Here is a 576,716-nt window from a genome sequence, read left to right on the forward strand (position 1 = left end):
AAATGAATAAACGTTGAAAAAAAAAAATTAAAAAAAAAAAAAAAAGACTGGAGTCCCCTGTATGAAGAAGTATAGTGTGGGTAGCCTCCAGAGAGTGCAAGAAGCCTATGGGTTTGCTTGCCTCCGGCCCTGGCAGGTTTAAGAATAGCAGGTTACCTGGGTTCTATTTACAGTTCCATTGGTTCGCATGACTGGGTAGAATTTGTTTCAGGGGTTTCTGTTAATTCTGCTAGGAGGCCTGAGGAGCAGTAGCAAAAATCACATAACTCTCTTATATCCTGTGAACTCAGTTTAACTGTCAAGAGAATGACCTGAAAAACTGAGGATCACACCAAAGTTATAGAACCTTTTATTACAGGGCCCGAGGAGAGGAAATATTTATTATGTGCTAGGGATTAGGTTGGATACGTTTCACATATTGGCTTATAAGTTATATATTACTTTCTCTTATTAAAAAAAATAAAGGTTAGAAATTTGTTAAGGTCACATAACTAACTAATGCCAGAAACAGAACTAAAATCCATGTTCAATTCTAAACCATGCTACCTCTGGAAATATCTATTACACATTGGGCATAATTATGGTTATTTTTATTATACTCCTTTTAATGACTAAAAAGAGATCATCTTTGCAATTCATAGTTTAGATTACTTTGGAATCCTTGGAAGTATTATGGAATTTTGAAATACTCTAAAAACAACCCAGTTGAGAAAGGATGCTGGTTCTGGTTTGATGCTTATTAAAAAATGAATAGCTGGGTGTTCTATGATTTACTTATAAATGCTTGAGCTTGTCCAAATCACAGGAGTAGACTTGGCATGACCTTGTTTATCAGAATTAGATTCCAGAAAATGTAAACCCCAGACAAATTAGGATTTTTATCTTTCAAAATCTTTGTTCAGTGAGTTGAATATAATAAGGCAGGGCAAGCCAAGAGGTAATTATACCACTGTTTATGAGTTTCTGTTCTAATACCATTTTGTTTACTTCACTCACATGTTGACCAAAAAAACATTTAGAATATATTAAAAATATAAACCCTGCCCTATAATAACACTCAATTGCTTGTCATATGATAACAATGCTCAGGGGCAATTTTATCTAAGGATTTCACAGTGCTTTATATGCTCATTAACTCACAACCCATCTGTTTTGCTCCATTTTATAGCAGAGACATGGAGGTACCACGGAAATCACACAATATGTTGGTGCAGTAGCTTAAGAGAGAATTTTTTAGATTCTGAAAATTCAGCCTGTTCGTTCCTGACTTAATATGAATTTACTAGATATGGTGAGCAAGGAACATAATAGCTGTACTAAAAGCTTATTATGTATTAGCTCATTTATACCTTTAAGAATTCTATGAGGTAGAAACTATCATTATTAGATGGAACAACTGAAGACCAGAGAAGTTAAGTTACTTGCTGTTAATTTACAGTAAGTATTGGAGCCAGGATTCAAGCTAGGCAGAGCCCATGTTTTTACTCATTGCCTCTCCACATAATGGAAGGTCTTGTATCTTTAAAGTGGTTCTAGAGAAAGTAATCATTTTGCTCTGACATAAACCAAGCTGTGTATCAGTGAATTAATCAGAGTTCTCCAGAGAAACAGAACCAATAGGATGTGTGAACACAAATATAAATACATAAATACATAAATAGAGAGAGAGAGAGAGTGATTGATTTTAATGAATTGGCTTACATGATTGTGGAGGCTTTCAGTCTTTGGTAAGTCCAAAACTTCAGGGTAGGTTGGCAGGCTGGAGACCCAGTGGAGAGTTTCAGTCTGAGTCCAAAGGCAGTCTTTTGGCAGAATTTCTTCTTACTTAAGGGAAGTTAGTCTTTGTTCTAGTAAGGTCTTCAACTGATTGGGTGGGGCCCACCTACATTATGAAGAGTAATTTGCTTTACAAAATATCTACTGATATAAATATTGGTCTCCTATAAAAAACACATTCATGGAAACATCCAGAATAATGTTTGACTAAATATTTGGGTACCATGACTCAGCCAAGTTGACACATAAAATTAACCACTACACTCAGACAATATCAGGGGGAAGCTTTCCTGATGATCACTAAGCCCTGATCTGATCATCTAGTCGGAATGGGGCAAAAGTTCCAGTTTCTTTGTGTAAATTAGCACTTAGAGCCAGGCATTTATTTATTTACTTATTTATTTATTTATTTGTTTGTTTGTTTATTTAAAAGCTTATTTATTTATTTTTGAGAGAGGGGGTGATGAAGGGCAGAGAGACAGGGAGAGAGAATCCCAAGCAGGCTCCATGCTATCAGTGCAGAGCCCTACCTGAGGCTCGAACTCATGGACTGAGAGATCATGACCTGAGCCAAAAAGCAAGAGTACGATGCTCAATGACTGTGTCACCCTGGCACCCCAGAGCCTTGCCTTTATAACCTCATGGGCTACGTGAGGTCTGCTCCTAGGACTAACTCTGCTGTTAACTTTACTTTTCTTGTTGGGGACCTGACCCTGCAGTCAGGGTCAATCTTCCCTCTGCTAGTCATTTGCTGTAGCTCTGGGTTATTAATGACTTTTACTGTGGATGATCTCAGTTGTTTGGATCACTCTCCTCCATTTGACCTTTCCTCTGAAACTCGCCAGATTTTGGTTTCCTATCCTCTGTGGTTGGTTCTCTCTACTTATCAAGGTGATTAATCCAAAAAAACCCTAGAAATTCTAAACATAATTCCTAACTTCCATAGGAACAAAGGAAGCAAAGCTAAATGGTTAAGTCTTAAATTTAGGTCTTCTATTTTAGGCTGGGCACTTATTGGTTATTCAGCAAACTGATGAATGTGTTTATAACTTTGGCTAACTCCTTTGACTTCTCTGTTTCCTCATCTATAAAGTTGTGATAACATTACCTGATTTTTCAGGTGTATTGGTAGGTACACATGAGAACGTTATTTTAAAATGCCTCGGAAAGTAAACTTATAATGCGTGTGTGACATCTATACTTTCTAGAAGCAGTTCCTTCTCTCTGGCTCCAAAACAGTACCTTATACCATGGTCACCAGAACAGTCACAGGGATATTTCAGACCACATAGAAGAAGGAAATTCTGACACTAGCAGAAGGGTGAGGGGGTCAGAGGGAACTATTTACAGCAGAGGGTGTGCTCTTGGCCCTCCTTAGATGATATGTTATAAGTGCTCATATTTCGCCATTATGGAGGACTGGCTCTGTTCCATGTACATGTGGACCTATTGCCTGGATTCTATTAGCAATGAAATAAACTAGTTAAGAAATTATGGACATTTGATTGGTACAGATGGGACAAAAGAACACTTACAAATGACATTGAAAGAGTATCAACTTCAAACGATATTTCTCAGCTCATAGCTAAGGGATGCATTTAAATTGGCCATCACAAACTCAAACTTATTAACCATATTAAATGGTTCCATAAGAGATAAAATAGAACCAAAAAAATGTATAGGAAAATCGCAAGGGAGAAAAGTCAAATGAAAAATTAAAAGAAGGTTCTGACTCAGATATGGATTAAATTTAAAAATAAATACAATATTTATACTACTGAGTAGTCAATGCTATACAAAATACGGTTCTAAGCTCATTACATGTGACAACTTATTAAATTCTCATAACAACCACATGAAGAAGATGAGGAAACTGAGGCACAGAGAGATTAATGCTTTGCCCCATGTCACGCAGTTACCAAGAGGTAGAGCCAGAAGTTGAACCCATCCTGGAAGTCTGATTCCAGAGCCTATGCTCTTAACCAGTAACTAGATTAAGGAGAGAAAGTGCTTTGTGAATATCAAAGATCCATACAAAAATCAAGGTATAATGGTCATGATTACGACCAGAAGGTACATTAGGGATAATCTATCAGAACTCTTCATCTTGCATCTAAGGGAACAGGCCTGGTTAACTGACCTGCTGAAGGTCACAGGTGAGCTCATTTGCTGTGTTTTAGGCATATTGTCAGCACCCCTGCACCAGTGTATCCCCACTATATTGAGAGCACACATTCTAGTCACAGTTGTGTTGTGATTCTGTTTCTTGCCAGTGCCCTCATAAAATTGTTCGGTGCATTGAAAGAAAAATGGTGGTAAGCCAGAGAAAGGCGTAAGATAAATAAACAGGAGCAAAAAGATAACAATCTCTCCATTACTGAGCCTGCTTCTTGGAGTATATTTAGTCCTAAGATCACCTAGTCTGTGTAGCTCCCTGACACTGGGCTTGGATGAACACCGACACACTGAGAGACTGCCTCCCACCCCCACCTCGCTCACCTCCTTTCTAAGAGTTGTGTTTGGAGAGGTCTACTTCCAAGACTGCCTTCAGTATTTATTTTAGCCATCATGATAATGTTAAATGGAGAGATGTTAAAAAAAATTAGTTCAATAAACTGATGTTTTGAAAGCCTCCCTTCTTTACCCCAGAAATACCTCCATATTTTAGATTAACTCCAGTACCAAATCCCAAATAATGATTTAAAGGATGTAAGGAGTAGGTATACCTTGAATGTCCCTGGGTCTCTCCAGCCTGTGGGAAGAAATGAGGTCACCTGAAGTATTTACGTCCACATTTTACTGACATGGAGCTGGTGCTCTTTCTCAGTCAATTCCCTAGCTCCCAAGGCCTTAGTGGGTCTCCTGTGAGTTCCACACATGTGGCACTTCTGTGACATCTGTGCTCTGCTGGGCACAGGCGTCCAGTGCTGGTGGCTGTCCTTCAAGTGGCTGGGGTGGAGGGGGTGAGACTACCTTTTACTCAGAATGAAATCCAGATACAGGATGCCAAAGCATTGCCATTTGGTGTCCAGTGAGTTACAGGACTGAGTATGGTCGCCTCCTCTCTGCCAGGACCAGGCCTATATCCAGGGCACTGGGTAGGGGTTGTCATGCCATTCTTACTCAACTCTAAGAAGTAGAAACTCTAAAAGACAGTGCCTCCCTGAGTCCATGGAGCCATAGGCGGTGATACATAGGATTTTTAGGAGTCTGAGAATGTCCTTGGGATTGTATAAGAAATTGAGTGTTGTAGGTGCATATGTAAACTTTTCCATGGGGAGGGTCCAGTACTTTCAGCAGACCCTCAAAGGGGTCCACGAAGTGTCTCTGCACTGCCCTGCCTCCACCGAGGAGTTATTGTCAGGCTAAGCTCCTCACCCCATAGCTCTGTTCTTCCCCCACCAGGGGCTCTTTAGCAACCCTTCTCCCCCTCCCCCCAACTTGGGGCAGGGAGAGAAGGCTGTTTGCTCTGCAAATAGGCATTTCTTATCACCCTCCTCACCCCAGCTCCAGATATACTCAAATATGCCTGAACCCAGTAGAAGACTGTGGCTCCAAAAGACATCCTTGCTACATGAGTTTAATTAAATTTAGAAAAGGTAAGTTTGCACATTTTATTGCCAGTCCTTCAGCATTTGTAGCAGAGGTTGTGTTACCATTTTAAAACAGCCTTGGGGAAAAAAAATCCTTTCTTAGAGTGACAACTTATTCTGGGGAAATAGGAGTGGTAATGGAGAGTGTTGATTTAATTAATTTTACTGCCTATCTGCATCGCCTGAGAACAGGTAAAATAACCAAATAAATTGGTAACATTTCATCTTCATGATCCCTGAAATCAAGTCAGGAGGAATTTACTAAATTGTGGAAACCACTGTGTAAGGCACAGTTCAAAGAATACTAATGAGATTTAGAGTTCCCAGGATTCAGAGGCACACCTACCATGGACCCTCTGAAAGCAATCCAGTGGAATTGTGGTCACTGGTAAAGCAAGGGAATGGTCCTCGACTGGCGGGAGGTGAGGGGGGGCACCCATAATAAGGGAGGTGGTGAGAGGGGTGAGGGGACAGTAGGAAATTTAGGAGGAGGCATTATCTCCATAGGAGCTGCAATACTTCTTTATTTTACATCGATTCATACTTAATTCCATCGTTTCCCTATTTTTTTTTCCTCCAATGTGGTTCACCTAATTAAATGGCCCGTATGTCTTTTCCTAGAACATCCCATTTCCTTCAAAGTATCTTTGGGGACCACAGGAAACTGCTCTCCACCTGCTTGTGGGGGCCGTAAGACCACAGGCTGTCTTCTTCCTTGGGCGACTATTGTAATGGTTCTCATCTACTCCCCTGAGAAGGAAATGAAAAGCATCGCATTCAACAGGTGTTGGATGGAGGCTCCCGCAGCTCTTGTGAGTACAGCCAAGGACATTTGCTGTTTCTCCAGACCATCCCATTTACCTAAACTAAAGCAGTGTCCCCACTTGTCCACAATAACTTCTGATCTTCCTAAATGCCAGATTCCTCGTGCCCCTAAGAATTCTGACTCATTCTAAAAAAATAAACTGTCGAGTTCCAGCATTGCCTGAGAGCTTAGCTCCACTACCTGTATTTGCTTGTAACCAGCACTGTTTCACCTACTTTTCTAGACTGAGAGTGGGCGCGAGGCCATGGGAATGAGACACAGGGTGGAAAGGCCTGCAGGTGATTGCAGAGCTCAGTCCCCACAAAGCTCCACAGCTGCAGCTCTGTCTGCCCTGTGACACGGAGGGTCTTAGCTTTCAGCTGAATGCAAACACGTGCAGGAGGCCTTCCATTACCTGTTGTTCTGTCTTCAGTGGCTAATTTGGGCAGAGCTCCGTAAAGGGAGAGCTAAGACTTGGAGCCCTTGGTGACATTGATTGTTTTCCTGCCTGCAATGCATGCTTTTCAGTTTTGCTTTAGTGTTGTAGCAGATGCAGAAAAGGGAGTCACCCTACTTTTCTCTGAGATATTTGTGGTTGGAGGACGAGGTAATTAGTCATCAGTGGCACCCCTAAATGAGAAGGCCCTTTGCCGGAGGATTTGTATGTGGCAAACAAAATGGGGCCAAATTCAAAGGAAGCAAAGAAAAAGTAGGGCAAGCACCCCCTCCTTCTCTGTCTCATAAATTACGATCTCTCTCTGTTGTATAAAACATGCCTCCCACCCTGCTGTCGTCTCCAGAGCAAGAAAGTGTGTGTGGCTCTGTGCGAGGATCCTCCCATGGCTCACTTTGTAGGATCTGATTATAATGCCGTGAGGCCTCAGAGCAGAAATCGCATAACATTATCACATGGAGTCTGGCAAAATTCACACTCTGTGCAGTTAAAGATCATTTATAACCTGCTTGAGAGTGTTCAATATATGTCATGGTTCAGAAACATCCATGACTTCTTAAAATTAGTATTGCTAGCCATCATTTGTTATTATTTATTAAGCAAGTATGTTCATTTTCACCCACCCTCATCATCACCCAAGGCATCCAAATATGGTTTTTTGATCTGAAAACCATCCTGACCTGTATTTAATACATGACAATTTCCTATGGTGTTTTTGGGTCAACCACACGGTTATTTGTGTAGATTGTGGGCATTTGTATAATTAAAATTTTTTTGCTCTAGAATCAATGGTCTAATAATTACTCTGTGCCGCTTCAGGGATTTCTTATTTAGATAAGTAATTTTAGGATATTTACTTCCAGAGTTTATACTTTTCAATCAGAAGTTTAGTAATAAATTGATAACGTTTTCTCCTCAGATGTCCATGAACATAGTGCCAGCTGACTGTTCCAGTGGTTTATAGTTCCACACGTTGGTGGATTAGACGGCGGTCTGAGGAAAAACAGGATATCATTTAACTAAGATACCCTCCCCTCCCCCACCGCTCATATACCTCAGAAGCTGGTTTGTTTGTCTTGTTCCTTGGGCTTGGAATATGTCTTTTTGCTCTCAAATAATAGTGATCAGTGGCACCCAACTCCTCTTGCCTTCATGTTTGTGGCCCCTCTCCTGCTCTGAATGATCAGTGGATTTGAAGCCTGGCTCTCATTAAGATCACCTGGATAGTTTATTTGTTTTCCTGTCAATGCCCGGGACTCACCACCTGAGATCCTGATTCAGTTGATGTGGTGCTGAGACCATGGCTCTGATAGTTTTTGAAACATCTTCAGGTGATCCTTGGTCAGGATGAAGTCCTCTGGAGTGAACTCACCTCAGTATTATCAGAAATAAAATAAATAAATCAATTCCAGTTAAAACAAACTGTCAGACGCATGTAAAAATTAACTAGTACCTGAGACTTTGCTCTCTTTAAAGGTCTTAATAATATCTTTCAGGGCCAAATGGGAGTTTCATTTGTTCTAGTATTTTCAACACAGTGTCTGGTACATCATGGTCTGTAGAATAAATGAAGAAGATGATTATTGGGACGCCTGGGTGGCTCAGTTGGTCAAGCGTCTGACTCTTGATTTCCACTCAGGTCATCAATCTCACCGTTTGTGAGATTGAGCCCTGCATAGGGCTCCGTGCTGATAGCACGGAGCCTGCTTGGGATTCTTTCTCTCTTTCTCTCTCTGCCCCTCCCCTGCTCACTTGCTCTCTTTCTCAAAATGAATAAATAAACTTAAAAATATGATTATTTATTTGTATGGTTCAATAATGATTGAGACTACATGTTCAGAAGCCATTTCTATGACATTCTCAACTTAAAAACAGTACGGAACACCTGAAAGAAAGGGGTAAGAATGCCGCCACTGAGCAGCTAAAACAGATGTCAAGAAACCTAAGAATGGGTCTAGCATATTTTATTCCTGGGAGCATCTCTCAGGCTGCTCTGGGAGCTCTGTTCCTATTTTACACAGAGTTCTAACACTCTTGCGTCTCTGGTTCTCCATTCACAGAGACTTAGAGGGTGAGAGATGATGGCTTTGCAATTTGACACTAAGGAAAATGACACATCAAAAAAGTAAACAGTGGAACTCAGAGTACATTATCACCTGGGATATGTAGGATGAGGGCAAAGAGTTCTACGTGCCCAGCAGCTCTGGCTTTGTGCCCATCATTCATTCATGTCAGTCTTCACTAGTGCGTGTTACCGCGTGTGGTGCTGGGAGATCACAGAGGCGGGCTCTCTCAGTGAGTACTGACTGAGCCTCTGCCTGGGCTTGGGGTCCTGCGGTTCCTGTCCTTGAGCTGCTGAGAGTGCCCTGGCATTGTGCTGCTGCTGTGGAGCTTCTGTGTGGTGGTTTTTGCTGCCTAAACCATTTCATGGTTTTAAATTACTGAGACTCTAGTTCAGGTCATTTTTGGGACCTCATAACAGTCTCTGCTCCACACAACCTTCTCCCATCTGTCCCTTTTATTTCCACCAAAAAGATCTCCCTAAATGCAAATCTGGTCCTGTTACTCCCAATTAAAATCCTCAAATGACCCTTCCCACAAGCCACGGGATTTCGTCTAGACGTCTACTGGAGGTTCTTCATGACTGATCCACATCTTCCTCCCAGCCAATGTTAACTCCTCCCATCTCTCATTTTTAGCCCAATGAACCGCTCACGGTTCCCTCCAGACACCGTATTTCATACTTCTGTGCTTTTCCTCATGCCATTCCTTCTTTTAGGAATGTTTCTTCTTCTTGCCATTTCAGCTCTCCTGTCCTCCGGAAGTTTTCCCCAGCCTCTCCTCCCTCTGCTCATGGGCAACCCCCACCACTTGGGCTAGTTGTCTTTCCTTTGCTTGTATTATGTATTGAAATACTGTTCATATGTGTTGTCTCCACTGACCCCCCCCCCCCCCCCCCCCCACTTCTTAGCCAGAAGGCAGAGACCATTCTTATCCACTTACTGTCTTTCCAGAGTCTGACATCAACAATAAGTTGCTGTTAAACGGGACTAAACTGAAAGCTCCCTCCTATTATATTACTCAGATGTCATGTCTCAGCAGGAATCTCTATAAGTGGCTCACAAGCTCTGTTTCTACAAATGGTGCGCAGGGTTTGGGCATGAAATCTGTGGCACTGACAGTGGAACGGGGAAGTTGGCAGGAGTCTGTCTGGGATACATTTGTTACTTGATCTCTGTGGGTCTCGGTTCCTCATCTGTTTCTCAGGTATGTGCAGTGTCTGTCATGCCAATCATACGATGGCTAAAAATGTTTTGAGCATTTACTATCATTCTTTTTACTTGATCCTCACGGTAAATTTTGGTATATGCCCAACAAGTAGTATCGCTCCTATCTTAGAGATGAGGATACTGTGTCTCAAACTTGGTTAAAGAAACATGCCCAGTAAGAGTAGGCTCTGGAGACTGGTATTTAGGAATTCTGATTCTTGGTCTGTTGCTCTTTCCATAACTATATGGCATCTTCTACATATGTGTCACAAATGATGGTTTTAGTGATGAATTTGAATCATCAAGAAAAGATTATAGCCAGTATATCATGCTTAAGAAGGCAGGACAATTGGTAATAACTTCTAGAAGTTATTCAGACATTTGGTTCTAAAGGGACTATGATTCATGTATGTGAAAAATAAACTTATGTTGACACCTGATATGCTGATTTAGAAATCAAGTATTATAGTAGCCAAATTTTAGTATCATAGTGGGCTTATTGGAAAGAATCATGAGATAGATTCCTTGAAATGTATTCTGGTGTATTCTCCTATGTTTGTATATAGTCATGCTTGCCTAGTCCATAATAATAATGGATACATTTTAGAGATCTTCCTCTGAGAGCCTCCTCAGTAACCTTACTTTTCTAGAATTGCTTCTGAAGAAGTAGCCTAAGTCTTTCATAAACACCCAGAACCTATTTTCTCTTATTTCTCTTCTTCGATTAGAGGTCATCCGATTCCTCTCTTTGTCTTGAATCATTAGAATCACATGCTACAAACTATTTTTATTTGGTTTTGTTTTTGTTTGTTTTGTTTTTAAGTAAGGCTTATATGTAAGATTTTGTTTGCAAGGAGGGAAAATATGCAGATTTATTTCTAAGGCATTTGAAAATCTTTATTATTTGCCTAAAAGTATTGGGTTGTTTGGAGATGGAGTTCCTTGGAGTTTTAGCCTGAAGTTGCTCCACTCAATATAGTCTTTGGAACTGCTTATTGCTTTAATGTGGACTTGATACACAGCACTACCTAAACCCAGGAGTCCATTAGCATCCTGAGGCCAATAAAGCTTTCTTCGATTTTATGAGCCAGACTGCTGTCTGTCTTCTCCGTGTTACACTGGGAGGGGAATACGGGGGGAGAGGCGGGCCTGTTAGGATGCAGATTTCTGGGCATCACTCTTGCCCCCTTGCATAATAGTCTTAGGTGATGGGCCCAGTAATACACTTTTTTTTTTTTTTTTTTTTAGAGAGAGAGAGCACACACACATGGACGCATGAGCAGGGGAGCGGCAGAGAGAGAGAGACTGAGAATCCTAAGCAGGCTCTACACCCACCACAGAGTCCCACGTAGGGCTTGATACCACGACCCTGAGATCATGACCTGAGTCGAAATCAAGTGTCGGATGCTCAATGCACAACAGACTGAGCCACCAAGGGCCCCGTAGTAATATACGTTTTAACAAACTCTGCAGGTGACTCTCCCACACACTGCCCTTTCAGAATCTGTGGTCCAGGTTGTACTTTGTACCTCGGTGAAGGCTCAGCAGTTAGTTCAAGTTTCTTTGCCTGTAGACAAAGCCAAGTAACCCCTGTAGTAAGAAGCTTTGCTTTCTGGTTTGAGACCAGTGGCACTTTTCCACTCTCGCTTGGTGTCCTGCTTCCAAAGTAATTTCGGTGCTTAACTGTTCAGTATATTGATTTTAAAATGGTCTCAGCCACGTTGCAAAGTGTACGTGTGGGAGTTAGAGCTAGGCTTTTGTTTTAAAAAAGATGTGAACTTCCGGCTATCTGTAGTGATACCGCATCTCAGGAGAGCCTCCTGTTACCAGGAGCTACAAGGACGAGCCTACTGATCTTTACCTTTGAGAGCCAGAAATCAAAGTGCAGAGTGATCCATCACTAGAGGGTTTTCCTATTTCTCCTGCAAGCTTCAACATTAACATAGTCTCACGTACCACCTGTTTATATTTACTAGAAAGTGAAACAGTTATTGGCATTCAAATAATGAATTCTCTTAGGGACAGGGTCTGGATAGTATTCTGACTCCTTGTCAGGAAAGGGAGCCTGTGTTTTGCGCTGTCCTTTTATCATTTGAAACTTTGGGGCCTTGTATAGGTTAACTGCTGTCAGGGGCTCTTCAAGGAAATTTTCCAAAGTACTTATATAATCTGTGCTTTTTCATGTGCAATTCTTCCCCACTGCCTACACTGCAGAGAAGAAAACATCAGATAAATATACCGGGGACGGCGGTCCTCTGAGAGAGGGGAAAACGCTACCTCTTCTTTCAGTTGGTGGCCTATCCACCAAACTCTCTACTACAGCGAAAATGCAATTCCAGTCAGCAGTGAGACACAGATGCATTTTGATCTTATAATAATGTCATTCCTTGAATAAACAGGAACAGTCTTTCACAGTCAAAAAACAACTGCAGCTATACGAATCTATGCACTGGTTATACAATTCCCAAAGAATTGGTGCTTAGTAATAAAAGGCACAGAGGGGTGCCTGGGTGGCTCAGTCGGTTGGGGGTCTGACTTCGGCTCAGGTCATGATCTCTCGGTCCGTTAGTTTGAGCCCCGCGTCGGGCTCTGTGCTGATAGCTCAGAGCCTGGAGCTTGTTTCCGATTCTGTGTCTCCCTCTTTCTCTGACCCTCCCCAGTTCACGCTCTGTCTCTCTCTGTCTCAAAAATAAATGTTAAAAAAAATTTAAAAAAAGCAAAAGATGAAGGAGATAATGTTGTACAGAATAAATTAAAAAAAAAAATAAAATAAAAAAATAAAAGGCACAGAATTAGTTGAGTAACAGAAAAGCCCAGAACATGGGAGATGGAGGAGAAGAATCCTTGTGAGAGGCATTGAGAATCATAAACCTTTTTTTTAATGTTTATTTATTTGTGTGTGTGCGTGTGTGTGTGTGTGTGTGTGAGAGAGAGAGAGAGAGAGAGAGAGAGAGAATCTCAAGCAGACTCTGCATGGTCAGCATGGAGCCCAACTGTGAACTGTGAGATCATGATCTGAGCTGAAACCAAGAGTTGGATGCTTAACCAACTGAGCCACCCAGGCGCCCCAACTTACTATTTTTTTTAGTGTTTGTTTGTTTGTTTGTTTATGAGAGGCTGAGCAAGTAGGGGAGGGGCAGAGAGAGAGGGAAACAAAGAACCTCAAGCAGGCTCTGTGCTGTCAGCATAGAGGCACACATGGGGCTAGAACTCAGGAACCATGAGATCATGACCTGAGCCGAAATCGAGAGGTGGACACTTAACTGACTGAGTCACCAAGGCCCCCTGCGAATCATAAACCTTAAGATTATATTTACATTATTTAAGCAGTTGGGTGTTTCCTTTTTCAAAGACCTAACTGCAGTTTTCAACACGTCAGGAAAATAGTTTTTCTCAAGGCAGGAAAAAAATTATGAAATAAACTAAAGCTCTTTTCTTGCTTTTTGTTGTTCAATTAACTATTCTTATTTGATATTTATTGCCTATTTATTTTCCAGTTATAATTTCTTGTAGTCTTCGCAAATTGTCTCTGTGTCATAGTGTAGTGGAGATCAGTTGTTTTATTTATGATTGTATTTACATGATTCTGAAACAGCGACATGTGTTCATTACATAAATTCAAACTATACCAGAAGTTAAAAATAAAATGTAGAGCCATATGAAAATCTACAACTCAGCAGTAACTTCTTCTCTCAGTCTGGATAATCACTCTTATCAGATATGTCTCCATGTATGTATACCAACATACACGTATAGTTTTAAAATTTAATACGAATGTGATCATACGCAACATGTTGTTTTGTAACCTTTTATTTCTCCCTCTTGGACACATATCACGGACATCTTTTCATGTCAGTAATTACAGAATTATGTCATCATTTAAAATGGTTGTGCTGTTTCCAACTGCATATGGGTTCCGTGATGTATTTACTCATTCTCTATGGATGAATTTTTTTTCACTATTTTGAAACATACTTGTGCATAAATCTTTTTAAAAGTACAGGTTAGTATCTTACGATAAAGTCTTGAACATAGGATTCCTGGGTCAAATGTCATGGGTAATTGATGATGATACACATGATCAACCATCCTTCTGGAAAAGCTGAAGCAATTTTCATTACTACTAGCAGTGCGTGAATGTGCCCATTTCCCTAATCTCACAGATACAAGGTTTAAAAAATTTATATATTTTTTTGTCAATATGCTAGATCAAAAATACGTTGATTTCATTTGTATTAGGTGATAACAAATGTCTTTTCATGTTTATTAAGAATTTGTACATATTTTGCTTTTTTTTTTTTTTTTTCTGAATTGCCTTTTTGCCTGTTTTTCTATTGGATTGTTTGTCTTTCTTTTCTGGAAGCATTCCCCCATCGCATTTTGTGAGTTCTCTGTATGATGAGGATATGAAACTCTATATTTCATATGGATTGTAAATATTTTTCTTAGTTTTTCTTTTATGTTTAATTCCCTTTATAGTGTTTTTTTTTTAGTTTTTTGCATCAGAAAGAAGTTTTTAAAAATTTTTTATAATGGTAGTTGTAATTTTTTTATAACTTGAAACTCTATTTTTATTATATAGAATATAAGACTTAGAAAGTTCAAACATTATGTAAATACTTTGCATTTACTTTGGTTCTGTTATCTCAGTATTACTTTATACCCTTGTGAATAGGAACATAAAACTAATGAATTTACTATTTCTTCTACATTACAGATGTGTTTTTCTCTGAGTCTAGATTAATGCTAAAGACTCAAAATTAACTCATTTGAGAGAATGTTACTTAAAATTTAAAAATTAAAAATGTGAAAAAATGATCTCATTTATCCATATATGAAAATCAATAGAGCAAGTTATGATTTGCAGTGACATTTTACATGTTTAGTTTGACTTGTGTCTCAGAACCACCTTGTGATTTGGGTACCATTGTATCTTCTTTTTTTATTTTAAAAAAAATTTTTTTTTTTCAACGTTTATTTATTTTTGGGACAGAGAGAGACAGAGCATGAACGGGGGAGGGGCAGAGAGAGAGGGAGACACAGAATTGGAAACAGGCTCCAGGCTCTGAGCCATCAGCCCAGAGCCTGACGCGGGGCTCAAACTCACGGACCGCGAGATCGTGACCTGGCTGAAGTCGGACGCTTAACCGACAGCGCCACCCAGGCGCCCCCCATTGTATCTTCTTATATGTGAAAAACTGAGGCTCTGGGGAAATAACACAATATCATTTTCTTTTCTTTCTTAAAAAAATTTTTTTAATGTTTATTTTTGAGAGAGAGAGAGAGACAGACCACAAGCAAGGGAGGGGCAGAGAAAGAGGGAGACACAGAATCTGAAGCAGGCTCCAGGCTCTGAACTGACAGCATAGAGCCCCACGCGGGGCTCGAACTCATGAACCGCGAGATCATGACCTGAGCCAAAATTGGACATTCAACCGACTGAGCCACCCAGGCGCCCCATAAAATCATTTATGACATAAAATCACAGAACTAAGAAATAGATGACCTGACAGGGTTTGAATTCAGGTCTTTTGAATGCAAATTGTGTATTGTTCTTGTTTAATTCTCCTCCATCCTAATTTTAATTTTTCACTATAATAAATATGAAAAGGAGGTGCTGAATGTCTAGCTTGAGTGATCCTCTATAGATAAGTACATATGACATGAAGATACGGTCACTGTATCTACAGAAGGGATCTGACAACCAAAGGTGTGATGCAGTATGAGTAGTTAGTAGAAGAATACATTGTATAGTAATTCTGGTTTTGGAAATTTTAGCCAAAGAAACCAATGTGATTCGGGTACCGTTATGTCTGCTTAACTATGCAGTATGTGCCACACTGCATAGCTGCTGAGAGCCTACACCACATCGCTGATGAATTCCCCCATGGAGCTAATTACTTGGAGAGAGGAAGGAGGCAAAGATGAGCATCCCCCATGGAATTTGCTCTTGCACTACACAGCCCCACCTCAATCGACCAAAGTATCAAAACTGAGCTTTTCCCAAAGAGGCCATATCATCTCTGACATTAATTGAGGGGCATCATATTAACAAAATCAGGATCTGGTGGAAGGAACGCTCTGAAAAGATGCCAGATTCCACATAGACTACAGAGGAGAAATGTAATCCTTCTGCCTGTTACCCGAGGATGCTTGTGCTTATCAAGGATGTACGTCTCGATGCTGACTTAATCTTTGTCAAAGAGTTCCTGGTCATCTCTGCCTTCCTGCCATATCCTTCTCTCTGATGACACCCCAGGAAGTGGGTACCTGTTTCTCAAAACATCCCCCAAACTCAACCTCCTCAGTGAGTTGCTTCTGATTCCTGAAGGGAATGTTAGCACAACAGGATTTCCACCTGATGATCTATCAGTTCTTTCTCCTTTGTTTTTTTTTCCCCACCGGGAATTCCCGTGGTTCCCTTTCCCAGCTATATCAACTGCGGGGTAGTTCTCCTTAAAGCACTTTCTGAGAGAAAAATTCATAACCATTTCTGCTCCGGAATATAAGAATTCTCTTAGGGCAGAGAAGGAGCAAACAAGGGGTGGTGTGTTTGGTGCATAATACAAATGAACACTTTGTTTTTTGCTTTTATGATAATTCAGGGCTGCTAAGCAGGGGTCGGTGTGGCTTTCGGAAAGGGGCATCTGTGGCTACCTTTTCCCGTGTCTGGGTCCTACCCAGTGTCCATATATCATTTTCTTTTATTTACTGCAGGTTCCTTCCTCTGCCTATTTGTGAGTACATCTCACAATGGGCCTTTAAAAGCTTGTTATTTAGTTGCGAATACCCAAGAGGTGACTTCTTTCCTGAAGAATCATGGTGCTTGAGATGAAGAGGAGTACTCTTGAGACCAGGGCTGCCAGATTTAGCAAATAAAACTACAGGCTTAAATTTGAATTTCAGATAAACAACAGAGATTTTCTTTATTATAAGTACATCCCCAATACTGCATCCTTTATTTCTGAGACACACTTATACTATGTGCAATACCTTGCTAAAATGACTAAAATATTCTATTAAAAATTATTCCTCATTGACCTGAAATTCAAATTTAACTAGGTGTCTTATATTTTATCCGGAAATTCTATCTGAGATCAATTTTCATACTCTACAGAGACCAGAACTGGGCTAGGTCAGAGTAAGCAGCACATTTTTTAAGTTTCCCAATTAGTGGAGGGGTAGAGTGGTAGTCTTTCCCCACTAAAAATGGCGTAGGAAGGGCTATGAGTTCAAATGTGCACATCCCTCAGGACTGACCCACTCTGCCACCTCAGAATCAGGGTGGATACGATATATGTTTGATAGTGCTTTATACATCGTTACTTGAAGCTACTCCTGGCTTCTTTGGGAGGCAGGCATTTTAATTAATTGCTCTTCTTTTGTACTTCCTCCCCGAGGTGATTTTTCAAAATCTTTAACTATAAATCTAATCAGCAAATTCCTGGGTCTATTTAAATATTGACATTTAAAATTTTTTGAGGACGGCAGTAAACATTAATGAGATAGAGGAAAATGAAATATAATTGCTGTTGGAGTCCATAAAAAAATTCTCCTAAGTGTTAAACTGAAACACATTTTCTTCAGAGCATGATGTTTGTAAGCTATGTTTGAAGGTCCAACCGTGGTTTAGTGTAACTAGTATAGAGTTCAAATGAGTCATATTTAAAAAAAAAAAAGAAAAAAAAGAAACTCAAATTCTGAATGTCAAACTGGAATTCTAATAGACTCTAACACTAACTTAATTATAAGCCTAGAATATTAAGGCCAACAATCTTTAAACAATTGGATAAACTCTTTGATTAAGGAAGCCTATCGCCATATATCACAGCTGTACTGTCATCCACTGGCTTTAACTTCTTAGAAATGAGAATTGAGGTCCCGCTCCACCCCAATTCTTCTCATTTTAAAGAATGGTATGGTTTGGACTTAAGGTGGGGGGGGGGGAAAGGGGCTCTGTCATAGCTTTGTTACCACTCCCCTCAAAATTCTGTGACAGAGTGGTAGATTAAAAATGGCCAGTCTTTGCTCTTTTTCACATTGAAAAGTGAATACTTTCCTTTTCCTTGAATCTGGATTGGCCTCTGTGACTTGCTCGATCAGTAGAATGCAGCATAAGTGACATGCTGGGAGTATTGAGACAATTTTATACTTAAAAAAAATTTTTTTTAATGTTTATTTTTGAGCGAGGGAGAGACAGAGCATGAGCAGGGGAGGGGCAGAGAGAGAGGGAGACACAGAATCCAAAGCAGGCTCCAGGCTCTGAGCTGTCAGCACAGAGCCCGACGTGGGACTCGAACTTGTGAACCAAGAGATCATGACCTGAGGCAAAGTCAGCCGCTTAACCAACCACCCAGGTGTCCTGAGACAATTTTATAAGAAGCTTTTTGACTTTCACCCAGGCCTCTTGAAGTACTCTCTGTCTAGGAGCCCTGAGTTACTATGTAATTGCTTGAGACCACATGGCTGGAGAGGCCATGTGCAGGTCCTCTGGTAACTGTTCCAATAGAGTTCATACTTCTAGCCATCTCCATCAAGGCACACATGTGAGTGAAGCCATCTTGGGCCTCCAGACCAGCCTCCCCCACCCACTGAGTATTACCAACAGACTTCATATTGATGCCTCCAGGAATAGAACAGCCCAGCCAAGCCTGGCTGGAGTTCTTGACCCCTGAAATCATGATATAATAAGATGGTTGTTATTTTAAGCCACTAAGTTTTGGAGTAGTTCATTAAGCAGCAATAGATAACAAGGACAAATAGTGACACATTGATCTTTACACTTAGAATGAGGTAGAAGAAAAAAAAAAAGGGCTGATGGGAAAAGGGGTTGGAGTGGAACGGAAGGAGATCACAAATGCCTCGGACACAAATGAAAGATGGGTTAGGGATTTAGAAGACTTTACAGCAGGTTAAAAAAAATCAGAGTCACAAATTTTTATCAGGCTACTACTATGATTGGCCCGACTTCTTAGGTGAATCGAGGGAAAAGAGCAGTAAAGTCTTGCATCGTGCAGATGCTGTGAACAGTAATGAATAAACATGACAAATAAAAATGCTTCGAATAAGAGCTGAAAATGCTAAATACGTAAGCAGCAATCTTTGCACCTACTGAAAATCATTCATCAGATGATTTCAAATTGGAGGTGTCTCAGGAGAAACGAACTTTGAAAACACAAACAGATTTTTATTTTTTGTACTTTTATTGAAAAGGTACATTTAAAAAAATACACAGACATTTTACCATTTACAGATTGCAGATATAGATGCTCTAAAAGAGTTCACTCTATTTTGTTGTTTTATGATGCCTCTTGCCCCTGATACCACAAACATTCCAGTCTTGTTGATATCAGTTTAGAAAGGGGGGGCATGGGAGCGAGACCTGCAACATATTCAGTGAACAGAAAGACAAATTTTTCAATTATAAATTTTTTTTAATCTTCTGTACATTATTGCATTAGGGAGCCACAAAATTATGTAGCATCGTTAACAAATGAAAACAGGTTAAAAATGAAGAAGATAATTACGTAGAAATACATGGATTCATTGTCTCCTTGCAGAATGCACAAGAGGTGCAAGAATGTGCAATTGAGGAAGCTCTTTTTCTGGTTGTATACATTTGCTTAGCAACTCAAACTCGTGAGGAAGCTACAAAATAAGTTAAACAAAAATAGCAAACAGTAATTATAGCTATGTTATATGGCTTTCTAGTTCTTTTCAATATCACCAAATGAAACGTGAAATAAAGAAAATACATTATCTTTTGTTCTCTTAGAGAGAATTCAAGCTACTTTGCTTCCTAACATTTACACAGCGACTAAAAAAATGTTGAATTCAGACAAGAGATACAGATCTAGTACTACACAGGATACAACAGTACTTGGGTCTAAAACAGTACACAATCCCTGTCAACAATAGTACACCATGAAGGAAAACGTTGTGATCCGTTGGTAAGATGGGATCCACAAGCAAGCACTTGTGTTCATCTATTTTTGTTCCACACTAGAATGTGCTCAGTTGGATTCCAGAGTTATTTACAGACGTGGGAGGAAGACCCTAGTTTTCAAGTCTGTCAGGAAAATATTCCTTATCGTTTCTAAGCCAGATCACACCCATGGGAAAATAGTCAGAGGATGGTATATAGATATAGATATATATTTTTTTCTGACCAATACATTTGCAAGAAACCAAATATCTCAGATACACAAATCGAGGTCGGCAGGGGATGGGGGGGGGTGGAAAATGGGGGGACAAAGCCTGTGCTGCTCAGATCCCTAATTTCGGGAGCGGTCCCTAAAAGCACTCTGGAGCCTAGTGATTTCTTAGTCTTTGGAGTCGGGGCCGGGGTGGCGCGCCGCGGGGCGGGCGGGCGGGCGGCGGTCAGTAGGGCGCGAACAGGATGGAGGCGGGCGTGGCGCGGATGGGCCCGTGGCCCGGCCGCAGCAGGGCGGGAGGTATGGCCGGCGCCTGGAACAGCGACGCCGACGGCCGGGGCGGCAGCGACAGCGCCGAAGACACCGCCGCCGCCGCCGCCAGGGGCGACGACAGGAAGGCCGGGGCCAAAGGCTTCATCATGTCTTTCTGGAATGCAAGTTTTGCCTAGCGGAGGGAGAAAACCAGGGACGGGGTGGGGATAGTGTGTTGGGTGAGCGACACGGACGTTGAGAAGTCACATTATAAAAATCTTTACTCTGGGAAGTCAAGAAATTAGGTTCACAAAGCTGGTTGCAAAGGCTCTGGGCGTACCTTTACTTTGATCTGTTTCCATTTCAGCCCTTTTTTGGGGGCCTTTGCCCCTGGGCGCCGAGGACACGGAGGACACCGGAGGGCCTCTCTAAGTAGATACTAAAGCTATTTTATGCTGCTTCTCACAAAGAACAAGCAAACATACTCAGAAGGTTTCCTGCTTAAATAATGGAGCTCAGTTTAAAATTCTGACTTGTCCTAAACCACAGTGCAGCCTTGAGAGGGTTGTTTTGTTTTGTTTTTGAGAATATGCGTGACCTTTCACTTCTCTTTGAAGAGCCGCACAGGGTGAGCTAACTGGGGTTCAAGACATGAGGGACTCGTTAAAAGTCATGAAAACAGTCAGTTTACACCCCTCTCTCTGGCCACTTAAAGGGTGATCCCTGAAAAACTGCAACCGACTCAAATTTCTGTCGTTGGAAATGATTGTAAGTGCACCAGAAACGTTCTCTATTTAAAGGAACCCCAAGGTGGAACCTTCCTATAAAGTCAGAAATCAATCCTTAATTTCTCTCTTTTGCAATCAGGAGAAATCCTTAATTTCTCTCTTTTGCACACTGGATTTGTTTAATGCAGGTAACACCTGCTTGCAGCATCAGATGGAGGCTTTGCAGAAGCTGGGAGCATCGCCTCCAGCTGGCCAATCCGGTTTCAACCTCAAATGGAATGCCACACTGGGCTAAGTCCCAGGGAGATTATGAAATCCATCCATCTGGGTATTTATATGACATCTATTGCTGGCGCCCCTGGGTATTTTTGCAAAGAAAGTGAAAACAACACATATTGAGAGCAGGTAGGACAGGCTGAATACCAGCATGCCTGCTAGACAAGGAAAGAGAGTAATATAAACACTCACTTTAATTTCTGGAGGCAGGGGCACGTGGGGGTGGAGAGGGGAGATGGAGGAGGGAGAAGAGGGAGAGCCCTCAAGAAAGGGAGAAGGCATTAAATGGAGTTTTGTTTTAGGAAAGCAAGCCCTCTTCCCAGGTACAGCACATTCCAGGATTCCTCAGGCATTACTTGTTTTTGTTCCTAAGCCTTTATTTTTCTTTATAAGCTAAAGAAGGCAGCCTTTTGGAAAAGGTTCCTGGTAATGAGTAAGGGATTAGCTTCTAAAGAGGTTCAGTTTCTCTTCTGTAAAGAAGCTTCCTTCAAGGTGCCCTACAGCAGGGACTAAGCAGTTCATCCTAAAACTTCTGTCTGTGAGGGCTATTTAAATTCAAAACTTTCAGGACCAATTAGTCGCTAGACCCTCCTAAACCACAGTCCCTGCCCAAGCCAGCAAGGCAAACCCACAAAACAGGTGAGCAGGTGAGGTGAACTTACTGCTAAAATGCTCGGGCTCCTCTGGAGTTTGTTGTAAGGGCTGTATTTCGGCTTCAGTGGCTTCCCTGCAACTCGATCCTTATGCCTTCGGCTAGAAATGTGCTGAAAAAAGTTTGATGCGTTAGCTGAATCTAAATGTGAGCTTTATTCCACGTAAAATATAACTCCTAGATAGAGATAGCTGGTCACTCCATTCCCGGTTCTAAGTCCACAGTTCCAAGGTGGTTTGAATAAGATCACTGTGCTCTTGAAATTAAGACTTGCTCCCCACTCAATTTTTTTTTTAATGTTTATTTTTGATAGAGAGAGATTGAGAGCACAAGCAGGGGAGTTTCAAAGAGAGAGGGAGACAGAGGATCTGTGGGCTCTGTGCTGGCAGTAGACAGTCCGAAGTGGGGCTCAAATTCAAGAATCATGAGATCATGACCTGAAGCAAAGTTGGACGTTTAACCAACTGAGCCACCCAGGTGCCCTCCCTGCACCCCCCCCCCCCAATTGTAATGCCTCTATTCCTTTCCTTTCTCTGTAGTACTTACCCTGCTTTGCCTGTTGTTACTGCCATGACTAATGAATCTGTCTCCATAAACAGATTTTGGGTCTTTGAAAGACAGGCTGAACATCTTGCCTTCCAGAAGTTCCTGCTTGACTACAAGCTCCAGATGACTGCTGTGCTTATCTGTCCCTAACACCTATCCTGGATCTGACTTACAGTAAAAGTACCCACTTTTGTGGGTACGTAAGTATTTGGTGCTTTTTCTTTCGCTAGCATCTGCATGTTGTATCTTGTGTGCCTCATATAAAGGTTAGTAAATTTATCTGTGAGCATAGTGAGAACCATTACATAGATTAGATACAAAATCAAGTGGTGACCCAAACAACAGTGGATACTAATTAATTCAGGGTACATTACCTGTTTGAGTTGAATTTCTGAATTAACATGAACATCACAGATTTCACAATGAAATGTCTTATTTTGTAGTCCTGACCCCTTACTGCCATTCTGCATCTTTAATCTTGATCCAGGTCTAGGATAGGACTTAATTGGACCAGCCCCATTACGAGCTTCCACCATGGTCTTGTGTTTAGATCCTAAAACAGAAAGAGACATATGGTAAATAGCTATTGAAGAACAGAATACATCTATGAACAGCTCTTTGTTTTCTTACCCTTGAGAAGTTTATCTTCAGGATGAATTTCTCATTGCTTTTTTTAAAAAAATAATCATTTTAATGCTGATTGCAAACACTTTTTATTTATTATAAACAATAATGCTGCTTATTGCACACATTTTCATTGTAAAAAATGAGTCCATTAGAAGGAAAATATGGAAAATATACAGAAGCATAAAGAAAATAAAGATTCTATGTTTTCACCACTCAGAGATTACCACTGTTATCATTTTAGTTAAAAAATTTTTTTTTTAACATTTTACTTATTTTTGAGAGACAGAGACAGAGTGCAAGCAGGAGGGAGGGACAGAGAGAGGGAGACAGAATCTGAGCAGGCTCCAGGCTCTGAGCTGTCAGCACAGAGCCTGACGCGGGTCTTGAACCCACTAACCGTGAGATCATGACCTGAGCTGAAGTCGGACACTTAACCGACTGAGCCACCCAGGTGCCCTTCAGTTTAGTTTTTTATTCAGGTTTTGTTTTGCTTGTATATTAAAGGTATATATTTTTTTCAAAATTGGGATCATACTAGTTAAATATCCTGAAAATTTCACATAGCAAATCATATACTTTTTAAAATAATTACATTAAAAAAACTTTTTTAACGTTTATTTATTATTGAGAGACAGAGAGAGACAGAGCGTGAGCATGGGAGGGTCAAAGAGAGGGGGAGACACAGAATCTGAAGCAGGCTCCAGGTTCCAAGCTAGAGCCCGACACAGGGCTCAAACTTACAAGCCACAAGATCATGACGTGAGCCGAAGTCGGACGCTCAACTGACTGAGCCATCCAGGCACCCCATAAAGTAATTACATTTTTTTTTAAATTTTTTTTTTCAACGTTTATTTATTTTTGGGACAGAGAGAGACAGAGCATGAATGGGGGAGGTGCAGAGAGAGAGGGAGACACAGAATCGGAAACAGGCTCCAGGCTCCGAGCCATCAGCCCAGAGCCCGACGCGGGGCTCGAACTCACGGACCGCGAGATCGTGACCTGGCTGAAGTCGGACGCTTAACCGACTGCGCCACCCAGGCGCCCCTAAAGTAATTACATTTTAATGACTGAGTAATATATACTCTCATATTGGGTTCCTATAGTTTATTCGACATTTCCCTACTGAGGGACTTTTAAATTGTTTCCCCCTTTTTTTCCTAAGTGTGTTGCAGTGAACATTGTGCATAGATATTTATCTTCATCTCTGTCACTTCATCATAATGAGTTTTGGGAAATATTAGATGCTTTTGAGAAAATAAAGAACAGAATAAGTTTTATCTTCAACTTGCTTTAAGCTTTTGCCTGCTGTTTCCAAAGTTATCATATCATACTTTTCTTAAAATCAGTCTTTTGAATCAAAAAAGCGGAGAAGACGTTGAACAAACCCAACGTTTGAACAACAAAAGATACGGTATTCTGAAGGGAAAGGTTGGTTTTGTTACAAACATTATTTAAATTCAAACGATAGCTGCTAACCTGTGTTGTGCGCCTCTAGCTGTGACAGGGAGTTCACAGCCACTTTGCATAGTGAACAATACAGTAATTTTTTGGCTTTTTCTTCTTCTGATTCAGAAACGGTACAGGTACCGGGAGCTCCATTCGTGCTCTTTGAGGGAGAAACGGCTGCTCCAGGTGGCAGGGGTGTTGTGCCTGATTTGAGGAGAAATGAGCCACCTTCAGAGCTTGATGGCTGACTGGAACTGTTGACTTTTAACTTCCCTTTATCTTCTAAGAGAGACACAGAAAGATCGTATTAAAGCTTCGTACATGGTATAAACACAGACAAATTAATGTAAAAGGAATTAAAACTAGAAATTTGATTGTTAGGTGTAGTTTTAATCTCCAGATTGAAAAATAGCTCCATGCCATCAATTTCCAATATCAGCTCACCCTAAGAATATGATGACTTATGAAACATGACTTTTTTCTCCCACTGGCAGCAGGTAACATTCTGATAGCCTTTGGTTGTAAATTATGCTCCAGAGAGGTCTTTAATATATAGGAAAACCAACTACCTTCCAATACGGTTACATGATATGATGGTAACATGAAATAAGTCATTAGTCAATGGTAGTTTCATTTGACTATTCATGCTTTAATTAGGACATAAATATAAAGCTAAAACTCAATTTTTATACCAAGTTAAAATTTTAACATTGGGGTGTTGGGGTATAGGTGAGGGAAGACATATGGTTAATTTTGGTTATGATTAGTTAAGTTTTTGCTGCTCTTCGAATGGAAAAGTGATTTATCTAAAATACAAGATGCAAAGATTTCATTCATTGTACTTAATACTGCCAGTCTAAATTATAAGATTTTTCTTTTAAGTAAATTCTACCCCCAACATGGGGCTCAAACTCATGACCCTGAGATCAAGAGTTGCATGCTCCTGAGTCAGCCAGCCATCCCTAAGTCATAAATTCTAAGTAATGACATTAACCAGAAGCACAATAATGAGGATTAGCCAAATCATTTACAGACATCTTGGCATTTTGATCATGTAGCTACTAAATGCTTACAATTCTCAAGGCCCATGGTGCAAGCTATAAGAAGGATCAGAGTGACTTTAACAGAATCTAACTCGTCGGGGTTCATTTGCTATTCAACACAGGTTCTATTCAGTGGCCCCTTTGGGAAAGAAACTGGAACTTCATAGGCAACAGCCCAATCCATCACACATGTAAGCTGAGTAGAGCCGGTGCTTTTAGAAAATGTTTATAGATACGCTGATAAACTCGTATTAAGAGAAGAAGGAAATGAAAACTAACACTTATATGTTAATTGCCCTAGCTAACTTGGGACTGTGTACCATGGGCCTGGATCACCAAGAGGGAAGGAGTGAGTAGGGGAACAGCAACCTGATAGTGTGTGTCTGTTCTGCATATGGGGCAAAGCCAGCACTTACATATACACCAAAAATACCAGCAGATCATATTTCTATGTGTTTGATTTAGGTATCAACAGTTCATTTCCATCCTTTTCCTGCATTGGATCCATCTGGGTCAAGACTAGCAGATTCTATAGCTGAATTCCAGATCTGGATGGTGTTTGGAATAAGTGAATGCTCAGATCTCTTTTTATCCTTGGGTTTCACAATCTATATATTCCTTTCCAGCAAGTTTATTAAGACTTCAGGATGCCATAAAGTATGATGGAAAAGATCTTAGACTTTTACTAAACAGACCTCCACAGTATGAGAGAAGGGACTAAAATCAATCTTCCTAAATGGTAATACTAAGTAAATTAGATTGAAGATTATTTCTGGCTTAGAATTCCCTCACCTATAAGGATCCCTTAGATTGATTTTACAATTTTATAGAATTCACAAAGCAGTGAAATAATTCAGTAATCTTAACATTTGCTCCTATGGAATTACTCTGTTTCTTGTGATGGAAACTTAAATTATTGCATGGTAAAATCTTTTCATATAAATTTGACCTAAGGAATCTGACCTGTTTTAGTCATTTACCCATTCTCTCTCTTATTCATATTTATTTTATTGTCCCTTATATTGGTCTCCCTCATATGTTCTTACAGTTTTATAGAACGGTACAACTTACAAAGTGCTATCACTTACATTATCTTATTATCTCTCATAACAAACTTGTGAAATAGGTAGGGCTGAAAATAATTAGTCCTATCTTGTTTTTTTAATTTTTTAAAGTTTATTTATTTATTTTGAGAGAGAGAGAGGAAGAGAGAGAAATCTCAAGCAGGAGCTTGATCCCACAAACTGTGAGATCATAACCTGAGCCTAAAACAAGACACGGACACTTAACCAAGTGAGTCACCCAGGCATCCCAGTCATTCCTATCTTAAAGATGAGAAAACTAAGGCTCATCAAAATTGAATAATGTCCCACAGATTGGTAGGTGGCATAAATGAGCATGATGTTTTCTCTATTTACTGGGTGTATTAATCTTCCTGCACAGAGGGTGGACTTCATATGGCATTAACATTATAAAAGGCATATAATGGTCACTGGAGATGTGATAAAGTCTTGCTTTGTTTAGTTTTAAGGCATATTTGCCTTAAATGAAAATATCTATCCTCTTCAACAAATTATTCAGGTTACATTGAGAATATGGACAAAATTATTTTTTTCCTCTCTTTATTCCTATCTCTTTAAGAAAAATTAAACAGATTTCCTTTCTGTATCTCCTTTTCAGAAGAGGTCATTTATTCATTAACAAATGAATATTAGCAAAATGCTAATTACTGACAATGTGTTAGACACTGAAGAGAATAGTAAATAAAGTAGGTATAGACTTTAAGAAAATTAAAGGTTAGCAGGGGAAATGAGATAGTCATTCAGAGATCTCTAATTTATGAGAGCTTGGAGCAGGAAGTGATTTCTTCTGGTTAGGAAGAAAGAGACATTCTTCATAAAGGAAGTGATATTTTGGCCAGATTTTGCAGGTGAGACTTAGATAAGAATAGAATAAGGTGAGAAAGAGTAGGAAGTCAATGCTTACAGGTGGAAACATAAGGAAATGCTTAGGTGTTAGAAAACTTGGGGTTTGCTTGAATACCTACTAGTTCAGCATAGATGATGGCAACAGGTGTAATGAGAGATATTAAAAAGGTGAATTGAATCAGAAGGTAGAGAATATCTTAAAACTAGTAAAATGGATGCCAAGGGAGGCCATTTTCCTTTAAAAATATTAAGACATATGGTATATTTAACATTTACATAAATTATGTTTTAGTTTTTATCCTCTAGGTAGGCCAGAGTCTTAATCTTTGTGAATAGTAGGTATCAATTTTGCTTTGACAATGTGTAAATGGTTCCATCATATTGAGGAAATTCTGCCATTGGATTGAGACTAGCTAGTTAATGAAATAGATCCTAAAACCACTAAGCAATACTAGATTTAAATTTTGGCATTCTTTCTGGATGTGTAAATTTATAAGCTTTGAAGCCTAATTTTATTATTTCTCATTTTAATTGTTTTATATTTTTATCAAAATCCATTATATTATTAATTCTTTATTTATTCTATATATTATTCTTTCCTTATTGGCATTTTTAAAGCCTCCTTATTTTGTGTATTTGAAAGTTTAATTAATGTATTGTTTACTTCTGTTTCTTTTAATAAAGATGCATGTCATCTGGAACTTCTGGTTAATATGAATTCTATTTTCAAGTATTCCCTCACCTAATGTTAATTAGCAGGTTCTTCTGACTGTCTTCATTATTTTCTGATTACTTAAACGCCTTTTTTAAGGTTTCATCCTACAGGACTGGGAAGCAAAATTTGCTTAGCTATATCAGAATTACCCTTTGTAACAAATGTCTGTAATTTATGCATCCAAGTGAATTTAATTCTTCAAAGTGGTGATCTACATTGATTCCCTTATTTTCCAAAGTTCTAAGCATTTTGAAAACCTCTCGTTTTGGAACTGTTTTCATATCTACTTGATAAACCATGTGAAGGAAATCAGTGTTCACTATTTATTTATCATAGTTGTTTTTTACAACAAAACTTTACTCAGGTTAACCCACCTAGTCCTCAAACTTAGCACTATATTCCTGAAACACAGGCTCAGGGGACTAATAAGCTAACACAGATGATGAAAAGAATATGGGAGTTCTTTATTTTTAAGTTTATTTTTATTTATTTGGAGAGAGAGAGAGAGAGCAAGCAGGGGAGGGACAGAGAGAGAGGGAGACAGAATCCTGAGCTAACAGCACAGAGCTAACAGCACAGAGCCTGCTGCGGGGCTGTAACTTACCAACTGCGATATCATGACCTAAGCCTAAATCATGAGTTGGATGCTTAACCGACTGAGTCACCCAGGTGCCTCAGTACATGTGAACGTCTAAAAGCAGTTTTCAGAAACTAATCCTGTTGGTAACAAGAAGACTCATGTCCATATATAGGTCTTAATTTAAAAACAATCAAAAAGGTATTCTAACTACATTATAGATCAATATATATATATTTTGCACTGTAACTTTGGAAGCTATAATCCGATTTTTAGGAGTCTGCTTACAAGGTTTAATCTTCAGCTTAATATTATTAATATAAGTTTTTTCTAACCAGGTTTCAATGGTTTAATAATAGATACATGATTTACACAATAAATGTATGCTCAATGTAGAAAATAAAGTCAGACAAAAAAAAAAAAAGAAAAGAAAAATCACCCATGATTCCATCACCTATAATAAGTCAGCAAAGTTTTCTGTAAACATATTAAGCTTCGTGGGCCATATTATTGCAGCTACTAAGCTTTGCTACGATAGCAGGAAAGCAGCCACCAGTATGGCTGTGATCTAACAAAACTTTATTTACGAAAGTAGGCGAGCACACTAGATTTAGCTCTCAGGTAGTAGTCTGCCAACACTTGACCTAGATTATTAAAATGATACCTGTTACTTCACAATTTACACAATACTACATGTGAATAGATGGAAACATGCTGTAACTCACATTTTTCAAATGGCAATAAATCAAGAATATCTTTCCATGTCAGTAAATGTAGAATTGGATCATGATTTATAACAAATGATATTTACCTATATGGATGTACTATAATTTATCTAAATAATCTTTTGTTATTTGGGTTACTTCTGGTTTTCACTCTTACAATGTTAAAAAGATACTGAATGGGAGTTTGGTTGCCTCAGAATGAAGGACATGACCCTAACTGAAAGCAGTTCGCATCAAATATCTCAGCATCTTAGAGAAAGTCCCCAAGAGACCCCCAGACACATACTTGTGGCATTTATAAGAAGCAGTAAAACTTATCCTGCTACCAACATCCTATCATGCACTTCCCTAGACTATATAAGTATTGGAGGACTCACTGGCATCATGAGCTTCTGTCCTGGTTAGATGTTTCTGAATCTAGTCAAAGTGGTAAAGCCAGAAGTGCATGTAAGAAGAGACACTGGCATCTCATTTTCTAGTCTGGCAACTTCTGACCTTAGTGATCCACCCCTCATCCCAGGTGAAGTAGGGGATAGGAAGGTTGGGGCAGACAAGCTGGAGCTGAAGGACCTGTAATCTCAGTTTGGCATGTCAAGGTTGGATGAGTTTTCTTAGGGTCGATAGGGCATCTTGAAAGGTGGTCAGGCTCGAGCTCTGTTATTGGTACCTGACACAAGAAAGCTGATCACTAGGATGCTGGCAGTAAGAGGCTGAGGAGTGGAGCTCTGGTGTTAGAGCTGAGGAAGGACTGAAAGACCCACACGAAGACCTTACACATGGTCCTCGAGAGAGAGAGAGACAGGGCATCTGGACACCTGCCATGCAGAGAGCATCAATGATTGTCGTTAAGCACAAAAACATTGGCCCTTCTTTTATCTTCATTTATCTTCTCTAATGCCTTCTCCTATCCCTAACAATTGGAACGGGCAAGAACTAGAAATTATAGGTTGGGGAAGAAGAGAAGAACACACTATGGCCTTTCCCATGGTCCAACCTGAGCCAGGAAGAAGGAAGTGTTCAGCTGGATAAAGAGCCTAAAGTTTCAATAAGACGAGACTTTCTGATATCTGATAATATTTCTGAGGAATGAGAAAGGGATATTCAATAGAATATACTGGCAATCATATTTGCACTCCACTGAATTCATATATTCAGTAAATCAGTTTTATAAATAGTACTGCATACAGACATCTTTGCACACTTGCCCAATAATTTCCTTAGGACCTAAACCCTGAAGAGGACTTACTGGCACAAAGAGCATGTTTTAACTTGTAATGCACGTTGCCAAACTGCACCCCAGAATGGTTGCACAAACTAATGCTCTTAGAGCTCTCTGTCTGTAAGAGGGTGCCAGCTTCCCTGTACCTTTAACCAGCCTAATTATCCACTGCCTTTGCCAATCTGACAGATAAAATACAGTACCTCATTGTTAACTTGATTTTCTTTTTTTTTTTAATATAAGGGGGTTGGATATCTTTTCATTAGATTAATAATGATTTGTGTTTCAAAGTAATTTAAAAAAATTCTTAATTCTGAAAGGGAACAAACTCTTGAACTAAATACATTTTTGAGAGTTAAAAAATTTTACCCTTAGTAAGAAGTAAACTTTACCATAATAACAAGCTTTCTCTTACACACAACTAGTAATGTTGTTTGGAGCATGGTTCTTAGAAGCTGAATTCAGAGACTCAATACTATTTAGGGAAGTTTACTTTTATGTAAAGCAAAAAATTAGCCTAATGATTGCTCCAGGCAGTTATATCTGACAGTGAGAGTAGTAGTAACAATAGTAATCCCAAATCAATAGCTGACACTATTTCAATACTCACTGTAGCCCAAGCACTGTGTTAAGAACTTATATTCATTATCTCATTTATTTTTCACATATACTAATATGGTAGATAATGTTCCTATCTGTACCATTTAATTTCCTTTTTTGCTTATATACTTATGTAACTTATATACTATAAGGTATATAAAATTTAATGAATTTCTTCATATGTATACATTTGTTGAAACAGAAGATGTATGGGAAATATAAGATACAAGATACTGATATCTAAGATATACAGATGTTTCCACCATCCTAGAAATCTCCCTTGAACTCCCAATCAGTTGGTGTTTGCACTCCCTCCAAAGGTAACCGCCATTCTCATTTCTATCGACTTAGATCAGTTTTGCCTATTTTTGAACTTCATAAGAGTGTAATCACACAATATGTATTCTTTTGTGTTTGGCTTCTTTCACTCAACATTATGTGTATCAGATTCTTCCATGTTGTACATAGAAGTTTGTTTTTTTCGAATTGCTGGAGAGTATTCTATTGTATGACTGTGCCACCATTTATTTATTTTAGTATTGATAAACATTTGGAGTATTTTTAGTTTTTGGTTATTCTTATATATGTTTTTGATAGACATAAATACTCATTTATGTCATATATATATATATATATATATATATATATATATATGGGAATAGAATTGCTGGGCCATTAGATGGAGAGATTTAATTTATCTGCCTATCTATCTATCTATCTATCTATCATCTATCTATCAAGTATCTATCTCTATCAATATATATCTAGCTTTCATAGATTCTGAAATGGTTTTCCCAAATGGCTGTACTGATTTATATTCCCACCAGCAACGCATGAGAATTCCAGTTGTTCTGCATCATCCCTAACACATGGTATCAGTATTGTGTATTGTCAGTCCTTTTGGTTGTAGCCATTCAGGTGGAGGTGTAGTGGTGTCTTATTGAATAGGTTTTCATTCATATTTCCCTACTGGCTAATGGAATTGAACACCTTTGCCTATTTTTATTGGTTGATTACATACCTTCTTTGGTGAAGTGCTTGGTCAAATCTTGTGCTCATTTCCCCCCCCCCCCCCCCCCCAACTTGAGAAAAGTGCTCGGGAAACCAAGGACACAACTTTAACAGAATTATTCTTTGTACTTTCTGAGGTCACCAAAGTATACTGCTTGTCACTTCTTTGTACAATTACATTTTCCTTTTTATACTTAATATTTCACTAGAAGGAACTAGCAACAGAGGCATGCAGTGAAAGGACTGCGGGTCATATGCTTTCCTATATTCACAAGCACTTTGTCCAACATCTCATTATTATTGCAAAAAACAAAGCAATGCCCACATTACTGCTTAACACTCATTAAACCAAGTTAGCTCACTTTGATAAGGAATTCTGAAATCGTTCTCCTCTGTTTTATCTTCCCATTTTCTGAATAATGAGAAATTGATGGGTGTCAGCCACAGTACGTACTTTCTTACTAGTTATGCAGTCTTGAGAGAGATGAGGCTAAAAAGCCGACAGGGCTGTGTATCAGACCAAAAAAACCCCAAAACCCCAAATAAAATAATATTGCAAATCTGTAGGTTTGTCGATTGGTGTAACTGTAGAAGTCTTCCTAACTCCTTGCTTCATTTGTCCTCTCCTTATGTACACGTTTGACACAGTAAAAGTGACGGAAGCCACCAACTGATGACAGATATTTTAAAGCTCAAAGTGGAGTGCATTAAGATAGTTAATGGATTCTGGAGGGGAGGGGTAGAAAAGGCAGCAGCACACAAACTACAAGATGAACAAGCCAGTTTGGTACCTTGGAGTTCTTTGCTAAACAAAATGTAATAAAAGATGGACAGATGCTAGCACATCACTCTATTGGTGGATGCACAAAGAAAGGGATATTCATTTGTAGTATAGCAGGACTGCACTAAAAGAGCACGAAGGAAAGACCAACCCTGCAGATAACAATCAGATACAGCAGTCACTCTACCTCCTTTTGTTTATTAGATGTTTTCCTGGAATGTATGTGCAAAAAGACCTTGAACTATTTGAATGCACTATTTAAAAGATTTTTTTTTGAAACAGTTCTTTTGGCAATGCAATAATCCCATACCCTTATTTTAAAATTCTATGATCTTACGGATTAGATTTGCTTAAATTAGAAACATCTATAGTGAAAAGTTATATACCTGAAGAACAGGTCAATAAATCAGACAAATGGGAAAAAAGTGATTCTATTAAAGGGAAGAAACACAGTCAGTCAGCTTCCCCATGGAAAATGTATCCTTCTTAAGTTCCCTACTGATATCACCAACCTCTTATTAGCAAATGTCTGGTCTCCTGTTTTGTAGAGAAATGAGGAAGCTGAATGAGTTTGTCCCTGATGTTACATTTTCTTCTGTCTGCACCTATTTTCTTTACATCTCTGAGGAAGAGGTATATACTTCCACCTGTCTCTCTATCTTTTACATTTCTTCTCTCTTTCCTATAGTTTTGGCTACTTTCTTTGTACTGGGTTCTTTCTTTCTGTTTACAAAATGCTGAAAACTCCATGTTCCAACAGTCATTCCCTGACTTGGTTCATTGCTGGAGTGTTCCACTATCTTCCCTCTGGTGCAGGACTTAAGTGGTCATGGGATGTGGTTCTTCCACTTCCTTTCTTCCTGTTTATCCTTACCTCCCTGCAAAACCCATGGTGTCTCTCCAGTCTTCCTGTGTATTGGGTACAAGTCCCTGAAATGCTTTTCCCCCTTGATGCCCACAAACACTGGCCTTGCCTGGTTCTCTAAGCTTACTCTAGGTCCCCTTCACCAGCTCCTGTACTTTTGCCTGCCCCTAAGTGTTGGCATGCCTCAAGACTGCACTCATGTCCTCTTTTGGGTGTTATATGATCTAATTCATTCCAATAACCTCTTCTAGCACATTCACATAGATTCCTAAATCCATAGGTGAAATCTCTACATTCCTCGCAGGTTCAAGATGTTTTGCCCCTAATAGTCTGTGGGGCATCTATTTTTAGATGTTTCATGCATATTTCAAATTCAACATGCCTGGTACTGAATGAATGATATGTTCCACATAAGGGCCCTTCCAAGCAGTCCCCATTTAAAAATTTTTTTTTTCAACGTTTATTTATTTTTGGGACAGAGAGAGACAGAGCATGAACAGGGAGGGGCAGAGAGAGAGGGAGACACAGAATCGGAAACAGGCTCCAGGCTCTGAGCCATCAGCCCAGAGCCCGACGCGGGGCTCGAACTCACGGACCGCGAGATCGTGACCTGGCTGAAGTCGGACGCTTAACCTACTGCGCCACCCAGGCGCCCCAAGCAGTCCCCATTTTAATCAATGACATTACTAGTTGTATGTCAGGCCTGTCAGCAATAACTCTTGAATTCTTCCTTCTTTTAGCTTCTATGTGTAATAAATGGCCTAAGTTTATTGATATTATCTTCTAAATATTTCTTCTATCAGCCTTATCCAGAAGACATTGACTCAACATCTACTGTGTGCCACTGCTTCATTTTAGACCCTCAATATTCACTGTGGATTACTATAAAATTTCTTTCCAGATCATACTACCTCTAGTCCCCAAGCCCATCTCCTCTCTTTTCCCCTTCCGTATGTTCTCATAATCCTCTTCATATAATTATATGTTGACCTTGCATTAACTGTCATTTCTTCACAATTAAAATTATTACCAGGATAGAGAGATTCTTGAGTCCTACAACAATGCCCTAATTCATCTGTGTGCCCAGTGTACAGAAAGCCATTGGTGGGCAATAATATGATGAAATAAGGAATGTTAAATTCATGCAGTGCCTTTTAGCTTCACAAATAAAAATAGTAGAAATTCACTGTTAATGGCCAAATCATAACCAGTGAAATAAACATAGATAGAACAGATATTTCCACTACTGATTATATAAAATACTTGTATCATTGTTGCTGAAGATATATATATGCAATCAATATTTAATGTCATTTGAGGTTGAAACAATTCTCTTAAGAATACATCCTTGAGATGTACTAGGACAGAGTCATAACAACAAGTACATGTGTCAGGTCAAATTTTTTGATTTGATAAAATGAACAAATCTATAGATTTTATTATCTCCTTTATTAGGAATCCTACATAAACCTGCATATAAATAATAAGCATGAAGCACACGTGAAAACAAATTATCATCAAAGTATAGCCCATCCTCTTTGCAACTAAACTGATACCCTGTCACCATGGCAAGGTTTCAGTCATAGCAACACTATGGTTCTTATGTTGGGAGACTCATGAGATGATTGTAGCTCAACAACCCACTTTGGCAATGTGGTAAGCAGTCATTAACCAATAACATCACAGTATATTCATTTGAGTTATCGACAATTACATGATTGATATATTTATGCAATAATATTCGTTCAGAAATTTCAAGTACTATGACTTAAGCCATTATCTAATTTTCCCCACCCTTTTAGATAATAGATATCCATTACTGAAGATGTCATTTTGCAGACTTTGTGTCTTACTGAAGATACCATTCATGGCCAACCCAGATCCCCAAGGCACATAACGTTTATGACAGGTGGCCGGAGATTGACCCAGTACTTTTGGAGTCCTCTAGTCACCTATTTAGCTCCTTCCAACTAGACTGCTCATTTAGATTTGATCTGATTCCAGGTGTCCTCAAGCATTGCCCACCATAGAACAGTATAGGCTGGTTTATGTCACAACACCTACTAGGCTAGCTGACTTGCTTTATTAGTCACAGGACTTCTTGTTGGAAAATGTCTCATCTCAATCCCTCACTTGAGGGTGAGCTGCTCAACCACCTTTGGAAACAGAAAGAGTTCTTTATATGGCTTATGCCATTTTGCAGATGTGGAAAACAATATAGAGTACTTATATGACAAGCTCAGAGACACAAAAAACCAAGAATAGACATGGAAGTTAAAGCTAGTTTTTAAAATTCTCAGAGCACTCAAATATTATACATTGGGTCAAGCTGATCCTGATGGAGCCTTTTACATCTAATGCTACATTACCATGCCTCCAGCTAAATCCCTGAAACACTGCCTCTTCAAGCACAGTTGATCACTGTGAAGCTTGCTAATTCCTAATTAACTATGTTTACGTGTGATTTTCAAATCTTGGCCTTTAGACTAATCCTGGAAGCAGGGAAAATTGTCTATGAATTAAAGTGACTCTTCACAGAATCATTATCTGTATGTCCTTACATTAAAAACAACAACAACAACAACAACAAAAAGCTTATTTATTTTAAGTAACTTAGGATCCATGAAAGTTAGGTGGCCAATTTTGTAAGTCCAAAATAGGTCCTGGGCTGTAATTTTCTGCCAGACTACAATCCTGAGTTAGGATATCCTGGTCTTCCCATTTGAAAGCCCATGTCAATTTGGTTCTGGTCATTGGGCTACACCACGCAGTGAGTCTGTGGCCCAATGAACTGATAGTCATTGCCCAGCTCTGCACGACAATTGCCCTGTTGTCCTTCATGCCACTTGGCTGGGGAGCAGAAGCTACCAGTCTCACATTCAGATAAAACAGTGGCCCCTCCAAATATCTCCTTGTTAAAGGCTGGCAGCCTACACTCTGTATCAATGAGCTGGCACTGATATTAGTGAACATGTCACTCTCCTAAGGGAGCACAAAAGAGGGCTGGTTTGCTGGAGTTTGAATCTAATGAACAGCTTTCTCCTATTTTGTGTAGTTTTCTAGGCATTTGACTTGTACAATAGAGAAATCATATTTCAAATTTTCCACGTTGAAAAATTGCCCCTTTTCCGATTTGTCACTGAGAGATGTGAAACAGTTATTTCTGAGGCAGCTTTATTATGGAAAACAGAATAAGTAACTCCTGTCACTCAAATCAAGTCCCCAGGGAGTAGGTCCAATAATGATTTAAAAGCCAGGAATAAGATTAAAAACTAATTTTCTAGGTGGAATGAGGAGCAGGTTCTTTTTCTTCTAAATGAATCGCCCTTTACAGAGGAAACATCGATTCACAAGGTATAAGGAAAAACATTTGAATTCTGCTCCTCCCACGTCTTTCCTTCTAGATGCAGAGATTAGGTGTTAGCTTTGAAACTCTAGGTAGAGTGGGGTGCACACTGACAATGGAAAGGTCAGCTTGAGAAGAACTGAGGAAACTGAGTCTTTCTTCATCTAAAAAATTGTATCTTTATTTAATAGAGAAAATACAAAAAAAAAAAAATTACTTTCTTCAAACAAGCTCATCGCCTTAGGCTGCTCCATGGAGATAGGTACGGGCTGTCACTGTTCACAGACCTACCTGGGTACTGCCTGTCCTAAGGAAACTGCAGACATTCAGGAGCTGGACTTCTCAGGTGTAAAAAAGCTACCAATCCTCTTAAAAAACATAGTGCTAAAAGCCAATCATACTTTCACATTTTGAGTCTAGCATTTGTGCCTAAATTCAATCTGCTTTATTATGAAATTGTCAAAGGTAGCTTTATATTTAAGGTCTATGGGTCGCAGGAGAAAGTCTGTTGACCACAGAAAGTCTGCTCTAAAAAGTGATGTTAATTCCAGAGGCCTGAGTGCCCAAAGGGGCTTGTCTAGAGTTTCTCATCATCTAGATCCCTTGGGAATACTGTGACATGGGGACTTATGGCTAAAAGTTTCTTTCCCATCTGACCTGTGCCCTGAGATATATAAACTCATCAAATCATTGGAAGTTATTGTGCAAATAACACAGTATGTAGAAATAGAGGATAAAAAAAACCATAAGCCTCTCACACTAAATAGGAGGATTTTTTTAAATAATTTTTTTAATGTGTATTCATTTTTGAGAGAGAGAGGGACACAGAATGTGAAGAGGGGAGGGGCAGAGAGGGAGGGAGACACAGAACCTGAAGCAGGCTCCAGACTCTGAGCTGTCAGCACAGAGCCCGACACGGGGCTCAAATCCATGAACCATGAGATCATGACCTGAGCCGAAGTTGGACACCTAACCAACTAAGCCACCCAGTCTCCCCTAAATAGGAGTTTTTAACCTAGGGAGTCTACAGACATCCAAGGGGCCCATGAATTCACAGAATCCATGAACTTGAGTGGCAAGAGAATGTACCTTTATTTTCATTTATCTCTGATAAAAATTTAGCGTTTTCTTCAATTATAAATGAAGGCAAAAAACTATAGCAGTCTTAGCAGTACCTGTGACTATGCCCACCAATAGGAATAAGATCTTGTCATCAGATATTACAGTTGTCATAAAAAGCTTGAAACACTGTGCCTCATCATTACTTCAAAATTATGGTAGATATTACACCTGTTGCTAGATCTTATTGAACACATTATTGCTATGTTACTATATCATAACAAACATTTGACAACTGTATTTATTGTAGTTGGTTTCCTTTGTAAAAGTACAAGTTAATTTTATGGACTTAAAAACATTATTCTGAAAGGCACCTGGCTGGCTCAGTTGGGTGGAGCAAGAGACTCTGATCTCAGGGTCACAAGTTCAAACCCCACGTTGGTCACAGAGATTACTTAAAAAAAAAAAAATGAAAACAAATATGAACATCATTCTGAGACTAGGCTACTAGTCGGCCGCAGGTATCCATGGTACCAAAAGAGATTAAGAACTTTTGTGTTTATGCCCATTACTTCATTCTGCCTTCTTTCTGTTTCTAGCTATCGTTTCAATCACTTTTTTTTTTTTTAAACCAATATCCTAAATTCCCTTCTCTGTCCCCAAGTGTCCTTTCATTGGTTCAATTATTTTTTTTTAATTTTTTTTTTTAACGTTTATTTATTTTGGGGACAGAGAGAGACAGAGCATGAATGGGGGAGGGGCAGAGAGAGAGGGAGACACAGAATTGGAAGCAGGCTCCAGGCTCCGAGCCATCAGCCCAGAGCCTGACGCGGGGCTCGAACTCACGGTCCGTGAGATCGTGACCTGAGCTGAAGTCGGACGCCCAACCGACTGAGCCACCCAGGCGCCCCAACATTGGTTCAATTATTTAAACCAGATAGGCTTTCACAGCTAAAGTCCTGTGGAGAACCGGTCCCTCTGATGAGAATCCTCTTCTCTTCCATCCCCAGATCTGGGCCCCTGTTTGCAGGGCCGACGTCTTTCTCACCAGGCAGAGAGAGCTTAAATCCCCTGCCGAGGTGTTCCTTTCCTTCCCAGACAAGATCAACATCTCTCTCTTTTCATTAAGCTTGTCATCACTTGTTCAGTATTCACCTTTCCAGACAATATGCTGTCATGATGGCAAGGCCCAAGTCTGCCTAATCCACCATCATATACCCAGTGCCTAGTACGACACAGAGCATGCAGTGGGGGCTTAATAACACATACATAGATAGGCCATTTTGTAACTTTTGATTTAATATATTTTTTTACTTTTTGATTTAGTGTATTATATGCATTTTTATGTTGCTTTTACTTACTGTAAAGCTGCATATTTTATCGGGTATAAGGACTTTACTGAAATAACTTTCCTCTACTGATCATTTTGCTTCCACCTGTCATAAATACAAATAATGCTACAGGAGGCATTTTCATATGTAACATTTTATTTTTCTTGGTTTGTATTTAGAATTATTTCCTTGGCATAAATTGTAGGAAGAGAAATTAACGGTAAAATGAATGGAATAAATGTTTTCATGGTTTTTGACTTAGTCTATGATGCTGCTTTCCAAAAGAGTTTTCTCAATTTGGGGTGCTGGGTGACTCAGTTGGTTGAACATCCGACTCTTGGTTATGGCTCAGGTCATGATCTCAAGGTTCGTGGGTTTGAGCCCTGCGATTGGGCTCTGCAGCTGACAACATAGAGCCTGCCTCAGATTTCTCTCCCTCTCCCTCTGTCCCTTACCTGCTCGCACTATCTCTGTCTCTCTCAAAATAAATACAGGTAAAAATATTTAAAAAAGAGTTTTCTCAATTTAAAATGCCATAAGTAACATAAACAGAACATCTACTAATGAATTTTCAAAATACTTAAAAAACTTTACTAGTTATTAATTATTATTCTTATGGATTAATCAAAAGACTGGATAAAATTTTTGTTGAAAAGAATAAAATAAATAACTTTTCCTTAACTCAAAATGTGGCACCGTAATTTCCCATTAAGTAAAAATATTTTATTTATTAATGGAGAAGAACAAAGATATTGTCCTAGGAAAGGCAAATTGTTTGAACTTAAATATGACCATTTTGCTAATCAAATGAGTAAAAATTATCATAAAATTCTGACAGAAGTTTAAATATTTGAAAGCAAAGAATAAAATAATCTCTATTATGACAAGAAATTCTAGTATTTATGTCATTTCATATTTGAAAGAAAACAAAGCACATATTTTGTAGAGGCTAACTAGTTGATAGCATACAGAAATTATTAAAAAATTGCACACTAAGAAAATGTTTTGCAAGAAGCCAGAAACAAAATGTATGAGCTGACAAGTTTCTCATTTACTGACATAAATGCCAGAAGGGACTTGTTAGGCAGGAGCGTGTTTCTTATGCTGATTACACCACCCCTTTCCTCCTCAGTAGCCAATCCTGTCTCCAGACAGGGCTGCTTCTCCACAGGGAACACCCAGGTTTCTCTCTCAACAAATGGAGGTATGTTGGGTTGTCCTTTCTTGTAGCACTGTAACTGTGCATAGAGCAGTTTGTTGACCTAGGAGGTGGGGCATGCATCTTATTGAAGATGAAGAAAAAAGAGCTAACCAGGGTCTTCTTGCCTTGTCCATAGTCTACGGAAGGTGTTACAGCTTCCCCATTAAATTCTTTTTAATGGTATTAATTTAATATATGCTAACTCTGTGACTGCCATGTGCAGGACAAAGTACCCGGAGCCACAGTGGCCATGATGGATGAGCTACATTAACCTGTGGGAGAAGGAGTAGAAAGACATTTTCTCCATTTATAAAAATGTGAGGAAGACCAAGAAGGACCTTCCCTATATATTTACATATCCCACTGGGAGAGTCAGGCTCATCAAGCCTTGATATCTGGAAGGAAAACACAAGTGTTAATAATTGCCATGGGATAATAAAATAAGCACATAAAGAGAAATGTAAGTTCAGGTCACTGTTGCATGGCAGCATGGCATGAAATGATCATAGAATCAAAAGGACAGGGCTGGGAAAGTTCTTTGAACAATGGTTGCTTTTTATGGCTAGCATTTATTGAGTGTCTGTTACATGATAGGCACTGAAGCAGGCATTATTAGTTCATTAATCCCCAAAACTCTGGGAGGTAGGTATGAGCCCTCCCATATTATAGGTGGGGAAACAGGTCAGAGAACATGATTTGGTTAAGGTTAGCTGGTCAGTGAGAAGTGGAGCTAATCTGTGTGAGTTCAAGCTCACATGCAAGGTATGTAAATGGCATGCAAAAATCATACTGTGGTTAATATGTCCTTATTCAAAGCCACTCAAAACTTGATTTTTCAAAAATAAAACCAGCTGTAAAACAGGGTGGGGATAGAAATAACACCCTTTTCTGAAGTGTCAGATTTCTAGAAGTATCACTTAGTGGAAAAAAATCTCAAATAGCCTTCAGAAAGCACAGGCAGTTATAGTTCATGGACCTTTATTCAAAGGTGGCATATCATGGTAGTGAATTTGAGAGGCTGCCTGGGTGGGAATCTGGCTTGAAGCTATTTTCTCTCTGGATGACTCTGAGCCATCATTTCCCCTTGCTATGTCTCACTTTCTAGTATCCATCAGAGGACGTTATTATTAAATAAGATAGTATACATAAAACATTTAGCATGTAAATATCAGACACACAATAATCATTGAGTTACACATTAATTATTAGTAGTACTGCTGTTAAAATTATTTTTGCAGGTAAGTCTAATAAGATTGGATCTGGCTCTCTAGAATCAACTATATTAGGTACAGCATAATGGCAGATGATGATAGCTGACCACTACAAGGGCCACCTGTCACCTCTCACTGATGGCAGCAGGAAGGGGCCACTCCACAAGAGGTTAAAAAAAACAACAACTCAAAACTAGGATTATCAACAATGGGCATTTTTATTATGCTTTACATTTTGCAATGCTCTTTCAAAGTCACTTTATTTGATCCACAAAACTGTGATGCAGGGAGCACACTATTCCTAGTTTACAGATGAGAAAACAGGCTCGGAGAATTGAATGCCTTTTCTGGAGTCATGGCTAGTTAAAACAGCAGAGAGTACCACGGTCCACAGATGTGCTGTCCAATTCAGTAGTCATGTGTAGTACTTAAAATTAAATAAAATTAAATACTCAGCTTCTCAGTAGCACAAGCCACATTTCAAGCCCTGAATAGCTATATGTAGCTCATGGCACTCGTATTGGACAACACAGATTACAGACCATTTTTACCACCACAGCATATTTTATTCTGATAGGGCTGGCCTATAAAAATGAGAACACCAAGCTATTAATGTGTGATGCCATGCCAGTTTCCACAACAGTAAACCTGATTCTCACAGAAAGAAGTCAGGGAAGTGGAAAATACTTTATAAATGTTTCTATGCAAAACACTTTAAGCTTTATACTATAAAGCTAAATTAGTGTGGTACCATCAGAACTGGGCCTAGAATCCCCCAAAGCGTCTAGTACCAGTGCCCTGAACAAAGAATCTACAAATATTTATTGAGTGATTCTATTTGATCATCCGTCCAATCTCAAAAAAATATTTCACTATAAGAGAATTTTTCCTGAAGTAAATAAGTGGAATGTAATAAAATGTATGCAATAACCTTCATTAAAATCTTAGGGGCATTTATGGTGGTGCATTTATAAAATTATTCAATGTACACACAAAATCCTCTTATGTTCCAGTATCTTGTCAATGCAGAAGGGTTGTAAATAAGTGTAATCAAAAGAGATGAATACTGGTTAAAATAAATATGTCTAAAGATGAGAAAAGTTTTTGATAGTGATATAAGCCTTAACAAGGAGATATCTGAGGTTTTGCTTCTTGGAATTGTTTATAACATGTCCCAAGTAAATTATAAGTTAATAGAGCTTCAGTAAATCATAAGTGAGTCTCAACTTTTGCTTCACTTTCTTAGAGCAATGTTAGGAAATAGTTTTCAGAAGTCGAGAAACTAACAATAAATGCTCAGTATGATTTGGAAGCAATATAAAATGCTCAAAAGTTTCAGAAGTTAGTTTCTAGAGTATGACAACACTTAACTCTCTAAGAATCTGCAGCCTTGCCTGGCAGGATGCTGTTGTCAAATTCAAGGTGCATGGGCAAAGATGGAGGCAGTTTCATTTTTTAAATTGACTTTGAAAGTCTTAATGATATATGTACATTTCATGAAAATATGAGCCTTAGTATAATGGTCTGTTCTCTTTAGACAGATGGGACTCAATTTATGTTCTACATGATTGTACCCCAGAATTTCAGACTTAAGATGTTTGTCATAAATATAGTTAATCTATTATTTTATGAGGGATACTAAATCTCGGCCTCCTGGATTCGGATAGATGTATGCCAAATTTATGATGGCACCTGTCTATAAATGACAGATGTTGTCAAAGCTGAAAACTATCATTTTCTTCTACTAAACAGCACAAGGTCCTGTTGCTAGAGACAGAAAGGGGGGAGGAGGCAGTTACAAAGACCTTGCTGGCTAATCGATGGAGTCCTGTGACCGTCAGAGGAAATGAGAAGTTGTCATTTGGAAAACTTGGCCCCATTTGTAACAACACATAAAAACTATGAAACACACAGGGGAACCCATAAAAATGACGAGGCGAGGGTCTCTCCGTTTGTATCCTCAGCAGAAAGACTCTTCGACGAAACTGAAAATACACTTTTGTAAAGCAATAGGGTAACCATAAAAAGCTAAACTACAGACTTTGCAGGTAAGTTGATAACTACTTTGGGTTCATACTTGAGGAATTGCCCCAATGCAAAAGCACAATATGCTGAAGACTAAAATGAGCTGTTCTGAGGTATTCTGTCCTCTTTCCTTCCTTCTTTTGTCTTTTCTGACACTGTCATCTCACAGTTCCCATGGTAGGGTCATGGGTATAGGATAAACAAAACCATCTCCCTATTCCTAGTGGGAATATTTTAGATGGAATGATTCAGAATGCCACTGAAAATGTGGACGGTGTTCAGGACAACCCAGCTGGACCCTTTGGGGGGCAGTTCAAGGTTTCTGCCATATTGGAGATGCCTTACCCAGTGTCCACCTCTATTTCAGTGAGTATATTTGGCTCCAGACACATAAAATCTATAATTGTCAAACTGGAGCTTTGAGAACATTTGGCAGTTACCCAAAATGAGTGTTTTCATTCAAACTTTCCCTGGAAAAGATCTGTAACCTCTAAAGCTGTGTCCTATTACAGTTAAATGCTACAGACAACATACTGCAGAGGAACTAAGGATTATTAAAAAAACAAAGCCTTAATGGCTCTTTCAATGCCATATATTTTACTGAAAAATATCAATAGTCAGCAAGTAATTTAAAAATAATATATAAAGGTAGTCAGGGGGACGAGTTAAATAGGTGTTGGGTACTAAGGAGGGCATTTTTTTAAATATGAAATTGTCAAATTGGTTTCCATACAACATCCAGTGCTCATCCCAAAAGGTGACCTCCTCAATACCCATCACCCACCTTCCCCTCCCTCCCACCCCCCATCAACCCTAAGGAGGGCACTTTTGATGAGACCTGGGCATTGTGTGTGGGTGATGAATCACTAGATTCTACACGTGAAACTAATACTGCACTGCATGTTAAGTAGTTGGAATTTAAATAAAACTTGGGAAAAAAATTAACGGATGGTCCTACTCACTAATTCTTAAAAAAGTGGTTTAGTGGTTTCTGACTTGGCTCATTGGGATACTTGTATTTATTCCTAAGTAGGAGAAGTTTAGAAGTAATGGGAATAATGGTATATGCGTCGAACAGGAAGCCCTGACTTCCTGTTCTGACTCTATTAGGATATGAGTGTTGCAACCTCACACAAACTATTTCATGTTTCCTAGATCCATGGTCCTCATCATTACTATATTTTGGAGAGCAGCTTGAAGGTGGTAACTATGTATTATTTTCCTTTGTAGCCCTAATATCTAACACATTTAAAAAAACACAGTAGGGGCGCCTGGGTGGCGCAGTCGGTTAAGCGTCCGACTTCAGCCAGGTCACGATCTCGCGGTCCGTGAGTTAGAGTCCCGCGTTGGGCTCTGGGCTGATGGCTCAGAGCCTGGAGCCTGTTTCCGATTCTGTGTCTCCCTCTCTCTCTGCCCCTCCCCCGTTCATGCTCTGTCTCTACCTGTCCCAAAAAAAAATAAATAAACGTTGAAAAAAAAAAAAAAAACACAGTAAGTTGGAAGCTCTTTGAGGGCAAGAAAATATCTTTCTGTTCATTGTTGCACCCTAGTATCTGGCCAGATATACATATATGCAATATTACTTAGTATAGATAGTAAATATATGCAATATTATATGCATATATATATGCAATATTATTTAGTATAGATAGTAAATATTTCTTGAATAAATAAATGGACATGAAGTTTGTTGCATGAATGAATAAAAGATGGATACCAATTTCTGCCCTAACAGTCACAGGGCTACTGAGAGGGTCATACAAAAATGTATGTTACTGGATTTTGTAAACTGAATGAATTTAAGGTGTTCCTATTGTTATATTTCAACCAGAACATGCTGGTTTCATTATCTTTGCTCTTAATTGCATTTATAAATATATCTATAGCATTTTGAATCATTCCATCTGCTTTCATCTGTTCAGACAGCAACTGATTAAAGGCTGTTTAGCTCTAAATAGCTTTATATACTTTGAACTAGAAACGGATTTTCCCCACTTCATATCTAATTAATTTAAAAAATCTAGTGCTAAAGACTAGACATATGGACCATTAGGGTTGACTATCACAATATTTTATCATTAGGTTGATTATAAAAATATTTTATTATTTTCAAGAAATAGGGTTTTTTGAAGGCTCTGGTTTTCTTTGAACCTGTTACGAGGGGTTAAATGCTGTCACAAAGAGCATTCAGTTTGATGTATAGGGCATATTAGCACAGGGAAGTGTACTCTCATATGGCATTATGACACTTGAACTCCAGGGAGATATTTGGGTCGAGTGTCTGGCTAATACGTCCCAGTCATCTTCCTGAAGTTGCTTAATGCTTGCTGTGTTTTGACCCTAATTCTCCTAAAGCACATTTCTCCTCCCTCCTACCATGTTTTGAACTCCCATTGATGCATCGTTAAAAGTTGGGATAGATCCTGGGAGACCAGGAAGCCATTTCTTTGGATTTTACATTTAACTCTACCTCAACTTCTAACATGTGAATGGGACAACTATTTTTAACTGCCTTTAATGAAACATATTTAATTTTTTCAATCATGTGGTCAGAGCTTCTTACAGTAAGTGAAATACACGCTCTTATAACTTAAGCTCATTTTGTTTACTGACCTGAGAGAAAAAAAAGAAAGCTTGCCATGATACCCTGAAATTTTTATATCTGATAGCTCCATTAAAATAAATCTACTTGTATTGCACAGACCCAGCTACAATATGAGCCACATTATATCTCCAAATGTATCATAAAATAAACAAACAAAAAAAAAGGTTGTCCCAAGTGCCAAAATAGCAAGTAATAAAGCTTTTCTAACTCTTGGAAGATCGTTAGGCTGCTTCTTAGAATAAATAATCTGTGCTCTTAAGGAACAAACAGAGGTTATCTGTTGGTCCAATGCTCCCTGTTAGGTACTCTGAAATAATACTTTTCCTTGACTGATGTTTGGTGAATCCCAGGATGCTCCACTCCCAGGAGTTCCTTTCCTTGATATCTATTTCCTCTCCCTCAAGATTTGTGCCAATTGAACATGATTTGTCCTCTATTGCTAAGTTACTGATGCTAAAATATGAGAATGGAAATGGAATTAGCTAGTCACGTGGATGCTGTGAACATCTGGATATTTGAAATCTGGTGGCTGAGACATCAAGTAACCAACAGGTTCACTTTTGATTTAAATATCTAAGAACTTTCTCTGTAGCTACTGCACATGTCTGCTTGATAGGAACTCCTCATTCAGAAATGAAAGACCAATGCTAGGGAACTTCGGTCTCATAAGAATTGGCAGTCAACCATGACTTTGCACTGTGACTGTTACTCTAAGTTTTGGTTGATTTCTTAGAGACAAATAAAACATTGTCTCAAATAAAACATTTTGGTCAGTTAAGTGTCATAGTCGCTATTCCTCTGCCCTTTCCCTTCCTCTTCCTCTCTACATTCCACGTAGACCATTTATGAAGGACTGGATTTCAAGTCTTCTGTTCTTCTAAAACAGAGTTTTAAATGGAATCAAAACCAGTTTCTGAAAAATCTAGGACTCTGACAAAGCTGTGGGAGCTTTTTAAGGATTCAGAAATAGGTAGTTAGCAATAGATTACACATTACATTGTTTAGACCAGATTTCTCAGCTGGGCAAAGTTTCTAATTTTCTAACTTGAAAGTTCTACTAAATGCATGTGGGAATTCTTGCTTAGACACTGATATTCAGTTGAAGGTGACAGAAGAACATATATCTATTTAGCAAATACAACCTACTTTATTTTTTAGTTTTATTTTTTTTTAATGTTTATTTATTTTTGAGACAGAGAGAGACAGAGCATGAATGGGGGAGGGTCAGAGAGAGGGAGACACAGAATCTGAAACAGGCTCCAGGCTCTGAGCTGTCAGCACCGAGCCTGACGCGGGGCTCGAACTCACAGACCGCGAGATCATGACCTGAGCCGAAGTCGGCCACTTAACCGACTGAGCCACCCAGGTGCCCCACAACCCACTTTATTTTTAAGTAGTGCCACCTTTCAACAACTTTGGTATTGCTTTTGTGGATATGACAGAACAAATAAAATAAGTTCATTAGTGTTAATATTTGTAGAAAACATAGGGAAAGGAAGAAGTAATCTGAATAAGCTGACCAATGAATTACCAAATAATTTACACATATCTTGAGTACGGAAACATGGAAAATGAGGTAACTCCAAAATGTCACTGGTTACCATTACTTCTAGTCCAAGTCTGGACAATGACACAGTGAGTGAGGCCAATGCTGTTAGACCACAAGAACTTTGCAGTGGATAGAGAAGTGGCGGAGGAAGCAGAGGATGCAGGGTCAGAGACCACCACATAGCTACCGAGGAAGAGATTCTGTGGCTCTCTCCCTACTCTCACCCCCTACGGTTCTTCTAGACCTCAGTTCTCTTTCCTACTTGATCCTAGTGTGTACTTAACGCTCACGAGGCAAACACAAGTGCTTAGAAAGTCTCTTTCACTAAGCTGCCACTAGTATTCGACAGTAGGAATAAGTCCCTTGAATTGTTTAAATTTTCACATGTGTTCATTGGGTACCTTGTAGGTATAAGGTACTCAGGCCCCCGAGTAGGTATTGTGACCCAGGCCCCTGTATTTGGATTTTCTATTTCCACATTGCTTTTTCCTTGGCTGTGTATCTTAGTCTTTGACTTTTTTTTTTTCGTGCTTCCTTTCCTCTTCTTCCACGTCTTTCCTTCTCTTTTTAATTGTCTTCTCTACTTTTGTTGATCCTTCTCTATTTTTAACATTTTCTTTCCACTCAATACTTTTGCTACTATCCCTAGACAAACCCAATTCCCAAGTAATAATATAACTAAGGGGAGCACTGAGCATACACAACAGCAATACTGGGACATTCACAACACCTACCAACTGTGCTATTAGCTTGCAACACAAAATAAGCTGAAAGAATGGGCTCACGTTGTTTTATCATTTTGTGTATAAGTTCTGCTTTGCTTCAAGAGCATAATTCAGGTAATAAAACCTTTGGCAGGGTATGTTTCATAGAGGCAACAATATCTTGTAGAAAATGAAACGAGGCAGGAAGTCAGGAGATGATGGATCCTGTTCTTCCAAACACTGGGTAACCTCCAGTAATAACTGCTGCAATATGGACTTTGCCTTAGTTTGCTATTTCGTAAACTGTGGATAATGCTTTATCCTAGTATCTGATAGACCTGGGTGAAAGATTAATTACATAACATACATAAAAAGACTTTATTCTTTAGAAGGGAACAGGTGTGATGTAATAATCTAGTATTATCTGTTCATCAGATAACATGATTTAGTGATTCCATCACACAAAGAACAAAAAGGTTTTCTTATCAAATTTGGGTTAACTCAACCCTAGGCTGTAGAGCTCTTAGAACCAGCATTCCTGGGACCTGATCAATAATTGTCTTTTCCTAAATAGTCTTTTTGCCTGACCAGGCTATCTGAAAGTTCCTCTTATAGTAGTGGATTTGCTCTTCTCCAAAGGCCCTGAGCAGCCACAGGAAAGCATTGTTAAGTCTTCCCCTCAGATTTTACAAGGATATGAAGAGCAGAAGAGATTCAGAAGAGAAGTGTGTTTGTGTATGTGTTTGTGTGTGTGCATGCATGTGCATGTGCGCTTCCAACAACAGAGAGGTCCCTGAAGACAGAGTCAAACATAAGGGAAAGGGATATAATCTGTTAGTCTCCTTTCATAGACACTGTTCCTCAGTTAGTGAAACGAGATTACTTATCCATCTTGCTCCCTGAAGGGCAGTTATGTGTGAAAGTCTTTTAAACATCCAATTTCATGATATACATGCTAGAAGAGTGATTTTTTTCTCTTCTTTCTGAGTCATTCAGTTTGAATCTACTCAGAAAAACTGCTGATTCATTGGACTATGAAATACAGACTCTTATTTTTTTAACTTTTTTTTCTTTTTACTTTTTTTAATGTTTATTTACTTTTGAGAGAAAGAGAGAGAGAGCACAAGCGGGGTAGGGGCAGAGAGAGAGGGAGACACAGAATCCAAAGCAAGCTCCAGGCTCTGAGCTGTCAACACAGAGCCTGATGTGGGGATCAAACTCATGAACCACAAAATCATGACCTGAGCCGAAGTCAGACGCTTAACTGATTGAGCCACCCAGGCACCCCTGAAATGCAGACTCTTCTTAGGAGGCATTTCCTAGTAGCCCATTTCCAATTATGTAAAGTTCTGTTAGTCAATTCATAACTTTTAAATAGCTCCCTTAAAATCCTCAAGTTCATGTAACTGTGAGGGGAACTCTACACAGATTTTCAAAAATCAAAATCTCTTATTACTGAACACATTTCCAGATTCATTCAATAATGCCACTCTCAGAAAACTTCACCTTTTTGCCCCTCCACTCCCCTTTACTGCGGTAAAAGAATATAAAAATGTCTATTAATAAACAACTTTAAGAATTCCTTCACTGAAAATAGCAATAGCAAAAACCAAACATAAAGTGAATAAAAAGGTAACAAACTCAGTATTTTAGATTAGATCCATTTCTTGATTTTTGTCTAAACACATTGTGACCAAGTAGCCTCTGCTTATTTTCATGCATATATACATATACATATATATATATATATTTACACACACACATATATATACTTAAATGTATATATTTAACAACATGGAATGGTAACATATCAAATGCCTAGATTCCGTGCAAACACATAACCCTTCCTGTGAAGGAAACATATTAATATCATAAAAACAAATCATGGAGAGTAACATGCAACTGCCGAGGGGAGGAGTGTAGGGTTGGGGCAGGGGACCAGGAGAAACACAAAGAATGTAAAGAACAAAAAGTGTCATTGACCTGATTTGTCAGAGCTGTTGCCTGTGATTGGAGTGATGGAGCAGCTGGGATTAGCCTTTGCGCTGTCCTTGGAAGAAACCATTTTGGGTTTATTTTTCGTTGCCTCTAGTGCTTTGACCTTCTTGGCATGTTTACTTCCTTTGTAGTGGGCCTCGGCCTGGCTCTACAAAGGAGAACAAATCAGGCTCATTTTTTTTGCTACTTACAAACACCACAATGGATGATCATGCAGGAAAATATACATTCATTCATAGGCACCACGGACATTTACAACTCAGCACTCAACTACGGTTTTGGCATTTCATGAAGTGGCCAACCAGTATCTAAGGGGTTTTTGTACATTGAAACCTTCTCTATAGCACAGAGGACCTGTGTCTTTTAAAATCATACATTACGTGAGTGGACAACAGCACCAGGCCACAATTGTGATGAAGGTGAGCTTTGTCATCAGCTCCCTCCCAACACTCCCTGTGGGGTTACTTTTCAAACATTTAGCTGGCATCAAGCTGCTTTGGGTATGTCCTTCCACAAACATCCCACTTTGTTTCCCTTCAGCTAAAAGCCTGTTTGCCCTGTATCTACTTTCTTCTGGGCTCTGCTCTGAGAGCAACTGATGTGACAAAGCAACTTGCTGGTGGGTGGAAATGGTGCTACATTTTAGAGTCATCTACATGTGCTTCATGCATCATTTTGATGATTCCAGTTCCAAGAACAGATAATTTATTTTTATTTATTATTCATTTATTTTAATTTTTAATGTTTATTTTTGAGAGAGAGAGAGAGAGAGAGAGAGAGAGATACAAAGCACTAGTGGGGGAGGGGCAGAGAGAGAGGGAGACACAGAATCTGAAGCAGGCTCCAGGCTCCGAGCTGTCAGCGCAGAGCCCGATGTAGGGCTTAAACCCACGAACCATGAGATCATGACCTGAGGCAAAGCTGGTCACTTAACTGACTGAGCCACCCAGGCGCCCCTCAAAAACAGATAATTTAAGCCACAGAGGAGGTAGGGACAATCCTTGTTTCTCATCTCAGATGAGATTCTGAAGTCAAAGCAGTTAGGGTTTCACTCACTTATACACAAAGTATAGGTGGAACTGTGACTTCAATACTAGATCGAAAGGAAGAAAAGAAATCAAGACAAGTGACTACTAAAAATCTTTAAAAATCAAAAACCAGATTACAGTAAAACAAGAAAATATTTGGTCAATTTGTTGACATTTGAAAAATCTCTCTCTGCCTAAAGAACACAGATTTTATATTTTGGGCATCTAGCACTAATAAACATATTAACAAAAGAATCTAAGTATATTTGCTTCAATTTCATTTTGAATAGAACCTGAAAATACAAACATGCATTTGACAGAAGCAAACAAAAAAAAAAAACAAAAACAAATTAAAACATATATTATCTGGTATATTAGCTTAGTTATAAAGGAGAAATAGATGATAAACTTATCATAAAATGACTTTTCATTAGAGAATTTCTAAAATAAAGACTTTATAAAATGTCAGTTTTCCTTATACATGTATGTGTTTGAAGATGGTTGCACTAGTGTTTTCACTCATTTTCCTCAGCAAGCTGGATACAGACGGGGTGCGTATGTGTGAATGTGCACACATGTGTAAGTAGGGAGATGAGAGTAAAAATGGACAGAAGGAGCCAGGTTTTAATTCTGTATTTCAACTAAAGATATGTAAGTGATTTTCTTAGCATTTAACACTGATCACCCAAGGTCAATAGCCTTGTATTGACTTATATTGGTTTGCTTAAGGACTTGGTTTGCTATAGTTGGTTTGCTTAAGGACTTCTCATGTTGATCTCTGTCAAGCTGGAAAAAAATAACGATACCAAGGAAGGAGAAAAGTACAACATAAGTTCTTTATGTATTATGAACTAAGAACGGTTAAGTCTAGTTGATATAGATGGTTGGATATAAATTAAGAAAATATTCAAATAAAAATTTAAAAATTGATAACATGAAGTAATAATAATAATGACTAATATTACTGAACCACTGCCAAGCATAGTTCTAAATGTATTATGTGTATTGGCTCATTTAATCCTCATAATACTCTGTGAGGTAGGTACCATTATCAATTAGCATTTTACAAACAGAAAACTAGGCACAGAGAAGTTAAATAACATGTCAAAAGTCACACAGGTGGGTGTAGAAGCCGTTCTGTAGATCTGGAATGCTTACATTGGATACCCCTATTTAATGATTTGCCCACACATTTACGTACACATACTCACACTAAGTTAACATTATAATTTTATTAAAAGGGAAAAGTTACAAAAAAAGCATGCTGCTTTTAATGACTCAGTGAAAGAGTATGTCTTAATAGAAGCTTCTATGAGTAGGAAAAAACTACTTAATTCATGGAAAATATACTAGTATAGTACCTTAGGCCTGATCCTTCTGCTAAAGAGCTCAGAAAGTCTTACTTTTTAGGTATATAACAATTTCTACATGGTATCAGGAGACCTAATAACTCATCTTTCCAGTATACTAAATAGTGTGATGTTACTTTAGTGCCCTTCGGCTAATGAAACGAAACGTACGGTTCTCTAAATAAAACCTCCTAGCACAAGATAAGCAGAGTGTCATTTCCTCAATTACAATTTCCTGGCATCACTGCAGAAAGTTAACAGCATCAATTAGCACTTGAGATAAAGATCCAGCTAAGTGATGCCTCACTGGATGCCAAGATGGAAAGAACTCTCCATAGCCATGATCCACTTCCCTTTTGAGTTTTGGGGCATGGAGAGAAGTGCACCAAGGGAACTTAGCTTCTACTGAATGTTATTTGGGAAGGACTGTGGAATAAAGATAGTGGCAGGCACCACTCCCTCACATTTGCATCTTTCCAACTCCCGTGTGGTATTCTTGGTACTAGCACTTTGCTATCCTCAGTACTGTGTCTGGGGCAGTGTCAACAGCTTCTAAATCCTGGGCAAATCTTCAAGTGAAACTGAGACACTGTTAAATAGTAACACGATTAACCTGACTTCATTATCTAGGACTCTCCTTAGTTGAGGAACGAAAGAAACAAGGACAAGAGCCAGAAAACCCATGAACTAGGCAACACAATCAAGCTCAATCAACAATGGTTCTTGTATCACTTCTAAGAGACCTGGTTGACCAAACTGACTTACTTTACACCTCAGTGACTAAACAGCAGACATGTATTTGTCTAGCTCTAATGGCTTGCTTTCTGCTTCCCGGCCAAAAGTGCTACCATGCCCCTAACTGGCAATGATCAAAGAAACCTCTTGCTAAGAATTGTCAGAATTCAAAAGTCGCCTAAACCACCATACTGACTTCCACATAAGAATTCATTAGTATCTAGGTTTTTCTCTCACAGGTCACCCCAGTAGCAACCTGACCATCTACTGGCAGAGGAATAGCTTCGACAGGAAATGACATCCTGGAATTTTCTCTTCTGTTTATCTCCATTTTTGTTACTAAAGCCTTTTGTTTTCCCAAAATCTCTACATCTCTCCTCCCCAGTGGACCCCACTGGTCCAAACAAAAAAGTTAAAGACAGAGATAATGCATTGCTTCAAAAATAAAAACATAACACTAAAAATTTCTAAAATGCACTACACTCCCATTTCTGGTTTTTACCTTATTCCTAATTTGGACTTCAGAGAGGTGCCTTGGATCTTGAAACATGACATTAAACTGTGCTCATTTTGTATAGAAAGGACAGTCCAAAGACAAACTTACAAAGTGGGGAAGAACAAAGTCCTCAACTATTTATTTACCAATAAGTCCCATCCGGTTGCTTTTTGAAAACTAATGAGAACTCTTTCCTTCATTAAATAAATTGCATCAGTAAAACTATTGGTGCCTATTTTTCTGAGACCTTAGATTTCAGTGTGTTAAGCAGTGCTACATGGGAAATAGAAGAGGTCAGTTACTTTTCAGAAAAACTCTATACACTAAAAGGCCAAATAAGAAAGAGGTCAGATGAACTACCATAAAAATGGGCTACATTAAAATGGGAAAACATTATTATTGTTGCACAAAAAACTATTTACTACCTGCCACGTGCTAGACATTGAGAAAGATTAAAAATAAAGACCCCTACTCACAAGAGTGGTTGGAAGGAAAAGAAAGGCTTGCAAATAACTACAACTCAAAGCAGAGAGTGGAATTGTAAAGTGGGGTGTAAAGAGCAACAAAGAGGAATAGGAGTTAGAGAAGGGGCAAATCTCTTTGGTTTGGAGGCGATCACGGAAGCTTCATGACAAAGGGACATTCCAGCTGGGGCCTGCTCTGGGGGTGGGGTTCTGAAGTGGCAATGTGGAGGGGCACAACAGGGAAAGAGGGTCACAGGGTGCTACTCTGAAAATTATTATCCCCTGTAAAGCAGAAAATGTATAATAGTGTTCTACAATTAAAACAACAAATGTTCTTTTCATAGGCATTTTGTAGAGAAAATGGTTATAAAGTAAGATGATGCTTTTGCATCACAGATTTTATCCTCTGCTCCAAACTATAATCCTATATTAAAACAACTAAATTATTTATATCGAAGCTTTAATAATTGTTTGAGATAAAAGCATGGCACTTAAAATACTACAGCTAAACATATTAAGACACAAACTAAAGATTAATAAATAGCTAAATCATTATTTAAATCTTTACTTTAACACAGACTATTTTTAACTATTAAAAGGCTTTTTGCATATTGTTGCATTGACAAAATCACACACTTTCAGAGACAAAGCTACAGCATATGAAACATAAAATGCACCCAAGAGCAAAGCTTACTTAATCCAAAGATTGCTAGTAAATCTTTCTGCTGGTATTTGCAATTGTAAGGCTTACACTATCAGTAATGACATACTACTGGCTTTGATATTTACTTCATTCAATCCTCAATCTATTGGGATCTATTGAAAACAAAGTCCAGACAAAATTATAACCAATATGAGCTTTTTAGTTTACAAAGACATAATGTCCTTGCTAATTTCTAATTTATAGCTAAGTGAAACACTCCAGGTTGCTACAATCTGTGCATAGTCGCCACGCTGTGCAACTCCAGGAATGAGTGAATGGTGCGCTCTGGATTCCTGCATGGCCAGAGTTCCGGCCATAGCGTTTCATATTCAATGGCTTTAGAGTACATATGTAAAAAAAAAAAAAAACAAAACCATCAACTCCAAATATTTCTATATTGCTAAAGAGAAAAGACATGGTTCTTTAGGAAGAAATGATGTGCATTCTGGACTGCTAATTCTCTTTGGGCTCAATTTAGATTCTATCAAATACCATTAGACAAAAGTGGAGTTCTTGGGTTGCTGCTGTTTTAAAATGCCAATATTTGAAAACATGAGCTTTACACATATATTTGTTCACGTTATCAAAACATTCCCATGTAGGCAAATTAGCTCATTTCTTCCTTTAGTGGGCTCTAAGTTATCAAGTTAATTTTTCAAATGTAGCCTATTAGCTAAAAGTCTCAAAGCTCGTGTTTCTGGAACATGATTCACTGGTGGAATTACTTTACATATTGAAACATGGAGAAGCTATAAATGGACCTAACAACTATGACAGAATTTACATAATGAACTAGAAAAACACTGAAGTTTGAGTTTAAAATCATTGAGAATACAGCAAAAAGTCTTTTTTTTAAGTGCTTTAAAAAAATAAAATTGTTTTTTGCAGAGTTCCAAGTGAAGAAAATTTTGCATCATTTTTCCAGTGAGTTTTATATTTCAATTATGTGAAGGTGAATTATTAATTTAATTAATTAATTAATTAATTAATTTAGAGAGAGCATACACAAGCAGGGGAGGGGCAGAGGGAGAGGGAGAGAGAGAATTCCAAGCAGGCTCCATGCCCAGCCAAGTGTGGAGCCCAACGCAAGCCTCTTTCTCATGACTGTGAGATCATGACCTGAGCCAAAATCAAGAGACAGACACTTAATCGACTGAACCACCTAGGCACCCAATAGGTGGATTATTAATTTTAGATGATTTCCAGCAATCTAAGATTCTTCTCCTGAATATTCACCTATACCATACGTTTCCAGTTAGGGTTGAGTAAAGCAGGGCATTAAAGAGACAGTTAGTTATATGAACTTGACCATGTCAACTGTGATCTGAGCCCCAGATCCTTTAAGATGAAACCAAATCATTTCATTTCATTGAATTCTGCTCTCTCCTCCTTATTCTTTCCTTTTTTTTTTTCAAATTAGGCCACAGTTAAAAAACAACTCAATCATACATATGTGTCAAGATGAAGTTTCTTCCAGAATATTAATTTCCAAATTCTATTCATGAATATCACAAATTACAGAGATTGTATTTTGAAAATATTTTTCCCCCACCAACCTAAGGTTTATGAGAATTTTTTTCAACATAAATAACGGATAAGAAAATGAGATTTATTTAATGTCACAATTTCTTTAACATCATGAGAATTTAGTTAAGAATTAAGCAAAAAGTATCTGAAATGCTTACCCTAAGAAAATAAGACTGCTTACTCTCCATTTCATATTACATTACAATTTTGAAAGATATATTTATCTTGTTGTCTGGGCTTGGGGGTCAATATTTGAGTCAATTTAATAATAAATGTATGTGTAAACTCCTAGTATTTGCTCTACAGTTCAATCGAGGCAAGATGAAGTAAATAAAACCCCGGAAAATATGCCCTTAACTTATCCCCCAAATCATAAGGGAGCTAATCATGAACTCCACATAGAATGCATTTATAAACCAGATTCTCTAAGTTATTATGCCCCAAATGGGAAAATTAGTGTTCTGTACACCAACATAATCTTGACTATGAAATAATGAGAACATTTATAAATTATAAAAATATCTAATTTTCTCTAAGAATTATGCATATGGGGCCTAATGTGTTAGAACTTTTAAATCTTAGAGTTTTTATGCAACACATGGATGCCGTCTTTTATTTTTATAGTATGCTACAAAACATTAAGGATTCGGTAATAATTACTTAATATTCTTGAGTCACTTATTTTATGATTTTCCCAAAAGTGGAAACTATCTACCTCTCCCAAATTATCTTCACATCTTATATTAAACTGGGAAATTTTAGTTGCTCATTCTCAGCTACCTTGAAATATAAAGAAGGGCAATTCAGAATTTACAGTGATTTCACAGTTACATTCTAAGTATCTAATATGTTTGAAAGTGCTGCTATCTTTCAGTGGGGAAACGGATTGCCATTATGTGCTTTATAAGAGTGATTTTTGGTACTCAATGATAAGTAATTCAGTATAATTCAGGTCTACACATTAAAGCTGTGAGTCTATAGCTAACTAATTCAAGTCTTCTGATGGTCTTTTAAATTAGGCTCCCAGGCTTCCACACATTAATTTTTAATCAGTCTAGAAGGTATTACATTTACTTCCATTCCCATATTAAGGAAATTTACATAAATGACACAAAATAAATCTAAAATTAGAATTTGCATTGTGTCTCCTTATATTTGATATATAATATCTGTAAAGTAGACAAAAGTGGCAAAGTAACTTTGAAAGTGCAGTGATCAGAAAACTGGTTGAAGAATGGCGTTAGTAATATGTTATATATGTTTAATATATTATTTATGTATCATTACTCATTTTAAAATCTCTTTTACAAAGTAGTTTTTAGTAAAACTCATACCTCCAAGCCCTAAACCAATTTTTAAAACCTAGCATACATTTTATAATTCAAAATTAAGTGAATATGTAAATGTAAAGACTAATACCACACCCTTTCAAAACATACAGATAAAACTAAGTAAAAATGATGCAGTTGTGCATATTTAGTAGTCACTTAGCTAACCTGAGTCATATTAAGGTGGTCTCTACACTAAAGTACAAGATTAAACTAGAAATTTTCATTCCAGATTAATCTTGTCAATGTTCTCATATGTAAGATATTGGTCTACTGGAGGCAAAACTAAAATAAAAATGCCTATAACTTCAATTTACCAATAAAAAATTTAAAAAAATATAAAATACCCATAAATATAAAAAATATAAATTTACCCGATATAATCAGCGAGGTGGGCTTCTAGTTTCTGAATCTGTGTGATATTGTCTAAAAGTTCTATCACTGGGGTGCCTGGGTGGTTCAGTAAGTTGAATGCCGGACTCTTGATTTCAGCTCAGGTCATTATCTCGTGGTTGGTGGGATGGGGCCCCATGTTGGGCTCTGTGCTGACAACAGGGAGCCTGCTTTAGACTTTGTCTCTCCTTCTCTCTCTGCCCCTCCTCCAGTCATGTGTGCACGCATGTGTGTGTGCTCTCAAAATAAATAAATAAACATTTAAAAATTCTATTCACCAATAATAGTCACAACAAAGGTTGTTCATATAATGTATGATAATAATTAATGTGAACTGTGTCTTACTCATCTTTGAGTCTTCTCAAGTACTTATTGTATGGTACAGACTCAATAAAATGTTTTTGAATTGAATATAATACATATATGGGACAGAGTAGGAAAAATCTTCTAAAAGCAGGAATTTAATGCCGACAGTCCATTCATCCTTTAATTCAACAAATGCATATTGAATACCTGTTATGTTTTAGGCATCATTCTGAGTGTTGTGGGATGCAGGTCTAGTAAAACTTATATTCTAGCATGGGAGATAGATAATAAAATATAAATTTATATATATTTAAGGGTAGTGTTAAGTGATAAGTGATACATTTATGAGCAGTTAAGCGGTGCTATAAAAACAATCAGGAATGGTAAGTACGGTAGACTATAATGGGATGGGGTGCCATTTTAGGTATCAAGATAAGTCTTTTATTGAGGGGGCATTTGCAGAGAGACCTAAATGAAGTGAGGGAGTTAACCAGGTAGATGGGAGAAAAGCATTTCAGATCCAGGGAACAGCAAATGGCCATTGCAAGGATCTTGACTTTAATCTGAGGAGATGGGAAATCCCTGCAGGGTTTTGAATAGACAAGTAACCTTGTTTAAGTTCTGTTTATAAAATAATCACTCTGGTTATTGTGTGGAGTACAAGCTATGTGTGTATGGTGAGGAGGCTGGGGGTGGGCAAAGTAGAAAAGGAGGCTGTTACAATCATTCAGGCATGAGATAAAAAGGATTCAAAGTCAAATTCCACTGAAGGATCTGAAATGTTTCAAAAGAATGATTTTCTTAATTAACAGTTATAATATTGGGCAGATTTATAATCTTTGAACTTGAACCAACCAAGATTTCTATAGAATTTTGTGTCCAATAACCATTACTTTTGTTACTTTAAAACTTGTGTTTATTTTTTGTCTAGGTAGTACAACCATACACCTGAAAAGTATATAAAAGAAGTATACAGAGTGAAAAGTCTACCTCTCAGACCTAGCAACTAGTTGTCACTTTGTGTGTGTCCTGCCAGAGATAATTTGCATGCCTATCAAGCAAACATACACATATGTGTGCATTTTCCATTCTTCCCTTTTTAGACAAATGACTACATAGCACATATGCTGTTTTGCATTTGCCTGTTCTTCTTAGCAATAGATTTTACAGATTCTTCAAATGAGTAATTAAAAATTTTTCTAACTTCTTGAGTGGTTGGATATGTTTATTCCATTGTATGGATGAACCATAATTTATTCCAACAGCACCTTATTGATGGATATTTAGGTTGTTTCCAAAGTTGTGCTATTGCCCATGATGCTGAAATAGGCATTAGATGCTTCAAATAATTATTTTTCTTCTTTCACAATTAGACATGATTTTGGTTTTTTTTTAAGTATTAAATTGAATTGAAGGAGAAATTTAAGATTTTCCTAGTTTCCATACCCTAATTTGTGATTATGGATATATTCTAGCTATATGTTTTCCTAAGTATATTTGTGGTAATCAGGTAACAAAATTAACACCCCTGCTCCAAGATTTAAAAAATGGTATGAAAATTATAGAAAAGAAAGGGCCTTCAGATGGGCCTTCAATAATGGAAAGGATTTTGAAAGCAATAGATCATGCTCCCAATAAAGAGAAGACTATGATAAGAAAAATATGTCTGGAAAAATGAATTTATGTTTAGGGAAATGTGAATAATCAGTTTGAGTGAAATGTGGGCATGGGTAGAGTAGAAGTGGAAGAGAAGGTTAGAAAGGCAAGTGCCACATTATTTAGGCCTTAAGTAGTAAGCAATGGGAAGGTAGTTTACAAACAGCATACTTAATAAGGTAGATAATGAGAAGCCACTGAGGGCTCATGTTCAGCACAGTCTGATAGCAGCAAAGACCTACTAGAAGGAAAGAAAAGGCAGGAGAGTAAGAATTAGAAAGATCTTACCATAGCAAGACAGGAAGTAATGGTCTTCCTAAATACACAGATTTCAAATTTCAGGGGCATTATAAACCAAAAGCCAGAACTTTTTATAGAAAAGGAGCTATTCCTCCAATTAAGGCAAGCCTCTCAACCCAGAGATGCTGTTCTCTTTTGCCTTTCCCAAGTCTATTATCCCTTTTCTTTGCTACATTTATATTCAATCCTCCTCTCCCAAATAAATCCTTATGCTCAGGGTCTAAACAAGCTCTAATCTCCCCAACTCAAAATGAACCATCTTTCAACCCACTTTCACCCGTAGTTTTGTACCCAGTCACTTTGCTCCTTTTCACAGATTCATTTGTTAAATTGTATGCATATCTTCATTTCCTCTGCTTGATTCTGGTTGATATTAATCCTCTGAAACAGATATCACCAACACACTGATGCCCTACATGCTAAAGCCAAGAACGTTTTGCATTCCTCATCTTGCTTGAGCAATAGGGTGCACCTGACCCTGCTGACCTCTCGCCTCCTCTTTGGAAGGCATTCTTTCTCAGCTCTTTCCTAGGTTGGCATCCCCCCACCTTCCTTTCAGAACCATGTGCAGGCTCCCCCTCCCCCGCCCAATCATTGAATGTTGATATATTCCAAAGTTCGGCTTTAGGCCTTCTTGTCTTCTCAGACAAAACCTTCCAATCAAGAGATGAGTCTTACCCACACTACAACTTCCCTAACCACCTCTACACCAATAATTTTCTGGTTTCCACCTCTCCAGTCTACGTCTCTCTTCTGAGCTCCAGACCTAGAATATCCACTTGGATAACTCAAGCACTTTATCTTTTTTTAAATTTTTTTAATGTTTATTTATTTTTGAGAGAGAGAGAGAGAGAGAGAGAGAGAGAGAGAGACAGAGAGACAGAGCATGATCAGGGGAGGGGCAGAGAGAGAGGGAGATACAGAATCTGAAGCAGTCTCCAGGCTCTGAGCTGTCAGCACAGAACCCGACGCGGGGCTTGAACTCACAATCTGTGAGTCATGACCTGAAGTGAAGTTGGACTTTAACCGACTGAGCCACCCAGGTGCCCCTCAAAGCACTTAAATATAAGTTCAAAACCCAACTCCTGTGATACCAAACAAGTGGTATCACTTGTCTATACTTTGTTGCCCAAACCACCGAGTGCTCTTCCAGCATTTGCTGTCTGTCAATAGCAACCCTCTACATCTGTTGTAAGAGCCAAATCCAGGGATCGTCCTCACTGTCACATTCTACCTCCACACCCACATTCAATCAATTACTAAGTTCTCTAGATTTTAGCTTCTAGATATTTCTCTAATCCAGCTAATAATTTATGTCCCTGTCACAACCACTTTAGTCCAAAATGCCCTCATCTTACTCCACCAGCCTCTTTAGTGATCACTCAAAGGCCCCTCTTGCTCTCTTGCAATCTCCACATGGCAGCCAGAGTGATATTTTCAAAATACAAATCTGATCATGTCATTCCTCTGCTCAACATCCTCAGCACCTTTTCACTATTTGTGGTTAAAAATCTAAAATAGCCCTATTCAAGATCTGTATGGTCTACTTCTTACCTACCTCTAGTTTCATTTGGTAGCAGCTCTCTGTCACTCTCTGAGGGACTGAAATAGAGTGTGGCTTGAATATAATGATAGTATACCATCCTTTTGCACATGCCTAAAATACTATTCCTTTTCTCTTTTCCTAATTAATTCCTATTCATCCTTCAGAACCTAGCCCAAACATCTTCCTTAGGAAGCCTTCCATGATCCCCCAGACTAGGCCACATCCTAACTCTTTGAATTCCTTTCTTCACAGCACATCTCACAACTAAAAGTTAATTATTAACTTTTATAATAATTTGATTAATGTCTGTATTCCATCACTAGACAATAACCTTCATTAGGCTTGCCCTTATAAGATTTTTCCTCTTCATTGTATCTCTTATACTTAGCACGCTGCTTGAGACATTCTAGGCATTTATTTCATAGATACTGATTACATGGATCAATGAATGAATGAATGAATGAATGGAGAATCTCAATTACTTGCCAACAGAATTAAAGTAAGGGTAGAAGAAGAAAAGTAATTAGAGTTCTCTAAAAGTTTCAGGCCCAATTGACTGGGAAAATAATGAAATGATTAACAAAAAATGCAGTTATGGTGGGATGAGAAATTTGCAGAGAAAGATGAAAACTCAGTTTGGGCATCTTCTAGTTAGGCTGCTAATGGGCACAGTGCAGAGGTTCAACAAAAAACAAAAAATGCAAATGGTAGTTGAACAAAGTGGCTGGGACTAGAGACACCCATTTGGGACACACGGTAAGATGATAGATGAAACTCTGGGGGGGCGCCTGGGTGGCGCAGTCGGTTAAGCGTCCGACTTCAGCCAGGTCACGATCTCGCGGTCTGTGAGTTCGAGCCCCGCGTCGGGCTCTGGGCTGATGGCTCAGAGCCTGGAGCCTGTTTCCGATTCTGTGTCTCCCTCTCTCTCTGCCCCTCCCCCGTTCATGCTCTGTCTCTCACTGTCCCAAAAATAAATAAACGTTGAAAAAAAAAAAAATTAAAAAAAAAAAAACAAAAAAAACTCTGGGGATGGATGAGATTCCTGAGAAATTAAGTAAAAAGGGGGAGAAAAACCTATCTGAGGAAAGAATTTTGAGAAACAAGCTCTATTTAATAGATAAGATGAGGAAGAAAAGTTGGCACAGGATATAGAAAAGACACCAGAAAAGCTGGATATACAAGGAAGTAATAAAACACAGAAATCAAGGGAAATAAAAAGGAAAGATAACTAAAGGAACAAAGAAAAAATAATTAAAAATACATACACACAACTATAAAAGACAAACTATAGTCTTACTGAAGGACAATAACATCTTAAATGTTAAAATATTTTTCTATAATTTCAAAACAACATCATAAAATAACTGGAAAATAATATAATATGAGGTCTTTGTGTCCTGGAAGAATATTTGATAATGTTGCATAGAAAGTGGAGCGGTAGCCATGTTTGTGTGAAATAAAGAACCTATTTATAGCTACTGCCCTGAGGAAAATCATAGTGCCTCACTCATCACTTCAAAGAACTGAAGAATGGGAGCCATAGAGAGAACATAGCAGCCAGAAGACTGCAAACACAATGACAAGTCACAAAAATTACTGAGTTCAATAATAAAAATAGTGACAGATAGTTACTATTTATTGTTTTCTGTGTACCAGACACTGTGCTAAGACTTTATTGACACCATCTCATTTAATCCTCATGAAACTATGTAAGGCAAGTGTTATTAGCCCAAGAGACTGAAAAGTTAAGTAATTATCCAACATTATACCCCCAGAAAAAAGACCCTGGATTTAAACCCAGGATTAAAAGATAAGACCACTAGGCCCAAACGGCCTTCAGAGGAGAGGATCTAAAACAGAATAGACTCTCTCCCTTAGTTACTCTGATAAAAGATGACCTTCATTTCCTTAGGATAATCTAGAGGCAAAAAAGGTCTGGGGATGGGACCTTTAAGATCATGTGAGATATAGTTTTCATTGTAGAGAATGGATTCAGTAATTCTCAACCAATCCTTGGGTGTCATAAATTTAAAAAAATCCCCTTTAGGGGGTGCCTGGGTGGTTCAGTGGGTTAAGCATCCAGCTTTTGATTTCAGTTCAGGTCATGATCTCACAGTTCTGGGATGGAGTCCCTCCTCAAGCTCCATGCTGACAGTGCAGAGCCTGTTTGGGATTCTCTCTCTCTCTTTCTCCCTTTCTTTCTCTCTCTCTCTCCCTATCTTCCCCTCCCCCACTCTTACTCTTTAAAAAAAAAATCCCCCTTTAGGACCACTTATTAATTCAAGAAATATGTGTGCACTATGCTAGGCACCAGGGAGACAGCAATACACAAAACATACTCACTCCCTGCCCTTATGGAGCCAACAATTGTGTGTGTGCACGCATGCACATGCACTGAAAACAGATACTAAAAGAACGGTTATGTAAATAAAGATATCTTTACCAACCGTGATTCATTCCATGAAGGAAAATTACTGGGTGTTATAAAATTACTACTGGGAGTGGGCTAGTTTAGACCAGGGAGTCTAGAAAAGCTTCTCCAAGGTGACACCTGAAAGAGGACTCTGGACCAGACCAAAAGTGTGGGAGGAACAGAAGCAGCTTGGGAGATTTTCGGAAATCAAAAGAAGCCATGGTGGCTGCAGCGTGGTGAGCAAAGGGACAAGTGGCAAGAACTAGATCAGAAATGTGCATAACTGGTTAGAACCCTGAATTTTCAGAGTTCTAGGTAACTAACAGAGTGAAGATTTTGGTGTAAGGAGTGGCCATAATCAAATGAGTCCCTCCTTCTTCCAGATTGCTGACTGAATTCTGCCTGTGATTCAAAGCAGTGGGTTGAAAAAAGGGTCACCAGCTGGTATGATCTTGGGGGTCTGGCTACTTGATCAGTCTCAATGTGCAATGAACAAATTCGGAACAGACCAGTCACTCAGTTACTGGTAAAATAATTCTTAAATACAGTGGTTCCCTCACTTGTCTATCAAGATAGCCCCAGGTCAGAACACAGAATCAGTGATTTATTGATCATTCAGTTAATTTGATCAGTGCAGATAACTAAAATGGGTAAGTCATCCCTCAGAACAATGTCTCTTTCACCTGAAATATAAAATCTAGATATTACTTAAATTCAAACACTTGACTCAAAAGACTTTCAAAGATATGTTAACCAAGTCACAAATGTATTCATTTGCTTTAAAAAAAGAGAATAGTACTAGATATTAAGAAATGGTTATAATTTCAGAAAAACCTCATTAACGTAAACTAATTTGGATGAGGCGTATAATGAAATGGTAAAAAAAAAAAAAAGGTTGAAAAAGTAGAACATTCTTGAAGAAATGCTGTTAGCTACCAGAGATTTTTAGGTGATTCGTTAAAATATGTAAGAATTATTTTAAATTATATCATTGCATATATATTAATGAGCATCCTTAAAGTGCTTAAGTAAGCTTAAAAAAATTGTTTCCATTGGTATTTTAAATCTCCATGCTTCAATCTCCTTTGCAACATTCATTTGCATTATCTTTGAAGAAAGGATTTGGACCAAACAAAAGTATAATTCACCCTATACCTGAATTATCACAAATTCCTAATTAATGTAGTCCAAATTAGTAAGAATTTACTGCATCTATAAAAAGGGAAATTTATGCAAAAGACAATTACTCAATGTTTAGATCTTTAGAAAACTAGCTTGAAGAGAATATCTTTTAGATATTCAAATTTTGTATTTTTTATCTGTATCTGCAAACTCAGTAATTCTATTCTGGCATTTTACAAATATTCATCATTTTCTCAACCTTTACAGATGTTGATGAATACCCCCTTCTATGACCATCTGTGTAAATGTATAAATTAAATCATAAAAAGAGGTTGTTGGTATTTTTAGTTTAAAAGTGCATATAGGGCATTTTGTTGCCTTAAGCAATTTAAATTACAAAACTTTAACAACTACTGCCTTAGTGAATCTATCCTTTTCCATCCCTCTTGAATGATGTAAGACAAGCCAATAAAGATTCATGACATAAACAAATAAATCTTTGCATAAAAGGATTCCATAGGTATCTCTCAAATAACATAGAACGGTATTTTTTTCCAGAGCAAAAACCAGGTAATCACCTCAAGCTCACACAGGTCAGAGAGAATGAAAGCTACATTTCAGAGAACGCTCAGTGGGCATCATCAAAGATAAAAAGAAAACTATTTGCTGATTATAAGTTAGCACTACATAATTTTGCATGCTAAATGTAACATGCATTTAAAGCAGAACCAGAATTCCTATAAACTGAATAACAAATGTCAGTGGTATACTGAAAATGAGGCTGTCTACCTCAGGTCCAGGAAATAAGGGGTTGTCCTGTCTATAAATAATTTAGAAGCAATAATAAAGCTATCAAACTAAATGACTAATACAGTGAACATTTAGGTATCAAGAGTGGCCACAATCAAATGAAGACCTCCTACTTCTGACTAAATATCAATACATGCTGGCAATTCTGAACATAGTTATGAAATAATCTTCCTGAAAATAAAATTTGTTCATTCTACATTCTAAACAAATGCTGTGGTTACAGTTGAATTTCAATAATATATATGCAAGCTTAAATCAGCAAAGTTTTGTTACTTCTCTTTTAATTAACTACACAGAAGTTAATGCAGAGAACTTGCAATTATATAATTGAACTTCCAATGGACAATGACTCTGCTTACCTATTATTTTGAAAGTAAGTTCCTAATGGTTAAAAATCATTTAAGTTCATTTCAGATGTAGTCAAGTCTGTGAATCCTGTGCAGCTCATATCCTAGCATTTCAATAGTTGATCTCAAATAAACAATGCTAGTACAGTGATTGCAAAGACAAAGAAATAGACATTCTCTCATTTTACATGACTGCTTAGAATTTTTATTTGTGTTTAAAATTTAGGAGTGAAACAGTATCAACTGTGAGGTGCATTATTCTTGTTTGGGAAATATGAATTTTAGCTTATATGTGACAAATTTTACTGATTTTATTGGCTAATCTTTAAAATTCTTTTAAATTAATGTGCTTTAAAACTAAGCAATGAAGAACAAAATAAACTATCACTGGTATAATTTAGTACATATTAGGTTGTATCTTTTTTGTAATTTTGATTTTATTATAATTCACTTATTTTTTATTATAATATTACTCACTGTGAAGAATAATATGTAGGTTTAAGTTTTTTCTAATTTAAAATACATTAATATAAATAAAAAGAATCAATCCTTTACTTTTTTCCTTTTTTGTACTGTAATATGAAGTGGTCTAGTAATATATTAAAACTTTAAAGGGGCGCCTGGGTGGCGCAGTCGGTTAAGCGTCCGACTTCAGCCAGGTCACGATCTCGCGGTCCGTGAGTTCGAGCCCCGCGTCAGGCTCCGGGCTGATGGCTCAGAGCCTGGAGCCTGTTTCCGATTCTGTGTCTCCCTCTCTCTCTGCCCCTTCCCCGTTCATGCTCTGTGTCTCTCTCTGTCCCAAAAATAAATAAAAGTTGAAAAAAAATTAAAAATAAAAATGTTTCTGAGTTTTATTCTGGACTTCATTATTATTCATATAAATTCATATTTTTTTTTTCCTGAAAGTGACTGTTCTATAGAGGGGATATTAAAATTATCTGTTTCTGGTATCAAATGTGTCAGGTGTACCACTGATAAAGTAATATAGTTTTATTTATAAGAGTTAAAATACACTTCTAACTGAAGGTAACACAAATTAAGAGTCAAATCATTTTCTCAGCTCCCAAAAGTTATAACCTTAACAAGAGTGACATATTCTTGGGAGTTCTTGTGCATCAGAACTGTTTTCTGAGTACTGAATACAATATTTGCTCTTCATGTGCCTTAGCAGATGGAATTGAAGAAAAAAAGACCAAGGTTTCGTTTCGTTTCATTTCATTTCATTTCATTTCATTTCATTTCATTTCATTTCATTTCATTTCATTTCTTTCTTTACTTCCTCCCTCACTCCCTTCCTTCCTTCCTTCCTTCCTTCCTTCCTTCCTTCCTTCCTTCCTTCCTTTTCATCCTTCCTTAACTCCCTACTTCCCTACTTCTTTTTACTTCTTTCAAGATTAGGTAAGATGAAATGCTAGCCACTAAAAATGATTAAATCCTGGAACATATTGCCAAAGGAAGCTGTGGACATTCACTCTGCTAGAATGAAAGATTCAATCACTTTAATCATTATCTTAAGCGATCGTGGTTTCAGGTACGCAGGTAGGCAAAATTTTGCATAATTTTAGAAGGCTCGTGGATTCTCTGCAGCCTATAAATAGAGCACACCCTTAAGAAGCCCCCTCTGTTTTAGCTCTAGTATTTATAATCCTTCAGTTCTCTCTCCCTCATCCTGACCATCTCTCAAGTCTTTCATAGTTTCACCTCGTCCATGAACCTCCGTGCAAATACGGAGATAATATATGTGGAGAGTATCTACTATAGAGCCTGGTAGAACAGGCATCCATCAAATGCTAGCTTTCAGTTTGCGGGTATTCCAGCCTCTGTGCTGACTCCTTTTCTAAATTAATATTACTCTACAGTTTACAATATACAGTTAATCAGTGTTTCTAAGTGTATTAGCTTTGTTTCCCTAGCAAAATAATTAGGTCTGTGAGGATGGGGAAACTGTCTTCTATTTCTTGAATCCTCCTTTCTAGGAAAGAACTATTTTGAGACTCTTCTGTCCCTGGCTAAGTTGGCTGCTTCTTTACTCTTCTTGAAGAAGTCATATTAACTAGCAACACTATTTTCCAACGAAGATTCCTAGCTTGAATTTTTTAGTAATTGGCTAAAGCAAGACCTCCTCATGTGCTATTATCCCCTGTCTCCAACCTGAGCTATGTATCATAAAATTTCTTATGGTCAGTCAGGTTTTCTCCCTCAAAACTGACCTTTATGCTGACCCGCCATATCTAAAGTTCTCTGGTCTCTAGAGCAAATGATGTCACATTTTACTCAAACTGATGCTGAGAGATGAAAGTAGCTAAAAGTTACCTCTTTTGCAGGAGGTTCTGAACTGTATTGAATCAGCCACTTGCTTGAAAGCAACAGAGTGGACAAAATTAGTTTTTGTTGCATCCAGGCTTTTTTTGTTTTGTTTTTGTCTTACATAAGTATTACTTTTTTTTGGGTTGTGAAGGTTGTGAAAATTATAGCCAATTGCCCATGGAGGCATGCAGAATATAAAACAAATTAAGGGAAACAAACATGTCCTAAAAATAAAACATGAATATAACTTTAAAGCAGTAGCTAATTATTGAGAAAAACTACAGGTGTTCAGCCTCGAAATTCTACCTGATTTCTAATTATACGTTAAATAAATTTTTAGCTGAAGAATCTCAAACCACTAAAATTGAGTAAAACATGAATCTGCTTGTTAAGGATTCCACAACCAATCTGAACTAAGGAAATCCATACCACACAGAGAAGGAAAATACACAAGCTTTCAACAATCTTCCTCAAACCCCAAGTGGCAAGACAAATTTTAGATGGCCAAAATCACCAACAAAACGACTTGAAAATCCTTTCAGGATCCTTTTGCTTTTACCTACAAGAGCTGCTAACACAGGGACTTTACTCAGGGAAAAAAAAAAAAAAAAAAAAAAGAAGTCCCATAGTAATTTTTAAAGGTGTCATTCATATTTTCCCAGCAAACCTGTATTTAGTGGAAATGTACCAAAGCTTGTAGTATTGATAGTGAATTGTAGTACTAAACAGTTTCTGTTGAGAATATATTCTGATATATGGGGGTGGTTTTTGGTACTTTCCTTGTAACATTCATATCTGCTATTCTTCACAGCATCATATTGGCTAATTATTGTAACTTTGAATATTATTGAACACATATAAATACCTAAAGTAGCATGTCATGTGAGGCATCTATGTGTCTTGAGAAAATCCAGAAAAATATTGAATTATTTGTGTTGCATGATTTCCTCATTAGTCAAGTATAGGACCTGATGAGTTTTTATAAGTCATAATGCTCACCATTTTTTCAAAAATTTCACTTTATCCTAGTCTTTCCTTGTGATGAATTTAGGATCTGTTCTAAATTATCCAAATACACATTTAAAATAAGGTAATGCTGGGGCGCCTGGGTGGCTCAGTCGGTTAAGTGTCTCAGTTCAGCTCAGGGCATGATCATACAGTCTGTGGGTTCGAGCACCACTTCAGGCTCCGTGCTGACAGCTCAGAGCCTGGAGCCTGCTTTGGATTCTGTGTTTCCCTCTTTCTCTGCCCCCCCCCCCCACTCACACTCTGTCTCTCTCTGTCTCTCAAAAATTAATAAATGTTAAAGAAAATTAAATAAAAAAATAAAGTAAAATAAAATAAGGTAGTGCTGAGAAAGACTGTGGCATTTTTGTAATATTACTTGCCTACTTTGGAGGCAAGGTTTTTTTTTTTTAATTTAATAAGTAACTACTATATGCTTCAAAAAGCTGACTACACTTTGTTAAGAGCTTTGTTAAACAGAGTTATTGAAGAAAACTTTGAGCTCGGCATGTTCCTTTTCCCTATAACCATCGCTATATTTCTGTCAAGTTGAAGCAAAAAATGTTCATCATTTTGTCAGCTCTGTCTGCAAAGCACAGAATTACCTTCCCAAGCTCCTGAGATTTATGCTTTTAATTACCTCCTATCTGCTTCGCTACCCTCCACACCTAAGAATCAATATAAATAGTCTTATTTATGGGAAAAATGTAAAATGTTTGACAAAAGCAGGCTATCATTTTCTAGATTTCCATTTGATGCTATTGATTCCTTCTATCTTCAGTGGCTTTTTCTTGACAGAATCAGTTGGTTTTTCAAACTTACAAAATTATTCATTTATCTAATAATTTGTACTGCTTAACAGTTGATAGTTGTAAACTTTACAACAAGCTTTTCGGTTCCCAACCCAGCAATGAGGTTATTATTACATTGGTATCTCTTTATTTAATCACCAGCGGCAGAATTCAGCTTAAGTGTGGCTTTCTCCAAACCTCCTCATCATAAACTCCCTTCTCAGTGAGGACCAACTTCCATGGCTTATTTCATCGCTGAATGGGAGACCACTATTAATACAGGTGAAATCCAGCCACATAGGCACCAGTACTTTTAAAACTCTAACCCTCATATTTTATCAGCATCAATTCTTTAACACAAAACCCTAACAAATTATGTATACACACACACACACACACACACACACACACACACATATATACATATATATACACACATAACAAATTATATACATATATCTCATTATACATAACAAATTATATATATCTCATTATACATAATTGAGATTAGACAATTTCTTTACAATTATAGGAATATAAACATAGTATAAATGGATAGACTAAGGAAGCTGCTAGAAGGCTTTAAGAGAAATAGAGCAGATGTGTATGGGTGGCAGGCAATGGTTGTACATGTACTTTGGAGAGGAGGGAACGCTTAGCAGTTGATCTGCAGAATCAACACAGGTAGGTATTTTTTGGATGTATGTGACCATGGAGATGTAGGGAGGGTCAAATATTGAAAAAAAAAAAAAGAATGTTCGAAGCTTTCTTTCCTTAACTTATCAGTTAGGGTAACACACTATCAAATGCGATGTCTAAGAATTCAGGAAATACAGGATAAACTTTTTTTTTTTTTAACATAATATGCTGGTTAGAGTTTAAATAATAAACTCAAAGTGTTTGTTTTTTGCCTTCTAGAGAATTTTCCAAGTAAAGTACCTCTGAATTTAAAGCAATAAATCCAGTTATAAACCTCAAAAAATCTTCATGACGACACTACAGATGTCCAAGAAGGACAGGGAAACTAGTATATTTGTTGTACTTTTGTGTCAGAGAAAGACAGGGCGCCTGGGTGGCTCAGTCGGTTGAGCGTCCGGCTTCGGCTCAGGTCACAATCTCGCGGTCCGTGAGTTCGAGCCCCGAGTCGGGCTCTGTGCTGATGGCTCAGAGCCTGGAGCCTGTTTCGGATTCTTTGTCTCCCTCTCTCTCTGCCCCTCCCCTGTTCATGCTCTGTCTCTGTCTCAAAAATAAACGTTAAAAAAAAAAAAAGAAAGAAAGAGGAAGAAGGGGAAAAGAGAAAAGGGTGAGGAGTGGGGGGAGAAGGAAGATAGAGAACAAAGGAAGGAGGAACGTAGTCATTCAGTAGAAAAGAACGTGTTTTGACAGGGAAAGAGAAACACTGATAACTCATGGTTAGAATTTCTGGAGGTAAAAGCAAGCAGTAGGCAGCCAATAGCAAAATGTGGAATCTCCTGGAGGACTGTCATATGGTGACTAATAAAAAGCTTGATCCTTCGGAAAAAGAAAGTAGCTGCCCTTGCAGCTGAGTGCCTCTTCAGCTTTGGCTGTGAGGGACATCTTCGAACACAGAGTCTAATGGGTTCCTGTCGGCCACTCGGCCCTTCCTAGGGAAGGGCTGGCAGCTGCTGCAGGGACCTGCTGCCCCATGGCAGCTGGTGGAGAGGTGGAGTCAGGCCCAGTGGCCAAAGGGGATGGAAGGTCAGCCAAGAGCACATGGAGAGGGCGCTTACGTGGGCCCAAGAGCTGTGGCTTTCTCCCTAATCTCATGACTGCTAAAATCTCTGCCGGATGACAGAGGATGCCAGGTCCTCTGGCAGAAACGGCACTAAAGCCTCTTCAATGGCAGATGGTGGATGGGGGCAGTTTGTTTATGCAAGACGGAGAATTTGTATTGTATTTTGTGAACTGCTGAAGAAATCAGGAAGTGGGCATAAGATCAAAATAAAAAAGAGAGAGAGAGGTGGCAAGAACCAGGAGGGCATACTTAACCTTATCCAAAAGAAAACTGCTAGGAAGGCAAGGATGCAAAATGCTGAGGGAAGGCCCTGAGGACATACGGATTACACACCAATTGCGCTCAGACAGGAACTGACGGGGATTGTGGAAGGACTGCACTTTCTGAAATTTCAGAGAGATTTATAGTAAAGAATAGGAGAGTCAGGTCACCCACACAAATGCTCACACAAAGGTTGGTCAACCTGACATTTTAACTTCTAAGCGAACCCGTCATTTCCTGTCCATTTGTACTTAGTCCAACGTAAATCAATGAAATGGCATGAGGTCATCTGTTTAGGCCTCGAGACATGAGGAAATAGAACACAGCAAAAAGAACTAAAATGAGAGAGCGAGGTACTGGATAACCAAAGTGCAAAAACCAAACAAAGAACGACACAACAGAATTAAAAATCTAGAGAAACTACAAAGTAAGGCAAAATAAAGAAAATGAGAACAATAAGTGATTCGAAGGTTATTGTGCAATTCAAAGGTAATACTGTAAATCTGAAACATCAAACGGGGTAGCACCAAATGAGTAATGAAAGCCTGTGGGGTCAGCAATTAGGGACACTACATCTCATGCTTAATCAATTGTAGTATTAATGCTGAGTATCAAAATTTCAGGGTCAATTCCTAAATTAGAGTATATAAAACTTGATTAAAAAGATCATTATGCTCTCCTTTCAATTTGCCTATGAAGCATAAAGGACCTACTAGTATATTAAGGGTGTTTATGATTAACCGTGTTCTGAGATGATAATAATAATAAAAGGAGATCATCTCTATTTTTAAATCAAGTTGCCCTGATTTTGTGTCAGATCTGTTTGAGGATCAGTTTCCTTTATCCTTCTGCTACTATTATCCAAAGAAATGAAATTAATATGTAAATCAGAAAATCTTCGGGATCTGCCAGCTGTCAACCTAGCCAAAAATGAGAAAACATTTAGCCTCAAAATTATTTTAAAAGTCTATGTTAGCTCTAGTTTCTGATCTTTTCATGTGAAAACCAAATGCCCAATAATTTTGAAAGTTTTTTTTTTTTTTTTTTAACCAACTACAGGATGGTATAGACCTATTTCCCTGGCAAGGGTTAACTCTAGTAATATATTTCCCAGCTAAAGGGTAAAGATTCAGATTTAGGCTTATCAGTTTACGACCACACTGTAGTTGCAGTACACTCATTCTTTGGAGAAGAAAGGGGCATTCAGTCTTAGGACAACTCACTCAGTGCTCAGCTTCAACCATGTTAGAAAAAAAAGGTGGCCAAGAAGAAACTAAGGATTTGGGTGCTGCACAAATCTGTGCAAATGTCTGGGACTCAGTTGGGAAAGACATATTATTCCTGGACTGCAGGGCCTGCCCCTGGCAAAGTTAATGGTGTTAATTTGCAAAGGTTCATTTGGGAAATGTTTGTGATTAATGCTTGCTCATTTGCATAACAGTATATCGTGTAAATAAAGCTGTAGCCTTTTGCTTTCCAACAGTGGAGTTCTACTGAGATGATAAAAGCCGGACAAAGGGGGCTACGGGACACTTAAACTAGGTCACATTGAATTTTAATGCATGAAGCCTGCCGTGGTACATTTTACATGGGTAATGGAGAACTGCGGAATGCAGTCTGTTTACTGTGCAAATCTGCCTTCCAAATTTTTCAATAAACATATTTTCTACACTGAAGAGTGAAGCCAATTCAGTCTCAGGCTGATTTAGAAATGTTATTAAAGAAAATAAGGATGAGCATCTCCTTAATTCCTACATTAAAATGTAAATAGGGTAATTATAAAATAATAAACTCTCCCCCACATAAAAAATGCTCAGTTTCAGAGCTCAGTTATGCAGATTATAGCACCATTACTAAACACGGAGAACATGTATATGTCACACTTGTGAATTTGCCATCTAGACTTTGTGACTTTACTGCCCAGAGTCTAGCATGACTCACAAATTAATTTCTTTCCCCACTGTCAGCAGAACTTTTGGGTGGCGACAGGGAAGCTGGTGGTCACATGCTCACCTGTATACATTTGTCCATGTCTCTATTAGTAAGTATCAAGAAAATTACTGACATCAAATGAAACTCAAGTCAAACTTGAACCTACTCCCAGAGTAATCCTGGGGCACGGAAAGGAGATTGGCATCCCTCCTTGTGACCCAACCCATGACACAAATGAAAAATAAAACTTGTAGTCATTCCTTTGGGGTCTTAGCTGTTCCACCTGTAAGGTGGAGGTGTTTATACCCTGTCCTTCCAACAGAAACGCCATGGAAATGATTTTTAATCATAGAGCTGGAATGGTCCTCTCAAAAGATCATGTAGTCTATTTTAGGTTATATAACAAGAGAAAACTGAGACCCATAGTGGTGAAGTGATTTATCAAGTTCAGAATTAGGATTTAAATCACATTCAAAAACTTAATCCAGAGTTCTATACTGCATAGCCTCTCTGAGGATGGACTCATAAAAACATACAGCAGAAGACCTGCAACATGTTCTAAGAGGATCTAAGAAAGTTCATCTTTAGATGCTTTCATTCATATTGTTTGCTAGTAAAAGTTGCTGCTGGTCTCTAGAGCCGAGTATGATGGTAGGCATAAAATAGGAGCCCAATGCATGCTAAGTAAATGAGTAAGATTGTTATGTGAGGCAACATAATATACTAGGAAGACCTATGGCTTTCAAGGCAAGAGACCTGAATTTACGTCCTAGCTATCATTTATTGACTATGAAAATCTACGTGATTCCAAAAGATCAGAAACAACCTGTGTTCACCCATAGGGACTATTTAAATAAACTATGGAACATCCACACGTAGACTACTCTTAGTTTTCTCTTGCTATTACAGCAAATTACCACAAACTTAGTGGTTTAAAACAACACATTTATTATCTTACAGTTCTGGAGGTCAGAAGTTTGGGTATCATTGGGCTAAAACTAAGATGTTGGCAAGACTGTTCTTTTTTTGGCGGCTCTGGGGTAAAATAAATTTTCTTATTAATTTTCCAACTTCTAGAGGCTTCCCACATTCCTTGGCTTGTGGCCCCTTCTCTCACCTTCAAAGCCAACAATGGCCAGTCAAGTTGATCTCACATCACATCATTCTAACTTTCTCTTTTGTCTCCCACTTCTACTTTATAAGGATCTTTGGCCATAAAATAATCCGGAATAATCTATTTTAAGGTCAGCTGATTAGCAGCCTTAATTCCATTTATTACCTTAATTCCCCTTTGCCGTACAAGGTAACATAGTAAAAGGTTTCAGAGATTAGGATGTGGACACGTTTGCCTACCACATCTGTAAAAAAAAAAAACAGGGAGCCTCTCTATGTTCTGATAAGGACAACACTCTAGGATATATTGTTATGTATAAAATTCAAGGCAAAGAAAAGTATAAATAGTACACTAACTTTTATGTAGAAAAGGAAGAAAATAAGAATATTTATACCTGGTTATATTTGTATAAACAAACTCGGGAAAGATATGTAAGAAATATTCAAGCGGTTACAGATAGACAGGGAATGGCCTGGAGGGTGGGAGGATGGGGAATGAGATGGAACAAGATTTTTCAATGTTTGTTTTGAAATTAATTTGCTTTTTGAACCATGGAAATATGTTATTTTTTAATTCAAGGGATTCAAAATTGCCCCAAAGTCCCTGTTATCCACTTGATAGTCAAAACCTTTTTTTTAATAGAAATTTTAATGTTTTTATTTATTTTTGAGAGAGAAAGAGAGAGACAGAGTGAGCATGGGAGGGGCAAAGAGAGAGAGAGAGGGAGACACAGAATCCGAAGCAGGCTCTAGGCTCTGAACTGTCAGCGCAGAGCCCACACGGGGCTAGAACCCACAAGCTGTGACACTATGACCTGAGCTGAAGTCAGACACTCAACTGACTGAGCCACCCAGGTGTCCCAAAACATTTTTTTTTTTTGAAGAGCCGATCTATCATCAACCTTGTTACTCTTCTCTTCTTAAGTTAACTCTTCTAACAGGCAGATCCTCCATTGTCAGTGGCTTTGCATCAAACAATTCTCTAACATGACATTCATAGATTTCATGAAAGTCTGCCTTTTTTGCAAAATTTTTGCAATTTCACTTTGCAACCTGTTTGTATTATGAGACGTTTTTGACATCCAGCCTTGTTGCAGTGGGAATGCTAGACGTAAGTATGGATCATGTCTTCAGATGGACATAACATTTTGTAAGTGGTCAGTTAAGTAGTAAACACTTCCATTTTAAACGTCTATTTATTATTTTTGAGGGAGAAAGAAAGCAAGTGGGAGAGAGGCAGAGGGAGAGAGAGAGAGATAATCACGAGCAGGCTGGGTGCTGTCAATGCAGAGCCTGACACAGGACTTGATCCCACGACCGTGAGATCATGACCTGAGCCAAAATCAAGAGTTGGACACTCAACTGACTCAGTCACCCAGGCACCCCAACACTGCCATTTTATATTCATAAAGTTACAGAGACTTTAATTTCCCTAGGTGACCACAGAAATGTGGATAATAACTATGCAAAACTGTTATATATACTTGGATCTATTTTAACATTTGTTATTCTGTCTTTTCTTGCAAAAGTCATTTAACTATTATACTTTAAATCTAGTAGTAATATTGTAGTTCAATATATTTCATAGTTATATCTCTATCATTAATTAGTCTTCTATTTACAAAATATTTCATGATTCCTATCACTTTGATCTTTTTTATTTCTAGCCAGGTTTACTAAGGTAAACTTTCTATGAAATAACATTCCTTTTCAGGTATTTAGTTTTATGAGTTTTGAAAAAAAACTTGTTGTGTAACCACCACAGTAATGAAGATATAGAATATTTTCACACTTGAAAAACCTCCCTCATATCCCTCGTACCCTTTGTAGTCAATTCCCTAACCTCATCCTCAGTCCCTGTTGACTACTGATCTCTGTCCCCATAGTTTTGTATTTGGCAGAAAGTTACATAAGTGCAATCATATAGTATACAGTCTTTGAGTCTAATTTCTTTCATTAACATACTGCCTTTGAGATTCTCCCATGCTGTAGGATGTTATCAGTACATCATTCTTTTTATCACTAAGCAGTATTCCATGGTATGGCTATACTTTTGTTTATTTACCCAGTGATCACTTGATAGACATTTGGGTCAATTCCAGTTTGGGGCAATTATGCATAAAGCTACTAGGTGACACATATGTATGAACATAAGTTTTCATTTCTCTTGGATAAATATCTAAAAGTCAGATTGCTGGGTTGTATGGAAAATGTATCTATAACTTCATAAACATTTCTTATAAATAACTATTAAACTATTTCATAGTGCGAAGTCCCTACACCATTTTGTATTTCTATCAACAATGAATGAGAGTTCCAGTTGCTCCTCATCCTTGCCACTTGGTATTATCAATTTGTTTAATTTTCGTTATTTTAATAGGTGGAGTGGTATCTGATTGTGGTTTGTACTTCTTTAATGGCCAATCGTGTTGAGCACTGTTTTGCATATTTATTTGTCATTCCTTTTTCTTCTTTGGTAAAGTGCTTGTTTAAATCTTTTGGCCATTTATTATTAATTGAGTTGTAAGTTATTTAAATATTTTGTATACAAGACATGTTTTAAATTACTGTCTTCCAGGGGCGCCTGGGTGGTGCAGTCGGTTAAGCGTCTGACTTCAGCCAGGTCACAATCTCGCGGTCCGTGAGTTCGAGCCCCGCGTCAGGCTCTGGGCTGATGGCTCAGAGCCTGGAGCCTGTTTCCGATTCTGTGTCTCCCTCTCTCTCTGCCCCTCCCCCGTTCATGCTCTGTCTCTCTCTGTCCCCAAAAAATAAATAAACGTTGAAAAAAAAATAAATTACTGTCTTCCAGTCTGTAGCTCTTCTTTTCATTTTCTTAAAGTAAAAGAGTGTCATTGAAGAGTAGAAGTTTTTAATTTTGATGATGCCTAATATACCAATATTTTTATAGTTCATACTTTTTGTTTCCTAAGAAATCTTTGCCTAATTCAAGGTCACATAGATTTTCTCCTGTGTTTTCTTCTAGAAGTTTTATACTTTTAAGTTTATACTTATCCATTTGAGTTAATTTTTGAATTTTGTATGAGACAGCTGTCAAGGTTCTTTTTTACAATTTACATGTGGATATCCAATTGCACTATCTATTGCAAAGATTAGACTTTCTCCACTGAATTGTCACTGCAACTTTGTTGAATATCAACTGATCATATAGCCATGGGTCTATTTCTGGACTCTGTTTTGTTCCATTGATCAATGTGTCTACTATTCTTTCACCAATATTACAGTCTTGATTACTGTAGGTTTTAAGGTGGCTATTGAAATCAAGAAGTGGAAGTCCTCAAAATTTGTTGTTCTTTTTTTTTTTTAAGCTTTAGCTCTTATAGGGCTTTTCTTTTCTATGTAAATTAAGAAATAGCTTGGCATTTTCTACAAAAATGCTTTCTGGGATTTTAATTGGGATTATGCAGGGTCTATAGATGAATCTGGGGACAGATGATAATATTAAGACTTCAAATGAGTTGATACTATATAATTCTCAATTTTTTAGGAACACTTTAATTCTTGAATAGGCAGTTGAGGAGGATTTTATCAAGTGCCATAAAAATTTATTTGACCTTTAATGGAAATCACATTAAATATACCTTTACAAATCATATTAAGCATGACAAAAGCACTCTTTTCCAATGACTATAAGTTTTATTATGTTTCCTATATAGAATTATCAAAATATCATTTAATGGTATATGTAAATAAGAGTATTTATTATTTTAGTATTTGCAAGAAACATGAATCCTATAACATGTTCTTTGAAAAATGGCTTCTGGGATGGAGTAACTCAGGAAATAACACATATAATATACAGCTGTAGATTCAGATTTGTCTTGGTCATTGGCTTTACTTGGTAATTGGGTATTATAGACATTCTAATATTTATTTTAATTTCATGTTATCTTATTTTTACATTTTAAAATCTATTTTAATAAATGATTTATATCCTTTTCTTTTTCTTTTTTTTTTTTTTTTCTTTTTTTAGCAGGATGGTTATGCTGGCCAGATAAAATAATTTACGAAGATTTCCCTACACTTCCATGTTGTGGGAAAATATAAATTGTATAATAAATTCTTCTCTCAGGTATTTAATATGATTTGGCAATACACATAAAATGTGACACTTGTTATAAAGAGAAATAACAATGGTTTTCTTCAGCATTCATTGTATTTTAAACCTTAAAAAATATTTTCTGCTATTTAAGTATTTTTGCAAAGTAAACATAATTTGAGTGAGATTAGAGAAATTCTTGATTTTTGATATTAACCACTCTGTTGCTCAGGTTTCTATGTTGAATCTGAATCGGAAAATGTGGCACACTAAAGAAAGTGGGCCGCCAGTGGGAGTGGCTGCTCGAGGGCATGTAAATATGAAGAGATATACATATCCAGAACAATCAGACTTTCAGCTTGGCAGACTACAGAGAGCAATGAAAAGGTGATACTCACATCTGAGTTAAAGCGAAGCTGACAGACATTACAAGAAATAACTTGTTTCTTCTTTGGGGGAATGGACACTCCAAAAGTATGGTTAATGACTGCTTTTTGCACAGGATCCATCTGAAGAGCAAATGATAAAATAGTCAATTTACAACTTCAAAGGACAGACAATAGTGTGAGCAAGTAGAAGTATTTATATTATTTCTTAGGGTTTTAACTTGTAGTTCCCAAACAGGGATAATAAAGAATCTCACTCAATAGTAATGTACCTGTTTCCAGTAATTAAAAACAAGAACAAAAAACTGGTTTGAAATAATAACCCTCTCTCCCCTGCCCCAACCAAGTCACAGGAGAATTACAACATCTCAAGAAATCTTTTACCTATATAAGGAACCTTGAAAAATCTTAAAAGAATCATAAAATAAGAAAATTTAAGATCAAAAGGTCAGGGTCCAAATTTACTTGTTAATGTTTTCCCTATATGAGGTGATGATACATAAGATGGTCTGAAATTACCTCAATGATGATTACTATGCATATATTTAAATTTCTAAATTTTTGATTTATGGCAAAATTTTGTAAATGACAGGCTCATATTACAACATAGAAAATTCTGATCTTTATGTTAAAATAATATATTTTATGTGCTATAGATTGACATCATCCTACTTGAAATGCATGTCACAATTGTACACTCAAATACCCAAAGCAGATTGGTTAACATGCAACCTTTGTTTAATTACTGACCAAGTAAAGTTTTGACTTATAACCTGTGACTTTCCTTCCTTTGGTTTGCATGTTCCATACATATTCAAAGAAACTCATGGTGATGAAAGTACTCAACAATAGACAAAATATGGCATAAAGCCATGAAAATACCGGGAAAAGGTAAGAACACTATTTGTAGAGCCTATAAAAAGAGAGACAGAGTGGTGATTCTCTTGTGTACTCCAGATAATCTCCAGCATTAACATCAGACAACTGGCAGTTCAAAAAACAATGCGGATGATGAACAAAGCATTACTTATAAACCGATGTAATGCGAATAAGGACAGATCCACTGACACCATCAGGTAGGAAATCTCCTGAGGTTTGAGTTTAGGATTGGATTAGTTGATGATATTTGTTAGAGAGGAGAAATGAATACCATCCCTGATCAGGAATATAAATCAACAAAGTACAAAATTAGCAATTAGAAGAACTTAAGTACATTAGAAAAGAGGGTGGATTACAGAATTACTGAATAGTAAAGTAGCCTATTTTTGCTAAGAGTTTTAGGGGCATGACAGGACAATGTATTCCCACTATACAGAACAAAAATTTGAAGAGGGGAATGTTCTGGAGTGACAGAACTATTTTATATCCTGACTGTAGTCGTGGTTACACGAGTTTACATGTGTTAAAATTTATAGAACTACATGCACCCCTAAAAAGTCAATTTTATGTGTGATAATTTAAAACATAAAAAAGAAAAATTGTTGAGTATTACAATTAACTACTAAATGTAAAATATCATTACTGGAAAATCTGGAGATTTCTTTCGTTCAAGGTCATGACTGATGTATTAAGTGTACTTAATGAGAAAAAAAAACCTTCCACAGGTAAAGAAAATCTCAAAAGTTCAGAAAATAGAACTGTAGTTCATTTTTTAGGTTATTCACAAATGCATACACTTAAGCCTCATTCATCCCCTTGTAAAACATGAAACTATACTTTTTTTTTTTTTTTCAACGTTTATTTATTTTTGGGACAGAGAGAGACAGAGCATGAACGGGGGAGGGGCAGAGAGAGAGGGAGACACAGAATCGGAAACAGGCTCCAGGCTCTGAGCCATCAGCCCAGAGCCCGACGCGGGGCTCGAACTCACGGACCGCGAGATCGTGACCTGGCTGAAGTCGGACGCTTAACCGACTGCGCCACCCAGGCGCCCCGAAACTATACTTTTTAAAAAATAAATGTTTATTCATTTTTGAGAAAGAGAGAGAGCATGAGTGGGGGAGGGGCGGGGGGGGCAGAGAATCCAAAGTGGGTTCTGCACTGACAGCACAGAGCCCAACGCAGGGCTCGAACTCATGAACCATGAGATCATGACCTGAGCTGAAGTCGGATGCTCAACCGACTGAGCCACCCAGGCGCCCTGAAACTATATTTTCTGATTGTTACTAGAGATGGCAAATCAGTTTGAACAGGCTTAAAAATAAAATAGCCTAACTATAATGGCAGGATGAAAAATAGTACACTGTTTTGCAAAGTTTAAAAATAAGAGCAATTTATTGATGTTATCTTTTTAGAGTCTGAAAAATACTGGCTCTGTGTGAACTACATGGGATAAAACTATATGAATTTTTCCCAAACACCAGTTTTCTGTATGCTGCTTTCATTATTCTTGCCATATTCATATATTATGCTATTATTATTTACTTATTTTTTCTTTAAATCACAATAAAATTGACTTTTTGACAACATAGCCATAATATTCATGAAATCATAGCTTTAATGTATTCTTTCTTACATTAAAAAAAGAAAATTAACATTAAAAATGAAAACTTTCATTATCTAAAATAAATGCATATATTCCTGTGGCTCCCATACCACCATATAGAAACAAAGACAAAAGACACATCTAAAATAACCTAGTCCCAAGTTTTTAGTAAACCAAGATACCTGCTGATAGCTCCAACATGACCCTTGAATACAAACATTCCTTTTAAAATTTTGAAATTGTTAGCTGCCAATATAACTTTTCAAATAGCTCCTAGTACAACTTTATTCTACTTAAATCTCACATCGGCAACACATCAGCCTGAAAATATCCCCTAGTGTTCCCAAGGCTGGGAGCAATCTATCCTAAAAGGTGAATTGTGGATGAGCACCCCAGATACAAAGGCAGGCAGGTTCCCAGCCATCTGTTCTCTGAAGAATAAACTAAGGAGGTTCCTTCAAGAAATGCTTACCAGAATTGACTTCTCTACTTTATATACATAATCCTACTCATCTTCATAAAATCAACTAAATGAACACACAGCCCTTTTATCCCATTACTTGCCACCTGTCCTTAACTCTTGCTGCCTTTTATCCTTTGCACAACTTACCACTAATCCTGTAAAAATTTTATCCCCTATGTTTCTCACTTGGAACAGATTTTCTCTATTTTCCATTTGATTCTCTATATTTTTTTACACAGATTTTGGGAAAAGATTCACTCCCCACCCTTTCCCCCCTTCCCTTCACTCCCTTTTCCCCCTCCCCCCTTCTCCCCTTGTCTCCTTTCTCCTTCCTCCCTCTTTCTCCCCTTCCCTCCTCCCCCGTCTAAATCTCTTTTGTCTTCCTCTGCTGTTTATCACAGAATTCTATGTTTGTTTGTTTGTTTGTTTTTTAATTTTTATTCATTATGAGAGAGAGTGTGTGAGCAGGGGAGGGGCAGAGAGAGAGGGAGAGAGAATCCCAAGCAGGTCCCGTGCTGAGCTCAACGTGGGGCTCCATCTCTCGAACTGTGAGATCATGACCTGAACGGAAATCAAGGGTTGACCACTTAACTGACTGAGCCACCCAGGCACCCCTCTATATTTCTTATTCAAATGTCATTTTGGGGAACACAATTCAGTTGAAAAAAAACTTTAAATTGTCTAAAAAAGATTGTTCACTTGCCAACTCAGCTGATACCTTGAAACAGATACTATCTTGCTGATTTTGAGTATCTGCCACTAGACACCAGAGCTACAAGTCCCGGAGTCATTTCAGTGGGATTCAGACATGGAATAACAGAGAGAAGGTTTTCCGATCTTTCCCTCTATTCTTAAAAGTATTAAGTGATAAAATCCTGAATTCTTTTCTTAGCATTTCTGTAACACTCTACAAGTTAGATGAAAATAATGACTATGATGTTAATTTATACTAACATATTTTTTTTCTTCCATGAATGCATGTCAGTTCTCTGTAATCACAATGAGATATGGATAACTAAATTAGTGGTAATTCTTTTATTCAATTCCCAGTTTTCAGGATGAATAAAACATCAGGGTGAATAAAACATTCTCATAAATCCTAAAATGTGATAGATGCAAGTGGTCAGTTTAGTATAGTCAAAAGTATATATACGTATCATAATGATCTCATATGTAAAATCCTCAGGAAAATTATTGGAGATATTACAGTTAAATGAGAGTATGAATTTTCTTTCAAACATCAATTGGCTTTCTCATAGACATTTGATTATTCAAAATAAACAAGTGTTTTCAAACATCTCTATTAAAATATTTATATTACTTTAAAATGAACAAATAGTTTGTTAAATATTCATATTAAGTTAGCTCATGTTCATTTATATTGCACAAGAAAGCTGTATATGGATTGAGAAAATTGTGATTCTTTGTACACTATGCTAAAGAAGGTTTTGTTTTTTTTTTTTTAAGGAAAAAAATTCCACATAGCTCTAGCTTCCAATATTCCTTACCTGGCAGAATTTATTGGTCCCAAATAAGCCTCTTCTTTTCTAAAAAAGTAAAAGTTAGAAGTAGTCATCTGGAATTTTGAGGCTAGCAAGCACATTTTCATGAAATTCTAAAAATTTATTTTCTTTGCTCATCTCTGATTAAAAAGCCTGAAATGCTTACTAACTAAAAAGCAGCAAGAGTTAACACTTGCCACTTTTCCTAATGAAAATCATGTAGAAACGAAAAGCTAAACCTATTAGTGCAATTAACTGGTAGGTAATAAAAATGAAAGATGGGGTTGTGGCTATTACCAGGAATTGAGGAGATAATTGGAGGCTATGTGTGGACAAATGAACTATTATATTACAGTACTTATAAATGAATTAATGAAGCTGGCCTTATCACACCATCTTTTATATTTTCAATATCAGAATAAGAGCAAACAGGTATCTTTGATGTATTTACCAGGATTATGGAACCATAAATCTCTATTAATTTTTAAAAAGTACTATTTTCATTGAGCATAGCACAAAGTAATACATGTCTTCAGAGTGTAGGCTATGACATAAAAATATGCAGCTGCAAATAAAACTTAGCCTCAGGGAAAAGAAACACAGCAGCACCTCACTAAAGGCAGGAGGAACACTATGGGTGGAGAGAGAATTGAATGGAGGGGCTACATCATCAAATGGCTTCGTTCTCAATGATATTTAGATTGTAGGTAATTTTGCTAGCGGGAACTTTTGGCAAAGAACAGAAAAATACAAACTTCCCTACTATATCTCAACAATTTTCAGAAGGCCTGAAATTTGATTTATATTCTTGGAAGAGTCTTAAAATGATTGCACTAGCCATCAAGTGGGTCTGGGTGTTAGAATAAACTGAGCACCACCCAATTAAAAAGCAAAACAGACTGCTCAAGGATTGTACAAGGTTTTCTGTTTTTTCTTTTTTCTTTTTATTTATTTATTTTTTACAAGGTTTTCTTCAGTGTGATTAAGTGGCCAGGTATCTGTACTATTCTCAAAGATGGAAAAATTTCATCTGAAACTTAGCCATCTATTTTAACCAATGTTCTGAAAGGCATTTGGTAAGCACTTATTGTACAATAGAACAGGCAATACTAGTTTTTCTATTAAATGGAAGTATAAACTGTTTTTTTTTTTTACTTTTAAAATGTATTTATTTTATTTATTTTAAAGATTTTATTTTTTAAAGTAATCTCCACACCCAACTACCCAATGTGGGGCTCAACCTGATGACCCTGAGATCAAGAGTCAGATGCTCCACTGACTGAGTCAGTCAGGCATCCCTGACTTTTAAAATAAAAAAATCAATCATCCAGGGGCACCTGGGTGGCTCCGTCACTTAAGCAACCGACTCTTGGTTTTGGCTCAGGTCATGATCTCATGGCTTGTGAGTTTGAGCCCAGCACTGGGTTCTATGTTGACAGCACAGAGCCTGCTTGGGGTTCTGTCTCCCTCTCTCGCTGCCCCTCCCCTGATTGTTCCTTATCTCTCTCTCGAAATAGATAAAAATAAACATAAAAAAATAAATAAAAATAAAAATCAGTCATCCAACAAGCATTTCTGCAGGCCTAATACGTCAGATATTGTTCCAGACTAGATAGGGTAGGATGAGTCCAACATAAGGACATATTTATAATCATAAAAATTAAAACATGAAAAAAAAACAAAAACAAAAACCCAACAGTATAAACTGGGACTGGAAAAAGAAGTGACTGTTAAGCAAAATAGTGAGGCATGAGAAGGTACATAAAAGTCTATTTTCTTTGCTCCACCCCTACTTTGGGTTTCTTTTCTCCCGTTTCTGATTTTCTCACATTTTAAGCATCCAGGATCCTCCCTTTAACAGTGATGTCAATGCGTTACCCTCCTAGCGGTGTTTTCCTTTCATTTCCTTTTTTAGCTGTGGAATAACAACAATAAACATCATAATAAGAGCAGCTTAGATTTATAGAGCTCTTACCACGCGCCAGGAATTACCCAAAGGGATTATTTTGTGCAGTCTCCACCATCGCACAAGGCAGATACGATTATCATTCTCCTTTACAAATGAGGAATCTGAGGCTTTGAGAGATTTAATAGCTTGTCACCCCTGAGTCCAAAGGTCTGAAGCCAGGATTCAAACTCAGGCAGGAGTCTCTCCCACGCTGCTCCCCGCTAATGGAACACGGAGCAGGGATGACAGGCAGCGTGGGTGGTGCTGCTGATGGGTGTGAGATTTGAAGGAAGGGTGAGTGTTTCTTCTGCAGCCTGGAAGGCGGTTGTCTACTCCAGCTACACAGAAGGCCTTCTTGATGCTTAAGTAAGTTTCCTGAAGAGGGAAGTCTGGGTTTTCCTGTTTCTGATCCATTTTTGTCACTCTTAGAATAAGCCCATTTCTTCTTCTGTAACTTCAGGTGAGTCATATGTAAAAATTGGGGGTGTCCTGTCCTCCTTCCCCATTGTAACCATTGGACTTGCACCCAGAAAAAAATACTTAGAGGGAACACTCAGAGATTACACACAGCAGGGGATGGTCATCATTTACACCTGCCCTTGATTTACTGCCCAGAGGACCTCAACTACTAAACCCTGTGATGTAGGACTTTCTGGAAGTTTGGCAAAGCATCATTTTTTTTAAGGGCAATATTATCAAATTACAATAGTACAGAAAGAATGACAGTTTTTCATCCCTTCCTTTTTAAAATTCAGATTTATGGAAAAGAATGTGACAATAGGGGCTCATTAAAATGTCAAATATAATGAAGTGACACATTTAAAAGTGATGGCTACATCACTGAAGAGCAATACTCCTCTGCAGTTCCTTCAAAAAAGGTTTTGCCTTTTATATTTGGATACTCTGACCACATGCCTTACTATTATTGTTTTACTTTTTTAAAATCCTTGAAAACTTAAATAGAAACAAAACGGACACAACAATCACAAAGACACATTTCTTCTCTCAAAGATCAAGAAATAGAAACAAGTGCATATCATTGGCAACATTCGCACAACCACCGCAGCTTTGTACTGTTTGGGATTTCAAATCAGAAAGCTCAGTAAAAGTAAACCACATGGAACATCGCACTGGAATTGCACGCTACCATGAGACCTGCATTTTTGCATCTGGAATGTGTAAGTGCAGAGACTTGCCATACTGACACTGCTTCTCCTACCCAGAGCACCCTGAGAGGGGTCCACGTGGATGCCGTCATTGTCACTGAAAGGAAGACAAATGGCGTGCCACTCTCTCCACAGACTGTTGATTCAACCAGGAGTGGTATGTCTGGAAAGGTGCTTCCCCCACATATCCCCAGCTTTTTGCTGAAACCACACATTGGCTGTGCCTTGCAAACCAAATCCATTGTGTCCCCACTACAATGGGATACCATTCCTCTACTGGAAAGTTTAAGCAGTCATTCAGAACTGATATAAAGTCTAAAGTAACACAACACACACCTAAGAAAATTATAGGCCACACTATATCTTAGTCTTAGTCTCAATAAAGCTATTCCTACTACGGCTATTACTACTTCTTTATCAAATATTGTAGACTGCTAAGTATTTTGAGGTACGTGATTGCGCAGAAATGAAATGGAATCCCAGGATCCCTTTCTAGGGTCTCCCTAATGGTGGCCAGTATTATTCTGTATAGAAAATATGAGTGGAGTTGGCCCAGAGATTTGAAGCAACCAATCAGAGTAGAGCACAGATTAGAATTTCATCCACCTCCCCTTTTTTGTTTAAATTAATTTAGAAAGCTTGACATCTTTCATTGAAATTCCATATTGTCAGACCCTCTTTGAAAAGCTCTGGGATTCATCAAGCAAGATTGTATATTTCAGTGACAGTAAGGATGACTGAGTAAGCAAAAGTACCCTGTGATCTATTTTGAAGATCTATTTGGAAAGAAAAATTAAACTGCATTTTCCAGGAGCATTTTGGAGAAATTCCAACTTAGTTTTATTTTTGGATGAATAAAAACAAATGTAGAATGCTAAGAGATTTGTGTTTCTGCCTTAATAAATTTCAAGATTTCTTCCTAAATAAAATTCAATATCACTCTGATAGTAAAAGGGGCAACATTTTTAGAGGTTAAGTGTTTCATATCAACCTAGACAGTCCTTGGGACTTTTTGCTCCTTTTCTAACACATCATACTTTTATAAATGCATGGTTTGCAATTTGCACAAACACTATCTTTTCTTGAAAACTCATTGATTTAACAAAGGTTGATTACTTGGCTATCATGCACTGTTTTAGAATTGGACAAACAATGAAGGCAAGGCTTCAAAAATACAATGTTGTAGGTGAACAGACCCATATATCTAAAGTGATAAATAAGGTATTATCAGAGTGTTTCAAGTACCTTAAAAAAATCAGATAGGGGAATGGGAAAAAAAAAAACCACAATATTATACCACAGATAACTCCTAAAAACATTTTGGTTGTCTTGATACAACTATGATTGATACTTTTACATATAAATCCATACCAAATATGTAAAAATAATGACATTACTCCATGATTTAGGGAAGTTGATACAGAATTCAGAATCATACACCTGGTAAAAGTAAGGGGCATGTTCTTCAGCTTTCAAAGTGGTCTGTAAGATTTCTGCAGAGGATGTCCTTTAACTACCAAGTATCAAAATAACAGCTGGTTGTCAGAGCCACTACGCTCATCATCATTTCCCAAGGGAAAGGAAAACTACAGTGATCTGCATTTTGGAAGCTCTCTAAAGATGAGGGCTAAGTGCTAGAGGCCTCTCACCTGGAAACCTTCCTAGTGGGTTTCTGTGCAGTGCAGTTGGCCTGGTACTTAGCGAATAGCAAAATGAGTATGTTACTTCTTGTGTTTTTTAGGTAAGTACATATTTGGTCCATGATCTAACAGTTATGAAGATATTACAAGAAAATGTTTTCTTGAGGAGCCCAGGTGGCTCGGTCGGTTGTGCAACTAACTCTTGATTTCGGTTCAGGTCATGATACCAGGGTCATGGGGTTGAGCCCTGAGTTCAGCTCCATGCTGAGAGTGGAGCCTGCTTAAGATTCATTTTCTCTCTCTCTCTCTCTCTCTCTCCCCCTCTCTCTCTCTCTCCCTCTGCCTCTTTCCCCCATTTGTGCACATGTGCTCCCTCTCTAAAATAATAAAAAATATTTTTCATTTTAACACTCTTAGAACTTTAAGGAGTTACTAAATGGTAAAAGCAAAAAGACTAAAAGCAAATGAATGGGTGATTTCACCACTTCCCTCTCTTTAGTGGAAAACCAGTTTAATACCTTTGACAGATAATTTTAAAATTATTCTGAGTAGAAGGAGCACATTTTAAGTTCTTTTTTAGACAGTAGTTATTTTGTTAGTGGGAGATGCTGCAAGCTTAGACCTGGGTGCCCTACGGAAGCCGCACGTCTAATTTTGACAGTACATCCTTGTATGAAACCAATGTGGTCAGTACAAATGTAAAATGTTCCATTTTCCTGGCGGCTCCACATGCCTGGTGATTTTCCATGCTGCCAGGGATTAAGGGTGATGCAGCAAAGCTGTAGTTATGCCGCTGAGTAATTTAAGAAGCCACATCAAAGAGCATTTCAAAAAGTTCAGTTTAACAAATAAGACTTTCAATTTATGTCTGCAATGGGTATGAGACTTAACTGAAGGTTCGCTCAGACCTCATTGCATGGACACACATATGCAACGTTTTGGGTGTTGATGTTCCTATTCAAACAATAGATAAGTAAACTAAAACATTCTATTGCACATTACCCATATTCAGGTTAAACAATGCATTTGGAAATGTCTAATTGGTTAATGTAATGCCCAGACCACCCTCAACTCCAATAGTAACTGCTCCTTTTCAATGCAGGGAAAAAGCATTAAGGTAATGAGCTGAATTACATCTCCTAAGAAAACCCAGCGCTTTTCTTTGTTTGTTTCCATTCTTAAATAAGCAAATGTTTCGATGTGACTGGAAACCATTAGCAGAGGTGTTTTTCCATCAGGATGTGAAGAAACTTCTTGAAAGTTTTTTGCATTATCTTTAAGAGTTGATGTTCCTGTAACTAAAATATTTTTTGGCCAGTAGGTGCATACAGATATGAAAGATCTGTAATGCCTGTCAAAGATAAAATAACAAAAAAATTCTTACGAAATTGTTAGATGCCCTTATGACAGAATGTAAGAAAATTTAGAAAATTTTTAAGAAAAATGAAAACTACCTGGAATCTTTTAGGAAATTAATAAGAATTTAGCTCTACTATGAATTTTAATAGCAAAGAAGAAAATGATAAATGTTATTAATATTTTTTTCTGTGAAAAAGTTACTACCTTCAAAGTATCTCTATTTCTCAATAGCAACTCAATAAATATTCATATTTCAAAAACAGCTTGGGGCACTTGGGTGGCTCATTCGGTAAAGCATCCAACTCTTTTTTTTTTAAGTTTATTTATTTTTGAGAGACAGTGAGCTTAAGTTGGGGAGGGGCAGTGAGAGAGGGGAACAGAGGATCTAAAGTGGGTTCCTTTGCTGACAGCAGTGAGTGCAATGCGGGGCTCAAACTCACGAACTGTGAAATCAAGACCCAAGCTGAAGTCGGATGCTCAACCAACTGAGCCTCCCAGGCGCCCAAGCATCTAACTCTTGATTTTGGCTCAGGTCATGATCTCACGTTTTGTGGGTTCAAGCCCCACACTGGGTTCTGCACTGAAAGTGTTGAGCCTGCTTGGGATTCTCTCTCTCCCTCTCACTCTGCCCCTCCCTAACCTCCTCTCTCTCTCTCAAAACAAATTAATTAAAAAAAAAAAAAGCCTAAGATATGCAAAGTTGATAATAAACTATGTTACCTGCCTCCCCCCCCCCCCCCCGCCCAACACTAACAAAGCTATAGTACATGATTCGGAGTGATGGGAACAGGAACTGGATTCACCAAGAGAATCTAAACTAAATCGATCAGTTGTTTCCTGTGTCATTTAGTGTTGTCTCTTCTCACGGCAAAATAAAAAAGGAAATAGAGGGGCACCTGGGTGGCTCAGTCAGTTAAGCTTTTGACTTCAGCTCAGGTCATGATCTTGTGGTTTGTGAGTTCGAGCCCCGCTTTGGCCTCTGTGCTGACAGCTCGGAGCCTGCTTCAGATTCTGTGTCTCTCTCTGCCCCTCCCCCACTCATGCTCTGTCTCTGTCTCTTTCTCTCTCCATCAAAAATAAATTAAAACATTTTAAAAATAAAAAAAAAGAAATAGAATATTTTGGGATTATGGACTGAAGAATAGCTTTTCTTTTTTTTTTTTTTTAATTTTTTTTTTCAACGTTTATTTATTTTTTGGGGGACAGAGAGAGACAGAGCATGAACGGGGGAGGGGCAGACAGAGAGGGAGACACAGAATCGGAAACAGGCTCCAGGCTCCGAGCCATCAGCCCAGAGCCCGACGCGGGGCTCGAACCCACGGACCGCGAGATCGTGACCTGGCTGAAGTCGGACGCTTGACCAACTGCGCCACCCAGGCGCCCCGAAGAATAGCTTTTCAATAGATGTGCAAAATACTCAAAAAGATAGAGATTCATTTGAAGACAGATCGTGAGAAGTGATTATTCTACAGTACGTTGGAAAAAGACATCCCATCCTGAAGTTTGGAAGGATAGGCTAATATATCTGAGATAGAAGATAGGCACTTTGTTTTTGACCTTTCCATTTGTTTTTAAAATAGTGACTTGAAAATATCCTCCAAAACTTTGTCTTCCAGATTAAACTGCTATAACATAAAATTGAGTGCCAAAAGTAAATCTGAGAAATATCTTTTCAAAAAATAAAATTCTTCGTACCTTAGGAGAAAAAAAAAATGCCATACAAGTAACTAAAGACTACTTGCTGATACTTACAAATGTAGCTTTAAAAGTTAGCAGTGTAAGTCTCCATGTATAAGTAAGTAAGAATATGTTTGCCCGTGTTCTGGTAAACAGGCTAAAAAAATGTTACAAAGGCTTTCTAAGAGACTAGGGAAGTGATGAGCTTTTTTGATTTAAAAATCAATACGCTTCCCGAGCAGCCAAATACATTAACTGACATCCTCTCAAAACCATTCTGTCAAAGCTAAGTTTGAAAAGCTGTTCAGTAACTAATCAGATATATCCCAATGCTGAGGCAAAACAGGTCCGTGACACAAATTAAAAAGGTAGAAGATGAAAAGAAAACCCCACTTGGCAGGAAGAAGTGCAAAATCAGAAACCCAGGCGTGTTGGGATGTATTCTTCATTCTGCAAAGCAAAGTGGAAATGGAATGTTTTTTCCCCAAATGCAGGACAACACGTTTCTAACCCTTGCGCCAGGAAGAAACCTGACAGTTGAAGACTGACAAGGCTCCATGCAAGGTAACAAGCTGCAGTGCTCCAATCCTGGGCATCTCGGGCTCTTACTCTCCCTGCCATACTCTCCTTACACAGTGGTAAAATGTCAGAGATCATCAACATTTTCAAATTGTTTTTTAATTTGTTTTAGTTTGAGCCCCAGAACACCCACCCTCCCAAAGCAGAATCCTAACTGGAAATTCAATACAATAAACACTGAAAACCGTGCTGGGTAAAACCGGTAGGCCAGGCCCCATACCCACCAGCCTGACTTTAGTCCAGCTTTCTCACGTGAAAATAAGAAAAGATTTGGAGAATTTTAGTGAGTTGCTTGAACCTCTTCAGCCAAGACCAGAACCCAGATCTCTTGCTACAATTGCCAGATTTGCAAATAAAATTATAAGGTGCTCAAAGTTGAGTTTCAGATAAACAACAAATCGTTTTTTGGGGGTGCCTGGGTGGCTCAGTCTATTGAGTCCAACTTTGGCTCAGCTCATCATCTCACAATTTGTGAGATCAAGTCCCACATCAAGCTCACTGCTGTCAGCACAGAGCCTGTGTCAGATCCTCTGCCCAGCTCTCTGCCTGCCCTTCCCTGCCTTTCAAAGGTAAATAAAACATTAAAAAAAACCAACAAATAATTTTTTTAAGCATATATGTATTGCCAAACATTGCATAGGATTTTCTTATACTAAAAATAATTTGTTGTTTAGCTGAAATTTTACTTCAACTGAGCATCCTATATTTTATCTGTTCTTGTTTCCTGATTCCCATCCAAGATTTCCATGATTACATCAAGGTGGATTCTACTGGTCCTCTTCCTTGCAAGCTTATCTTATAACACTTAACATTTTAGGGCTTTTATTAGGAAAGTGGCCCCGGAGTGGTTTTCTGGACAGGTGACATCAAAAATATTTTATGTCATATATTCATCTTGCTATTGCCTTTTTGTATGGATGTGTATACATATTAACTCTTCTCAGCAAAAAAAGGTTTGGGGTCCAACCCTGCATTTATACTATACAAAATATACCACACTTGTAAAGTAAAATAAAGAGCTTCCATATTGTGCCCTACTCTGTTCTCTGCGATGATAATTGCTTCATTGAATAATGCTCTGTTAATGGTACAGCTTGACATTTGACATTTATCCATTCGATTTATAATCATTTTTAGGTATTGCAAGGAAGCTACAGTTCAAACTAAAAGTAGTCTGAACTGAACTGTCTTCCTTTTCTTCTGAATTTGGAAGGAAATGTAGTCACTTCTAGGCAAAGCTATCTTATCCACTAGATTTGTTTCAAATATACACAAAGCCTTTTCTGCCTCTATATATTCTGAATAAAGCAACATATATAAGAGAAAAATGAATACAGAAAATGAAATCACCACGTAAAAATGTGTCTAGTTTGCTTATATTTTGGCCGTGGATATTGCATCAACATTTCCTAGTCAAGCCATGGATAAAAACCTACATGCACCACATAACAAGTTGTCGTGAAATACAGAATCCCTCAGTAACATTCATGAAAAGTTTTCACATTATGGAGCCAAAACCATTTGTGTTCATAATCTATCTACTCCTTATGAAGATTCTCAGAACTATTTTTAAATTATTTTGTTTTCCATTCTGAAAATCAGCCAATCAGGACGCTTGGCACATCAAAGCCTTCATAACACTCGCCTGAAATTTTTATTCACCCTTTTGTCTCCACCAGCCTTTAACATCTTTACTCAAATGGAACAAATACCTATACCTAACCACACAAGAAGTGGATATATCACTTGATTTAAAAGGGTTTGTATAATTATCCAGGAATCACCAAATTTCTGCTTCACAACAGAACAGTATCACAAGAACAATTGTTGGCAGTTATCAAACCACTGCAGTGCAACCGGCCTCCTGAAGCTCGGGGTTAAAAGCTGGCCTCTGGAAATCAATCATGCTCTCGGCAGAGAAGAATATTTCAGTGATATGAAAGCTGAAATGGAGACTATAATCTTTTGTGATTACCCTCGAGGCCGAAGCAAACGCAAAAAGGAAAGTCCATGAATTGCTGATAATTTCCTGTGATGACCGATTCCCAGGAAATTCAGATAGAACTCTTGCTCTGTAACAAAATGATGGTTCTCCCCAGAACTGCAGCCTCAAAGAACTCCACATCCAGATGTCACAATGCTTCTTCAGAAGCTATTCACCCATAAGAGGGGCCAGGCCTGTGAGGCAGCAGGTCTCCCTCTGAAGACAATGGAGTGTCTGATTGCACAAGGAGGGATGAGCTATGGGCTATAGGCTGTTTTTCTAGAATGTTATTTTATGAAGGAACAGATTGAAAATATATCTGTTTCGAGCCTTTTTTCTCCTCATACAAGTGTGAAGATTGATTTATTTCTCTGCTGTTCCTATTAGCTATTAGCTATGGTTATCTTGGCTTATAAAATTTTTAACTTTTTATTTGGGCTGATAGTTGTATTCTGAGAAAAAAAATGTTTTTCATACATATGTGCATATTCTTAATGTCTATATAATATTTTGGGATAGAATACAAAATCTTTTCTGAATAAGCATCAAACTTACAGTTAGATGCCACTGCTCAGAACACAGGTTAAATGGGTTCTTCTCATAGATTGGCAATTGAAATTCAGGAAAAAGGGGGGACACAGAGTCAATGGAGATCTCTAATTGTCAGAAGTCCAAATAATTTTTAGAATAAATTTCCATTATCAATAGATGAAGGATAATTTAATATGTTGGCTTCTATGACTGGGTTTAAAATCTTTTTTAAACTGTTACATTAACTACTAGTCGTTTAGTGAATAATGTGAGAATAAAGGTTCTATGTTTGGAAGTCAAGCGTATTTTAAAAATGTAATAGAAAACATTGTTACATCGTAGGAGTCAATGACAATGTGTCCTAAGTGCACAGCTCTCAGGTTCAAAATACCTTTATCCATAGCCTTTAAAGTCTAAATATCATTGAAAGTAAACAGGCAAACTGGAATGCAACCAAACCAGTATGGTTATTCCCCCCCTCCACTCTATACCTTCTCCCTAGCCCTGCTCCAAATTCGGCTATAGCCTCTCTTCATTGCTTTTAGGCAGTCAGGTGATTCTGATCTTTAAGTATGCCCTAGTACTATCTCATTCAGCTAATGTAAATTGAGTACTTCTTAGTACCAAGCACAACTCTTTTAAGCTGAGTGTAAATGTTTTAAACTCAAGAACCAGGTCTTAGCCATGTATATATCCTTAGCATCTACCTTAATTAGGATTGCTCTAATGCACAGAGCCAGCCCCAGTGATGAATATAGCTTGGTTTGTTTAAGGTAATTGGCTAGGAAGATGAGATCAAAGGGATAGAAATATTAATATTAATATTATTTATAAGAATAGAGCTTTGCCATTTTAAGAGTCCTTTCATAAGCATGATCTCATTTGATATTCATGGAATTTTAGATTGTTAAAAATAATATGATGATACAATGGGGTGCCCGCCTGGCTTAGTTCCTACAGCATGTGACTCTTGATCTCAGGGTTGTGAGTTTGAGCCCCACATTGGGTGTAGAGATTACTTTAAAATAAAATCTTAAAAAAGAATATGGTGATAGGTTGTATAGTTATGACTTTTTCACAGAGTCACACTAAATTTCAGAAATTTTCTAAATATTTAGTCATATCCTCAATTCTCCATAAACATACTAAACTTGAATTTTCATGATATGATATAGATTAGGAAGGTATTATCACCTCTGGTTTTAAAATGAGGAAACGTGGAGCTAAATGACTTTCTCCAGATCGAAGAGAATGAGTCCAGATATGAATGAGTGTTCTGGCTCTCAGTCCAATGCTCTTTCCCTGTGCAAAGAAGTAGCTCACTGTCCTTCACTCTGCCTCCTGCTTCCCCAGGTGGCATGAAGCAGCATCAAGACCAGGTAGAATAGCCAAAGATTTACTTTGGAACAAGGCAAACAATTACTTCTTTGAGATCAGAGAGAACATTCCAGGTGGCTTTGGGGAGGAGGTGAGATAGAACACATGAATGAGTGACTGACTAAATGAATGCCAACACCTCTTTAGAAGGTAAGTACTTCAAAATTGACAATTAAGTATACACTATGTAATAGTGGTGTTACTAATCATTTTAGCCTCTAATAGCTTCAGCTCATTTTTGGGAAACGAAGGTTTTTTTGGGTTTGATTATATTATTATGAAAATGAATCAATTTACATACTATGAATGTTTGATGTCTACATAAAAAAAAAGATAAATTAGACCCAGACACATATTTATAATTAATGGAGACTTAATGTACACCTCTAATTATTGTAAACCATAAACCTGTGAAAAAGATCAGATATGTGTCCTACTACAACACTCACATCATTACTTGGCTGTAGAAACTATTCACAGTAAGAAAAAAGTATGAGACTGACAAGACAAGTCTATCTTCTAAGTAGAATACACTTGCAGGGGTGCCTGGCTGGCTCAGTTGGTGGAGCATGTGATTCTTGATCTTGGGGTTGTGGATTCGAGCCCCATGTTGAGTGTAGAGATTAAAAATAAAATCTTAAAAAATAAAATAAATAGAATACACATCAAATGAGAGTTTTTTAAATCTGACTTTAGGAGCCACAAGGATTTTTTGGGTACTTAAATATGTCCCACATGAATAACTTGTTAGAAAGATACACATTTAAATTCAAAATATGTCAGGGTGGAGACCAGCTCTTGCTTGTCTAATATTTAGCTTTTTTCCCTTTTCAGTGGCAGAGCTATCTACTGGAAGAAATGTGAAGCCTGGATTATATTCTTCAATCTTCCATTTTGCAAAAAGGGGGCAACAATGACACATATAGCCTATTTTATATGTGAGCGTGTTAGAAGAATTAACCTAGAATGTCTTGAAAATATGTTAAAGCCCTCTGATACTAGAATTCCATGAAAATAAAGTGTTGTTCATATAATTTAAGTTTTTCCCAATCTTTTTTCAAGCATCAGAACATAAAAAGGAAGGTAAGAACATCTAAACTGACAGCTAAATCTGTGAAAAATATATTTTTCCAAGATTCCTACTTGGTTCCGCAAAGATGTTGAAACTTCACAGATTGCTAAATAGCACTCCAATTCATCTTTAGCACCCTCAATGACAGTTCTAAAAGTAAAGGGATTGGAATATTCCAAAACATGTTTTTCCTTCCCCCAAAGAGTTTTAAGACCTAATTCTGAATACAAGAATCTAGATGGAAGGCGGTGGGGGGGGGGGGGAGGAGGAAAAAGGAAAAGAAAAAGAAAAAGCCCAGTCTGTTAGCTACTGGATGGATTCCCAAATTTTTGATAAAAGTTTTCCAGAAAACACCACCATCAATTAATGTTTATAGAGCAACCAATTTGGAAATAACATTTTGGGCTGAAGGGAATGTTTGGTACAATAATATTTTGCTACTTTTTTATATTTATTAAGCTCCGCTACTTTATCATTGGCACTTAAAGACTTGGTCACTGAGAGAAGCTAAGAAAAAGGTTGTTGTTGGTTTCTTCTCCTTTTAATTAATTGGAGATTTGTTAAGAATAAGATAAATTATTTTAAGAAGATGGCCTGACATAGACACTTTTTCCAAGTTGACTCTACTCTTGAAAAATGCTGTGCTGGGACAGCGCCAAGACTGAAGACCTGTCTTGCCAGAAAATCTGATGTGCCCTCCAAGTACACATAATCCTTGAAACCCTAGCACTGAAGATGAGGTCCCAGAGCCATGTGAGGTTGAGACTGGGATAATGAAAGGGACATGTGAGAGGACATAGCGTGGTGGGACTATAGATGCCTCTTTCCACAGGTTTCTGAAACCTTGTGTTCCCTTACTGCATAAGAGCCCATCAAGGTCTTAATCTAATGTTTCTTGGCAGCTTAATCAACTGAATTGACTATTGACTATCAACAATATCCTCTATTATGTTATGGTGAATTTTACAAGAGGAAGAAGTAATGTCTATCAGACAGTGAGCAGCGTCTGTCTTATTCACTGTAACTCTTTCTTAGCACAATGACTGGCATGCATAGACATTTAGTGAGTGGTTGTGAATGAATGCCTTTTCCTAGACGCCACAGACGAATAATTTATTTAGGGAGAGAGAAGACATATGACCATACATTATATAAACATACATGTATACATACCATATAAATAATATCTACATATTCTAAAGAGGTTTCAACAGTGAGTAAAGGGAGCTTTGAACACAAAGTCTTTAGTAGGTAAATCTTGACACTTTTGAATAGGGCAAAGGACATGACTTAAATTTTTAAAAGATATGTTTGTAGTTTGAAGAGGGAGACAATAGTATAGATAGATGGTCACGATGCAGTTTTTTTCCTCCCAGGTCATGTTTACATAATTTTTCTCTGTCATATTGAATAGAGTTGTAAAAATTTCCAGGCAGGAATTTATACTTAAATATTTGTACAAAATATTTGTTAGTTTTATATGACACTTCAAAGATTTCCTATAAACATTTTTTTTCAAATGATCTAGGGTGTTGCTATTCACTTTTCTAAGTGCAGCAACAGGCCTTCATCCTCCCCCTCTTTAAGTAAATTTCAGTAACCATGGAAAATTTCAACTTGGCATATTCTAATATACATTTCATTAGAACCTATAGAAGAATAGGATCCTTCAATATATTTTAAGCATATCATGAAAATAAAAATTCAACCATATTCTCTTTTTTATTTTATTTATTTTCTTATCCATTTTATTTTATTTATTTTATCTCTATTTCATTCTATTCTTTTATTTGGACAAATGTATCATTTCGAGTAGCTGGACATACTAACATCCTAGGAAATAGGGAATATATAACTTTTTAATGAGAGCAAAGCATTACTAGAGTAAAAAAGAAGGCTTAAATGGCAAAAAAAAAAAAAAAAAAAAAAAAAAAAAAAAAAACCTCACAGTTGGTTGCATTAGCAGAGATAAAATATTTTGTTTAAATTAAATGAAAAAAAAATCAGATAAAAAAGTATGTATCCAAATGTTTAAATCAAGACTTCATTAGATAGTAAAAGTATTAAAGATAGATTTAAAAATTAAATGTTTTGGCTTACTTCAGGTTTCCTTACAGTAAAACATCATGAGAAACATGGCATGAATTAATAGCAAAATAAATGTGATTTTGATTCCCAATTTCTTTATTTTGTACCTCCTTGATAAATATATTATTATTTCTGGTACAAGAAAGAAAAATTTTAGAGCTTTTTTTTTTAATTTTAAAATTCATTTATTTTTGAAAGAAAGAAAACACAAGTAGGGAAGGGGAAGAGAAAGAGGGAGACATAGAATTTGAATCAGGTTCCAGGCTCTGAGCTGTCCATGCAGATACCAACATGGGTCTCTAACCCACGAGCTGTGAGATCATGACCTGAGCCAAAGTCTGATGCTTAACCAACTAAGCCACCCACACGTCCCAAGAAAAAAAAAAAAATCATATTCATTGAGATTACCAAACTGTGGATGGCCTAGAATCTCAAGGGTTTGGAATGACAAACAGTAGATATATAGATCATTTCACAGATTGGCATGGGTGATTCAGAGGCATACAGTGATTTGGGACTGTATGCTTAGAAATCATCTTTATTCTGTTCCACAAATTTGTTAACGTGTCAGGAAAAAATAATTTCAAGGCATGTAGGAAAAATCAGATTATTTTTCACAAAAATAAGATTGTTGAGCCTCTTGCAATAAAGCATCTGTGATGCTATTGTGCTCATGCTTTCCTAGAGCAGTTGCAAAAACAAGGCAGGACTCAAAAAGACATCTGAAATAGTAGACATGGAAAATACCTGCCAATCAGCAGAGAAATTGATAGGTGACTGTGGTCTTGAGGTGGCTTGTGATTATATCTATAGCTATGGAGAGTCACACAAATACATCTGTGTATGTATCCAGTATGTGGCTGTTAAAAAGGAACTTGACCTATTATCATCACATACAATATATAAGTTGCATATATGTCGTAGACTGCTTGTGCTACCATAACAAAATACCATAGAGTCAGTGGCTTAAACAACAGAAATATATTTTATCACAATTGTGGAGACTGGAAGTCTGAGATCAGGGCACCAGCATCTTCAGGTCCTGGTGAGAGCTCTCTTCCTGGCTGCAGACGGCTGCTATCTCACTATGTCTTCACATGGTAGAGAGAGGGAAAGCTCTCTGTGGTCTCTTCTTATAAGTGCACTAATCCCATTATGAGGGCCTCACCCTCATGATCATCTAACCCTAAACACCTCTCAAAAACCCCATCTCTAAATACCATCTGCAGGTGTTAGGGCTTCAAAATATGTATTTGGGGAGGAGGACACAAACACTCAGTCCATGGCAGTATGTGTGTGGACCTGGCTTCTTAATGGACTTACTTTATCATAATAAGTTGATACTATCCATCCCATTAAATATGCAATTTATTTCAATTCTGAAGCAGCCTCTTCTTATGGAGAATTAAACATCATGTATTACCTGCTTGTTAAACACCAGATATTAAATACCAGGTATTATCTGGATTGAATGAAGATAACAATTGGATCCACAGTAAAGGAAATGAGAAATTCCAATTCTAATAGAAATAATTGAATATATTTTGGTAGCTACCAAAACATTATGTACAGTAACTAAAGGACGACCATGAGGCATTTGACAAATTTAATCAAAGTGAAAAACAAAATAATGAAAATAGCTCTACTGGGATACAAAAAAAATCATTCTTTCTCGCTCTTCTATAATACTGTAAAGTTCAGTAACTATTTTTACTTTGCCTATATTTCTTGGTTTTTGTTATCTTTCCTTTTCTAGTCTTTTTTATTCTATTTCTTAGAAGTTTCTTGCACACTAGGGAATTTTTGTTTTACTTATTTTGTTTATCCTCTTCATCAAATCCAGTACTCGTTAGTGCATATATTATGTTTTCAATAAAACCCAGTAATGAATAATTTTCTTTTTAAACTAACTGCTCTTAAGAGTAGGACCCAGGACAAGAAATGTAGTAGATACTTGCAAAGCTTCCATACCGTCCACACAGAGGAAGCCAGAACTAGAGCTGCAGAAAAATTTGTAACTAATTATTGTCCTCAAGTTAAAAAAAGGATGACAGTTCCCAGAGAAATACAAATGAAAGTGAACACTTAGGCTTAATACCTCATGCGTAGATACGGCTCAGAAATGTTGGCGTTTCCTTTGCTGGGTAGGGGAGCATGTGCATTGAGAAGCAAAAAACTGGGCCCCTTTCCTCCCTCCTTTTTTCCTTCCCTTCAGAAAAGTTTTACTGAGCTCTCGAGCCAGATACCAGGCATCCAGCGATGAACATACTATAGGCCCTGTCCTCAAGGATTTGACATTCTAGTGAATATAGACAATTGGGTAATTAGACTATAGTGTGACAACTGCTATAATGGAGGTAATCCGGGGGTACCCTGGAAATACAGAGGATAGCACTTAATGCAGACTCGCAGATCACAGAAAACTTCCTGTGAGGGAGGTGATATCTAAGTCGGCCCTGAACGACAAATGGTTGAAGGTGGGCAGTGGTGGAAGTGAGCATTAATAGGTAGCTAGGCAAAGAAGCTCATTAGGCTTTAGATATAAAGGTTGAGATCTTTAAACATTGCTGTTGTGGTTTGCAGAGCCTTTTACCTGTAAGTGACTCAAAACAGCCCCCCTGTAAAGTAAAACTGCTGAAGTGCAGAGTTAACATCATTGTTCTCCAGACATGCATCCTTGACATGCAGCCCATCAGAAAGTATCAGTGATCTACACTGCCTTTCCTAGCATGTCTCTTCATAGCTCCGCTTGGACAGTGTCTTGAATTATTTGCTCATTCTTCACATGTAAACACTGAGAGAGATTTTGTCAGTCGTGGGGTAGATGGTAAGACAGCCACTAAATGAATGCTGTGAAGCATGTCTCTTCATTGTGTACCATTTAATATACAACAGGCAAGTATCCCATTTTGGAATATGACAGAATCCCATTTCATTCTTGCTATAATTCTCATGTAACATTATCATACTCCCCTACAAAAACAGGGGGAAACCATTACTTTATATGCATTTTTAAAAATCTGCTTAAAGAAGACAGCAGAACTTCAAAATTCTAAAACTTTGAGCTATGGTATGAGAGTACAGTGTTTATATTCTTCTGATAATAATTATGAGTTAAAATATATTTCTTATAGTTACTAATACTATCTTTGGTTAAAAAGAAAGTGATTATAATAGCATTCACCTTGCCTTTCAAAGAACAAGTGGACTACTGAATGGAATAGGTTTTTAAAATTTGCTAACAAGAAATTACAACTTTTTAAAATATATTCTGTTTTTTACACATTCAAAAAATTCTTTCCTCTTTATATGTAATGATTCTGCTGAAAATTGGCTACCATGCTTCCAGAAAAGAGCACAAAAGATTTCTGATTGAGCTTTGTTCACACTGAATGATGTGGGAGGTAACATGGACCGAAAGATCCAAAGACGCGGACAAGCCGGAATATGAGTTTTGAAGTTAGGAGATTCTAATTCAAGTCTCAGTTCTTCCATTACTAACTCTCTCTCCTCTAGACAATAGGAATTGAATCATAATCATGGTCTACTAAAATGTTCTAAGGTCTGAGTTCTTTGAAGGATAGAAAAACCTCACAAATATACAATGATCTAGTATAATTACTATTAGTGATACAAAAATGTTTCCTAGGAAAATGTGGACAATGACTTTTATGAAACTGTCCTAGGAAATTTATGAGGTGAGTTAGACACTGGGATGGAATAGTCTACAGGGAAAAGAGTAGAGTAATTGAAGCTGTAACTCAATGAAAAATCATAGGTAGTCCAATGATCCTATAAATTAATTTATTTACCAGATGATAGAGGGTCTCACTTGCAGTGACTTAATTTTTAATATCCTACCAGAAGTACTCACTGCCCACCAAATGCATTGGATGTAATATAATACAGAGAGTAAAATGATTATTTCATGTAGTTCTTTGCTATATTCTTCATCATAACCAAAAGTATTTCCATTTGAAAATTACTAGTTTATTTTCTTTCAAGAAAAAAAAGTGAGCTCCTATTAGAATTACGCTTGGGGTGCCTGGGTGGCTCTGTCAGTTAAGCGTCTGACTTCAGCTCAAGTCATGATCTCAAGGCTTGTGGGTTCGAGCCCCGCGTCAGGCTCTGTGCTGACAGCTCGGAGTCTGGAGCCTGCTTTGAATTCTGTGTCTTCCTCTCTCTCTGCCCCTCCCCCACTCACACTCTGTCTCTCTCTCTCAAAAATAAATAAACATTAAAAAATTTTATAAAAAAGGAATTACGCTTTGGGTTTTCTCAAAGATTTCGTAATGTTAATTGCTATATGGAACAAACAAAAAGGCAAGTTAGTATGTCTATCAGCCCTACACAACATTAGTAAACCATTATGAAACTGTATTTTTACCTTAAAATTATGAAGACATTCTTTCCATTTTTTATAGCCCTTAAGAATGCAGAAGTATCCGTAAGACATTTTGATAGTTGAAAAAAGTAACTTAGAGAATAGTGCCGATCATTCCATCACAGTTGTAGAAAGACAACTGTGATTGGGTTCCTATTAAGTATGTACATAACACACTTCTAGAAGGGGAAGACAAGGATGCCTATGAGGGTGCTTTCCTCTAGCAAAGGGAGTAAACATATACACAGGGCAGAGAATGCTGACTTACACATTTTGCTTTGAATGTTACTGTTTTATTTGAATCTTTGAAATAAGTATCCATCCATTATTATTACCCAATAATAATCCATAAGTATTATTTGTGTTAAAAAAAATGAGCTGCAGTAGGAACCAGTCAGGCCTACCCTACCCACATGATCAGTGCCTGCCTGACAGTGGCTGGACTTCTGCAGTGGCTACAAATGCTGTCTTCTAAAGGCACATTAATCAAAATAAAAACACCTAGTAAGTGTTTTAAAAAGTACAGTTTAATTCAGTTATGTTTGGAATGTATCACCCATGTTTCAGTAGACGATACAACAGGCATGCTTGAGTTCAAGTTGTTTGAAATGGCACGGTGTGGTGTTTTGGGTGGTTACTCCTGATGGAATAAAGCGGTCAGGGCAGGCCTGATTTCTCTCACTGAACTGCTCCACTGCGCTAGAAATGATGCTCACCTGTTTATGCCTTCTTCTTCTTCTTCTTCTTTTTTTTTTTTTTTAAACTGTTTGACTTGTCTTTGAAAAACCCAAACAGACGTGAACATTCACTTCAACTGTTTATTCGCTAAGTCACAGCCAGTGCTCCTTAAAAAGAAGGCTGATCCCCTACCCCCCAATTACCTTACGACACTAAGCCATGACAGAAGGCCCATCAGCAGATTTATTTACAAGCCTTGAGGAAAAATCCTCTTTCCGTCTCACTTCATACAGAAGATAAGTTTGCAAAAGGAAACACTTGGCAATACTTCAAATGCTCACTGTCTGGTGGTGTTGATAATGCAATTCTTTTTCTTGATTATGGCAGCTTCTATAATGCTGTATAATTCATGTAGACCATCAGGTCCCAAATGACTGCATTTATTGACTAAACAAACAATTCATACAATCACCTGAACTGTTTAACCTTTTCTCTTCCTACAAGTTTAGCATTTGGCTGTGGACTGATTTTATGCTGAATTCTATTGTTGAAAGGTGTCATGTTCCACTTGGCATGCCTACAAAATGTCTTTCATTCAGATAAACAGTCAGCTGACCTGAATGAAGAACATTAGTAATTGTAGGTAATTCACTAATCTTTATTGTATGTTTTAAAGGGAATGTCAAAGTATCATGCAGACAATTAATATGTAGCTTTAAAGTACTTTTTAAAAAATAGAGTCACATTCACATAATCCACGGTAGTTTTCCAATAAAAATTCTGTTTGTTAAGATCTAAAATATGTCCCAAATAAAAATGTATCTAGGTAGTTAAAGCATTTCCTTTCTTTCTAGTAGTAGGGAAAAATCAATGTGGCTTGGTATCTCTAAATTGTGTTCTTGAGCATGTGAATAGTATCCCAGAAATAATAAGGTTCTCAAGCCACCGAAGTCTGTCAAAACTGCTCAAAGCCACAGGTGAAAAGTCACTTGTGGGAACATTTGTAAGAGAAATATGCTGGCTATTGTTTGGACTAACCCCTATGGGAGAAGGAGTATCTTGCACAACATAGCTGGTCAGTGTAACCAATATATGGTCTAAAATTACACACTTTGGAAACAGGCTATATCTATTGCCTATTCACAACTGGAATGAAAGAGATTGAGGAGGACACAAATAAAATAAAAATGCATTTACTCACTGTGTTAAAATTTGGAAAGAGCCCCACAGCAGAACTACTGTCCACTGGAAAAGACAGTGGAAATGGTTTGATATCCAGTGAAGGCTGCATCATCAGGGTAGGTGTGCGCACAAGAGCAGGAAGTGTAGCGGTGTGGCATGTACTGCCTGCCAAGAACAAAACAAAAATGAATTCAATCTTCCTCCTATCCATCTACCCCCAACCAACCATGCAAAAAGAGGACTGCTGAGCTGCAACCCCAGAGCAAGAGAGTTATGCTGAAAGTAAGCAAATGGCACAGGAGGAGAGAATACAGTTAAAAGGGGTCTTCTTGTTCATTATGTGAGACAGTGATGCAGAATACTTCCCTACGGCAGGGGCCAAGGGCTGCTCAGAGATACAAACTACACAGATTCTGCTGGCAGGTGGGGCAGAATGAGATCATCCTGTGGGTTCAACCATTGTCGCTGAGTAGTCAAAAATGTAGGAGAGAGGAGGGGATGAGGTTCTTGCAGCAGATGCTCTTTACTAGTCAGTTATTGAACAGCTAGTAGGCATGCTTTATGCACATCAAAGATAATTATAGGGTTTTTACAAGGGGAACAAAAAACCTCGGACTCATAGTGACTGCTCCCAAGAAAATTATGACTCAAACAATTTTATCTCTAAAAAAACCAAAGTGAAGCTTGCCCTTGCTGTGAGGGCAATAAGTAGTCTAGACATTGGATAGTTAGGGAACCCAAAAGGAGTGATTACTGCCTGGGTGGGGCATGGTATTGGGGGACGGGGAGAAGTTGGGACAGGAACTCAAGTATTTGTCTCCAACTTTTATTTCTAACGAGCTTTGTGTTATTGTAGCCACTAACCCCCCCCCCTTTTTTTTTTAACAATTAAATTAGCTGTCATCTCTTTAGGAATCTGGGCTAAACCATGTGTGGGAGATTTAAAGCACTCCTCTCCAGTAACAAGCGTTCTTCTGAAGCCTCCACATACTGTAGGTGAGTAGCTGCTGATGCAGGTGGCTCGCTGAGACACAGGCTCAGGTGTGCCTTTTTTTAAAAAATATAACTATTGAGATGTAATTCACATACTGGACAATTCTCCCACTTAATGTATACAATTCAATGGTTTTTAGCATTTCTGCAGAGCGGTGCACATCACCACAATCAATTTTAGAACATTTTTACAATCCCTAGAAGAAACTCCATACCCATTAGCAGTCATTCCACACTTCCTCTCAACATGCCCAGCACCTGGCAACCACTACTCCATTCTTTTCTAGGTTTGTCTATTATGGACATTTCATTTAAATGAAGTCATACAATATGAGTTCCTTTGTGACAAGCTTCTTTCACTTGGCATAATGTTTTCAAGGCACATCCATGTTGTAGCATGTATGAGATTTCATTCCTTTTTAAGGCTGTGAAATATTCCATTGAAATAGACTCACTTTATCCTTATTCATTCATCAGTTGATGGGCATTTGGGTTGTTTCCACTTTTTGGATATTCTGAGTAATGCTGCTATGAACATTTGTCTGTAAGTTTTTGTGTGGAGATGAATTTTTAGTTCTCTTTGCTATATACGCAAGAGTAGAATTGGGGATTATTGGGTCATATGGTAATCATATGGTTTAATGTTTTGAGAACGTTCAGACTGTTTTCCAAAATGCCTGAGCCATTTTATAGTACCACAAGCAGTGTATGAGGGTTCCAATTTCTCCCAGCATGTCTATATAGGACCACAAATAATCATATGCCAAAAATCTCCTACTGACTTGAAGGAGAAATAAACAATACGGGGAAATGCTCCAACTATTAAAACTTCTACCAACGTCCTCACACAGTGTTCCAGAATAATTAAAATTTCTATTTCAATGATATATTTTTGGATAATGGATTTTCTTAATAAACTCTGCATTATATTTCAAATCATTCCAGAACATTATTAGTAATAGTGTTTAATGGACTATCGTGCCTCATTTACATTGATCCTAAAAGCAGAAAAAAAGAAAAAGGCGTCTGAAGCATTTATCTGTAGTGGCAAGTCTTCAGGTCAGCCTCATCCATTAGGGAATGTAGAGTAGGACTCAGCAAAAATAGAATCAACCCAAAGTATAGATCAAACAGTAATGTTGTTTTTCAGATGCCAATGTAAATACTCTGATCTCAGCCTGGCATTCACATGACCACCCTGTATTTAATTACACTTTTTCTTCTAATTAGGTGACGTTACAGTCACTGCTAACTTCAGAGCTTATAGATCCAAGATGATATATTATGTCAGTATTTCAAATGCTGCTGAAGCACTTATTAAAATATTTATTTTAAAAGCTTTGCTTTAAAGCTGTAGCTAAATTGAAAAAAAAGAGGTATTTCTTATTTTAGAACGATGGCCTTTTACAACTCACAATTATTATAATTGTCAAAAGCCTAAAGTCTAGAAAGTATGCAGAACTATTCTACTTCAAGCTGCCTGATGAACGGATGAATTATTTTGCCATCATGGGTCTCCCCCACTCACTAAAAAGCAAAGTTTTTTCCTTAAGCCCATAATGGTAACACTCTGATAACACCAGCAGCACACGGTATCAGAGGGCCTGGCAAAAGTCATTTTGTACTAACAAACTCAACTCAAATGTAACGCAACACAGAACCTGACAAACAGATTGCTCCATCAACAAAGGTCAGAATGCGCAATGATCCCCCTTTACCCAATCAAATATCTATGCTAATAAAGACAAGACTTGAGAACTACTTCGCAGCCACCATTCATTAGCATAAAAATTTAGCAGCTGTTTACCATTCATTAGCATTTTAATGACAGACAATTTGCCTTGTTAAACACAGATTGTTTTAAAGCACTGGTAGATCTCCTGAATAAATACAAACTGCTTTCATCAATTCCCTTCACCTCAACCTTGCTGTTTTCACTTTTAAGACCTGCTTTTTCAGATTGCTTCACCAAGACCCACGGCTTCAGAGGAAGTTTTTGCAAGTGGGAGATGAATGGGGATAAAGTGCACTTTTTTGCACAGGCTGGGTTAGGTTTTAATCCCTCTGTCACCTTATTCCCGATTTTACTACTGTTCTGAGGCTGGGAAGCATTTCTCCTCACCCTAGGATGCCCAAAAGTTAGTGGGAGATACAAGCAGAAATGTGGCCAAAATACATTGCATCCTGCAAGAAAATGCTTAATTTCTCTTCAATTTACTGAGAAAAAAAAAAAAAAAAAAAAGAGGGTTGGAAAAACAATGAATGAGCATGGATTTCAGCATAAAAATCCTTTACATTGCTCCACCCAGGGGACAGGACCAACCTTTGTCTTTTGTATGATTTGGCAACATTATGTAAGATACCTCCTATATGTAGCTTAATTTCAAAGCCTAGGATATAATCTGGTATATATCATAATGAATTAAGTCATAATAGGGCTCTACCTTGTTTGACAATAAAGATTTTATATCACTTGCTGTATATATATTGATCAGACTCCCTGACCTAAAATGAAATACACACACACACACCAGCATGTATACCCCAAAGATGTAACAGTCACCACTCTCACCATGGAAATTCCACATGTTCATATACTCCCCCTATGAATGCAATTAAGCCTCTCCCCCCAATTTCATTTTCACTGTAAATTCCAAGTTGTTTTCATCTATAACTATGAAACCAATAATATGAGAAAGACAACTCACCACTATGATCATAAAACTATTATTACAGCCAACTGCCTCTGTAACATAATAGGTGCTTTATTATGTCAACGGATTATATCGTAATTCATCACAATAACACCTCATTTGAGAGTTAGGCAACACTTGACATTATTGCTGTGATCTTTCACATTTAGAAATATTACCTTGAAGGTTTAGGTGATAGCTGTGAGGCTTTCTAGTGGTTCTTCCCTATGTACCATAACACGAGCAAACGAAACACCTCAGCGTTAGAAGGAGAAAACTCCAAAGTCACAGAAAAACTGTGTGAAGAAGCATTTACAGAATGAGATCAAATCTATATTCTATATCCTGCAGAAGTAGTTTCTTCTTATGCCATTATTATGTATGTCTGCTTTATTGAGTACTAAAATAAAAAGCTTAGCATATTATAAAAGTCTATTAGGTAGAGGCAATGCCAATTATAGAACTCCCAAAGATATCTTTTTTCCCCCCAAAGACGTCTTTAAAGAAATTAAAATGAGTGGCGTTTCAAGTTCTACCAAACTCAGTTTTCTCTTTTTATTGCTTTCTCAGCTTCAGTGAGTAACCTTCCCTCTTACCAGAACAATCACCAACCAGCATCTCCTGTGGTCTCTCTCTCACCATTTCCTTTCTTTCATCAGTCTGTCATGTGAGGAAAACTAAGGTATCAGGAGATCTACTGTAGTCATAAGGAGGTGGCTATGTGAATAGGCTATGTGACTGAAAAGGGTTTGTTTCTGAAAAGGCCACATAAAAACTGAGAGATAACATTTTTATAGTGCATACTGTGTGCCAGGCACCATTCTAAGCACATTACATATGTATGTACGTACGTAGACACACATAAGAATATATATACATATCTGTATGTGTATATCCATATATACTCATTTAGGTATATTAAATTATATGTTTATATCATTTACATCTTTATACATTATTATATATTATATACTGATTTCTGTATATATTAAGAGTATATGTTGATCTCACGGTTCGTGGGATCGAGCCCTGCGTTGGGCTCTGACCTGACATTGCAGAGTCTGTTTGGGAATCTCTCTTGCCCTCTCTCTCTCTGCTCCTCCCATGCTCTTGCACGGGTGTGCTCTCTCGAAATAAATGACTTAAAAAAAAGAGTATATGTGTAAATTATACATATGTGTTCACAATAACCTAATAGACAAGGTATTATTACTAGCACCATTTTACAGATGAGAAACTGAGTCACAAAGAAGATAAGCTCAACCACAAGTATTTTGTACATGGAGAAGGCAATATGAAAATCCAGGAAATTTGACTACTGAATTTTGTTCTTTACTACTGCGCTATGGTCACCAAATTACACACTTGAAAACACTTCAGTTATATCGGCACATGCTCCAGCTGCAGACAGCATTTTACCATTGAATTAAGATATTTAAAATGTTCAATCTTCTTTGAAGCTGGGAGTTAGTTGAAACTTTTATTTGATCCTAATGTAGTGATTGATACTGGTAACTAAAATATATAAGATTTCTTTAATACTCTATAGGAAATGCTTCTAGAATATACTTATCTAAAAATAACCTTCCCTAAGTAATAGTATTATTTAATTTCATAAATACTATGGATGAACAACTGTAAAGCCATAGTGCTAACAGCTGCAGGGACTATATAAACTGAATCAGACAGAATTTATTTTACTTTTTGGAGAAGATAAACCACTACTACCATTTAATGAGATTTTACTTTATATATGGCTAAGTGATTTGTGTTCCTTATTTTATTAAATTATAATACAATTCTATGAGGCTTGTATTATTATCCCATTTTACAGATGAGAAGGGTGAGGCTTAAAGAGACTGAGATCACCTAGTATGCGGTAGGTAGTAAGGCCTCAGTTTCAGTTCTTGTTTGACTGACTCTAAAGCCCATGTCATCATTCCATAAAGTGGGTTATACGTAAAGTTGTTAAGTGAAAAAGATTCTGTCCTCAAATACATTTAAAAAATGCTGGCTTCAACAAAGTTTAAAGTGATTCTTTTTTGCAAGACATCTTGCAGCTTACAATATAGTAACAGGTACTGTGAATGTCGAGGCAGATATAATTTCTACTCTCAATTTCTTGAGCATGAACCAATTCTTGCCCCCCACCCCCACCCCCACAGAGATTCTGGAACCATTAATGCTTGGCATGTCCTTCAGGCAATGCTGTTCTACACAAGTGAAATGTACCAGTTCAGGAGTTCAGGTCTACTACTTTCTTGTGCAAATGTGGACAACCTCTATTTTCTTTTGTATAAATTGGGGAAAATAAGAGTACCTACGGCATAAGACTGGTAGTACTTTTCTAAGAAAAATGCTTAATCCTGTGCCTGACACATACCAAGCTTTGGTTACTGGAGTTATGAACTATTCCTACTCGTCCCACGTTATACCATATCCCGGGAGAATAAATACTTAAGTTCAATAGTTATAAAAGGCAGGATATGTCAGGGATCACAAATTGTCAACAAAATGCTAAAGGGGTTCAAGAAAGAAAGAAATTACATCTGTTTAGGAGTTGGGTTCATAAATGTTCTCATAGATGAGCTATTCTTAAGATAAGTCTCGAGGAATGGTGCGTATTTTGAGAGGTGAATGTGGTAGAATGGTAGAGTGAACTGCCTAAGCAAAAAACATGGAGAAAACCAAATGTATTACAATTCAAAACTTTCTTAAGCATTCAAGATATTCTTAGCATTTCTGGCTTAAAAGATCAAACAGGAAAGAGAAAAGCAGAACATCTTTATGACCTTGGAGTAAGCAAAGATTTCTTAAATAGGAAACAAAAGGTGTTAATCATAAAAGAAAAAAATTGACAATATACTCTATGAAGAATAAATCTGTGGGAATATGACATATCAAGGAAATGAAAAGGTAATCCACAGAGTGGGAGATAATAATAAAATAGAGATTTTGACAAAGGACTTTAATCTAGAATAAAGAACTCCTATAGATCAATAAGAAAATGAAAACATGACAGAAAACATGGGTAGAAGAATAGACACTTCACAAAAATATATACTAAAATGGCCAGTAAATATGAAAAAGTGCTTAACTTCATTAGTCATTAGGGATATGCAAATTAAAACTTCAATGAGATATCACTACATACCCACAAGAATGGCTACAATGAAGAAAGATTGAGATTATCAAGTGCTGACAAGGATATGGAGCAACTAGAACTTTTTGTTTCAGTTTTCATTTAAATTCCAGTTAGCATACAGAGTAATAGAGTTTCAGGTGTACAATATAGTGATTCACCACTTCCATACATTACCCAGTGCTCATCACAACAAGTGCCCTTCTTATTCTCTATCACCTATTTAGCTCATCCCCCCAACCTCCTCCCCTCTGGTGTCAATGGTTACAACCACTTTGGATAACCAGCAATATCTACTAAAACTGAATATATACATACCCTATGACTCAGCAAGTCCAGCCTTAGGTATTTACCTAACAGAAATAATATGCACTAGAATGCTCATAGCAATACTATTTACAATGCCCCAAACTGGAAATTAGCTAATTAACCCATCAACAGTAGAAATAAGTAATTTTAGTTCTTCATGCAATAAAACATTCACATAATGGAATATAGCAATGAAGACAAATGACTTATAATTACACGCAACAACAAACAGACCCTGCAAACATAATGTTAAAAAAAAAACCCTAAAATCAGGAAGCATATCAATATGCTGTATAATACCAATTTACACAGAGTACAAAATCAGACAAAACTAATCTATACTGTTAGGATAGGGTTATCCTTGTAGGAAGGGTGGGTGGAGCATGAGACGGGCTTCTAAGGTGCTGGAAATGTCTTCTACCTGGTCTTGGTGCCAGTTACACAGGTATGTTATGTTTATGTACATTCATTCAACCGTACACTTATGTGCACATTTCTGTATGTTATACTTCACCAGAAACTTTTTAGAAGTAATGTGTCCAATGATAATAATTTTAGTAAACTATTTTGGCAAATACAGGCAAAATTCTCCAATAAGAAGAACATCTTCAAATGCTGTCAGGTTTGTATACTTTTAGGATGAATATGATGTTTTTTTCCCCCTGCCAGCTTGATTTTGCTCAAAATGATTTGTGAGAAAATAAAATTTCCCTTTAATGCTGATGCTTCCTTGCTGAATTTCTTAAGTGGATGGAAGAGACTGACACAGAATCTACTGATGCCAAAGAGAAAAATGTGTATCTAGAACTCTGAGTCCATAAAATCTTAACAATTGGCAGTTCTGCTCCTGGATCTCCCTTGGGGCACCTCAGGGTTCCCTCCAGAGAGTCCAACAGCGGCATCCTGGCAGAATGTTGCATTTAAAAATAAATCCTTCTGAGTATCACACTGAAGTTTATGGGCAATAATGAAGTGCTGCCTCAAAAAACAGCAGTGAAGCCACATCATGATGGATTTTAAGCCACAATGTCCTTTGGGTTTAGTAGTAATATGCCAGCTTTTACACAAAACGATGAATCTTTTACTAAGATGCAATGGATGGCCTTTTGAATGTGTGGCGATAGAATACTTACAGCCACGTCGGGATTCATTTATATCTGAATATTTTGCCCATGCACTGACTTTCTTATATTTAAATGTTGAAAGAAAGGGTCAGATTTTTTTACTCTGTAGTACCAAAATATCATATGATTACACATGTGGATACCTCAATAGCTGTCATCCGCTTTTGAGGTAGAATTGAAAAATCTGAGAATTTCAGAATTTAAGTAAAGAAGATAATTGGTTTTCAGAAAAAGTCTTGAGGATCAATTGTCTTCTTTGAAGCTGAATGGACAATATTTTTGCTTTGTTATAGTTTTTCCACCTGTAACCTGACATTATTAAGCATGACCATGCAAGAAAGGAAACTCAAAGAAGGGAATACGGGGTTCTGACAAGTGCTTTATCATTTTTTGAAATAGTTTTTAATATACCTGACTTATCAAAAGGGAATGTCATGAGCTTAGTTTCTAAATTACCAAGTCTTTGGAGAAGCCAAAATTATCTCCAGACAGGGCTTTACTAAAATTGTCTGAGGTCGAGCATGGATTGGGAGGTCACTGTAGCCTGACGAAACTTTCTGGCAAAAAGAGACAGGGAGATGGTCCTGTGCTACATTTGCCCAATGATTCCTGTCTATGGCATCAAGATGCTTTTGTGAAGTCTGAAGCCTTTTTCTGTTACAGAGGAACTTTTTGCTCTCTCTTTACAGCATGTGAAGGACCTAATGGCCTCATGGAACTAAGACTTTTTATTTTATTTTATTTTATTTTATTTTATTTTATTTTATTTTGTTTTATTTTTATTTTTTTAAACTATGACTTATTTTAGAAACCTTCAAAAAATACAGACTCTCTTATTCCCAATAACCATTTTTCTCAAACGAATACTTCTAGAGGAATTATATCTCATAACATTTTAGAGCTAAACATAATATAAGAATCTACCCTTGGGGTACCTGAGTGGTTCAGTTGGTTAAGTGTCCGACTCTTGATTTCGGCTCAGGCCATGATCTCACAGTTTGTGGGCTTGAACAGTGCAGGGCCTGCTTGGGATTCTCTCTCTCTATCTCTCTCTCCCCGCCCTTACCCGCTTACACTCTCACAAAATAAATAAACATTAAAAAAAAAAAAAGAATCTACCCTTAATTTTACATGAGATAAATGATTAAGAGAATTTAATACAGCATGATACCTGACTGACGGTAGACTCACATTTAGAGTTCCCATTGCCCAGAGACATTGTTTCGAATATTTAAGTCAATACAATCAAAGACATACAAGAATCATATGTTGAAGTCTTTATCTTCTTTAAAAATTTAAATAGATGGTCTGTTTTCTTTTTATATTTTGACTAAAATTTAGGAGTATTCATTTTTCAATGAGATTTTAATTTTAATGTTTTATTAATATGAATAATGAAAGAAACTAAATCAAAGAAAAAAGTCAGTGCGGCCATGAGGCAACATTTAAGAACAGCAGAAGATTGATTGCAACACCTCATTTTAAACAATTTTTTTAATATTCCCAATGATATAAAAAAGAGAACAACAAACCCCATCAAAACTATGCTTTCAGCTGTACTGTTTGGATCAATATAACTAATTCAAATAGCTTCATACCAGGAGGCACACATGCATTTTTTGGTGATTTTTATACTGAAGGACTATCAGTACTGCAACAAAAATGCTATCTGAAAAGACACATTTTTCCAAGCAATGGCAACTGACCTTCCATCGGAGCAGATCAAAACAGCAGGGTCATTGAGGCCTCTCTGGGTCTGTCTTTATGCCTCTCCTCTGCAGCTCACTAAAGGGCCAGGCTGAAGGCACTGCATACAGCAACTCAGGAGATCAATCCATCCAGCTGCTGCTATACATTCTAGCTCCAGGATAAAAAATGTTTTGCCCCCTAGTTTCAGCAAATTTCAGTTCTTGCATTCAGTGACTTGGCTATTTGCATTTAAGAACCAAACAGGGTGAAAAGGAATAGTGATTTACTTAATGGTCCTTTAAAAAGACACTTTTTCTCCAGAAGCTTGCTCAATTTAAAGAAACAGAGTTAGTATTTGTTCTGCCAGTGCTCTCTACTCCCACTTTGGTAGAGAAAAGAGGTTTCCTTAGCTTAAATATTAACTAAACATTTCAAAGCTATTCAAAAGCTGTTGCCTATGTTAAAAAAAAAAAAAAAGAAAAAAGTAATAGGCTCCTAGGAAGCACAGTTTGGGAATAAACAGGATAGTAACAACTGTGCTATAACCCTTTTTCCTTTCTGCATACATATTCTATGGCCACCATAATTATAATGCACTGTAGAGAATTCAGGACAAATTCTAGTGGATTATGATCATGGTGACCATCATAGATAAGGCCATTCTTGGTCCCCCATCAGCCAAGAAGCCATTTTCATCCAGGAACCATAGACATGGCTCCCATGTGGCTGCCAGGACTCGTGAAAGCTGCCATTTCATCCCTGTGGAAACCTGGTATGGGGTGACTAATCTGGCCACGCCAGGAATAGAGCAAGCAGAGACTGTAAGTAATAGGGAGATAGTGAGGTTCACTTAGGGAAAAACATGAGGGGGACTTGAGGAGGGAGGGAAGAGTGGTTAAGTTTGGCTTAATGTTACAGAGACTAGAATTAGCACCAATTCCTTATTTGGAATTTCCTAACATCTCACTCCTAAAATGATTTTCCTCCCTTTTATCTTTGACTGTATTGTAGAAATCTGTAGAGAATGAAGTAGAACAGAGCAAAAACTATATAAGGAGGTACAACTTAGTTAAGCAGGCCATCCAATCCCTTCCAAGAAAGGAGCTGGGCAGCTGGGAGGCAATGTGGTATCACCCTTATCCTGAGAAACATGGAGTCCTGTGACCTAAGGGGAGGATTGCACTCTAAAGGGTCTTTAGTGGATATTGAATGGAATGGCCAACCCCTGATATGGCTTCTTGGAACTCTGCCATTGTCCTGACATCCTAGAAATTGATGCTACTTGCTTCAGTCATTCAGGCAGCTTCTGGGGCAGCAGTGATATGCAAAACCGCATCAGATAAGGCCCTCCAATGAATGCCCAAGGATTTTCTGCATTGGAAGTGATTCATCATAAATGATTGCGCCCTGTCCCTGTGTATCATGTTTATTCTTGTGCCATTATACTGACTTTGTGCCAGTTTTTCTTCTATGGAATTTCTATTTGGCTTCTCAAATGATTCTCACTTCCCCAAAGAACACCAAAAGTCAAAGACATAATGATTTTTTAATAAAGTGCCACATGGAAAGTAGAGAATTTAATCATAGCACTCATCATTTTCCTTGTCAGTGATTTGCTTTATAAAGCAAGAAAGGAATGGAAATGGTTTTTTTTAGACGAACATTTGTTTTGACTCTTGGTCTCTTCTGAACTTCAAACAGCCTTTTAAGCTCCCTTTGCTTTAAAGGACGCAAATGGAAAAGTAATAGACCTAGGGCTCAATGTATTTAATTTGACAAAGCATGTTTCCAGTTAAAGAAAATGTAGAAAAGAACCCAAAGTTCCAAAATTGCACAATTTCTATTTCCAAACTTTGATTGACTTGTGTCTGTCTTTTTTTTTCCTCTAACACCCTCTTTCTCCTTCTTATCCTTCCCTGTCTCTCTAGTCTCCCTCCCTCTCACCTGTTTGTCTTTTCTGCCTCTCTCATCTCTCATCCCTCTCATGTCTCTGTTTCTATGTCTCTCTATCTCTGCATGTGTATGTACCTGTCTGTCTCTTGTCTCTTTGTCTCTGTCTCTCTCTCTTTCACCATAATACTGCCTGGGAACCAGAAAGCACTCAAACTTTGTCATTTGCCTTCTTTTGCAGCATTCATTTTGTTTTCAATATTTGCTTCTACAAATCAAAAGACAAATAGCAAGATTTTACTGGTATCAGGACAAGTTTGTCCCTGTGACAAGATAAACCAATTAGATGAAGGTCGTATCTCTGGTTATGTCTCAAATAGTCATGTCAGTTCCAACAACTGAGGATTGTTTTCATATATACTCACATAATATCTACCATACCCATGACAAAGTAGAGCAAGTTAAGAAGTTAGATTTTAGTGGTATATTTGTATAGAAATTTGTCATCAGTGTCCTGGGTTATACAAATACTATAACTTTTCATTACAGAGCACAAGGTGCTTTAAAATATACTAAGTAGATATCTAATCTGTTACATGGCTTATGATCATCCCACATTTCTCTGATGAAGAAAATGGTGCTAAAGATAAATGATTCCATGACAAAGCAAATATACAGATTGAAGCCAATCATGGACCCAGGGCGAGAAAAACAATTTTCTTCCAAAATCAGATACTAGCCTAATTGTGATAACTCCACTGAGCAAGTGTCTGCTAAGAAGTCTAACATCACAGGGTCTCTAGGACCTTGGAAAAATGAAGGCTCATGGGCTTCAATCTACTCATTTTTTCAAGAGTCTACTGAACCCTCAGTGTTTACACCTCTAATTCACCAATGAGACAGAATGAAAGAAGTTGATGCTCTTTCAATATTTTCCAACCACCTGAAACCCTACTAGGGACTACAAGATAAAACATCTATCTACCTGCTGCCAAGACTTCATAAGCTCTTTACTAACAGTAATATTTATTCATGTTCAAAAAAATGGCAAAATTGAAAAAAAAGGATTGGGGGGGGAACTAAAGCAATAACATTAAAACAGAAATGAGAATTTTACAAGCATCTACTATGGACATACAAACCACATCCATCCTCATAACAGACAATACTCCCTCTTGAGGAGCTAAACTTACCTAGTTTCCAGAGAGATTTCTATGCCCAAGGGTCTAAGTAAACATTGAAGTCACTGAATTTTGATTTGAACTAGATGAAACATTAAAAGCTTGAAACACGCTTATCATAAAGATGGGGATAAGAGTGCAAATCACCCACGTCACCTAATTTAGTGACAGGCTACTAGCCACTGTTCTGTCAGTTTGAATGTGCATTCTTGAATCGGGACAATCATCAGCTTAAACAGATTTCCTGAAGGAAAAAGTGAGAGAGGGCTCTAAATACTTGGATTAAACATGAATTTCATTTTTACCTACTAGCTATTCTGAGACAAACTTCAAAAGAAAAAGGATAGAGGAGATGTGGGAAATCAGTCACATCTTTATTATATATAGCAAAGTGAACCAATATTACAATTTAAATAAAAACAAACCAGGAAAACCAAGATGATCTTGAACAGGGGAGTTGTAAAATTAGCAAATTCTATTTGCTCTAATTCTGATCCTTTTCTCTTTTTCTGAAATTGATTTTAGCTGTTTTACATTTTTGTCACATACTTCATGAAAAAGTTCCCTGAGGTGTAAATGCTGATCAGCCAGCAATGCTTACCTTCGTTTTTAAGATTACAGTCCACGTTCACTCCTGCATTCAAGCACTGTACGAAGTATTACATTGAGAGATAAATAATTCCATCATTTCAACCTGGTGCTTCTGTGAAATGTGGTGCTAGGAAACAGCCGACAGGCAGTGCGTCTGAACAAATCATACGTCCTGTAATTGCCGCTTAGCTCTAATTACTATTGAGGATAGTGTTTGCAACTTGATTCCAGGGAGAGGGCAGACTACCTTCTGACGACACTGAACCAAATATATCCTAAAAGACTGACAATTACTTTCTTTCATGTAATTTTTCTGTGTAGCTCCCAGGTACTCGGCTACCCAGAAACTACCACTCAGCCATAGTAAAAATGAAATCAGATCATCTGACACTCACCTCTCCTTCCCAACAAAGCACTGTAACTCTCTCAAAATATTTATTTATTAAACCAATTTGGAATTTATGGTGTCACTTAGACTTAAAGGGATTGTTGTTGTTGTTTTTTCTTTTCTGGGTGGGCAACTAAATCTTTCTTTTAAAATTGCTTTTTATTTGAAAAAGGAATATGTTCTCAAAATATGAACTTCATTTTTATTCTGTTAGTCCAGAATAATTTATCTGCATACCATTAGGCCTCAATAATTTCTTTCCTTGCCTGTACATTTTTAGGTTTTAAATAAAGATTCACCGCATATAATTAAAAAAGACTAAACCAGGTAACAATTTGATGTTGATAACATTAATAGGGATGTTTATGCTTTTCAATGTCAAAAACCTAATTTCAATCATGTGGGAGAATTTTCATGGTGAAATTAGCAGTTGTATAGGCTTGGAACTAAAAGGATACATTATGTACTCATATGTCTAATTTCACTCTTCATCTAGTGGCATCTGACCATGTGATCATAATAAGCTTCTGTTATGTCCGTGTTATGCAGTATGGCTATGACTTACTGGTTATTTTGCTTATGCTAGGCTGATTGTCATTGATATTGATGAGTTCGCTTAGTGGGCATTTGACTGAATGAAAGAAACTTGAAATGATTGATCTTTTAAATGTCAGGAAGGATTTTGCACCTTTGGTTGTGCAACTTAGCACATTTGCCAACCACAGCCAACACTTTAGTGACGTACAAAGCAAACTGCAGCCATTCAAATCCAGAGATCTGATATATCTGCTTATGTCAGATTTGCATGGTAACCATCAGGGACAGGTAAACCTAAGGAAATAATTAGATGCAGCAATCAAAATGATAGTTATAAAACCAGCTCTTAGAATTAGTGCATACCTCCAAGCCCCATGATCTCAGTTGTTATGAATAAAACAAAATAGCATTGTAAATGGAACACAGTATGCCAGCTCTATGCTTATTTCTCCCCAAATAGCAATTGTGCACTTCTTGCTCACATAATATTTAGTTGTTCATGATTAAAATAAACTTATAGTCACTGCTGTGGTTTTCACTTTAATTTTTAATTTTAATTTTTATTTATTTAAAAAAAATTTTTTTAATGTTTATTTATTTTTGAAAGAGAGTGAGAGAGTGGGGGAGGGGTAGTGAGAGAGGGAGACACAGAATCGGAAGCAGGCTCCAGGCTCTGAGCTGTCGGTACAGAGGCGACGCGTGGCTCGAACTCATGAACTGCGAGGTCATGACCTGAGCCCAAGTCGGACGCTCAACCGACTGAGCCACCCAGGCACCCTTAATTTTTAATTTTTAAAAATCTACACCTAAATTAAAAAATCTAGACCCCTCCTAAGAAAACTGTGTTCAGTAGGGATTATGTTGTTACTTCCTTAGAAGTATTTTTCTTTCATGGAGCCAGGCAAATAATTCCATTCTTTTTTGCCTGCCCTTAAATCATGCCTGATTCCTGGAGTATTTTCCAGAACATTTCTAGGTCTGACATACTAGTCCATACTCAAACTCCCAAACCTTTATGTGTACCTCCCATAGGTCCTTCGTTTACTTTAGTAGTATACAAAGTGCGGTCCCCAAACCAGAAGCGTCAGCATCACCTGAGAAGCAAAGCAAAGCAAATTTCCAGGCTCCATCCCAGAGTTATAAACTCTGAGAGTGGGACTCAGAAATCTGTGTTGTTGTTGTTGTTGTTGTTGTTGTTGTTGTTGTTTTTAAGCTTATTTATTTATTTTGAGAGAAGGGGAAAAGGTGGGGGCAGAGAAAGAAGGAGAGAAAGAATCCCAAGCAGGCTCCTCGCTCACAGCATGGAGTCGAATGCAGGACTTGATCTCACGAACCGCAAGATTATGACCTGAGCCAAAATCAAGAGTAGGATGCTTCACTGACTGAGCCACCCAGATGCCCCTCAGAAATCTGTGTTTTAACCAGCCCTCCAGGTGATGTGAAATACACTGATTGATCATTGTGAGCCACTGGTCCATGGTGCATGCATATATGTACTAAAAGCGGTAGGAGAACGTGATAGAGAACTTAAGCTTCTATGGGAAAGCTAAAGGCCTTAGCAGAGAGGTGGCATTTAAGTGGTGATCTAAAGGGGGTGACAAGAGTCTGAATGACTCTCAAGGAGTCACCAGGCATCTCTTACCTGGCTAACCCATCGCGTATGCCCTTGAGTTAGTGCAGCCCCACTGATTACAAAATTTAACTCCATAAGTTACCATCGTTCTTCAGTCAAGTCATTTCATTCTTAAAGAAAACAAAGAAAACTTCCCTTATTTCTGTTAGCCTTTTAGTCTACCAGCCATTCTCTCATTTCCCTTAACTTCAGTTCCTTTTAGCATAGACTACTTCCTTCTTCACTTTTTTTTACTATCCTTTTCACTTCATAAATCTGGCTTCTGATTTCCCCATCTTAATAAAACTATGGTTTTGAAGTCCTTTATCAGTCCTCCTTGACCTCTGTGTACCGTTGGTAGAATACGCTCCTATATCTAAACACCTCTTTTCCAAGATCAACTTTTGTATTTCTGAACACCTGCTGGACTCCTCGCACCTGTATTATCCCCTTGGCATCTCAAGTTCAACTTGTACAAAATTAAACTAGTCACACCAGCTCCCCTCCATCACCAGAAGGGACATTCTTCCTCTGGTAGTCTTTATTTCACTGCCCTGGACCATGAGTTTTCTAGGTATATAGACTCTAAAACTTGAAGAATGGTATTTAACTTTACCCTCTTCCTTGCCCCTAAATCAAGTTAGTTATCTTTAGGACATCTTTCACCTCCTTCCCCTTTTCATACCTATTACCATTACCGTCATTTAGATCCTCATTGGCTGCTTACTACTAGAATTCTTTAATCATGGTATTCCCCCTGTGGTTAAGTGAATTCTTGGGAAGGACAGCTCAAATCAATCATTTGCCTATTCAAATGTCTTCCATTGTTCCCCTTAGTGAGTTACAGGCTCTGAAATCCAATACTGTACACCTGTTCAAATCTCTACTCTGCTACTTACCAGCTGGGCAACATTAAATGAATTAATTGACTTGTTAAGCCTGTTTTCTCAGCTGACAAGTAGGAATAAAAACACCAATCATATCTCATGAGGAGACCTGAAGGAACTAGTGCATGTAAATGCTTAGTAGCGCATGCAGCACATTGAAGGATTTAGCAAATGATAGGCATTACCATCACCATCACCAAAACCATCACCAGAGTATACAATTACAACATCTCAGTTCAGCATCCCTCATTGTTCTTAACTGAAAACTTTCTAAGATATGCTAAACTGAACTATTTCTCAAGGGCAAGGACAAAATGTTTTTCTTTCTGTCTCTGGCTTCTTGGTGCCCTACACCTAGTAAGTAGTTGCTCTAGAAATGTCTACTGCATGAAGCACTGGTTGGCTCTTATATATACATACTTTCTTAGTTCTATCACTTTGCTTAGGCTTCCCAGGATGCCCTTGCCTTTCTGTCCCTTCTCATTCTACCCTCAAGTAGCATTTTATTTTATTTTATTTTTTATTAAAAAAAATTTTAACGTTTATTCATTTTGAGAGACAGAGAGAACAGAGTGCAAGTGGGGATGGGGCAGAGAGAGAGGGAGACACAGAATCTGAAGCAGGCTCCAGGCTCTGATCTGTCAGCACACAGCCTGATCCAGGGCTCGAACTCAGGAGCCGTGAGATCACGACCTAAGCCTAAGTCGAAGGCTTAATCAACTGAACAACCCAGGCACACCTCAAGTGGCATTTTAAATGCCATCTCTTCTAGGAAGTCTTTCTACTTCCATCAGAATAAAGTATCTCGTTCTCCTTTGAACCTGTGATACATTTCACTAATATGTCCTTTATAGTATTTAAGTCATTCTATTGTGTATCCTTTCCCCCAAGAAGCTATAAGCTCTTCCGGGTTAGGGACAAACATGATGTGCTGCTTTTGCCTAGGGACTTGCCAAGAGAAAGCACTCAACAAATGTACTGAATGAATGAATGAGGTAAGAGGAATGGCATGTACACTCTTACATGAACTGTGCTGCTGCATACTACCTGATTAAAGGTTTTCTTTCCCCTTGGTAATTATGATGGTCTTCAAAGAGGAAACATGGTGAGATATACAGAAACAAGTTTTAGAGGGCCCCTTATAAATGGGGTGTTTTCTTAACCTTGGGTTTAAAGTTATTCTAGAACCTAGAAGCATTTTTCACATAAATAAAGTCCTAAACATTCACTGGATTCCTAGAATAGTGCTCCAAAGTTAATTAACCCACCAGACAGGTGTAGTAGCTAGAACATTACATTAGCAAGAGCACCTCAATGCCAACATTACTACAAGGGGTCAGGAAAAGGAGTCAATATTCTATGAGTGCTTATGAAGTGCTCAAACTCCTTTATAAAACATAACACCATGAATTTTGTTTTCTTCTTCATATTTTAAGGCATACTCCAAAAGTTATAACCAGAAGCCAATTTTTTTGTGTGTATTCAGATGATTACTTTTCATTGCCAGGATGAATGTGCTCTGGTTAAAGAATCAATTTAATCAAATTTAATCAAATGGTAAATTTAGAAAATGAAAGTCTTCTATAAAGTCAATATGTTTAAATTTTCAGAAATCAGAAATTATTTTCTTCTTTAATTACAATTCTAAATTTCAGCTTCTTTGTCTTCATTTTGGATTAATTTTAAATTGATTGTGGCCCTGATACTCTAGCTTCAGTTCCTTTGCCCACATCCCCTGACAAATACATGATGGCCTGTTAACAAACTTTTAATTACATTCATTAGGGGAGTCTGTTATTTTATTTTTTTTTTTTTTCAACGTTTATTTATTTTTGGGACAGAGAGAGACAGAGCATGAACGGGGGAGGGGCAGAGAGAGAGGGAGACACAGAATCGGAAACAGGCTCCAGGCTCTGAGCCATCAGCCCAGAGCCCGACGCGGGGCTCGAACTCACGGACCGCGAGATCGCGACCTGGCTGAAGTCGGACGCTTAACCGACTGCGCCACCCAGGCGCCCCTAGAGTCTGTTATTTTAAAGTAACTCTTCAGTGAGTAAATAATCCCTTTTTAATGGAAAAATGATTGCCTTTCCAATTATCTGAATTGCAATTTTGGATTTTCACAAATTTATTTAAAGTAGGCAAGCCTGTAAACAAGAAATTATCAACAAAGAAGACATATTTTCACTGTTACTTTTGCTCCCCTCTCCCCCACCCAGTAGTGAGCTAGACATCATGATAAACCGAGAACTGGGGTCCTTGGTCCTTGAGAAGGTGACTAATTGCAGAACAAAAATAATATATCTGAAACACTTAGAGAATAATACAAAGACACATACAATTTAGTGTGAATCATAGGCCCAGGGAAAAAAGTAGTACAGGAGAGAATACAACCTCACAAGGGCAGGGATATGTCTTTTGTTCACTAATGTATCCTAAACACTAGGAACTGTGCCTTATACATATTATGAGCTCAAAAAACAGCTGCTCCACCAAAAGGAGAGAGAAGTGAGTTAGAATGGCTGGAGAAGTTTCACTGTGAGGGCAGGACTTAAGTAAGACCTTAAAATACATGATTCCTTGGTTTCTCCTTTGGCTCACCACCTATTTCCGGACTATTACCAAGTCCTGGTTGTACTCCCAGCACATATTACAAATCTTTCTGGTTCTCTCCATGTCACTGTCACCTTCTAGTCCAAGCCATCAGCATCTATCTGGACCACAGCTAATGGCTCTGAATGGATCTTTCTGGGAACATTTATGTTCCCTTATACTTGGTCTCCTCACAGCAGATAAACAAACTTTAAAAATACAAATCTTATCGTGTTATTCCAGTGCATAATGGCTTCCCACCACACTTTGCATAAAATCTTTCCTTACCATGGCCTACATTTGCCACATGATTGAGCCTCTGCTTACTTACATAACCCCACCTTGTATCACCTCCACTTGCCCCACCCTTCCCCCTTCCAAGACCCAAGCTTCTTTTCTCTTTCTTGAACATGTCAAATTCACTCTTATCTAAGGTTTTTGCCTTTCTTGTTCCCTTTCTTGTTTTGGGAATTCTCATCCCCAAATTCAGTTGTGTTTCAGCTGAGGTCTTCAGCAAGGTGTTTCCTCTATTACATGGTTCTGTTTTATTTACGCCATCCACTTATTTGTTTCTAAAATTATTTTGTTTTATTCGTTTACTTGTTCATTGTCTCCTCTTACTAGAATATAATCTCCATGACAGAAGCAGCTATATTCTAGGTGTTTTATTCCTGGCTCTGGAACAGTGCTAGGCCGCAGATAGGCACTCAATACAGATTTTGAATGAATGAATGACTATAATTCCCCAGCCTTTACAAGTATGAAGATACTTTTTATGCATCAAATGATTTGAAGGACTCCCTAGATATTGTTATTCTTTTCTTTCCTCTGAGTATTCACTGATTATATACAGTGCTGATATGAAGTCAGGAACATTTAAAATAAAGGTATATCATTATCACAGGGCTGACATACATTTGGCAAGAGTATGATATATGAGACATGGTATTTATTCAATCTACCAAGTATTTGGTGCATATTTCCATTTATAGGTACATGAGGATCCTTTGCCGACAGATGTTATGGGATCACTGACTGATATGCAGACAAAACAAGAGAACAGAAGCCATCCTAGTTAGTGCTTTCTGAATACAGAGATACAAAGAAACTCAGGTAAAGCCTTATTCTGAACGAAGGACAAACCAACTTCTTTTTTTGAACCCTCTAACACCCACTGTAGGGTTTATTAGTCATCTTCACACATTTGTGTAACAGTGGCTAAAACATAACGTTTATTATATGCCAACACTCTTCTAAGCACATTATCCATGTATTAATTCACCCGATCTTCACATTAACACAGCAAGGGAGGAACTTACTATTACTGACATTTTGTAGATGAGAAAACAGGGCACACAAAGACTAAGTACCTTGCGCAAGACCACAAAGCAGGTAAGTGGCAGAGTTGGCGTTCAAATCTGTAATGTCTGGCCCGAGAGTCCCTACTTTGACCACTATGCTATGCTGCCTTGCTGATATAAAAAGAAGGCACTGTCTTCACGCTAGGCAGAGAATGCCTTGCATTATACATAGCATATAAGAAAAATTACATATCAAATGTCAGCTACTTCTAAATATGCATGTTTTACTCCTAAACATTTCCAAGCAGTTGTTTTTCTCATTACTGCCACATAAAGGTCTGAAATGCTTAGCAGCAAGTGACTTCGTGAAGCAGTTCTATATCATGTGGGAAATCATGAGGATAATCTAAATCAAATACCAAATCTCACTGTGCCTTTAATATCACTGTGAAAACAGCATGCTTTTCTAGGACACACTGTGAAGTCTGAGGTGATAAGATAGCATATCCTAAAATTACTTGAAACCAAAAATGGATTTGTGATTGTTATTTCCAACTCACCAAGAATGTTCTTGTTTTGACAGGTTAGAACATGGGGATACAGACCTCACCTTGATATATAAGGTCTTACAGTGTACAAACCTCAGTGATTTCTGCACAGTATTTGGTCAGGCTGTTTACAAAGAAAGTTCAATATTAGCTTATGGAACCAAGACAGAATTCCAAGAAGACTCAGCTTGTTTTGTCATTCACATAAGGCCCCTTGTTTGTTCTCCTCCATCTATTCTCTCCTTTTTAAAGAGATTAATTAGTTACCTTGCAAAATATGAATGAATCAAGGAGGAGTGGTGTCTACTGGGCATAGCACATGTTATGCAACATGACCCTTATGTAATAAATCTTTTGGAAAGCAGGTCTTCTTTTCCCCGTGAGACCTGTCTTCACTTTTCTCATGTGAGACTTGGCAAATGGGACATTCTGAGTCTGACAGGCCACTTCTGTGCTCCTCAGCTGACAACTATTTTACACAGATGTCAGCTGAAACCCTTACTGGGGCACGTAGAGGATCAGAACTTTTGAATCACATCCAGCAAACAGAATCCATCATCCCTCAGCTCTCTGCCTGCCGCATCCCATCCCAACAGCAGCTTAGCACCCCTACAAGTAAGTCAGCCCAGCTCCAGTGAAACAGCACACACCATGGGCAAGGGATCATGTGATGGTCAACATGAAGTTGGCTTAGGGCGTTCCTCTGTAAGAAGTTCTCTAAGGAAGAGAAATCTCTGAAGTTCTGTGATTATCTTTTATAAAGATTTGGGAGCTTGAGAAGAGATGTGAAGGAATTTAGGGCTTTTTCTTGTGTTGTAGTCGCTTTAGAGTCAGAGTCCAGTTCAAATTTTGCTTCTACTATTTATTAACTAAAGATGTCACTTTGGTGAGTTACTATCTGAACCTCATTTTTCTCAACAGAAATACCTACCTTTTTTAGGTTTGCAAGTAGAAGCACATCATAACACATATAAAATGCTTAGCACAGTGTCTGGCACAGAGTATGCCTTCAATAAATGTTAATTCTCTCTTTCTCTAAAACTGAAAAAGGCCAGGTGTTTGGAGGTCTGCATTTAGAAATGACTCCAATATCCTCGGCACATTCCGTTTTCGTTGGCTTTGTTTTTGCTTTATGTTTTTGTTTTGGGTTCTTAAATTAGGATCCATGGACTCCCCCTCTCCAAGAATTCTATGCAAATATTTGCAACCATGCTCATTTTTGGGGAAAGTGGAATCAGATATAACCAATTTTCAAAGGATTCTATGATTCACAGAGATTTTTAATCTTAATAGCTGTTTCTTAGTAGTTCCAGGCAAAGAATATCTTTTTGCAAATCAAATTTGATTTTTAATGTACTAGAAGAACCAGTGAGCAAAGGAACTCTACAACGAATCTTTCTGTAAAGCAAATACTTGCCTCATAAACTGCATATTTAATCCAAACTTTTCCAGTTTTTAAGAAAGATTTAGATTTTCAATATAAGGTTTGCTTAAAATAGGACTCCTAGTGATATTATATGCATAGCAGGAACTTCCACTAACAATTTACAATGTAGCCTGGGGTCAAGTTCAGGTATAATGTAAACTGAAAAAGAAAGAACTCCAAAAAGTCCCTGCTCTTAACTGGGCAGAATTTTAGTTATCCTCTGCTCCAAAGACCTCATTTTATGGATGAAGAAATTGAGGTTCTCAGGGGTTACATGACTTGCCCAAGGTCATTGCAATAGTTACCGACAATAAGGAATAACAGCTGTAAAAATAATGACAGTGATTATGATGATGATGACAGCACTATGATCTGTTGAGCATTTACTTGAGCTAAGCCTTTTAAAGACTTTAACCTCATGTACTTCAGCTATAACCCTAGAGGAAGATTTTATTACCTCCACCCATCAGATGAAGAACTCTGCCCAGGGCTCCATAGCCAGTAAATGGACAACTCAGAACTCGAACCAATTCACAACTCAGAATCTGTTTTAGCTGGAAAGACTGTGTTTTTAGCTGCTTCCCAGAATAGAACAGAACAGAGAGTCTTGAAGTAGACTGGTCTTGAAGTAGAAACAAGAGGTTAGTTAGGAAAGATGTTATCTACAACCTTCAAGGTATATTCATGTATTTGAATGGGTTTTTACAAAATACATTATTAGACAGTTCTTGATAATGCTAAACCCTCACAGATACACACTTGGAATACACCAGGAGTATAAGCTCCAGAATAAATCCAGGTCAACTGCTTGCAATATCATCCTTAGACACAACCCTCTCTGACCAGGCCTCTCCCCAGACTGTAGACCAAGGGGATTGGTCCACATGGTGTCTACCCTCTCCTCCCCCCACTTCTAAGCCACATTCTGGGTATCTGGGATTCCATATGTTCATCCTCAAATGGCCCTCGAACTACTTCCAGGACCTACATAGGTTTCTTCTAGACCTCTCTCCCTTGAGGCAGATAATACCTATGTGGGACCAGAATGGCTGTTTTCCATAGGTAGAGCTTGGCAGCCGGGATCGGGGGTCCATACTCCTACAGTATAGGACTGGGCCAGGATAAAAAAAAAAAGAGGGTGGGACAGGAGCCACTTTGTGCTTCCCTGTTCTGGCACAGAACTCTGACATGTCTGGGAATTCTAAAATAAAACCTGGCCTTCTCAGGTTTTTATGAATATATATTTGTCAGGATAGAAGGATGAAATATACTTTGTTTAGCAGCTTAATGCCTTGATTTTTAAACTTTATAATAGTTTATAATAGGTAAACATGGGCATCAAGTTTTATCCTTGTCTCGGACCTTGCATACAATGGGACAGGACAGGGCAGGCCTGCCTGCTTTTCTACTTGCCAGTGCTGTTCTTTCTCAGCCTTCCTGGTCCTTGGATCCCTTTGATATGGCTCCATATCTGCTTTGGTACCTATTTTCCTCATTCTACTTTTACTGATGACTTGGTATGAAATCCATCTATCCAAACATCATCTGACATTTAATGATGACTGATTATAAGCCACACACTGTACTAGGTGCTATGCATGTAACAATGGACGAGAAACCCTCAGTTAGTCCCTGCCATTGTGGAGCTAACTGCTTGTGGCAGGTCCACTTGAAAATAGAGGCATTTAAAAGAGAGCATGACAAGTGTGATGATAGGAGTAATACTGGCTATACTAAGCGAGCTCTTTCATGGGTGTCCAGTTAGGTTTTTTTGAAAAAGTAAGGGACTAAACTGAAAACCTGGAGTAGGATTCAGCTAGGCAAAAGGTAGGAATGAAGTAGAAGAGGAGGAGCTGGTTCCATGTATGTTTTAAGTAGAGGGAAGTACACATGAGGCCAGGCCTTCAGCTAGAGCAGGCATGGTGCCCTGAACTGAAGGAATTTCAGTCTTGACCAATGTACGTCTCTGGGGTGAGAAATGTTCCTGGAGAGGTAAACTTGAACAAGACCAATGCAGGTCTTATAAGTCATGTTAATGTGTTCAGACTTGACCTAAAGTTGAAGGGGAGTCAAGGGCAGATTTTAAACAAGGGCCTGACATGATGAGACTTCTTTGTTAGGAACATCAGTGGTTGAAACATGGGTTACGTGTATGTGCAAGAGGAGCTGGTGGGAAAAGGGTGGGAGGGAGGAGCAGGGCTGATGGTGCTGAGTCCAAGTAGGAGGCATTATAGCAACCTAGGTGAGAGACGATCTTAGTATAAATTGAGGGTTAGGCTGCAGTGAGAAGATTGGCCAAAGGGGTAGAATCAATAGGACACAATAAATGTTTGGACATGGGGCTAACATCCAATGGACTAAATAAAGCAAAGCTCCCAACCTGGGTAGATGGAGGGATCAGTCACAGAGAAGGAAAGCAGATGGAGGTGAAAGCTTGAAGGGAAACTTGGTTTCTGAGCGATGACCTCAGCACCACTCCATCTCATGGCTTTTGATTTTCATCTTTCTACGCCACACACTAGGACTGAGAGTCCAGGGCCTAAGTGCTAGACTTTGGGGGCCTCCTCTTCCCACTGTGCCCTGCTTGTTTTCTACCATCAGGAGGAAGGGTGGATAAGCCATAGCCATGAAAAGGGGAATCCTTAGATGAGGCTCTCATTTTTCATTCATCTGTAAAATACCATCATTTGTTTAAAACACTTTGCTATCATAAAAGTTACCAGGACTACTCAATAAATGACAATGGGTCAGAATTTTCAGTTTTATTTGATTTTGGGGTATCTCAAATACTACAGCAAAGTTCAGATTTAGTCATTACGGCAAAATTTACTCTCAGGTATTTGATGTCAACCTAATAAATGTTGATCCTTTAAAGACGAAGAAAGTTATGTAGAGAATGGCTAGTACATATCCCTCCCTACCATCTTCTCAGACTTTACGCACGCATTTCATAGTACATCGATTACAGAAATCAATCCTTATCCATATATCCGAGTTAAAGTCTCTTCTGAATCTCTAAGAATTTCACATGGGCTATTAATACCGGAAGGAACATTTTAAGTAATAGCACTTAGTTTTGGATAAAAGGAATAATGTACTTTTTATTTTTTATTTTGCCATACTATACATCAACTGATATGCTATCAATCCTTTATGGAATTAGCAGCAACCAGGAAAAAGTAAAAACAAAAACAAACAAGCAAACAAACAAACAAACAAAAAGACGCTAAAGGATGGGTTCAGTTTTTGAAAACAAACTTTTCAAAAGTAAATGTGTCATTTTTCTCAGTATTGATGAACATTGTCTGCATTATTTATTAGCTGTATTATATGCAGTACAGTTGGGTCTTTAAAAAATAATATAAAATTTAGGTGAAAAGCCAAATTTAAGAAAGTTACTTTTGAACTTCTTAACAATTGTGCTATGTGAATTTTTAAAGTTAAAAAAATAGAAATCGATGCTATGTGAGGAAAAAAAGAAAAGTGGATGATAAAGCTTTCAAGGGCTCTATCAATATTTTAAGCAAGCTTAGAGGAAAAAGTCAAGTTGTTGCATCAGAATTACCAAGGTTACTCATATCTAATGCCTGTGTGGCTTTGGATAAAATTCTTTATTTCTTTATATCTTAGTTTTTTTCATAAATAAAAGAAGCAGAATCAAAAAGAATTCACCAAAATGCCATAAGAAATAAGGCTTATAGCGAGTTTTGACATTTGCTTGATAAAAGTATAGTATTATTAGATCCGTCTTACTTATCTTTACACAGACCCGTATACCTGTGAACCAAAAGGAATGATTTTTTAAAATCACTTCTTTAGTATGATGATCTTTAAGACTGATAACAAAATCTTTCCCTAGGAAGAGTGGGCAAGTAAAACTTAACACAATGAGAATGCCTCAGTAGAAGTACTACTCATGCCTAGATTAAGGGGTTTGAATCCTACATGTGAACTGCATTTTGCAGTGGGGGAAACATATCTAAACCACCATCTATCCAGGGAACAACAGAACTGCATGATTCTGTGGATAAAATACAGACCAGAACTGATATGAATCAGACAGGCAGCACTGTCCTACTCAGAACACTGTACAATAAACTTTTCTGTTTATCCTTCTCAAAATTGTTAGGAGTTCTCTTAATGCAAACAACAAAGTAGAAAGTCCATGGAAGTGGAATCTAAACTATTTCTGTTTGGCTCTGAGCAAGGTATTTATCTGTTACATCCTGAACGAGGAGCAGAGTGGACTAAAAAATATCCCCGAGTAAACAATGGTGAAATCTGCCGGGTAACCACAAAAATAATGACTATTGAAACACTCACATTATAGTCAAATTAATTGTAGCTCCTTACAGGAAAAGACCATTAAAAGCCACAAAGCCTATAAACAAACTAGACGGAAGTGACGTTAAAAGAGCCTAATCCAATGTCATACTTGCACACAGAGGAAATTGTATTCTTCACATGGCATAAATCATTAACATAAGTACAGAAACAATGGTGGACCACCTAACATCTTCCCTCGTGGTTCAGAAGAGTCGTGTGAGAGGGACTGTGAAGACGCCAGGTTGAGGAGGCAAGGCTAATGAGAAAGAAGTGGGTTTGCTTGCTGCTTCTCTTGCTGTCTGCCTCCTTCCTTCTTGAACTTCTCTTTAGCCCTGCCTCCTGAGATATGTCTCTCCGGGTCCTCCTCTGCCCTCTCTGACCAAGTTGCTCCGTCCCTGTAAGGCCTGCTCTTCCTCTTCTGTGTATGTTGATGTTTGGGTTTCATCACTGGTTTTCTGTCGGTGGCCCTCTACACGCTCTCCCTGGATGACCCCTGCTTCTCAGGGCATTGTCTCTGCAAAGGACTGCTACGCAGAGTCCTGCTTCTGCCCCAAGCTTCAGCTTTGTATATCCTGGTTGCCAGCTGGATGCCCCATAACCATGTCTAGAACCAAACTTATTTGGGCTGAAAGATTTTACTCTGAAATGTGAGAGAATGAAGTTACTCATCCTAAAGGAATATCCTGAGATAATAAAAGATATATTTAGAAGAGGAAGAGAGCCAGTGCCAAAGACTGAGAAAGAAAGAACATTAACCACATTTCTTATAAATCTTCAGTGTACAAGAATTACATATTTTAACAATATTTTTAACCATCTGAGTACAATTAAATTTAACATTATTTGAACTTTAGGTTCAAATGAAGGGTGGCCCTTTGTTCTGTTGGATTTGTTTTCGCCCCTCACCAAATGTTACAACCAGACTGAGAAACAGAAGTAGGAATGCTGTTTATTTGGAATTCTCCTTGGCCTCTAAGCATTGCTCTTTTCCCTTGCAAAGTGGAGAAGCTTTCAAAGGCCACTCTGAGTGAAGCTCCATGTGGGGGCTGATTCCACCCCCTGTTCACTGCAGAATGCTCAACTTAGAGGAGGAATATGGGGGTGGGGGAAGGAAAGCAAAAGGGAGGAAAGAACGAACAATTAACATATTTCTCTCTCTACTAAAATTTGTATGTAAAGAAAAAGTGGTGGGGCACCTGGGTGGCTCAGTCGGTCTAGCGTCCCACTTCAGCTCCGGGCATGATCTCACGGTTTGTGAGTTCAAGCCCCACGAACCCTGCATGGGGCTCTGTGCTGACAGCTCAGAGCCTGGAGCCTGCTTCAGATTCTGTGTCTCCCTCTCTCTCCAGCTTGTGCTCTGTCTCTCAAAAATGAATAAAGAGCTTGTGCTCTGTCTCTCAAAAATGAAATGTTAAAAAAAAAAAAAAAAGTGGTAACTAATTATGCCAAAATGTTTTGGTGTTATCAGAAAAGTCTTTTAAAGGAGAGGTGCCCATGCTTTTAGATTATGTTCTCACCTAATGCTAATACAATACCCACAAAATATTTGAAAAATTTAAAGTTCTAGAAGATCTTAGTTGAAAACCTGTTAGAATTTATCCATGGGTTCATTTTTTAAAGCAAAAGTGAAAGAAATTTAAATTCTAAGATGTTTTCAGAAAAACTTGAAATTGATTCTTCCCTTAGACAACTCTTCTCCTAGTATTCTTTAAATTAAATGATGGCAACTACCATAACACAGGCCTCCTACCTTTCCTTTTTTTCTCACAGCCACACAGCCACACAAACACCAGGTCCGACATATTTAATCTTCCAATATGTCTCAAATTCATCCCTGTGACTGACCACTGCCCTACTTCAGATCCTCATCTTTTCCCATCATTACTGGTCTCCTTCACTCCACATTTATTCTCCTTGGCTCCACCTCTAAGGCTGCTGCTAGAACAAATTGCCAAAAATCTAAACTGATCCACACAAATCTTAAATCCTTTTTTTTTTCATTCTATTTCATTTCATCTACTCAAAAAACCTCTGCTGAGGACCAGGACCTGTGTGTCAGATAAATGTACAATGTTGGGAACATGGAATGAACAAGACCAGCAGGGTCTCCGTGCCCATGGAACTTTGCCTTCACCATCAAACTTACACTCATGTGGCTAACATGGCCTTCCAAGATGAGACCCCTAACTACCATGTGAGTTTCTCTTCTCACCATCCCTGTTTCAAACACTGCATTAGCAACACACATCTGTTTATAGCTACCTGTATACGTCATGCAATTTCTCACCTCTGATTTTTCTCCTACTGACCCTTTTCTCTCCTCCCCCACTTCATCTGCCTATTTCTATGCATTTTTTTTTAAGAGAGGAAGCCTCTCTTTGACTAACTCAGACTGGGTAAAGTATTCCTCAACTGTGTTCCCATCATATCTACATTCCATATCACCATACCTAATACACTTTATTCTAAATATTCTAAATATCTAAATATTATATATATATATATGTATATATATATATACGTATATATACGTATATATATATATACATATATATATATATACACACACACACACACACACACACAAACACACACACATACACACACACTTTATTTTAGGTATGTCTAGTTACACACACATACACACACTTTATTTTAGGTATGTCTAGTTCTAGGCAAATATTTAACAACTACCAAACATAATGACTCAAATATTCTATAACAATTTTAGAGAAAATTGGTGGCAAAGAGATGCTGTGATTACACCGAATTATAATTCAGGGGAGAGGGCAGGAGGCAGGAGATGTTTGGATCCCAGTTCTAATTCCATATCCATGATGGGCTTAAAAATTCAGGCAGTTCAACAAACATAGAGTAAGTTCAACTGACTGTCTTGTTCTAGTAATCTCTGCTCACTAGTATGTTTGCCTTCCTGATTGAGGTATTAATAATTAAGTGTGTTGTGATAAAGCCTGGTCCTTTTGCTAGTGGAGAGGGTTTGAGGAAAAGCTCTTAACAGATGGCTTCAAGCATTCTTCATATGAGAATATAGAATCCAGGAGAAAACTGTATATAAAAATACACTGAGGCAGTAAAGAGTAATCATTACCTACAACGATTACCTACAAATGACATGGAGGAGAAGCCCTATAACATTGGGTTACTAGTGTAAAACCTAAGACTTTCTTTGAGGCCTTCAGAATACTCCATGAGACAAAAAGCAGACTATGCAGGCCCAGTTGGATTGAAGAGATCTTGTTTTTTAAGGTCAATATTAGTGGGGAAGTAAGCCAAAGCTGCCTTCTCAGATGAGATCTTGGAATAATTTCTTTTTTCCATTTTAAGCTACTTCTGGTTCTCATTAGAGTAGATAATATAAAGTTGATTATATATCAGATATAAAAAATCTCATAGTGAAACAAAGTTTCCCTAATAACAAGTGCCAAAAGTATACATGTACATCCTTTCCATCTGTAAGACAATTTACTATAATTCTCTAATTATGCAGAGCTGGTATCTTCTTTAAATAGAAACTTTGCCTGTGTATATCAGTATATTTCTAGTAGAAAATGTGGCAACTAGACCTGTGCTCTTTTATAACTACTGATCTTGAGGGAAAAAATCAGGTTAATTTAAGGGTTTATTAAAACCTTGTAAGTTGTATAACTTCTTACTAGAAAAAAATAATAATTGCTTTTTAACAAAAGTTTGGATCATTATGTTTCAGTGTTTTTAGTAAATTACTAAGATGAATACTACTTCTGCCCACAGTAAGATAAAACAATGACTAAAATAATTGCTTTTTGGGCTGTAGTGACTGTCTTTGTTTAAGAAACAAACAAAGTGCACACGCACTCACACATGCACGCGCACACAACACACACACACACACATACACACACACACACACACACACACCAAATGATTGGTGGCCATGAACGGATGTTAGTATGCTTCTGTGAGTTTCTTGGGCTGATTTTGTAACCCTGATAATGTTTTTAAACTGATATATGTCTATTAAGAAATTATTAATTTTGGGGGGGGCAACTGGATGGTTCACTTGGTTAAGTGTCCAACTTTGGCTCTGGTCATGATCTCGTGGTTCGTGAGTTCGAGCCCCGCATCCAGCTCTGTGCTGACAGCTCAGACCCTGGAGCCTGCTTTGGTTTCTGTGTTTTCCTCTCTCTATGCTCCTGCTCCACTTTGTGCATTCTCTCTTCCTCTCAAAAATGAATAAACATTAAAACATTAAAAAAATAAATTATTAATTTTTTTCTGTTTTGACAATTACTCATTATTTAATTACATGTTTATATGGTATTGCTGTTGGCTAGATACCTTAGACATTACTTTCTTTAACTAGTTACAGTACTCTGAATATGGGATGTGTGTGTGCGTGTGTGTGTGTGCATGTGTGTGTCTGTGTATGCGTCCATATGTACATGGATAAAACTCTTCATACATGTTCATATTTATGTGTTGCACATTTAAGTATCATAGATTCACTTATTAGTTCAAATACATTCATGCATTCATTCAAATATTTCTTATGCATCTATCATGAGCCAGGCCCTGTGTTTATCCTGAGTGAGACATGATCCTTGTTCTCCAGAATCTACTAGGGAAAACAAAAGAAACATATGGGACAAAGGTAGTGAATGAGTTCTATACAAGGTAATGTGTAACTCTCCTTTCTGAGTACATACTACAACTTAAACCATATATTAAAACTGTAACAGGTATACACAAAGCAAACTGTCATAGTATAGTCATCTTGCCTTCTCAAATCAAAACCATCAGAGGGTATGTGTCAGTGTCTGTCCATATGAGTAGTCACACTGAGACCATTATGAGGCATAAAAAGAAAATAATTTTATGCTACCAGATACCTACTCATCCATATATTCATAGTTGCTTTGCCCAGATGCTGAGAACTATTTAGGGTCAACTCAAGTCATTAGTGTTATTAATTTCCAATCAAGACAGTTCTGAATTTACTAACCCATGTACTTAGTGGGAAGTAGTTCTTTTACCTTTCAAAGTCATTAGACCGTGTTCCTGAAGGCTGAAAGTCACATTGGCCTTTCATTGTTTGTTCAGCAAATCAGAGTTAATGACATTTACAATGCTAATGCACTTTGCTCCAAAGTATGTTAACTCCAGGTTTGGCACAGTTTCTCCTACCTGAGAAAAGCTTATTTGACCTCTCGCATGAAACTTTAACCAGAACTAATGATCTGAATAACATTCCCTTACTCACTCGTATATCCACAATCACATGTACATATTAAATATAGAAATGTATGAAATTCTCTAATTAACTATTCCATTTGAGAATCAGGATTAATGTGCAAGACAAATTAAGGTATGTATTATTAATTTATCCCCACATACACATTAGATTACCTGACAAATCTGGGCACAGTAGTGGGAGACTACTTCCCAGTCGTTATGGTTGACATAGCTTATGTGACAATGACCTCTTATGTTACACTTTTAGAATCAGACTCATAGGAAAATATGTATTTTGGTAGAAATTATTTCCTAGATAATTTGGAGAACTGCAAATAACTGTACTTTTCTGTATACCAAATTTCAAGCAGCTAAAGCTTTGCTTCTTTATTGTTCTTTTAATCACAATTATTAGCATATGTTGACTGTTATTGGCTTACTGGTATGAAATGAAAAAACAAGAATTCCAAACTCAGTTTACTTTATTAGTGAGCATGTAATGACCTCAAACCAAAGTCAGATAAAAAATCCCATTGGCTTGCTTAAAGTGTAACTGGTAGAGTTTAAAATATCTGCTAATTATTAACTGTGTTAATCTGTTGCTTGACCAGGCAAGAAGGAATATACACACACAGAGATAGATATTCAGGTGACAGTTAAGGTGCTCATATCTCATATTATGAATTTTATAACACTTATAAGCTTGTGTACAATAGTCTACATAATTTGAATAATATTTTATCTTCAAGTCCAAAAAATGTATAAATTTGGTTTGACAGTTAAACTCAATGCAATAGGATTTGATATGTGCTTAAAAAATAATAACCAACAATTTTGAACAATTTTCTGTGCAGTGAGTGTTATGCTAAATAATTTCTATGCATTACATAATTTAATTTTCATTAGAAACCTGTGAGGTGTACTCTAATTTTCATGTCACAGAGAAGATTGAGAAATTTTAGAGAGTTAAGTAATTTTCCCACTTACTGTTAATAAGCGACAAAACTTAGATTGAAACCAAACTTCAGTGACTCCAGAGCCAAACTCCAGCTCATATATGGTCTGCTATAGATTAGAAATTGGAAGGCCTGGAATGAAGTCTCAGTGGCAATCAACTTTCTAATATATAAAATAGAGCCAATAATATATCCCAACCATGCCTCCAGAGTTACCATGAAGATTCAAGAGATAATGTAGGCAAGAAAACTGTAGAGTGCTCTACAAATAACACTTTATTACATTGTAATATCTTAACATTTTACAATCCCCAAGGCATTTTGTGGGGCCAAACGATGACATTAAACCAAATATTTCACTCGAGAAAGAGACTTTAGGAAGCCACCAGAGCAATTTTTTAACTGTAGCAGCTTTTAAGCAGGTTGCCCAGGGTGGCACAGGGCAATCAGAAAAAACATTCACCCTTTGTGGGTACCATGATAAATGAAAGGAGGGGGGGTCAGTTCTGCGGGCTGAATGTTTTTATTCTCCAAAAATTCATATGTTGAAGACCTAACCTCCAAAGTGAATATAGATTGGAGGTAGGGCATGATAGTTACAGTGATAGTTAAATAAGGTCATAAGGGTGGGGCCCTAATCCAATAGGGCTGATAACCTTACAAGAAGGGGAAGAGATACCAGAGTACTCTCTCTCTGCCATGTGAGGACACAGAGAGGAGGCAACTACCTACAAACCAGGAAGAAAGTTCTCACCAGAAACTGAACTGGCAAGAACCTTTATATTGGACTTCCCAGTCTCCAGAACTGAGAGAAATAAATATTTGTTGTTTAGGGGACCTGGTCTATGATATTTTGCTATGGCAGCCCAAGCCAACCAGTATAACCAGTATCATGTTCACCCCTCATGTTACCAATGTCACCAAAAAGCAGGGCCATCTGAGTCCTGTCCAGCTGCCAGCTGGATGGCAGTGTGGCCTGTTAGATCACATGAGGGGCTGAAAACCTACCGTTAGGACCCATGGAATGTAAAAATGTCCTAGGCAGGCTTAGCATAAATGGGGCTCAGTATAAACTTCTTTGCCTAGAATAAAACTGCCCAAGTTCAGCAGATTATACTAAATATCCTCAGGAAAACAATCAAACCAAACCAGTAGAAAAATGAAAAAAATTTCCAAAGATGCAGTCCCACTTCTGTAAATATAAATTATTGCCAAAAGCTTGAAACTGACTCCATGAAAAGAGTAAACAGTGGAAAAATTCTGATGAACAAAATTACAACTGAGCAAACAAAGGAATTTCTACATTCAAAATAACTAGCATAGTTCACTTTGCATCTTCCCCTTTTCACCAGAGCACAGCTACTTCTAAATTAATCTACCAGTTTCCTCAGCTAGAAGGGTAGTGAGCTGAAGCCATTAAATATAAAAACAAGTACACATTGAATTATTACTTCTGCAGCTTATTTTCCTTAGGATGATATAAACCTCATTTCTTGGGAGTTGTGTTTTAGTTTACAAGAAGATAGGCAAGTTTTCAAATGTAAACACAGCTTCCCAGGAGGATCTATCCTAAAATCTGAGTAATGCATAGTTGAGAAAATGTTTCCACTTACCTTCTCCTTTCACACTAATCACCTTCCAGATGATTTAAAGAAAATATCATTTGGTGAGCATTCATTCCATGTGAGGCACTATTCCAGGTGCTTAAGGAAGGCTCTGCTAGTTTTCTTGCTACTCTCCATGATACCTGAAGTATTAGTTTAGCAAACTGCTTCCCAGATAAAGAAAACATTTCCCAGGTTCCCTTGCAGCTAGCTGGGGCCACATGACTAAGTTCTGGCCAATGAGATAGGAGTTGAAGTGATAACTTCCGGGTCATTCCCTTAGAAAGAAAGGTGTGTTTCCTCTAGCTTTCCTCCCTCTGGTGGCCTGGAATGTGGAAGTGGTGGTGACTTGAGCATGCAATAAAAGGAATGCAGACCAGAGACGGCTAAGCACAGGATGGAGGCTTCCCCAAAAGCCTTTATACCATTTCTGGGTTGTTAGATGAGGCAGAAACAAGCATCTGCCTTGTGAAAACCACTGTGTCCTTGGGCTGTTGTTACAGCAATCTATCCTGTATTTTCATTAATAGAGGACTGCATATATCTTGTGAGGTACGACTATCCGTTTTAACAGGGAATTAAGGTTTAGAGGGATTGAAGAACTTTTTTATAATCACACAGGTGGTAAGTGGTAAGGCTGGGATTTTAATTAAGTGCCTTTCCCATTAGTTCTTTTTTATACTAATAGAGAGAAAATTACTAATTTATAGAAAATTAGTGTTGTGCAGCTTTCTAATCCCTGATCTATTAATCTGATAGGATTATAAAAAGGTTTCGGTTTCCTTGAATTAGAATCAGTGCTACAAACCCCTTTATTTCTAATAAAGTGTCTGCCAGTTACCAACTCCTCCAGGACCTACCCCTCAAAAAATGTTCCATTAGAAAAATTATAGACAAACGTATGCTGATTCTCCTGGACTATGAGGTAGAGGACTAGTAAGAATGCTCTAATAATTTACAAAATAATATACTGAAAAATCACAATAACTCAGAAACAGATCAGAGGTTTTTCTGGTATGCATTTTCTTTCCTGATGTTACCCTTATGTTAACACATAAATTCATTCTCAGAAGGAACCATATGTGCATTCATTCAACTTTTAACAACTTTTAACAACATTTACTAAGTGCCTAGTCTATGTCAGGTACTTCTTTAGACACTGGGGAAACAGCAGGAAACAAACTAGACAAAGCCCTGCATGTGTGGAGATTGTTCTCAAATGTATCAATTGTAGGTAATGTCCTACACAAATGAACATAACAGGCTTTCGATGTGTGCCAGTAATTCATACTTTTTAAAATAAACATTTTTGGAGTAGTTTTATTTTTTTTACTTTATTTTATTTAATGTTTATTTATTTTTGAGAGAGAGACACACACACACACACACACACACACACAGAGTGCCTAGTGCCGCTGAGGGAGGGGCAGAGAGAGGGGGAGATACAGAATCTGAAGCAGGCTCCAGGCTCTGAGCTGTCAGCACAGAGCCCGACCTGGGGCTCGAACTCACCAACTGTGAGATCATGACCTGAGCTGAATGAAGTTGGACACTTAACCGACTGAGCCACCCAGGCGCCCCTATTTTTTAAATTTTTTATTGTTTTGAAGTTTATTTGAGAGAGACAGAGTGTGCGTGCATGCGAGCTAGGCAGGGACCAAGAGAGAAGGAGAGCAGAGTGTGGGTGCATGGGAGCTAGGCAGGGACCGAGAGAGAAGGAGAGAGAATTCTAAGCAGGCTCTGCATTGTTAGTGCTGAGCCTGACACAGGGCTTGATCCCATGAACCTTGAGATGATGACCTGAGTCAAAATCAAGAGTCAGACGCTTAACCGACTGAACCACCGAGGTGCCACATTTTGGAATACTTTTAAAATTTATGGAAAAATTATAAAGATGATACAGAGAGTTCCCATATACTCCTCACCCAGTTTCCTCTAATGTGCCTCTTATAGTTTTTGTTTGTTTGTTTTTTCTTGGTTGTGTATGTGTGTGTGTGTTTAAACTAATGTCCTTCCTCTGTCCAGGGTCCAATCTCAGACTACCACATTACATTTATGCCTCAAGTTTCCTTAGTCTCCTCTAGTCTCAGTTGTTCCTTTGTTATCATGGCCTTGACAAGTTTGAGGAGGTATTTTATGAATGTCCCTCAATTTGGGGTTGTCTAATTTTTTTTTCATAATTGAATTGGAGTTTGGGTTTTTTTTCTTTTTAAAGAATATCACAAAGGTAAAGTGCCCTTTTCATCACTTCAAACCAATGATAAATTGGATAAATGATAGCAATATGACTTATCACTAGTCATGTTAACCCTGATCTAAGGATTCCTGATTTTGTTTATGGAAAATTTTGGGTGTGCTTTTTGCTACCAGGATGAGCTCCATTTCTGTAAGTCTGTATTAAAATATAGTAAATTTATTTGGGAACACACACACACACAGCCTACACACATGCACATGACTTAGAGGTAATAAAATAACGTTAGGTATAGAAAGGTAAAATGAATTCTTAAGTGCTACATTTCTGTCATTTGTTTGTTTGTTTATTTAATGTTTATTTTTGAAAGAGGAAGAGCATGGGGGAGGGCCAGAGAGAGGGGGGGGGGACAGAGGATCCAAAGTGGGCTCTGCACTGACAGCAGAGAGCCCGATGTGGGGACTGAAGTCACAAACCCCAAGATCATGACCTGAGACAAAGTTGGATGCTTAACTGACTGAACCACCCAGGGGCCCCTCTGTCCTTTATATTCAAGATACTAGGTGTTAAACAATTTACACATAAGCACTCTTACTGTATCAGAATGTATTTTGGGGGTACCTGCGTGGCTCAATGGGTTAAGTGTCTGACTTTGGCTCAGGTCATGATCTCATGGTTTGTGAGTCCAAGCCCCACACTGGGGTCTGCACTGACAGTGCGAAACCTGCTTCGAATTCTGACTCACCCTCTATATGCTCCTCCCCCACTCACACTTTCTCTCTGTCTTTCTCAAAATAAATAAACTTAAAATAAAAGAATGTATTCTGTTTTCTCTTTAGAAGAGACAGATCATCACCATCCTCACTCTGTCCTCTAATCTGCTGCTTGGCACACAGCATTGGTGACTGGTACTCTAGCATGCATTTTGAATATCAGGGCCATACTTTAGCATTGGTAAGTATTGAGCTAAAAGGAGCCTGGATTCCTTAAACATCATACAAACCCTGGATTGCAGACCTCCAGACTTATTTTCTGGGGGAAAAAATAAACTATCTATTTAAGCAATGATTATCAGGGCTCTGTTTCTGAGTCGAATGCAATTCTTAATAGAGGTAGTTTGGAGAAGAGGCAGAGGGATGTCAGATTTATTGACAGCACTATGTACCATGTACTTTATATGATTTAGTTCATGTCATTATCAAAACAAAGTTGAAAAAATTAAAGATCAATGACAATAAAACTCATGTTTAGGTTTACAAAGCTCAGTATTAGAACAAAACCAGAATTTAACTTTCTTTTAATATTTACTACTTTCTGACAGATGGGGGCAGGAGGGGAAGAGAGAGAGGGAGACACAGAATCCCCAGCAGGCCCCAAGGTCTGAGCTGTCAGAACAGAGCCTGATGCGTGGCTTGAACCCACGAACTGTGAGATCATGACCTGAGCTGAAGTTGGATGCTTAACTGACTGAGCCACCGAGGTGGCCCAGAATGAAACCAGAATTTAAATCAAACCATGTTTTCTCATCACAGCATGCTAAAATGTCTTGTTTATCATATGTGCCCAGACCTGTTGATTACTAGCAATGGGTATAAACACATATATTGTTTTAATTCACTCACCAATATAAGACATTTAAATAAATAAAGTGACATATACTTAAATACACAACAAAACAGAAACACGCATCCATAGTTTGAATCTTCCCACTTCTCTCCATGATCAACATCTCAAAGAGTAGAAGTGGCATCAGGGTGACTTCAGGAGTGACACATCAAACTTATTGTCCTCAGCCTACATATAACTATAGATTTTTTTTCTGGGCTAGAATGGGAAACCATTCAAACCATCCGTCCATCTACTCACCTATTTATGCACTCATACAGGGCATCTACTATGCTGAACAACCCGTTACTTCCTACATATATAACGTTGAATAAGACACAGTCCATGTTCTCCAAAAGCTTATAATTTAATGAGAGAAACGGAAAAAGAAATATGGAATTAGAACAGAGTTCAGCACTAATGACATTTTGTACGGGATGATTTTTTGTTGTGGAGATCTATGCACTGGAGGATAGTTAGCACCATCCCTAGCCTCTACTTACTGCATATTGGTAGCACCCCAATCCTTTGTTACAACCAGAAGTGTCTCCAGACACTTTCACACATCACATGTCACTTGTCAAATGTCCTTTGCGGGGCAAAGCACCTTTCTATCTCCTATGTCTTCCCCTCCCCCACACCTTATTGAGAACTACTACAAAGGAGTAAAAGCCACCATAAAACTTCAAAATATGGTCACCTACAACAGAGGTCTGGGCCAGAAAAGTTTTCTGGAGAAAGTAAATCCTTAACAATGGCTTGAAATTTCAGTAAAATGCAGCCAGATGAAGTAAATGACTGTATGTGTTTTTATATGTATCAAGAAGGCCTTCTAAGCATGTGCACAGACTCAGAGTTTATAATGAGTGCAAGACATCTGGCAGAATAAAGGTAGTTGAGCATGTTTGGAATGGGGAGGTGTGCAGTAGAGGGAGTTATGAAAAGTTGTACATGCCCACAGAGGAATACAGGGGTCTAGTTGTCACAAGATGAGACTGTAATCAGAAAAGGCAAACATTTGGGGGAAGAAGGAATTCAGCATTGGATGTGTTGATTTTGAGTTGCCTGAGGGACAAGGAGGCGAAGGTGTCCAATAGAAAGTTAAATTTTCGGGGCACCTGGGTGGCTCAGTCGGTTGGGCTTCCGACTTCGGCTCAGATCATGATCTTGTGGTCTGTGAGTTCAAGCCCCGCATCGGGCTCTGTGCTGACAGCTCAGAGCCTGGAGTCTGCTTTGGATTCTGTGTCTCCCTCTCTCTCTGACCCTCCCCCATTCATGCTCTGTCTCTCTCTGTCTCAAAAATAAACATTAAAAAAAAAATTTAAAAAAAAAAGAAAAGAAAGTTAAATTTTCATTTATGGAACACAGGGACACGACTCTGGCCAGAGAATGAACACCATCTGTATCAAGAAGCTGCATGTGTGCATGAAATGACCCAGGGAGAGTGCAGAGCTGAAAGGAAGAACCCATGGGCCTGATAGTGGCAGCGTGGACAAAGGTGAGGGAGAACAAGAGTGATTGTGATGTCACAGCGAGAGTTTCATAAACACGGCATAAAGGTCAGATCAGATGAGGAGTGAGACATGGCCAATGGAGCTGGCAATTCGGAAGACATGGTGGTCTTTGCAAGAGCCATCTTACTGGTATGTTCTAGGTGGTAGCCAACTTACAGGGGGCTGGAGTGGATGGGATGGGATCAAGGAGTGACACTTTCAAGAAAAGTATAGAAAGCATTAGAATGATGTAAAGACAGTGCTTATGGTAGAATAAGTGACAAACACACCCCGAGTCAAAAAGGTGAGTGGGGATGGGTAAGAGGAGTTTTAAGCATGAGTTCTGACTTCAGGTTAACTGTGGATATTGCTTATAGGCTCTATTCTTATTTCTGGCTCTCAGAGTCTCGTGGGTGTTTATATTAAGCTACCTCATAGAATTTCTGAATGTAAGCACAACCGGACTGTTTTTGCCTCTTCACAGCATACCGCACGATTCAGGGTGACTTTACAGTATCAATTTACTTGCCTATGATGTATCTTCTGAACAAAGAATCAACTTTAACCACTTGCCTCTCTCTGTACTAACCATATAGAGTTATGTTTAAAAACACAATATTCCACTAGTCTAAAAGCAAGAATTCAGAATAAGCCATTTTATAAAGCTCTAAAAATATTTTTTCATTAGCTGTGTTTATGAGAATCTTTCCTTTAATTGAAAGGTTTTGATCCAGCTGTCTCAGAATAATTGACTCATGGGAGACAAAAGCTGAAAGGGAGTTTAGAGTCCCTCCACCTCCTTCCTTACCCCTCATCCATTCAGTGATTTTAGAGGAATCACTTTCCTCATGTCCTACAGTTCTTTCCCTTCCACTCGACAGCTTCTGCTGTCACCTTTATCATCTCTGTTGTGTGCTTCTAGATAGCTTCCTGACTGGCTTCCTTGCCTCTAATCTTTGCCCCCTCGAAGCCTTTGCCATACTTTGCTAAAGTGATCTTTCTAGAACACAAATGTGAACAGCTCTTAAGTTCTGCTTAGAACTACTTGTGGCATGGCTTCTTACAAAATTCAGAATCCTTATGTCATATAAAGCCTTTTCCATTTGTTCCAGGCATCCTTTGCATATTTCATCTCATACTTACATTACAGCCAGACAGGACATCTGTTAGATCCTGAGGCTGTATACTGACTTCCTCCCACAGGCCTGTGTTCTTACACCTCTATGCCCTGTTCATCTGCAGAATGACATTCAAACTCAGTTCAAGCATCTTCTCTCTAAAGTCCTTGTCAGTCTTCTTTCTCCCACCTGAACCTACATAGGACTGACCACTCCTCTTGTGGTGCCCCCCAATATGTCAGGTATATTTGTATATCTTAAAGAAATTTGTATACCTTAAAGTAGTATCAAACTACTTTACTGCATGCATTAGTTTTTACAGGTGTGTCCCCCATTGAACTCTCAGCTCCTTGAAGACAGGGGCTGCTTTTTAAAATTTTTTTATGTCTTATTGAAACATGGTATTTATCAGGAGATTAGTAAATATCTATCTACTGAACAAATCCAGTCCAAGCCTCTATTACTACCAATGAGGGAACAAGGCCCAGAGAAATTAAATGACTTTCCCAAGGTCACTCATCTAATGAGTGGCAGAGTGGGGAATAGAAGCTGTCAATGGGGCCTGACTTTAAACTAGGGCTCTTAAAGGGGTGCCTGGGTGGCTCAGTCGGTTAAGCGTCCGACTTTGGCTCAGGTCATGATTTCCTGGTTTGTGGGTTTGGGCTCCATATCAGGCTCTGTGTTGACAGCTGAGAGCCTGGAGCCTGCTTCAGATTTTGTGTCCCCCTTTCTCTCTTCCCCTGCCCCATTTACACTCTGTCTCTCTCTCTCTCAAAAATAAATAGACATTAAAAAAAAATTTTAAACTAGGCTCTTAGCACTGTCCCAGGTGCTACTTCATCTGTTTGAAAAAGGAATGCCCAGGGCCCAACCTTGTAGTTTGCTAACTTGATTGAACAAAGTTTTAATACTGAATATTTAAGTGAGTATTTGATGGGAAAATTTTGTTTTGTTTTGTTTTGTTTTCTGGTAGAGAGAAGGAAAAGTGTGCTAATTTTAAAATGATGGATTATTTGATTTTATTCTCACCTTTTTCCCTACTGTTTGTCCCTTCTAGCTGGTTGATTTCACCAATTAGCCTTTAGTGAAGTATTTTCAAAAATTTCAAAATCAATAAGTACATTCCACATTCTTCTTGTTGACAAAAGGAAAATAACCATCTTGGATTAAGAATTTACCATATGTATTTCATACATAAATAATCAATAGTAGGTTGAAATTGTTTTTGTTTACTTGTTTTTCTGTTTAGAGATAAGGAGAAGAGAGTAACAAATTCTAGTCTTCCTTGGAATGATGTGATTGAGTTTCCAGATAGGTGAATAAGTTTGTATTAGGTTATAATTTTTTTTTCATAAATGACCATTTAGATAACTAGCTTGTCCTTTTCATTCATTCATTCACAAATAAAACAGAACATTTAACTGGTGAATATGTTTTATTTGGACTGTTTTAATAGTTCCTAGTATATAACATTAATATGTAAAGGCTCTAAAGAGTCCATTAAAACTCTGCACAACAAGCTGTATTTTAATAATGCAGAGACTATGTGAGATGGAAGCCGATTTCTGCCGTTTAGATAACATAAGCAAAAACAATTTCCCAAAAGAGCTGAAGCTTATAAGTAAAAGAAGTTTAAAATGCACAGGTCCTACAGATGGCAGAACTTAACATCAGCCTCAAAAGCACAGAAGAAGAAAAGATAAAAAAAAAAAAGTCTCTCCAAACTCAGGCTTCTTTCAAGTCTCCTACTCAAAAGAGGATCTAGGATGCTAATGAATATTCAACTTTCAGTTTCTTCTAATAACAAATTCCATTTATAAATATGTGAAGTAAAACAAACTTGCCCTATGTTTAGTTTCTCTCAAAAGATAGTCTTTCATATTCCTTTAGGAGTTGATGGTGCCTGAATATAAAAAGACTTGACATACTGAGTGGAGGTGAAAAACTGAGTGCCATTTTGTCAATGGCAGTTTCTAACCTCCATTGGAAAGGCGAGCATTTTGCAGGCTCTTTTCTCTGGATCAGCAAAACTTCTGATACATAGAAATCCTCTTCTGCTTGGGCAGACTTTCATTTCAAAGAGGAGGAATGAATGAGGAAGATGATTTTTCTCATCTTTATACTGAACGTCCCACAAGTCAAGACCCAGTTCTGCCATCATTCCTCATGCAAACAGAGAGGTAGGAGGTGGTATTTGAGTTTTGTCAGACTTACCTACCATGGTTGCTAAAATCATCTTCCAACTTGGTCTCTCTCTCTCGGGAAGGAGCCCAAGGCTATCAAAACCACTCATTCATCACCTCCCACACCACAATGATTCTCTGAGCAGACATCCTGGGCTGCCATAATTTGCTTGACAGCCCTGAGGTCAGCCTGCCTAGTGACTGAAGACTTTTTTCTTTTCTGTCTTAAAATGTTATAAGCCACTGTCCTTTATGTACATGGATGATATTCTTGACCCACCATCAATGGTGGTGAGTCTGAAAAGCAAAATGTGATGATGCAGTAGGGCTGAGCTTGAGGGTTACACATGGAAGGAAGATGTCACAAAATGATAGGAACTCTTGAAAAACCCTGCACTGCAGAGAGAGCTCTGCATTAGTCTGCACCTTAGGCTTCCAGAAACCTGTTCTCCTCCAACCCAATATCTCCAGCCTCTCTGGTATTTTTCATATTTTGGTCTTAGTTTTCAGGTAGATTTCTATTATCTGGAACAATTCCATATGTTGACTGGTACCCCATATATTTACAGGGAAAAAGAGGCATTAAATAATAATCATACTTAAGCACCTTGGGAAGAATTAAGGAAGGTATGTCAACTTTAATTTTGAATTTTCCTTTTACTTGTCAGTTTGCCTCTCAGACTTAATGCCAGGAGGGAATAAAAATCACCATTACCCTCTAGATGCTCAATGGCATACATAAAATGAATAGGGGGCTTAACTCTGATCTAACTAACTGGCTTGATTTCTACTCTGAATGATCCAGCTTCCTGTCCATTCTCCTATCAAATCCAAACTAGGTAGAGCTGCCCAGACACACACATTCAGTAGGGAAAGGGGAGCAACAGAGAACAAAAGAAGGTTGGGGAAAGGGAGAACACGCATTTATTTCTGAAGTAGGAAAACTGGGAACTTGTATTGACATTTCTTTAATCCACAGCAATTTCCTGCCTCCCAGAGAAGGGGAGAGAAATGGCAGTTCTCTCCCACCCCAGTCAAAGCCCAGATTATATGTCTATCACCTATTTGTATATGTCCATTGACACTGGACCTGATATTTGAAGAGTGTTTTCCTGGAGGGTCCAAGAATTTGGAAATAATTAACCAAGCTTTACTTTACCATACTAGCTCCATGAATAAAAAAAGAAGAATGTTATGATGATATCATTAGTTACAATGATACAAGCAGATTTAAAATTGTGAAACTGGCCCACTTTGGTAATAGGAACAGATTCTTATGGGAAACTATGCAATGGGCCAATCTGAAAAAAAAAAAAAAAAAAAAGGATGTCACTGTGATGTGAATACTTATTGCTAATGTGAAACCTAGTGTTGATCTGCTGATTTTCCTTTTGTGAGATAGATCTAATTATAATTAGATATTTAATTCAATATTCATTAAACTGTCACCACAGGACAAAAATTATAAAGGAGAAAAATTTAGCATAGCATAGAAGAATGTATGTGTTTAAAGGGGGCAGGACTAACATTTTTGCTGTTGTGTAGACTGTGTGTAACCCTAGAGCAGTTGCCTAACCTCACGCTCACCCTACCGTCTACATTAGCAGATGGTGCCCATCGGACAGAGTTGTCAGAATTGAGTGAGAGAGAAAGCAGATCCAGCCTACTGGGGTTTGAATTCATTTTCCACAACCTCAGTAGACCTTGGGCAAGTGAGCGAACCTATTTTTCACTGTAAGATAGGGATTAATGTTACAATTTGTTTCCCGGGATCACATGAGACATGAGACAATGTATGCATAGGGCTTAAGCCCAAAGCCTGGCATCTGAGACTTAATCTGCACCTGTTTTGCAGATTTCACCTGTGACTGCTTTGTTAGTTGTTATTATTCTTATCATCATAATTTTGCCATCCAGAATGTGGTAGTGTGTAATAAGTAGTAGCTTTATTTCTCCCTTTTAAATTCCCTTCCTCTCTCTCCTCTAAGAATTTTACATGTTTATTAAAATATTAAAGGGCTTTGGGGAATATGTCTCCCAAGCAGAGAGTCAGAACCCACTGGGAGGGAGGGCGTTGGCCAGGCTAATACTTCTTTGCCTCTGTACTTTCTTAAAAGACTTTGTATAATAATCATCCCTACAAAGGGCTCATTGCAGAAGCATCTCAAGATTGTTCTACCCAGATGGTGCCTCAGCACCTGGTAGGGCTTTAGGGCGAAAAGTAAAAGAAGTGGCCCTTCTCTTCTTGCTTTGGCTTACACTTCGCTCTGCCTACTTAACGCTAAGAACAGGTTCTCCTTGGGGGTTCACAAGAGAAATATTGTTATTACCTTTCTCTTGTCGTCATGAATTGGTTATAATGGAATATGTGGACTGTCCTCATTAATAGGTAAACTGAGGCACAGGCAGAGCCTTGCAGTGATTTATCAAGTGTCAGAGCTATGGGCTGAATGTCAGGTCTCCCTGCTGGGTCCATTCTATAAGGTCACTTGGACCCTTCGGCTCCTTCTGCTCCAGTGACTCTAAGTATCAGCTTATTTTCTTTTCCTTAGTGGAAAACAAGACCAAAGCTTCCCCACAGTCCATAATGAGAAAATGTAGTGGTGTTAGCAGCAGTATGATCAGGTGTCTTGTGATTACAAGGTGGGCAGGAACAACATCTTTCCCAAAATTAAACCACTGAAACTTCTATATACATCATTTATGAAGAATAAAATTATGAATTGCCTTAAAAAGGAGATAAATCTGAGACTACCAGATCTCTTTCCCTGTTCTTCTCCCTTTTTCGTTGTCTCCTAGAAAACATCGATCTCCCAGCAGCAAGGCAGCCTCTTCTTCTATTCACACAGGCAAACCTAATGTCTATTTGGGGGGAAAAACCTGTTTCCTTAAAATAACTGCCATTTTTATTAACTCATAAGTGTAGCACTGACCACTGTAATTTAATAGTCTCCGTAAGTTGGACAGTTAAAACACACCATTCACTCATAACAATCATAACATGGACTCTACCATTTTCATAGGACGTTTTCCTTCAGCAATAAGTACACCTTGTTAGAAACGGAGATGAAGGCATGACATTGGGATTAACCCTGTGTTATCTTTACAGTAGCAGAAACCCACAGCAAATTTTATCCCGTAGAAGTGCTAATATTTAGTAATTGGGAGAAAGAATACTGAACAATAGTACACCATAAGACTTTTGGACGATGCTTTTTACAGAAAAAAAAAATGTACCATAAGAACTCCTTTGGAATTACATTCTATTATTTCATGGTCCAGATGGAGTTGTTGCATTATGTTAATTATTAACAAGGTAACAAAGCATTAAACTGAAAATGTGTTACCTCTAATTGCAAGGTGTATGTCTAAAGTACTTGGAAGGCTTCTGGCAACACTCATCATCCGATATTTTACTCCTTGGTGTCTTTTTCTTATTGATAGCATGTTCTAATGGCTTCTCAAAAATACATACAACTTATATTAAGTATAGTAAGTGAAAATTGTAAATTTTCATATGGGAAAACTGTCTATTACAATCCACTTGGGGATTCTAAAACCTAGGTCTTTGTAGTGAGCTTTATTTATTCAACCCACCATAAGAAGTTATTCTTAGAAGAGAAGACAAAGGAAATAACTTGTCTGGGATTCAATTAAATTTCTATAAAATATTAATATTGCTTTCAATTATAATAAAAATGAATTACTTGCTATCAATGGGAATGAAAACCTGGTTTGGGGTAAGATACATTTTCTTTAAACTATAATAAACACTGAAACATAACAGAAAATCGCCTTCAGAAATTATATATGAAAAGGAATATTTAATTATCTGAAAAAGACACCACTCTATTAATTTTATTGTTTGCAGAACATTGCAAATATTTTCCATTTCAATAGTTTTTCTTTACCCAAAGTTAACAGCAACAATAGTATCCTTGAAAAAAAATTTCTTTTAAAAATCCATCATGAATACATTTTATTAAACCTCCATTTAAATTTCTGAACTACAATTCCCTAAGAATTTTTATTAGGACTATTTTTTAGATTATTGAATGGCAAATACCCTCTCACTTATTATAATTCTATAAGCTGGCTAGTTCATGCATATAAATAAGAACAATTACTTAAATATTAGAAAACACTCCTAACAGATAACATAGCTCTGAAGAGTACACAGACACCCCAGTGTCAAGAAAGGCAATTTTGTCCTTGCTATTTTTAACACGACATTAAGTTAAACTGGCTCTGCCCAAATTTCAACTACCATGGATATTTTTTTTTAAAGTTTCTACATTTTTCTATACCATCCTTTAGCCCATCTCAGTTGTTACTAGGGTGACCTCATAACTTATTATCCAAAAACCAGGACAGTTTTGAGAATGAAAGGAGATACTATTAATAGGCATAAACTTGGACCATCCCAAGCAAACGGGGATAAACAGCCACCTTAATTAGCGCTATCTTCCTTCATCACCTTTCTGCTGCCCTGAAGTTAAAAATGCCCATGTATAGTAGTTACCTACTCCAAATTACAATTTCGACTTCCAGGACCATAAGTAATGATGGCAAAGGGAGGGGTGGGAGTAAAACAACCAGGCAGATTTCTTCCAACTTTGAAAAGGAAAAGCAGGCAAAAAGAAAGAAAAGACCAAAAGGAAACCAGATCAGTTACTAGAGGAGGGCATAAGTTAAAAACATATAACCCCCTGTCCTAGTTACTTGTTTCTTGCTTTCCTTTGAGCCCTTAGCCTACTAATATAGGTTAGTAGTTCATTGAAATTAATTTGTTATTGTTATTAAGCGGCTCTAATTTCAACTTAATTTGGAAGTCATACGAATAAACCTAAATAAATATTAGAATAAGCAGTGGTTAATTCCATCAGGTTTCACTTGTGAACAGTACTCAAAGCCACTGTAAAGGGTCCAGTGCTCTCAAATGGCAGCTATGCTCATTTAGTCATTGTTAACTCATCCATATACACTATATAATACCTACTTTTTGCGTATGTTACAGCAGGGAAGAGATTATTCACCACTACTGGTTTCTAGTCTTCTTTGTGTCTGCCTATATCTAAGTCCCAATGTTGGAAGCGTAAGTCACAGAAAATAATATGCTAACATATGACTCGAGCCAGCCTATGGCACTTAGCCTAGGGTTGACTCAGTTACTAAAACCACCATCACTGCTGTAAGCCCATTGTAAGCTGATGTTATTTTTGACACTAGTATTTTTGAAGCTAGTTCAGATAAAGGGGAGGCATAATGCCAAGGAAAAAAAGAAAAGCTTGTTAAGTAGGATTCTCATTTCAGGACAACAGTACCTTATACAAACCATGAAACAAAGCCACTCTCTCGGGTAATGTAGGCGAACCCTTGTTATAAGTTAGAAAGGACTAGCAGACTGTGCAGATCTATGATAACATGATAACGTATATTTCATATAAGCCTAAAATAAATGCCAGTGAAAAATAATAACCAGATTTTTATGTTCATTTAATTTAATATTAATCACTGAGACCTTACACTACAAAAATGAAAATTGTGACTTAAAATGCTTACTAACACCTGAACTTAGGAAGATTCAAAAGAAAATTATCCTTTAAGTATCTGATCGTTTTTATTACTACCTCCAAAACAGAGAATTTGTCTTCCTATATGAAATGGCTATCCTAGGCCTTCTTAATTTAAATATTAGGCCCTCAAGGGGAGTTCTGTGGTCGTTCAACAGCTATACCAATCTTCTTCTATTATTTCTTCTTAAAAAAGCTTAAAAACTACATTTTGTGTATGCTCTTATTGTTAGGGCTCTATATGATTTTGGTTTCACCAATTATGAATGCTAAATCAGTTCATATGGAAAGAGACTCTGGGTTAAGGCATCTGGTTGTGATGCTAAGGGTTTTAGCAGAGGTACAAGGTGGTGATGCTTCTTAGTTGTGGCTGCAACAGTAGCCCCTTGTCAAAGCCAAGTTCTGAGATAGGGCTTAGACTCATATCCAGAAAGTCAAGCTAAAGGTTATTTGTTTTTCAGCTATCTCAAATATTCTGGAAGTCATTTAATATGTTCTAACAAACCCCTTTTCTTATTGAATTACCTAATACGAATTTGTTCTCTGCACTTCACCCCTGACCAATGCATTATCCCTTAAAGTGAGAACATAAAATTACTAATTTCCTTACTCAAAATTAAAAAAAAAAATCAGGAACATAAATTTCTCCTAAGAAATAGAGTTTTTGTCTTCCCACCTTGGCCTATTTTTTATTTTTCTTCAGTAATCCAGCAAATTCTTAGCATGCCGTACAACTTCCTCTCCTATCTCCCTATACCTTCTATTACTGCTCTTCAGGAAAACAAAATGATTCAAGTTGGTATGTTCTGGAATGCTGATTTGGCCATTCTTCCAACATAGGCCACACCATTTACCTTCATTTGGAAACTTAGTTATGTTCTTGTGTGATGAAAAGTGGAGTAGAAAACAAAATTTTCCCAACTTGACTTTTACTTTGCAGTGATATTTCAGGTTCAGGTTGATATATGAAGTTTCTACACAGGGTAAACAATTCAAGGAATGACATTAACAGGTATGCAGGAAAGGTAAGGGATAGAAGATTCCATAATGACCTGTGTACAACCACGGCTCTGAAGGGGAGACTTAAAATCTACTTCTGTAGGTGCACATTGATGAGTGTGAAAAAAAGTGGGGAATAAGCAGTGAGCTCCTGGAGTCAGAAATACATGCATTCGTAACTTAATAGAAACCATATAGAAAGTATAGCATTTGAAAACTGTTTTCAGAGCATTTATAAACATTTGTAAAGAGTTTTTTTTTATTTTAATTTTTTTAACTTTACTTTTTATTTTTTAAAATTTATATCCAAGTTAATTAGCATATAGTGAAGCAATGATTTCAGGAGTAGATTCCTTAATGTCCCTTACCCATTTAGCCCATCCCCCCCACAACCCCTTCAGCAACCCTCAGTTTGTTCTCCATACTTATGTTCTCTTCCGTTTTGTCTCCCTCCCTGTTTTTATATTATTTTTGTTTCCCTTCCCTTATGTTCATCTGTTTTGTCTCTTAAAGTCCTCATATGAGTGAAGTCATATGATGTTTGTCTTTCTCTAATTTCACTTAGCATAATACCCTCCAGTTTCATTCACATAGTTGCAAATGGCAGGATTTCATTCTTTTTGATTGCCAAGTAATACTCCATTGTATAGATATACATTCTTTATCCATTCATCCATCGATGGACATTTGGCCTCTTTCCATACTTTGGCTATTGTTGGTAGTGCTGCTATAAACATGGGGGTGCATGTGTCCCTTCAAAACAGCACACCTCTATCCCTTGGATAAATGCCTAGTAGTGCAATTGCTGGGTCATAGGGTAATTCTTTTTTTAGTTTTTTGAGGAAACTCCATACTGTTTTCCAGAGTGGCTGCACCAGCTTGCATTCCCAACATTTGTAAAGAGTTTATAAGTGAATTCACATAAAAACCTCATGGAACCACTTTATTCTCTTTTAAATTGTATAAACTAAATTCTCTAAGATCTTTTAGTGGCTCTAGTTATTAGTATCTGTATTAGATTTCTATTGCTGCGTAACAAATTACCAAATGAACTTATTGGTTTAGAATGACATCCATTTAATATTTATGGTTCTGTAGGTTAGAAGTCTGAGTGGGTTTGACTGGCCATAATCCTAAACAGATCCTAATCTCTGCTCAGGATCTTACAAGCCTCAGGATCTCACAGGCTGAACAACATGGACTCTTATCCGGAGGATCTCAGTTCTGCCCTCTGGACTCCTGGTTCTACCCCCTGAGTCATCCTTCCTTTTTCACAAACAGTAGCATATGTTTGCAGTCAAGTAGTTTTATTAGCCTACTTCCTGTAAATAGGATTTTGGAGTCCAACAGCCTCCTTTCACTCTGTACTCTTTTTGTTCTTTCAGTCCAAGCCGGTAGTGTTTCTGTTGATACAACCTTCTTCAGAATTTTTTGAGTCTCTTATGGATGGCACAACAGTACTCTCCATTAGAAAGAAGCTATATTCACAAATCTTTTTGGGATAAATTCCTTCTCTATCTTTGGCTCCTGATGGGTGAGGGCAATGCAAATTCCTGGAAGCCCTCTAATTTAATTGAGAAGAGCTATGAGGCATGATCTTAAATTTTTTATGCCCAAACACTCTGATGTTTTGATCCTTCAAAGGTTTTAGCAAAATGTTTTATAGACAACCTTGGATTTTTTTTGGGGGGGGGGGTCTTTTCTTTCAGAGGTCTCTTAGTTTTAGCATCTTTTGTCATCTGCATGGGCTTAGAATTTTCCAAATTATCATGCCTTGGTTCCTTTTCGTTTAGCAGTTCTTCCCTCAATTTATTTGTCTCCTTTTGCATTTTACTCTAAGTGGCAAGAAACAGGTCACATCTTTAACACTTTACTTGGAAACCTCTTTAGCCAGATATCCCGACTCATCTTTCATAACTGAAAGACAGGATTCCAGTAAACTTTGCCACTATGTAACAAAGGTCTCCATTCTTCTATTTCCCAGTGACATGTTCCTCACTTGCTACTAGGCCCCTGCCAACAGCATCTTTAAAAGTCCATATTTCTACTAAGAGTTGATTCAAGGCAATCTAGAATTTTTCTATTCTACTCCTCAGTAGTCTTCCAGCCTCTATCTACTCCCTTCTCCAAAGCTATTCCTACCTATTTATTTGTTATGACAGCATCCCACATTCATTTAAAATGAGCATTTAAAACGATGCTCTATCGTTTTACAAAGACCATATTTCCCTCTTATTCCTTCCTTAGTTCTTATATTTTGTAAAAACTATTTGTTTAGTTTTGGGAAGGCATTAGTGGGGGAGGGGCACAGAGAAAGGAACAGAGGATCTGAAGCAGGTTCTGCACTGAAAGGCTGATAGCAGTGAGCCTGATGTGGGGCTTGAACTCACAAACCACAAGATCATGATCTGAGCCAAAGTCAGAGGCTCAACTGACTGAGCCACCCAAGCGCCCCTTAGTTCTTAAGTTTTTAACCACTTGTCTGGTGTTTATATTTTTACAGTGGCTTTAGTGCACCATCTTAAAAGGCACAGCAACACTTTACAACAATTTAGGAGCAGACAACATCTACTATATAGATGTATATATTGCTTTGACTATATTTTACAATAAGATACACTGCCTTAGCACCTATGCTTGAATATGCACATAGCTTAATATGACGTCAATGACTGCAAATACCAAGTTGATCTGTGTCCTTCACAGTTATCTCCCAAAAGTCAGTAGATTCACACTTGAAATTAAGCTTCCATTAGTCTTTTATGTTCCTTCCATCCATCTTTCCTTTGGTCACTGCATCTGAGCTTCTCACACAGCTAATGCACAGATATCTTTGTGTCAATCATTCATGGGTCCTATTGATAGAAGTTACTTCCTAATATCATTTTATTTTTCATTTTAATGTAGTTTGGGAACATTGGAATATTTCATGAGATAGATATGAAGTATATGTGATGTTCATGTCTTACAGTTAGGAGAAAAGTGGATAATTGTGGTTTTTTTTTGTTTTTTTTTTTTTGTTTTTTGTTTTTTTTGTGTTTTTTTTTTTGCTTCATAGGCCTTTTTCTTGGTGGGAACTTCAACTTCTAAGTTGAAGTGTCCTGATACAAAAAATTCAATACACACAAAACTCTTTGAAAAGATTAATTCAACTTTTTACAGTATGAAGAAGTAAAAATAATATTCACTAGAGTTCAAGCATTGAAAATGTCAGTCCAAAGAAAGAATCTTGAAAAAATTCCAACTTAGTGAAAGAAAGATGTTTAACATAGTTGCCATGGTAACTGCTGTGTACCCTGTTGCAAACTAGTTTGCAGTTAGTAAGGTGGTTATTCCCTAGGTTCTTTAGAATGAAAGATATTGTATAAATACAAAGTTTTGTGAACTCAAAAACAATATTAGTACATCTTGAGATGCTTTTAGGAAGATATCTTAAAAACATAGCCAAACCTAAAATCCATGAAAATGACCTTGTTTTCTTGATATGCCTGAAGCCACTCAACTGTTTCTCCTGCCATGGCTGTTTCTGCAGCTTTAGCTTGTGTGCTATGTAGTCTGTACCCTGCTTTACTGCAGTAAGAGGTACCACCTTAGGCAGGGCATGGACTGGGCTTTCCCAGGAATGATGCTAACTGTTCTTATGTTATAGAGCTTGCCACAGAATTTTCCTTGTGGTTCCCATCATGGAGTGGTTCAAATGCACTTTGGTATTTTACGTGTCCAAAACATGGTAAGACCTTTCTTTGATATATAAATCATTTGATATATTTGCAGCTGTTAAAAATGAAGTCCATTTACATGATACATAATCTGCAATATTCTAGTATGTGTTTATTAAAAAACAAAACATAAATGTATGGGGGTGTGTGGGAATGTGCACATGATGTATCGAAAGCATGAATCATATACACTATTACAGTTTTAAGTTTGGATTCTGGAAAAAAACATAAAATTGTAATAGCTACCTTCATAAATTCTTTGTAATCAAGACTTCGTCTGCATAACAACAAATTCTGACATCTTCTAATACCTAGTTGTTTTCACTTTGAAAAGTCAGACTTAGAAATATTGTTTATCCTTCTAAGAAGAGTTTACTAAATTCTTATGGTTCAGAAACCTGAAGCATTTTGTACTCATTCTTTTTATTCATTTATTTTATATTTTTAATTATTATTTTTTAAGTATTTATGTTTGAGAGAGAGAGAGACAGACAGAGTGCGAGCAGGGGAGGGGCTGAGAGGGAGACGGAATCCAAAGCAGGCTCCAGGCTCTGAGCTGTCAGCACAGAGCCTGACATGGGGCTCGAACTCAAGAACCATGAGATCATGACCTGAGCCGAAGTCAGATGCTTAACCGACTGAGCCACCCAGGCGCCCCTGTACTCATTCTTTTTAATTAGTAGTGGGACACTTTGCTGTAAGCAATGGATTTTTATATTAAATGCTTTAGATATAAATGTTGTAAAGAAGAAAATGATTCCTAACTGAAGACACTTACTGTAAAGAATTCCAAAATATGTGAGGAATCACGGTTTAATCCATATATAGGGAAACCATCCTCTTGGGTGAAAGGTGGAAAAATAGAATAAGATGAAAAGGTGTTTCTCTGCAGGGATGAATAAGTATTTAGACTTTTTTGAGTAACAGATGGTATTTCACTTTTCCAACAGACTGCCTTGCTGTATGTTTCTATCTTCTACAGAATCTCTTGAGTGGCCTAATTATTGGTACACTTGTTTGTGGTTCAAAACATACCCACGGTATGGATGTAGAAACTGAAATTACAGGAAGGCTAGGGGACTTGCAAATAACTAAGCTGCTTGAGTTGCAAAGCTGAGATTCACCCAGATTTTCTGATTCAAAACCCCGAGGTGTTCACACCTTTAAACAAGTTAGTGCCAAACTCATATAGATGGAGAGTATATGACAATGAAAATTAACAGACACAAAGTGAGAATATCTGATAAACTTATATTGCATATTGTCATATCAAAGAAAGAACAGCCAAATGTTTCATTTCAACTAACTGCCAAAATTTCTGTCATAGCTAAATTAATTGGCAAAATTTAGAGAAATTCTCTTCAAATTTCATTACTTAATATTTCCCCCAATTTATTTATCTATTTATTTATTTGCTTGTTTATTTATTTTTTCTTCTAAGATTTTATTTAAATTCAAGTTAGAAATATATATTGTAGTACTGGTTTCATGGGTAGAATGTAGTGATTAATCACTTACATACAACACCCAGCGCTCATCATGACAAGTGCCCTCCTTAATGCCCATCACCCATTTAGCCCATCACCCCACCCAATACCCGGCCAGCAATACTCAGTTTGTTCTCTATAGTTAAGAGTCTCTTATGGCTCACCTCCCTATTTTTATCTTATTTTAGTAAGATAAAATAATTTAAAACAAATAATTTAAAAACAAAAAATACTTTTTACAGTTTTATGTGGAACTCTCTTTTCCCCAAACTTCACGTCTGTTAAAATGTCTCTATTAAAGGAGATTCTAATTATTTAAATGTTGTGGCATTACATGTCAGTACAGTGTTTTTCCCAAAGTGAATATCCATCAAATACTTTAAATGACAACACCAGTTCATAGGCATTTCTTAAATTACAAGTATACCAGTAGTGATTAGATCAGCCAAGGGATTCTGTAGAATAGATGTGGGAGAGAAAGCAGTTTCTTGGAAGTTCAAATACCATTCAGAAGACTAGTGGTAGCCAGGTTTGGTGATACTATAAAAATAGAGTATATAATGGTGATTCAGGACAAAATTATTTCTATCGTGACAGATAAACACCCTTCCCCTGGCCTAATGGGCTATGAGACAAAGACACTGGTTCTGGGCTGCTCTCTCCAGGTGGATTGTTCGCAGTGCATGGATGGCATTGATCACTTTGAATATGCCTGAGGAACAAGGAAGGTGTCAGGAAATGTGAACACTAACCTATTCCTTGATCTCACATTTGTTGTACTATTTGTTAGCTCATTAGTAAACTTAAATGAAAATGACCCTAAATGGAATGTGAGCCTTCATTTGTGTCAGTCTTTTAGCTCAGACCAGATTTAGAGGTCTGGGCCCAACCTTAGAGGATTTAAGGCCCAACCATCACCACTAATGTTTATAAATATAGGAATTATAGAATAACAAATCCAATCTGAATTATTTTTTTAAAAATCTTTATTTATTTTGAGAGAGGGAGGGAGAGAGAGTATGAGCCAGTGGAGAAGGGGTAGAGATGGAGGGGGAGAGAGAATCTGAAGCAGGCTCCACACTCAGCATAGAGCCCAACATGGGGCTTGATCTTACAAGCATGAGATCATGATCTGAGTTGATATCAAGAGTCAGACACTTAACCGACTGAGCTACCCAGGTGCCCCAAATCCAATCTGAATTCTAATAAAAGCAACTAACTCCAGTGTATTGGGAACTAAAGACACCACTCAAAAACAAAATGGCATTTCTTTAAAATATTTTAATGTGCAATTAAATAAAGGGGGGGAGGTAGCATTTTGACTGAAAAACTGTAAATGTAAATTGGACACTGACAAGTTTGACAATATTAAATTACTTCTGCAAGGAAGTCAACCAGAGGAAATCTAATAATATTCTAACCAAAAGAGAGTATTGCAGCAAAACTAAAAGGCAACTGGCAGAATGGGAGAAGATATTTGTGAACGACATAGCAGATAAAGGGTTAGTATCCAAAATCTATAAAGAACTCATCAAACTCAACACCCAAAAAACAAATAATCCAGTGAAGACATGGGCAAAAGACATGAATAGACACTTCTCCAAAGAAGACATCCAGATGGCTACCGGACACATGAAAAAATGCTCAACATCACTCATCATCAGGGAAATACAAATCAAAATCACAATGAGATACCACCTTACACCTGTCAGAATGGCTAACATTAACAACTCAGGCAACAACAGATGTTGGCGAGGATGTGGAGAAACAGGATCTCTTTTGCATTGTTCGTGGGAATGCAAGCTGGTGCAGCCACTCTGGAAAACAGTATGGAGGTTCCTCAAAAAACTAAAAAAAGAATTACCCTATGACCCAGAAATTGCACTACTAGGTATTTATCCAAGGGATACACGGTGTGCTGTTTCGAAGGGACACACGCACCCCATGTTTATAGCAGCACTATCAACAATAGCCAAAGTATGGAAAGAGGCCAAATGTCCATTGATGGATGAATGGATAAAGAATGTATATCTATACAATGGAGTATTACTCTGCAATCGAAAAGAATGAAATCTTGCCATTTGCAACTACTTGGATGGAACTGGAGGGTATTATGCTAAGTGAAATTAGTCAGTCAGAGAAAGACAAACATCATATGACTTCACTCATATGAGGACTTTAAGAGACAAAACAGATGAACATAAGGGAAGGGAAGCCAAAATAATATAAAAACAGGGAGGGGGACAAAACAGAAGAGACTCATAAATACAGAGAACAAACTGAGGGTTACTGGATGGGTTGTGGGAGGGGGGATGGGCTAAATGGGTAAGGGGCACTAAGGAATCTACTCCTGAAATCGTTGCACTATATGCTAACTAATTTGGATGTAAATTATTTTTAAAAACCCCAAAACAAACATTACACAATAAAAAAAAGACTATTGCATAATTTCCTAAGGTGGTTACTTCAAATGAGAAAACGTTTGTCTAAATATATAAGTCTGGGGACGTTATCATGTATCCATTTCTGTATTTTTTGGATCAAATACTTTCTCTCTCAAATGTTTGAGGAGGTATATACTCCGTTATTTGAAAGAATAACGTTAATTCCTTATGTTGGTTCTACAGAGGAGCATAACCATTTAAATTGCTTAACAAAATTAAAGTAACTGTCTTGCAGTTCTTACTTTGTACAATGCCACTTGTTTACACAGCAGTCTTGACCACTCAACTGTGAGATCCTTACAGGCAAGAATCAATCCTGTATTATTTATTTTTCTTCCTCCATCACAGAAACCAACACGTGGTGAGTACCTAACAGAAGTTCCCAGAATTATATTACTCTCATAGAAAGACCCATTCCATTTTGGAAAAATGTTTCCAACTCCCACTTTTCCCATATAATAGCAACATCAAACTCCCACTGGAGAAGGAAATGAAGTTCAGCTGAGATTCTCAAAAGTTTTGTGAATGTATGTGGAAAGAAAAAAAAAGACAAGATTAAAGTGGTATTATAAACACATAGGCCATTTCATTTTTGGATGAATGAAGGCAGATAACCCATTTGGGTATCCCAGGCAGCACCATTTTCTTTGAATATACAAGACGAAACTGCATATTCTTACAATCCTTTGAAAGCATTAGAGACTCTGGGTGTAGTTCTTCAGCAACATCCAGAAACTACATTTAGGTTTGGGGATGCTGCCAGCTTATTTGATAGCTTTATGCTAAGGGAGGAGTCAGTGTTTTGGGCTGGGTGAAGCAAGGACAAGAGATTTTGAAGTTCACTGAGCATATTCTGAAAATATCCCAAAGCAATAATAAAATATTCATTTCATGTATAAAATTCTTAGTTACAATCTAGGATTATCAATTTTATGCTTTATGAAACTAGATAACAGGTGTGGAATAAACAATTTTTCTGACTTTTGACATAATAGTAACTAGTATATAAAGTTTCTAAATCTAAGTATGATAACAATTTTGCAGTTTTGTGTTGCTGATTCTATTTTTTTTAAAGCTCTGGTATGTAAAAAATAGAACCTGATATAAAAAACAAATTTTACTTTGTACCCAAGTGATTTGAGAATCTTTTACTATCAAACTCACATTTACCACTTGAAATTAGGACACAGCTATGACAGATATGCATGGTTCTGAGTTACTTGAACTTCTGTGTTAATTAGCATACCCCTGTTACAAATATTCCTGGTATCAATAGCTACAAGGCCCCTTAAACTCAATAGACGTGGTGATATTGTTACACTAAAATGACATGATCAAAGGGAAATGTTTCCATTTTTAAACATCTTTTCCCCCAAACATGTCATTAGGACAATTTGCTTTTGTATGATCTATTTCTCCATTTAAAATGATGATTTATTGTACCTTTTACTATGACAAGATCCGAAGAGTCAACCAGAAAGAGGATTCATGGGCAGGATGAAAATGATTGCACTTTTACTACTTAGTGACTAACCTACAATTCTCATCACATTGATGGGAGATGTATAAAAAAATATGTAGCATCAAATGAAATTGAATGCCTCTCTATAGTAGGTTTTACAAAAAAAAAAAAAAAAAAAAAAGAAATATAGCATAACAAATATGGTGTATCAGGATTTTCAGGATTACTTGACCACTGGCTTATTGCTTAGACTCACTCTAGAAGTAGTTATTCTGTAAACTGCCTGAGACTTAATTAGAAAAATACCCTGAGAAGATATTTATGTAATACTTAAAACTTCCCACTAATAAACTGTGCAATTAGGAGCAGACTATATTTGTACACTTACCTTTAAGTAAGTGTAATTTTTCAGTAATTTTTACTAAAAAATTATAGGTTCAGAGTTTTATTAACCAAAATATAACATGCAAGCTTTTCTTTTTTAAAAAAAAATTGTTAAAATAATTATAAACATTCTGCTCAGCAAATCACCTGAGACTGCCAAATTGGAACTGCATTTTTGAATATTATGTCAGAATTTGTTTCTTTACTAGCCTATCTAGTTATAATTGCCAACAAATGAAAGTTTTAAAAACCAGAATGATTTTGCAACTAGAGGATTGTTATTTTTTAAATGGAAGTTATCATAATTCAAATATTACATTAGAGGACAAAATCCTGACATTTTAACATAAATTACATATTTGGAAAATTCATGCATTGCCAACAAACATGTCTTAGGTAATAACTCATTAAAAAATGTATTCTGAAGGGCGCCTGGGTGACTGTCGGTGGGGCATCTGACTTCAGCTCAGGTCATGATCACACCATTCATGGGTTCGAGCCCCGCAACAGGCTCTGTACTGACAGCTCAGAGGCTGGAGCCTTCTTCAGATTCTGTGTCTCCCTCTCTCTCTGCCCCAACCCTGCTTGCACTCTTTCTCTCTGTCTCAACAAATAAATAATAATTAAAAAAATTTTAAAATGTATTCTGACACTTGGTTTTCATTGATTTAGTATTTAAAAAAAAACTCATGTGCAAATATGCTAAAATTTTCTTGACCACCTCAAAAGATCAATGTGATTCCATATGCATCTTCAAGCCAATTTGGGATTAAACAATGTGATTATTATATTTAATTTTCTTCCTCATGGATTTGGATTGCTAGAAAAATGATTCAGCTTTAGTTAATAAGTATTGCCAGGGCAGAACAGAAGACATGGGCATTGGTGCTGGAGTAAGAAATGTGGATTCAAGTTGAGCTCTGCCCCTTTTGATTTGTGGGGCCTTAGACACATGACCCTATTTAAGGCACAATTTTCTCACCTGCAAAGTGAGGATAATAACACTGCCTACCTTTTATAGGAAGGTATCGAGGATCAAATGAGACATGTGCCTAGTTTTTAGCAAAGTACACACACTCAATGTATGTTAGCTCATGTTAGTACAGTCTTCCAAGGCAGCCCCAAACAATAGTTTGGTTATACTGGGGTCTAGTTCAGAGTATAAGCATTGTTAAAGCTTGGATCTTTTAAAATAGGGTTTCCAGGATCTCAGTTTCTCAAAAGAAATTATTTTCAGTCCCAACAACAAAGCAATGGCCAAGGACCTTAGAACAAGAGTATTCTCTTATAACATTCAAGGTATCATGGTAAAGGCACAGCACAATCATATGTGCATTTTTATCGTACTTCATAGAACTCAGAGTGCTATCTCATACATTACTTCATGTGACTGTAGCAGCAAGTCTATGAAGCAGGCCAAGGAAATGGTACCTCCAATTGCACCTTGATAAAGGCAGGTGGACAGCATTTGGTTACTTAGAAAAGCTCACAGGGTTAGTCACCAATGAAGCTGTAACTAGAGTTCCATTAGTTCTTTAGTCTGGTACTTCCTCCATGTTCTCTTCCCACATGAAATATAATAATTCTCTTCTTACAGGAAAGAAAAAAAGGCTACAGTAGACACCAATATTTATCAGAAGTTGAATGCAAGTCTCCCTTCAGAAATTGCCTCTGTGGTAATTTGTGATCAGTTTTAAAGCTGAGTCCATTTACAGCATTAAAAAAAAAGTTTATTTGGACATCAAGCAAGAAACAGGGAGACAGAGAGAGAGAGAGAGAGAGAGAGAGAGAGAACACGTGAGTGCATGCGGGAGGGGCTGAGAGAGGGAAAGAGGACCCTAAGCAGGCTATGCACTGTCAGTGCAGAGCCCAATGCGGAGCTCGAACCCACTGTTTGTGAGATCATGACCTGAGCCAAAACCAAGAGCCAGACACTTAGTCAACTGAGCCACCCAGGTGCCCGCATTTAAAACATGTTCATTGAAAGCTGCCTTTAAGGACTGGCACTGTGGGAGATATCACAATGAGCTCATAGAGACTCTGCCCTCAATATGTTTAAAAGCCAACTGGAAAAACTGTCAAAAGGTTTAAAAAAAAAAAAAGCCCCAAACTCAAAAAGTATAGGACAGACTATAAAAAATGATGTAAAAAAATTTTTTTTAAAGTGGATTCCTAAGAGAGAGCTAATGATAATTAGAAAAAATGAGTGATCTCAAGAAGGGATGGACGTAAGAAGAAATAATAAAAATAATTCTATCCCAGTAAAAGAATGGTCTTATTATCTAGAACTTCTGAGTTAACTTGCAAGAGGAGACTGTAGTTGGAACTTAGAACTTCCATCAGCCTTGTAATATTTAAAAATATTTACATTGGTAATCTTTATTGAATTCTGCTCATCATACAAATTCAAATGCAAATAATATAACCAGTAGGTCTTAATATTTGGTGAGGCTTTTCCAAAGTAAATATTTTTGCATATTGTAAACATTCATAACTATATTATAGGGCTTATTCTATACAGATTTTAATTTGTTGCAAAGGAAAACAACAAATTTGTTCTTGAGGAAACTTTCTTGCCTGCTTATAAATACTATCCTTGTCAAAGTGGTTTCTGGAGGGAACTTCTCAAATCATATTTCCAGACTATAACATTTAAAATTGTAAAACATCACTGTGCCTACACACACCTTTTAGCTGAATCCCAAAACATTTTATAGTCAGTAGCACAAAGGAATAGTATTTTCTTTTTATACAAGGTACATAATTGTGAAGTGATTCGTTTTCCACATTGCGTATTTCAAGAAGTACTTATATAATGTTACTTTGTTTCTGGCTCCATATCTGTTGAAACAGTATATCTTATATCTTTAATATAAGAAGCCCTTTCCACATTTCAAGGATTTTGAGTACCTAATAGAGGCATGTTTTAAATATACAGTATGCTTTTCAAAATGCATACGGCAATATATTTTGACATGTTAAAATGTTAGGTAATAGTTTTTTTAAATATATAAATCTTTTAATTCTACTACATGCTACTCACCATTCTAGCCTGACTAAAAACATTTTCTGATTAAAACAGAGGACATCAAGGCACAAGGCTTCCTGTGCTATTTCACCTATGTCATATTCTCCGGCTTATAAGCCAACCCAACTTATCCACCACTTGAGGAGTTATTTTCTAAACATGAAACAACTGAAAATTTCATGGGAATAATCAATTGTTAATAATCAGTATGCTTGTTTTTGTTTGTTTGTGTTATGAAAGAGACCAACACATGGTCTTGGATTTAAAGTGTATTTATGGGTCACAAAGGTGGGACCTAAAAGCAGTCATTCATCCTGGATCACCAAAGTACATATGATGCACCATTATTTAACAAACAGGGTGACAACAGATCCCAATACTTATAAAACGTGTGTGGGAGCTATATGAATTCTTACTGAGTGATGTGGTTCAATGTGAGGAGTGAATAGTCAAGGATCCTTACTCCTTAAGATACATTTATTTTCACATTCTCAAATGAACTTCATAATTACAGGGAGTCCAAATGGTTGTTACTATTTCATGTCCTTAAGTACAGTGTTCTTGAATGAATTAACTGGTTCTACCTAGCAAACATCAGTGCTATTAGGGGCATGAGGCCTCCACTGTCCCAGTAAATCAGGATAGCAAACAACAAGAAAGTCAACTTTCCTTCTTCTAACACAGGGGTTTTAGAGGGTTTTCACAGGCCTGAAATCTATGAAATATTCTGAAGAGAAACATTAATATCTAGGTGAGGAGGGCTTCCCAGTACCGATGAAATTCTGGACTGATTTACAAAACACCTTCGGAAAATAAGAATCCGTTATTTTGTAAATCCGAGTAGAGATTATGATGATGTTTTTTTTTTTTGTAATAGCTTAAGAAGTACAAGTAGCAGTTGGCAGTCAACACATTTGTAGGAATAAACAAACCATGTCTTTTAAAATGTATACAAAATTACCTCTGACATGTTGATCAGAGTTGATGAAGTGATTACTAGTGGGAAACATGTTTCTGCTACCTGTGGAGCACATAGATTGAGATTAGAATTTGAAATAGAGTTTGAAAAGGACCCTCTTTATTCATCGAAAAATTAAAAAGGTAAGTGTATGTGACACTGAGCACCTCCTTAAAAGGTGTCTAAAGTTTAGGGCTGACCAGTATCACGCATTGACACTTTTAGAGGCCCTTCTCATTACTAGGGCTGGACAGCAGAGTGGCTGTGTTTCACCAGCACATGGGAATCACAGACATTCTCGAAATGCCTTCTTAGACATTTGGCAGTATGGTGTTGCCTTCAGAAAGTACGGTTTCTTCTTTCTGCTTCTTCATATATTTCTTCTCTTTTGCTCTGAAAAAAGATTATCTCCTTTATGTTTTGAGAGCTGTAGAAATCTAGAGTTTTCTAAATTCTAGACTGGAGTTAAGGAAGATTTACTGAGTGTCTATAAAATATGCAAATAAGTTAAAATTTAATGACTACCATGTCATTCTGGTTTTTCTTCATTCTGTTTTTAACAGAGTTTCCTTGACAAAACATAGCATTTTAAAAATAATAATTGAGTTTCTCTCTCATTATAAAAGCAGTATAGCTTCATCATAGAAATTTTGAAAAGCATAGGGTATGATAAAAATGAAAATGAAAATCTATTTCCATCACTTGGGGATAACTACTTGTGATTTTTAGGTGCTGGTCGCCTTTTCTTAATTTCCATAGATTCCAGACAGTGAAATGTGGATGACCTGAATGAGAATTTCTCGTACAGGGAATACTCTAGGAGAGAATGTGCAACAGTATTTGCTGGCACTTGGACCCTGCCTCACTCTGGGATCTGTGGTTTCTACCTCTTACGATTTGCTTAGCTAGATTTAGTAACCTAGATTGTCTGGTCTTATCCGAACTTGGTTTCTGGCTTGTTCAAGGATGAGGGTATGGGCATAGGACATTAAAGCAGACATGTGTGTGGTATGTGCCAGTATACTGGGTGAGGAGAGATGGGTCTGGATGTGTGAGATTCACAAAGTAATGAGAAATGAACCACAGGTATTATTACATGTGGATAAGAAAGGGTAGGAGTCTAGAGATGGGGGGAGCTAATAGAATCATAGGCGTGTGGAAACCCTGAGTGCTGTAAAAGGAACAGTAGGTCATAAATCAGGGAGTGATGAAGTGACGAGTGAATGTTAAAAAAGACTTCACTCTTTTTTTTCTTTTTTCTTTTTTCTTTGTTAAAAACTGAGAACAAACTGAGGGTTGATGGGGGGTGGGAGGGAGGAGAGGGTGGGTGATGGGTATTGAGGAGGGCACCTTTTGGGATGAGCACTGGGTGTTGTATGGAAACCAATTTGACAATAAATTTCATATAATAAAAAAAAAAAAAAAAAGACTTCACTAACTCCTCGTTATGACCTCAAAATTTAACATTTAAAATTCTAGGGTGAATTACCTTGTCGGGCAGGGGGGTTGTGCTTCTGGTGACTGACAGAGATATGCCATTTCTACTCACTTCTACTAACTTATCTGGATGGAATTTTCCCTGTACATCGAGAATCAACTTTGTGTGTCTTCTCAGAAACCCTTAACTTCTCCCTTCTTTTTCTCTCTCTTGGTCTGCACCCACCCCTCCACTTTCAGATTTGGATACTGGAATTCAGAAGTGTAGGGGTGGTACCTCCCACTGGTGTGAACCTCAGTCAGCAGAAAGCAGGAGTCAGGAGGGACCCGGGTGTGAACCTTCCCCACAAGCTATCTGGAGAAGTAGTCCCACGTGCCCAGCAAACCCACTTGCTGGCTGAGCTGTTGTGCCCCTTCCAGATTCACTTTGACATAGAAGCCAGCACAGGATCTCATCTCTGCAGCTTCCCTTGCCTGCCAACCCTTTTTCCTTTATTCGGACTGTCTGGGGCTTGCGCTCTCAAATAAAATCAGAACTGTAATCTTTGCCTCAGGCTCTGGTTCTTGTTTAGAGCAGTGCTTCTCAGAATTTAATGTGGATACAAATCACTCAGGGATTTTGTAAAATGAAATACACGTTCTGTGTCAGGAGATCCGGGATGGAGCCTGGGAGTCTGCATTTCTAACAACTTCCCAAGTGATATCTATACTGCTGATCCTTTACCTAACAAGGTTCCTGAAGATATAAAATAAGACAAAACTCATCACCATGACAGTGTAAGCTCCTTGAGGGTCAAGACTTGTCTTTCTGTAGAGAAAGTTTTCACTGTTCTCTCCTCCGATTCTATGATAATGCCTGGAATGTAGGAAAGTACACAATAGCTATTTGTTGATTGAGTGATAAATGAATAAATTCCCCCTACAGGACTTCAGTCATGGTCAAAATGTCTAATTTTAACATCCCAAATTCTAGTGTGAACTGCATTGTCTGGCGGTGGGATTTCTACATTTCTGGTGACTGACAAATAAATGTTTGTGATGGACGGAAAGTTTATGTCTCCCTTCTCCAGAATGCGTATGCTGATATTCTAACCCTCAAAGTAATGATATTAGGATGTGGGGCCTTTGGGACCTGATTAGGTCATGGAGGTGGAACCCTCATGAATAGAATTAGTGCCCTTATAAAAGGACCCCAGAGAGATCCCTTGCTCCTTCCACTGTGTGAGGTCATACAAAAAGACAGCCATCTAGGAAGCAAGGCCCTCACCAGAAACCAAATATTTTGATGCCTTGGTCTTGGATTTCCCAGTTTCTAGAACTGTGAGAAATAAATTTCTGTTATAAGCCACTCAGTGTATGCTATTCTCTTGTAGCAGCATGAAGAGACTAAGACAATGTTGAATACCAAAATGTAGCCATATACTTATATTACCCCAGCATCAAGGGGTAAAGCCAAAAGCCAGTTAAATGTGAGAACTGATTTGTGATTTGGAAGCACAGATGGACAGTACTGAGGTACCAAGTTCAGGAAGATTTCCAGAGGTCAACCTTCCTTTTAAAAGCCTGATTGTCTTCCGTCAGGAACTACAGAACAACGAGAAGTGTGCTTAAGATCCATTATATTGGTAGCATCTTCTGTTTACTCACCCAGTACTTCACTTTTCATAGAATACCTTTTACTATGGAGGGTAAATGGCAGTTTTCCTCTGAGTTTTAAAATAGTATATCATGTATAATTCATAAAAACTGCCAGTAGCATCAACATCCTCTTCTGGTATTTATCCTACTTAAGAAATGTCACACATTAGACTTCTGTGATAGGTGTTATGCCTATTATTGGATGTAACTGACCTTGCCCCACTGTCCCTTCCATCGCTACCAACAACCATTTGGACATTAAAGATTTTTTTTTTTTTTTTTTTTTTTTTTTTTTTGCTGACAACATCACTAGCCATTCTTTTCTTGGTACGCTTTTGCTGTTGTCATAGAGACATGGAAACAGCTGAATAGAGTTTTCACATGTGGAGTTCCTGAATGAGGGGGGATATGAACCATGCTACTATCTGTTACAGAATTTGTTTCTAAATGATTACATCAAGGTCAGGCTCTTGCCCATGGATTTGAAGGAATGTTCAAGAACAACAAGAATCATTTCTACCAGGAAGTCTCATTTGGAGGATGACTGCAGTACTTCTCAAAGTATGGTCCCTCTACCAGTTGCATTGGCATCACTCACCAACTTATTATAAATGCAACTTGTTGTGCCCTGTGATGGTTTACCAGCCCAGCTAGCTGGCAAAAGGTGATTTCTGGGTGTATCTGTTGAGGCTGTTTCTGGAAGAGATTAGCATTTGAGTCAGTAGACTGAGTAAGGAAGATCTGCCCTCACCAATGTGGGGGGTATAATCTAATCTGTTGAGCACCCACATAGATTGGAATATCTTCCATAAATGGAAGAAAGGTGAATTCTCTCTCCTTGAGCTGAGACATCCATCTTTGGCCCTTGGACATTGGAATTCTAGTTCTTGGGCCTCCGGATTTGGACTGAACTGTATCATTGGCTTCCCTACTTCTCCAGCTGTAGACAGCAGGTCATGGTACTTCTCAGCCTCCATAACCATGTGAGACACTTCCTATTATAAAACTCCTCGTGTCTCTCTCTCTTTATATACACGATTGGTTCTGCTTCTCTGGAGGTCCCATCCCAGGCCCATTAAATCAGAAACTCTGTAGGCTGTGTTTTAACAAGTCCTCTAGGTGATTACAAGGTATGCTAAAGTGTGAGAACCACATCTTTATTAGACATCCTCCTGTCTATAAAAGGTAGTATTGATGAGAATATTAAAGTACTCAAGAACCTGGAGATAACCTGAATAAAAGATGCTCTACATAGGGGTATTTGAAAATCTAAGGTATAGAACAGTTTTTAGAACTGAGTTTGGATTGTATATAGTACCACAGAAGAGGTACTTATTAAAAATACATAAGCCTTGGTCCCACCCAGAACTAGTGAATCAGCGTCTGACTCAGGGCCAATTGCCTCTTTAAGGGCACACCAGGCAGTTGTGAGACACCAAGTACGACAACCATAGAATAAAGTATAGCTTATGTTAACATCAGTTATCTCTGGGTGATGGGATTGAGAATGATCTTCAAAATCTATACACTTTAGGCATTTTTTTGAGTTGGTTGCGATGTCATACGTTACTTTTATAATCAGAAAATAACAAGGCAATTATTTTAAAAGAATAAAAGCAGACAGAAGAGCATAAAATCACGTTGGAGACCAGAGAACTTGAGGGAATGATATATTTTCTTTACATTATTTATATCAGAATGGTGAAAAGCTTAGATTCCTGCATAGGACTCCTGGGTTCAAATCCTAGAGGCTCTTATGAACCATGTAATTTTCCTCCCCAAAGCTTCAGTTTCCCCATCTCATAAGCAGAGATAGTAATAATAGAGTCTATTTCACAGAGGTTTTTGTGAGAATCATATGAGTAACTTGGTATAGTGCTTAGCACATAATGAGAATTCAAAATGTCAGCTATTAGTAGCATGAGGACATCTATGTTTTATGGTTATTTCTGGCACTATGTTTTATGGCTATTCTTAGCTCTATTTTCTATGAGCCACATACTGATCAATCAATCCATTTATCTTGTAATGCTTTAAAAAACTGGCTATGAGCAGCACTTTCAACAATAGCCAAATTATGGAAATAGCCTAAATGTCCACCAACTGATGAATGGATAAAGAAATTGTGGTTTATATACATAATGGAATACTACGTGACAATGAGAAAGAATGAAATATGGCTTTTGTAGCAACATGGATGGAACTGGAGAGTGTTATGCTAAGTGAAATAAGCCATACAGAGAAAGACAGATACCATATGCTTTCACTCTTATGTGGATCCTGAGAAACTTAACAGAAACCCATGGGGGAGGGGAAGGAAAAGAAAAAGAGGTTAGAGTGGGAGAGAGCCAAAGCATAAGAGACTCTTAAAAACTGAGAACAAACTGAGGGTTGATGGGGGGTGGGCGGGAAGGGAGGGCCGGTGATGGGTATTGAGGAGGGCACCTTTTGGGATGAGCACTGGGTGTTGTATGGAAACCAATTTGACAATAAATCTCATATTAAAAAAAAAAAACTGGCTATGACTCTAAGTGGAAAACGTCCCACTTCATGGATAATAACTCTTCGGCCTCATCCCCCCGGCTTCCACCTTCTCATCTGACTCTGGTCTCTTGCCATGACTCTCACTCTCCTTCCTCTTGACCAAAAGCCAGATCTTAGATTTTTTTCCATTCAGTGCCCAAAGCCTTCATGTTTCCACTTTTCCCCTTTAAGTTTGGTGTCTGTTACCTTTGCCATATTTATTTGACTCCAAAAGGTGGCAACTGCTGATTATCACTACATTTAACAAATATTTGCTAAATTATCTTAGAATTAAAGTTCAACATCACCAGCTATTTTTTTTTTTTCATCTTGGACATAATTAGTGATTTGGGTTTCTGAAACTCTGTTAAACAGAACACTTCTGAGCCTCGGATTAAGCACCAATTAAAAAAAATATCATTTCCGTGGGTGCCTGGGTGACTCAGTCAGTTGAGCGTCTGACTTTGGCTCAGGTCATGATCTCACGGTTCCTGAGTTCAAGCCCCGTGTCGGGCTCTGTGCTGTCAGTTGGAGCCTGGAGCCTGCTTTGGATTCTGTGTCTCCTTCTCTCTCTGCCCCTTTCCTGCTTGTGCTCTCTCTCTGTCTCAAAAATAAATAAACATTAAAAAAAAAATCATTTCCAGGTTTGTGCATCAAGGGCAGGGACCGATTCTGTGCCTGACGAGGACTTGCCGTAGCTGCTGCTGGTCAGGTCCAGAGCCTAGCTATGCTGCTCTTTTTCAAAGAGAGATTCATATACGTCAAAAGCTTAGCACTTGACTGGGATTTTTTTCTCCTAGATTTAATCAGACAATTGTAAAACATTGACAATAGGAGTTTAGGAGAGAAACTGGTCAACTTTGTACTTTCTGAAGCACTTTTATATTGGAAACAAATACTTTAAAGCAGTGTTTTTCAGATTTTACCATGCACAAGAATCACTTGGGGGTTTGCTATAGATTGAATGTTGTGTCCCCCCAACAAATCCATATTTTGAAATCCTAGCCCCTACGGTGATGGTATTGGGAGGTGGGGCTTTGGGGAGGGGATTAGGTCATGAGGATGGAGCCCTCACTAACGGGATTAGTGCCCTGATAAAAAGACCCCAGAGAGCTCCCTCATCCCTTCTGTCTTGTGAGACTAGTCTGTGAGGAAGTGGGTCCTCCCCAGACACCAAATCTCCCTGCCTCTAAAATTGGGAGACATAAATTTCTTTTGTTTATAAGCCACCCGGTTTGTGGTATTTCCTTTATAGCAGCCCAAATGGAGTAAGACAAGGGCTTATTCAAACACAGCTTGCTGGTTCCACCTCAGTTTCTGGTTTGGCAGGCCTAGCGTGCGGCCTCAGAATTGCCATTTCTAAGGTTCCCATCACAGGTTCCCAGGTGATGCTGACTGCTAGCTCAGAAAATTCACTCTGAGAACTTCTTTAAAAGAATCTATTCATAGGAATCTTGAGAACTCAGTCCCCCTAGAAGGGGAGGAGAGTTAGTACTAGCTATGCTAGGAACCCTCCAGTCACACTTTTCTGTCTCTCTCTTTTCTTCCTCCTACACACTGAGTACTCAGATAGTACTCAGATTTGCCAATTCCAGCCTGAGGAAGTGACCACTCTCATGCTTACTAAATTTCAGAGAAACTTATCATGAAGAATCAAAGAAATGTTTAACTCTTGCCTTAAAAGACTCATCACCAGTTTACTGATGATGATAGATTTTTTTTTTTTTGTTTTTGTGTTTTGTTTTGCTTTTTTGAGAGGGGGAGAGGGGCAGATGGGAGAAAGAAAGAGAGAGAGAGAGAGAGAGAGAGAGAGAGAGAATGAGCAGGGGAGGGGCACAGAGAGAGGGAATCAAATGCAGGCTCCAGGCTCTGAGCTGTCAGCATAGAGCCCAATGCAGGGCTCGAACCCACAAACCATGAGATCATGACCTGAGCTGAAGTCGGACGCTCAACTGACTGAGCCACCCAGGTGCCCCAGTTCAATTCATTTGCTATTATTTTCTAGTATCTTCTGGCTGATTTGTCTTCTTACTTTTAATTTTGCTATCTTCTTCTGACCATGGCACTCTTCCCCTAAAACCAGGAGATACAGGGAATAAAAACTGATAGTATCTCCTTTCATTGCCTGAGCTTCTCTGGGCATGGGAATTGCATGGGGAGGGGGGTGGGTGGGGGGAGGCACAGCCAGGTTATTCCTGAATAAGAGACCAAGGAGAAGCAGGAAAGCACCGGACTTGGCTTTCTTGCCCATAAAAAGTCTACACTCCCAGGGCCAGCAATGACAAAGCACCCCTACATACCTTGCCTTCAGCAGCCCCCAGATGCTAATTGTAACCTGCTCATTCTTCCCTTCCACTTAGAGTAGACACAATTACCATGCTTAGGAAAGTAGCCCAGCCAGAAGGGTGGAGGGTTTTGTTTTACACTAAATTTTTGCTTCAAAGCTCAGAGAATGTATCACACAACTGCTGTGAAAGAGTGCCTGGGGTGTTTACTAACACAATATTATAAAAGTAAAACATAATTAAAAAAAAAGAACTGGATGACTGGGCGCCAGAACAAAACTGAACCACAAATTATCACCTCATACCTATAATTACCACAGTAATTTGAGTGTGGAAGAGATGCCAAATGATTCAGGCCAACCAGGTTAGATCCCCCTGCTGTGTGGGTGAACTTTTCAGGTGCATCTCAGCATTGCATTGCTGTGAATATCAAAAGCACAGCAAGGGTCCCCACAAAGCTGGCAACAGCCAATAAACTCAGGGACTCACAGGCTTCCAGGAGCAAAACATACTCAGCATTTGGTTTACCGAAATGATTTCTTCTATTAGGTGAATGGTTTTCACTCTTTTACTACCTTCTTTAGTGACCCCTTTTCTACTGTGATGTTCAACATGTATCCACAAAAGTTCTGGCAGAAGTTGGGTAACCAAGTTTTGCCTGATTTCTGTCCTGTCCTCCTGACTCTGCTAAGAACCCCTGTGAGGATCTGGAAGCATCTCCTGCAAACCTCTACAGCCCCCAGAGAATACAGGTGAAATAGCAACGACGATACCACATTGATTTGTAGCAAGAACAATTACTATTAAGACACTAGGATTCAATTCTAAATTTTTCTCTAGTCATTCAGTTGAAAGATAGATTTATTTATAGAGAAGGAGGTATACGCTCACTGTAAACCAGCCTGTAAATAGATTTCCACCAATTGTAAATATTAGACCTGGTTCTTTGAAGGTTATTCTCTCCAAACTAGGTAGTGTGTATGAAATATACACATAAAAAATGAATCAAAGTTCCATTAGCCTTAAAAACTATTATTAAGTATTCAGTCAGTACGATGTGACATATTGTGGCATAATAAAAAGACACTGGAGCCAGAAAGATATGGGATAAAATTCCAGTTCTGCTATTTACTAGCTATGTGGCCTTGGCAAGTGTCTCAACTTCTCTGATTGTCAGTTTCTGATTTTTTAAAAAGAAATTTAAAAAATTCTAATAATAGTATATTTCAGGGTAACTGTTAGGTTTAGATACTGACTACTCAACTTCCTGTTCTGTGTCTCATGAATGATTAGCAAAAATTAGAACCGTTTTTCCCTTTGGGGGTACCTGGGTGGTACAGTCAGTTAAGGGTCCGACTTCGGTTCAGGCCATGATCTCACAGTTCGTGGGTTGAGCCCAGTGTTAGGCTCTGTGCTGACAGCTCAGAGCCTGGAATCTGCTTCAGATTCTGTGTCTCCCTCTCTCTCTCTTCCCCTCCCCTGCTGGCGGTCTGTCTCTCTCTCCCTCAAAAATAAATAAAACATTAATAAAAAAAAATTAAAAAAAAAGAACTGTTTTCCCTTTGAAATTCTCTAGACACAGAGATAAACATTTTTTGTTCACCTAACCAAGTTAGATTTTCCCTGGTTGCAAAATCCCAACTGTGAATCCTGCCACCCGTAACCTGTCTAGTCCTTCTTATACAAGACAAGAGAAACCACTCTGTAGAGACACACTCTGGTCTTCAGATCTGGGGTGCTCTCCCTATGGCAAGAGCCTTAATAAAATTGATTTCCTTGTTTTCTGGTTTTTGTCTTTGACGATATCATATATACAAAAGTGCCTGACATATTATTTGGAAGTTTTCATTAAGGACGTTTTATAAATAGTGCCCTGAGTATAAACCATAAATTGTACAAAGATGAGCAGAATGCAACTTCTGCACTGGCATCTGTGAATCTAGTAACAATTCTATAGATTTATGATGCTAAAATCTTATTTTTGCAAAGTTACCCTAACTCCCATCATGATAAGCTAATTTTGGCAGATTAGTAAACAATATGAATTAGCTCAAACTACTTTAATGGGAACTTTACAGTCATCTAGTCATAAAAACTATAAATAGAGTTGAACTTTCATATGCATACCAATTCTGTAAGACTTAGTTGAGATGGCTCCATTTTCATGAAGTCTTCTCTAATTTCTAATTGCTATAGTCAGAAATAACCCTCTGGTCTCTGTGGTCCAGCTTGCATTCTTCCTTACTTTTTCTAATACAACTTTCACATTGTGCTTTACATTAGTCTTAGTTGTGTACATGTCTGGTTTTCTCCCTAGATTTTATGTTGCTTGGGACTACATACTGTGTCTTATTTTCTCTGGCATAATGACTTAGGCAGAGGAAATATTCAAGTAGTGTTTGCTGAATTGAGTCTATAATACTTTTTGATGCCTGGATCATACTAATCAGGCAGTGTGCATACGAATACTTCTTCATAAAATGTCAGAGTCACACTGAGAAGACTAAATAATCAGGAAAGGATAATAGAGAAGGGGTTAAAAAAAAAAAGGAAAGGGGAGCGTGAAAAGAAAACTAACAATGCATTGAGAAGTCTAAGAAGGTAAAATTGCACAAGAAACAAATGCATCATGAGTAACTTAAATAGAGAGCACATTATTCCAACTCTTCATCTTTACTACACAAAGGTTGGGATAAGGCAGACTATAGTCAAGGTCTTTAGAAATTTTACCTATACTGACAGGTCATAATCAGGAAGTGATAATAATGGTAAGGCTGTGATACACAATGTTCCTTTCAACAGCAGGTTATCAGTGGAATGCTAATATATCTTAGCAACCTACTCTGACAGGGGGATGGGGGAAGGGAGCCCCTCATTTATACCCCATCAATTTCTATGGTGTAAATATTTCCAACGTGGCTGATTTTAAGGTATCAACAAATTACTTAGTGTAAGTTTGGGAAGAGATGCACAAAACTGGCTGACTCAAGTCAGCAAAGCTGGTTCCATCACACTATGGCCACTTCCCTTTCTCCTCACCTTCCTTCCTTTACTTCCTTCCAAGGAAGAGGAATGGAGTGCAGCAGGTCTAGGGAAAGGGCAACAACGGAATAGAACTTCACATAGAGCTTTTCTTCTCAGTTTCCCCTTTGTATTGTGCTAATGTATTGATAATGTATTGATAATGGATCACCTCCAATTCATCCTCTCCATCTCACTTTTCAGTGCAACCTGAAAATCCAAGAATCACTTTGGAAATAAAATGAAACCTACCATTTTCTTTTAGGCTACTGATGAAAATGTTAGGAAGATTTGATTCATGATAAATGTTACTCTCAATCTGACAAAATGATGAGAGTTTAGCTTCCCTGAATCTTAAAGAAACTGTAAAATTATACATGAGAAAGACTGAAACCACTGCCTTAGTATTTTTAGCTTCTTCACTGTTATATTAAGCAGTAACTTTGTAGCTACAAGTTACAATTGTTGAGCCAGTATTTGCTTGTCAAAAATCTATGTGCTTGTTTTCTCTTAATACAAAATATGCTGAGATACAATGAAAAAATATTAGCATGGTTCTGAGCATTTAGACAAATTCGTAAGGTCTCAAAGACCCATGGATAGGAATGAATCAGATCTCAAGGTGTGCAGCTATTAATAAAAATGTAACACAACAACCCATCTCCAGAACTTGTTCAGCATCATCACTACAAGATGCACCATCACCCTTACATCTTTTAGCCTCACTTGGGCCGGTGTAAACACTAAGCTCATGGAGTTTCCTGGATTTATCTTTGAAGATAGGCAGATGAAATCTAGCTTTTTGCAGCAGATACTTTGTGGCTTCTAATGACACCGGAGAATCCTTAAGAAAATCTCCCTGGAATAACTGAAAAGCGGACCAAAATTAAAAATAAACCTGATTTTCTAAATTTGGGAAAGAATGTCTTGGGAGAGCATCCTCCCAGGAATGGTTCTAAAAGTTATTTTGATTCCAACTCTACATTTTAGAACCTTACAGAAGTTATTTATGTTCTTGTTCTGCGTTTTCAGAGCCTTGTATCATTTTAAGATACATATATAGGAATAAGGATTTTAAATCACAACTAGTTGGGTAATCTTTCTATTTTCCCACTTGTACAACTGACACACTGGAGTGTGGTCTGGCACAATTTTCTATAACTGGCATTGTCAATTAACAGGAGACAGAAAGAAGACTGGCCTGCACTCTGGAAGAACAGCAGCGGTAGCAAGGACTCAGAGGTTAGCACAGTGCCTGGCGAAGAGAGGGACGTGCTTACATAGCTGGGGCCTGCAAGGGCCAGTTCTGCACTATCATCATTATTTTCGGGGCTTCTCTGGGAGCCTACAGTGGGCATATACATGGGAAAGTCCTATAAATTTAGATTTGTTTTCAATTAATAAGCACGAACAATGGAATAAATTTGATGTTGATACTTAAAATGTTAACACTCAACATGCAAAATGTTGTGATGTACAGGGCTTAACTAGGTCTCCAAATACAATGGCTCTGAGTTTCAGCACGGAAACTGGAACAGAAAATTAAGACTCATCAGATAGCCTTTTCTAGAGTGCCCTGAAAATTTAAAGAACCAATCCAAGAACTCAAGAATATATGAAGGTTTGAAAGAAAAGTTTAGTGGGCAGTTGCCTGTTTTGGGGGGGGGGGGTAGGAAAGAGGTGCCCAGAAGCTGAGCCTTAGGTCTCCCTGAGGAATTTGCACCTTTCTAGTCTCGGTGGGAGGTAAAGTCCACACCTCACTAAAAAAGCCTGTTATGGACTGAATGCTTATGTCCCTCCAAAATTCATATGGTGAAACCCTATCCTTCAAAGTGATGGTGTTAGCAGGTAAGGCCTTTGGGAAGTAATCAGGGTTAGATGAGGTCATGAGAGTAGAGTTCTCATGAACAGGATTAGAACCCTTTTAAGGGTCACAGGAGAGCTTGCTTCCTCTCACCACTCTTGAGGATACAATGCGAAGACAGCAGTCTGCAACCCAGGAGAGGGTTCTCACCAGAACCTTACCACTCTTGCACCTTGATCTCAGACTTCCAGCCTCCACAAGTGTGAGAAAGAAGTTTCTGTTGTTTATAAGCTACCCAGTCTATGGACTCCTGTTATACAGCCCCAAAGGACTAAGCCAGAACACATAACTTAGGCTCAGCCAGTTAGAAATAGCTCATCCCCTTCCTGTGCCTTCCATACCCAAATCTTGAGCTGGTGATGTCAAGAAGCAGAATTGGGGAGAAGCCACTTTGGAGAGGGCAGCAGGAGCGGCACTTTACAACCAATCTCCAGGAGCAGGTGGGGCCAGCAAGATGTCTCCTGGAAGGATGCAGCTGTGGTGCCCAGGGCTTACTGGCACCAGCAGCCCTTCTCTTATAGATGGATCCCATGGCATGAATGTAGGCTCTGTGTCTAGCTTCTTCCTAAACCTGGTTCTACAGGCTTCCTTGTGATTCTCTGGGCCTCCCCAATGCTTTTTCAACACATTTCTTTTCTGCTATAAACAGCCAGTTAGTTTTGTGGCTAGCAACTAAAACCCCCTGATTATTACAAAATGAATTGCAGCCAGAAAGTTTATTTCTCAAAAATGCTCACTTGTTAACCACCCCCAAATTAGACAACTTGTTTCCTTCTAAATGGGCTTTCATATGCAACCATATTTTTTAAATTGAATGACAGTTATTTTTATGCTTTCCTGAAGATGAAACCTCCTTAGGTTTACTAGAACCAGCCCAAGAATCTTCTATTTCATCATCTTTTCCTTGCCCTCCCCACCTCTCATTTGTCAGAGTAAATGAGGAGTAAAATTTATCTGATAATTCCTATAAACCTTCCTTTGCTCCTCTCTTCTAGGTATTTGGCATTCTTTTGCTGCCTCAAAAGAGGCATCCAACCCCTCAATCCCCATGCATCCAACCCCTCAATCCCATTGCCCGTGTTTAATCACAGGCATCTTGTAGTGATTCCTCTCAGGAGCTATCCAGAGGCTCCCTAGATATCCCCAGTTCTGTGGTCCATCTCTCCTTCAGATAATGTTTACTGCGAAGTTTCAAATTGGGGAAGTGATTCTTCCACTGCTATATGAAGTAGATAACTCTTAAGTGCCCAAGCATTCTAATGATTGTTTGGTGCCCAAACACTAGGTGCTCTGTCTTTCCAATTCACTCCCAAATAACTTGTCAATTTTTGTTTGAAGACTAGTACAGACCCCCTGACCCCTCTAACAGAATATGAGCGGGACTCCTAGAGTGAACGAAAGCTGGCGATTAGCAGTGGTATGGGGAAAAAACAAACAAAGCAAAGTACAGCAAAAATTATTCCCACACATTTTGAAATTGCTGTGGGATGATACTCTGGATTCAAGCTTTGGAAACATTTTGTCACAGAATAACCCATCTTGGTGTGGAGGTGGAATGGTTCATCAGGCAGGAACCCTGGTGAAGTTGGCAATTTTCACCAAAGAATATCGACCTGATCTCCTAATCATAACTTTTTCAGATGGATTTGTTTGCAACCAACAATCCTGAATGCCTATCTATCTAGGCCCTAGCCAGAGGGTGTATGTAATCTTAGACCCCCTGTCAAGCACTTTAGTTAAAAATCTGGTTGAGATAGGTGATATTTGGGGATGACTGTTTAAATGATTTCTTCTACATGTTCTGAGTGATATTTTAGAATAGGCAAAAGATTACCTTACTGGATCATAATTTTCTGTCTTTTTACAGATTTACTTTTGCTATGTTTTGTCAGAAAGTCTTCAGCCTCAGGGTGCCTGGGTGCTCAGTTGGTTAAGTGTCCGACTTCAGATCAGGTCATGATCTCATGGTTTGTGAGTTCAAGCCCCATGTTGGGTTCTGTGCTGACAGCTCAGAGACTGGAGCCTGCTTCAGATTCTGTGTCTGCCCTCTCTCTGCCCCTCCCCCCCCCATGCTCGCTCGCTCTCTCTCTCTCTCTCTCTCTCTCTCTCAAAAATAAATAAATATTAACAAAATTTTAAAGAAAGACTTCAGACTCCATGGAGGAGAGGTAACAAATAATAAAAATAAAATCCATTACCACAATTCTTCAGGAGTGATGGTATGGACATTTTTGAGTTTCAGACACTGATTGTCTCCTACATGAAACTTTATGTGAGAGATGCCTTTTAGTCATGTCTCTCGTGTATATAAGGAAACCTCTGCTTTTCCTGCAGGTGTCTCTCTTCTTTAACAGTAAACTGGTAACTGATATATATTCCATTTTACTTTGCCTACTGGGGAGTTCAGATACAAGAATGAGCCTCAGAGAAAGACTAGGAAGGAACTTATTGCTTGACTATTCACATTTTTTCCTCTGACCTTACTTACCTTTAAGATATATAAGGGTATGTGTATAAGTGTATAAAAATATTCTTGAATGTGTGTATTTGTTTATTTTTAAAATGTGTATATACTTTTGTAAAGTTTACTTATTTATTTTGAGGAGGGAAGAGGCAGAGGGAGAGGGACAGAGACAATCCCAAGAAGAGATCCCACGACCCAGGGATCATGACCTGAGCCAAAATCAAGAGTCAGATGCTCAACCGACTGAGCTACCTAGGCATCCCTAAAATGTGTATACTTATATTATAGTAATTTTTATTTATAATTCAACCATTATTTTCTTATTTATTCACATCAGAAGCTGCACTAAATCCTTTGTGGGAAAGAGTATATGAATAAGTATATAAACATTATGAGTAAATGTGGCCAAATAGTATGTTAGGGAAAACTTGAGCTCTGATTACTACCAACTGTAATGGTAAGCATATTCTATTGTGTGTGGGAGACACTTCATGGGTGAGAAGGTAAGAAAGCACAAGGTAAAACTTCTGACCTCAAGTCTTGAAATCTAACTGAGATGTTTGTGAACATGTAGGCAAGCCAAGTAGCACTGTCTGTCCTACTTCAGAAAGGAAGAAAATCAAACAGACAAAAGGTTCATTTCCACAACTGTGTCTCCCCTCTGCCATCCCTAGTGAAGTCCAGGCAGACTCAAGACTCCCTCGAAATCCAGGATGCTTCTGTCCAAAACAACATTTCAAGAGTTGTTAATCGAGATATCATTTTGACATGTACCACAAAGGGAGAGTTATTTTATTTTTCAGGGACTTTTGATTGCATATTTTAAAACACTTCAAAATTTTCAATTTTTTAAAATCATGACTCAATGAGAAATACATTTTACTTCAGTTTTGAATGTATATGTACCCACAACTAAAACATGAGTTTTACAAAACACTATTGATCCTTTCTATTTGTGACATACTCTATTTTTAACTTATTTTGTTCCATTTCATTTCCTAAAGCATCCTTATTATGACCCAGTGAATTAAGGTTAGCATAAATAACACTGTTTTAAGAAAATAGGAAGTTCAAATTTCCAAGGGGCAAATGTTTTAATTTTCTGAAGGAAAACTATTCTTTTAAAGATCAAAGAATATTAGGCCAACTTCAGACGGATGCTATAGCATACTGCTTCTTATCTCATTAAGTATTTGCTCAGAAATCCAAAATATGTAGAGTTGAGTCATGCAACTCTTCCCGAGAGGAGAAAATACATCCCCAAGTTGTATTCCCAGTAGGAACACATCAACCCACACATGCAAATCACATTTCAAATGCCTTTAGTATTAGTGTCTTCAGATTCTAAATGTGGGCTTGACTTATAATTCCCTCTCTCTCTAGCCTTGCTTTTAATTAAAGAATATTTTTATATATGCATTTAATTCAGTAATTCTGAGAACTGCATCATTATTGACTAATCAGTGATGACCTTAATCTTAGATTTCTACATAGAAAAAAAATTGTTCAGGAAACAAAGGTAAAAAAACACTTCTTTCATTAACTGATATGTAGTTAATAACCCAAGTTAAATAAAGAATCTGGAAAGTACGTTGCTACTATTATTAATAACTGCTCAAACAATCAAATTGTGAATGGAAATATTTCCAATTTGCCAACATAACCCTTAGACTTATTCATGCCAGAAACGTCTTAGCTGGGTCTTAACATTCCCTGGGAAAATAAGTTATAGTTTTTTTTTTTTTCCACCATGTCAACTCTAAGATAATTCTAACTTAATTCTTACTGTGTATTTGCAGTTCCAGATCACATTGGACAGAAACCACTACTTTTAACAGATGGTTCTATTCTAGCCACAATCATATCACATTAACTTCCCAGTCTACCTATTAATATCCAACCAAATTAGGGCTTGGTGAGCTTCTGGCAGGTTTATGACAGTCCCTAAAACCTGCAATTTTAAGTAATTATAGAAATTCTGGGCAGGAAGCCCTCTAAAAAGATGATCAGCTTCATTCTGTTCTTTTGAAATTTTGAGAGCATCCCAACCAAAGTGAGAGTTCTTTCTTCTATTTTAACTTGGAGAGAAGAAAGGATATTAGCATGAAGGATCACTCACTATGTGACTGGAACCATACTAGGTCTATCACATGTGTGATTTCATTTAAGCCTTATATCTTGATGTAGTAGGAATTACTATCTCCATTTTACAGAGGGGAAAGTAAGGCTCAGAAAAACTAAGTACGTTGATCAAGGACAGAGGGTGCATGTTAGAGTCGGGTCTGACCGAGAATCTGCAGAAACTAATGCTTGTCTGTCTGCTCTCCGAGTAGGGGGCTGCAGCTGGCCCCACAGACTCACAAGAGCTGGTGGTGCATGCCTCTTCCCAACTCCACGTTTAGTGAGGTCACACCAGTATCTTGAAATCAGCCACAGTGGGAGTATTTAGACCATACAAACTGGCAAACACTACAAACCAGGGCTTTCTTCTTTAGATAGTCATTTACCAGGACACCACTACCTATAACATTCATATTTAGTATCTCACAAATGCCATGATTGGATGTTTCTACTGGTCAGTTTTTTTTTTTTCATTTTCAAAAACAAATAATGAGAATATAAGTATGGTATCTCTCTATATGTGCTTTCCACATTTACTTTCCATGTACCTTTGCCTACAATTAAGAAAAACTTCAGTTATCTAAAAGTAGTTACAACAATATAATAAATCTCCATATCTTCATGATCCAGACTTAATAATTACCAAAATAGAGCCAACTTTATTTCATTTATGCTCCCCAAACACTTTTTTCTCCCCAGCCGGATTATTACTTTTTTTAAAACAAATTTAACTTTTATTTTTGAGAGACAGAGAGACAGAGTATGAGCAGGGGAGGGCCAGAGAGAGAGGGAGAGACAGAATCCGATGCAGGCTCCAGGCTCTGAGCTGTCAGCACAGAGCCCGATGAGGGGCTCGAACCCATGAACTGTGAGATCATGATCTGAACCAAAGTCAGATGCTCAACCGACTGAGCCACCCAAGGGCCCCCACCCCAAGCCAGATAACTTTTAAACAAATTTCAGATATTGTATTACTTTATTTATAAGTAATTGGTTTGCATTCTTAAAAGATATGCTCATTTTAAAACGTTATAACAACACCATTATCATACTTTAAAATTATCAGTAATTCCTTAACGTCTTAATACCCTGTCTATATTCCACTTTCCTTGATTTCCTCAAAGCTGTCTTTTATGATGTTACTTTGTTCAAATCAACCAAAGTCCACCTATTACACTTGGACAAAATGTCTCTTCAATATTAATTTATCTTAATCTGTTCATTAGCTTATTATTTTTTTATAGTCTTACCCTCCTTTATCTCATATCATTTATTTGTAGAAGAAATTGAATCATCTATCCTATAGAATGCCTTAACTTTTGGATTTTGCTGACTGGATTCCATGTTATCACATAAAATGTCCCTCTTTCTTCTGTATTTTTTGGAAATTGACACTTAGACCTAGAGGCTATGTTCTACTTTTTAGCAAGTATATTTCATGGATAGGATTGTGTAATTGCTACTTGTATAATACCTGTTGTCTCTTTTTTTGTAATTAATGGGTTTTGGTATTCCCAGTCTAAGCTCTCTCTTGTAAAGATTCCTCATCAACCCTTCACCCCCAAATGTTTTGCACATCCATTGATGATCATTTCCTAAGGTGATTATTTCAAAAAGGGCTGCAAAATAATGGTGGCTTAGTTTTTTTCACGCCTTTTGTAAATATTGGCTGGAATTCTTTTACAAAGTAGACATTTTTCTTACCAACTCTTTGGTTAACCTGAATTACAATTTGTCAGAAAAGGCAAGATAAATATTTGTTTCTTCCATTTATCAACCATTTTTTAGAATGACTTTATGCCTTCATATCCTTGACTCAAAGAAGTTTTTGGTTTTTACTCTTTGATTCATTATGCACTCATGGGTTTTAGTACATTGATGTGTTCCAATACATTTCAATTTTTTTTATTCTGTCAGATTGGCTCCTGTGTCTTTCTGACATGACTCCAGTAGTTTTTGATAGTTTCCTTGCTTTCTGCACATTCCAAGCTCTTGTACATTTCCTGCCCCAGTCTTAGAAATAGACATTTTTTTTCTGAGGAGCCTGATTTCTTGTGGTGGGAAATTGTTCTGCCCACCATTTAAACAAATTCTATCTCAACTCAGGAGAGATTCTCAACCAGAACACTCTGAGCTCTCATAGGCTACCGATGAAGTACAAAGTACTAGCAGCCAGTATTGAACTATTTCTTAGAGCAAAAGTTGCCATCTTATTACAGGATCTGTTGGGTTATATGTGTACAATACAATCTTTACCATATCCTAACTCTTTATTGATTGCCTCAAGCATATGAATGAGTGACTGTCTACCAGACTACACACATTTTATATATTAGTAGAGAATGGGGCAGATCCAGGTTTTCTGGGATCTGAAGTCTAATTGGGAAGGGGACTCTCTTTTAGAAATAAATGTAAAATTTCAAAAAAAAAATTAAACAAGAAAGTGAATATTTACTTGACAAAAAATCAATGCAAATTATAAGTGTAAAATGGCTAAAAATCACAAAAATCACAAAATATGAAAAATAACATGATTTTATTAAATTATTCCCACTTCTGGTTTTGTACTCTTTTGATCACCTTTTCTTTTTTTTTTTTTTTTTTGATCACCTTTTCATATGATAATGATTTTGTGTATTATTCTATAGATGGATCAGAAAGAGAATCCAGTCTTTCCTTCAGTATGATTGACCAGATTTTCTTTTAATTCTTCATAGTTGGAATGCACAAAAGCTTGTGACTTAACAAATAAATATTCTCATATCTGTAGTACTATTATGCTTTGTGCCTGACTCAGGAATTTTTGATAAATCCTATCTGAAGCAATTCACATCAAAAAAGGGAAGAATACATAACATTTATAATTGTACACACCAGTATATTATCTAGTAGAGTTCTGACAGGAGAGAACTTGCATTGTAACTAATGATCAATTAGACCTCAATCATCCAGTTACAAGTTTACATCCCTGGTGATTGAAGTAAATTGTACACAGGTTAGCTTTTGGTTCTGTACATTTCAATCATTATTTCTCCTCTACTGCCTATATACTTCCATGGCTTACTGTAGAACACATTTAATAACACAACATAGACTCTGGCCCCGCTGGGTGAACTGGCCAAGTATGTGACAGGACCTCGAAGCCATTTCTTTGCTGGGATGGTGGGCAATAACTTAATTATACACAGAAGCAACTGCAGACCCTATACAGAGTCAACGATACTCAAAGTAAATGTATCTCCAAACCTTCGTGTTCCATGCACACAGCTACCTCTACTTCCACTCAACATGAGGAAAACTAAGGTGGACGGGAAGTTTTAGTGGAAGGAAACAGTGGTTCTAACCACTGTTGTGATTAAAATACCACATTTCAGCAAATATTACAGAAGCATACGGCCACCTGAACATGCAGTTCAGGCCCCTTCTGGAGTCCTGGGAGGCCCACACAAGTGACAGACCCTGAACTGTAAGCTTCACAGTAATTCTCTGTCTTAAGAGAATCATCACCTCACTCCTTAGTCTTTTCTTTCCCAATGGTTAATCAAAACAGAATCTTTCTGTCTAGAACCTTTTCACAGTTCCTTGAACATTTATGGAACATCCTCTGACTCTTTGGCCCCATCCTCAGGTGACCTTAGTGCGCACAGAGAGAAGTCTGTGCTTTCCACGTTCAACACATACTCTTCACAAACCCTCCACGTGAATGCAAACGTATCATAATCTTGCATCTTGAAAACAATCCCCATGTGTGACAAAAGACTGATAGTGTCAGATGTAATGTTGCTCTTATCTGAACTCTTCACTGGTGGGATCAAAGTTTATATGAACGTATAGGTCATAAGAAGCTGTTTGTGGATTAAAAAATACGGAACATCTATATAAATATATCTAGCTACTCGTGACAGCAACCCAAGAGTACTACAAGTAAAAAGAAAGAAGAGGTAGCAAATGATTTCTAGCTATTATTTTGGTTAGTGCCATAGCACACTCACCAGCAAGAGTAGCAACGACATACTTGCTTTAGTTACAGTATGCTGTGTCTGTCAAGCCTGGAGTTGCCAGCAAGCATTTCAGGAAAATTTCCAAAGCTATTATTAGATGTAATACAGACTTTCCTATCTAGTTTGTAGCCCTGAGATCTCTGGCAGATGCCTTGGTGATTACAGCGGCTGTAATGCTCGGCATCTCGACAGACAGCCTGCCCCAGGACCAGCAGCAGCGACTGACTGGTGTTTTGCAGGAGGAATTTTTATTTTTATTTTTTAGATGCTTCAAAACAAGGACAAGGTCACTCTCAATGCCAGAACTTTTAGCGAAGCCATAACTTTCCCTTGTGTATCAAAGGGAAAGTACTGAAAGAAAAAATACAAAAACAAAACCAACAAAACCCGCAAAAAACAAATCCAGTTGCCAAGAAAATAAGCCTTTAAATGTAGTGTTAGGAACGCTGGATATCTGGAACACAATGTTTCACATTTAAGACCAGCATCACCACCAGCACCACCAAAAATCACAGGTAATATTTATTTTACACTTACTACTCATTAGGCACTGAGGAAAATGCTTTATATTAAACTTTGCAGTATCCTGATTTTACATGTGAGGAGGACAAGACAGTCAAAGTATAATAAACCTGACCTGGTTGTAATCTGTAAGTGTGGGGTGGGTCAGGGTAGGGACCAGGGTTTACTCTCAGGCAACCTAATTGCAGAAACAATTTGTTAACTTCTGCTCTGTACCGCTTTACAGCATTGGTATGCTTGAAAAAACTCTTGATCCTGAATTTGGAACGGTAATAAAAATATAAGTTATTAGTACAAGAAAGCAAAATATGTATGCTTTCCCTCTGTTAGTTTCTAAACAGATCTTGAATATGATGATGACCACAGCACCAAAGTTTGCATACAGCTGGTTAATGTTTAGGTTTCTTAGCATTTAAAAACAGCACTTTTTGCATATTCAAAAGTAGATTAAATCAACACTACTGGAAAATAAATTCTTAGATCAACTATATTTCAAGCAAGTAAATGTAAACCCATATTAAGTTGATAAGAAAAAAAGAGAATTAATCCATATATAAGCTGTTTCTAAAAATACTTTGACTAACTAACTAACTAACTACATCTAGAGGGACATACATTCTGCGGACAAAAAGAATGGTGGCAGAAACTAATGTAGCATCATGTGTCAACGACACTAAAAAAAAAGAAAAAAAAAAGTAGGAAATCTTGAGCTTGACCCAGTAAGTTTGTTGGTAGTCACAGTATTGGTGTAGCATGTATGGAACTGTTTTGTGTGCACTGCAGGACTGAGGAAATAGATAAATATATTGCTACTGGGGGTAAAAGGATTGGGAGAAAGGGAATAGAAGTACAGAATGGGGTAAGGGGAGGAAGGACCCTATAATGCTAGAATAAAATTGATGGTAGTAGCATAGCAGTACTATACTATATAGAGCTATAACAGTACTATATACATATTGGTGTATGTATGTGTGCACATGTGCGTGTGTGTGTGTATGTATGTTCTAGTATCCTTTGAAAGGGCCTAGAAGCAATGACGCTCCAGTAGTAATGAGCAAACCTTGCATCCAGATCTAAGTTTTAGAACCAGGCCGAATTCTAAAAGGAAATTATCTGGGTATGCCACAGAGAATGTGCTCAAACTGATGAGGACACATCAAAGAGGAACAGAAGCCAACTCTGAAGGACCCCCACTGGTCAAATTTGGTACAATTTGAGCAGTAAATGGATAATGAGAAGAATAGATTATAATAATATTGAATTGAAAAGTATATTCATAAGTACATAGTGATACTAAAAATATCTTTTCTTAACGGAGAGGAAGAAGGAGAAAAAAGCAAAGCAAATCAACTAATAAATGTAAAAGCAATGATAGAAGTAGAAAACCAGAATTTGATAAGCACATAACAATAACCAAATCAGGTAACAGTCATCAATGGATACTAAAACCACTGGGTAAAAAAAGTGGGGAACTGGATATTCGCACAGTCTCAAAGTATCACTATGAAGATTATATTTGTGTTACAAAAGGGAAAAAGTTGCTTTACAATGGAAAAATCATGCAGATACTACTTTTACCTTAACATCACCAGTAATGAGCACACTGATATCCTATGTCTCCTGAGAAGGACACAAGATTACTTATATACATATCCTGTCAAAATGCCTAATCTAAATCTAATTATGAAGAAACAATTTTAAAAAATCCAAAATGAAGGACATTCTGCAAAATTAAACTGGTCTTTTCAGTAATGTCAACATTATGTAGAACAGCGATACCTGCAAAAATAAAAAAGTTGGAGACCTGTTTGATTTAAAGGAGACTAAAAAAATATGACAAATAACACAGCATATAATCCAGACTGGATCCTTTAGTGAAAAAGAAGGAAGGAAAGGAAATAATATTGTTTATAACAATATTATTGGGACAACTGGGGAAATATGAGTAGACTATTATATAACAGTACTCTATCAGTATTGCTCTATCAGTACTCCCAGGTATTTTGCAGAGAATGTCCTGTTCTTAGAATATCCATAACTGAAGCATTTAGGGATGAAGAGTCTAGATGTCCATAATAATTCTCAAATGATTTGGCATGAGAATATATATACGTATATATGCATATTAATGATATAAATGTATGAACATAAATAAGTGAAGCAAAAATCCATATTTTATATACTTTACAGAGTAGGAGAGCCAATACTTGTGTGGAAAAGTTAATATTTCCACTTGTGTGGAAAATATTTAGGTGAGGGGGTAGGATGTAGGTGTTCCCTTGTACTATTTTTGCAATTTGATATGGTTTGAGATTGATCAGAATAAAAATTGGGGGATATTACAATGAAACTGTAATATTTAGGCTCCCTTTGAAAATAAAGATCTCAGCAAATTGCCAAGTGGGAGAATATATTGTTAGGGAGATGATGGAAGAGTGGACAACTACCTGAAACAGCTTCAGCTGAGCAGTGGAACTGAACAAGTGAATTCATGAGGTTCTACTTAGTGTTATAATTTGTAAACTAAGAAAAAATAGAAACAGGAAAAAAATAATGGATGTTAGCTTGACTTGAATTTAAATTTTTAGTTTTTTTTCTTTTTGAATACAATGGTATGACAGCTACCACCTGAGGTCAAACTCATGGATTATTTAGTCTGAATTATCTAATTTCTAGTTCAAACATTATCAATGCATTTTATCCATCAAAAAATATATTTTCCCTTAACTTTTATTATAGCTCTATTAAAGGTGAATTTTCCATACTGATTCCAAGGGGCACATGCATCCCCAATGTTTTTAGCAACACCATCAACGATAGCCAAATTATGGAAAGAGCCCAAATGTCCATCTACTGATGAAAGGATAAAGAAGATGTGGTATATACACAATAGAATATTACTCAGCCATAAAACAAATGAAATCTTACCATTTGTAATGACGTGGATGGAGCTAGAGTGTATTATGTATGATAAGTGAAATAAGTCACCCAGAGAAAGACAAACACCATATGATTTCACACATATGTGGAATTTAAGAAACAAAACAGATGAACATAGAGGAAGGGAAGGAAAAAAAAAAACAGAGGGGGAGGCAAACCATAAGAGACTCTTAACTGAGGAGAACAAACTGAGGGTTGACGGAGGGAGGTGGGTGGGAGGTGGGCTAGATGGTTAATGGGTATTAAGGAGGGCACTTATTGTGATGAGCCCTGGGTGTTTTATGTAAGTGATGAGTCACTAAATTCTACTCCTGAAACCAATACTACACTAATGTAGTGAATTTAATGGTATTTCCTAAATCCTCTTTGAATCTTTTTAAAAATTTTTTTGTTAGAGGTCTGTACTACCTACCATGGCAATGATTTCCATAATGTGACTACTGCATGGGAAAGTAATTCTTTTTATTTATTATATTTTATTTGCCTCTTTAGAACTCCAAAGATTTTCCTTTGTGGTACTTTTCAGGGATTTGATGAACAAGTATGTTCAGTCCTATCCATATGCTATAACATTTTATAGTTTTCAATCATATTCCTTTGTGTTTTGAAGAAATGGCACCCTAATCTTTTTAATGGCCTTCGCTATTGCCATTTCAATGTCACCTCACTCACTTTTAATTGCCCTTCCTCAATCTTCCCCATGAGTTAGTTATATTTTCTAGAGGCAAAACAACTAGAAGAGAACATAATTCTCTAAATATTTACAGTTTCATTTCTGAGACCTTGATTTCCAGCAGTTATTTATTTTTTTAATGAAAGATAGCCTTTGTTTTTAACTGTAACTTAGTTTAAGCTACAAGGGACAAATTGGCTTTTCTTGTAGTAGAAGTGGACTCTTGGAAATTACCACTGTATAAATATAAAATAGAAGTCAAATTTTATCCCTCAAAAGTGTTATGTTACACATGCACACAGCAAAATTGAACTTCTATGGTCTCTAAACATTCAGGATCTATTTCTGATACTTAAAATTTTTTTAATGTTTATTTTTTGAGAGAGAGAGAGAGAGAGATGGAGAGAGACAGAGATAGAGTGAGGGAATGGCAGAGAGAGGGAGACACAGAATCTGAAGCAGGCTTCAGGCTCCAAGCTGTCAGCACAGAGCCTGACGCAGGGCTCGAACCCATGAACCACGAGATCATGCCCGGAGTGGAAGTTGGACGATCAACCAACCGAGCCACCCAGGTGCCCCTATTTCTGATACTTTTAATCTTATAATATAATCTTCATATGCAAAGTTTGAGAGGCAAAAAATCATTTTATAGCCTGCTTGTCCTTATAGAGAAGTCTTGCCAAACACAGCAAAGCTTTTCCAACCCTCATAGTTGGTGAGCCAAATGAAGGTCGAGCCCTTCCATCTCAGAAGCCACAGTGATCAGAGGGTCTCATGGCCTGAGATGCTTTCATTGTAGGTGGGAAGAAGATCTAACTGTCAATGGTTATCTGCCCCGATTCATCCTTGGCACGAGTGTGAGCAACATGTAGCTCTCTTAGCAGCACAGCCTCAAAGAATTTGATTCAATTCTAGCCTGCAAGTTATTGAGAACAGCATCTTGCAAGGCTGTAAGAAACCATATTAAAACTGAAGACTGCTTTAGAATGAAATTGCATTTTCAGAGATATTGAAAACTAGTCTGAAAAAAACATTTGAAACAAGACAACTATACTTAGAGATATTATAAGCCACACATCCTGTGGGACCACAAAATCATAATATTAGAACTTGGAGGAATGTTGAGAAATTATTTGATCTGGTCTTCTACCTTGAGCCACTTGTAACAGTAAATGTTTTAAGAGAGTAAATAGGATTCTGTTTTTGGAGATCTCTAGGGTATAAGGCACATCTTCATCCCTTCTAATGGTCAATAATGTTCTTCCCCTTCACCCATGTATTCTCATGCCTTAACAGCCCTATCCTCATTTTTTTCCCCTTCTCATAGGGCCTGTGTTCCACATGATCTTATTCTTCTTTGAATCAATATGCAGCATAATCTATCTGTCAGTTCTCCAAGAGTGATCTGTAGACCCCTACAGGTCTGGAGAGATACCTCAGGGGGTCTGTGAGTTCAAAACTATTTTCATAATCCTAAAACTTTTTTGTGTGAGCCTTTTTCACTTTGTTGACATTTGGACTGATGGTACAAAAACAATAGTGTATACATTTGCTGATGCCTTAGAGGAGCAAAGGCGGTGGCACCAAGCTATAGCATCAGTACTTGCCTTTACCACGAATACTCAGTTAAAAATTTTATTTTTAATCTTAACAATGGCTTTTAAAATGCAATAAAAATGTTTAATTTCATTAAGTCAACCCTTCAATAAACATCTGCTGAATATTCTATGTGACAAAATGGAAAGTACACATAAAAAAGCACATTTTCTGTACACAGTAGTATCATGGTTGTCTCAAAAAAAAGGCTCTGTGTGATTGAGCTATGAATTGAAATAGCCATTTTTTTCATGGAACACCATTTTATTCGAAAGTGTGGCAGACGAACTATAGTTTTAGACTTGGCAATTTGGCAGACTTTCTTTAAAAAAAAAGAAAAGAATCTTCAAGGGAAGATTAATATTTTGGAAAACTATTATTACCACTGTGAGTTTGACAGTCTTGCAAGATTTTTCTGATGAGACTGATATTAATCTTAATATTAATGAATGTGATTTTTCGATATTATACAAGGAAATGTGTCGGTATTTGAAGGATTATCTTATCCCAGGAAACCAATATTTTTCAAATGACTAATGAAGTATGTTATGGAATCATGAAGAGTTGTAAGATCCATTTAAAGTATAGACAGATCAATGCATTGCTTATAGTATGAAAAGATCACTGATACGGTTTCAGACTCCAATGTTGCTACTAATATTTGAAAAACGACCACTTATTAAATTCAAATGAATATCAAATTCAAAGGGCTACTACACAACAATAAAAAGAAATGAATTACTGGTGCTTGTAAGAATAAGAATACATCTCAAAGAATTTATGCTTTGAGACAGTGAAAGAGGCCAGTAACATATGGTTCTTTGATATAAAAGTTTGGAGAAGGCAAACTACAGTTATGGAGAAGAGCTCACTGGTTCCCAAGGGTTAGGGGTAGAAAGAGGGTGTGACTACAATGGCACAGCACAAAGGAAATTTTTAGGGTTACAAAACTGAATTGTGATTGTACTTATATAAATCTACATATATATGAAAATTCCTAGAACAATAAAAACAGCCCATTTTACTGTGTTAAAAGAAAAAATCATACAGCACAATGTTAGCTCACAGAAGATACACAATAAATGTTAGCTACATACATGTAGGAAATTCAAAATCCTGAGTGCCATTTTCAAGCCCCTTACTTAATTTGATTCTTTGATTAGATTCTACATTTGTAGATAAACAAACCCCCAAATATTTCCCCTGATGATACTGAAGCTCAGTCACATTTGGGAACTGCTAGTCTTGTGAAAATAAAGGGGAAGCTCAAATCCTGAAGTTTGCTTCCAGTCCTGCTTCTAACCATAGGAGAGCAAATATAATCCATTCAATCATCACTGTCCGCGATACTGTGAAGTTCTATTTGTCAGTACTGTCAGAGTTTGATGAAGGTACTGACAGCCGTTAACTTGTGATTGCTATATCCATGCCTTGTGCCAAGATCTATCTGTACTCAGTTCTCTCATTCGAATCTCAGAAAAACCCTACCAGTGAGGTCATATCATTTTGAGATCACATAGCTCATAGTCAGACCACAAAAGGAATGCGCGCAGCCACTGTGTGAAGCGAGCTCTGCGTGTAAGTTATCAAGGCCCAGTATTTACTAAAAATAGATGTAACAGGAAAACTTCCTTTTATCCTATATCCTGTAAGTCACAAATCTTTTGAAACTCACTTTTGAAGAGTTTTCTATTTTAAACAATTTGTGATCAAAGATTTACTCTCATTGTGGAAATTCGAATCAAGATGTCAAATTCTTCAAAGGTAATTTTGGCAACTATGTATTCCTATCATTTCTTGGATTATGGGTAACAGGATTGGAACATTAGACTAAAATAAAACATGAAGTCTAAGACCATCATCTAATCAAACAAACCTGCTCATGATTCATGGACTCCATCATACTCTAGATCTCCTATTTTCCCCCAAATCATCCTTTTTGGCATCTTTCCTATCATAGTGTGTTTGAAACCTTAACATAGGGTATCACAGACTTAAATTCTGTTACATCTTACAAAGACCACATGATTTTTTTAAAAGTTTGTTGTAAAATTTTTAAAAAAGTGTAAAAAACTGCACTTAATTTCTCATTATTATTTATTGGCAAGCGGATGCTTTCATTTGAGGCAGTGTCAGTCTTGTGTGCAATTCGTCAGAGAATGAGACATCAGAATTTTTAATGGTAGGAGTTTGGTGGGAAATATTAAAATACTATGGTCGCACACCATATCACCACCTTATTAGACTTACAAAGCAAATGGGAGAACCGTCTGACTTCACTCTGGCTCAGCAGAGCATCCGGACAACTTCTGTAACTTCTAGGAGGCGTGCAGTGTGCACGCAAGCTTATGAAGGAGAAACTCTGACAGAATGGTTGAGGAACGCTGACCTTCTCAGGGCTTATTCTCATCTGGTTTTTATTCCTAATTCTTGGACTGCTGATACAAGAAAGCCATCACTGTCAAATAACCTTCTATCAATCTGGGGAAACATCAGCACATCTCACTATCTTTTATGTATTTGATGTACTTAGTAATAATAAGAACTAATACTGACTGAGGTCTATGTGTCAGGCAAACTGCTAAGGGTTTCATATGCACCATCACATAACAGGGAGAGTTTTGAGAGAGTCCCTGAGAAGCAGTTACCCGCCCCGCCCCCCGCCTTTTTTAATGTTTATTTATGTGTGTGTGTGTGTGTGTGTGTGTGTGTGTGTGTGAGAGAGAGAGAGAGAGAGAGAGAGAGAGAGAGAGAGAGAGAGCAATCTGGGGAGGGGCAAGAGAGAGGGAGACACAGAATCCGAAGCAGGCTCCAGGCTCTGAGTTGTCAGCATAGAGGGTGACGCAGGGCTCGAACCCATGAACCATGAAATCATGACCTGAGCTGAAGTCAGATGCCTAAATGACTGAGCCACCCAGGCGTCCCTACAGTTACTCTTTAAAAAATTTTTTTTTGTTTATTTATTTTTGAGAGAGAGAGAGCACAAGTGGGGGAGGGGCAGAGAGAGAGGGTGACTCAGACTCCAAAGGAGGCTTCAGGCTCTGAGTTGTTAAGACAGAACCCGATGACCTGGGAGATCATGACCTGAGCTAAAGTCAGAAGCTCAACTGACTGAGCCACCCAGGTGCCACCCACTCCCCTGCCCTGAGTAGCAGTTACTCTTGAGACTCAAGCTTTGTGGTTCCCCAAACAGTTCATGAGGATCCACAAAGTGCCAAAAGCCTAGAGACTGCTGATGCCCTCTGAAGTGGCTTCTCCATCCTGACCTGTTGAAGCCCCCTCTTCCTAAAAGTCCTAGTTCAGGTTCCACCTCTTCTATAGAGCCTTCTCATCAGCCCAGCTGGACGTGTACTTCCCCTTCTTGGAGTATAGTAGAGCAGGGACTACAGACAGGTGTCTCTGGAGACCTGTGCCCCTTTAGGAAGGGGACTCAGAAGGGTAGGCCTTATGAAACTGTACTTGTATACACATCCATGTACATTTTCTCTCTGTAGAGGAGACCAAAGGTTTTCATTTGATTATTAAAGGGAATCATAACCCTTGGGGTTTATTTAAGAACCACATTAGGTCTAATCTATTCCATCTGGTCTGTTCCACTGCCTTCACCACATATCGGCATCTTGCCCCTGATAGCGAAAACACTGCAATGTTTTCTAGCCTGCTTTCCTGCCTCTGCCTCGCTTCTATATTCCATCCTGCACAATGCTGCTACAGGGATCCTTTAAACATGCAAATCCGATGTTATATTCGACTCTGTGTCCCGTTACACACTTAACAGTGTGTTGGGCACAAGTAGTGCTCAATAAATATCCACTGAAGAAATGGATGGCTAAATGAACTCCTGCTTACAGTCTGAGTCTTCAGCTGAGGACCCCAATATAAACCTGACTTGCTCCCTGTGACACCGAAGACCTTTGGCCTTGGCACTGTAGTAAAAGTGTAATGATATACAGGCTATTGTGCCAAGACAACATCACAATCTCCAATTTGTGAAGGAAATACATTAACAAAATATATTCCTAGTTTAAATGTCACAGATAAACAGATTACCATAAGGTTAGTAGGTGAGTGGCATTGAGTTCATTGTTATTATGGTTTTAAAATATTTTTTATTGAATTTTTTTTAGAATGGCCAGGAATATCTTCCTTTGAGAAGAAGATTTCAATGAATATACCATTTTAATATAATCACAGATAAAAGCAAAGCTGTAATCTAGAAGCAGAAAACCTTTAGCAATTAAAATTTCATACATTTTTTTTTAGTTGTTAGTGTCAGATGTCACAGCTTTGACTTTTTTTTTAATGTTTATTCATTTCTGAGAGAGAGACAGAGAGACAGAGAGAAACAGAGCATGAGTGAGGGAGGGGCAGAGAGAGGGAGACACAGAATCCAAAGCAGGTTCCAGGCTCTGAGCTGTCAGCACAGAGCTTGATGCAGGGCTTGAACCCATTAGCCGTGAGATCATGACCTGAGCTGAAGTTGGACACTTAACTGACTGAGCCACCCAGGTGCCCCAATGGCTTTGACTTTTAGACAGGAGAAGACTGCTCGCCCTCCAGGAAAGGCTGATATAAACTTGTCCTAGCTTCCAGAAATTCAAATTTTCCATATTACATTTTATCTATATGTGAATAGAATGCTAACAACTGTGAGTTTCTGCTATAGTCTGGAACATTCCCCAGAGAAAACTGATCAGGTTTCCTAGTTAGCACAAAAGAGCCTAGGAAACCCTAATGTGGCTGAAGTTGTTCCTATAAATAGCCTAGAATGCTCAAGTTCCCTGAACCCCAAGATGCCTTTCTTTCTTTCTTTCCTTTTTTCTTTTCCTTTCTTTTTTTTCCGTCTACATGTGTGAAGACATCTTTGTTTCCTCAATTCTTAGAATCTATATTTATTGGTTTCTTCCCAGATGACTTTATATATATATTTTTCTCAATAAAATGCATTTATTTTAAAGAACCGTCAAGTAGATTTCCATATGTGGATGCTGTTACATTATTTTTCCCCAGTTTCATGGAAAAATAGTTGACATACATCACTGTATAAATTTAAGGCATACAGCAAGACGGTTTGATTTACATATATTGTGAAATGATTACCACAGTAGGTTCAGCTAACATCTATCTTCTTATAGAGATACAATAAAAAGAAAAAAGGAAAAAAATTTCTTCTTATGATGAGAACTCATAGGATACTCTCTTAACAGCTTTCCCTTATATCACACAGCAGTGTTAGCTCTAGTTGTCATGATGTACATTATATCCCTAGTTTTTGTATATCTTATAAGTGGAAGTTTGTACTTTTGACCTCTTCAGTTGTTTTATGTCTTCGCTCTTTGTAAATGATGTTCTATAAACATGAGGATGGGGTGCAGATATCTCTTTGAGTATGTTTTGTTTCCTTTGGATATATTCCCAAAAGTGAAATTCTCGGATCACATGGTAATTCTTTTTAGTCTTTTGAAGATCCTCCATACTATTTTCCATAGTGGTTGTATCAAGTTACAGTCCCACCAACAGTGCACAAGGGGTCACTTTTCTTCTCATCCATGCTAGCATTTGTCTCTTGTCTTTTGATGATGGCCAATTAAAAAAGTTTGAAGTGACATATCATTATGGTTTTAACTTATATTTCCCTAATGATTAGTGATGTTGAGCATCTTTTCATGTACCTGTTGTCCTTTTGTATATCTTCTTTGTAGAAATTTCTATACAGGTCCCTAAAGCCCCTTTAATCTTAAAGCCAAGCCACGCCATGTCTAACCTGAAGCTTCTAGCCTGGAGCTGCTCAGACCTGTCTAGAGCCCCCTGGCTCCTGACCTGCATACCATACAGCTAAGTCTTAAGACTTACAGATCACTAAGCTCCAAATCATCAAGAGGTGATCAGAAAGCCATAATCTCCTGCTTTATGGCTGTGGTACTGAAGTAAGGTTTCCTTCAATAGCAGCTATGCCAAAGACAAAAAAGAGTAGGTATGTGGCTGAGAAGATCCCAGGGATGGGGGAAAACAGAACAGGATGTTTACGTCTACAGAGTATGTGCATAAATCTCATAAGTTAAGGACTACCTACATAAAAAAGCCAAACAAGTGCTAACAGCATTATAACTCAATAAACAAAATAGGAGGAGCACGTGTAGCTCAGTCTGTTAAGTGTCTGACTCTTAAGTTCAGATCAGGTCATGATCTCACGGTTTGTGGGTTTGAGCCCTGCATCAGGGTCTGTACTGACAGCATGGAACCTGCTTGGGATTCTCTCTCTCCCTCTCTCTGCCCCTCCCCTGCTCTTGCTCTCTCTCTCTCTCTCTCTCTCTCTCTTAAAATAAATAAATAAAACTTTTTTAAAAATTGAAAAAAATAAAATGTATAAAATGGAAAACTATGATCTATGCAGATAGAAATAAACTGGTGGAGAAACTAATGAGGAATAGGATATTTTTATGGTTTCAAAGTAACTCCCTACAAAATGCTTACTAGTTGTAAGGGGAAATAAAAGAGTAACTCTATGGTTGAAAAGCTGGGAAAACACCAACTTTATAAAGTAATCAAAGTGAACATCATCACTAATAAGAGATTTTAAAATCACCTGAGACCTTGCAGGATTCAATCAGAGGAATGTAGCATCAATTTCATATAATTCCTGTCCACAATTTATAACCTAAGGTTAATCAGGAGGAAACATGAAATAAATCCAAATTGGCCTATTAATTTTCAAGAGTCAAGATCATGAAAATTAAAAAAAAAAACAGAGAGAGAGAAACCACTGGCAAACTATTCAAACTACAGGAAACTAACCAGACATAGTAACTAAATGAAATGAGAGATTTTGAAACAGATTGCTTTACTATAAATAGATCTCTTAACTATTAAGACAACTGTTAAAACCTGAATGATGTCCAAAGAGAAGAGGTAGGAATTCATCTATGTTAATTGCCCAACTATATTGATTGTATTCTAGTTTACTGACTTGTTTATAAAAAATAAATACTAAGATATTCTTAGGTAATAGGAAACTCACTCAGAAAAATAAATGTTCTTGATATAATATTACATCTTTCCTAACATTTGATTTTATCAAAAATTTTAGTCCTTCTATGGAAAGGTATACCAGATAAACAAGATACACCAGATAAAATACTAAGTGAAAATATGAAAGTACAGAATATACCATATGCTACTATTTGTGTGCCTGCAAACATACATATGTACGTGTGTTTGTGTGTCTATGTGTGTTTTGTTTTAGTTTTTTGTTTTGTTTTACTCTGCAACAAAGCATAAAATCTGTTAGCAAAGTTTGTTTGGAGGAAAGAGGATTAAGGACTTGGGGGAGAGGAAAGAAAAATTTTACTTTTAATTACATATCTTTCTATATTCTTAAGTTTTCCCATGTTATATTTTAGTTTAAACATTTTGAAGTTAAGCTTAATAAAATCAAATCAGTACAAAGTAAAATTTTAAAACATAATTCCAATCATGATATCTATTTGCATCTCCCAATACAAGTATCCTTCCTCTCCACTTTTCCAGGCTAGGAGAAAAGAAACATCATCCCTGGAGACCCAGTGCTTAGCACAGAGCCTGGTACGAAGGAGGCAATAATTACATATTATTGAATAAATGCATGAGCCAGTAATTCATATACATAACCATTTCACAGCTATATGATTTCATCATTGTTTTCTTTTTGAGGCATAGAAGACCTGTGAGTCTTGTCATGTCTGTAATATGTTGTCTATACTCAATGTAACAAAGTTCTTCTCTGAAGATTCTAGAAGACCACAAAGGCAGAGTGAGAGATTTCACTTGGAAAGATTGTATGTTAAGTAATATGTTTTTGAAGAAGGGAGGATGTTTAAAGTATGAAAGAGAGAAATAAATTGTGGTTCCCATGTGATGTCCATGTTTAGAACATTGGTCTATGGAAAACTTTTGCTTGATAAATAGGGTTTCTATATTCAGGGATGAACACAAAAAATGAGCATTGGTGACAGAAGGTGCCATACGTTATTCAAGATAAGGGATGCTTGAAGATAAATAAAAGCCCAAGTAATAGATATATTGGTAAGTGCTGAAAGGGTAACATGATATCCTCCATGCTTGGGCTTGGTGCACAGGCTGTGGGATTATTGTTGAAAAAGGAATCCTATAACAAACTGTCACTTTGAAAGCAGCACTTTGCCTTTTTCAGTCATTTGGCTATATCAGTAACTCACATTTATTCCATACACAATGGATATTTCACTGTCTTTATCAGAAGTAGAAAAAAGCAAATCAATAAGGTAGGGAGGTGAGAAACCAAGACACAAAAGTCTTTTGTGGTTATCTACGTAACATTATGAATTTTCTTTGAATCCATGTGTCACAGCATAAGACCTGGCTGACTGATAGCTAAACATTTCCCTGTCTTATTAGACAGCTAAGCGGCATTAAATCTACTAGACAATTGATACAGTCATACCCTGATACAAGGGAAAAATTGATTAAGGCAAAAAGCAGCATAATAGTTATCAGTATCAAAATGGCAAACATTTGGAAATAATGCCAATTGTTGATTCCCCTTTGTCACTGACATTACTCAAGGATGAAAACACAAAGACATACATTAATTTAACTGCATAATATAGGAAAAACACATTGACTTGCTTAAATAATTCTCACTTTAATATCTTCAGGATGCATGTTTTCTCCCAAGGTTTTTTTTTTTTACCATTTGAAGAAAATCTGACAAAAAGGTCAAATTAAGGGGTGCCTAGGTGGCTTAGTTGGTTAAGCGTCTGACTCAATTTTGGCTCAGGTCATGATCTCAGGGTTTATGAGTTCAAGCCCCATGTCAGGCTCTGGGCTGACAGTGTGGAACCTGCTTGGGATTCTCTCTCTCTCTCTTTCTCTCTCTCTCATTCTCTCTTTCCCTCTCTCTCATTCTCTCTCTCTCTCAGAAAATAAATAAACTTTTTTTTTAAAGTGACTTTTAAAAAAAGGGTCAAATTAAACACGTTGTCTGTAAAGTTAGGTAACTAACATAGGATAAGCTGTTTTTTTTGAGATATAATTGACACGTAACATTATATTAGTTTCAGGTGTACAATATGATTATTTGGCATTTGTAGGGATAAACTTATTTTTAATTTTTTTTTTCAACGTTTATTTATTTTTGGGACAGAGAGAGACGGAGCATGAACGGGGGAGGGGCAGAGAGAGAGGGAGACACAGAATCGGAAACAGGCTCCAGGCTCTGAGCCATCAGCCCAGAGCCTGACGCGGGGCTCGAACTCCCGGACCGCGAGATCGTGACCTGGCTGAAGTCGGACGCTTAACCGACTGCGCCACCCAGGTGCCCCAAGGGATAAACTTATTTTTAAACAATATGTAAATTATATTTTGAAACAGTATGTTCTAGAATGTGTTTTCAGATAAAAAAATTTCTAAATGTAAAGCAATGTATTTAGTGGTTAATCTGGAAAAAAATACAGTTACTAAACATATATACTAACAGTGTCCAAAAAGTCTAGAAACATGGGTAAAATAAGATATGTGTTGTACTTTTTTAGATTAATAATTGGACATATTGCTTTGCATTTAGAAGTACTTCACCTAAAATGTGTCTGGAGGCTGAAGAAAAGTACACCAAACAAAATATTATAAAATATAGCTAACACACAGTATAAAAATAAGTTTATATTTTTTCCAGCCTCATGGACATACTATATTATACAGTACATAAGCCACTCAATCTCTTTTACTATAATGAATGAATGAGCAAAATTCCAATAAGACAGTCTCTGAGACTAAGTTTTTTGTGAGAACTCCAAATATGATGTATAACTTGGTAAAGGATGTCAATGTTGCTCTGTAAAGGCTTCCTAGGTCCTTGGTGGTAAACCTATAGCATCATAACACATGTATGGATTGGTGTTAAAGTAGCAGCTAAGGTGTGAACCCAATCACTGTGGATATTGTGGAAAACTTAAAGAAGATTATTGTCCTCAGGGAAAGTGGCTAATATTAGTTTCCCTTTTCTTTATCAGGGACACCTCTTCGTAGAAAAAAAATAAGGGAGGAGCACCTGGGTGGCTCAGTCAGTTAAGTGTCCAACTTCAGCTCAGGTCATGATCTCATGGTTCGTGGGTTCAAGCCCCACATCAGGCTCTGCACTGACAGTGTGGAGTCTGCTTGGGATTCTCTTTCTCTCTCTCTCTCTCTCTCTCTCTCTTTGCGTCTTCCCAACTCATGCTTTTTTTTTCTCTCTCTCTCATAAAATAAATTAATGAAACTTAAAAAAAAAGAAAAAAATAAGGAAAAAACGAGTCAGGAAGAAATAAAAAATACATTCCATAGGAGTGTTTCTTCCTATTATTTAGAAAGACAGAGCTTCATTGGGCATGCCAAAAATGTACTATCAGAGAAAAGTTTTAGTCTTAGTTAGACAAAAACTAGGATTGTTGAGCTTCCTTTCAGCATATCAGGTGATTACCCAACTCTGGCTTAGACAAAGCATTTCTCAGCTTTGGATATATAACAACGGCTATGACTTTATAGGTAGTAGTAGAGTCCGTAGTTGCAACTGCTTAGATACATAAATAATGCCTACCACTATTAGGACAACTTTTTCATGATTATGTGGTTTCAGTTTTCATAGTTTCAGTGAGCATTTTTCCAGAGTCCAGGTCTATACTACTAGTATAAGGTACATGTTCAATGATCTTTAAAACCATAATTTCTACCGAATCCCCTAATTGAGAATCATGTGGTTTATCCTCAGTATTAACATTGAGCTTGGAACTGTTTCATGTGTGTTTCAAAGAGTTGAACAGTCTGCCAGTAGGATTCTGGGAAACACTACTTTTACAAGTAAGTGCTTATGGAACTTCTATTAAATAAAAGCAACACATTACTAACAGTGAGGCTTTAAACTGCTTGCCTGAGCAGCCAGGAAATTGGGCGCTATGGTTATTACTGTAACTCTCATAGTCACTCTCATCCTAACAATGGAATCATTTGCTGGACCCGTAGACCTTGACACTCAGCCTTTGTAATTTGCATATCTGCTTCCCAACTAGATGAACAGTACCCCAAACACTAACATATTTTATTAATTTCTCAATCGCTACACATACAAGCATATAATAAATACTCAGAAACAATTTTTTGAGTGACTGACAACAATGATAGTAAATAGAGTAACATGAATACCTCATATATTTATTTAGTAATCTTGACAGTTCAGAATTCAGCTAAGGTCCAGAAAATGTGCCTCTGCCCACCCCCACCCCCACCTCTCAGAAAAGCATCAGAAGATTAAAGATCCTTAAGAGAGTCCTTGAGGTCTCAAAGTCTAGCTTAGAAAAAACTTAAGACATAAACTCCTTAAGGGCAGGAGGATTTTCTCTTTGCTTACCTCAATTTTCTCAGGGCCTTTACTGCGCAGAATAGATGATCAATAAAAATGTGTTGGGCAAATGACTACAGTGATGGTTATGCCTTTTCTAAATGAACAGAGAAATGAAAATAGTTGAATTCAGAACTAGGTGCTAGAGTTGCTACAGACATGTACAGCTGCGACACCTGCCAGTCAATGTCACAGAATACCAGCAGACCATAAAAACGCATGGTCAAAAATGCAGAAGTATGGCAAGTTGGAACCATTCTTTTTTTTTAAAGTAAATTTTTATTTACTAATTTTTGAGAGAAAGAGAGAGAGAGAGAGAGAGAGAGGCAGAGAATCCCAAGCAGGCTCCGTGTTATCAATGTAGAGCCCAACACAGGGCTCAAACTCGTGAACAGTGAGATCATGTCATGACCTGAGCTGAAATCAAGAGGCAGACACTTAACTGACTGAGACACCCAGGCACCCCAAGTTGGAACCATTTCTTTTAGAAGCAAACAGATCCCAACCCCTCACTAGACTCTGTGGATTACCACTACATAGTTCAACAATTAACATTTGCATTAAGGATTCTGAGTTAAAATTTTAAAATGTCTAGAACATTTAAAAAAAACACAGAGGAATATGATGCATTAAAGGAACACTTCCATCAGTTATTGTTCAAATTAAATCCTGGATGGGAAAGATGTTTAGAAATAAGTTCAGGAGACCATGCATGCTGGTTGTTCTCTGTTTGCTCCCAGATCCTTGCTCATCCCAGATTCTTTGCCCATTCTGTATGGGAAGAAGGGAGAAGTTGGAATATTCCTTTCAGTCTTCCTCCTTGTCTGCATTTGGCAGTGACATCTTGCCTATGATAACAGCTTTTGTTGAGTACTATCCTTTACAGCCTCCAATTTCAGCTCTCACCAAATTTAGACACCTCCATTAACTCCCTCTCCTTTCTCCTTCAGGAATGAGAGAGTTTGTGGTGGGTCAGTAGGAACGGTGACATCTATCGGTGACTCCCTTCAAACTTACCCTACCACTGCAAACATCCCTCATTATACTCTCTTTGAAAAACCCAGCTGATTATGCTTTCAATCAAACTGTTTGACCCACCATAGAATAGTCAGGTCCTTCTTACTTTGTATGAGACTTAAAACCAATATATCAGGCACAGGTCAATTATCAAACCAATCCATCTCTATTTCTTCCATCCACAGGAAAGTGACTTACAAGCCTCAAGAAAGTGGTAAAGAAGGAAAAGCCAAGGATAATATGTGACCAGCAGCGGCAACATGCTCTTGTTTCAGTAATACCCAGGCTGGTGAACAAGTACAGACTGGCTAGTGACTGGCCCACATCAGTCAAGGACACTTTAATCTTTCTAAAGGGATGAAAAATAATTGGCGATGCTTCTCTAAATTATTTTGAAATATTTCTGTAGAAAGAAACAGAGAAATGCACATGGGTGAGAGGAGGCAAAAACAATTTTAACAGAAAAAAGTCATTGGTCTGGCTCCACAAATTTTCAAGTATACTACAGAGGCAGACCTTGTATTTGGTGACTGAGAGATGCATACAGAATTAAGGGATGGAGTAGGGGGCATTGCATGACCTTCCAGCACACATATATACAAGTGTGCCACATATATAGTGGCCTGTCACCTGGGCCAGGTCTCTTGTCCACCTACCTGAAAGAGAAAGAAGCACAGTGAATGAATAGAAAGAAGTAGTGAACTGGGTTCTAATTCCAGTTTTCCTAGATGATGTGTTTTGGTTAGGTCACTTTGTCTGTCTTAAGTGAAATAGGGATGATGAAAAGTACCATATTAATTTCTCATCATGCTGTAGTTCCAAGTCTGTGAAGGTTACTCTAACCTCTAGGGGGTGACACTTTTAGATTTCCAGATTTGGGGAAAAGGTTTCACTGGTCAGTCCTGAAAGGGGCTATCTTACAAATCTCACCATTTCTGCTGGAACATTTGTCTCCTAAAGATTCTTCCAGTGAAATGGCAGCAAGTAGACATGAGATGATTCTGTATGGGTGAGAGAATCTCTAGTATACACCAGAACTTCCAGGGTGTCATTTAGTAGATATGTATTCTTATTCTTAATCCAACTTTGCAGCCCAATGACTTTATGAAGTCAAAAATTCTCCCCCAAATCCTTTTGGAGTATGATTTTTAAAGCATATAGAGACAGAATCTGAGCCAATATATTTTATTTCAAATAAGGTTCTTTGGTTTCTAATATGCTTTTGAAATGTGACATCTGTCCACGTTGTGAAATTCTGCTCTCTCAGCTCCCTGGAGAGCTAGGAAGAGTATTAAATAATTGGATCCTTGTTGCTTTCTGAATTCCACTACTTGTGGGCCATTTCTGCTGGATAAGCATGTTGTTTATCCATAGCATTCTCTTAATTCTGCTCCTCAAACTCCTATTTTCTGCTCTCAAAGCCAAACTCTGGGATGGAGAACACTACTCCATGGTTATTTGTTATTAAAGGACTTCTATCACAGAAAAAGGGAAGCAATGTTGATAAGATAAAGTACCTAAAAAGAAGATAAGCTGAAAAGGCAAGGAGGGATGTCATGCATTTCAGAGTTGCTCATTTATTCTGTTTTGCCACATCACAATCCTTACAATGAAAGCACTCTTCCTTCTCCATTGGATTTTCATCTGTAGAGTATTTAATCTTACAAAATTAAAAAAAATCAATAACCAGGGAATATTCAGTAGTTTAGAGTTTTAATATTTATCACAAAAGCAGAGCAATCACTTGTGAAGGGGTGGGGAGAGACAGAATTATGGGCACTTCTTTAAAAAAAAAACCAAATGTAATCTTCCCCAAAGTTGTATCGATACTAAAACTCACCCAATTTCACATGAATCCTCAAGAGTTGTATCGATACTGAATTTCACTCCACTTCACTTGAATTTTCAAATTTGAAATACCAGCTGATTCGCACTACTTCCTTTCAATTAACTTTTCTAGCCTACAAATCCATACATGTTGGTGAATACCTAAAAGCAAATATTATCTATACAGAGACAGGAAATGATGACATTACTGGCAAAAGTGATGTCATAAACAGACATCAATTCCAAAGGATACTGAGTTCTCATGGTACTAGGGGAAATAAAATAATGACTTCACAGCTGAATAGAATTTAAATAAAACATATTTCAACAAAACTGCCAGAAAAATGAATCATTCTACATTAACAGGCTACATTAGCAACTGGATATGTTAAAAGTTTAATTTAGCAGAGGACTGCCTCTGACCAAAAAGAGTTTAATTTAGATTTTATCTGTCTTTTTAACTTAAGTTTATTCATTTTTGGTAATCTCTACACCCAATGTGGGGCTCACCCGGAGATCAAAAGTTGCATGCTCTTCTGACTGAGCCAGCCAGATGCCCCGTAGATTTCATCTGGTTTTGATTTATGTCAATAAGTATGGTTACTGGCTTAAAGGAAACCTGAAATTTATCTTTCTCTTTATGGACAATATTAACATATTTCCTAGAGAAACTTCTGTATTTTATGGGTAACAATACTTTTATCTCCCAAATTTAAATCTTTTTTTTCTATGATAATTTTAAGAAAGTAACTGACAGAAAGGTACAACACAAAGAATTATAGCTAGTAATTGGCATCCACTTATAATATACTAGGCAAGGTGTAGAAGGTTTTATGTACATTATTTTGATTAATACTTATGATACACAACGTTGACGTTATAGAAATGTGGACACAATGATCCCCAGGTAAACTAAAGACAAAAAGAATGAGGCCTAAAGAGGGTAAGTGATCTGCCAAGGGTCACAAAACAAATAAGAGAGGAGGTGGAATTCAAATTTAAGTACCTCTCGTTCTTAAGTCTTTCTCCTTTATTTACTCTTATAATTAAAGAGTAAAAGGTACAACAAGTGAGCATATTTGACTTATTAGAACATAAATACTGTTTTTCAATGTAAGTATTAAGTTGGAAGTATGTTACTTCATACTGAAAATATTTAGCACAAATTCAGTAGAATTCGTACTCAACAGGCTTAAGAGTCCTTTAAAATTCTCATCTACAGCAGCATTTCTCAACTTTTTTCATCATCTTCCCCCACCCCCCAAGGGGTCTTCTTGACACTTTTTTTCTTAATCACGCTACCCACAAAAATTTAATACCACAGATATACCACATACTATATGTATATCTGTGCATACAGACTATATGTAGATCTGTGCTTTATACATAAGAAGAGTTAAGATTTTTTTTCCCCTAGAATGCATTTTTGCCCCTTGGAGGGTAATGAGGATGTATAATCTGAAAGATGTATCTGTTTTTCTTTGTTGCTCCAAAACCTTCCAACCCACTGGCTATTACTTCAAATTGCACGGAGTTAGGATCTTAGACTTTTAGCTTAAAGTTTTTCTGTACGTTAAAATATGAATACATAGAAAATATTGGTGAAGCACCAAAACCCATGTACATTTTAGTGTGAATAGAAGATGGAAAAACCAGTTTGATGGGGGAAAATGAGAAGAATGTGAGAGCACTCCCTACTGGAGCAGAGGAAGGAGAACAGAGAGGCTCTGGGTTGGAATGCCTGTGGCACAATTGTGCTTCAGTCTGGTCCCGTTGAACACATTAACATGAAGTAAGTACTTGAAAATGCCAGCTCCCATTCATGATGAACAAGAAATCTTAGTCATAAGCCACCTTAGTGACCATCACCCTATTGATTAATGTGTAAATACTGGGTTTCCTGCCTGTGAAGATTTGCTGTTTGGTTCCTTTCAGGTCTGTTTGTATATTCCCAATTGCTATGTGGCCAAGAACAAGTAAGTTTATGTAATGTTCCAAAGAAACAGCTCGACACCGTGGCTCATTTTAACCCAGGTATGAATAGAAGACAGAGTTGAATTCACAAATACTTCTTTCACATGCACTATAAAATACAACTTTTCACTCCCAGAGGCCAAAATGGTCTTAACCATTGAAGTAATTATAGCTCATGACTATAATTTAGAGTTAGCTCTAGTTGACTCAAAATTCACACAGGAAAATAATTCAGTCATCTTATTGGAACACTGGAGTGAATAACTTCATAAAACCCATATAGTTGCAGCAATCCTAGAGAGAAGGATAAATTCTAATAGAAATCAAGAGTTGATAATTTCATAGGAACAACAGTAATTGTCTACCATTTACTGGTCACCAACTTAAAGGCTCAAGTACCACAGTTTACATTTATAAATATCACCTACTCAATCCTTATAGCAATCCTATGAGATGAACAGTTGTATCCACTTGTATAGAGGAAACGAGTTTAGAAAGGATGGGCAATTTTCCTGAAACCTTTCAGAAGTAGAGGCAGAGTAGAGGAATTCAAACTCCTGTCATCTGAAGCTCATGCTTTGTCACCTCAGCCATAGTGAAATTATCTCAGTGAAATGACAGAAAAGGCTCAAGTCTGTAAACTTTTACTTTCCAGTCAATGGAGAAATCTTGGGTAAATGGAGAAGTAATGGATACGGTGTGTAACATCTTTTGAGATTTTACATATAAGAAGCTACTGTTTAGATAATTTAAATTGAAGGATTAAAAAAAATACCTTCAAGATGTGTATTGGTAAGGATTTTCTGACTTTGAAGCTTATGAAAAATATGCATATGTATCAGGACCTTGGTAAATGTTAAATAAAATGGTGGCTACTCACACAAGCCTAGGTGCACTTTCCAGAAGCCAGGTCAACTATAGTAAATTATTTCCATCACTCATTCCCCATCAATAGCATCGAACCTTATAATATGAAGGGAGCCGCCATATAAAAGAATGGCCCTTCTAAAACAAAAAAATACAAGAATAACACATGTTGGTGAGAAATGCAGAGAAAAAGGAACTCTCTTGTACTGTTGGTGGTAATGCAAACTGGTGCAGCCACTGTGGAAAACAGTGTGAAGTTTCCTCAAAAAGTTAAAAATAGAAGTACCCCATGATTTAGTAATTGCACGACTGGGTATTTATCCAAAAAATACAAAAACACTAATTCAAAGGGATACATGCACCCTTATGTTTATTGTAGCATTATTTACAGTAACTAAATTATGGAAGCAGCCCAAGTGCCCATCGATAGACGAATGGATAAAGAACGTATGGTATATATTTACAATGGAATATTGTTCAGTCATAGAAAAGGATGAAATCTGGCCATGTGCAGTGAAATAAGTCAGTCAGAGAAAGACAAATACCATATGATTTCACTCATCTGTGGAATTTAAGAAACAAAACAAACAAGCAAAGGAAAAAGAGAGCGACAAACCAAGAAACAGATCCTTAACTATGGAAAACAAACTGATGGTTACCACAGGGGAGGTGGGTGGGGGTTGGGTGAAATAGGTGATGGAGATTAAGGAGTGTACTTGTGATGAGCGATGAGTGATGTATGGAAATGCTGAATAGCTATGTTGTACACACGAAACTAATATAACACTGTATGTTACTATACTGGAATTAAAATAAAATAAAATAAAGGCTCTTTTTAAAACTTCCAATTCATTTTATACATGTATACAGTTCCACCAACATGAAAGGATAATAAAAACTAAGAGGGCAGAAGTGGAATAGCAAAAATAAAGTAAAACTCTACGAAATAATTTTATAGATTTATAGAAGAGGTTAGGAGCAGTGTTGAGGAGCCAGGAACCAAATGTGTCACCTCATTCCTAGTCCAGTATTTTCTTCATAACAGTATACTGTTACCAAGTAGAATAATAAATAGGCTTGAAATTATAGCAAAAACTGACCTCTAAAATACATCATCAATTTTAGGCTTAATCTGTGGAGACTTAACTAATATTTAAATTATTCAAACATCCTGACAATGAAGTACAAATATAATTTATCTTTTAAACTACCAACCTAGTTATATTTACTATGTTCCAAATGGGTACCAAACATCCCTAACTAGTGACATAATGAATAACTCCAGTAAAGGCTAAAATTGTTCTCACATGTGAAGTAATGTGTACAACTGGTCAAAGTATAACCATCGCAATAAAAGATGTTTTCACTTAATTTCCTAGAAATTTCAAATGTTTGTTTAGCCCTTATTAACTGGAAAATTCCATAATGCATTGTACACTTACTGATACGTTCTAGTAAGAAAATGTTTTTAAAATAAATAATCCATGGCATAAAATTCAACCCGTGTTTCACAATATTAACTTGACAATAAATGAAGCATTTTTAATGTATGAAGCATTTTAAAAATGTTTATGTAGCTTCCAATGAAATTCTAATTTAATTATATTCTATAAAGTGAGAAAGATTCCCTATGTCAGATTCTCTATTAAAGGTTTTGCCAGATTTCTATTAAGATTAATGCATGCAAATGCTATATTTAAAAATATTTTATAACACTTAAGATATAATTGTGAATACTACTAAAAATATGCTTAACACTTCACTTTTTCAATGTTCTCCTACTTGAAACTAATGTTAAAACTGACAATCTAGGCATTCCCATATATGTTAAATATCAATAAAATGATCATGTAGAACCAGCTCTTTCTAGAGGACATATCAGAGCATTTTAACAACATATGGAAGTGCAACATATTTTTAAACCAGAAGTCATGTTAACACTTAGATCACATGGACTCTGTTGTCTATAACAACTACTAATTAAACCCCAAAATGTTGTGCTCATCTTAATGGAAGGGAAAAAAGTATAGTTATGTTAGTCATGCTCCCTCTTTAATTTATACATACATGTCCAAGATCATTCTAAGGTGCCATACCTCATTAACTAAAATCCTAGTAGGACAAATAATACCAATCATGGCATTGCCCAACACTATATGAAATCTGTACAAATCTGGAAAATTACATCCAAAGCCAAGTATACCTCCCTATATATATTTTCTATCGCTTCAGAACAAATCTACCATTCGGAAGGTATGTTACTTACCGAGAAGCATGTTTCTTAGCAGAAGTCAATTCAGTCTGTCTGTAATTTATATGTAACAAAGGTATAAAGAGCTGAGAAGTACGTTAACCTGCCACACGTTTTGTTACAGATAGTGTGAGCCTTCACAAACTCTTCCTTGTATCCTATGCCTGCTGGAGTACTGGACAGACTCCACTCACTCACTGTGCACCTCGGTGGAAACTAACAAACAATACAGTCACTGTCAGTAGATGTTGCCTCCTCAGCGTACAGAGCCAAAAAAAATTTTGGAAAAGTAGGTTACTTCACTGGGGTTGGAGATGTAAATTCTGAATTGATTATGCTGTTTCTTTAAAATTCCAGTAATATTTTCTACTGAATTCACAAAGAAACAAAATTTAAACTTATGCAAATAAGCTTATAAGATCATATTTAAAAAATGTAACTGTCCTCTTTCTCCCCTTCTTTTTTTTCTCTAAGAATTTAAAATACATTTCACTACAAACTAAAAAGAAATTGTGTTATGAAATAACCTCTGTATAATATGCATGTTTTTATAAGTACTGAATATTAAAATTATATCACTAATCAAGGATCATAGAATACAAATATACTTATTACTTGGTGTTATGAGCTTGGGCCTCCAATGTGATTTCAGTTCCACAATGGATTATTTGTTTGATTCCAATACAAAGATAATTATTTCTGAAATCAGTTTCTCCTCAGAGAATAAACCTTACAGTTTTAAAGCAATAAGAATATTGCAATGAACATTTAACAAAGGAATATCTTGTTTCTTTTTCTTCTTCTACTAGATGTGTATTAACAATTTAAAAAGAGAAAAATCTATATCTGAGCCCGACAGAAGAATACACAGCATGTCAGATAACGCTAAAGCCAATAAGTTGAATGTGATTTTTAAGACTATGTTTTCTAAAATAGAAATGAGATAAAAACTGTGTGTATTGGTGAAAGGTGGTTAAGATGGTGGAGGAACATGGAAGCCCTGAGCTTGTCTTGTCCCTGAAATGCAGCTAGATCAGCATCAAGCCATTTTGAACACCTAGGAAATTGAGCTGAGGATTAACACAACAATCTGCATAACTTGAACCACACAGCAGGTACACAATGCAGAGAGGTGAACTCAAGGAGAGAAAAGCTGCAGAGGGTAGGGAGTTGTTTTTGTGGAAAGAGAACAGAGAAAGGGAAAGGGGAGGAGCGTGACACCTTGGGATCATGCAAGAAAAGCACTCTCCCTGAATGTAGTGGGAGAGAAAGAGACAGAAAAAGTGAAAACACTTTCAGGGGAGACTGAACAAGAAATCTGTTCCCCAACATCATTGACAGGGAGAAAGGGGAGGGTTTCAATCCACCAGGATTCTATAAACAGTGGAACGTAGAGTACGAAGTTTTGGAGCTCAGTGCCTGGTGGTGCTCTGGTGAGGAAGTAGGGCAAATTCCCAGGAGGAGGCAGCAGGGTTTGAGGGGTCCGTGGTGGTTCCCCTTATTGGAGTGCATTTGGTAGCAGCCATATGGCCTCCCCACAGGCAAAGGTCCCAGAGGACCCCTGAAGAGCAGCCATGTTTGCTGGTATTGGGACAAAGATGCCAGCGTGCAGCAAACCCTGGTGCTGGCTGTCTGTTGTGGTTTACCGTATTCTCTGAACCTCTGCCACTGTGCAATCACATGAATGCTTTCTAGGGCAAGCCAGCACCTGGCCGTTGCTCAGTGAGACCCTCCCCCAGAGAGTTGGTGTGGGTCCAAGCTGCAGGGGTCTCTGACGCGTGGGGCTTTAAAACACAATCCCACTCCAGGTAAAACTCTGGAGGGAGGTGCTGCCTGGCAGGTGGACAGCTTGGACATGGACAGGGTAGAGACAAGGAGTGGACGGAATCCTGAGACAAAGTAGGGGTGTTTGACCGCAGGTCCGTCAGAGCATGAAACTCCTGTGCCAGAGACTAGGGAACTGAGTGAAGCCGCTTCCACCTGTCCTGTGCGTGCATGCACACCATACTGATCCACCCTAGTAAGCTAAGCAGCGCCACCTAGTGGAGAACACAGCCATTACACCAAGCCCCGCCCAACTGCACTCTCCAAGCATATCCCCTAGCATCCCCTAGAAGACCAGCCCAAGTTACTCCACCTACTTAGTGTATGGACTATAGAGGGCTCCATAGTTTCAGTTCTAGGGGAAACTGCATATAACTTCATTTGGGTTTCATTCTGTTTACAAGTTCATTTATTTGTTCATTTTATTTGCTTCTGCTTTTGTTTAATTTTTTCCTTTTTTCCTATTCCCTTTTTTCTTTTCTTTCCTTCCTCATTCTGAGATACAGAAAATTTTATTTATTTTATCTTATTATTATTTTTTCTCCCACCCCCTCGTTTTTTCTCTTCTATCAGGCTTCTTTCAACAAGCAGACAAAAACACACCTAGGATCTAGCTTCTTTTGATATTTTGTTTTGTTTTTATTTTTTTAATTTTAATTTTTATTATTTTTTTCTTCCCCCAAAATGACAAAATGAAGGAATTCATCCCAAAAGAAAGAACAGAGAGAAATGACAGCCAGGGACTTAATCAATACAGACATAAGCAAAATGTCTGAACTAGAATTTAGAACCACAATAATAAGAATACTAGCTGGGGTTGAAAACAGCATAGAATTCCTTAATGAAGAGAGAAAAGAAATAAAATCTAGTCAGGATGAAATTAAAAATGCTATAAGCAAGATGAAATCTTAAATGAATACCACGATGGCAAGGATGGACAATGAGGAGCAACAAATCAAAGATTTAGAAGATAAAATTATGGAGAGTAATGAAGAAAAAGAGGGAAACAAAGACAAAACATCATGATTCAAGACTTAGAGAACTCAGTGACTTATTAAAAAGGAATAACATCCGAATCATAGGAGTTCCAGAAGATGAAGAAAGAGAAAAAGTGGCAGAAGGTTTATGTGAGCAAATTATACCAGAAAAATTTCCTAATCTGGGCAAGGACACAGACATCAAAATTGAAGAAGCACAGAGAACTCCCATTGGATTCAACAAAAACCAACCACCACCAAGGCATATCATAGTCATACACAGACAGGGAAAGAATTATGAAAGCAGCAAGGGAAAAAGTCCTTAACATATAAGGGAAGACAGATCAGGTTCACAGCAGACCTATCCATAGAAACTTAGCAGGCCAGAAAGGAGTGGCAAGATATATTCAATATGCTAAATCAAAAAAAATAATGCAGCCAAGAATTCCTTATTCAGCAAGGCTGTCATTCAAAATAGAGATAAAGAGTTTCCCAGGCAAACAAAAACTAAAGGAGTTTGTGACCACAAACAAGCCCTGCCCTGCAAGAAATTTTAAGGGGGATCATTTGAGTGGAGAAAAGACAAAACGAAACAAAAAAGATGAAAAGCAACAAAAACTAGAAAGGACCAGAGAATATCACCAGAAACACCAATATAACAGGCAATACAATGGCATTAAGTTAATATCTTTCAGTACTCACTTAAATGTCAAGAGACTAAATGCTCCAATCAAAAGACATAGGGTATCAGAATGGATAAGAAAACAAGACCCATCTATATACTGCTTGCAAGAGACTCATTTTAGACTTAAAGACACTTGTAGATTGAAAGTAAGGGGAAGGAGAACCATTTCTCATACTAATGGTCATCAGAAGAAAGCTGAAGTAGTCATATCAGACAAACGAGACTTCAAAATAAAGTGTAACAAGAGATGAAGAAGGGCATTATATCATATTTAAGTAGTCTATCCACCAAGAAGACCTAATAATTATAAATATTTATGCCCCTAAGGTGGAACACCAAATATATAAATCAATTAATCACAAACATAAAGAAACTCATTGATATTAATACCATTATAGTAGGGGACTTCAACACCCTATTTACAGCAATGGACAAATCATCTAAGCAGAAAATCAACAAGGAAACAATGGCTTTGAATGACATACTGGACTAGATGGACTTAACAGATATGTTCAGAACATTTCATCCAAAAGCAGAATACACATTCTTCTTGAATGCACATGGAACAGTCTCCTGAAGAGATCACATACTAAGTCACAAATCAGCCCTTAACAGGTACAAAAAGATCGAGATCATACCTTGTATATTTTCAGATCACAACACTATGAAACTTGAAATCAACCACAAGAAAAAAAAATTGGAAAGACCATGAATGCTTGAATATTAAAGAACATCCTACTAAAGAATGAATGGGTTAACCAAGAAATTAAAGAGGAAATTAAAAAGTAGAATTAAAAAAAGAATACAAATAATAATAAAAGAATAAAATGAGCAACTATATGCCAACAAATTGGGCAATCTAGAAGGAATGGACAAACTCCTAGAAACATATCAACTACCAAAACTGAAACAGGGCAAAAGGGAAAATTTGAACAGATCCATAACCAGTAAAGAAATTGGGTCACTAATCAAAAATCTCCCAACAATCAAGAGCCCAGGGATGGATGGTTTTCCAGGGATATTCAACCAAACATTTAAAGAAGAGTTAATACCTACTCTTTTGAAGCTGTTCCAAAAAATTGGGGTGCCTGGGTGGCTCAGTCAGTTAAGCATCTGACTTCAGCTCAGGTCATGATCTCACAGTCTGTGAGTTTGAGCCCCGCGTCAGGCTCTGTGCTGACAGCTCAGAGCCTGGAGCCTGCTTCAGATTCTGTGTCTCCCTCTATCTGTCCCTCCCCTGATCATGCTCTGTCTCTCCCTGTCTCAAAAATAAATAAAAACATTAAAAAATTTTGAAGCTGTTCCAAAAAATAGAAATAGAAGGAAAAGTTCCAAACTCATTCCACACAGCCAGGATTACCTTGATTCCAAAACTAAACAAGGACCCCACTAAAAAGGAAAACTACAGACCGATTTCCCTAATGAACATGGATGAAAAAATTCTCAACAAGATACTAGCAAACTGGATCCAACAATGCATCAAAAGAATTATTCACCACAATCAAGTGGAATTTATTCCTGGGATGCAGGGCTGGTTCAGTATCCACAAATCATTGTGAGACATCACATTCAAAAAAGAAAGGATAAGAACCACATGATACTCTCAATAGATGCAGAAAAAGCATTTGACAAAATACAGCATCATTTCTTGATAAAAATCCTCAAGAAAGTAGGGATAGAAGAATTATACCTCAAAATCAGAAAGGCCATATATGAAAGACCCACCACTAAGTATGATCCTCAATGAGGAAAAATTGAGAGCTTTCCTCCTAAGGTTAGGAACAAGACAAGGATGTCCACTCTCACCACTGTTATTCAACATAGTGTTGGAAGTCCTAGCCTCACCAATCAGGCAATGCAAAAAAATAAAAGGCACCAAATTGGCAAGGATGAAGTCAAACTTGCACTCATCGTAGACAACATGATACTCTATGTGGAAAACCTAAAATACCCTACTAAAAAATTGCTAGAACCGATCCATGAATTCAGTAAAGTCACAGGACATAAATCAATGTACAAAAATCGGTTGCTTTTCTATACACCAATAATGAAGCAGCATAAAGAGAAATCAAGGAGTCAATCCCATTTATAACTGCACCAAAAACCATAAAATACCTAGGAATAAACCTAAACAAAGAGGTGGAAAATCTATACACTGAAAACTATAGAAACCTTATGAAAGAAATTGAAGAAGACACACACACACACACACACACACACACACACACACACACAAATGGAAAAACATTCCATGCTCATGGATTGAAAGAAACCATATTGTTAAAATGTTGATACTACTCAAAGCAATCTACATATTCAATGCAATCCCTATCAAAATAACACCTACATTCTTCACAGAGCTAGAACAAACTATCCTGTAATATGTATGGAACTAGAAAGGACCCCGAATAGTCAAGGCAATCCTGAAAAAGGAAGCCAAAGCTTGAGGCAAAACAATTCCAGACTTCAAGCTGTATTACAAAGCTGTAATCATCAATACAGTATGGTACTGGCATAAAACAAACACATAGGTCAGTGGAACAGAATAGAGAACCCAGAAATAGACCCATAAATGTATGGCCAACTAATCTTTGACAAAGCAGGAATGAATATCCATTGGAAAAGAGTCTCTTCAAATGGTGTTCAGAAAACTGTACAGTGACATGCAGAAGAATAAACTTGGACGACTTTCTTATACTACACACACACACACACACACACACACACACACACACAAATCAAAATGGATGAAAGACTAAATGCAAGATAGGAAGTCATCAAAATCCTAGAGGAGAAAACAGGCAACAACCTCTTTGATCTTGGCTGCAGCAGCTTCTCACTTGACAGGTCTCCAGAGGCAAGGGAAACAAAAGCAAACATGAACTACTAGGACCTCATCAAGATAAAATGTTTCTGCACAGTGAAGGAAACAATCAGCAAAACTAAAAAGCAACTGGTGGAATGGGATGGGTATTTGCAAATAACATACCAGATAAAGTGTTAGTATCTAAAATCTATAAAGAAACTTATCAAACTCAATATCCAAAAAACAAATAATCCAGTGAAGAAATGGACAAAGGACATGAATAGACACTTTTCCAAAGAAGATATCAGATGGCTAATAGACACATGAAAAGATGTTCAACGTCACTCATCATTAAGGAAACACAAATCAAAACCACAATGAGATAAAACCTCACACCTGTCAGAATGGATACAATTAACAACTCAGGCTACAATAGATGCTGGTGAAGATGTGGAGAAAGAGGAACACTTTTGCACTGTTGGTGGGAATGCAAATTTGTGTAGCCACTCTGGAACAGTATGGAGGTTCTTCAAAAAATTACAAATAGAACTAGCCTATGACCCAACAATTGCACTACTAGGTATTTATCCAAATGATACAGGAGTGCTGATTTGAACGGGCACATGCACTCCAATGTTTATAGCAGCACTGTCAACAATAGCAAAACAATGGAAAGAGCCCAAATGTCCATTGACTGATGAATGGATAAAGAAGATATGGTATCTATATCTATATCTATATCTATATCTATATCTATATCTATATCTATATATATCTATATCTATATCTACAATGGAATATTACTGGGCAGCTAAAAAGAATGAAATCTTGCCATTTGCAATAATGTGGATGGAACTAGAGTGTATTATTCTTTGTGAAATAAGTCAGAGAAAAACAAATATCATATGATTTCACTCATATATGGAATTTAAGATACAAAACAGATGAACATAAGGGAAGAAGAGCAAACATAATATAAAAACAGAGAGGGAGACAAACCATAAGAGACCCTTAAATACAGAAAACAAACTGAGGGTTGCTGGCTGGGTGTTGGGTGTGGGGAAGGGCTAAAGAGGTGAGGGCCATTAAGGAGGACACTTGTTCGGATGAGCACTGGGTGTCATATGTAAGTGATGAATCACTAAATTCTATTCCTGGAATTAAAAAATAAATAAAAATAGAATAGAAAATTAAATGACACATCCCAGTGTTACATATTCTAGCCATGTGTTCCTATAATACATATTTCATTTACACATTGTAATGACAGACGACAGCAATTAAACTATACCTTCCTCAAATCTAAATACTTGAACAGTGAAATTTTATGGGTTTTTGTTCATGTTTCAATATTTCCCTATTCCTTAATTTGCGGATTCAACTTCTATAGGCTTAGCTACCATTATTTTTAATGTAAAAAGATACAAACAGGAAAAGGAGAGGAAGAGAGGAGAACACTGAGAATAGTGTAAAAAAGAAAATTTTGAACTATAATGGTATTTCAGATTTTTCTGAATCTAGGTGATACAGGGAAAGTGGGGAAGGACCATGAAGACAGGAGAGTTTGGAGCAAAGAGAACAAAGGGAGAGAGATGGATAAGGATAATAATTAATAAAACATACCAATGATTGTTTTTTTCCTTTTTTCCCCTTTTATTGGCCATTTTAAAATGTAGGCCTTTGGTATACCAAATGTATACCAAATTTGAATGTAGTCATCTAAAGGATTGCACATATAAATTCTTACATTGGGTAAACTAACTTTCAATAAGAGGTAGGTGTGTGTGTGTGTGTGTGTGTGTGTGTGTGTGTGTGTGTGTTTATATTAATAAATATTTCTTCATAAGTGTGGAAGAAGACCTTCCTGACTGCCTTTGACTTCCCATTTATTCTAACTTAGTGGTTCTCACACTTGAGCATGTTCCCTGGAGGGCTTGTTAGAACAGACTCCTGAGCCCAATTCCCAGAGTTTCTGATTCAGTATCTCTAGGGTGGAACCTGAGAAATTACAACAAATTCCCAGGTGATGCTGATGCTGATGCTGCTAGTCCCAGGACTACACTTGGAGAATCCCCGCTCTAGCTCATTATGTTACCCTAGCATCTAACATGAGGATAGTTTCCACTGTAAATTGTTGTGTTACCATATTACATGGATTCTGAGATCTCCCCCACAGCCTACCACATTTTCACAGCTCTGAGTCAGGATGTGTCTCTAATTAATCACATCTTATGATAAATATACACAAGGCAGCACCCATAACTGTAATGGTCAATTCAGAGTGTGCATGGACTTGTTCAGAGCTGTTAATAAGGTCTCTTCAGTTGAGTGATAGAATTTTTTAGTGCTATCATGTGTTGAATTGAACTATCATTTAAAAATTATTTTTTAAACCTACACTTTGAGAGCCACAGTTTTATTTGTCTTTAAACATACAAGTGATTGCATACAAAATGGCATATAAACAGGTGTGACATTTTTATTTGTTATTAGTGAAGCAGATGTTTATTATTGGAGGAATGATAGCAATTTCAGACTTTCTTGGAAAGTATCATTCTACTGCATTAGAGGATGTAAGAAAGGTAACCTCAAGGGGAAGAAGTTGTGGTACGTGTAAAAGTTTTGCTTATCACAGGCTTAGTAATGCAACTGAAGGTAAAAGAAATTGCCAGATGCCTCTGAACAGAAATTTCAAAGTGACGAGTTGCTGGTGTGAATAATTCACAAGTCCAGAGCAGCTCTCTTTAAAGCTCTGTGTTATAGTTTATTGATACTTTTTCTTTCTTAGTGATACATAAAGTAATGATGTGACTTACATAAAAAATCCTTAGATTTGTTAAAATGTTATTATTGGAAAATAAAACAATCATTCCTAGTAGTAGCTATTTAAAAATGAATGACCAATGTGTTGATTTCGAGCAGGTTTTTTCTTTTATTGTTCAAAGTGTGGTGTGAAAATTACCTAAAAAAAATCACCAGGATTCTCTGCTAAAAATGTAGGTATCTGGGACTACCAGAGATCTATTGAATCAATCTTTTTAGTTGGCAGATGACTAACCATCTCACCTTCAAGTACACAGCAATTTAATAAAAATGGCACCACTGGAGGACTCCTAAATGTGAGTGGTAATAATATATTTCTGAAAAAAAAGCCTTTGATTCCAAATCAATTACAATAAACCTTTGGCATTGCGTAGGTGATTAAAACTATGTAAGAACAAAACTCTCCATGGGTAGTTTTACAAACCCAAACACCAAACTGCATAAATATTCCAATGGACCTGGGTAAAGGCAGAGGAGAAAAAGCCAGAGGCAATGGCGGATGCTCATCTGACCAAGCCTAAAGCAAGTAGTGCTTGATAGGAAGGCACGATACTAGGAAGAACAAGTACATAGAGGAGCACCACATCCCCAAGTCAGACTCCAACACTGGGCCAGTACTGACTGGATCTCCATGTAGCCCTCTAGTGGTATAAAGAATTTGCAAGAGGTAATACCAGAAAGCCAAGATGTAACTGACTGGAAAGTCACCTAATATTGCTGAGCCTGTTAACTCTGTAATATAATAAAGGTATTGTTATAGTATATGTCTACAGTCCATTTCAGCTCTAAAGTTATGTAATTTGTTTAAAAACTTTCATAAAAGGGTATGGCCTCCTTCAAAGTTTTATTAAGAAAACCTCATGAAAGCAAATGACAAACTAATCAAAGACAAAGAACATCTGTGATGGTTTTAATTATGTCCCCCCACAACTTCTTATGTTGAGGATATGAATCCCCAGTATTTCAGAATATGACCTCATTTGGAGGTAGGGTCTTTACAGAGGTAAACGAGTTACAATGAGGTCATCAAAGTGGACCCTAATCCCATATGACTGACTGGTGTCTTTATAAAAATGAGAAATCTGGATACAGATAGATATAGAGAGATGATGTGGAGGGACATAGGGAGAAGACAGACATCTACACACCAAAGACAGGCCAGGAACAGATCCTTCCCTCACAGCCCTCAGAAGGAACCCACCTACCAACACCTCAAATTCAGAATTCTAACTTCCGAAACTGTGAGACAATACCTCAGTATTGTGAGGTACCTCAAAGTACCTCAGTTTGTGTTACAACAGCCTTGGCAAAAGAATACAGTGTCTTTACCAGGTGTGTGATATTATTAAGTACATGCTAACTTTATAAAAAGATTGGAGAGTGGATCACCATTCTCTGTTGTTCTAAGAAGTCTGAAAAGCAGTAGGAGCAGCTATTTTGGGAAAGTTAGTTAAACTCAGATTTTTATATTTGCATTTCTGTTAATTTTTCCTTAATCAGGTTGGTCATGCATCTGTCTTTTCTAGTAGATTTCCCCCTCAAAAACACTAGCTGTTGATTTTTTCCCTACTTGCTTTTATATTTATTTATGTCTACTTCCTAACTTCCTTTGATTAATTTTGATACACTTTTTCTAGTTTCTAAGATACACACATGGCTCATTTATTTTCAATTTTTGTTTTTTAACACTAAAAACCATTTAAGAACACAGTTTTGCTAACTTTTTCCTTCCATTAGCTTACAGATAATCTATCATTTTAGTTGATTTTCCTTTTCTCTCCTTACTTAATGGTTAATAGAACTGACAGCAGAAATAACGTATCTATTTTTGTCTTTAGTATTAATTTAGTTTGGTCTTGGGCCAATCACTCACCTTCCATGAACTTCTTCTCACATAGGTTGCCTATGTGAGGATCAAACCAACTAAATATGACAGTATTTGAAACCATGGATTGTTATACAAATTTAAGTTATTGCTTTAATTATTTTTGACTAATTAACTCTACATAAAGAAATAGGGCATGCCTGGGGACATGAGAATTGCTTAACTTTGGGGTTTTAAATTTTTATTTCTGTTTGATATATTATTGTCTCTCAAATTGTCTATATGTTTATAACTTTATAGCAAAATGGCAATAATTCACCTACCAGCACAGTTTTAGTTGATCACTTTCATTCAAGGAAAGAAATTATTTAAAAAAATCTTTCTCTCGAAATAATCTGCATTATCATCTAAAAATAGGAGCAAAAAACAAAACAAACAAACAAAAAACCCAACCATGAGCAAAAGGAGCTAGCATTTATTGAAAGCAGGTTATATGTCAGGCACTCTTTTAGGTAATTTACATTAAATTCTCATAAAAGTTACTGTACTGCCCAAGGTCGCAAATCTTCCAATCCAGTTCTCCTTTCAAGCTCCCTCCTTACAGAAACCAGTGAATTGAGACAGCAGGTTGAATTCAAGTTTTTTCCTAATGATTTCCAGAGAATGCAAAATATTTCATATTTTAAGGGAAATTGAAAATATAAATCATTTTTAAGTAAACGTATTTTAAAAAAAAAACAAATGGCCCTTCTTTTTTTTTTTTTTTTTTTCAACGTTTATTTATTTATTTATTTTTGGGACGGAGAGAGACAGAGCATGAACGGGGGAGGGGCAGAGAGAGAGGGAGACACAGAATCGGAAACAGGCTCCAGGCTCTGAGCCATCAGCCCAGAGACCGACGTGGGGCTCGAACTCACGGACCCGAGATCGTGACCTGGCTGAAGTCGGACGCTTAACCGACTGCGCCACCCAGGCGCCCCTATCCTTTTTTTTTTTTTTTCTTCAGAGGAAACTTTTAGTTTTTCCTTTTTTTTTTTCCTTTAGGAGAAAATGAAAATGTCTGTGAGCAATCATTTTGCTTTGAATTATACTATTATTTTTCTATCATACTAAATATGAGGTTCTAACACATCTTATGTATTAATTCAAGAGTTCTCATAGTGTCTAAAATATATGTACAAATTTTTAGCAACATTCATTTTTAATACCTAGTGCTGAGTTTTTACTTAAGACCACCTGAAGGCATTAATTACTATTATTTCTGGTGAGATTATGCTGAGGAAAAAATTGTAGCCTAATCAGCTTTTCAAATTATCTACAAGTACACAGCTCTCTGTAGATGGGAGATCATTATTCTTAACTAGGCTGCCACTTATTTGAATAAAGTAAACATTTAACGAATTATATGAGTTCTGAGTTTAAGAATCCAGAATGCACCCAGAAAAGAGAGATAATAAGAATTAAAATTGTATTAGTGAAGATGCTCATTACATTATGTTTAAATGCAAACATATAGAAACATCCTAAATGCTCAATAGCAGAGGAATGGGTATGTCAATATTATAAAATATATTTAGTGACATAGGAAAATGTTCACTAACAACTGGGGAGAACTATATAGAGCTGGTTATACAATAAAGGTCATATATGTAAGAAAAGCATTTGTATATCTATATGAATATTTGTATATGTACACATCTACAGAAACATGTTTAGAAAAAAAATCCTCCAAAATATGTTAACACTGCAGGTTTATAGAAAATTTTAGTTTATTCTTTTTTCTGTATTGTTACATTATTTTTGGTACTAAACCGAAAAGAGAATCCATCTTAAAAACTGCAGTGGGGGGCGCCTGGGTGGCTCAGTCGGTTAAGCGTCTGACTTCGGCTCAGGTCACGATCTCGTGGTCCGTGAGTTCCAGCCCCGCGTCGGGCTCTGTGCTGACAGCTCAGAGCCTGGAGCTTGTTTCAGATTCTGTGTCTCCCTCTCTCTCTGACTCTCCCCCGTTCATGCTCTGTCTCTCTCTGTCTCAAAAATAAATAAACGTTAAAAAAAAAATTTTAAAAATAAAAAAATAAAAAAAAAAACTGCAGTGGGAGAGATTTGGCTCTTTATAAGAAAATTCATGTAATTTATAAAAATCTGGAGGCAGAACTAGCTAATTTAGATAATCTCACTTAAAAATCTTATAGTAGGTATATTTTGAGAACAAGCTAAATTCTCCAGTTTCCTTTGGGTCCTAATGATCCTCTGATGCAACCTGTAAGGTTACAGACCTGGGCAAGCATGCAGACTAAACACACGCAGGAGGCTCTCTCATTGATCCCTGTCACAGGGCAAATGTAGAGGAAGTGGTGTGAAATAAACAAGGTAAAAGAGAATGAGGAAAATGGTAATACACTATTTATATGGAACTTCAGCCATCAATTCCCACAATTCCTCAGTGAGTCAATCTCTTCACCTGTAGTATCTACATCCATATAGATGAGCCTGGAGAACTGGCAGGAAGGGGAGGGCAGGAATCTAGCCCACAGATAGGCTTATCTGCATGATTTCCTTCAAGGCATTAAATCCTTTTAACCATTATTGTAGCACTGTCATTTTTACCCAAGTATTTAACTTATATAAAGGAAACAGTTTGTAGCCTGGATAGATATGGCTCCCAGAAACGTGTTATAACATGGCCCAGATAAAACTATTCCCATGTCATCAGAATATTTCTATTACAACATCATGACATATAACTAACATGGTTCAGACACATCAGATCCCTGCACAACTGGACACATCAAAAGAATTGTTATGTCATCAATGATGCCACCAGAGAGAGCACCTGGTCCCCTCCTACACTGGAGAGCAGATGTTCCAATAATGCCACGGAGGTTTTCTTAAGATAGGTGTTCAGATGTGTCAAGATTTTCAATAGGGTTAAAATGGAAATGTTATCATTTTTGTTCTATTCATTAAAAAAAAAAATCTCTACCTACCTAAATGACACCCACTCTACTTTGCTTATTTTAATGGAAATCCAGTTTGTCCTCTGAGGCAGAGTTTGCTTAGGGCAGCACAATGCTCTGCAACTGTTTATGTCATGAGAGTGATTGCCAGCTGGGAGAAATGTGCTGTATCTAGTTTGCCTATGGCATATATTTGGAAGGAGATGGACGAGACTATAAAACTCAGGACAAGTTAGACAATTTTGAAGTGCAATGATATTCTGCAAACAAAAATGTTTAGGTGTATCTAACTCTGGGAGATGAAATCCAAAGGGATTTTAAGATTTGCTCTCCATTGGCATAAAAATCTTAAAAAGAAAAAAAAAAAGAAAAAAAAAGAACCATTAAAAAAATCACCAACAGGCTTCATTTTCATTCAAGAGCTTGTTACACACAGTGGGCGTTAAAAACAACACTGAAAGTCATTTAAAATCATTAAAAACTCATTTAAAATAAAAATATAAAAGGTAAATTCACTAGAGTCAAAACTGTTGAAATATAGTTTTAGAAGCATATGGGTACAATTTCCCTGCATCTGAACTGTATGGTTAAATTAACTATAAAAATATTTTTACCAGTAATATACTTTTCTGAAATAACTCACATATATAAACTCTAAATCATATTAGAAAGGAAAAGAAAGATAAAAGATATTGTCTTTGTCTCAGGAAATGAGTTTACTTGTTTAAAATGCAGTTTTAAGAAAACATTTAACTAATAGGTGTATTGTGGGGTTTTGTTTAGTTTTGTTTTTGAGAGAGAGTTGAAAGCAGGGGTGAGAGGATGAGGGGGAATCTTAAGTAGGCTCCATGCTCAGTGGCAGATCCCACAACCCTGGGATCATGACCTGAGCCAAAATCAAGAGTTGCAGTTTCAACTGGCTGAACCACCCAGGTGCCTCAACAAATAAGTGTTTTTAAACTTTGAATACATGTCATATAATTATTGAATCTGAATACTTAAAAATGACTCCCACATTATCTCATTTTGTTAACAAATAAACTGAGATCCAGAGGGACAAATTATCTTGCTTATTGTCATCCAGTTGGAGGGAAATATCATAGGAACATTATTCACTCTCTAAATTTTTGTTAAGTCTCATTCTATGCCAGGCACTGTTCTGAGTGCTGAAACAACTGGAATCCCTTTCTCATGGAACTTACATTAGACTAATGTTTCCTATCATAAGGCTCTTTGCTCACATACTCCTCTCACCAAAAGAGCTAAACTATACAACTTATAAGGACACTCCAAATCTGATAAAAATGCCTGTGTTTTTTTGTTGTTGTGTTTTTCTGCCTAGATTCATCTATAATGATTTCCTTGAAAATGATCACATTTGTCCATATTGAAGAGAAAATCCCCAGATCTATATGTTACATGTACTTGAATGAGAAACTTGAGTAAGATCTGTATTGTTTTTGTTATCTCAGTGTAACATATTTGGGATATAATGGCATAATACAATTGGAAAGATCTCATTTTTTTTTTATCTCTATGCCCCACAGAAGGGGGAAAAAATCTGAGATTCAGAGATAATGATTTGCTATTTCTTTCCCAATTTAATCTTAGGTATCTCCACTAACATCCAGCAGTCATCATATTATGATTCGAGTGAATGATTTAGAGAAGGATCTATATAATATCAAGTGATGTTGTAACAGTCTACAACTGCAGCAGTAAATCAGGAAGAATTCTAACGTGTGGTTTTAACATTCACTAATATTCTTTAGTAATAATGTGCTGCACATGTACTACAACTTTTAGCCTTAGGCAACTGGATTTTGTAATTAAGGCAGAATACGCAGTATGTTTCCAGGGCTTGCCAGCCCCCAGCCTCTTTTGCCTAATGTAACCCCTCTCTGTACCGTATGACTCTATCTCATTCCAGCCACAGCAGATGGGACCAGGACCAAGTGTAGATAACTGATTTAAGGGCAGCTAATCATCAGAGATGTGACTAGTGGCCTGGTTCAAAACAACATGCCAATTAATCCTTTAGGGATAGGGAAGATGAGAAACTGGGAACATAAACACTAGAGACTGTGAAATTCTGATCAGGTTCACAGGGTCTCATGTTCAAGCCATACTTTATGGGGAAGAGGGACAAGTCACTAGAAAGAACACATCATAAAGTGCTGAGAAGGCAAGAGACTGTGAGAGGTAGAGATCGCTTCTGAGAAAAAAAAAAACAAAAAAACAAAAAAAACAAAAACAGTTCCCGGTGGCTTTCCAGGTCACTGACATCTATTTCCACAAGCCCCGGCCAACTTCGATTATTGGCTTTGGATTTCCTGAGATTCACTGTTGAATCCTCATAACAAATTTCCTCTTTCTTAAGTTATACTGAGTCTTACTTGCAACCATACGAATCTGGCCAAGAGAAATGGCTTTTCTTGCACCCATACCTTGTTTGAGCAAAAGTCAGTCACACATGATGGTACGCAATTCCTCTTACTTCTCTGAAGGACCACTCTACCCATAAGTCAATTTTGGTCACTGGTTATTATACTATATCATTAATATTCAATGACACAGTGGGATTTAATAAGTTAATTTTTACAACCTTATAAATATAAAATTATAGGATGGTTACTAAATGGTTACTGTATTAATCTTTTCCAACTTTCAAATAGTTTTTGGTGATGCTCATACTATCTGCTTACTTCATCTCTTTCCTGTTCTCTATTGAAGGTGTTGGAAAATAGGCACTCAGAGAAATTATAACAAGTAGCAGTCTTCTGGCTTACCAGAGCTCTTTCTGGCTATTTTTTGTGCTTTCTGGCTATTTTTTCCCCAATAAATTTTGTTCCTAAAGTTCCTGAAGGCTTTCTCCTTTATTCTTCATTTAATTAGTCATTGATCCTCCTCAAACTGAATGGGAGAGAAAACATTTTCTCCTTTGTTTTGCTTTTAAATATTTGATCCGAATATTTTTTGCTACTTGTTTAGCATACTGTTCCTGTAGCAAACACAGATTTTTCTCCTTCTTCTGTATTTGTTTTGCTACTGCCAGGAACAGAGTCTACAAAAATTATTGTTGCCTCCTCATATACCAGAAAAAAACTTTATTCTTTATAAGGTAAAGAAAATGTCAGTCTCAGTCAATATAAATACTTTTTCTCAAAAGATATATTAAAATGACAATTCAGATATCATTCAGCTACGGTAATGAGCCATCTGAAGCACTTTACTCTGGGGTTTTCCAACTTCAGGGAAAATAAAAAATTGGGAAACAGTTAAAAATAGAAATATTGATATGATTAAAACTAGAAAAGAGTAGGAAAGACAAAAAGTATAATAAAAAGAATACCAAGATCTGGCCTTCAAGTACATAAATGGCTCTATGTTATCAAGCATGGAGATGACAGGTAGAACTACCAAGAGAGTGACCTTAGTAGTAATAACTACTCAGATATACAAAACTGAGATTCGAATGGCTAGGATGGCAAGAAAAGCTGGCAACTTCTGCAGACCTGCAGAACCCAAATTGGCATTTGTCATCAGGATCAGAGAGGTATCAATGGTGTGAGCCCAAAGGTTCGAAAGGCGCTGCTGCTTCTTTGTCTTTGCCGGATCTTCAGTGGCACCTTTGTTAAGCTCAACAAGGTGAGCTCATAGATCAGTTCATTCACTGACTCCAGGTTTGGGTAACGCCATGCTCCATATGGTTCCATAATCCATAACATATTAACTGAAGCCTTGTTGAGCTTAACAAAGGTGTGACTGAAGATCTGGAAAGGCGAAAAAGCAGCAACACCTTTCGAACCTTTGGGCTCACACCATTGATATCTCTGATCCTGATGACAAATGCCAATTTGGGTTCTGCAGGTCTGAAGAAGTTGCCAGTTTTTCTTGCCATCCTAGCCATTCAAATCTCAGTTCTGAACACCTGTCTGTATTCCTTGTGGTAATGTTTAGCTCCTTGCCCCTCAAAGCATCTTTTGGGCAAACTTCTTTCTCAGACGCTTGGTCTTCAACTCTGAGAAATTCTTTCACTTTTTCTTAAGGGTTTCTGGCACAGGAAGTACCTTCTTTTTCTTCTTGTCTGCACCCTCCGTGGTTCCAGCCAGAAAAGAGCAAAGCAAAATGTTTTAAAGAAGGAATGAAGGGGGTGCTGTGATAACTGTTGAACAGCCAGCTCCTTGGGGATACAACCCTAATATGTCGTGTTTACCAAATCATAGTATAAATATGATTCTAATTTCAAGCTACCAAAGTGATGAGCATTACTGAATGTAGAACTCAGAAGCACACCATTATATTTCCACATATATATATACAATCGAGAACAAACCTCAAGAGTATAGATATTAGTAAAATGTGGCTAAGTAATTAGGAAGTAATGGGTTTTGAATATTTAATACCTTTGTTTTAAATATAATTCATTTAATTTACATTTATGTAATTTTTAACACTATATTTAATAACTGGCTCACACAATTCCTGAAAATTTAATAATCAGCTCTTGTAAACCTGTCCAATACACCACTGAAAAGGCATCCATTCAGTCATGTATTTTTCTTAGAAAAGAACATTATTTATTCAAATCAATTGAATAAGAACAAGCCAATTTTTACAGCACATAGGATCTAGAGGGGAGAAAACAAACTTTTTTCATTCATTGAGCTATCTCAAGAATGAGAACTTTTGATCCAGTCCTTCAAGATAAATCAGCTTTCAGGGCACATGCACCCTGATGTTTATAGCAGCACTACCAACAACAGCCAAACTATGGAAAGAGCCCAAAAAACCATCAACTGATGAATGGAGAAAGAAGATGAGGTGTAAATATACAGTGGAATATTACTCAGCCATCAAAAAGAAAAAAAATTTGCCATTTGCAATGACGTGGTTGGAGGTAGAGTGTATTATGCTGAGCAACATAATCAGTCAGAGAAAGACAAATACCATATGATTACACACATATGTGGAATTTAGGAAACAAAACAGATGAACATAAAGGAAGGGGGAAAAAAAGAGGGAAGCAAACCATAAGAGACACTTAACGATAAAGAATAAACTGAGGGTTGATGGAGGGAGGGAGAATGGATGGGCTAAATGGGTGATGGGAATTAAGGAGGGCACTTGTTATGATGAGCACTGGGTGTTATATGTACATGATGAATCACTAAATTCTACTCCTGAAACCAATTTTACACTATATGTTAACTAACTAGAATTTAAATAAAAACTTGGAAGAGAAAAGGGATAAATCAGCCTTCACTGTGAGCAAAAGAACATAAAGGTTAAGAGCGTGGGTTCTAAGGCCAGAACACCTGGATTTGAGTCCTGCCTTGTCCCCCTGTAACCCTATAACTTCAAGAAAGTTCCTTAAATTTTTGACATCTATAAAATGAGATGATAATAGTACCCACCTCAAAGAACTATTGACAGAATTAAATGTTATTATATGTAAAGCATATACAAAGTATCCAACACACTGCAAAAGTTCAGTGAATGCTAACTACCTCCATCATATGAAAGTGACTTCAAATATGTAAACTGGGGGCACTTAAGTGGCTCAATTAGTTAAGCATCTGTCTGACTCTTGACAGTGGCTCAGGTCGTGATCTTGTGGTCGTGGGATCAAGCCCCACCTTGGCTCTGCATTGAGTATGGAACCTGCTTGGAATCTTCTCTCTCTACCCCTCACCCACTCTCTCTCTCAAAATAAATATTTAAAAAATATGTAAACTGTGTATATTTGAGATAGCTACTTAAAGCTAGTTATTTCAAGTTCTCTGAACACACCAAGAGATTTAACATATCTTTGACTTTGCTCATGATCTCCCGTCCACCTGATATGACAAACTTTCACCATGTCTTTTTAAGTTCCACTAGAAAATATAATTTCTTTTAACTTTCTCTGATTGGCTTGTACCCTGGGTAATTCAAAAGCTTTTTATAAGAACATATTTAATTTATTCTTAATATGTAGTTAATATGTGGGGTGCCTGGGTGGCTCAGTCAGTTAAGCGTCTGACTTCAGCTCAGATCATGATCTTATGGCTTGTGGGTTCGAGCTCCGCGTTTGACTCTGTGCTGACAGCTCAGACCCTGGAGCCTGCTTCGGATTTTGTGTCTCCCTCTTTCTCTACTCCTCCCCGCTCATGCTCGGTCTCTCTCTGTCTCTCAAAAATAAATAAACATTAAAAAAACATTTTTAAAAAATAATTTAGGGGCGCCTGGGTGGCTCAGTCAGTTAAGCATCCGACTTCGGCTCAGGTCATGATCTCGCAGTCCATGAGTTTGAGCCCCAAGTCGGGCTCTGTGCTGACCGCTCAGAGCCTGGAGCCTGTTTCAGATTCTGTGTCTCCCTCTCTCTCTGACCCTCCCCTGTTCATGCTGTCTCTCTCTGTCTCAAAAATAAAAATAAACATTAAAAAATAATTTAAAAAATATGGAGTTAATAAGTTCCTGAAAACATTCTCAAAGGTCAAACATTTGAAGGACGAATAAAGGCAAGTACATCCTGAGGGAGTGTGATAGTATCTGTTTCCTGGCATCCTCATTCCTCAAGGACTAACCACTCTCTTTTTTTTTTTTTAATGTTTAGTTTTGAGAGAGAGAGAGAGAGAAAGACAGAGTATGAGTGGGGGAGGGGCAGAGAGAGAGAGGGAGATACAAAATCTGAAGGAGGCTCCAGGCTCCAAGCTGTCAGCACAGAGCCCAACACGGGGCTTGAACTCACGAACTGCAAGATCGTGACCTGAGCTGAAGTTGGAAGCTTAACTAACTGAGCCACCCTGGCAGCCCAAGAACTAAACACTCTTTACCAAAACTTGCATATACATGAGCAGCTTCCTCAGGTGATTGCTCAAATCTTCCTTGACTACTGTTATAAAAAAAACCTGCTCATTGCATGAAAAGTCTGGTAGGTACTAAGCATTGTACAAGTCAAGTTTGTATTAAAGTGAAAATTATTAAATTTAAGGGCCACCCATGTCTCTATGATATCTATTCCTTCCCTCTATTATGCTTCTGGTAGTCTTAAAGTCACTGTATTTCAACCTATTTGTATCTACAGAGCACAGTTTCAGGTATGTGCTAGGTGATCGAAAAATGTTGGTTGTATTTAATTTCATTTAATTAGTTCCTAAATCATTTAAAAAATGTGAAGTTTAGGAAAAAATAGCTTTGGCGTTTCCTGTCAATTAGCTTGTATTGTTTGTATAATAAAGGAAGCTATATTACTATAAATTTCCTTTTCCTTCCAAGAGTGGCTCTGCAATTTTATCTAAATGATCATTATCTCATATAGATAGGTGTAAGGGAAGGGGGAAGGAAGAAAAGAAAGGAGGGAGGGAGGGAAGGCAAATGGTTTCTTTTCCTTAAAAGAAATATCTCTTTAAATATAAAATCATTGTTGCATTCTATTTCCAGCAATATAATGAATTGATCATATATTCTAAAATAAACTCTCCCCTTGCAAAATGGATAAGATTATTTTAAGAATCCTTTTAGATGCATAAGAGATTTAGAAAAACACCAAGGAAAATTTTCAAAGGCCAAAAATGGAAAGCTACTTTATAAGATGGTACTGTTCCCATCGTTGCCCTGAAGGCATTTGCCAGCATGGGTACCCTGGCTTTTTGGGTTCTAACTACTGAATGGGAGCAGAAATCAAGGCTCTGCTCCTCTGCAAGGTGGAGAGTCAAAAACGAAACTCAAAACAGAAAAACAAAAAAACAAAAAACAAAAAACAAACAAACAAAAAAAAAACAAAACTCAAAGCCAAGTCCTTTGAAGAGCAAACCTTCAGAAAGCCTGCTCACCAGCAAAGGTGACAGCAAGGAAAAATGTCTGTTTGGGCCATAAATTAGGGAGACAGGATGGTTTTCTTAGAATTTATAACCATAGTCCTATCCTTACATGGCTCAGGATTTAGATATTCTCTACATGTTTGGTCCAGAAAACCCCCAAAACAAGAAAAATAACAGATATGGTTCCAGGGCTGGTTACCTCCTTCAGCACCAAGAAGAACCTAAAATACTTTTTTCTAGAAGTGTGCTTCCTCAACACAAGTCTTGCAGAATTCTTTCAGAGAAAGGCTAGTGAAACATGGGCTAACAATCAGAAATTATAAAATACACAAAGAAATAAGCCACCGTGGGGCACCTGGGTGGCTCAGTTGGTTGAGCATCCGGCCACGGCTCAGGTCATGATCTCACGGTTCATGAGTTCGAGCCCCGTGTCAGGCTCTGTGATGACAGCTCAGAGCCTGGAGCCTGCTTCGGATTCTGTGTCCCCCTCTCTCTTTCCGCGCCACCCCTGCTTGTGCTCTGACTCTGTCTGTCTTTCAAACATGAATAAACAACAACAAAAAAAAAAATTTAAAAAAAAGAAATAAGCCACCTTGAACAAGAGAAAGAAAAAACAGTATAAACCTCTTCACGGATTTCTTAGAATTATAAATATAAAATGTATCTGAAATATTTGAAAAATTGTGGATTGTGGATCACATAATGGTCATTAAATGATTCAAATAGTGGTATTTGTGCTCTATATGGAGGTCAAATATAGAGAGAATTTGGGAAGATGTGTTTGGAATAATGGAAATTTTCAGACTAAATCCTGAAGAGAATTGAAAAGGCAATTTTCCCTCAAGCCCAACTCCTGCCTTCATCCTTTCTACATCTTTCTCTTGCCTTCTCTCTTCTCCATCCCCTTTGGAAAGTCTGGAATGTTCACTCTGACTAACCTTAGATTAAAGTCAACCCTAACCATATAAGCATCACTGCCAACAGTCAACTGGAAATCTTTTTTTTTTTTTTTTTTTTTTTTTCCAACTGTTTTTAAGGAGAGAGCACCAGCAGGGGAGGGGCAGAGAGAGAGGGAGAGACAAAATCTCAAGCCGGCTCCACACTCAGCATGGAGCCTGACATGGGGATCAATCTTACAACCGTAAGATGGTGACCTGAGCTGAAATCAAGAGTTGGACGCTTAACCAACTATGATAATCCAGAGATAATACTCATGTTCTATTTTTATTTGAAGATATTATTTTATAATGTTAATTTTAAAACACTCTCATTATGGCATATGACTTAAATGTGATAAAGAACCATGCTATTTCATTTGAATATGATAGTAAAGAAAATTCACAAACTTTTTATACAACTTAAAACCACACAGACTTCTATCTGAAAAATGAAATTTTGTTTAGTGTAACTACCAAAAGACTATCCAAAATATCTCAGTCTTAGAAAAAGCACAGTGTTGGGGCGCCTGGGTGGCGCAGTCGGTTAAGCGTCCGACTTCAGCCAGGTCACGATCTCGCGGTCCGTGAGTTCGAGCCCCGCGTCGGGCTCTGGGCTGATGGCTCAGAGCCTGGAGCCTGTTTCCGATTCTGTGTCTCCCTCTCTCTCTGCCCCTCCCCCGTTCATGCTGTGTCTCTCTCTGTCCCAAAAAAAAAAAAGAAAAAGCACAGTGTTTCAATAAATGCTTTATCAAAGTCTGTTATATATTTTTAATGTTTTTATAGAATTAGGTCCAAAACTATCAACAGCTTTCTGAAGGCTAAGAACTACTGGCAATGTCATTATTACATATTAGGAGGCTAATAATGTATTTTTAAAGTAATTTATTGATTCAACAACATTTAAATGGACATCTGCTTTGTGCCTGATACTATGATATGCTCTGTAAATAATTAATGAGCAAAAATGGTCACAGTTCCTGCTCTCATGGAGTCTACGATTAAGAGACGAGCACAGATAATTATTGCAGTGGTCATCAAATAAATGTAGAATTACAAGTGGGCAACTATAACATTATTCTTTTTGACTATAGTCAACAAATACATTGATCTTAAAACACTTTTAAAGAATATTTAACTTGTCAAAAGTTAAGGGGCAATGAGCTACTTTGGTCTTATTGTGGGTACATTCTTATAAATATAACTCAAATTTCCTATGGGAAATCTTCAATTGATACTATACCTATTTAATTTTTTTGAATTTATTAACAATTTTGCCAATTTTAGAAATTTTAGGAACTATTCATTAAAATCCCCAAAGACAGGGCACCTGGGTGGCTCAGTTGGTTAAGCGGCTGACTTCGGCTCAGGTCATGATCTCGAAGTTCATGAGTTCAAGCCCTGCGTTGGGCTCTGTGTTGACAGCTCAGAGCCTGGAGCCTGCTTCGGATTCTGTGGCTCCCTCTCTCTCTGCCCCCACTTGTGCTCTGTCTCTGTCTCTCAAAAATAAATAAATGTAAAAAAATTTTTTTTTAAATCACCAATGACAAATAACTGAATTTACTAATTTTAACATTTTACCAAATTTTGTTTCTTTACTTGAAAACTTTGAAGCAATGTAGATTGTATGGGATACTTTCATAGATTTTTAAGATTTTTACTTTCAATGTGATATCACAACTGCATTTTAGGAAGTTTCATTTGATTCTCACTACACCTGCCTACTAGAGGAAAGATGGATACACAGGCCAGCACATCAGGTGGGCTAAGCTGTTAGTCCCAGACAGGGAAACCTGAACTGGAGGACAGGGCTCACAGGGATGGGGAGAGAGCCTGCCGACCCCAAAATCTGCAAATACTGATTCTTTACAGCCCTCAAGCAATCTAAACCCAACTCATGCAAAACTAATAGTAGGAAACTATAAATATGAAAAGAAAAACAAGGGTTTGTTAAATCTGTATTTTGGTGACTAAGTTTAATAATTTGGCCCTTTGGTAAACTGGCTTTTAGATGATTGACTTTAGTCCATTTGGCCTAGAATTAACTATAGCACATCAATCTGACTTGGTCCTTAGTCATCAGATAAGAATATCCTGGCAACCTGAGGCTAGAATGGAGCCAGAACTGAAGAGTGAGTGCAAGTTGGCCAGAAGGGCAGAGAGGAGAAGAGCAAGGCAAGAGCCGGGGGAGGAAGGACACATAGAAAAGCCTGAACTGGCAAGAGAAATTGGGCTGAGATGAAGCCAAGGAGTACTCCAGGTCCAACTAGGATGAATGTTGGAGGCTATTTTTAAGAGTTCTATCTGTCACTGGAAAGCAGTGATGGTGTTTTAAAAGGGGGTAACATGATGAGATTTGGGTTTTGGAAAGCACTCTGGCCACAATGTGGAGAATGAACTGGAGAGCAGCTGGGGCATATGCAAGAAGATCCAGCAGAAAATTCTTAACAATGGTTTGCTGAGAGATGACAGTAGTGTGGACTGGGGCAGGAGTGAAGGAGATGGTGAACAGTGGACAGACTGGAGTAGTTGTCTTCTGTTGAGAGTGATTTTGCTTCACTGAGGTCATTTGAATATCTGAAGACATTTTTGGTAGTTACAACTGGTCTAGAGGGATGTCTCTTGGCAAATAATGCATAGAGGTCAGGGATGCTGCCAAACATCCTGCAATGTGTACAATAGTCCCGCATAATAAAGAAATGTATGACCCAAAATGCTACAGTACCCAGGCTGAGAAACAGTGGGCTAGAGAGATACTTAGGGAGTAACACAGACTTCCTGTTAGAAATTAACTGTAAGTATAATGCCAGATTTATCAAAATAAAATACAATGACCATAAAAAAAAAAACACAAGGTCAGTAACTGCTTTAGGGACAACAAAATTGAAATAAACAGGTGCAATTCAGAGCAATTATTAAATACATATGTATAGTTACTATATGCTTACACGGGATGAGAGCTGTAAACTGCATTCCCAGCTTGACAGAAATACATGGTGACTAAATCTAGCATTGTCTGCAAAAGAGGCATGCACTTCACTCTGGTAACAGTCAGCAGGATCTAAATTTAGTTTATACTCTTAGTGCATTAAAATAGCATCAAGAAGCTCAGGAAGTCTAAAACTATCACACTCCAAGTTTCTGTCTATACTGTTAATAGCTACTTGCCAAGATCTCTGTTGCCCATGTGATGATTATAGCCTATTAAAAACATGTCCTCCGCGAAGTGCTCTAAAAAAAAAAACAACAAAAAAAAAAAACCAACAAAAAAAACACCAGGAAATGTAGTTAAGTGAATGATTCCAGATAAAATAATTGGCAACACAAATATCACAATGTAGGCATTCATAAGGAATATATCTTAACTCCTGAAGTTTTGTGAGAGCTTTATGAGGCTTTTTTACTGTTTACCATAAAAGTTAAAATGCTTTCAATCAGAGTTCCAGTGTCACAATGGTAAATTAGAAAAGCAAGTAAACATTTTTATTTGAACAGAAAATCTACTAATTGCCTACATGTGACTTGGATAAAAGCTGAACTGGGGAAGGTCTGAGCCAGGCCTATTACTGAAAATGAGGAAAGATTAAGACTGTGCTTGGTACCTTAATTTATCTGTTAAACCTCTCTTCTATTCAAACAAACATAAACCAGATGGACTAACCCAATGAGATTCATGTTTTCACTTCCGTTCATAGGACCTCCTAAAATGCAGTTCGAGTTTTAAAAAAAAATTGCTTTATTTTCTGAAATTTTAGTTCAAGATGTATTCCTTCCAGGACAGTACTCTCAACTGTTGCATTCTGCAATCATCTAAGCAGATACAACCCAGGAGAATGAACTTATAAAAAGTTCAGAATTAACGTCCTAGAGCAAGGATAGTTGTTTTTTTTTTTTTTTTTTTTTTCCTATCAAGAAGCCATGAACAAAAAAGGAAAGAAAAATCAGCAGCTTCATAAAGTCAAATTAACTCATGTTAGTGTTTTCTTTTACAGGAATATATATACTGTACTCTCCTACACTCATGGGCAGGTTCTTGTCCAGTGTTAGATACATGAGATACAGAAAGTATCTGCTTCAGTCACTTTGTCCCCTCACACGTGTACTGCCCTCTTCATGCCTATGCTCCTGTGCCTATGACTATAAATAGAACTTCAGCTACGTACATAGCTACCTAGAACAAAGACTACATCTCCCAGTTTCCTTTGCAGCTAGGCCTGGCCAGGTGACAAAATTCAGTCCAAGTGAAGCTTCTGGATATTTTCTTAAAGGGAGAGGAAGCCACTTTGCTTCTTTCTTCCTGTTGGCAGGAATTTAAACATAATGACAAACCCAAGCATCAGCACAGGACATGGAGGGCAAGCTGCCCATGGATGTCAGAGCCAAAGAGAGAAGCCTGGTTCCCTGACACTAGAATGTCACACCAAACATGGAGGGTCAACAAAATATGTTTAAGTGAACAAGAAATACAAGAATTTAAAATAAATTCTTAAGTCACCATTATTTTGTTTTCTTCTGTCACTATAGATGGCTTTAATCCCAATGAATACAATGTCTTTGCATTGTACATTTCTGATCAGCTGTGTCCTCTGTCTTACTCTGGGATTCTCATTTACATACAGACTTCAAGTTACGTGTTTTTTTAGGAACTCTTCCAGCTGCCAATTTCCACAGAAAATTTTCTTTACATTTAACTAGGACTTGTGATCTATACATTTCCACCTAATTTTAAGTTTTCACAATACTGTGTATCAATATATATTAATTTGAATTTATTCTAGGCCCACACAACTAGCTGATGAATTCCTTAAGTTTGGGAAATGTTCTTTCTACTTCCTTGTATTCCTAATACTTTACTAGAGTTTATAGATGTTCATATACCTGCTAGTAATTTAATATACAGAAAGGGAAGTAAAGGAAAGAAATGAGGGAAAGAGTAAAGAAAGGAGAGACAGAAAATGAGAAGGGAAGAGAGAGACAAAGACAAAAAAAAGGACAGTCCAATAAATTTAAAAGCCACATGCAACATCTTTTGCCTCCAGATATATTTAATAAAAACTTTTACACTTTTACACCCGTGGGCATTATTGGAACGTTATAGGATCACTTTAAACACCTATTGATTAAACATTCCTGAATAGCACTTTTGAATGCATTATTGAGTGAAAATCTTTGGGGATAGGAGATGTCTCAAGCTGAAACAATAACTCCTCAGGAGTGTAGAGGATAAGAATCTCCATGGGGCACCTGGGTGGTTCAGTTTTTTAAGCATCCAACTCTTGATTTCGGCTCAGGTCACGATCTCACAGTTCACGAGTTCGTGCCCAGCATCTAGCTCCACAAAAAATGTGTAGAGCCTACTTGGGATTCCCTCTCTCTCTGTCCCTCCCCTACTCGTGCTCTCTCTCAAAGTAAATAAATAAAACTTAAAAAAAATAATCTCCTTAAACCATTCTGTTGTTCTTCTTTGTTAAAATCATTGTTAACAACAGCAACAACTGCTAATAAGAAATGAAATTGAAGAAGGCTTAAAATTTTGCTAGAAGCTCAGAATGATTATCTGACACTGTCTCTTGAGTCTGAAGAAAAGCAAGAAACCAATCCAAGGGTATGTCTATGAGCCAGGGCCAGTCAGGACACAGTTTCTCACTGTTACTGACAGAGAATAAAGAACTCAAGTCTTCTTATGGAGTTTGCCAGATTAGAAGTATCTTCTTGTTCCTACATTCCCTTATGTATCTGGCTTTCTCAATCATGGCTTACCAAATGATTTTGAACTTCTAAGTCTTGACAGTTTTGACTGTGTATGTTTCTTTTTCATGCTTTTGGATACCTTGTAAGTCTAACCCTGATTCCGGATTTTTCTCCATTTTGCCTTAATTTTGTTTAAGGCAAATTTTGACTACAATTAATCCTGGCTGATAAGAAATGGCTCCACTTTCATTCTCATTTCCATTCCTTTCTAAAAATAAGCTGTTCACTTTGGAACAATTTTAGATTTATTCCATTTTTTTTAATTAAAAAAATTTTTAATGTTTATTTATTTTTGACAGAGAGAGAGAGAGAGACAGAGAGACAGAGAGAGAGAGACAGAGCATGAGTAGGGGAGGAACAGAGAGAGAGACACAGAATCCAAAGCAGTCTCCAGGCTCTGAGCTGTCAGCACAGAGCTCGACATGGGGCTTGAACTCACAGACAGCAAGATCATAACCTGAGCCGAAGTTGGATGCTCAACTGACTGAGCCACCCAGATGCCTCTATTCCATTTACTTTTGATAATGAAGTGGTGCTTATTCTAGGAATGCAAAGTTGGTTAAGGATCCTAAAATCAATCTAATTTTTACCACTATAACAGAAGGAGAAAAAGCATGCAGCCATCTCAATAAGTGTGGAAAAAATACTTAAAAAAAATAAAACATCCATTATTGACAAAAACATCTTAGTAAAGTATTAATAAGATGAAACTTCCTAAATTTGAAAAACGTTGTCTTTAATCAAACTAGTATAGTACCTGTAAAAACAAACAGACACATAGACCAATGGAACGGAACAGAGAGCTGAGAAATAAACCCACACATATACAGTCAAGTAATCTATGTCAAAAGTGCCAAGACTACATAACCGGAAAAGGGCAATCTCTTCAATAAATGGTATTGGGAAAACCGGAAACCCACATGCAAAAGAATGAAATAGGATCCTTTATCTTTCTTACACCATATACAAAAATCAAGTCAAAAGGGATTAAAGACTTAAATGTAAGATTTGAAACCGTAAAACTCCTAGAAGAAAACATAGGGAAAGAGATCCTTGATATTGGTCTTGGTTGGTGACATCCAAAGCAAAAGTGAACAAGTGTTACCATATCAAACAAAAAACTCCTACATAGCAAAGGAAATGACCAACACAGTGAAAAGGCAACCTATAGAATGGGAGAAAATATTTGCCAATGACATATCTGATAAGCGGTTCCTCTCCAAAATATATAAGGAATTCATAGAATTCACTCAAAGAAACCACCTGATTTAAAAATGAAAGAAGCTGAAGACATTTTTCCAAAGCAAACATACAAATAGTCAACAGGTAGATGAAATGGAACTCCTCATCACTAATTATTAGGGAAATGCATATCAAAACCACAATGAAATATCCCCTCACACCTGTTAGGATGGCTATTATTAAAAGACAATAGATGAAAGTGTTGGCAAGGGTGTGAGAAAAGGGAACACTTTCTTACCACTGTTGGTGGAGATGTAAATTGTTACAAGGATTATGGAAAACAATATGGAGGGGTCTCAAAATATTAAAAATAAAACTTACCATATGATTCAGCATATATCCACTGCTGGGGATATATCCAAAGGAAATGAAATCAGTATCTCAAAGAGACATTTGCACTCTCATGTGCATGGCCACATTATTCACAATAGCCAAGCTATCAAAACAACCTTAAGTGTCTGCCAATGTATGTATGTATGTATTTGTGTGTGTGTGTGTGTGTGTGTGTGTGTGTATATACATATATATATATATATACACCACATTTTCTTTATTCATATATATCCATATATCTATATCTCATACATATATCTTATATATATAATGGAGTGTATTATATATTAATATATATGATATATACATATATATACATATATACATATATGTATATATACATATACACACACACACATATATATATGTAATACACACACACACACACACACACATATATATATATATATATATATATATATATATATATATATGTAATGGGTATTATTCATCTATATAAAGAAGGAAATCCCACCATCTGGGACAACATGGTTGCACCTGGAGAACATTAACGCTAGTGAAATATGGCAGAGAAAGACAAATACAGTACGACCTAATTTATATGTATCTAAAAAGGGTGAACACATAGAAGCAGAGGATAGAGTGATGATTGAGAGGGTTTGGTATAGGGAAAATAGGAAGGTATTGGTCAAAGGCTACAAACTTTTAGTTACAAGATGAATATGTTCTGGGAATCTAATATACAACATGGTGAGTCTAGTTAATAATAGTGCATTATATCCTTGAAATTTGTTGTGTTCTCACCACCACCACCACCACAAAAAAGGTAACTATGTGAAGTGATGGATGTGTTAATAAATTGATTGTGGTCATTCACTTCACAATGTGTATGTATATCAAACCATTAGATTGTATACCTTAAATATACATAATTTTTATTTGCCAAATACCTCTATACCTCAAAAAAAGGTGGGGAAAAAAGGTTATCTACAAAATTCCTAAAGCAGATATCATAAAGATTAAATATTGAAAAAATTCTCTCTGAGATTGACAGTGAGACAAAAATGTATTTTATACTTTTAATTGATACCATATTGAAGTTTCTAGCTAATGCGATAAGGAAAAGAAAAAACATTTTAAGAATGGGAAGAAAGAAATGAAGCTGTGTAATTATTAGCTGATGATGAGATTTGTGTGTGTATAAAAATCTCAAGGATTTCAGATATATAATTAAACATATAAAGTCAATTTAACAAGAATGCTAAATAAAAAGTCAATAATATCAATTCAATGTCTATAAAACAGGTAGAAAATGAAATTTTAAAAAACTTATAGGGCACCTCAGTGTCTCATTGGTTAAGCATCCAATTTTGGCTCAGGTCATGATTTCAGTTTGTGGGTTTGAACCCCGCATTGGGCTCTGTGCTAACAGCTCAGAGCTGGGAGCCTGTTTCAGATTCTGTCTCTGTGTCTTACAATGAATAAATAAACTTAAAAAAATAATGCATTTATTTAGGTCAATAACAGAGGACAGCATTTTCTACTTTTTAATATATTTTTTCCATATCAAGTAATATGTGCAAACAGTGTGTCATACCTTCTTAAATATAGCAATAAATTTCAAATGTGGATTCTGTTTCAGATTCTCTTTAAAAAAAATTTTTTTTTACATTTATTCATTTTGCAGAGACAGAGAAAGAGCACAAGCAGGGGAGGAGCAGAGAGAGAGGGAGACACAGAATGAGAAGCAGGCTTCAGGCTCTGAGCTGTCAGCACAGAACCTGACACGGGGCTCGAACTCACGAGTTGTGAGATCATGACCTGAGCCGAAGTCGGACGCCTAACCGACTGAGCCATGCAGACACCCCTGGATTCTCTTTTAAAACTATAGTAATATTACTGAGTTGTTCAGGGACCTTATATTCTTACGTTCTTTACTTGACTTTTCTAGTTTTTGAGAAGGAAAGAATTATTAGTTTCCTTTTGAGTGATTATACAATTAGAAGGATTAAAGATAGAAATATGTTAGACTGTGGTTAGAGAAATAGATTAGAACACCTGGCTAATAAAATAATTAGTATGATCACTCTGTATAGCTTAAATATTCTTTGATCACTATATTCTTTTTTTTTTTAATTTAATGTTTATTTTTTAGAGAGAGAAAGAAAGAGACAGAGTGTGAGTCAGGGAGGGGCAGAGAGAGAGAGGGAGACACAGAATCTGAAGGAGGCTCCAGGCTCTGAGCTCTCAGCATAGAGCCAGACATGGGGCTCGTATTCATGAACCATGAGATCATGACCTGAGCTGAAGTCAGATGCTCAACCAACTGAGCCACCCAGGCACTCTGGATCACTATATTCTGTGTTTTGCTCTAACTTCCACCAGGGTATTTTAAAATTGCACACCTTTGATTGCAATGAGTACCAGGAAGAAGAGTTCCTATGACTTAATTGACATCATCTGCACTATTAGAAAAACACAATTCAGAGGTTTATAAAATGATGATGTGCTAGGAGTCTCATCCTTGAATGTGGGAAATGGTTGATGTTTCACAGTTGATGGTTGTGTGCACTGGTACAAACTCTATGGAAGGAAGTTTGGCGAGCCGTAGCGACAGTCTGAAATGGGCAATTTCTAAGCCTCTGTACCCAAGTTACAGCAATTACTCAAAGGAAACAACTAATGACACACAAAGAGTTGCCTCTGAGGTTATTTGATGTAGCATAATTTATATTAGCAAAAACCTTACTGTAGTATAAATGTCAAATAATAAAAAATTATTAAATACCCATGGCATATTCATATTCACTTTGGAGCCATTAAAATAGGACTGTACATGAATTGTTATAAGACAGTATCTGGCCAGACAAAGCAGTAATATTCAAATGCTGTCCTCAACTAGTCACCTTTCACCTGTGATGCTATGAAAGGATACATATGCATGTGACGGAGTCAAACGAAGGAAGACATTATGCCAAGGCTCCTGTGACTTTTAATACTTAAATGACAGCAGAACAGTTCTTTCTGACATATTTTTCTGCATCAGCAGGACCTGACTCTACTTATTACAGTATCCATTTCCCCACCCTCTTCCCCCTTTTGTGACCCTACTCCCTTTAAGCAAGTTCAGAACACAATTTTTGAATTCCTGCCCATTTTACTTGATGATACCCCCTGGCTCCCATCTCCAAGTGCAGAACTGACATGATTTGCTGGATCTATGTGTCCTTCTCTGGGTTTCTTTCTATTTCCTACTGTTCTTGTTGTAACTACAAAGTAACCCCCTTTTATTTTAAAAAGTGAGCTCTTTGATATCTTACTTCTGATGCCTTATGTTCTGATTCCAAATCTCAGAATAGTTTCCTAAAAGCCTGAAGGCTTTGTGCTTTCTCATTGTGGTTTAACTCTGAACAGATCTATTCACTAGACTTTAGACTGATATATGGCACAGATATATAACCTTCTTAACCCTCGGGTTTGTGATAATTTCACTGAATTTTTATTCCTCCTCAACACGAGAAGCAAACACTACCCTTCCCCCAATTTGGTAGAGGTCCCCAATCCTATTACTTATTTTTTTGTATCATTACTGTTATTAACTCCACTGCCCAATGAGGTAGAATCAATATTTTGGATCCTGGAAGTTCATAGCTGAGATCATATTCCTACGCTGTAGGCTAAAACAATTCATATTCTTATACTGTAGGCTAAAAGATCCTAACCAGGAAGGGCAGTCATCCCCACTTTAGTGGGGAGCATCTTGTTGGTGGAAAAGCAGAGTGTATACAGAATCTCAGCTTCCTTCTCTCTCATTCTTTCTTTTTGAATGTCTTTAAAAAAATTTTTTTTAGCATTAATTTATTTTTGAGAGACAGAAAGAGCGCAAGCAGGGGAGGGGCAGAGAGAGAGACAGAGAGAGGGAGACACAGAATCTGAAGCAAGATCCAGGCTCTGAGGTGTCACCACAGAGCCTAACGTGGTGTTCAAACCCACGAACTGGGAGATCATGACCTGAGCTGAAGTCGGACGCTCAACCGCTCAACCAACTGAGCCACCCACACCCCTTGAATGTCTTTTAATGACTTACAGTGCAAACAAATAATGACAAATAATTAAGTGGGACGAAAAGTACCTTCCGGATGGTAGGTATAAAAGCATCACATTTTTGCTTTACAAAAACGTCCTCCACAGCCACACACAGAATTAAGATGGGAGGCACCAGTTGGGCTACCTGTGACTGGTAGAGAAGCATGGTGGCAGCAGCTGTTGGGGTTAATTTCTCCTTGTCTTTTCATGTCTTTAATTTTGAAATGGTTTACAAAGAAACCACATTTATTACTTTACCCTTAGAGAACATTAATGTTCACCTCTTTTTAAAATGTGGCTACTTTATCTTGAACATCCTGAACAAACCGTGTCAAGGCCTAAGTTTTGTTTGTTTTTATCTGTTTTCAATCCTCTTGTTTCCCCAACTTCATCATCCTTTAGTGCTATTCTCATACAACACTGTCTTATTTTTAGCTTTAAAATAAGAAATGTTATAGATGGGATCCTGATTTGAAAAAAAATGTACAAGTTTGCTTATGGGAGATTTGAATACTGACTGCATATTGGAACATGTTAAGGGGATTCTTCACTTTTTCAGGCATCATGGTATTGTGTTTATGTATTTTAAAAATCCCTTATCTTTTAGGGATATAAATGAAATGTTTGCGAATAAAAAAATTTTTTAAATAAAGTAGTATTTCTTTTTAAAAATGTTATAGATATAAGAAAGAAGAACTTTTTCACATTTCTAAAACACAGCCCTTCCAACCTAATAATAATAATAAGCACATATAATGTGTTTCTCAAGTTCTCGGTTTCTAAAACCTCCCTTCTACATTCACTGCCTGCTAGTAGAAGTCTCCATTAATAAAATAAAATCATGCAAAAGGCCAGTGACTATTTCATTCTAAATATATGTTCTGTATCATCTCTGTGCTCAGATTAGAAGTAATTCCTGGACAGATACATACTCAGAGTTCAGCTTGGTGGTGGACCATGGCTGTAGAGCTGCTTCCATTTACCCTGTTGAGGTAAACAGTTACATCTTCACTCTCTGCTTAGCAGCAAGTAACAAGAAACACTACATTATAAATAAAATGAAAGGGACTGAGGTCACTTCAACTCACCTTCTAAGCTTCCTCCACTTTAAAATGGTAAAATAAAATATTCATGAACTACCATTATGTGGTTGAACAAAGAGGGAGGCATTTCCTCTGACTTATATTAATCCATGATAGCCCATAGCCTCCTATCAAGTCAATTATTTACACCCATTTCTGCCTCATATATGAATAAGGAAGGTAGAAAACACAAATGGCCATGCAAATGATGCTTGTCAAGTAACATTAGAATCAACAAGTGAGACAACTAATCAATCTTTCTAACAGCATGACAAATATACTGAATCAACATTTCGAATATTCACTGGCACTTTGAACAAAAAACACTACCTAGTTCATCCACAGAATAACTTATTTCCCCAAGGGATATCCAAGGATGCCCAAGGCAACCCATCCTTTCTGAGAATTTAGGGAACATAAATGAATACTGAATGCAAGTTTATTTTCAGAGTTAAAATTTTACGCACTTTAAGTGAAATAGCAATACCGAAAGTAATTTAACATCTTTTAAGATAATTCAAAGTGCTTAACTCATTTAATATAATTATCTCTTAACATTGTTATATAGTCTCTATTTTCCTAGTGCTCTTTAGAAAGGACAAACTACCCTTCCTTTTACCATAATTTTCCCCTTGTCTATATCTAATTGAAGAGCTTTCTATCAGGAAACTTGAAAAATGGATAATTACTGCTCTGGGGCCTCTCGTCAACTATGAACTTGGGAATTGGAGTTTCTGGCCTTTCTTAATGAAAAGTGTCTGAATTAAATTTCCTTCATCTCACAAGTATCATTTTTTTTTCTTTTGGTAAAAAGTTTCCCAGAGAATCTCTCTTAATAGCCACTGGCAAAACCCATAATTCTACTACTGAAACAATGAGATCTATTTTCCAGATCATCAATCTTCATTCTCCAGACAGATACAATTGTTTGAAGAGTTGCAATTACATTATCCCTCGGTGCTTCTTCAGCCTCCACATTTGACTGATTCCACAGTTAAACAATTAAAAGGCCAAAGGAATTGAGGATTAATTTTTATCTCTAATAATAAAAAGTTCATTGCATTGAATTCCTTGGTATCAGCATCATCACCCTCCTAATTAAAAGTGCAATAGTTATATAATCTTGCAAAAGGAGAAATGGAAGTCAGTACGCATTCATGGACTATATAATGCGAGCGTAGTAACTGCAATCATCTTGACTGTATGGACAGCACCATTTTATACTACCTACAAATGAGTCAATTTAAAGTGCTAGGCTTAGCCTATATAGAGCTAACACTTAATTTCATCCTCTGATGCTAAACATTACATGTTTTTCAATAGCAAACTATATTTAGCAAGAAATAGGTCTAGTAGATTCCAAACCATGGGATCAAGAGTCAGATGCTCTACCAACTTAGCCAGCCCAGAAGCCGTTAGTAGATTCCAAACCCAAAGTAGATAACTAGGATGAACCACACACAGCATCAGCATGTATAATGTTCTACTTTAGTTGGCATCAAAGGCCAGCAGGAGGCTGTGCCTTGCAGCCTTCTAATAATCAGAAAGGAGTCGAGGCCAGCCCTTCTTCACATTCCCTTCCCTTTCTACACCACTGCTCCTATCATCTCATCATGTTACCATCAGTTCTGTTCATGTTGGGGTTCCCCTCAATGGCTCTAGGAAGACAGGCCTCCCTGTACCTGCCCAGGTACTGAGGTTTGGTTTCCACAGGCCTCCTCCCGGAGGAGGATCTCCTCCTGGTTTCCACTAGCCTCCTCCAGGAGGAGGATCTGAATTTTTCACCAGCAGCCACAGTGTCAGTGAGGTATGGTGTTGGAACCACTTTTAAGTTTTTATTTTAATTCCAGTTGACATACAGTGTAGTATTAGTTTCAGGTATACGACGTAGTGATTCAACACTTCCATACAACACCTGGTGTTCATCACGACAAGTTCACTCCTCAATTCCCATCACCTATTTCACCCATCCCTCTGCCCACCTCCCTTCCAGCAACCCTCAGTTTGTTCTCTATAGTTAAAAGTCTGTTTTTTGGATTGCGGCTCTCTTTTTTTCCCTTTGCTCATTTGTTTTGTTTCTTAAATTCCACATATGAATGAAATCATATATTTGTCTTTGACTTATTTTGCTTAGCATAATACTCTCTAGCTCCACCAATGTCATCACAAATGGCAATATTTCATTCTTTTTATGGCTGAAAAATATTCCATCATATATCTATATATCTAATCTATATCTATATCTAATCTATATCTATATCTATATCTATATCTATATCTATATCTATATCTATATCTATATCTATATCTATGTCTATCTATCTCCCATATCTTCTTTATCTGTTCATCAGTTGATAGACACTTTGGCTCTTTCCATAATTTGGCTATTGTAGATAATGCTGCTGTAAACACTCTGGTGCATGTAATCCTTTGAATTAGTGTTTCTGCATTCTCTGGGTAAATGCCTAGTAGTGTGATTGCTGGATTGTAGGGTAGTCCTGTTTTTAACTTTTTGAGGAACCTCCATACTGTTCACAGCAGCTGCACCAGTTTGCATTGGGAGCCACTTTTCAAGAGAAAATTGCCTGTGAACTTCTGGAGTACTTCATGGTCTGTATACTCTGAGTGCTTGGCACAATGCCTCAGATGAGATAGAAATTAAAAAAAAAAAAAAAAAAAAAAAAGACACCAAAACCTGGAAAAGGAAGGATTTACATTAGAAATTGGCCTGGGGGAAAAAATTGGCCTTAGGATTTGGGTCTTATTAAGTGCTCTTTTATACACTTGAGTCTCTGAGTCTTAATTTCTTCAGGGTTTGACAGTAGGAGAAACAGAAGGTAAGGAAGGTGAATGATAGGCTGGGAGAGAGATCAATGTTTTAACTGTGTGATTTATGACAACTTTCCTTGATCCCAAAACCACAGACCCCTCAACTTGCCTTCCCCTAAAACACTCCATAAAATCATCATAGAAATCACCCAACAAATACCATATTTAAACATTAAAAATTATCTTAATCTGCTAAAAGTTGATGATTTTCATCTAACACAACTAAAATTTTATTTAAAAATATACACCTTAGAAAATTACCTGAAGTCTATGTAACAGTTCATGAGTGGGCTTCTGAGAACTACTTTTTGTTTTTTCTAATTCTCTCATGAGGCAGCTGACTAGTTAAGCCAACACTTGTATTGTTTTATCAATACAACTCCATATTTTATTCATTTCAGAATTTATAGACTAATTTCAGTATCAGGACTCGTCTTCCATACAACTATCACAGTCAACTACTGGTTATTTACCCAAATAATATGAAAACACTGATTCAAAAAGGTATTTGCACCGCTGTATTTATTGCAGCATTATTTACAATAGCCAAATTATGGAAGCATCCCAAGTGTCCATGAAGAAATAAATGAATAAAGAAGATGAAGTGTGTGTACACACACATACACACACATATACACAAATATATGTACACACAAAATAAAGAGTACATTTATCTTTATGAGCACAGAATATATAGAATTGTGGAATCACTATATTGTACACCTGAAACTAATATAAAACTGTATGTGAACTATACTAGACTTTAAAAACATTTAGATGAAAATAAATAAATAATATTAAAAAAAACTATCACAGTCATACAGCCAGTCATGAAGGAAATGACCTAAACTATAGGGGAGACTCCCCTGAGACATGATGATTATTATTGGATTGCTGTTCAAGAAATGGGCTAACTAGTAAACATCAAGTGGAGGGACCTGTGTATTGTAATCTATTCTTTGGTTTCTGTTTCACAGGGTCAGTTGCTGTTTGTCATTGTCTTGACTCATCTCATGAACCCCAAATTTCTCTATTTCAAAATGCTGGCATGGAGTATGTTGCCCCACCCTAGCATTCACCAGCTGACCTGCACCTGCTGCAAGCCATATCACAGCAGGTCCTGTCACGTTGGTTCTCAACTCTTAGAAATACCTGCCTCCACCCACACAGAGTTATCCTAGAAATTAATAACTAACAAGCTACTATATTAATAACACCACTCTGTCCCTCGTATATAATATTATAAAGCAGGCATCTTTGGAGTACAGGTCAGTCATTAAGAGAACGCATCTGGAGTCCAACAGACCTGGGTTCACGTGTGACTCTCAAGAGTACTAGCTGTGTGGCCAACAGGGTGCCTTCATGTCTCTGACTCTTATCCATAGAGTGGTGCTAACAACCCTACTACCTCACTGGGTTGATGTGAAGATTAAAAATGCTGCATGCATGATAGCACAAGGACTGGTGACAGTATTTGTTCATCTGTTGGGAGCTACTGTACTAGTGCCATTGTTAATGAAAAGGGATGTGCTTTAGAGTCACAATTTGTTCAAATCATGGCTCTGCATTTCAATTTCTACATTTGCAAAGGGAGGCTGGCACCAATATGTTATAGATTTGGTTCGAACTTTAGACATAAATATATTAAAATCCTTGGTAAAACGCCTGGCACGGGGCAAGCACTCAATGAATGGCAGCCACTGTAATAATTACAGATGGAAAATGACTTTGGTTATGAGACTGTAATTCATATGCCATAACTATCAAGGTGTTTAAAGTTTAAAAGTCTTTTGATACCTTTCAAGTGCTGCTGTTCTCACTCCATCATGATCCTCACACTGGCAAGGATACATTATTCAGGCAGAAATGCACCCAGCCTTTCTCATCTTCTATCTACTGAGAAGGGTCTCACCTCTACCAGCTCAGTTTCTTTCCCTTCTCTACCTCAGAGTCAGGTTCTGTTGCCAGGCAAGTTCTCTGGGACTTCCGTGGTCTAGAAATGAAAGAAACGGGAAAGAGGAGGAAGAAGGGAGACAGGTGGGTTAGAGGTGGGGGAGGTGCCGGGGAGACTCCAGAGAAAAGATGCTGAAGGAACTGAGAGAGGGTGATAAAACTGATGAAGGGAAGGGAAAGGGAATTTCCTGAATACTGTTTCATGTATCCTTTTCTTAATATTCTAGGAACATAACTAAAAACAAACAAAAAAGAAGAGGAAGAAGAAAAAAACCATCTCCTGTTGTTAGACTATGTTCTTTCAGTTGCAGTGCTTCCAGGCTGTGCCACATGAGTTGTGGTTTCTACGGGGTAATAAATACTAGGGACTTGGCTGCTCCAGGAGGCAGAAATGCCATAGGAAATCAGGCACTGTGTAAAGACAGAGGCTACTTAATTTCTTAGGAAGGTAGCCATTTGAAGGACATGCCTTTAGAACTCAACACTCTGGAGTATCTGGAGACAGATTGCCAATGGTGTAACAAGGAAGAGAGGCTTCCCTAGTCAAATCAGAGAACCAAGGAATCAGATGACCAGGGAGATCTGCCCCAGAGTATGTGTTCCTCAGTGGACCTGGAGATGGAGTTGGGAAGCACTAGGAGCCCCATAAAAATGGGGCCCAACACCAGGGTAACATCACTTAAATGCAAGAGGTAGACTAGCAGCCCTCCATGCAGAGCAAAGAGGAGACATCTGCCAGAGAGAGAACTTGGAAGACAAAAGGAATGTGGAAAAGAAGAGTGCAAGAGAAGTAAAGTAGGCTTATTAGGCTATGCAACCATGGCAGTAAAGCACTATGCAATGGATATTTTCCATCTGCCCTCCCAGAGCCATATATGTCCCATTCTCCACCCTGCTCTGTGCCCTGGGGAGACTGACCTTTGTGGACTAGATCAGTGGTTCCCTTGTCCTCTGGCTTCCATTTGAGTTCAGTTAGTTCATGTTGGCTACCAGTAAGAGACTAGACTACAAGAAGAGAGGGAAGGCAGGCGTTTGTGTACGTCATTTTCACCCTCGACTTCGTTTGGATTTACTTCTGGTGGCAACAAACTGGCTGCACCCTTCCTAGAAGATAGCAGCTCCTTGCCTGCTGGTTGTCCCTCTGCTGTGCTGCACCTGTCTCGGGCTTCTGGCAACGGCTCTCTTCTCTCATTGTTTCAGGGTCAAGGGACAGTAATTGATTCCAGCTGTTGCTAGTTCCTGGCCCTTCTCTCTCTCCCATTTGTTCTCTTAACCCTGTCCACACTTTTGAAAATATCGCCTTCATTAAGCTCTCCTCAATTACCTGCTTGAATGTACCATCTGCTGCCTGCCCAGACACCAACAGATAGACCCCAGCACGATAACTGCACAATGAGAAAATGCAGACGCGGTGCATCGCCCTCCTGATGAAGGCAGAGGGTGAGAGAAAATATGAGACTAGAACTAAATCACTGGACTGATGACTTACTTTGGTTAGAGGATGTTTATTAACTTCATGCAAAGCCAAAGCTTGATTCATGGTAATATGATCTACTTGTAATTATTTTCCATGATGATTATTTTGGTAAAATAAGGCAATATATTTTGCAGGATTCTGGTATTCTTAGAATAAACTGATTTGCATTGTTGCCCAATGGAAAGGGTTTTTGTTTTTTTTTGTTTTTGTTTTTGTTTTTTAACCATTTTTACCACTTATTAAGTTACTTCATCTTTGTATGCCTCAATTTTCTCATCTGAAAAATGGGGATCATAATACCTTCCTTACAAGGTTAAATGGGTTCCCGCTGGATGCATGCTTGCTCACAGTAAATCCTTAACAAGTGACAGTTATTCTTGTGCTTCATCAAATCCTTTTCTACCCCAAGTGTCAGTTTAAGAAATCCAACAAGATTGTGGCCATATCAAAGGTGCTTAAATAGGGATGAACCCAATCAGTTCCCTCAGCACTGATTTAGATCTAGATGAAGAGGACTGATAAACTCCACCTGCACCCACCCTGCTTGCAGGGAAGCTATGGCCAGGTTCCAGCAATCAGCTCCTCTGTCCTATTTCCCTTTGATGAAAAATGAGCTCTGGAGTGTTTATTTTTTCAGAAATATATTCCAAACCACATCAATTTGTGCTACATGCCATACTTCAATCCTGAATTATTAATCAGTTAAAATCCTCAGAATTACTCTTGAAAATTCAAGTAAACTAGCAATACAGAATTTTCAAGCTCTAATATGACTCAAAAATTCATTTTCAAAGTCTTATCTTTTCTTTGTACTTTACTTTCCATAGTGAACATTCTTGAGAAGTTTGCTCAAGAATGTTCTGCTGAAAAAATATCAGACACATAGAATATGTTTATGAACAAATACTAAATCTTAGTTCTGTTCTTTTGTATGTTAGGCATCCTACTTGGCACAATATTTTTAGCATTACCATACCTTCATTCACACGTACAATAAATATTTACTGAGTGCTATTCACAGACCTAGATTCTGGAGAATCTCCAGATAATAAATACATAGAAATGTATGCCCTAATGGATCTTATATTCTAAATACAAGGTCAATGTATCTTCTTCATCTTTCCTATATCTCTATTTACCAAAAAGTACTGGATTGCCAATGAATCTAGTGTTTCCAGAAACAATATAGGATGTCCAGTAATGTGAATTTCAGATCAACAATAAATAAGTTTTTTAGTATGTCGCAAATATTTTGCTTGACTAGAGGTATTCATTGGACATTTTTATACTAAAAATTATTTTTAAACTGAAATTCAAATTTAACTGGGCATCCTGTCTCCTTATAGGCTAAATCTGGCAGTCCTAAAGGAAGACACTACTCTGTACCCTAGTTGCTGAGTGACTTCGTGCACATAATTTAGTTTTTCTGGACCTCAGTTTGTTCATCCATAAAATGAAGGATCAGGTCCAAGGGAAATTTAAGGTTCCTTAACTCCCTGGTTTCAGTTCTTCCCTAAGCAAGAGATCATGTCATCACACTCATCCACTCCCTCTCCTCCATTCATGACCTTAAAGCCAGTGGCCCATTCTCTGGCCCCACTTCTCCAATCTCCTTTCCTCAGTACCCTTGGTGATAACCTTGATCTGACCCCCAGTGCCATGCCTACTGGCTTGACTAAGGCTATTAGTATTAATGCCAGTGTCCTATATTTGAGTAGAGCTTTGTTTCACAAAGTGCTTTTCCATACATGACATTACTGCAATTTGATACGTTAAATTCTTTCCTACATGTCATTCAAAAAGTTTTGCTGAACTTGTCTTTCATGCCGCTGCATAAATCATCTTTCTCATCTACCTCTGTGAGCACTGGAAACCTTCTAACAGATCTTCTCTCAATTAAACCAAGCCTGCTCTCATCTTTGAAGATTTTCCAGGGATTCAGTGTTTATCAGTCTTCCATCTTTAGTGCCTCTCCCTCTGTGCACACTGGAGTTTCCTCCTTGCCCCTTCTGTTCACAGGAGTAAGTACCTGCCTTCACCCATGTTCTTTCACCTTCTGACTCCTGTACCCTGAGGGGCCCATGGCAAGCCTGAACCACACTGTCCTGGTTACTCAGCATGGTTCCTGCACCAGAAGCATCCCATTCTCTGTGAGCTTGTCAGAAAACACAGTGTTCTGCAGTACTGGACTCTGCCCGAGAGTCCTGAACCAGAACTTGCCTTTTTAAGTTTGAGAAGCATTGACTTGGAACACCTCTAGTCAGGCACAAGTTTTCCATATTTTTCAGGAGATCTGTACTACTTGGTCTATATTTATTGGACTATCCCAAGAGCAATAGTTTCTAACCTTGTTTCTGCCAAGGAACCCCCACAGGATGACACAAACTGCCATAGGGAAGGGAGGCTCACCTCTGTAGTGACTCTCATCCCACCTACCCTGCATACTCCTCTTACAGGTCACTCATTTGCATTAGCTAGGACAGTGAATGACTGCATGAGGAAGAGAAAGAATATCCCTGCCATGTCCTGATATCTGTAACACTGTCCCCTAAGTATATGAGCAATAGGGAAATGTGAACTATGATTTTCCATCCCTACTGGTTGTCTGATATGACCAAATGAATGGACTCATTTTGAAAATGGATAGAATACAATAATGAATAACTTCTGATACAGAGATGATTCACGACTAATTTAAAAGCACTTTACAATTTCAAAGTTCTCAGAGCTTGTTAACTAACAAAAACAATCCAGAGTTCCACTGGCTAAGTTTTTTCCATTTGTGTTCTGCTCCACAGAGCTGTTTCTGAAATTGATAGGCATGTAACATCATTCAAAATACTTTTTATGAAATAATCACAGGTACAAAAAGATTGACAGAACCAACAAAATAATAACTGCCTGTCTTGGTAAGTAGATATTTGGTTGTTACATCTCTTTCAGCCCCAAGGGACAACACCAAACAAATATGAAGAAACCAGTTTTTGTCTGACTGGAATATTAATCTTTGGATAATAAGATGCCAAAAGGCAGGAAAAGAATTCTATATACTGAATCCTCAAATAACCCAAGTTTGTGGAGGCAAAAATAAAAACACATGGTCTTTTTTCTTATAAGAGCAAAGTCAAACAAAGCATCCAGTGGTCCAAATATATATGAAGGCTAAAAATATCAACACAATGATTAGTGGACTCATTTACACTCAAATATAGTTTACCTATTTTATTTATGTTTTAAAAATTTTTTAATGTTTGTTTAATTTTTGAGAGAAAGAGAGCACAGGCTGGGGAGGGAGACAGAGGATGTGGTGACAGCATGAAGCCTGATGGAGGGCTTGAACTCATGAGCCGTGAGACAATGACCAGAACTGAAGTCAGACACCTAACTGACTGAGTCGCTGATGACTGATGATTTATTTATTTATGTTATTTATGTTTTTACATGCCTATCTTTTGAGAGAAAGAGAGAGTGTGTGTGCATGAGCAGTGGAGGGTCAGAGAGAGAGAGAGAGAGAGAGAGAGAGAGAGAGAGAGAGAATCCCAAGCAGGTTCCCTGCTGCCAGCACAGAGCCTGACTTGGGGCTTAATCCCACCAATGACGAGATCAGGACCTGAGCCAAAATCAAGAGCTGGACACTCAACTGACTAAGCCACCCAGGTGTCCCAGAAGTTTATCTATTTTAGTACTATATTCACAGATTAAGAAATATCCAATTGTTGTTAAGAGAGATAAATGAGAAAATATTTCTTGAAGATCCAAATTCATTATTATTATTAAATTCTACATAGTAGTTTACTCTGTGTGTTGTCAACTCATAACTTAAGTTGAACTGATAACTGACTCATAGATCTTTTATCAATTCTAACATTCACTACTGTACTTTACTTAAAAGGATTTAAACAATTAGGATAATTAAATTGGTATCCTTAGGACAGGTAAAGAGATGACAAGTCTCTTGTCAGACTACGGAGAATTTGGAATAGCCCTCAACTTAGCTGCATTACTTTTTATTTTAAACCCTAGATTTACATCACCAAAGTAGCTGTGCAAATATTAGTTACTAATTTCAGCAAGTTTTGAAATTCACTTGTAAAATATGTATTTACATTTTTAAGAGAAAATACAAAATTGCCCATGAGTTGATATTTTAAAGTTAATAGGCACACTACTGACCATGATGGCATAGAGCCACACTGTTTTAAAAAGGAGGAATCGAATAAAATATTCTAGGAATCGAAAAGGAATTGGACTTCAGGGTTTTAAAGACCAACAGTTGTAGACTTTTGAAAGGAGACATCTGTGAGCTTTGCTCAATCTTCTTAGCCTTTGACTCATTCTTTTTTTTTTTTTTTTTTTTTTGGAAATTGTCTTCTCTCTATTTCCTTAGGGCCATATGATTCTTGCTTTTATACGTCGTTAATTATCATAGGTCAGGGAGCTTTAATCTATTTCATTTATTTCATCTCTAACTAGAGTGACCATATCATTTATCATCCAGCATTTTGAGAGTGAAAGGAGGCAATATTAATAATGCCAGCTTACATCACATGTAAAAACTAACACAAAATGGACCAAAGACCTAAATGTAAGAGTTAACACCAAAAAACTACTAAAAGAAAACATAGGGGTAAATCCTCAGATCTCGGATTTGGTGAAGGATTCTTAGTTATGAGACCAAAAGCATGAACAACAAAAGAAAAAAAAATTGATAAACTGGACTTCATCAAAAAAATTTTAGTTGTGCTTCAAAAGATACCATTAACAACGTGAAAGAATAATCCACAGAATGAGAGAAAATATTTACAAATCATATATCTGGTAAGGAACCTGTATCTAGAACATATAAAGAATGCTTACAACTCAATAATAAAGAAGACAAAAATCTCAATTTAAAAATGGGCAAAAGATGTGAATAGACATTTCTCCAAGGAAAATATACAAATAGTTACCAAGCACATGAAAAAAATGTTGACATCATTACTCATCAGAGAAATGCAAATCCAAACCACCAAGTGATACATCTTCACACCCACTAGTAGGGCCAGAATGAAAAAGCCAAATAACATTAAGTGTTGGCAAGGATATGGAGAATTGGAACACTCACATATTGCTGGTGTACTTGTAAAGTGGGGCAGCTACTTTGGACAGGAGTCTGGCAGTTCCTCCAGTGATTATATATAGAGTTACCATATGGCCCAGCAATTCCACTCTTAGGTATATACCCAAGAGAAGTGAAAACATAGATCTACACAGAAACATGTACATGAATGTTTATAGCAGCATTATTCATAATAACCAATAGAAGGAAGCACTCAAATGTCAATTAATATATGGATGGATAAACAAAAGTGATAGATCTATACAATGGAATAATATTTGGTCATAAAAAGGAATGAAGTGCTCATACAGGGTATAACATGCATGAACCGGGAAAACATGATAAGTGAAAGAAGCCAAACACAAAAGACTACTGTATGATTCCATTTATATTAAAGTTCAGAGTAGGGAAGTATATAGAAGCAGTAAATAGATTAGTGTTTCCCTAAGGCTGGAGGTGGTATGGGGAGGACAGACATATGGGGAACAGAGGTGGTAGCTAAAGGGTATAGGGTGGGTTTTTTTTGAGGTTATAAAAATTTCCTAAGATTGATTGTGGTAATGGTTGCATAAACCTGTGAATATACTAAAAACCATGGTATTGAACACTTTACATGGGTGAATTATGATGGTATATAAATTATATCTTACTAAATCTATTAAAAGAGAAAAAAAGAAAAAAATATGGTGGGACAATACATACAAACTGGGACTATCCTGAGAAAATTTTGATGCATTGTCACCTCTCATTTCATCCGGGTGTCTGACCAACTCACTTTCCAGAGAAGGACTGTTGAGAAAGTTTGATCAATTCTACACTTATACTGACACTGTTTGAAAACACAAGTCAAAAAATATGTCCTGATGAAGTGGCTAGGAAAGAATTTTCAGGCTGGATGAAAAAAAATGCTGACTCATTTAGAAGTATTCTCATATACAGGGGCCTCTAGACTACTTTTCAATAAGCTTGAATCAGCAGCACTGGACCATCCACTAGGTAGATGAAGCATGTGCTTTGGGCACTCACTATATCAGGGCCCTCCTTCCAAATAAGTTTGGCTGTGATGAACTTTTCAAGAAGGCTGCATTTAAAAAACCATAGGAAGAAGTTGTTTTTATCTTAGTATACATCTTGTGCATGTAATACCTGAAATCCAATGGAACTCAATATCATAAATTTCATTTTGAATTGTAATATTCTCAGTGTTGGGACCATCTAGAGATCCTAATCCTAGCCCTGTGAAGAAGAAAATGTGGACAGAAATATTCAAAGGGCAATGTTGAAGCTTAGCATAGGCACAGACAGGAGGGTCACAGCGAGGACCTGTGAGAACCAGACCAAAGCAGCATTCCCATCCCCTACTGTTCCAGTTGGTGTAAGAACTGAGTACTTTCAAATGGCTCTCAGGGTGGGGGAATTCCCGATTAATTGAGATGAAATGTTCCCCCACCTTGAAGTAAGACTTAATTTTGTTTATGAAAATAAACATATATGCTATTTTATTTTATTTTATTTTATTTTATTTTATTTTATTTCATTTCATTTCATTTTTTTACACAACTGATTTTCTGGGGGCAAAATTCATACTCACCTCACTACCTGTGTCCATTTAGCCAGGACTGTGAGTGAAGACTTTTGGCTTCTTTACAGTCCAGTTGGAAATTAGAATGTAAAATCCCTACCAGTGCTATGGTTTTAAGATGATTCTAATCACAAGAACTTATGTGCTCTTTTCCTTTTTCAGCAAATTGAAACAATATTTGTAAATTTTGAATTGTATGGCTGCACTCTGTAAGAAATGAAATCATTCAGATTTCATTAAGAAGAACTTGCTAACTGGATCACCATTTATATACATGAAGAGAGTTTTCAGTTAGTGTTTTAAGAAGGAAGCCCAGTTTGCTATTAGGATACACAGCTTTCAATAAATCGTGGCTAGGGCAATAGGAATGGAAAAAATTAAAGAGTTTATGTCACAAAGGTTTTTAGCTGGGTTCTAAAAATAACCATCATATATACTGAAGATTCTGGAAGGCAATTATTATTTATCCAACTCTGACATCCCACAAAAGCATTTCAGTATATGAGAGGACAGAATAACTTGGGAGTATCACATAAATTCCAGAATCATTTATTCAAATCAAATATCCATTTTTACATCAAGGGCAACTACTTCTTCATAAAAGAACAGTGTAATATATTACCTAGAAATGAATGTTACATATTTATAACTGTGGCTGGTAAATCCCAGTCATACTATTATTATGCCATTAAGCTGGAAATATATAGAGTTGAAAGAGGAGTGATCATAATAAAAGCACTTTATTCTGCACATAATACCTGAAATTCAATCTAATACAACTTCCAAATACCAGAAGTTTAATGTTTATGGTCTTTATTGAATAATCTTCTCTTTCTTTGACTAAAGTCAATAAAAAGTCATCTCTAAACTTTTCAGCGAAGCTAAAAACCATTATATTAAACTACAAGGTCATTAAGATAGGAATAAAATCAGGAGATCATCCTTCTGATCCCTGCTAGCTGATGCTTTAGTGCTTTTCTTCTAGTTTACTTAAATATTTTAGTGAATTGGAGTTTGACCAACATTTTTTGTTATTGAGCTCCTTACTTACATATTCATATTTGACTTAGAGTTATTTTGGGACACCTGCGTGGCTCAGTCGGTTAAGCGTTCAACTTCGGCTCAGGTCACGATCTCACAGTTGGTGGATTCTAGTCCCGTGTCGGGCACTGTGCTGACAGCTCAGAGCCTGGAGCCTTCTTCGGATTCTGTGCCTCCCTCTCTGCCTCTCCCCGACTCGTGCTCTGTCTCTCCCTCTCTCTCACAAAAATAAATAAAAACATTAAAAATTTTTTGAAAAATTGAAAAAAATCGAGTTATTTCAAGGAAACTAAAATTACCAAGTAATGCCATAATTATGCTAGAAAGCTCGTTAGGTTTAGAGGAGGCAATTTAAAACAGAATTTTATTGTGATAAGATATACATAAATGTACCATTTTAACTGTTTAAAACCGTACAGTTCAGCAGCATTAAGTACATTCATACTATTGTACAACCATCACTACCATTCATCTCCAGAACTTTTTCATCTTCCCAAACTGAAACTCAGTACTTAAACTCTCTCTTCTGTCTCAATGGAGGACACAGTTTTAAATAATATGCTTTTCAAAAACATACATTTGTAAGTTGGAATTATAGTCTTAAGAAGAAACCCTCAGTTAAGGGGCTCCATGTACTGTTTTGCACTTTAGAAACAATGACTGTGCATTAGTGACACATTCTATTGGAGGCATATTTATTGATATTATAGAATGGTCATATATTTTGGATTTGGGCTATGTAATTACTTTAAGATATCAACAGAATACTGCGAATATTACAGAATAATAAGTTGAAACAGGATTTAATAATTTCTGCTTTTAACAAAAGACTCAGAATACATATAGAGGATATGGATATCAAACAGTATGTTGTTGTGTTTGGATAGCCACATAATGACCCTGATTTACTCAAACAGAAAAGTGTTTTGTGTAATTTCCCTAAGGATGACTGTGGATTTATAAGGATTCATCTATGCTTTGATATACCATATCCTTTGTGGGCACAATATGGCACATATTTGTGAGCAGATGAATATATAATATGGCATATAAACAGGAAAAATCTATAATTAGCATTGAAATGAATTTAAAAAATAAACGAGGAGAAAGAATGCCTTTTACATGTCAGTAAGAAAATAAGCCAGATCTTGCAAAAAAGAGTTACCATCATAAGCAAAGAAACTTGCAAAAAGCACCTGATTCAGATGACCTGACCTGGCTGGAAGGAAGCATACGTAATTCTGTCATAAATGACTCTTCTCTGCATATACTCTTCAAGTTCTGGAGCTCATGACTTTAAAATTAAGCCTTGTGGGATAAACCAATCTTCGCTGACTACATTCTTACAGACCACACTTGTTCCACCCAATCCACATTCTGTTGGTGGCAGGCTAGGGAACACTTCCCACCCAAACTTTCCAATGCCTGAGTGTACCATATTCACTCACCCTAGCCTTTTCATCCTCAGTCTCAAATTCAAACCACCACATCAATATGCCATGTGCCTTGGACTCCCTGCCCTGTGCAAATTTTGCTCTTTTCCAATGTGAGCTCCAGATGACGTATCTGTGCTCTCAAAACCTAGAAACCCTCAGTGATGATGTTAGATAGTAGAGTACGATAGCAAAGGAAGACCATCAGTTTTCATGTTTTTGTGGGATGTTGAATGGATTCTATTTGAAGAATGTGGGACTGGGCAAGCAGAAACCACAACTAAAAATGCTGGTAATTCTGGGCACCTCCTTAACTTTCAAATATAGTTATTAATATTGACCGATCTTATGGTTCATACACTCTGAAAATCTTACATGCAGTTCAGAAATCCTCCCCACCTGGCTTCTGGCAGGAATATTACCCATTGATGAAAATAGAACAGTACACCAAGAATAGCCAGAGTAAGGAACCCCTAGAATTATTTTCTTTATTCACCTTAACGCAGTCTCGTTCTCTCTCTTTCTCTCTTTTTAAAGATTTTAATGTTCATTTATTTTTGAAAGAGAGACCAAGTGTGAGCAGGGGAGGGGCAGAGAGAGAGGGAGACACAGAATCTGAAGCAGGCTCCAGGTTCTGAGCTGTCAGCACAGAGCTTGAGGCAGGGCTCAAACTCAAACCAGGAGATCATTAACTGAGCTGAAGTCAGATGCTCAATCAACTGAGCCACTCAGGCACATCTTTTTAAAATGTAATTTATATGTAAACTCAAGAGTTCTATTATATACCGAGACAATAAGAAGAGCTAACAATTATTGAGAGTGTACACAATGCTAGGAACTGTCCTAAGAGTTTTAGACTAAATTGTTCATTTAAATCTCACAGCAATCCCATCAGGTAGCAACAATCATTATCCCTATTTAATACACTGTGCAGAGAAAGTGAGAGATTAAGAAACTTAGTCAAGGTCACCTAGCCTTTACCCAGGTTCACTACAAACAGCCAGATTGCACTCTTAATCACTAGTTTTAAATGTCAATATTGTTTGTCCACATGTAACTCCTTTTCACTTTCCAGTTTTACCTGTTCATAAACAGACTTTAAGAAGCTAAATAGCAGTACAGATTGGCCAAAAGCCCTGGCATTTGCTAGTCATGCCTGAGATTGCTGCCATGTCAGGATGGCCTTTGCTGGGCACCTTGGAATTTCAATTCAGTAACTGGTATCTCCACAATTTTTTTTGCATACATTTTTATAAGCAATTCACTGCTGAACTTCAAAAAGTCACTTAATTTACACAGTTGGGAGTCCGAGTCCTGCCTGAATGACTTTTTAACGTTAAAGCCAAAATTGGAGCATCCCCTGGAAAAAACGAGGTAAGCATTTCATCGCACCTAGAAAATGGTTGTCTTTTGCTCTTCCATGTATTATTATTACAGTATCCCATGGAAATAAAAACTGACTTTCAGTGTCAGCCTTCCAGAGATGAATTTTTGATTCATAAATGTAAGCAAAAGGGAGCAAATTCCAGTTACCTAACAATGCTCAAAGAGGCCAATCTGTGGCTTCAAGAGAGTTTTTACATTTTCATTAAAAAAGAGTGACATTTCCCATATAAAAATCATTCTTATTAATTTTAAAATATATCATACTCAAATTATTTTAAAATTCATGCTAGTGTAACTCTATTAATATTGTTCTATATTTTGAGATTTGTAACTCTACATGACTGTTTTGAATAATTTAATCAAAATAGAAAACAATTAGATTATCCTAAGTACTTTATTATTCATTTATAGCTATTAATGTATTCGCTAGAAAACTTGTGAGTAAAAGGCAGGCTTGCTTTATTTATTAATCCATTTAGAGTCATCTGGACTTATTTACTGAAGAGTGATCCAGGTGTTAAGCAAATGCACTTGCAAAACACAGGGAAATTTTATTACTAGAGAGAGCACTATGGTCCAAGAAATTTTATGACAGATATTAAAACTGAGTTTGGGTATTGTACGTGATGTGCATTTTAAAAGAGACTGATTCCTGCCTCCTTTACACATGCACATACACATACACAAATGAATCTTCATAATTTATAGTAACACTGTGTAAACAAACACAAAAATGTTCAAATATAGAGAATTCTCTCTGGGATGATTCTAATTAAATGTAGCTAGGATGGGTTAAGTGTGAGCCTGAAATAAGGCCAATAGGGCAAAACTAAGCAACTGTTAGGTAAACAGAATAGAATTTTTATTTTTTCTATGTTTTGAGAGATTTAGTATGTTGGTGTTATCTGTGATTCTGCTCTTTCTCTCATGTCCCATATCTAGTCCATGAGCAAAGCACCTTCAGAAGAAATCCACAATTCAGTCATGTACTACTTCTCCCACTGCCACCATCTCAGCACAGATCATAATTTCTGTCTGAATTATTACAGTAGCCACCTACCGGTTCACCTCAAGCTTCTTTTCAACAGAGTAGCCAGGAAGATCCTGTTAAAACAAGTCATAGTATACCATCATTTCCTCCAGTAGCTTCCCTTTTCAGTCAGGGCAAGTACCAAAATTCTGACCATGCCACAGCCATCTGGTTTGCTATCCCCACTCTCACCTCACCTAGTCTCCCTCTAGTGCTTCCTGAAACTGGAACACTGGCCTCTCTGCTCTTCCTCAAACATGTTCAGCACGTTCCAGCCTGGGGGCCTTTGCAAAGGCTCCTTCCTCAGCCTAGAATGCTCTTCCCCAGATGCTGTGTGACTAGCTCCCTCCTTTCTTAAAGAGACAGGCTCTCCCTCCCATCCTGATTAAAATATCAACACCCCCAGCCCTGACAACACACAGGCCCTTCAAAACCCCCTTCTCCACTTCATATTTTGTCTTCTTAGCACTTATCACTCTCTAATAGAGGATACATGTCACTTCTTTACCTTATTTATCATCTGTCTCCTCACTAGAATATAAGGTCTAGGAGGTCTCATTCACAATAAGTGAATGGGTACTTCTCAGCACCTATAACAGTAACTGGCACATAGTAGTATTCACTTAGCTTTTGTGAACTGAAATGAATAGATGAATGAATGAATTCGAGGTCAACAGAAAACATAAGCCGTGACAAGGAAAAGAGAATAACCATTAAAACATCTACAGTGAAGGGGAACGAGAACTAAGGGAGCAAATACACAAGAATGTGTGCAATCATTCAGTCTTCCATGCAAACAAGTGCTAAGTATCTACATGTAACTCTTCCCAGAAGATCAAGTACCGTCCTTCAAGGAGTGTACAGTACAGCCGGGAAGATCGACAGGTCAACACACATTGCTAACACACTGTGATGGAGGCATTTGGAGGGTATCCAGGTAGGGCCCCTGACCAGAGTGACAAGGGCACGGCTGACTGTGAAATCAGAATGGAGAGGAAACAGGCCTAAACCAGACTGCAACTGACCTCTTTTGTCAAGCTAAGCAAATAGATTTACTCCTGAAGGTCATCAACTAGAGAGCCACTGAAGAATTTCAAGTGTGAAATTAGGAAATGATCAGATTTTTGTTTTATGAGTGTCATTCAACAAGGATGTTCATTGTACTGTTGTATGTAGTAACAAATAAATATAAACCCTATCCAACAATATGGGAATTGGATAAAAAATCACAGTATATACATATAAAAGAATGCTAAGGATTAAAAAATGATTTAGATAAGAATTTATTGATAGAAAAATTTCCACGTGGGTGCCCGGTGGCTCAGTCAGTCAAGCTTCTGACTCTTGATTCCGGCTCAGGTTGTGATCTCAAGGTTGGTGAGATCGAGCCCCGAGTCAGGCTTCACACTGTCAGTGAATCTTGGGATTCTCTTTCTCTTTCTCTCTCTCTCTACCTCTCCCTCAGTTATGCTCTATCTCTCTCTCTCAAAATAAACTTAAAAAAATTTCCATGATACTTTATTAGAAAATAATATTTTTTAAGAGAGCACATGAAATATGGTCCCACTAAATTTTAAGAAAATGTATCTCTGTGAATGGATAAAGATGTGGTATATATATACAATAGAATATCACTCAGCCATCAAAAGGAATGAAATCTTGCTATTGACAACATGAATGGAACTAGAGTGTATTATGCTGAGCTAAATGAGTCAGTCAGAAAAAGACAAATACCATATGACTTCACCCATATGTGGACTTCAAGAAACAAAACAGATGAACATATGGGAAGGGGGGGGAAATAAAGAGAGGGAAACAGACACTTTTTATGATAGTAAGCAAATTGAGGGCTGGTAGAGGGAGGTGGGTGGGGAATAGGCTAAGTGGGTGATGGGCATTATGGAGGGCACTTGGGATGAGCACTGGGTGTTATATGAAAGTGATGGATCACTAAGTTCTACTCCAGAAAACAATACTGCACTAAATGTTAACTAGAATTTAAATAAAAATATGAAGAAAAAAATGCATCTCTGTGAAAAGGAAGTCTATGAAGACATATAGCAAAATGTTAACAGAAGAAATGCCTAGGCTGTTGGATTTGAGATAACTTTACATTCTTTATTATGCCTTTTGTATCATCTGAATTAACATTACAGCTAGCATATATGGCTTGTATAATAAGAAAAAACTAGGTTTTTTTGCCCATTTTGGAGGGGGAAACAAGTCTGTAGGACTGGACTGGAGGAGAGAACCTACTAGACTGGACAGCAGCAAATCCAGGAGGAATATGAAGGAGGAATGGAGAGAAATGCAGAAGGTAAAAATGGAAATGACTGAGGTTTCTGACTTAAACAGCCATGTGGTAGAGTCAATGACTAGAGAGTGAGTAGATGCCAGAGCCCACAAGCACTCCAAGGAAGCCGGAAATTTCGTATCCACTAAGGCCTTGCCCATCTTCCAAAGGTGAGAGCCTCCTGTCAGCTATTCCTCCCTTTACTCCCATGCCTGTACTACTCTGTTCCCTTTCTCTGACCTAAATCCGCAGAGTTTACCTCACTCTAAAATCATTCTATTGTTCTATTTTCATTCCAGAATTCCCATTCCCTAGTGGGGGGAAAAAGGAGTAAAGAAAAAAAAAAAGAAGAAAGCAGCTCCTACTATTCTCAATTACTGTCCTAAAAGCTTCCTCCACCTCTTGCCCCCAAATTCCTCCCTTCAAGACATCACTCCCTGGGAACACTCTCAATGATCACTGCTCACTCTCTTGGGGTTAGGAGTGGGTTGCCATCCTTGCTCCTCAATTCCAACTTCAGACCATGGCCTCCCACTCTTTCTTGAAAGTTCATATGAACTGGCCATACTTACTTTTATCCTTCCTTGTTTCTGACACCTAAAGCTTTACCAAACATTTGCTTGTTTGTTTTCCAGGACTTTGGTGTTGGCACACCATCTTTCTGCTCACCTCCAAACCTGTCATCATCCTATCTGATTTCAACATCCATATGGGCAACCCATTTGATAGCCTCAAGTCCTTTATTTGAGACAAATGTCAGAGACCCAACTTCACCTCACCTAATCCATGCCCCCAATATTGCCCTGGGCTTGGTAACCCCTGGAAACTGTGTCACTCTCCCCTCTTTTACCTCATCTTCCCATCCTCCCTTCCATTTGACATTATGTCTGTTCTTCAACTTCAGTGAGAAAAATGAAGAAAGTGGAATAGACTAGGGTTTAGCAAAGTTTGTGTATAAAGGACCAGATAGCAGATATTTTAAGTTTTGCAGATCTACTCTCACGATTATTCAACTCTGCCATTGCAGCACAAAAGCAGCAACAGAAGGCAAATAGTAATGAATAGTGAGTAAATGGGTGAGTCTGTGTTCCAGTGAAGGTTTATATACAAAAGCAAGCAGTGGGACCTGGCCCTCAGGTCATAGGTTGCTGGCCTCTGACACAGACCTTCATTCTCTTCCTTTTCTCTTTCCGTTTTCTCCCTATCTATTGATTGGTTCTGAATCCTCCTTTAGTGCCCAATTCCACCATTCCTTCATTGACATTAACATCTCCATTGGTACACTATCTTTGGTCATCTTGCCCAGAAAAACTAAAATCTTAGGTTGATCCAACTAACTACATTCTTGACTCTTCGGTTGCTAAATGCTGATGGAGAAAATCATTCTTTTTCCCACTGATAGTACTATAGTTCCTACTCTTCAATCCTTAACCTTCAACACTTTGTAGTAAACTTTTACATTCCCTTAATCAGTTTCTCTTCTATTCTTTCCAGTAGCAACTTCAAAACTTTTCCATTTTCCTCAAGAAATCTACTCTATTAGCACCTTAGTCCCTAGCATATTATCACTTACTTTACTTCATAGAGAAAACAGAGTATCTCAAAAGGAAACTCCCTAAACATTCTGCTCCCCTACCTACAAATGTACCATCATCTGAACCTTTATTTCGTTTTCACCTATCTTACTAGAAGAGGTTTGCTTCCTTCTCCCCACCCCCAACCCCATGCACCTGTTTTTTTTTTTTTTTTTTTATCTTTAATGGCTCATCTCCACCAGCATTTTAATGTGCTCAGATTTCTCAGGGGGAAAAAAAAGAAGATCTTGATATGTGGATGCATTGATATATTAGGGATATAATTTAATGAAAGATTCATGAAATAGTATTATATGTGATATATTCTAATATTATCTATTCTATAATACTTCATTTACTCCATACGCTGGCTAAGACCTATTTAATTGATTTCATGCCCAATAATGGTCCTGACTGAGAAAAACTTGATTATGTGCAAACGAAGACATGTATAAGAATTCACCTTGCTACATTTCTTATAATTGTGAACAAATGGAAAATGGGAATAACCTAAATGTTCATCAACAAAAGAATACATATGTAAATTGTTGTATGCTCATGTGGAATACTGCACAGAACATAGTGACTACAGTTACATGTATCAAGTGTGAATACACTTCAAAGATAAAATACTGATAAGATCAGTTTGCAGAAATAAAACAATGCTATAATACACTTAATACTTCCCAAAGGCCCCACCTCCAAATTCTATCATGTCTGAGGTTAGGGCTTCAACATATGAATTTTGGAAGAAAACAATTAGTCCATAACATTCTGCCCTGACCTCCCCAAACTCATGTCCTTGCATGCAAAACATATTCATTCCATCCCAACAGCCCCAAAAGACTTTACTAATTCCAGCACCAACTCCAAAGTCTAAAGTCCGAAGTCTCACTTAAATATCTAAATCAGGTATGTGTATGATTAGAAGTATGATTCACTCCATGACAAAGTTTCTTTCCAGCTAAAAACCTGTGAAACCAGACAAATTATAGGCTTCCAAAATATAATGATGGGATAGGCATGAATAGACGTTCCCATTCCAAAGGGAGTAATGGAAAAGAAAGAAAGGGTAATGGGTCCCAGGTAAATCCCAAACCTAACAAGGTAAATACCCTTAGATCTTAAGACTTGAGAACAATTCTCTTTGGCTTGATGCTCCCCCTTGAAGATTTACTGGGGCAGCAGTCTCACTTTCAGGACCCACTGGGGTGGGAAATGTACTCCTCCACTCCTGGTTTCCTATAGCTCTGGTGGGTAGGAACTGTTTGTCCTTGGAGGCCCTGCCAGGTGGCCCCTGTGTGGCCTGTTGTAACTGAGGTGATGCTTCCCCTTTTAAACTGAGGAGGGAGCCCTGATGATCTCTGAATTGACTTTGGGATCATTTTCTTGAAGAACAGTGCACATTCATAGCAAAACAGCTCTAAGGTCTGGTTCTGCAGGATCTAAGAAGTTAAACAGCCTTCCTTCTTTTCATCCTGCTTTGTCTGCCCCCTTTAGTTCAAATTGGCAGTATCTTTACCAGTATAATCACATCTCATTCCTGGGGTCTGTTGAAATGACTGATTATATCCATTTTTCAAATCCACACTAATCTCTTTATTAAATGATCAGTGAGCCACACCCTTAGTGTCTTCTCCCAAACACATTTTCTCATTCTTTGCATTATGGACAGGCTGAGGATTTCCCAAATCTTTAAGTTCTGGTTCCTTTTTGCTGAACAGTTCCATCTTCAATTTATTTATCTCTTCTTGTATTTTAATTTAAGCAGTCAGTAGTAATCAAGTTACTCCTCAACACTTTTCTTAGAAATTCCTAAGCTAAATATCCAATTTCATCACTGACAAGTTCTCTTCCACAACACATTAGAACACTAACATGATCCGGGCAAATTCTTTGCCACTTTGTAACAAGTATCACATTTTCTCCAGTGTCCAATAATACATTCCACATTTCCATACGAGACTTCATCAAAAAATGAAGTCAGAATTTATCATTCATATTTCTACAGAGTGATGAACACATTAAATATGGGAAGTCAGGGGGGCCCTGGGTGGCGCAGTCGGTTAAGCGTCCGACTTCAGCCAGGTCACGATCTCGCGGTCCATGAGTTCGAGCCCCGCGTCAGGCTCTGGGCTGATGGCTCAGAGCCTGGAGCCTATTTCCGGTTCTGTGTCTCCCTCTCTCTCTGCCCCTCCCCCGTTCGTGCTCTGTCTCTCTCTGTCCCAAAAATAAATAAACGTTGAAAAAAAAAATTAAAAAAAAAATATATGGGAAGTCAAGCAAAATGACAAGTTAGTTTACTCTGCCCTGCAGGGAGCCATGGCTAATCGAACAAGCCTGTAGAGGACTGAACTTAGAAAATCCGAAGCAAAGGAGAAGGGGTCAAAGGGCACAGGGAGAAGTTGAGGGGCTCAAATAAAAATAATAACAATAATGATTGCAATTAATATTCATTGAGTGGGGTGCCTGGGTGGCTCAGTTGGTTGAGCATCCAACTTCAGCTCAGGTTATGATCTTGCAGTTAGTGGGTTTGAGCCCCGCATCAGGCTGTGTGCTGACAGCTCAGAGCCTGGAGCCCGCTTTGGATTCTGTGTCTCCTTCTCTCTCTCTGCCCCTCTCCTGCTCTCGCTCTCTCAAAAGTAAACATAAAAAATAATTTAAAAAGTATTCATTGAGCATATGTGTCTACTTGTGTTACATCAGTAACATTATCTCAGATAATTCCATGACAACCTCATAAAGTAAGGATTATTGTTATTCCCATTTTACATCTAAGGAAACTGAGGCAAAGAGCTTTTATATGACTTACTGAAGGATATCCAGTAAGTAAATGGTAGATCTGAGATTTGAACCTAGAAGCCTGCTTTATTTTAAGTCATGCAAAGATATCTTTTTAACAAATGAGGTAGGTTAGGTAAAGATTTAGAGTAAGTATTGTGGTACACAAGGAAAGGCTGTTGGGGTCAAAATCTTTGCGGCTAAAGGGATAAGGTAACAGTCAGGAGTATCACCCCTACAAAAACTAAACTGTAGAACACCTGTGGTCCCCGCAAATGTTAAAGCTTCTTGTTCTTAGAAAAGAGAGCTCTGTGAATGTAGAAATGGTTTAATGCTGATAGTTTTCTTCATATCCAATATCTGTTACAACTTTCCTACTTATACCCACTGCCCCAAACCAAGCACAACCAAATCCTCAGTTGTCACTGCTGACATAATTAACATGTATACACATTCAAACCATTAAGACAAATAACCTTACACCAAATCCCCATACTTCTTGTATACCAATTGATTCCCTCTACCAGACTGGCCATATACCACATTGTAGTTGGTAACTTCCAAATTGATATCTCATTTCTAACCACTGATAATCCTGGAATCCCTACCCCACCTCTGATTTCTACCCAACTTCTTCTTTAGTTATCTAAATCTAAAATGTCATATACAGAGTAAACAACCACAAACACAGAGTTCTTCACAATCATAAGATTTAGAAGAGTGTTTACATGAAGAGTGCAGGTAGCTCTAGACAGAGGGATTTACTGAGAAAGCACTGACATCAAAATTACATTTATAGCTGGATCCTTGAGTTAAGAATATACACTAAGATATTCCCAGGGCCTAAAACTTTCTAACATGATTTAGTTCAGAGTTTATTACAGTTACATATCATAAAAGCTAGAACACGTGAACAAAATATTTTCCTCCTGTGAGCTAAAGTACTAAAGTGAGGTTGATATATACAAAATCCTCTTTTGGTTTATGATGGGTAAATAATGAGTTAATTGCTATTAAGTTTTGCTTTTATTCTTGCTTTCACTAAAAATGTTGGAGTGGTGGGGTGCCTGGCTGGCTCAATCAGAAGAACATGCAACTCTTGATCTCAGGGTCATGAATTTGAGCCCCACGTTGGGTGTAGACGTTACGAAAATAAATGAGTAAGTGAGTAAATAAGTAAATAGATGAATGAATGAATGAATGAATGAATGAATGAATTAAGGGGCACCTGAGTGGCTCAGTCTGTTGAGCATCTGACTTTGGCTCAGGTCATGATCTCATGGCTTATGAGTTGGAGCTCCGCATTGGGCTCACTGTTGTCAGCCTTTCAGCACAGAGCCCTTTTTGGATCCTCTGTCTCCCTGTCTCTCTGCCTCTCCCCTGTTGGTGCTGTCTCTCAAAAAAATAAATAAAATACAAAAACAAATAAATAAGTTAAAAAAAAGAATTTTAGAAACTGATCCCATTCACAATTGAACCAAGAATCATAAAATACCTAGGAAGAAACCTAACCAAAGATGTAAAAGATCTCTATGCTGAAAACTATAGAAAGCTTATGAAGGAAATTGAAGAAGACACAAAGAAATGGAAAAACATTCCATGCTCATGGATTGGAAGAATAAATATTGTTAAAATGTCAATATTACCCAAAGCAATCTACACATTCAATGCAATCCCAATCCAAATTGCACCAGCATTCTTCTCAAAGCTAGAACAAGCAATCCTACAATTTGTATGGAACCACAAAAAGCCCCAAGTAGCCAAAGTAATATTGAAGTAGAAAACTAAAGCAGGAGGCATCACAATCCCAGACTTTAGCCTCTACTACAAAGCTGTAATCATCAAAACAGTATGGCATTGGCACAAAAACAGACACATAGACCAATGGAAGAGAATAGAGACTCCAGAATTGGGCCCACAAATGTACGGCCAACTAATCTTTGACAAAGTAGGAAAGAACATCCAATGGAAGAAAGTCGCTTTAACAAATAGTGCTGGGAGAACTGGACAACAACATGCAGAAGAATTAAACTAGACCACTTTCTTACACCATTCCCAAAAATAAACTCAGAATGGATGAAGGACCTGAATGTGAGACAGGAAACCATCAAAACCCTAGAGAAGAAAGCAGGAAAAAACCTCTTTGACCTCAGCCACAGCAATTTCTTAATCGACACATCTCCAAAGGTAAGGGAATTAAAAGCAAAAATGAAATATTGGGACTTCATCAAGATAAAAAGCTTCTGCACTGCAAAGGAAACAATCAACAAAACTAAAAGGCAACCGACGGAATGGGAAAAGATATTTGCAAATGACATATTGGATAAAGGACTAGTATCCAAAAGAACTCACCAAACTCCATACCCAAAAAACAAATAATCCAGTGAAGAAATGGTCAGAAGACATGAACAGACACTTTTCTAAAGAAGACATCCAGATGGCCAATAGACACATGAAAAGATGCTCAACGTCATACCTCATCAGGGAAATACAAATCAAAACCACACTGAGATATCACTTCATGCCAGTCAGAGTGGCTAAAATGAACAAATCAGGAGACTATAGATGCTGGAGAGGATGTGGAGAAATCGGAACCCTCTTGCACTGTTGGTGGGAATGCAAACTGGTGCAGCTGCTCTGGAAAACAGTGTGGAGGTTCCTCAAAAAATTAAAAATAGATCTACCCTATGACCCAGCAATAGCACTGCTAGGAATTTACTGAAGGGATACAGGAGTGCTGATGCATAGGGGCACTTGTGCCCCAATGTTTATAGCAGCACTTTCAACAATCACCAAATTATGGAAAGAGCCTAAATGTCCATCAACTGAGGAATGGATAAAGAAGATGTGGTTTATATATACAATGGAATACTACTTGGCAATGAGAAGGAATAAAACCTGGCCATTTGAAGCAACGTGGATGGAACTGGAGGGTATTATGCTAAGTGAAATAAGTCACACAGAGAAAGATACCGTATGTTTTCACTCATATGTGGATCCTGAGAAACTTAACAGAAAACCATAAGGAAGGGGAGGGGGGGGGGAAGTTACAGAGAGGGAAGGAGGCAAACCATAAGAGACTCTTAAATACTGAGAACAAACTGAGGGCTGATGGGGGGTAGGGGAGAGAGAAAAGTGGGTGATGAGCATTGAGGAGGGCACCTGTTGGGATGAGCACTGGGTGTTGTATGGAAACCAATTTGACAATAAATTATATTTAATATAAAAAAAAGAATTAAAAAAAGTTGCAGTAGTATGTACATTCAAATAATTCATGCCAGTATTTTGTTTGCTCTTCACAATTACTGAACTCCATGGCCCATAATAGCTATAGAGCACAATGCAAGGCATGACAAAAACCACCGTGAAATTTTTGCCTACGACCGTATCAACCCTAACAGACACATGATTTTGCTACATTCAGTGAGTTGTGTTTGTGAATATGTTTATCTTCTTGTTTTTTAGGGGTTACATTTGAAGACCTCAGTCATTATTTTTGCTAACACACCAAGAAAGAAGTTTGAGGTGTGAATATAGGCATTCTGAAACCATAATTTTGGCTTGGATGATGCTTTTAACAATTGAGTAGGTCATACTTTTCCATTCTTGAAATCTCAGTTATGAAAAAAATCTGTCTTCAATAAATCATATATGCTTGTAAATCTATGTGTATTCCTGATCCTCTTCCATTTTATGTCAAAGTTCTATTACCAGGTACTCTAGATAGTCTCCATATTTCCTTGAGAAAATACTTCAAGAGTATTACAAAAATTCTTGAGTTAGATTATGTTCACTACATCAAAATATTGACTATTTACTAATTTACTCAAAAATTGTGTAGCAAGTTGTATATTCCAAAGATGTCTCTTACCTCCTTTTCCACATGTTTTTCTAGAAGCTTCATATTTCTTCATCAAAAGGTAGAGCCTATTTCCTACCTTTTGATTCTGGGTGAGTTTGTGACTTGCTTTTAACCAGCCAAATGTGGTGGAAGTGACAGTGAATATCTTTCCAAGGTTAGGTCATAAAAGGTGAGGCAGGGGAGATAGAAGCTGAAATAATAACAGTTGACCCCCCGAGCTACCATGTAAATAGTGAGATTCCCCTAAGGCCACCATACAGTCAGGAAGCCCAAATTAGCTCTCATGGAGAGACCACATAGAAAACCCCTGAGACTACACTGATGGACAGAGAGATGCCCAGCCAGTCTCCAGTTGTTCTAGCTCTCCATCTACCGCCTAACTGCAACCACATGCGAGCCCATGAGTCCAAACTGCCTGACTAAGCTTTTCCTGAATTACGGACACATGGAAACTCTGAAATATAATTAAATGACTGCTGCACATTAAGCTACCAAGTTTTGGGGCGATTTGTTAGTTTTAGGCTCTCAAAATTAATATTGAAAATAGACTAAAAGTAGAAATGTTCATATTATTTCCAGGTGCCCTTTTACCTATTTCCTCAAAGCAAGAAAGTTTTCATTTTCAGCTTCCATGAAGTGAATGGAGTTAAAGGAATTTTTTCAAAGTTGAAGCTTAAACTTCAGATGAAATAACCACCAATTTTTTTTAGATTTTTATTTAAATATTATCCTCTGCCTAAGTTCATCATTTCTATCTTGTTCTACTACCATAGGTAAATAGATATATTGGGGGGGGGTGGTGAAGAGAGTGAGACAGAGAGAGAGAATGGATAGGGAAATGGCATAACTGACATAGATTTGAAAGGAATTGTGTCTGTTCCATCCACGTTGCTACAAAGGGCCATATTTCATTTTTTCTCATTGCCACGTAGTACTCCATTGTGTATATAAACCACAATTTCTTTATCCATTCATCAGTTGATGGACATTTAGGCTCTTTCCATAATTTGGCTATTGTTGAGATGCTATAAACATTGGGGTACAAGTGCCCCTATGCATCAGCACCCCTGTATCCCTTCAGTAAATTCCTAGCAGTGCTATTTCTGGGTCATAGGGAACAGGAGAGTGTTATGCTGAGTGAAATAAGCCATACAGAGAAAGACAGATACCATATGTTTTCACTCTTATGTGGATCCTGAGAAACTTAACAGAAACCCATGGGGGAGGGGAAGGAAAAAAAAAAAAAAGAGGTTAGAGTGGGAGAGAGCCAAATCATAAGAGACTCTTAAAAACTGAGAACAAACTGAGGGTTGATGGGGGGTGAGAGGGAGGGGGGGTGGGTAATGGGTATTGAGGAGGGCACCTTTTGGGATGAGCACTGGGTGTTGTATGGAAACCAATTTGACAATAAATTTCATATATTGAAAAAAAAAGAAAGGAATTGTGTCTGCTGTGATATGAAAAAGCTGCCTGCTTCAACTTTTGCCAAATAATTTCCTACCTCTCATTATGCTCACAAAAATAATCAGGAGGGTGAGGAAAGGGGAGAGCATGGGACATTGTATATCTGTAGTGTATTTTAAGTCCTTATCATTTCAAATCACACCCACTATGGTGGAGTGTTGTAGCTACGATTGGGAGCAGATCCAACTTTTGTGGCTACAGAAGCTTATGGAAAGTTGGAGATTCTCTTTAAGAAAAGGAAACTAAAATTACAAATACAAAATTAACTATGAAAGTAAATGTTTATTTAGATTGGGAAAAGAAACGATAGCAACAACAATAAAAAACAATTTAAGAAGCTGACAAATACTATCAGTACTACAATATCCAGGAAAAATACATTTGTGCTAATTAAATGCCTGACACACATTTTAATACTTTTTTAACTACATTTTTTGGCTGTATTTATAGATTGATTACTTCTTCATGTGGCAACAATTATGAAATATTTTTATGGATAAAAAAAGATGCCTTGTCTAGCATGATTGATTGAAACTAGTTTTTTTTTTTACTATTAATAGCTTATAAAAGTTGTTTATGTTTAAAGTCACATATGCTGCATTACTCAATAATGTGTATACATGTGTGTATATGTTTATACACACATATAGAAAACCAAATCCTCCACTTCAAAAGACTTTTCTACCAACTAGCTTCTGGCTTTGTATATTAAAAACTTTCTTTCCCTTCCATTTTACATACAGTTTCTTGCTAAAAGAAATCATCAAGCAATATTGTTCAACAGAGTGATTTGGCCCAGTGGACAATATATTTCTTGAAGTCACTGCTTTACCAGGATAGCTAATAACAATTTAGTTATGCAAGGAAGTGACTAAAAACCACATAAAGAAGGGGCGCCTGGGTGGCGCAGTCGGTTAGGCGTCCGACTTCAGCCAGGTCACGATCTCGCGGTCCGTGAATTCGAGCCCCGCGTCAGGCTCTGGGCTGATGGCTCAGAGCCTGGAGCCTGTTTCCGATTCTGTGTCTCCCTCTCTCTCTGCCCCTTCCCCGTTCATGCTCTGTCTCCCTCTGTCCCAAAAATAAATAAACGTTGAAAAAAAAAAATAAAATAAAAAAATAAAAACCACATAAAGAAATTTCCCTAAACTGAAACGAATGAATTCCCAACTCAACTTCTCCTTGCCTGCTTTTCAAACATGCCATGGCCACTCCAATGCCACATGTCATACAGGACATTGTGGTGGAGGGGAGGTTGGAGCTGAATAAGACTGTGTTCTCAACTGAACATGATTAAAATATCCACAAAATGTATGATCTTGTGAATACATTGAAAGGCTTCCCCTAGAGTTCTGGAAGGGGCCCATGCACATAAAGTCTCGGAAGCAAAGGTTTCACTGGATTCATAGTAAATCTACCTTACTTATGACTACACATTTTGCCATCTCTGTTGGAGAGTTTTCAGGTCACTTAGGGGAGTTCTCCACTCCACGTCAAATCTTTGTATATGTCATTGATACCTGTCTGTTACCACAGAGAGGGCAATCTTATCCAGATTGGCTACTCAGATTAGCCTATTCCCAGTCCTTATCAGTTAGGTCATGTAACCAAGAAAGTCTAATGAGAATTTCTTAGGATTGATATATGGCTGTTTAGGGAGGGAAATCATCTTTTTTACTGGGGACGTTAAACAAAAAAAGAGTCTGAGTCTGCTAATGACTGACTTTTTCCTTATGGAAAGACCTTGTTTGAGAATAAAGCCAGCATTTAAAAGCATTACTGTGACATGGGAGCTAATATTTGAACCTCTAGAGCCAGCTGTGCATTCTAACTCCTTCTGTTGTTACAGACAGTAATTTCCCTTCTTTCTCAACTACATGAGATGAATTTCTAGAATGTACAACCCAAACAGATTTGAGTAATAGTCTTTCCTTTGCTACATTAGAGTGTTTTGCTTCAATCATTATGTAGTGATTACAGAAAATGTAAATTTTAATAATAAATAAATAAATAAAGATCTCCACTATTTTGAGAATTTCTCAGATCTGGCAACACAACCAATATGAAATATCATGCACACAGAAGAGGGAGAAAAGTTAAACATACAAACAAAAACCAATAATTGTGTTAAACTATGTGTTAATAATTTTTAAGACAAAACAAAGGATAATGTAGACTAAAATAGATCTGGTAGACTTAAAATACAAATCCAACTTTTCAACTCCAAGGCATTTTATATGGTATTTGTATTAACTAATCCAAAAAAGTGAAACTAAATATAATAATTTGAAAATGTGTGCTAGCAGACAGAAGATCAAAGAAAAATTGGAAGCTCCCAAATATAATCAATCCTACAAAATTATATGATAAGGGTAACATTTAATATCAATGAGAAAACTAAAGATTACTTAAACAATGGTGCTTAAGGACAAAAAGAGAAATCAAACTCATACTCAAAGTGAAATTAAGTTCCATAAGACTTAAAGCTCAAATGTAAAAAAGTAATAAGACTAGAACAATATAGGGGTAAATATTCATGTGGCCATGCAGTGGTGAAATATAATACCAGAAATAGAATTCAATATGTCGAAAAACCTTTATATGTTCTTAAGAAATTTAACATATCAAAATATAAATTAAAAAAATAAAATTAGAATACAAATGACAAGCTGGAAAATTACATTTCAAATATGTCTAATTGAATAAAGAACTCTTGTAAATCAATAAGGAAAAAAAAAAGTAAGTCCTCTAGTAGAAATGTGGATAAAGGGGATGAGTTCCCCACCCCTCCAATACCAGAAAAAGTATATGATATGCTTTAAGATGCTGACAATGGCTATATCAGGATAGCAGGACTACAGGTGATTTTTGTTTACTATGTTGTGTTTTTCATTTTTTAAGATTAAGTTTGTGTTCTTTTTGTAATTAGAAAAAGCAAATAATGCTCACGTAGCCTAAAACCTTATGATAAACCTTAAAGGAAAATAATCTAAGGAAAATTTATACTAGAGGGTGAGAACCAATTCTAACCACACTGTTACTTTCCAAGAAACCTTAGGCATTAGTCACTTGTTGTCTCACATTATGTTTTAGAAACTAATCTAATCAAACATGGAAATATTTACGATCTAAGTATTTTATTAAATGAAATGCACCTAAGTCCTTTATCTGTGTCGTCATGGACTCTGGTATAGATTTTTCTCTTAGCTCTCCATATTAGGTGGACACTAGCTATATGTGTCTCCCACCCCCATCCCCATAGTCAGTGACTCAAGGGTGCCTGTGTCATCTCTGTAGGCCCAGTACTGATCTCAGTACCAGATCATGGGTGTTCAATAGCTATTGTCCAAATGAACTGAACTAGGCCTCTATGGTTATGAAACCTGACCCAGAAGAACATAGTAAAACACAATCAGTTACTATGTTGTCTTTTATATGGGCAAGTATTTTCATGAAACCTCATTTACCAATTTACTTCAAGTCACCTACATTTTCCATTAATTTTCAAATGGTTCACATACCCAAAAAAGAAATAAGCTAACTGTGAGATTGGAGTTATTTAATGTGTAAAAACATATGATGTTTATGGGAAAAAAAATCACACAAAAAATTAAAATTTTCCCCAGGTACTCAATATAAAACCATGGTAAAGATGAATTCAGATTAAGGGAATGTCCAAGTGAAACAAGCACAACCAAATGTTTGTTTATATTAAATAATACACATAACTTTCACAAATATGCAGAACTTCTAGTTAAAATACTGCTTCCAAAAAGAGGTTTACTGTTTTTTTTTAATGTCTAATTCATCACTTTTTGTTATTTGCATAAATGTATCAAAATCCTTGAGAGCACCTTTTCATTGCACAGGTTAATATTGTCATCTGCAGACTTATTTTTGTTATTAAATTACTTGGCAAATAGGTTTCTTGATAGGTAACCTAATGTTTATGCTATGCTGAACCAGTGACATTCATAATGTCTTAATTAGTAAAGGCTGAATTAATGAGACTTCATTATTCTAGTAATATTTTAAATGGATATATTATGAAATGTAAGCATATCTAAAGAGCAGCCTTTACTAACACAAAGGGTATTGTTATTTAACATAGAATGCATTTATCTATCATCAAATTTTATTTATCCACAGGATGTTAACTCTAAAATAATGAGCCTTTTAACTTCCGTTGTTTTGAACAGGTCTTAAAAGTGTTTTCCTCAATTTACAAGCAAAAGATAAATGTATATTTCTTCCATTATAGAATGATTCTAACATCTGTACTTTGAGTTATACTTAAAGGTACTTTTACATTTCATTACACACTAAATCATCAAAATAAACACTGAGGATCATGAATGCCTGGCTTTTAAATGAATGCTTCTGTATATTGTTTCTTTACAAATCTCTGTCTTCATTTTTTTTTTTTTTTCAACGTTTATTTATTTTTGGGACAGAGAGAGACAGAGCATGAACGGGGGAGGGGCAGAGAGAGGGAGACACAGAATCGGAAACAGGCTCCAGGCTCTGAGCCATCAGCCCAGAGCCTGATGCGGGGCTCGAACTCACGGACCGCGAGATCGTGACCTGGCTGAAGTCGGACGCTTAACTGACTGCGCCACCCAGGCGCCCCCCTCTCTGTCTTCATTTTAAAGGTAATCAATCATACACTGTAACAGAACTGGGAAATGATGTGAAAAGGTTACAGATTTAATCACACTTTGCAACTCAATGTGTTAAAAAAAAAAAAAAAAAAGGACCTTGTTTTTCTTTTTTTAACTGATCTGATCTTCCTCACTAACAAGCTTACCAAGAGCTTCCAGGAACTCCTGCTTATCTCTTGCTTGTAACCACATCATGCCACCACTTCCACTTACTTGGGCTTCTACATGCTGCCTATGGACAACTTACTCTAGTGGATTCCTCTCCCTGCCTCTCCCTACGTATAATCTGATCCCAAGTTTCAAAGAGGATCAAGGAAAAATGCCTCCTGTTTTGGCTTTCCCATTTACACGTTGAATACTACCACTACCATTCCATGAGTCAGCTAAAATGGAGAAGGGGCAACAATTATATTCATGGACCTCTCAAGTCCTCAACTTTTTCTGTCTCTTCCAGGCCTCACTGTACTCAAATGAAAAGGGCAGCCTTTCCACCTCCCTTTTCATTATACATCCATTATAAATACTTCACACCCTTTCTTTGAGGTGGCATGTTGTATTGTATTTTCCCTAGAGGCCATGATGGCAGATGAAATACAGTATGAAATACGAGCTTACTGACATCTAAGCTTCCAGAAGAAGGATGAACTAAGCTACTGGTAAACTGCGGGCTGCAATGCTCACTTTGTGTGATCAGCAGTGGTTTGGGTTCAGACTGACTTTCGTACAAAAGGTTTTTAATTGCCACCAGGTTTACTTAGAAAGATACAATAGGAGAAACAACACGTCTGCATGATAGCATCAAATACATCTTCAGCAGAAGCTCTTATGGTGGTCCAGGCACTGCTTCCTGAGCATATTATGCTCAGTTCAGTTGTAAGAAATGAGATCCCACAAGTGAATGCAGGCTACTCAGACACAAAGCAGCCATGAAGGAAATCACATCTTGTAATTGTCTGTGAGTATATTTTCCAAGTCTCTACAAGATATACATTTAGTTATGGGGTAACCACCCAGGCAAGCTGAGGCTATGTTTTCTCTGACAGATTTTTCATATGCTTGTGATCACATGGGCCCTTGGATTTATATGTCAACTAACAATCTTCTTAATCCCAATAAGGAGTGTTCTCCATAATAAATAATATTGAACATAGCTGACATTCCACATTTATCTTAACTAAGTATGTTTCCAAGGAAACGATGTTGGCAGAGGGTAAATCCAAGGTCATCATCACATGCAAGACAGGTTTAGACTTGATAACTCCTCCAAAGGGTTATTCTAAAAACACACTGACAATTTAAAACAATAATAGTAATACCTAATTTGTGTGAAGAAAACAACCTGAAATGAAAATACTGGTTAAAAATATGATACAAATTTCAGAGCGACTATATATTTCAGAATAATGGTAAAGATAGTAATTTTAGACTTTAAGTACCATATTAAAAATATCTGGAGTAATCACTTAAAGAGCAAGTGAGAATATAAAACATGTAAAAAACTGAAGGCAAAGCTCATGCCATCTAAAAGCATTAAAAAAAATTGAGAGAAGACAAAAAAGGAATAGAAAGCACATTATAAGATGGTAGAAGGGAAGTCCAAGCATACCAGGTATTGCTATAAACATAAATGGACTAAACTCTCCTGATCAGTTCAAAATAAAGATTAAAGATAAAACATAAAAACATGGATTTCAGCTATGTGGTTCTTAAAGGAGACAGATGAAAATACTAAAAAAAACTCCTCTAGTAATTATATTATTATCAGAAAAAATAGACTTTGAGGCAAAAAAGAATTACTAGAGATGAAAAAGTATGTGATGAAAAAGTTTCAATACATTATGAAGGAATACCAAAATGTTAATGATAGTACTAAAAAAGGACAGCATAATTAGAGATGTGTCAAAGATTTAAACTGCTTATTAAGGGCTATAATTATAAATTTATACCACAATTTGGGAAACATAAATGAAACCGGAACATTCCTAGAAAAATATACCTTAGCCAAATTGACTAAAGAAGAAATAGAAAGCTTGAATGGTTTCTTTAAGACTTGTTTTAAAAGTAAGTTTTGCCAGTCATTTAAAGTCCTCTGCTCTACCAGTTGAGCTATTGAATGGTGCTGCCAATCATTTAAAAACAGATAAATTCGATCACACAAACTCTTCTAAAGAGAGAAGAAGGAAGATACAGTTTGTCCTTGACAATTGTTCGACTTACAACTTTTCAACTTTAAGATGGTGTGAAAGCAGTACGAATTCAGTAGAACTGGGGTTCAAATTTTGATATCTTCCTGGGCTAATGATATGTAGCATGATACTCTCTTGTGATGCTGGGCACTGGCAGAGAGCCACAGCTCCCAGTCAGCCATGTGATCGTCAGGGTAAACAACGGATACACTTACAACCATTCTGTACCCATACAACCACTCCAATTTCCACTTCCACTTACATGAGATAGTCAACACTAAAACAGGGTTTGTGTTAGAGGATTTTGCCTAACTGTAGGCTAATTTAAGTCTTCTTCATCCATTTAAGGCAGGCTATGCTAAACTGTGATGTTCAATAGCTTAGGCATATTAAATGCATTTTTGACATGATATTTTCAACTTACCATGGTTTATCAGGATGTAACCCCATTGTAAGTTGAGGAAGATGTGTACATTCCTCAACTCATGACACTAGCATATCCTAAAGCAAAAGCATATGAGGATAACACAAGAAAAAATGTAATCTAGTCTCACTCATGAAGACAGGTTAAACAATCATAAAAGTATTAGCTTACTAGGGGCGCCTGGAGGGCTCAGTCGGTTAAGTGTCCGACTTTGGCTCAGGTCATGATATCATGGGTTGTGAGTTTGAGTCCCACAATGGGCTGGCTCTCTGCTGTGAGCACAGAGCTCACCTTAGAAGCTCTGTCCCTCTCCCTCTCTGCCCCACTGCTCCGCTCACGCGCTCTCCCTCTCTCTCTCAAAAAGAAATAAAAACATTAAAAAAATAAACTGTATTAGCTTACTGAATTCAGCAGTGGATTAAAAGTTAAATATTATGAGCTAGGCACATTTGCATAGAAGTCACAGTTCATTTAATTAGAAAATTAATTAATTATATATATATACACATATATAATAAAAGTAAAGTCATGATCATTTTAATAAACACAGAAAAAGCATTCAATAAGATACAATATCATTTATAATAAAGTATGTTAGCATACTAGTAATAAAAGGGAAATTTCATAATAATTTTTAGGATCTATATAAAAAAATCTCATATTTCTTGATGAAATTTAAAAGTATTCCCTGTGTGATCAGGAATAAAGGCAAAAACACTTCTACAGGGGCGCCTGGGTGGCGCAGTCGGTTAAGCGGCCGACTTCAGCCAGGTCACGATCTCGCGGTCCGGGAGTTCGAGCCCCGCGTCGGGCTCTGGGCTGATGGCTCGGAGCCTGGAGCCTGTTTCCGATTCTGTGTCTCCCTCTCTCTCTGCCCCTCCCCCGTTCATGCTCTGTCTCTCTCTGTACCAAAAATAAATAAAAACATTGAAAAAAAAATTTAAAAAAAAAAAAAAAAAAAAAAAAAAAAAACCACTTCTACAGCATTTGCTTTCTTCTGCCCCTTTATGTCTACCAGAAAATGGGGTGTCTGGACCAAAATGGTGACCTACGAGGCTCCTGAGTTTCCCCCCTTCCATGGATGCACTGACTTTACAGCTATACAGGGAGCAATATCCTCTGATGGAAATCCAGAAACTAGCTGAGTGACTCCTACACACAGGGCAAATGAGAAAACACCCACAATGAACAGGCCTGCATCTCTGTGCTGACTGCAGTTCTCCTCTGAAGCACCGACAAGTTTTGGCATGCCCTCAACCACTGGGAGATACTAAGAAAAAAGACAGTGGCTTGGACATCACAAAGGTTTGAGACACCTATATCTACCTCTAGATCTGCCTCTCATTTCTCTAATTTCTCTAGAAATTAGAGGCAGATCTAGAGGTAGATATAGATATAGGTGTGTGGAATATTATCCAGCCTTATAAATGAAGGAAATCCTGCTATATGTAACAACACTATGAACCTAATGGGCATTAGGGCATTATGCTAAGGAAAAAAACCTGGACAGAGAAAGATAAATACTGCATGGTATCACTTATATGTGGAATCTAAAAATAAATAAATAAATAAAAGACAAACTCATAGAAACCAAGAGTAGAATGGTGATTGGCAGGGGCTGATGTAGGAGGAAATAAGGACAGATTGCTAAAAGGATACAAACGTTCAGCCATGAGTAACAATTTAATGTCAACAGGGTGACTATAGTTGGTAATACTATATTGTGTAACTGAATTTTTCTAAGAGAGTAGAACTTAAGTGTTCTCCCCCCACCCGCCGAAAAAAAAGATAAACATGAGGTGATTGATATGTCAATTAACTTAACCATGTAAATCCTTTCGCAACGTATATGTATATCAAGTCATCACACTGTGTACTTTAAATATATTGCAATTTTATTTTCCGATTTTACCTCAATAAAACTTAAAAAAAAACTATTAAAATTTATACTAAAAGGGAATAAAAACAAGAATGTACACTTTGACCATTCCTATTTAAATTACCACTTTGTTTCAAACACCAGTTCTGCTCAGCATAAGACAAAAAAAAGTACAAGATATAAAGAATAGACAAGATAAAACAAACAGATACTATTTGTAAAATATTATATAAAAAGTGTCTAACAAATGTTTTAGCCATTTTTAATATAGTCCTTTTTTAAAATGTTTTATTTATTTTTGAGAGAGCACAAGTGGGGGAGGGACAGAACAAGAGGGACAGAGGATCTGAAGAGGGCTCTACATTGATAGCAGCATGCCGGATGTGGGGCTTGAACTCATGAACCACGAGATCACAACCTGAGTCAAAGTCGGACTCTCAATTCACTGAGCCACCCAGGCACCACCAGCCATTTTTAAATAAAAGTAAACAACTTTATATATAAAGACTTTTTTTTTTTAAGTTTATTTATTTATTTTGACAGAGAGAGCCTGAGGATGAGAAGGGCAAAGACAGAAGATAAGAGAGAATCCCAAGCAGGGTTTGCACTATCAGCACTGGGCCTCACATGGGGCTTAAACTCATGAACCATGAGATCATGACCTGAGCTGAAACTAAGAGTCAGATGCTTAACTGACTGAGCCACCAGGCACCCCTAAAACTTTATATAAAGACTTATAAGTAAGAGATAAATTAAACATGGTAGACCATGCTGTTGGATAAGACTCAACATTTGTACAGAAGAGCAAATGGCTGAGATAGATATAATTCCTGGGGGGGGGGGGGGAGGAGTGTTTAGCAGAACCAATTATAAAGAGTTTTGCCAAGTCTGTAGTGTTAGGGCAAAACAGGTTTGGTATAATGACAGAAAAATTAGCCAATGGAACAAAATAGATAATCCAGAAACAAATTTGGATATACACAGACACTTCAGTTTTAACACAGTGGGTACTGAAAAACAGTGGGGAGAAGAAAATACGTCACTACATGACTCTGGAACAAGAGTTAGTTATTTGGTTATTTATATGGAAGAAAGAAAACGGAATAAAATTCAATGTGAAAAAACAATTCCAGGTAGATGTAAGATTTAAAGCTAAACTATTGCACTTGTAGAAGATTAATATATTTAGGATCTGTATGACCTTGGAGTAAAGAAAAACGTCTTAAACAGAATACAAAAAGCAGAAAGCATGAAAGCATAGAAACACTGATCATATTAAAGTTAAGGATTAACTTTAATAAGAGACACTAAAACCAGTGAAAACTGAAGCTGTAAACTCAGAATATACCTGCAACCTAGGAAACTGTAAAGGATTAGTATAGTACTTATACTATATAAATGTCTATAAATAATTTTTTTAAAAAACTAATGACTCAAAAGTGGTAATTGAATATGAATAGGAATTTCACAGAAGAGGAAACACAAATGGCCAATAAACATGAAAAGATGCTCCACCTCATTAGTTATCAGGAATTGCAAATTAAATACCCAGTGAGATAGCATTCACAACCACTAGACTGTCAAAATTTTTAAAAAGTCACACAGTCTCAAGCATTGCCAAGGAGGTAACACAATGGAATGCTCATCTGCTATTGGTCGGAGTATGAAGTGACACCTCACCTTGGGAAAATAGTTTGGCATTTGTTCATTCATTCAGTATATATTAATGGACTATTTACAATGCATTTGGTACTACTCTGGAATTACAGTATGAGCAAAACATAAAATTACCACTTCAAGTTGAAATATATATATCTTATGACCTAAATTCCTCTTTCTGGAAAGGATATGACCCTACAGAAGGTAAGTATATAACCTAGAGAAAACTGTACATATGTGAATGTTCAAAACAATACTGCTTCTAAATGAAATTAGGAAAGAAAGGTGATAATCAAACTGTGTATCATCAGTTTAATGTATAAATAAATTGGAGATATAAAAGAATATAAAGCAACATTGAATAAACTACAGCTATGTATAAAAAATAGGAATCTCAGATATTATGTTAGTGGAAGATTATGTAACAATAGGTAAAAACTAAGTATTTTAAAGACATTCATATTTGGTGGTAAACTATAAAGAAAAGCAAAAGAATAATTAACACAATTGTAGAGAAGAATTACTTCTAGGTGTTTTGAAAATGAATTCTAAATCTACACCACTATTGGTAAGGATATAGACATACGATTTGGGGGAATTTTCATAATACATGTAAACAAATGAGCATTACAATGAATTAATATCAGTACTGTGGGAAACTATGCAACATTAATTAAATTCATAGAATGAATATTTAATTTCACCCATTAGATCAAGAACTACACAGACATATTTTTTAAAACTTCAGTAGATGAAAAGGCTTCTGTGATTAAAGGTTTGGTGTACACTGTTCAATCAAATAATCTAATTTCTAAACACCTAAGGATTTAGAAATGTCAAGTGAAATTAGCCTAGGAGAGTTGTCAATTTTCAGTGAAAAGGTTAGTCATAAGTGACATACTGCTTTTTTTTGACGTACTTTGTATAGTCAATAACAAGTTTCAATTACCTTAAAATTACCCACCTTATGGATGAATGTCTGCATGTGTGTAAATGTGTGTGTATGTATGTATGTGTGTATATATATATGAAATATGTATGAAATATGTATGAAATATGTATGAAATATGTATATGAAATATATATGAAATATGTATATGAAATATATATGAAATATATATGAAATATATATATAAAATATATATGAAATATATATGAAATATATATACAAAATATGCATATATATTTTCTCTTTTGAGTTATAAGTACATTAGGTTATTTTAGACATGTTCTCTGGATATAATAAATTAAGGAGTTGGGTTTTTATGCAATGTATTTTTGGTATGTAGTTAAAATGTTCTCTATTTCTCTAGCTCTGTCAGTTTTACACTGCTATAGGGTATGAAATTGACAAGAAATGGTGCAAAACCAACAACTGGAAGCACAGAACTTTAACAGGAAATTATTATGCACATTGTTTGAGAAAGGTTAAGAAAATAAATACTTGATAGCAATTACTATGCTCCAATTTGATGAGATATTTCAGACAAAGAATCCCAGATTCTTCCAAATGTAAGAATCCTTATATATGTACAAATGTTTACAAAATGAAAGTAGGATAATCTAGACAAATAGCACACTACCTAACAACCTTACAGGAAGAGATGTATAGAAGGAAATCTTATAGCCATAGCATTTGCTTATTTCCCTAGAGTTACACTGTAGTTCCTACTTTTGCATTTTTGTGGATAATGATCATTTCAAACCCTCTCTCCATAGCAGCTTTTTAAAATTTTCTTACAACAAACGTGAAATAGCAACTTAAAAAAGGAAAAGTGTGGAAGGTCACCTTTGGTATTCTGGGTATTTCCCATCATTAAAATCTGTCTAATCATTGCCCTAATAAATTAGTTACCATTATTTGGGGTCCCAGCGAGTTTTAAACGTTGAAAGTGATTTTATATATAAAGGACTTAGCACAGTGGTTGGCACCTCAATAAATTGTGGTGGTGTTGGTGGTGGTACAAGCATTCTTATTATGTCACTCTTTACTGCTCCTATTCTAGACTTTCTACATTACTTCATGAGGCTGAAATCCAATATTAGCAACAAAGGAGACAGAAAAATATGGGGTACTTCTGTTTCCGTAACAAGTGATTTGTAATGATGAGGAGGGGGAAGAGGAAATAATATTAGTAATGATACTGCCCTTGTGCTTTATAAACAACTTTCATAGATGTCATGTCATGCAATAGGCATAGTATTGTTGTAAGTTCTGTAGAGCAGATACAATTTTCCTTACTGTAAGGATGAGGAAATTAAACCACAGAGAGGTTGAATAAGTAGCCCAACTGGATACTGACTGCACATGGGGGCATTTAATGCAAAATAGAGACCGGAAGCCACATCACTTCAACCCAAGTACTCTGCTATCATTTAAATCAGCATGGCATTCCATACTGAAATATTAATCCTTTGGAGCAAATAGAGTTTCATGTGGGTGTTTCATGAAACACCTGGACTGAAGTGATCAGTTCAAATGAACGAACAAATACTCAACATTAAAAATAGATCACAGCTGCCTTTTATTTGAGTAAAGCAAAAAAAATAAAAAAAATAAAAAAAATAATTTATCAGATAACACTTCAATTTCCATGATTTTATTATTTTTATAAATTCAAAATATATTAAAATGGCCTCTAACTTAAATTATCCTACTTAAAATATCCATCAGCTTTATTTTTCCAAAAAATAACACTACAAACAATGTAAAATTCAACTGAATTATTTTCTGGTCCACAGAACTTTCAAAGGGAATTGTGCTAGCTTAGCAATATGAGGATCCTACAGCATGAATTACCTTATAATGAAACACTTGGGAGAAGTCTTATATAATTGGGAAAATTATATCTGAAAAGTATATGATTGCTATAGTAATAAATGACTATTTCCGGCCTTTTAAGGATTAATTATGAGAAAAAGCAATAATGTTCAGCACCCCAAAATATTTATAATCATTTAAGCAGACTATAATATAATCTTTCTTCTTAAATAAAGCTTTTATTTTTATAAACTTAGAATTATATATAAACAAGGATGAATTGGGAATTATAATGATTAAAAATGTAACGAATGAACATGTCCAAATAAAAACTGTTTTGAATAACCACCATGGAAAAACAACATGTCACACCTAAATTCTACATATTTAAGCCATATGGAGCACATCAAAGCTACCATAAAATGACTGAAAAGATTTATTTTGAACATTGAGGAAATCTTACTTGTGAGCAGATGCCTAGACTAGCTTGGAGGCAGTAGGTTTTCATTGGGTGACTAATCACATCACTGGGGCATTTTTGTAAAGTCTATAAAAAGGATTTAGTAGTAAAATACATGCATATTGAAGATAACAAACAAGATAGGCACTTCAAGATATTTCTGAAGAGCATCACAATCACAATAAATGCCTTGAATCTTAAAACAAAAGCAGTTCATCCCCAATTTCAGAGAGCAACTACCCTTTTGTCAGGTTTGACTCAGAAATGAGAAATTTGCCTGAATAAAATGCATACAACTATACTCCTGCAGCACACTTATCTCAATAATAATCTCTCATTTAATTCTTCATGTTCTTAGAGCAGCTAATTCTGGAGAAGCTCAAAACACATTGTGAATTTTCTTCTCCTTTTTCAAAGTACAAATGCAGTCCATCTTCAAAATCTATGCAAATGCTAAAAGAGCTGGAATGTAATGAAGTCATATGAAAAATATCCCTAGAATTTTTAAGCTTAAGCGGTTCATAAAGAGTACTAAAAATGTAGTCCAAATCTCTCATTTGGGGGATAAGGAATTTGAAGCCCGGAGGCTTAATATGACTTACTCAAGGTCTCAAAGTCAGGGAGAGCAGCCTCAAGATGTGAATTCAGAAAAGCCAAATCATCTGGTGTTCTTTCCACCACACCATGACCTCTTTTAATTTTTTTTTTTTCAACGTTTATTTATTTTTGGGACAGAGAGAGACAGAGCATGAACGGGGGAGGGGCAGAGAGAGAGGGAGACACAGAATCGGAAACAGGCTCCAGGCTCTGAGCCATCAGCCCAGAGCCCGACGCGGGGCTCGAACTCACAGACCGTGAGATCGTGACCTGGCTGAAGTCGGACGCTCAACCGACTGCGCCACCCAGGCGCCCCCCATGACCTCTTTTATATGGAAAGAGCAATCAGGGTGAAAGATCCACATTTGTGAAGTTTGGGTCTTGAAATTTTTCTCTTTCTCATAGTTAAGACAAATCGGCCCAAAACAAAGCAGCATTATTGTATGTATAACTAGAGTTAAAAATAACCCTAGTTTTAAGTCTACTATTATCTGGTCTCAATATGTTGCACTTTCTTTCCAAAGGACTGGTGTCATCAGAAATTCTTAATGTTGGTTAGCTAACTATAGTCTTTAATTGCTAACGTCAACATCTGTAAACTCTCAGTTGGGAGGACTCTGGGATAGAAAAAAAAAAATGCTAGTTTAATGCATGAGTGATAGAAATCAGTGTGAAAATGCTCTTCAAAAATTGTCATTGTTATTTTATGTATTTATACTTTTAAAACCCATTTATGAATTCTTTCTTGTTTTAGTTTATTTATTTATTTTGAGAGAGAGAGAGAGAGCAAGAGCAGAGGAGGGGCAGAGAGAGAGGGACAGAGAGAGAATCCCAAGCAGGCTCTGCTCTGTTAGCACAGAGCCAAACATGGGGTTCAAACTCACGAACAGTGAGATCATGACCTGAGCTGAAACCAAGAATCGGATATTAACCAACTGAGCCATCCAGACACTCCCCCTATTTTTAGTTTGTTTATTTATTTAGAGATGAATTCTTGATAAAAGATTAAATCAGGGAACTATTCAAAATTAAACAAGGGTAGCACAAATAGTTTCTAAATTTCTCTTAAGTCTAACCCCCAAAGTATTGTCTTCTAAAAAGAATCAAGTGGTTTATACTTTAGAGTATTGGGAAGAGAAAAGGTTAAATTCTAATAACATAGTGGAGTTAAAACATGACTTTAAAGAAAATGTAGTTCATATAAAATATTTACACTAGAGTAAAAAACTAGATTAAAGAAAACTAATTAAAATATTCTTTTATATTCAAATAAAAAAGAGGAAACCAAATTTCCTTTTAGTTCAAGTTTCCTGAAAATCCCAAAAGGAAACATTTAATTTTCTAGGACACATTGAGAGACATAGGTAAGAAGGCACCATGGCTAGAGCTGAATTAATCAAGTAAACATCACTGAGAATCAACAGAACTTTCCTGGTGATTAAACTCAATTTGAGACAGCTGGAGGTGGACCCAATCTTGTCCAAGATTCCATGAGAACAGAATCTAAAAGGTACAAAATGGTCTTAGAGAACAGAATTTGTAAACCATTGTAAACCTCCCAGCATTTTCAAGAATACAAGGGTAAAACTGAGTAAAAATCAAGAGGGTAAGCCTTGCATTTTCAAGTTAGAGAGGTCTAATTAAGTAGTACAGCTTTGTACTCAATTCTGTTCTTATTTTTCATGTTGCATCATGTTTACATGAAATGCTTGCCTTCTCCAATTTCCTAAATATTCCAAGGGTCATGGAACTATTAGCCATCAGGAAGGTGAAAGATTGAATACCATGGTGTTTCAAGGCTGGAATTGCTTTAATTGTTAATTCTAAATCATTAAATCTAACTATATCTGGGTTCTTGTTTGATCTATTTAACACCTGCATTGGGAAAAATCTAACATTGTCCATACCCCTAATTAGAGGGACCACGCATCCCAGTATGAAGCAACCCAAGTTCAAGCCTTCCTGGCTTAATCATGAATAACTCTTAAAAGGGTCCCATTTTGATGATAAATTATACAACCATCAGCTATAAAAAATTTTAAATGGCCTCTTCCCTTACTCTCCTAGTCCCTAAGAAGACTTTCTTCCATGAAACTTAATGCTAGAAAAGAAGTTAATGCTGACTTCACCATAATGGAAACATTTCAATATATAATCTTGACTTTTCAGATTCTACTTCCTTTCCTTTTTCTTTCCTACTTTCTATTACTAGTATGAATTTTGCTTCTTCCTATGGAAATTGTGCATTACTGTTCTGACATTTCCACCCCTCTTCCCCCAACTATGCTTAGTTGGCTTGGAAGCATAGACCTAATTTAAAATATTAAATCTATAATAAAATGTTTCAAAACCATAAATTAATTTACAAAACAATTACCACAACACAGTTCATTTGTAAATTGGGTACAGCTTTTGTACTGATAAAAGAAGTATTTAGGATGAAATTTATGCTTAATAAGTAGTATTGAATAAACACCTGAATGAATGAATGAATGAATGAATGAATGATTAGGAATGGACTTTACAGACGGGAGGTTTAATGCGAAGTAACAGAAAAATTCTTATGCCACAAAGAGAAAGAGACAGGATGGTGACAAGATAAAGGAGAAGAAGCATAAAATCAAAAGTGTAATTAAGTTTGAAAGAATTTCTGCCACCCACTGGTTTTTCACAATGACTAGCATGTCCTAAGGCACCAAAGGTTATAAACTTGGTCTACTGGGACTTTTTCTTTTTACTACAAAAATGTAAAGCAGACTTTATCATGGAAATCACTTGTTAAAATGGATTAAGTTTTTAGAAATAAACACTGAGCAGACTGAAATGTGTTTTATTTTGTCAAGTGAAATATGCATACATTGGCTTTCACCCTGTAATGTTCAGATCTGGCTAATACTATTCCCATTTTGCACAAAAGAGGTAAACAAGACTGCACATGTAGAAACATGTACTTCTTTAATTGTTCGCAATTATTATATTTCTAAGTACTGTGCTACGTTCTGTAGCATGTTTAACTTTGATCATCACTCCTACCCAATGAGGTACATTTCACAGATGCAAAACTGAGTTTAGAGAGGTTAGACAACTTTCCTTCATAGTAAAAAGTCAGGGTCAGGGTTTGAAGTCGTGGCCAAATCTCAAACTCTTTGCCACTGTGCTCTATAATCTCACTCGGACAGCTCTTTCACAATCAACTCATTGTGGTGCTTCATTCAAAGACTGTCCATTACCTGCACAGTAGAGCACAAATCCCTTTAACCAGAGATTCTCAAAGGTGGTTTTAGAACTGAAGAGCTTTTAAAAACACACAAGCCAGCAATTCGGATTTAATTGATCAGGGTGGAGCGTGGGCATCAGTACTATTTAAAAGTTCCCCAACTGATTCTGAGGCGCAGCCGAGACTGGGAAGGCTCCCAGAGACTTGCATACAGGTGCCCTCTGCAACTGGCTTATCTGCTTTGCCAAAACACGGTTTCGTGAGAGTTCTTCATAGACGCCCTACCCTCCAGACATACCACAAACAGACCACCATTTTGCACTCATCTTTACACAAAAAAATAATGCCTATCAAAGGAAAGAAACTTATTCAGATTAAGATCTCCTTTTTGTACAAATGTTCAGCCTTTGTAGTTTGTGTATTATAATACCTGTGCTGATTCTTGGACACTTCTTTGAAAGTAAAATGATCTAACATGGAAAGTTTGTAAAACATCTTTCCCTGATCTATTCCTGCTACCATTTTTATGAGGCAGAGAAAGATAGAAATTCATAGAATATTAGCATTAGGTTAACAGTGATTGTATCTAGTTAGCTTAGCCAATTAGAGCACAGTGCTAATGAGACTAATATTGTGGCTTTTGTGTCTAATTGGCTCTGTATGGATTCACAAACACAAACTACCTTAATCCAGGGTAGACAATGCATAAATGTCAGCAATTATGCGTCTGATCATAACAGAGAAGGATGTATATGTATAGCTCTGTGAAAATCCAATAGTATCATCTTAAAATGCAAGCGAGAGCATATTTTTAAAAAGCAGCAGTACAGCCAATTTAGACCAATTAGAAGACAGAAGGAAAATGTCTAATCAATAGTTAGCTGATCATAATATTAACCAAGTCCTTCATACCACATTTCTGCAAGCTAACATTTTATATAATATAAAATCACTCCCACTTCAGCTCAGCTGGGATTTTGAGCTTATTAAACAAAAAGAATGAGTTAAATTAACATTCAAACTCAGCATTAAACCCCTAGGAGCAAAGGAATTCATGATAAGATGTCCATTGTCAAATCGTGACTTTGTATTACAATCCCAGAGGTAAGATCACCCAGTGTTATGTATTTCTCAGAGAACTAAATGTATGAGATTAAAAAACAAACCCTCTGCACAAAAGGGTGAGCTCAGGGCAGCATTGAATGCTGTCATGTTTGTGGATTTAAGGCATGCCTTACTATTATTTTAACATAATTTTGGTCTTTCTTCCTTTCCTTTCAATATGGTAGTGTGACCTGCATTGGAAGTTTTCATTTCATAAAGCTGAAGTCCCCTAAGGCCCTGGTGTTTTACATGGACACTGAAGACTAAGACATGTGAAAATATTTTATACAAGAGACACTCAAGTGATTGCATTCAATCATGAATACTTGAGGGGTGTATTTCTAGCAAGTTCTGGAAGGAAAAACACACACTATCAGGTAGGCCAAGGCTGGACACCAGGAATGGTCATAAAGGGTCAATACAACACCTGCTCAGGAGTTGACCAAACATCAGCTTTTCACCTTGAACTTCTAGGGAGCAGACACTTGGGAGGACAAAAGGCAATAAACTGGATCATCATCCAATTACCTGGTAAATGGCTTCTGCTTTTCTCATCCATTAACTGTGGCTTAGAGGCATGAAGTCATCACCTGGCAACCCTACAAGCTTTTACTGTGATAACTTTTAATCACATCACATTCCTGCCATTTTCCCTCTGCCTCTTTCATCTTTCATTTGTTTATATGAAAATATCTGTTATCCTCAAAAGTAAACTTCTCAAAATTATGTTAAAAATTCAAAAGTACAAAAGGGTATAATAGTTAAATAAAAGTCTACTTCAAATACAAAAAGGAATCAAGTCAAAAGCAATTCTACCTTGAACTCAGTCCCCAGGCCCCCTGTGAAATGATTCATCCCTTCTTTCTCTCTTTCTCCTCCTTCCCCATCCCTTCTCTCTCTCCACATGTATATGTATATATACATATAAACACACAAACATATCTTTTATGGAAATATATATTTTTCTGCATATTTCTTGTTTTACTTATATCTTGCACATTATCCCATATCAGTTGTTACAAATGTTGAAATTCATATGTTGAAATCCTTTTTAAAAAAAAAAAATTTTTTAATGTTTATTTATTTTTGAGACAGAGAGAGAGCATGAACAGGGGAGGGTCAGAGAGAGAGGGAGACACAGAATCTGAAGCAGGCTCCAAGCTCTGAGCTGTCAGCACAGAGTGCGACGCGGGGCTCAAACTCACGGACCGTGAGATCATGACCTGAGCCGAAGTCGGACGCTTAACCGACCGAGCCACCCAGGCGCCCCAATATGTTGAAATCCTAATGGCCAATGTGATGGCATTAGAAGGTGAGGCCTTTGGGAGTTGCTTAGGTCATGAGGGTAGATTCTCCATGAATGCGATTTATGTTCTTATCAAAGAGACCTTACAGAGATCCCATGCCCCTCCTGCCATGTGAAGATACGACAAAAAGTCTTCAACCTGGAAGAGGGCTCTTATCTGGCCATGCTAGAACCCTGGTCTTTGACTTCCAGCTTCCAAAGCTATGAGAAAGAAATTTCTGTTGTTTATAAGCTACCCAGTCTGTAGTATTTTGTCATAGCAGCCCAAACAGGCTAAGAAAGTATCACACTGCATGGATGAACCATGATTATTACCATCACCTATGCTGGGTATATTTTTTCTATATTTTTCTACTAAAAATAATGTTACAATAAAATCCTATATTTTTTATAGATACATGCAAGAAAATTTATTGCCTTATGTACCTTTGTATATATATGCAAGTATATATGCTGACTAAATCTGGGATACTAGAGTTGCTGGGTCAAAAGCTATGCATATTCTAAGTTTTGAGAGTTACTGTCACCTTGCCTTGGCAAATACATGAATGAATTTCATGTATTTCATGGCAAATACACTCCATCCAACAATGAACTAGAGTGCTCCCATGCCCATACATTTGTTAACTCACTGTATTATCATAAATAAGACTTGATCTTGCCCATCTGATAAGAAACATGCGTCACTGTATTTTTAATTAAATAATAAATATTTTTATGAGCAGCACTATCAAATAATTTATTGAGTTCTGCACAAGTAGTCACAGGTCCTGTATTCAAGTCTTATCCGTTAGTCAGTGTTTTAAGTATATCATTTACTATGTGCCTAGTGTTGTATTGAGACTCACATATTTAAAAGAATTAGGACACAGTTCCTATTCTCAAGCAGTCTAGGAGAAGAGAAAGATATTTTTAAAAATAATTCATATATATCATGATAAGTACAATAATAGAATATGTATTGGATATAAAAACGGTTAACTTTGGGTAAAGAGCTTGTTCCTTAAATATACCTTACTAATCTAATTTACTTTTACATTTTATAAACATACTCAGATGTGATAAGGAAAATAAATTTAATACCTTGGTCAGTGAAAAGCATGATGACAACAACAGCAAAATTAAAGATTCTGATCCAATGAAAAATCATCTTAAGTGACTCATCTATATTTATACTCTATATTTATTGCAATAAGAGTATGCAGTCATTTATAAAACTACTTTATTTGGTATTTATTCCTGGCACTTGCTACTTTGTCTAAAGAAATAAATCACAGCCTGTCCATTGTTTTTGCAGATGTCGTGAAGTTCTTTTGATTAACAGAATTAAAGCACAAACTTTTGCCTTCTGCCCTTTCTCCTCCCCCAACTCAGTGAACCATTAAACTTTTAATATATGGTGATTCTTATTAACTGTTGGATTTGTTATACCATACTAAAGAAGCTTGCCCTTTAGTATGAGATGTGTTAAGGATGGTTAATTATATTACACAGAAAGCCCTTTAAGTATTCAGATCCTATAAAATGTGATAATAATGTTAACATCATTGACTGGTAAGGTTACTACTTGAGCTTTTAATTATCATTCCAACCTTCTTTATAAGCTGTCTTCCAATCAACAGGAAAGCTTTAAAATTTTATCCCTGAACTAAATTTGATTCATTGATCACACTCCCCTTACACATCTTTCCTTCATTTCCAAACCTCATTGCATTGTTTATGCTCAACTGGTAAGTCCTCCTTACTTAATGTTTGAGCTGGGCTGCCCACAGAAGTAGACAGAAGAAGCTGGTGTGATCTGTGGAAGCTGTGGAGTGAAGGTTCAAGAGGTCTGGGTTTGACTTCCAGGTTTGCTCTTCAGCAAGTCACTGCCCAGGTGCTGATTTATTATTAGTATAATGAGCAAATACTACTTTATCTACTTCCCAGTGTTGTGGTAAGGATCAAATGAAATAAAAGATGGAAATAGGTGATGAGTATCAGTGATTAGGGATCTAATTATCAATCCCCTTTCAAAATCTCCCATCCCTACCTAGGCCCAGTTCTTTATGGGGCCTCCACTTACTCAAAGCTGCCCATCCTGTGCCCCATTGTTGGAGTCCCCTATGCTGCTGTATCCCCCACCAAATTTACCTGCTTTCAGTTTTATCTCTCAGACACTAATTTTTACCAGAAGTCAGCTATAACAGAAGAAAGATAGTTTGTAAATAATAATGGGCTACATTTACTGAGTACTTAAACTCATGCCAAACCATAAAATCATCATTGGCAACTTTACAGCTTTTACTGTAACTTCTGATTATATCATATTCCTCCCATTTTCCCTCAGTTTGCCATGCAAAGAAATTTATATACATTATTCTCACTTAATCTTTGTAGCAAATCCATGCAGAGGAATCAATTATTATTCTTGTTTTACAGCTGAGGAAACCGAGACTTGTAAAGTGCAATAAGTTGCCTGGTCATACAGCCAAGCTGTGGTGGACCTGGGCTTTGAAACTTTGAATGCTTGAAACTCGCCATAACACTGTTCTGCTGCTTCTCCTAGACACAGAACTAATGTAATGAATGAATCCTCACTGATATATTACCTTATTAATTTAACATGCTCCTATAATTATAGAGTCTGAAGTTGGAAGATCATCTACGTTAACCATCCATGCAATCCTTATTCTCCTCTATCACACATCTAAGTCACATTCTGCCTTTTGCTTCAGTATCACCAATCAGGGACATGTACTATGTTCAAAAAAGGAGTCTCCTCATATTCAGACAGCCCTATTAGGAAGTTCTTTACATCACTTGAAAATCTTTCCTATTGATTAGCCCATCCACTGATCTTAATTTTACCTGAAATCTTTACTGAAAAACTATAATTTAAGGGAGGTTGGTGGGGGGGGGGGGGTGACATAAAGGGGATTAAAGAGTGTACTTATGGTGATGAACACTGAATCATGTTTAGAATTATTGAATGATTACATTGTACATCGGAAACTAACACTGTATGTTAATTATACTTCAAAAAATAAATATTAAAAAAAATTCAAACAAACAGCAGGAAAAAGCCCACTATAACTCAAATGTTATAACAAACCCTCTGATGATCTCTTCTGCTTGACAAAGTACTCAGTGCACCTTGGCCATGGCGGTCACTCCCAAATGAAAGCACCTACGGCTCTCTGCATCTCTCCCAAACTCCAGGCATGCTCTGGCCAGTTGAAGAAACTTCACTGTTACAGATATCCTATTTTTTCTAGTCCCACCTAAGATAATATCAAGACTGTAGGGGACAATTATATCATGCTTTTGACTCATATAAGAGTTTATAGTTCTATACTCCTACAACTTCTCTCTCTCCCTCTTTCATTTATTGTAGTTGAAATTGACCATGTTGGAGTTTGTTCATCTTTCTAAAACAGTGGCTCAAACTGGGGCTGCACATTGGAATCACCTTGGGAATTTTAAAAATATTATTCCTGTGTAGCACTCCTAGAGATTCTGATTTATTTGTATGGGATGTGGCCTAGGCATTGAGATTTATATTAATTGTATTTTCCTATGTATTTATGATCTCCACTTCATATCATCTACAAATCTAATAGCCAAGTCATCAGTGTTCCCACCAAGTCATTGCAGAGTCCTAGAGCCTCAACTTGATATTGAAGAGGTACAAATGGGTGTAGGCATTCAACCAATTACAAATCCAGTAACTTACATTATCATTCAGTCTTCAGCTTTCTACTCTATTCACAAAATAATATCAACAAACATTTTGTTAGATGTCCTATAGAAAGCTAGTCTAGGAAAGCTAGTCTAGGACAGTGGTTAAAAGCATGGGTTCTGGAGCCTGACTGTCTGGATTCAAATCTCAAATGAGTTACCTGGATGACTTTGGGCAGGTAACCTAACTAGCCTCTCTGGATTTGAGTTTTCCTACTTGCAAAGTAGGTATAACAGTACTTACTGATAGGGCTGTTACAAAGACTAAATGAGTTTATGTATGTAAAGTGTCTGACATATAGTTACTTTGAAAGCGTTAGTTATCACTGCTGTTATTCTGAAGCCCTTTAATGCACTATTTAGTGCATTCACTTGATTAAAGACGGACAGTGATAAAATGTGCTGATAGAGATCCAACACTGGTTAAATCAGTTGCAGCTGAAGCAAGAAATAAGTGTTAGAGATCATTTCTTTTTTTTTTTTCAATATATGAAATTTATTGTCAAATTGGTTTCCATACAACACCCAGTGCTCATCTCAAAAGGTGCCCTCCTCAATACCCATCACCCACCCTCCCCACCCTCCCACCCCCCATCAACCCTCAGTTTGTTAGAGATCATTTCTAAACCATCCCTATTTTCTCCCTATCCCAGTTAAGCATGATTCACAACCCATTAAAGAATTTCTAACTACTCTGTATACAGACTGACATCCATTGCTTGTTCCCCTCAATTTGCATAAAAGTTGTATACTTAAATTATACAAAATTTGAAAGCTTCAATTAATCAAGAGTTAAATAACTTATCATGAGTATTGTATTACCCATTGTGCAATAATAAAAATACATAAAATGTAGGAAAATGCCAGAAAAAAAGTCCCTGTAGATTAATTTCTGAATCTGCTTACACCTGAATATTTTCAAATTTCAAGCTCCCCTTTCCAGTGTGCCAAGAAAAAACTCAAGTAAAGAAATACCACCTTAACTTGCTGGAAGAAACAGAGGGTTTCTAGATGTAAATTCATTACTTCCATCATCTTCTAAAAAACCAACACTACCAAAGAGTGAATTAGAGTGCCAAAAAATAGAAGCAGAATTACCATAGATATCCAAGTGAAATTCACACACCAATCTGAAATGTCAACAAAAAGATATTTGGCTAAATAGCCTGGTGGTGTTGCAGACTCCCTGGATGGAATCAGAAGACAGAAGATTCCTTGCTCTGATAGAACAGGCATTCCCTGTGGGAGGCACCTAGTTATTATTCAATTGCCATTTGCAAGAAAATATAGCTATTGAGCAATCTCATCTTATAGGAAATTAAAAGAAACAGAATGCCTTAAACTACTAGCAACTTTAACTTACTCACCAGTGCCTCTTCTAAGAATTTGAGGACAAGTTAAAAAAAGTTTTTTGATGATACTTAGTATTAAAATTTAAATTATGGATTCACATTGGTATTTTGCCATAACAAACAGACCATACAGCCAAATAGGACTGATATAAGCAGGGGGACACTGGAGCTAACATGGAGACTAAAATAGTGATCTTTAAGGTAAAGAAGAATCAGAATCTTTTTCCAAAGATCATAGTTTAAATTCCAGAAAAATCTGCCAATACAATCTTGAACAATTAGAAGAAGTAATGCATAACATAGTGACACTTATGACTAGGCAAAAGCAGAAAACAGATTGATGAGAGAAGGCAAAAAAATCTTTTGGGATCAAAACAATCAGATTGAAATAGTGATATATGGTTAAAAAGACATGAAAAAAATTGGAAGAAAGTTGGAATTTGTCCTATAGAGCAAAAGACATTGAGAAATGAACTAGATCATTGTGTGTGGGAGGGGGTACCATTTAACTAAGAGAAGATATGGTTAACTGAACAGTTCTCTATTGGGCTATTTCCAAAACTTGAGTTAATTGCTCTCACATTCAACTGATCAATTTGGGCTCAAAACTGGTTTCCTGGTTTGACATGTCACATGACTGACAGAGAGAACTGAGGTGGCATTTTAGACTGGGTACGAAAAGGTTAGCTTAATGAAATTATTCCAAACATCTCCTCTACATTATTTACTAATCAACTTCAAGGTAGCCTAGGACAAAATTCTGTTATAGCATATGTAGTTTACTTCTATATAGTTCTTTCTCATCTTGAGAATCAAATTATATGGTGATATCTAGTCACACTCATTGGGGATATTTATAAAAATACTGGAGGCAGGGACATATTAGGAAGTGAAAAGAGACAAGAAAGGTAAAGCAAAGTCTGAGCAAAGAGGATTTTAAAATACAGCCTTAGGTGAGATAATAAAAAAAAAAAAATGAGCCTTTATTCCTTCATTTCCCTGTGGGGAGGTTGCCCAGATGTTTAAAAGTAACATTTGGAGCCAGGATGGAAATGTTTTGCTCTGTTCTGGTGAGGTTAAAATTGCAGTAACTCTGGGCTAGGAACAGGGTTTTTGATAAATAGCTTAACATGTGTACAATGAATATTGCATTAATACACTAAAAAGTGATTAGCATTCAGTAAAATCTGCCTATAAATATTTTAATATTGTATGAGGCACATAGTAGGTACACAGTAAATATTATCTCTATTCTTTTTTACTCAGCCATGGCTTAACATGTGTACGATGAATATTACATTAATACACTAAAAAGTGATGAGCATTCAATAAAATCTGCCTATAAATATTTTAATACTGTATGAGGCACATAGTGGGTACACAATAAATATTATCTTTATTCTTTTTTACTCAGCCATGGTGCACTTAATAACTAAAGGATCCCATAGATCTTCTAAGTCAAGTTTGCAAGTTACTCTGTCTCTCTGTGAAACCTAGGAAGTAGCAGTCAAGAACATGAGTCCTAAAATCAAAAGGACAATGAGCCTTTGAGTGAAGTCCAGATGAAGGAGTAGAGGGAGACCATGAAGGAGGGACCCCTCATCATGCATCTTAACTACAACAAAATAAAATTAATTTATAAGAATCTCAAACTTGTTAAAGGAGGAAAATCCTGAAAATGTTCTAGTTGATAAAGGATAACAATTGGAAATTGTTTATTTAAAATGTTACTGGCAACTGTTATTTAATATGCTGCCTTTATTGTCTTATTTCTGTAACTATAGGAGGTATATATATATATACCATTTTAAGTTTCTCAAATGAAAACTTTCTTTTCATAGGAGATTCTAGGAATAAACTCCTAGGTAGAAACTGCTTTTATAGGAATATGAAGCTGCCATTTTGGCTTTGGCAGACCTAATTTTATTGGTAATAATTAGAGATTCACCTTCTTATTTAGAAAGTAGGTAGGGTTCCCACGTTAAATATAGGACACCCAGTCAAATGTGAATTTCAGCTAAACAATGAATAATTTTTAGTATAAGTATGTCCCAAATATTGCCTGGGACATACTTATACTAAAAAAGAATTTATCACCACAGCAACAAACCTCAAAACAAACTATATACAAGCTATATAAATAGTCCAAACAAATAATTGCTTGTGTACGATAGGAAAGCTCACTGAACTTGGAGAGTACTTTGATTTTGTCATGTTTCTCAACTAAATTATGTTTACTACCTACTTTGGTATTTGCTATGTGTCATAACTAATCATTTTTAAATGCTAAAGGGAATCCAGGATTGCTAGCTCTTGACATAAAAGTGAAAAGACGCAGGTAAATTTCACAGAGATTCACAAGAATCTCACATCCTCATGATAACTTTCTAAATCCTACTCCCGTGAAAGAGAAATTGATGCTAAGATTTTAGGCAAATATGCTAAATTATCCCTCACTTCTAGTGAATTTCTATGATCTATGTAATATGACAAGTTTTACTATTCTAGGAGAATTCTGACATTCTAAAACTTCTTTAAAGGTTTTATTTACTAAACATGTTAAATCATCAGAAATTTCAAAGAGAAAATCTCAATGCCCTTCTAATCTTCTAATTCTCAACACAAAAACCCAATTTGTCTCATGGGCTTTGGGGAAGCAAGAAATATGAGATATTTATTTGTAGTCAAAACCTGAAACAAAACCCCCCTGACAATCTGATGATGACTTGTGACATGACATTCCTAAAAGAACAGAAGAAAAATAAGTTGTTTGAAATTAGGCTCCACTGAAAATCAGAAAATCTCCTAATTATAATGGCACATATTATATGCATACGTTTCAATAAATACGATTTTAGCTTGGATCCTTTATCATGTGAAATCACTTAATAACCTAGGCAAAGATCCAAGGATTAACAAGAAAAAAAAATCATGAAATTCAAGATTTCAGAAGTGTTTTCAGTTCCATTGTCAAGGCCGTTTGAAAAAAAAAAAAAAACATAATAGCACCATTCCAATGTGTACCATAATCCACCTGTATATATCTATTACCACCATACAAAGAAAAAACACAAGAATAAATACTTCATTAAATGTCTTGGTAGTTATTTTTGACCACCTCTATTTCAAAATGCACTATGACTAGCAAAACTTTCAACAAGGGTTATTTTCTGACAGAAAGAAAAGGCTAAGAAAATCATTCTTACAACATTTAAAGTACATTTCATCCATTATCACTTTGTGGAAACAAATAAAAACTATTTTTAATATAATTTTAGCATGAGAGCTTTTACTTTTCAAGATGAGGCAGTTGTATGAAAGAAGACATTTTCAGCATTGTTAACACATCTTTGGGCTGTTTAGCTTTATTCCTTAACTAACCCTTCTCACAACACACATATGTATAATAAAGTATGGGTAATGTATGGGTAGTTTATATCAACTATAAAATATATAAAAGCCTTGTCCTCTCTCCAGCATTGCTCTGGGATGTATTACCAAACAAGCAGATAAGTCTAATGATGAACTGCACAAAATGGTCAGTACTGATAGAGTGGTTTTCTACAAATGTATTACAAAAAGATGAATAAATACTATACATATGAGAACATAGCTATTTTGATGTCACACGTCAAGTAAAGTCCAAAGAGATAAATGTTCATAACTTCAAATCTGTAGGTTTTGGATTAAAAACATAAAGAATTTTGGAGAAATGACAATGCATTCAGAAAACAGACTAGGTTGAAGGTAAGAGTCTCTTCTTGAGGGTCTAATTAGGTGCCTCCCTCCCTCTGCTTTTTAAAAATTTATCTCATAGAGACACCTTAGCAGAAACTATCAGCTTTGACAGAACACCGAAATCCTGGCAGTGAACCATAAATTGACCATTACCATAAAAAGAGCTGCTAAATGAGAAACCATGTGCTCAGTATAAAACTAATTTCATGCTTTCAAAAGCACACAGTGGCTTCTAGCAAGATAGTGGCCCTGGGACTTGCTGAGACAGATTGGCGAACACAAATGGTTTGCTCCTGATGCGTCTGCTTAGCCAAGCTTTACATGTACTGGCAGTAAACGGGGTTCTCGAATCTTCTGTCAAACGAATACACCCTTATCTATAACTTCAGAGTTGAAAGCTATAGAACAGCTGCCTCAAATAAATTTAGCAGGAAAAACACATACACACATATATAAATACATACCTCATGTGCCATGTTAGCTTCCAAACAAAAATAGATTTCTCTGCAGACTTAACACACTAAACAGACACTTAATAAGCATACTGCTTTGTGAACACATCATAACTCTCAGTCCTTTCTTCTTTAGAACAGCTTCTCATCATGAAGGAATTGGAGTTCGAAGAGCCTAAGCAATAGGACTGCATATACTCGGAGGCTAACTTCGAGCTTGCCTCTATCTAGTTGGCTTGCAAATACTTTATACTTCCAATGCCACAACTGACCTTCCTGGGCAGGTGATCTAGTAATTTAACTTTCCAGCTGAGTGTCAGCACTTTATTTACATTTAAGTCATAAAATCTGCTACATTTAAAATGTCACATCTAATTAAAACATGCTTTAGGAAGAAATGTTATTAATTTTCTCCTTCTTTCATTCAGTATACTGTCTCTAAAAATCAATTACTGGAGGTTGTCCAGTGTGTGACAGGTCATAACTTTTAATTATTAATGTCGAGCTTAACAAGGTATCAACTCCAGTATGTAATCCACTTCATTTACTTTCTTAGTTATCTTGTAAACATCACTTGCTTCCTCCTATGTATTTTTCACATCAAAGATTCTACAAAGTACATTTAGTTCATAGTCATATATGTGTGTGTGTGTGTATATATATATATATATATATATATATATGAAACACATCATAGCACTGCTAATTACCTACTTTCAGTAATGACAGCAAAATTGCATAATATCACTGACTTGTTCTGAATGTTTAAAATGCAAAGGAAGTCACCTACTGTTAAGATGTCCTCGGCAAACAGCTAGCACAGAAAGAAAAGAATGCTATCACACCGTGCATTTAAGGAGTTACTTCCCAATGAAATTAAAGAATCATATATTTTGCTCCTCAGTGTCGCCCTTCAAATCTGTCAGCACGACATGATAAACACAATTGATAACTCCACAGGATTCAACACAGCATAAGAATCTGTTACTGACACACCAGATACCAGATCCAAGTTTTTAGAATAAAAATGCTCACCTCTGCTAGGAAGTCCACTCCACATCCTGGCTGGGCTTTCACCAGCTTTGAGAGCAACCAAGTTGGATAAACAAAACTTCCAGTATGTGACCAGTGTGATGCACAATGCTACCGAGACTTGGCTCCAGCCCTGATTATCTGTGTGACAGTACCACGCTATATCAGCGCAGCTCCAAACCTTCCCAGATGCTGGCTTATTGCACTGCTCATTGAAAATCCTTTACACGCTGGCAACATTTTAGGGAAGGACAAGCACACTCTGAGTCATTTGTAAAGAAAGCAGAGCAATTTCAATTCTATATCTCCACGCGTGCTGCAACCAGAAGCACTGTCAACCTACAAGTCTGAGGTGGATTTATGCCGAGAAACAGGCAACCTAAGCCTTCATTATCAATGCATGAAATCAGCCACTGTGCTCAAATTCAAGCAAACCACAAAAAGGATATGATTATGAAAGGCTCCACAGATTTAGCACCAAACCTTGTGGAATGAAGAATCATCTACTGAAATTGTATAAATGTTAAAAATAGCTCTGGCTTTTCAACAATGAGCAGGATGCAGAGAAGAAATCAGTAGTATATATTATAAGGACTTATAGTAAAAGCTGCAAAAATCAATAAAGCTGTAGGTTCCTGGGACTTTTCTAGAGACAAATAAAATCAGTAGAGGCTATCACAACAATAACAAAAATATTTCCATATACTTCACATAGATGTCCACTAAAGAGCAAGTTAAATATACTTCAACCCCTAACTGCTTGTTTCTAAATTAAAACAATAATGATAGTAAAAGTGGGCAGGAATATGCTAACACCAGGGCAAAATACTATCCAATTTACTGTAAGACAAATTCTTAAACAATAAAGATTTCAATGTACTCTGTGTAACAAGAAAATAAAGTAAAAGAGTATTTTTAACCCCATATTTTTTGTCTGCTTATTACTTTTTAAAAACTCTATAGCTCATTAAAATCCCCACCCCAGGGATGCCTGGCTGGCTCAGTCAGTTCAGCGTCCGACTTCAGCTCAGATCATGATCTCCTGATTCATGAGTTCAAGTCCCACACTGGGCTCTGTGCTGACAGCTCAGAGCCTGGAGCCTGCTTCAGATTCTGTGCCTCCCTCTCTGTCCCTCCCCTGCTCATGCTCTGTCTCTCTCTGTCTCTCCAGAATAAACATTTTAAAAAATTTTCTTTAGGGGCGCCTGGGTGGCGCAGTCGGTTGAGCGTCCGACTTCAGCCAGGTCACGATCTCGCGGTCCCTGAGTTCGAGCCCCGCGTCGGGCTCTGGGCTGATGGCTCAGAGCCTGGAGCCTGTTTCCGATTCTGTGTCTCCCTCTCTCTCTGCCCCTCCCCCGTTCATGCTCTGTCTCTCTCTGTCCCAAAAATAAACATTGAAAAAAAAAATTTAAAAAAAAAAAAAAATAAAAAAAAAATAAATAAATAAAAATTTTCTTTAAATAAATAAAATCCACCCCATCTACCCCCAAATTTACGCCTTTACCTTTTACCATCTTTTCTCTTTCAACACTAAAATAGAAGATGCAAGAGCCAGCTGACATACTCTTAAAAAGGTACAAGGTAGAATACCCCAAAAAGTAGCAATAGTGATTTGAGATCACAAAATATAGAGCTTTGAGACGTGCAAAGTGCAAAGCAAAAAGGACATAAAACATTTACCAAAAATTACAATGATAACTGGAAGAAATTCCTCGCAAGTAGAATTGACAAAGAACACATTCAAGGTTCTATTCGGATTTTTAAAGATGGGTTTTAGGCTCTCACTGAGACTATAATGACAGAACAAATCAGGGTCCAATAAAGGCAATGCTGACCTGAGGACCTTCTGTGAAGGACTGTGGTCAATTCTAGAAATACTAGTAGCTCTTAGGTACCACATTGAGTACTGTCTACTAGACCCAAAATGTCTGTGTAAAAATAAGCACTATTCCTAATGTACATTTACATATCACAGCATTTTGGAGCAGCTTTAAACATGGCACCCCCATAGGTGTCCTCCTTATATTTCTACATATATATTTTACTGTTTACAGGCCACTGGTCAGAACTCCTTCCTTGGAGACAGTTATAGACATACACAGAGTAGACATACACACGAGTATGTTTCTGTGTATATACAAGTACATTTTTGTGTGTGTATGTATACAAGCACATTTTTATGTATACATATATATATACAAGCATGTTTGTGTGTGTGCGTGTGTTTACACACACCCCTACATCACAGGAAAATGCACTCCTCCTTTTGCAGTTACTTTTGCAGTTACTCCTGAATTCCATTCATTTGTGCCTCATGATTCACTGATTCAGCAATTGCTCAGGGTTTTCTGTGTGTGTGTGTGTATGTGTGTGTGTGTGTGTGCACATGCACTTTTCTAGTCTTAGAAAATTGTTCATGAGATTGTGTGCCTAAAATTCTTTTTATTGTTACCATGCATGCAGCTCCCTAGTAATAAGGTAAATTTTCATAAAAAAATGAAGCCATAATATTTGATTATAGTCCTCAATCCCTAATCTAAAACCTTAGTGCCAGATGCATTTCAGAATTCAAGTGCTTTCAGATTTTAGAAAGATAATACTCTGCATAGAGCATGAATTATATAATGCTTCCAGTGGGGTCTGGGGCGACACTCTATAGTCAGACACAACATTTCTGCAGCAAAACATGTGCATATTCATACTAGATGGGATAAATAAAGTCTATAATTAACCTCATATCAGTTCAGGTCAGGTTTTGCCATCAGTATTAATTATAAAATCTTCTGATTTTCAGGGCTTCTTGGATTGCAAGAATTGCAGGTTAAGAGACTGTGGACCTGTAAAATGTTTACCTAAACTATTATAGGGTTATGGACCAGAAAATGGTACCTAAACAAGTGTTCTCTTGCTTGAGCAAGAGATTTGGTGATTAGCATTGCCTTAACAGGACAGGCAAAAAATACAAGAGAAGGTGCTATTAAGACTGAGACACAGGGGCGCCTGGGTGGCGCAGTCGGTTAAGCGTCCGACTTCAGCCAGGTCACGATCTCGCGGTCCGTGAGTTCGAGCCCCGCATCAGGCTCTGGGCTGATGGCTCAGAGCCTGGAGCCTGTTTCCGATTCTGTGTCTCCCTCTCTCTCTCTGCCCCTCCCCCGTTCATGCTCTGTCTCTCTCTGTCCCATAAATAAATAAACGTTGAAAAAAAAAAAAAATTAAAAGACTGAGACACAAAAAAAAAAAAAAAAGAGAGAAGGGGCGCCTGGGTGGCGCAGTCGGTTAAGCGTCCGACTTCAGCCAGGTCACGATCTCGCGGTCCGTGAGTTCGAGCCCTGCGTCGGGCTCTGGGCTGATGGCTCAGAGCCTGGAGCCTGCTTCCGATTCTGTGTCTCCCTCTCTCTCTGCCCCTCCCCCGTTCATGCTCTGTCTCTCTCTGTCTCAAAAATGAATAAAACATTAAAAAAAAAAATTAAATAAAAAAAAGACTGAGACACAAAGTAGAGCAGAGATGGGGCTGTAATGCAAGATGACAAAAGTAGGGTATGGGAGCAGAAAGTAAGAAGCAGCCATTCAGAACTACTGCGTCAAGAAAAAAAAACATAATAATAATTATATCAAATGTTCGTTGATTAACTACTTTATACCCAGTAACCTGAAAGGCACTTGACAAAAATATTTGTTTTAGCAATGTACTTTATAATTTTCAAAAGAAAAATTTAAAAAGAAGAATATATTTTCAGAATGAGGCATGAAACATCTCACTCTCTTGTCAGTGTACCCTGAAACAAAACACCCATAATGTTCAACATCACATATGAAAATGTCACAAACAAAAAATAAACTTCATGAAGTAAAGGTCCCTAATTTTATTGTTATATGCTATATACTATTTGGTGTAAGAGTTCTTCAAAATCACTTATAGAAAAAAATGTAGTAATATTCTTTACTTTCAATATTCAAACTGTTTGACTTTAAAACCCATTTTTAAAAAGAATATTCCTCTCCCCCAAAACATGAATATTATGTTGTATTTACTTGGAGTTGTCCTATCAGTATATTTCTCAAGTAAATCATTTTTTAAATTATGTACATTAAAGAACTTTAAGATAGCATTGACCCTGGACTTGAGACTTTGGGCCTGTAGAATATTCATCATCTTCTAAGAGATGGTGGTCAAACAGTACCAAGTTACACTTATATAGGATGAATAAGTCTAGAGAGCTGAGGTATAGTATGCTGACTAGAATTACCAATACTATATTGAGTACTGGAATTTTGCTAAGAGAGTAGATTTCAGTTGTTAACACACACACACACACACACACACACACAAAGTGATTATATTTGGAGATGGATATATTAATCAGCTTGACTACAGCAATCATTTCACTACGTAGATGTGTGTCAAATCATGTGGTACACCTTAAATATATACAATTTTTATTTTTAAAAAGACTATACATATACCACCTAAAAAGAAGAGCATTTCTTGGGTGGCTTTTGGGGCCCAGACTTGCAGTGGAAAGGAGTCCCAGAGGTGTTTATGAGAACACTGGTCTGCCTATTTACTGTACAAAGTATAACAGAATGTGTGGCTCTAATCTTAGTATCTAGAATATGACCATATTCAAAGTCATTTTCCATGTGAAGAAGGAAACCATTTATTCATTTTGGCAGTACAACATAATTTAGTGAATTCTTTCTTTAGTAACCAAAATAGTGCCCTGGGGGTTTGCTGGAGTTATTGCAGCTCCTAAAAGTAAGTAACTATCCAGAGTGGGTAACTCCCCAGGATCAAAATCAGTATCTCCTTACACCTTTTACATCATGTCCACATAAGAACAAATAAACATCTGGTGTCTACAGGCCAAGAGTCTCTGGACTGCAAGACAGGCTCACTAGAGGGCAAACTCTTGAAATGAAGTGGGTCAACATGATATGAATGCCACTGCACTCAGGCCATAAACAAAACAAAACAAAACAAAACAAAACCCCACAATAACCAGCCCACCAGCTCCTCCAAACTCATCAGGTAAACAGGAGAAGAGCAAACTTGTTCACAGTGGGCCGAAGAACCAGCTCCAGAAAAAACGTAAGTGCAAAGATGAACACCAATCCCATGGTCAGTTATCACATTCCACAGGCATGTCTAATTTGGAACAATGTCCAAGAGCCTCCTTGGCTATGATGTTGTCAAGGGCATGAAAGCAGAACATCCATGTGAAGAAATCTGGTCAGTCAGGATGACAACACATTCAACTCACCATGTGAAACTGAACTTACTAATTTTAAATTCCTGCTAACCCAGCTATCAAAAGCCTTTCTCCACAGATTAGTTCAAAATAGGTAACACACACACACACACACACACACACACACACAAACCAGGTAAGAGATTTTAAGTTGGCCTTTGATAATTCTCATCACTCAGCCACCCAAACACTTGCCATCATTGTCTAAGATTCAATTCCACACTGAAAAGTGTTGGTATTTGGTTTTTAAAATCTTAATGCCAAGACTTGATATAAAATAACTCTTAAAAGTTCATAGTCCAAAGAATTCTTAAAGCAAAAGATTATCTGTCCTCACTAAAAGGGCCAGCCACTCCTTTTAATTCTTTATTTAAAAAAGTTCCTTTCAAACTCTTATATATGTCAATTCCGTAGAGTTCTATATTTATATGATGGGCCCCTTGTTTATAGTTTTTAACCACGTGCACAGAATATAGAGTTGTTCTATAATGACTTTTTGAGGTCTACCTTAAAATGTTCTAGAATTCTGACACCATCCAAAATGGCTGGGGTTCTGTCTCAAAGTATTTGGGAGACTGGAGTTATAACTTGAGACTTCATCCTATTTCTGAATTGCTCTACTCTCATTATAAGGACCCTCAATAAGCCCAAATCTCAGTTGAATTTACCTGGAGAGTACCAATGTGTGGCACTAACTCTATTCCTGTTTTGAAGAATAGACTTAAGCTAGGATTTTGTAAAATACTTGAAAACTTATAATGATCAATTCTGGCCAAGACAAAGAGTCAAAAAAGTATATTAATATTTCTTCTACTGTATCATCACTGGGTCTAAATTATTCTAAGTAAGAGAAAATTCCTGGGCCCTATCAATAGGAATATATGCTAAAGACAGCAAATGTCCTCTTCTTAAGAATCCAATTTGGTATACATCAACCAAGATCCTTTCCCTTCTAAGTCTGGTTTTCCTATGGAAAATTATAGGAAGTCATATAGACTCTATCTACTGACTGGGTTGTATAATAATTGTTCCATGAAAAGATTTTTATGGACTTACAATTAAGAGGTCTAGGAAAATAAGTGCATTATAAATAATTTAACCCATCTGCTTCGTTAGTGAAATGCGTTTCTTACCTAGTGCACTTACTCATAGGAACTCACTGATACTCCCTCAATGATATGTTATACTTTCATCATAGTACCTATATTTTGCAAAAGATTTCTCAGTTAAATGATAAATGCCAAACTGATCAAAAATGAAAAAGCAAGCATTTTAAACCATGTTTCTACTGCAAAAGTAGGACATTATCATATTGATGAATTCCAACTCTATGTCTGCATCTACCACATAAACCTAGGTTTGTGTCATCAAACATTAATGTTCATATCTAATATCTCTTTTTTTTTTTAATTTTTTTTTTCAACGTTTATTTATTTTTGGGACAGAGAGAGACAGAGCATGAACGGGGGAGGGGCAGAGAGAGAGGGAGACACAGAATCAGAAACAGGCTCCAGGCTCTGAGCCATCAGCCCAGAGCCCGACGCGGGGCTCGAACTCACGGACTGCAAGATCGTGACCTGGCTGAAGCCGGACGCTTAACCGACTGCGCCACCCAGGCGCCCCTCTAATATCTCTTAAAATGAACTACAACTTTTTTTTCCAGACAGGGAACAATATATGATATTTAAGCAGTAATTTTTATTACTGAAAAGTGAAGAAAAATCTCCTCTGAACGTGACCTTTTCTCTCTCCCTCCCACCCTCTGTCAGGTGTCTGGAGCGTGCGTGTGCACACACGAGCAGGCACACAGACCCCTGAGATATCTCCCCTACAGATTTTGCCTAATGCATAGAAGATGCTCAAAAAGTCTGTCAAACGAGCATGCTCCTGCCCACACATGCATGTTCCCATAAATGCTCACCCCTTTGTATTTCTTTGCTTTCCATATTCATTAATGAGTTCCAGCAAAATATTGTGGGGTTAGGAATGAGGAAAATATCTTACTTTCGATATACTTGTGGCACCATCTTGTGGTGATTCTACAGTGTTACTATTTCAAGTTTACTTTCTAAAGTTCAAAATTGTCTGAGAAAAACACTTTTTGAGGATAAATTTTCATTTTAAATATATAGGAGAGGCAGTGTAAGAAATTTGGCCTAGGAATTTAAAAATCCACCCACATATTTTAATAGTTATAATACCTATCACAATGTCTTGACCCTAGAAGCTGATTCTTATATGTAAAATAGGAATGCAAATAAGAGATTAGAAGGGAGGGGGAAAAACAGCTGAGGATCACCAAGGATCCTGGAGGCACCAAAGAGAGAAGCAGAGAATATGGCAGCAAAAAAGAGGATACATTATACAACACTCCAACCCACAACCCATTTTCTGATCTTGCTCTCCATTTCCACCTCCAAATAATTACTTCTACTTCCTGCTGCAAAATCACCTGGTTATATCATTCTTACTTTTCCTCTCCCTGCTCCCAAAGTGTCCTCAAGTTAAAATCTACTCATACTTGGGGCACCTTGATGGCTCAGTTGATTGGGCATCCAACTTCTGCTCAGGTCATGATCTCACGGCTTGTGGGTTCAAGCCCCGCATTGGGCTCTGTGCTGACAGCTCAGAGTCTGGAGCCTACTTTAGATTCTGTGTCTCCCTCTCTCTGCCCCTCCCCTACTCATGCTCTGCCTCTCCCTGTCTCAAAAATAAATAAACATTAAAAACTGTTTTTAAAAAATCTACTCAAACTCAGTACAGAATTTCTAAAGCCAAATCAAAGATGCCACTTCTCACTTTAAGAGGCAGAATCTATTTTTCCACCACTTGAGGCTGGACTGGTCTTGTGACTAGCTCTGACCAAAAGAACACAGTGGTTGCACCTTCTACTCTTGCTGTATTTGCAGTACTGTTCTGTGACTCAGAGTAACAAAGCCTAGTCTAAGTAACTGGAAAAGGAGAGTCTCCTGGCAAGAAAGCTCTAGTATACAGCCAGCACCACATGTGTGTGTGAGGTGATCATAGACTATCCAACCCAGTTGACTGCAGCTGCATGAGTGACCTCTGGTGAGTCCAGGGCAAGGACCACCAGTTCTAATCTTTGACCCCAGAGAATCATGATTAAAATAAAGCATTGTTTAAAAAAATATCTAAAGACTTCTATTATGCCACATTCTCTTGTGTCTCCTTCTGGTTTTCTCACTCAGTTTCAGCCACATCTCAGCTTTTTGGATATGCCAAACTGTTTCTCGGCTTAAGATTTTCAACATTCCTTTTACTGCCTTTGAATCAATGTTTCTCTACTCTCTTTGCTTGACTAACTCTTGTTTAGTCTTAAAAACTTAACCTTCAATGAGATTAGAAATTTATTTGGGGGGCGCCTGGGTGGCTCAGTTGGTTAGGTGTCCGACTTTGGCTCAGGTCATGATCTTGTGGTCCGTGAGTTCGAGCCCCGCGTTGGGCTCTGTGCTGACAGCTCAGAGCCTGGAGCCTGTTTTAGATTCTGTGTCTCCCTCTCACTCTGACCCTCCCCCATTCATGTTCTGTCTCTCTCTGTCTCAAAAATAAATAAACATTAAAAAAATTAAAAAAAAATTTGTTTGGAATTAATTGAAGGTGAGAAAGAAAATGGGCAGTTCAATTAGTAGCAACCAGGAAAACCAAACATTAGATAACAAGAAAGTAATCATGAATTCTTTTCATTTTTACTTCGTGAAGGATTTCTTGCAAAAAGTTATGAGAGGTAATACAGAGTGCTAAAAAGATCTTAGACTTTGAATCCTTGTGTGGCCTTTGGAAAGGCCTCCATATCTTTCTAAGTTTCTTATCTATAACATGAGGAGAGTCATACTTGGGTTGGGTTGTGAAAACTAACATTATTTTAGTCTTTCCATGATAATTCCTATCTCCAGTGCACCTCAAATCACATATAAATGTGTCTCTCCTAAGATAGTTTGGCACAACCTTCATAATCTGGGCCTGACCTTTCATAGTTTTAAATATTATTTGTGCCAAATGAGTGCCAACTGCAGGATCAGAGGTCACACCCTAAGAAAGAATCCCTTCCCATGCTGAGGAAATATGGGTTCAAAAAACCTCAGAATACAATCAATTCTCCCCACCATAATCCTTGGGAGCAATTTGATTCTCCATGACAGGCATAAATGTTCCTTGAAAACACAAGGAGAATAAAATGTGAAGTTAACATTTACTACTCTGTCTGGTGATTTACATACATCTGATTGGATAGGGTGGGTATCAGAATATCATGTATCCCTAACTGATATGTGGGGAAAGCTACTGGGCAGCAATGCTGGTACATTCAGAGAGAGAACTTACGGCTTCTCTTTTCTGATTCAACTTCACATCAGGTACACTGTCTGAGCAGTAACCTATAAGCACAAATTAGGCAAGTTCTGCCCAACATAACTTATATTCATAGATGGAAGGCAATAACATCGTGGTAAGGAATCAGGCCACAGAATTAGGCCAGCTTGTTCCAAATCCCGGCCTTGCTTCCTTGCTTCTTCTGGTTACTACCTAACCTCTTCCTTCCTTATTTGCATTATATGTAATAATAATACGTTCCTCACAAATCTGTTGTGAGAATTTAAATAAGGTAATCTCCTTAGCACAATATGTGGCACAAGGTAAAGCCTCATTCACCCACTTAACCACAGCCTTTGGGTCTACCTTCACTGTGTTTATGATACTGTAGAACGTACAGAGTTGCTTATAAGGCTCCCGGTTAGAGGTAAGGTTTGGTTGAAAGGGTTGGGGGACGAGTCACTCTATTTTCAAGACACTGTCTATTTCCATGGGTCAGTGGGTGTCCCAGGAGAAGACAAGGAACATAAGGCCATCCTTCTCTTTCCTAATTTCCAATTATAGATTTATCTAAGTTTAGAAGCTCCTTGTCTGGGTATAAATCCTCCTCAATGGGTTAGATGTTATTCTCAAAGTGTGATTTCATACCAGGAGCTTCTGCTGAGAATTTGTTAGAAATGCAAGTTCTCAGGTTCTACTCAGGCCTACTGAATCAGAGACTTTAGGGATGGAGCCCAGCAATCTGCATTCTAACACACCTTTCAGGTGATTCTGATGCATGCTAAAATTTGAGAACCACTGAATTAGATAATCAGTTATTCACACATCAATTGCTTTCAATTTTTAAAGTTCAAATCCCCCTCAGAGAATTAGAATGGTAAATGGCATAGGAATGGTGGGGAAATATCACAGCTATAGGCACTGATGATACAGAATAGATCCCAGCCTTTGACAGCAGAGGGCAAGGTGAGCCTCACTAGCCATCTACATAGAGAAGAAATGTGGTCAGTTTTATCTGGACTTAGGGAATTGTTCATGGGTTGTGGAAAATAATCTCTGCACAGTCATGTGGTATCCTAGGGAAACAAAACAACACCAAGCTGAGGTAACTGGACTAGATTGGGGGGGGGGGGGGTGGGGAGGGGCTCCTGGTTGTTGTAAACCAGAGTGGTATAGAAGAACTAAGCAGAACCCTGAATTCCAGCAGTTGCCCCTGAATTTTTTATGAGTTTGGGCAGCTGTGTTTTTCCTATGCTCCCATGGGACAAAGAAGACTCGACTGTTCTACCTACTTTCCACTTTGCCTGAGGGAATCTTCCCTCCTTCTCATCTAATCACACTTCATTCCAATAATAAACTATTTCTAGCTTGTTCCTATGTGCATTTACATTGCCATCATTTCTATTTGGAATGTTGTTTTTCCTTGAATAACCTGAAACTCATCTTTGAATATTCACCACAAATACCACCTCTTCTGGGAAGCCGCCCCTGACCTCTGGAAAGTTAACCATTCCTTTCTTTGTGCCAACGCATCTTAAATAGATCTATAATCATTCTTAGCATATCATATTGTCATTCATTTATTTAGATACCTATCTGGACACTTATGAAAAAGACATTGTGTTTTATTAATCTCTGTGGACAACCTGAAAATATTTAAAAAGCAAAACCCCGACATTTGTGTTCATTATCATCTCTAATAATGCTACTAGAAGACTGGGTAATTTAGTAGTCACCTTTATAATGAGTTTTTAACTGAAATTTTATCGAGATGATTAAAGATTCACATGCAGTTGTATGAAATAATACAAGGGGTTCCCTTGAACTCATTCCACCTTCCACTGATGGTAACATTTTGTAAACCTACAGAAAAGTATCACAGTCTTGACAAGGATACCATCTACCAATCTTACTCAGATTTCCCCAGTTTTACTTGTATTCCTTTGTGAGTATGTTTATCACCTGTGTAGGTTCACATCACCACCACCACAGGATCCCTCATAATCCCTCTTTCATAATCACACCCACTTACCTCCTGAAATCTGTTCCCATCCCTAACCCCACTAATATGTTCTCCATTCCTAAAACTTGGTCATTTCAAAAATGAATCATACAGTATGTAACCTTATGGGATTGACTTTTTTCACACTGCATAATTCCCTAGAGTTTCTTCCAAGTTGTTGTGTACATCAGTAGTTCATTCCTTTTTATTATAGAGTAGTATTCCAAGTATGGGTGTACTACAGTTTAACATTTCACCCTCAAAAGATATCCACACCAATCCTGGAAACCTGTAAACATTACCTTATCTGAAAAAAAAGGAGCTTTGCAGATGTAAGTTAAGGATTTTGAGATGAGAAAATCGTGAATTATTCAGTGGTTCCTAAATCCAACTGTAAGTGTCCTTATGAGAGAGAAGTAGATGGAGATTGTAAATAGACCAAAGAGGAGAGGACACAGATACACAGAGGAGAAAATGATGTGAAAACAGAGGCAGAGATTGGAGCGGTGTAGCCTCAAGCCCAGGATTGCCCAGGCAGTCACTAGAGGGTGGAGGATATAGGCAATTGATTCTCTGTAGTGCCCCTGAAGGTTAATGCAGCACTGACAAATTCAGACTTTTAGACCCCAGAAATTTGAAAGAATATATTCTATTGTCTTAGACCAAATTTGTGGTCATTTGTTACAGAAGCCTCAGGAAACTAATAGAGTTGTTTATAGTTTATGACTATTACAAATAATGCTACTCTAAACATTCATATACAGGTTGTTGTGGGAATATATTTCAGTTCCCTGGAATAAATTCCCAAGAGTACAATTGCTGGGTTGAATGGTAAATATGTGTTTCGTTTTATAAGAAACTTCCCAACTATTTTCTAGAGTGGCTATATCATTTTACACTTCCATTAGCAATGTATGAGTGATCCATTTTCTCCTCATCCTTGCCAACATTGGTGTTGTCACTATTTCTTGCTTTAACCATTCTCATAGATACATATTAAAATCTTATTGTGATATCACATTGCATTTCCCCAATGACTAATGAGGTTGAACATCTTTTCATCTGTATATGCTCTTCAGTGAAATTTCTGTTCTGATCTTTTGCCTATTTCATAATTGATTTTTTTTACTGTTGAATTTTGAGAACTTTTTATATATTCTAGATACTAGTCCTATGTTGAATATATGGCTTACAAATATTCTTTACCATCTGTAGCTTATATTTTCATCCTCTTCACATGGTAGTTAACAAAACACAAGTTTTTAATTTTGTATGAAGTCCAGTTGGTCCATATTTCTCTTATGGATTATGTTCTTGGTGCTAAGTCATAACTTTTTGCCTAGCCTTAGGTCCCAGATATTTTCTTCTATTTTTTCCTTTAGAATTTTTATATTTTTATGTTTTATATGCAAATCTGTGATACACTGTGGTTTAATTTTTGTATATGGCATAAATTTAGGTGAAATTTCTTTCTTTTTCTTTTTTTTCATCTATGGATATCCAATTGCTCCAGCAACATTTGTTGAAAAAGCTATCTTTCCTCCATTCTAATGCTCTTGCACCTCTGTCAAAAATCAATTGAGCATAAGTGTATAGATCCATTTCTGGGTTCTCTTGCTCTTTCTGTTGATCTATACCTATACCTCTTTTAAAATAACACTGTCTTGATTACTTTAGCCATATAGTAAGCCTTGATATTGGGTATAGATTTTTTCTGCTCTATTATTCTTTGTCAAGATTTACCTATTCTAGAACCTGAGTTCTTCCATATAATTTTAGAATAAGCTTGTCTATGTTTACAAAAAACCTTGCCGGGGGTTTCGATAGGAATTGCATAAAATGTATGGGTTAATTTAGGGAGCTGATATCTTAACTATGCTGAGTTTTCCAATCCGTGAATATGGTGTGTTTCTCCATTTACTTAGGTCTTCACATCTTTTCTCAACATTTTGTAATTTTCAGCATATAGATCCTTTATATCTTTAAACTGTAAATCTAAGTATTTTGTTTTACTAGATGTGATTATGATATTGTGTTTAAATTTCAGTTTCCATATGTTTATTTTTAGTATATAAAGATGAAATTGATTTTTGCATGTTGATTCTCTATTCTGAAATCCTGCTAAACTCACTTAATAGTTTTAGGAATTCTTTCATAGATTCTTTAGGATTGATATATATAGACCATAATGTCATTTGAAGTGAGACAGTCTTATGTCTTCCTTTCCAATATGTACACCTTTTATTTATTTATGCTTGCCTTATTATGGTGATTAGAATTTCCAGTACTGTGTTGAATGAGATGAGAATGGACACCCTTATCTTGCTCTTTTTTAATTTTGTCAGTTTCAAAAATTTAATTCCAGTATAATTAACATACAGTGCTATATTAATTTCAGGTGTAAAATATACTAATTCAACAATTCTATACATTGCTCAGTGCTCATCATGGTAAGTGTACTCTTTAATCCTCAACACCTATTTCACCTATCCCTTTACCCACCGCCCCTCTGTAACCATCAGTTTGTTCATCTGTTTCTTGGTTTGTCTCTTTTTTTCTTCGTTTTGTTTCTTAAATTCCACATTTGCGTGAAATCATTGTACTTGTAATTCTCTGACTCATTTTACTTAGCATTATACTCTCCAACTCCATCCATGCTATTACAAATGGCAAGATTTCATTCTTTTTTGGCTGAATAATATTCCATGGTACCACATCTTCTTTAGTCATTCATCTATCAATGGACACTTGGGCTGTTTCCATAATTTGGCTATTGTAAATAATGTTGCAATAAACATGGGGGTGCATATATCCTTTCAAGTTAGTGTTTTTGTATTGTTTGGGTAAATACCTAATAGAATGATTACTGGATCATAAGGTGGTTATACTTTTAACTTTTTGAAGAATCTCCATACTGTTTTCCACAGTGGCTGCATCAGTTTGCCTTCCCCGCAATAGTTAAAAGCGTTCCTTTTTCTCCATATCCATGCAAACACTTGTAGTTTCTTGTATTTTTTATTTTAGCCATTCTGACAGGTGTGTAGTGATATCTCGTTGTAGTTTTGATTTGCATTTCCCTGATAATGAGTGATGTTGAGCATCTTTCCATGTGTCTGTTGGCCATCTGTAGGTTTTTTTTTTTGGAGAAATTTCTGTTCATGTCTTCTGCCCAGTTTTTAATTGGGTTGTTTTTTTGGGTGTTGAGTTGTGTAAGTTCTTTATATATTTTGGATTCTAACCCTTTATCAGATATGTCATTTGCAAATATCTTCTCCCATTCAGTAGGTTGTCTTTCAGTTTTGTTGATCGCTTTCTCCACTGTGCAGAGGCTTTTTATTTTGATGAAATCCCAATAGTTTATTTTTGCTTTTATTTCCCTTGCCTTAGGAGACATATCTAGAAAAATGTTGCTATGGATGATGTCAGAGACATTAATGCCTGTAATCTCTTCTAGTATTTTTATGGTTTCAGGTCTCCCATTTACATCTTTAATTGATTTTGAGTTTATTTTTGTGTGTGATGTAAGAAAGTGGTCCAGTTTCATTCTTTTGCATGTTGTTCAATTTTCCCAACACCATTTGTTAAAGATACTTATTTTCTTTTTCCCATTGTATATCCTTGCTTCTTCTGTTGGAGACTAATTCAACATATAATCATGGGTTTGTTTCTGAGCTTTCTATCTTGTTCCATTGATCCATGTGTCTATTTTTGTGCCAGTACCATGCTATTTTGATTACTACAGCTTTGTAATGTAATTTGAAATCTGGAATTGTGATGCCTCCAGTTTTGTTTTTCTTCCTCAAAATTGTTTTGGTTATTCAGGGTATTTTGTGGTTCCATACAGATTTTACTATTATTTGTTCTACTTGTGTGAAAAAATGCTCTTTGTATTTTGATAGGGATTACATTAAATATATACATTGCTTTGGGCAATATGGACATTTCAATATTTGTTCTTCCTATTCATGAGCATGGAATGTCTTTCCATTTGTTTCTGTCATCTTGAATTTCTTTCATCAGTATTATACAGTTTTCAGACTATAAGACTTTTATCTTCTTGGTTAAGTTTACTTATAGGTATTTTATTATTTTTGTGTAATAGTAAATGGGATTGTTTCTTAATCTTTCTATTGTTTCATTATTAGTGCATAGAAGTGCAAGGGATTTCTGTACATTGATTTTTGTATTCTGTGACCTTCCTGAATTCATTTACCAGTTCTATCAGCTCTAGTAGTTTTTATACATTTAAATATATAAACTGAGTAAAGTCTTTAGGGTTTTCTCATCTTATGTGCAAATAGTGAAAGTTTTCCTTCTTCCTTACCTATTTGAATGCCTTTTATTCCTTTGTTTTGTTTGCTATGGCTAAGATTTCCAGTACTATGTTGAATAAAAGTAGTAAGAGTGCAAATCCTTGTCTTGTTCCTGATCTTAGGAAGAAAGCTCTCAGTTTTTCCCAATTGGGTATGATATCAGCTAAGGGTTTTTCATATATGGACTTTATTGTGTTGAGGTATGTTCTCTCTAACCCTATTTTATTGAAGGTTTTTTTTATGAATGGATGTTGTACATTGTCAAATGCTTTTTCTGCATTTACTGAAATGATCATAATTTTTTTATATTTTCTCTTTTTGATGTGATGTATCATATTGATTACATTTGCAAATATTGAACCAGTCTTGCAACCCAGGAATAAATCCCACTTGGTCATGGTGAATGATTTTTTTAAATATATATTGTTGGATTCATTTTGCTAACATTTTGTTGAGGATTTTTGCATCTATGTTCATCAGAGATATTGGCCGTAGCTCTCTTTTTTTTGTAGTGTGTTTATCTGGTTTTGGTATCAGGATAATGCATGTCTCATAGGACGAATTTGAAAGTTTTCCTTCCTCTTCAATGTTTTGTAATAGTTTGAGAAGATTAAATATTAACTGTTCTTTAAATGTTTGGTAGAATTCACCTGTGAAGCCAGCTGGTCCTGGACCTTTGCTTGTTGGGAGCTTTTTGATTACTGATTCAATTTCACTGCCAGTAATTTGCCTGTTCAAATATTTTATTTCTTCTGGATTTGATTTTGGAAGGTTGTAAGTTTCTAGGGATTTATCCAGTTCTTCTAGGTTGTTCACCCTTATCTCGCTCTTGATCTTAGTTAGGGTAAAGCATTCAGTCTTTCACCATTAAGTATGATGCTAGCTACTGGCTTTTTGTAGTGCTCTTTATTAAACTGAGGTAATTTCTCTCTATTCCTAACTTGCTGAGAGTTTTTATCTTAAATGAGTGTTGAGTTTTCTCAAATTCTTTTACTTCGTCAATTGATATGATCATATGATCATATGATTTTTCTTCTTTAGCTGTTGATATGATGTTTTATACTACTGATTCTCAAATTGTTGAACCAGTCTTACAAATCTGAACTAAATCTAACTCGGTCATGGTGTAAAATTCTTTTTATACATTACTGGGTTTGGTTTGTTTATATTTTATTGAGAATTTGAGTCTAGGTTCATGAGAGATTAGTCTGTAGCTTTTTTTTTTTAATATATTGTCTTCATCTGATTTTGGTATCAGGGTAATAATAACCTCATAAAGTTAATTGGAGAGTCTATCCTCCTCTTCTATTTCCTGGAAGAAATGATAAAATTGGTGTTCTTAAACCTTTTTTTTGTAGTTTTATTTATTTTGAAAGAGAGAGCATGAGCAGAAAGGGGGGTGGAGAGAGAATTCCAAGCAGGTTCCACACTGTCAGCAGTGCCTGATGTGGGGCTCAAATTCATGAACAATGAGATCATGTCCTGACCCCAAATCAGGCTTAACCGACTGAGCCATCCAGGTGCCCCAAAATTGGTGCTCTTTAAATGCATGGCACAATCCTCTAGTAAAATCCTGTGGATCTAGAAAGTTCTTTTGGGGGAGCTTTATAATGCATTCTTCTAAGTTACCAAATTTCTGAATGTAGTTTGTAGTATTTTCTTATTACTTTTTTAATTGATGCAAGTTCTATCGTAATATCACCTATATTGTTTGTGTCTTCTTTCTTTTTAATCTTTGTCAGTATTGCTAGGGGCTTATAAATTTCATTGATTTTTTTTCCCCCAAAGAAACAGCTTTTTGTTTCATTGATTTTTCTCTATTGTTTTTCTGTTTTCAACTTCAGATATCTCTGCACTATTATTTTCTTCCTTCTGCTTGTTTTAGGTTTACTTTTTCTCTTCTAGCTTCTTAATGCAGAGACTTATTTATTGGAGACCTTTTCTCATTTCAAATATAAGCATTTAATGCTATAAATTTTCTTCTCAGCACTGTTTTAGTTACTTCCCACATAATTTGATATGTCATTTTTCCATTTTCATCTACTCTATGTATTTTTTTATTTCCTTTGAGTTTTATTCTTTGATTCATGGATTAAGAGATATGCTATTTTCCTGTTGGTTTTCTATTATCAATTTCTAGTTTAATTTCATTATGGTCAGAGACATATTGTAATCATACTGTGTATGACTATAATTCCTTTAAATGTGTTAAGGTTTGTCTTATGGCCTAGAATATGGTATCACAGTGAATGTTCCATGGGCACTTGAAAAAAATACATGTTCTACTGTTGAGGGGTGGAGTTCTAAATAAATTAGTTAAATCCTGATGCCTTATGATATTGTTCAGATTTTCTATATCCTTGATGATTTTTTGGTCTAGTAATTCTATTATAGAGAGAGAATTGCTGTAGTCTTCAGCCATAACTGGTACACATTTAGAATCATCATGTCTTCCCGGTGGACTGAACCTTTTATCATAATGCAATGTCTCTCTTTGTCTCTAATAACATTCCTTGTTCTGAAGTCTATCTTACCATAAATTAATAGATACTCATGCCTTTTTAATTTTTATTACTGTTTGCCTGACATATTCTTTTCCATATTTTTACTTTCCACCTACCTATATCATTGTACAGTGAGTTTCTTGTTGGCAGCATATAACTGGGTAATTTTTTCAATCTTCTCTGAAAATCTCTGTCTTTTGCTTATTATATTTGGACCATTTACACGTAAGGTAATTGTTAATACATTATTCAGTGTCCCATTTATTATTTGTTTCCTCTGGTTCTCATTTCTATGTTTATCTTTTCTTGTTCTGGGAGTTACTTGAAAGTTTTTGTAGTACTCCATCTTGATTTACTTATATTCTTTTTGATTGTGTATCTTTGTAAAGCTTTCAGAATAGTTGTTGTAGATATTACAATATACATACTTATCACAATCTCTTGGCATTACCATTTAAATACTTCAAATGAAATATAGATATCTTACTTACATTTGGGTCCCTTACATTTCCCTACTTTTAAATATCATTGTCTTGAGTATCAGATGAGTTATAATTTTTGTTTTAATCATCAAATACGATTTATACAACTTAGGAAAATGACAGTGTGAGGATTAATTTTATGTGTCAAACCCTGACTGGGCTATGTGGTGTCCAGATATTTGGTCAAATGTTACTTTGGGTGCTTCTGTGAATTTTGGATTGGTCTCACATTTAAATATATAAACTGAGTAAAGCAGATTGTTCTCCCTAATGTGGGCAGGCCTCATCCAGTCAGTTGCAGGCCTGAATAGAACAAAAGGCTGATCCTCCCTGAGTAAGAAGGAATTCTTCCTGCCTGACTGCCTTTGACCTGGGACATAATTTTTTCCTGTCCTCAGATTTAAACATTGTCTCTTCCTGGGTCTAATCCAGGCTGCAGGAAAAACTGCATCCCCTCTCTTCTCAGATGCCCCTCTGTAGTTCCCAGGTTCACTCAGGAGCCTGTGTGCTCACTAAGCCCATAGGAAGTCAGAAGAATGCTTCAGTTCTATTTGCCCCTTGCTAGGGGCCAGAAAAACCATTGTCTTACTGTCTCTCTGGACCCTCTGAGTCATCAGACTACTTTGTCTGGATCCAAGACTAATCTGTGGTTTCTGTTATTTCCACCCACCCCTTGGGACTAGATGGGGAAAGGAGTAAGGATCCTTCCCATGCAGACTAAGTTATCTAAGCTCTCTTCGCATTACCTGTTTCTCCCTTATGTAGCCAGAGTGTTCTTACAATATTGGACCAAAGACAGTGTTGGGAAAGGGATCTTGCTACTACTCACAATGATTTCCTCGCTCAGGAAAAAAAACTACATTGGTACATTCACACACACACACACACACACACACACACACACACAAATGGTTTTAGCTGCACTCTAAGAGTCTTCCTATTCTTCCAGAAGCTGAGATTTAATGGTTTGAATTCTAAGTTTAGTGAAAGAACTGCCCGTGGTTAGGGGTTAGTCACTTCTTACCCAGAGAAATGGCTTAAGTCTCAACCACCACACTGTGGACCCCATGCTCACTCCTGCCAACCCTTACACTATAATGAGACTGACTGACAGGAGGCAAAGTTACCTCTGAAACAGACAGATCTTGGGAAGGCTACCTCTACTATAACATCCCTTCTCCTTTGTGGGGAAGATGAGCTACCACTTTCCTCTGTGTACCAGTCTGTTAGGGCTGCTGTAACAAAAGCACCACAAACTGAGTGGCCTAACAATAGAGATACATCATCTCACAGTTCAGGCAGTCCAGGTTTAAGGTGTGGCAGGGTTGGTTCTTTCCGGAAACTCTGAGAGAAGGACTGATTTCAGATCTCTCTCCTTGATTTGTAGATGGCTGTCTTCTCCCTGTGTCTCTTCACATCATTTCTTTTTGTATGTCTGTAAGTCCAAATTTCCCCTTTTTACAAGGATATCAGTCATATTGAATTAGGGTCAACCTAACCCTAAAAACTTCATTTTAATTTACTTTGCAAAGTCCCAATCTTACAAATTCTGAAGTCCTGATGATTAGGATTCCAACATATCTTTTTTTTTTTTTTCCAGAGGGACAAAATTTAGCCCACAACACTCCCCAAAGCCAAGCAATGGGCGAAAAGAGAGAGTGACTCTTTGTTCCTTGATTATGTGTCTTCTTTGTCAGTGGACTTCCAAGTCTCCCCTGTGCTACCTGAGCAGGCAAGAAAAATGTGGAGTCCCCCACACCCCACTCCACTTCTACCTGCCTGTGCCCCAGGAGCTCCAGGTTTTGAAGAGGAATGTTAGTTGTCAGATGTATTTTGCACATTCCCTCAAGCCCTAAGAGTTGATAAGTACCTAGATAAGAAGAGAGGACACAGTCTCACCAGGACTGCCACAATGTGGGAGAAAAAAGCACACACAATTGAGGAATGGAGTCTTTTGCTACAATGTGGGGGTCAGCCAGGAGATGCAACTAAATTTCAGGGATTCCCAATGCCTAAGGGATACTTTGGGGGAGTTCTTCATCCAGAGGGGCCATTAGGAGCACTTGTGACCCACAGACACAAACAGAATAGTAATCCCCTACCAAGAACAGCACTGCAACCTTGCCAAGGCTGTTAGGTAAGGCCACCTCCACCCATCCATCCCTACCTAGGGAGAAGGGAAGGCCAAAGCACGGGAGGCTGGAGGCTAACTGTATCCCATGCTCCATTCTAAACTCCAGGATCTATCTAGCCAAATCTTAATCCAACTCTGACATGGACTTTTTTTTATATAAATAGAGCTGAATCATTCAAGTCAGAATACTTCTGAATATTCAAAAGTGAGAAGTTATGGGCTGAGAAAGTGTTAAGGGAACTGCTATCCAGCAGGAAACAGATGTTTGATAGATCAAAACTAAAGAAAGTGACTGGAAAAAATAAAAGCATGACAGGCTTGTTCCTCAGTGAGTTGAGACTCTAAATAGTAGATAAGTGTACAGGCACACACACAGGACTAAGGCACAGTCCACTTTAGTGCCTGCTGTTTCACTTAGCATGAGATCGTGGACAGATTCTCCTGTCATTAGGTATTCTTCAAAAAAATAATTTCTTAAAAAATATATATATATAATTTCTTAATGTTTATTTATTTTGAGAGTGAGGGTGAGAGCAGGGGAGGGGCAGAGAGAGAGGGAGAGAGAAAATCCCAAGAAGGCTCCACATTCTTAATGTGGAGCCCGACACGGGGCTTGAACTCACGAACCGTTAGATCATGACCTGAACTGAAATCGAATCAGATGCTTAACTGACCAAGCCACCCAGATGCCTCCCAAATATAATTTTTAATGCCTATAGTTTCTATCATTCATCTTATAAATGTACTATAATGTATGTAACCTTTCTTCTATTGGACATTCAGGATACACCTAATATTTTGGAATTATAAATCGTGCCATGAGAATCTTTGTACACACATCTATGTTTAATTTCTGTTTCAAAGAGAGAAAGATATTGTTATACCTACTATTTTTTTCAAATGGGAGGATTAATGTTAACCACTTCCAGACATTAACTGACTTGTCTTCATCATATGCTAAACCCATCTTCTGACAATGGATAATTGACTATATTATCAGTATATGGAAATTGCCCTTTATATCTAATGTAAAACTTGAAAAGCTGACTCATTTTCTTACCCATCTTCCCATATACTAATATTGTCTTATATTAGATGATGAACTATATTTTACTAATAGAATACATCCATAATATCCTGGGTATGTCTTAGCTAAATTTATTCATGTCAGCTAATTTCATTAGCATGGAGAAACTCATGAGTTGGCGCTTTACATGCCTAATTTCAAAACCCATCAAAGTGAGATAGTATGCCACATTATAGCAATCATTTGTGACCACAAATAGACCAAACACATAGGTCTGACATTAACCTGAGTGTTACTGCATGGCAGAAAATGGCAGCAAAGTAGTGACAAAGAATAACAGCTTCACTACTAATTAATTAAATATGGTTGGAACTCTCCATCTTCCATTTCCATGCCAAATTATTTCCTCTCCATTCCTAGTCTGAAAATTGGGGATAATCGTAGTAACTACTTCAAGGTTAATGAAAAGATTAAAGGAGAAAATTCCTATAAAGGACCAAAACATGTCCCTTAAAATATGATCAGTTAATGTTAGCTACTAATATCACTAATTAGAAGGCACAGATTACCTCAATCTAGGCATAGATGTTTGGGTTCTAACAGACAGGATTCAAATCTTTACTCAGGGCTATTTGCTCTCTGACTCAGATATAAGACAATAAATTGGTTTTCAACCTGACACCAACTCTATTTCAATATGCGAATACAGATATATTATTGCATCTAATACTTATATTATCATCATAATAAATAAAGACAAAATGGAAAAGTAATTTTCCACTATCATCATGAATGTGTGTGTCATATCCTCAAAGTTCCTTTAAGTTCTCTCACCGCACACTAAGTATTGACTGGGGAAAATAATTCAATGAAATTCAAGAAGTATAAAGAAGTAGGTTCAGCTTTAAATATAAAAATTATGTCTTTATAGCACACACACAACATTCAGTGGAGCTGAATATGGATCACAGCATAACTTCACAAAGTAAGAAACCATGTAAAAGCACCAAGTGAATCCCACCCAACGGCTGCTCTGCATCATCAACACTGCAGGGTGAACGAACAGTTTGCTGGAATGGAATGTGGAGCTCTTCCACTTACGAGGACGCTTATCTTGACCTCCCTCATAAACCTGGGTAGGAGGCCCCCCGTTTTTGTGCAGATCTTCACCACGGATAAGAGTAAATTTCACATTTTCTTTAGTTGTGTCCGAGTGAAGATACCCAATGACCAGCAGTGTGGAAGAGGAAGGGCTGCCTAAGATAAAGGATTTGAAAGAACGTTTCTCAGATTCAGGGCAGATGCGGGAAATGTGAAAATTCCTAAGCTTCTGCCTCTACCCAGCCTACAGGACAGGGTGAGAGGTAAGAGGTGAGGCAAGAAGGTGCTTGCAGTAGGCCAGAGCTCAGAGGTAAGCCTTGTTGGTTTTGGCAATGCCTGTTCCTATTGTTAGAACACCACTGGCATGTTGCTGCCAGCTCCCTAAAAGAATATAACATGTCTCACACTCAAGATTAATGCTCCTTTTCTGCACCACAGGATGTTATAAATAAAGCTGTAGCTTTTTATGTACTATCAAGTAGTACGCTACCCTACAGAAAGCAGATGAAGGAAACCCAAGAAAGCCTAATTTTGCAGAGAAGGGGAACAAAAAACTGCCATCACTGATCTATTTTAAACACATTTCAAAATACATTAGGAAATGTTCACACACTATGGGAATAAGGACCAAGTCTACAATCCAATACACAAAGTGTGTATGAGTGTGTGTGCAATGTTTGTATCTAATATATATGAATTTTATACACACACACACACACACACACACTCACTGAGAAGTAACACACAGCTCTTGGAATTACCTGTGGGGAAAAGAATACAGGTTATTGTGGTGGTAGTTTCATGGTGAAAGAGGTCTTGTTCTAAATCCTTCACTTTCTAGAATGGCGGCATCTCTCCCAATAGCACATGGAACCCATGGGCCTTTCCACCTACCTGCGCTGGTGTTGGTGCTGGCGCTGGCCAGCAGCTGCCCAGAGCCCTGGGCTGGTGGTGGGGGCTGCCCATCACTCAGCTGCTTGACTCGTTTGCGGTGGGATTTACCGTTGTAATGGACCTGGGCCTGGGCTGCGGAGTTCAGCTGGATGTTGCACACCTCACAGAAGGAGAACAGAATTTTCTTTTTCTCTTTACTCAACTGGTCCTCAGGCCTGTCATTCTTTAACCCCTTTTCTTCAAAGCCCCGTAGAAAAGTTGCCATATTCATAATACCATCTTCAGGGTAGTTGTTAGGGCTTAATGAGTACTTCATACCTGAAATTTAAAAAAAGTACAAGTGCTTGCAAAATATATGCTTTCTGATTTTCTAGTATGATTACAATTAATTTTCATGATATGGCTTCAGCTAAAAGTCTCCCAGTTGCTCAATGGATGCTCTTTGAAAAAGTCATCACAGCTAACTGATTGAACAAATATGGTCTTTGGACATTTTTTTCTGTCTGTAGTGCTTCCTACTTTATTCCTGACCCACCCTCCTTCCATCTCTCAATTCCTTTGCCCTTTTAACTCCTGCCCACCGCTTAATCTTAGCTGGAAGAATACCATCTCCAGGCAACCCATCAGACCCGGTCTTCAGCTCATATAGTGACCGCCCTTCAGAGCATATGTATGCATTTCATACATAGTTGTGCAATTTGATCTATGAGGGAAGCAACTTCATTTCTGATGTCCCCTAGGCCTAGAACTGTACTGTTTAAATAACAGGCACTTAAATACCTTTTGGAGGAAAGAATAAATATTATGAACCCGGAACTGTGAAAAAGGGTATGTATACACACAAAAGTATATATAATACATGCGCACCTGCCAACAGTCACATACCCTAACCAGGGGAGGAGCTGAATAACAAAGATTAAAACATAGTATGTCTGCAACTTACATTAGGTTGTGTTCCAAAAGCCCCTTTATAAGTCAGCCAATGGGAATTTGAACATGCTTTCTTACAGTTGTAGTGAAACAAATTGTATTTAGGTTTCCAGATTAGCCCATAAATATCAATTTAATTTTTGATGAGGTTGAAATGCAGAACATCTGAAATAAAAAATAAAAGAAATACAATAAATGGCAAGCTAATAATTGAAAATTAGAAAAAGAGTAGAGTAGACCAAGATATAATTTTAAAGTGCTGATTTTTTTTCTTCGTGTAGTTAGATAAGGGCATACTGATAAAGTATAACTTAAATGAAGATTTTAAAGGAGACTTTTCAGTACCTCAAGGTTCTTGGGTGATAAAGATGGCCTTGGCTTTTTACTTTGCTCAGTCCCACTTTAACATATGTTATTTTTTCATTTTATTTAAGACCACTATTACAAGCATTTTCATACTTAATTAGAAAACCTCAGATTTTTCCTCTCTATGTAGGGAAAACCCAGTTCCTTTTTCCTAAGGAAAGTCACTTTACTAGTTGAACAGAACACCTCACTTCTGACACTTCTGGTCACCAAATATATGGAAGTTTTTCCCCAAGCCCAGCAATTCTCTATGACACCAGCTGGGTGTCCTTCAATGTAACTCAATTTTGACACTATATACCCAGAGAGAGCATCAGATCCCACAGGTTAAGGGCTCAGTCCCACAAGACTGCCTCCTAACCCCCCCTCCCCCCCCACTTCAGATTGGCTGAGGTGAAGAGTACTGTGCTATGAGGAATGAAGAATTCAAATAAAGAAAGGACTGTGGTTTATGAGGGACTTCTGTCTATGGTGGAATGACATTGGCTCTAAGCTATTCTGTTGATCCATGGTGACTGAGAGCTGTATGAAAAGGAACGACGAGCTACAGACTATTCTGTATTTGGAGTATTTACCTATTAAATGTTTAAAATTCAGGGGCGCCTGGGTGGCGCAGTCGGTTAAGCGTCCGACTTCAGCCAGGTCACGATCTCGCGGTCCGTGAGTTCGAGCCCCGCGTCTGGCTCTGGGCTGATGGCTCAGAGCCTGGAGCCTGTTTCGGATTCTGTGTCTCCCTCTCTCTCTGCCCCTCCCCCGTTCATGCTCTGTCTCTCTCTGTCCCCAAAATAAATAAACGTTGAAAAAAAAATAGAAAATAAAATAAAATTCAGAAAATGATAGCACAGGCTATGACCATAAAGATAGAGGTTAATACTATGTATACAGTGTGCCAAAAAGAACACCTTATTTATGCCCATACACCCTATTGCAAAGTGCCATTATGTATTATACCATAGGCTAAGTCCTAACCTTCAATGAGTTGTCAGAAAATTGCTAATTTCAACATGTAAAACCTGTGTGTCCCATAAGTATTTTATCCAGATGCCACCATTTTAAGGAACCCCATTTCACAAAATTTATTATAAAATTTATTCAAATTATACTTAAATGAGGTTTAAGCAATTTCCATAGGTGAGTGCAGAAAATAATTGTTATAATTAAAATAGGATTTAACTGCAAATACATCAATATTTTTGCTTTTATCCCCTAAATCCAAAGCATTATGGTTTCACAAAACCATTTTTCTTATAAAACTTTAGAAAATATCAGTGCCACATAAAAGTTATGTTCAAATATACTACTTTGTGTTCTCTTAAAATATTAAAATGTATAAGAATTAGCTGAACTAATTAATAAAGAGATAAATAATTTTAAAATGAGCTCATCATTAATATATTATGCCCTATCTGGAAAACTAATCCATTGTAAAACATAAGTACAATCAAACATCATTTCTAACCTTGCAAAGATAGGTCAGATACCAACCCACTGAATCACCGAAATCTAAGTGCTATATTTCAATTCAAGCAACCAAAATCCTTGACTCAGCTGAGGACCGATGACACTTTTATCTGAAAATTTAATTCAACTTGGAGGTGGCTGGCTTTGCCAATTTTGCTAATTAACATATGATGTTTCACAGAAAAAGGACATACATCAAAATGTTCCATTTTAGGTTTGAAATCTAAAAAGTGGTTTCTTTGTATTATCTTATAAAAGATAAATCCTGCTTAGCTGTGATTTTCTGATTGCCATTTGTCTTAGAAATACATTATGCTTTAGAGTTATCTAAATATACATATTCTAACTAAAAAGAAACTTTTAAAATGAAATGAATAGCTACATTAGAATTCTCCTGTAAAACCCTTCAGAATCCCAGCATCCTTCATAATGTTTATCTCTATTTTACTTCCTCCCAGAGTTACTCTCACTTACAGATAATCCCATAAGCCTCCAACACCACATTCATGGGCCACTCTAGGGAGAAGAGGGTACATTCTGTCCACCAAGTCCCAATTTATTAGTCCTGGCTCTGGCTTCACAATTTCCTCCTCTCAAGGGGAAAATATGTTTAGCTCCTCTTAAGAGCCACTTTCAACCAGAATATCTTTCATTCCAGAGGTCTTGAGAAAAAGACCTAGAGATGATAGAGAGGCAAGATAGCAGAGTCTCAATGTACACTTTTGGCCTGTGATGATATAATTTCTAGGCTTATAATATGTGTGTCACTGATATTTGTAATGTCAATTTTCTGGCTAGGGGGAAGGTAAAAGTGAGTTTAAGTGGAAGAAGAATGAAAAATCTCATTTTCTGTTTTAAAGGTTTTTGTTTGTTTTTATCAGACTATCTTAAATTTCATGTTTCACTTGCATACAGGATCTTCAGGGGTATCCATTCTGAAGTAGAGCAGTAGGCAGCATTCTGCTTTGGCATGCCATGCAAACTTACCTGCAGGTAAGAGAAGCCAGAACTAGATCAGCTACTCTGTGCTCTCTTTGTATGATTTTATTTATTTATTTTTTTTAATTTTTTTTTTTAACGTTTATTTATTTTTGGGACAGAGAGAGACAGAGCATGAACGGGGGAGGGGCAGAGAGAGAGGGAGACACAGAATTGGAAACAGGCTCCAGGCTCTGAGCCATCAGCTCAGAGCCCGATGCGGGGCTCGAACTCACGGACCGCGAGATCGTGACCTGGCTGAAGTCGGACGCTTAACCGACTGCGCCACCCAGGCGCCCCTCTTTGTATGATTTTAACAGATTAGATGGCCAATCATTTAACATCCATGAAAGAATAAGATATTTTGGAACAGGTCAAGGAATAAGAAATTTGGTCCTTGAGTCGCTGCTTTTTGGGAAAAATACATGAGAGGATAGGGGTGCCTGAGTGGCTAAGTAGGTTAAGCTTCCAACTTCGGCTAAAGTCATGATCTCAGGGTTCATGGGTTCGAGTCCCGCTTTTGGCTCTGTGCTGACAGCTCAGAGCCTGGAGCTGCTTCGGATTCTATGTCTCCCTCTCTATCTGCCCCTTCTCCACTTGTGCTCAATCTCTGTCTCAAAAATAAACAAACATAAAAAAAAAAAAAAAGCAATGTTAGTAAGCTGCTTAAAAACCAAAAAAAAAAAAAAAAAAAGCTAATAGTCAGTGACTTTCTTTAAAAATTTTTTTCAACCTTTATTTATTTTGGGGACAGAGAGAGACAGAGCATGAACGGGGGATGGGCAGAGAGAGAGGGAGACACAGAATCAGAAACAGGCTCCAGGCTCTGAGCCATCAGCCCAGAACCCGACGCGGGGCTCGAACTCACGGACCGCGAGATCGTGATCTGGCTGAAGTCAGACGCTTAACCGACTGTGCCACCCAGGCGCCCATCGGTGACTTTCTAAAGGAGTGACTTTTAAATGACCAGGATGTGATGCATCAGGAAAGTTTATACCCAACTTTCCTGTGTAGTTATCCAATTGTTTTTTAAAATAAATAGAAATTTTTTTATAATAATTATTATAAATCAGGAAACTAATTCAGAGGTAAGATATCTCCATTATGCATGTGGAGAATACATTCTTTGACACAAAACTGCCACACCAGACAGAGAACATGGGAAGAGATTTCCTCACTTCTACATAAGTATGTAAGGCCCTGCCCCACCCCATGGATTCATTGTCTCATTTTCCAACTCAAGTCAATCAGTTTTATCCATTTCTCATTCATTCTTTAACCTATAACAATCTGGATCATAACCCTTTTCCAAATTTAGTAATTCTCTTTGAAAAGTCACTATAAACACTTCCTTTTTTTCAGGAGTTTTTTGGGTTATTTGTTTTTTTTTAAGAAAGAGACCATTGCAAGAGACACTTTTTTTTTTAATGTTTGTTTATTTTTAAGAGAGACAGAGACACAGTGTGAGCAGGGGAGGGGCCGAGAGAAAGGGAGACACAGAATCAGAAGCATGCTCCACGCTCTGAGCTGTCAGCACAGAGCCTGATGCAGGTCTCGAACTCACGAACAGTGAGATCATGACCTGAGCTGAAGTTGGACACTTAACCAACTGAGCCACCCAGGTGCCCCTTGAGACAACACTTTTATCTTAGAAATCTCTGTGCATCTCAATATCTACAAGAAAAAGGTTTTTCTTTTCTTTCTTTTTTTAAAAGTTAAATCCAAGTTAGTTAACATATGGTGTAATAATGGTTTCAGGGGTAGAATTGAGTGATTCATCACTTACATATAACACCCAGTGCTCATCCCAATTAAGTGCCCTCCTTAATGCCCATTAGCCATTTAGCTCATCCCTCCCAGCCACCTCCCCTCCAGCAACCCTCGGTTTGTCCTCTGTATTTAAGAGTCTTATGGTTTGCCTCCCTCCTGTTTTTATTTTATTTTTTCCTTCCCTTTGCCTATGTTCATAGGTTTTGTTCCTTAAATTCCACATATGAATGAAATCATATATTTATCTTTCTCTGACTGACTTATTTCGTTTAGCATAATACACTCTAGTTCCATCCACATTGTTGTAAATGGCAAGATTTCATTCTTTTTGATCACTAAGTAATATTCCATTATATATATACATACACAAATATGTGTGTGTATATATGTGTGTGTGTGTATGCACACACACACATATATACACACACATACATCTTTATCCATTCACTAGTCAATGGGCATTTGGGCTTTTTCCATACTTTGGCTATTGTTGATGGTGTTGCTATAAACATTGGGGTGCATGTGCCCCTTCAAACACTCCCTGATTGCCAAATCCAAGATGGTCCTCTCCTCACTCCTCATTTGTCTTGAAGTCCTCCTGATGCTCCTCTTGCCAGGGTCTCTTCTTCTACTCTCCTGAAGCATTTTTTTTTTTTCGTATAGCAAGCCTGGCACCCAATTCTCATATTAGCATTTTAATTACTTATAGAGTTTTATTATATTTGTATAGTAAATATCACTCAAGTTTATTGACTATCTAGGCAGAGCACTTAATGCTAGGGAAACAACAGTCAACAGGGTGCATCAGATGCCAGCCTGAAGGGACCCTGTAGTCTAATAAGAAATAGGAGAAAACAGAAGATTATAACAGAGTGATAAATGCTGTAGAAAAGTTTACCTTTTCCTTCCTTGCTAGATTTAAAGTTCCTTGAGGATAAGGACTGTGCTTTGTCTTTGTATCCTCAGCATCTAAGACTGTGTTTAGTACAAAGTAGGCACTTAATAAATATTTGCTGAATAAATGAATGCATTGTACATGTGTGGTGTGTAGCATGGGTTGTGAACACAATAACAGGTCAATGTTTTCCAATAATTTCAGCTTATAAGTGGGCTGAGTACACAGCTGTCTGCACCTTGAGATTTTAAAAACAGCAGTACCTATGCATGCCCAAAATGAAAAAAATACAACCACTAATTTGCGAACTAAAATTGCAATTACTTAGGGAAAACTCCTTCATCCCTTAACTGAAAACAAAATTAAGGGTTCAAATTCTACTGGGGAGTAAGTCACATACTAACATGAGCATATTTGTGCCAACATGGATATGACCTCTGCTCCCTCTTCAACTTTTACAGAGAATGGAGTGCTGGGTATAGAGGAAGCCACTGGGTAATCTTCAGCCCCCGGGCAAGCATGGGCTTTGTTCTCTTGTTGCTCCTGTAACCAATGGTCGGCATCAAGATCTAGACCTTGAATCTTCTGTGCACCCTATTGTCAATGCCTCTGGGTTTCCACCAGTTGCACTTAATTTTGTTTTGTTTTGTTTTTTAGCGTTTATTTATTTTTGAGACAGAGAGAGACAGAGCATGAACGGGGGAGGGTCAGAGAGAGGGAGATACAGAATCTGAAACAGGCTCCAGGCTCTGAGCTGTCAGCACAGAGCCCGACACGGGGCTCAAACTCACGGACCATGAGATCATGGCCTGAGCTGAAGTCCGCCGCTTAACCGACTGAGCCACCCAGGCACCCCTCACTTAATTTTGATGTATCGGTCTGACTGGTGCTGGATGAACTTCTTGGTCCTCTTTTTAACAATCTTGGGTTTCGCCAGAGGTCTAAGGACAGCCAGGATGCCTAATAACAATTGGTTCTTTTTTTCCCAAGTTTCAATGGGTACTTTTATTCTTTAATAAATCACCAATTTTGTCTCCCTACCTACAATTAGAATTTCATCTTATTTCCATGCTAAGTGGTAAACCATGGCAAAGCTAATCAGAATAAGCTACTTCAAAAAGACAAGCTAACACAGCTCATTTTCTTTTAACAGCCAACATATAAATAAATGCACAATGGTTTAGTCACTAAGAAATTCAAATGGGATCTTGAAGAATGTAGGCAAATCCAGGGTGCAATAAAAAGGAGCTTAGATGCTGTGCAACTGTTTTAGGGTTCCTGACACTGCATCTCTTGGCCACTAGCTGAATCTTGCCATGGGGGAAGATTTTAGCTAACGCCAAGTAGAGATGCAACAAGTGCTAAGTTGACTTAGGGGCTGTGCACAGTAATCAAAAGGCAGGGAAGTACTAAACACTGCTGAGACCATTCATGCCAGGAAGGAGTTTACCTTCCAGGAGCTCTAAATTGACACCTCTCCCAGTGCTCACATGGCTGACTTTATCCTTTGTGTTCCATTTGACACAGCACGTAGCAGTGTCTCCACCACCTCTGATGGTGATGTGGCTCCTGGAAGTGGCTTTCACCACCTCATCCATGAGGGCTTTAGTTCCTTGGGCAAAAGTTTCCCATTCAAATACACCCACAGGTCCATTCCACACAATCTGCTTAGTCCCAGCAACTAACTGTCTCAGTATACTTCTTGCTGCTCTCAGGGACAACAATGTAAGCCCAGCCAGCCAGCAGGTATGCCAGAGGCCACAGTGGCTTGGCCAGTCTTGGCATTCTCATCAGTGACAAAGTCAACAGGCAAGGTCATTTTCACATCATTCTTCTCAGCTTTGGAGAAGGTCAGACAAGATAAAAACACACAAATGGGGAAGACTTAGGACTCTGACACTGATTGTTGACCAGTTCACTATGTTACCAGTGTCTCGTCCTGACTCCTAAACTCCTATTTCAAAAGAGGGTAAACAGCTGAGTTCTTGGGCACCAGGCTACAAACAACACTCTTTCCCCAAATACAGAGCACCTGGGAAAATTAAGAGGCCAGTAGAGTATGTTCATTTTGTGGTATATTTCAGTATTTATTTCATAATAGGATCCGCATATGGGAGGCTATAATTAGTTCAATTCAACTAGGCAATTATTTATTAGACACTGACCATATACAACACACTATCTTTGGCCGGTATGGTGCCTAAAGAAATGAATAAAATAAATGAATATAATAAAGAGCTTAAAATAAACTAGAAGAAGCAATCATTCTGCTGCTCATTGTTGGTGAGAGTGACTATGGAGAATTCTTTGCTTAACAGTCCCCAAAGTACTCAGCATACTTCTACAGCATTTTAGCTTTATTACATTGGATTGAAATTACTGCTTAGTATTTGATGTCACTAGACAGTTCATCTGTCTCAGATTTTTTTTTTTCCCTGATCACCTACTGGCACTTTGCTGAGTGCTAGTGAAATAGATTGTAATAGGGTGCTCTGGTCTAATGTGAATCCCAAGAGACTTTGACACTGATTACAGAATAATAAAAACTGACATTTTAATGCTTTTTGCAGTTTGTTTCCCTTGTGAAAAAGATTTGAATTCAGTTTTGGGGACACACCACTCATTTGTTTTGGAGAAAACATCTTGGAAGATCTTTTAATCATTTGGTTATGTGAAGATGTATAGGTAAAGCATTGACTCTATTCTATAATGGAGACTCTGAAAATAATATGGCTCCAAAGAGCTTAATCTGCTTTTCATAATAATATAAAAGGTTGTCTTCTCTGTGGCATGGCTGCATCTCTGCAAATTATCTTTTCTTTCGCAAAATATTTCTTTCCTGTAAGTGGATTTAAATTGTATTGTCCCTGAAAGTTTTGGTTAGATACTAGGAGATGAATGTATTTTCTTGTTCAAGCAAATAACTGCCAGAGATCAGTGGAGATTGGAATCCACAGGAAGGATGTGAACACATCTTTCCTTAGAAAGAAAAATGACCGGAATTGGTGAAGTTCAAATTGAACTATCCTGTATAAGACCCATGTTTGGAGTCATTCCAGATTAATAAACTCAACTTTGGAAAGTACTGATGTTGTTCTGAATTATCTTTGGAGTTAAAGAAAAACCACACCTCTCTGGATGGGTATACGATTATCACAAAAGGAAGACATTCTTCCGTTGTCACTCTTACCAAAAGATTGACGAGGACAGACTATAGACACACACAGGCATGAGCCTGTGACTGTCTCTGGGTCTGGGAAACAAGGGATCTGTGATCCAAGTATGAGAGACTTGTTCCAGGCACTCTCTCTGTTAGGAGATAAACTGATCCCTGAAACAGATAGGCAGGCCTGATTACTGGGCAGAGAAGACTCTGTAAAATAGAGAATGCCTGTGGAGAGCTTTGGTCTATGAACTCATCTGGAACTATCTAATAACAACTGTGTGATTCTCCACTTGTGTTTCTTTTTTTTTTTTTTTTAATCCCAAAGCTATTAATGAAATCATACAAATATCACAGCTGATCTTTTAACTACTGTGGGAATTTTGCAAGAGTCTGGAATGCCAACCTGGGGTAAAGCCATACATGGTAGACTGCAGCACAGGGTTGAAGGATATTAGCATATTAATGAATAGCAACAACAACAAAAAAAATGCAGTGGCCCAGAGCTAGGCAGCCAGTTAAGATGTTGAATAACTACTGGCCTAGAATATCTTAGGGTTTCAAAAAAGTATATGAGAAGGGCAAGTTGGTAAAATATTGAAATTCTTGCACTGAGTAGGGTAGAGATTTGAGCTATTTTGAATTAGGTAAATAAACTAGGGCATTTGAGTTACCTAAATGTAAATAAAACAAGGTTATTCTATTCTAATTCATTATCATAAGATTCTAAACCAATTAGATGGTTAGCACTTAGAAGATACATCGTATTGGTAAAATAAAATAATTGCTATGATTAATTCAGCTGAAGTACAGCTTCAGCCAAAATCTGCTAGTTCATTTGGTCTTGGCCTTAAGAAGGACAAACAGTTGAATGTCTATGTAGATCAATGTCTTTCTTGTACCTTTGATCTTCTGAATGGTCCAAGTTTCCACATATGCATATAGTATAACAATGTCAGTAATGATAACAGGAAATGTAGTTTGTTCTTACTGTCAGAATATCAATTTCAAATATTTATGTGCATTTCAGATAAAACTAGGATTGAAAATATACTTATATGCTTAATACACTGAGGTTCTACCAGTAGAAAAAATGTGTTTTTTTAATTTTAATTTATTTTTTAATTTATATCAAGTTAGTTAGCATATAGTGCAACAATGATTTCAGGAGTAGATTCCTTAATGCCCCTTACCCATTTAGCCCACCCCCCTCCCACAACCCCTCCAGCAACCCTCTGTTTGTTATCCATATTTAAGAGTCTTTTATGTTTTGACCCCTCCCTGTTTTTTATATTATTTTTGCTTCCCTTCCCTTATGTTCATGTGTTTTGTATCTTAAAGTCCTCATATGAGTGAAGTCATATCATATTTGTATTTCTCTAATTTCACTTAGCATAATACCCTCTAGTTCCATCCATGTAGTTGCAAATGGCAAGATTTCATTCTTTTTGATTGCCGAGTAATACTCCACTGTATATATATGCATGTGTGTGTATGTCTGGATGTGTATGTGTGTGTGTGTATATATATGTATACATACATATGTACATACATACATATGTATGTATATATACATATATATACACACACACATCTTCTTTATCCATTCATCCATCAATGGACATTTGGGCTCTTTCCATACTTCAGCTATTGTTGATAGTGCTGCTATAAACATTGGGGTGCATGTGCCCCTTCAAAACAGCATACCTGTATCCCTTGAATAAATACCTGATAGTGCAATTGCTGGCTCATAGGATAGTTATATTTTTAATTTTTGAGGAACCTCCACACTGTTTTCCAGAGTGGCTGCACCAGTTTGCATTCCCACCAGCAGTGCAAAAGAGATCCTCTTTCTCCACATTCTCGTTAACATCAGTTGTTGCCTGAATTGTTAATGTTAGCCATTCTGACAGGTGTGAGGTGGTATCTCAACTTGGTTTTGATTTGTATTTCCCTGATGATGAGTGATGTTGAGCATTTTTTCATGTGTCATTTGGCCATCTAGATGTCTTCTCTGGAGAAGTGTCTATTCATGTCTTTTGCCCATTTCTTCACTGGATTATTTGTTTTTTGGGGTGTTGAGTTTGATCAGTTCTTTATAGATTTTGGATACTCTTTACTTGATACATCGTTTGCAAATATCTTCTCCCATTCTGTCAGTTGCCTTTTAGTTTTGCTGATTGTTTCCTTCGCTGTGCAGAAGGTTTCTATTTTGATGAGGTCCCAATAGTTCATTTTTGCTTTTGTTTCCCTTGCCTCTGGAGATGTGTGAGAAGCTGCTGCGGCCAAGGTCAAAGAGGTTTTTGCCTGCTTTCTCCCGGAGGATTTTGTTGGCTTCCTCCCTTACATTTAGGTCTTTCTTCCATTTTGACTTTATTTTTGTGTATGGTGAAAGAAAGTGGTCCAGGTTCAAAAAATGTATGTTTGTTATTACAAGAATAAAATGTTGCCATAATCAATGTTAATTATGAAAGCTGTTAATTTTAGATAAGAAAACAATTACTAAAATTTTTCAATCAGTTAAACAGAGAAATTGATTGACAACTAAATCTAGCACTAGCTATAGAAATACAGAGGAAACATATGCTTATTTTGAGGTACAAATATTTGTAAACAGTTTAATAATATTAAGATAGAAATCAGATTATAATTCTAATCTCTGTAGAATTCTGTGGTGTGCTAGCTTTCCTAATTTTACACAAATAACCTTGAGACACTATATTTAGTTTTTATTTCTTTAATTCCATTAGGACATGAATCTTTCTACAAAAAAAGAAAATACTAGTTAGGAATTATTTTCATCTTCTGAGAGTGAAGTAAAGGCTCTGTCTCTGAAGACAGAGAAAACTTCAAATCATGAAGACCTGGGCAAGGGCAGATGTTGCAACCCTGTTCTTCCCACAGCCTTGCCAGGGCAGGAGTACCACCTTGAACACTGTCCTGATCAGGCCCTGGAACCACTGCAGCAGGTCAAGAACCAAGTCTTTGTGTGAAGCAGAAACAAGCTCTCCTGGCCTTTGCACCTTCTAGGCATGCAAGAAAATGTGAGCAATTTAGTAGATGGCCCCACAGAAGCTCAATCAGCCCTTCAAGGAAGTAATGCTCACAGTTCATTCAGTTCTCAGGTAATCTTAAAATGTTTACAAACAAGAATGGCATTTTCTGACTTTTGCTACATGGAAAATTGTAGTTACAGAGACCATATTATACAGTCTAGTTTTGTTCTAGTCATAGTCTTTTTATATACCACCTAGATACATTTTGAGATTTATTGTTTTTTTTTGTTTTTTTTTTTTTTTTACTCATTATAAAAGTAATGGATTATTCTAGAAATTTTGGGAAATACAAAGAGAAAAAAAATCATTGAAGGAAAATTCTCCATGTTCCCACCATTCAAAGTTCACCAAATTTGTTTATTTCTAGTCTTTTTAAATATACATATTGTTCTCACAGAATTCTGGTTAGACAATACATACTTTGATAAGAGCTCAAATATATAAAAAATAATTACTGAGCTCTTAAATTGATTATATTTACCTGAAATTTGATGGACAAGAAGTCAATTTTCCCCCCTCTGGTATGTATCAAATGTAACTGAAACAAGTGTTCTAAAGAAGAGAAACAGTGCTATGGACACCCTTAATAGGGGTCTACACCCTCAACTACTGGAGTAATAAAAAATAAAATAGGTTGTTTGGATAATCATGGAAGTTTGAGAGACAACTGAGAGCTAGGGCAGAGTTGAACAATAAAGTTCATCTACACAAAGCCAGCCCTTCAATATAGGAAGAAGTGGCTGTTTTAGCTAATGCATAGAAACCAAAACTGAGGGGCACCTGGGTGGCTCAGTTGGTTAACCGTCCAACTTCAGCTCAGATCATGATCTCACAGTTTGTGAGTTCGAGTCCCACATCAGGCTCTGTGCTGACAGCTCAGAGCCTGAAGCCTTCTTCGGATTCTGTCTCCCTCTCTCTCTGCCCCTCCCCTGCTTGCTCGATCTCTCTCTCAAAAATAAATATTTAAAAAAATTTTTTTAAAAAAGAAACCAAAACCGAGAGTCAAGCAAAAGGAAGAAAGAGTGGAATATATTCCAAATTAAAGAACAAGATAAAAACCTCAGAGGGGCACCTGGGTATCTCCGTCAACTAAGTGTCTGACTCTTGATTTCGGCTCAGGTCATGATCTCAAGGTTTGTGGGTTCAAGCCCTGCACAGGGCTCCGTGCTGACAGTGCAGAGCCTGCTTGAGATTTTCTCCTTCTCTGCCCCTCCTCTGTTCTCTCTCAAAAATAAATAAATAAACATTAAAAAATCCTCAAAAAATATAATGAAATGAAGATAAATATTTTGCCTGACTAAGAGTTCAAGGTAATGGCCATAAAGATGCTCACTGAACTCAGAAGAACAGATAAACATAGTGAGAACTTCAACAAAGGGACAGAAAATATAAGAAAGTTCCAAGCAGAAAAAAATGGAATTAAAGGATACAATAATTGAACTGAAAAATATACTAGAGGGTTTCAGTAGGAGACTAGATGAAGCAGAAGAAAGGATCAGTGAACTCAAAGAGCAGAAGAACTTACTCATCAGAATAACAAAAAGAAAAAAAGAATAAAAACAAGTAAAAATAGGTCAAGGGACTTTTTGGACATCATCAAGGTGACTAACATTTGCATTACAAGAGTCCCACAAGAAGAAGAGAGAGAAAGAGGCAGAAAACTTATTTGAAGAAAGACTGTCTTAACATTTCCCTAACCTGGGAAAAGAAGCAGATATCCAGATTCAGGAAGCCCACAGAGTTTCAAGTAAGATGAAGCCAAAGAGAACCACACCAAAACACACTGTAATTAAAATATCAAAAGTTAAAGACAAGAAGAGAATTTTAAAAGTAGCAAGAAAAAACCCAACTTTTTACACACAAGAAAATCTCCATTAAGACCCTAAGCAGATTTTTCAGCAGAAACGTTGCAGGCCAGAAGGGAGCAGCACAATATATTCAAAGTGCTGAAAGAAAAAAAAAAATCTAATCAAGAATACTCTGTCCAGCAAAGTTATTCAGAACTGAAGGAGAGAAAAAGAGTTTTCTAGATAAACAAAAGCTAAAGGAGTTCATCACCACTTAGCTGGCCTTAAAAGAATTGTTAAAAGGACTTAAGCTGAAAAGAAGGGGCACAGATTAGTAACAAAAAACATATGAAAGTATATACCCCTTTAATAAAAAGATATTAAAGGTAGCAGATTAATCACTTATAACTGCTAGCATGAGGTTAAAAGGCAAGAGTCCTAAAGACCATGGTGCTGAACCATCCTCCTCTGCAACTTATTGAAAGAAAACGGGCTATATCTTGGAGACCATTCCAGTATAAAAAAAAGTCCTATCAGAGGCAAGAGGACAGTTCTGCTCAGGCTTCCTTCTTGTGCTCAGACTCTAGAGGAGAACACACATGCAGTAAATAACCTCAATCCAGCTTCTCCAGTCAACTTCTCTCTTTACTTCACCTACAAAATAAGGATACTAGAGATTTATCTGTATCACCATTCTGAAAGCTGAAAGCCAAATTGCTGTGGAAGCCTGAGCAACTGTCAGATAAAGGAATGGCACTATAATTAATCCACTGGAACCAAGCTTAGGTATCATTTATCATTTGTTCTTTCAAAAGTCAAAGAAGTTATATTAGTTGTGCAGAACATGCAGAATTTTAACATCTGTGGATATTCAAAAATAGAATATAAACTTTCCTATAAGGATTCCAGCCCTGATGATTACTTTTTCACATCAGAAAGTGTAGCTTTTGAGAATGTGATTTTCATTCTTTATTTCTGTTATAATATTTTAAAACTCAGGCTGGAATAATTGAAAATGCCATGCTCTAATGTAGACACACACATAACAGTGCACTTAGGTAACAGTTAATATGGAGACATCAGTAGTTTTAAAGTCAGTACCTTCTATGGGTAATTTTATCTGGCCCTTAGGCAGGTTCTTATCTCACCCTTGTAGTTAGGCCCTATTACAAAGTACTGCCACTAATAGGGAACAAAGATTGCTTTAGATAAGGGATTGTATTCTCATGGGTCAAAGCACACAGCAAGTGTAATGTACTTAAGAGTAATATGAGAAGAAAATAGCAATTCCCAAGGCTCCCTTAAAAATTTAGAACATCAGGTCAAGATTCGAAACTGACAGCTTCAGTGGGTGTGATACGGCTGCCAGGCAATGACCCTGCAAGCCCTGTTGGAGAAATTAATCCCAAAGGTACCACAGGCAGAAGATGACCCAATTACTGAGAAGAAGGTCAGGTATATAAAAGACAATGATGAGAACAGGCCACGAGGACTCGAATATCAGGACAATTGATATTGTCAGATTTTGATTGTAAGTCAAAATCAGAAACTGCTCAGAGAGAAAAGGATAAAATGCCTTGTTGAAAATCAGTGTCCTGAAGCTCCCGGGGGTAATACCAACCCGCTAGGTTCCAAATGAAAGAAAAACCACTAGGTTCATTATGTCATCACCCCACTGTTAGTTGGAACTGATGTGAAATAGAGAAGGCAGGCAAAGATGACCCAGAAAAGAGATGGGCAGACTATGAGTCTGATGACAAGTATGTTGATTTTGTTGAATTTTTAATTTATTGCCACTTCTGACTACCTGTTCTTTCCACATTGATTTTCTTTTAAATGGTCTTTGCCGTTTTAAAATTGATCCTGAAAACGGTTCTTTGCCAAAAATCTGTGCTGCTTCTGATGTTCCATTTAATGATATTTAAACTATTTATTTTCTTACTTTCCCCTGAAAGAAATGACTGACTTTGACTTAATTCTATTATAGGAGAAAACTGGAAAAATAAGGAAAACCAAATGTATTTGTTTCCGCTAAGCATAATTGCTAGACTTATTCTATAAAATGTTCATAAAGCATATTCCTCCAACTATTCTCAGATTCTTAATTTTAAAATTATGAAGTTGTTAAAATCACTCTGATTTACACTCAGGAAAGACTTAGAAAAAGAGCAGCCTGTGTGCAATGGGTTCAGCCACTCAAATCCTGATCTACCGGTGACATTATTGGGCTTTAGACCAATTTCATGTTTTCAGATGCATAAGTGGGTACAAGGTGCTTTTGCATTATAGGTAGCTGGCAATCAACCACCCCTATGTAAGTAGGGATTGTGGTGAAAGTGACAGGCAAGAGGGGGCAATGTATGATAGGTTCCAACTACCTGGGGAGACTGGATTTGTTGGTTTGAATTCTTGGAACACTATGTTTACATCAACAACCAAAATTTATGTGGTATTCTACCACAAAGAAAAATTAAGATAGAACTTTAAGCATTTTGAAAGATAGCACCTTTCTATCACAAATGTCCGTTCAAAACAAGCATTGAAGCATCTATCAACCTCTTCCCTTCTTTCTCTCTCCTCTCGCCTCAAAGACCCAGATGAGGAATGTAAAGTATACTAAAATAGTAAGCACATTCATAGCATATTGGAGTAATTTTAAAAGTACTCATGCCAAACACACAACAATGCTTGACTATTTGGGGAGCGGAGGGGAAGAAATGGGAATAAAGGGAAATAAATAAACACAAGAAAGGAGCCTCTCACAAACCAGTGATGAGTGTTAACATGCTAGGACTTGAGGAGAGAAATTAACTCAACTCTATACATTTAAGATTAGAAAAAAAGATTAAAAAACAATTTTTGTTCTGAAATCACTCTGTGAGGATGAATAATGAGGTATTATGTCCCATGACAACAGTCTCATAAAAGATTCTCGAGTAGCTCCAAGAGGAGCATTCAAGAGCTTAGTCCAGTTATGAGGAGAGAAGGAAAGAAAATTCCCTGTGTAAGGTTGTTAACTCTGGATCTAAGCTTGTCTCATTCTTCCATGAACTGGACAAAACTGAAGAGAGACAAGATTTGCTTTGCAAGAATTCCCCTTTTCCTTTCTCAGAAATTGCTTTTGTAGGTCTCCTATGCTTCGTTCTGAACCTATCTCTGAATTATCTCACATTAAGTTCCTATTGACTGATACAGACCTCTTTGTCAGAAAGTAATGAACCTCTAACGCAGCTGTGTTTAACAGAGGACACACATCAAAAACACCCAGGGAGCTTTTACCACAATTCCTATGTCCCAGCTGTACCTCTGTAGACACTGATTCAGTAGATTTGCATTTATGTAAGTGGTAGAATGGAAAAGAAGGAAGTAAAGCGTTTCTTAAAATGCTAAGAAACTTATGTGTTCAGCTGGTCCTGAGCATTTATCCAAGGATATATCTCCACTTCCTAATCCCACCACATCAGCTCTAAAGACTTCTAAGCCATTTGCCTACACAGCACAGGATACCAGTATTACTCCCACTGTACCACTCACCTGCTTCTCAACCTAACAAATGCTCCCAGCATCAGGTGGAAGAGACTGGCACTTCTGTCCGTCACTCAATAATTGAGGGAACTTAAGAAACCACCCATCTACCTGTGCATCAAATTCTTCTTCTAAAAACAGAGGAGAATAAACTGGATAACCTCTAAAATTCCTCCCCACTCTAAAATTCCAGAAGTTTATATGGCTTCCTTTTTGTCTGCTATTTACTTGCTTTTCTTACAGGGGGAAATTATAATGTCTAACTTCATTTCTCAGCAAAATTTTATTGCCTTGAGAAAATGATCTGCTCTGATCCTTCTGATCTATAGTTCACCCTTCACGGAGAACCCAACAAGTGTGCTGTCAGTTCCAGGTTTGCATAGAGAATATTCCCTCTCATCTCATTTGGTGATTGAGTGGGAGGCAGCAGGCAATATTTCAAAATGCAAACTGACATTTAATTATACAAAAATCTCCTTCCATGATCACTTCTCTTGCCAGGCTGATTCTGATCTACTTGAACATTTTTTTTCTTTTTTGTTGACTCCTGGTTTTCCAGTTCCTATTGAAAACAATCAGAAATGGGCCTCAAACACTAGATTTATAGACTGTTTCTTCTACGTAATGTAACCTTAAGGTGACACTGTCATTTGCAAAATGATATCTCTTTCTGAGACTCATCTGAACTACTGACATCCACACTGACATTCTCAAGATGTGGGTATTTCCCATCTATATCAAAAACACAGTATTTATAAAAATTCACTTAAAAGCTTAAGTGGCGATTCTGGGGAAAAAAAAAAAGGACGGAATGGAAACGGACCATTCTGTCTTAGCTAATTAAACACTGAAATGATTCAAGGCATGGAAATATGCCAGAACCAGGACTATGGTGAGGCAAGTGAGGCATTTGCCACAGATGTGTAATTTAAGGGGGCACCAAATATCTCAATAATTAAGATAAAGAATAAATTAATGCAATATTTTAGAGCAGTAACAGTGCCATGGTAGGCCATAGTGGAACCTGACACAAAATGAAAAAGAAATTTTAATATTGATCTTATCCTTATTTAAAATTTTGATATTTTGTTCAGAGTGGATTTAATTGACTTTGATATTTTTTGAAACATTAAAATAAAATATTATTTATATTAACTACTAAATTTGGGGCATCCCTTTAAAGCCTTAAGTCTGTACCCAAGGCAAGTGCTTTCTTCACTTCACATTAGTCCCAGCCCTGGATTACCTTCTGTTATAAGCCACACACAAATGGTAATGCATCTTGTTCTGCATAAACAGGAACCCCTACAATAACTCTAATGATTTCTATTACAGCTACCATTTGTGTGTGTGTCTTTTCTAAGTGATTGATACCATTTTAATAATTTATTCTAAGCAGTGACTGGAGAAGTAGGCAATTTTCTTTTTACATCAAAGAAAAATGAAACTCTGAAAAGTGAAAATAACCTAACAAGGGACATACTTCAAGCACACTGTATTGTTAAATGAGATCAAGGGGGGAAAAGAGACAGAGAGAGGGAGAGAATGAGAAGAGGGAAAGAAAAAGAAGAAAAGAGGAGGATAAATACATATCACAGGGATTTTCAAACTCAAAGTGCATAGACTCATCCAGGAAATTTGCTTAAAATGTAGATTCTCAGGCTGACCCATATAAATTTGAATTAAATAAGGCCTAGGGTAACTCTGAGAATCTGCATTTTAAGTGATTCTGATGCAGGTGTTCAAGGGACCACACACTGAGAAACACTGATGAGAGGCACCCATTCTGGCAGAAACTGGGTGTATCTGAATGTATCTGAAACACATTTTCTCATAATCTCTTCAATAACCTTCAAGGTAAGAATTAATGCCCCTTTCTTTACATATGAGAAGAAAAAGTCCAAGATGATAAGAAAATTGCAAACTCACATGTTGAGTGAGTGGGAAAAAATCAAAATTTAACCCAGATCTACCTCCAAATTCAGGCTTTTCCACTGTACTCTATGACCTGCATGAGGAAGGCAAGGGATGCATCTGTTAGGTGAGTGGTACCTTGTATCAGGGACACCAGATCACAGAAAGGAATCGAAATGAGCCATGGCAGGCAGCTGGGACAAAGGTCAGTGGTGTGCACAGGTGAAAGGAAAGGGTAACGGAAATGGAGTAGAAGTGAGGCAGAACAATTCAGGAAGTGGAAAGAAAGTAATGTTTTACACATGCAATGATTTTATTTTGCAGTTTAAAATTCAAAATGAGAAGTGTAACCATTATGTCAATGTTAGCTATTATATGAGCAAATGACATAATACATTTATAGATATGACAATAATATAATTTGATGAGGGAAGAACAAAATCTTGGATTGAGCCCGTTTTCTAGTTTGAGTCTACATCGCTGGATTTATCCCCATTCTGCCTTTCTGTGCCTTCTGTCTCTAATCCTGAACTCAAGCTGTTCTTACTGGGCCAGTCTATCATTTTTATATTTTTAAGCCAGAACTTACTTCAAATCCAACTCCCCTGGTGAAATTGCTCTGGTTAACTCCATATTATTCCATATTTGACACCTTACCATTATGTCAACCCAATCTTCACTTCTGTTTACTCTTCTGTGTATAGCGTACGTATTATTTATATATCCTGTGTTGTTTGGCTTAATAATGTATCTATGTCTTTGCTAGATTTGTAAACAGATTTTCAGTTTCTGGAGGTGTCTGAATATCCTAAAACTTAAATACTGAAACTCTATCATCTGAAAAATGCTCCATGATGAAGGTCAGTGAGCACTTACGGAAGAGAATAAAAATAAAATAGTTACAATTTTGTAAGGCAATAGCTCTGAAATGCTATCACTCACTTACCATTGAGGTGAGTTGTCTCCCCCCAAAATACATGTACAGACTTCTAATATTTAACAATAATTATTAAATTGTTATTATTAATTTCTCTAGATCTTGTTGGGAGTAGGGGTAGGGGAAAGAAGTGTAAGATATGGTCTTGAGAAATTTAAAATCTTATTGAGGAAATAAAAACCAATGTCCCTGATATAGGCCAAGTTGCACTGAACCTGCAATCAGAATAAGAAAAGAGGGATCAATAGGACCTCAAGAGTCATCTTGGATGAGATGGTAACACTTCTGGGCAGAATCCGATTGTAAAGGGGAGGAAGCTGGACCTAAAACAGAGAGAGAAGTGAGAGTTGAAGATACATGCAGGGGTGTCATCAGCCCCAACAGAACTTGGTCATAATGACATGTAATGGGGAGACTATGTGTGGAGGGAGGTTTAAAATGAGAGACTAAGGGGGAGGGATGCCTGGGTGGCTCAGTTGATTAAGTGTCTGACTTGAGCCCGGGTTATATCTCACAGTCTGTGAGTTCAAGTCCCACATGGGGGTCTGTGCTGACAGCTCAGAGCCTGGAGCCTGCATTAGATTCTATGTTTCCCTTTCTCTCTACCTCTCCCCTACTCTCACTTTCTCGCTCTCTTTCTCTCAAAAATAAATAAACATTAAAGAAAATGAGAGAGTAAGGAATAAGAGAATAGTTATAAATCTTACATCCAAAGAGTCTGGCTAACAAAGGAAGAGGGTATTTAGGACAATCGCAAATGTTTTCTAGAGAGAAGATACTTTGAAGATACAACACAAAAAGGCAACAATGTAAGAGAGGGGCTCCAATGGCAGTGAATCCCAGAAGAAGGATTTAGGGACAGGGTGTACAATATAGTGGCCAGGGAAGCTTCAGAGGGAAGAAAAAGCCTTAGAAGGAAGATATGGATCTGGAGAACTGCTGGGGGAAGTGGGAGGCAAAGAGGGAACCCACCCCAGTTGGTTTCCATCAATTTCACCATGTGGGAGGTGAGATCAGCTCCTGAAGGCAAAAGGGAAGTGGGGGTAGATGAGAATGTCTGGTTAACTGTGGTGGTGAGTTTCACAGGGTGTCAGTGCCCATCTTCATCATCTATGGCGACACTACGCTATGTGTTAAATCTTATATAAATTATTCTTATATTGTGTGGCTATAAATTCTATACAAAGAGATAGCTACAGCTTCTCCCTCAAGATCATAAAGTGTAAATAATATAAAGTCTAGATGTACTGCAAGGTCTAGAAGAAAAATCCCCATTTTCATTCTTTCACATTTTTTGTATTCTCTGAGTCAGTCAACTTTTTCTTTAAAAAAATGCTAATTTATGTTGTTATTACACAATATTTCAAAATTTAAAAAAAAAACAGTGGTTAGTGACTTGGCTTAGCAGAGTTTAATCAGTGACACACAAATTTTATAAATTTTATCAGAGAGGTAACATCAACTTCTTGATAAAAGTAACCATATTTTGAAGTATAAAGTAATCCCTAGTTCAACTGAGAATCTCTATGACCTTCCATATATTGGGAAGCTGTTCAACAACTACATAGTAAGAAGCATGTCTGGGTATAATAATTTTTAGATTTAAACTAAAAACTGGACTGCTATAGACCATGCTGATTTATTTCTCTCTTTCCTCCATGAGATAGAAACTATGAAGTTATTAATTATTCTTGCTGGGGGTATAGGAAAATCCACCCATGGAAAAGGGGAGAAGTAACTAATTTTAAGTTTGAAGAACACATACTCATTCTAATCTTGGGGAAATTTGAAGCCAATATCTAATAATCACTGGCTAACTAGGAATTGGCATTTCTAATGTTTTTAACCTTCCTTAAAGGGCTGTTTTATTATGTTTTATATGTATTATTAATTTCATGAACAGTGTCCAAGTTGCCTCCATTTCAGTGAAGTGGGAGATAAAAGATGACTGGTTCAATCAGCCTTCCCAAATCCCTATAGTTTTGTGTGTTTAGAGTCAGTCATCAAACGTCTGGAAGCACATATTGTAGTCAACCTCCTGGGCTGCTACTTTAGCAATAAAGCTTCAGTTATCATAAATTATAATTGCTTCAAGAAACGGAGTGGGTCATTTACAAATGATTTTACTGACTTGAGGTTTTTAATTTATTTGCCTGAAAATTACTTAGGCAAATGTTCTAAAAGATTTTGTAAGCTCCCCTGGATCTTACAGGAGGATGTTATCCTCCTGGGTGTGGGGGGGGAGGGTGTGGGGTGGAGAACATCAGAGTTGATCCAAGGGTTGTTTTCATTTCTTAGTACCGAAAGCACCATTTCTTATTTGCCTGTCGTGAGTTCTCCCCTCCTTTGTACGTATGCATGATAAGGAGACTGGCTCACTTTAGAAGACACCATCCTTCCTCTTCCTACCAGCAGCACACCATGCAAATACACTACACCCAGGAAAACCTCCTTGGAACAATTGATTAAGAAGAATATTATAACAAAACTGCTCCCCTCCCCCCATCTTGTGGGGATGGGGAACAGCTTGCCTCATTAAAGATTCAGAGTGGCTAGTACTGCCTTGGACCAGGCTGACGAGTTTTGGAGTCTCTATTTAGTCAACATGCAAATTATAATCTCCCTCAAAAGGCTTGAATTTGGGCAAAGAATGCTGATCAAGAAAATGGAAAAGTATATATATACCAGCAGACTCTGTCACTCAAAATCTCTGCTCCTGTTAACTGTTCAGACTGAAGAGAGCATGGGAGCATGCCAGCAATAAAAGCCAAATAAAAAGCCTGCCTCTGTCCTCTGCTAGCTGTGTCTTGCTTTAAGATATTTAATCTCCCAGCATGATCTGAAAAGTGAAGACAGTAGAATTTCTTTATAAAATTCTAGCAAATTTGAAGATAACACCTGTAAAGTGACTAGAACAACTGTCTGGCACATAACTTAATATGTAACAAATGTTAACTGCATCTCATTAGGAATGTACTTTGGGGAATGGGTGAAAAACCTAACCTGAAGCCTTTCTTACTATAATAATTGTTTCACATAAATGACTACTTTCATCCATAATATGATCTCTGAGATTGATCTGAAGTGAAAGTTCCTTTTTTTGTTATGGAACATTTAAAGCATAAACAAAATAGAATAGTATATAGCTCGTCCTGGGTTTGATACCTGCCATCTTGTGTCTCAGCTGTACTCGCTGCTACTTCTCCTTCCCCTCAGATCAGTTAAGCAAATCCCAGAAATAATATCATTTCATCCATAAATATTTCAGTATGTCTCTCACAAGTGAGGATCAAAAAATCCCCACATAACCACAATACTGGTACCACACTTTTAGAGTTAATAATAATTCCTTAATATCATCACATATCTAGTCAGTGTTCAAATTTCCTCCACTGTTGTATGCATGGTTTTCCTTTCCCTAACAATTTATTGAATTAGGATCTGAATAAGATCCATACACTGTAATTGGTTGATATGTCTTTCAAGACTATTTTAGTCTAGGGGTGCCTGCGTGGCTCAGTCGTTTGAGCACTGACTCCTAATATCAGCTCAGGTCATAATCTCACAGTCATTGGATCGAGCCCCATGCCAGGCTCCACACTAAGCACGGAGTCTGCTTGGGATTCTCTCTGTCCCTCTCTCTCTGTCCCTCTCCTGCAAACACATGCTCTCCATCTCTCTCAAGATAAGCAAACATTTTTTTAAAGACTATTTTAGTCTATAATTCCCCTTTCTTTTTTTTTCTTTTTGCAATGGATTTGTTGAGAAAACCAGGTTGTTCATGCTTTAGAGGTGTCCTCATGCATCTCTGTGGTATCTTTCAATGCATTCTTCTGGTTTTCTTTCTTTTTTTTTTTTTTTATTTATTTAGTTTTTGGGTTTTTTTTTTCAATATATGAAGTTTATTGTCAAATTGGTTTCCATACAACACCCAGTGCTCACCCCAAAAGGTGCCCTCCTCAATACCCATCACCCACCCTCCCCTCCCTCCCACCCCCCATCAACCCTCAGTTTTGTTCTCAGTTTTTAAGAGTCTCTTATGCTTTGGCTCTCTCCCACTCTAACCTCTTTTTTTTTTTTTCCTTCCCCTCCCCCATGGGTTTCTGTTAAGTTTCTCAGGATCCACATAAGAGTGAAAACATATGGTATCTGTCTTTCTCTGTATGGCTTATTTCACTTAGCATCACACTCTCCAGTTCCATCCACGTTGCTACAAAGTATTTATTTGGTTTTGTAGAGAGACAGAGACAGAGACAGTGTGAGCAGGGAGGGGCAGAGAGACAAGGAGAAAAACTCTGACGGAGCCTCCCCGTTGCCAGCACAGAGCCAGAAGCAGGACTTGAACTCATGAAACTATGCGATTATGACCTGAGCTGAAACCAAGGGTCAGATGCTCAACTGACTAAGCCACCCAGGTACCCCTGGTTTTCTTTTCCTCTGAAAACTGGGAATCATCTACGTAGAGGCCTGACCAAATAGAGTTCGACTCTTTGTCACAAGTAATTCACAGGTGATACTGTGGACCTCCATTAAGAAGCACCTGATGCTTCTTGTCTCACTTTTTGTGACATCGGCAGCTGCTCGGTGGGCATTACCTGAATCCATTGCTGCAAAGTAGAAATGTTCTATCATTCATTCTTCATTTATCAGCTAGTAGAGTCCTACAAAAAGAAAACTCTCTCATCAAGCCTTGATTATCAATTCCTGATTTCCTGAAAAGGCAGGAAAATTGCTGCATTCCTTTGCTTTGTTTCCAAAACACTGAGTTTGTCTGCTAGCATTCTACACGGGTAGCCACTGAGGGGCCTTTTCTTTTAAAGTATCATTATAAACTGGTGTATTTAACATATCTGGTATGTTCCAATCTATTATTGATATTATTCTAATGATGATTAAATTATTCTATTTTTGCTTAATAAGAGCTTATTCAAGTTGACTCCTAACTCCTTTTGATGAAAACCTAATAGTCTTTATAGCTTTCTTGCTTTCCACCTTATCTTTTATTTCCTGTCCAAGACTTAGGTTGGAGAATCAACTATTTCTCCAAGGGCCCTAGTTCCTTTCAGGAAGAAATGGCACTTAGGTATCACAGTCTGGTGGCTTGGGCTGCTCATTGTTATGCAATTAATCATTGCTTCAAAGCCTTTTCAGTCAACAGAGGGAGTAAATACTAAAAAAAAAAAAACAAAAACCCACGCATCACAGGTTCTTACTGATATTGTCATTCAAAGTCAATAGTACAAGGTTTCTATGAACCCACTCATCTTCACTGATCTTCATCGTCATCTTCTTCCTTCAATGTCCAAATTCCACTTTTCAAGGACCCCAACATAATAACTCATCTGTTTTATCTCACAGTACTAGTCTCAGGATTGTAATATAATTACTACCCCCAACAATACACTAGAGAGTAAATAATTTAAATTCTCCTTGCATTTCTTTTGTTCTCAGGGTATATATCCCTAGGTTTGTATAGTCAAATTACTGCGGTTTTAAGTTTTAAGAAGTTCTTTTCTATGTGGGTTATGCCACCAATTTGCTACACAGGTTACTTGTTTCACTTTGCTTTTGACTTTTAGGGTTTGCTTTTTACACTTAATTTTGTTTTATAATTATTACATTGGATATTCACATTGTTCCAAAATCATATCCACACACACATACACACAAAAAGGTATATGCAGGAAATTCTAGCTTATCTACCTGTCCCTACCTTCCCCTATAAGACTCATATCTTATATTTAATCGTTTATCCACTCTACTTTTAATATAAATAAATACATCTCCTTTTTTTCCCCTTTTATTAACTATCCCTCATGCCCAACATGGAGCCCAATGTGGGGCCTGAACTCATGACACTGAGATCAAGACCTGAGCTGAGATCAAGAGTCAGCTGTTTAATCAACTGAGCCACCCAGGCACCCCAAATATATCTCCATCTCTTAAAATAATGGTAATATCCTGTACATACATACATCCATCTTCTTTATTTCACTCAGTGGTTCCTGCATCATATAACTTTCCTCAGTCATCATATTGGAACAATTGCTTATGCTGGCTAAGATAATATAATGATTATCAAATATTACTATCACACATGTGAGATTCAGCAGTAGTATAATGAAATAGGCATCCTGTCTCATCTTTAAAGACTCAGTAATGATTAGTTTTAAAAGCATACCTTTTGACTCCCTTTGCCCATGTCACTTACCTTCCAGGGTCAAAAGGTACAAACTTCCAGTTACAAAATAAATAGGTCATAGGGATGTAATATATAGCATGGTTACTGAAGTTAATAACACTGCATTGCGTATTTTAAATCTCTAAGAGACCAAATCTTAAATCACAAAACAAATTCACTATGTATTGTGATGGATGGAAACCAGATTTATTGTGATGATCATTTTACACTATATACAAATATCGAGTCATTATGTTGAAAACCTGAAACTAATATGTTATATGTCAATTTTTCAGTGATACCTCAATTTTAAAAAAGCTCATTTGACATGTCAGTATTAAAAGGGAACACTCATAAAATTACTTCTCCTAAAAGGTGGCTGTTTCTGTTAGTCAGTGTTGCACTCCTTTACATGAATACCTATAGAAAATTGGTATATTAATTCTCTTCTCCTCCTTTAGGCATTTGTAAGAACAAATAGTCTATAGATTAAAATCTTGAAATATTTGTAAAAAGCCCTAGAATGCATGTAAGTTATTTTTTCTTTTTGCCATTTCTTATATGTAGAAATTTTATAATGGAAAACATTGGAGTCAGAAGGACTGAATAGAAATCTTAGTTGATCTGCTAACTAGGTGGATGAATTTAGGTAAAACATTTTACCTCTTAGAACTTCAATTTTCTCATCAGTCAAGTGCAGATAATACTACCAATACCAGAATGTTGCTATGAGAAAGAAATAATTATTTGAATGCAACATATAAACCCCATAGCACTGTGCAAATTTAAAGCACAATAAACAGGGAATAAAACGGCTGGTTTGATAAAAAGCCAATCCTAAAGCTTTAACTTGTTTGTTTAAAATGATAGCAACATTTGACTGTGAATGAGAGCTTTAGAATCATCCAAGCTGCAGTCTGGAAACTGACTTTTTGCCTGAACAGAACTCAGTTATAAATATCTGTCTTTGGGTTTGACATTCAATTCTGAGGTGAATCGAACATGCTTCAGAATTTTAATCTGACATCGAAGAGCTAAAACTCTGAAAGTAGATAAAACATTTTGGAAAAAAAAAAAGCAACCTGTTAATCTCAAGTGACTTTTAATTCCAATTCTGATTATTCAATATAGTAACATATCTTCAGATAGAAACTCATTTCTGAAAATTCATCTTCAAAGCTTTTATATAATCTAAGTTGGAGAGGAAATGGACCTATATTTTATGTTGAGGGAAAATAAAATACTAACATTAATCACGTTTTCCCTTAAAACTTTTTAGACATAAACCTCATTAAAGAAAGAATATTATACTACATAACTTTTTGAATGTGATTTAGCAAATGATAAAGCAACAGGAATAACTAAGAGACTTATGACACTGCATTAAAAATCAACTACGATCATATTGACCTTTTGGTCAATTACAAAGCATACCTCACCGAAAGTATTCATACTTGCCAATGAACTCTGAGCGTGGTTCTCTGCTTTTAAAACAAAATTAGCTTTGGGAAATGCACATTGAAGGGTTATACCTAAATTCATATGTAAAATTAAAAAAATATACCATATGTACATTTTTTAGCTCAACATTGCAGGTGCATGCTATTGTCTTCTTTGCACTTAAATCCTGCATGCACCAACCATTGTATGTCTAAGCCACCAATGCAATCATGAATAGCTCACTGGGGGAGGGAGGGCACATGCATTAGGGGAGGGAGGGCATCAAACACATGCAAATACAGTGAGAATAGGTCACTGAGCCTCCACATATCCATCATCCAGATTTAACAATATCAAGAACTTGCCACATTTACATCATCTTCCCTTTATTACTTTGAGAAGACTGTTAAGCAAATCTCGGACTTCAGGCACACTTCAGCCCACATCTCTAGAAGGATGGTCATTTTCTTACATAACTAATATGTAATTTCTACCACAACAAAATTGCCAATTGTTCCCTGATTTCATCTATTACCCAGTTCATAATAAAAATTTCCCAACTGCTTTGAAATAGTCATTTTAGAATTGGTATGTTCATATTAGGACCCAAATTCAGTCTACACATTACATTTGCTTATTATATCTCCCAAACCTGTTTTAATCCAGAAATGTGCCTCCTATATATTCTCCTATGCCACTGACATAAGAAACCCTCCCTTTCTTTTAAATACACATCCCTTAAGTGCCTATTTCTTGCTAGATACTTAAGCATTTATTACCTAATTTGATCTCAAAATATCATCAGAAGTGATATAGCAGTCACAGGTACTTGTCTACCAAAATTTGGGTTTTATCCCTCATGGTATGGAGCTTTGCTACGAAAGAGCTGCCAACAGAGGCCTTCCCAAGGAGCGACCATCTAAGCCAGGTGGATCACTGTTGGTCTAAAGCATTTCCCAGGGAGAGATCCCCCCAGTAACTTCCCCTCACCTAGGAATCTGCTCCTTGCAAGGTAAGTTGTGGAGATATTTGTTCATAGACATATCCTTCCAAGACAAAGTTCTTAACCCCCTTCTCTGTGCTATGATGTTGTGATTCATTTCTATTCTATCACTTCTTGCATTTAAATTGTAGTCCTACGGGGGTGTCTGGGTGGCTCAGTTTGTTAAGCGTCTAACCCTTAGTTTTGGCTCTGGTCACGATCTCCCGGTTTGTGGGATTGAGCCCCACATCAGGCGGGCTCCTTGCTGACAGTTCAGGGACTGCTTGGGACTCTCTCTCTCTCTCTCTCTCTCTCTCTCTCTCTCTCTGCCTCTCCCCTGCTTGCTTGCTCACTCACTCTCTCTCAAAATAAATAAATAAACTTTAAAAAATAAAAATAAATAAATTGCAGTCGTATCTATCTTTAACCCACTACACAGTAAATTCCAAAAGAAAATTATACCTTATTCAACTTTGAATCTCCAGGGCTTACCACATTGTCTAACATATAACAATTTGTGGAATTAAAAAAAAAATGACTCAATTACACATCCCACTCCTAGAATATGTTTAAGTGGTAGGTTTACCATTTATTTGAAAGGAATTTTTCTAATGCATCCCCAACAAAATCACAGCACTATAGAAGAACTGAGACATGAAAAGTGTGATACATAAAATTATAGAATAGGAAGGGAACAAAGGGAAAAAGGTGGCTAGGGAAAGAGTCCAAGAGAAAATTTTATACTTTCAAGTAAGAAATGTCTCTGAAATACCAAAACACAAAGCAAAGCAAATTGTTGTCAATAAGAGGTCATGGATCCATAACTGTCTTTGCACAGGAACATCTCAGGCTGATTAGCAGTTAAGCCATTTTTCAGTATTACCAAGGTTGAGATAACACAATTCAGATCAATGTTTAACTATCTTTATTGTTGAGAAAGTCGAACCCAAATCCCTTACACTTCAGCTTAAGCACATTTCTTCTTTTCCATCATGAGAGGTGAGCAGCTGGCTGCCATGCTAAGCAGATCTCTTTATATACTCTGAGACCCTCCAAATATGCACTGTTTATTCCAGTCTTTAAATAATGCAGCTCTCTTCACACTCTTCCTTATGCATTCTGTTGGGAATGATCCTTTATGTAATTCATCATATTAAATCATCTATTTTGTTTCTACATTCCTTAACTTTACCTCTCCCCAAGCCCCTTCTGTTAATGTCTCTAGTTCAATTTACTACATAAAATCCTTCCCTTCTCAAATTGGCATTCTGCTTTCTATACCTTAACAGACAGATAATAATTTACTTTGCATTTCATTCCTTGTTCTGAAGTGCCTAATGATAAAATGAAAACAGTCTCAATCAGAATCATGAAACCAACCTTAAAGAGTTTCCATATGTCTTGGGAAGATTTGCCTTCCTGGAAATGTGTTGATGAATTTTTAGCACAAATTAAACCTCACAAAATCATTCCTCAAGTATTTCTACAAGCATTTTGCCATCATGTCACCCTCTGATACTTTGGAATGGTAGAGCCAGTTTGAAGCTGAATGACATTGATTCAAAGAACCCTGCTTACAACTTACAAATCTGAGAAATGTTTCTGGGAGGTGAGGTAAGTGGCACCAGGGAAAAAGGCCAGTTTGAGGGTTCACAGTACTATGCTGCTTATTAGAAGGTTTTTATTCTGCTTTCATTTACTGCTAACCAAAAGGTCTGACAGATAAAACTACTGGTAAGATACAGCTAAAATGAAAATGCCTTTTAAACCTTAGAAACCAATACTAAATAATAATACCAACAACACAATTGCTAAACCTTACTTTGTACTGACTATTGATATCGGTACTATTGTAAATACATTATATGTATTAACTCATTCAATTTTTAGGATACTCCTGTAAGGGAGATGTTTATCATCATCTGCACATTACAGGTGAAGAAACAGGCTCACAGACTTTAAGTAACTTGCCTAAAGTCATGCATGATTTAGCTTGAATTTAAATTCAGGGCATCTGGCTCCAGAGTCCGTGTTATTAATCAAGACTTACACCATGAATGATTCAGAAGATTAATCTTTGTGACACAGGAAATATATCTGCTAAGGTAATACATATTTAGTAAATATGAACATTTCCAAAATTATGTTTCATCTTAACAAAAAATAGAAAAAATAATCAACATAGTATCAATGTGGTTTTAAGGTGTCTGTTCTTTCCATCCATGGCAACTGATAGAGAATATTTTTACTAGCACATGTATGTGTCTGCCTGATATTTTAATAAAGACCTCTCTAAATCTAAAAAAAAATCTTAATGTAAACATCAGCTGTTTATATGAAATTATTTTATACTCAAATAATGTTTAGAAAATGCTTTGTCCTAACAAATGGAAGATTTCAGAGGTAGAAGCATAAATCTTATAAAATGAGCTTTATGAACTACATGATATTTTATACATTATCATCATTGGGTCCTAACCACTATATATATTCAAAGTCCCAATGGATAGAAAAATTGATCAGCAAATATCAACTTTCTAGCATTTACTAAGTGCAAGGCCCTGGGCTAGATCCTGTAAAAGAGGGATAGTTCTAATGTAAACAGTGTCAATATCTATCTGCAAAAAATACCTAACCGAAGATGTAAAAGATCTGTATGCTGAAAACTATAGAAAACTTAAGAAATAAATTGAAGAAGACACAAAGAAATGGAAAAACATTCCATGCTCATGGATGGGAAGAACAAATATTGTTAAAATGTCAATACTACCCAAAGCAATCTACACGTTTGATGCAATCCCAATCCAAATTGCACCAGCATTCTTCTCAGAGCTAGAACAAACAATCCCAAATTTGTATGGACCACAAAAGACCTGAATGGCCAAAGTAATGTTGAAGAAGAAAACCAAAGTGGGAGGCATCACAATCCTGGACTTTAGCCTCTGTTACAAAGTTGTAATCATCATGAGAGTATGATATTGGCACAAAAACAGACACATAAACCAATGGAATAGAATAGAGACTCCAGAATTGGACCCATAAACGTATGGCCAACTAACCTTTGACAAAGGAGGAAAGAGTATCCAATGGAAAAAAGTCTCTTTAGCAAATGGTGCTTGGAAAACTGGACAGCAACATGCAGACAAATGAAACTGGACCACTTTCTTGCACCATACACAAAAATAAACTCAAAATGGATGAAAGACCTAAATGTGAGATAGGAAACCATCAAAACCCTAGAGGAGAAAACAAGCAACAAACTCTTTGACATCAGCTTCAGTAACTTTTTACTCAACATGTCTCTAAAGGCAAGGGAAATAAAAGCAAAAATGAACTATTGGTACCTCATCAAGACTAAAAGCTTCTGCAATGCAATGGAAACAACCAACAAAACTAGAAGGCAACTGACAGAATGGGAGAAGATATTTGCAAATGACATATCGGATAAAGTGTTAGTATCCAAAATCCATAAAGAACTCACCAAGCTCAACACCCAAAAACCAAATAATCCAGTGATGAAATGGGAAGAAGACATGAAGAGACACTTTTCCAAAGAAGACATCCAGATGGCCAAAAGACACATGAAAAGATGTTCAACGTCACTCATCATCAAGGAAATACAAATCAAAACCATGTTGAGATACCACCTCACACCTGTCAGAATGGCTAAAATGAACAATTCAGGAAACAACAGATGTTGGCAAGGATGTGGAGAAACAGGAACCTTCTTGCACTGTTGGTGGGAATGCAAACTGGTGCAGCCACTCTGGAAAAACAGTGTGGAGGTTCCTCAAAAAATTAAAAATAGAATTACCCTACAACCCAGCAATAGCACCACTAGGAATTTATCCAAAGGATACAGGAGTGCTGATTCATAGTGGCACATGTACCCCAAAGTTTATAGCAGCACTATCAACAGTAGCCAAATTATGGAAAGATCCCAAATGTCCATCAACTGATAAATGGATAAAGAAGATGTGGTTTATATATAAAAGGAATACTACTTAGCAACAAGAAAGAATGGTATTTTTCCATTTTCAACAATGTGGCTGGAACTGGAGGGTATTATGCTAAGTGAAATAAGTCAGGCAGAGAAAGACAGACACCATATGTTTTCACTGATATGTGGTATTTGAGAAATTCAACAGAAGACCACTGGAGAAGGGAAGGGGAAAAAACAGTTTCAAACAGAGAGGGAGGCAAACCATAAGAGACTCTTAAATACAGAGAACAAACTGAGGGTTCATGGTGGGGGGGGGGGGTGGAACGGGTGATGGGCATTGAGGAGGACACTTACTTGTTGGGATGAGCACTGGGTGTTGTATGTTAAGCGATGAATCATGTGAATCTACTCCCAAAGCCAAGAGCACACTGTATACACTGTATGTTAGGTAACTTGATAATTATTATATTTAAAAATATAAACCGGTAACAGAGCATCTGATAAAAACTAAACATCTATGTTAGTTGCATTCTTCTGACTATAAGAACAGAGGTTCACTCAGGTTATGGCACATAATAGGGGTTAGCTATAGGCTGTATTTAGAAATAAAAATATATATAGGTGTTTCCACAGACTGCATAGAAACCCAAGAACCATTCAGCTCAGGCTAGAAGAGACAAATGAATTCAAGATGGAAGGTCATTCGGGATTCAAAGAAGATCTAGCAATTAGGTTACCAACATGAGTCTGCCTGTCCCTATTCTGCTTATTGCCATCTCTGTTTTATGGTCATTCAGTCTCTGTCTGTTACCACTGGATTCCTTCTCTCTGTGTATTCCTTTAAAGAATTCCAGAGAGGGTATCTGATGCCCAAGTTTGTCACCATCACCTTTGTTAGGCTGAACTTTCATATCAAGACTCCCTTTAGTATTACCAGAAGGTATACCTACAATGAGTGAACACCTCTTTGCTTGACCTAGACCTCCTGAAACCACATGGTCACTCTCAATATCTGAAGGACTCAATTCAACTGGTCCTAAAAAATCTAGTTACAAATACAGCAACTTGAATACCAGTGCAGTAACTCCAGTTTCTTACTTAGAGCCCACTTTCCTTAACATGACATACAATTTATGGGAGGCAGCATATAATATGACATAACATGTTTTTATAATCTGTGGAAGATAGATGGTGCACTGGTTGACAAGGTAGTCTCTAAAGGCATTACCTGTGTTCAAATTTAGCTCTGATGTTTACAAGGTATGACTACGTGCAAGCTATTTAACCTATTTACACCTGTTTCTTTGTCTAGAAACTTGAGACTACTAATGTAGTCCCTACTTCATAGGGTTGTTATGAGGATAAAATAAATAATTCATTCAAAACGCCTCAAAATATGACTGGCCACAGTGAGCATTTGATGAACTTTAGCTATGATTTTTCTATTACTTCTCACACATCTTATCAATTTTATCCCTTATAACTCCCTAACACAATACTTTTACCCAAGCATATTATGCTCTTTCATGTTTCTATTATTGCCCTCTTTCTGAATCTTCTTCTCAGAATTTTCTCTAATAAAAGTTTCCCCATCCTTCAAAGTTCAGCATAAATTTCCTTTCTTGAGTGATGCCCTCTCTGGTTCATAGTCTAGTTGGGGGCCTCCAGCAATTCCTCTGACCCTATATGCTTATGCAACTCCTCACACTAAGGGTGAGCAATTCAGTGGCCACCTCCCACCACCCCCCAACCCCCATTGAATCTGTGCTGACCTTGGGACTAGCTTGGACCACAGAAAGTGGTATAAGTACATTCTGGAACTCTCAAACCCAGACCTTCACTTCCTGCTCTTGGAACATAGCCACCATGCTATGAGAAGCCCATGCCACATTGAGATATTACATACAGGGGAACCAGGCACAATGGTTGACAGTCCTAGCTTAGTTCCCAGCTGATGCCAGTGCCAACACTCAACCATGTGAATAAGCCATCTTGAATGGTCCAGCCCAGTCAAGCCCTAGATAACTGCAGCTTTAGGCATCACCAAGTATCCAGCCGAGCTTGGTCAGCTCAGAGAAAATAAGAGATAATAAAATAATAGTATAGTGGCTTGAAATGATAATAAAATGATTTCAAGCCAGTATAATTCTGGTTGTTTTATTACAGCAATACCAAGACATCATTCATGAAACTCCTGGACAGAGTAGGCATTTCTTGGGCTAAGCTTTCATAATTCTATTCTGTAATTTAACAAATTGTACTGTAATTATTTATTTTTTAGGTCTGTCTCCTCTACTGAAAGTCTCAAGACTAGTAAATATGGACTTAAGGCAAAAAACTTTCAGAATAAGTTCCAAGAAAAGTTACAAAATTTACAAAGAACAAAGGTATAACAAATGAGAATAATTCAAAAGTCACCCCAGTCTATCATTTTGGCAATATCTAACCCTTAGAAGATTTGGAGTAAGCTCTAGAAGGGGTAAGACTTTATCATCCTAAAACAAGAAACTGAATATTAGAATTTCTATCTAGAAGTATATTTATATACCACCTTCTGATAACAGAGGGAGAAAATAAAAACAAATGAAATAGAGAAAGTAGCCAAAGTTAGCCAAGATTATTTTGCTAGTTTATTTTTTAAGAAGAACAATGACAAGAGGGAACTTGTTTTGCTAGGCAGAAAGATTTTTTGGAGGCTGGGTAATAGAGGGATTTTAAATGTGGACTCTGGAGCCATGCTAACTGAGTTTTAAATTCAGTCTCATAGTCTGAGTTTGAATCATCTCTACACATTTGTGTAGCCAGGCACTTGACCTGTCTGTGCCTGTTTCCTTATTGATAAAATGGAGACACTGACAGTACCTACTGCATAGGGCATGGTTCAGGAGCCAGTGAGTCAATATATGTAAAGCACATAGAATGGTGCCTGACATTCAGTGAGACCTGCGAGATACTGCTGTTCCCCCTACTCCTCTTCCTGCCCCCACCCTCCTCCTACTATCAGGAAGGCACAGTAATGATGATAGTATCATTTTAGATCATGGAGAGACAAAGTGGTCACTGGAACTAGACAGTAAATAGTGCTTGACAACCAGCTCTACAACTTATGCTGGAAACAAAAATAAATTCCAAAGAGAATTTTGCTTATAAATCACAAAAATATTGTAACATTTAGAAGGAAAAAAAAATAGAAGAGTGTCTTTAATAGCTTGGTTTGGGTGGGGAGGGAATCTTAAGTCAGATATAAAATGACAAACCATTAAGGAAATGGTTGTTAAACTTGACCACACTAAATTTTTAAAATTCTGTGCAAACTTATGCCATAACAAAGTTAAAGGACAAGCCAAAGATTGCAAAAAAGAATTCTGTCAGGATTAGTGCCCAAAATATATATGAAACTCCTGCTAAATAATAATAAATAGCAAATAATGCAATACAAAATGGGCAAAATGATAAACAAGCTTGTGTGAGTGAAATGCATAATTCAATAAAACTCCACAATAACATACACTTTAATTAAAAAAAAAAAAAAGATGTTACATACTTGGTAATTGGATCCTCATCCTCTGCGTGGGCCCTGAGCTAGTGTTATCTTCTGAATAGGAAGAGAAGAACGTGGGCGAATCAGGGAGATGGGGATGAGAAGGCCAGGGCTTCCAAGTTTCAGAATTTTTCCATCCCAACCTTTCCAGATTAGAGCCATTACCCTTTCAAAAATGTAAGGTACGTAGTTGAATTTTTGAAACTCACTTACCATGTTTTGGTGATATGTTGCTGATGACAACATCATCATCTTAGTAAAGGCTGGACACAGCTCTAGGAGATTCTCACATACTCAAGAGCAATCCCATGAGGTAGGTGTGATTATTATCCCCATTTTGCCAATGAGCCACTAATTGGCGACAAGCCCAAGGTCACCCAGAAGACTCAGGAATCAAACCCAAGTTATCTGGCTCCAACATCCATACATTATTATCATATCTGGCTCCGAGCCACATGTCATTATTGTCTCTAAACATATGACATATGAAAAGACGTTCGGTGTTGTTAGTAATCAGGGAAATGCAAATTTGCTACATACCATTTCATAGGATATACAGAATGACAAAGAGTTAAAAGTGTGACAACAATGAACTCTATGAGGATGTGGAGCATGGCAACCTATGATGTTTGGAGGGCTTATAAGCTGGTGCAAATCCTTTCAGGGGCAATTGCTAGTATTTACTTCAATGGAAGATGTGTCTTCTCTATGCTGTGGCAGTTTCATTTCTACACATACACGGTAGAGAAAAGATTTGCTGAGGAGATTAGCAGAGAAAGGCTCATTTCAACCATATTTATAATAGTAAGCACTATGTATATTTTATAATATGAAAATGTCCATAAGTGAAAAACCATATAAATTTGGAACAGACATAAGATGGAATGCTATTCAGCAGTTGATATGAATAAATTGGAATGGCTAGCTTCATAAAAGATAAATCCTCAACGATTGCATCATATTAAAAAAATAAGTTAAAAAATGATGCAGTTGGCTCCCATTTCTATAAAGTTAATATGAAAAAATATCATATTTTTCAATGATACATGAGTACAGAGTAAAGTACATAGTCATGAATGCAGATGATAAACAGTAAATTCCAAGGCATGGTTGCCACAGAGAGAAAGGGATACGGCAAGACACAAAGGACTGTATCTGTAATGTAGTCCTGGCTTTAAAATTAAAAAAAAAAAACAAAAAACATAGCTAAGGCAAACATGTTGACATTTAATAAAACTGGGTGACAGGTGCATGGTGCTATGCTAGTTTGTATATTGTCTCTACACTTAAAGTATCTCATAATAAAAATATAAAAACAAATAAAATATGGCATAACAGAGAATGTTTCAAAAATAAATAACAAAAGAGGTGATTTACATATATTTCATCAAAGTCCTTCTTTAAGAAATGCATTGCTTTAGAGGAGCATCTGTTGCTCTGAGTCTAGGTCCTTAACTTTGATGGGTCCTGCCTCCCTTTAGAGATTTAACAAAATAAACGTTTTCTACTACAGCAATAATATTACAGTTTTATACAGAACAACAATGTAAGAGGAACCCCAAAACACTATTGTGATTAACAGGATACTAAAATTAGTGACAAAATATTTATGAAAAAACCAGCCATATACTTGTCCTCACCTGGCAAAATATGCCACAGGACAGATAACAGCAGGCGAAATATGAAAAATATGTTTTCACCACCTTTTTATTGAGCTTTGGTAGTTGTGCTTTCATACAGAAAACATTTAGGGTTGATGATTTTGAATCAGGTTAATAATTGTCAAGTTATGATTAATGCCTTTGAATTATCAAAAGGTAAAAAAGCTCTGGGGTGCCTGGGTGGCTCAGTCGGCTAAGCGCCTGACTTCAGCTCAGGTCATGATCTCACAGTCGGTGGGTTCAAGCCCCGTGTCAGGCTCTATGTTGACCGCTTAGAGGCTGGAGCCTGCTTAGGATTCTGTGTCTCCTTCTCTCTCTGCCCCTCCCCCACTCACACTCTGTGTCTCTCTGTCTCAAAAATAAATGTTAAAAAAATTTTTTTTAATTAAAAAAAAAGGTAAAAAAGCTCAAGGGTGGAAAAACAAGTCATTCTGTGTCTATGAGTTCACTGGCCCATTACTCTGCATTCCCATCATCTAAATTCCAGGATAAGCACTGATTCCGTTACAAAGTCTGAGACTCAGGTATGGGGAAGACGCATAGCAGAAACTTTGTCTCAGGAAGAGAACCCAAGATTTCAGAAAAACTCTCTTTCCTATCATTGTATTTCTTGCCATTGAGGTATCCCCACTCCATTTGTAGTTTATTCAAATTGTATGTCTTTTTGTTCATGTGCGGACATAGTAACATCACACTTAACCAGAGTCATCTAAAGTGGCAGTCTGTATCATATGAAATGTGGCCAACATAAGAATATATACATAAAAGTCCCAAGAGAAACCAATACACAAAGCACGAGTTTAATCATCTAGTCTTATCTTACTTAGAATGTTAAAATTGTAATCATACGATATCCCAGACTGCTATAAATGGAAGCTGATTAAAAAGCATAGATGGGGCACCTGGGTGGTTCAATTGGTTAAAAGTCCAACTTCAGCCAGCTCATAATCTCATGGTTCGTGAGTTCGAGCCTCGCAATGGGCTCTATGCTGATAGCTCAGAGCCTGGAACCTGTTTCTGATTTTGTGTCTCCCTCTCTCTCTGCCCCTCCCCCACTCTCTCTCTCTCACTCATTCTCTCTCTCTCTCTCAAAAAATGAATAAACATTAAAAAAAATTTTAAAGGCATAGTTATATCATATCATCTGGATGTATCACTAAAGGAAGATATGGGGAAAAATAAAAATTTGTCACAGAGATTAAGGAAAACCTAATTCTAAAGCCAATTACAGCACAAGCTTTATCATCTGATCTATCATATCTTGAAGAACTCACAAGAATGCTACAGTATTTATAGTCCATTCATAGTTCATGGCCTGGATTTTTAAGAAAAAACAATGTGATGTTTATTCAGTATACATTGATTAAGAACCATGGGGAGATCAATTTTAAGCCTCTGATTCTAAAATTCATCTGGAAAAACAGATTTTTAAGAATGTTCTGAAAAAAAATGAGGGAATTTGTCCTATCAGTAATAAGACATAGTGTAACAAAATAATAATTAATAGAGTAAGATGATATCACAACAGACAGGTGAACCAATGGAAGAGAATTTTTTGCTAAACAGATAATAGGAAATGGACGTTAGTGATCTTTGATAAGGAAAGCATCAGCAATCAATAAGTAAGTATCTAATAAACTGTACTACAACACCTGGTCACTACTTGGAATATTGGTTATTTAAGAGAATTTATATTCTTACCTCAAACCATCTATTAAATAAAGTTCCAACAGGAAAAATTAAAAAAAAAAAAACTTTTAAAAAAGTACCTACTTATTTAATGGAGAAAGGACTTTAATTATAGAGAAAAATGACTAAATTTAAAAAGATTTTTTTCAAAATGTAAATACCTTTATTTTTACCATTATAAAAACAATATGTGGGACATTTGGAAATTTTAAAATGCATGAAAAAATAAGAAAGTTTGTTGATTTTCCTCACCATCCAGGGAAAGTTTTGTTACATTTTAGAACAATTTCTTTATTTTCTGGTATGTATATATATGAGCTTTTCTTTTTTATTATATAAGTGGAAGCACAGTTGCTATGTAACTTAAAGCATTCAATTCTATATCAAGCAGATCTTTCTACATCAGTAGATACTGATGTACATGGTCATCATCATCGTCAATGGCCACAATATATCTTACTCCATTAAAAGGAACATTTTGGATTTAAAAACAAATACAAGCAAAAACTTTTCTCTTTCAACTACATGGCCTCAAAACCTGATTTTGGAAGTCTTTATTTTTTTTCTTCTAGTTTTAAGAGTTTAAAAAGTTAAAGGGTGACTCTGGCTCAGTAGGGTTGTTCATGTAGTATATTTCCAAATATTACGTCTATGCATTTGTTTTACTTTCTTTGAAAACTAGTGAGGTTGGATTTTTAAAACAGTTTTTAGTCATTGGTATTTCTTCTTTTCTAAGTTATCCCTTCATGTTCTTTGATCAAGTTCCTACTTGGAAATTTTTTTTTCATTTCTAAGAGATCTATAATATTTACAAAATTAATAGTTTCCATATATGTTATAAATCATTTTCCCTGCTTGCCATATTTGTATGTGATCTTGTTAATTTTTGCTGGATGAAAGGTTTCAAATTAGTCATTTTTTTCAATGTGTACCCCAATGGTCTCTACCTTTATTGCCATGCTTAGTAAGACCAACTATCCACTTAAAGACTTTCTCATGCACTTATGTTTTGATTGTTTTTTAAATATTTGAATCCTTAATCTGCTTGAAATTTATTTTGATATGAGGTATAAGAAAGAATTCTAACACTGTTTCCCTCAAAATGTGGATATTTGTCCCTAGTGAATTAAATACCATGAACATATGCCAAATTCTTATATCTACTTGGGTCTCTTTTAAGTCAGCATTCTGCCATCAATTAATTATCAACTGCCATTTTATTATCTTAAACTTTAAATCAATAAAAGCGTAAAAGTAAAAGGCAACAAAGTAGAAAAATTATTGCAGCAAATATAAGAGACAAATATAATATTACTATGATAAATTATACAAGTCATCAAAAAACTGAAAATCTAATGAAGGGTATGGAAGATGGGCAAACGACATAGGGAAAATTCATAAGAAAAATAAGTAACATAAACATTAAAAAGTGATTTTCACTTCTCTAATAATCAAATACTAGCTTAAGAAATGAGATAACACGAGGTGGCTGAGTGGCTCAGTCGGTTGTGTCTGACTTCGGCGTAGGTCCAGGTCATGATCATGGTTTGTGAGTTTGAGCCCCACATCAAGTCTCTGCACAAGTGCAGAGCCTGCTTGGGATTCATTCTCTCTATCCTCTCTATCCTCTCTCTCTCTCTCTCTGTCTCTGTCTCTCTCTCCCTGTCTCTCTCCGCCCCTCCCCCACTTATGCTCTCTCTCAAAATAAATAAACTTTAAAAAAAAAAGAAATGAGATAACACTAAACTGCCCAATTAGCAAACACTGTTTTATAAAATAATCATTTTTCAAAAGCCATCAAAAGAATCTGAGGAGAGAGGCATGCCTTTACTTCCCAGTAGGCATATAAATTGACAGAATCATTTTTAAAAGCAATTTGGCAATATCTAACAAGAGTCATAAAACAGTGCATATCCTTTGATTCAGCATTTTCCTTTAGACTTTAGCCTAGAAAATAATCTGAAATGTAGTAAAAGATTTATGTACAAAGATATTCACCTTAGTTTTATTTATATCAAAAATAGAAATTAGGTAAAAGTCCAATAAAATCACAAGTATATAAATTGTAGCATGATGACAGCATTAAATACTCTATTTACAACTGTTCCAAAACTGTTTAATGGAATGTGCAAAATCTTACAATATAATGTTAGTCAAATAAAAAGAAAGATTTTGAAAGTCTATACATGGTTGGATCCAAATGAGTAAGAATGCACGTAGAAAAAAATTGAATGTAAATACATGTGACGATCATCTCTGAGAAGTGAGATTACGAGTGATTGTTATTTTCTTCATTTCCTTATTTCCAAAATACTTCACAACATGTCTCTATTGTTTTTATCTAGCCAGATGGGAATATAAATTTAAGAATGGCCAGTATTTTTAAGATGGGAAAACTATGAACAAACATATTTATGAGCTGTAAGAAGCAATAAACGGGCAGGATAAAGGCTTAACAGGAGGATGGGGAGACTACAAGGATCCTGAGAGGAAGGGGCATCAAAAGAACAGGTGGAGAGACTTGTTTAGGAGGAATATTTTTCCTTTGATACTTGTAAGGAAGAAGTAAATAAGGGCAAATACAGGTAGATTTGTAAGCAGAGAATGGAGACAGAACATTCATGGAGCTCGCAAATGTTCCCTCTGACTATCTAATCAATCAAGAAACAAGCTCACAAGCTGACACTGAAATGGGCTGAGGGTGGTTGGGAATCTGAGAAGAACAGTAAGGTTTATGAAAGGGGAATGGGAGAGGGAGCCAATTAAATATAGTGAAAAGAACTGTCCTGGTATTTCTGTTTTCCTGAATACATATTGAGACCATGAAATCATTTAATTCTGGGAAACAGTGCAGTTGCTATCTTGTTTGTCAAAGAACAATTTTATTACCATATCCCTGCCATATCTTGATCAATCACTTGATTGCGTCAGATTTTTTTTATTCATTTGACACCATTAAGCCTTTAACCAGGTCACTAAAGCCCTCCATATTTGCAAATCCAGCAGTCAATTCACACTTTTGATGTTATTATTATAATTTTACTTTATTATTCTATGACACTTAGGAATTCCTCATTCTTAAAAATTATATTCATTTGCTTCTAGGACACTATGCTCCTTTGGTACTTTTCCTACTGTACTGGTTAACCTTCCACAGACTCCTTGGTGGGCACCCCTTCATTTATGTGACTATAAATGTTAAACTGAGCCAAGCCTAAGTCTTTCTGCCTCTTCAATATACTCATTCATTCACAAGGTGATTCCATGCAGGCTTGAAATATCTTTTGTACATGACAACTTACAGGTATATTATACACACACACACACATATACACACACACACACTACAGTCTGGCCATCTTTTTTTTTTTTTAAGTTTATTTATTTATTTGGGGGTGAGGGAGTGTGTACATGCTCAAGGGAGGGGCAGAGAGAGGGAGAGAGAGAATCCCAGGCAGGCTCTGTGCTGTCAGCCAGGAGCCCGACATGGCACTCAAACTCACAAACCATGAGATCATGACCTGAGCCAAAATCAACAGCTGGACGCTCAATCACCTAAACCACCCAGGTGCCCCTACAGTCTGGTCACCTTAATCTTCCACCTGAACTTCAAACTCATATACAACTGCCTACTCTACTTAAATGTCTATTGAATTGTCCACAAGCAAAACTCAGACTACTCCTCATCCCCAAATTACTTACCCATTTAACTAAATGAAAACTCCATTCAGCTAGTTGTTCAGGCTAAACACCTAGGAGTCATCACTAACAGGTCCCCCATCTTCTTGCCCTCTCCTAGTAGAGCTGCAAATCCCATCTACTCTATTTTTTAAATACACCTGATCTGATCACTTCTCAATGCTTCCATTCTAGTTCAAGCCACAATATCTCTCGCCTGGAGCATCTTAGTCCCCCAAGGGGCCATATCCCTCATCTCTCATTCCCCACAGTCTATTCTCCCCACAGCAACCAGAGGGATTCGATAAAAAGCCTAAGTCCCATCACATCACCCCTCTGCTCATAGCTCTACCATGACTTCCCATTTCACTCAGAGTAAAAGCCAAGTTCTTTACGAAGACCCTAAAGCCCAAATGGTCTGCTGCCCCGCAGTGTCTGACTTTGAGTCCTCCAAGTTTCTCCCTTTAATTCAACATCCAAGCATCTTTCTGCTTTCTCGGCTTCAGGGCATTTTCACTTGCTTCTCCTTCTTTTTGGAGAACTCTTTCCCCAGATTTACTCAGGAGTCCATCTCTGTCAGCCTCTAAAAAGGAAGTCCTTCTCAGAGAGGATTTCCAAATCCCAAAAGTACGATTTCCAGAGTCTCTTGAAGAAACATGAACATACGATGTGTCTCCAATCTTTAACACGCAAAAATGAAGATTTTACTGTGGAGAATGGTGGGCATTTCCCACTCTGTGGAAGGCAGAACAATGATATCTGTCCTTATACACTCAAAAACAGAGAGCTCTCAATTTCAAAAGGCAAGTCAATTGCCCACCTTTTTTATTCAGTCCTCTATCAAAAAACTAAGTTTTATTACTATTCTGTCACATGTTATTTCTTAATTAGTAAATTATCATAATCAAAGAAAGCAAGTAATAAAACATGGCACGTCACACAGAAAGAACATCTATCTGCAATGTGACAAAACAGAGTCGTTTCTCTTTATTTCATGATACATCCTTTGCCAATTTCTCATCTGACCCTGTTGACTCAACAAATATGTGTGAAAGGCAATTTTCTCATCTACCTACATAATCTTCTCTTCAACACTCGCTTTGGCATATGAAAGCAAAATAAGTTTATGAAGTTCTTTCTCTTAAACAACATGCAAATAATAAAAATGAGCCAGTATCAAAATCATCAATCTCATCCCAAAGGTAATGATATGAAATAATTGATCAGAGTCACCCACTTCTAAATCAAAGATCAAGAGAAATGTATAAACCAAAGACAGAAAAGTCAGAAGTTAGCTACAAAACAGTGAGGAGAAAAAGCGAGAGTTTAACACACAGTATGTGTAAGCATTACTATGTGTGTGTGTTTGTGTGTGTGTACGCGCGCACATGCATTTGAGTGTGCGAATTTGAACAGGCCTATGTGAGCATGTTAGCCTAAATGGGCTCGCGCGCGCGCGTGTGTGTGGGTGTGTACGTGTTCTGACCTGAGTAAAATGGAGAGTGTATGTGTGTCCACCAGAGCGAGAGAATGTGTGTGCATGTATGTATTTGTGCTTGAGCAAACAGATGTTTATGGGCATGAAGGAGAGGGTTGTGTTAAGTGTGTGGCAGACTGAATGAGCGTGATTGTGAATGTGTGTGTATGTGTGTTCATGTAACCGGTAGGAAGAACTAGAGAATCTTTTCATTTTCTTGCATACTGGGTGTGATTGGAATGTTTACTTAAAAATTATGAAAGCAAAGACAGTTTCACTAAAATTTGCCATTCCTACATAAGAGTAGTTACCTCAAAATGTCTTAATTAAACTCAATAGAAATTAGGTGTGGGGGCGCCTGGGTGGCGCAGTCGGTTAAGCGTCCGACTTCAGCCAGGTCACGATCTCGCGGTCCGGGAGTTCGAGCCCCGCGTCAGGCTCTGGGCTGATGGCTCAGAGCCTGGAGCCTGCTTCCGATTCTGTGTCTCCCTCTCTCTCTGCCCCTCCCCCGTTCATGCTCTGTCTCTCTCTGTCCCAAAAATAAATAAACGTTGAAAAAAAAAAAAGAAAAAAAAAAAAAAAAAAAAGAAAAGAAATTAGGTGTGAAAATATTCTAAAATGATTTAGCTACAGGGCATGTAGAATTCAGCTGATTTAAGGATTACCACTTTTGGAGCACCTGGGTGGCTCAGTCAGTTAAGCAACCAACTTCGGTTCAGGTCATGATCTCACAGTTCGTGGGTTCAAGCCCCGCGTCGGGCTCTGTGCTGACAGTTCAGAGCCTGGAGCCTGCTTCAGATTCTGTGTTTCCCTTCTTTCCCCTTTCCCTGTTCATGCTCTATGTCTCTCTCTCAAATATGAATAAACATTAAAAAATTTCAACATTACCACTTTATAAGTTAGCAGAATGCTATTTTCTTTCAGTTTAAAATAACCTAACAAAATGAACTAATTTTTCTTTCAATAAAACACTCTTTAAATCAGTATTACAATTGATTAATGTCTCTTGGTTAAACATCAGTTTATTTTAAATTAGGGTTTAACAAATAAATAATTTCTGAATGGTCATGATTAAATCATTTGCTAGTATGTTAGTGTTATACATAAAACATAAAATACACCCTTGCCAGAAATGCTTCAACTTTTAAAACTAAGTACCATGAAGCACTGCTATAATATACTAGATTATAACTGTATTTTGATTCCCATAACACACTTCAGGTCAGTTCACTCAGCTTTACTCTCCAGAGCTGACTGAGAGGGGATGTACCACATACAGGTCAGTGGAAAGGATAAAAATGTTCTCATCTTCAATGCTGGCCTTAATAACGCTCATCAGATTCTTAGAAACCCCAAGGTAAACCTGGAAGAATATCAAACTCATCCAGGGGATCTGCTGTTCCCCAAAGTTCCAGTTCCAAAAGCCTTTTCATCAGATAGAAAGTAACAAAGACAGGCTTCTTTTTAGAAATCGGCTAATATTTCAGTGTGTTTTCTGACAGCATCTCATAGATATGTGCACATAAATATATGCACATTTGTAAATATACACACACACACACACAAATTTGCTTCACCATCTAATGTCACCTTTCTTTATTTTTCTAAATCAAATAAAAGCTTCTGACTAACAATATTTGTTATTCACACTCCTTCCCACCCTGGTCTTACAAGAGCACCAAGAAATTCAGCAAACTAGAGGACGAGCTATGGCTTTTGGTCTGTTGTGGTCACCACTGAGATGCTGGTGTCTAAAACCCAAGGAAAAGTTTAAGGTAGGTGGCCCCACTTCTCCCTCTCCATCAGTGGCAGACCCTGGAATCTTTATGTGCCTAGAACACAGTGGTCTCACTTGTGACCCTACCTCCTCCTCTCCCATTTCATCCATCTATCTCTCATGGGTCCTACCACCTCCAAGATCCTCTTTGGGAGTGGGGGGTGGGGGCGGTCCTGCCACTCTACTGTTTCATAACCCATAATTTTACGTGGACCCTTCTGCCTCTTTCAAGTTTCAACATCTCATTTCCTCTTGGGAAGCCCAATTTAATGTTCCCCTAGAGAATAAAACTCCAAAGAGTTTTAGTTTTACCCTTAGAGAAGGGAGTAAAATGTGAGATGCTCAGACTCTAAAAAAATAATTTTGGCCTCTTCTTCCTGAGAAATGGGGAATAGGTACACTTCAGTCAACAGCAGCCACAAGTGCTGACATTCTATTAATATACCATTTTGCTTGAGTTTACAGACTTTCTGGACACTCTGTAGAATATGGATAGTACTTTTTACAGATTAATAATTAGATTGCCTCGGGTACGTCCCCTGAAAAGATGTCTAGATGTTAAAGAAAAACGTACTGGGAATATTTTTATAATTAAGTGCCATACTATTGAAAATGTTTCCAGAGTTTCCAAATGCCCTAGGAGTGTGTATATATGTATACATATGTGAATGTGTGTGAGGGTATCTGGGTGTGTGTGTGTGTGTGTGTGTAGGTATGTTTATATGTAACAATTAAAATATCCCACTGATGTGTATTCCTGAGCTATAAGAGCTTTTTAAAAATAAATAAATAAATAAAAGCTGGATCCTTTTATATAATAGTTACTGAAGAAATCTCTTTTCTAGTTTCAAGTGGCTTTAGTTTTGCTAATGAGGATTAACATGCAGATTTCATCAAGATTTTCAAATATATCTGCATGAAGTTACACAGGGCATGGCATAACTTTTAATCTCTTCTGACTGTGGCCACAGTCTTTTTCTCATTCTTAAATGTGTTTCTTTGTGTTTTTGTCTCCCTTTTTTTTTTAATTTTTTTTTAATGTTTATTTATTTTTGAGACAGAGAGAGAGAGACAGAGCATGAGTGGGGGGGGGGGGGGTGCAGAGAGAGAGGGAGACACAGAATCTGAAGCAGGCTCCAGGCTCTGAACTGTCAGCACAGAGCCTGATGCAGGGCTCGAACCCACAAACCGTGAGATCATGACCTGAGCCCAAGTCAGATGCTTAACCTTCTGAGCCACCCAGGCGCCCCTCCCTTTTTTTATTCCAATTACCAAATGTTTGTTTCACTTATTTTAACTGGTCTTAGATTCATCAATTCTATTGTTTTTCCATTTTCTAACATTAAATTCTGTGTTTTGTTCCTATTATTAATCTATCCTTACTGCTTAAATTCAGTTCATTGTTATTCTGTTTCAGGATTTTTTTTCCTCCCAAATATATAGAGTTGAATGTTCTACTCATTTATTTTCAAGTTTTATTTTTAAGCAATAAGCTATCTTAGGGTTATGAATTTATCTATAAATATGTTTTTGACTGCAAGGCATAACTTTGATATGCAATTTTCTTCTTTAATTACTTTCTTAAAGGTTTACAGTTGTATTTTATGTTATCTTTGACCTGGGAAGAATGTTTCCTTTTTCCTGTAAATATTCTAAGTCTAGAAAAGAGATTTGTGAAAGCTTAATAATATTATTAGCTATTGTGAGGTGCCTGGGTGGCTCAGCCAGTTGAGCATCTGACTCTCAATTTCAGCTCAGGTCATGATCCCAGGGTTAAGATTCTCTCTCTCTTTCATTCTGTCCCTCTCCCCTGCTCACATGCACACTCTCTCTAAAATTAAAAGTATCTTTAAGAAAATATTATCGGCTATTGAAAATCCCAATGTATCACCCTGTGCCTTTTCTATTTCAATCCTAGAAACAACTGCCAAATTTCCTATTTGTCCTTTTCAGTCCTATCAAAACTAATAAAGGATTTCAAAGGAACTTTTTGCAAAAGTTTTCTACAAAGCTCTTTTTTCTCCCCTTTTTATACCCAAAGTACTTATTGAAGGAAAGACTGTTAATCGTTTCAGGAAGTCCTTGCATGGCTCTGCAACTGGTAAGTGGAGGCACACTCCCTACTGTCAGAGCACAGCCCATTCTCTCTCTCGCTGGCACTCCCTCCTCCTCTTTCCACCCAGCTACACCACGTTTTAACTAATAATCATAAACTGAGTCATTTGGGGGCAATTAAGAAGATCCTCATGATTTAAATTCTTTAAAACCACTTAATATCAGAAATGCTCATGTTAATCATTTAAAATATCCTGTTAGACTTTTGGGTTTCCTCCAACAAAGGAAGAAAAGGAAAGTTCAGGAGTTTGGGGACAGGGAAGGAGCTGCTGAGAAAATCAGTAAGGCCTCCAACACAGAGTTCAGTTATTCTCACATTTTTTACTCCTTAGCTTAAAAACCACACATGGAAAAAAAAACAAACTCTTATTAAATGATTTCTACTTTTCATGAGAATACTTTATAGTTTCACATGTGATCCTTCAGACCTCTGACAGAGATCAAAATAAGAGGCAATTTTAAGATGTCATTCCTTATCTAGCCATTTTTTTCAGACATATTTTACCCAAGCCAGACTCAATGACACTGTTCTCCCCTCTTGGTATGTGCCAGATAAACTAGAATTCCCAGTTCAGCCTTGACTATAGTTCTTACAGAATGTAACTAAAGATATATTCCAAGCAGAAGTCCCCAAGGAAAACATCTTTTCTTAATTCTTACTACCGTAATGAAATGGTATAGTTCATAATTTATTAATCTGACTGGAGTCACAAAGCAGGTTGCAGGAAAAAAATAGTGCTTCTATCATATCTAGGAGACAAAACTGAGATAATTCATTAGTGATAAATACTTGAAATTCACCATGTTCTGCTGAATAACACAAGGTTTCCTGTAAAAAAAAAAAAAAAAAAAAAAGTAACGGCAACATACACATACCTCCAAAGAAGCCTATAGAATTCTTATTAAGTAATTAAAATTCTTGATTATTAATGAAAGAAAATCTACACAATAGATTTCTAAACTATATATTCTACTGAGGTAATAAGTTAAGTAAAAGTCTACTGAGCACATGATGTATGAAGGACAGTGGAAACGAGTAAGTTAATAGGATTCTGTTCTTCTCCAAGTTTCTTACGCCTCTTCTTCAAAGAGGATTTCCTGTCACTCCCATGAAGCATACATTTTCCAAGTATGGCCATTCCATAGTTTATAGTTATTAAACTAATGGAACTTAGTACATCAGTTTACTCAAAACTAGCTTCTAACTAAAGGCAATAGACTAACATGTAAAACCACTTTATTTTAGTAAAGTACTTTAAAGCTCAAAAATAGCATGAAGGTAATAATGATGAAAACTTTAATATTCTGTCCAACTCACTATAATCCTAATTATCATCAGCAGCAGAAACATAAACCTTAATTGTCAAGAGGGTTTGGTTGAGTCCTGCCTTCATGGAAGGTGCCATTCCTAAGCCATAAAGGACATTTGAGTTCTGAATGTTATCTCCATACACTGAATCTAACTTCCCTAGACATATGAACTTTAATCTGTAATTGAGGCTAGCATGTGAATACCATTTACTCATAAAGACAGGGCAGAGTAAATCTAGACATCTCCCCCAGAAGTGGAAGGCCAAAGACCCCAGATCATCAAGACTTAAAAAATTAAGTCATTCAAATACCTTTCCATTCTAAAAATTATTTTCTAACACACACAAATGAACACATGAAAACAGAAACTCTAGGTTTATGGGGAATAAACCACCAATTACATATAAGGCATGATACCAGGCTTGGACTTTTGTAAAAATTTGCTGAAAAAAGGGCTATGAAGATATTAAAGTTCTATTAGTGATTATAAAACTTGGGAGTTGTCAGGGAAAAAAGCAGGTTTCAGCCTGTGTAAGGAAAATTTCCTCTATGGATGGGTTCTCTCCATTTTAAAAGGATATTTTATTTTACTTTTTCAACGTTTATTATTTATTGAAACACACTGAGAAATAGAGCATGAACATGGGCATGAGAGGGGCAGTGAGAGGAGGAGACACAGAATCCGAAGCAGGCTCCAGTCTCCAAGCCGTCAGCACAGAGCCCAACGCGGGGCTTGGACCCACAAACCACAAGACCATGACCTGAGCAGAAATCGGATGCTCAACTGACTGAGCCACCCAGGCGCCCCAGGAAAGGATTTTTTTTAATTTTTATTTTTTAATTTATTTTTGAGATAGAGACAAAGTATGAACGGGGGAGGGTCAGAGAGAGAGGGAGACAGAATCCGAAGTAGGCTCCAGGCTCTGAGCTGTCAGCACAGAGTCTGACGTGGGGCTCGAACTCACGGACCATGGGAACATGACCTGAGCTGAAGTCGGACGCTTAACTGACTGAGCCACCCAGGTGCCCCAGGAAAGGATATTTTAAAAAAACAATATAAATTTCTAGTGTTTAAGAGCTCAGAATTCATAATGAATCAAAAGATGACTTTAGACTGGTCATGAAGTCTTAGCCAAAGGAATATTCCGATTTGCCGACCTTGATTCTATACAAGAGATAAAGTAGTTGAGGTAACAATAGTGAGACCTACTCTTCTGCCTGGATCTTGTCCCTACACATCAAATTCTTCAGTTACCATAAAATATTGAGTAGAAGTGCTATGGTCAATTACATAGCTGCAGTGCAAGTAAGTCTCACAAACAAGTGAATTTTAATTATGGATAAAGAGACGAAGATGCTTGCTACAACTAGGCAAGGTTTGTTTTATATCCACCCTTCCCTCCCAGGCCACCCAAGACCACAAAGCTGCATTCTTTTTTAACAACATCTTAGCTTTTTGTCAAAATTTGGTTCACTATCAAGTGTGTCTGAAACAATTTCCTTAGCACTCTTTTCTCTTTGTTCCCATGGTTTCTCTTTGTGCAGAAGCATCCTGATTTGAATAGTTTTTCTCACATCTTTACCGTTCATCCCGTCTCTACTTCCCTAATCCAACACCCAGACTTGAAGGCCTTCTTGTACCAATTATAGAAAGAGCATGCCAGTCCTCTTCTCAAATACTGGTTCTCAAATATTTGCAAATCAAATGGTTCGCAATTATTAGTAAATCATGTGTTAGTTAGGAAGTCTTTGGTTATAGTAACTGAAACTGTAACACAAAGGCTTGAGCAATAAAAGTTATTGGTTCATGCAACCAAAAACTCCAATGACAGGATTTGGCTTGATCCAGCAGCTGAACAATGCCACCAAGACTATCTTTATAGCAACCCTCTGACTTTACATGTTGTATTCACCCCAGGACGTGTGTTGATCTTCAGATGATCTGTAGTATCTCCTAAAGATACAGCTTCAATTACTTTCAGTAGGAAAGTAACAGTCTGTTTCCCCAGTAGCTGAATTAAAACACCAGTATCCAGTCTAGTTGTACATATCCGTTCCACGGGACCATCACTAAAAAAATCATTGTGGCTGAGGGGATGGGAAACATGGATTGCTTACACCAATCAGGGCCCTTTGGGGCTGCAGGAGAGGTCAGTGTTACCCAAACTTCACGGTTAGGATATTTGGGACACTGTATTTGGAAAAGAGAAGGGATGCTTGAGAATGAATCCAGCAAATTGTGACTACAAAACTAAATCTTTGACATTTATCAGATTGTGATTCTTCTGTACCTTCTATTCCTTACAATGTCCCTTACAATTGTCCCAAAATATCATAACATTTTCTATATAGCACGTGCAATATGAATAATAATATTAGTAGAACACAAACATATGGAGAATAAATGCTGAATACATGCTTGCTATACAAAGTGGATACATTTGGGAATCAGAAGTTGCAAAGGAAATAAAATTTGGAAATCGGATTTAAACAAATTTGTCATTTAAAAAACTCATTGTGACCACAGACCCATATTATGCTTTTTAAATTATTGTTCTTTCACTCCTAAAGCACCACACATTTTGAACCACACTTGGAAAGGATATTTAGTTCTCCAATATTTTTATTGTGATTTTATAATTTTATTGGAGGAAAAAATAAAAGTTAAAATATGGCTTTTAAATAGGGTAGCCATACATACTGGTTTATCCAGAAGAGTCCTGGTTTACGCCTTTTATCCCCAGTAACTATTAATACTTTCACCCTCAAGAGAGTCCTGCTTTGTACAATAAATTACATGGTCAGTCTAATTTTAAATAAATACCAAACATCTATTTTATTCTCTAAAAAATTTTTGAGACAAGAAACTACCTAATCAAATAAAAATAATGTTAAACAGGTATACTCTTTGAATGAGAAAAAAGGATAATTCAATTTTTCATGTTGTAAGAAATACAGCATTGCCTCTAAAGTCTGAAAGAAAACTCATTTAAAGCCACAGCTGTTGTGCTTTAGGGATATGGATTAAAACTCATCATTATCTTTCTGTTAATACTCTTCCCTGGACCAATCAGTGGTCATATGGTGTTTACAGACCCTGGACACTGAGCTGACTTGAATGGCCTTTGTATTGCAATACAATCAGATTATGTCTAATCTAAATGCGGGGTGTCCTTTATAGAACAGACAAATCCTAATCCCTCATTTACAGAAGCAAAGCCAGTCCAGTCTCTGATGGCTATCTATTCATTTCCATTTTTTTTTAATTTTTAAGTGACAGAAATTAAAATAAATTTTAAATTCACTCACTCTAAATTTAGTATAAAAGTAAGTATTCAGAGGTTTTGAGCTGTGGTTAAAGCACTGTTTTGACAGCCTAAAATATGTTATTACAAAAACAGTTCTTTAGTTCTTTTTCTTCTATAGAGATTAACAAAATAAACTACCCCATAATTCTAAAAGAATAAAGCTAAGCTTAAAAAGCATCTAATTTCCCATTCTCTAAATCACTTCAGAGTTTATTTTAAAGCTCAGATTAGTTAGCTGCCCCTATACGTTATCAATTAAGCCGAAATAATGTTTTAAAGCCAAAGTTTCCACAAGAGGACTCATCAAACCTTTCTGGATTGGACTTTCTGCCTTTTGCTATTTCATTACACTATAGTCAAATCTCGCTTCGCCATTAAACAGAGATTCAGTACCATTTTCAAGGACATGAAGGGTTAAAGTAAGGATGTGGCATCACCTCCTTGCCCCCACCCCCCCCCCCCATTAACTCATGGCTTTCGCCATCTTTCAGCCCCAACCCTCTTCTCTTTCACTGTCATCCCCTTCCTCTCAGGACTCTAGAATTCACTGTCAGTATCCTGATGCCAACTCCTTCCTCAGCTCCGCAGGCTTCAGTGAGACTAAATTTGGGGAAATCCTCCTTTTTAAATTTTACATCATCTCTGTGAACCATTTTCTCATGACCTGAAAATGAGAGTCTAAAAGTAGAAGAGAATAAATAGATAAAGAAGTAACTGAAGTATGGCAAACAGCTATTCCAGAATGTACCTACCGCCCTCATACTTATCAGTTTGGGGTTTGAAATTGTCAAACAGGAATGGAGTTCAATTTTAAAATGAATAAGGGAGAAATTTTTCTAGTGCATCAGGAAGGGAAAGAGTATTTCCACAAAGATGTTAGTGGTTGGTTTCTTAATACAACTCTATAAAGACACAAATAAAACAACAACCAAAAAAGCAAGGGCTTTGGTGTGCACATGAGTTTTCTTCTGAGATGGAGGTTGCTCCTTCACAATGAAAACACATTTCAGCTCTAACTTTGATGACTGATTTCATTCCTGTTGAAATACTCAGGCATCACTTTCTCCAGCCCCATCCATCTCTATGAAGCAAAGAGCTCTATTGATAGCTCTGCTGAAAAGCAAAAATATTCCTGAGCAGTGCCTTTAAGGTATTTAGCACACTCCCTTGGAGTAGGAGGTCAGTAGCAAAATATTTTTCCACAATGCACACAATGGATCTGTATCTAAAATGAATGGGTCAGGTTTTTTTTCATCTGCCTTATATATTGTCCAGGATAAAATTCTTACCTAGATTTCTCTCAGTGCCTAGCACCTACCCACAAAATACGTGCTTAAAATAAATAGCAACTGCTCTTGCACCTATAAATAATGTAATAAGAAAGATAAGTTTGAAGCTAAAGTTTTATTAGACATACATGAGAGACAAATTTAGCTGACTTCTGGTTTATGTATCAATTCAAAACATTCACACCCTTTATCTAACCAACACTTATTAAATTCCTACCGTGTTCTAAGTATGACAGTACACAGAAGGCAAACTAGAAACTCATCCTAACTTTAAGGATGTTAAAATCCAATAGACATAATTATTTGAGGAGATAAAATGATTTAGTACACTACAAGAGAATGGTAAGTTCTTCATCATGCCCTCAATTTACTACAGACCACCATATGTCAGATACCATGTTAAGTACCAGGGATATAGGAGTCAGTGATGCACAAATATGATGAGAGCGTAGGGGAGAAGGAGGCACAAGGAACAACCAGAGGAAAAACCTGTAGGTTTGAAGGAGGTATCAGAAGGGAAGGGTGAAAAGAGACTCAAGGGGAGTCTAAATCATAGTGGTCCTTACATGCTTCCCTCCAAAATTAAAATTCTATCCTGTAGACAATGGTAAGTCATTAAAGATGTTTAAGGAAGTATCTCTCTTCCACTATTCCAAATAATTAATAGCTGATTTCATAACAGCATTTTAAGGAAATGACAACTCAGTGGGAAATTAGTGTTTTATATTTTTGTAAATAAAAATAATTTATTTGCAATATATAATTTTGACATGCAAAAGATGAATAATAATTCATAGTATCATTTAAATAATATTAAATATTCTTTTTTAAAAAACTAACCCTAAACCCATTACTTATAACCAGAACTTCCCACATTTCCTACCCTCCTATTACTAACTGCTACCTATTAAATGCTGCTTCCCTGAGGCCACAGTCTACTACAAATTGATATTTGAGTATTTTCCAGTTGGGGCTATTACAAATGATGCTGCTATGAACATTCTGTGCCTTGGGGACATAGGTATACACACTTGTGGAACCGCTGGGTTTGCCTTATTTACTTATTGTTTGTAACATTGATACTTTCAAAAGGGAGCAAATATAAGACAGAGATATGTGTGAAACCACATAAGACATAAAAATACATTCTACAAAGAACATCTAGACCAAAATTTAAACATTATTTACTAAATTGTATATCGATTCTTTCACCATGAGCCCACCATATCACATACCATTTAGGGATAATGGTCTTTTATTTGGGCAGCTTTTTTTTACGTTTATTTGAGAGAGAGAGAGAGAGAGAGAGAGAGAGAGAGAGAGAGAGAACGAACAAGCAGGGAAGAGACAGAGAGAGAGAGAGGGAGACACAGAATCCGAAGCAGGCTCCAGGCTCTGAGCTGTCAGCACAGAGCTTGCTGCGGGGCTTGAACTGGTGAATTGCAAGATCATGACCTGAGCCGAAGTCAGAAGCTCAGCTGACTGAGTCACCCAGGCACCCCTCGGCAACTCTTTATTTTAAGTACAACATAAACTCATTTCTGCTTTGTAGCTTAATTAAGTAAAACTTTTAAAAGAATAAATCCTTTATTAAATTTTGTCTTTCAAGTAATTTGCTTCAACATTAAGAAATGTGAGTGGCTACATTACTGCTAAAAAGAATGTACCAAGAGAATCTAAAAGGAAACATTTCTAGAAGAAATCGTTCCTGGTTTCCATGAAGTTTGAGAGTTTGAAAAATACAGATGACTTCAAGAACTTTAAAACCTTTCTTTCAAACAGGCCTATGTAACCAAGTCACTGGCAAGTGTATTTCTGAAAATATTTCACAAGACTTCGATGATTTGAAATATATGGGTTTAATGGATTGCCTGGGCTCTATGCCTGGAAATCTTCCCAGAGATCAATTCATGTTTTTATTCCTAGGATCAATAATGTCAGCAGATGTTAAAGCTTGTTAGCTAAGTACAGTGAGAAAGAGAGAAAGAGAGAAGGGAGGAAAGGAAAGGAAAGGAAAGGAAAGGAAAGGAAAGGAAAGGAAAGGAAAGGAAAGGAAAGAAGAAAAAAAGAAACAAAGAAACAAAGAAGCAAAGAAAGAAAGAAAGAAAAAGGGGCGCCTGGGTGGCTCAGTCAGTTAAGCCTCTGACTTCAGTTCAGGTCATGATCTCTTGGTTGTTGGGTTTGAGTGCCACATTGGGCTCTGTGCTGACTGCTCAGAGCCTAGAGCCTGCCTTGGATTCTGTCTCTCCCTCTCTCTCTGTCCCCCACCCTTGTGCGCTCTCTCTCTCTCTCTCTCAATAAAAACAGCTTCAAAAATTTTAACAAGATGCAATTTTAAAAAAACAAAAAAGAAATATCTTCTAAGTATCTTCAAGAATATAGATTCAATTACTAGAGAAAAATTAAATGAATAACTGAATGTCCATGCAAAATAATAAATCTAGACACTAATCTTACACCTTTTAAAAAAAGTAACTCAAAATGGATTATAGACATAAATGTAAAACACAAAACTAAAACTTCTAGAAGATAACATAGGAGAAAATCTTGGAGACCTTGGATTGGGCAACGAGTTTTTGCAACTTGTTGGTTGCAACACCAAAAGCATAATCCATAAAAGAAAATTTGGTAAGTGGAACTTCACTGAAACTAAAAACTTCTACTCTGTGAAGACAATGTTAAGAGAATGAAAAGTCACAGGCTGGGAGAAAATATTTGCAAAACACAAATGTGATAAAGCACATGTGTCCAAAAAATACAAAGAACTCTCGAAACCCAACAGTAAAAAAAAGAAACAACCTAATTTAAAAAGGGCAAAAGATATGAAAGGACACCTCATCAGAGAAGATAGGCAGATGGCAATTAAGCATATGAAAAGATGCTCAATACCATAGGTCACCAAGAAAATGCAAATTAAAACCACAAAGAGATACTAGTACATACCTGTGAGAATGGTTGCAATTCTATTATAATGGCTGAAACACTGACATCATTAAATGCAGAGGATGTGGAACAACAGGAACACTCATTTATTACTGGTAGGAATGCAAAATGGTACAGCTACTTTGGAAGACAGGCAATTTCTTACAGAGCTAAACATAGTCTTACCATATGAGACAGCAATCACACTCCTAGGTATTTACCCAAATGAGCTGAGAACCTTTGTCAAGACCTGCACACAAACGATTATAACAGCTTTTGGTTTTAGATTTATTCTTAAGTAATCTCTACACTCAACATGGGGCTCAAACCCACAAGGGTCACACAATCTATCAACTGAGCCAGCCAGGCGACCCTCTAACAGCTTTATTCATAATTCCCCTACTTGGAAGCAACCAAGATATCCTTCAATAGGTAAATGGATAAAGGAATGGTGTTACATCCAGACAAAGGAGTATTATTCAGCAATAAAAAGAAATGAGTTAAGAAGCCACAGAAAGACATGGGAAGGCGGGAGGGATCTTAAATGCATATTGCCAAGTGAAAGAAGCCAATCTGAGAAGGCCACACACTATATGATTCCAGCTATATGACATTCTGGAAAAGGCAAAACTACGAAGGCAATAAAAAAGATCAGTGGTTTCCAGTGGTTGGGAAGGAAAGGGAAACGAAAGAGAGACGATTAAGGGGAACACAGGGGATTTTTAGGGCAGTGAAAATATTCTGTGAGATTCTGTAATGGTAGATAACAATAAGCATTTGGCAAAACTCATAGAACAGTACAACACAAAGAGCAAACCCCAATGTAAACTATGGAATTTAGTTAATAGTAATGTGTCAATACTGGCTCGTCACTTGTAAAAATGTACCACACCAATGCAAGATGCTAACAATAGGGAAACTGAAGTAGGGAATATAGGGAACTCTGTACTTTCTCCTCTGAATTTTCCATAAACCTAAAATTGCTCTGAAAACTAAAGCCTACCAACTAAAAAAATTAAATAAACTGATTTTTATTTTTAGGCAGTTAACATTTTTGAAAATCTAGTATAGTACTCATGAAATGGAAAACAAGAGAAATTGCACTTGAATCCTAAACTTAAGATGCCTGGTCCATCCAGACTTCCTTTTCTAGGCAATATTAGTAATCCTAATAATGATAATAATAATGATGGATAACAGTTACTATGCATTTACAAAGTGCACTATGCTACAGATTGTATCTATTTGCTAATTTAATCATCACATGAATTTATGAGGTAAAAATTGTTACCCTTGATTTTCAAATAAGAAAATAGGATTTTTCCCCCATTCACTTAACTAGTGAATGGTAAGGGACAGACTGACCCCACTATGCATCTTAAACCATAGTGCTACATTGCATTTTACTACAAAGTAAAAATCTAATAAAATTACATGAACATTTCCCAAGGATTCCAACTTTATCAGATTAGGTCACTTGAAAAAATAGGTTAAAATGGATTTATAATCTAAATTATGTATTTCTATTTTTTATTCAAAAAATCTTTTTCATGTGTATTATTTGTTTTTGAGAGAGGGACAGACAGACTGCAAGTGGCGGAGGGGGGAGAGGGAGAGAGACACAGAAATCCAAAGCAGGCTCCAAGCTCTGAGCTATCAGCACAGAGTCTGACCTGGGGCTTAAACCCATGAACCATGAGATCATGACCTGAGCTGAAGTCAGAGGCTTAACCAACTGAGCCACCCAGGACCCCCTAATTTATGTATTAAAAAAAAAAAAACTATCTGTGACCTACAAATACTTGGCTATGCTTTCATGAACTGAAAGTTTAATCTCCTATTTTCTAGAAGTAGACTGCCTTGCAGGCAGATACCAATGCTTTCATGGCCTAGAAGTCTGCTCAAATGCTCCTTCCAAGGGGGAAATGAGAGGTCAGTTTGGTTATAGCAAGTAATAGGCACACGGGCTGCAGGTCCAAGCCCTAGGCCAGGAGTCAGAAGACCAGTGTTGTAATCTCAGCTTTGCCAGTCCTGTGCCAACCACCTCTGTCTCTTGGAACTTGGATTTAAAGACAGTGACAGAGAAAATCTCTGAGTATCTTCCAGTTCTCTGATTCATGGATTTGGTACCTTATAGATTATTAATTCTTGTGACAGAGAAAAATAACTCAGTCATAAGGCAGGAACAAATTATGACAGGGTATAGAATTTCATTTGAATTGAGGCAAGACTGCTTTAGTATAACATCACTGGTGGGGCTGAAGGTCTGTGGCAGCCTCTTTCCACAGACAGGTCTTGGAATAGCTGAACAGTCAGATTAATTAAACTGTGTTAGTATTAGGAAGATGAGTTCCACTTGGGATCTCAGGTGATTTTGGATAACCAAAGCCCTATGCAAAACTTAAAATAGGAAAAGTCTGGCCTTGTGCTAGATTTACAAAGGAACGTCCCTCTTTCTACCAATGCCCTCCTCAGCTACCTACCACCTTGTGTCCCTGCTTCACTAGGCATCCATCCCACGATGTTCCTTGAAGTTTCCTATGTGCTACAAAATATTCACCTCTTCTTTTAAAAAATGCACTGTTAGTATAGCTCCTCTAGGATTTGGAAGGAAAGCAAACAAATTAAAATGAATCAGACTACAAAATAAATGGCTGAATGGGGGCTTAACCCTTTCAGGGTTGATATTCACATTTTTTAAAATGTTAATATACATAAAACTCTCAAAAAAAGGAATTTGGGCAAAAGGAAGTTTTGTGAGCTTTAAAAAAATTTTATTAGTTTTTAGGAAAGGAAAGCACTATTCTAGGACATCCTCCCTTTATTACCCACCCCACCTTAGCAGACCAAATCAGAAAAATAAAACCAGACACCAAGCAACCCACCAACCCACTTCTGAATGATTGTTATCTGCAAGATGACGGTATTTGTGTTCTTTAGGCTATTTAAATTATCAGCCTAGATTGTCAACTATACATTTTATAATGTATATAAAATTCCATACTGATAATCAAAGCATCCAAGAATTAAAGTAAGAAACACTTAGAGAAAATATTCAAGACATAACTGCAATTAATTTTTGTTGCATGAATAAATGCACCATGCAAAGAGAAGTGTGCTGTTATCTTCAATAAGAAATATTTTATTCACTTTGATTTTCTCTGGTTTAGGTCCAAAAGGACACAACATTACATAAAACATCTTTCAAAATCATTTTATGGCTTCTTTAAAGTCTGCACAACCCATTATTTTACATTTCTCTAGGTATACTGCCAGGACACATTGAAGCTTCTGTGTGTGTGTGTGTGTGTGTGTGTGTGTGTGTGTGTGTGTGTATTTTACAAACAATCAGATGCTTTGTGCAATTTTAATTTATATAGACACAAATATTTGACTACATTTTTCAATTTTTAGTCTTCTGTTTCCCCAAATGTGCCTTTACTGTGACTATTTCAGGAGAATACAAAGGAAAATTATATAAATAAAATGATCTTTTGTTTTTCTCTGAAACTATTTCTAGACCTCACAGTAAGATGTAATATCCTTAAGAAACACTTCTCTATAGAAGATGCACACTTAAAAAAAACCAGTGAGGGGCGCCTGGGTGGCTCAGCAAGTTGAGCGTCCGACTTCAGCTCAGGTCATGATCTCGCATTTTGGGAGTTCGAGCCCCGCTTCAGGCTCTGTGCTGGAAGTTCAGAGCCTGGAGCCTGCTTCAGATTCTGGGCCTCCCTCTCTCTCTGCTCCTCCCACACTCACACTCTGTCTCTCTCTCCGTCTCTCTCTTAAAAATAAAAAAGCATTAAAAATTTTTTTGAAAAGAAACCAGTAAAAACACACAATGGAAAACACACACATGCATGCACGCATGCATGTAGTATCCTGCTAAAAAAACAGGATAAAATTCTCAAAGTTAAAAATCAAGAGGGGAAAGTATTAATGCTAGAATCAAAACAAGAAGAAATATTATCTGCACTGTCCTTTAAAGTTCTACAAGTGTATTGATACCCATTAAGCCATGTTGATAAAGTTTCCCTATTTACCAATGGCTAGTACACACATTGCTATTTCATTAGAGCTTAAAGTTAAAAATGACTAACAGTATTTTTTAAACTTGGAAGTAATGAATATACCTTTTATGTAGTTTGGGCTTTTAAACCATGCTAATGTTTTACATATTAATAAGCTAAAAATTTAAGTAAGAAAGGATGGAGGAAACTAGAAGTAATTTCAAACAGAAACAAACCTAATTGCTTATCAAATAGATAACATACCTATACAGAAGAAAAAAAAAATACAGGTAATTTTTGAACATAGCATGTGACTTTTATATCCTCAGTGAAATATATTTCAAGGATAAAAGGAAGGGCAGAAATATCCTGAATTTAATTTGTCTGTTACTAGTATGAGTGTAACAATTCTAAAATTTGGGGAAGGCTTATTGTTAGCTACAAATGAGTAAATATAAATATATTGATGTTGTCAGGACCTAGGTTTTTCTCTGTGGAGTAAGGGAGATTCTGATACATAAAGGGGGAAGGAGAAAAAAGAATGCTGTGGTGTTGGATTAGAATTACAGATGTCAGTGAGAACTCGTGTGTGTGTGTGTGTGTGTGTGTGTGTGTGTGTGTGTATTTATTTACTAGCTGCATCTACTAAATGGTTCTAGAAGCAGTGATACCCTCATTCTGAAAGCAATGACCCCTTAGTAGCAATAAATACATCTAGTTGGAAGACCTTGTTTTCTGAATATCATGATCCATTAAAAGAAACCATGAAATTTTGGAGAAATCACTGATTTCCAGTCTGGAGAAGGGAAAATAACAACGTAAGCCTGAAACATCTTTCTATCTTGGAGAAAAAGCACGCAAAAATTGAATTGAAACTGTCATCCTGAAAGGGCTCTCACTAGTCAAATTTGGGCCAATAATAGCATCAAAATGTATAATTAAAGGAATGGATGAAAACATAATGAATTTTTTAAAAAATCCTTGAGTCCATACTGACTTTTTAAAGGGGCAGTGGGGAGAAAAGTTTTTCTTTACAAAAGCAAGCCAACTAATGAGTATAGAAAAACCAAGAGAAATAGAAAGTCACCATTTTCACAACCACCACAGCATAACTGACTCTGGAAAGATGCATCTGTAGATGCTAATATCATTAGGCGAAAGTCTATTAGGAAACAAGATATTCACAGAGTCTCCAGGCATCTCCCCATAGATTATTTATTGATTGCCAAGGGAAAAAGATACCTTTACAAGGGAGAAATCTAGCAGATACACCTTCACCAAATGATGAAGTTTAATACCAACATTAGGACAAATTAACATCTGATATAACACCTGACACTATGTACTATGAAGGATGCAACATCACCAATGGAGCATCTTGCCAAACACATTTAACCTAAATATAATCATTTATGACATTTGATGGTTTTGTTTTGCCAAAGCATTTCAAAGTTAGTTGCAGATATCATGACATTTCCTCCTTAAATACTTCACCATCTATCTGATCATGTCTGGGAAATTTAACAATGAAATACTTTTATCTATTATACAGCCTATATGGAAATTTCCCAAATTGTCCTAATCATGTACTTTATAAATGATGCATCTGTAGATGCTAATATCATTAGCAAAATCATCAAATGACAAAGCAAAGGTAGCAAATTATTACCAGTTGGTGACTCCACATGAACAGTTTTTGCAACTTTCCTGTGTATTGACTATTTTTCAAAATAAAAAATTGTTGGGGAAGGGTGAGGACACTCAAGGTAATGGGACACTTTCATATGTGTTTTGGCCCCTGAATTCTAGAGTCCGTGTTATTCAGGTGGGGTCTAAACCTACTGGGGTGCGTATAAACAGGTACACCACAGTGCCCGTGGGGTGCTGGTGTGCCTGGGAGCTAGAAGAACCTCGGCAAAGGTCTTTGGAATGTGGCACTTGTTGGAACACACTGTCCCTTCTTTACCGTGGTCTTCAAAGCCCTGAATTATCTGTGCACCTCAGTTCTCAATGCCTACCTGTCCTGCACTTATGTGTTACTCCTCATTCCTTTCCTTTTTCTATTCCTCATAAGCATCAAAATCCTTTCACCTTGGACTAGTATATTCGGTGCCCTCTGCTTGGGAAGCTCTGCCTCCAGATCCTTGCGCACCGCAGGCTTCCCATTATGTAGGTCTTGGCCAGGGGTCCCCCCGCCTTAGCCAGGGTGCCCTTCCCTGACACCAGCAGCTCTAGAGTAATCCCTTATTTCCACACACTCTCTTAGAGCATCTTGTTTAGAGTTGTTCTTCAGGCACTTACCCCAAGGAACAAGTCAGACGTTTTCTTTCTGCATTTATCGGTTTGTCAATTGTTCTCCCTTGAGGGGCCTTGTCTCTCTTGGCCACTCCTGTAACCCAGGGCCTTGATCAGTGCCTAATGTACTCTTTAAATGCTTATGGACTTAATGGACCCCAAGGTGCTAACCCCCCCCAACCCTGTGGATTAAATGCTGTATTGCTTCTCCTGTGATATTTGCATTTAGAGCAATAAAATAAAAATGCAAAATAAGAGAATTCAAGTCAATAGCCTCTCTCATATTTCTTTTAAAATACAATTTCAAGATGACCTGAATCAATGCTCTTGGGTTTTCTAATGAAACAAAAGTATATTTGCAAACAATCACAAATCATTGCAAACTGGACCTCCCCACAAGCACCCCCCACCCCTTAATGAGTGAAGGGATAGAACTGCTGCTTTGTTTGCCCCAAACACTCCAGTTACCAGCCAGAGCACAGGATCAAACAATTGGAGGTGCAAACCTATTCTGCCTTTCCACTTCATTAAATCATATATCATTTTTACATGTGAGCCGCCAGGCCATAAATCATGTAAGACAGAATGAGAGCTAATTAAAGGGTCAGCTGAGCATATAATTTTGAATTCCTAGGCACCCAAAACCTGAGATTGACAATAAATGTGATAAAACACAGAATCATTTGTTAACTAATAAAGCAAGGATTTTCAAGCTGCCAACTTGCTAAGCCACATTTTCATATATAAAAGAATCTATGTTGAATATAACTTTTATATGGTAATGAACTTTCAGTCATTTATCCTAGAGTACTTCATTAAAATATACTCATATTTTAATTTTTTTTTTTTTGCTAAGGATTACAAGGTCAAGAAAATACAAGTGAATTGTGTTCTCATTTCATATTGAAGTTCACTCCTGAGATAGGAAATACTGTTAATTGGTATTTCATAGCATTTTTCTTCCAAAATATGTTCAGAGAAAGCAGGTTAGTAGAAAGAAATCCCATTTGTCAGAGGGAAAATGAAAATGGAGTTAGACCAAGATGGTCAAGGTCACTAAACAAGTCAGTAACTGTTCTGGAGCAGAACCTGAAGAGACAGCTGACTCACGGTGGTTTTCCCTCCTCCAAATACACTGCTTCATCTAAAAGGTATTTTGAGGATATACAAGTTTATGCATTTCATATTTGCATTCCTCGTGATGAAGAACTTTCACATTAGAAAGAAACTATCTTACTTAGACTCTAATAAATATCAAGACTATTCCTTCTTTTAAAGATCTTTATAGTTATAAAATAGAGCTTGAGACCTAACACATTGAGACAGCACAGTCAGATTAAATACTAGGTTATGGTTTTTAAAGAAAGGTACTAACTTTCTATCATTACTATAATTTAACAACCTAAAAAATAAGGTCCATTTTCAGAGTTCTTGAATTACCAGCTTTTTATCAACCTTAATATTACTTCAGAATCAGAGCTAAAAGAAACTAAAATTTTACGTGTTAAATATACTCACAGTCTATTTATCAATTCCTTAAACATACAAATCTCCAATATTTTCTGTGCAAGTCCAGGGTAGAAAAAAACGTTTCCCTCCTTGAATACAGACGTGGAAAAGGTGGGTATTAGTGAGTTACACAGGTCAAGGTTCCAAGACCGTGCCTGTTTTTAAATACTCTTTCCAAATAACATGATACACACTTCTCTCTGTGATCTAGTATAGGAAATGCAATAACAACAACAAACCACAGCTCGAGGACAACATATTCAAAAGACTGCTTGGATCTTTCCTAATCTTACAGCCCAACGGACTGATCCCAACAACCCTGGTACTTCAGGATGTACAAAACAAGAAAACCTGCACAATAAACCCTGCCTACACAACGGATTTGTCTTTTTACCCCTCATACCACAATCTTCACACACATGAAATGCCTCACTGCTGATCATATGGAAAGTGTGACCAATATCCTTGCCTACATATCACCCCAACATCACTGCTGCAATACATAGGCTTCCATCCCCTCTACAATGCCAAAGGAAATGCTTACTGCATTGCCATTTCCAAAAAGAAGATTTCCTCAGGAAAAGGAAAGCACATGCTTCTATGGGATGCAAAGCTATATATAGATAGCTATATAAATATCTATATGGCTGGATCTACAAGCAAAAAATAGCAAAGAAGAATACTGGAAGCTTCATGATATCTCTAGTCTGTCATATCTTAGCACTATATACTCCTCTTTAGAAAAGAATTAGTAATTTGATGTTTGTTTTCATGGCCAGAATCACGGAAGGTGAAATTAATTTATATAAAACCATATTTAAAATATTTTTTGCTTAAAAGAAAAATAATATGAATAATAGAGTAAGAGCTAAATATGAGTTATTACTATAAAAAACAACAACAACAACAAAAAGACTTTTTGCTGCTCCTAGCAAAGGTCCACTTGAAAGTTCTTTCAGTTTCAGTGCTATATATTCTATCCTAATTCAAAGAACCCAGGATATATAAACCATCTGGAAGAGGAAAACTACCTAGAATTTGCATTCCTACCTGGGTTCTTTCTGGAGAATTCTTCTCCCGAAGAAGATTAACACCTGCCTCTAAAAGAGAACTGCTTAGCTGTGGTCAACAGCCTCTTACTTCTACTTGAAAATTCTTTTGAGACCTATTAAAGACCAGCTGTAAAAACTGTAGCCACTGAGCCAACCAATGATTTCTGAGTCTGTTGCTCCCATTAATTTCCTAACACACCTATCCACACGGACCTTACCAGAGATAACTGTGCGCAGATGGAGTCTTTCCCACCACCCAAACCAACTCCCATGAATTTTCTCCCATGAATTTTCATTAGCCAATGAACTAGAAAATTTTCCAGTCAATGGATCACACAAAATATGGCCTTTCTTGACCAGAATATGAATACTATCCTTATTCTAAAGTTATTTTTTTAAACAGTTTCTTGCCTATTTTTTTGAGAGACAGAAAGAGCACGCAAGTAGAGGAGGGGGGAGAGGGAGGGAGGGAGGGAGGGAGGGGGAGAGAGAGAGAGAGAGAAAGAGAAAGAGAGAGAAAGATCTTAAACAGGCTCCATGCTCAGCACAGAGTCCAATGCAGGGCTTGATCACACAACCCTGGGATAATGACCTGAGTGAAAATCAAGAGTCAGACACTCAACTGACTGAGCCACCCAGGCACCCCTAAAGTTACTTTTAAATGTAATATTCGATAAATTTATGGTAGCATTTGAAATGATATGAAGTAAAACACAAAAATGGACATTTTGTGATAAGTATCTCTGTTTAGCTTAATTCTTTATCATTGAAATCTTTCACAGATGTTAAAAAAATCTAAGTGTTTCAGGTCACTGTTAGGGTCCCAATAAGAAAGAAATACAACAATCAAACTGGGAACATTTGAAGAGAGTTTATATTTACAAGTGCAGAGTCAGATGTAGAGGAACCACAAGGATATGCAGGAACCAGGGGTCTGAGTGGGGATGGGGTTACAACCCCCAGAGGAGTTACCTGAATCTAGAGAGCAGAAAAAACCTTAAGAGGCCATATGGTGAGGGGCAATGACTAGCACAGGACCCAGCCAGCCTCTGGTATCCTTCCAGGATAGGGTCCAGGAAATAAACACTCTGATCTCATGCTCCTACCTTCTTCCTATCTCCTGCCAGCACTTTCCATTAACCAAACCCAACTATAAGACACAGAGGGCAAGAGATTCTATAGATTCAGTCCATACAGGTGAGCCTCCCAGAGCAGAGAATTGAGTGGACAAAGGTTAGAGTGGAGCCAGAGGACAAATGGAAGATATCCACAGGCAGAGACAGACCACACAATACTTCCTTTCTAAGATTAGATTAAAGGGGTGCCTGGGTAGCTCAGCTGGTTGGGTGTCCGACTCTTGGTTTTGGCTCAGGTCATGATCTCCTGGTGCTTTCAACTTGTGCTTTCCCTTCCTCTCAAAAATAAATAAACTTAAAAACATATATTAGATAAAATTATAGCTATATTTTCAAAACATACAGAATCAAGGCATTCACATGGGATAAGAGCAGATGCAAGGTCCCCAGCACAGCTTGTCCCGCAGGATCCTTAAAATAAGCACATAGGCACTGGCAGTGCAAGGCAAGATCTTGCAGAGTAAGAAAGAGTTTCTCATTTCTTGCCACACCAGGTTAAATCCGTATTCAGGAAGATTTTGACAAGGTCCTCTAAACATGATGCAAATGAGTTTAGATTGTTTATGTGCGAAAATGAATCACAGAAGTTCTTCAATCCAAGCAATGCTATGATTGCATCTTTGTTTAGAAAGATTTCTCCAGTGGCATTATGGCATTGAGATGACAGGAGAACATGAACGAAAGCTGGGGGACCAATCAAAAATCCATTACAATAATCCAGGAGAAACAAATTCAGTATGGTCATTTTGTGGTTTGTAATTTTTAAAATCTCTGGTACCTAACACATTGTGATATATAAGGAATGATACAAAATTTGTTCCTTTAATTTTGAAGTTTCTATATCCTTGCATTGATTTCTCTTGCTTCTTGACTTCCCAGAACCAATCATTCAAGTCCTATTGACTCTAACTTTTTAGCATCTCTAGAAGCTCCTCTTATCTCTGCTAATGCCTTGATAAAGGCCGCATTTATCATATAGACTAGCATCCCTCAAATTATGTACAAACTGTTCTTGAGGATTCCATGAAAAGGAAATGTTTTCTTGTCAAATACTGTGGGGAAGTCCTGAGATAAACAAATTTAAATAGCTTGCTTATATGACTTGTGAATTCTTAGAGAGGGGAACCACATACAGAAGTTCTCCCTTTTCATAGAAAACCCAAGGACATCTCCAGGGTCAGTGGTGCACCTCAGAATATAGATTGTAAAATGCTGACATGGACAAACTAACATTTTTCTTGTAGTTCAGTAAAACTTCATTCAGTCTGCTGACTTTTCTGTATATATTATCCGCAGGAAAGAGATTGCATAGTGTAAAGTGGGGGGAAAACAGGTAATCATTTCTTGCAGTTTGAGTTTCAAACATTAGGGGAACTCATGGGCAACAGACTTGGAAGAATATGATGAGGAGGAGCAAACCTTCCTACATTTAGACTAAATAAAAGGGAGAGAAAGAGAAATAGCTAAAGGGTAATTGCAGAGATTTTGGACTTACGTGAATACCTGAAAAGGGGGGCCCAGGTCCCAGCCCACTCACCAGCCTTTCACTGAGCTCAGATGGAAGGAAAGGTAAAAAAATCCCAGAAGATTTGGTGTATCTAAGAAGCTAGGGAATCTGTGCCTTCTTGGGAAGATGGAGCCCTGAGAATAAGTTATGACTTTGTAAATAAATGGGTGAAATGTACTATATTCATGTCTCTATTGGAGTTTCTCAATGTCAGTAATATTAACATTTTGGTCCCAAAAAAATCTTTGTTGTAGGGCTGTCCTGTGCTTTAGAGGATGTTTAACAGCATTCCTGGCCTCTATCTACCTAATCCCCTTCCCCAGTTGGGATAACCAAAATATTTCTAAACATTGCCAAATGTGCCCGGGGGAGCGGGGGAATCCCAGAAAAAACCACTAACCAGGGCACCTGGGTGGCTCAGTCGGTTGAGTGTTGGACTGCGGTTCAGGTCATGATCTCACAGTTCATGACTTCAGCCTGCACCGAGCTTGTGGCTGTCAGCTCAGAGCCTGGAGCCTGCTTCAGATTCTATGTCTCCCTCTCTCTCTCTTTCTCTGCCCTTCTCCTGCTTGTGCTCTCTCTCTCTCAAAAATAAATTAATAAACATTTTTTTAAATAAAACCCACTAATCTAGGTAGATAGAATCCTAGACAGCTTCAATCATTTCCTCCTGGCACAGTATAGGTTACGAATAGTTGAATGAAAACATTTTGGAGGTTCTAGAGCAACCTGCATGGATGATGTGCTAAAACCAGATGGGACAGAGAAAAAGCAAATCCAGGGCTATGGATGCCAAAGAAGACCGATCATTCTCAAGGACAAAATGGTACACTCCCCATGGACACCTCCACATCATAGCTGCACTGGGTACGAATGGAAACACTGGAGCATAGCAGGTAGTGAGCTGCCTATGTTCAAATCCCAGCTCTAGTCATTAAGAGCTGTTGGACTTTGGCAAATCACAAAACTTTCTGGGCCTGTTTCTTTATCTATAAGATGGAGATAATAATAGCATATACCCTAAAGTTACTATAGTAATTAAATGAGTTCAAATTTATAAAGTATGTGCACTGTACATAACTAAGCTTTGAATAAGTCGTGGTTTTACATGTATATAAACACTCTGTGGACTGAGATCCAAGTCAAAGAAGGAGAATACAATCCTCAATTGTATAACTAAGTTTTTACCATCAAGTCAAATGAGGCTCACAACAGAAACTGAAATTTCTAGAAAAAATGAGTTATTTTTACATTACCAATTTGTGTTTAGAAATTTCTTATCACTATGTTGGTATCTTTGCATCCAGTCTAACTTTCTCTGTCTTCACCTCTCTGTGTGTCTTCCTACCATCATTATAATCATCATTCTACATCTCAAATTTGATCAGATAATGGGTATCTGATCAGTCATGGTCACAGAGAGATGCTTCAAGTGTTCAAAGCTATGTGGTAGAGGGTATAGCATGTGAGTTTATGGAGTTTCTGTGTAAAATTTTATTTGAAAAAGTGATATATGCTCCTTCAAAACATTTGAAAATCATTGGCCCACAGAGATTCCACCAGATGGCAGTCAAGCCCACCCATGAGCAGTCCTGGCCCATCCTTCCAGCTGTTTATAAACACAACTCTAGGATCCAGATGAAGAAAATCACTGGTAGAGAACACATGTGCTGTTAACTTCATAATTTTGCACATGCTAGTTCACCGGCTTGAAATAACTTTCTCTATCTCCTACAGATGTGATGTCAAGGAAGGGATCTTTTGCTGAGAAACATGCTCAGATTTGCATTTTTTATTTTAAATTTTTTTTTTTTCCAACGTTTATTTATTTTTGGGACAGAGAGAGACAAAGCATGAACGGGGGAGGGGCAGAGAGAGAGGGAGACACAGAATCGGAAACAGGCTCCAGGCTCTGAGCCATCAGCCCAGAGCCCGACGCGGGGCTCGAACTCACAGACCGCGAGATCGTGACCTGGCTGAAGTCGGACGCTTAACCGACTGCGCCACCCAGGCGCCCCCAGATTTGCATTTTTTAAAGAAAACTCATGAATTGGAGGCCTCTCCTTTGGTGCTGGGGGCCGTGCTTTATGTGCCGTAGGATTTTTTGCCAAGGCTGGAGACACCTATGATAAAATGCATGGCTTCCCTAAATGTATCACATTCCCTCACAAAGTCCTGCCACAGCACTGGGTTACTCCAAAGAAGGAGACTAACCTTGAATACACCAACTTTAGGAAATCAACTCTCTCCTTCTTTCATATTTCCCTGCTTACCCTTCTCAAAGTTCCCTGCTGCTCTTCCCTTCTGGAATACTGTCACCTCCAGGGGCCTCAAGAATACCAAAGCCAGTCTCTAGTCTATTATAGGCAACTTCTGCTTTCTTCTCTGCAAGGCAACTCTCCCCTGAGGCCAGGGGAGCACACAGGCCTGGCTGCCTGCTTGGAAAGGGAAAGGAAGTGCCCATGTAGAGTGAAACAAACTCTATCACAGTGAATCACGACTCCACCTGCATGGGTATCTCAATGAAGCACCACTTCTTTCTTCATATTTTTCATGAATAAGTTTAGTTTTGTGGTCAGAAGAATACATGACTAAAAAAAGTCCAGTCAGGACACACATTTATGTTGAAGCACCATTATGCAAGCTAATCTGTAATATAGGTATACGACAGAAAGCAGTATCTTGCCAGTAGCTGCCTTCTCCCTTTCCCAAACCTTCAGCATGGTTTATTCAGTGATGAAAAATGTTATTTCCTCAAGAGGGTCACCATTCATTGTCTTCACTCATGCATTGATGTTCATACCCTTTCAGTTCAATGCCACAACCCATCAGATCACCTTCTCCTCTGTCCCATTTGGCAGCCAGTCTCAGGACTGCTGCTGGTTTTCCATCTGTCAAATTCAATCTATCTTCAAAAGAGATGCAGGGCCTGGAGAGTAGACTGAGCAAAGAACAACGAAGGCAGGCTGATTTCACCCTGGATTTGGTCTTCTTTGAGGGGAGGAGGAATCCTAATAACATGGAAAATTCCTTAACGGGAACTTTGCTTCCCGGCTCTGTGAGAGTCTGGCTAGAACTGAGCTTCCAGCCTGGGAGATAACAACCCCATACAGTGAACAGCTTTTGCAGCTGTTCCTTGCCCAGCCATGAAGATTCCTCTTAACCTGCAGCAAGAGGGTCAAGGGAGGTAGCAGCCATTCTGAACAATTCTGTGCAGTGTGCTCACACTCCCTGTTACAGCAGATTGATCCAGAGACGATAGCTGATTCAAGCTAGCCACTTAGAGTGAATGAAACATTCCCACATAACTTCCATAAAAATAGAACCAAATGAAATGGGCTCTTTCATTTGCTAGTTGTGTGTCCTAGGGTAAGGCATTTAACCTCTCTTGACCTAGTCAAGTTAATAGTTTGAACTAGATGATGTTTAAATTTCCTTTCTACTCTTGCAGTATGGTTTTTGTGATGAAGGTGAGTTCTAGAGTCAGTGACAACTGGGTTCAAGATCATGTTCTGTCTGTTACTAGCCTTATTACTTAGAAACGTTCCTCAACTTCTTAAGCATCAGTTTCATTATGTGTAAAATGGGGATGATGATAATGTCTATCTTGTTATTAAAGGATATAATACATGTTAAGTGCTTAAAACACTACCACACACAGTAAGGTTGCCTGTGGCCTCTGGTTGCTATTGTTATTGTTGTTCTTTCTATGAAACAAAATTTGAAATTAAAGAATAGGAAGGAAGGAAGGAAGGAAGGAAGGAAGGAAGGAAGGAAGGAAGGAAGGAAGAAAGGAAAGGAAAGGAAAGGAAAGGAAAGGAGGAAGCCAAGGTGAAAATATAATTGTTCAATTAAAGGAATGCTTTGAATAAAAAGATCAAACCATTTAGTTTATCATTAGGGCAAAGAGGTAGAAGAAGGGTAGACAAAGAATCAGTATGACCCTCCAGTAATGTAAAAATGTACAGGATGTTTAGTTGTGTCCTTAAAAAAAAAGTAACACTATTTATCTCAAACTGTATCACTCTCAGAACATAAGTAAAAATCTAATAACAAAGGGTATTCCAAATACAAATAACATTCAGTAAAATCACAACTCTCTAACATATGATAAACTACTCAACTTGAAGAACCATACTGAGGACTTACTTTTTCCATTGCCTTTCTTTGTAACCTTGTCTTGGTGACATGTACAATATCCATATACCAGGGAAATCCTTCCTTCAAACATCAAGAGCATATGGCTCACTACTCCAACACCACACAAAATTGATTATCTCAGATCCAAATGATTTTCTCAACCCAGAAATTACTCTAAGTCCCCTAAAGATGGTAATGTTTTAAGAGTCTCAGAAAAAGAGTCTAGGATGTCTATTATAGAATATTTTTCTCTATACAGATGGTATGTCCTGGTAGCAACTTATGACATACATTTACTCAAATATGTAGCCTTATCCCAGTTCAACTCTTTGGTGAGTCAATGATCTGATTGGGTACAATGCAATGAATGGAAGAAGGCGATAGAATATGACAGGTAAGAGATAAAAATAAATAAATAAAAGAACCAGTTCTGTATAATGAGGCAGAATATAATGCCACCTTCAAGAGATGTAAAATCTCAGCAATAGATGGGCTGCCGTTATTGAAGGCAGTCGACCCAGGGTACTTCAGCCAGAACAAAAAATGTCATTCTGCCTATAAAGGTAAAAGCAAGTGTCACTAAAATTGATGGGGACAGGAATCAAAGATAAACTCATCATACAAAGGGCATGTCACATCTGCCTCTCGTATAAAAGAACTGTACGGATCACATGCGCATTTTTCACATCATATTTGTGAAGATTTGCAGCTCTTGTTCTATTTTCTGGGCTTGCATGTGCAAAGCACCATGTGCACAAATGACCGTTTCAGATGGGCCACACTAGGAACTTGGCAAGAGTTTCCCTATTTGGGGGATCCCCGGTACATCCTAAGGAATGCAAGAACTAAATGATCTATGGTTCCATATTTACAATGTGGTATCAGGTGCCCTAGAATTCAAAGTATGTTTATGGTGGTCTTGGACATCTTGGAACAAAATGAGTCACACGTCTCTGTCCTATTCAACTCTGTTGGCACTGTCAAAAGTTGTCATGTTGTGTGGCCGGCAGGACTTTTTCAAAGCCAACTGGTTCTTTTGATGAAAGACAAAGGGAACATTTCAAAGATTCTCTTAGACAATATTCTCCCCACTGACATATTGGCACGTGGTAGTGACTTTTAGTTGTGGAAAGTCACCTTGGAGGAGTTAATGACTTGCTGACTATCACAACAGTGATCAGTGCAGGATTATATCCCAAATTTGGTGTTATTTGGTTACTTTTATGCTTACATTTTAAAACCATATTCTTGTAAAGAACCTAGCATGTCTATTTTCAAAATATGGAACTTAGTTGGATCCAACAGCCTTAGGATCTTGAAGTTATTTCAGAACCAGAAGTACAGATTTAATTTAAGTGATCCTAATCACTCAGACATCTAATGAGATATGTTTCCCACTTGTCCTGTTACATTTACATATTTTTAAGTGAGAATTTGCTGATATGAGGTAGTGCTATTAGGAAGGAGTTTGCTCAGGAGCTAACCTGTTAAAGCCTTTAAATGAGACACACATTCCATAGCCTGTTTACCTATTTGTGTGATTCTATATAACCCCTCAAAATGCTTGGGAGGAAAAACTGTTTTATTTCACATATAAAATCTAGGAAGCTGCCCCAAGGCACCTTGGGCATAGTTTTCCTTTATAGAGTAGTCTCTCAGTGAACCCAGAGGGCTTGACCCTGTGTTGGAAGCAGGGGGCAGAGAGGAACTTTCGGTGGAAGCAGGAGGCTCCACCCAATTACTGTCCTCAGACTTCAATATGCTAAACACGGACAGGTTTATAATGGAGATTTGGATTCCGTAGGCCTGAGGTGGAGCCTAACATTCTGCATTTTTAAACAAGCTTCCAAGTGACATCAATGCTTCCTGTCCATGGTCGAACCCTAAGCAACTAAGGAGTCTGCTCTCCTTGGTGAGAGCCCAGTCCTGCTCTGCCACTGAACTGTGCCACTCTGGGCATGTTAGCCAGCTTCTCAGTGCTTCTGTTTCCTTTCCTATACTACCAGACAAGAAATAGAGGCTCTTAGCAAATTCAGAGAGTTGAAGAGAAAAATGGATAAATGAATTTAGGTGCATGCATTATGAAAAAAGTGTAAAGAGCTGCTTAATTAACAGACGTTTAAAATCATTGAAGGACATAAAGATAACTCTTCTCCTGAAACCAAAAAACTGGATGCTGTTGCTTCTGCTTCAAACTGCTGGTCTAGGTGTCTACCCTCTGGCCAGGCCACTGCTGATTACCTGGCCTTCTGCACAAAGTTATTTCTGAGTGGCCCCCTGGACTATACCCTGCACAACAGCACAATCCTCTGGAAAAATCTTCCAAAGTCCTACGTTCCATTAAAACCGTCTCAAGACACTAAGTTATTGAATGAAATTGTAGGGAGGAACAGGAGATAATTTATAGTTTATATAACTTTCTCAATGAAAATTTACCTATTGCTACCTGCTTGCCTTACACATGACAGAAGTGAGAGCTGGTGACTCTGTGTGCGATACCACAAAAATAATTAAGGGTAGAAATAGAACCAAAAACAATGTGTTTAGTTCCCAGTTCAGTCTGCCTTTGCTCCACAATGGAGGCCATTTTCCTAAACTCTTTCTTCTCAAGTTCCTTGAAAGTCATCCGCAGCCACTCTTGGTTTTGTGGCAGTCGATGGTAGTGGTGCCATCGGACCAAAGCAATGTTATACCAGATGCAGAGGAAAAAATGGTAGGAACAAAAAAAGAAGTAGTCCTCATAAATGAAGCAGGGAAAAAAGAAACATGTAGCTTCTGTAGCAGGTCATTCCCCCTTTGTCCCCGCAGAGGAGATTCAGGAAAGAATAACTGAAATACCTACTGGGTTTACAGATCCTCAGAGATGCTGTTACCTATTTTAATCCATTTTAAACAGAGCATCTTTTTAAAAGTATACTGCAACAACTAGGCCACCCTAGAACTAGAGTAACCGCTTGCCATATGATGAGGAACAGCTTGGATGGAGGGTCCATGATACCACACAAGCTCCAGAAAGAAGCCTGTGAGCAAAAGGGCATGACGAGCAGCGAGATCTGGACCTGGAAGGAGGCACTGCACATGAAAGGAACCAGCCTGGGATGCAGACTGATTAGCCGCGAAAAAGTGGTCATGGGTACCAAGCAAAGAATGAATTATGGCGTTGTGTGGAGAGAAATGGGCTCAGGGCAGATTTATTATGCTCCATTTCCACTAGCTAGCAGGCTGCACAGAGTCTCAGAGGTACAGATTTACTCAGGATTGAAATTTTACATCCAGGGACACTCTCAAATAATCTAATTTGGTGAGATGAGAAAATCGTATCTCGTAAAACTATCATCCCTTTTCAAAAGCCCATATAAAAGTTTACAGGCTGTTGAGGTATCTATCCAGAGCATGGGCTTCTATTATAGGCGATATGGAGACCATGGGCTCAAAGATGAAATTATTTTAATAAGAAATGTTACTACTCGGTATGTGCAGTTTGTTCTTTACAACCCGAACTTCATAAATTTTTATAAGGTGTCTATTTACTGTCAGATTGAGGAGCTGCTGTGTCACTGTTGCTCAGTCAAAGCTTTCGCAAATAAAAGAATCTTGGCTAGGTGTGATACATTATATGATATTAAGACAGACGACCCCGCACCCACTTCCAGTGTCTCCTCAGTAATATTCATGTCTTCTAGGTAAATGTTAAAATAAATATATTCCCAGTCACTGTGAAATGGGTTGCTCTTTTGGCCATTGTGCGTGTGAGAGCAGAATGCCTTGGTAGGAAAAGACCTTGACTATCCTCTCCTAATTCTCGATGGAGGAGAAATGATGTGCAAGAGCACAATATAACTATGCCAAGAAAACTTCTTCAGGACTTGTGTGTGGGTGTCTTTCAGGGGTTGGAGAAAAGAGGGGGAAAAAAGAGAGACAGGGGACTATTTCCAAATAATAACCATTATCATTTTCGAAGTGCTCATTATGTTTCTGGGGCAGGATTAGCATTTCATACATATTATCTCATTGAGTGCTTGTAGTGCTAGAGGTATGGAATGTCCTGGCCATTTTACAGGAGAGGAATCTTGACCTTAGAGAAGTTTACAATTTTCCCAAGGCCATAGAGCAGGGACTCGAGCCAGTGTGTCCAATCAAAAAGAACACTGTTTCATACCAATGTCACCTCCTGACACTGCTTCTCATCACCGTTCTAGATTCTTGGTCACCCAGGAAAACACTAGGCAGTGGCAAAGGACTTCAAGAAACCTTGGAGAGGAAAAGATGTTAGGAACTGCAGTATTTCAGACCTGAATGAGTCCCTGAAAATGGTGTTGACAAACTTCTCATTTTACTGGGAAGAAACAATGAGGTGGTCACAGAACTAGTTTGGGGTCACAAAGGCTAGTTAATAGCAGGAGCAGGATTTCCTCCTCATCCTACCAGTAATGCTGCCAAAGGTAACACCTCTGGTTGGGTTGCACAAGAGGTGGTTTTCCCTTTTTTAATTTTGGGGATTTTTTTTTTCTTACGTCATTCTCTTTCACTAGCTTTTCCTCTTCCCCTAAAATAGAATAAATGGAAGAGGTAATTAGGATGTGTTTAGGAATGGAAAGGCAGGGTCAGGAGGAGAAAGAATATTCTGGTATTTTTCCTTTTATTTCCTTACCTTGAGGACAAAAGTCATCCTAGGTATTTCTTCTGAGGAAGAGGTATAATGGAGGGAGTAATCAAATATTCATGTAACAAACATGAGCTTTTACTATTTGCCGGGTGCTTGAAAAGACACTAACTAGATGAACCAGTCAAAGGGGTCTGTTCTCAAAGAGCTTACAGCCAAGTAATAAAAATCAATACAATCAATACACACCTGATCATTATAATCTAATATTACAAACACCACAAAGAAAACAGAAGAAGTGATATGACAAGATTATCAAGGAGTTTAGCTTGGGGAGGATGAGTGTATAGGACAGTTTTTGTGAGTCACTGAAGATACAGGAAAGCATCTGCAGAACTCTGGCTAAGAGAGGACACATTGGGAGTTGTGCCTTTTGGCTGTTAAATGACATGATGCTCTGGCACATTATAGGTGCTCACTAAATGTAATGTCCTTAAAAAGCGGGGGACGGGGGGAAGGTGAGGTAATTATTCTTTCATCTTTTAAGGAGTCTAGAAGTACCTACCTCTTCACGTACCTCTTTTCTTATATGTCCCCCTCCCCTGCCTATAGTCACTCCTCAAATTATTTTATCAATAATGCCAAAAAGGGGATAGATTATAGTGATAGGCCAAGCTGAGCTTTCACTCAATCTTGGAATGCCTTGTATGTTTTTTCCGGTGGCTGATCCTCTCATCTGTCACCTACTTTCTCCTGGAGCAAGTACGAAACTTTCAGGGCACTACTCAACAGTATGTGTATCATTAGAAAGTTCTCTCTCATATTGAACTGAAATCTGCCTCCCTACAATTCCACCCACTGACTCTAACTGCACCTGCTTGAACTTGAGGAATGAATTTACTTCTTTGTCCACATGTCACCCCTTCAAGTGTTTGTAGGCAGCTTCCATGTCAGTTCAAAGCCCTTTTATCTTGCACCCGATGGTGAGGCATGTGCCTTGTCCTGTCATTAAAGAATGTTAAGAAATGGCAGCACGAGGGTGGAGAGACTTACAAAAATTCTGCTTTGTCTTTCTTCATGCTAGGCTGCTTAGAGTGGCTTCAACCAGTGCTGAAATCATGCTCTCAGTGCACACTTTCTTATAGTCATAACAGAGCTTGACAGCAACAAGGAAGTGGGTTGGTTCCAGAGGTCTCTGGAGTAGTGCAATCTCCCTAAGTAAGCACAGGTCCCAGATACTACTAAAAACCCTCCCATCCAACACACATCATTATTAGCCCTGACGAATGGTTCTGATCTCATCTTTCAAATGTTTTTCCTAATGTTAGAAAAAGAAACTTACCATGTCACCAGTAATTATCTCTTGAGAAGATCCATAAAGCCTGACTTTCCTATCTCCTATATGCATTAATTCCCTCTCTCATTTAATTTGATGGGTGGTATCATTTTCCAGGTAGGTATACCTTTTTGCCAATCGCCCAACTTTACCAAGCCCTGCTCCCTTTAGTTACCAGTAAACCTTCCTTACTGTTGAAGAAAGAGGTTGACATCTAGGAGGACTGAATCAGGCTACACATAAGGTTCCATCAAAACATGACCTTGCAATGAGGAAATGTTAAACTATTGACTTTTATAACACCTCACCCTCAATCAATCTCTGAAGTTTTATAGATAAAGGAGTATTTAATAAGACAGAAAACTGTTGCTCAGATTTTAAAATAATCAATGACAGGGGCGCCTGGGTGGCGCAGTCGGTTAAGCGTCCGACTTCAGCCAGGTCACGATCTTGCGGTCCGTGAGTTCGAGCCCCGCGTCGGGCTCTGGGCTGATGGCTCAGAGCCTGGAGCCTGTTTCCGATTCTGTGTCTCCCTCTCTCTCTGCCCCTCCCCCGTTCATGCTCTGTCTCTCTCTGTCTCAAAAATAAATAAACGTTAAAAAAAAAAAAAAATTAAAAAAAAAAAATAATCAATGACAGAGTTGTTCGTAATATAATATTTAATCATTTTCAATGTCACTTTTGTTTGTTATTTCATATAGCAACACTAGAACATTTTCTAATTTATATTTTTAAATGGGTCTACTGAAATACATGCCCTGAAGACAGACCTGTTACACATACACAGTAATTTTTCTTTCTATAGTTCTTGATAATTGAGAAATATGGTTTCAAGAATTCAAATATTTCTAAAGATCAGGTTGCCTTTCCTCCATGCCAGCCAAGAGCACATTACACTGTTCCTTTTTCCAAAGCACTTTAAGAGGAAGACAACAGATCTGAAAACCTGTGAAATTCTCGACAAATTTAAACCCTGCTTATGTAAGCTATACACAGGGAGGCAAGAAAGACTTCAAGGATTTAAAAAGGCTTAAAGGGGTCTCACTGCCAGGGCAGCAGCAGTTTGAATGTGTGCCATCACATCTGTACATTTGGCACAGTCACTTGGGTCTCTACTTGGCAGCTGTGGAAAAGAGAAGACAGGAAGAGACCAGAGAGACAGGAGCCTGTATTTCCCATTATAAAACCACAAGGACAGGAGAAATGGCTGTTCGCAGGATGTAGAGATGGGAGATGCCTGGAGATGTGAGAGGGAAGAAACACTGCTGACATTCAGTAGTCATGGTGGTCTCTGTACTGGCCTTATGGTCACTGCAGTTGGTGTGGTCACCACAAGCACTGGGGTTGTCTGAAGCTGTGAGCCATGTAGGCAGAGGCTAGCTCTATAGGACACTGAATAGAGAACTTCATCAAGGCACAACCATCATCTGGGGAACCAGGGAAAATCCTGGCTCCAAGACCTCACATCCCACCATCTTTTTCTTTTTTCTTTCTTTCTTCTCTTTCTTTCTTTCTTCCTCTCTTTCTTTTTTCTTTTTCTTTTTTTTTTTTTTTTGTACAGTTAGGTTTGGGCCCTGGAATCTGAATATCACACGTGAGCTCACAGGGACACTGAGGCAGGTGGTCAGTGGTCCACATTGCTATGGAGAACCATGGTATAGGAAAACCTGTGGCTGAAGGCCACTGGGTAGTCAATGATAGAATACAGCCTTGTTCTCTAGAATTTGCACATGACAGGCTCCACATGAGTGACTCAGAGCAGCTTAAGGAAACAGTGTCCTGTGGTTAATACATCATAGAGGAACTGAGCTTGGCCTATTTAACTGGACTTCTACTAAGAACCACAGTAATTCTGATACGCATCCTGAGTTGAGAACTAGTGTTAATCTAGGGAACTAGTACTAATTTCTAAGTGTGGTCTGTGAATCAACTGGGATACTTACAAAATATTTTGATAAAATATTCAGATTACTGAGTCCTACCTCAAGACCTGGTGAGTCAGAAACTTTGAGGGTGAATTCCAGAAATTTGCACTTTTTTGCAAGCTCTCTGGGGATTCTTTTATATACTAAAGTCCAAGAATCACTGTACTAGAGACATTTTTAGGATCAGCCTAGGGCCACAAGCATGAGATACAAGAGGAAGGCTATGCAAAAGCGGAACAAGATGAAGATTTTACCTTCCACATTCTGAGTCTTATTCCCACGGAAATGAGACTGACCATTAAGAACCATAGACGTAGTAATTAGGTACATATGGACTTAAACTCTTTCTTTGGTAATCCTGAATATAGTTTACCAATTATGTTTTGTTTTGGGGCTTTATTGCTAATTATTTTGTTGTCTAAATTCCAACTTAGACAATCCAATGCAGGTATTAAAATAAATGCCTGTGAACCCAGGAGGATCCAGGTGACTATTCAACCATAATCAGATACCTGAGAAGAGTCTGTCCTTGAATGAGTCCACCCTGGCCACAGATCCTGGTTACATGAGCTGGCTCCTCTATCTGGATCACTCTCTGATTTGGATCACTTGCCAAACTTTCCGGGCTTAGACATGAGTCCCAGGTTCACGAAGCACATTCACAGAAGCTATATCTTAAACTACTTGGTCTTTTCAAAAATCCTACAGCCTGAGTTATATATTTTGTTATTAAAAATCTGCCTGTGCTTCACATGATTATAAATTTTCTAGAGTCCTTGTAGTGCTTACAGTTCCACACCTCTATTATTTTATTTCATTGTTCTCCTAAAGTAAACAAGGAAAGGTAGAGAAGAAAGTAACATATATTTGAAAAATACAAAGTAAGTTTCAAACTGCAGGCGCAAAACTTAGAGTTGCACAATTCTCTTGGCAAAGATATCAGTGTATCTGTGAGGTATTTGATATTAATTATTTAACTGTATTATGCATACTAATGGCTACCTTTATGGGTACTGGACTTGGCTAAGTCCTAAGAACTTTGCTAAGTATATTACGTGTGCTCATTTTTTCTGACAACAATCCCATGAAAACTTCTCATTGCCTCTTAAACTGAGGAAACTAAGGCACAGAGAAGTTGAGTGACTTGGTTAAACTCTCAGCTAATAAGGGGAAGAGTTGAAATTTGCATCCACAACCTCTGACTCCAGAGCCTGAATTCAACCATTAGACTATATACTACCTTCTATCTTCAATTGTGTAACATATGCAGGTAATGGATACATTTAACCAGCAGCCTTTCTAGATGTTATGTAAGACCCTGTGCAATGACCAATTCATTAAAATAAAAATATTCATATATGTAAAATAAAAATGTCGGTATTTACATACAGGTGTGTTTTTTATATACAAAAGTATGGTATTTTGTGCTTTGTGTTCTTACTCTCAGTATTGTATTTTAGGTAAAATATATATTTTAGGTAAAATACATTTTAGGTAAAATATATTGTAATACCTCTCTTCCTAAATCTGTAAGGTATGGTTTTCTCACCTCTAAGGTATCAACTCTAAAGACATCAAAAGATTTATATAATTTAAATTTTAGTGTTAGTACCAGTAGAGCTTTTCTATCCTTACTTGTAATCCCTAATTTCCTTAGGCTCAAATTTTAAATACTCTAGATTCTCTGGTCTTATTTTACCAATTTATCAATGAGCATATTGCACAAGGATCCCTTTTAACCCTAAAGACTGTATAGTAGTCATTTTTATATCCTTAACTAATATTTTACAGAAATAGCAATCTACTAAGCCTGAGAGTAATTAGAATCTGAATCTTGATTTGCAACTAGTAGAAGTTGATCAAGAGTCCAGGCCTTTAGACTCTGAAAACCGCACATAATAGACTAACCATCAGACTGACCACTTTAACCAATACACATTAAAAATCACAGCTCTCTGTAGAATTTTACACAATTTTAACACAAGCATATTAAAGCAAAGATTGAAAAAAAGAATTAGCTAAACATTTCTCACAATGAACCTTTTCTTAGTGTAGCTCAAAAGTTCTTTTTAATATGTCATAATATCTTCTTAATTGTGTTATTTTAAAAAGTACACATCAAAATATGGAAAATAAACTTTAGAAAGGTTTAATCAGTTTAAATGAAAAATCCTTTTCCTGATCAAAAAGTAAATAATGCAGAAATGAAACATTTTATCCTAAGAGAAAATGGTGAGTAACAGTGGCCATCTGCTGTTCTTTTACATTCAAAGGCCATCAGCATCACAACCCCTGATTACTGACAACTAGATACCTAAGCCAGGCCCACTGTAATTACTGAATATCCTTTCACTTGCTTCCAGATGTATACAGAAAAACAAGGGATGTAGGCCCTTAGTTAACATTGGTTATATCCATTTATCCAATCTTTGCTTTGCCAATATGATAGCATTATAGCATAATGGCTATTCTAGAATCTCAGCCAAAAAGAGGAGAAAAAGTTTATTAGCTTTAGCCTGCACAGAACAGGGTATCTCTCTGTGTGTGCTTTTTAATTTTTAAGTTCAGTTTCCCATTATAAACTCAGAAATGTAAATGCTTAACACATTTATGTTTATTTCCAAAACAAAATGCTCTCTTAGACCCATGAATTTCAACCCTTTCTATTTGTTGATTATAGAAATCTCTTTGTTTTTTTTTTCTTCTTCTTTTTTTTTTTTTTTATTATATGAAATTTATTGTCAAATTGGTTTCCATACAACACCCATAGAAATCTCTTTATTAAAGAACAAAGTCATTTTTCATGAAGTAGGTATGAAAGCCTGGTCATCTTTTTGTATCCGTTTATATGTGTTTTAATCTTTCTCTGCTATTTATGAAATCATAGAGTTGATGTGGCACCAAATGGATCACAAATAAAAGGGTGATTGGTTTTTATTAATATATATGCCCCCTTCTGTTTTCTTTCACTGACTTCTGAAAAATGTGCTCATAAATTTCTTCTCAAAGTGATTATACTATGCTGAATATCTTGAAACTAAACAGGGGTGAGAAGAATGTTATATCTGAGACGAAATGACCCATAAGTAATTCAGTGGATACATATTGTAATGGTATGATTATCAGGACAAACAACCACTACTGTTTCTTCAACAACCACAATATGCACAGGATTCCACCGAAGGCCCCATGTATCCTCACAATAACCAAGTCACAATAACCAACTTCATTTCACAGATGAAGAAATTGAAGACCCAAGAAGTGAAGTAACCTTCCCAAGCTCTCAAAACTGGTGAGTAGCAAAGTCTGGGTTTGGCTAAGCACAATGCTGAGTTCTTAATCATCACTCCATACCACCTTTACAGATCAGATACTGTAGCTCTCTACCCATGCTGGGAATTAGAATAACTTGGGGAGATTTAAAAAAATACTGATAAATTAAATCATTCCCTTGAGATGAGCTAAAAACATCACTACTTTTTAAGCTCCAGAATTGATTTTAGTGTTAATCCAGGGTTAACTACTGGATTTGCGAATGCCAAGGTATAGGTTTTTTTTTTTTCCATTAGATACATGAGTCTTCCTCTGAGTAGCACAAAAACAAAAGTTCAAATTGTTTATCTAGAACAGAAACATTAGATGAGGGCACACACCAACACCAGAATCATCAGATGATCCTTGTTTCCTCCCCCAACCAGCTCCTCTGCCCCATGTGAAGATCTCACATGCATCTTAGTGCTGAGGTAGACCTCTAACCGCAAGTGAAGATACCAGAAAGAAACAGTTTTGTCCAACATCTCATGCTCACAGTCAAGGCAGAATAAGAACTGGAGCCTCCTGCACCCTCTATCAGGGCTCCTTTCTCAGAAAAAAAAAAAAAAAAAAAAAAAAAATTGGAAGCAATAGGAAAACAGTTGGGGCAGGGAGTCAGCCAAGGCATCTGAAGAGAATTTTAAGAACCAGACAGAGCATAGGAAAGAAAAAGAATCATAGCAGAGTTAGAAAGGAGAACAACCACAATCTGAATATAATGAGAAAATAAGAAGGAATATATAACAAAGAAATATCATTGGCCAGAGAAAAATAAATTAGGGAGAACTAGCCGCTGCAACACTATCTCAGCAAAATGAAGAAAAATTCCAAAGACATCACCACAGCTTCCACTCAGGCTTGAGAAGCATGTCAAGGCCTCAAATACTTTCAGCATAGAAAGTAACATGGAAGCAAGCACTAACTGTAGGAAAATCACCAGACAGAGAGGCAGGAGCTGCTGGAAACTCCCCAAACTGTGAAGTTATCTACTACCTTACTCAAGTTCAAGGATCAGCTATTTCAACATCAGCTGGGAATCCCTTAGAAATGCAGTACCTCTGGCCCCAAGTCAGACCTGCTAAACCAGAATCTGCACTTTAATAAGATCTCCTTGTGATTTAGATGCATATTCAAATTTGAGAGCCCTGGTTCTACTGTAAGAGCCGCACTGGGTTGTTAAAACAAGGAGCTATTACAGGCAGAAGCTGGGACTAGAGAACTAGGTAGAATTCAATCTAATTAAATTACTTGTTGATGTCCCACAATAAGCCAGCCCCCAACCCCCCGCTGGGTATTTCAGGAAAGGAAGGCCTGAGGTTAGACAAGGTTGGTGTGGTGCCCTTAGGGGACAATGCAGAAAGCACAAATATAGGAGGAATACAATGACTTGTGCTCCAAGAAGAGGCCAAGCAAAATGTTACAGGGTTTGGAGGAGCAGAAACTGGAGTTCAGAGACGTGCAGAGCAACTCCATGGACTTTCTGACAGCTGGAAATGGTAATGGGGAAGTGGGAGGGCCTATTCCAGGCAGAGGGAACAGCCTAGGCCCAGACAGAGAACTCAGAAGCCAGCTGTGTGTTGAGGGAACACTGCCTTCTGCCTAGAGCAGTGTTTCCAATAGTTTCAGGGAGACTCACAACTCTGACGATGCCTCAGACCCTACTAAGGGTAGGGATGGGAGGTCAATGGGATTGCTGGGGCCCCATTTCAACCACATAAGATTATATTTTAACAGTGGATTCCATCATTGAAAATTAACACGTAAAGCATATCATTGAGCTAATACAAGAGGTATTTCCAAAAGTACTACTTACAGCTGTGCCTGGCATGCGGCAGACACTCAGATATCCATAAAATGGTGAATGAACAAATGAATGAATGAGAGAGTGAATCTATGAGATCAGAGTAAAAATGTGGAGCTACTTTTGGCCTGGACTGCAAAGGGTCTATAAAATGTCAGAGACGAGGTTCATATGGTATTTGGTAGGCCACTGGGGAAAAGTTCATTAGCCAGTGTCTGAGCTTGGCTCTGCTTTAAGAAGCTTATTCTGCAAACCAAGTGTAAAATGGGTTGGAAATGAGAGAGACTGGATATGGGAAACTAGTCAGGAAGACATTAGTGTAGTCTCTAGAAAGGGATACGAGTCTGAACAAAGACAGTCCCTGTGGGAATAAAAAGGTGGAGAAGAAGGCATTATGAGACATCATATGGAGATGGAGTCCTTAGAACTTATCTGTGAAATTATATTTGGAAAGCAAAGATATTGGGAAGGTCCTGGGTGACTGGGGGGAATACAGAAATTGGCAGTCACTTCTTTTCCTGTAACAAGAAAGATGTTGATTAGAGTTTAGATCTGTTAGTTTAAGGCACTTGAGAAATATAGAGGCATCTCACAGCTAATTCAAATTGTCAATACAAAATTTAGGAAGGAAAGTAGACTTAGGAATCCCACTTTTGGAAAATAATCCAGCACTAATAAAGAGACACCATGAATAAAAGGTAACATGCAAAAAAGCAAAAAGGAGATCATCTATAAAGCAAAGAGGATCAGAACTGCGGAATAAAAAAAAATGAAAAAGAAAAGGTAGGATAAGAAGATGATACTGAGACACAGGAGACAGAACTAGGGGACATGGCAGAATAGAGACAGTGAAATAGTGTGGGTGGGGGGAGTCACAATAAAAACACAGAAGTATAACGCAGTGGGAAATTGGGACAAATACACTCATTGTTCTTTAGATCTTGGAAGACATAGGATCTTCCAGGAACAGCAGAAAGCCAATTCTGCTCTTTACTTATATGAGCAAAGATTTTCACAAATGAAGCCATTACTCCTGTGAGAAGTAAACTAATCGCTAGTATTTTTTAATATAAATTGCTATAAAAAATCATGCAATGATATCTTCAAACTCAGCTGGAAGAAAAAATCTAAAGTAAGGGGAGGTGGTCTAGCAATTGAAGATTCTTATCTCTTCCATGGTGGGAGCTCCACACAAGCATTATGCTGAGTAGACATTTTACCTTTCAGAATTATGTTTGTTTTGCAGGATTTTTTTTTTTTTCTCTCTGAGCCAGGTCACTAGCCTGAGAGAAAGAATGCTGAGAACACCTGATATACCTTGATAATCCTTAATGAATGATAGTTAATGCTTGGTAAAGTTATCTTCTAACTGCTGACAGGTCTCACTAATTGGCCATGTTTAGGTGACAAGTACTAATGACAGTTCCTTCTCTCATCTGACTGCAGAGGAGACACCTCCCTTGGTTCCCTTTCTGCCTCCGTTCAAGAAGGATACATTAAGTTCACTGTTCTCTTTTTGCTCAGTGAATCTGTATATTTGGTAAAATGCTATTAAATATCACCATTGTTTTCTTTAATATAGGTGCTGCTTAGCCATTAAACTTCTATAAAGACATCATTACTTATGTAACATAAAATAATATAATGCAAATGAAGTACATAAGGAATGGAATTATGCTGCAAAACATTTATCTCACTGGGATGATTCCAGGGAGAGCAGTAATTTTTCCTTTGGTAGGAGAATTCACCTTCTCAAAAGCATTTTACTACAAACGCATCCATGAGAGGTCAAGGAGATCTACAAGAATAGCTATTTGATTTGTGGTTTTCATTCCAAGCTTCCTCAAATCATTTTTGGAAATGAGTAGCAGTGTAAATTATAAATCCACAAATATTTGATTTATGGGAATACAGCATCTGAACTACAACCAACAGTTTGACTAAATAAACATTTTTTTCCACCTCAAAAGCTTTAAGTAACAACAGAACTTGCAATGCAGTATTTGCATTCTAAGGGCATTTATCTATTACAGAGAAGAGGCAGCACATACTCAATGCACATATGCATCAAAATAAGATGAAAGGAGTATGATATGAAAACCGGTGAAATAGGGTCCTGAAATATTTAAGGGAGCTCTTTCAAGCCAAAACCTTTAACTTTGTCTAAGATGTAGCTTATTGACTTTATGAAAAGCCTTCTTTTTAATTTGATAAATGTATTTTCTACAGCTTATGCATTGTTCTGAAGCTGCCAGTTTCCAAGCTTGAGGCTGGACCCTATCACACAAATGTTTTATTTCTATTTGAGCATCTTTTGCTACATCTTAACAAAGTTTGCATGTACCTTGGTGTAATGATCCTGAGCAAAGCAAACCCGAAGAGAAATGCAAACCACATCTCCACATGAAAATGAAGATGACGTTTCCTAATCCAAGAACTTTTGAGAGCATTCCAAAACTGTGTTTATTTTGTACTCATGGGGGCCGGGGCTTGATGGCAATTTATTTTCCTTGAAGGACTACAACACTCCCCCATCCAGGTTCACCATAAAAACTGTTTGTCCTCCAGAGCCTGGGGAAACATTTGGGGGAAGCATCGTCCTGCCAGCTCTCCCTTCTTCCCCACGGGCCCCCGCAAATAACAGTGGCGAAGCAGATGGTCCTCCCCCTCCCCTTCTCCTTGTCCCTTCCGCAGTCCCACAGTGTCCTCCCATCTTGCATTGACACCTTCACCCAGCGCCCCCGCCCCCACCCCAGGCTCCCAGCAAGTGCAAACTTTGGGGACCTTCTTTCTGCCTCACCGCCCCCATTTCACCTTCTTTCAGCTGCAGAACTTTCTCAGAACCCTAAGTGTGGACTTCTATCTTCCTCCCACATCTCCCCAAACTACCCATTTCCCTGTAATGAAGAGACAGACGCCCAGCCCCAAACTTCCAAGCCCAAGTGACGGAGGCACTGCGGCTAACCACAGAGGGGCACTCTCCTTGTCCTCTACCCTTCTCCATCCTCCCCTCCGTCCTTGGGAATCCGAGCCCTGGAGCCCACGCTGGGGACTCCTTGATTCCTTTGGCTTCCACGCCTTCCTCCTAACTCCAAGGGCTCACAGGAGCCTCACGCCACAGCCCGGGCAAGCGGCGGTTAGGCATCCTCCTCTACAAGTGGGACCGCCGGACAAAGTGCAAACTCTAGGGGGGGCTGGGGGGACGGGGGGAGGCTCCCGGCCCTTCCCTCGGGCGGCGCGCCCCGCTGCCCGCTCGCCGAGAGGAGGCGCGCGGGCCGGGGCGGGAAGGCGGCGCGGGTCCCAGGGGCAACGGGCTGGGCTGGGCGCCCGAGGCTTACCTCGGCGCGCGGGCCGCTGGCGCGTGGGGCAGTGGCTCCTCCGGCCGGGAAGCTGTTGCTCGCGCTCCGGCGGCTGCGGCGGTCCCGCCGGGGCTGCGCTGGAGCTCCGCGCAGACGCTCTCCCGCTATCTGCTGCAGCCGGGGCGGTGGCGGCGGCGCCGGCGACAGCTCGGCCCGGCGCGGCCCCGGAACTGTCCAACTCTGGCGGGCGCGGGGCTGAGGCTCCCGGCCGCGGCCCCGGCGCTGAGCGCCTGCGCGCCCTGCCTCGCCCAGGTGAGGGGCGTGTGCCTGGAGCCCGCGGGGCGCGCCCGGCCGGGGCTGCGCTCGGGCCCGGCCCTCTGGCGCGGCCCACGACCCCGGGGGTTTGGACGCGCCGATACCACTGCCACGCGCCGAAGCTGGTGGACGGTTTACCAGGCAGGGACTCGCGAGGCACACGCACTAGGGCGAATGAGGCGGGACCGTTCGGGGGCCCGTGGCCACTGCAGAGTCTCCCGCAGCATCGCTGCCTTTAAATCCCGCCTTTCCAGGCGTGCGCGCACAACGAGGGAGAGGAGGCTCCGTCCCGACCCGAGCTCCGCGCGGTCCTCGGCCTCGGGGCTCCAGCCCCTGCAAAAATTCTTGGCAACCGCCGAGGTCCCAACGCCGAGATGCCAAGCGGCGCGGTGGGGCGGATCTTTCAAATATTAGTCAAGCCAGAGTGAAACTCTTCTTGGAGGTCGTCAAGCCAACTATTTGTTTTTCCTCTTTGACCGGCTCTCGGCTTGAAGACCACACTGAGCAGCCTGGGCATTTTTTGGCGGAGCCGGGAAGGCCCGCAGCGCTGAAGGCATCGCAGCCTCGCCGCGGATCGGAAAGGCTTGGGGGGGGGGGGGGGTGCTTCTGCTCCTCTGGGTTTCTTTCCGTGTTTATTTAAGTTTTCAAAACTAAAACGTGTCATTGGTAACCCCGATGTGGGGCATCTGCTGAAAACAGTGCAGACAGCCAAGGTGCTGGGTTCTGAAAGGGAGAGCGCTTGGAAAGAAAACATTTAAGGGGGAAGGAAAAATAATTTTAGAAGAGCAGTTTTCTGAGATTACTTCTTTGGGTGGAGAAGTTCAAGAGTAATAAATGACAAGAGATCCGTGTTACACGGCAGAGATTTTTGTTTTTATTATTTTTGACCAAATGATTTTAAAATAATATTCTCAAATGATTGACACTAACTCCATCAATAATTAAGCCCGCAGCTGTTAATGTCTTGGCATAATCGTCCAGGGTAAATATCTCAGTGTCCAGCCAAAGCCAATGCTGGTCTCCAGGGTGGGTCTGAGATTTGACAAACACACCCACGCACACCATCCTAGAGCTTTCTAAAGGAGCAGGTTGTGTTTATTAACCACCTTGGAATTTAGGGTTTACTGAGGCACCAGCACACCTGAGCTACCAGGGTGAGAAGGAGCATTAATCTGACATAGCTTTTATAGATTTAGAATTCTAATTACCTTCACACCCAGGTATGTATTCTCACTTACTCATTACTAAGGACAGATGCTGGTGTGTTTATTCTTAAATCTGTACCCTATTTGAAATTGCTATGTACAGGAAGTAAGCACCAACATTAAATCATTATAACCCACATATCACGAGTTATGATAATTGCTTAAGTTATCTTTCACAAAATTATGGCCTTAAGGTCTCCTCCCATCAGTGAAAGTTGTACTGAAAACAAGTCTTTCATGAGTCCCTGACGGTCAGTAAGGTGGGGTTCTGGCAGACTGGGACAGGCAGGAAATTCCAGAGGCAAAAGCCTTCCTTGAGAAAAACACCCAGCTCCCAGTGCCCTGCACTTCAGAACTGGGAGCAGTGTGGTTGCTACTGAGCTCAGATAAGTATTGGTATCTCCAGGTATCTAAGGTGCAGAGAAAGGCAGAGGGACCCTTAAAGCCTGAAGTCAGTACCTCGGATTGCACTTGCAGGCAGGTAACCTCTGCCCAGTGGAACACCTGTGAGAAGTGTTCCCTGTGGCTTGCACAATTTAGCAGCATGTGCATTTTTTATGTCCTGCAAACTGCAACCATATCCTTCTCTCCTCCCTGTCTATTTTTAATCACCTATAGCAGAGACTTATGGTGGAGATTAATTTGAGGGCTACATTTCCTAACAACAGCTGAAAGAAGCATAAAATAGAGGCAGACAACTCTCAATTTTTTTACCTATGACACAACTAAGAACTGTGCCTGCATGTCCTTAGCCAAGACGGGATCAAAGTCTCTGGAGGCCAGAGCACTGAAACAATCGCAGTGTGTCCCTTCTAAATATGCTTCAACATGGAAACATTAAACTAAGAAACACAGAATTTAAATATACAGAAACAATAGCTTTTCCCTAGATTTTCTGATTGCAAATGTGTGCTTATTGGATAGCTTGGCATTGCCTATGCCTGTGGTATCTGACATATGGGGTCCTCCTATCCTCAAACTCTTGGACCATCATTTTCCTGGAACCTTTATTACTCATTCCTGGCAAGGATGGTGTAAACCAACTCAGAGAATTATTAGCTTAGGGGAGGAGCACTGGGAGGACTGTCAGGACAGCAGCAACACAGAGGGATTGTGCAGCACAACAGGTCCCTCAATAGTGAGGAGGAATGTAGCAGAAAAGGATTAATTTAAGCCTTTTTCCTACAATTTGTGTTTATGAGGTGTATGGGGCTTTGGTTCTGAAATACTGATGAACTTAGGTGGACAAACTCCTTTTAACTATGTCCACATATAGGGCACCTAGCTAGCTAAGTCAGTACAGCATGTGACTCTTGATCTTTAGGTCATGAGTTCAGGCCCCATATTGGGTGTAGAGATTACAAAAAACAAACAAACAAACAACAGCAGCAAGAAAAACTATGTCCACATAGTCACAGTATCCATTGGATTAAGAACTTGGTGATAAGAACAACATCAACAAATGGAAAAGATTTCATAAATCACTTAGTTTTACTCAGTAAGAAGTGGGTAACAGTTTTCTACCACAAGATGTTATAAAACAAGGCCCTATAGATATTTTAGACTGCTTTGCCGCCATGAGCAACACCTGTCTCAGGGCTGAGGGCCATATTTTGCAAACCATTCTTGCAGTGGAAGAAAACGGACCAGGATAGAAAACTTGAATTCCAATTTCAACTGTCACTTTTAAGCCTGGAGACCTCAGTTTCTTCGTCTGTAAGACAGGACAGTTATATCAGCCTTGTTTCAATAGATTACTGTGATGCTCAAAAGACAATGGTATACGAAACACTTTGGAAACTATGGGAATGCGGGTGCCATTGGCTGATGAATGTCTTGCTCATATTTTGCTTTTCTGCCACTGCAAACTTCCCCTCAGAATATCTCGTAACTCCTGTTTAGCTTTTTAATAATCTCCACTATGAATCTTTCCTTATAAACTCCACTTTCAGATGGCTCCAGTATGATATAATTCGGAAAGCACTGGTTCTAGTGTTGGACAAGCAGGGCTTGAGCTCTGACGTAGGTAGCATTTACTCACTAGCTGCATTGAATAATAATCTCCATTCACTCTAAACTTCAGTTTCCTCATCTATAATATGGGAAAATATTGGTCCTGAGGACAAAGCAAACAGGAAAATATTTTGCAAACTCTACAATATCTGATATATGTTCATTGTAATTTATGTCAACGACTACTTGGGAAATAAATAGGAGTTTTATCTCCATATTGGGCAATAAGGTCTAAAGTGTCTTAGAAATACAAAACAAATTGTATCTGGGACTTTCAAAGCAACTTAGAACTAGATAAGATAGTAAACCTTGTTTTAATAGGCTACTAAATTTTATTTGTTTACAAGGGTGCATGATTTATACAAATACCAGAAAATCTTTTGTTTCACATACTATGTTCCACATAGTATGAGAAATTAATGGGATAGGTGTTTTAGTTGACATTTGTTCTTTTTTCTAAATTCATTCTATTTCATCATGTCATTATGTGTCCTTACTTGTGAGAAATATACTCACCCTATTCTTTTTTTTTTTTTTTCTTTTACTATTGAAGTATAGTTGACAAACAATGTTACATTAGTTTTAGGTACACTATAGTGATTGAACAACTCTATACTATTATGCTATGCTCATCATAATGGTGGCTACCATCTGTCACTCTACAACACTATTATAACACCATTGACTATATTCTCTGTGCTGTACTTTTTGTTCCTGTGACTTATTCATTTCATAACTGGAAGCCTGTACCACCCACTCCCCTTCACCTATTTACCAATCCCCCCATCCCCTCCCCTCTGGCAACCAACAGTTTGTTCTCTGTACTTATGGATTTGTTTCTCCTTTTTTGTTTGGTCATTTGTTTTTTGGATTCCACATATGAGTGAAATCATATGGTATTTGTCTTTCTCTGGCTTATTTCATTTAGCATAATACCTTCTAGGTCCACCCATGTTGTAGTGAAATCTGTTCTTAGAAGCCCCAAGTTGGGGGGCGCCTGGGTGGCGCAGTCGGTTAAGCGTCCGACTTCAGCCAGGTCACGATCTCGCGGTCCGGGAGTTCGAGCCCCGCGTCAGGCTCTGGGCTGATGGCTCAGAGCCTGGAGCCTGTTTCTGATTCTGTGTCTCCCTCTCTCTCTGCCCCTCCCCTGTTCATTCTCTGTCTCTCTCTGTCCTAAAAATAAATAAACGTTGAAAAAAAAATTAAAAAAAAAAAAAAAAGAAGCCCCAAGTTGGATTCAGTGAAAAATTGGTATTTGTTCAAATTCACTGATAATAATTATTTTAAGGATGTCTGCCTACTCAAGATGATAACAATGAACTGAAACACAAATATTGAGGTTTTGTTGATAGGTAATTTTCACTATATTTTTCCATGTTTGATGAAAAAATAATGGAATAGATATAGATTTTGAATCTAATGAGTTGGTTTTATATAGAAATTTCCCACTGGACCTAGACATTTAAATCTAAAAAAAAAAATAAATAAATATAAAACAGTGTTAAGTTTGTTTTAAATGGAAATCATAAGGTTATTTCTGAGTTATCAATTTGTGATTTATATTCATCTCATTTTAAATGTAATTGTATTATCTGTTAAGTCTAATTGGGGTATCTGCATTTGGAGGGAGAGGAGGTATAAAACTCATTGCTAAATCTCAGGTCTACTTTAGGAGCTGGGCTAGTCTCTTTCTCTACCTGTCTTAGGGGATTGTTTTTCTGGGAATCACCAATATTCTGTGAAAAAGAATTGGCCTCTTGGCCTCCAATTATATTTTTAACCAGACATTGAGTTGTTTCCTTTTATCTTCCTATTTTATTTGAATACTCTTGGCAGAGAAGGGTCATGCATTTAAATTCCTTCCTAACTAATATGTCTTCCTTTTTGCATTAAACACATTATGATTGCTTTATCCTGATATTTTAAAATTAATTATTTAAGTATTTTTCCCAAGTGTGACCGAGATCTGCTTGGTTTCACCCTTTCCTCATAAAAATTTATGTTTTTGAGATTTAGTAGAACTGATGCTTTGTATACAATATATCCCACCCCCCCCCCCCACTAGGCAATAATATCTTTTGTGTCCACAGGTGATCAATATTGTAAAAGTATTCCCTCTCGACCCTAACTTCGGATTGGCAGTAATAACATGCCTCTTCTTCTGTATCTGTCCCTTTGAAACTTAATCCAGCACTGCCTTGGGCCCCAAAATGAAGGTTCCACCAACTTCACGATATCCCCAAATCCTTTCCTGATTAGATGGCACATACTCCCCTATGTGAGTTTGGGAGTTTGGCTCTTTGCTCTGAGATAGATGTAAAAATTAATCTTCTTTGAACTGCATTTGCAATTTTGATTTCCTTCAGGTTTTTGTAAATCTAAAGATGTGGTAATACTCCTTTCACAAACACTGATTTATTCCTTAGGCTGAGTTCTTCAGTTCTCTCCCTTGCGCACTTGACTCACAACTGCCTGGTAACTGGGGAAGCTCCCAAATGACTAGAACCTTTTGATGTAAAATTATAGTTTTAAAGAAAACTTTTCATTTTAACCTATGTCATACTTTTAGATAAATTACTGATGTTTAACTTTGCATGTTGAATAATTCTTAAGAAGTTCAGTGTCTCAACAGCTAACACTCTATTCCTTATCAAGGAACACTGCGTTCCTCATACTGTATGTGCATTGTCTCATGTGATTGTCATAGAATCCTATGAGGGAGAAATAATGAATACCATTTTACAGATGAGGAGAGTGAGAGTCAGTAAGTTTGTGATACGCCCAAAGTCACAAATTGACAGAGCCAAAATTCCAACTCAAGTTCATCTCATCTTTAAAAAGTTCCTTCTATGCTGCCTTGAGGTTAATCAAAAATACTGATGGGACTATAAGTTCCACTGAGAGCAGAAATCATATCCTACTTGTTCTTTAGTCCCTTATAATACCTAATATGTAGTACCTTACAAAGAGCAGCTTAGTATCTGTTCGCATAATAAATGGTTCCTAATTTTCTGCTTTTCACTTGCCGCAACTCCACTACTGTAGCTTGTGAAGCCATTCTCCACTTGGTCACCTTAAGGCAGGGTTACAGGAAAGGAGTTGTGAGGGCGAAGAGGAAGACCCCAGATCTTGACAAATTCCAAATATGTTGTAGACTTTGACCTCTCACAATCCTTCTGTTTTGGACAACCTTTGAACTTCTCTAAACAACTCCTTAGGATGGTAGCTATCTCATACCCTATCTTTCCAATAAGATTTTCTGACTCTTAAAGCCTAAGGCTGGTTCTTGTTTTTTGTTAGCATTCATCCAACACCTGCAGTGCCTGGACTGAACCAAATCAGTTGTAGGCATTCAACGCAAGCTTGAATGCAGCTCATGTAAGGCCAGACCCTGACTCTGTTGCAGCAAAGAGAGTGATTTTCAGGAAGCGAGGTCCACACAGTCATCCAATCATTTCTTCACCAAATATTATATGTTTGATGTACAAGTCTGCGTTAGGCACTGGGGATACAGTGGAGAAAAACACAGAGTTCTACACTCCATAGAAACGATATGGTTTTACTATAGACCAAACAATGGTTGCTGTTTCCATTTCTACTCCAATACTAACTGCGTGTTGTTTTCCCTGTAGTAACTTAACATTTTCAGTTAGCCTCTCAGGTCCCTCATTTTCCAATTTATCAGTACTTTTCCCATCTCTCAATCTTATTAAAGATAACTTACTAATCATGTACCCAATTTGAGAATAGTTTTGGCCCACATTTTCTACTTCCTTCCTTACTGCCGGCCAAAGCTCATCTCCTTTTTATAAGGGGCTAGCACCTCTTGGCCAGTTTAAGTGGACATCATAATTCTAATAAGATAATTCAAGATGCTGTTGAAGCTGCCCTAGTTGGTACTGTTTTGTGAGTGCCCTCTAGGGTCAAAGCCCTCGACCTAACTACCCTCTAAGAATTTTCAAATTATTGGGATCAACCCTTATGTACAAGTGACATCAAATATTAGCTGAAGAATTCCATGCTAATAGAGGCATATTCCAGTGGAGAGGTTAAAATTATTGTAGCTTAGGCAGGTTTTCTGAAAAAGGTTCCTTTAAAGGAGATGGACCCAGCTGTGTTATAATGGAGAGCAGAATGGCCTAAGCTATAGTGTTGGATTATGAAAAGACCTAAAGCCTGGGCATAGAGACTTGAATTTCTAGTCCCAGCTACTTGGAAAGTGAACTTGGGCAGTTGAATTAAATTCTTTGCCCTCTGTTTCCCTATCTGTTCAGCTTTAGCACTATCACGAAACTTTACAGGTTGACCTCAATAGGCTCTGTTAGTTTTTAAAAACCCTCAAAAGGGGGTGCCTGGGTGGCTCAGTCGGTTGAGTGTCCAACTTTGGTTCAGGTCATGATCTCATGGTTTGAGTTCGAGCCCTGCATGTGACTCTCTGCTGTCAGCCCAGAGCCTGCTTGGGATCCTCTGTCCCCCACCCCCTCTCTCTCTGCCCCTCCCTTGCTCGCACCCTCTCTCAAAAAAAAAAAAAAAATACAAATAAGTAAACATTAAAATGAAAAAAACGTCAAAAAGCTTCATTTTTTAGCCTGTCCTCACTTGCTGTTATTTCACACTTAACAGATGAATATTTCTTACTTCAAATATAAACATCTAAACTTTTTCTTTAGCGTTTATTTATTTTTTGAGCGAGAGAGAGAGAAAGCACATGTGTGAGGTGGGGGAGGCGGACAGAGAGAGGGGGACAGAGGATCCAAAGTGGGCTCTGCACTGACAGCAGAAAGCCTGATACAGGGCTCGAACTCATGAACATGAGATCATGACCTGACCCGGAGTCAGATGCTTAACTGACTGAGCCACCCAGGCACCCCAACAGCATCTAAACTTTCCAAACAGAATGACTAAATAAGTAGTTTACTATATTATTGAAAATTTATTTGCTAAAAATAAGATTCTTCAGAAGGTCTGATTTTATCCCCTGGCAGATAATTAGCAATATCTGGAGACATTTTTGGTTATTACAAGTTAGGGGTTGCTGCAGGCATCTAGTATGTAGAGAACTGGGATACTACTAATCAATCTGCAACACACAGGACACTTCCCACAACAAAGTATTATCCAACAGTAGCCAAGGTTGAGAAATTAGGCTAAAGGACAATCTTGTATAAACAAAGGACAAGTATATGCAATGTTCATGCTCACTAAAAATTTAAAAACATTCATTTAAAATGTTTATTTTTGAGAGAGGGAGCAAGCAGAAAAGGGGCTGCTGTCAGCACAGAGCCCAATTTGAGGCTCAAACCCGTGAACCATGAGATCATGACCTGAGCTGAAGGCAGATGCTTAACCAACTGAGCCATGCAGGCGCCCCCAAAAACATTTATTTAAAACAGCATGCAAGGGGCGCCTGGGTGGCTCAGTCGGTTAAGCGGCCGACTTCGGCTCAGGTCATGATCTCGCGGTCTGTGGGTTCGAGCCCCACGTCGGGCTCTGTGCTGACAGCTCAGAGCCTGGAGCCTGTTTTGGATTTTGTGTCTCCCTCTCTCTGACCCTCCCCCGTTCATGCTCTGTCTCTCTCTGTCTCAAAAATAAATAAACGTTAAAAAAATAAAAAAAAAAAAACAACAGCATGCAATACCATCAAATTAGCAGACTTTTTTAAACTTACATAAACGTAACATTGTAGCAAAGGTCTGGTGAAATGGTCTTCTTATTCATTGGTGCAAAATTTCCTACTGGTAAATTTTGCCATATTTACCAAACTCTTAAAATGATTATTGACTCAGTAATTTCAATATAAGGCTATATCTTATGGAAACAATGTTAAATGTAGAGGGAAAAAATGGGCCAAAAGAAAGTGTCATTGCTTTACTAATGATAAAGAAAACTGAAGGCAATCAAAGGAGAATAGTTAAACACATCTTGTTAAAGGAATATTATGTAGTTATTTTTAATGTTTGTTAGGACTTTGTAGTAAGTAACGTGGAAAATGATTGGTTGCAACATAAACAGGAAAGGAGAAAATAACTGATAAAGTGTGATCACAAGCAAAATAAATCAATGCATGAACAGATGGAAGGAAATGTAAAACCCATCCATATAAACTGATTTGCAAAAGTTTTGATTGATACATTTCAAGCACACTATACAAGTCACATAAAATATACTTGGTTATACCTTCATTATTGTATTCTGTGGTATATACCATCTATTTCTTTCACATATGTTAAGTTTTCCTGATTTAAAAGCCTCAAGACAGAGTTTACTTTTTATTTTCTACATCATACTAAGGTCATACTTATCTGTTATATGAGACTATTAAACAATTGGGCATGCTCTCATGCACTATTAATAGGACTGTAAATTGATATAACCTCTCAGGAAGTTACCTTATTCGTGTACATACCCTTCAACACAGCAAGCCCACATTATCCCGGAGACACACAAACACATCAAAGCAAAGCAATAGGTACAAAGATATTCATTACGTTTTAGCTTGAATAAGAAGAAAAATGGGTAGCAAACTAAGTGCCCAACAACAGAAAAATAGTAAAATAAATTATTCTATTTTACGTTAACTAGACACTTTATAAGCATGATATAATCACATAGTAACTGTTGTAATAAAAGTGATAAATGCCTTCCAAAACTCAGTGGGCACAGGATGAAGTAATATACACTCAGTTTTAGCAAATTCAAAAGCTAGTTCAACAATCTGCTGAAGTATCAGAGTTTTTGAAACCTAGAGTTTATTTGTTGCAATCTACGTATTTATTTTGCTTAATGAAAAAATAAATATTCAGCACAATTTGGACAAGGAAGGAAGAGGCATAGTCTGTCTAGGTTAGCCTTGGGATGCCACTCAACCTCATCCCAAGAATCATGAGATTAAACTTCATTTGTTTTAATCCCAACTGGTCATCATATTCCCTGGCCCACATGAATTTTCCTATTCCTAGGAGTTTACTCTTCTCAAGACAACCCTGCCATCTCTAGGCAGATTCAATTATTCAATATTTCTTCCTCATAGTGCTTCCAAATTTACCTATTAATTTTCCTCATTTCTAATTCAAAAGCTTATTTCTTCTAAGCAATTCTCTTTTTTTAAGTTTATTTATTTATTTTGAGAGACACAGAGACAGGATGAATGGGGGAGGGGTAGAAAGAGAGGGAGAGAGAGAGAGAATCCCAAGCAAGCTCCACCCTGCCAGGTGCAGAGCCCAACACGGGGTTCGAACCCACAAACGGTGAGATCATGACCTGAGCTGAAACCCAAGAGTCGGGTGCTTAGCCAACTGAGCCAGCCAGGCACCCCTCTTCTAAGCAATTCTTAAGTTGTGTAACAGGCATCCTGCTTATCCTCTTCTATTGAAAGAAAAAAATAAACTGTCAGGTCGGGCCATTCGAGACGAAAGTTTGGCAAGCCACAAGTACACCTTTCTTTCCCCAGGTATACTCCAATGATAACGACTAAATATCTAGCCACTAAGCCCTCCCTCTTCAGTATTCCTAACCTGTAATTCACACTCAGTCTTCCTTTTCATCACTCCTGATATCCTGATATCCCTACACCAGGTCCCTTTCAACTATCCATTTCTTATCTCATATTAACTTCTTAGGCAACATTCAACCATCTCAAATCCCCAAACCCGCCCTCTTAACCAACAGGAAAAACCAATCTCCTGCATGCCTGGAAGGTAAACACCACCTGACTTCAGCATTGTCAACTTTTTTCTTCACCACAAAGAACACCTTAGCATTTTTCTACCTTTAGGATCTCCAAGATGATGCCACCTAGCTGCACACCTGATGCCGATTTCTCATGGTTCTTTCAGTACAGCCCTCTTTATTCTTGATCTTATTTCTTCTTGCATGGCTCCACCAGTTCAGATAATACCTGCACAGTCTGCTCTCTTACAATTACATTTAGGGGTCTACTATTTTCAAAACAAAATGGAAACTCTCCCTTGATTTTGCTTCACCTAAAGCTACTGTCTTCTTTCATTCTTTCTTGTATCATCAACACTTGTTTAACCAAAATTTTAAGTGACTATTCGTACATGATAACCTGATATGTAGCTCTGTAGTGGAACTTGATATTTTCTTAAAAAATTTTTAAACGTGGGGAGCCTGGGTGGCTCAGTCGGTTGAGCATCCGACTGCAGCTCAGGTCATGATCTCACAATCTGTGAGTTCGAGCCCCACGTGGGGCTCTGTGCTGACAGCTCAGAGCCTGGAGCCTGCATCTTATTCTGTGTGTCTCTTTCTCTGCTCCTCCCCTGCTCATGCTCTGTCTCTCTCTCTCTCTGTCAAAAATAAATAAACATTAAAAAAATAATAAATTTTTAAACGTTTATTTATTTTTGAGAGACAGAGAGAGACACAGCATGAGCAGGGGAGGGGCAGAGAGCAGAGAGAGAGGGAGACACAGAATCTAAAGCAGGCTCCAAGCTCTGAGATGTCAGCACAGAGCCCGGCGTGGGGCTCGAACTCACAGACTGTGAGATCATGACCTGAGCCGCAGTCAGACGCTCAACCGACTGAGCCACCCAGGTGCCCCGAGATATATGTATTTTTTAATGTTTATGTATTTTTGAGAAAGGGAAAGCATGTGTGAGTGGGGGAGGGACAGAGAGAGAGACTGAGGATCAAAGCAGTCTCTGTGCTGACAGCAGCAAGCCCAGTGTGGGGCCACAACTCAGGTACCTTGAGATCTTATGACCTGAGCCAAAGTCAGATGTTTAACCGACTGAGCCAGCCAGGTTCCCCTTGAAATATCTTTTAAAAAACAAAATACAATCTCTGACTTAAAAGCTTAATCTATTTAGGGAGGCAAATACACAAGAAACTTTTTAGAAAAAACTGCCTCTGCTCGCTGTTTACACTTTCCCACCCTTTCCTCAATCAGATCTATCATCTCCTCAGTCAAATTTCCACTTCCAATAAAATCAGTGATCTATCAGATCCTAAAGGTCAAGACTTCTCAGTTCTCATCCTCTTTGACTTTTCTCATTTTACAGGACATTAATGATTACAAAAGTTTTCTCACATGCATGCTCAAAAGCTATTCTCACAATAACCCTGGGATGGAGATAACCCCCCACAACCCCAAACTCCTACCCCCATTTATCAGATTAGGTTCGGGAAGAGTGAGTTACCCAAGGTCACCCAGCATGCAACAGAGCCTGGACTTGATCTCATATTTTCAGTTTCCAGAGCCTCCATGCTTCTCATTTCACCCCTGGTGCCTTCCATGGCTGGCTAAAGACTGAGTGGATGCATCTATATTAATCCACTGCATGCATACAGAATGCAGAATGTCAGAAAACATTTGTCTTTCTCTGACCTAATCTGACAGCATTTCATGCAGCACTAGGCATGGAATTACTGCCCCAAAACTGTTGACGTCTAGGTTTCAACCCAAAATGTGTGCCCAAATGGGCACCTCAGGGGGGAAGATGGTGCCTCACTGTACTGAAATCCTATCCTCAGGATTCCTGTCAAAGAAGAACCTTCCACATGAACCAGCTTTATAATGAGGATTTTTTGGTGCTCACATAACCCAGCAGCCGTAGGCTGAAAAGCAGGTGGATTCCCCTTGTATATTTCACTACTAGAAGGTAATGTTTTGGTGAAGTTCCGATTTACAAATAACTTCCTTCATTCTAGTACTTTTGAGTCATCAAAGAAATTGGAGCATCTTAAATACCTAAACTAAAGTCACTGTTGATAGCTCAACCTATACAATCTTTAGTCAATGGATTAATTCCTACCTAGTTATATTGTCATCCTTCTGAGACCTTATGATCCTGGTCTCATCTTAAAAATGCCTAAATCAATGCTTTATCACTTTTTTTCTTATACAAATCATGAACATAGACTATCTAGAATTTCTGCCTCATCTAATTTGCTTGCAGGTAACTTTTTTTTTTTCTTTTAACTGCCTACATCTGTTGTCCCAGGAAAATTGTTGTCTGATGAAGGTAGCTCTCTGCCTACTTTTTCTAAAGTAAGAGATACAAACACATCTGGGTTTTTTATCTTCTAAGCAATCTCTTGCTTAGAGTCCTAATTGGTTCAGTCATTTATTTGTTGCCACCCTATTTGAACTTTTTACTGCCATTGAAATGTTTTCTGAAATTTGCTGCTTATTGTCTTGCTCCAATATGTAATTTTTCCTTAATTTGGCTTGTTTACATTGCTTTCCTCCTCCTTCACAATTTCTTTGTAAATGGATATTTTTAAATCTCTTCCATATGTCTCTATAACTGGCCTAAGATCTCTGTCAGGCATTTACTTGCGCAAACTGCTGTCTTTCTCTTCTTATTTCCTTGGATAAATCCACCTTAATTTTGTTCTACTTTTTTGAAGTGCTCGTGATGAAATTGAATAAAATCTTTATGGTTGCAGTCAGTCAGCCACTTGCGGGGTCCCCATCACAGGGACAACACTAGGCTAAGCTGTCTATGGAAAAGCCAGGCAGAGGAGGAACCTTGAAAATAGAATGGAATGCAAGAGTTCTTAAATTGGGAGGAAAGTTTTCTAAAGTGTAACAGGGTGGATACAATATCTAAAAAATCAGAATTCAAAAATAAATATGTGAATATAGTATTCAAATATGAATGGACTCTGTGAATTTTGAAGGAATAAGCAGTGATGGGTGGGAGTCCTCAAAGAAGGTTCTTGGGAGTAATGGATTTTACCCACAGAAATGTTTGGGGTGTCAACAGTCCAGCGGGTGGTGGCCATATTCTAGTGTGAGGAAATGGCATAAAGATAGTAATGAACAACTCACTCAAACAATATCTAATTTGGTGGTGGATGAATAGGAGAATCAAGAGGAAGCAAGGATACGTTTGCGAGTAGAGAAGGAAAGCAGGATGTGTATCATTTTTAATTTATGGAATGCTTCGCGTCATTTGGGTTCTGATCCTTGTCAGTTATGTGTGCCACATCCCCCAGTCTCTAGCTTGTCTTCTATCTTTTTTAAAAGATGGCTTGATGAGCAGAAGTTCTTAATTTTAGAGTAGTCAAGTTTATCAGTGATCTCCTTCGTGATTAGTACTTCTGTATCTTAAGAAATCCTTCTCCATTTTGAGGCCAGAAAGGCTTTTCGCCCATATTTTCTTCTAAAAGTTTTCAAGTTTAGCTTCTGACACTTAATTTTTTAGTCCGTCTTTAGGCAATGCTGGCGATCCACGTGTGTTCCTAGCTCAGTTGATTCAATTGCCTTTCCTTTCCCCGGTGATCTACCACATCCCCTCAGACATGTACTAAAAGTCACACAAGTCTGTTTCAAGGTCTCTGTTCTGTTCCTCTGGCAACAAAAAAGTAATAACCCTGACCACAGACACTTGTAAGTGCTGCTTTAATTACAACAACTTTACAACATTAGTATATTTGGGAACATATGACATCTATAAATCAGTTTATATATGGTAGGTAGGTAGGTAAGTAGTTGGATGAATGGGCCTTGAATGGACCAATATGAGAGTTTTTACGAACACAGGATTATGATCAATTTTGAGATCCAAAGGTTGCCATGAGCAGGGAGCAAATGGGATGCTACCAAGTACATTTTTTGGTAAGGTAAGTTTTTTTTTTAATCAGGTATTATTTTAGATTATATCATTAATGACCTTGAGGAAGCAAAGTAAACACAAGAAATCTGTACCAGCTAAATCAAAATTAGACAATTCAATTATTAATTTTTAATAAACCACAGTTTTGAGAAAAACCTGTTACCTTATATCTCACATTGTTTGAGGGCATGAACTGTGTATACCCAGCACCTAAAATAACTTCTGGCAAATAGTAGCCACTCAATACATATTTGAGGCATGAATGAATAAACAGGTGAAGGATTGAATGGTAGAGAGCATCATGGACAAACTATACGCTTTTAAATTTGAACCCTTAGTTCAACCAGTTTTACAGACTAAAATGCTTCAGTTAGGAAAAAAATGTCTGCATATACAATTCCATGCAGCCCATCAAACTACATTGTTTTCCCATTGTCACGTAACTGTGTTAGCAGTCAGCAGCACCTATCTGCCGTCCAGCAGCACAGATGCGCTGTGCTAGGTCCTGGGAGGAGCTATGAAAGGAGACACAGGAGCCAAGCAGCCATGGCCCCTGTTGTTCTACTTTTCATTCAAGCTGAACATACAAAATGACCCAAAGAGAATATGTCAGAACACTTAGAGTAATAAGCGTAAATTAACTCTGTGAAAACTGGGTGCACTGGTGTTGAGGGAAACCAGGCAAAACAGCAGACTCCCCTTTGGCAGGTGAGAAGCACTGGAGCTTCCTTGACAGCTTCCTCCACTGTGGAAGGATTTACTATACTTCTTTTTTTTTTTTTTTAATTTATTTATTTTGAGAGAGAGAGGGAGCATGTGCAGGAGCATGTGTGGGGAGGGGCAGAGAGAGAATCCCAAGCATACTCCGTGCTGTTAGCACAGAGCCCAAAGTGGGCTTGATCTCATCAACATGAGATCATGACCTGAGCCAAAACCAAGAGTCGGTTGCTCAACTGACTGAGCCACCCAGGTGCCCCTATAACTGACTGTTTTTCAAACTGTGGTCTCAGACCACTGGCAAGTTATGATTCACATTTATATAAATAGAAAAGATATGTTATCTATATTTATCTATACATGATATACATTTCTACATTATAGATCTTCAATTTTATCTAAAATTTATAGATAGAATTCTGAGGCGCCTGGGTAGCTCAGTTGGTTAAGCGTACGACTTTGGCTTAGGTCATGATCTCATGGTTTGTGAGTTCGAGCCCCTGCATCGGGCTTGCTGCTGTCAGCGCAGAGCCTGCTTCAGTTCCTCTCTCCCCCTCTCTCTCTGCCCTTCCCCTGCTCTCTCTCTCTTAAAAAAATTTTTAGATAGATTTCTTATAGATTTATTTACTATCTATATAAAATAGAAGAGAATAGTTTATAAAGTACAAGACAGAGTGCATGCATGGCATATACTAAAAATAGGAACTAGGTGTCAGCTTAGTAAACTTTTGTTATTTTATATGGTTTTCCATGTGTAGGCATGAGCCGGGCTGTTATGTAAACTGTATTTGGAGAGTCATCCAACATGTGTGAAAGCTTCAAACCATAGTAAACTGAGCAACAGAAGGGTCTGTGCAGCCCGCTGTAAAGGTCAGTGCAAGAACGAGCACCCTTTCTGTCCAGTACACACACGGTGATGACTCCTCGAGGTCTGGCCCAAGCCACTCTTTGAGAGGTTCATACTTTGTTGCCTTGTCTTTCCCAGATTTGCAGCCAGGCAGTAATCTTTGTTTAAAAGAACTTTCCCCATTTCTTGTAACTACTTGCAGGGCTGGAAATTCTGGTGGCAGCTTCCCAGGTATTTATAGCCCTGACATCAATTTAGAAGTTGTCCCATCTTTCAAATCTACGTTCAGCTTACTCAACTTGCAGCCACTCTCCTCAGCAATAATGTAGGGACCCTGCTGCCCCTTCCTGTTCCATCATTCCCAGTCTAGCAGAGCGACACCAGGGCGAGACGGTAGACATGAGTGAATTTCATACTGTAATTTCCAGAAAGTATCTGGTTTATTTTAACTACATGACGTAGAAGGAGTTTATATTCACTTAATGTAGTACATAGGCAATTATGCTTTCCTCTAAGAGTAAATCTGTAATTATTCTGTAACAACCGCCTTGAATCATTTCTTTTCTAGATAAGCTTTTTAAGTTTTGACATTGGAAAAATAACATTTGAACTAATGAAGTTGAAATTGTCAGCACTTTTCCTCTAATGCTTATTTGTTGAAAGTTCTTGAAACAATGAAAGATAAATCTTTGAGAAAACAAGATAAATGGATTCTATCTATGGAGACTGGTTGTGTTCGTTTTTGTTTTGATTTGTTTTTTAGTATCTTTTTTTTTTTTTTTTTTTCAGTGAAAGCAAAACAAGACAATCCAAGAACCAAGATAAGGTCAGTTTTACAGGTCGGTACTGAATACATCAAATGAGCACATAGTTAGCAGGTATCTCTGCCAAATGACGAACAACCTAGAAAAGAATCAAAGAGTGAGAACACAGAAACAACAAAAAATGGTAGGCCAAAAGGTTAGAGACTGAGGGCCCAATTTTTACCATGGTCAAATATCTCCTGACTTCAATGAGAATTTTATGTACCACTAGATTTCATGTGCTCCCATGTGAGCAGAGTGCCAAAAGTAAATAGCACTGGGAATATGGTTCTTAACTATAGGTTAATAAACCTGAATAACTAGAATGTGCTTTTTAATTTTGTAATTTGTTTTTCATAGGTAGAAGTGAAAACCAGGCTTTTAAAATGACATTAAATTTATTTTCTCCAGGCCAAATGGATTCATTGCACTGAGAGAAATTTTAGAGGGTAAGGACAGACATCTTCCTAAGCATACATTCTATCCATACAAGACTGGTCCTGTTCTTTCCTTTGGTGGGTGAAACTTATGAGCATTCATACAGAAGGCATTTCATAATTCTTATTGCTCTCCATATTTACCAGACATCTCATTATTCCGTGACTTTCAAAGACAGCGGCCCATGGAAGTCTTCCAGATTGCCCTTGGGATGACCTCAACGTACCAATATTTACAACGGTATCTACACTTTTATTTCCGGAGTAATTTAACCTGTTGGTGATCTCTCAATGGACATAGCCTCAGAAACTTTTGTTCTTCTAAGATACATAATAGACCCCTCTGAATTTGAGAAGTGTGGGTTGCCTAATAAAAATGTGAGTTTAATACTAAGTTAAGTAAGTTTGGTGAATTTGTTATTGGTACTAAATGTATAAATGCTAAAAAGAAAGGGGAAGAAAGGACAATCTTCCCTATGAGTGGTTTGTTGGTTTTGCAGATAGACTTCTCTTATGAAGTAGTTAAGAATTAAAATTGTATAACTTTAGGGGCGCCTGGGTGGCGCAGTCGGTTAGGCGTCCGACTTCAGCCAGGTCACGATCTCGCGGTCCGTGAGTTCGAGCCCCGCGTCGGGCTCTGGGCTGATGGCTCAGAGCCTGGAGCCTGTTTCCGATTCTGTGTCTCCCTCTCTCTCTGCCCCTCCCCCGTTCATGCTCTGTCTCTCTCTGTCCCAAAAATAAATAAACGTTGAAAAAAAAAATTAAAAAAAAAAAAATTGTATAACTTTATAAAATATGCCGAATCTCCCTTAGCAATTCGACCTTACGCCTTTTTCTTTAAGCTTTTAAACTCCATGGTGAAGTTTTAGAGGAAACATAGAATATCCTCATTCTGGGTTTACCATTCCAGGTACATAAAGAGGTAAAGAAATGTAACACTTGACATAAAGAATTTGTGCGGTATTGCCAACTGATTCTGGAAAGCACCATGACCTCTGCACACAAAATTTGTAGGGAAAATGAGCAGCGCCCACCAGTGGAGTTCTATAAATAAAATGGCAATGAACAGGGAGGATTGCATCTTGTCAATTAAGAGCCACTTAAGAATGGGTTCTTGACTTTCTCTAGAATGTTGTGTATCTTCCCCTTTTAGAGTGCAAGATTTTTATTTTTAAAGAAAACACACATCTGTGTTTATACCAGATGGTATGTAGACATTTCCTATTATTATCCATTCTTCTGTCCATTGCTACAGATGTTACAAGTATTTTCTACACTCTTCCCCTCTCTCAAGGCTAAAAACAGAACCTGGCATTAAACATAACAGTAAATGAAGAGGCAGAGAAAAGCTGAAATGAAAACCAGGTGCAATATGAGATTAACTTTGTTCTTCTACTACTTGGTCACCTCAACAAGACAATACAGGTGCAATACAGCCAAAGCTATATATATATACATTTTTTTTTGCATAGATAACTCTGGAAGATAAATGAAACATCTTTCCATAAATTGGACTTTATATGTTCTTGTATGTATAAAGAATTGCCCTTAGGTTAAAAACCCTCGCTGAAAACCTCTGCTCTCTTTGTCCGGTCCTGACTTCATTCTTTTTTGTAACTTAAGAGCTTTACTACCCTCGTAATGAATGAACGTTTGACTTATATTTTCTGAAGCTATGACATTCAATATTTAATTTAATGACATTATTCAAAGTCAAATCCAAGGTGCACATGCTTTACCAGAGAATACACTGACAACATGCTGCCCAGAAATAAGCTTTAATAAAAGGACGTAATCTTGATCTAGTTAAATAATTGTTCCAGTGAAGGCATATTGTGGCCTTACCTGGTAGCATCCGCCAGCTCCTTTACCATCCTCTTCTCACTGGAGATAAAGGTGAGGATGGAAAGGATGTTCTGCCCTCGACGCCACTGATTCATTGAACAATATTTATGTAGGGTCTACTATATGCAGAGTTTCTCCTAAGAACTTTGATATTGTGAGGACTTTATCCTCAGCATCGTCTTCTTCCCAAAACTTCAAAGACTTTGGAATATTTTAAAAAACACTCATTACCAAAAAAATTGAGGATACCAGATCTGAGAGCTGTCCATTCTCCATAAAGTCCTTGATAATAAAGGGAAAAGAAACTCAAGTTTATCTCTAGTTCATAGGCCTAGACCCAGAATCTAACTATATTTTAAAGAATCCCGAGGATAATGAGGCAAAGTATAGATTTGTTAAATGGAACTTTCATCTACTTGGCCAGTGAAAAGATAAAGGTTTACTTTTAAATGGTTTTATGTAACTAACGTTTTCTGAGGTTTACTCGGAGAGGAGGAAAAGCAAATGACACTGCATCAGATCACAGAATGAAGGACTCGTGTCATTGGGGTACTGTTCTTGGAAAATTAATAGGTTCCAGAATCAAGCAAGATGATTAATACTGGCTTTCATTTGATCTATAAACCACAATGACAGGCACAGCATGCCCCTGACTTTGCCTGGCATTGTGATTTAATGAAAGGAGCTTAGAAGAAGACTATGAAAGGAAAAAAGAAAACCCTTCTGTATTGGGTGAGAAACTTCTTGATTGATATACCCACCTTTTGATTTCGAAATCTTGATCAGGGGCTTTTTTTGTTTGGTGGATATTTTCTTTCCCAAGATAGCAGGGTAAAAGGTGTGAGCTTTTTAAACACAAGTGACAACAGTATAGAAGAAAAGTGATAGACAGCTTCATATTTTCTACAGAAAATGCCATTTGCAAAGATATAAATAAATAATAATGCTGAAGAGAGTAGAGAAGAGTAAATGTGCTAATCATGGATATACTTTTATAATAAAATTTCCATGAAATTTTGGTTTAATGAAATCAGTTTTGGAAACCTGGTTATAATAAGGCTGAATTAGAAGATGGTTGAGGCCACAGAACACATCGGTTTGAGTGAATCTACTCTATTGGGTCTCAGTGGTTTCGAGTGGCATTGAAAGACTGCTCTGTGGATGAGAAAAATGGAGTATCCAAACCCCTATTTAAAAGGCTGAAGCCACTCTAGAAGGCTGGAGCTGTCACACAACCAACCTGTAGTCACTCCCACTATTTTTCTTAAGACTTTTATTTAGAACTTTGCTCCAAGGTGGTCTACACCCACCAAATCACCTGACTTCTATAACAACCCCTGCCTCCATTCTACATCCTGGGCACTTCAGTCTAAGCCTGATCCAAGGTGGCTTACATACCCTGCCTAATTTTGTTTCCAGAGATTTCTTCAGAAATCATACCTTCTTCTTTATCTTGCTGGTGACTCTCTAGGGGATTTGTTAAAGCAAAACAAAGCGGGATGTGCTCCACGTGTTCACAAAGAGATTATTTATTCTGTGATTAAACACATATATTCGTATCAAGGGCTGGTATTAGTGTGTTTGTATTTTCTTTCACTGTCTCATTTTTCTCCACATTTATTGAACATGTCTCTATGCTCCGCACTTCATCTCTGAGTTAAATTTCATTCCCCTGCAGAACTTCGCCTGGTGAGGAGAACAGTCAACTTATAGAATATGGAATGGGGATGACAAATACTTTGATAGATGCCAACATAGAAGCTATTGGGCCACTTAAATCAGTTTGCCTGTTTAGCTTGGCTTCTTGATCATAAAATCACTGGATTGAAAGGTCACATAGTATTTTTTCTCATGAGCAAGATTTATCCTAAAATCTCTTGAGGTTATTCATTCAAAGAATATTTACTGAGTATCTATAATTAACCAGGCACTGTTCTATGTGCTGTAATTTTAGTACTGAATGGGACAGAGAACCATTCCTGCCCTCATGGAGCTTACAATCTGTGGGAGCCAAAGCTCCACTAGATAACACATGAATAAACAAAATATAAGAATAGGAAAGATAGAGGTGTGTACTAAAGTGAAAAAATAAAGCAGAGAAGAAGGGTATGACATATAGAGGGAGGTCAATATATTAAGGGTGACTAGGGAAGAACCACCTGAGACAGTGACTTCTGCATAGTGATCCAAAGGATGTAATAGAGTGAATTGTGATGCTATCTGGGGAAAAGCATTCTAGAGCAAGGGAATAGCAGATGTAAAAGGTCCTGTGGCAGAAAAGTGCCTACTGTGTCTAAAAACAGTAAGAAGGCCATTGTGGTGTGAGATCAGGGAATGGGTTGGTGAGAAATCACTCTCATTTTTTTTCTTTAATTTTCATTTCTTTCTTTATTTTTGAGAGAGAAAGAGAGCGAGCTTGTGAGAGAGGGGAAGGAACGGAGGGAGAGAAAGAATCTTAAGCAGTTCCACGCCCAGTGCGGAGCCCAAAGCACTACTAGATCTCACCCAAATCAAGGGATAGAAGCCTAACCAACAGAGTCACCCAGGGACCCTATCACACTAACCTAAAAGGAGATGAACTAGCTTCCCAACCCTGTTTCAGGAGTTCATGAGAAGACATGGTGTTGGAGAAGAAGGTAGTGATGTTGTAAGGGCAGCATTACAGGAGGGTAAAGCCCTGTTTCCCAGGTCTGGAGTCATCATTGTAGCCTTCAATCCTCACTCCTTGCCCTTGGAATAAGATTTGACATAAACACTTCTTCAAGGGAAGATGAATGTCAGCAGTATCTTAACAGACAAGAAGGAACTTAATTACCTCAGGCATATTGAATTAAAGGTAAAAAAGTGATCGTGCATCCTCACTACCTAATATTCCCCTCCTTTTTTCCCCTCGATGTCCTTTCTCAATCTGACATTATCGTCACAGAAAGTCACCATTGAACTTCAATGACACAACTTTCTACAAGACCTAAACCAATTGTAGCTAAGAATTTAATCTCCAGAGATCTTACAACCTCAAATTGGCTCACCCTCTAGGAAAATATCTTATGGAGAAACACCAATGAAACTATCTGGCCTCAAAAAATTGAAAACCAGGGTGCTTGGGTGGCTCAATCGGTTAAGCATCCAGCTCTTGATTTCAGCTCACATCATGATCTCATGTGTCATGGGTGTGAGCCCGCATTGGGCTCCATGCTGACAGCATGGAGCCTGCTTGGGATTCTCTCTCTCCCTCTGACCCTGCTCCTCCCCCACTTGTGTGTGTGCATGCACTCTCTGTGTCTCTCAAATATAAATAAACTTAAAAAAAACACTAAAAACCAAATACACACTCACACATACATACTAAAAAACAAGTCAAAATTGTAGACAAGACAAAAAAAGGGCACTTTTGTAACTGCCTTTGAGACAGTGATTCTTAACCTTTCATCAATTACGGATCTAGAGAGTCTGATGAAAGATATAGAATCCATCTCAGGAAAATGCATAAGCATTCAGTTTCAAGGGATTTCTAAACCCCATGAAGCCCATCCATGGATGGCTCCATTGAGCTGGTATTCCAAATATCTGCTTAGAAAAAAAAAGTCCTTTCTTCTTCAAAAAAGCTAAAAATTATTTGTATTTGGATTCATTAGATATAAATATGCTCCTGAAACTTCAGAGTTACAGCTCTACTATCTCCATTTACTATATAAATGCCCTACAGTTTACAATTCAGTAATCAAAATCTAACCCTGCTCCCAACACTGGAATGGACACAAGGCTGAAGCTGGGGAAAGGAGCTAGCAACAGAATTCAGTATCAGGCAGAGGGTTCATCCAGTTCAGACCGGCTGCCTTTGGAGATGCCATCATCAAACAGCGGCAAAAAGTACCCTCTGGGCCCTGGCTCTGTGTCCCTTCGGCGGCATCTCTGAGAGCCTGCTAGGAGCCCTGGTCCCAGGAGAAGTACTGAGTTATGCAAACAGATTTAGCTGTCTTAGAAAGAACCTTTTTTCCCTCTTCATATTAGTAGGTGCTCCTCTGTCCTACTACTTTTTCACTGCACTCACCTGGAATAGCTTCTAGAAAATCTTTGTTAAGCAAGACCAAGCTCTGTTCCATCACGTAAAGGAGGAAATTAAGGAGAGAGGAAGAGAAAGACTCTGCCTGCTGATATTTTCCTCATGTGTGTACCTGCCAACCTACCAACAGCCCTATGAATCTGAGTATAAACACTGAGGTTAAGAAAAAAGAAACACAACCCCTATAAAATGATGCGTCTTACTGCTGGGAGATGGTCCAGAAGAAGGAAGCATTTAAACATGAATATATGCATTGCTTTTTGGGGTTTTTTTCCTTATCAAAAAGGAATGCTGATACTCTAATTTTAATAAAGTGCAAAACGCTTCTCCCACTCTTTTCCTGTTCCCACACACCTTCTCTAGCCTCATGGGTTTGTGAACTGGTTGTTCTTATCAAGGGAGTTAGCTAGGAAGGAAAGGGTAATTTGTTTATGATGGTTGAAATCAACACTTCTTTCACAAACCAATACCCATAATCCTTACCCATTGATATGCAATTGCAATTCGTGGTATTGAAGGAGGGGGTCACTTAGTATTTTTATAAATGTGTTGCCCACCACACTCCCCTCCCCTCCCATGCCTTCTAAGCGGGAACTGTATCACCATCAGGGAGGTTGGACATCCCCCTGAGAATCAGAAAGTAGGCGATTAGACAAAAAGAACTCTTCCTCACTTCAGATAGGGACCCTGGGTTCAGCCTGCTTGAGAAGTGCTGTCAATGGCAGAAGTGGGGGAGGGGAGGTCCTTTAGGGAAGGTGCCAGTGATCCAGTTCCTTCCATGGTGTCCAGCTTATTGAGATTCTTCTTGTCCTTAATGAGGGCAATTTTTCTATTAGAGCTTCTTAGCATGATACAGGAAAACACAGCAGCCACAAAGACCAGAAAGGGAACTTACCAAGTTCCTTACTAGGCACACCTAGAAAGTCTGGAGTTGCTGCAGACCCCTGCAGCACAGATACTGTCCCTGGGGACTGGGAAAAGGTGTGCAGACATTATGGATTATACAGTCAACCCCTCCCCATGGATGATCATACTAGAGCAGTAGTTCTCAAGTAGGGGCAACATCCGGAGACATTTTTGACTGTCGTGATTGAGAGAATCTGGCATCTACAGAGAACTCTGGCATCTACCCAGAATACTGGCATCTACTGGGTAGAGAGGCCAAAAATCCTGCCGAGTATCCTACAATGAACAGGACAGCCCCATTCCCCTTCCCCTCAAAGAACAATCTGGTCCCACAAGTCAATAGTGTCAAGGATGAGGTATCCTGTGCTGAAGAGAAGGAGGGCATGGAGATTTGAGGGATGGGAGAAGCAGAATGTGTGGGAGACAAGTACAGCAGAGAGCTCTCTATATGGCAGAGGTCTGACCTCAACCAAATTCAGAGACTTTGGAGACCTCAAAATAAGGTGGAGCATTTTTTTTACTGAATATGTTACTTCAGAATCAGACAACCTATCACACTGCTGGTAAAAATTGGAGTATTCTATGGCTGCTTGAAGTTAATGACTTTACTCTCTAAGTGACTCTTTCATTTTCTGTGTGTATGCATGCATATGAAGAGAAGGGCAACACAATGCAAACACATGGACCATCTGGAAGGGGGCAGTGGGTAAGTTGTAAACCAAGAAAACCTGGGTTGACAACACTGATAAGAAAGACTACACATTCTTCTTTGCATACAACACATTATCGACAACTGTGGGCTTAAGATAAATGAGCTGTCTTTTGCCCTTGAAGACTGTAGCACTGGACCTGAAAAATTTCCTCTGAAGTATTTCTCACGAGTGACTTTTCAAAGGATCAGTCCAAGTCCATGTAAAGAGCTCCCTCCTTTGTCGACAGACATCTAGGTTGTTTCCATAGCCAAGCTACTGTGAATAGTACTGCAATGAACACAGGAGTGGCAACTATGTCTTCATTTGCACACATGCCAGAAATGGAGTTACTGGATTATATGATAGCTCCATTTTCAATTTTTTGAGGAACCTCCATTTACATTCTCACCCACAGTGTATAAAGGCTCCCTTTTCTCTACATCCTCACCAGCAATGTGATACATGTGTGCATGTGTATGTATATATATACCTACATACATATATACATATATGCACACTATAGAATATATAATATATACAATAGAATATTATTCACCATTAAAAAAAGAAGGAAATCATGCCATTTGTGACAACATGGATGAACCTGAGGATATCATAGTAAGTGAAATAAGCCAGACACGGACAAATACTGCATGAACTCACTTATAGGTTGGATCTAAAAAAGTTGAACTCATAGAAACCGAGTCGAAGGGTAGTTACTATGGGGCTGGGGAAAATGGGGAGATGTTGGTCAAAGAGTACAAACTTGGTTATAAGATGAAGTTCTGGTGACCTGATGGGTAGCACAGTGACTATAGTTAATAATAGTGTATTGTGTACTTGAAATTCTGAAGAGAGTACATGGTAAGCAGTGTCGCTGCCCAAAATAGTAACTTTGTGAGGTGAGGGGTATGTTAATTAGTTTGATAGTAATAATCCCTGCACAATGTATATGTATATCAAAACACCCCAATGTACACCTGAAACATATACAGTTTCTATTTGTGAATCATACTTCAAGAAAAGTGGAAAAAGAAAATGCAATGTTATTGAGAAAGAGCTCCCTCCTTTCCTCACAAGAACATCACCCTAGGAGAATTTACTGAGGACAGAAGGCCAGGGGCGCGTGAGCACGCGCATGTGAAGGAGTGAGAGACAGGGAGAGAGCGAGAGAGAGCACATGCACGTGTGAGAGAGTATGTGTACATTTTCCTGCTTATGTCTTAATGTACTTTGTAAATAGAGCATGCTCTGCCAGTAATGAACGCGCCGCCTCCCCTTTGGACCTGGGCCTCCCCGTAAAGAGAGGGAGTTGGATCCAATGATCTCCAAGGTCCTTTTCCAGCTCTAACATTTCTTCATTCTGTGTAGACAGTTATTTTCATGCCTGCAGAAGACCGCCAAATGGCTGCCGCCTTTGCTTGCTGTCTCCAGCGGCCTTGCGCCAACCTTGCTAGTGCGGCAGGCTGCTCTGTGGGCGACAGGCACAGAGGAGCACCCCTAGACGTCCATGTTTCACCTCCAGCTCCTGCTTTGAAGAAGTGCTTTATATTCCTCCTCAAGACTGTGTGAGAAGGGCTTTAATGGGCTGATTTTTATGTGAGGATCCAATGATAGAAAAACAGATTCCAGTCAGGACTTTACTCAGAGGATCATTCCACAGAAGCTGAGCTGTTTCTAAAATAGTCCCCAAAGTAGCTTAAAAAATAATGGAGATTCTAAAACCAGATCATTTCCTGATGAAAACTCTAGGTCTGTTCAATTTTTAATCCTTTCTGAAATCAGCATGGTTTTTCTTTTTCCCATAAAGGCATTTAGAATGAAGTCCTTGAATTTGCCCCTTGGACACATTTACAAGTTGTGTCTAATTTCCTAATTCATTTAATCAAGGCTTCCCTAACTTTCAATCGTAGTTAACTGTCTTAGGGGGAATCAGGGTGCTTATTCCTATTTGTCTGACAAATACACAGCATCAAATATTCATCATTTAAATTCAATTAAAATATAGAATCACAAAAACATCACTGCAATGATTTAAATTGCTCCTGTTTTAATTAAGGGATTAGGACAACTGGGGATTAGGAATATAATATAATGCACAACCGAGAGGCCATATTTCCAGAGGTTTTCAATAATTTACAACTCTTATGACTTCCTTTAAAGAAAGCGTATTTGCCAACAATGAGTAAAGCACTGGAGAAAAAGAGGAGGACATGGGTAAGAAGATACGAAAACTCAAATTTGCTGAGAAATTTAAAAATCTATCTGCCCAATGAAATGTGTAACAGTCCTGAATTCTTTCAGGTTCAAAGCAGCAAATCAGAATAAAACCTCACATATAAGTATAATATGGTACTTAGTATAGTTGTTTGGAACCCTGTCTCCATTTTGGAAAAAAATTTCCTGCATATCATATTCCTATTTCCCTAGGCTCTTCTTCATTTCTTTATGACTCTGAGACTTGTGGGTCCCCCTTAATATGAATGTTTGGAATTGATCTAAAATGTGGCCTGGGGATGATAAAACCTAAACACATAGTCAAAAACTTAAAATTAATTGACACTTTATTATTCATCTGGCCTCCAAAATGACTTCATATAAATTATATTGCCCTATATAAATCTTTAGAACTTGCACTGCCACATTTTCCATATAAACCAACAGCAGCTATAAACAGTGTTAAGTGAAGCGAAAAGTGGTTTCTCTACGAAGCCTGGAAATGTGAAGTCTCCTAGACTTTCATAATCAACATCTCTTGTCACATTTTTAATTAAAGTGGTATCAGGGCTTAATGTATTCCCCAAGCCTGTTGCCTACCTAAAGGACATGTGCAGTGCTCACGTCCTGAGGCAGGTACGCACTGATTCTCACCTGGACCGACCTCAAACTGCCGAAGGAGCAATTGTATGCTTCTGGGATCTGGGCATCCACGTACTGGTTTTAATGGGCACCAGGACCTTCAGAAAAACTTTTGAACAACAACAACAAAAACTTGGGAGATGATCTGGTCTAACATTCAGACTTACAGCATAAGAATAAATGAGATAGTGATCTTGATGAGCACTATCCTATAAAAATACAATGAAAGTCACCTGTGCAGTTTTAAATGTTCTAGAAAAAAAAACTGGTGACATTAATTCTAATAATATATTTCATTCAGCCTAAATTATAATTATTTTAATAAGTAATCAATATAAACTGTTGAATTGAATTGAATCTATTGTTTTATATGATTTTTTTTTCATGCCAAGTCTTTGAAATCCAATATGTATTTTATACATGCAGCACATCTTAACTCATGCTAGTCACATTTCAGATGCTCAGTAGTCATATCTGGCTAGGAGCTATCCTGGATTAACAGTGCAGCTCTGAGCTATCAAAGTGGACCAGAATGGCTTTCTGACACTGAAGAAATTAAAAGTGTGGGAAAGGGTAGCCTCTTCCTCCAGTTGGCATTATTTGACCTCAGGGATTCAGACAAAATGTTCGAAGTTAGGTTTTGCATCTGGTCATAGGGGCAATGTTTCTAGAAGAAGAAATTATAAATAAGTGTAGAAGAAGGTATAAATAAACTGTGATCTATTCATACAGTGGACTCCTATGCAATAAAAAATAAACGATATACAACTACTTGCAATAATAAGGATGACTCTTACCAACATAATAGCAATTGAAAGAAGTCAGATAAAGTACATATAGACCTTCCTTGACTTATGAATTTAAAATACCATAAATCAAAGTTGCATTTAATATACCCAATCTACTCATTCAGAACACTTCCATTACAGTAGGAAAAAGTTCTCTAACACAAAGCCTCCTTTAGGATAAAGTGCTGACTATCTCATGTAATCTACCAAATACTGTGCTGAAAGCGAAAACCAGAATAGTTGTGTGTCTGTCATCTACTCTTACGATCACATGGCTGATTGGGAGCTGTGGCTGTCACTGCCCAGCATCATGGGAAAGTATTGCACTGCATATTGCCAGCCAGGGAAAAGATGGAAATTCACAATTGGGAGTATGGGTTCTACTGAATATGTATCCCTTATATACCATCGTAAAAATGAAAAATCTGAGGTTGAATCATCCTAAGTCAGGGACTGTCTATATTTTCTATATCCAAGTACATGCAATACAAAAAACAAAAAACAAAAAACAGACAAAACTAAGCAAATAGTAAAAAGTCAAGACAGTGAATACCCTTGGAGGGGTCAGGGACTAGAAGGGAGCACAGGGAGAACTACTTACTGGCTGCTGCTCATGTTCTGTTTCTTGATTTGGATGTGTTTTGTTTATGAAAATTCATTGAGCTACACACCACTAAGGTGTCTTTTTTTTTTTTCATCATATATGTTGTACTTCAGTATAAAGTGTTTTTCTTTTGAAGGTAAGATTCAAAGTACTAAGTGTCTATATATTTCTGTTCTGGGACATAAACACATATCATGTATCAGATATCATTATAAAAAAAGATGTGCCAATAGTTCTGACCTAATTTTTTTTAATGTAGATTACAAAATAAATTATAAAATTAAACAAAGTCAAAGCTCATAGGTATTGATTGCTGATGATCACCTTCAAAGGTTGCCAGGAGCACTGGCACAGGACAGAAATGGCACTGGCTTCCGGACAGCCCAACAGCTCTCTGTGTTGGGCTGGACACAGAAGGGACATGGGCAACCCACCACACCCTAGCCTTTTCTCTGAAGGATGCTTAATCTTCTTGTTTTGGGCTTCCCCAATTAGTCTTTTATCCCTGGATTTAACAACTGAACTCAAGAACAGAGATCCTCAAGAGTAAAGCTTGTCTCTTAGGCCTTGAAAGTACATGTCTAAGGATGACAGGTTGGAGCATCTTGGTAGATTTGGAACATAACTGCCTCTGATTCCTAGATTGCTAACAGCTCATGATCACTACCAGCTATTGGAACTATACCCTGAAGAAAATATTGTTTGGAAAATTTGTCCTAAATGCATCATTAAAATACTTGTTTGTATTCTTAAGGCTTGTTCTTGGAAATTTTCTACCCTTAAGAAAAAGTGCTGGCAATTCTCAATAGAAAAAAGAAAGAAAATAGAAAATCCATCCTGCAACTCAGGATGCCGTGATTCACAAGCAACTCAAACCCACTTCAAGAGAGTCTAGTTAGGATGTAGTCCCGGGCTGAGAAGGCCTAACATGAGAGGGACCCCTTCTTGTCATCTCCACAGGTGCTCTTGCATGTACTCCAGCCTGGCCAGACTCTTCAGCGATGCCACTTATGTGCCAGCGGTATTGGGCATTAGAACAAAAATCGTAACTTAGAGAATCTAAAAGCCTTGTCACAGACTGTCTTCTGCACATAAAATTCTGACAGACAGTTATACCATTAGGGTGTGCTGCCCTTTGTCCTTAGCTCCCACATGCACATGACTGACACATGTAGATGTTTTGGAAGAATGTGTTAATAGTTAGTTGTTCATATGTCTCTCGTAATAAAGGCTGAAACAATAGTTTAATTATTTTTCTATTGTTACAAACATTTTTGTTTAAAGCCCTGAAACCTATAATTCTATTTTTGTGGACTTAAATTCATAGCATTCAAAGAGTGTGGATTAGACATAGTAAAACTATGCCCCATCTTAAAGCATTCCTGAAACATACAGTTCTGCTGGCATCGCCACTGATATCTAAAGATGAGATTGCCTATATTCACAGGAAAAGCTTAAAAATTGTGACCACTGTCACCCAAGCCCAGAGTGGAATGGCAGTCCAGTCACAAAAGTTAACTTCCCAACAATCCAAGCTCTGTGCTTCTTTTGCTTGAATGCCGTGAAAGGGTTGGGTTGAGCATAACGGTATTTCTTAAAATCCCCATTCAACCCCAGTTTCTTTATTTGCCACAGCTTCTCCTGCACCTCTTTGCCAGCACTGTAACCCTTGCCCCCACCACCTTTATCCTTCTGTCAAGACTCTGCCAAGCAGGATGCTACTTGGAGGAGGCCGGAGGCCAAGATAGGGAATAGGCAAAGCCTGACTCCTCTTTAGAGGAGTAGGAGAAAGGAAGGCGGGAACAAGCATGTGTTGATCATGTTTGTTCCACCATGTGGTGTTAGGATCAGATGGGTATGTCTTAGGTTGGTTTCCTGAGGAAAGGGATTGAGATGGAGATTTGCCTGCAAAAGGTTTACTGAGGGGACTGTTCAGGAACAATACTTGTTGGAGCAGGAGGGGAGCAGGATAAAAGGGCAGAATGAGAGGGAACCTGAGGCAGATATAATAGAGGCCACCCACACACCTACAGGGGACCTATCTACTTGGGATGGCCCCTCAGGGTTTCTTAGAGACAAGGGAGACAGGCCTTTGTATCCCCTGATCAACAGCCCCAGGATGTGGGCTGTCCCAGGAAGGGGCATGATCTTGGGAAAGGCAGCTCTCTTCAGCAGGGGGTTAGGAAATGGGCTGTGTGCAGACAGCAGCCCCAGTACCAGGCAGCTGAGAGAAAGAACACCTCAGCCTTGAAAGGGGCATCTGGGTGGTTCACAACAGCATCCACTGCAAACATTGTATTGAAAGTTGTGTTTTTATACCAGAGAGCAGCAATTATCTGTCCCCATGTTGCTGCCTGTGATCATCACTCTTCACTTTATGATCTTTGGGAGATCTTTGTTCCTCACTGTTGTTTCAGAGGGCCTCATATGAAGTGAGTCTGCTAAGTCTGTTGTTTCAGGCCAGGTAATGGCTATCTTGTACACGGAAATCGTTCTGCTGAATGTCTTTGAGGAGTTCTTTATGCTGGAGACTTCTACGAATGTTTCCCTTTAGCTTTCTGCATAGAGGATCAGATCTCTTCTTGCCATTTACCCTCTGCACATATTCAGGCCAACAAAAGTTCATTTTCAGCAGTAAAACAGTAGTGTAGTTATGCAAGTTTGATGCTGGTGATGGTAAGTAGCTGGCACAAATGAAATCGCTCTAGAATTTAACAGCTCAGTACTACATGCCAAAGTCTCCCAGGCCTTTAGGAAATTTGGTTTTCAGCACATCTCGAATCTGGCTTGGATTTCCTTAGTTGTGTTGATGCCAATCCAGTTTCCAAGCCATAGATTTGTACGATGCTATTTTCTTCTTCTCAATCTATTTAGCATGTAGTTTGACTGGGATAGCAAAAGTATGTTTTTATTTCAGTCAAAATGCTTAGTTTACTTGTCCATGGTACATACCATGATATATACCCTTAATTTCCTTCAGCCTGATATTTATTTAACTTGATAGTCAAGGCTTGTCTTAATATGTAACTTCCAGCACATAGGTATGAGCATAAAGCTGTCTTAAATTGGTTCCCAGCTAATGACTGAAAGAACCAGTAATTAATTCTAACTTAGATCTTCCCACCCAATGTAACTGGAACATTATGTAACTGGAACAGCCCATGCCATCTTATCATGTTTTAAAGGGCCTGTTGGAACTTTCTGGTGAATCAACCTAAATAGTAGCTGCTAGAATTACCTGAATGTCATTGGGTAACCTCTGTATTCAGCCACAACAATAGGCAATGCATGGTATGGGTCAATGGGTGTTGGGGCAAATTCTTTCCTTATTGTAGGGCCACATCCTCGTGGGAAGTATGTCAAAGTGTGAAACACCAGGCACGTTGATTGCAGTGGGATTCCAGTGAGTCAGACTGAGCAGCCAGAACTGAGAGAAGCAACACAGTTAGATCCTGGCACAAAAATAAGTAGGATCAGGAGTTCAAAGCCAACTATCAAACTAACCATGAATTTGAGGCTCAGAGAAGTGAGAGGTCAGGGAACAGGGAGCCCCTAGAAGTCAAGACAAGGTGAGGGGCCAGTGGAAGCAACTGGATTTTATTCAGTTGTAACATGGGTTTGTCATAAACTCCCTTTAGCATCGCAAAGTCATTGGATCATTCAGCTTTGGCTTTCCACAAGTATTCATATTCCAAACCCCTCCAGTAGTTTATCTTTCATATAAGGACCTATGAAAAGAGTCAAGTCATTGTATACCATTCAAGGGTACAAAACCAACTTTTTCTTTTTGCCATCACAGAGAGCTTTTAAAAATTGACTAATTAACCTTCACAGTATCTGTCAGTTAAGTAATAGATTGAAAGGAAGTACAGCCCCCTACTGAAATAAAGTCCCATTTGGAACAGCTTTTTTGAGCTGTAACTAGACAGCAGTTTAAGACAGAGTGCTGAGGACAACATATGGGACAAATATCCAAATGGATGGAAGTATGAAAATAGGACAGGAAGCTAAAATAGATGTGCACTCAATTTCTTTAGTATAAATAGCATTGTCTGTAATCTCAGGTATATGATTCAGCAATTGCTAATGGAAATCATTTCCAGTATTACAAATAGACAAGCAGCAGGTCCATGAATTCCTTTATAAAAGTGGGAAAGGTCTCAGAAAGACTTTGAAACACTTGAAGACTCAAGTTGGGTTACATTTTTTCCCATTTGTTTATATACTTAGAGTCCGAATCTCCTAAACCAAATAGAATGACTGTTTACCCATCTACACAGTAAGTTTTGATCCCTGAAGGAAGCCAATCTCAGTAAGGGTGGGTGCAAAAAACTCATAGAGCTGTTGGCTTCATTACAAATTCATGGCCACAACACTTACCGGGGTTCTTACAGCCACTCTGCCCTTTACTTATTCCTCCTGGATGAACCCGTATTTCATGTATAATTGAGCATATTTCTCCTCCCTCTTTAGCTTTCAGCTCCTTTATGCAATCCTCATTCTCAACACAGTGCTTCACTGTCCAGCTTGAATTGGTCTACTTTCCTTCCCATTCATCACTAACTTTAATTTTTATCCCTATTTCTCTCAATCCCATCTACCTCAAAAAAGGCAGCATCCTCACTTCCAAGACCAGTTTTTCCACTTGATTCTATCTCCCCTTATCTTCTTTGGAGCCTTATTCTATCCATCCAACCTTCCTAACATTGCTTCTTTCTTTTTTAATCACCTGTTCCAGGCACCCGTTGCTGCATAACAAGCCTTCAAAAACTTCAGCAGCTTACAACAGCAATCATTTATTCACTCACAAGTCTGCGATTTGGGCAGAGCAGGGCTCTTCAGTGTTCCAAGTAACATCTTCCAGCCCACCCTGGTTTCTTCGTTCATGTCTGGTGCCACAGCTGGGATGCCTAAAGCTTCTGGGAGCTAGCTGGCTGGACATCTCTCACTCCATGGGGCATTTCCATGTGGATAGCTTGGGTTTCCCCCACAGCAGGATGGTGTCAGGTTCAGAGCTCTTGTATGGTGCCTGGCTTCTCCAGAGTACAAAAGCAGACACTGTTGGCTCTTCTTACTGCCTTAACTTGGAAGCCTTTCCAAGAACATCACATTCTATTGTTCACTTGGCCATCCCAGATTCAAGGAGACACAAGGACATGAATATTGGGAGACACAGTTCCTGGGGGTCATCAATGTAACAGACTACCACCTCACATCTTTGTTGTCTCTTTGGAATCAGTTTTCCTTGTCCTAATAAAACCTTCTTCCAACCTTATTATTCTTCAAAGAATTACAGTCCTCTCTCATTTACACTTCACCACCACTTCTCAAAAATAATCCTCTACTCTTGTTTTCTCCAAGGTAACATTTTCCATTTACTCCTCAACCCACTGCAATCTAGCTTCTGATCTTATCACATTATAAAAAATGAATAGCAACCTTCTCTTTGTTAAATCTATGTACTTCTTTTTGTCCTCATTTTTCTATATTTCTCTAAATCATTTGTTTTTAGTGACCCCCTTCTTGTAATCCTCTCGTTATTTGTTTTTGGAAGTCCTGGGTAGCCTTTCTCCTAACTTATGCCTTCTTCCTATTTTTCTCTTTCTCTTCCTCTCCATAAACATAGGGGCTCCTGCATCACTCCCACTCCCATGCTACCCAGTCTGCCACTAGATTATCACAACTCTGCCCCAGTAAAACCTAGAAACCACCCCCTCTTTCCATTCCTGTTGCTCCTACACTAATTCCCCATTAGGTAAGTGCCAAGTTTTCTATTTGATCTCCAACACTCCAGCTCCTACCCCTTTCAATCCTGCAAACTCACTTTCACTAAGCAGAATAATCTATGCTCAAAAACTTTTCCCAGCTACCTATTGCCAATTAGAAAAGCAGTCTTCTGGTCTTAGTTTACCGGAACCTGTAATTCTGGTCTTGAACTGTATTTCCAAATACCACAGCAAATGCCCACAGCCTAAGTTTTAGCCCCACAGGATATTTCACAGTTCTCTAAAGATGACTTGTGTTTTCCTGCCTCTGTACTCTTCTTTCAGAAAAGTACCTTCCACCATCTTGACCTATTGAAAACTTCCTTGTCCTTGAAGGCCAGCCTTAAAAGATGCACTTTCCACAAAGACTTTTCAAAACCAATCAGTCTGCTTGCTTTATACCCAAGGAATTTTGTTTAGACATTGCTTTTAGAGCATGTCATATCTTAAGTGAAAATGTGTTATTATTTTAGTGTTCTTTACTAGATCATAAACTCCATGAGACTACACACTCAGTAACCCTAGCATCTAGCTCAGTTGATTGGAACTCACTATTGTTGACTTGGATTGAATTAGCATTATGAGGTGTTTATTGACTTTCAAACTTTAGCTGGAGAGTCAAGTAAAATAAGAGAGGTTTCCTTCAATACGTGTGATTCAATTGCCAGCTTAGAACAAAGGCTTTCTGTGGACAGGTTGCTAAAATTCTACCCCACTCAAGTCACTCAATGGTATAAATATTAAATTAAATGCCAGAAGAATATTTTTAAAAATCCAGAAGGGCCAACCAACACAACTCTGTGTTTCCCCAAATTACCTAGATAACTGCCTTACTTCACCATCTTGTTTTAAATTACCACTCTAGGATTTATTACTAACGGATGCTCATTAAATTTTAATAATTCTCTGGGATATATGTGGCAGTGACACTGTACTTCCTCTCACAAGTGGCATGTAGATATGTAAACATTTCAGTTAAATGTGTAATATAATATGCAGATAAATCTGTACAATGGAATAAGCAAATGTTGGTAAGTATTTCATGTTGTAAGAAGAAAATATTTGCTCACTCCTGGGAACAAACCCCAACAAAATTACAGTATGTGCCTGGTAAACAGCAATTAAGGCTCTACCTCATGTTCACAAATAGATTTATTTGTAAGATGTATAAATCAATAAATTAATTCTATTTTCCTATCTCCCTATAACACTTAAGATTCATTTTTTTTCCATCTATCTTTGCCTAACAATTTCCAACTTTTATATATTAGGCTGCTTAACCCACCCATAGATTCTCTATCAAGTAGTTAATGGTCTGGAAACAAACACTAAAGAAGTTCCTGTTGTAAAAGAATCCTAGGGTGAATACTTCTGCAAGCTGAGTGATTAGATTCTAATTTGTACTTTGAAAATTCAACTTTGCATAAACAGTTCATGTATGTGTTTGCAATTTATGATTACGTTGGGCTCCAAAGAGAGTTTGAAAACTGATTACTGAGAAATTGGAAGAAGATTTTTCCATCCAAATAATTTTAGTCAAGTTCCCCAAAATGATACTTTTTAACTAATGCTGGTGACCTGTAGCACATTAGTACCATTAATAAGTAGATCAATTTTGGGGCGCTTGCGTGGCTCAGTTGATTAAGTGTCAGACTTCGGCTCAGGTCATGATCTCATGATCTGTGGTTTCAAGCCCCTCATAGCGCTCTATGCTGACAGCTCAGAGCCTGGAGCCTGCTTCAGATTCTGTGTCTCCCTCTCTCTCTCTCTGTCCCTCCCCCTCTCATACTCTCTCTTTCTCAAAAATAAATAAACATTAAAAAAATTTAAAAAAATCAGTAGATCAATTTTAGGATCCTGTGACCAGGGAGTCTTGATGTCCCAGGAAGAAAGAAGATAATGGAGAACAGTTTCCTTTCTCAGTCTTTGCTGGGTGATTCTAAGCAATATTTCAAAACTATAACATTTATCAATGTTTATCATTATTCTTCTACTCCTTACATTTCTCTTTTTCTTCCCTATCTAGTTCCATCCTCAGAGTCTTGATCTAAAGTTATCTTTTTGTAGTCTCTTTCTTGAATGGCATTAAAGATGTATTTCAGGATTCAAGATGTCTTATACCCAACCTGTCTCTTCCAGATTGTGCTTCATACAACTGGGTCCAAGAATCCAAGGGACAAGGGACTCCGGTGGGGAGAAGAGAAAGTGCCAATCTCATGTAGCACATCTATATTAGGCCTGAAGGCAAGAGAAGTGAGTTCATTTTTTTTTCCATATCTGGACATTCCTTGAAAGCATTAATAATGTAGAAACAAACATGAGAAGGAAATGAGGGGAAGAAATGATGTTACAGCCTCTGCAAAGAGAAGAATGGGATGGATCTATCAGCAGCAATGAGTATGAAGGAAGGGGGTGGGGATACTTCTTTAGCCAAGTCAGACAAGATGGGATAGTCATCGGTATGTCAGAGACATTCGTTAGTTGGGAACTTTGTGACATACATTGAGACCTTCCTACTGTCATGATTCAAGCTGGTGAAAAGCAAATAAACCAAAAGATCAATATATTTCACTTTTTCAAATATATCAGGAGTAAATGAATACCCAGCTTGGAAATTAAAAGAAAAATCATTTAAAATGAACAATTTTTAAATCTGGAAAGTATTTTTATTTTGAGTTTGAAAGAATTCTTAACAATCCATGAAAAATCTCAAAAGTTTAGCGTATTGCTAGTCATCTATGTTGAGATTTTTTGATTGGGGAAGTTATTTATAGAAAAACAAAAGTGTTCAACATATCACTGATTGAGGAACTAACTAGGTGAGTTTTATACCCATAAGTGTAGAATTTGTAAGTGGGAAATGCAGCAACTTAACACAGAATAATATAGACAGTTATATTTTTTGGTTACTCATATGCCTCCTGTATTTCTAGAACATTTTGCTTTGCTCGGTGAGTGCACCACTTCAATGAATTAACTGTCTCCATTCCAATCTAAGGCCAACTTTTCCACCTATCCCATCCTCCCTTACCTACTTGAGGATTGTGCTCCTGTAGTTATCTCCTCTCATCTGGATTATCTCTATTAATGTACAAATATGCTTTAATATCTCACACTTAAAATAAAAATTATTTTCTTTGAAGAGATAGCTGATTCCTACGTAAGATAGAAATTGTACTAGATGAGCCTAGGATACCAGATAGTAATGAATCTATAAACAACTATCAGGGTTTGTCAAAAATATTCTGAGGCCAAATCTAAGAGGCTCCTATGGCACACAAATGGGGGCAATTTGAGTATCAATAAGGATACTAACTATAATGTATTGAAACACATTGAGTATATTTAAACCCATGAGTTCATATTATTTTTAAAAGCATTCATTTTTTGAAGATACTGTAGAATTTACTTATTATTTTTGAAAACTGTTAAAGAGAAAGAATCAAACATTTATTCTGTCTTTCCTAAAAACCATAACAGTAACTAAAAATTGATGAGGAAGTATTCCAGCTGATAAATAAAGAAGCAAGGATAGAATTAGAATGTCACCATTTTGCAATCCCTAATGAATTAATGTAACTAGAGAAGGAGCATCAATGGCTACTAACAACTTGAAAAGAGAGACAACCAGACATCATGTTCTCCTTGATGGATAAACATACCATCATGTCTGAATTAATCTCGCCAAAAAATTTAAACCTGATTCTAATCAAGCTTTTAGATCCAACTATCAGTATGGGGGAAATACAAAAGAAGAAAATTATGTTAAACAAAATCACAGAACTTCAATCAGGAATACTCAGACTGCGGGAAACTCTACAAGACAAACTGGTTTCTTTGAAAATAAATTGCAAGGGGGACAAAAGATGGAGAGAGAATATTTAGACTAGAAGGGATGTAAAAGACACAGCAAAACCAAACAAAACAAAAAACAAGACAAACACACACACACACACACATGCAGGAAAAAGACATATCAATGTCAAACCAAAAGAAATTGCAATGTGTAGATCCTTTTTGGAAACGAATTCAAACTTACAACATTTATGAGATAATTAGAACTTTGAATACTATGGATATTAAGGGATTATTGTCAGTTGTTTTTAGGTGTCATATGGGTCTTGTGATTATATTTCTTCACAAGGAGTCCTTGTCTTAGAGATATACTCTCAAATATTACAGATAAAACAGTATCCAGGATTTGCTTCAAAATAATACAGAACTTGGAGGGCCTGGGTGGCTCACTTGGTTGGTGAGTTCAAACTCCTCATTGGGCTCTGTGCTGACAGCTCAGAGCCTGCAGCCTGCTTCAGATTCTGTGTCTCCCTCTCTCTATGCCCTTCTCCCACTTGTTCGATTTCTCTCTCTTAAAAATAAATAAACATTAAAAAAATAATACAGAACTAGGTAAGCATATAGCAGTACAGATGAACAAGATTGCTTAATTCTTGAAGTTATTGATGTATGCAAAGTCTATTTTACTATGGGATCTACTTTTTTATACATTTAAAATTTTCCATCACAAAAATATTTTTAAAAATCATCTCTTGATCCTGCATCTTTTTTTATGTACAAACTCAGTCCTCTGCTTCCCATTGGAGCGCAATTCCACATGTGACTAGTTTCTACTTCACCTCCCATTGTCACTGTCTTCAGTTAGGCTTTGGCTTTCCCTACTCTACTGAGACTCTGTCATCCAGATGCCCTACGGTCTCTACTTGCCAAACCCCGCTTTCAATCTCTGCTTTCATCCCACTCAACCTTTTAGCAACACTTGACCATTCTTGGTTTCTGGTGCTCTCCCTGTGTCACAAGCTTCTTCTATTTTTACTGGTTTCTCTGTCTTCAATGCTCCTCAAACTGTTGGATGGCCACTAGGCTCCCTGTTGACACATCCTGGTAGGGTGACCCATTCAGTTCCAGAGCTCTACATCCAATCTAAATGCTGATGACACTCCACTTGGTCCCAACTTACATGTCTGACTCCATGACAATGTCTAGCAGGTGGAGATCTTAAAATTAATGAGCGTACAATGAAACTCCTGATTTTGTCTCTTCCCCTTCAAGAACTCCCCCACCCACTCCATCTTCCCATCATATTTAATGAATCTCCATTCCTTTGGTCACTCAGGCAAAAAGCCTCAATTTTACCTTTGATCTTGTTTTCCCTCTCTGCACTTTCAATCTGTCAGGAAGTCTTATAAGCTCTAACTTAAATATACCCTAAACCTGATGTCTTAGTCATCTTGGGCTGTAATAGCAAAATGACAGAAATTTATTTTTTGATAGTTCTGGAGGCTGGGAAATCCCAGATCAAGGTGCTGGTCAATTTCACTTCTGGTGAGGGCTCTCTTCCTGGCTTACAGAAGACCACCTTCTCACTGTGTTCTCACATAGCTGGGAGAGAAAGCTTTTATAAGGACACTACTCTTAGTGTATTAGGGCCCTATGACTTAATTTCCTCCTTACGGGCTTGATCTCCAAATACAGTTACTGAAAGTAACTGAAAGTTAGGGGCTTAATATATGAGTTTGGAGGACCACACTGACTACAACATCTGAGCACAACCATTTCAGGACTTTTTTTTTTTTTCAGTTTTTCTTCTGCCAAGAATATCATTCTCTCCAATCTTCTCAAGGCTACTACCTTTTCAATGTTCAGATCTCAGGGCAAACGTCCCTTCCTGGAAAGTCCTCTCTGATCATTCTTTCAAAAGTAGTCATATAAATCCAGTTAACCACAGTCACTCCTGTCATTATCCCTGCTTTATTTTCTTCGTAACTCTTATCGCTACCTGAAGTACCAAGTTTATTCACTCATCAGATACTCCCAGCAACTTTCCCAGGAGCAGCAGCCTTACCCATTCTCACCAGCACGCACAAGGTCAAGAGTATGAGGCGCTCAGAAGGAATGAAAGGAACCTATCTCTTCCACAGCTCTTAGCAGCCAGACTCTTCCAGCTCTGGTCATCACTACGCCCCAGGAGAACAGTTCTAAGAACACTAGATACTGACTTTAAAAACTGCTTCCTGACTGAATGAGTGAATGCATCTTTGAATTGTAATTTATTATCAGCCCCTCCATCTCAGCCCTAATTTTCTCTACATTCTTCGTAATCTGTACAGCTCCTCCTAAAACATTCAGTTTTCTTCCCTTTCTTAATGACTGCATAACTTCCATACCCTGAATCTCCTCAGTGATTTTAAATATGATTTAAAGAATAAGTGACTAAAACCATATTAAAAGTATAAGAAAATATATGATTTACTAATAATCACTCTATCTAATTAGCTGTGTGCTCTGAGTTATTTCTATTTCCCTAACATTGAAATTGAAAGGTGGGGAATATAGTATTTCTAATAAAACAAAGTTTGAAAGGAGTTGTACTAGGCCAATCTTTCACTACTTTTCTTATTTATACCTATATACACACACTTACACATATATAAGCACTCACTTTTTTCCTAATGAAAAACAGAATTGTTCTCTCTCTCTCTCTCTCTCTCTCTCTCTCTGTCTTTCTCTCTCTCTTCTATATGTCCATAATGCATGTAACAAAATACCCTGGTCATTTTTCTAGGCCATGTATATCAACCTTGTTCTGTATAAAGTTTGTGTTACATTCTATTGTGTGAACCCGTTTCTTTATTCCTGCTTCAAGAGATGGCACTGATCTCGTTTCATATGATTTGTTTTCATGAAGTCCTTTGTATGTGTGTGTTTACAGACTTGTGCAATTCTTTATGTAGGCTAGATTCCTAATACTGAGATGGCTGTCTTAAGTGAAATGAACATTTTCGTTCCTGAACTCATGCACCTATTCACTTCTCAGCAACAATATGTAGCATTGCTCCCATCAGCTCAAAATGATCAAAATGTTATCAAACTTTTACATTTGTGTCAAACTGATAGATGTTATCTTTCAGTTTTAGTTTGCATGTATTTAATTATTAATCAGATAGAACATATTTACATATATCAGTTGGCTACTTTCACACTACAACTTTTATATATGATGTTGTATACACTAATTTCTGTATATATTAATATTTGAGAAGGCTTGTCATAGAACATGTGTAGAACTATTAAACATGGATAAAATGACATGTTGGGGGAGATTAAGCTTCTGTGTTGTATATAAGGCATGTGCCCACTTCACATATATATGCATTTCAATAAACAGCTATGGGACGCTTACTGTGAACCAAGCACTCCTCTAAGCCTTTGGAGGCAAAGATTAATATGATTCTGTCCCTAAACTTGCAGTATTTCCACATAATTAATTAAGCATACTAACAGGAGAAATTAAAATATAAAAATAACCAGCTCAGTATTTCCATATAAAAAGTTGTAAATTTACAAAAACATTAGGATACAGACCGACAAATTACATCACCAATGGATATGCTAAGGCAAAATTTTTCTTGAGCAAAAAACATAGGACTAAGTTTACACCATAATAGGTAAATTGACTGCAGATTAGCATTAAACACTTATTATGTTTATATAATAAAAATGTGTTGAAGTTTCAATAGGTGAAAACAAATTTAATGTCCTTGGCAGTCAGGAGAATATGCATGAAGAGTTGGTGAATTGCTTCTCTCACTTCTTAAAACCTCTGCCTATAGATTCTCTGATGGTTTTACAAATGGCTAAATCCACTGGGACACTGCATTTGGTTTTTTCAGATGTATTCACTCCTAAAGGAGTCATAGTTTGTAATAAAATCATTCCAAATATTTTTTAAAAATGAGAGTGAGGACCACGTGCAATTCTCTGTAAAGCTGAGAAAAAAAAATGCTCTCACTTTAGATAACTTATCAAACATTCTAAAACTGAAAATAATTTAGTTCAGGATTTTACACCCAACATCCCAGATGCCTGCACAGTTGGAAAAGTGGGGTTGGTCTGATTCTGGCACACAGTGGAGTTATTTATGAGACAAAATGCAATTTCCTTTCCCCTAAACTGCCCACAGATTATACAGGGTCTGGAGAGACTGCCCATTAGGGATGGGCCTTTGTCATCCAAACAGGACAGTAAAATTAGCTGAGGAGGGAGATAGCCTGGTTGGAGCCTTCCCATCTCTCCACAGGGCAGGCAGTCCTAGCCTTTTCCATGAGAAGGTTTATTTTGTTGTTGTTTCCTTTCCAAGAAGACTTGAAATCATTGGGAGGCCGAGTGGATACCAAAGACTACATGGGATGAGTTTGAACAAGGAGACAGGGAGAGAGGACACTGTGGAAGTGGAAGCATGGTCAGCTCAGGGCTCAACCAGAGAGTCATTAAATGCTATTAGTGGGGTTTCTTCCAATGATTGGAGCTTTTTGTGCAGATACTTCCATCTTGGAGCAGCCTCAACATCCAGTACTATAGCAGATCCGTTTAAGATGGGAGAAAAAGCAGGGTACGTGCTTTAGTCTGGGTATTTCTGTGGCATCTTGAGTTAGGGTCTTGGCACCACCTCACTGGCTCCAAGGGAGTCTCAAACTGTCTTAGGGACGAGACTCTGCTCCAGAGCCCCTTAGAAGAGGGCGAGAAAGTCAGACAGCCTCCCTGTGATGAGGCAAAGATTTATGCAGCCTGGTTGGTATTCTGATTCCAGTGCAAGTGCTTTTGAAGGCTTGCTTCTAACAAATCAAGCTTTGGTAAATGCTGAACTCTTGACTCATAATGGAACTGATTACAGGTTGGAAGACCAATGGAAAACTCCCTGCAGTGGGTTGTATGTGTTTCCTGCCAAGAACGTCCAAGTCCTAACCTTAGGTACTTGTGAATGTGATTTTATTTGGAAAAAAAAAGTTCTTTGAAGATATAATAAATTTAAGGATCTCAAGATGACGTCATCTTAGATTCAGGGTAGGCCCTAAATTGAATGACTAGTGTCCTTATAAGAAACAGACAATGACAAAACACAAAGACACAGGGGGAAAGGCCATGTGAAGATGGAGGCAGAGATGGGAATGGTGCATCTACAAGCCAAGGAACACCAAGGGTTGCTTGGCATCTGCCATCAGAAGCAAAGAGAGAGGCATGGAAGGGATTCTCAGAGCCTCCAGTTAGGGACCAACCCTGCAAATGCCTTGATTTCCGATATCTCAACTCTGGAAATATGAAAGACTAAATTTCTATTGTTTGAAGCCATCCAGTGTATGGTGATTTGTTTTATCAGTCCTAGGAAAATAACACACATCACAATACAGATCCAAGGTGTAAGCGTGCTCTGTGTTAGGAGGCTCTGTGTTGGAACCCTATGGAAAGAGCCCTTTAGAGCAAATTTGGGGAACAGCAGAGAGAACACAGGTTGGAGTCAGATAGAACTTGTTAGTTACTGCTGTGTGGACTTGGCGAGTCCTTCTAGGCTTTTGCCTCTTTGTGTGAGACCAGGAAGGCAGCCTAGGAATACAGGATAGTCAGATAGCATAAGCCAGGAATATATTAGAGTTTACCAACACTGGCTGCGTGCTAATATCACCTGGAAGGTTTTCAAAATATTGTTGACAAGGCCTCACCTACAAATAATTAAATCAGAGTCTCTGGGACTAAGCCATGGGCACTGATAATCTTTTAAACTCCCTAGGCACCACCTCCTACCCACTGGCATAGCTATTATCAAAAACCAAAAAGTAACAAGTGTTGGCAAGGATGTGGAAAAATTGGAACCCTTGTGAATTGCTGGTGCAAAATAGTATGCCACTTCTTAAAGCAACAAAACAACATAGAATTACCATATTATCCAGTGATCCCACTTCTAAGTATATATCCAAAAGAACTGAAAGCAAGAACTCAAACAGATATCTGTACTCATGCTCATAGAATCATTATTCACAATAGCCAAAAAGTGGAAACAACCTTAATGTCCATCATTGGATGAGTGGATAAACAAAATATGGTATATACACAGAATAAAATATTATTCAGCTTCAAAGAGGAAGGACATTGTGACACATGCCACAGCATGGATGAACCTTGAAGACACAATGCTAAGTAAAATAATACCAGATATAAAAGGACAAATATTGTATGATTCTACTTACGTGAGGCACCTGCAATAATCAAATTTGTAGAAACAGTGGTGGTTTCCAAGGACTAAGGAAGAGAGGGAAGGAAAAAAGGGTTAGCTTCTAATGGCTATAAAATTTTAGTTTTAGAACATGAAAAAGTTCTGGAGATAGGTAGTGGTGATGGTTAAATACAACCATGTATTTAATGCCATTGAATTGTACACTTGGAAGTGGTTAAATGTTAAATTTTATGTTATGTATATTTTGACACAAATAAAAAAACAAAAAATGGATGTTAACTACACCTGTTGTGGTAATTATTTCACAACATATATAAATCAACCCATCATGCTGTATACCTTAAACTTACACAGTGATGTATATCAATAATTTCTTAATAAAACTAGGAGAAACACGCGCACACGCACACGCACACACGCACACACACACACAAACCCTTTTTGGGCAATGCTGATAGGCAACATAATTGAGAAATAGGGATTAAACAGTGCCCAAGGTCTGAAGCAAAGGCAGGTCAGGCAAATTATGGAAGAGACCACCTTGGCAATGACCAGAGAGGATACTCTGGGAGACCCAGGACAGGGACTCGTGCCTGGGGCTGGGATGCTCAGAGTCAGTGGCAGGAACATTGTCACTGCAAGGGTGGGTCACCAAAGTCAAAGAAGGACGTCGTGCTAAATCAGAGTTCCTTCTCAGCACTCTGTATAGGGCAAAACTGGTCCCAACCAGGGGGCAAAACTGAGCTTGCAGGAGGGTGAAGGGGAAGGCACCAGACAGGTGACTCAGGAAATGGAGAGCCCAAAACCTGTCACAGTCTCAAGTCTGCTTTGTTTTGTTACCATCTCAACTCCATAGATGTTCTTCGCATACAGAGAAACCCTGTGACATCTCAACTCTTAACCTCGTGGGTAGACTCTCACTCTGAACATCAGGCTGAGAGAGGTCTGGGAGCCTGTAAGCCTTGCATAAGTCTGACAGCTCAGTCTATCGATCTATTTCCAGCACAGAGTGGGTTGCAGGGAAGAGTTGAGCAAGGGTGCGTGGGTGCCGGGTGGGGGCGTACATGAATAGATGCTGATTCTGTTCACCTCAGTTTCAGAGGAAGCTGGTTCTGACCTTGTCCCCGGGTTTGGGCATGCACTCTCCTTGCAATATGTGCACTCCCGGCACTGTGTTTGGACTTTCTTCTTTTAAAAAGTGATAACAATACTGCCAAAAGCAAATGTAGCCCTTTTGTATGAAAAGATTTCATCAATTTTGTTAACAATGAAAGAAAATTTAGAATCTTCATTTTAGCTATTGTGCATATTTACCTGGACCCATTTCTTCCCAGCATAACAGCTGCAGTCATGTTCACTCTGGCCTTGCCTCTGCTCAGTTATGCTGTATCTGAGAGAGGATACAGCTCCTTAGCACACCTCATGAGGGAAACATGAGTGGGAAGCGGGGTGTCACCTGTCACATGCCATCCCTGTCAGCTTCCCAATAGCATTTCATGCATAGAAGGAAAGTATTTCACCTCTCCTGTTTTAATGGAGTTATCAAGAACAACTCTTACCACTTTCTTCAAATAAATGAAAAGGAAGGTGGGGCAGGGGGAAGGATGATACATAGCCTTCTTTGTTTCTGGGAACTTTACAGTTCCGTTTGTACATAGATGGGGTTTAATTTAGTTAGTTCTGTCCTCAGGGATAGAACAAGAACAGACCAAGGCTGGTCCAGGTTTGAGGGCTGGGCAAGTGCTGACTCAGGTCCTGTGAGGGCTACCTTCTCCTTGTTTCAGTGTGGAACCAGCCACCAGGATGTGCCAGATGAAGGGAACACAATGGTATAAGTAGATTTGGCTCCCAGGCCCCTTTGTTCTTCAGGAAGCATTCCCCAAATTTGGGGAATCTGTCCCCAGGTTTGGGCATGCACTCTCCTTGCAATATGTGCACTCCCAGCATTGTGTTTGGACTTTCTTCTTTTAAAAAGTGATAACAATACTGCCAAAAGCAAATGTCAGCCTTTGTTTGGTATGAAAAGATTTCATCAATTTTGTTAGCAATGAAAGACAATTTAGAGTCTTGCGGCCATGCAGAGAGAGGAATCCACCAGGTCAGAAGATCCCATATGTATGCTCACAGCCTTATACTTATACTATAAAAGGGGATGGGTTGGGTGTGGGATGCTGGGGTCTAGCAGCCTACATCACTCAGGCCTAATGTCCAGGTTCTAGATTTAGGATTTCTTGATGCATTGCAGCTATATTAAGGCCTGTGCTCCCCTTTGCTTCTTGTTGAGCCACAGGGTTTCCTTAGGACTTCAGTACTACTGGCTTGGCCATTGTCTATTGTGGTTGCAAAGAACAAATAATTCAACAAATAACTGACTCCAAATTCTTTGCCATTTCCACCAAAGGAATTTTTAGGTGAAGAGTAGCAATCTGTTACAGTAAATATCTCTGTGCAATGACCCCTGTGACAACATTTAGAGGCAAGGCTTGTTTGATGGTTAATTCAGAGTGATTCACATGTGATTCAGAGATCTGTCTTGATAAACTCCTTGCTTCTTATGAGGACTATTTCACCCAGCAAGTCTGCCTATACCCCATAACACAGACTTTTTGAGTGACTGAAATAATCATGTCTGCCAGATGAAGCCTTGGCTTATGCTAGACAACACCTACAATTCTTTCTATCCACCTTGTCTTCTTTTCTAGGTTCCATGCAGACCTTGGCCCATTTATGTAGCTTCTCACATTCTCCTGAATCAAGACTTCACCCTGTGGTTTTGATATTTTTTACCTCTTGGGTCATACTCATTCATATATTTATTAATTCACTTCTTCAAGAAACATGTATAAAGTATCTATTATTTACCAAGGAATGTTCTGGGCACTGAGAAAACAACAGAGATAAACTACACCATTTTTACCTCAAGGTGTTCACATTCTGGTTGGGAGAGTAGACAGAGAAACCTCTGACAGAGGTCTCCAGATATTTTCAAAACCAATTATGTCATATATCATTTTTAAATCACCTTCACTTTGAATGATGTTGTATCCAAGCTCTGAGATGACCTCCAATGTCCTCACCTCCTGATCTTTATCCTCTTATAAAGCCCCTTCCCATATTAAATCAGTGCAGGCTTGTGTGACCAGAATATAGCAGAAATGGCTTCTGAGGACTTAAAAGGTGTCATAGCTTCTACCTCAGTCTCTTGGATTGCTCATCAGCCAGCCACACACTGTGAGGACACTAACATGGCCCATGAAGAGCTTCCTTGAAGAGGAATTGAGATCCCTGGCCATAGCTAGCATCAACTTATCACTCATATTAGATGGCCACTAGCCCTAGTCAGATGCTCTAGCCCTAGTCAGATCTTTAGATGAGTGCAGTCCTGGCCAGCATGTGACTATGACCTCCTAATAGATCTCAAGCCAGAACCAGCCAGCCAAGCCAATCCCAAATTCTCACCCACAGACACCATGAGAGAGAACAAATTATTATTGTAATTTTAAGTAAGTAAGTTTAGGGACAATTTGTTACACAGCATTAGATGACTAATACAGATAGGCTATGCTTTGTCTTCTGCATTTCCTGTGTGGAATCTTTCTGTATATGTTCTCCCATTACAGCTTCCTCATATTTTAAGGCACAACATAAATATCACCTATTCTAACAATGCTTTTCTTTGTTATAACAATCTCATATTTGTACCAGTTAACTTGGCACATTGCACATGTTATAATTACTTGTCTATTTGTCACACCTATTTCTAGATCATGAGTAATTTAAGGGCAGTTTATAACATCATAGCACTAACCTAAGGTATTACACATCATATGTATACAACAAATATTTGCTAAATGAATGCTGTGCATTATCAGTTATAGATTAGTACATACACAAAATGTGCTATGTTAGCTTTTACATGTTTATCTGTTATTTCAAGGGCTCTTCTGTCTTTATTTTTCCCATGTCAAAATTAGAATGGGGCATGAACCTCATCTATTATATCTTTTATGCCTGCCTACAGCATCTAATATAGTGCTGGATACTCAATGTGTGCTCAATAAAGGTTGACTGACTAAGCATTTAATACCTTAAAACAGAAATTCAATAAATGTAGTCCCAGTGACCTGAAAGAGTAATGTTTCTCCTTGTGTGTCTAATGGATTACCAAAGAGTGTCTTAGAGCCAGGATTTTAGAAAAAATTGTCAATGCCAAACTCAAGGACACAGCTTCACTGGATAGGGCCTGCCTCAGAGAAAGAGAATTCCTGAAGGATGATAATGAGCTGAAGAAATTCATTTGTACCTAGTCCATAGGAATCTAGGCTCCTAGGATGAAAAGGACTCGGTCTGACCCCTCCACCTACCCCAAAATCGAAGATTTCCTTTTAGGGGAGTGACTATCCCATCTTAAGTCAGAGAACAGTCAGAGCCTAAAAGTCAGTATTAGTGACTAGGCTACCTGAGAAAAAACTGCCATAGTGAACGGTACATTCCGCTGCTAATTCCTGTCAGAGCACCACCTACAATGTCCGGCTGCTCTCTGCTCAGTAGCCAGTGTGGACTCTGCCTGCGTAGAAAGTCGTGCATCCTGCTTGTGATGGTGGCCTCTGCACACGGTCCTGAAGAGTCACCTGTACCCTCAAGAATACAAAGCTCTTAGCTCCAGCCCTGTGCGTGACTGGCTTCTCTTCATTTTCCTTTATCCATGCTGGGTCTCAATCTCAACCCCTTGGTTTATGTCTCCTGGGTGAATTTCCTTTCATCTACTCAACTACCACTTAGGAACTTGTGATTAATTAATTCCTTCTCAGTTTTCAAACTATGAGATTAATTTCGGGAGTAATTGCTGACATTACCCAAACTTTTAAAACAGGAATCAACTGATTTTTTAAAAGAAAGCAGCCCGGGTTCTGATGATGAAATTACTCTTAAAAATACTTCTTTATGATATTTGGTATACTTAGTGTTATGGAAATGATGATAATACTTTGTCAAAGGACAGAAATACACAAAAGTGGAAGGAATAGAATGAACATGAAGCTTTATAATATATTAACATTTACCATTCAGATTTTCAATAATTTAATAGAGTACCAAAGCAAGTTTTATTATTCAACATATTTGCCTCTGGATTATCCATCACAGATATAAATGCTTCTAATTCAATCATGTTTATCTTGAAGGTATATTAATAACTTCACTGTTGATTGCTTTTGTGTTTTGTTTTCAGCTGTATGTTTGTTATTATGAGAGCAATAAATATAACTTTATGAAAGAAAGAGACAAAACTATATAAAGTGAAATTATATCTAAAGGGAATGGAATAAAGTAAAAATTATTAATAGAAACAGAGCTTTAGGAAATAAATTGATTTTAAAATTAACACTATGGTATGGAAGGTTTTAAAAAATTTGTATACCCTACAAAGAATTAAAATGATTCATGGATGTGTTTTGACTCTGAAACTTACTTAAATTTAATAATTTAGCCTGAAAAATCCTTGTATTTTATTAAAAAGTTCAATAAGGAATAGCAAATAAACTCTGATAATCACAACCTTCAAGTGGTATTAAGCCAGTAGGTTTATGTCTAATATGTGTCATACTACTATCAAAAAAATAAAAGATAGCAAGTATGGGTAAGGATGGGGAGAAAAGAGAGTTTTGTTCACTGTTGGTGGGAATGTAAATGGGGAGAGCTATTAAGGAAAACAGTATGATGATTCCTCAAAAAGCTAAAAATAGAACTGCCATATGATCCAACAATCCCTCTGAGTATATACCCAAAGAACTGAAATGAATGCCTTAAAGTGATATCTGCACTCCCATGTTCATTGCAGCATAGTCAAGATACGGAAACATTAAGCGTCCATTGATGGATGAATGGATAAAGAAACTATGATATATATACATACACACTTCATATATACATACACACATATCCATATATACATGACATGTCATATATTTCATATATAGATATGACTCATTTCATATCTATATGATGGAATATCATTCAGCCTTAAAAAAAGGAAAAGATCTTGCCATTTGAAGTGAACTGGAAGACATCATACTAATTGAAATAAGCCAGACACTCACTAATATGTAGAATCTACAGGGTGCCTGTGTGACTCAGTTGGTTAAGCCTCTGACTCTTGATTTCCATTCAGGTCATGATCTCATGGTTAGACTGAATGCCCTGTTGGTCTGTGCTGGATGGATCCTGCTTGAGATTCCTGCTCATGCTCTCCTTCTGCCCCTTCCCCACCTGAAAAAAATATTTTAAAAAATTTAGAATCTAAAAACGTTGAATACTTAGAAGCAGAGAGTAAGATAATAGTTACCAGGGGCAGGGAGGTGGGGGAAATGGGGAAATGCTGGTCCAAGGGTACAAAGTTGCAGTTACATAGGATAAGTAAATCTAGAGATCTAATGTACAGCATGATGACTATAATTAAAAATATTGTATTAAATAATGGAAATTTTCTAAGTAGATTTCAGGTGCTCTCATCTCACACACACACAAAAGGTAGTTATATGAGGAGATATGTTAATTAGCTTAACTGTAGTAATCATTTCACTATGTTATATACATTAAATCCTCATGTTGTATACCTTAAATATATACTTTTATTACAAATAAATACATACAAAAATATGTGCCATGTACTCTTCCAACTTTCTCATATATAAGTACTCAATAAATACTAGGTGAATTGAGTGTGACCATGTAAAATAGATGTTGATGGTTAATCAGATATGTATCACATTTGGGGCACCTGGGTGGCTCAGTTGGTTAAGCATCCGACTTCAGCTCAGGTCACAATCTCACCGTTACTGAGTTTGATCCTTACATCAGGCTCTGGGCTGAGAGCTCAGAGCCTGGAGCCTGCTTCGGATTCTGTGTCTCCTTCTCTCTCTGCCCCTACCCCACTTGTGCTCTGTCTCTCTCTCTCTCTCAAAATAGTAAACATTAAAAAAAAAGAGGGGCGCCTGGGTGGCGCAGTCGGTTAAGCGTCCGACTTCAGCCAGGTCACGATCTCGCGGTCCGTGAGTTCGAGCCCCGCGTTGGGCTCTGGGCTGATGGCTCGGAGCCTGGAGCCTGTTTCCGATTCTGTGTCTCCCTCTCTCTCTGCCCCTCCCTCGTTCATGCTCTGTCTCTCTCTGTCCCAAAAATAAATAAACGTTGAAAAAAAAAAAATTAAAAAAAAAAAAAAAAGAATAAAAAAAAAATAAAAAATAAAAAAAAAAAAAGAAAAGAAAAAAAAAAAGATACGTAGCTCATTTAGTATAATCCTAATAGTGTACTAAGTAATTCACATGTATTATCCTTATTTAATCCTCATTTATTTCTTGTGAAGTAGGCTTCATCATGCTCATTTTACAATGAAGAAATGGAAGAAATATCAAATAATTTGGCCAAGGTCACAAGGATAACTAGTGGCAGTCTGGGATTCAAATTTAAATCATCTAAAAAAATCTATATTCTTATCATCTACTACCTGTTATATTACGACTTGGCTAGAGCAAGTGATAGTAACAAAATTGTTTTTGCTTCTGGGTAAAGGGTGAATAAGAGTTCATCAAATAGAAAATATGTATCACAGTTACATACTATATATCTGAGTACCTGGAACTGACTATCAAGGATATGACTGACTAGTAATTTAATATTTTGGGGTAGGGGAGAAGGAGGAGAGTAGAAGAGAGTCTTCTAGATACTCACCCGAAGAAGAGAAAATTGAATTCAGTCAAAAATATTATCTATAATCCTTTTAGAAAAAGCCTCATATTTAAAAAGCCTCTGATTTCATTGGAAATTGCCAACCATTTCTATTAGAGAAGTGAAGTTACTTTCATTTTATTTCTACAACTGGACTTTTTGATTTGAATTAGCTTTAACATCAGAGATATTCCATAGTCCATTGTTATTGCATTATTAAAAATAACAATCTCAAATGTTCTGTTTTTGATCACAAATCTCTAGGGAAACATCACCTATTCTTCCTACCTCAAGCTTGTATTATATTAAAGATTTTATTCTTTCCCCGGGGTCAACCTGGAATCATTCCGTCACCTTCTCTTGCTTTGTCCTTTCTTGATAGATGATTCACCCCAAAAGAGATTCAATCAAAACAAGTCACAGGGCAGCAGGACAGATGAGAAGTGTTCACTGAGCAAGGACTGACCTCCATTGTAATTTCTCATAAACTGATGACTCACTTCTGTTGCAAATACTGGCTTTACTGAGTGTTTCTGCTCTGCTGTCTTTATAGCTTTGCCAAAGATGGCCACAATGGACTGGCAATATCTTTATTTGCTGGGAAGCAATACTTTTGATTGTTTACAAACTGGCCATATCAATAGTTAATAGAGTCATCAATATCTAGGAGCAAAATTGAGTTCAGTGAATACAGAACTGGAGAAAGGACTTAGCAGATTTTCCTTTGGCCTTTTAAAAAACTGCATTTAACTATATATCCCTTCATGGTACCATTTTTTAAATGGTTAATATGTTTGGCTGACCAAGGAAAAATAGAGATCTATAAAGGATTATTAATGATGAAGAATTTAAGAAACAGTAGGAAAAAGTGAGTTGCTGCAGAATGAGATACAGCTGAGCAAGGCAGAAACAAGAGAAAAATGGTCTAACACCATGGAGGAAGATTGTTTCAATTCCAAACTGAAAGAAAAAAATTCATTGCCCCAGGGAACTGACCAGAAACACACCTTTTATGTTCATTTCAGCAGTATTTGTAATGGTTATGACTTAAAAACAATATAAACAATCAGTCATTATGGTTCTCTCATGTGAGATAACATCATGCAGACATAAAAATAGGCTGTAGAGGAATATTTGATGACATGAGAAAAATTCATTCAATATTATAAATAAATTAAAAAGCAGATTACAAAATGGTAGATGCAACATGATGAAAATCAGGTAAAACACAGAGATACTCACATGCACATACCTAATATAAAGATGGAAAAAAACCCACCAAAATGTTATTGGTAATTAGCCTCGGGTTATGAGCTATGGATGACCTTTAATATTCTTCTCTATACGTTTGAATATTTCTCAAATTTTCTATAATCAGCATGTAATATCTTTATAATTACAAAATAAAAACAATCTGCTGCATTTTTAAAAAGGACGAAGAAAACAAAGAGAGCTTCTATTTTTGACCAAAAGGCTGACTAGGGAACCTCAAGAGCCCTTTCACTAAAAAGAAATTCTGGGCTAAAATATAAATAAAACAAACATATAAAATTCTCTCTTTTAAAAAATATTGCCAAGCTGGTAGAGATAGAGCCTTGAACAAAATCAAAGAGGAAATCCAAGGAGGTAAGGAATAACTCAACTGTCTTTCACTCGGAGGGATATGGCAAACTCGTGAATCAAGCTTTCATTTTCTGAGCCATGTGGAGTGTGAGCAGAGGAGTGTGGAGTTGCCTACCACCGGTCTGGAGCACTGACCTTGCATATTTCATCCCAACTTCGTGTTCAATGTCTCAAACTAATAGTTCGAAATTGGCCATGTGAGTATTTACAACACAGAAACTGGCAAGTGGTACAGATCAGGACATTTTTTTTCCCAAGAGAGCCAGTTTTTAAGCATTTACCAACACACTTCTGAACACAAAGTTTAGGAAGCAAATCCTAGCATCTATGAAAGATAGAGGGTCTAATTGTAGACCATATGAAACTGGGACCCTAAAGAACTCCATAGTTAGTAGAAGAGAGAAGTAAAAAAAAGCCTATTCCATAGAAGGAATCATCAAAGAAACAAACTTGATGTTAGCTGGGGAGGGGGGGCAAAACATCTTTCCTGAAAATTTCAATGTCATGAAAGTTTTAGGACCTGAAACTCACACTACTTATGTGGCCCACAATATTTTAAGCCAAAATTCAAACATGGTCCCAGTTGGTAGAATCCCCAGGCTTCTAGCTGATTCAAATGCAAATCCTTTCTGTGGAAACATGCTTATAACTCAGCCTCAAAAATTAGCACAAGTGAAAAATATTAGCTCACATTAAAAAATGAAAATAACACCCAAGAAAATAAGATGGTAAGAAACAAGACAGTAAAATCAGACCTCCAAAAGTTTAATATATTTAAGCTGCAAACAAATTAGAAACAAGTTTAATACAAACAAATAAAAGAGAGAACTGCAAATATGAGACCAGAGAGTTATTAAAATAGAAAAAAAAGACTCGAAGGAAACAAATAACACTTCCAGAAATAAAAAAAAAATCAAGTAATGGAAATTAAAAACAGTGGACAATTTAAACAGAATGTTAGACACAGCCGAAGGCATCATTCATTAGGAGAATCAGAAGGCAGATCTAAAGAAAGTATCCAGGATGCAGCAAAAAGTGTCAAAGAAGCGGAAAATATGTAGAAGGGGTTAGGAGATGTGACAGAATGATTAGGGGGACACCTGTGGGGTAAATCCATAAACAAAAGCGTAGGGGGGTGATTAGTATTACACTTAGGACAATAGTTACCTGTGGGATCAACTGAAGCATTGGATCGTTTGCATATAGGGCTTTAAACACTGGTAATATATTCTATGTTGTAAGATTGGCCACGGGGACAGCGGTGTGGGTACTGGGGAGGCAGTGGCCTGGCCTGCCAGTGTGTGGGCAGCAGTAGCAGAGGCAAACAACAATCAAATAAACAAAAAAAAACCCAAACAACGAAAAAGATGGGCAGTGGGTATATAGGTGTTCCTCTGTATTTTTATTCTTAAAATGTATAATAAATACTCTTTTTTATGTTGTCAGTATTTAACATTTACAAAGTAGCCTGAGAGGAAATACTCCATAGTGTTAATTGTATCTGCATTTCAGTCATGAGACTATGGGTATTTTTATTTTTCCAAATTTTCTGGGACTTGCAAATTTTTCTATGAAACTGTATTAAATTTACAATAAAGATATATGATAAACACACTTTTTAAAAAAGAAACATGTGGTTTCCCAACATGATAAATGTCTTTGCATAAAATAGCAAACCCAGGTGATCCAATTACCTAGGACTTTGTCTTTTATTTACAGATAAATAAAATTTTAAATGCTGCATACAGAAGAGGGAAAGCTCCTTTGGGTTGTTTTTTCTCTGGTGAGTAAAAACATAATATCAAGTTTTCCAGTGAATTAGGAACTCTTTGGAGTAAATTTCTCTTTGGAACTTATGCAGATCCTTAAACTGAATTACTTCAGTTTCTTAATTATATTTAGTGACAAATTAATTAGAGATCTGAGATCGGTAAAATTATAATAAGACTACTGAGATTTAAACTTGTTTCAAACAGAGTCGATGGCAAAGATAACACTGATTTAATTCTTGACATAATGTGTTTACAGAAAGAAAGAGTTAGAATGAGGTGCATTAGTAAGAGACACACTGACTCTGGTAGGTTTTTAGACAAAGAATTTGCTTAAGCTTCAAAGCATTTTTAATAACTAGCTGAATAATCAAATCCTAAAGAGAAAAGAAAAAAAGACTGTTTTGAAGCGCTGAATTCAACTTACTATAAAATTACAGTTTGGAAAATCATATAAGGGAAATAATGAGATAAAAAATTTCTTAAAATGTCATTGGAAGTCGCTTCAGTTTTTCTAACGTAAAAAAAATAAGCTATATTGTTATATGCTCAAGGGTGAATACTGTTCCCCGTTAGAAAAGTATAGCTTAGCTTGCAATTTTTATTTTAAGTGACCTAAATTAAGTTGTCTTAAATATTCTTTTGGTTTCCAGCCACATTTATTGAGGTATAATCATAGACAGTGAAATGTACATATATTATACATAGAGTTCAATCGAATTTAACAAGTACATATACCTGTGTGTAACCCCAGCACCTATAAAGACCACTGCCATCACCTCAGAACTTGCCCTGGTACCCTGTCAACTCATAATCCCATGCAACCAGTGTCCTGATTTTTATTATCAGTGATTGCATTTGAGTTTTCAAGAACCATGGAGTAATTCATTCTTCTGTGTCTGGCTTCTTTCCTGCAGCATGTTTTAGAAATTGTTTCATGTTTTTCCTACTGTATCCCCTGATTTGTTTATTCATTTTCCTGTTGATGGCCACCTGGGCTGATTCCAATCTTGAGCAATTACAAATAAAACTGCTATGAATGTTTTTGTACAAGGCATTAGTGAACACTATGTTTTAATTTGTTTTAAATACTTAGGTATGGAATTGCTGAATTATAGAGTAAATAAATATGTTTTTTAAAACAAACTGCCAAAGTGTTCTCCAAAGTGGTTGTACCATTTTACACTCCCACTGTGAACGTATGAGAGATTTGATTGATTCACTCCGTGACAACATTGTTATTGCTAGTTGTTTTCATTTTAGTCATTTTAGTGGGTGTATAGTGTGGTGTAATTATCTCTTCTTGAATATTCTTGTCTGGTCTTGATATCAGGGAAATCTGGCCTCATAAAACAGACTGGGCACTATTTCCTCTTCGTGTATTTTCTGAAACTGTGGGAAGTTTTATATTCGTGTTTCACATGAAGGGTTTTAGATCTTTGACAGATATAAACCTATCAAAGCTGTCTGTATATCCTCCTGTTAGTTTTTGTAATTTCTAATTGCTGTCTACCTTGAATTTGTTCTGTTTCATCCAAATTGTTTAACTTACTGGCATAAAATTGTTTATAATATCCCTTTTTGCCCTATAACATCTGCAGAATTTATAATGATGTTCCCTGCCTTCTAAAATTCCTAATATTGGCTATTTGTGTTTTATCTTTTATTTATTTATTTACTTTTTTTGAGAGAGAGAGAGAGAGAGAGACAGAGAGAGAGAGAGAGAATGTACACACAAGAGCACGAGCAGGGAGGGGTAGAGGGAGAGAGAATCTTAAGCAGGCTCCAAGCCCAGCAATGAGGAGCCTGGCAGTGAGATCATGACCTAAGCCAAAATCAAGGGTTGGAGGCTTAAGCCACTGAGCCACCCAGGCTCCCTTTATCTCTTTTATTGATCAGTCCTGTTTTATACTTATCAATTTTATTAATCTTTTTTAAAAACCAATTTTTGTTATATTGTTCATTTTTCTGTTTTTGTCAATTTTCTATTTCACTGATTTCAACTCCTATCTTATTAGATCGTTTCTTTTACTTATGTTTTTTTTTTTTAATTTTTTTTTTTTCCAACGTTTATTTATTTTTGGGACAGAGAGAGACAGAGCATGAACGGGGGAGGGGCAGAGAGAGAGGGAGACACAGAATCAGAAACAGGCTCCAGGCTCTGAGCCATCAGCCCAGAGTCCGACACGGGGCTCGAACTCACGGACCGCAAGATCGTGACCTGGCTGAAGTCGGACGCTTAACCGACTGCGCCACCCAGGCGCCCCTCTTTTACTTATGTTGAGTTTAACTTACTCTAATTTTTCCAGCATCTTAAATTGGAAGCATAGGGTCATTTCATCTGCATCTTTCTAATATATTGAAGCTTATAAAAATAAAAACAAAAATATAGATAACAAATAAATAATAAAAGCTCATAATATAACCTTCAACAATGAGTATATACATTCTAATATAGAAATTTATATTTGAAGTATAAGCCTACTTCTAAACACAGCATTTAGCTGCATGCCAAAAATTTTGAAATGTTGGTTTTCAATTGTTATTCCATTCTAAATATTTTTAATTTCTCTTGTGATTTCTTCTTTGGTCCATGAGTTACTTATAACTATGTGTTTAGGGGCACCTGGGTGGCTTAGTCAGTTAAGCGTCCAACTTCTGCTCAGGTCATGATCTCACGGCTTGTGGGTTAGAGCCCTGCATTGAACTCTATGCTGACAGCTCATAGCCTGGAGCCTGCTTCAAATTCTGTGCCTCCTTCTCTCTATGCCACACCTCCCCCCGCCCCCCACCCCCATGCTTTGTCTCTCTCTCCCTCTCAAAAATAAACAAACTTAAAAAATAAAATAAAATAAAGACATATGTTGTTTATTTTCCAAATATTTTGAGATTTTTAAAGATATCTTCATGTTATTCATTTCTAACTTAGTACTGTTGTGGTCAGAAAACATATTCCAAAGATTCCAACCTTATTGATACTTGTTTTATGGTCCAATGTAAGGACTATCTTGATAAATTTTCTATGTGCAATTGAGAAGAACTTGTATGCTCTTATTTTGGGCTATAGTGTTCTACAAATGACAATTAGATCAAGTTAGTTGATAGAATTTCTCCAGTCTTCTATATCTTTACTAGTTTTTTTTTTTTTTTTTTTTGGTCTGCTCGCTCTATCACTTACTGAGGTGCTAAAATCTCTCACTAGCTTTGTCTCACTAGCTTTGTCTATTTCGTACTAATTACTTCAAGCATTTAGGAGCTTTGTTATTAGGTGTATACATATCGTCTTCTGTTGTATTATTATGCGATGTCTCTCTCTTATCTAGGAATACTCTTTGAAGCGTTTGATATATCTGTGTTTAATTCTATCATGTTTGTGTTTTTTTTTATTCTTTTTTCTATTTGTCCTGTTTGTTCTTTTTATCTGTTTCTCCCTTATCACCTTTTGGGTGAATCAAATATTTCTTTTTTAATATTATATTTTAGCTTCTCTGTTGACTTTTTAGCTGAGTCTTTGTGGTTTCTTAGTGGTTGCTCTGGGGGTTACAATATGCATCATTAACTTTCATAGTATGTATCCCCCAAATATCTATTATTTCATCAATAATGTAAGCACTTTACAACAGTGGACTTGCCTCTCTTCCCTCCCATTGTGCTATTCTTATATGCCTAACTTTACACATGCTGTAAATCACACAATATATTGTTTTTTTAATTTAAGGAATCAGTAGTTTCTAAAATAAAATTTGAATATATATGTTCGAATATATAATTTTATATCTGGTAACTTTTCTATCTGGCATATTTTTCCTTCAGTCTTAAGAAATTGTCTTAGCATGCCTTTTATTGCAGACCTGATGAAGAAGAATCTTTTCCTCACTTTTCTTCATGTACGATGTCTTCACTACACCTTCATTTTGAAGACAGTTTTTGCTAGATATAGCATATTAGATGGCAGTTTTTTCTTTCAGCCCCTGAAATTGTTCTATACTCTTTCAGCCTCCATTTTTCTTTAATGAGGAGTTAGTTGACTTTCTTATTGTTGCTCACCTGTATGCCATGTTTTTTATTCTCTAGATGCTTTCAAGTCTTTTAGCAGTTTGCTTATGATGTGCCTTCCTGTAGTTTACTTTGCATTTATCCTCCTTAGGGTTTGCTGAATTTCTCAGATACGCGGATTAATGATTTTCATCAGTTTAGGATTTTTTGGCCCCATTTTCTCTCTGCCCTTTTTGTACAACTCCAATTACATGTATTATTGACCATTTTATACTGTCCCACTTATCTCAGATATGTGTTCCACTTTACTTTTTTCTTTCTCAGTTTTCTCTTTGTGTTTAAGTTTAGATAATTTCTATTGACTTACCCTTAAATTCATTAGTTTGTTCCTATGGTATGTCCTCTGGGCATATAAGCCCATTAATAACTTTTCATCTTGGTCATCATAATTCTCATTTCTAGGACTACCGTGTGGCTCTTATTTATAGTTTGCATATAATATATGCTCCATTTTTTTCTGATATTCCCCATTTTTTCACATGTATTGTTCATTTTTTCCCATGAGTTCTTTTAACACTTCCTATTGTGGCCACATAGTTGTGTTAATCATTCACCAGAGTCTCCCTCATCCTGCATCTCTGTTTGGCAATATACTTCAGAAGGGCAGAGGTCAAGAGATAGGGGTATGGCCTATAATGGTACAGCCAACAGAATTAATTGGTTACATAGCATTCTCCTAAAACTTAAATTATTCTCCTAAACTCACAATCCCAAGTCTCTTAGCGTTAAGAACATTATAAAAATTACTGGCAGCCCTACTACATTGCAAAGGTGCATGCCAATGCGAATTTATGTTGCATTTGAGGCAGAAGCTGAAATCATTGGATCGGTAGGGATCAAAATATTACCTTTAGATGTGTCCAAAGAGGAGAGAAATCTTTCTTCCAAAGTAGATTCCACAAACTTCCACAGTAAACTTGTTCAATTTCTCTGACAGGAATATATTTCTTCAAAAAAAAAAAAAAAAATGAAGTGCTGAAGAACAGTTTTGACTATTGTTTTCCAAATAGACAGTTAACTAATCAGCATGGTTTGTGGGAGTAAAACTGTAACTAACATATCTGAAGGTTATTCCTGAAGATTTCAAAGAAGCCGGTTTAGGAAAACAAAACAAAACAAACTCAACAGTGATAAAAATAATGTAACAAACATTGAAAATATTTTAATAATTACGTTTATGTTGTGAAACTATTCAGGGGGAAAGGAAGAATGAGAAGAAATCTCCATCATTATTAAGAACATCTGTTAAGTGCATATTAGTTTTATGTGGTAGGTATTATATTAATTGCTGTGCAAAAAGTTCAGGGGTCATTACTGTGCATATCAGTTAGCTTTTGTTGTGTAGCAAACTACTCTAAATCCAATGACTTAAGGAGGAAACATTTATTAATTCTTAAAGCTCTGAGGGTTGCCTCCTGGTCTGTGCCAGCCAGGTCAGGGCCCACTCCCATTTGGTGCTTGGCAGCCAGTTTGGTCTGGAGGGGTGCGGGTGCTTTTTTTTATATGTGGCAATTGGCTCGGTGTCAGCTAATGGCATGGCCACAGCCACTCATGATCCAGCAAGCTTAGCATGGGCTCATGCACTTGGTAAAGGAAAGATTTCTAGCATCAGAGAGGACAAGCCCCAATGCATAAGACTATTCAAGCTTCCCTGTGCATCATGTGTGCTAATGATCTCTTGGCCAAAGCAAGTCATATACCCACATGCAAACCTCTCACAGAGGTGTAAAAATAGATTCCTATCATGAGCAGGCCAAAATTTGAACTAGGATTCAGATTAAAAACTCAGCTTCAGTGTTGGGTATCTCATTTGGTTTCAACAGTGCAGTAATAAGAATATACCTCTTAATGATAAGTGGCACCAGGAAAGGGATTAGAGAAATGGCCATGGTGCAGTCTCCCACATCACACACCTTTGGTTACCGTTTACATGAGGCAATAATTCCAACTGCATTTGAATTGGAAAGAAGGTCAAATCACAGTTTACTATAGGAGATTTTACACACCTGTATCTTTTTTCTTTTAACTTGCTTTTGCTACTGAAAAGAAAGTATGCAAATCCTAAGCATTTATCAGTCAATGCACTGGCACAAAATAAAGACATTGTGTAACTAACACCTATGTTTGGGATTAGAACAATACCAGCATCCCCATAGTCCCATTTATCCTTTCTCTCAACATACTCCACTCTCCTCCCCCAGAGTAACCACTATCCTCACTAGATTGTTTTGCCTGCTTTCCTACTTCATACTGTCCAGAACATACAACATGTGCTCCTTTGAATTTGACTTATTTTGTTCAACATATGTGCCTTTTTTTTTTTTTAAAGTAGGCTCTATGCTCAGCACAGAGCTTAACATGGGGCTTGAACTCATGACCCTGAGATCAAGACCTGAGCTGAGATCAAGAGTAGGTATTTAACCACCTGAGCCTCCCAGACATCCCAAAGTATATGCTCTCTTGTTTTATCTATGATATTGGACATACCTATGGTTTTATTTTCATTTCTGTACAGTATCCCATTGCATGAATAAACTACTAATTTATTATCCATTCTACAGTTGTTGGACATTTGAGTTGTTTCCAATTTTTTGCATTAAGAATAATGCTATTCTGAACATTCTTTTACACATCTTTTGGTGCACATATGTACATATTTCTGTTGGGAAGAAAAAAGATTTTAAAAGTTCACTGTTCTTACTGTTTGTGTAAGTAGGTACCCAACATGCAGTGTTTTTTTTTTTTCCAGCTTAATTGAAGTATAATTGACAAATAAAATTGTAAGATATTTAAAGTACACAAAATGATTTGATGTATATATACATTGTGAGTTTTCTCCCATCTATCACCTCACTTCTCACTTTTTTGTGTGAGAACATTTATGTTCTGCTTTTTACAAATTTCAATGATAGAATACAGTGTTATCAACTATAGTCACCATGTTATATATTAGATCTTCCCCTTATTCATCTTATAATGGAAAGGTTGTACCCTTTTACCAACCTCCCCTCATTTAACGGGTAGTGTTCTACTATGCACTATTGAACGCCTAGTAGTGGAATTGCCGGCTGATAGGAAGCATGTACGTTCAAGTTTAGCGGATGCTGTCAAACAATTTTCTAAAGTAATTTTTACTCATTTATACTCCCTCTGCCTCTGTGCATTTTTCCTTTAATTTGATGTTATGCATAAATTTTACCTTCATTTTGGTGTCCTAGATTTTAAGCTAATATGTTCTTGTCTCCTACTTTCTCTTGCTCTACTCTAAAATAGTTATGTTTGGACTCCAATTGGGCTAACAGTAGTTGATTCTTCATTTAAAACTTCACAAAATCGCAGGAATCTTAAGTTTATCAAATTATTCTGCCTAGCAAATAAACCAAAATATTCTGTTTCCCTGCTTGTTAATCATTGAGCATCTGCAAGAGATTTTTAGATTTGAACCTGGGGCTACAAAGGAATGTATAATTGAACTTCTGACCTCTGAGAAGTATGTACAGTTGAGGACTTTTTTATCGGCAACTCCTGGCTCCTCCCCGGCGCCTCTCACCTCTCTTACCACTTCTCCAATACTTGCCGCTAGCCTAGGTGAGCAATGCGGGATCTTTCATGAGCCACAAATACAATTTATCCTCTTCTCTTTTCTCTCTTCGGAAAACTACCCATAAGAATTTCGTTTTCTCCCTTTTTAGACAAAAAATACTGTTAAGGACACAAACAAAATTATTCTCAAAACTTGAGGAATGGTGGCAATATTTACTTTCACATTTTGTATTTGAAGGAAGAGTCTGCAGGTATTTGTATATAATGGGATTTTCAGACTGCCTTTATATTGTGTAAGAGGATTGCAAGTGTTTGCAGTGTCCTTACTGTTCAGTATTTCATACTGTAAATGATCAGGAGAATACATTAGTTGTTAAGGTAAAGTATCTTTGTGGCTTAAAGGAGGTATTATAGCTCTCAAAATAGCTGCAGTTAGTCCTTTTCAGTGGTAATATGAAACCAATTTTTGTTTGTGAATTGAATTGTTACATCTGTACAATACATTTTAGAGCCCACAAAGAGTGCTATGGGAAAAGTGAGGTTCTGTTATCGACAAAAATAGATCATCAGTAATAAAATTAACCTCATTTAAAATTTTTTTTTTTTCAACGTTTATTTATTTTTGGGACAGAGAGAGACAGAGCATGAACGGGGGAGGGGCAGAGAGAGAGGGAGACACAGAATCGGAAACAGGCTCCAGGCTCTGAGCCATCAGCCCAGAGCCTGATGCGGGGCTCAAACTCACGGACTGCGAGATCGTGACCTGGCTGAAGTCGGACGCTTAACCGACTGCGCCACCCAGGCGCCCCAAAATTAACCTCATTTAAAATTAACCTCATTTAAAATCACTAGTAATAAAATTAACCTAATTTAAATCACTCACTTAGATGTTTCTATAAAGTACTAAGAGCCACCCAAAGGCACTTTGTTGTATTTTTTCCGCAGGACATCTTTATTGGGTATATATTTATTTCCTTCTATCTTTCTTCGAGTAAAAGTAGGTAAGCACAAATATGGTGAGGTGGGAATAGCTGCCCTTACCATCCAAATGACTCCATCCTGTTCATCAACAGGAATCACCCTGAATTAATACAGATGTTTCTAGTGCAAGTGGTATAAATCCAGATCAAGTAGCTTAAATAGAAAAAGGATTCACTGGCTCATAAAACAGAGTTTAGCTTCAGCCACATTTCAATTAATTAGGGACTCAAACAGAATTGTCTCCTCCTCCATCTGGGGGCTGCTTGTTTTTGAGATGCACTGCTCCTTTCTACTGCAGATTGGCTGTTTCCCCAGGACCATGGATGCTCCAGCTTCAATAAACAGCCTTCTTGCTCTGTGTGCCTTTAGACATGGCCCTGTGTTTCACGCCCCAAACTGCAGAACTACTGGGGAAAGATTCTGGGTAGATCAGTTCAGGTCACATGCTCATTCCTGAAACCATTACATTGCTCAGGGGATTGGGTCCTCTGTATGGCCAGGTAAAGGAGTGCTTTTATTGGCAGGTTCTCAGAATTATCTGATCAGAGAGAAGGAATAATCCTCAGACAAAAATTGCAAATGCTGAGTACAGCCTTCAAAGGGACTTCACATGTATTCATCATAAAAACTGTTGGGGAAGGGACAATCTCTGGTTAAACAAAACAAGGTGTTATATAAAGTATGGGACTCATAAGGACTCTTAATTCATACCAGATACTTGTTTCAGGATCTTTTCCCGGAGGGACTCTAACTCGTAGGAGATTAAATCCCATTTTCCCAATCTTTTAGGTCTTATGATGCATGAAATTACTGATTAAATGACTAGTTAATTCACTTTAGCAACCATTTGATGGTCACTGAAGTGTTTGATCAAAAATTGAGGTGTTTGGTTATTGGATAATCTAATTCTCTATTATAGGATTAAAAATAATACAATGGTCACAGCTGGTTATTTTCCATTCCTAAAATGTATTGGTTCTAAAAAACAGTTACAGTGAGAAACCAGAACCTATAGGAGACAATCTTATTAACAGGCTAAGAATCATGCATCCGTTTGCAAAAAACTCCCTCTTACAATGTCAACAAGAATGTCTTCCCTAAAATGATATGGTATTTTGCTCAAACAAAAACAATTGGAACATTGCTGTCCATTACTCTATTAAATGAGTATTAAATACTCATTTAAAACAAATCTTACCCTTACAAAAAGTAGAGGACAGAACAGTAAGACACAGCTTCATATGACTGGGCACAGTGATGTTCCCAGAATAAGCACTATTATTGTGATCCACTTGAAGGGTAGTTCCTAAGTGCTAGGTCTATGGCTGTGGTGGTCAGCTAGGGACGACATTACCTTGGAGGGCATTTTGGCAGTGTCTGGAAACATTTTTGACTGTTATTGACTGGGAGATTGGTGTTACTGGCATCTAGCAGCTAAGGCCAGGGATACTGGTAAACATTGTACAATGTGCAGGACAGCCCCCACAATAATTAAGTGACCCCAAATGTCAATACTACTGAGGTTAAGAAGCTCTGGTCTATACAAGGTGCAGACAGAAAGGCAATATTTAACACAAAACTCATGGCTGATTAATGTATTATCTAAGGGGGTAAGATAAAAAATAAAAGTGATCTCGCAGTACAATATACAGGTGCTAATCACACGCTCTTTACTGCATGTGCCTTGAATTGCATCGAACGATATAGAAGGAAAAGCCATTGTTGGGTTCTACATCAGAGCAACTTTCACATCAATAGCAAGGTGGATGTATGCTGAATCTTGGGTAGGTGAATAGAAGAAGGATAAATTTCAGGTGGAGGGTAGAAAGGAGGCAAAAATTCAGAAATGAGAGAAACAGCAGTGTCTTTTCAGGACAGTAAATAAGCAGCCCAGCTATTGCAGGGTTTGTGTGGTAGGGTAGCCTTAAGAAAAAAATCTTTCACCAGTCATGTGAGATAAAGCAATGGGTGGAGTCCTGGCCTTGCCACACCTCAGCTGGGTAGACACCAGTGTGCAAGCTGTAAAACTGGGATATCTTCTTACCTTACAGTTGTTGATGTGAAACTTAGGGATTCTAAACTGCCTGCCCCAAAGTAGTGCTCAAAGGATGGCAGCTTCTAGAACACACATTAAGAAAGACAGGTTGAACTTGAACTTTAAGGAAACCAGAGTAACAGGCTGGGAATTTACATTTATCCTCTAGGCTAGAGGAGTCATTGAACTTCAAAGTACAAAGAAGTGACAGGATGGAAATAATACTTTAGATTACTGAATTCAGAATTGAGGTAGATAGCGCATAGGTGGTCACTGTACTATTCTTTTGGCCTTTCTGAATAGCTAACATTTTTCAAAGTGTGAGTTTTTACTTTTTAAACTTTATTTTGTTTTCCCCTGCAAGGACTTAGGTTCAATTGAAAACAGGTCCTGTTTGCTCTTTGCTATCTCCTCGGAACAGTACTTGGAGCACAGTAGGATGATGAATAAATTAAGTCAGGCCACAACATACAAAGGGCCAGAACTATGGTGGTGGTGGCATTCTGGGTGGGAAGACAGTGACATATGCCAAAGATTTCCAAAAGCAATACTGATAGAATTTGGTGATCTGGGGAGAGGGGACCAGCTTTGAAAATTCAAAAATGGGAGATATGTGGAATTGACTGCAGCTAAGTGAGAGAAGATGTGGCTCTGAGGAAAAATGAATTGTATTTTGGATCCATGAAATATGAGGAGTAGGCCAATGAAGTGCAGAACTAAAACTCAGCTAAAGTTTTAGAGCAAGACGGGACTGCTGAGGTTAGCAAAGTAAATGAGTTTTCTCACGAAAGATGACAGAAGACTTCTCCCACTATTATGAGCAGAAAGTAAAAGAGTGATGAGGTTGGTGTAACAAATAGTGTCATTTCAAGATTAAATAATAGCTTTTGAGGGTATAGAGTTACAAACTAGCTACTCAAAAGCTAATTCACCCAAAGGGATCATAATGTGCGGAGTTTTAATAAAATAACTTTGGGCTGTTTTAAACTTAAAAATAAATCATTTTCAACATTTAAAAATCAGAAGCTATGTAAAAATCTTAATTCTTTAATTCTCTTGAGAATCTGGCAGATTTGTCAGTCTTTGGACTTCTTAAAAAATTTTTTTTAATGTTTATTTTTGAGAGAGAGACAGAGACAGAGACAGAAACAGTGCAAGTGGCAGAGGGGCAGAGAAATAAGGAGACACAGAATCCAAAGCTGGCTCCAGGCTGAGCTATCAGCACAGAGCCCGACAGGGGGCTTGAACTCACCAACTGTAAGATCATGACCTGAGTCGAAGTCCAACGCTTAACCAACTGAGCCACCCAGGCGCCCTGGACTTCTTTTTAAAAGATTTTTTTTTTCTTTTTACATTTATTTATTTTTGAAAGACAGAGAGAGACAGAGCACTAGTCAGGGAGGGATAGAGAGAGAGGGAGACACAGAATTCGAAGCAGGCTCCAGGCTCTGAGCTGTTAGCACAGAGCCCGACATGGGGCTCGAACTCACAAACCATGAGATCACGACCTGAGCCGAAGTCAGACGCTTAACTGACTGAGCCACCCAGGTGTCCCTGGACTTCTTTTTTAAAAGCACAACTGGAACAGAGTAACCGTTGCTGCCTTTAAGGGGCTCCACTCCCCAATCTGACTGGTCTTGTTTGTGTTGAGTTGGCAATTCCTGGTCTAGTGGTACTATGTCAGCATTAGTGACAAAAATAACAATAAAGATAGTACACCGAGCACTTAGGTCTATGACCTGTTCATGTCACAGAGATCTTCATTACTTAAGGGAGGCACTATTATACTGTTGTACAAATGAGAAAATGGAGACACAAAGGTCAAAGGACCTGCACAAAAGTCAACAGCCAGCAGGTGGCATAAGTCAGATAAAAGCCTAGTGAGACTGAAACATGCAGTTAGCCAGTTTTCAAGTGAAATGGTAATAAGTCACTCAATATGAACCTGAATCTTTTCCTACAAGCAAGTGAAAAACTAGAAGAGCAATGAGAAATTTTCACAAAGTCAATACATCTGAAGTTTCGATGAAATGAAAAGATTCCTAGAAGAGCACTAGTAAAGCAGGTGAGCAGGATGGGCAGTGGTCAAAGTGTGATGCTTGAAGAAGAGATTGAGAGATGGTATGGATTCTGAAGTAACATAAAGGGATGACCATGGGCGTAGGTCATTAGGGACATACTAGCGACAGAGAAACCCTGGATGCAACAAGTTGAGAAACAGAAAAACAGTGAGTAATGCATGCAAAATATATAGGTCATAGCCGATCCTTAAAAAAAAAAAGCTAATCCTAAGAAGTAAAAAGTCAGAAATGGCAAACATAGTCAACATGTTTCTTGTCCACATATTAAAAGAACAAGAGTGAATGGCAGAGTTTGCATGTAAGCATACCGTATTTGATGCTGTAGAAATGCACTGTGAAGACAACAGTACCGTTCTGTCCCCTTGACTCCCATTCACTGTGCCCTGATGGGACTCAGTTACACTCAAATACATCTGCTTAAAGATAGTTAGGTATTCTGTTCACTGCTTTTGTTAAAAGTAAATAAAATAGGGGTGCCTGGGTGGCTCAGTTAAGTGACCAACTTTGGCTCAGGTTATGATCTTGATGGGTTCAAGCCCTGCATTGGGCCCTGCCTTGAGATCCTGTCTCCCTCTCTCTCTGTCCCTCCCTTGCTTGCGCATTCTCCACCTCAAAAATAAATATTAAAAAAAAAAAAGTAAATAAAATAGTGAGGAGGAAAAAAAAATCCAACTAGTTGAATAGGAAATGTTAACATAAATTTCCAGACAATATTTGTTATAAAGAAACATCTATACCCAAGCAGTTCTTTTTGCTTACGTTCCTCCCCATAGCAATCTACACGTACCTTCTTCCTTTAACAATCTGGGCAAAGTCACCCTATCAAAGATCTATGACTTTCCTATGGAAAATTACCAACCACCCGCTAGTATCATGACCTCTTCTCCCTACCAACTATAGTCCGAACCCCAGTGAGAACTGAGACTTTGTTTTCCTCATGGCTTTATTTCTAGTTCCTAGAACAGGGCTGGGCACATAATAGAAGCCCAATAAATATTATGTTTAAAAAATTATCTACTTTAATAACTCTTTAAGGTCCTTACTACTCAATAAAAAGAATGGTTTCCTATTTTTACATTTAGAAATTTTAAACTTAAAGTGAAGAAAAAAAAGCTAAAATTTTTAGTCCATTTTTTTTTTCCTTTTTACCATCCCCCAAGTTTAGGGTTCAGTTACAAAAATAAACCCTCATTTATTTCCTTTAGGGCTCACAGCGCTATGTGTTCCTTAAATCCAATTTGCTGAGCTTCATAGTTCTGTAAAATGCACGGTGTCCATGACAGTACCTTCTAATGACAACTCAGCATCTTCTAACCACCACAGGAGGAGAAAGTGCTAAAAAGAATTTTTGCAGGCTGCCATAGTCAATTAATATTTTTTTTGTTTTGTTTTGTTTTTGCGGGGCAGGAGGATAGGAGGAGGAGAGGATAATGTTTATTTATTTACATGGACTTTATTGTTACTTATACTCCAGTTTTTGAACAAAATAGAAAACATTTTGAATCAGAAAATGCCTGAAAGTCAAACATTAAAGATGGTGGTCCCATTACTCTTGAAACCAGACATCAGCTAAAATGGATTTTATGTACTTTAAAAGTGAACAAGCACAAGTTGTCTATTTGGTAAGTAGGGTTAAATGCAGGTAAATCTAAAATTTCAGAGGCAGTATTTTATTCCAAAAGTAATAAATAATATGGCCACATATTAATTGGTGAGAGTTACAATGATGGAAACCTTTAAAATTCTTATAAAAAAGTGGAATTATTTCAGTTAAGCTGTTCACATTTCTCATGACTATGTTTTCCAACAACCCGTTAATCTAAATTAAAAGTTAAATACACGTTAACTCACCAACAACAATATAATGTCAAGGCTCAGAAAATGCACTAATCACAAAGAATTTCAATTAAATGTTAATCTAGCAGTCCAGAGAGAAGAAATGTTATTAAACAGAGAAGTCCTAAATATAAATAATATAACTGTGTATCTGTTTAAAAGACTAACATACCCATAGCTTCATGAAAACACCTGTTAAAAAAAATTACACATACCTATCTTGTTCAAGATGTAATATGAGACTTGAAATAATTCGTTTTTAAAAAAGGGTGACTCCTAAAAGAGGTTCATAGCATCTCATAACAAAGCAAAAACGTTACATGGAAATGGTTCATCTATTTTGGTCTCTAGTTATATCTATTTAAAAAAGCCACTACTAATTCATATAATAGTTATGTAAACAATTGGAAACATCAGGAAAAAAAAATTTTGTCAATGAAAAAAAATCACTGATTCAATGAGCATTTGATCATTTTATTAACAAAATATAAGCAAGATTACATCCCTCTCTGGTGAAACTTTTCAAATAATTTTATGTGGAGGGCCTTGAGATGTATCAATTATAAAACATGTTTAAAATGAAAAAATTTTAAATGTACAAATACAAACCAGTACTTTATACAAGAATTCTCTATAAAGTTCGTTAATGTAAAAAATAATTTGTTTCAACTGAATATAAGGCAAGTTCAGTTTCTGTAATTTTGTAGCATTACTTTTTTTGCTTTGTTGGAGACTTTTCTCTTCGCCGGTCCGGATGTTTCCTGGATTCTCTGGAGGGTTCAGAGTGTCTGCTCGATTTTTCCCATCGCTTCTCAGCACCATTCTGACATCTATCCTCATCACTTCTAGAACCCGAATGTTTTCTGTTCTTTTCTCTTGACTTTGACCTATCTTTTCTTGTAAAATGTTCACTGTCCTTATTTCGGTGCCTGTGCTCATTTTCGGAAAAAGAATTTCTTCTCTCTCCTCTCTTCTTTTTGGGATCACCATGCTTATTTTCCAAATCTGTGTGCATTTCTTGGTCTCTGTCATTCATGATTCTACTGTAACTATTTCGTTCAGCAGGGACACCTCTGTCTGCACTGTATTTTGTTACGGGATTTCTCCAGTTTGGCTCTCTTGAATTTTTATCTTTATGTTTTTCTGACCTCCTTTCTCTTTCAGTCCTTATTTCCTGATGCCTTTGCTCCAGTCTTCTTTCTTCTTGTTTCCTATCATGTGTGTGTTGTTTCCTGATCAATTTATCTACTTCTTTACTTCTGGTGTTCCCTTGTCCCTTTTTTCTTTTATCTTTAGCTGCACATGTAAAATGAAATAGTTAGCTTTTATTTTAATCTTTAATTTCATAATTTAACAATGACGTTTATTATGACATTTATTGGTCCATTGCAGGCTTATTAATTCAGATAAACTGGATGCAAAAGTAAATTGATTGAACGGAAAGTCTAATGACAATATTTCACGAGATGCATAATTTTAAGAATATACGACATATCACCATTAGTTACCAAAGTACTGTTTTGATCCTTAGACTCAAAGCAGTAAACGGAAACTTTAAATGAACTACAGCAAATGTAAATTTTTTTTATAAGGTGACTAGCATGGTATATTTCCATTACAAATTTTATTCAAAAACAGAAATTTCAGCCCATGTGCATTATGTCATATAAAGTAAAGTACTGTGTCAGATCTGGTTATGTTAATAATCAAAATACATGCCAGCAATATCCCCCTTAAAGGGGAAAGGGATGACTAGTTTGCTTAACAGCATGAATACATATTTTTCAAATAAAAACCTCTTCCTACAAAAAACAACAGTTCTGCTATCAGAGAAGCACTACCTACACCAGAAAGAGAAGTGATGTTATGACATAATCACAGGCTTTATGAGAGCCATGAAGGCTTGATTTCTGAGAAAACTCTTCTGAAAAGGCCTAGAACAATTTAATCTGATAGAATCACAAATATAAATGTTAAATAATCACAGTGAAATTTTAAGGTATAAAACAAATTTAATCACTTTATCTGTGTGATTTCTTTTGGGTACATAAATCAAAGGTGCTGAGACGACCAAAATTTCTGCCAAATTCATATACATACAGAAAGAAGAAAATATGGAAGAGAAGTGTCCACCTTCGTCCTATCTCCACCCAAATCTCACCGTACCAACCTGTATTTCTTCTGCCAAATGCCTACCCTTGGCACAGTCCATTGGTTTGCCACTAAGGATTTATTTCTCTGGCTCCTATCAAGCAGCTCAGCTGAGCAGCAGCTCGCCAAGCAGAAACCATCTGGCTGTGTGCTCCATCAACGTCTCTCTGACCCTAGTCTATGCTACTCTCAGGGCTTTGCTGACATGAGAACCCGAGCCCCACCACAACGTACAATCTCCTGTCTTTGGCATTTGCTTTACAATTTTCTAATTTGGGGATAGTTCATACCGCTTTTATGCTGTTTAATATTTTACTAATAAAACTGAAAACTCTCTACTGAAATTGTACGATGAGGCAAATTAATTTTGAATCAGCAAGATCCCTTATTGCAGCAATTCATGCTGTGTTCTCATCTGTTCTCAAAACAGATAACCATGAAATAACAAATTCTTTAGAATTAAAAGAGGTGAATATTAAATGAACAATGTTAATATATTTTAATTCAAGAATAAGACTTCCTGTGGACAAATGGAATCTTACTCTGATAATTTAAAACACCAAGAGTCCCACAATTCTGGCTGCCACACATTACGTGACACACTTTCAAGTGCCACAAGCCAGAGAACCAGAGTGTAAAGATCAACATTCCAACCTACTAAGACTACGGGGAAAAGTGCTGCTTCTCTGAAATATGCATTAAGAAGTTAAGAAGAAATGACATGCATTTTGGACAATCAGACTACGTCTTATTCAGACTAAGATGCTACAATGGAAGAAAGCAGAGTTGACCCTGGGGAAAACAACAGAGACCTCCTCAGAAAATGGCACATTTGAAAATCCTTTACTACAGCATTTCCACTTCCAGGGAGAATGGAGAAAGCTGTGGAAGACCAGGGCTCCTGCTGAAAACAACTAGAAGTGCCAGATAAAAATGTAAAATCTTCTGTTTAGAGGCAATAAAGATCTTAAACAACTTGAGATGTTCTAAAGACGGGTGGTGCTCAAAAAAAAGGATAGGGGTATGTTGAAAGAACACAGGGGTTAACCTGAAGGAGCTCTTAACTGCCAAAGCTGAAATGATCTGAACAAAATAAATGATAGTACTGGATTTTAACTCATAGAATAAGATAAATATCCATGAGTCCAGACTGATGAAATATACAGTTAATAGATAAATGGGGATTGAGGGACAACTCTTACTTACAGAAGAAATTCAATTACTAAGTGTAGAAGAAAAAAGACAAACATAAACATCACATTCGGCAAACACCACGGCAGTTAAGTATTGCAGACGAGGTCCAAAGATAGATGCTAAAATTGAACAAATTATCTCTCTACAACACATTAATTTACAGAGAAAGGAGTTTCCAGAAAGAAATCCAGCAGATATCAACTTAACCAAGTGATCAGTTAATGTCATGCCAGTATTATGAACTCCCAGATAACATGCACTAAGAACATATCATTTCTATGACATTCTGTCCAAAAATGCATAACCTCAATCTAATCATGTAAAAACATCAGACAGATCTCCATATTGAAGGGCATTCTAAAAAATAAGTGACCAGAGGACTTCAAAAGTATCAAAGCCTTTAAAAACAAGGAAAGCCTGTGAAGAACTATCAACAGGTTATAGAGGACTTAGGAGAAATACAGTTAAATGCATGTAGGATCCTGGAACAAGAAAAAGGACATTAATGGAAAAACTGGTGAAATTCAAATAAGATCTGTTGTTTGTTTAATGTGTTGTTTCAATGTTAATTACCTGGCTTTGATCATTGAACTATGATTATGTAAAATGCTAACACTAGGCGAAGCTGGGTGAAGGCTATATGGGAATTTTCTGTACTATTTTTTCAACTTTCTCTATGTAGAATAAGGACCAAGATTGAAGAGAAGGCAGAACCATAGAGAGGTAAGCTGACATAATATAGCCACTTGCTCCCTGCAGGTTGTCTGCTGATTCAGGGCTGCTGCTGAGGGACAGAGAGACCAGCAGAGCTCTGGCAGCTACACAGGGCTGGACATACAAGAATGGAACGGAACTATTTGCAATATATATGTGCAACCAAAGATACATGTCCAGAAAACCTAAAGAACTCCTACAAATCTATATAAAAAGATAACAATAAAACAAACAAAAAGAGTGGGTAGCAAAGGACTTGAATAGCCGTTTAACAAAAGGAAACTACCCAAATGGCCAATAATAATATAAAATAGTGCTCAATTTCATTAGCGATCAAGAAAATGCAAATTAAAACCACAATGCAATACCATGACATATCTACCAGAATGGTTAAAATGAAAAAGATAGCCAAGTGAAGTGTTGCAAGGTTGGGGTCAACTAGAGCTCTCATACACGGCTGATGGGGGCATAAACTGAAATAACCACTTGCAAAACTGGCCGTATCTACTGAAGCTAAACGTACACACAACCTACAACCCAGGAATTCGCAGTGAATCTCTAAGTACACACCCAACTGAAATGCATATGTGTATATATACATGTGTATATGTATATGTACGTGTATAAATATGTATACATATGTACATGTATATATACACATACCAAATGTAAATAAGAGTATTCACGGGAATATTTCTAAATCTAAATTGTTACTGAGTAAAAGAGATGTTAAACTAACTGTAGCATACTCATATAGTGGAAAACTATACAGCAAAAAGAATGAACTATAATTAAATGCAATATTACAGATGAAGCTCACAAAAGTAATTGTGAAAGATAAGCCAGACAAAGGAGTTCACAAAACATAGTGATAAAGTTAAAAATAGGCACAACTAATTTATGGAATCACAAATGAGAGTAGTGGCTAACATGAGGCAGTGGACAGGGGAGTGGCAGTAGCTATTAACTCTTGTTATGGGTAGCTAGCACATGGATATGTTCTTCTCATGAAAATTTCTAGAGCTGTACACTTGCGAAGTATGTATGCATTCGATGCATGGCACGTGTCAGTAACTAACACAAACCCTCACTAATTAAAGTAAAAAACTATAATTTATTTAAAATATAAACACCAGGAAAGCTGTAAGCTGGACTGCAGGCATTATGAATGTATGGTATTTCAGTCATCATTCAAATAAATATTTACCAATGAAATATCTTCATTTCTATGAAAAAGATTCCAACAGCCAATCTTAGCATTATAAATGATGTAATTCACTACAGACTCCAGCAGTGACAGATGATCATTTATATTATTAATCGTGGCTTTTAAACAACTGAACTCTAAAATAATTAAGCAATCAACTTATTTTCTTCCCTCACTGTAAACATCACCAGCAATATACTTGTTAGAAAAGAGCCCAATCAATTATAAATGAGTTTCAGTACCTGAGGCAGAGCTCTGACTACTGCTGGATGAAGAATCGCTTTCCTCACTGGAAGACTCCGAACTGCTATCACTGCTGTCCGATTCAGAGGCAGAGGAGTCAGACTCTGAAGATGAGGATGCGGAAGAGGAAGAGGAAGGAGAGGATTTATTTGGCTCAACGTCTGGTTTCTGTGCCACAATGACCTTTGGTGTATTTTTGAGATGCTCGCGCAATTCATCCCTAATTAAAGATACAACCTCTGTTAGTTTTTGCTCCAAAGGCAACTGTGGGATAGCTTTATAAGATGAAAAAAAAATCCTGAAAATTATCCTTACGTTAAACCTCCAAGTCCTATAGAAGTAAAGAAGTTGATGGCAAACCGAGTGTTTCTTGGATTATCTCGGGGTAATAACCCTTCAAAAAATGGCTGTAGGGTTCTAAAAGAAGAAAAAAATAAACAAAAGACAACACATTGCTTGAAGATTAAAAGGCAAAGTTCATATACAGTCATTTTTCAGATTTTCTATGTATTACGAAATTAATAAATGAAATACAATCAAGGAGGTGATTTATATCATTTATTAGGTTAGACTACATGCTATCTAAATGAAATGAATAGGGTCAAGTCATAATTTACTATACTTGATTTCTATAAATATACAACAGAGGATTTAAAAACATTTTTATACACCACACACATATTGTGCAACATATACAAACACACGCGCACACACACACAGTATGTGAATGTATATAATGCAAAGTAAAAACAAATCTCTGTTGTATACATATATCCACATGGATGCATGCACAGCACTATGCATGGCATTGGGGGTTGGGGAAAAATCGTCAACAAAAGGAAGAAGTGATGGATGAAGACTGCATGTAACTACTATTTCTATGGAGGGGAACAAACAAAACATTAACAGTACAAGGTGGTTTGGACATGTCCTTTGGAGTGCTACACCGAATGACTAACCAGCAGAGTCAGGACAAACCGTTTCATAGAAAAAACTGACAAATAAGAATGAGGAAGAGTCTGATGGATAGACCAAGAGTGTATATTTCTAGCTCTGGAGGTAAGGAAGTACGAACAAGTGGAGCAATGTTGGTGCAGGCTGTGGAGAGGGGGGAGATAAACCTGGTGAAGTAGATGGAGACCAATAAGTAAGTCTCTGAAGCCAAGGGGAGTAGACAGAATAGCACAGAGAGGGCATGTTGAGCCCAGAATAGAAACTGTGGCGAAGAGGAGAGGGAGGCTGAAGAGCAGAGACCATGAAGAGTAAGGAAGAATGACAAGAAAGTGAGGAGCCACAGTGAGGAAGTGGTCAACTGTCTAAGGGAGGCTGGGAAGTGAGGGCTGTGAGGGCTGAGAAAAAGTACTTGATTTGGCAGAGTGTCACTAAGAAATCTGAAAGGATGATTTCAGTAGTGTGAATGCAGTAGAAGCCAATGCGAGTGGCAGGAGGCAATGTGAATATACAGGAAATAAGAAAACTGGGATAGGGATTACACGACAGTCCTGGAATAAGCCCTAATTCAGTGTAATAATGTGAACAATTACATGACTGAATCATCTGTATATATTCACAATTGTCCACTGATAACACAAAAATTAATATTCTAAGGTTCAAAATTAGCATTTAAATGAAAATAAAACTGTAAGCACTCATTATTGGAAAACTCCAGTGGGCATGCAAAATAATCCTGTGTGTTGTAACTAAATTCAAAGAGGCATTAATTCTGTGCTGTCTCTACTGGGACTAAAATCCATCACTAAAATTACATGTTGTCCTGTGCCACAGAACATGAGATTCAGAGTAGTAACTAACGGATGAAGAAAGTCCTAGGGGCTTACCTCTTGTTTTTACGACTAAGGGTGGACTTACGTCGCTAAAATGGAGGAAAATTCCTGAGTACAGTAAGAATAAAAAGTGCATAACGATAAACTTACTCATCCTTTAATCTTGCGTTAAGTTTAGGAAGACCCATATATTCACACAATTCTTGGAAAAATATTTTAACAAAAATTCTACTGGATGATGTAGTGGTTTCCTCACTCAGCTTTATACATTCAAGAACCTGAAAATTAAAATTAAAAAAGACAAGTTTATTTTGTTCAAAAGATAAAATGACCAACACTGATAACTTGAAGTATCTCTAAAGAATTATCTGTGAATATCTTTCTTTGTCCTAGTAAGTATTACTTCTTGGCAAAGTTTAAGACTACCTCTCTATGCTAATTTTCATAATGCTAAGATGCTACAGAAATAGAGTTCTTTCTTTCTTGAGTAATGTGCTTTTTATAGCAGAGATATATTCTGCCATGAGTATATAATGCTGAAGCAAAGATTACTAGCTCCTAAAACTCACTCATCAAAACATGGATGTATAAGGGTTTGGGTCAAACTGCCACTTAGAGCATTAGGCTATAGTTTTGTATAGGACATATACGACAAGAGTAAAGACAGAAAGAATGATGGCTTGTTCTGAATATTAAGATCGAGGCTTAAAAACGGAGGTTCATGGAGAGAGGTTTTAGGACAAATAAAAATAAAAGTAACCTCCAGTTTTTATGAGTTCTGTGTTCCAGAAACCCATTTGCTTCAATTGTTTAAAAACTTGATTTCATTTTCATTCCCGGAGGGAAAAGAAAGAAGTAAAAAAATTATTATGATCAGGCTCCTAGGTCTGCTCACAAAATGCCTATTAGTACAGCTAGACATGTTTAGTACCTACAGTATTACAACAGTCCATCCAATGTTTATGAGCTCACTTTGTTGCTTCATTCTATCATCAAGTTGTGGTATTCCACAGTGTGATCCTTTTCTTTCTTTCCTCTTGGATGTAATTTCCTTCTTTCAATTTCACTTTTCTCATAACCTATCACTTTTTATTTTATATTAGCACTATGGGCATACCTTACCTTATATATTTCTTATGAAAGCAGAGACCATAAATAATTCACTCTGGATGCCCACTATCTCTCTCAAGTGACTAGGCTCTTATCTAGTAACTAAATGAATGGTTGTTGGATGAACAGAGGTTGTACAGTAAATGCCAGCTTCATGAATGCATTTCAAATTCCAATCCAGTGTAGATTTCTCTATCAAGAATATCTTATCTTGTTCTAAATAACTATGGCTACATGATACATGACCACCAAAGTAAGATGTATGTGGTATATGAGTGTGCATGCATGTGTGCACACACAGAGAAGACAAAAATCTATTGTTTTCCCTGAAAACACCACTAGCTATCACTTTTAAAAAGCACTGTGATGTTTGGACTGTTAATATCACCCCGGGTTGTATTTCTTAACACTCATGTTATTTACTTAGCTTCTCGATCTCATGTTATCTGAATATAGCCTCAAAGACTGCCATTACAGTAAAAGTTTGGTATAAATTTCATTTTAAATCTTTTTTTTTTTTTTTAATGTTTATTTACTCTTGAGAGAGAGACAGAGCATGAGCCGGGGGAGGGGCAGAAAGAGAGAGGGAGACACAGAATCTGAAGCAGACTCCAGGCTCCGAGCTGTCAGCACAGAGCCCGACGCAGGGCTTGAACTCACTAACCGTGAGATCATGATCTGAGCTGAAGTCGGATGCCTATCCGACTAAGCCACCCAGGCACCCCAACTATACATTTCATTTTAAAGTACATTTCCTACATAGGAAAAGTATGGCTATACTATACTTAACACCTACTTGACAGTAACAGGATTAGGAAGGAAGTATAAATATCGATCCATCTACTTACACTCCATGGAAGTGAATCAGTGTATAAAAGGTGAGCAAACATCTTAGCAACATTTCTCAATTTGTTTGTTTCCAAGCGATGGATGGTATCATATTGTTCTTTGAATATACTTTCAAAGGATTCCATGTATTCTTTTTTTAGCATGCAAAATCGCTAATAAATAAAAAAAATTGAATGTCAGTACTACTAAAAGTTGACTGTCAATACCATTATGAGTATATCAGATCCTCCTAAATTTATTGAATCAAAAATTAGTAAATCTTTTATACATCACATTACTCAATCTTTTTGTGCTGTATGACAGAATGCTCAAAAAAAAAAAAAGAATAATATATATCATCCCTATTTACTTGGGATTTATATGCTAAAACAAAATTATACAAGTATCTTATCATAGACACATACATTTGCATAGTATACAAATATATTTCTCTGTGGGTAGAGTTTAGATTTAAAAACTTATTTTAACTCATGATCTATTTGTGCTGCCTGAACATGCACTTGACTTCAAAAACAGCTTTGAGATTTTGAAAAGGCAACATTTAATTGTCCTCTTTGGGAAATTGTTACAAAGCATATAGAATCTCAAAAAGTTCTGGAAAAGACCTATGCAATGTTAAGGCACCACAAAATGAAGTAGGAAAGGAGGAAACTACACAGGGTAGGAAACCTGAGGAAGGGAAGAGCAATGAGATTTTATCAGAGATATGCTATTGTATTAGACCAGACCACAAAGAAGACACAGTAATTCACAATATTCATGTTAAGGATTCCCTTAGTGATGCTATTAAATTCCAACAAGAAAAATGAGGCTGGAACTCACCCCAGCTAATAAGCCAAAAAATTTTTCATAGGTCCTTTGTTGGGCACAACAATCAAGTATCATGTTGCAGAGTTCTTTCTATTTGGAAAAAAAATTCATTAATGATTCAAAATACAATGAATCCATGCTATAATTTATCAATATGATAGAGACAGCCTGAATTTTTAAATAAGATTTTAAACACACAAAATTTCCTAAGCTTTGTGAACTTAAGTTATTAAGACAAAATAAAAAATTCAATCTATGTCAGGCCTATAGTTTTTCAAAGCCTTCAGTCTGGCTGACAGTTTCCAAGGTCATCTATGCTAATTAGATTATAAAATTCTCAATTCAAATTAAGTATGAACCACTTCAGTAAAATCTACTATATGAAAAAGATACACCAAGAAAAGATTGAATAGACTATATTCTAAAAAGATTCTACACAAAATTTTTTAAAATATAGATCATCAATATACCACCTGACAATCTAGTTATATACCTTTAAACTCAATTCTTTAAATTTTTTTTTTTTTTTCAACGTTTATTTATTTTTGGGACAGAGAGAGACAGAGCATGAACGGGGGAGGGGCAGAGAGAGAGGGAGACACAGAATCGGAAACAGGCTCCAGGCTCTGTGCCATCAGCCCAGAGCCTGACGCGGGGCTCGAACTCACGGACCGCGAGATCGTGACCTGGCTGAAGTCGGACGCTTAACCGACTGCGCCACCCAGGCGCCCCACCTTTAAACTCAATTCTTAAGAATATATTTAATTAGTATGGAAAAGGTAGAAGATGAGTCTTTATTTAGGCATAAATAAGTACAGCTACAACATTAACTTAAATGACATTCTGGTTAATAAAGAAAAAATGTATTTAATTTTTTTTATGTTTATTTTTTTGAGAGAGAGGGAGAGACAGAATGTGAGCAGAGGAGGGGCAACGAGAGAGGGAGACACAGAATCTGAAGCAGGCTCCAGGCTCTGAGCTGTCAGCACAGAGCCTGATGCGGGGCTCGAACTTGCAAGCTGTGAGATCATGACCTGAGCCGAAGTTGGACGCTTAACTGGCTGAGTCACCCAGGCGCCCCAACAAGAAATGTATTTAAAAGAATAAAGAAAAAAATACCTCTGTGGTTGGATTTGCTAGCCTCAAAATAAATGTTATACATATAGATCTATTGATAAATCTATACAAATAGATCAAATCATTCCATAACTGCTGGAATAATATATTGCCAATCAGCTATTTTTGTGCTTTGAAAATTCCTGTATAAAAATTCTGTTGAACTATGGGTGCCTGGGTGGCTCAGACAGTTAAGCGTCCAACTTTGGCTCAGGTCATGATCTCTTGGTTCGTGGGTTTGGGATTTGTGTTGGGCTCTGTGCTGACAGTTCAGAGCCTGAAGCCTGCTTCAGATTGTGTGTCTCCCTCTCTGTCTGTCCCTCCCTCACTAGCATTCTTTCTCTCTCTAGCTCTCAAAAAATGAATAAACGTTAAAAAAAATTATTTGGGGGAAAAAAAATTCTCTTGAACTAATAAATGCAAGAGTAAATCCAGGACCGGAAATACCATCATCAGAAATGATTTATAATTTTAAAATACTCAAATGAAATATCCAAATATTCAAACTGTATCAATTTCACTGATGATGAAACTCAGACAACATGGACACATCATTGGAGACAAAATGAAAATAGGCATATATTCATTCTCTGACCACTGCTGTAGTAGTGATTATCTTTTTCTACAAGACATTTATCAAAAAGTTAAAAATTATTTTTTCCAAATATAGTAACTGTAATATATCTGCTTTCTATAAATGGAAAGCCAGCCTACAAAATATAACATATACCCATTCAGTTCATTTTTACTTCTATTTAATTTTACCTTTATATTTTCAACTAGCATGGTAGCCCCTAGCTATATGTAGCTAATTAGTTACATTACTTAACATTACATAAAATTTCCATTCTTCGGTCACACTAGTCACATTTTCAAGTACTCAAAACCCGTATGTGACTAGTGGCTACTGTACTAGACAGTGTAGAATATAAATATTTTCATCATTGCAGAAAGTTCTATTGGACCACGCTGCTCTAGAAGTTGATAGTCTACTTATAAAACACTCTATTCAAAGGCCTTAATTCACAATATGAGGATATTTTTAGATGTCATTACATTGCTAAATTATTATTTTTTTTTTTCAACGTTTATTTATTTTTGGGACAGAGAGAGACAGAGCATGAACGGGGGAGGGGCAGAGAGAGAGGGAGACACAGAATTGGAAACAGGCTCCAGGCTCTGAGCCATCAGCCCAGAGCCTGACGCGGGGCTCGAACTCACGGACCGCGAGATCGCGACCTGGCTGAAGTCGGACGCTTAACCGACTGCGCCACCCAGGCGCCCCAGCTAAATTATTATTTTTTATGATTACTCAGAAGTTACCTCAATTAAATAAAATGCTTTTCAATGTGTAAGTTCTGAAAAGATGTACTTTGTCAAAATTTTAATATAGTAGTAAAAAGTTAAAATAAGGCTTTTCTGAGTTCTGCCATATTATGTTAATTTGATATTAAAATGCATTTTCAACTCTTTCTACCAACATTGTATTTTACAGTAACATAACAGTTAATCAGGTTTTAAACAATATAACATAGTAATATACTGATAGTATTGCTAATAAAGCCAGTGCTACTTGCAAAACAAATTACTTTCTTCCCTAGACTAAATGCAATTATAAGAGTTATTCCCTGTGGCTTAGAATAATTAAATATTTTAACATTTTAATTAAATATTATAGCAATTTCAGGAGAGTCTTTTGAGTGCATGAAAATAGATGTACTAAGACATTCTTCCAAATGCTATCAAAATATGTTGAGGTTAGTTCTAGAACAACCGTCCTCTGAATTAGTATTAATAAAACGTATAAAGACTTAATTATACTCCTCAAATAATGTGACAAGATCATATAGTAATTTCAGTTTCAATTATAATTTTAAAGGTTAATTCCCTAATTTATTTCCTTTCAATGGTGACACATCAGGTACACCCAGGGTACAAATAGGTATACTGTTATTAATATACCAAAAAATAAACTTTAAGAGGGAAAAAAGAACTTTTTAAATTTGAAAAAAATAATTTCATCTCAAAATTACGTACCATGGCATTTCAAGAAGAAATCTATAATCTAGAACAAAGGTTGGTAAACTTTTCCTATCATAGGCCAAATAGTAAATATTTTAGGCTTTAGAGGCCATACGGTCTCTGTTGCAACTAGCGAATTCTGCTGCTATAGGGTGAAAACAACTATACACGATCCACCAACCAATGGGCATGGCTGTATTCCACTAAAATTTTATTTACAAAAATGGGCAGTGGGCCTGGGCTACAGTCTGCCAATCCCCATAACAGATCATATTTAAAGCCTTAAGACAAAGCACTCACACCTAATGGTAACAGCTCAGATAGACAAGATCTTTTAGAACTAGAAACGAAACTGCCTACAGTTGATATATTCACTCTGGCATCTCTGCTGGGTCTACCACATGTAAAGCAAGATGTGAAGAACAAAACCCTAAAAGCCTTGGCTCAGGTTCCAAGGATTTAAAATGCAGATGGGCAGGGAGCAACATACACAAGAATGCAACTAGCAAAAAAAACCAAGATAATCTACTCAATCCAGTCTTTACTATCTTTGGCATTAGGGTTCCATGATACTTTGAACAGTGAAGTATAGGGAGTTATAAGACTATGAGTCCCATGGACTAAGAGGGGGCTAATATGTACTTTATGGACCACTGAATCCCTGACACCTTGTAGAGTGTCTGACATGTAGTATATGGTAAACATAGACTGCTGAATTAATGAATGAAAAAAAATGACACAGATTCTTCCATATACAATTAAAGTAATGTAATAACATGTATGGTGACCTTTATAATTTCTACCACAAAAGAATGCTTGAGCACATTAAGTAGATGGGCTAAGCAATTCACTAAGGAACAAATTTCTTATTGTATTTAGGCCACCTATTTGATTTATAGGCAACCACTCAGAAACTCATGTAATGTGTAGTAGTTCTGACAGACTTCTTCCTTTTTCCCCCACATCCCATTTAAGCAGCCCATTTAATTCATTGCAATGAGTAGCACTTATGAAACACCCTAGGACTAAGTTTCAAGTTACTTTAAAATTTTAGAATAACTACATTAAAAACAGAATATCCAATACTGAGTTATTTCAATTCATAAAACCTATGAACTCCTTTAAACATTTTTATAAACTATATTATTTCCTAATAGAAGAAAAACACATCAACTTACTGTTTGGCTTTCAGGAAACTCCATTTTCAGCAATTTGTGAGCACATTCTTCAAAATCTAAGCTGTAGAGATAAAACAGACACAATAGGTTAAAAACGTGCAGCATAGTTGAACTATGTTTTATAAAAAAGGATCTTACTTTAATAATTGTTTTAAATAAGTTTTTTACAGTAACTTCACAGTACTCTATTGTGTATAAACAAAAGACATAGCTCTTAATTCTACAAAGAATAAAGTATTGAGATATACTACAACATGGATGAACTCTGAATTATGCTAAGTGGAAGAAGTCAGATATAAAAGACCACATACAGTATGATTCCATTTATATAAAATGCCCAGAACAGGCAAACATATAGATAGAAAGTGGACAAATTTTATTACACTGCTAACTACTTGCACTTATCTCTGACCCAAGTCAGGAAGAGATAAAGATGCTCCAGAGCCCATCATGACATCTAGAGCTTAATCACCACATTTACAAGTTATCTTGATTCATACTCAAACACATTGCTTTTGTGTTATATTTTCAAAAACTAGGTATAAAAATAGTAAATAACCAAAATCACTTACAAGGAAAAAAACTGCTTTTATGCCATATAAGTTGCAGTAAAAATAATTCTAATATGCTTAAGAGAATTATCAAATTCAATGTGAATTCAATTTAGGAATAATGCTAATATATTTGTACTTTTTGCAGAATGTTCAACCTTTATTCTTTTGATAACATCAGGATAAAATAATCAGAATGATTATGAATTTAGTTTTATAATTCCTTTGTATTCCTTAGTTTCTGATACTTATTGAGCTTCATAAGCACAACAGAGTAATAACTGTGGATGGTACAATGTAATGGAATTAAGAAAAAAACTATAAAGAAAAAAGAAATATATCAAAAAGAGCTTTTGCAATGGAAAATATTAAATATCTAGCACTAAGATTAAAATATTAAACTACAGTTGATAAACTTCAAGAATATAGCAGTATTACCAAAAAGTATTTTGAAAGACACTGTTTTCTTTTCTAGTTTTAATTTTCCTCAAGAAACAGAATTAGTATGCAGGAATAAACCTATGAAATTTCTGAAAAATAAGTAGTCAAGGAAAATATTTTACAACTGGCCTTTTATCTAGTAAGTACCAGGGAGAAAATTAACTGTATGATAGTCTCTTTTCCTTCTTGCTTTATTTTAAAAGTATTTGGTGACTCCCCATATCAAGATTGTTTTGAAGTTACACTAAACGTGAATATTAAATGAACTAAGTTTGATATTTCAGTTATCTTAGGTTGCTAAATCAAATGAATTTCAGGTTTAACACAAATAAGTATTGAGGGAAGGGTACAGAAAAAAAGATTTTACATGATACTAGTTTTCAAGCTGTGTTTACAAATGGTTTTGTTGATGTTTCCAACCTAAGAAACTCTGATGGGCAACGACAGTCCCACCTCCTTCTGATGCTACAGCTTCAAAAATGCAAAATCAGAGTGGAACATCATTTGAAAGCAAGAATAAACAGGAATGTCTACTTTTCAGTAACAAAACCAACGGTGTTGTTTTATGTTTTGTGTCAATGAGAGAGGGTCATTTAGGAACCAGGATAGTAACAAGATGATAAAAAGAGTGCTGGTGAGATCAGTCAACAAGTCTAAAAGGAAAGAAATAAAAACAATAAAATCACCACACAGTTCAGCTGTCCGACCTTAGTTTTGTTTACAAGATTTCCGAAAGCAAACTGTATGATGCCCTCACTGCCATCTGACTTGATGAGTTATATTCCATTCTTAATTTATATTATATTTCGTATAGATTGGTTTACTATCAATGTAAGACTAAAAAAAACTGGAAAAAGTAGATACAAAAAGTCTATAATCCAATTTCCTCTCAAGACAACCACTGTTGAGATGTTATATACTACTTCTAGAATCTGCCTACCTATTGAAACAGTGAAGAAAATACTACTGGTACAGTACTATACAGTCTATACAGTTTTTCCCCCACTGAACATTAAGTCAGACCACTTGCCCAAATCAGTAACAATTCCCCACTAGCTTGATTTTCAATGGTGGCATAAACTGGACATTTTGTTATTTGTATTGGACAAGATGGTCTCTTTTTTTTTCCATATTGAACAATTCTCTCTGTAATTCTCTGTCAGTATGTATTTCTTTAAGAAATATAATGAAAAAGGATTGTCTAACGGCATGGACATTAAGCCCTTGATTCACGGTTACCAAAAGGCTTTGGTTACCAAAAGGCTTTCCGCAGACAGTGTATCCCTTTAAATTCCCACCGATGTTTATATGTATCTCACTAAAATCATTAGTACTGAGTACTGTTGCTTTGGGAAAAAAACCAAAGTAAATAGCTTTGCTGTTTTAATGACCAACAATAGCATTTATTGTTCTAGAGTGATATTTATTTGATAACTTTATGTTTCAGGATCCCATTACATGAATCCCTCAACCATGTCCTTTAAACACCTTTCAGCTGAAGTCTGTGTGGTTCTTTCCTAAAATTTGTATGAGCTTTTAATTAAGTACAGCAAATTTTGTTATAAATAATTTTTACTTGGCATTTGGGGCTCAAAACTCTTAACAAATACTAACATATAATACAGTATTGCTGTTACTAGAGTTGTTACCACTCTGTAATTGTGACTGTGACCTAATGCTTTCTTGTTCAAATATTTCATGTGATTCAAGGATTATCAAGGTTTGGTAAGCTAAAAAAACAGTTTTATTTAAATAATTATTCAAAGAGCTCCACTGTAACTCTTTCAAAATTAATGTTAACAGCAATATTAAAGCAGTGAATCTACTGTTTACAAGTGATTACTGTTGAATTTGTAAAAAAGGATAAATGAAAGGTCAAACTCTAAGAATTTTTATCTGTAACAAAAACTCCTCATTTTCTATTTTAAGTTTGTATGAAAAAATATTTAATAGTTTTTCTTTCATTTGAGAGGCAAAGAAATAGGTAAGGATAAACCAAAAATATTTCTAGCCAATGTTTTGCTTTTTAACATTTTTCTTTCTGAAGATGAATCTAAGCCAAAAAGTTTTCAGACAGAATAAAAACAGGATGACTCCTACGTATGAATCATTTTTGCTATTACATCATATGAAATGGAAATATACAAAACCTAGTAAGAAAACAAAACTGAGAAAACATTCATCCTCCAGTGTAAAATGTAAACACTGTGCCCATTAAATCAATAGGTTGATTCGCATAAAAAACAACAGATGTACTAAGCATTTCATATTTCATTTATTTCTCTTCAAAACCAAACTCAGCCTTCAAAGGGAATAGGATATTCGTATGACATCATAGTAGTTCTTACTTAACATTACTTCAAAGGGTCCTCAAAATCTCCTAATTCCTATTTCCATTTATATTCATTTCCATCCGCACGGCAAATCAGTATCCAAAAGTTATCATAACAGTGTTTCTCTGCTTAGAATCAGAATTAGAAACCAAATTAAAAAAATACTAAATTTCTACTACACAATTATATACTGTGCCAGCTCTATAATATAGAGTTGTTTTCAGGTTTTTATTAGTTATATTTAACTATGAGGAATGACAGTTAAAAGAACTCTGTTTAATTATGTAACATGAATAGACCTTCCAAATAAGAAAAGATAATTTTCTTTCGAATCAAAGAACCAACAGTAGGGATCTATGAAGTTGGGCAGGTAGTTTGAGAATCCCTGAAATGGTATCTAGTTTTCTGTTATCAGATACTAAAAATTTCATCTTCTTTTCCATCTCCTGTGAAAAGCAAGGATCAACAGAGCTACAGTATCTTACCTTGACTGAATAGCAAGATAAATTGTACGACGGAACGAGACTAGATTGATTTCTGTTTTGTCATGAATAGTCACTTTTTGTCCTGAAAGAAATTAAACATAACCAATAACAAAACTACAAAAATAAATGTGAAGAAATGTACATGTATCTCTACATAATAATTTTTCATAAATATTTAGAATCTAGTTTAATAATAATACTACTCTTTTCTGCGGAGTTCAAAGAAATCATTTCTAGTCTCTTGTCATATCTTAGAGTATTTTAATAACTTATGTCAGTTCAAAGAAGTCCAGAATCAAGCCAGAAATATTATTTTTGTTTCTGTGCCACTTGCTCATTTAGACACTATAAAAGGCAGCGCTCATGGTATTGTTTGCTAAGATATTATTTCTAAGGTTATAAACATGACAATTTGGAAGAACTGTAATTTACAGGTAGAAATTCAGTTTCAGAGAACATTGGATTATCATGACAGACTGGATAGGTCCATTTTAAATATGTGTATTTACCAAAATGTTCTCTTATCTAATTCATGGAAACTTCTCTTAGAAATATTTAATAGTTTTTATTTGAACAATATTTTCACATGAAACAAAAATTCTGAAGTAAATGTAGTACACAGGTAGTTAGGAAACATTTTAAATAAGAAAGACACTGGAAAAATTGAATTTACTTTTATAAAATATGTTGTAGAAAACTAATTACACTTCAAGACAGAACTAAAATGCATTGTGTCTTAGAAGGAAAAGATATACTTTTAATATTTTCAAGTATGTAATATAAGTAAATAATGACCAGTGTATGTATGTTCTGATGTTTTAACTGAGACTTAACCAAACTAAAGTTCTGAGCTTACTTTTCTGTGAAATAAAGCAATCAAAGCTAAAGAAGATCATGCCTGCTCTGTGCAAACACAGCTTCTGGCCTCCCCATTCTATTTTGCCAAAATGAATAGAAAATATCTCATCACTTTCATGTGTCACATTCATGCCAGGGTTGCAGAAATCACATGCATTCAACATGAATGCATCTTTTTCACAGTTTATAGTCACATGCATAAAATGTCAAATTAAAATTATGCTGATATTAAAAAAATGATTTCCTTGTTTAATACTTTTAGAGCAGAGTTTTCTTTTTTTTTTTTTTTTTTTTTTTTCAACGTTTATTTATTTTTGGGACAGAGAGAGACAGAGCATGAACGGGGGAGGGGCAGAGAGAGAGGGAGACACAGAATCGGAAACAGGCTCCAGGCTCTGAGCCATCAGCCCAGAGCCCGACGCGGGGCTCGAACTCACGGACCGCGAGATCGTGACCTGGCTGAAGTCGGACGCTTAACCGACTGCGCCACCCAGGCGCCCCTAGAGCAGAGTTTTCAACCTTAGTAATACTGACATTACTGGCTAGATAATAATCTGTCCTGGGGGGCAGTCTTGTGACTTGTAGTATGTTTAACAGCATCCCTAGCCTCCAGCTACCAGATGCCAGTAGCAATTCCCAGGCCTCCACAGATTTTATTTTAGAGGATTATATTAGAATTAATTTATTAATTAATTTTAGAGGATAATGTTAGTTTAATAAATTAAATAATATAATACATAATTAATAAATAAATTTAATGAACAATCCTAATTTATTTTAGAGGATTACATTAAAATTAATTTAATTTCAGAATATTTTACAGTATTATTTGAACGAGCTACACTTTTACCTTCTTCATCTTCTTCGCCCTCTTCCTCCTCTTCTTCCTCTTCCTCTTCACTACTTCCAGCATCTTGGTCTGTGTTTGAGTCACTATCTCCTTCATCAAGAATTTCTACCAGAATAAAGTATAGGAAAATATCAGTGAGCAAGTGATACACATGAATCTCATTCTAAGAAGATAATTCTCAGTTGGCCGAAATCCATAGTGTTGTTCCAGTTTACCACCCAACAAAGATGATCACCCAGGCCTATGTTATTGCCTAGGTGGTCAGAGAGCCGTATGTATCATTCTTCTGCCAGCTAGAAAATGGTCATAAAATAAGGAAGGGATGAAAAGAACAAAGAAATAGTAGATGAAGGTTTTCCAAAACAGCAAGACCACTGGAAAAATAAATTATGAATGGAAACAGGTACACTGGAGTCAAAATAATAGTTCAGCATCAAAAAAGAGATCGTCTACTATAAAAAGCTAAGGCTAGATCTAGAAAAAAAGAATTTAGGGTAAGAATGTTTTGTGAAAGATGAAGAACGAAGAAAAAATAATTGCATAATTTAGTGTTTAAATAAACAGTGATGAGATTTTTATTCTTATGTATACTTAAATAGAACATTACAATTAATCTAAAGACTTTCCATATGTAAACAGAAACAGAAGTTTAAAAGCCTTAAAAAAAAACTAGTAAGATAAGCGCTTCACTGGAAAATTGCATCTTAAAATACAACTCACCTTCAGAAGGAGATGAAAACAGTGATGTAAATCAGACACTACGTAGGTCCAGTCACCATATTAACAGTTAACAAATGACAAAAACTAAAATTGTATTTTGCCCAATGGTGTCCTCTATTACTCAGATAAAAGATTTTACAAACCTGGCTAATACCTCACTTTTGCATTTCTATTACAATCAGAGATTTTAATATAAAGTTTTGGGGTGAACTTATTTTTAGGAAAATTCTACTTTCTTATATTTAACTGAGCACTATAAATCAGGAGCTACATATAACATTTAATGTTAGCAGAAAACCTATCTTAAAAAATAAATCATTTTATTAAAATGAAGAGGTGTCATTCAATCCTTAGCTGACACACAAATCCCAAGAATACTTCTAACAAATGTGACTTCAAGTAATAATCTAATGTGTCTAGTTTCCTATTACATAATGTGGCTTAGACAGACTTTTAAGAGAGGAAACTATTTAGCATTCAATAGTAGGAAGACAGGCACTCCTGCTGTTTTCCCAAATGCTGTAAGACCTAAAACACAAGTGCACCTGGGTCACTCTAAGGTGCTAATTACCAAAGCTGTGCCCACTTCCTGCTGTGGCCATTTTTTTTATGCCAATTCTAGAACATTTTATGAAAGAATGAAGGTCAAATGAATTGTCTAGTCGTTTACATCATCCTCTCCTCATCTCTCCACTTTAGAATCTACTTACTGAAATCACTTAGGCAATGACAATTGGATTTCATTAACTGAATGAAGCAGTGGTTTCAAAGTATGCTCTGTGAGTCCCTCAGGGGTCAGGGAGGCCTGTCAGGTGGTCTGCGAGGTCAAAATTGTTTTCATAACAATACAAAGACATTATCTGCCTTTTCACTGTGCTGACATCTACAGTGGGCCAAAAGCAATGGGGGTTGAAACCACTGCAACCTGAGCCCAAATCAAGGCACCAAACTGCACCAGTCACTGTGCTCTTTACTGCCATGCTCTTGCAGGAGGTTTTAAAAAGCCATTCTGACTTAAGAATGCCCTTGAAGAGGAAGGGCATTTCATTTCATTAAATCTCAGTCCTTATGTGTAGGCATATATAGGCATGAACAACAAAACATGAAGTTCATGTATGGCCCTTCTGTTAAAGACAGATGCACAATGGTGATGGTTATCTTTTTTTTTTTTTTTAATTTTTTTTTTCAACGTTTATTTATTTTTGGGACAGAGAGAGACAGAGCATGAACGGGGGAGGGGCAGAGAGAGAGGGAGACACAGAATCGGAAACAGGCTCCAGGCTCTGAGCCATCAGCCCAGAGCCCGACGCGGGGCTCGAACTCCCGGACCGCGAGATCGTGACCTGGCTGAAGTCGGATGCTTAACCGACTGCGCCACCCAGGCGCCCCTGGTGATGGTTATCTTAGAGAAAAGCACCTATGTGATTGCTTGACCTGCCATGGGAATTCGCTACATTTTTCATTTTTACTTGACAGAATGGCTGACGTTAGTTGTTAGGCATTTTGTCAGACATTTTCTCAAATATAAACAAAGTGAGACTGTCACTTCAAGGAAAACAATTAAAAATATTTACCCCCATGATAAAATCAGAATTCTCAAGAGAAAATTAGAGTTTTAGAAAACTCGTATCCATTCTTGTGAGCTTGACAGTTTCCCAATACTCAGACTTCTCTGGTAAGACAGGTGGCAATATTAATAAATGTGATTTCTTGATACTGTGCTAATTTAATTTTGATAATGTTAACATGTTAACACTTGGAAGATATGCATAACTGCGTGAATTGCTATTTCCCAAATGATCAGTGGAGCATGTTACGAAATCATGCATGGGTAAAAGATCCATTCAAAGTGATATGCCATGGGATTTTAATGTAATAGAGTATGAAAATTCATGAATACTGTTTCAGGTTTCACATTTCAATTAATCTTTAAAAACTATCAGCTTTTGGGGGCACCTGGGTAACTTTAGTCAATTAAGTGTCTGATTCTTGATTTCAGGTCAGGTCATGATCTTATGGTTCATGTGACTGAGCCCCACTTTGGGTTCTGTGCCCACAGCATGGAGCCTGCTTGGAATTCTCTCCTTCTATTTCTCCTTCTCTCTCTGCTCCTCCCCATCTTGCACTCTCTCTCTCTCAAAATAAATAAACATTAAAAAAAAAAAAAAACCACCCAAAACTATTAGCTTTTAAATACAGGCATACTCTTAAGGAAGAATATACACATTATCTGAAAAGGCTATTAAAATACTTCTCTCTTTTCCAACCACATATTATCTGTGAGGCGAAATTTTTTTCCTATACATACAAACAACCTATTGCAATAGACTGAACACAAACAATATGAAAATCCATTTCCTATTAAGTCAGATATTAAATTGTACAAAATATATGAAACATGCCATTTTTCTTAAATTTCTTTTGTCTCATAAAGTAGTCATTAAGAGTAGAAAGGGATCTTGAGTTCAAAGAGTTTAAGAAAGTGCTACAATTAAAGAAAGTACCACTTTCCTGGCACTGCCCAACTGCTGATATCGTAAAGAAACGGATGGAGAGTTCCCAAGTTAAAAAAAACAAACAATAACAAAAAAAACAACAGGTATGGTAAAAATTCCATAAATCCATTTAGCATCTTTGAGGGATACTGTAGAAAAGGAAGTTCATAAGAAAAGAAGGCAAAATGGGTCCAAGGAATTCTCCATGTTTAGAAACTAAATTATAATAGCAAAAGGAATCTGGCCGTTGCAGTGAAATGCCCCCAGGAACCTGGTACCTAAGAAGAGAAATCTATTTATTGAACCAGATTTGTAGAATAACGTATAGAAATGTGAAGCTGTTTACACTTTACTTGCTATTTCATTCTACTTCCAAATGACTAAAATAGGAAATGCAGGCAGTGACAGAGCTCTAGGCTGCCTGCTTGCTTCCTGAGAGATTTCAGAACAGTAAGTACTTCTCACACAAAATCACAGCTTGAGGGAAATGGAACTCATAAAATTGTAATTATAATATAATTATATAGGTAATTCTGAATATTAGCTTTAGAAGAAAAATGATACAAATGTGAAAAAAAAAAAAACATTGCCTAAATACTGGCTCTACACTTTATCTATCCTTAAACCAGTAACATTTACATCAAACAAGTTTTGTAACTTGTTCTAGGTCACTTAGCTTGTAAAGGCAGACAAAATACAAACCAAAGTCTGTCCAAAGTTAGTGTTTACAATACATTGGCAACATACAAATGATAATAATAATCAATTTATCAATTTATTGACCATTGATACCCTGTCTGGAATTATTGAGTTTATCAGAATATCAATCTGCTTTCAAGAAATAATAAAGTACAGCACTTTATAATAAAAGAATAGCATTCAGTTGATCATTAAATCAGGGGTAAACTTAACTACTAAATCTTAGGTGGCAGTGAAGTTAAAATGAAAGCCACCAGTAATTCTTAAGTGGTAGTAAATAAAATAAAGGCCATTAGTAATATATGGATATTTCTTAAGAGGAATAAGACTTAAGGGCTGTATAATTTAAACACAGGGAAAGAGGAGACGGACAAAGAGGTAAATAATTTAGAATGAAGTAATACCACCAACAAGCACTAGGCAGAATACTAATGCATGGGGAAAAAAGTGAAGAAAATGGCTTCATAAGAGCAGAGATTTCATCAGGTCAGTGATCTAAACCTTTCTATTAGCATTATAGAGCTACATGAATTGCTTCTACTAATCCAAAATAGACTATAAAATTCTACCTACCTTTCTTAATAGCTTTGTACTTCTCTTCATTCTCCATGAAATTAGGATCCATCTTGAAAACATCTTAAAAAAAGAAATTAAAAAATAGTGTTTATTTTCTATACTTACATTTGTTGGTGTCCCACGTCCCAAATCTCTCCCAACCCCTGACTCACTAAGAACATCTTCTGGATTATAGTCATCCTCCAGAGGAAGCATATGAGTGAACTGATCATCTTCTTCTACTAAATCAAGTCCTTCTAGGATAACAGGGTGGTCCTTAAATCCATCCTTCCGTACAGCAAACATCACTTCAATCATATACTGAACTCTTTTATCAATTTCAGACTCATGGAGAATATTTCGGAGGCGCTCAAATATAGCTAAAGTTAAAATCAAAGAAAAAAACAGGAAAATAAGTAAAAAATATAATACTCAAGCCAAAGCTCGATATCAAACTGAGAGCATATACTTGCCATTGATTCCTCTTGGTGACACCTGTGTTAATTTAAGGCCACATTCCTTGAGAAAACCAATAGCTACTTCAACACTATCATCAGTTGGTCTTTCCAGGAGCAAAGTGAGCATCTCTAGGCATAAAACTTCATGTGCCTTAAACAGAATGAAGACATTTGGAATAGAGAAAATACTTTTAAATACATTAACCTACTATTAACAGTAATTTAAAAAATTAGCAAATCTTGTTTTTGCAGCAATAATATTATACATTTGATGAGCAAAGTTTTATAATGCATATAGAAATACTCCAAATATGGGATACAATTTTTTTTACTTTCATTAGGCATCTGTTAAAAATTTCCAGATGATTGTTCCAAAAATCTAAATTATACTGAATACAACTATTTGATTTATCTCCAGAAGAAATAATTCTTCTTACACGCTACATGTATCAAACGATATGTTTATAGGAAATGCCATAATTAACTTCCAAATATAAGTTAAAAATCACGTACTAATTTTTTACAATCAGTATGTGAAGAATAGTAATACTATTATTTTTTCTAATACCCTTCTTCACAACCACAAGTCTTTACAGCCATTTCCCAGGTCATTCTATCAGCCACTCTGTTATTTAGCAAATAGTTCATAAATTATATGAATAATTTTATCCAAAAATATCTTAACTGTTTCTGGTACTCAAGGACACTTTTGAAATACTTCCCTTTTTTTTTTTTTTTTTTTTTAAACTAAATCAAGTTATTTACACTGGTCACGTTTGAAACTTAGTACTTCTAAATAATGCCAGGAAGGGTGGGAATAAAATTCTCCTGAGAAGCTTTGCTGTGAAAAGAAAATGTACCGGGAGGCACTTTTAAGACACTGTTTATATGCCTTTCTAAGGTTGGATCCTTCTTTGAGATGGGGAGGGAAACAGTCTAACTCTTAGGAAAATATTCTTTCCATTGAGTACAGTATCAAAAACACGTCTTAACAGTCTAATATCAGTGATTAGAAAATATTGCCCTGTACCATAATTGAGAAGATCTAAAATATTTAACATTTTAACTGTTTTGTAGCAATGCCAAAAATATCTTCATAATGAGTGTAGTTAATATACATTCAAAACTAAAACTTACTATCTGTTCTGTTATAGGCACGTGAAATTAAGTCTCCATGGTCTTAAGAAGCAGGTTAGCATTGTAGTAATTTAACTCAGTAGGTTAAAATCTAATAGATTTCTAAGAGTGAACACTGGAAAGCATTTCATGTAGGAAAGAATTAAAATATTAATGGTAGATAAATAAGATTAAGTGTGACTTCAAAATTCTTCATCTTATATATAGAAAGAAACCTTTGAATGCTAATGAGAGCAATTTTATTATTTTCAAGTTTAAACAGAAATTAAATTAAAAAAAAAACCCTCTCAAATAGATCAATGGATGAATACAAAATAATCATAAAACCTGAACAATAAAAAGACAAAACTATTTACATTTAAAACAGATTAAGATTACTTAGAATTACTTAAAATTTATATTTTATAAACTGATTCTAAGAATATATGACTTTATATACTACGTAGTTGCAGAGAAAAGAATTTCTTATAGAATAGAATATCAGCACGAGGTTCTCAAAACAACAGGTACAGGAGAAAAGAGTAGAAGAAATATCAACTTTATTGTCTTATAAATATGATTAAATTATATTCTTTAAAGGAATAATTTATAGTTGAATAACCACATATAGTATTATCAATGTGATAAAATACTGTTCTGTGTTCCTCTTTTTATTTAAGAATGTTAAACACGTTTATTATAGTTTTAAAACTAAAATATCACCCAAGATACTTTTCTGAAAGACTACAAGGCGAAACAAAAATAGAGATGTGTCAATGAAGTGGCATCAAGCATGTGGTCTAATGCCACTGAACGGCATCAAGTATTAAAAATTACTTACCACGTTTTGGTTAATAAGATGTGCCACAAATTTTGAAGCAGTCAAACAAAGTTGCTGAAAAGTGAACAGAGACAAAGTTAATCTATAAACTAAAACCAATTTTCAGTTAACTACTGAATCTCCAGCTCACTTACACACTCTACTTAAAATATGTAGCACACAAACGTAATTTTTATAGTACAGAAAGTTACAAGATAAAAACTATTACATGTGAAATAGTGCCGTTTCTGGCTAAATAATTACAATTCTGCAGTTATAGCCATTGTGTCTGTGGCTCATCATTAGTCGCCAGGGATATTTAATAAAACAAAAAAATATTCTCATGAAAGGAATGCAAGGAATTCCTATGTAGCAATCAATATTGCTTACCACTGTTGATAATAGATTAGTCTGTCCCTATGTGGCAGGCAATTTACAAGCCCATAATACATACCTTATCATTTCTTCGATAGCCTTTTCGAAAATTAAGAATTAACCTCTTGAGGATTAATTCTCCGATTTGTGGAAATTTTGAGTTGATAATTGCCACTAATGCTGCATAAACATGGGTGAAGATCGGAGAAGCACTCTGTGCTTGCAAAACAGATCTGGACAGCAGGCCTCTGTTTAAAAAAAAAAAAAAAAAAGAGTCAATAATCACCAAATTAATTAAAAGAAAAAAAAAACATTTAAAATCTAGCAATATGACTCATCTGTAAATAAACACAATAGCTAAAACTGGACTAAATCTTCCTCACCTTATCTAGTCTTACTGATAAACAAAAACTTTTGAAAAACAAAACTTCGGATCTGTGCTTTTTTTAAAACAGCTTTGTCTACAATTACTTTCTTCAAAAATTTTTTTTCTCTAAATTCCTCTTTTCCTTGCCTATGTCTCTTCGATCTAATCATGAATTTGAGTTTTTAAAGAATTTTATACTAATGTTTTATATCTTCAAAAAAGTGAAGGAAAAAAAGATCTGCATCAAAAACTAAAATTAGAAGTTGAATTTCCACTGTGAGCCCATCATTTATATAAAATTAATTCTGTGATTAAAGACAAATTTGGATGGTTTCCATCTTTAAGCCTATGTTAGTAAAATGAAGATTTGGAATACTGCTATGAGACAGACACAGTTAAAGCATTGCAAGAATAATAATGCTAAAACAATGACAGGAAAATATAAGGTTCCACTTCTAACTCATTCTGAAGTGAGCATGGTTGTATATGCATTTGATAAGGGGAGAAATGCAAAGTGAGCTAACTGAAGAGTTATTTTTAGCAATGTAATGACAAATAATTACCGGATTGCCAAAAGGCAGGAAAACAATATCTTAACAGTTATTAGGTTTAACTTTGACAACTGAATCACCAGAGTAGAAAATGAGAAAAGAACACCCAGCTTATAAACTGTGAGATCTTAAGCAACCCATAAAGCTTCTGCTGCTTTCTGACTAAAACGGGAGAGCTCTACCTACCTTTTAAGGACAGTGGGTGCCTCTTGGTCAACTTTTATATCCCCACAACATGCTACACCTTACTTTCTATGACCTCCCCACAATGTTTTTGAGATGATAAATCAAGGTCATGTGAAATGACATCGGAAAGCATCCCTCAGATTTTAAAATAAAAAATAGCATATGAAATATTTCTATTTCCTGACCCTTTTAAAATCATGACCATTTAAAACCACAGAGAAAATGACTGTCACTCCCTTCTGCTTTTCTAAAATTCACCACTGATTTTTCTCATTTCTTTCCCATTCTCACTTTGCTTTCATTAGAAATGAACGTTATATAATAACATTTTAATAATAAATAAATACTATAATATAAATATAATAAAAATATAATAAAATATTCATTATTTCTCATGAGTTTAAATTAGAAGTATTCAGTAAACAAATATCTGCCCCAAAATCAGTATGTGACATCAAACCTTCTCAAAAAGCAAAAACTCCAGGCAATTTCTAACAGTGAAGCACAAGTTATTTGTTAGTAGTTTACATTTTTACAAGAACTGCATTTTAAATAATTATTCTCAACTATTAAAGCAGCACAATGAATCAGTGATTACTGTCCATGTGGATATTATGTTCCTTTGAAAAATTGCTATGAAATACTATAAATAAAATAGTTGATGCTTACCTTCCTCTAACTATATTTTCTTGAAGAAGTTCTTGAATAATAATACCTATATTAGAAATGTTGACTTTGTTGATAAGACCATTGATTGACTTCTTTAGGGCCTCCCAACTCATCCTCTGGTATGCTAAGCTAAAAAGAATTGATTTTAATAAAATGAAAACTTACACAATGATTACAATAACAAGAGGTTATAATAAGAACTTAAAAAATACTTAGTGTTCCTTTGTTTTTAACATTATATTCACAAATGACCTCAAAGTGCAGTAAAATATATGACTATATGACTACAAATACATAGATTATATCCTAAACCATATTTGTTGTTCTGTACATATGATGCTCATCTATAGATCACTTCTCTTTAATAATATAATAAAATTATGTAAGGATAATGTTTTATTCTTATATCCATGTACATTACAAATCATAACATCCATTTATTAGATTCAATGCATATTTATTTTACATTATAACATTCACTTACTTTAAATTATCTTTAAAAAATATTTAAAAATGACAGTTTTAAAAAATTTAAATTATAATATGAAGTATCCAAATATAAGCCATAGAAAGTAGATTTTTATTATGACCTTTCTCATAAAAGCATGAAAAAAAACAAATATTTTAAACTATAAAGAAATGGTAAAATTTACAGGAAAAGGGAAGGTCACATGAAATCATAGGGCTGAAAGACTGTTGTATTTTAAAGAACATCTCTACATTTAGGCAGTAATCCCACAGCTATATTGGCTGTTTTTTAACTTAGATCTCAGGCAAATAATTTAGCCTAATTGGGTTTATTTTCTTTTAAAGTTCTAAAATTTTATGGTTTTTACATTTATTTCTCTGTGAAATATGATTTCACCTGCAGAAAGTCATATCTTTTTTTTCTTCCTTATACTTCTCTGGCAGTCTGGTGAAGCTGATGGACTTCTTGGAATAATATATATAAATATATAGGACTACAAAGGATAGCAATCATATTTAAATAGTTTTCAAAGCATGAAAAGAAAAAAAGTTTGATACAGTATTCTATGTGTGTGTCTTTTTAAAAAATATTTATTTTTGGGAAAGGGAGAGAGACAGAAGGCGAGTAGGGGAGGGGCAGAGAGAAAGAATCTGAAGCAGGCACTGGGCTCTGAGAGGTGTCAGCACAGGGCCCGATGCCGGGCTCAAACTCATGAACCGCAAGACCATGACCTGAGCTGAAGTCGGAAGCTTAACCGACTGAGACATTCAGGAGCCCCTCTATGTGCTTAACACATTAAATAATACAAGGTGGTGGTGGGCCTAATCACTTCTTTAATTTCTAAATTAGCATGGCCATAAACAATATTTTGAGATATTTGCAACAAATAGTCTGTTAATACTATGATCTACTGCCTACATTCCTAATATAAAGAAATGCCAAATTTTAGTGAGAGATTAGTAATAATAAAGATGCAATTTTTTTCTTTCCATTTACATTCACAGATTGCCTAAATTCTACCCATGGGTAGAAGGTCTATAGGTTACGAGTCCCTGTTCTGGAGTGGCTTACCAAGGCAGAGGTGGTGAGAGCAGTCTGCCCTGGTGCGGAAGAGTTATTTCATCACTGACATTGTCCTCAGAAGATACTGAGGACAAAAAGCGGACTCACCTGCAGTTAATTATATTGTTTTTAAATTCCGTATAGATCATGTATCCCCTAAATGCCTGCATCTGAGGTGGGCAGAACACTCCCAATGGCCCCCAACCTCATCCCTTTAGTATGCTATTATTTGAGAAAGAAGATCAATGGCTTAAAAACTAGCCTAGTTAATAAGATAGTTGATACACAATCAATCTCTCTATATAAAGCTTGGAAAAAAACTAATCAAGTACAATTGTATTTCCTAATTAAGAAGCCTAATTAAGAATACAATTCACCTGACTTATTATCTACTAAAAGCAAAGTCTGTAGGCTTCTTTTAGAGACTTCTACTTCTCCTTGTCCCTTATCCCCTGCCTATGAACAGACTTAAAATTTATATAAAATTATCTTCCAGGAATCTGTGTAAAATTACAAACACTGTGGACTCTTCTCCACCCACTTTATTTACAAGGAAGTAAGACTTGGCTTAATAACAATGTTTCTGGTCTTTTACAATTAGGATTGCTTTGGACAGAATTGGGGACCATGACTCTTTCTCACTAATGCTGCTACTACTGCCTCGGAGAGCAGAGAGCAAAATGCTTACATGCTCATGAAGCTCCTACTGACCACAGAAGCCCTTTCCAAATCCCTTCCCAACATAACATTGCAGGCATTGCCAGCAAGTACTGGAATATGACACATACAGAGAAACTTTCTAATTAGTTTTAAATTTAATGTCATCTAATGTCCCTTTCTAGCTTATAAATTTTACAAATTTTATCTCAAATATTTATACTTGATATAAATGGCATTTCTACTTCCAGCCAATTCATGAAGTAACTTTAGATTTCATTTATAAAAAGGTTCTCAAGTACTTTCAAGTTGCCATTAAAATACCTATGAAATTGTGGGAACACTACTGGCTCACCTGGAAATCTGTTTTTCTTATCTCTATCCCATCTCTTTCCTCTATCCCATCTTTTTATTACCTAACTGGCAACTGAGTGATCATTTCAATCTTGGATTGTATTACCTCATTCTGCTAGAGAATAACATCTTGAAAACTTAGCTGTGTTTTCATACATAGTTCTTCTCATCTCAATTATTTTGAAAAGGGAAGTGAAGATATGTATTTTCAGGGTGTATGTTCATATATGAATTTCGACTGTTTGCCTTAGCAAAAAATTATAGTCTAACATGGTATGGTCTAAGAAAAGTATGGGTAGAGAAAACTGTCAACTTCATGCCATAGATTAGTATAGGAGTTGGCAAACTACATCCATGACCCAAATGCATCCTATAGTCCATTTTTATAAATAAAGCTTAACTAGAACAAAGCCATATTCATTTGTTTACATACTACCTATGGCTGTATTCACAGCATTCAAGAGCAGAGTCGAGCAGCGGCAACAGACAGAACAACGCATAAAACCTAAAATATTTACTACCTGGCCTTTCACAGAAAAAGTTTGCCACTCTTGGTTTGGTATAACTGGAAAGATCCATTTTAGCTCTAAAATATCAATAATGCTCTTGACTATCTATGAAAAATGTATACTACTAATAGGCATGCATACAACTATAAAAGGAATAGTTTGAAAATAGTAAAAATAAAAGATCTTTCCTTAAACTCTTTGATTTACTCATGCAAAAAAATAAAATGTTGAGCTAATGTCAGGGCAAATAGTAAGCAGAGCTCCAAGGGAGCTTACGGAATAAAGAAGAGAAGTCTAATTTGAGGTCCCTACCATTTTGGACTGGTAATGTAAACTCTCAATAGCCAAGGTTAATTAGACCACAGTTGATTTTTTTTCAGAAAGGGTATCATCGCTTTGTACACTTAGTGATATTAACATGCCTGTTTTTATCTGTAATCTGCTCTTGCATCATCCTGAGCTTCGCAGGAGGAATGTATGCTCCACCAGTACGAGTAAGAAGAGGATCCAGTTCATCTTTCTTCTTCTTTGCAGTAGGTTCATCCTGAGCAGGGGAATTCTGGGTTACTGACGGTTCTGGGCTTCTTCTCCCAGGAGATGGGGATTTCCGAGACCTTTTACGATCAGCATCTCTTTCTCTTTCTCTGCGTTTTTCTCGGTCCCTACTTCTGTAAAATTTAAAAAAAAATTTTTTTTTTTGGAGAAAAGACCATATAAATTACATTCTTAAACGAGCTACATACCAAATGAGCAAGACCATTTGCAGGTCACAAATTCAGATAAGGAAAAGTGGTTTGGAATGGTGACAAAGTGCTTCACAGAGAAGATAGAACTTAAAAGAGGTCTTCAAAGCTTGACAGAATTTACACTGGGGCAAGTTGAGGAAAGTGGAGGAGGAAGGAGGGCATTCTGCAACTAGTGGAAGACAGAGTAACTACTAGAAAAGTAAGCAGGGATGTTCAAGCTAATTAGCAGAATAGTCAGGAAACAATAAGGAATCATGTATAATGGCAGTTGGAAAGATGAATTTGAGTCAGACTATGAAATCTTTAAAGACAAGGAACAGACTTCAAGTTTTTTATACTGGAGTTGATGGGGAATCATTAGTAGCTTTTGAGTGTGATAATGACGTGAAAATAGTGTTTTAAGAAGACAATTTAGCCTCTGACATACATGATAAACTGTATAAAGAAGAAACCAGAATTTATCTCCAAATGGCAATTTAGAAGTAAAATTATCTTAAAAAACTGTAACATTTGAAATTATTCCTCCATAGAAGTGGCATTTAAAACCTCAGAATATCAGAAACATCTGGTTATTCGAGACAGTGTAAAAAAAATCAACTATTTTCTACCTATAAGTGCCCATTCTTAAGCTATCATTTTTGTAGCTGAGTATCCATTCTGAAGCTAACATTTTAAAACAGTCAAGGTATTATTCTCTGAAATGATCAAGAACTAATGGGAAACAGTGAGTGAGTAATCCATTCTTAGGCTAACATTTTTAAAACAATCAAGGTATTATTCTCTGAAATTATCAAGAACTAATGGGAAATAGTAAATACCTGCTTTTTGCTATTTTTTCTGAGAAGAATTTGTCCACTTAGCTATTTTTTACCTATACTACCTGGGAAACTCAGATCATTCTGCTCACACTTTGGGCATCATGAGTTAAATGAATATAGTAAATAAAAACAAGTTTCATTTATCACTATTACCAGGAAACTGCTGGCTAGATTTTAGCTAGATCTAGGAAGGGTGTATTTGAGATGGTCTGTCTTAACAAACAGTAATACAACTTACACACAAAGAGAAAGCAGTCACCTAGCCAGGTAGATGCAGAGAAGCTGCTTTGAAACTTAAGTATACCACTATCCACGGAGACACACTGAACAGAAGGGAAGAAAAGTGGTTCCAAATAGACACGTTAATTAGTCACAAAGCCAGGTGCACTGAAATCTAGGCAGTGATTTGCAACTGAGTTGCTTCTTATTGTGAGTGTGATATGTTCCAAGAGAGCAGCTACAGCAGGAATTTACTGGCATCGGTTATGATTCTTCTGAGAAACACTAGGTAAGACTGCTAGCTGGCTGATAAACTTGCATCTTTATAATTTTAATATTTGGATCTTCGGAGTGCAGAGATAATAGAGTCAGTCTTCTTTGAGACTAAATAGCATCTCTTCCAATGCTTTCATACTGTTAGCTTTTATTTCTACATAATTCACAGTCTGCTTACTTCATAGTATTGTTGTACGGATCAAATGAGACTTAGGTACATACAATGGACCAAAACCAGTTACAATGAAGCAATAGTCAGAGATTTTGGAAAAAAACATGGGCATTGGAGTCAAAATTGAATTCAGGGGCGCCTGGGTGGCTCAGTCGGTTGGGCGTCCGACTTCAGCTCAGGTCACGATCTCGCGGTCCGTGAGTTCGAGCCCCGCATCAGGCTCTGGGCTGATGGCTCAGAGCCTGGAGCCTGCTTCTGATTCTGTGTCTCCCTCTCTCTGCCCCTCCCCCATTCATGCTCTGTCTTTCTCTGTCTCAAAAATAAATAAACGTTAAAAAAAAAAATTAAAAAAAAAAAAATTGAATTCAAATCCCAGTTTCATTGTCAACCAGATAGGCAACTGCAACCTCAGGTAAATTACTTAATCCCTTCAAACCCACTTTTTAAAATTTGTAAATGTGAAAAATAGTATCTAGTTTTAAGTGTTTTAACCGTATTTGACAAAGTATGCAGAATGCCCAGCTCACCAATTATGATGGCAGTCATTGTTCTTAATGGGTGTCATTAAGGTGATAGCAGATGAGCCTGGCTTTTGGAGGTTAATTTAATCTGACATTTTGGTTTTAGATATAGTTTATTAGAAAGTAAGTAGTGAGAAGGAAAGTTTGGCTGCAGATATCACATAACGTGATTAGCTCCAAACTGCAGAGGAATTTAATCAAAATTTTAATGGGGGTATAGTCTTGGTAGTCATGGAGTGGGTAATATGAGGGAGATATCAAAAGGATACAGACCTCAGTGAACAATAAAATATGGTAGACAAGTTTTTGAACATGGATGACCAATAATAAGGTGGGTAGTCAAATTCTCCAAAGGCTCAGGAAAGAATATATTTAGATAAAAACTAGACGGGCAGCTTCACTCTCACTGTCCTAGTGTCATCATGCAGCAAAGTAAACTGAGATCACTCTATCCATGTGGTATCAATGACTTTCATTCAGTAAGGGACCTCAAAAACTCATCCTCATGCACTACAGTATCATATCATGAATAAGAGCTTAGGCTCAGGGTCAGACAGACCTGGACTTGCCACAGACTTGCTTCTAAAACAAAAACAAATGACTTAATTCTCTATGCCTCAGTTTCTTCATCTATAAAATACACAATAGTATCTACTTCATATATTTACTGCAATAAGGAGTTAATCCACATGAAGTCTTTATTAGAAACCTGGCACCTAAGAACATCCGTTTAAAATTAGCTATTATTGTTTTCATTATGAAGCGTAAAAAAAAATTTAAAACGAGTGTGATTTTTCTATAGTTAAAATTTCCAGTACTAACCGCGACTCCATGCTACCATCATGAGATCGTCCTCTTCTTGAACGCTCATAGTCCGACCTGCTGTAATCAATGCAATCTCTATCCCGAGGGGATCTGTCTTGTTCTGCATATCTAACACATAAAATAAGAAAACCAAAGTTATAAGATGAAAACAACTATGTTATAAATACTTAGCAAAGTCATATACTGGTAATGCTAAAGTAACTCTATGACTGAACAATGTCTTATCAAACTATTTTTAACAAATAGCTTATTTGGTTGACATTCATTTAGTCTTGACTATAGAAGCTTTCAGCTTGTGTACAAAATAACTACTAGAGTTCACGTAACCAAACCTGTCATCCTGATTCACACTGTCTCAAGTAAAGGATTATATATCTGGATAGCATATGTAGTTAGCATGAAAAAGGCCACCCATGACTCGTTTGCCTAGTTGACTCATTTTATCAAAGCAATAACCACAAATGAGACCAACGTCATGGGTTGGCCTCCATAAAGAACAGTTTAGCTCACTCCAACAGACATCCAAAAAACATCAGCTGTTATTCTTGAATCTGCTTTACCGAATAGCAGTGCAAACAGATTGAAATTATTAGCAAACAAGGATGACAGTATAAGATCTGCCTTAAACCTAAAACAATAAAATCAGAGAACATTAAGAGAAGTTAAACATGTACACACATAATAAACATATATAGTAACATACACAGTAATTATAGTGATTCATATTTCATGTATAGTTAACCCTTGAATAACTGCAGGTTTGAATTGTGAGGGTTCACCTATACATGATTTTTTTCCAATAAATACAATATAGTACTATAAATATATGTTTCTCTTCCTTATGATTTTATTAATAACATTTTTTCACCAGCTTACTTTATTGTAAAAATACAGTATGTAACACAGATAACACATGCAAAATATTAGTTGACTGTTTATGTTGCTGGTAAGGCTTCTACTTCAGTAAAGTATTAGTAGTCACTTTTTGGGGAGTTAAAAGTTATAAGCAGATTTTTGACTGCAGAGGGCACCACTGCCTCTAACTCCCAGGCTGTTTAGGGGTCAACTGTATACCTCTACAAGTAATTTATATACATACAGATATAGGTGTGCATCAGTACATGCAGAGAGTTGTTTTTTTTTTTCTTTTAGACAGAGTAGATGATTGATGAAAAGTACTAAGTAGTTGCAAACCATCACAATTAACTTGATGTCAATGAAACAAAAGTTTTTAGAGACAGCTGAGTGGCATAAGAAGAAAGAAAGTACATACGGGGTAAGGCAGAGATCAGACAACTGAAAGAAGGTTTAGAGGATGCTTTTCCCTTCATAAATTATTTTTAATGGTCATAGTTCACTAAGTGAAATAATCAAAGTACTACTATGAATGCCTGATGAACATTAATAGTAATATTTGTCGGGGTGCCTAGGTGGTTCAGTTAAGCATGTGACTCCTGATTTCGGCTCAGGTCATGCTCTCACGTTTCGTGGATTCGAGCCCCCCATGGGGCTCTTCACTGACAGGGCGGAACCTGCATGGGATTCTCTGTCTCTCCCTCTCTCTCTGTGTCTCTCCCACTTGTGTGCTCTCTCTCAAAATAAATAGTTAACTTAAAACAATAGTAATATTTCTAGATCTTTGATCTTAACACAATTATAAGATATGATACACATAAAAGCATTCTGAAATCTATTAAGAGCCATGTATAGGACAGTGGTAACAAAAGCAACACTTCAAAATAATTTCAACTCCGTTTTCCATTTTATAAACTTTCATTTAGTATCCATTTCAATTTATAAAACTTTAATTTTTTGATATGCTGAAATTATTCTTTCTCACCTCCAAAATTAGATAAAATCTAGAATTATTTACTAGAAACTACCAGAACAGTCATTCAAAAATGATTTGTCCTCGGGGCGCCTGGGTGGCGCAGTCGGTTAAGCGTCCGACTTCAGCCAGGTCACGATCTCGCGGTCCGTGAGTTCGAGCCCCGCGTCAGGCTCTGGGCTGATGGCTCAGAGCCTGGAGCCTGTTTCCGATTCTGTGTCTCCCTCTCTCTCTGCCCCTCCCCCGTTCATGCTCTGTCTCTCTCTATCCCAAAAATAAATAAATGTTGAAAAAAAAAAAAAAAAATTCAAAAATGATTTGTCCTCAAGCTTATTCAAATAATACTGAAAACCATCAAAAATAAATTGTTCACCCTAAAATTAGGAACCTAACAGCTAAATAATTTCTTAAACTTATTACAAAAAATTTAAATTACAGAAGCACATAAAATTATTTACCTGTCTTCTGGAGAGGAGGTCCTCTGATATGAATTATAGTTTTCCCTTCTGTCATGACCAGAAGAATGCTTTCAAAGGGGAAAAAAAGAGGGAGGGGGGCACATTTAAAAAATTATGATAAAAACACACAGAAAATGAAATATGTCTTTCAGAAAAACAGAAGTGCCGTACAAATTATTTCAAAACATTTTTTTAAATCATAAGAATAATACATGTTATCTAAATAGTACATAAGATAAAAGAAAATTTTCAGGGCCTCCAAGGTAAATATCTGTGGCAGATCTCTGGTTTCACTATGGACCAACCACTTTTTTGAAACAAGAAAAATTCAAGGTAGAAGAAAATAATTCTCAAATTTGTGATGCTAAGTTACTTAGTTGATATTTTATTCCTATGTAATAAATTATAAATGTATAGAGTATCATTTTTATAAAGACCTTCTCTTGGTGAAAAACAAGACCAAAGTTTTTTCTTGGTGAAAAACATGACTAAGGGCCAGAGGTCTTCTGGCACAAAGAGCTCACTTCTGTGGTTATATCGAAGTCTTATAATACTGCACTTACCTCCTTGGATCTACTTTGGCTTATAAAACCACTTTAATCCAGGTTAGTAAATCTGAATAAACAGCTAGAAGAAACCAACTCTAGTATATTTATGAAAATTCTTTTTTATTTTCAGAAAACATTTGAAAGTCTGATATGTATAGCACTATGTTAGACTTTAAAGATTTGAAAAACACGATTTGTGAGAGATAGCTCCTATGCCAAATCCTTTGGAAAAAAAAAAAGACATACAAATAAGTAACTGCACTGTAACATGAAACTGAAGAGACATGTCACAGGAGTCAGAGATATGAACTATCCAGTGAGAACACATCCTAATTTAAAAATCCAAATATAGTTAAAAAGCCAAAATATTTATCTCTGTAAATAGGTAAGTTTTTTACATTACTGGTGAAAATTCATGTTGACCAGTTTTTTTTTTTTTTTAGAATTAAAATAATTTTAACTACCTAATTATAAGAAAAGAAAAACTGTATGTTTTTTTAAAGTACCTTCACCTAGAAATCTAAGAAAATGTAAATCAAATAATGAGCAACTTGTTCTGCATATTTATATGCTTGCCTCCTTAATAGGAAAAAGAAACATTTCAAAATAGAAAGTTATGGGGTGCCTGGGTGGCTCAGTCAGTTGTGCATCTGACTTTGGCTCAGGTCATGATCTCGCGGTTTGTGAGTTCGAGCCCCTTGTCAGGCGCTGTGCTGATAGCTGGGAGCCCGGAGCCTGATTCAGATTCTGTGTCTCCCTCTCTCTGCCCCTCCCCTGCTTGTGCTCTGTCTCTGTCTGTCTCTCAAAAATGAATAAATGTAAAAAAAAAAAAAATTAAAAAAAAAATAGAAAGTTATACTGCACAGAAATACAAACTTCAACTTCTTGTTTTATGAACGTCTAATTAACAGCAGTTTGAATCTAACATTCTCATAAATATATTTCCAAACAATCTCATTAACTATTGAATTTTTCTCCCCCCACAACTATTGAATTTTTCTAATAGTATATACAAACTATTGTATATAGGTGAATTAGCATGTGATAAAAATTTATAATTTACAGTAGCCATAGTTTGGCTACTATTTTATACTGAATACAACTATCTTAAAATCTGTTTCTATGTTTCTAATGCATATAAGAAAGTTTTAAAAATTATTTCCCTTAGCAACACAATGAAGTAGGACATTTGTTCAGTATGTAGGACATAGATTTCTACAAAATCTGACACCAAGATCCTAAACCTAAAATGGAGCACAAGATTCATTAGATTCATGGCAACACCAAACATAGTATTCACTGATCATTTATTACAGGACACAGCTCTTCTTCCTGTGTAGATACTCTGGAGGATACACAAGATAGGAAAAACCCTCGGTGAACTTAGGATCTTATGGGAGAGAGACGATTGTAAAGATTTCCGTAATTAAACATATGAGATTGTATGTTCCTGAGAGAACAACAGAGACAAAAAGGAGAAGAAAAAGAGGAGGATGAAGAGGAGGAAGAAGAGGAGGACAGGAGGAGGAGAGAGAGAACTCAACAAAACTGCATGGTCTACTTTTTCTTTTATAAGGCACAGCAATTATTTTGATTACATTAGGGAAAAGGCCTCAGTTCTTTGCTAATGATTTTTAACACATCTCCGCAACATCTGTTGTAGGCATGGGGGGAAACCAAAAATATTGAAGTCGTGAATCAGAATTTCGTAAATATGATCAAGTTAACGTGACTGGCACACATAGAAGTGCTAACAGGACATCTTGAGTAGGGAACAGTACTGAATACTGAGGGATGACAGCGGGTAGAGGAGGATTTGAACTCGGATTTGGTAGATGAACGGGATTTCACTCATTTTTGACATGCGATCCAAATAATAACCTGAATTTTCCTATTTCCTTTATCATAAAGTTCAGATTATAAGTCAGAGTAGCAGTCGAAAATAATATATTGTCAAAACTACCTTAAAAAATTCTCTAAGTTGTTCATTAAGCAAAACAAATGTTTATATCATGCAGTTACCTATAGTCTCTAACAATATAAACAGAGCAGTATATGAAGGTGAGTGGAGCAGAAACCCTGAATCCAGACCTCTGAGCATCCATTAGCCTCAGGGAACAAGTCTTTAAGAGCAAGGAGAGGAAGGGCTGGCAATAGGTGGGTAACTTGCTTCTAGATAGCTAAGGAGGCTGCAGTAAGACTCAATGGAAAAACAAGGAATCCTCAGCTAAAGCCTCCTGAACCTAGCAGGTAAGTCCTCAGAACATTAAAGGAAGATGTGAGCTTCACCTGAGGTAAAAATGGGCCCCACCCAGCTTTTGGACCTGCCTGTAGCTAAAAGGATGGAAAAAGGGAGGCAGACTAGATTGAGTACTAGCAGAGAGAGCTGAGCCATCAAGCCTGAAGGGCATGTGACTGAAGATAGCCACTCTCAGCCTAGGGGGATGCCACAGAGGACTCAGCAGGACCACAGGAGGCAAAGGTGGAGAAGCACAGTATAAGAGGAGCAGGAAGAGGATCCTGAGAAAGACTAAACATGTCTCCCTCTGTGAAAAAAGTATCCGACTAAACCTGAGTGCTCTTGTCAGTCAAGAGCCAGTTACACACCAGGTCTCCTTTTTCTTTATGTCCCCGGCTCTTAGTATAGTCTGCAAACTACTAGGCCCACAATTAATCAACTGCTTAAGTGCCACTGGACCAACGAGTACAAGTCCCAAGGAAGCAGATGCCAGAACAATATATGAAGGTATCTACTGACAGATGGGTCTGCTTGAGACAGTGAGTTCCCACCAAAAGAGATGCAAGGACGGGCTGGGTGTCTACCTAGCCTTCTGCTCGACAGTACAACAGTCAACAGGATTTAGAAAAGATTGCAGCAGAGCCTGCCTCAGTGCCTGGTGTCCACTGTTAAGCTCGGTCTACTGGTTCTCTTTAAAGAAGAAAGTTTAGGGGTGCAGGGGTGGTGGGGGAGAGAGGAAGGGAGCAGGGCCTAGATCTATAATTAAAAATATACCCTCCCCTTTACTGACTCTAAGCCCCAAGAAATGACGCGCCTGCTTGTAGATCTGTGAAACTGAAAAAAGTGGAATGGTTTGTTCTCCTGCTAAGTCCAGTAACAGGCAGAGGAGCAGCTCTGAAAGTAGATGGAGTTACTGGTTCTGTTACTGCTCTGACTGTATCTACCACTCTACCTTTCTCACAGCCTGCTTCAGCCACACTAGACTCCGTCTTCATACTTGTTTACTCTGCCTGGCACATGCTTCTCCTGGTCATCTGCATGGCTGACTTCCTCATATTCTTCAAGTTTTTGCTCAGATAGCTACTTTTTCAGTGGGTCCCTATTAAAAATTGCAACTTCCAATGCTACCGATCAACCTTATCCTATTTCTTTTGTCTACAGCCCGAATCTAACACTTAACACTGTACCATACCATAGAAATGACTTATGTATTAATTTTATAATTTATTTTGTCTTCCCCTACTAGAATGCAAACTCCACAAAACCAAGGATTTCTGTTTTGTTTACCATTTTACCTAAAGTACTTAGAACAGTCACTGGGACATAATTAAGAATTTAGTGACTATCTGTTAAATAAATAAATGTATAATGTCTAAGTAAAGGATGACACAGAATAAAGAACTCATTTATGCATATGAAATATTCAATAAAAGGCTCACTTGTAGATAGACATGCAGGAACTATGATCAACTGAGGAAGCAGACACCTGTCCTCCATTTCATGCTCATTCAGGAAAGTATGCTCTTTAAGAATGGTGGATTCTCTTGCCCTGTTATTTTCTTTTCTTCTGCATGTGCTCACTCACGTGCACTTTCTTGATTTGTGCAGGCATTGATATACACACACATGTACATGGACACATACATGCACACACGTCCCGCATGTTCTCTTCTCATTTGTCCTCTTGCACACTATTGCTTCTATCTGACCAAGGATCTACATTTGAAATTGTCTAAGTTAGATATGCGTACAATGTCTGTTTCTAATGTCCTATTTATGTAAATGCATTTTTGATTAAAGGACAGATAATGGACTACAAGCTTATGTTCTTCATTATAAATTTCAAACACTTACTTTTATCTGTGCCACACTACTTTTCATTTTTTGTTGACAGTGGTCTGATAAATCAAAGACTCCTTAAGTTGGTCCAAATAACCGGTACCAAACAGTATGAATTCCTTGACAGTTTACTTTTTCTGTCTGCAAACGTTACCTGTGAAATAGACCAAAGAAAGTTTTGTTAACATCGATAAAATGTATGTGAAATAACAACATATTATTTCCACACAATGAACACTTGACCATCTTATTTTTCTTAATCACTAGGCACAGATATATAATCAATAATTATATAAAAATTTAAAAAGTCCTTAAATGGTTCCATATAACAATGTATAAAGAACACATATGTAGAAGAGACTCTGAATAAGAGAGCAAATAATAACATTATTAAACACCATAAGGTATTTTAGTCTAATGACGGAAAGGAACAAAAATTAATTTAATAACTGATGTCAGATAACTTTATTCAAATCGTTTTCATTGAGGGAAACCTATACCTACATCATAAAACAGTGCTGTGATATTACACTAAACAAGTAAACAAAGGAAATGATATAAGATAAAGTCTATATAAACCGAGTACAAAATATCCCATGTTTCTATATAGACTAAGAATGAAATATCCAATTATTATCTTGTAATAATGATCACTCAGAAATAAATATGCTCTGCATAAAAATATAAGTAATTAAGTTTTAATGTAATCTATCAAAGGTACATGACTTCAGATATATTCAGGCATGAGAACTAAGTATTTGGCTCAGAATAAACCTAGTCACCAATGTTAAATGCTAAAATAAAAGTTTTCCAATATCTATCTGTTAATTACATTTTAGGAATTTTTGAAAAATGCTGAATTGCTAGTGATGTTAACACAGAACTGTCATTTAAGTATTTTATTTTAATTATGTATCTAAATGGTTTATGGTTTGGTGTAAGGTAATGAAATCAACAAACATCAAATGAAAGAGTAGAAAATAAGAGATTTAAAAGAGGTAGAAAATACAGAGAAAGAACTGTGCCAGTACCAAAATAATTGAATACAACTAGGAAAATTTTTAAGCTTGAATGCCAGAAAGGTTTATAGATTATCTAGTCCAATTCCTTCTTTTTATAGATAAAAATAATGAAGGTCAGATAAGTTATTTCAATGTCCTAAGCAATACTACCAGTTAATGGCAGACCTATAACTGGAAACTTAGCCTAAGGACACCCAATTAAATTTTCTTTCCACTAGACCACATACACAAAAATAATACTAACACTATAAAGTGACACAGAGCTGCTATCATTTAATGCAGATAGGGATATACACAGATCACTAAATCAAGAAAAGTTTCTATTACAGTGGTTAGCATGGTATCAAGGTTATTAAGAGCAATACATATGAGATTCTTTACAAACTTAACGTATAAAGTATAATTGCAGCCTAAAGCACACCACCAATTAAGTATTTGTAGCTGCAGTTAGATTAGCATGCTGCTAGGGGACTCTCAGAAGGGAGAGAGCCCGAGAAGAGGAGCCGCATGTGCCCAAATCTCTGACCACCTCTGAACCAACACATGAACAAAACAGTACTCAGGATCAAAGAACCAAACTGTGATATGAATAGCTGCCTAAGAGACAGAATTTGCAATTTAAGTCTAATCAAGTTAATTGTCTAAAAAGTCACCACTCCTCAGAGGAAAGTAACAGAATGTACAGTCTTAACATAACAGTTATAATGACCAGAATACAATTAAAAAAGTTATCAGAAAACTGTGGTCCAATCTTTAAAAAAAAAGATAATCAAAGACCAACATTAAGATGGCCCAGATGTTGGAATTGGCATACAAGGTTTTTAAAGCATATTCCAAAGCACAAAGGAAAACACACTTGCAAGGAATACACAGGAAATTTCTGCAAAAATGAAACAAACAAAAGCAAACAAAAACAACAATGAAAAGAATAGAATCAAAATGAAATTCTAGAACTGAAAAATATATGAAGTGAAAAACTCACTGGTTAGCCAAACCTAAGGCAAAATGGAGATAATAGAAAGTCAATGAAATTATATAATCTAAAAGATAAAAAGTATCCAATCTAGAAACAGACAAAAAAATTAATGAACAGGGACATGTAGGACAATTATCAAAAGGCCTAATCTACATGTAATCAAAGTTCATGAAGGGAAAAAAAAGGTATAGGAAAAAAATATTTTAAGAAATAGCCAAATTTCCCCCCAAATTTGGCAAAAGGCATAAATGTACAGATTCATGAAGCACAGATAATCCTAGATAGGATAAATATAAAGAAAACCATGCCTATACACACAGTCATACAGGGAAATAACTGTTCAAATTATTTCTGACTTCTCATCAGAAACTAAGGAGACTAGAAGACAATCTTTAAAGTGCTGAAAGATTAAAAAAAACCTGCTACCCTAAGATTCCAACAAAAATAATATTAAGAATGAAGATAAAGACATTTACTAATTAAAACAAACAAAAGAGGGGCGCCTGGGTGGCGCAGTCGGTTAAGCGTCCGACTTCAGCCAGGTCACGATCTCGCGGTCCGTGAGTTCGAGCCCCGCGTCAGGCTCTGGGCTGAGGGCTCAGAGCCTGGAGCCTGTTTCCGATTCTGTGTCTCCCTCTCTCTCTGCCCCTCCCCCGTTCATGCTCTGTCTCTCTCTGTCCCAAAAATAAATAAACGTTGAAAAAAACAAAACAAAACAAAACAAAACAAACAAAAGAAAACTAAGAGAAACAGAATGCAGCACCAGCAGACCCATTCTCCAAGAAATGCCACAGTTCTCAGGCTTTAGGGAAATGACACCAATGGAGACTTCAGAAAGTAATGAAGAACACTGGAAATGGTGACTTTTTCAGGAAGTATAAAAGACTACTTTTTCCTTCACTTAAAATACATAGGTCTGTTTAAAGTAAAAATAACATCTTGAGGGTCACCTGGGTGGCTCAGTCAGTTAAGCATCTGACTGTTGGTTTTGGCTCAGGTCATGATTTCACGGTTCATGAGTTTGAGCCCCACGTCAGGCTCCATGCTGCTGGTGCAGAGCCTGCTTGGGATTCTCTCCCTCTCTCTCTCAAAATAAATAAATGCACTTATTAAAAAAAAAATCTTGAGGGGTTATAGTGTATGTAGATGAAATAGACCTACATGATCCAAGATTTCTAAGTTTTTTGTGAAGTGGTAGTAATTAATATCAAATCTAAGAAACTTATGGAAAGTTAAGGATACATATTGTTTCCCCTAGAACAATGACTGCAAAAGTAATGTTAAAAAATATAGCTAAAAAACCTGTAGATAACTTAAAATAGAATTTAAAAATATTTAAATTTAAAATTTAAAATTAAAATTAATTTAAAAGGGCAAGATAGAACAAAGGAACAAAAAACAGAAGGAGGAAAAAAAACAAGATGGCAGACCTAAATCTAACTCTGTTAATTATATTAAATATTAATGAACAAACAACTCAAACAGAAGCTACTTCTCTCTCACCTCAGGTGGATCCGACCCTGAAGGCATGATCTTGTCTCCACTGGGTTTTAGGTCCCATGTGCCTTCTCAGACAAGATGACTGTGCCGTATTACACAAATTTCATGACTTTTTTTGACATGACTCATTCCTGTATTTATGGCTATAAACGTATAGAGCCATGAAACTCAAAATTCCACTCAATTAACTTTTGCTTAAAGGTGATGGTTTTTACCCCCACTAGCCCAATCATTATATCATTTCTAACAAATACTTATCACCTTTATCACCCAGCATCATTTATCTATACACTCATTCAAGAACAAATAATATTTACTACTTCTGTTATTTTGCCAGGCACCTTTCTAGGCACTGGCTAGACAGCAATGAACAGCCATATCAAAATCCCCTGCCCACATTAAGCTTATATTCTAGTTCTAAAAAGTAAATCTATAATGATAAGCACAGCACTAAGCTGCTCAAGCAAAGTGGCTGGTTAAGTTTTTTTTTTTTTTTTTTTGCAAATGCCAGTTTCATTCAAATCATTACTTAATGTAAAACTGGTTCCCTAGTTCATTATGTTAAAAGTAATTAAATTATGAACACTTGTGTATAGAATTACTAGTACATATATTGGGGCCTACCTGACTTACTACATCAGATGTGTAGGGGAAAAGGGATGCCTAAGCATGCTGGTTTCATGAAAGTATCCCCGATGTATTTCCAATATCCAACTCATCACCAGGTTGCCTCAGCTTTCCAATTTTGGATGAGAAATCTTGGTTCTCAATTTGCCATAAATTGAGAGTAAAATTGTACTTTACTTTAGGTAAAATACAGAGACTTCATAGCCTACCTCCTTTATAGTGTTTAGTAAAAAATCATTTGGAAAGGAACACATACATTCCAAATGTATTAATCCTTACTAACTCATTGGTAAGAAGCATATATATGCGTGCAAAAGAATATCAATAGCAGTGATTTTTAAAGAGAAATTTTGGGCACAATTCATAGGGAGAAAATTCTCAGTGGTAATGCACTGATTGCCGCAGCACAGGTTCTGTGGGAGTTTAAGATATATGCCATGATAATTAAAGTAACATTACCTACTGCAACATGGCCACAAACAAACATAAGCACTAAAATGGAGTCATTCAGATGATAAAATATGTTTATAAAATGCTTTTATTATTCTTAAAATTAATATAAAACATGAAAAATTGAGATAGGAAGAGAAAAAACCTACATCAACAGAGAAGTTCAGCCTTCCTAGGTAAACTGGACACAAATTTCATATACATTCATATATAAAGACTAAAATAACTTCTGTAAAAATATTTGCCTGTAAGTTTAAATAAGCTTCTTAATTAGTGAGATCTGGAATATATTTTATGGAAAAATTAAAAGCCTAGAAAACTATGAATGTCCTTAATTTGTTCTTATTTCCAGGATAACCAGTGACTAAGTCTCTATAAAATTGAGACTACAGTATACTTCAGTGGAGGATTCCATTCTCTTTGGGTTCTATTATTATTATTATATAAATTAATCAGAGTTACTTATTGTACACAGGAGTTTTTGCTTCCCTACATTCATCTAAGCACTCCTTCTATAAACATTAGGAAGTGAATTGTCCAGAAGGAACATCAAAAGAATCTGTGAAAGACTCCACCTAGTTCTGTTTACTATTTATAGGAAATAACCTGATGGATGCTGCTGCCATCATCACCACCACACATCACCTGCGACTGATTTCAAGGACTTTTTTGGTCCAGAAGCAGAAAACACTGAAAACTACTTCTGACCAAGGCTACAGAGTAAGGCCCTCCTTCCCCTGATGATAGAAACGACTGATGATAATGCACTTCTTTGTGTATTTTTGTTTTTTATCCTCTTGGTTATTTATTTTTTCTCTCCTTGCTGGTTGATGCTTCTAAATCTGTACAATGGAACTTTCTACATTAATGGAAAGGTTCATATTCTGCACTGTCAGTAGCCACTTCATTAACACAATGGCCACTGGCCACATGTGGCTATTGAGCACTTCAAATGTGCCCAATGGATTTGAGAAAATTAATATTATAATTTTATAATTTTATTAATTTTATAATTAAGTTTACTTTTAATTTGAATAGCCATATGTGGCTGGCTAGTGGTTACCATATTGGGCAACATAATTCTAAATGATTAGTAGACACTTAGGTCTTTTAATCATGGTACTTCAAAATCCTTGTCCTTGACAATCTCCAGATATGGTATTAATTCTTTAGATACTGACAAAGTAAAATAACTCATATCCAGTTTGTGAGAAAAGTCACTTGGTTATTTTCTACGAAAGGTTCAGATTACGGGAAATAAGGGATAATATAATAATCCTGGTCCTAGAGTCTGTCTATGTTTCAATCACCAAGGTGTGATCTCTACAGTCTTAAATGCAGTGCATCCACCATGATGCCAAACAATCGTTTAACATAAACGTCAAGAAAACATGGCACTAGACATACTAGGACAATCACAAACTTGATACATGATCATGACCCACTGAAAGACAGTGTAGCTATTGATTGGTCGTATCTCCAAAAGATAATGGCCTGTTCTGCAGCTGAGGCTGAGTAAGCAGAGGTACTAATAAAGTTAAAAAATAACCCTGATGGCAGCTATGAAGGGAGAACTGACAACTGAAACAGAAACTACTACTTATAAAATGGATTCTGCTAACTTGAAAAACATAAATATTATGCCAGTTTAAGTCACAATATACTTATCGTGGATTAGCTAAGGTCATACTCTTATTTCTAGTTACTTTAGACCCATCTGTTCCAAAGTAAGACCACAAAATGATGTCTGCAAGGACCCAAAAGTTTTAAAGATATGACCATTTACTGTCCCAGCAACTCGCTAGTTTACAAATTCAAATTCTGCCCAATCACTGCCAAGATGATCTGATAACTAACCTCTAGTCTCACAAAGATAGTAAGTACCCGTTCTTAAACCACCTTTTTGAGATGCTCCATGGTCCTCCACAGTATACTGTTTCCTTTGCTGCATATTAATACTAAACTTTGACAGCTAATGAGGTATGTCATTGGTGATTATTCACTAGTGAGCTTTCACATACAAGCCTAATGATCCAGTTTCTCAAATAATTCAATGCCATGGGGGACAAAAAAAGAAAAAAGAAAAAAAGGAGGATAGCTATTATAGAACAAAAGAGACAACAGATTTAGTGTGTGGCCCTTGTTTAGATCCTGAGTTGAACACTTTCCCTTCTCTAAAATGGGATGTATTTATATAGTAGAACCCACTTTACCAACTTGAATTCAGTACTAACTCAACTGACTAATAAACTCTACCCAACTTTCCTTCTAAAATGGAGGTAGGCTGAAGTTCTTATTTCTGAATAAGGGATGAAATAATGGAAGAGAACATTTTCTAGTCCAGTTCAATTGTCAACTTGCTAAAATTATTAGCATGTTTACATCATGGTTTTTGGACGGGGAGGGGGAGAATGAAAATACGGTGGGACACAGACTCTCAGAATTACTTAAATCCTTATTACATATTTTCCATCCAAGAGAACTTACCTTAGTATGTACCTGAAATAAGACTCATTTCAAAATCACCTGTTACTTAAATACTGTGCCCAAGTTGATAATGGAGATACTTTAAGCTCTAATGCTAGTAATATATGAACTTTAATATTTTCCTCAACTTATAAACATGTATTCCATTGATACAAAAGTCATTTTAGAATAATATAATGATGAATGTCCTGAAGCTGATGTGCAGTGGTGAATGTAGACTAACCATCGCCATTCAAAACCAGCCAATGGGAGAACTGCCAACGTACACAGAAGCTCTTCAACAAACTAATCTACCCTTGACACTAATAGAGTCTATATAGCACATTACAATGATATTCCTGAGATATCCCAGAGATTAACAATTAACTACATATACTTTAGAAGTCTGAAATGTGTAATTTAGATTAAGATAACAATAGCAATAAATAATGATAAATTACTGCAGCCGCAAAAATACAACACTAGGCATTTCATTTATATATTCTTACTCAATCCTCACAATTACCTTGCTTTGTTAATTTTTTAGCCATATTTTCAATGGGAGAACTGAGGTTCAAAGAGTTGAAACAATGTGTCCAAGTAAATTATAGCTAGTAAATGGCAGAGCTAAAATCTAGATGGTTTATCTGATGCCAAAACCATCTGATATTGCATCCCAATGAAAATGACAACATTAATATATGGATACAATATTGGTAAACTATAAAATGTAGACAGATATAGTCTCTACTATACAGAAAATCTTCCTATCCTAAACTGACCCATTTTTCAGAAGTTTCAGATAGCAAAGGTTTTGATATTAATATAAAGCCCTACCCACTTCTTTTTAAAGATGCAAAATAATACTTTAAAGGTTCCCTTTGTTTAATTAGCATAGCCGGAATTCACTCTGACCAGGTACAGTATAAGCAAATAAGTCACTTGACTGCACTGTGCAAGATTCACCATTTTCCTTGGCTATCCTTGGTTCTGAAACCTGGTTTCTCTTCTCAACTTACCTACACATACATATACACAGCAATTTTCTGTGTATTTTATTTCAAATTACCTTACTTATCTAAATGTAATGAGTTTTCTTTCTCATCAGTGTGTGTCATCTTTTCCTTTCTACCCTTCAACCATCATCACCAAATAATTTTCTGGCAATCAAGCACACTCTGTTAGATTTCCATGTCCCAAAATGTAACTGTGAAATCGACAATTTTACAAAGTAGACTGCTACTACAATTCTAACAAAAAATGCATAAAGTCCTATCATCGTCCAGATTTATACAGAATACGCCCATAAGGAAATTCTGGGAGTTCAACATGTGCATGCTTGATACTTAGACTAATTGGAAATTCCTGCAATGAGAGCGATTTATCTAGAGTTTATAGCTCTCGCTGCTCTTCTTAGTATCACTATGTGGATTTTATGATGAATTATTAAATTTCTCTCTCCTTGTCACAAGTAAGCAACTCAGCAAAACCACACCTGCTCTCCTGAACAACGAGGGCATTTTATGATAAGAAGATGGTAGTTTAAAAATTATTTTCCCATCAGTGTCAGCAAGCATCAGAAGGCAAAGTATTTAATAACGTTTGTAGGATGCACTTTAGATTGTTAACTGGAAACTATGAAATTGTAAATTCTGTAATTATCTTAAAAGTTCAGATGATGAAAACGTCAACTAATGGCTGTAATGCACTGCTTTCTCAATGATTTCTGTTGAGCACTCCTACCGTTGTCCCCGTTGTCCCCAAGGCATCCTCAACCAACGTGACTTGCTGTAACTGTCATAAATTAAAAGGAAGTCAACAAAGTCCATTCCCTTTCCTTCAGGTTGCTCTACTGCATTCTACACAGTAACAGCACACTTGACAAACGTCAAACATGATAACAGAGTTAAAAAAAAAACGATCTTAGTTGCTCAATAAGGGAAAATGGTAATATTACACAGTATTCAAAAGAAAAACCAGTTTAAATATGTTCTAAATACAAAACTGAAATGGGAAGGAGATAGTAGTAGGATCCTCAAGAAAATCCCCAAAGAGGACCCAAGCCCCTGGCCCTTCCACAAAGCAATTTTCCTTCCCAGGGAAAAGATACGAAAAACAGATTGGCCACATTTCTTAATATATGATAAGATGTCTATGGCCTTTACATATCTGTATTGAAGGAAAAATCCTTTTAAGAGAATTGCTTTCCTACTATTGTTTCTTGTTATTTTTAAAAATGCGTATATTGGTGAGAAATATGCTGCATTATATACCACACAAGGACAAATGATGTTGTAATCTGATTTCAGCATACGTTCACAATTTCAAGAAAATAAAAGCATCTGAACACTACTATCACTATAAGGAAAAGTCACCAGGTACAGGTGATGATCCCTTGTCTGCAATTATGGAATCTGAAAAGCTCTGAAAATACAATATTTCTTTTCCTTCCTTTCCTTTTTTTTTTTTTTTTTTTATAGAAGGATAGTTGGCACACAATGTTATATTAGTTTCAGGTATACAACATAGGAATTTGACAACTCTATACGTTATGCTATGCTCAGCACAACTTACAAAGATTTTTTTTTTCAGTTTATTTATTTTGAGAGAGAGTGAGCACAAACAGGGGAGGGACAGAGAGAGAGGGAGAGAGAATCCCAAGCAGGCTCCACCCTATCAGCGCAGCACCTGACACAGGGCTCGAACTTACGAACCGTGAGATCATGACCTGAGGTAAAATCAAGAGTTGGACGCTCAAACAACGAAGCCACCAAGGTGCCCCACAAAGAGTTTTCTTAAGCTTGTGGGAAACTCATCTGGCAGCAAAACTTGACCTGCACCAACCTGAGACTTAAATGTGACTCTTCATTTGTTGAACTGTAGAAATATTAATGTGTTTGATTGGAAGATATTGCCTGGGATTCCAAAAGGGCTATTACTTCATAAATATATGTGCACTGTGTTTCTTTAAAATCTTAAAAATTCTGAATGTCGAAACAGTTCTGGCTCTAAGATTACAAATAAAGAACTGTAGACCTGTACTCTCTTATTGTTTGTTTCCTAGTCAATACATATACCAGGTGTGCTCTTTGACTTCTAACCATTTGAATGACTGAAGATTCCCATGTTCAATTATAGGGCTGGGAGGTGTGCAAATAGTACCTGGATACTATTTGACTTTTTATGAGGAATAAACAAAATATAAAAGCCTCTGATTAGTCTCTGACTCTGTGCAGGGGAGACAGCCCCAATTTGGGGACATCCTAAGACGACGGTAAAAAGACACAGATTAGTAAAAAAAAAAAAAAAAAAAAGACAAAATCTAAAAGCTCTTAACATTTTAATAAAAATTACTCATTATAAACTGAGAGGAGGTATTATCCCTCACTCATTTCCTATATCATGAAGCCAGTCCATACTGGTCTGTATTTAACCAAAGAAATTAAAAGTGATATAATCGTTTCAATATGCTACTTAACTTTTTTTAAGTTTATTTATTTATTTTGAGAGAGAGAGCACACGCAAGCTGGGGAGGGGCAAATTGAGACAGAGAGAGAAAGAGGGAGAGAAGGAGGGAGAGAATCCTAAGCAGGCTCTGGACTGCTGGTATGGAGCCCAACATAGGGCTGGAACCCATGAACCATGAGATCATGACCTGACCTAAAATCAAGCGTCAGATAATTAAATGAATGAGCCACCCAGGTGCCCTCCTTCTAAGCTTTTAAAATGGAAATTTCTGTCTCAATGCTTCATGCATCAACAATCTGTTTCCATATAAAAATCTTTAAGAGAAGAGTTCTTCAGTAGTACTTCCTGTAATTACTGAATAAAAACAAATCCTAAGGGAGGAGTCTGCTGCTACTACTTGTATCACTCAGTCACTTGTATTTACAGCCTAAGCCCACCTTGTCTTGCCTTAGTTTCTCCACACACCCTTTGGTTCACAATTCAACTGCACAGCAACAGGACTGAACTTTCCTCACTAACTCCAGCATCTTCATTCACTGAACAAACATTATGGGTTTTCTTGGTCTAGTGATTAAGCTAAGTTTTATATCCATTTTCACAATAACAAATAGATAAAACCTTAAATTTCAAATCTATACCATAACCCTCACCACTTTACTTGATAGTAAAAGAAGAGTCTTGTAGTAAAGAAATAGCTTTAGTGCTTCTTTATCACCCACTGAATGCTTTCTTTTTCATTTAATGTTAAAGTTTGAATTTCTGCAGAAGAGTCTCTTTTGTAAGGTCATAAAAATTAAGACACTTGGTATAGGACTAACACAGGTAAATGGAACTAAAACAAAAATGATGAGGATAAGCCAAAACTGACACTTCTATTAAGAAGTTGTAAAGTAGTATAGAAAAAATAAGAAAGTATAAGGTTAAGAGAAAGAACAGTATGGTTGTGGTCTTTTTCTGTTTTTTTACTCTACCCCTTATTTTTTGGAAACAAATTAAGAATAGGGGGTCAAAGGCAGTGTCTGTTAATAGTGAGGCGATACATACATTAAGCTGCCCACAAGGAACTGGGATCTGAGAAATGAAAGTTGCTAACATCAGGAGAGAAGAAAAGTCTTAAGGGCTGTAGCAATGTTATAGACACAGTATTCCTGGAAGAGAGGAAGTGCAACTAAGTGGGTCTGGGGCATACAGAAGAAAGTGGGTCCAAAAGCTGAATGCTGAACTACGAGTAGGAAAGGGGGAAAAATCACTTCTCGCATGAAAGGGGAAAGAGGTCATTCAGGCAATGAGATCAGCACGTGTAAAGACTGAAATATAAAAAAAAAAAGAATTTAGGGGATTCTCAGTTGTTTGAGTACAGGGTGTGAATGTAAGATTGAGCAGAAATGAGATGGAACATGAGACTCATGAAGCTAAAGCATGAAACACCTTGAATGAGAAGAAGATTTTTGAGATTCTTGGTCACTGCTATACATTGAGAACCCAAGACAGTACTTACCACTTCACAGGTTCCAATTGTAAAATTAAACATAAAAGGGGGCGTGTGGACTTCTAATGATTATTCCCATTCCTTGTTTTTTTTAATGTGTTTATTTTGAGAGAGTGTGTACATGCGTGCGAGTGGGGTAGGGACAGAGAATCCCAAGCAGGCTCTGTGCTGTCAGCGCAGAGTCCGAAGCAAGGCTCGATCCCATTAACTGTTAAATCATGACCTGAGCCAAAATCAAGTCACACGCTTAACTGACTGAGCCACCTAGGTGCCCTGATTATTCCTATTTCTTCCCACAAAGAACTCTCTATAACGATACTTAGACAACTTTTACCAAGGAATACCACAGCAGACTTGTCTTAACTATCAACGCTGACTTCTAGGAAGCCCCGAGCTGTTTGTCATCGACTGCATGAAGACAGCACTATCAGGGGTCATCCCTTGTCTTCACCCCGTGTTAACCTGGAGGGCTGAATAAATTTCCAATTTATGGAAGATGAAAAAAATACCAGTTCCTTTAAAGGCACTGCAAGAAGAAACCTGATCCTGAAGGTGCAGTTACTTCAACTTACAAAACCATGTTTAATCACTGAGTCTATTTCATGTCTTTGAATACTCATACCACTTTATTCCCCCTCCCCCAAAATGTGTTCCTCAGCTTGCTTAAATAAGTATATGGGCTGAATGCATTCTGTCAACACTCAGCACAGCTTTGAAAGTGCCCTTTCTGATTATTAAAGAGCTATTTAGTAAACCACGTTTTAAGATTTTCAAAGAAAGTTTATTTATTTTGAGAAAGAAAGAGCACATGCACGCAGGAGGGGCAGAAAGACAGAGGGAGAGAGAGAATTCCAAGCAGGCTTTGAGCTGTCAGCACAGAGCCCGACATGGGGCTCCATCCGACAAACCCTATCATGACCTGAGCCGAGATGAGGAGCCAGATGCTTAAACGACTAAGCCACCTCGGCACTCCAACCATGTTCTAAGTGTTAAAGAAAACTTGGAAGTGGTGGTCTCCACGGAGAAATTTATGAAGTAATCCCTAGACACAAAGCACTTTATTTCATTACAGAGGCACCTGTCACCAAGTCTAGAATTAAACCGTCTTGATAAAATAATTGAGGGAAGAACTCACAGGACCTTTCAGGTGGAAGTGCTGAACTCTGTCTATCCTGATCCATTTCAATTAGGCCTAAAGTCAAGTTAAACATGACTCTCCACTTAGTCTCTTCCTCCGATTAGCTTCTATAATCACAGCAGTCTTAATGTCTCCAGGCCAAGGTAATTTATACCATTTTTGTTGTTGCTGTTGTTGTTATCTATTCTCCGGGAAAACACTTACTAGCTTGGCTACAAATAGCAAAGGCTTGCTTTAGTCCACTGCTTCGTCTCCTGATGTATTATTTTGGAAGAAAATGCTTCGAAAATTTGCACTTTATTGTAGGCACTGAAATGAAATGTATACACTGAGATAAAACATTTAGGTGACAGGTTCAGTCCAGAAGTATGATGAAACTAATGTGCCAGAGGCCTTTTTTGTTTCATCACCCTCCCATGCTAAAATTTTCAAACATTACATTAGAGAAATGCAACAAGGAAGCCCACAGAGTCATCAGTATGGTCAGCTATATTACCAATAACCACCTCTTTCTTAGGCCAGCTAGAACTTACGTTACGGAGATACCAGGTAATACAAAATTCAGTCTAGATACAAGTGGGTAGTAAACAGAAAATAATTTTGTTAAGGCACTGGCGCTGTAAAAGTGTGCTCTCTTAGATGGTCTCAGGTACAACTTACTGTCGATCACCTGGCAATGTACAATCATCAGGGAGAACACAAACCAGAACCCCAGTCAAATGGGGTGGGAAATGCTCCACGAAAGTGGAATGGGCACGGAAACATGGAAGAGCAATATTCAAAAGCAAAGAATAAGAACTGAGGCATAGAGGATTCATCAACTATATTACAACAGTAACAATAATAGTTAACACTGTAGGCCGGGCACTGTACACAGGCCTTATATATAAGCATTGTTATTTATTTTTATCCTCAAAACAACCCACTAAGTTAGATATTATTATCATCCACATTTTTCAGATGAGGAAGCTGAGACTAGAGATGTTAAGTAACCTGCCTAAGTGACAGAGTTTCTAAGGCCTGAATCAAGACTGGAATCTTCGGCTTAGGAGTCCATCACCCAGCACCCACCCTAGCAGGTCTCCTCCTCCTACAGATGCTGCTTGTCACAATGCTTCTAAGAACAAAGTCACACTTTTAATGCCAATTCTAAATCCGCTTTTCTAGAGAAGGATAATTGAGGCTAACTCCCAGATTCACAGGCAATCCTAAAACAAGTTTAAACATGATGAGGAGGCAGGCTAACTAGTTTTCTGAAAGCCAAGTTTGTTTTTCTATCTGCTATTGCTAGTCTGTGGACACATCAAAACGTAAAAGGAACTGTTAGTATGCTTTCAATCACCTATATCTTGCATCTAGAACATCCTTTCTTCATTTTTTTTCCTTATTTATCTCAAAGAGGTGTTGTGAGGGTTAAGTGAAAATAGGTAAAGCGGTTATTGCAGTTAAGACTCAATACAATTAACTATTACGGTAGCGATATGCACAAGTGTATTGTAGGATCTGGAGCTCCACAGAGAGGTGGACATACTGGAGATCCAAGTTGGAGAGTCAGTACCTTATTGGAGGTAGATCAACTTATGGAAGGATAAAGGACGACAGAGAAGAGCCCCCAGGACTAAACACTAGAAAGCATCTAGTATTTACAGGGCAAATGAATGAAAAAGAAACGATTAATGAAAATGTAAAGAAGCCGTCACAGGGATATACGCTGGATGGAGGCATAACAGTGGAACTTCCACTATTTCCTAACTAACCACAGTTCCTTAATCCCACTCCCACGGCCTGGGGCCCGGCCGGTAAAAAAGGGGCCTCGGGAAACCTAAAGGACTTGAGAAGTTCTAAGTGATCCGCGCCGACAAGACAGAGGCTCAGGCGCTGGTGCTAGACTTCAGCAACAAAAACACCACGGCGAGACAGCTCCAGCAACCTCACCAGGAAGCGAAATCCGTTCGCGCAGGCGGGAACGGAGTTCACGGCCCCTTCCCTACCCGCTCAGACTCCTCCGCACTACCGGCACTCACACCTCAGTCTCGGGGGCTGGCGAGCACACCTCCGAGCTGCCCGCGGAGGTACCAGCAAATCCTTGCTCGCCCCCTAGTCCCCTTTCTATTCCCACCCGGTCCGGCAACCCGCCACCCCCAATCTGGTTCGCTGCCTGAGGCGAGTCTACGGAGTTCGGTAATTACCTGGAGCTCCACCGCGCCGCCATTACACCGGACGCACGTCACTTCCCCTTCTCCGGCCCCGGCAGTGCGAGGAAGGCGGAACGTGAAATACATACAAACCTGACGCTAAATTCACTTTAAAACGTTATCCTATTAATTTACTTTAAATACCATAACTTAATACCACGTTGAGAGCAGTTGGTCTGGCCACAGTTTCCTCTTTCAAAGACAGCGACTAAAGAAGTTAATGCAAACTACAAAGTCCAGCATCCGCCGCCAGTAAGGACGGAAATGACGCGTCAATTGTGATTTTTAGAAGGTCGCAATGTACGACGGGAATTGTAGTTCTTCTGAGTAGGCTCCCGAGAGCACATCCAGGCGGCTCATCTGAAAGCTGATAGTGATGAGGATTTCTCAAAATTTACTTTAAAGCTCTTTCTCTGCAGTTGGCAAGAAGTAGACCTCAGTAGTCATTTTTTTTTTTTGTGGAAATCTTTAAGAGGAGCAGACAGACTTTTGGCAGTAGTTAGATCAAGAGCCTATATAAGGAAAAATGTTAGGAAACGTTAAGTGCCTACTAAGTCCCAAGATTTCAAGCTGTGAGAACGGGAGGATTTTGGACCACAAAGTGAAGTAATGAGGAAAAGCTAATTTTGTAGAGAAGATGATGCTTCTAATTGAGTTTAAGGTACCAGCTGGCAAGACATCGTGAGGATAAGGAGATTGGCTGGCCAACTTGGAAATAACGAACTGTGCAGAGATCAGAGGTAATTCATGAAATTGTTTTCTTATGCTTTACTTTTCAAGAGTAACAAAACCTAAAAAAATTCAACTGCTTGTTACTGTTTTGGAAACTATCTTTTCCTAAAGCAACTATATCTTTATTCTCTCCACCCTTGTGTACACCAGGCCTGGTTTATCCAAACATTTCTCTATTAGGATTTTAGAGTAGTCATGCGAGTAACCCTTTCTTTGAGGCAGAAGAGTACAGTGATTACAGATAAAGATACTGGAGAAGTCCTATTTATGTTTAACTCTTAAATCTATTGATATACTCATGGGTAATTTTTCTGGGGCAGTTTACTTAACACTGTGTGCCCATTTTCTTATGTTGGGGGGTGGGGGGAAGTGCCCATCCCATAGAATACTCTTAAGAACTGAATTCGTTGATACACTTGATGTATATGAGATAATTCTTACTACATACAGTATTATCCATCCTTTTTTTTTCCTATCTAACATGTTTGACCATAAAGGCACATTTTGGTGTCTTTAAATATTTAAGTGAATAGATTTCAGTTGTACCAATACCGGGCATAGGAGATGAATCTGGTAACCATTTGTATCCATACTGAAAAGAAGCACAATACCACCTCTACAATTATCAGTAGCAATAGGAAAGTTAGAGTTGAAGCTAGGGTAGTTAGATGGAGCTGGAAAAGACTAGGTTTGTCGTTTTGGAATCCAGGAAGCAAACCGTGACATAGGGTTAAGAATGTAAAACAGGGGCGCTTTGGTGGCTCAGTCAGTTGAGCCTCTGACTCCTGATTTTGGGTCAGGTCATGATTTCACAGTTTGTGGGTTCACGGTGTGGAGCTTGCTTGGAATTCTCTCCCTCTCTTTCTGCCCTTCCCCTATGTGCACTCACGCTCTCTCTCTCTCTCTCTCTCTCTCTCTCAAAAATAAATAAATAAATAACCTTTTTAAAAAAGAATGTAAAACAGTAAAAGTAAAAGGGAGGAAACTGGCTTGGGTATGGTAACTCCAGAGCAAAGATGAAGAGTCCCACACTGGGATAAAAATGGCTAGGTCCTTGTAACACAGTTTTGCTCAGTCATTGGCTGGAGCCACCCCAAGAAAAATGTGGCCACCATTCAAAACCTGATATACAGTTGGAAGTATTAACATTTGAATGGTGTTACCTAACTACTCCTAGCAGCTAGGCAAAGAGCCTTTTCTTGAAAGGGTATCTGAACAGAATTTCTCCGTCACAGTCAACCCCTTGCACCATTTAGATCCACTCTGTATACACATTCAGAGAACAATTCCTCTAGGGTTCCAGTGGCTTCTTTTCCTGAAAAGAAACTTAGTAGAGAGAAGTTAGTGGGACAAACTATAGTCCCCATCTTTGCAGTTGGTTTTGAAACACAGCTGAACCATTGCCTTTGTCCTCTACTAATTCATTCTAAATTCCCCACACTCTCAGCTACCAATTCTGCTGGTCTTAGTAGTTACACTAGTTGTGTGAAAACCCTAGTTCCTGAGAAATTTGAACCCTTAGTAATAATCACCTTCTCATGCAGGTGCTGCTGCAGTTGGCTATTAACACTCACTATTCGGCAAGGTAGCACTAAGAGTTGCCCAAATAGATCACCTGAGTGTCACGCATTGTCTTGCTTGTTCCTGTTAGGTAACATCAAGCCTACATTCTCCTGATGATAAGACTTAGCTTTTCCTCCCAAGGTGTTAACTCTTCTTTTTGCCTCCTTTTCCCTGAACTCAAGAAGTCCAAAGTGCCTATGCAGCAGATGAAGCTCAGTTCAATGGGACTCTTGCTGTGTCCTCTAGCAAGAATATAACACCTTTGGGGACTAGGACCTCTGATTCCAAAAAGGTCAGAGTTGCAGGTATGGGGACCACTATGTCTCCCTATGGGTCAGTGGGAATGATTGTAAATGGGGCTAATCCTGTTTTAATCCCTTGTTTTGTGGACCCATATATTGTTCCTACTGGAGATTCTAAGCCATCTCAAAGTCTACTGTACGCTGGGGAACAGCACCTCTTCCTTGCAGAGTATTCTCTTAGCAGGTGCTTGAACTTTACCCTTCACAGATCATTCCAGTGCTCTATTAGGCCACCAGCTTCTGGGAAATGCAACATGTGATACAACCAGTGGAACTCATGGTCGCAGGCACTTCCTACACTACTTTTACTGTGAAGTGATTTCTCTGGTTGGATGCTGTATTGTACTGTGTTCCATGTCTGTGAATTAGGCATTGTATAAGTTCCTATATGGTGGTGCTGGATAAAGATTTGTGGGTATGAAGTGCAAATATATACCCAATACGTATGTATAATCTATTCCCATGGGATTGAACTATTGCCCCTTTCAGGATGAAAGGTCCCAATGTAGTCAACTTGGCAAGGAATGGCTGCTTGATCTCCTAAAGGAGTGATGACATGTTAGAATCTCAACATTGCTCTCTTTTGCTGGCAGGTTGAACTTGCAAATGAGGCAGTATCATAGGTAGGTGAACTATGGTAAATGGGCCTCATGCTGATGGACCCCATGCAAAGACTACATTTTTGCCACCATAGCCATTTCACTCAAGTGTTCATTGTGCCAGCACTATAGTGACTGCTAACAAAGACAAGCTAACATTAACTAGCTGAGTAATTTTGTTTATTTGATTATTTAATACTTCTTCTGTAATGTATGCTTTCTTGTGGACATTGATGTATGATAAAAAGATCCTCACACTTTTTACTCACAATGCTATGCATATCCACATGCCTCTAACTCTTTAAGTCTTCCTTGTCTGCAATTCTTTTTTTTTTTTAACATTTATTCATTTTTGAGAGACAGAGTGTGAGTGGGGGAGGGGCAGAGAGAGAGGGAGACACAGAATCTGAAGCAGGATCCAGGCTCTGAGCTGTCAGCACAGAGCCCGATGTGGGGCTCGAACTCACGGACCGTGAGATCATGACCTGAGCTGAAGTCAGACGTTTAACTGACTGATACACCAGGGGGCCCTTCCTTGTCTGCAATTCTTAAAATCTTTTTCTTTTCAGACTTCTGACCAGTCAGCCAGGCTATGTGGCATTTCCTATTAGTCTATTTATGCCCTGACATCAGGCCACTTCTCCTTACCATACAAAGTGGAAGACCAGGTGCACCACCTGAAGCTCTGCCTATTAGGAAGCTCTCCTGTCTTCAAACTATTTGGGAGTGAGCCTGTACTGCTGTCCAATTTCAGGTTTCATCAACATACTTAGCCAATTCATCTGTAAACTAAACTCAGCCATTTTTTTCTTTCTTCGGCTGGTGATCAAGACACCACCCCTACTCCAATATGGCCATCAGTACAAGCTGAGAGAGGGTGTTGATGCAACTGAAGGGTGATATCAAGGTCTAGACTTATCTGTTCACGTGGATTTTTTGTGCCTCTGCTATTCTTTGTGCGCCATCCCAAATATAATACTTTCATCTTATGATGAATTATGACTGGGTCCTCCAGAATTTATGACATGATGGGTTCAACAAGACACATTGCATTTTGTGTCACTTAGTGTCCCATGGTCAAGCATTCCCTCTTTTTTCTTTTCCAGTAGCATGCCAAGACTTAACTTTTAAAAAATGTGCAACCTTGCTCCAGAACCCTGAGGGCTTGAACTGTGTAAGATTTCTATAAACTCCATATGCATCTTTTCCCAAAACTGACAACTCTTAACACCATAGAAAGTGCCAGATCCTATGGCACAAGTACCAAGGCTTTTTGCATCAATACTCAGACCTGCTGCAGAGCTCTTTTGCCAGGTTGTAAAGCTGGCAGCTTTTAATGTCACCTAGCATGTGGGCCAGAAAAATATTTCTAGGTGTGAATTATGTTGCTTACAGAACCCAAAGCAGCCTCCTAGGCGCTGTGCTTTCTCCTTTCTTGTAGAGGATGCAAGAGGTAGCAGTTTGTCTTTTACTTTGAAGGGAATGTTCTAGCACTCCCCAGAACACTGGACATTTAAACCCTTTAATGAAGGACAGATCCCTAATTATTCACAGGGTTGATCCCCTACTTTCTAGAACACAAACCTCTAGCATACTAGCCAACACTTGCTCAACATGTTTAATCAGCATGGTATCATTGATATAATGGATCAATATGATACTCTACAGGATTTCTAGATGATCTGCATCTCTTTGGACTGTATTATGAGAAAGAAAGGAGAGTTAACATAGCCATGGGGTTAAAGTGTCAATGCATATTGTTGCTTGTTTATTTCCTTTGGATATTAATATTTCTAATTGTGTTCATTGATGGGGTAAAAAAGAATCCATTCTACAAATCAGTGGCCTGTGTTTGAGGCCATATTATCCTGCTTTAACAATGGCACTTTGCTTGGCATGACAGCTGCACTTGGGGCTGCTAGTTGGTTGAGCTTCCAGTAGTCTACAATCATTCTGCTAATTTGTCTGGTTTCTACATTGGCCAAACTGTCGAATTAAATGGAGGTGTGATGGGAACTACTATTCCTGCATGCTTTATGTCCTAACGGTATTGTTAATCACCACCCTTTGGCATTGTGATATTGTTTTAGATTTACTTTCTTGGCCAGGAGAGGCAGTTTCAAAGATGTCTACTTGGCCTTCCCCACTATGATAACTCTTACTCCACAGGCCAAGGAGAATATATAGAAATGACTCCCAACTGTGAAGTATATCAATTCCAGTTATACACTTGGGATTGGGTAAATGACCACTGAGTTGATCTGTGAACCCAGTGGACCCACTATGAGCCAGACTTTGGCCATAACTCCATTTATTACCTGGCTTTCATAAGATTCCATTTCAATAGTGTTGCCATGGTGTTGCTTCAGTTCTTCAGGTATTCATGTTGACTCTAACCAGGTATCTAATAGTCCTCAAAATATGTGGGTACTCCCCTTACCCCAGGACATGGTAATTCAGATAAGTGCGAATGGGTCTCCTTGGGGAAGGTCCAGGAGAATCACCATGATATATACTTGACATGGTGTCAAGTCAGGGTGATCAAGACATGGTCAAGTCAGGGTGATTCTTTCTGAGACCCAGAAAAATCTTCAGTCAATGGTTTGAAAACTGATACAGAACCCGGAACTGGGCAAGAGATTGTGACTTTTTATTGGGGTGACCAGTCTCTTGCTTATTTATTCTTTCATTTAATTATGTATATGAGGCATTACTCTCATTGACAACCCGTATATTTTGCCCATAGTGACACCCTATTCTGTTAACCATCTGTACAATTCACTCTTGGCCACTATTCCAACAACTGGTACTATGATTCTTGTGACTCTCTAGCTTCTGAGGGTTAAGTATTGCCTTAGCCTCTATTGCTTCAGGGACCCATCATCCTCACTGCTACAAATGAACCAAGTTCCATGGCAGCCTCCTCTTTTTTTTTTTTTAATTTTTAAATTTTAATTCCAGTATAGTTAACATACAATATTACAGTAGTTTCAAATGTACAATGTAGTGATTCAACAATACTATACATTACTCAGTGCTTATCATGTTAAGTGTATTCTTAATCCCTTTCACCTATTTCACCAATCTCCCCATCCACCTCCCCTCTGGCAACCATCAGTTTGTTCTCTGTAGTTAAGAGTCTGTTATTTAGTCTGTCTCTTTTTTTCACTGTTCATTTGTTTTTGTTTCTTAAATTACACATATGAGTGAAATCAAATGGTGTTTGTCTTTCTCTGACTGACTTAATTTCACTTAGCATTCTACTCTATGGTTCCATCCATGTTGTTGCAAATGGCAAGATTTCATTCTTTTTTATGGCTGAATAATATTCCACTATTCATTCCATATGATGGCTGAATAATATTCCATTATACATTTTGGATACTAACCCTTTATTAGATGGGTCATTTGCAAATATCTTTCCCATTCAGTAAGTTTTCTCTTTAGATTTGTTGATTGTTTCCTTTTGCTGTGCAGAAGCTTTTTATTTTGATGTAATCCCAATAGTCTATTTTTGCTTTGTTTCTGTTGCCTCAGGAGACATAGATAGAAAATTGTTGCTATGGCTAATGTCAGAGACATTACTGCCTGTGCTCTCTTCTAGGAATTTTATGGTTTCAGGTTTCACATTTAGATCCTTAATCCATTTTGAGTTAATTTTTGTGTATGGTGTAAGAAAGTGGTCAAGTTTCATTCTTTTGCATGTTACTGTCCTGTTTTCCCAACACCATTTGTTGAAGAGGCTTTTTCCCATTGCACGTTCTTGCCTCCTTTGTCAAAGATTAATTGACCTTATAATTGTGGGTTTATTTATTGGATCTCTATTCTGTTCTATTGCTCTGTGTGTCTATTTTTGTAACAGTACCATACTTTTGTGATTACTACAGCTTTGTAGAACAGTTTGAAATGTAGGATTGTGATACCTTTGGTTTTGCTGTGCTTTTTCAAGTTTGCTTTGGCTATTCAGGGTCTTTCGTGATGCCAAACAAATTTAAGATTATTTATTCTAGTTCTGTAACGATGTTGTTGCTCTTTTGATAGGTATTGCATTGAATCTGTAGATTTCTTTGAGTAGTATGAACATTTCAACACTATTTGTTCTTCTAGTCCATGAGCATAGAATACTGTTCCAATTATGTTTTTTTTTTTCAGTTTCTTTCATCAATGTCTTATAGTTTTCAGAGTATAGGTCCTTTACCCCCTTGGTTTAGTTTGTTTATTTATTTATTTATTTATTTCAAGAAATCAAGTTTCTGTTCTTGGCATTTTATTGACAAGGATGTTGATCCTTTTTCTGGGCTGCTGTGGTTTTTTATTTTTATTTTTTTTGGTTGTTTGCTTGTTTTTGTTTTTTAATTTACATCCAGATTAGTTAGCATATAGTGCGACAGTGATTTCAGGAGTAGAATCCAGTGGCTCATCCCTACCTTTAACAGCCAGGGCTCATCCCAACAAGTGTTGTATTTAATGCCCCTTGCCCATTTAGCCCATTTCCCACTCAAAACTCCTCCAGCAACTCTCGTTTGTTCTCTGTATTTCAGAGTCTCTTATGTTTTGTCCCCCTCCTTGTTTTTATATTATTTTTGCTTCCCTTTCCTTATGTTAATTTGTTTTGTATCTTAAATTCCACATAATGTCATATGATATTTATCTTACTCTAATTTTGCTTAGCATAATACACCTAGTTCCATCCATGCTGTTGAAAATGGCAAGATTTCATTCTTTTTGATTACCAAGCAATATTCTGTTGTACGTACACACACACACACACACACACACACACACACACGTATATATACACCATATCTTCTTTATCCCTTCATCATTTGATGGACATTTTGGCTCTTTCCATACTTTGGCTCTTGTCTATATTGCTGCTATAAACGTCAGGGTGCATGTGCCCTTCAAAACAGCACACCCGTATCCATTGGATTAACACCTAGTAGTGCAATTGCTGGGTCATAGGGTAGTTTTATTTTTAATTTTTTGAGGAACTCCATACTCTTTTCCAGGGTGGCTGCATCAGTTTGCATTCCCACTAACAGTACAAAGGGTTCCTCTTTCTCTGCATCCTCACCAACATCTGTTGTTGCTTGAGTTGTTAATTTTAGCCATTCTGACTGGTGTGAGGTGGTATCTCCTTGTGGTTTTGATTTGTATTTCCCTGATGATAAGTGTTGTTGGGCATTTTTTTCATGTGTCTGTTAGCTATCTGGATGTCTTCTTGGAAAAGTGTCTATGCATATCTTTTGTCTATTTCTTCACTAGATTCTTTGTTTTTTGGGTGTTGAGTTTGGTAAGTTCTTTATAGATTTTAGATACTAACTCCTTATCTGATACATCATTTGAAAGTATCTTCTCCCATTCTGTCAGTTACCTTTTAGTTTTGCTGATTGTTTTCTTTCCTGTGAAGAAGGTTTTCATCCTGATGAGGTCCCAATAGTTCTTTTTGCTTTTGTCTCCCTAGACATGTTTAGTAAGAAGTTGCTGCAGCCAAGGTCAAAGAGGTTTTTGCTTGCTTTCTCCTCTAGGATCTTGATGCTTCCTGTCTTACGTTTAGGTATTTCATCCATTTTGAGTTTATTTTTTGTGTGGAGTAAGAAAGTGGTCCAGGGTTTTCTTGAGGGTTTTTATCAAGAAAGACTGCTGTGTTGTCAAATGCTTTCTATGCATCTATTAAGAGAATCATGGGGTTCTTATTCATTTTTTTGCATGTAGCTGTCCAGTTTTCCCAGCCCCATTCACTGAAGAGACTGTCTTTATTCCATTGGGTATTCTTTTCTGCATTGTCAAAGATGAGCTGGCCATACGTTTGTGAGCCCATTTCTGAGTTCTCTATTCTGTTCCATTGATCTAAGTGTCTGTTTTTGTGCCAGTACCATACTGTCTTGGGGATTATAGCTTTGTAATACAGCTTAAAGTCTGGAATTGTGATGCCTCCAGCCTTGGTTTTCTTTATTAGGATTGCTTTGGCTATTTGGGATCTTTTCTGGTTCCATACAAATTGTAGATTGTTTGTTCTAGCTCTGTGGAGAATGCTGATGTGATTTTGATAGGGATTGCATTGAATGTGTACATTCCTTTGGGTAGTAATGACATTTTAACAATATTTGTTCTTCAAATCCATGATCATGGAATGTTTTTCCATTTTTTTTTGTATTTTCTTCAATTTCTTTCGTAAGCTTTCTATAGTTTTCAGCTCTTTGGTTAGGTTTATTCCTAGGTATTTTATGGGTTTCGGTGCAATTGAAAATGGGTTTCTCTTTTTGGTGCTTCATTATTGGTGTATAGAAATGCAACTAATTTCTGTGCATTGATTTTATATACTGCAACTTTGCTGAATTCTTGGATCAGTTCTACCAGGTTTTTTTGTAGAATCTTTTGGGTTATCCATATAGGATATCATGTTATGAGAGTGAGAGTTTGAGTTCCTCCTTGCTGATTTGGATGCCTTTTAGTTCTTTGGGTCACCTGATTGCTGAGGCTAGGACATCCAATACTATGTTGAACAACAGTGGTGAGAATGGACATCCTTGTCGTGTTCCCGACCTTAGCGGGAAAGCTCTGTTTTTCCCTGTTGAGGATGATATTAGTGGTGGGTCTTGAGTATATGGCTTTTATGATCTTGAGGTACGATTGTTCCATCCCTACTTTCTTGAGGGTTTTTATCAAGAAAGGCTGCTGTGTTGTCAAATGCTTTCTCTGCATCTATTAAGAGAATCATGGGGTTCTTAATTCTTTTTAAAAATTTTTTTTTAACTTTATTTTGAGAGAGAGAGAGAGCGCGCGCACGCGCGCGCGCACGTGAGTGGGGGAGGGGCAGAGAGAGAGAGAGAGAGAGAGAGAGAATCTCAAGTAGCTTCCTGGCTGCCAGCACAGACCCCTACCCATGTGGGGCTCGAACTCATGAAACTGTGAGGTCATGACCTGAGCTGAAAGCAAGAGTCGGACGCTTAACCGACTGAGCCACCCACGTGCTCCTTATTCTTTCTTTTTTAATGTGATGTATCACATTGACTGATTTGTGGATATTGAATCAGCCTTGCATCCCAAGTATAAATCCCACTTGATCACAGTGAATAATTCTTTTAATGTATTGTCGGATCCAGTTGGCTAGTATCTTGTTGAGAATTTTTTAATCCATGTTCATCAGGGAAATTGGTTTGTGGTGCTCCTTTTTAGTGGGGTCTTTGTTTTTAGAATCAAGGTAGTGCTGGCCTCATAGAATGAGTTTGGAAGTTTTCCTTCCATTTCTATTTTTTGGAACACCTTCTACAGGATAAGTGTTAACTCTTGTTTAAATTAAATGTTTAGGGGGCGCCTGGGTGGCGCAGTCGGTTAAGCGTCCGACTTCAGCCAGGTCACGATCTCGCGGTCCGGGAGTTCGAGCCCCGCGTCAGGCTCTGGGCTGATGGCTCAGAGCCTGGAGCCTGTTTCCGATTCTGTGTCTCCCTCTCTCTCTGCCCCTCCCCCGTTCATGCTCTGTCTCTCTCTGTCCCAAAAATAAATAAAAACGTTGAAAAAAAAAATTAAAAAAAAAAAATAAATTAAATGTTTAGTAGAATTCCCCTGGAAAGCCATCCGGCCCTGGACTCTTATTTTTTGGGGAGATTTTTTTTTAATTTTTTTTTTAACGTTTATTTATTTTTGAGACAGAGAGAGACAAAGCATGAACAGGGGAGGGGCAGAGAGAGAGGGAGACACAGAATCTGAAACAGGCTCCAGGCTCTGAGCTGTCAGCACAGAGCTTTTGGGGAGATTTTTGATTACTAATTAAATTTCTTTACTGGTTATGGGTCTGTTCAAATTTTCTATTTTTTCCTGTTTCAGTTTTGGTAGTTTATATGTTTCTAGGGTTTTGCCCATTTCTTCCAGATTGCCCAATTTATTGGCATATAATTGCTCATAACATTCTCTTATTATTGTTTGTATTTCTGCAGTGTTGGTTGTGATCTGTCCTCTTTCATTCATGATTTTATTTATTTGGGTCCTTTACTTTTCTTTCTGATCAATCTGGCTAGGGGTTTACCAATTTTGTTAATGCTTTCAAAGAACCAGCTCCTGGTTTCATTGATCTGTTCTGTTTTTTTGATTTTGATATCGTTGACTTCTGCTCTGATCTTTATGATTTCCTGTCTTCTGCTGGTTGGGGGCTTTATTTACTGTTCTTTTTCCAGCTCTTTAAGGTGTAAGGTTAGGCTGTGTATCTGAGACCGACCTTTCTTTGGGGTCAAAGGGACAGCCTTTGGGCTGTCATGTTATCATTCTCATTGGCTTCCATGTCCTTTTTAATTTACTCTTTAATTTCTCCTTAACCCATTCATTATTTAGTAGGATGTTCTTTAATCTTTAAGTATTTGCGGTCTTTCCAAATTTGTTCTTGTATTGATTTTGAGTTTCTTAGTGTTGTGGTCTGAAAATATGCATGGTATGATCTCAGTCTTTTTGTACTTGTTGTGGTCTGATTTGTATCCCAGTATGTGAACTATTCTGGAGAATGTTCCATGTGCACTCTAGAATGTGTATTTCTACTGCTTTAGGATGAAATGTTCTGAATATATCTGTGAAGTCCATCGGTCCAGTGTATCACTCAAAGCCATTGTTTCCTTGTTGATTTTCTGCTTAGATGATCTATCCATTGTTGTAAATGGGGTGTTGAAGTCCCCTACTATTATGGTATTATTATCAATGAGTTTCTTTATGTTTGTGATTACTTGATTTGTATATTTGGGAGATCACGTTGGGGGCATAAATGTTTACAATCATTAGCTCTGCTTGGTGGCTTGACCCCTTAATTAAGATATAATGTCCTTCATCTCTTGTTACAGTCTTATTTTAAATTCTAGTTTGTCTGATATAAGTATGGCTACTCCAGCTTTCTTTTGGTGACCATTAGCATGATAGATGGTCCTCCATCGCCCTATTTTCAATCTGAAAGCGTCTTTAGGTCTAAAATCGGTCTCTTGTAGACAACATATAGATAGATCTTATTTTCTTATCCATTCTGATACCCTATGCCTTTTGCCTGGCATTGACATTTAGTGCATTGACATTTAGAGTGAGTACCGAAAGATATGAATTTTTTGCCATTGTGTTGCCTGTAGAGTTGGAGTTTCTGGTGGTGTTCTCTGGTTCTTTCTAGTCTTTGTTGCTTTTGGTCTTTTTTTGTTTTGTTTCGTCTCTTCTCCCCTCCGAGTGCCTCCTGTATAATTTCTTGCAGGGCTGGTTTAGTGGTCACAACTTCTTTAGAGTTTGTTTGTTTGTTTGTTTGGGCAACTCTTTATCTCTCCTTCTATTTTGAATGACAGCCTTGCTGGATAAAGAATTCTTGTCTACATATTTTTCTGATTCAGTACAATGAATACATGCTGCCACTCCTTTCTGGCCTCCAAGTTTCTGTGGATAGGTCTGCTATGAGTCTGATCAATCTTCCCTTATAGGCTAAGGACTTTTTTTTTTTTCCCCTTGCTTCTTTCGTAATTCTTTCCTTGTCTGTGTATTTTGTGAATCTGACTATGATATGTTTTTTTGACAGTTTGTGTTTGTTAAATATGATGGGAGTTCTCTGTTCTTCTTGGATTTTGATGTCTGTGTTTTTCCCCAGACTAGGAAAAGTCTCCCCTATAATTTGCTCACCTAAACCTTCTACCCCTTTTTCTGTCTCTTCATCTTCTGGTACTCCTATGATTTGGATGTTGCTGCTTTTTAATGAGTCACTGAGTTCTCTAATTCTATATTGTGTTCTTGTGCTTTAGTTTCCCTTTTTTCTTTCTGCATCATTATTCTCCATCATTTTGGAGGAAAAAAAATTAATAAAATTAAATTAAAAAATTAAATTAAAAAATTAAATACAACACAAAAAATCAAGTAAAGGAAGCTAGATTCTAGGTGAGTTGTCATCTGGTTGTTGAAAGAAGCTTGGTAGAATAGAGAAAAAAGGGAATGAAAAGAAAAGAGGAAAAAAATTAAAATGTTTAAAAATTAAAAATATATACAATAAAATAGAATATAATGCAATGAAGAAAGTGAGATAGAATTTAAAACTTTACAAAAAACTGAAAAAACATAGTGAAAAGAATTTTTAAAAATATTTTTATTTTTTTAAAAAAGGAAAATAAAACTAAATTTTTCTCTCTGTGTCCAAGGAAAAGCAAAGAAAGGAGAAAAAGAACAAAAATAATTTAAGCAAAAGCAAAACAAATAAAGAAGTAAAAAAATGAATAAATGACCCAGCAAACAGACTAAAACCCAAATGAAGTTGCATCCAGTTTCCCCTAGAACTCATACTATGCAGCACTCTATAGTTTGTGTACTTAGCGGGTTGAGAGACTTGTGGTGGTCCTCTAGGGCATCTGTTTGGAGGGCGCAGTTGGGCAGGGCTTGGTGTAAAGCCCCCATTCTCCACTAGGTGGCGCTGCTTAGTTACTGGAGTCGATCCATGTGGCGCTTGCACAGGATAGGTGAAAATGGAGTCACCCACCTTCCCAGTCTCTGGCACAGGAACTCTGCACTCTCACCTAGTAGCAATTAAGCATCTCTCTTTTGTCTCCAGCTTCTATCCACTTTTTGCTTCTACACTGTCTGTGTCCAAGCCGTCAGCCTGCCAGGCAGCACCTCTCTCCCAATTTTATCCCAGATGGGGCTGTGTTTCCAAATCTCTCAACCCTGTGGCTTTGATCTGCTCTGACCCTCTGGGGGAGGGTCTTACTGAGCAATGGCCAGTTGCCAGCTTGCCCAGAGAACATTGATGTGATTGCACCATGGAGGTTCAGAGATTGTGGCCCTGTGCCAGACTGCCTGAGAAAAAGTTCATGTGATTATGCAGTGGCTAATGTTCAGAAATTATGGCAAATCACAACACGCAGTCATTGACAGGTTTCACCTCAATCTGGTGTCTTTGTTCTGATACCAGCAAACATGGCTGTTCTCCAGAGTCCTTTTGGACCTTTGCCTGTGGGGAGGCTGTATCACCTCTAACAAATGCCCTCCAAGCAGGGGAACTGCTTCTCCCTGTGTGGCCCTCAGTCCCCTCAGACCTCGCTGCCCTGCTTCTGGGGATTTGCCCTTCTTCTCCACCAGAGCACCACCAGGTAATGAGTGCTGGAATTTCCAACTCTGTGTTCCCCTGTTTATAGAGTCCTAATGGTACTGAAACCTGCTCTTTTCTCCCCATCTGTGGTCCTGGGGAACAGAATTCTTGTTTGGTCCCTTGTGAGTGTTTCCATTCTTTCTCTTTTCCTCCGGCTACCTTTGTGGCGAGTGCTTCTCCTGTACTCTCCCAGTGTGCCGCACTTCTCCCTTTCTCTACCCGCCTCTGCAAAAACAGCTCCCTACCCTTGCAGCTTCTCTCTGTCCCAGTTCACCTCTCTGCAGCACATACCTGCCGGGTTCTGTGGCTCAAGGTATGCAGATTGTTGTGTTAATCCTCAGATCAATTTCCGAGGTGTGCAAAATGATTTGGTGCTGATCTACCGGCATTTCAGGGACGAAAGCAGCCGAGAACTTCCATGCTGCTCCACCATTTCGGCCCCACCCAGTTCAGTTTATTTTTTAGGTATGTTATTATTTTTAGTGCAATTGTGAATGGGATGGTTTTTCTAAATTTCTATTTTTGCTACATCAGTATTAGTGTATAGAAATGCAATAGATATCTGTATATGGATTTTGTATCCTGTGACCTTACTGAATTTATTTATCAGTTGCAGTAGTTTTTGGTGGAGTCTTTAGGGTTTTCCATATATAATCATCTGCAAACAGTGAAATTCTTACTTCTTTCTTACCAATTTGGAAGCCTTTTATTTCCTTTGTTGTGTGATTGCTGTGTCTAGGACTTCCAGTACTATGTTGAATAAAATTGATGAGAGTGGACATCCTTGTCTTGTTCCTGATATTGGGGGAAAAGCTCTCAGTTTTTCACCATTGAGGATGATGTTAGGTGTGGGTTTTTCATATATGGTATACCCTTATCTATAGTCAGCTCTTACCTGTAAAGAAGACCAGCACTGGACATCCTCGTGATACTAGTGCCCCTCTTACTAGCACATTCCTATTAACCTTGTGGAATATGTTCTCCAAGCCGTCATGGAAAATACTTTTCTGGTAGGTTTTCTGGCCTCATATATTCACTGTAGCATATCTACTTTCCTAGGCTTTTTGTTTCCTTTCTCCAGGGTTAGCTATGGCAGTTCAGGTATTTCATTTTACTCAGCATGAGTCATTACTTTCTCCAGGTGTCTGGGAGTCACCCTACCTGAGATTTGCTCTACACCGTTGGATCCTTTCCAGTGTGTTCAATCCTATATTCCAAGAGAGTACCCCCAAATCAATAAACTTTTCATATCTAATATTGTTGAGCAATTATACTACCATATTGTGCCAAAGACTTACTGTACCCCATACACCACCTGGGATGGGCTCTTCTTTGCCAGTCAAGCAGTTAGGGATACAGTCTCAAAATCCCAACTTACCACTTGCTTTTTTTTGGGTCATTCCTGGTACCACTGTGTCAGTTGGGACTTCTGAGAAGTGGACACTGAGGTGGAGACAGGCATATAAAAGGTTTATGGGGGTGTAACACCTGAGAAAGGAAAAAGCAGGAAGTAGGACTGAGTAGGAAGAGTCAACAGACCATGATTCAGGTCTAACAAAGTCTCGGAAAGCTCTACAGAGAGGTCCAGAGTGAAGATTAACTATTAAAAGGGTCTTGCATTGGGTCAAAGTCTAGGCCCTGTGACACATGTTGCTTGGTCATTAGCTGGGACCACTCCAGGAGGACCATGACCTGAGCTCCAAAGCAGAGGGCAACTGGAAGGAGTTAATAGTTAGAGGCCATAAGTCCTTTCTTGAAGAGGGATGTGAACATCTGAATGCTGCATTTCTATATGTTGCACAACAAGTAGTAGCACTGGAGAGCTTCTATAAATAACTAGGTTAGTTTGGTATGTTCTGTATTACTATTGGCCCTGTGGAAAAGACTGCACTAGGTACTCTGAACTATGGATATTTCAAAGAAGAGGGTACAATTTTCCAAGGTAACATTGCTTGAGAAACCGTCAGTCTGTACCAGTAGACCAAGTCAGAATTTGCAAGACACTTTTCTGTCCAAAAGCAGACACAGTATTAATTACGGTGGCCTTAATAAACTAATGAGGAAAATTTCATGTAATTTATTCAGAATATTTTTGGTGTTATTTTAATTTTGTAGTTCTCGTAGACAGAAGAGAGTACCTTCTTCTTCTTCATCTTCTTTTTGAAGCTATTTCAAATTTTCAATTCAATTAACTCTGCCTTTGGGATCTGATTCTCACTGACTTCTAAGAATTGAGAAACAACTATTTTTCCTGAGTCTCCTTATTTTCACAGCAATGTAATTTTTTACCTAGGATTGATAAGAATATTTTCTTAATACATTGGACAAAACATTTATGCAACATTTATGTAAAGTGTCACATTTGAGAATAATTCTCCTTTAATCATGTATCAACAGGGGTTGACTATATATGGAGAGCAGCTCATGAATGAATGACATTAGCTGTTGACTTTAGCTGCGGAGGCCAGCCAGCTGAGTAATAACCATTGCCTTGGAGACCAGAGGACCTGGGAATACTGCACAGATTTAAGGGTCCTTGCTAATTCCATTTTGTATAAAGCCTAGGGGCATCTTGGAGAGGAGGTGGGGGAAAGATGGATCTAGAGCACTAAAAGTTTAACCTAAATACCTGAGCATTACTTAGATTTCTTTCTTTCTTTCTTTCTTTCTTTCTTTCTTTCTTTCTTTCTTTCTTTCTTTTTTTTTTTTTTAGAGGGAGGGCAGTACTGACCCACAAGGGGGTGGTTTGGAAATGTGTAAGGATGGTTAAGGTTGTCAGCATGCCAGGAAAGACTGCTACTGGCATTTGTAGAGGAGGTGATGAGAGGGAGGGAGTGCTAAATGTCTGCCAAGCTCTAAGAAGAACTGTCCCACCCAGTGTGCCACTTGAGTTATCATGAGAAATATGAAAGGGGTTGTTTAAATCACAAGGTTCATTTGAGTTTAGAAGAATGGCTTAACAGTTTGGGCATTTTTGTTTGTTTGTTTTTTTGTTTTTTTCTGTCTACACAAACTAGTGGGTAAGGCTCTAGAGAAATATAAAATTAGTTTAAATCAAATAAAGAATTACCATTGCTTCCCATATCCAATTTGTAATGTGACAGGTCCTGTTACAGCTATGCTTAAAAGCATACTTAATCCAAATACAGAGTAATTATAGCCGTACTGTTAACGTTAGGAATATAGATTCCTGGAAGGAACCAAAGATATTCTTTAATTGATTTTCTTTAAGATGTGTTTTTGTTGAGGGTGCCTAAATCACAGATGATGGAGTTAGTCACACCGAAAAGCTAAAGCTTTGACCCACTGTTGTGTGACTTAATTCATATCATATTTTGAATGTTTTAACAAGCTTCCAGTGCTTATGTAACCCACATGTAATAAGTTAAAAGTGCTCTTGGAACTATTTCTGACAGTTTCTTTGAAAACACTTTAATTGGGGTGGCCAACAGCTTTTAACTGCCATAGGGGATGTTTTGATATGGGAGACGGGTGGCAGCAAAACCAAAAACCCACTAAAGAGGGTTCTCTTGCACCACCCCCCAAGCCCACTCTCCACCTGTGTTTTTCTTTCTGTTGATGTTTCCAGAAAACTGTTCTTTTCAGACAAACATTAAATTTTTCCAGGAGGCAAATAGTGCATTTTTCTGTAAGTAAAAATAGCAGCAAGAGAAAACAGTTTACAGGAGAAAGTGGAGATGAAGAGGAGAATAGGGTCTACGAGTAAAGAAGAGCAAAAAAGGAGCAGAAACACAGTGAAAAAAGAGAAGGTTGGGAAATGGAAAGAAATAAATGAAATGGCAACAAGAATGGACATTTCTGAGTCATAATCCAACAGGCATTACCAGTGACTTTGTAGTGCAAACAAGAGGCCAAGAATCCTTTCTTTAGTACAAGAGAAGGAGTTGATTTTGGTGTATGTGCTATGTGCTGGAATCTGAGCACGACTCAGGCCTTTCGCAAACAGGAGGGAACATGCTGAGCCTGGCTGCAAATGGTGGCCTGTGTGAGAGAAGCTGACAGAACCAGTCCGAGGGAGAAGAGTGTGCTGGTTCAACATGATACCCAGAGCCAGATCACTGGAGTTGAAATTTACCAGCTGTATTAGTTACTTATTGTCACAGAATAAATTAACTCTAAGGCTTAGTGCATAAAACAACATTTATTATGTCACATTTTCTGCAAGACTGGATTCAGGTATAGCTTAGCCAGGTCCTCTCACAAGACTGCAGTCAAGGTATTGGCCAGGGCTTCAGGCATCTTAAGGCCAGACTGGGAGAGGGTCCCTTCCAGGCTCACCCATGTGGTTGTTGGCCAGCTTCCCACTGGCCTTTGGCTGGAATCATCAGTTCCCTACCACTGATGTGGATTTCTCCCTAGGGCAGCTCACAATAGGGTGGCTGGCTTCCATCGGAGCAAACAAGTGAGAAAGGGTGACACAGGGCATACTGTAATCTAAAAGTGACATCTTATTTGGATCTTCTTCCTTTCATGAGAATCAAGTGACTAGGATCATTCCATGCTCAGGGGGAGGAGATGACACAAGGGGTCATCTCAGAGGCTGCTTTATCCCACCAGATAGGAGCCCAAACTGTCAAGTCTCAGTTTCCCTCACTCTAAAGGGAGGGTAAATAAGGCCATTGGTAGCATTAAAGAACACAATAAACAACATTAGAGTTATTTAAGGATGAACTAAGATGATATATGTAAGATGCAGAACATAGTGCCTTATGTAGAATAATAATTTTGAAATATTGACTGCTTTTCCTCCTAGGGATTTCTTTTTCCTTTTTCCTATGCAAGCAGTTGGTTTTCTTGGCTCATTCCTGAGGACTAAGATATGGCAAAATGGGGCCAGGCTTGCTGGTTTTCCTGGTTTGGTTTCCAAAAGCCCAGATCCTTATAGAAACAGTAAGTTTGGGATGGAGAACAAATATATAGGAAAAATTGTAGGGATAGAGCAGGTTTTAGGAAAGAAGAGTGGAGTGAAGGCTGAGCTTTCTCCTGCTTAAATCATGTATAGCATATTTAAAAGGTCTTTTTTCCCCTAATTCTTTTGAATAAGTTTGGTAAAAGTTATGGACATTTAAATAAGCAATTCAGTGAAGGAAAATGGCTAGACTATAATTATGAAGAGGGAAGGTCTCTACAATCTCATTGAATCATGCAGCATGTGTTTGATAATCCTCAGATTAAGTAGAATGAAAGTACCCTAAAAAAGCAATAATGGGGATTTCACTACCTGAAGTTGAGGTTTATATTGAGTTAAAATTTAATATCACTTGGTAGTATTTTTAAAGTCCTATATCTGTAGTTAGCAAATTAGTTAAGACTATATTAGAATACTTCAGATATTCTATTGACACTCAAAGCTGTGCTAGGAAAAATGCTATTTGGGCAGCTTAAAAGTCAGTATTTAATGTATCAGGACATTTAGGTATAAAAGGAAAAAAGGCTATTTCTCACATTTGTGTGTTTAATCAGTAGGAATTATTATTAAGCACAGATCACAGAGGCACAATGAAGAATGTGAAGTTTAGGAAATTGTTCTCTACTTTCAAATTTTCTGTCTCATTGAGAGTTTTTTTGTGAAGGATGATTTTTTTTTTCCATCTAGTTGAGAACTTCTATGAAAGGCCTTATTTGCCATACAATTCTCTTATCAGATGTCCTTCCTGATTTCTCGAACTCCAGAGGGAGTAGGCTTGTTTTGCAAACCTGTCTCAAGAGACAGACTATTACAAGTGGTTAAGGTGACTGGCTCCAAAACAATCACGACTGCCAGCATCTGTACCTTGACCCTGCCTTTGTACCTGATTTGCTAGCTGTTTGATCTTGATCAAGTTAATTACCATCTTTGTACCTCAGTTTTCCTATCTATAAAGCAGGAATAATGATAATATTACTTAAAGGGTTATTGTGAGAATGAAATGAGATAATCTGTGAATATACTTAGAACCTAGTAGTTCAAATGTGTCTGGCTCAAAAAACATGAGTGTGTTATTATTAGCTAGAAAAGTGTTGCTCATTTTTCTCCGCAAAACACTGTGAGGCTTTTCTGCTCATCCCCATTATATTTATTAATATAATTTATTGTCAGTTTGGCTTACATACAAACACCCAGTGCTCATCCCGACAAGTGCCCTCCTCAATGCCCATCACCCGTTTTCCCCCCTCTTCTACCTTCTACCAACCCTCAGTTTGTTCTCTGTATTTAAGAGTCTCTTATGTTTCACCTCCCTCCCTGTTTGTAACTATTTTTCTCCCTCCCTTCCCCCATGGCCTTCTGTTAAGTTTCTCAAGATCCACATATGTGTGAAAATGTATGATACCTGTCTTTCTCTGATTAACTTATTTCACTCAACATAATACCCTCCAGTTCCATCCATGTTGCTGCCAATGGCATGATTTCATTCTTTCTCATTGCCAGGTAGTATTCCATTGTATATATAAACCACATCTTCTTTATCTATTTGTCAGTTGATGGACATTTAGGCTCTTTCCATAATTTGGTTATTGTTGAGAGTGCTGCTATAAACATTGGGGTACAAGTGCTCCTATGCATCAGCACTCCTGTATCTCTTGGGTAAATTCCTAGCAGTGCTATTGCTGCGTCATAGGGTAGGTCTATTTTTAATTTTTTGAGGAACCTCC

General features: G+C 37.4%; 2 protein-coding genes and 3 long non-coding RNA genes across 17 annotated transcripts; 3 read left to right on the plus strand and 2 right to left on the minus strand.

Moving 5' to 3' along the window:
* Positions 1–19,077: 19,077 nt before the first annotated feature.
* Positions 19,078–426,994, minus strand: ZNF385B (zinc finger protein 385B). 9 transcript variants are annotated; one of them, XM_045480382.1, is made up of 11 exons: positions 426,928–426,994; positions 337,811–337,962; positions 336,868–337,185; positions 107,337–107,482; positions 85,659–85,697; positions 81,215–81,325; positions 51,057–51,219; positions 24,609–24,860; positions 22,880–23,058; positions 21,970–22,071; positions 19,078–20,496 (listed from the first exon to the last, which is right to left on the minus strand). In XM_045480382.1, exons 3-11 carry the CDS (start codon positions 337,181–337,183, stop codon positions 20,278–20,280), a joined length of 1,527 nt encoding a protein of 508 aa, XP_045336338.1. In that variant the 5' UTR covers positions 337,184–337,185; positions 337,811–337,962; positions 426,928–426,994; the 3' UTR covers positions 19,078–20,277. The 9 variants fall into 9 exon arrangements, with proteins under 9 accessions (XP_045336338.1, XP_045336346.1, XP_045336339.1 ...); XM_045480390.1 differs by lacking the exon at positions 85,659–85,697 and adding an exon at positions 312,836–312,973; XM_045480383.1 differs by lacking the exon at positions 85,659–85,697.
* LOC123599155 lies at positions 81,424–98,947 on the plus strand. 2 transcript variants are annotated; one of them, XR_006713007.1, is made up of 4 exons: positions 81,424–82,093; positions 82,160–82,278; positions 93,937–94,006; positions 98,748–98,947. It is a non-coding gene; the product is annotated as an uncharacterized LOC123599155 (long non-coding RNA). The 2 variants fall into 2 exon arrangements; XR_006713006.1 differs by lacking the exon at positions 93,937–94,006 and having other exon boundaries at positions 81,532–82,093.
* Positions 147,492–205,711, plus strand: LOC123599157. Its single transcript, XR_006713010.1, has 4 exons — positions 147,492–147,780; positions 183,071–183,131; positions 197,802–197,921; positions 205,598–205,711. It is a non-coding gene; the product is annotated as an uncharacterized LOC123599157 (long non-coding RNA).
* LOC123599156 lies at positions 208,323–217,725 on the plus strand. 2 transcript variants are annotated; one of them, XR_006713008.1, is made up of 3 exons: positions 208,323–208,918; positions 210,659–214,334; positions 217,517–217,725. It is a non-coding gene; the product is annotated as an uncharacterized LOC123599156 (long non-coding RNA). The 2 variants fall into 2 exon arrangements; XR_006713009.1 differs by lacking the exon at positions 217,517–217,725 and having other exon boundaries at positions 210,659–210,762; positions 214,236–215,556.
* Positions 426,995–498,452: 71,458 nt separating the features above from the next.
* CWC22 (CWC22 spliceosome associated protein homolog) lies at positions 498,453–556,037 on the minus strand. 3 transcript variants are annotated; one of them, XM_045480393.1, is made up of 21 exons: positions 555,772–555,997; positions 543,948–544,087; positions 540,462–540,600; positions 535,821–535,888; positions 533,532–533,642; positions 530,380–530,625; positions 526,907–527,035; positions 525,213–525,381; positions 524,780–524,833; positions 522,838–522,973; positions 522,538–522,744; positions 522,383–522,445; positions 517,896–518,000; positions 516,188–516,269; positions 512,378–512,438; positions 508,074–508,151; positions 507,251–507,403; positions 505,443–505,570; positions 503,824–503,925; positions 503,508–503,728; positions 498,453–499,295 (listed from the first exon to the last, which is right to left on the minus strand). In XM_045480393.1, the coding sequence occupies exons 3-21, from the start codon at positions 540,486–540,488 to the stop codon at positions 498,709–498,711; spliced, it is 2,727 nt and encodes a 908-aa protein (XP_045336349.1). In that variant the 5' UTR covers positions 540,489–540,600; positions 543,948–544,087; positions 555,772–555,997; the 3' UTR covers positions 498,453–498,708. The 3 variants fall into 3 exon arrangements, with proteins under 3 accessions (XP_045336349.1, XP_045336348.1, XP_045336347.1); XM_045480392.1 differs by lacking the exon at positions 543,948–544,087 and having other exon boundaries at positions 555,772–556,037; XM_045480391.1 differs by lacking the exons at positions 543,948–544,087; positions 555,772–555,997 and adding an exon at positions 549,231–549,276.
* Between the last annotated feature and the right edge of the window lie 20,679 nt (positions 556,038–576,716).

The sequence above is a fragment of the Leopardus geoffroyi genome, chromosome C1, assembly GCF_018350155.1.
Source record: "Leopardus geoffroyi isolate Oge1 chromosome C1, O.geoffroyi_Oge1_pat1.0, whole genome shotgun sequence".
In the NCBI taxonomy this organism is placed as follows: domain Eukaryota; kingdom Metazoa; phylum Chordata; class Mammalia; order Carnivora; family Felidae; genus Leopardus; species Leopardus geoffroyi.

Excerpts from the sequence above, each read along its gene's own strand:
- ZNF385B (XM_045480390.1), bottom strand. The coding sequence starts at position 337,183 with ATGAAGTACTCATTAAGCCCTAACAACTACCCTGAAGATGGTATTATG. Across the intron at positions 23,059-24,608 it reads GCTAGAGGCGCACAACACAG|GATCTAAACACAAGACCATG; the intron begins GTTAGCAGCTAT and ends TTTCTGTTTTAG. Across the intron at positions 22,072-22,879 it reads CAGAAATTCAACTCAAACAG|CACATTTCTAGCCGAAGGCA; the intron begins GTAATGTACCCT and ends AACTTTTTTCAG.
- CWC22 (XM_045480392.1), bottom strand. The coding sequence starts at position 540,488 with ATGAAAAGTAGTGTGGCACAGATAAAA. Across the intron at positions 524,834-525,212 it reads GCTATCGAAGAAATGATAAG|CAACTTTGTTTGACTGCTTC; the intron begins GTATGTATTATG and ends TTCACTTTTCAG. Across the intron at positions 508,152-512,377 it reads AGTTTCCTGAAAGCCAAACA|AAAGAACTCTGCAACATGAT; the intron begins GTAAGTTGATGT and ends TTTTCCAAATAG.